The following is a 441419-nucleotide window of genomic DNA, read 5'->3' as shown; positions in this document are numbered from 1 at the left end:
AATGGTTTTCAATGTTCTGGCCCCTGTGACCTTGACCTTTCACAAAGTGACCCCAAAATTGTTAGGGGTCATCTACTCTGCATGACCAATCATCCTATGAAGTTTCAACATTCTGGGTCAAGTGGTTCTCTAGTTATTGCTCGGAAATGGTTCAGGCCCCTGTGACCTTGACCTTTGACGGAGTGACCCCAAAATCAATAGGGGTCATCTACTCTGCATGACCAATCATCCTATGAAGTTTCATCATTCTGGGTCAAGTGGTTCTCAAGTTACTGACTGGAAATTGTTTTCAATGTTCTGGCCCCTGTGACCTTGACCTTTCACAGTGACCCCAAAATTGTTAGGGGTCATCTACTCTGCATGACCAATCATCCTATGAAGTTTCAACATTCTGGGTCAAGTGGTTCTCAAGTTATTGATCGGAAATGGTTTTCAATGTTAAGGCTCCTGTGACCTTGACCTTTGACGGAGTGATCCCAAAATCAATAGGGGTCATCTACTCTTCATGACCAATCATCCTATGAAGTTTCAACATTCTGGGTCAAGTGGTTCTCTAGTTATTGATCGGAAATGGTTTTCAATGTTCAGGCCCCTGTGACCTTGACCTTTGACGGAGTGATCCCAAAATCAATAGGGGTCATCTACTCTTCATGACCAATCATCCTATGAAGTTTCAACATTCTGGGTCAAGTGGTTCTCTAGTTATTGCTCGGAAATGGTTTTCCATGTTCAGGCCCCTGTGACCTTGACCTTTGATGGAGTGACCCCAAAAACAATAGGGGTCGTCTACTCCAGCAGCCCTACAACCCTATGAAGTTTGAAGGTTCTAGGTCAAATGGTTCTCCAGTTATTGCTCGGAAATGAAGTGTGACGTACGGACGGACAGATGGACGGACGGACAGACAGGGCAAAAACAATATGTCTCCTGGGGGAGACATAATTACCATTCTAACATGACTCAGTTTGATTTCCAGTTAAACAAAGAAGGAAATCAAGCTGTGTATATTCAGCGATAAACAACGGTTGACGCGCGGACCGGCAAGAGAGCATTATGACGTCAAATTGCCGCATGACGTCCGATACATTACGCCTCGCGTAAATGAAGTCCAGTATAATATATATTGAAATATATCAATGAGCATGTCAGAATGAAATGCTGAATGCTAACGCCCTCGTGGTTCAATCCCTACGCATCTGAACTCTGAACCGTGGTAAATCAGACGATAAACAACTCGAAGGCCTTGATTATTTGTTAAGTATAAATGAGCAAACTTGAAGCAAATGCCAAACCTGTAAAATCATCCAAACTTTGACAAGGTGGGAGTTATGCCCATGTCAATTTCATGGTGATGATGAACACCAAGCTTTCATTTCAATTGGATGGAAACTGTAGGCGGAGTGAGATGAAGTTGTAATATTTTGAAGTCATAAAAGAGCTATAACACCAGAAAAAAACAAGAGCTGTTTGTAAGACAGCCAATGTTCGACTATTCAAATTGCCCCAGAGGCAAAAATATTACCCTAAATGTTAAAATATCTATAGAGTTTCAATCCAGTATCTGCATTGGTTTTGGAGTTAGTAACTTGCATGTACAACTTTAACCAGAAGTTTTTAAGTTCAAAAGGAGACATAATTTTGCAAAGTACAGGATTTTCTAAGGAAAAAAGGGGGGCACAATTTGGCCAAAATAAATGTCAGGGTTATGGGACTTGATGCTACCACCAAGTTTTATAACCCTGAAGTCACAAGTGAAGTTTCAAATCAATACCTGCATTAGTTTTGGAGATAGTAACTTGCATATCCAAAAAGGGGGCATAATTTGCCCAAAATACATGTCAGAGTTATGGGACTTGATCCTGTTAAGTTTGGTTATTGACCTAGAAAAAAAAGTTTCAAACCTATATGCCTTTACACGGTATCATGAGTGGATACTTAGATACCAGCTTACATACAAAAAATTGCTAGGTTGAAAATGGGACATTATTTTGTAAACATCGAAAAAGGGGCATAATTTTGTAAAAATACAAAGTAGAGTTATGGAACCTCTGTATTTCATGTACAATAATTACAGTGTACAAGTGCGTTAAGTTCCTTCCATTCCCATTAGTGGGTACTGAGATACTAGCTTACATACAAAATCTTGACCAAAAACTGCTAAGTCAAAAAAGGGGCATAATTTTGTAAAAAAGCAAAATATAGTTATGGAACCTGAGCAGTGTAAGTCACTTTATCACAGTGAAAAAGTGGTAAGCGATATACCAGCTTACATACAAAAACTTAACCAAATCGCGATGCCAACGCTGACACGGACACACGGGCGACTCCAACAACTCTATTATTCGAATAGTTGAACCAATAAAGGAACATGAATGCCCTAACAACATGTGCATGTAAAACTGATGCTGATGATGCATACCTAGTTTCATTTCATTTGGATGGAAACTGTTGGACAAGTGGAGTACATTAGAAAATGGGACTAACAGACCGACAGTTCGAAACTAATATGTCTTCTCGGTCTTTGACACTGACCAGGATATGTTGGTTAAATTATACAAATTTTGAGGAAAGATAGACGTAATTTATCACACATATTGACAACACAGAAATTCATGCTTTATTTTACACCATTCACATCTAAATCTGTATTATTTCACATTTTCCTGTTTAATACCATGAAGTTTTTTGGCGAAATACAGACCACCTCCCCTTAGTTTCCTACGATGGTCTTTTCCCTTGATACTCAAGGATAGATCATCAGGATCTGAGAAAAACATGACTTCTAATTTCAGTATCATATCCTGAAGTTCCTTAGTTTCACACTGAATCAGATGACAACATATTTTCAATAGCCAGTCATAGGAGAGACACACATTTTGTACTTCGTAATCAAGACTTGTCTCCACATTACTTGTTACACTTTTAAGCTTTTCAATCACAGCTTTATACTTTTCTATTTTATCATGCACTGCAGATTCTTCATCATCAAAATCATTAGCATTTTTCTGTGAATTCTTATTTCCGGAATGTTCCAGTTTTCGTCGTTTTGATGGAGACGCAGAACTGTCATAAAAATCATTTATGATCATTTCCGACAGAATAGAATCAAAATCGTTTTCAGGTGTTCTTCGTTCTGGGTTGTTGCTATCAATTCTGTTCTGTAAAACAGTTAAGTAAGTCTCAGGACTTAATATATGCTGTACAGTTGACTTTCTTAAACTGTCTGATTTTGAACGCATGTCCTTATCCATTTCACATTCCTGTTCCTTGTGAACACTCCGACCATTCCATATATTTAAGTCATTTTCAGTTGAGTAATCAAGCTGCAATAATTCCAAAGGGTCTTCTTCATCTAGTGTGTTCATATCAAAATCAACTGAAATGCCATTATGTTCGTGGAGATTAGGATCACCAGAAGACGACCTGGACTCATCCGAGTGCCTCAGTTTCCACCGCTGAGATAGCTCTAAGAAAGGTTGTGCTAATGTATCTTTTACAGTCTTGTCATATAATTTCACTGAAAACAACTGAATAGTTTTTATAAGTACCTTATCCTGCGGAAAAGACTGATATAAAAATTTCATTAAAAATGCTGTCACATTTTTCTATGTACATGTATGTAAGCATGTCTAAATGGTTTTAACATAAAATGTAATTCATTAATTACTTTATAATGAATATCAAAATCAATATTTCTAAACATCTGCCTCTTTAATAAATAAAAGGACTTTATTATATACCTATATAAATTCTATAAAAAATTCAGCTTGTATTTCACAAGTAAATATCAACAGGTAGAAAACAAGAGCTGTCACAGGAGACAGCGCGCTCGGCTATTTTGATGCTGGATAGTGAAACAAAAAGTGAAAGTGCATCAAAACTTTTACCTGAAATTTTATGTACAAAAGGGGTATAACTCATAAAATACTGGTGTCAGGGTTATGCCCCTTGTGTCAAATGATGTAGGTGGTGATGTTGAACAATTATTTTAAGTCTGAATCAAATCCCTTGTGAAATAACAGAGATATAATGAAAATGCATAAAAATTAACATAAAATTCTAAGTACAAAGGGGGCATAATTCAAGAAAAATTGGTGCCAGAGTTATGGGCCTTGTGTCATATGCTGTGGGTGATGATGTGGAACAATTATTTTAAGTTTGAATCAAATCCATTAAGTAATAACTGTGATAAAGTAAAAGTGCACCAAAACTTCAACCTGAAATTCTAAGTAAAAAGGGGGATAATTCATGAAATATTAGTGCAAAAGCTATGACCGTTGTGCCATAATTATGATGTGGGTGATGATGAGGAACAACTATTTTATGTTTGAAGCAAATCCATCAAGCAATAACAAAGATAAAGAGAAAGTGCATCAAAACTTTAACCAAAGTGTGGACGCGGAAGGATGCCGACGCCTACGCCGGGTTGAGTAGGATAGCTCTTCCATACTTCGTATAATCAACCTAAAAATTCTGTATTGTACCTTTTGTATTGTATGCTGCCAGACTATACTTTCATTAATATGCATAACTTGACACAGTTCTAAAAATAGCACACATATAACAAGAGCTGTCGGAGGACAGCAACGCTCGACTAATCAACAGCCTTGTCAGTTGAATGAAAATAAAAGTTGAAAAAGAATAATTTTGTAAAATTGCAAAACAGGATTATGGAACCTGTAAAATGCATATCAATTCGTGATAATGGACAATTGTGTGAATTTCAATCCATTCCCATTAGTGGGTACTGAGATACCAGCCTACATACAAAATACTTAACCAAAAACTGCCAAGTCAAAAAAGGGAAATAATTTTGTAAAAATGCAAAGTAGAGTTATGTAACTTGTGCATTACATGTCAAATCATGACAGTGAACAAGTGTGTGAAGTTTCAATTCATTCCCATTAGTGGGTAGTGAGATACCAGCTTACATACAAAATCTTAACCAAAAACTGCTAAGCCGAAAAAGGGGCATAAATTTGTAAAAATGCAAAGTAGAGTTATGGAACCTGTGCACTGCATGTCAGATCATAACAGTGACAAATGTGTGATGTTTCAATCCATTTCCATTAGTGGGTACTGAGATACCAGCTTACATATAAAACCTTAACCAAAAATCTCTTAAGTTGAAAAAGGGGCATAATTTTGTAAAAAAGCAAAACAGAGTTATGCAACCTGTGCAATGTAAGTCAGTTTATCACAGTGAATAAGTGTATTAAGTTTCAATCCATTCCCATAAGTGGTTACTGAGATACAAGCTTACGTACAAAAACTTAACCAAATCAGGACGCAGACGCCGACACGGACGCAGAAGCACGAGTGAGTCCAATAGCTCTACCTATTCTTTGAATAGTCAAGCTAAAAACTGCATTAAGTTCCATTTTAACATCAATAAACATTGAAGATTTTGTTCAATAACAAACTGAAAGGCGGAGGTATATAACAAGAGGACCATGATGGTCCTGAATCGCTCACCTCTTCCCACATGACCCAGTTTTGAGTATGACGTCGTTTTTTCTATTATTTGACATAGTGACCTAGTTTTTGAGCTCATGTGACCCAGTTTTGAACTTGACCTAGATATTATCAAGATAAAAATGCTGACCAATTTTCATGAAGATCCATTGAAAAATATGGTCTCTAGAGAGGTCACAAGGTTTTTCTATTATTGACCTAGTTTTCGAAGGTACATGACCCTGTTTTGAACTTTACCTAGATATCATCAAGATAAAAATTCTGACCAATTTTCATGAAGATCTCATGAAAAATATGGCCTCTAGAGAGGTCACAAGGTTTTTCTATTTTTATAACTACTGGCCTAGTTTTTGACTGCATGTGACCCAGTTTCTAAACTGACCTAGATATCATCAAGGTGAACATTCAGATCAATTTTTATGAAGATCCACTGAAAAATATGGCCTCTAGAGAGGTCAAAAGATTTTTCTAATTTTAGACCTACTGACCTAGTTTTTTGACCGCAGTTGACCCAATTTCAAACTTGACCTAGATATCATCAAGATGAACATTCAGACCAACTTTCATACAGATCCCATGAAATGTATGGCCTCTAGAGAGGTCACAAGGTTTTTTTATTATTTGACCTACTGACCTAGTTTTTTAAGGCACGTGACCCATTTCAAACTTGACCTAGATATCATCAAGGTGAACATTCTGACCAATTTTCATGAAGATCCATTCAAGGGTATGGCCTCTAGAGAGGTCACAAGGTTTTTCTATTTCAAGACCTACTGACCTAGTTTTTGATCGCAGTTGACCCAGTTTCAAACTTGACCTATATATCATCAAGATCAACATTCAGACCGACTTTCATATAGATCCCATGAAAAATATGGCCTCTAGAGAGGTCACAATGTTTTTTCATTATTTGACCTACTGACCTACTTTTTGATGGCACGTGACCCACTTTCAAACTTGACCTAGATATCATCAAGATTAACATTCTGAACAATTTTTATACAGATCCCATGAAAAAGTATGGCCTCTAGAGAGGTCACAAGGTTTTTCTATTTTTAGACCTACTGACCTAGTTTTTGACCGCACATGACCCTGTTTCGAACTTGACCTAGATATCATCAAGATGAACATTGAGACCAATTTTCATACAGATCCCATGAAAAATATGGCCTTTAGAGAGGTCATAAGGTTTTTCTATTATTTGACCTAGTGACCTTGTTTTTGATGGCACGTAACCCACTTTCGAACTTCACCTAGATATCATCAAGATGAACATTCAGACCAACTTTCATACAGATCCCATGAAAAATATGGCCTCTAGAGAGGTCACAAGGTTTTTCTATTATTTGACCAACTGACCTAGTTTTTGATGGCACGTGATCCACTTTCGAACTTGACCTAAATATCATCAAGGTGAACATTCTGACCAATTTTCATGAAGATCTCATGAAATATATGGCCTCTAGAGAGGTCACAAGGTTTTTATATTTTTAGACCTACTGACCTAGTTTTTGACCGCATGTGACCCAGTTTCAAACTTGACCTAGATATCATCAAGATGAACATTCAGACCAACTTTCATACAGATCCCATGAAAAATATGGCCTTTAAGAGAGGTCACAAGGTTTATCTATTATTTGACCTACTGACCTAGTTTTTGACGGCACGTGACCCAGTTTCGAACTTGACCTAGATATCATCAAAGTGAACGTTCTGACCAATTTTCATGAAGATCTTATGAAATATATGGCCTCTAGAGAAGTCACAAGGTTTTTCTATTTTTAGACCTACTGACCTAGTTTTTGAAGGCACGTGACCCAGTTTCGAACTTGACCTAGATATCATCAAGATGAACATTCTGACCAACTTTCATAAAGATCCCACAAAAAATGTGACCTCTAGAGTGGTCACAAGCAAAAGTTTACGGACGCACGGACGGACGACGGACACCGCGCGATCACAAAAGCTCATCTTGTCACTTTGTGACAGGTGAGCTAATAAAAGGGTCACTATAACAGTAGCTAGGTCTGGGATTTTGTATTCGGCTCTTGTGGATTTTGCAAGGTCAGATTACACTTGGTGCTTGCACACCTCGTGAGATCCAATCTGGCAAAAATCCACTCGAGCCAAATACAGCATCCCAGATCGAGCTACTATTATAATAACCCTATTATATTTTTTAGGTGTTATATCTTCCTTTCTAATTTCAGGACTAATTTACCTGTACACATGGACTGTGTTACCATTTCCTCCTGAAATATATCATCTATTTACCTTTACCCATGAACTATGTCGACTCTACTAACCAAATGAATACATGAGCTACTTACTGTTCCTTCACACATGTATTGTTACCACTACATGAGCTACTTACTGTCCCTTCACACATGTACTGTTTCTCTACATTCCACTACAGTTTCTTTTTTTACAGGCCTATTTTGTGAGGCATAGCTCTCTTGCTGTGTTTGGGGTGCTTTGTGCTTTCTACCCTTTTATTTCTACTCTATCAAACTCATTTACACTGTTGCTTCCATCTCTTTAACTTTACACATGTACTGTGTTATAACAGTGCTAACTATAGTAAATGGATGGTCTACTTGCCTTCACACATGTCCTACCTTGTTCAATAAACAAATAATCCTCTTACCTTCAAATATGTATTCTTGCCTAACCTGCTAAATGAATAAATGATCTACTTGTCTTCAATGTACTGTGTTGCCTCAACCACTAAATGAATACATGACTTACTGTCCTTTACACATATACTGTATTGTCTCTACCACTAAATGAAAACAGTATCTACTTACCAACAAACATGCACTATGTTGTTTCACCCGCTAAACTCTACATGCACTGTGTTACCTCTACCGCCAAATGAATTCAAGATCTACTTACCTTCACACATGTACTGTGTTGCCTAACCTGCTATATAAATACAATCATGATGTACTTCCATCTACATGTGTACTGTATTACCTCTGCTGATAAATGAATACATGACCAACTTCCCTTTACACATGTACTGTGTTGCCTTTACCCTTATATGAATACATGATCTAATTACCTTTACTTATGTACTGCATTGCCTTAAGCCTTATAAGAATACATGATCTAATTGCCTTTTCTTATGATCTGCATTGCCTTTATCCTTATATGAATAAATGACCAGCTTCCCTTTACACAATGTCATGTACTGTGTTGCCTTTACCCTTATATGAATACGTGATCTAATTGCCTTTTCTTATGTACTGCATTGCCTTTATCCTTATATGAATACACGATCTAATTACCTTTATTTATGTACTGCATTGCCTTTACCCTTATATGAATACACGATCTAATTACCTTTACTTATGTACTGTGTTGCCTTTACCCTTATATGAATACACGATCTAATTACCTTTACTTATGTTCTGCATTGCCTTTACCCTTATATGAATACACGATCTAATTACCTTTACTTATGTACTGTGTTGCCTTTATCCTTATATGAATACACGATCTAATTACCTTTATTTATGTACTGTGTTGCCTTTACCTTTATATGAATACAAGATCTAACAAGCAAATTCAATGAATTGGTGAGGAATAAGGATGTTACTAAGAAGCAAATAATTTCAGTAGTCAAAATCAATATTGATGGAAAAATAAAAATGAAAAAAAAAATGAGTGGGGGGTGGGGGGAGGGATGCATGATTGGGGTGGTGGGTATGACTAAGTGGAGAGTGAGGTGAGGTGGGGAAAAGGTACAACTTTGCATGTTAATAAGATATTCATGGATGGTTTTTAAAAAAAAACAAGAGCTGTCACTAATGGTGACAAATGCCCCCGCAGCGCCTTGACCTTTGACCTGGTGACCCCAAAGTCAATAGGGGTCGTGTACTCAATGGTTGGTTTGTTCTGTACAAATCTGTGGATTTTTAAACAATGAAAGGGCAATAACTCTAAAGGAAACTGAAACAAAATAAAAAATTGACGGGCATCATCGCGTTATGCTGGTTCATGTTTATTTCAAGTTTTATGAAATTCTACCTTATAGTTACTGAGAAATGGCTGCAGACTGACATATTTGGGCATTTTTCATTAAATCAAGGGCAATAACTCTAAGGGAAATTGACCAATCCAAAAAAAACAGTATGCTGGTTCATCTTTATTTCAAATTTCATGAAATTCCACCTGCTAGTTACTGAGAAATGGCTGCAGACAGACATTTTTCAGTAAATAAAGGGCAATAACTCTAAGGGAAATTGACCAATCCAAAAAAAAAACTTGACGGGCATCATTGCAGTATGTTGGTTCATGTTTATTTTAAGTTTCATGAAATTCTACCTGCTAGTTACTGAGAAATGGCTGCGGACGGACGGACTGACGGACGTACAACGCCATTTCAATACCCTCCTCCCGATTTCATCGGCGTGGGGATAATTACCTTTATTTATATACTGTGTTGCTTTTATCCTTATATGAATAAATGATCTAATTACCTTTACTTATGTACTGCGTTGCCTTTATCCTCTCGCTAAGTTCACCACAGCCATCAAGTGTTCTATCAGCACTAGATTAACAAAGACAGATAATTATAATGCATGCTTGTTTGTATTTAAGCTTATTTACAACCACCACTGGTAAACCATATGGGTAACTTCTCCACAAGATACTAAGAAATTATGGCTGGACGATAGTGCAAAATATAAAAGATTTTCCAGATTCAAAAAGCTTCACTGGTTCTTTACCATGCCAGGTGAAAATCACACAAACACAAGACTCTTATCCCAATGTTACTTATTTAAGCTGAACTCACGACCTCCAATTTCATAGCCATACAATGTAACCATCTGGACCACTGAGTCTGCCCTTTTATTAAGTGTTCTGACCATAAGTTGAAATGTCACTGTACCTTTTGCTATATTTTGAAAGAGTTTCATTAATCTATCGGTCATAATTAAATCAGAAGAGACATGATGGCCCTAGGTAGCCTGCCTGAGTATCATTGCTTCTTGTGATGAGGTGAAGGTCACTTATACCAAATTTAAGTACACCACTACTCAAACATAACTGAACTGAAAAAGATTCTTACAGACATGTCACTGAAATGTCATCATCTGAAACTTTATTTGTCATCATAGTTTGATTTCCTTACCTCAAAAGATATTTCAGTTGATTTGAAAACTAAGGACAGTATAAGTCCTGATCTTTGAGATTGGGGTTGCATGGGACATGGTTGTATTATTATACCTCACTTTTGTCTACAATGGTAAAATCCCATTACCCGAAAAGGAGATATTTTGACTATCAGAAACATTTTCAACCTTTTTGACACGTGATCAAGCGAAAGTGACTGTCAGGTCATGTGACCGCGCTGATATTTTGAATGTCATATAAGGGCAAATAACTGCTTCAGTTTTTTTTAGCCATATGATTGCCTCCCTTGTACACAATGTCATATTGTAATATGACGTCGCTATTCAATGTGTACACAACTGATTACCGCGCTAAAGATGAAACTGTTGAATTAAATGAATCAAAAACATTTTTAATTTTTTTTTATGTGTTTAGTTTTGTTCGGTATAATAAAATAAATACCATATGGCAGCGTGTGTGACATTGATATTGTCAACCCTCGGAACAGAATGTCCTCACTCGGCTTTCGCCTCGGGTGACATTCTGCCCTCGGGTTGACAATATCAATGTCACACACGCTGCCATATGGTATTTATATATTGTACAACAAATGTGTGTGCCAGGTTATTTGGAAATCTAGCCATGCCTGAAGGAGTTCTTGGCAGAAAAACAGCTTCATGAAGATCCACTCTCAAATGAGATTTTGACAGTGTTTTTCTATGATTTCACTTGAACTAGTTTTCCTTTCCTGGTGACAAATGATTATTTGATAAAGACAAACATACTGACAAGACTGCATGCAAATCAGACAGACAATATTGGATTAAGAATGTTAATATGCATTTTTCTGTAAGTTTTCTAGTTTTTAACCAAAAGAACTCAGTTTACAAAACTCAGTTTACAGAACTCACTTGATTTAGATATTGAGACGACAAAAAGTCTGACTAGATTCTATGTCATCACATATTTTAATGAGGCAAACATTCAAATTAAATTTCATGAAGACTGGGCTTAAAATGTGACCACTAGAGAGTTCACAGTATGTTACTGATGACAGATGCCTAATCATCTACACTAACAACCCACCCTGTCATTTTGGTTCAGGTGAGCTAAAAAAGAGCGAAAAGAATTGTTTGCAATTTTTAAGTCAAAGACTAAATATTACACTCAACAGACTTTAGTACTGATACTTTCAGACCAAGCACATTTACTTTTACTTCAAGGCCATCAAAAATAATTCCACCAAAACTCAAATGAAAACACTAAAAGCCTTGGCACAGAACATTACTATAAAGTTTGGTTGAGATCAAACTGGTAGTTTTAGGGAACTAAACCAGGCAGCTCAGATAAGGAGTGTGAACAAAATGTTCATATTTGGCATTTTCAAGGGTTATAAATCTAGCAATACTTCAACCAGAAAACTGGTTAAATATGTCCAGCTGGACCTAGAACTGATCAATCCTACTAATTTTCATTCAAATCCCATTACAGTATAAGAGTAGTCTACACAAACTATATCCAAAATTGACCTTTAAGAGGCCATAAATCCAGCAACAGTCATTTAACTGGAAAATACTAATGATCTGGGAAATAAGCCTTGGTATGCATTCGTCTTAAAGTCTCATTTAAATGCAACCAATCGTTTAAGAGCCATAGTCTAGACAAACTTTTGTGACAGAGAAAAAATTTTGGGAGACAATTTTAAATCATCAACAGTTATACAGTTTTTCAGCAGTAATATCATGTTGCTAGTCCTTTGCGTTTAGTATTATCTAAAATGAGTGCTTTTCACATTTTCATCACCTACACAATTACAATCAATCAGCCCTAATCACCTCTTCACATATATTATTATACAAGCACTGAGACTATTTGACAGGGGTCAATTAAAGATATGGGTTTTTTTGACAATGGCTCAGCATTAAATCCTTACTCTGTTGCCTCGAACCAGTACAACAGACATCACATCTATTACAAGGCCACAATGAAAACACATATTTATCAATATTACAGTATTTGATCAGTGCTTTCCTGAAGAATGAATACGAGCAAAACTTACGTTCTGGACTTCTGTTGGTTCTGTACGTGTATTCTGTTCTGCATGTGTTGTACCCAGTCTGTCCATACAAATAGTGGCTGTGCTGAAAACATAATGTAGAAATGTGTGTAAAAACAGCGGCTGTGCTGAAAACGTAGTGTAGAAATGTGTGTAAAAACAGTGGCTGTGCTGAAAACATAGTGTAGAAATGTGTGTAAAAACAGTGGCTGTGCTGAAAACATAATGTAGAAGTGTGTGTCAAAAAACAGGGCTAAGCTTAAAACATAATGTAGAAATGTGTGTAAATACAGTGGCTGTGCTGAAAACATAATGTAGAAATGTGTGTAAAAACAGCGGCTGTGCTGAAAACGTAGTGTAGAAATGTGTGTAAAAACAGTGGCTGTGCTGAAAACATAATGTAGAAATGTGTGTAAAAACAGTGGCTGTGCTGAAAACATAATGTAGAAATGTGTGTCAAAAAACAGGGCTAAGCTGAAAACATAATGTAGAAATGTGTGTCAAAAACAGGGCTGTGCTGAAAACATAATGTAGAAATGTTTGTCAAAAAACAAGGCTGTGCTGAAAACATAATGTAGATATGTTTGTCAAAAAAAACAGGGCTAGGCTGAAAACATTAAGTAAGAATGCGTGTAGGAAAACAGGTGTGTGCTGAAAACATTATGTAGTGTGTGTGTGTGTGTTCGGGTTTAACGTCTTTTTCAACAATTTTTCAATCATATAAACGACGGTGTCTACTTGTAGCAGTGAGCACAATGCCCAACTTTATAGTGCTGCCTCACTGGAATATCACGCCATGTACACGTGACATGATACCCCACCCAGTCACATTATACTGACACCGGGCTGACCAGTCCTAGCACTACCCTCTTAATGCTGTGCGCCAAGCGAGATAGCTACTGGTACCATTTTTTACGTCTTTGGTATGACGCGGCCGTGGATCGAACCCAGGACCTCCCGCACTCGAACATTATGTATAAAGATGTATAAAAGCAGGGCTTTGCTGAAAACATTATGCAGAAATATATGTAAAAACAGTGGCTGTGCTGAAAACATTATGTAGAAATGTGTGTTAAAACAGGGCTGTGCTGAAAACATAATGTAGAAATGTTTGTGAAACACAGGGCTGTGCTTAAAATATAATGTAGAAATGTGTGTAAAAACCAGGGCAGTGCTGAAAACATAATGTAGAAATGTGTGTAAAAATAGGGCTGTTCTGGAAACAGTATGTAGAAGTATGCCAAAAAAAGGCTGTACTGAAATTATAATGTAGAAATGTGTGTAAAAACATGGCTGTGCTAAAAACAATGTTGAAATATGTGACAAAAACAGAGTTGTGCTAAAAACATAATGTAGGTATGTGTGTAAAAAAACATGGAAGTGCTGAAAAAACAGGGCTGTGATGAAAACATAACATACAAATGTTTGACAAAAGCAGGGCTGTCCTGAACACTAGAGGTGGAGGTTAAATATTTTACTACTTCCGCAGGGATCAACTTCACAGCCTTCAGTTTCTTCTGCTTTTCATAGTGAGCTTATTTAGTGGGGTCTGAGTTGCTCAGACACAGTATCTATAGTCAAAAAGAGACAATACCACAAGTTGCCACAGCTTGACTAGTACCTAGCTATCCTGGAAAGTTGAAAATACAGTGTAACTTACCACACTCAGATATTTCCACAAGTTCTTTCGTATACTCTGACAACAATCTGAAACAGTAGAAGAAATATCGTACAGGTGTGTTAGTACAGTGATTACTAGTTTATTTAACCTCAAACTGTGTGTAGAACTTGAAGGTCAGTTAACTGTACCATGTTTTACTTTCTGGTAAATTTTTAGCACAGATCTTATCTCACAAGAACATATACACAAACTGGTGTTGTCTGAAAAGTTGATACTCAAGTACATTTGTTTTCTTAACCCTTGCCCTGCTAAATGTGTATAATGAACTTGTCCATATTTCAATTTGGACAGTACCATTAACTGTTAAAAGGGGTGCTTACCAAAAATATACTGTTACTATTTTGGCTATTTCAAGGGCCGTAACTCTGTAATAAGTACTAAAATTTCTCAAGAAGAATGCCAAGTGTGCAAGGTCACATCATGATAAAGACTCAAGCAAGGCTTCATGAATTTACATCAAATACTTTTTGAGCTAGGCACATTATTAGGTAAAAATGTGCATTTTTGACTATTTCTGGGGCCATAACTTTAAAAATAGGGGGTGGAGCCAGCCAAAAAATAAGAGGTGCGCAAATTTATATCATGATAAAGACTCATGCAAGTTTTCATCCATTTATATGAAATACTTTTTGAGTTAGGAGCATCATAAGGTGAAAATGTGCATTTTTAACTATTTCAGGAGCCATAACTCTGGAAACAGGGGGCGGACCCAGATGAAAAATAGGAGGTGCACATGTTCATATCATGATAAAGACTCGTGCAAGGTTTAATCAATTGATATTATTTAAAAATAAAAATTCTATAAAATATTTTTGTCATATAATTTATATCAATTTTTTCTTTTTCAGTAGACAATACATTTTCAAATGAAATCAAAATTATATGAGCTTACCAGGCATCAATATTAAATTTTGATATATTTTAATAGCACTGTTTTGGATTGAATACCTTAAACTAAACACATCAAATTTGCATTTGAACAAAATCTAAACAAATACCATATCAGTTTTGCAAAGAGATTTGGGAGAATTGGTTAAAATATTATAAAACTGAGTCTGGACACCAGTCTAAGAATTAGTTTATACTAATATGTTTTAGCTCGATTGTGATGAAAGCTTCAAGCTTATTTGAACCACTCTCGAGTCCACTTCCTGGAAAAGTCAGTACTGGTTCATATAAGAAGTGATGGTTGTGACCCAAGTGGGGCTCGAACCTATGACCCCTGGTTTGAGTGGCCGACACCTTATCCACTAGACCATCGCACCCCTTTAGTCTAAGAATTCTGTACACAACTAGCCAATCAGATACGGCAGATTTGCGACTAGTCTTCAGATGATTTCAGTAACTCAAGACCCTTTGACAACTTACATTTCATGAGAATCATTCATGCCAAAGAAGAGTTTCAGCAGGATGACAATGTACGCCATGGCAACACATTCCCAGAAAATTGTCATCTTTTGCTGACATGATGGTTTGTAACGTAGATTTATCTGCATGCTGCTATACAGATTCATTGTGTACCCATGAAACTCAGCTGCAAGAAAATATTGTAATATTAAAACATAATTTTATAACAACAAGAGGGTCATGATGACCTTGAATCACTCACCTGAGTAATATGAGCCACATGTTTAAAAATGGCAAAATGATGCTAAAATATTACAAAGTAGGTCATTAGGTCATATTTATGGTCACTGAAAGTCAGTTTTAAGATAGATGTGCAAAGCTGTATATGTCATTCAAATTTCAAGGTTGTATCTTAAAAAACAAGAAAGTAGGTCAGTAGGTCAAAGTCACTTGGGGTCATCAGGTAATTATAATTAAATAGTCTAGGAAATATGATCTATAATTTTTCTGAAGTATTTATTCCTATATAACTCATATAGCAAGTGACCCCCAGGGCGGGGCCTCTTTTCACCCCAGGAGAATAATTTGAACAATCCACTAGGCAATGCTACATACCAAATATCAAACACCTAGGCCTGGAACTTTCAGATATGAAGATTTTTTACCCCTATATAAGTCTATGTTAAATTTGGGACCCCCAGGGCAAGGCCTCTTTTCACCCCAGGGGCATAATTTGAACAATTTTGGTAGAGGACCACAAAGCAGTGCTCCATACCAAATATGAAAAGCCTAGGTCTTGCAGTTTCAGGCAAGAAGGTTTTTAAATTTTTTTCCTATATAAGTCTATGTAAAACTTGTTACCCCCAGGGCAGGGCCTCTTTTCACCCCAGGGTTATAATCTGAACAATTTTGGTATCGGACCTCAAGGCAATGTTACATACCAAATATCAAAGGCCTAGGTCTTGTGGTTTTAGACAAGAAGATTTTTAAAGTTTTTTCCTATATAAGTCTATATAAACATTGGGACCCCCGGGGCGGGGCCTCTTTTCATCCCAGGGGCACAATTTGAACAATCTTCATAGAGGACCATTAGATGATGTCACATGCCAAATATCAAGGCTCTATGCCTTGTAGTTTTTGACAAGAAGATTTTTTAAGTTTTTCCTTCTGGTTGCCATGGCAACCAGAGTTCTGCATGGAATTCAATTCTTTGAATAATTTTGAAAGGGGACCACCCAAGGATCACTCCTGTGAAGTTTGATGTAATTCTGTCCAATGGTTTTCAAGAAGAAGATTTTTTTAGAAAATGTTTACGGACGGACGACACACGACGGACATTGAGCGGTCACAAAAGCTCACCATGAGCCTTTGGCTCAGGTGAGCTGAAAAAGAGTGCCATAAGCCATGATGGCCCTAGATGGCCTACCTGAATTACACTTGTTTGAACAGTTTTTGTACATGGTTATGCAAGGAAAATGTCTGTGAAAATATATTTAGGTAGTGCCAGTGTTGCCTGACAAGAATATTATAAAAGATTCTGCTAAACAAGAGTGTCATGATGACCCTGGATCGCTCACCTGAGTAATATGAGCTACATGTTTCAAATGTCAAACTGATGATAAAATATTAAGAAAGTCAGTAGGTCACATTCATGGTCAATGAAATTCATTTTCACGATTTGTGTGCAAAACTGTGTATGTCATCAAAATTTCAAGGCTGTATCTTAAAAAACAAGAAAGTAGGTCAGTAGGTCGAGGTCACAGTCAAGTGACATAATATTACTTGGGGTCATCAGGTAATTATAATTAAATAGTCTTGGAAATAGGATCAGATGATTTTTTAAGTATTTTTCCTATATAGCTCACATAATAACTAAGTGACCCCACGGCGGGGCCTCTTTTAACCCCAGGGGCATCACTTGAACAATTTTGGTAGAGGACTACTAGACAATGCATCATACCAAATATCAAAAGCCTAGGTTGTATGGTTTCTGACAACAAGATTTTTATAAGTCTATATAAAACTCAGGACCCCCAGGGCAGGGCCTCTTTTCACCCAAGGGGTACAATTTGAACAATTTTGGTTGAGGACCATAAGACAATGCTACATACCAAATATCAAAGGTCTAAGTGTTGTGGTTTCAGACAAGAAGATTTTTAAACTTTTTTTCCTATATAAGTCTATGTAAAACTTGTGATCCCCGGGGTGGGGCCATATTTGACCCTAGGGGGATAATTTGAACAATCTTGGTAGAGGACCGCTAGATGATGCTACATACCACATATCAAAGCCCTAGGCCATGTGGTTTTGTACAAGAAGATTTTCAAAGTTTTCCCTATATAAGTCTATATAAACCATGTGACCCCTGGGGCGGGGCCAAATTTGACCCTAGGGGGATAATTTGAACAATCTTGGTAGAAGACCACTAGATGATGCTACATACCAAATATCAAAGCCCTAGACCATGTGGTTTTGTACAAGAAGATTTTCAAAGTTTTCCCTATATAAGTCTATATAAACCATGTGACCCCGGGGCGGGGCCATATTTGACCCTAGGGTGATAATTTGATAATATTGGTAGAGGACCATTAGATGATGCTACACACCAGATATCAAAGTCCTAGGCCCTGTGGTTTTGGACAAGAAGATTTTTAAAGTTTTTCCTTTCGGTTGCCATGGCAACCAGAGTTCTGCATGGAATTCAATTCTTTGAACAATTTTGAAAGGGGGCCACCCAAGGATCATTCCTGTGAAGTTTGGTGTAATTCTGGCCAGTGGTTTTCAAGAAGAAGATTTTTTTAAGCCTTTGGCTCAGGTGAGCTAAAAATACTGGCAGGTAATATGTGAGGGTGTGTGAGTTTGTGTGTGTGCATGGTGGGGGGAGGGGTTAAGAAAAAGCCTGGGGTAATGATGACATAGGATACTAACTAAGAGACAATATCAAATAAGAAGACTTTTAAAGTTTCCACTAGACACATACAGGGAAAAGTGACAACAACCCCTGGCAGCCAAGATCATTGTGTGAAATTATTTATGTGTATTTTTGACCAAGTCAAAGGCCATTTAGAGTAAAATCCCAAGCAAAACCCTAGATGCACAACTTCACATGCTTGATAACAATCCCATGATGTTTATTCAATGAAGACTCCAAGTCAAATACTTTTTGAGATATGCATGACACAAGTTCGGACAGATGGACATCTGAACAGACTAACGAAATGGTCAAGGGGAAATTTTGGGGGTTAAGAAAATAAGTATGGATATACCTGGCAGGTCTAACTGTATAATGTACTTATTTATAAGTGTGTCTAGAGGGAAGTCTGGGAAATTCTTCAGCTGTATGTAGTAAGCAATTGTTCCTGCTGTTTGACGGATCTGTTCCAAAGTCGGAGGTGAACCCTGAAATATTTATCATTCTAACTTGAATGTTAGTCAAGCAAGGCATAAAGAACTTAAGTCTATTTGTTGTTATTATTATTATTATTATTAAACAAGATTTATACAGTGCCCTTTTCATGATAAACATGTCCAAAGGTGCATTACATAATTATAGCAAACACAGCCACACAGGGTGTGAAATTCATCCTCTTCTAGTACAGACACAGAGTGATCTGACTAGTGGGACAGAGTGAGATAAAGCCCCCAGAACAGATAGAGAGAAAATTCTTTTTAGATACAGGCCTGTCCGGCTAAGTTAACCTAACTCTTTGCGAATAGACAGTCTGCTGTCTATATGTCCGGTGTAAAGCACTGATATACGCGAAGCCATCTTTCCTGGGAATGACCAATACGGATCTCTCTTGTTGTCATGTTCTTAATGAAACATAGTCAAAATATTTGTCTTTATGATATCTAGGTAAGCTTTGAAACTGAATCATCTTTGATAAAAGAAACCTGGTCACTAGGTCAGAAACTGGTGAATGTCTGTTAACACTCTCATAGCTACATTTACTTAGTCAGAATAATAGCAAGCATAAATATACCTGTCCTTTATAGAGAAAAACACTCTTAAATTGTTTCATGTAATTCAGGCAATAATTAATGTATAAATTATTTCAAATAAGCAAATATGAGGAGAATGAGCATACTTACAAAACCAAATAATTTCCAATCATTTAAGCAGAATTTCATGTCTTCAGGTAGTATAGCTCTCACATCTATATATGGTATCTTCTTTTTGCGTATCCATCTACAAAATGTGCAAAGGACAGGATATGATAAGAACCAAAAATGGCCCCCACTAAATATGCATGTGAAATAACACTATTTCGTTGGTAATTACCTATATTTTCCAAAATCCACCAAGATATAATGACCAGACATTGGTAAAGAACAAAAATTAATTGATTATTACATCTATCTAAGACTTACACTGAAAAAAATATTTGAACATTTAGAATGGGGGTATAGAAAACTTGTTGAGAACCAGTACAATACTGGAATAAAATCCTGAGACTGGTGTTAGTAACTTGTTGAGAACCAGTACAATATTGGAATAAAATCCAGAGACTGGTGTTAGTAACTTGTGGAGAACCAGTACAATACTGGAATAAAATCCAGAGACTGGTGTTAGTAACTTGTGGAGAACCAGTACAATATTGGAATAAAATCCAGAGACTGGTGTTAGTAACTTGTGGAGAACCAGTACAATACTGGAATAAAATCCAGAGACTGGTGTTAGTAACTTGTGGAGAACCAATACAATACTGGAATAAAATCCAGAGACTGGTGTTAGTAACTTGTGGAGAACCAGTACAATACTGGAATAAAATCCAGAGACTGGTGTTAGTAACTTGTTGAGAACTAGCTAGTATGGGTACAATAATTTGTTGACAACCAGTACAATACTGGAATAAAATCCAGAGACTGGTGTTAGTAACTTGCTGAAAACTAGTACAATACTGGAATAAAATCCAGAGACTGGTGGTAGTAACTTGCTGAAAACTAGTACAATACCGGAATAAAATCCAGAGACTGGTGTTAGTAACTTGCTGAGAACTACTTAGTATGGGTACAATAACTTGTTGAGAACCAGTACAATACTGGAATAAAATCCAGAGACTGGTGTTAGTAACTTGCTGAAAACTAGTACAATACCGGAATAAAATTCAGAGACTGGTGTTAGTAACTTGCTGAGAACTAGCTAGTATGGGTACAATAACTTGTTGAGAACCAGTACAATACTGGAATAAAATCCAGAGACTGGTGTTAGTAACTTGCTGAAAACTAGTACAATACTGGAATAAAATCCAGAGACTGGTGTTAGTAACTTGTTGAGAACCAGTACAATACTCGAATAAAATCCAGAGATTGGTGTTAGTAGCTTGTGGAGAAATAGTAAACTACTTTAACAAATGCAGGAACACTTAAACGTAAGTAATATTTGGCGAACTAATAAAGTACTGGTACAGAATCCCAGAGGACTGGTGTTAGTGATTTATGGAGAAACTAGTGATGTATTGGTACATAATCCAGGATCACTTGAGTGTTAGTAACTTGTGGAAAACTAGTTAAGTACTGGCATAGAGTCCTGAAACATTTGTGTAAGAAAATAAGAGAGAACAGTTGGTATAGAATCCAGGTACACTTATGTAAGAAATTTATGAAGAACTGGTTGGTGCTTGTCTGGAATTCAGGAACACTTAGTCTTATGCTAGTAACTTGTGAAAAACTAGTTGGCACTTTTTTAGTATTACTCAGCATGATGTACTTACCTAAGATTGGTGAGGTGATTGGTATACATTAATCCCAGAAAGCTTACCTGATAAGGTCTGATGCTGTAGTAAGGGGATTGGTATACATTAACCCCAGGAAACACACACTTATTGTACTAGTCATTCTCACTTTTTCAACAGCATTGAACTTTAGTGATTTCTGAAAATAAAATACAAGAAAAATACAAAACTGCCTTGCGTGATATCTATAAATTTTATATATACATAACACATGACCTCTACAAAATGTGAAAGACATTTAAGAAGCTGTTTCAACAACAACAACAAAATTTGTGTCTGCAGAATTTCTATTAATTTTGGACATATGCACTATAATGTCATGACACACTGATCATGAAATGCAACAATTTTGTTTAGTATTAAAAGCATTCATCCCGCAATATGACAGACCTTGGCAAGACAGGTGCAGTCGAACAGAAATATCTGCACAAACTTGCAAAGGTTTCGTTTGTTTGTTTTGGGTTTAACACTGTTTTTCAACAGTATTTCAGTCATATAACGGCAGGCAGTTAGCCTAACCAGTGTTCCTGGATTCTGTACCAGTACAAACCTGTTCTCCGCAAGTAACTGCCAACTTCCCCACATAAATTATCAGAGGTGGAGGACGAATGATTTCAGACAAAATGTCTTTTATCAAATCGTCACGGAGAACATACGCCCCGCCCGGAGATCGAACTCGCGACCCCGCGATCCATAGACAAACGCTCTCCCTACTGAGCTAAGTAGGTGGGTAACTTGGAAAGGTACTTTTCATGAACAGCTTGAATGGATGTTTGCAAAACTTGTTCAGAAGTAACTTGGAAAGGTACTTCTAACCAAGTTTTGCAAACATCCATTCAAGTTGTTCATGAAAAGATGTTTAAATGTGCCAGGTGTAAAGCACCTAAATACTGGACTCTTACCACAATGTTAGTAGTTTTAGGTGGCTGAGTGAAGGCTTTAATGCAAGACCCTAGGTTTTCTAGTAGTAGTTTAAAGGTTTTCGCATTTTAGCTCTTGTGGCCCCATCAAAGGAACAAGCGGAACTATTTTAACAGACCAGAGAGAGATCCATGTAAGGATGCTAGAGGGAAAATTTGATGAAGATTCATAAAGTGGTTCATGAGAAAAAGTCATCTACAGGTTTTGTTTTTTCTTTTTTAGCTATGATGGCCTCTAAAAGAGGTCAAGTTAAACTATATGAACAAACATGAGAAAGGGCCATACAAGGATATTACAAAGTATGGTGATGATCCATCCATTGGTTCATGAAAAAAAGTTATTTATAATTTATCCCATTTCAAACAATTTATCCTATTTTCAAGCTGTGGTTGCCCCTTCAAAGGGCATAGAAAAACCATTTGAACTAATTTGAGAGGGTTTTATAAAAGGATGTTACAGGCCAAGTTTAGTGAAGACTGTCTAATGCTTCATGACAAGAAATTGCCTGTAGATTTTTTTCCATTTAAGAATATATCGCTTAATTTGTCTGAAATATTCAGACCTACTGCCTATCTACAAAATGTTCCAATATTTTTAAATTAAGACACAACCATAAGGCTATAATTAAAAGTCAATTGTCTAGCTTAAACAGAAGGTGCTTGATTGGTCTAACACCCTCTAGCTTGCCAGGAGGTCTTCGAATTTCAATAAAGCTGCTAGTCACAGGACTATGAACCTGTTGTTAGAACTAGTCAGCTTCAAAGATAGTGTTGTACCCAAGAGAACTGGCTGTCCATCAACTGGAATATATACCGAGATGCTGTAAAAAGAGTTAAAATTTACTTGAGTCTTTCGCATTACTGTGAAAATGGAACTAGAAATATACTGGTATAAACCAGGTATATAATGCTGCTAACTTGTCATCTACTTGTAGAAACTCTGAGATCACAAAGAATGAAACTTGCAATTAGCAAAAATAAAATTCTTAGTACAAATAATACTGTGAAATCATTAATATTCATGGGGGACTATTTTTCATGGATTTCGTGGTCAAGTCAATCCACGAAATTTAATCCCAACGAACAAGTAAAATTCCCATTCAGTTTATGTTCAAAAGTTGAAATCCACAAATTCATATCCCCAAGAAAATGCCATGCAGACCAAAACCACGAAATTTCACGCCCACAAAGTTAAAATAATTTTACAGTAAGTGTTTCACAGTACACAGATTGATTTTTTTTAGTTGGGTTTAACATCGCACCGACACAATCAAAGGTCATTTGGGCCTTTCCAGCTTTGATGGTAGAGGAAGACCCCAGATGCCACTCCGTGCATTATTTCCTCACAGGCGGGCATCTTGGTAGAACCATAAACCTTCCATAAGCCAGGATGGCTTCCTCACATGAAGAATTTAAAGCCCTATGAGGCTCGAACCCACATCAATGGAGGGCAAGTGATTCGAAGTCAGCGACCTTAACCACTCGCCCACAGAGGCCCTAACATACACACTGAACAACAGTTTACTGTAAATATGCATTAGATAAATGCTTACATTGGCATCTATTTTTCCTTGACCAATTTGTGACAGGGTATGTGCGTCTTCCAAAAATAAACTGTATATCACACTATCTAATAAACAGATAGTCCTTTATATTTAGTAACAGTTATTTTGCTCTGAATTTTTCAGATGAACTAACAACACTGAACTTCTGCCCGATACTGTACATGGTGCATCTAGCTGCTCAATGTCATTCTATTTAGTAAATGGCAATTTCTTCTTATCAAAAATAATCAACAGGACTCTTGTTTATTTGTAAAATCCCCATCTCTTGCTTATAAAATCTTAACACTTTTCAAGCTGGTCTACAGATTAGAATGTTTCCAATATAGAATTGTTTTTCACACAATTTACTCTGCTCACCAACAGCCCCTGTGTTAGTATGTTCGTGGTACATCAGATTTATAACTAGTTTTCTTCATTATCATCGTTTCTTCAAGCATTGAATAAATATTACGAAACTTCACTGAATTTAAGGACTTTTAAGGCATTTTCAAGGACTTTTCTAAGTACTTTCAAGAGTCAGGAATAGTATCAACTACTTTTCAGGACATTTTGCCTTCTTTCAGAGATTTTTAAGAAAGGGCATCAAATTTCAGGACTGTTTAAGAATGTGTGAACCCTCTAAATATTACGAGTTTCTATTTCAAGTACAGCAGTAAGCAAATGTGTTGTATACTGCCACTATTACTTTTTGCTGACAGAAATTAATACACAGTAAAAGTTCACACTATGCCAAGTCTCCTTGAGGAAAACTGGAAAGCAAACCCTGATATATAAGCTTCAACATCTGTACAAACAGGTCAAATATGCCAAACAACAGTGTTTGAAATACAATAGCTATGTGTAAAACCTTTGACATGTTCTACAATCTAAAATGTTTCAAAATAAATTGGGAAAAAAACTATGTATATAACATTATATCAATGTTTACCCTGTAACGTCCCCATTTCTGTTCACTATCATCTTCCTCATTGCTGCTCCAGCCTCCTCCCGTTAATTCTGTCTCTGTATCTCCACTATCATTTAGTGGGTTATCTCCCTCATAAAACTCTTCATTCTGAAGAGCTTCAACAGTCTGCTCCTTTTCCTGTAAATATTTTTTTTTTAAATTCATTATAGACAAATTAATATACAGAAATCTCTCCTTTTGTAAGCAAGCACTCTCTTCACCTGATGTTTGAAGAGGAAACTTGGAAGATTTTAGGTATTCATGTATTTCTGTACAACAATCACTTACTTGGTCAATACAAAACCACAAAAAATTTGCCTGTACCATCTGATCATTAAACACATAAGTATTGTTTCATATGCAGCAGGTTTTTATTAATATGTAACATTAATGGAATAAAGATTAATTCTGAGAACAGTGAAAATACTCAAAGTTTACCACTTGTTTGTGAACTTTTTTGGCCGACAATCCAAGAGTTCTCTTCCGACTTTTCATCCCGAGAACATTCTTGATTCTTGGCTGGTCTGTTGTGCTTGGAAATAACTCTCTGTCAATAAACCAAAATGTTGATCAATAGACACAAAAAAACTGAGTATGTTACAGTAAAGACCTACTTTACAAACTTTGGTCCATTTTCACCAAGTCTTCAATTCAGAATTAGAAATCATGAGTGCCAAGTATGTCTGTACCGCTATGATGTTGCAAAGATTTTCATGTCAACAGAAATTAAACACTAACATGATATCAAAATCCCTGTTTTTAAAAAAAAAAAAAAACACCAAAAAACAGAATTTTCTCAGCATTTTAACCCTTATCAGGCTGGACACGATTGATCCTGCCTTTGCGACCAGTATAGATCTTGATCAGCCTGCATGTTTGTGCAGTCTGATCAAGATCTGCACTGTTCGCCATTTAGTCAGTATATTTTTGGTAAGCACCCCATTTAACAATTAATGGTACTGTCCAAATTGAAAGATGGACAAGGTCATTATAGAAATTTAGCAGGGTAAGGGTTAAGAGTCAAAACCTAAATTCAGTCTTCGAACTGCCTTGGTGGCATAGTGGTAGAGTATCAGCTTTGACTGCATGAGGTAATGGGTTTGCTCACTGGCTGAGTAACACAAAAGATTGAAAAAGATGGTACAAGATCGGTACCATCAGAAATGAGGCAAAGAAACTGATTAACCCTTACCCTGCTAAATTTCAAAAATGAACAGGCCCATCAGGCTACATTAAACAACTTGTTTTACAATCAACTTAAATAAATCAGAACAAAAGCTGTTTGAGCACAGCAACATTCAACTATTCAAAGGTGTGGTGACTGAAATACCATCTTACATATTCAAAAACAACAAAATATTGATTTGTTGAAAAAGTGCATAAATTTGCAAAAATGCCAAATTAAAATAGAGTTACAGCCTGCAGCTTGCACTGCAGGTCAGATTATCATAGTGAACAAATGTGTAAAGTTTCATTCAATTCCCATTAGTGGATTGTGAGACACAAGCCTACATACAAAACTTAACCAAATTAGGACGCTAACTAACACATTGGTGAGTGCAATAACTCAACATATTCTCTAAATAGTTGAGCTAATAAATTAGAACAACTTAAAAGAATTAACACTGCCCCAGAATATAAAAGCAGCTCTTATGAGAGCTAATGGAGTGGTCTAGTTTCTAATGCACTGAAAGTATTTAATGTAATGTCTTGAGAGCCAGATGATCTCTGTTCACTAGTGGACTTCCACACAGGTTTGGATGTTATCTTAACCTTTAGCCTGCTGGGGGCAAGATATTCTGCACTGGTTGCTATTCATTCAGTAAATTTTCAGTGAACACCCCTTTGAATAATAAATGGTACTGCCCAAATTGAAAGATGGACCAGTTCATTTTAGAAATTTAGCAGGCTAAAGGTTAAAATATTTTCCAAGTTACCTTTTGTTATTCATTCATCTACAGGTATTGGCATCATCCTTACATATGAACTGCATTTTAGTTAGAAGAACTGAGAACAATGCAATCGACAGTTGTCTCAATCTCTTTCTTTTTTCCAATCTAAGACATACAAACACTATCCTAGTATTTTTGCTATCACAGTGAGAGAAAAAACAAACACACCAACTTACCTCTGTCTTTCATATTTCACATTTGTGACCGTATCAGAGGAGAATGCCACACCAAGTTTTGATAAATAGTTCACCCAAATTTGAAATACAATTTCCTGAAAATAAAACAAACTTAAAATAATACACAGCAAATGTAATACTTACACATACACTTACTCAGAAAAGAAAGCAAATTAGGTACCACATGTATGACTGACTACAAGAAGTCACAATCAAGACTAGCAATATTGAAAGAAGACATTTCATTCAACACAATTTACGTTATATAAATTTCTAACCCTAAAAACTGCAAAATATGTCATATAAATTTTGTGCATGTGACTTGATAAAGGCCTTGGCTGAAATGGTGTCATAATGAATGATAATAGAATTTATTATTAAAGTACAATCCCTGTAGATGTATGCTGTAACAATGATAACTGACAAAAGACAAGTAGTCAAAATCGTGGCTGATAAAAAATTAATAAACTAGCTGTCAAATTGAAAACGAAAACAGACAGTGTGAATTTACAATCATGTCTGACAAAAGTCAGCAGACTAGACAGATGTCAAAAAACATGACTGACAAAATGCAGTAGACCAGAAAGATATCACAATCATGACTGACAAAAGTCAGTAGACTAGACAGATGTCAAAAACATGACTGACAATATGCAGTAGACCAGAAAGATATCGCAATCATGACTGACAAAAGTCAGTAGACTAGACAGGTGTCAAAAACATGACTGACAAAATGCAGTAGACCAGAAAGATATCGCAATCATGACTGACAAAAGTCAGTAGACTAGACAGATGTCAAAAACATGACTGACAAAATGCAGTAGACCAGAAAGATATCACAATCACGACTGACAAGTCAGTAGACTAGACAGATGTCAAAAAACATGACTGACAAAATGCAGTAGACCAGAAAGATATCACAATCATGACTGACAAAAGTCAGTAGACTAGACAGATGTCAAAAACATGACTGACAAAATGCAGTAGACCAGAAAGATATCGCAATCATGACTGACAAAAGTCAGTAAACCAGAAAGATATCACGATCATGACTGACAAAAGACAGTAGACTAGACAGATGTCAAAAACATGACTGACAAGTCAGTAGACTAGACAGATATCACAATCATAACCGACCAAAGACAGTAAACCAGACAGATATCACAATCATAACTGACAAGTCAGTACACTAGATAAAATGTCAAAATCTTGACTGACAAAAGGCAGTAGACCAGATAGATATCACAATCATGACTGACAAAAGACAGTAGACCAGACAGATATCACAATCATGACTGTTTGTTCGGCTTAATGCCACACTGATACAATTATAGGTCATATTGCGACTTTCCGGCATTGATGATGGAGGAAGATCCCAGGTGCCCCTCCGTACAATATTTCATCACAGGCCGGCACCCGAGTTGAACCACCTGCCTTCTGTAAGCCAGCTGGATGACTACCTCACATGAAGAATTCAATGCCTCTAGTGAGGCTCGAACCCACATCAGTGAGGAGCAAGTGATTTGAAGTCAGCGACTATAACTGCTCAGGAACAGAGGCCCGTACAAAAGACAGTAGAGCAGGTAGATATCAAAATCATGACTGATAAGTCAGTAGACTTGATAGATATCAAAATTATGAGTGACTAGGAAGACAAAAATGTATTGATGTTTTATCACCTCTAATTACCCGTAATCCTTGATAACCCTATATGTGTAACAAGTATCACTGTTGAATCACAGCTTTACATATAATGGATGTCAATGTTTGTTTAATTAAACACACTGCAAACAAATATTGGTTTAAAATTTTTAAAAATTTACTAACCTATAGTTGTTACGAAATACTCAGAGCATATCTGATTTTTGCAAATATGGCCGTTTCTATTTGATATGTTCAGGAAGCCTTGTGTAATGACTAAATTTTCTTGATTTGCATTTACTTATGGTTAATATACATGAGGATTAGTGTTTGGGACTTGAGGAACCTCGCAAAATATAGCGGATATTAAACTTTCTGATTTTACAGTAAGAGTTTTGGTTTAATGAAATATGTAAAAAAAAAAAATTCTTTAGAAGTGAATTTTTGTAAAAACCAAGGAAAAACATACTTTTTTTCAGAGAGAGAAATGGGACTCTATGTCTTGTAGTTTTGGACAAGAAGATTTTTACTTTCGGTTGCCATGGCAACTAGAGTTCTGTATTGAATTCAATTTTCTTAACAATTTTGAAAGGGGGCCACCCAAGGATCATTCCTGTGAATTTTAGTGTAAATCTGCCCAGTGGTTTTCAAGAAGATTTTTTTAGAAAATGTTGACGGACGGACGACGGACATTAAGCAGCCACAAAAGCTCCCCATGAGCCTTTGGCTCAGGTGAGCTAGAAATAGAATTTTTTTTTTGCAGAAATATCAACATATGATGAACTGATGATGAAGTCAGGACTATCGCCCTATACAAGCTGTCACCTGGTGAACTAAAAGTTCCAGTAGGAATTTTTTTGCTGTGCACACTTTAATAATAGTAAGTATTTAAATACCTGGATTAACAATATTGGTACAATAAAAGTATTACCTTCAAACTTTCCTGTGCTCCAAGTTTGATGAGGGCATCCACCTGATGTTGAATTATTATCTGGTATGCTTCATAAACACTCCATGGTCGACCATGATCACCGACTGAAATCATAAAACATTAGTTACAGACACATACACAATCCATGGTCTTATCTGATCACTTACTGAAATTGTAGTTACAGGCATGTACAAAATACATGGTCAACCATGATCATCTACTGAAAGTATACAGTAACAGATATGTACAATACATGGTCAAACATGATCATCTACTGAAAGTATACAGTAACAGATATGTACAATACATGGTCAAACATGATCATCTACTGAAAGTATACAGTAACAGATATGTACATACCATAATCGTACGCATTTGTGTATAAGATGCAGTGAAAAAATATCTTCAGATTTCTGGAAAAGAGATTATACCCGTGTATTGGTCGCAGAAAAAAAAGGAATCTCAAAAAACATGTAAATTTATTAGGGAATTCAATTTTCCTGGCACTGGTTGGCCATTGTTGCGGCAACCGTAATTTTAACTCCGTAATTTTAACAAAGTTGTGAAAATGACTTATTAAATCGCGAGGTGAGATCCTACTAAACTGACAGTTTCAATGGAATTCATTTATTTATCGAAAACACAGGTATTTAAAGTTTTGTCTAAAGTATCTCAACTTCTCAACACCTTCTGAAACTTCTCAACACCTTTTCGATCTCATCACCTTTTCAGACATCTCCTAATTATCGACTTGTGCGTGTGCGGCAACTTGTAATTAGTTGGTTTGATGTACTTGCAAAATGTGTGAAAACTTGGGAAAGTGCATCAAACATTTATCTTAAACTTTTATGTAAAAAGTGGGCATAATTCATGAAAAATCTTAGCAAAAGTTATAGACATTATATATTGGTGATGATATAAATATTTTAAGTCTTTTTTCATTACTGGAAAAGTGGCGCAACTGGTAGACACTAGGTTTTAACATGTGATATTTGGGTACATGGCTGTGGATCAAATCATGGCTGGGATATTTTTTATTTTAAATTTCTTTTAAGCTACTATTTTTTAGACTATATCTCTACCAAAGAAACATAGAAAAACTTTAACTCATGACTGTTTCGTCTTTTTCTTTGCCTATTTCATCTATGAAGATGTGGTGCATATTCATAAACCCCAATGTATTCTCAACAATATGCCTAGAAAGTTATGTTAATTTCCAATCTAAAATGGGCGATAAATCATATAAACATGAAAATTATGTCAAGTTAAAACATTCTGCGCAAGACTTTGCAGTCAGAACTGTTATATTCTGATCTCTTCAGATCATTCGGCATGACATTTATGGTGTCTTAGTGTACAGTTTTAATTTTTCAGCTTGGGTGGTTCCAATACCCAACATTAAAAACTGGTTATTGTTTAATCACCTCTTGGATATGGTGCCTGCTTTTGGAAGTTTCTGTGATATACAGGCTCTATAACCTAAGACCCCCTCTCTAAATTTTAGTTTGTTTAGTTCTGCCCACTGTTTTCTCGTTTTGGACAAAGCCATAATCTTAACTGGGGACCATATCATGCTGCTTTTCATAGAATTACACTCTGTGTATCATTGAAGGTTTCATGCATACTGCCGTATAAAAATTTGTAGAGTACTGCTCAACCCTGGGCTAGAAGACGTGGATAGTAGCTTGCATTTCCACTATTGTCCATGAACAGGCTCAACCAAACAGAGCCTCAAAATTTTCTGTTGGGCGACCTGTGGTTTTCCCACATTTCTATTTTGACATTCCTTAGATTTAACTAGAATGTGTCTGTAGGACAAAGGGTGTGCCCCAACTGGTACATTTGTCACAAATAAGGGGCAATAATTCAAATGTTTGCAGTCTTACTCTTAAGGAGGTATAACCTCAACAAACATTTTATATAAAGGATTCATTATTTTAGGCCATATACTTTTTGAGCTATGAGCATCACAAACAAAAAATCCACTATTTTGGCTATTTCAAGGGCCATAACTCTGTAATTTATGCTAAAACCTCAAGAAGAATGCAAAGTGTGCAAGGTCACATCATGATAAAAGGCTCATGCAAGGTTTCATGAATTTACATCAAATACTTTTTGAGCTATATGCACATCATTAGGTGAAAATGTGCATTTTTGACTATTTCATGGGCCATAACTTTGGAAATAAGGGGTGGAACCAGAAGAAAAATATGAGGTGTACAAGTTCATATCATGATTAAGACTCATGCCAGTTTTCATCAATTTATATAAAATACTTACTGAGCTAAGTGTGTCACAAGGTGAAAAGTGCATTTTTGACATTTTCAGGGGCCATAACTCTAAAAAATGGTGGCGGAGCCAGACTAATAATAGGAGGTGGGCAAGTTCATATCATGATAATGACTTATGCAAGGTTTCATAAATTTATATGAAATAATTTTTGAGCTAGGCACGTCACAAACTTTTTTCGGATGGACAAGACCAAATCAATATGCCCCCACCTCTCATAGTGGTGCCACAAGAATTGAAAAAGGTCTTTAACCATACACAGTGTTTTGTTTGATATATCTGGAGTGCAGTAATTGTTATAATCTGTCCAACATTTTCACCACTGTTCTAAAATCAGAAAATTATTCAACAAGTAAACCAAAATAATTGACATGCTGAGTCCATGTTTATAGTGGTCTTCATGACACAAACCTTGCTTCTTGCTTTGTCTTGGTGTTGCTGCTTCCTTAATCAGACCACTCCTACGGAAGTTGTCAAAATTCTCCTCTTCTGCAACTATAACTCTTACATCCTGAAAGCATGTCATACAGTGGGCAATGAAAAACAATTTGAATACCTCCCTTCCCTCAAACTGAATGCCCAGTCCAGGCAAAATTGCTTCGTAATACATTTGAATTGACTGTTCTACCTTGGATCAATGAAACACTATTGGCTGATACTCTCTCACCATACCACTAAGGCTCTTGTCTTGCCAGTTATATCATAGTGCAGATAACACCTTTTCGCACAAACTATAAAAGGTGTTAGTCTATTCTCAACTATACACATTTCAGAAGTACAAATGTTTACAGCTCAGGAAATAGGAAATGAAGGGAAGGTTAAACTGTCTATAATTACATTTGTAAGTTATATTCGCTCATTGTTATATGTTTGTTTTTCAATGTTTGTAAATTGTTTTTACAGTAGAGACTTATTATTGCATAGTTACGTTGCATATTTACCAGCGGCTGTTTTGCCAGAGTGTATATCAAAATCCCCTTGATCAAAATCCCCTCCACTGAAAAATGACTGGGTGTTACAAATTCCCCTTCACACATTTGCAGGGGCTATCATAATCCCCTCTGTGATTAACATTACAGATATATAGATATCAGTGCTCCAAATTATATTATGTTTGCTAAAGGCATTGTATTTACGTGCTTTATGCAATAGACTTTTAAGTTGTATATAGTTGTATTTGAACTTGATGAAATAAGTAAAAATCACAGAGGGGATTATGATACCCCCTGCAAAAGTATGAAGGGGATTTTGTAACACCCTGTCATTTTTCAGTGAAGGGGATTTTGATCAAGGGGATTTTGATTGTCTCCCGTTTTGCCACATGCTTAGTTACCAAAGACTTTTTGTCGCATAGTTACCAGAAGATTCTGTGTGCTGCATATTTACAAGAGTTGCAAATACCTGAGATTACTTCTTATATATTTGGACATTTTAATTTATGCTGCATTTTTCCTGAGACTGTTTGTCGCATACCTACCACAGTTTGTAAATTGCATATTTTCAAGTGTTCCAAATACTTACAATTATTTCTTATAATGTATTTGGAGAGTTTCATAATTACCTGAGACTGTGTATTGCAGGTAGCACAGAAATAATTACCTGAGACTGTGTATTGCGGGTAGCACAGAAATAATTACCTGAGACCGTGTATTGTGGGTAGCACAGAAATAATTACCTGAGACCGTGTATTGCGGGTAGCACAGAAATAACTACCTGAGACCGTGTATTGCGGGTAGTGCAGAAATAATAACCTGAGACCGGGTATTGCAGGTAGCGCAGAAATAATTACCCGAGACTGGGAATTGCGGGAAGCGCAGAAATAATTACCCGAGACCGTGTATTGCGGGTTGCACAGAAATAATTACCCGAGACCGTGTGTTGCGGGTAGCACAGAAATAATTACCCGAGACCTTGTATTGCCGGTAGCACAGAAATAATTACCTGAGACCGTGTATTGCGGGTAGCACAGAAATAATTACCCGAGACTGTGAATTGTGGGTAGCACAGAAATAATTACCGGAGACCGTGTATTGCGGGTAGCACAGAAATAATTACCCGAGACTGTGTATTGCGGGTAGCACAGAAATAATTACCCGAGACCGTGTATTGCGGGTAGCACAGAAATAATTACCTGAGACCGTGTATTGCGGGTTGCACAGAAATAATTACCGGAGACCGTGTATTGCGGGTAGCACAGAAATAATTACCCGAGACTGTGTATTGCGGGTAGCACAGAAATAATTACCCGAGACCGTGTATTGCGGGTAGCACAGAAATAATTACCTGAGACCGTGTATTGCGGGTTGCACAGAAATAATTACCTGAGACCGTGTATTGCGGGTAGCACAGAAATAATTACCTGAGACCGTGTATTTCGGGTTGCACAGAAATAATTACCTGAGACCGTGTATTGCGGGTAGCACAGAAATAATTACCTGAGACCGTGTATTGCGGGTTGCACAGAAATAATTACCTGAGACCATGTATTGTGGGTAGCACAGAAATAACTAGAACTGTCACAGGAGTGACTCATACCCCCACCATACGGTCTTGTCACAGAAGAATGGCAACCATAAGGAATCTTAAAATGTTTTTACTTTTTACATAGGACTTATAATAAAAAAGTTAGAAAAATACCTAAAATATTGAAAATCTAAAAATAGGATTTCTAAAAATAGACTAATTCCTGGAATTTAAGGGGAAGAAACTCAGTACAAAGGTTAAAAAAAGGTTACTTCCCTTTGGCTCTAAGCCAATCAGAATGAGATATAGTGAAAATACATCAAAATTAACCTTAAATTCTAGGTAAAAGGGGACACAATTCAAGAAAAATAGTGTCAGAGTTATGCACCTTGTGTCACATGATGTGGGTGATGAGGGGGAACATCTATTTTAAGTCTGAATCAAATCCATTCAGTAGTAATTGAGATATAGTGAAAATACATCAAAATTAACCTTAAATTCTAAGTAAAAAGGGGCATAATTCATGAAAAATTGGTGTCAGAGTTATGCACCTTGTGTCACATGATGTGGGTGATGAGGTGGAACATCTATTTCAAGTTTGAATCAAATCCATTTTGTAATAATTGAGATATAGTGAAAATACATCAAAATCAACCTTAAATTTAAAGTAAAAGGGGACATAATTCATAAAAAATTTATGTCAGAGTTAAGCACCTTATGTCACATCATCTGGGTGATGAGGTGGAACAACTATTTTAAGTTTGAATCAAATCCATTAAGTAATAACTGAGATATAGTGAAAATACAACAAAATTAACCTTAAATTCTAAGTAAAAGGGGACATAATTCATGACAACTTGGTGTCAGAGTTATGCACCTTGTGTCACATGATGTGGGTGATGAGGTGGAACATTTATTTTAAGTTTGAATCAAATCCATTCAGTAGTAACTGAGATAAAGTGAAAATACATCAAAATCAACCTTAAATTCTAAGTAAAAAGGGGCATAATTCATAGAAAAAATGGTGTCAGAGTTATGCACCTTATGTCACATGATGTGGGTGATGAGGTGGAACATCTATTTTAAGTTTGAATCAAATCCATTTAGTAATAACTGAGATATAGTGAAAATACAACAAAATTAACCTTAAATTCTAAGTAAAAGGGGACATAATTCATGAAAACTTGGTGTCAAGAGTTATGCACCTTGTGTCACATGATGTGGGTGATAAGGTGGAACATGTATTTTAAGTTTGAATCAAATCCATTTGGTAATAACTGAGATAATAGATATCGGGACGCGACGGGACGGGACGGGACGCGACAAAACTGACTCCTATATACCCCCCTCAAACATGTTTGGTGGGGGTATAATTACCTGAGACTGTGTATTGCGGGTAGCACAGAAATAATTACCTGAGACCGTGTATTGCGGGTCGCACAGAAATAACTACCTGAGACCGTGTATTGCTGGTAGCACAGAAATAATTACCTGAGACCGTGTATTGCAGGTAGCACAGAAATAATTACCTGAGACCGTGTATTGCGGGTTGCACAGAAATAATTACCTGAGATTGTGTATTGCGGGTTGCCCAGAAATAATTACCTGAGACTGTGTATTGCGGGTTGCACAGAAATAATTACCTGAGACTGTGTATTGCGGGTTGCACAGAAATAATTACCGGAGACTGGGAATTCGGGTAGCACAGAAATAATTATCTGAGACCATGTATTGCGGGTAGCACAGAAATAATTACCTGAGACCGTGTATTGCAGGTAGCACAGAAATAATTACCTGAGACTGTGTATTGCGGAATAATTACCTGAGACTGTGTATTGCAGGTAGCACAGAAATAATTACCTGAGACCGTGTATTGCAGGTAGCACAGAAATAATTACCTGAGACCGTGTATTGCGGGTAGCACAGAAATAATTACCGGAGACCGTGTATTGCGGGTAGCACAGAAATAATTACCGGAGACCGTGTATTGCGGGTTGCACAGAAATAATTACCTGAGACCGTGTATTGCGGGTAGCACAGAAATAATTACCTGAGACCGTGTATTGCGGGTAGCACAGAAATAATTACCTGAGACCGTGTATTGCGGGTTGCACAGAAATAATTACCTGAGACCGTGTATTGCGGGTAGCACAGAAACAATTACCTGAGACCGTGTATTGCGGGCTGCACAGAAATAATTACCTGAGACGGTGTATTGCGGGTTGCACAGAAATAATTACCTGAGACTGTGTATTGCGGGTAGCACTGAAATAATTACCTGAGACGGTGTATTGCGGGTAGCACAGAAATAATTACCTGAGACCGTGTATTGCGGGCAGCACAGAAATAATTACCTGAGACTGTGTATTGCAGAATAATTACCTGAGACCGTGTATTGCGGGTTGCACAGAAATAATTACCTGAGACCGTGTATTGCGGGTAGCACAGAAATAATTACCTGAGACTGTGTATTGCAGGTTGCACAGAAATAATTACCTGAGACTGTGTATTGCAGAATAATTACCTGAGACCGTGTATTGCGGGTTGCACAGAAATAATTACCTGAGACCGTGTATTGCGGGTTGCACAGAAATAATTACCTGAGACCGTGTATTGCAGGTAGCACAGAAATAATTACCTGAGACTGTGTATTGCAGGTTGCACAGAAATAATTACCTGAGACTGTGTATTGCGGGTAGCACAGAAATAATTACCTGAGACTGTGTATTGCAGGTAGCACAGAAATAATGACCATCGTGCTCCTCAAAATCTCTCTCTCCACAAACAGTACATTCAGGCATGCTGATTACAGTGTTTTATAACCTGAAATTTATATAATACTATAATGTTTCACACATTTGAAAAATCATCAAACAAAAGGGTCATGATGACCCTATATCGCTCACCTGTTAAACTTGGCCTTGGAATCATCAAGATAAACATTCTGATCAAGTTTCATGAAGATAGGATCATAAATGTGGCCTCTACAGTATTAACAGGCTTTTCCTTTGATTTGAGTGGTGACCTAGTTTTTGACCCCATATGATCCAGTTTCAAACTTTTAGTGTGTAACGACATGCTCTTTGATTATTATATATAACATCTACGGTATGTTGAGATTCTTGTCCATGCTTATTTTTGAAAAAGCCCTGGTCTGACTTAATTTCAGAGAAACCTCACAGGAGTGTTGTTGTTGTTGGATTTAACGTCGCACCGACACATGAGAGGTCATATGGCGACTTTCCAGCTTTAATGGTGGAGGAAGACCCCAGGTGCCCCTCCGTGCATTATTTCATCACAAGCGGGCACCTGGGTAGAACCACCGACCTTCCGTAAGCCAGCTGGATGGCTTCCTCACATGAAGAATTCAACGCCCCGAGTGAGGCTTGAACCCACATCGATGAGGGGCAAGTGATTTGAAGTCAGCAACCTTAACCACTCGGCCACGGAGGCCTCTCTCACAGGAGTGACTGGTAAAAAACTTTGCATATCTTTGGCATGTCCCACTTGGATTATTTTTTTTGCTGAGTTATGACCCCTTATATGTAACCTTTAAATTAGATTTGTCCACACTTATTCTCCTATACTACTGGTGGTATCTGATGAATGATCAGTTCAGTACCAAGCATTGCTGCATGACTATCATGGATCTTAAGGTGGAATAATTTTTAAGCGAGTTATGTCTCTTTGATTATCATACATCGAGTCTATAAAAAGATTCTTGTTCAACTTCTTAAATATTAAAATAGTCTTAACTCCTGGTGTTGGTCATTCAGTACCCTTTCCCCGCCTTTGTATCTTGTTGTAACTTTTTAAACTGGTTGGACTTCCATGAAACTTCCCAGTAGCAACTGATATGAAGCCTAGTTGTGCATTACTTTTGTTGCTCCTTTTAGTCCTTAGTTAATATTGCTCCTTTTAACAGTCATTTGTGAATAAATTCTCCCATATTACTGGAGAGGAAGAAATAAGCTTCAAAGAAAAAAATAAATGATCAGCCTATATTACAGATTTTGATTTTTTATACATATTCAGTTTAGTGATTATTTACAGCTTGATTCATTGTTGCCGCAATGTTGCGAAATGTCGTCAGAGTAACGTGTATACCATGTACTATTTGACACAATGTGACAGATTGTTCAAAAATAGATACAGAAAAGTTTGCAAATGTACAAGAAAAATAATATAAGTTTTAGTGTAGGGCCTTCGTCGGCAAATGGATAAGGCATCTCTGCCGGACCAGTGGTCCCACTGGCAGTTGAAAACTGTGTTTTTCTTGCACTTTTGCACCCCCTCACTTCGAGATATACAACAGTCGTCTCCAAAACTGGGGATGCAAAGTACCATTCTGGGGGTGAACAACCCCCATTTGGGTCTTTCTCTCGGGGCACACTGGCATCAAAGTGCATAATTATATCACCAAAGCAAGGAAATGTAGAAATATTGCAGTATAATTGTAATCCTGTATTAAATAATTGGCTTAATTTCAAATAATCCTGATTATATTGTATAGTTAATTTTGTTCATTTACTTGTCAGACTTTTCAACCACGTTCATACCCATAATAAAGATATGAAATTATTTATTATGAATGATGTCGCGAAATCAAATTACAATCATCTCATAGTCAAATTTGCTTACACCAAAATGAACTCTGTAATAATATTGAATGTTAGCTTTGAATTAAATGACATCAGATTTACCTGACGAAAAATCTCGACAACATGTGGAAACTACCGACGGCTAACCATCCTCCATTTTATAAAATCACGTGATAAAAAAAACGGCGTAAGGACAAAAAAATATGGTCTGAATTCAGTCTGATACAGAGGTACATTGTAATAGTGTTTAGCTGAATTTAACGGCTTCTTTCACTTATTTAGCGATAAGTGTGAATGATTACATAAGGGTAAACTTAACTGGCAATCTATGATTATGTTAGAAAGGATTTTTTTCTGCCTTTTTTTCCCCGCCGTGAAAATAATATGTCATGACATTCGCTTATAACGGCTTGACATAATTATTAGGCCCAGGTCCATAGCCAGACCCATGGGGTCCGTCCCCCCCCCCCCCCCCTGCCAGTAGGCTGGGAAGTGGCATATACTCACCAGAGTTGCACCCAAGTTTTGGCTAAGGAAATAATTCCACTGTCAGACTCGATCGGATTGTTGAAAGGAAAACTTTTAAAGACCAAAATAATGGAGGATAAATCACAGTACACAGTCATGTAAAGTTATTGGTTTTGCGCTTATTGCCATAGGTATTAAAACATTAATCGTCAGTACACTATTGGGTTATCCTCACCAGGTATTATGACTGTTCTCAACAGTCTAACAAAAACGGGCATATTTAAAATTCATCTTTCAAATTACCATTTCCTCAAAATTTTACCCCTTCCTGATCATCCTGCTTTAAAAAATACACGTTTCTATTTTCGTTGTGTTCATAGTAGCACATTTTGTCAGTGACCTACTTTCTAGTTCCAGGAAGCAACTGTCATATATTCCCAAGCTATATTTTGAAACTGATATTTTTACCATTTCTGTTAAAATCACTGTTGTGAAACTGTGTCACTGCAAAAAGTATATAATTTTGAAATATCACCCATTTTATAAAAATAGCATTTTTCATTACTTTCTAAACTAAAACAAAGGGTATGCAGAAATGATATGGTTGCCCAGCAACTTATCTGACAATTGAAATAATTCGAAAACCCCAAATTGCTACATATTTTTCACATAAAATGTGAAAAGTAGATCCCTCGGAAGCACCGAAAACAAGGTAAACAGTGAAAATTGCAGACTCAGTTTGATTGAGTCTGTTCATGAGCAGTAATGGAAAATGCAACACTGCCCATGCCCCCTAGCACTGGCTTAAGCAGTATTCAATCTTCAAATCTAAATGAGTTGAAATCAATGATCCCAAAGGACCAGAAAATATAACAACACTGAGATGAAGTCGGGGCGACTTTTTACGGCCGCCACACAGCACTTAACACCCGCTGTTGTGAAGTAAATAAAATCTGAAAAGTAGATCCCTCGGAAGCACCGAAAACGAGGCAAACAGTGAAAATTGCAGACTCGGTTTGATTGAGTCTGTTCATGAGCATCAATATCAAAAGGCTATAGGCTGAACTTCTTTTAAAAGTTAACACTTTTCCTCTAAAATATTTCCATTACAGACAGCACTGATTTATATCTGAGAAAATAAATATGTGTTTCAGTTCTTTCATGTAACCCCTATTGCTACGTTATGCAGTCACCATCTCTTACAGTTGAAATCGGGCAGATTGATGTCATCATGGTTTATTTTGATTGACTTCCGATGTAGAAATTTTGATAGCAGTAATGTTGCTTGATGGAAGATATATGGATATATACCAATTTTTAAACCATGTTAAAAGTTACATTAAGATTTTCTAACTTAATTACATAATTTGAAATCAGACTGAAACTGTCTTGCTTTGACTCGAGGTAAGCTGTTTAATTTTCATTTTTAAAACAACAGACACAATGTTTACACTCTTGTGTATTTACTTGTGAGGATTAAAAAAATATACTGGCCATTTCCATAATAGCTCGAGAATACATGTATGTGGAGAACACATGACGTCGGGATAATTTAAATCAGGAGAAAATATTCGTAATTTTGGAAATTATGGATATATGATAATTTTTACATAAGTCAATGAGGAATTAAATCCCCTTTTAATACATACAAGTTTCATTTGAATTTATCTCTAATTTATCGCATATATAATAACAAAATCACTATTTATTATTATTATTAAAAGCCAAATCGGCAGCAATTTCAATTTCATCAGAAATTTCCTTCACTATTTTGGTCTTTCGAGTGTTTAATTTGACGCGAGTGCAGATATTGCCCATTAGAAAAATAACTCAAAATTTCCTAGGATCGCGTCAAATTAGTTGGACTACGAAGGCCACCAATATCTGTATTTCTGTATTTCAAAAATTTCCAGGTGAGGGGAGGATGCGGGGGACCCTGAACCCCCCTAACAGGAGGGAGGTACCATCCCCACCTGTACCTCAAAATTTAGACCCAAATATGCACCAGATGCCACCATTTCAGACCTATATTTAAAAAATGTCCAGGGGTGGGGGGGGGATGGGGTTGTGACCCCCCGGAGGTATCTCCTGCAGTACCTCAAAATTTAGACTCCAAATTGCACCAGAGGCCACCAATTCAAATTTTACAAGGGGAGACCCCCTAACAGGAGGGAGGTAACGATTTCAGTACCTGAAAATTTAGACACCAGAGGCCACCATTTCATACCTTTATTTAAAAAAATTCCAGGGTGAGATCCTCTAATCCACTTTCATTATTTATCCCCCCTTTCTGGCAGAAGTTATATTGCTAGAATAGCAGCTTGGTGCACTTTTGTACAGATCCTCATTCCTGACAGAATGCTGAATGCATTTTTGACATTCTGTACCAAGTGTACTGTTCTCTTGTTCACAGTGTTTGTATGATGTTGTCACAGATTTCTGTAGTAGTGCATTGCGCCTCTATTGTAAGAGTTATGACATTGACGTCGAATGACGTTGCATTCTTGACGGCATTCGAGCAAATGTATGGTCTTGACATTTTCTAGACGCTTGTATTGCATTATTATGTCTCCCACCACGCAGTGGTGTGGGAGACATATTGATTTACTCCAGTCTGTGTGAACATTTCTCATCCGATTTTCACCAAACTTGAACAAAATGTGTTTGACCATAAGACCTCAGCCAAGTTCGATAACTAGCCAAATCGGTCCAGGCCTCTTGGAGTTATGGCCCTTCAATTACCAAAAATCGGTCTTTTTACTCTTGTCCGCACTCTAATTGGAATATTTCTCATCCAATCTTCACCAAACTTAAAAACAAAATGTTTTTGACCATGAGACCTTGGCCAAGTTCGATAACTAGCCAAATCGGTCCAGGCATTTTGGAGTTACGGCCCCTGAATTATCGAAAAATTGGCCTTTTTACTCATGTCCGCACTCTTAATCAAACATTTCTCATCCGATCTTCACCAAACTCGAACAAAATGTGTTTGACCATGAGACCTCGACCAAGTTCGATAACTAGCCAAATCGGTCCAGGCATTTTGGAGTTACGGCCCTTGAATTATCGAAAAATCGGCCTTTTTACTCTTGTCCACACTCTAAGTCGAACATTTCTCATCCGATCTTCACCAAACTTGAACAAAATGTGTTTGACCATGAGACCTCGGCCACGTTTGATAACTAGCCAAATCGGTCCAGGCATTTTAGAGTTACGGCCTTTGAATTACCAAAAAAATCCGTCTGTTTACTCTTGTCCACTCTCTAAGTCGAACATTTCTCATCCGATCTTCACCAAACTTGAACAAAATGTGTTTGGCCATAAGACCTTACCCAAGTTCGATAACTAGCCAAATCCGTCCAGGCACTTTTGATTTATGGCCCTTGAATTACTGATTGGATCCACTCATCCAGACCATCTAATTGGATCCACTCGTCTAAAACATCTAGAGAAACTAACATTTTTCAGAGGGGCAGTTGTGGGAGACATGCGCTTTTCTCAAAAGCATCTCTAGTTAATGTACTGTTTTTGTGGTTAGTTATATATCCGTATAACTAAGCTAAAAAGTGCATAATTTTGCACCTGAAAGGTAAGTGGTTCGTTATCAATGCTTTCTTTGTACTTGCATATTTACAGGTAGCACGGGAATGAAAGAAAGACATATAAGTTAAATGAAGTGACTGAGTATTCCCATTCTATCCAGAAATACTGATCCCTACTGCCAGTACTTGGTGGAAAATATGAAGCTCATTGATCCAAAAGTATTTCCTGTTATATCTTATATTTGTGTTATTTTCTGTCTCTGGGTCACAATGCATGATCTCATTAATTTTTAGCTTGACTATTCAAAGAATAGTAGAGCTACTGGACTCGCCCATGGGTCAGCATCCGCGTCGGCGTCCAGATTTGGTAAAGTTTTTGTATGTAAACTGGTATCTCAGTAACCAGTTGTGGTAATGACCAACTGTTGTGGTAATGGATTGAAACTTCACACACTTGTTCACTGTCATGATCTGACATGCACTGCCTAGGTCCCTTAACTCTACTTTGCATTTTTTCAAAATTATGCCCCTTTTTCGACTTAGCAGTTTTTGCATGTCAGTATCCACTAATGGGAATGGATTGAAACTTCACACACTTTATCACTGTCATGATGTGACATGCAGTACGTAGGTTCAATAACTATTTGCATTTTTACAAAATTATGCCCCTTTTTCAACTCAGCTGTTTTCGGTTAAGGTTTTGTATGTAAGCTGATATCTCAGTACCCACTAATGGGAATGGATTGAAACTTCACACATTTGTCCACTGTCATGAGCTGATAAGCACTGTGCAGGTTCCATAACCCTGTTTTGCATTTGTACAGAATTATGCCCCTTTTTCAACTTTTGTATTCATTCAATTGACAAGGCTGTTGAATAGTCGAGCGTTGCTGTCCTCTGACAGCTCTTGTTGATATCATACTATTGCTGCATGATTAGTGTGTAGTCTTTTATGCCTTGAGACTCTACACATTTACTTAGGATCTATATTGCTTCTTTGCAAAGAGGCATCCACATATTGGATATGTCTAAGGTTATCCTCATCTTTGGAGTTGTCTCTGTTCTGTGGCAATATATTGTTAGTGCCCACAGTAACTATCGTGCTGGCGGAGCTAGAGGCAATTGTAAGGTTGCATAGACAGTTGCCGATGCTTGTGTTACTCCCAGAGGTGGGATTTGTAGTTGGAGTTGCTGCAAAGCAGGTCCCCAGGGCCCAAGTGGGATTGCTTCTTGTATGATTTGGCTTTTTTTAAACTTTTCAGTCATGTAAACGGCAGTTTCTACTTGTACATGTAGCAGTGAGTACAGTGCGCATCTTTATAGCGTTGCCTTTTGTCAACACTTGACATGATATCCCACCCACTCAAATTATACTGACAGCCAGGCTGACTAGTCCTAGAACTACTCTTACTACAAAAATGAAGAAGCTCATTTTTCACTTGTTTGGTATGTCTAGTCAAGAGAGTGAATCCATGAACTCAAGCAGGCACTCTGTCACTAGATAACAGAGGAGGCAGTATGATAGTGAAATACTGTTTGTCAATATGAGGTTAGTCAGAGAGGCTTTGTCTATCAAAGATGTCTGTGATTGACGTTTTAGCAGTGAGAATGGGTTTGTCTGTTGAAGGTATGCGGCAGTGAGAGTGGGTTTGTCTGTTAAAAGTGTCTAGCAATGAGGATGTTTGGCATAGTCAGGGAGTGAACCCACAACCTCCTGCACCAGAAGCAGGTGCTCTGTCTTTAGGTTACTAAGGAATAATGCTTTTGCGTATGAAGTCAGTATTTGTTAGTGAGAGTGCAGTGGGTTTTTAGCTCACCTGAGCAATGCTCAGGTGAGTTATTGTGATCGCTCGATGTCTGGTGTCCATTGTCTGTCTGTCATCTGTCGTCCATCAACATTTGGCTTGTGTATGTGATAGAGGCTGTATTTTTCAACTGATTTTCATGAAATTTAGTCAGAATGATAACCTTGGTTAAACCTAGGATAAATTCGAAAATGGGTCATCTGGGGTCAAAAACTAGGTCACTATGTCAAATCAAAGAAAAACCTTGTGTATGCAATAGAGGCTGTATTTTTCACTTGATCTTCATGAAAATTTGTCAAAATGATTACCTTGATTGAAATCTAGGCCAAGTTTGAAAATGGGTCACCAGGTCACTAGGTAAAATCAAAGAAAAACCTTGTCTATGCAATAGAGGCTGTATTTTTCAATTGATCTTCATGAATTTTGGTCAGAATTATTACCTTGATGAAATTTAGGCCAAGTTGGAAAATGGGTTATCTGGGGTCAAAAACTAGGTCACTAGGTCAAATCAAAGAAAAACCTTGTGAATGCGATAGAGGCTGCATTTTTCAACTGATCTTCATGAAATTTTGTCAGAATGATTACCTTGATGAAATCTAGGCCAAGTTTGAAAATGGGTCATCTCGAGTTAAAAACTAGGTCACTAGGTCAAATCAAAGAAAAACCTGTATGTGATAGAGGCTGTATTTTTCAATTGATCTTCATGAAATTTATTCAGAATGTTTGTCTGTATGAAATCTTAAGAGGAGTTTGAATATGGGTCATCTAGGGTCAAAAACTGGGTCGCCCAGTCAAATTAAAGAAAAACCTTGTGTACGCAAAAGGGGCTGCATTTTACATTATTAATTTTGATATTCATAAAATTTAGTCAGAATGATTGCCTTGACAAAATCTAGGTCAAGTTAGAATATGGGTCATCTGTGGTCAAAAACTATTTCACTAGGTCAAATCAAAGAAAACCCTTGTGTATACAATAGAGACTGTATTTTTCAATTGATCTTCATGAAATTTGGTCAGATTGATGGCCTTGATGAAATTAAGGTCAAGTTTGAATATGGGTCATCTGGGTTCAAAAACTAGGTTGTTAGGACAAATCAAAGAAAAACGTTTTGTATGCGATAGAGGCTGTATTTTTCAATTGAGGTTGATGAAATTTAGTCAGAATGACTGCCTTGACCAAATCTAGGTCAAATTTGAATGTAGGTCATCTTGGCTCAAAAACTAAGTCACTAGGTCAAATTGAAGAAAATGCTTGTTTACACTTAAGAGACCACATTTTTGTTCCAGTCTTAATGAAAATTGGTCAGAATATTAAATTTTGTTTCCATGAAATCACTAGGTCAAACATGTTTACACTGTTATGGTGTGTTTCTAAGGTGAGCGACCTAGGGCCATCTTGGCCCTCTTGTGTTAGAAAGGATGTTTCGGAAATTGAAAGTGATACATGTGAGAGAGGATGTTTAAATGAGGCAGGCATTGTATATATCAGTTATAGTGTAGCACTTTATTTTGTTTTGACATAAAATTCAGCTTGATTATTTCTTCAGTTGCTTTTATTTTGCTGGTTGTTCCAACATTTAATCAGTCTGATGCAATTTACACACACTCTGTTCACAGCATATTGACTGTGCTTAGGAGACATTTCTGAAATTAATCACAGGGAAGCAAGTCAGTTTTAGTCAGAAAACCATGTAGTTGCTAAAACTAATTTAAAACAGTAGATCGGCAACTTCCGTGTGATTATATTTTCTTGCTAGGCAATTCGGCAACCTTCGGAAGTAATTACTATGCCCCGATAAGGTGATAGTTACAAACGTGGCTATAGATAGATTTAAATGAAGCATCTATAGGGAATTCAGCATTTTTGTAACTTGTTGAAATCTAAATATTTCTAGTTTTGGTACCAGTTACAAATTAGCTCAGAGGTAAAGCATACTGCTTGTGTTCAACAGGTCTTTTGCCGCGTGGGTTCAAAGCTGCAGAGACAGCTGTTTTCTTTTCATTTTTGCATCAAAAATTTAGATTCCTTCATTTATTCTATGAAATACTTCATATTTCAAATTAACAATGAGAAATATCTGAAGCAGCTTAGGTGGGGGAGACGTATTGTTTTTGCCTTCGCCGTCTTTCTGTCCGTCTGTCCATATTAAGCTTGTCTGGCTTTCACAGGTCAAACTGCTGGCTGGAATTCGACGAAACTTCAGAAGAGTGATCAGTACCAAGTCTAAGTGTGCATATTGCTGGCACGTTCCGCTTTGCTGCACCAAATATCCGCAAAGGCTGGATTTAACGAAACTCCACAGGAATGGTCAGTACCAAGTCTAGTTATGCATATCGCAGACACGTATCGCTTCGCTGCACAAAATGGCCGCCAGAGCTAAAGATTGATAAATCTTGGCCAACTTACACAGGTCAAATTGCTGTCTGGGTTTCAGCGAAACTTCACAGAAGTGATCAGTACTAACCCTAGTTGTGCATAGAGCTGGCATGTTCCGCTTCACTGCACAAATTGGCCACCAGAGCTAAAAATAGAAAAATCTTGTCAGGCTTTCACAGGTCAAACTGCTGGACTGATTTCGATGAAACTTCACAGGAGTGATCAGAACCAAGCCTAGTTGTGCATATCACTGACATGTTCCGCTTTGCTGCACAAAATGGCCACCAGCGCTAAAGGTATACATTGGGGCAGACATATGTTTTTGTGACAAAAACACCTAGTTTTTTAACAGATTTCAGTAGATTAATATTTTGAATAATCTTTACCATGACCTACTCACCTAGATTTTTTTTTTTAAGCTTTAGCAAAGAAATATGTCCAAGCAAGCAATTAAACTCAGGTGAGTGATATAGGGCCATTATTGTTCTCTTGTTAAAAGTCATGTTTTTTCTTTAATTAAGAAAAGACATGTAATTTCCTAGAATGCATGGCAGGGCATATTTACTTTGAATGTATATATAGGATACACTGAACTTGTATATACAGTAATATACAGTATTTCATTGTTTGACCATCTTCAAGTTGATTTGTTAAAAAAAAAATTGGACTGTATTGATACCTACCCGGATGAGCAATCTTGGGCCATTATGTCATTCTTTCTCAGTGAGTAATTTGTCCCATGAGGTACACTTGGGTTTTCCAATTATATAAAGGAGTCAGTTTCAGTCTCACTGCTCAGTGCTGTAAGTAATTTTAAAACATTTACACACATACATACATAATGTGTACTTGATTCCGGACTTGTGTAATGTATGAGATTTAATCAGATACATAATTTTTAAATTCATTAACATGTGTGCACTGAGATCACCTACATTTGGATCCTGGCCTACTGCATTATGATCAACATAATGAGGGGAACCAGGCTTGTTTTATGTACAAGCTTATACCTAAAAATAGACTATTTTAGGTCACATAGTGTTGATCAATATGTAAGAGAGGATGACCTTTTTACAGTCGGCTGGCCTACTTAGTTGATATTGGGATTACAGGAATATTGTCCGGATGTTAAAAAATGTTTTAAAATATGTGTAAGTTATTGATGTTTCAGCCTATTGGTTTTATTTATTTTTTTGCACTGAATGAATGTTGTTTATATTTAGCTTTGTTGTATTTTACAGGAGTGCCATGCATATTATTTAGAGTGCAGTGAAAAAAAGCATCTTTGTATGAAAATCCACATCAAAAGCAGTTGATACTGAAGGTAAGTGAATACTGAATGTTGTGTTGCTTGTATTGTGTAAGGCTGTAAAGAGTGTCCTATTGTTTGTATTGATATTAATATTAATGAAATTCTAATATAACCTCATTCATTTCAGTTAGCATCTCTAATAATAAATTAAATACAGTTGTTTTTATACCTCTGTGACTGAAGACTGTTCTTTATGCCCCGAAGGGAGGCATATTAGTTTTCAACTGTCCGTCCGTTTGTCCGTTCGTTCGTTAGTTAGTTCGTTAGTCACAATGTTAACTTTTTGCATGAAGGCACTTTACTCGCGAACCAATCTGACTGAAGTACTTGATCTTCTAAATGAAGATCTGAGAACGACCCATTCACATACGTCTTCTGTATATTTTGGATTTCCAGTATTGCTATTTTTATTTTAACCAATCAGACGACTTGTTCCGAATGCCAAAGAGTAAGAAAAATATGCAGTTATTTCAGGGCTCGAACCCGAGACCCCTCGCTTACAAAGCAAGTGGCCTACCAACTGAGCTAACCGGTCATCTGACACAATGCGACAGAAGAATTGTAAATATTAAAAGTCAAATCTACAGGTAGATTTGCAAAATGTTGTAAGCTAGGCTCTGATTGGCTAGCGAAAGGGTCGTCAGAACGAGGCCATGAATAGGTCGTTCTCAGATCCTATGCGTAGCGTAATAGGATATGTACTTTAGTCAGATTGCTCGCGAACCACTGCACCCAGGGCCTTCAAACTTCACGTGCTGATAGTACTTATTGAGTATACCACCCCTACTGACTTGAGGGTCACCAGGTCAAAGGTCAAGGTCACAGGGGCCAACGTTAACTTTTTGCATGAAGGCACTTTACTGGCGAACCATTGCACCCAGGACCTTCAAACTTCACATGCTGATAGTACTTATTGAGTACACCACCCCTGCTGACTTGGGGTCACCAGGTCAAAGGTCAAGGTCACAGGGGCCAACGTTAACCTTTTGCATGAAGGCACTTTACTCGCGAACCACTGCACCCAGCACCTTTAAACTTCACATGCTGATAGTACTTAATGAGTACACCACTCCTACTGACTTTGGGTTCACCAGGTCAACGGTCAAGGTCACAGGGGCCAACATTAACTTTTTACATGAAGGCACTTTACTCGCAAACCACTTCACCCAGGACCTTCAAACTTTACATGTTGATAGTACTTTATGAGTACACCAACCCTACTGACTTTGGGGTACCCAGGTCAAAGGTCACGATCACAGGGGCCCACGTTAACTTTTTGCATGAAGGCACTTTACTGGCGAACCATTGCACCCAGGACCTTCAAACTTCACATGCTGATAGTACTTATTGAGTACACCACCCCTAATGACTTTGGGGTCACCAGGTCAAAGGTCAAGGTCACAGGGGCCAACGTTAACTTTTTGCATGAAGGCACTTTACTGGCGAACCACTGCACCGAGGACCTTCAAACTTCACATGCTGATAGTACTTATTGAGTACACCACTCCTACTGACTTTGGGGTCACCAGGTCAAAGGTCAAGGTCACAGGGGCCAACGTTAACTTTTTGCATGAAGGCACTTTACTCGCGAACCTCTTAACCCAGGACCTTCAAACTTTACCTGTTGATAGTACTTTATGAGTACACCAACCCTACTGACTTTGGGGTCACCGGGTCAAAGGTCAAGGTCACAGGGGCCAACCTTAACTTTTTGCATGAAGGCACTTTACATGCAAGCCACTTCACCCAGGACCTTCAAACTTCACATGCTGATAGTACTTTATGAGTACACCACCCCTACTGACTTTGGGGTCACTAGGTCAAAGTTCAAGGTGCTGCGGGGGCATTTGTCACCATTAGTGGCACCTCTTGTTATTATATAAATTAAATTGATATTTTCTGATGTTTGCCCTCAGAAAAAGCAATTATTTTATTTTATTTTATTTTTAGCTCACCTGAGCACAAAGTGCTCAAAGGTGAGCTTTAGTGATCGCCCTGTGTCCGTCATCGTCAGTTGTCTGTCCGTCGTCAACAATTTGACTGTTAACACTCTAGAGGTCACAATTTTGGCCCAATCTTAATGAAACTTGGTCAGAATGTTACCCTCAATAAAATCTTGGATGAGTTCGATATTGGGTCATCTGGGTTCAGAAACTAGGTCACCAGGTCAAATCAAAGGAAAAGCTTGTTAACACTCTTGAGGTCACAATTTTGGCACAATCTTAATGAAACTTGGTCAGAATGTTACCCTCAATGAAATCTTAGATGAGTTCGATAAATAGGCCATTTGGGGTCAAAAACTAGGTCACCAGGTCAAATCAAAGGAAAAGCTTGTTAACACTGTAGAGGCTGCATTTATGACTGTATCTTCATGAAACTGGGTCAGAATGTTAATATTGATGATTTTAAGGTCCAGTTTGAATCTGGGCCATGTAGGATAAAAAACTAGGTCACCAGGTCAAATTAAAGGAAAAGCTAGTTTACACTGTAGGGGCCACATTTATGACCATATCTTAATGAAAGTTGGTCGAAATGTTAATATTGATGATCTATAGCTCAAGCTTAAATCTGGGTTAGGTGGGATTAAAAACTAGGTCATCAGGTCAAATCAAAGGAAAAGCTTGTTAACACTTTAGAGGCCATACTTATGACTGTATCTTCATGAAACTTAGTCAAAATGTTGAACTTGATGATCTTTAGGACAAGTCCCAATCTGGGTCATGTCGGGTCAAAAACTAGGTCACCAGGTCAAATCAAAGGAATAGCTAGTCAACACTTTAGAGGCCACATTTATGAACATATCTTAATGAAACTTGGTCAGAATGTTAATCTTGATGATCTTTAGGTCAAGTTCGAATCTGGGTCATGTCGGGTCAAAAACTAGGTCACAGGGTCAAATCAAAGGAATAGCTAGTTAACACTTTAGAGGCCACATTTATGACCATATCTTAATGAAACTTGGTCAGAATGTTAATCTTGATGATCTTTAGGTCAAGGTCAAGGTCAGGTGAGCGACACAGGGCCTTCATGGCCCTCTTGTTTTTTTTTTTGCTGGGTTTTAAGTGACATGAACATGATTAAGGTCATATGGCAAATGTTCAGCTCAGTGCTGGTGAAAGACACCACATGTGTGTCAGAGCATTAAATTTTATAATTTCAGCCCTAGGTGGTCTGCATGGGACCACTGACATTCAGCTGGGTAACAGCATGGTAACACACGTGAAATGTTCCTCATCCTGGATGAGATTTCGAACCTGCAGTTGGCCAAGTGAGCTACAGCCCGTACATGCATGTCTAGGCCAAGATATCTTGGTGACATGAGTACTATTGCTCCTATTGGGTGGATTTTATGCTCTTCTGGGGCCATATAGTGCTGCCTGTGTGTCAGTCCAAAATCCTTCTGCATGGCAGCAGTTTGTACCTTAATTCTAAAAATATTATTATTCGCAAACATCATAGACACTTGGTGACTTCGTCTATTATCTGAATTACTTCCATTTGTTTCTAAACATCATAGACACTAAGTGACCTTGTCTGTTATCTGAATTACTTCCCTTTGTTTGTCAATATTTTGTATAATGAACTGATTCAAGCAATGGAGTAATCATTTTTTTGTTAAATAATTAACAACTCATGAAATGGCAATGATGTTCCTAACGCCTCATGCAATATAGCTTTAGTCATGCTGAAAACCACTTCAGGCCTACCATTGCTGTTTAGTAAGTGTATAGTAACACTTCGATGGTGTATTTTTACAAGTGTTAGCTCAACTGAGGATGAAGTGCTCATGGGTGAGCTATTGTGATCACTCACCATCTGGTGTCCGTCTGTCTGTCCAAAATATTCTTCAGATTAAATCTCCTCTGAAACCATTTGATGGAAGTCGGTAAAACTTGGCCTGGATACATGTTCCTTGGGTAGTCCTTTTCCAGAGTTGCTCAAACGGTTCTGCTTGGTTGCATATATGGACTGCCAGAGCTAAAAATTGATATCTCCTTAGGGGTGTGGAAATCCTAATATTTTTCACTTGTCCACGGACAAATAAGACTTAAAAATCTACTTGTCCGCAGTCAAAACTTACTTGCCCGGATTTTCGATGAAAACAATGATAATTCTTTATTTTGCACAATAATCTACAGGTAGTAATCAGCAATCGTAGTAAAGTGTAATACTGTAACTGTAAAAAATAAGCTTACAACACTTTTGCCTGTGTTCGTCCACGAGGCAGTCGAACATTTAACAGAAATGCCTAGAAGACTGCCAATCATACCATGCGAAGCCAGGACACATGAAACTGTCTGACTCGTACTAGCGAGCTCTTTGTGCTTTGGCTGTTGCCTTCCATTTTTTTCAGGGGACGAAATTGCAACAACGAGTTTGTCCAAAATTTTGTGAATCACTGATAATTGTTTACGGTTCCGGTTTCTATTCACCGAGATACCATGTGCAGAATCACGCGAGACCGTGACGGAACCAATCAGAATGCAGAAAATTAGATGCTTAATTAAGACGCAGTATGATTTTCCCAAAACTGCAGAAATTGAGAGGCCCTCAGCGAGTGAAACAACCATTTCATACGTCAAATTCGTTTAATATAGACTTCATAAACTTGAAGCAATGTTCAGCGTTTCTAAATTATTCTTTCCTTTCCTCATGTCAAACCAGAAAATTTGTGCTTGTCCACGGACAAACGGAATGCAAAAACTCACTTGTCCGCCGTCAAAAAGTCTCGTGTCGGACAAGTCGGACATAGGAATTCCACACCCCTGCTCCTAAACCGCAGATCGGATTTCGAAATAACTTCGAACTAATGGCCCTTATATAATTTGTTAAAAAAGAGTAGCTGCCTGAGAGGGCATGGTCACTTTTCCCTACATATGTAATCATGTTGGAACCTAATTCAATTCATTTTGTAATGTACCGATATATATACCTGGTATATGGGAACTTTCCTGTGTTGGAATCTTGGAACGATCATGGATCATCAACATAAGAATGTTCCAACAAACCAAGTCATTTGAGAATATATATGTAAAGTTTTCTTGTATGAAACTGCTGGCCCGATTTTAAAATAATTTCACAAAAACGGTTTTTGTGTGACCTTCTACCAAGATTTTTCAAATTATTCCGATTCATGAAAAACATGGCCGCATGAGGGCCAACATGTATGTAGTGGAAACTTCAAAAATCTTCTTGTATGAAACTGCTGGCCTGATTGTAAAATAATTTTACACAAAAGGTCCTTGTGTGACTCTACCAAGATTGCTCAAATTATTTTGATTCATCAAAAAAAAAACATAGCCACAGGGGTGTGTGGTCACTTATATGTATACAGTGGAAACTTTAAAAATCTTGTATGAAACTGCTGGCCCGATTTTAGAATTTCATACAAATGGGTCATTGTGTGACCCTTTTCCAAGATTGTTCATATTATTTTGATTCATCAAAAAACATGGGCGCCAGAGGGTGCAGTCACTTTTTGTCAAGCCCGCTTGCGGAAGCGAGGACATAGTTGTCCAGATGGCTGTTCGGTGTATGTGTGTGCGTCCGTCCATCTGGATTTGTTTGTCCGAACCATAACTTTGACATGCATGGAACAATCCTGTATATATTTGGCAGGAATGTTAACCTCAGTGAGACAGAGTGTCATGTGCAAACCCCAGGTTCCTACTTAAAGGTCAAGGTCACAGTTGGAGGTCAAAGGTCATGTCAGATCTTGTTTGGGCCATAACTTTGACATGCATTGAGGAATTTGTTTTTAGCTCATCTGATTTTTTGAAAAAAAATGATGACTTATTGTCGTCACTTGAGCGGTTGTCGGCGTATGCGTCGGCGTTGCCTGGTTAAGTTTTATGTTTAGGTCAGCTTTTCTCCTAACTATCAAAGCTATTGCTTTGAAACTTAGAATACTTGTTCACCATCATAAGCTGACCCTGTATAGCAAGAAACATAACTCCATCTTGCTTTTTGCAAGATTTATGGCCCCTTTTGTACTTAGAAAATATCAGATTTCTTGGTTAAGTTTTATGTTTAGGTCAACTTTTCTCCTAAACTATCAAAGCTATTGCTTTGAAACTTGGCATACTTGTTCACCATCATAAGCAGACCCTGTGCATCAAGAAACATAACTCCATCTTGCTTTTTGCAATATTTATTGCCCCTTTTGGACTTAGAAAATCAGTTTTCTTGGTTAAGTTTTATGTTTAGGTCAGCTTTTATCCTAAAATATCAAAGCTATTGCTTTAAAACTTGCAACATTTGTTCACCATCATAAGTTGACCCTGTACAGCAAGAAACATAACTCCATCCTGCTTTTTGCAAGAATGATGGCCCCTTTTGGACTTAGAAAATATCAGATTTCTCGGTTAAGTTTTATGTTTAGGTCAACTTTTTCTCTTAAACTATCAAAGCTATTGCTTTGAAACTTGCAACACTTGTTGACCATCATAAGCTGACCCTGTACAGCAAGCAACATAACTCCATCCTGCTTTTTGCAATAATTATTGCCCTTTTTGGACTTAGAAAATAATTTTCTTGGTTGAGTATTATGTTTAAGTCAACTTTTCTCATAAACTATCAAAGCTATTGATTTAAAACTTTCAACAGTTTTTCACCATCATAAGTGGACACTGAACATCAAGAAACAGAACTCTAACCTGCTTTTTGCAAGAATGATGGCCCTTTTTAGACTTAGAAAATCATGGGTAGGACAATATTTCTATTACACAAAAAAAAATCAGATGAGCGTCAGCACCCGCAAGGCGGTGCTCTTGTTATACAGTATATTTGGCATGAATGTCAACCTCAATGAGACAGAGTGTCATGCGCAAACCCCAGGTTCCTATCTCAAAGGTCAAGGTCACAGTTGGAGGTCAAAGGTCATGTCAAATCTTGTACGACCCATAACTTTGGCATGCTTTGAGGAATCTTGTTTATATTTGGCATGACGGACTCTATCTCAAAGGTCAAGGTTACAGTTATGGGTCAAAGGGCGGGCTCGACATGTTGCTTGTGGGCATCTAGTTCCCAGTATGTATATGTTGGAAACTTTAAGGATTATCTTGTCAGAGACAGCAGGCTTAATTTTATAATTTTACACAAAATTTAATGTTTCTTTGGTGACCTTATACGAAGATTTTACAAATATTATGTTTCGTCGAAAAACATGGCTGCTAGGCGGTTTGGTCACTTTTCCCTATATTTATTAAGTGGAAACTTAAAACTTCATAAAGGTGATTGACTGCGGCCAGTATATGATCCTGATTGTTTTGGGGTCAGTAGTTCAATGATAAAGGTCACAGTGGAATTGGATAATGGTTTCCGCTAAAGAAATTCAGAATGCCTTGTATTAAGTTGTGTAACTTAATAGGATGATTGCCTGTGGTTAGTAGATGGTCCTTAAAAATGTTTTGGGTCAGTAGGTCAAAGATTACCGTGACCTGGAGACTGAAAACAGTTTGCCGTCAGTAACTAAAGAACACCTTGACCTGCATTTGTCAAACTTCATAGGATGATTACCTGTGGTTAGTAGATGACCTAATTGTTTTGGGGGCTCTGTAGGTCAAAGGTCAAGGTCACAATGACATTGAATCTGAAAACTGTTTCTGCTCAGTAAGTAAAGAATGTTACGGCCGAAAGTCGTCAAATTTCATAGGATGCTTGCCTATGGTCAGTAGCTGACCTGTAATGTTTCGGGGTGAGTAGGTCAAAGGTCGCAAGAGCCTTGAGACTAAAACTGGTTTGTGCTCAATAACTAAAGAACCCTTTAGCCTACACTTGTGAAACTTCATAGGATGTTTGTCTGTAGTCATTAGATGACCTGTTTGGTTTTTGGGGTCTGCAGGTCAAAGATCAGCACAGTGACGTACACTAAGAACGGTTTCTGTTCAATAGATAAAGAACGCTTTAGCCTACAGTTATCAAAATTCATAGGATGATTGCCTATGATCAATAGATGACTCCTTATACATTTGGGGTCAGTATACCAAAGATCAAGGTCACAGTGAGCTTGAAACTGAAAACGATTTCAGCTCAGTAATTAAAGAATACTTAGGTCTACAGTCATCAAAATCCATGGATGATTGCCTCTGATCAGTAAATGTCTATTATGACTTTGTGGGTCAGTAGGTCAAAGGCCAAGGCCACAGTCACTTACACAGAAAATGGTATCTTCCCAGTAACAAAAAACACATAGGCCTACAAACTTCATAGGATGATTGCCTGTGGTCATTAGATGGCTCCTACAGATTTAAGGGTCAGTAGGTCGAAGGTCAAGGTCGATCATCATGCCATTTGTTGGAACACGGTCAGATAATTTTGTAAAAGGGCATGTGTCACGCAGTATTAACATCATTATGTCTCCCACCACACAGTGGTGTGGGAGACCTATTGATTTACTCAGGACATGGAGATGTCTGTGTGTGTGTGTGTGTGTCTGTCTGTCTGTCACAAATCTTGTCTGCGCTCTAAGTCGAACATTTCTTATTCGATCTTCACCAAACTTGAACAAAATGTGTTTGCCTGTAAGTCCTTGGCCAGGTTTGATAACTAGCCAAATTGGCTTAGGCACTTCAGAATTATGGCCCTTGAGTTACCGAAAATCGCACTGTACACACTTGTCTGCATTCTAAGTTGAACATTTCTCATCCGATCTTCACCAAACTTGAACAAAATGTGTTTGCCAGTAAATCCTCAGCAAAGTTCAATAGCTAGCTAAATTGGCCCAGGCACTTCAGAATTATGGCCCTTGAATTACCGAAAATCGCACTGTACACACTTGTCCGCACTGTAAGTCGAACATTTCTCATCCGATCGTCACCAAACTTGGACAAAATGTGTTTGCCAATAAGTCCTCGGCCAGGTTTGATAACTAGCCAAATCGGCCCATGCTTTCAACATTTTGAAAGTGAAAGTAGAAATTTTGAAAAAATCTATATTAAACCTGGGATTCCAGTTTTCAGTATGTGAATCTCGCGTATGGGTTTATAAATCTAATAAGAAAGCTTATAGAAACACATGAAAATTAGTTGCTTATTTTTTTATGCCCACGGCATCTACTGATGCGGGAGGCATATAGTGATTGACCTGTCCGTCCGTTCATCTGTCCGTACGAGGTTAACCAAATGGGACCGTTTCGTCTAACATCAATACCTCTTACTAGAATGACTTGATACTAATGCAGATGTAACCTGTGACCATTCCTCATCTTCAGACATCACCTGACCTCAGTTTGACCTTGACCTTGACCTCATTTGGACTTAGGTTGCTTTATATGGACCATCTGTTGGTTAACCAAATGGGACCATTTCGTCGAGCATCAATACCCCATACTAGAATGACTTGATACTAATGCAGATGTAACCTGTGACCATTCTTCATCTTCAAACATCACCTGACCTCAGTTTGACCTTGACCTCGTTTTGGACTTCTTATCTTATCGACAAGGATGCCACCGGGGGCATCAAGCGTTTATTGAACGCAGGTCCTTGTTCCAAAATTGAAAAGTGTTCGTAAGGAGTAACGGAGGTTAACTGCCTTAATGATAAATCTTTATATTTTACCATCGATAAGTACGTGTTCCTCTGTGGTGTATTGGTGGAGAAGGCAGGGAAATATTTATTGTCACAGCGGCCTGGATTCAAATCCCGACTCGAGCGTGATTTTCTCTTGATTTCACTTTTTTTTAAAGACAGTTTAGAAACAAAATCTCATACATTTATTTTATATATTATACCAGATTTATATAGCACCCTTTTAATGATAAGAGCGCTTTACATATAGCAAGACGCGAAATTCATCCTCTACTAGTACAGACACAGAGTGATCTGACCAGAGGGACAGAGTGAGATAAAGCACCCAGAACAGATAGAGAGAAATCCTATTCATAATATAATTGATCTTTTATTCTGAAGAAAATTATTTTAGCCAAAATCTGAGTCCAGTCCCTTTTAGCCGTGTTGAAACGAGTCATCTAATTGGTTCAAATAAAAATAGATTGGTGGGAATAAAAATAGCAATATTGGAAATCCAATTATACAGATGAATTTAAATGAGCTGTCATCAGATCTGTGTTTTAGGAAGATGGAGAATTTTAGACAGATTGACATGTGCACATAATTATATAATTATCTAGTTGATCTTTTCTTGTCATTTTGACATTGTTGTATACTACAACCTATATAGTACAAAAGGTCTTACTCTTAAATAAGCATTTTTGTGGTTGTTTTGAACTACTTTTGCGACAGCTGTATTTGACCATGATGTACTATTTGTTTGATGTAGAGCAGTTTGAGATAATATTTATGGACCTAATAAAGTACACTTGACCTTGTTTCAGTCTTTCCTCAGAATACAAGTTAAAGGTGGTTAATCAGATTTAAGTCAAGTTATGGATTTGTTTGAAACTTTAACATCTTGCTTGTGTTTGCTTGGTGCTTAATACAACTTAGAGTTTCTTTGATATGTTCATAAAATTTAATTCTCCTGTCCTGGTTGCCCAACCAAGATAGAGTTATTTTAGCATAAGTATAAATTTGAATCTTCTTGTATGAAACCGCTGCCCAGTTTTTAATAATTTCACGCAATTGATGCCTGTGTGACCCTTTAACAAGATTGTTCAAATTATTATGCTCCCTGGGTGAAATTATTTCGAACCAGGTATAACCGCCCGAGTGTATAAATAGTGTTAAAACACGGTTTTGCTAAAAATTATTTTGATTCTAATATGTCTTTGTTGTAAAATTTAGATGAACTGTTTCTTCGCATATGCATGGCGCCAAATGGTAGGTCGTCATGCTCCTTTGTTTAAACACACTAGGGCTGGAATTGGTAATACGTCTTGCGGAAGAGTTAAATTTGGACGAAGTTGATGGCGAATTATTCTGCAAAGTGAATAACCAGCTTACTGTGTGTAAATAAATCAAGACAGTTGTGCAATGTCACGGGAGGGGATCCAACATATGTATTCCCAAATGGGCACCGCTTAAAATCATATGTTGTGCTTCCGGTAGTACATATGTGGTAAACATTTCACAGAAAAATACGTGAGATTTTTATTTGTGTTTGAATATTGTGAAAATGACATTGTTTTGCCAAAAAATCGCGATGCAGTGCAACCGAGTATACATTACCTAGCATGTAAGTGCATTTACCTTACCTGTATTTGTAGAAATGACGGAGAAAAACTTATCCTCCGTGAAGCGGTATAACTGAAAAATAGCATCATTTTTATCAACTGGTGGAAATATGTTGTTTAGTTGACCTGCGCCTGCTTAATTTTGCCCTCGCAACCTTCCGTATGCTAAACCCCACCCAGAAGAAAAAATATTTGGCGATCACTTTGCTAGGAAAATATTTTTGGGCGAAAAACCGAATGGGATACATATGTTGTGCATGGGCTACATATGTGGTGCATTAGATTTTTAAGAACTCCACAGATCTTGAGCTTAAATGGTACCAGGATAAAGAAACGAACAGGAATTACGTGTCAAGTATATGTCACATCAGTCCAAAAATTATATACATTTGTATGAAAGGGATAACTTATAAACGAGCACAGCTTTAAGCTTACATTAGATGTTATAGAACATTTCCACTTAGGAGTCAACGCATCTCTCCTAAATCCGAAGGCGTTATATGTGTTGCTTATGTGTGTTGACCTGTGAATGTCGGAAATATGCATGTATAGTTTTGTGTGTAGTATATTAGTTGCCGATACGGTCTGCGTAATTATATGTTCTTGAACCTAGTGTTCTTTTCATGTTTGCTTTACCTGTTCATGTGCGCCTCTATATATATCTTCGGCGTATTTTGCATCGTTAACTGTGGAAATTGTCTGTCCGTGAACTGAGTTATAGAGCAAAATATCTGTCTCGGGCAACGAACTCAAAAATAAAATGTAATAAATACTTTACGGTCAGGGTGTTTCAGGAGGTATTTTGGTTTGCCCGATACAGAACTACTGGCCCAGCCTCTCCACTACATGTACATAAGGTATTGTGGACCTGGCACTTACTTCTGTAAAACTACGTTGTTACGTGTATACCGCAACTCCACATTCTAGACCTATCATAGTTTGTGGAAATATAGGAGGGAGGATATACTGCAAGGTACTCGGTCATATAATCAGAACATAGCTCCGTCTGGTAAGTAACTTAATCAAATAAATGGCCCAGGACATATTTCATAATTTAATGACCATGCTGAGTTATATGCAATATATCCTCCCTTCTATATTGCCACAAGCTATATAGGTCTAGCTTGCAAAGTTACTGCGTAGTTCAACACAAGTAAGTGCCAGTTCCCCAATATCTTATGTATTGGAGCGGCAGGGACAATAGTTCTGTATCGGGCAAACCAAAATTACCTCCTGAATTGAAATCCCAGACCCAAAAGTATTTATTACATTTTATTTTCGAGTCCGTTGTCCGAGACACAGATATTTGGCTCTATTACTCAGTTCACGTACATGGTTCAAAGACGGACAATTTCCACGGTTAACAGTGCAAAATACCGCCGAAGATATACATAGAGGCGCACATGAACGAGTAAAACAAACACGAAAAGAACACTAGGTGCAATAACATATAATTACGCAGACCGTATGCTATACACCAAACTATACATGCATATTTCCGACATTAACAGGTCAACACACATAAGCAACACATAAACCCCTTCGGATTTAGGAGAGATGCGTTGACCCCTTAGTGGAAAGCTTAAAGCTGTGCTCGTTTCTAATATGCTGTCCCTTTAATATACATGTATATAATTTTTGGATAATGTTACATATACTTGGCACGTATTTCCAGTTCGTTTCTTTATCCAGGTACCATTTAAGCTCAAAACCTGTGGAGTTCTAAAAAGTCTAATGCACCACATATGTAGCCCATGCACAACATATGTATCCCATTCGGTTTTTCGCCCAAAAACATTTTTCTAGCAAAGTGATCACCATAATTTTCTTTTTCTGGGTGGGGTTTTGCATATGGAAGGTTCCGAGGGCAAAATTTAAGCAAGGGCAGGGCAATTACAACATTTTCCATCTGTTGATAAAAATGTTGCTAATTTTCAGTCATACTGCTTCACGGAGGATAAGTTTTTCTCTGTCATTTCTACAAATACAAGTAAGGTAAATGCACTTACGTGCTGGTTAATGTATACTCGGTTGCACTGCATCGCGATTTTTTGGCAAAACAATGTCATTTCCACAAAATTCAATCACAAATAAAAATCTCACCTGTTTTTTTTGCGAAATGTTTACCACATATGTACTACCGGAAGCACAACATATGAATTTAAGCGGTGCCCATTTGGGAATACATATGTTGGATCCCCTCCCGTGAATGTGACTTTTCGTTTTAAACATGCTATTAAGTAAAATATTGGATCAGATCTGAAAGCGCTATTTCTAGATGCATACATGGTGCTAAATATCAGGTCAACGTTACGTCAACATATTTAACGTTGTGATGATTTATGCATTGTTAGTCATATTAGAATATGCCTTTTGATGTGTGGCAGTAGATATGCCGTTATAACATCATTTCCGAAGTCAAATTTGATGTCACAACTAGAGCATTAGCAGTCCAGCCATTGAATACTTTTCCATATCCTGGGATTTGATTTCAGGATTTTATACTTGTTAGTGAAATACATGTTTGTAGGTTACAATGAATGTTCATTCTTACATGGTTTAATTTGTCTGTAGATTTTTCTGTCAGTTAAACCAAGAAGGAAGCGAGTGTTGTGTATTCAACAATAAAGATAGAGGTGATCTGGAGAGAACACTATATCCTTTCCGCTACCGTAACGTAGTAAAACATATTAGTGTCTGATGGCCCTTTCACACTAACGCAGAATCAACATTTATTACACGAAATTCATTTTGAAAATATTTCTGGAATGTCTAGGTCTGCAACACTCAAATATGGAAATATCTTACGTCCGAGGCATTTAATGACACTTTCAGACAACATCAAAAAGGACTACGAAGTTTCAAAAGTCTCCATAAAGCCTCTCTCTGTTACGGATCCCTGCGCGTGACCCCTGACTATAGACTTATGTAAATGCCACTTTTGTTTTCAAGTTTAGCCTGTTTACTTTCATTTTCTTTACTTCCGGAAAAAGCTGAAGGTCGTCTGACATCAATGTTGTCAAAAGCATACGTATGCCTGGCGAGATTGCATAAAAATGTGCCGGTAGTCCTAAGGATATATAAAGACCCACCACAACCTAGTGATCTATTTTTTCTCCTACATGAAATTTGTGAAAATCAGTATAATACAGTTTAGGCCTTGCCAGAATTACAGGGTGTCCAAAAAGGTAACACTAACATTTTCAGAACTTTGCTTAATCCAGGGCTATTTTTATCAAATTTATATCAATTTAAAGGTCTTAAATGGAATTTTTAACTGCTTGTTTAAATGACGTGCCAAAATTAATGACATTCCGACGCCATGACATCATCCAAAATATAAATTATTTTCAAGATGGCGCGATTGACATCAGATCAACGCATTTTTATCGTCGAGCATTATTATGAAACAAAATGTGTAACAGACATTCAACGAAGGTTTAAATATCATTTTAAGGATACAAATGTAAGCAGGAAACTTGTCCACAAGATCGTACATAAATTTGAGCGACATGGGTCAATAGCGGATGCTCCAAAAGCAGGTCAGCCGAGGTCCAGTAGGAGCGACAAAAACGTGAGTTCGCTTCAGGAAATGCTCTTGAATAGCCCAGAAAAGTCAGTGAGACGTTCTTCCTCAGAGACCGGAATTCCTAAACCTTGTGTTCATGACATAATAAGGAAGGACCTTAAACTTTTTAGCTCACCTGAGCACGAAGTGCTCAAAGGTGAGCTTTAGTGATCGCCCTGTGTCCGTCGTCCATCGTCGTCGGTCCGTCGTCAACAATTTGACTGTTAACACTCTAGAGGTCACATTTTGCCCCAATCTTAATGAAACTTAGTCAGAATGTTACCCTCGATAAAATCTTGGACAAGTTCGATATTGGGTCATCTGGGGTCAAAAACTAGGTCACCAGGTCAAATCAAAGGAAAAGCTTGTTAACACTCTAGAGGTCACAATTTTGGCCCAATCTTAATGAAACTTGGTCAGAATGTTACCCTCAATAAAATCTTGGACGAGTTTGATATTGGGTCATCTGGGGTCAAAAACTAGGTCACCAGGTCAAATCAAAGGAAAAGCTTGTTAACACTCTAGAGGTCACATTTTTGGCCCAATCTTAATGAAACTTAGTCAGAATGTTACCCTTAATAAAATCTTGGACGAGTTTGATATTGGGTCACCTGCGGTCAAAAACTAGGTCAACAGGTCAAATCAAAGGAAAAGCTTGTTAACACTCTAGAGGTCACAATTTTGGCCCAATCTTAATGAAACTTGGTCAGAATGTTATCCTTAATAAAGTCTTGGACGAGTTTGATATTGGGTCATCTGGGGTCAAAAACTAGGTCACCTGGTCAAATCAAAGGAAAAGCTGGTTAACACTGTAGAGGCCGCATTTATGATGTATTGTCATGAAACTTGGTCAGAATGTTAATATTGATGATCTGAAGGTCCAGTTTGAATCTGGGTCATGTAGGATCAAAAACTAGGTCACCCGGTCAAATCAAAGGAAAAGCTAGTTTACACTGTAGAGGCCACATTTATGACCATATCTTAATGAAACTTGGTCAGAATGTTAATCTTGATGATCTTTAGATCAAATTTAAATCTAGGTCAGCTGGGGTCAAAAACTAGGTCACAAGGTCAAATCAAAGGAAAAGCTTGTTAACACTCTAGAGGCCATATTTATGACTGTATCTTCATGAAACTTAGTCAGAATGTTAAACTTGATGATCTTTAGGTCAAGTTTGAATCTGGGTCATGTTGGATCAAAAATTAGGTCACGGGGTCAAATCAAAGGAAAAGCTTTTTAACACTCTAGAGGCCACATTTATGACTGTATCTTCATAAAACTTAGTCAGAATGTTAAACTTGATGATCTTTAGGTCAAATTTGAATCTGGGTCATGTTGGCTCAAAAACTAGGTCACGGGGTCAAATCAAAGGAAAAGCTGGTTAACACCTAATAGAGGCCACATTTATGACCATATCTTAATGAAACTTAGTCAGAATGTTAAACTTGATGATCTTTAGGTCAAGTTTGAATCTGGGTCATGTTGGATCAAAAATTAGGTCACGGGGTCAAATCAAAGGAAAAGCTTTTTAACACTCTAGAGGCCACATTTATGACTGCATCTTCATGAAACTTAGTCAGAATGTTAAATTTGATATTCTTTAGGTCAAATTTGAATCTGGGTCATGTTGGCTCAAAAACTAGGTCACGGGGTCAAATCATAGGAAAAGCTGGTTAACACCTTAGAGGCCACATTTATGACCATATCTTAATGAAACTTAGTCAGAATGTTAATCTTGATGATCTTTAGGTCAAGAGGTCAGGTGAGCGATACAGGGCCTTCACGGCCCTCTTGTTCCTTATAAAATTCAGATTATGCAGAGTTTAAATATCACAGATTTTTTGTCGCTGGGCAGTTGACGTTGCCGACAATTATGCGGACGCATTTCATGATGTTTGGTTTACAGACGAGTCGCATTTTCTGCTGTCTGGCCATGTATGCAAACAAAACATGAGATTCTGGGCAAATGAACAGCCTCATTGTTTTACAGAGAGACCATTGCATAGTGAGAAATTAATGATTTGGTGTGCTATGTCGTCATACGGAGTGATCGGTCCATATGTGTTTAAGGACACTGTGAATTCACAACGGTACCTGTCACTTTCAGGGCGTCAAGTTACCTATATTTACCTATATTTTCCTATATTTTAGCCCTCTACCTATAATAACCTATAAAATCCTATATTTTGCCAAAATACCTATAAATACCTATAATCTGGAAATTTTGTGGTAAGCAAGGAATACAAAGGTCATTCAAACCATTAAAAAAGAAGTAATTCTATGATAATTGAGTTTATAAATATGCTGTTACCTTTTAGGCATTGAAATTTGTATTCCTTTCAGGTGTAGCGACCCTGCCCAGCCCAGCTTTAGGAAAGCTTTAAGTAATGGAAGTTCTTTTTTCAATTGGAATATTTTCCATTTCTTAAAGCTTTCATGTATAAAAATGTGAATAGGAAATGCACATGTTTTTATTTTGTTTTCAGAATAAACAAGCCTTAATGTTTCATAATTAAGCCTCATAATGCCTGCTAATAAGAGTCAGTTTCGAGATAGGTGGCTATCAGAAGTAGATGGCAATGGACATGAACTGAAATTATGGTGTGTCAAGGGGAAGAGTGACTCTTGATAATGAGGAGATTCATCAAATCTGAGTCTGTGAACAACACATCACCAGAAGACTTGAAGACATTTGACTTCAGTATTGTTAATCAGCTTAGTGATGAAGATATTGTCTTGGGAGAAGCACGACAGGAAATATCAAACATGAAATCATCAGCAGCTCAGCACAAAGAAATCCTTGGAATTCGAGCATTCTTCACCTCAGTATCAAAATACTTGGTCACTCAACTTCCTTTCCAGAACAGACTTATAAAGTCATTAGGTTGCCTGCCTCCAGTCAGAAGATTTGAAAAAGACTCTGTAATTGATGCTGAAATTTTGACCAGGGAGATGCATTTTGATAAAAAATATAACTGTTAATATTGTGGATGAATGGAAGGTATATCAAATAGAAGATGATTTGAAAGAAGAAGATAGAATTGACCATTATTGGAGACAAGTGTTTGTGAAGAAGCAGCTCAAGTACAGATTTTTACCCCAACTTGTCAAGAAAGCTCTGGTATTACCACATGGAGGTTGAGAGAAGTTTGTCAGTGAACACTAGTGTAGTGACTAAGGACAGAGTTGCCTTGGGTGAGAAAACTGTTACTGCCATCAGAACTGTGAAGGACATAGTTAAGTTCAGTGATCCTGTAGATGAACAACCTCACAAAATACCATTAAACAGTGAAATACTTCTGGCAGCAAAAATGGCCCATAACAAGTATAAACAGAGGATTGAGACAGAAAAAGAAGAAAGAGAGAAAAAGAAACAGGAGAGAGAGAAAGAAAGGCTTGAAAAGAAAAGACTGGAAGAACTTGCAACAGAAGAGAAGAATAAGACCTCCTTCATGCTTAAAAAAGAAATGGAGATTCAGACAAGGTTGACTGAAGCAGAGGAACTGTTAAAAGATGGGAACAAAAAGCTTTCTAAAGCTGTTGAAAGTAGTGACATGAAAGGTGCTTCTGTAGCACAAATGATGATAGCAACAGCCACATCAAAGATAGAGGGTATAAGAAAGGAAATGGACAGGGTACGTGAAAACCAAAGGGAAGTTGAACAGCAAAAGAGACAGTTACTGGTTAACAGACTAGATAAGTGCAGTTCTAAATCATCAAACAAAGGAAAGAAACAAGAATCAGCCATATCAAGTTCCAAAAGCTCTGCCACTGCTTCAACAAGAACTTCAAAATCTGAACCAGACAAGCAAGCTGCCTCTTCTTCCAAGTCAAGTCCTTCATCAGAAAAGCATTCATCCAAGAGAAAGAATGAAGATAAAGAAACAGATGCCAAGAAATCCAAGAAGGTCTAATGTAACAATATTATAGGACCCTGGGTCAAGGGACTCCATGTGTTATCATGTTTACAGAGATCATGGTATTCATAAGTATGAAACTGTTGTAATTTTGTTCTGTAGGTGGTTTGATTATAATTGTTTTCTTTTTCATTCATGTACAAATGCAGGCCCAACACAATATTTTATACTTGTATTAACAATGTACTGATATATGTTGTTAGCAATATGGCTTGGTTTGCCTAATTCCCTGTTAAACTGATTTGAGTACCAGTATTGGTAAAGTTTTGTTTGTTGGTGAATTAATAGTTTATTATGAAAGTAAGATATATGTCAAAATGTTATTTGTTTAAAATCATAAAAGTAGCCACTTTTTCTGTTCCTTTGTATTTTATGTTTAATAAAAGAGAGTGCTGGTAGGTAATGGAGGAGGATAAAACACTTGTCTGACTTGTTTTCTTCATTATAAGCAACCTATATAATCCTATATTTCTGGCCCCCAAATACCTATATTTCAGGATCCTACCTATATTTTTGACTCCCAAAAGCACTTGACGCCCTGCACTTTTGAAAAAACAAGTTTGTTCCAGCGCTTCGAAAGCGAACGGAAAACATGCAAAATGTCTGGTTCATGCAGGATGGTGCGATGGCACATACATCTAATAATGTATTAGATTATCTATATGAAACCTTCGGCGATAGGCGATTTCCCAACGACACCCTGAAGTGAAGGATTGTGGACAATCTTGGCCCGCGCACAGTCCTGATTTGAACCCATGCGATTACTGTCTCTGGGGCTTCCTGAAGTCGGCTGTTCACAGACCAAAGCCAGTGGACACGGATATGCTGTTGAAAAATATCAAACAAGAAGTGAAGAAGATCAGTGAAGAAATGTGTGGAAATGTTATAAACAATTTCATAGTGAGAGTTAAACAGGGAAAGCTGATGAAGGGCCGTCATCTTGAGAAAGTCATTAATTATTGAAATGACGCATTTGACACAAAAGGTACTTTAAACTAAAAAAATTGTAAAAATGATATTGTTTGACATATTTACTCCACTGTTTTACTGAAAAAACTTACATCTTTGTTTTTTATGTGTGCATATTTTGATGCAAATTCTCCAACATTAGTTCAAAATTCTGAAAGTATGAAAGTGTTACCTTTCTTTTCGGACACCCTGTAATATGTTTTCACAACTTCATGTGCAAACTTACTCAGTCTCTTTTCCAGTATAGTTATAAAAAACATAGATAAATAACACTCTTACCCTGTAGAAACAAAGTGTGGTTAAACTTTAGTTAATACATCAAATACTGGGCATAATGCTACACTCCTTTAATAAAGTATTTAGGCCTTAGCCTAAAATATGTCATTGTCAATTTGTTACTAGATACTTGTATTTCTCAAATTTTTTCATGCAAGCATGTGTAATTACCATCATAGAAATACAAAGAAATAGTTATGCTGTGGTGCATCTTTAAGACACTAAGATGAATTTTGTTCATTGTAATTTTCATCTTTATATTTCATTGAGCATGTAAGAATGAATAAACAATGCTTTCTTGTAGTTTATCATCTGATTTACCAGGGTTCATCTTTCAGATGCTTGGATATAATATTGATAACAACATCTGATTTATATCAACCCGCCCGCTTAGCTCAATAAGGAGAGGGCAGATCTATGGATTGTGGGGTCGTGAGTTTGATCTCCAGGTGGGGCGTATGTTCTCCGTGACAATTTGATATAAGACATTGTGTCTCAGATCATTCGTCCTCCACCTCTGGTTGGCAGTTACTTGTGGAGAACAGGTTTGTACTGGTACAAAATCTAGAAACACTGGTTAGGTTAAAGGTGGTCAATCACATTTGAGCAACATTTAATGACACATTCCAGTTTTCATAATTATATTCTGTTAGAGATTTATTTGATAAACAAAAAACCCTTAGAATTAGATAGCTTCTAGATCATTGTTTGGCGTCTGTCGTGCGTCGTCCGTTGCGCGTCGTCCGTCAACATTTACCTTGTGAACACTCTAGAGGCCACAGTTGTGACCCAATCTTTATGAAACTTGGTCAGAATGTTTGTCTTGATGATCTCTTGGTCAGAATTGAAATTGGGTCATGTGGGGTCAAAAACTAGGTCAGTAGGCCAGATCATAGGAAAAGCCTGTGAACACTTTAGAGGCCACAGTTGTGACTCAATCTTTATGAAGCTTGGTCAGAATGTTTGTCTTGATGATCTTTAGGTCAAGTTTGAATCTGGATCATGTAGGGTCAAAAACTAGGACACCCGGTCAAATGAAAGGAAAAGCTTGTGAACACTCTAGAAGCCACAGTTGTGACACAATCTTTATGAATCTTGGTCAGAATGTTTGTCTTGATGATCTCTAGGTCAAGTTCAAAACTGGGTCATGTGGGGACAAAAACTAGGTCACTAGGCCAGATGGAAGGAAAAGCTTGTGAACACTCTAGAGGCCACAGTTGTGACTCAGTCTTTATGAAACTGGGTCAGAATGTTTGTCTTGATGATCTCTAGGTCAGGTTTGAAACTGGGTCATGTGGGATCAAAAACTAGGTCACTAGGCCATATCAAAAGAAAAGCTTGTGAACACTCTAGGGGCCACAATTGTGACTCAATCTGTATAAAACTTTGTCTTGATGACCTCTATTTCAAGTTCTAATCTAGGTCATGTGGGGTCAGAAACTAGTTCACCTGGTTTAATCAAAGGAAAAGCTTGTGAACACTCTAGAGGCCACGTTGTGATTCTATCTTTATGAAACTTGGTCAGAATGCTTGTCTTGATGATCTCTAGGTCAATTTTGAAACTGGGTCATGTGGGGTCAAAAGCTAGGTCAGTAGGCCAGGTCAAAGGAAAAACTTTTTAGCATTCTAGAGATGAAAATTTAAGTTTCAAACTGTGAGAGTTAGTCAAAATGTTTGTCTTGGTGACCTCTAGGTCAAGTTCAAATCTGGGTCATGTAGGGTGAAAAACTAGGTCACCCGGTCAAGTCAAAGGAAAAGCTTTTGAACACTTTAGAGGCCACAGTTGTGACTCAATCTTTCTGAAACTTAGAATGTTTTTCTTAATGATCTCTAGGTCAGATTGGAAACACGGTCATTTGGGGTCAAAAACTAGGTCACTAGGCCAGATCAAAGGAAAATCATGTTAACACTAGAGTCAACAGTGCAAGTTTGAAGCTCATGAGAATTGGTCAGAATGTTTGTCTTGATGACCTAGGTCAAGTTCAAATCTGGGTCATGTGGGGTAAAAAATTCGGTCAACCAGTCAAATCAAAGGAAAAGCTAGCGGCCACGTTTATGACCCTATCTTCATGAAACTTGGTCAAAATGATCATCTTGATGGTTTTTAGCCAAAGTTCGAATCTGGATCATCGGCGGTCAAAAAACTAGGTCACCTGTTAAAATCAACGAAAAACCTTGTGCACGCAATAGGGGCTGCATTTTTCATTTGACATGCATGAAACTTAGTCAGAATATTTGTCTGCATGAACATTGCATGGAATTTTATCTGGGCCATGTGGGGTCAAAAACTAGGTCACCAGGTCAAATCAAAGAATAAGCTTATTTACACCCTAGGGGACGCATTTTTGATTCTATCTTCATTAAACATGGTCAGAATGTTTATCATGAAGTCTTCGATGATTTCAAATCTGTCACATGGGGTCAGAAACAAGGTCACTAGATCAAATCAAAGGAAAAGCTTGTATACACTCTAGAGGCCACGTTTTTGCTCCAATCTTTATGAAACTTTGTCAGAATGTTTGTTTTCATGAAATTTTGGACAAGTTTGAATCTGGGTCATGTGGGGTTAAAAACTAGGTCACTAGGTCAAATCAAAGAAAATGCTTGTTTACACTCAAGAGGCCACATTTTTTTGCTCCAATCTTAATGAAAATTGGTCAGAATATTTGTCTCCATGAAAGTACTAGGTAAAACATATTTACACTGTTATGGTTTGTTACTCAGATGAGCAACCTAGGGCCATCTTGGCCCTCTTGTTTTAATTACCTCCCTTTTATATAAAAGTATTTAAAAGGTGGACCATTTCTTTATATTTCAACATAATTTCTAGGTTTACATTTGCGTTTGATAAATGTTGGGATATTTCAACTACCTGAAACAAAAAGCAAGTTTTAAAACAGCATGTAGCTTCAAAATTCATCTATTTTTGATATATCTTGGTTGCCAAGATAGGCAAAGGGAGGTAATAATAATCTTATAAACTTGCATTTCTAATGAATTTTGGCAAAATATATATTTTGCCATGCAAATCTTTGACAAATTTGATAAAATAGTGCTTATATTCATATTATTCCTTAGGCAATATATGTCTATTAAAGGCACTGACCTCCAGATTTGGGTAAAAAATAATCTTTCTTTCAAATTGAAGTTTGGTCATATTATGAACATTAGAATATGAATTTTTGTTTCTATAATATTTTAAAAATTCCAAATCAAGAAAAAAAGATGACCGCGTCGAGAATTGAACTTCGGACCGCCGCGGCAATAAAGACATTTTCCTGTCATCGTAATCAATAGCGCTATAGCTGAAGTATTGAATAATGAATTCAAAATATAGATATTTATAATTGAGACAGTTTACCTGGAGTAAAAGCGTGACAAACGCTTTTCGATTTTCATCGTAAAAAGTAGTAAAAACAGCAAATTCTCATGTGTTTCCGTAACATAAAGTTTGTCAGTAATTAAGTTTTAAAGCCTTCTTAAGAAATATAGCATTTTTTTCAAGATATCTAAAAAAATTGTTTTTTTGTTGTTGAACGATCTGGAGGCATGCCCCTTTAAATTTATACTTATGCTAAAATAGCATTATCTTGGTTGAGCAGCCAGGATAGAAAAATCAAATTTTAAAAATACTTTCAGTGAAAATCTAACATGTATTAAAAACTCAGTGGACACACATCAGTGTAAATGATAAGTTGATAAAACTTTAAACAAATCCATTTGTTGATTTAAATCTGATTAACCACCTTTAACTTCCCTCCATTACATAACTGAAATACTGTTGAAAAACAGTAAAACCCAAAACAAACAAACTGAACTATGAACCACAGTAAATCAGAGGGTAAAACCGCTGTAAGGCCTTGGTTATTTCGTAATTCAGCTGGAATATTGATTAGATGTGTCTTAGACAAAACAGGTTCAATGAACGAGGTAACAAAAATTGATTTGACTTACATATGGCCTAACCAAAAACCTTAGCATGGGGGAAACCTCTAAAGTAGATCAAACTTTTCTTTATTCTGCCTTTCGGGTATGAAAAAATTCTATGGTATTTTGTTATTTCACAAGTGCTTTTATAGTGAAAAACATTGAAAGCTGCATTATTTTCTGTCTTTTGTAAGAGAACCTTGCCTTTCATGAAGTTTATAGAATTGTTTACCAAGCTAACAGTAATGCAGAGAGACATTGATCGGGTCAGTCTTTATTTACTTAAATTGGCCTTGACTTGTATGGAACCTAGAAAGGAAAATAAAGAGTAAAGAAAGGCACCTTGTTAACCATTCACCGAATTTCATGCATTTTTTTGTGTGTCATTAAACTAGGGCAAGTAACAGAAATATTTAATGACATTTACTTTTAAATAATTATACATACATACAGTATTAGTGTGTCTGATATAAACTAAGTTTAGTTTAAGAACTTTGTATTAATCATTCAATATTTACATAAATATGTAACGGTTATATGCAGTCAGACCTCAAGTTCTTGCAACATGATGACAGATCAATAAGGTAGAACTAGATACTGCTAGGCTATTTGTATTATTATCACTAGTATATAAATTATTGACCAGTGCACTTTGTATAAGACCAGCAACACCTTCTAATAGTTTCTCTTCTAGGAAAATCACAACATTACAGTAACGGACAGTCAGTGATAGTCAGCTATGACCATATTGCAGGCTAATTTCAACACAATAGAAACCATGCTTGCAGTTTCTGTCTGTAATATAAGTTCTGTACAAAAAAAAGTAGGGTATTTAGTGCTGCCTATTTTGGCAGATTTTTTACATTCATCTAGGAAGCGTATTTTGAATCACTGTTTTAATCGCTATAATAGCGTGACAAGAATTTTTCTTCTACAGGCAAATTGAAATTGATTTTAAGCATCCTTTAAATTGTAGAGCTTAGTTAAAGTAACCACTCTTAGAGACATATAGATAATGTCGCCTCACTTTTAATGGTTCTTGCAACATTTAATAATTAAAAAGCTTTTATGGAATATTTGCTATTTCTTGTGGATAGAGATGATTGCTTGCATCTAGGTCAACATACAGTCAAATCTCGATATCTCAACTTTGTTGGGAGCAAGGGGAAAAAGGTCGACATATCGAAATACCGAGATAACCGAAGATAGGTAAACTTTGGTTGGTAGGTGGGATAATGTAGTTTTATGTTCATAAAAAGATGGGGTATTTTTAGACAAAATATGTATATTTGTACATAAATATTATGTTTTACATATTAATTGGTCATTACTTGTTGAAATAATAATAATTTTTCAACCTACTTCCTGCGGTTTCTTATATCTCTTTCCATCATCTTGTGCTTTGTGCAGTGCACATGATGTGGAATTCACTCTTAAAGCTAAATACCCTGTAAATTTCTTTCTGTTTATAATTGCAATTAGATTCTCTAGATTTCGAATATTCAATATAAAATACAATTAGTGTTGCACACAGCTTGCATTGCAAACAAACAATTTATGACACATGAGCGCCGGTTAATTGGCTTCGGGTCGTAAGCAGGACCATTGAGTAAATAACTGCCCATGTTGTTGTTCGCACCTAAGGCGGCAGTACTGTGAAAAACTTTAGTTTTTGAACTAGGGATATTTTTGGCTCATCTAAACCGTGAGCTGTTAGTAAAGGCATAAGCTCTTTTTTCGCACATCTTCACCTCAGAAACTGGTGGTCAGAATTACACTAGTGGCATTGTGTTGCAGTCATCTACCAAGTTTGTTCAAATCATACCTCTAGGATCAGAATTGGCACCACGCATGTTTTACATGAACTTCTACAGGAACTTCTACAGGAAAAACTTATAATATTTATAAATATTTTCTTGTGTAAAATTGTAATGCCCTTAGTTTATGGAATTCGCATTTAGTTTTACTTTTTAGCTCTTCAGAGCATGAAGTGCTCAAGATGAGCTGTTGTGCTCAATTACTGTCCGGCGTCCATTGTCCGCCAACATTTGCCTTGTCATCACTCTAGAGGCCACATTTGTGACCCAATCTTTATGAAACTTGGTCAGAATCTTTTTCTTGATGATCTCTAGGTCAGGTTTGAAACTGGGTCATTTGGGGTCAAAAACTAGGTAAGTGGGGCAGATCAAAGGAAGATCTTGTTAACACTCTAGAGTCCAGAGTTTAAGTTTGAAACCCATGAGAATTGGTCAGAATTTTTGTCTTGATGACCTCTAGGTCAAGTTCTAATCTGGGTCATGTGAGGTCAAAAAATAGATCACCCGGTCAAATCAAAGGAAAAATTTGTTAACAATCTAGAGGACACAGTTGTGACCCAATCTTTATGAAACTTAGTCAGAATGTTTGTACAGATGATCTCTAGGTCAAATTTGAAACTGGGTCATATGGGGTCAAAAACTAGGTCAGTAGTCTAGATTAAAGGAAAAGCTTGTTAACACTCAAGAGTCCATGGTTTAAGTTTGAAACTCATGAGAATTGGTCAGCATGTTTGTCTTGATGACCTCTAGGTCAAGTTCGAATCTGGGTCATTTGGAGTAAAAAATTTGGTCACCCGGTCAGATCAAAGGAAAATCTTGTTAACACTCTAGAGGCCACAGTTGTGACTCAATCATTATGAAACTTGGTCAGAATGTTTGTCATAATGGTCTCTAGGTCATTTCTGAAACTGGGTCATGTGGGGTTAAAACTAGTTCAGTAGGCCAGATCAACTCTGGTGAGCGATATAGGGCCATCATGGCCCTCTTGTTTCATTTCATGCCTCTGGGAAATTATCTTCAGAATTTGTTCAGATCATGCCCTTTGAGTCAAAATTGGCACTATCCTGGATGTCATTTGTTTTATCTAGACCAGTAAGTAAGCAAGTGAGCAAGCAAGCAACTTTATTGCTAGAGGCTACACATTGGGTTTCCCCAACTTCCATGTGGGCTTTAGCATATATACAGTACATACACAAACATTAAACAAACACAATCAAGCATGGAATATCATTAATACAAAATCTACAATACAATAGAAACAAGAGCTTGTCGAACACAAAATGCCCCCCCTTGATGCATTACGTAATGGCACAAGGAACAAAAATGATTTGCTCACTGTAAACAAAAGTTCTACTGTTCTGGTTCAATGTGACATTGACCTTTGACCTATTGACCTCAAAATCAGTTAGGGTCATCTGCTGGTCATGATCAACCTCCCTATTAAATTTAGTGATCCTAGGCCCAAGCGTTCTCAAGGTATCGTCCGGAAAGTGTTTAACTGTTTTGGGTCATTGTGACCTTGACCTTTAGCCTACTGACCTCACAATCTATAGGGGTCATCTACAGGTCATGACCAACCTCCCTATCAAGTTTCATGATCCTGGGCCCAAGTGTTCTCAAGTTATTGTCTGGAAACGGTTTAAATGTTCCGGGTCACTGTGTAACCTTGACCTTTGACCTACTGACCTTAAAATCAATAGGGGTCATCTGCTGGTCATGATGAACCTCTCTATCATCTTTCATGACCCTTGGCCCAAGCGTTCTCAAGTTATCGTCCAGAAACCGTTTAACTGTTCCTGGCCAATGTGACCTTGAACTTTGACCTAATGACCTCAAAATCAATAGGGGTCATCTGCTGGTCATGATCAATCTCCGTATCAATTTTCCTATCCTAGGTGCAAGCATTCTTGAGTTATCGCCCGGAAACCGTTTTACTGTTCTTGGTCACTGTGACCTTGACCTTTGACCTACTGACCTCAAAATCAATAGTGGTCATCTGCTGGTCATGACCAACCTCCCTATCAACTTTCACGGTCCTAGGCCCAAGCAATCTTGAGTTATCATCCGGAAACCGTTTAACTGTTCCGGGTCAATGTGACCATGATCTTTGACATACTGACCTCAGAATCAATAGGGGTCATCTGCTGGTCAAAGCAGTTGAGTGAATACAGCTCTTGGGTTTTTAACACAGGTCTGTATGAACTATGTATTCTGCGCTTGTGCACAGTGGAGCTGAAATGGAAAAGCCTTACTTTAAAGATTAAGTAAGTTTAAGATTAGATGAGCATCTAAGTCATTTGTGCAACCCTTGTTTTATTATTTACATTTAACTGATATATAAGAAAACAGTCACTTTGTAACTTACCAGTTTGAAAGAAGCAGAATCTGTATTTTCATGAAATAAGTGTATATTTTTTAAGTTACATTATAAAAATCTTTTATGAAGTACCAGTAAAGTAAGTGATGAGGTTCATTTAATAGGTATGTTACAGCTGTTAGAAGTGTTGTGGTCATGTCAGTAACTGAAGCTTGTATTGATTTTTATTGGTCCATACAGTGAGAAGTAATATATATATATGTGGAAAAAATACCACTACCAGTCATAGGGACAGGATTTGTGTCAAAAGAACTTTCACTTATATATAAACATAAAGCAGTTTTTGTAATTCTAAGGACTCTTTCGGACGGATTGTAATTGTTTCTCTTGAAAAATTATCCTGTTATGTGTTTTGTATAGAAAAAGGAATCTGACCAATTTAAAAGACATTCAAAATTATGTGTATTTTATTGAAATATCTTTATAAGTGAATCAGTTAAGAATTTACGCTTAATCTTGGTATCATAAAAGATGACAGTTAACTGTTATAAATTTATGCATGATGTTTGTAAATAATAACGGATACGGATTATCAACAATGGCCTTTAAAAGTTATTATAAAGGTATGTACAATTTATGTTAATTAAAACTTGCTAAACTAAATGTCCCTGTATGAATGCTCCCCTCCTCCGAACCCCCATTTTTACCCCCCACCCCCTCCTGCAAATAAATGCCCTTACTTTCTTTCGTTTTAAAGTTACCCCTGCGAAATGAATAGTTACTTTTCATGAATTATTTGTGAATAATTCATGAACAGATGTTCTTGAAAATGCCCTGAAGTGCAAATGAGACAATTCTAGAAAAGTTCATGAAAAAAGAAGTTCATGAACTGGCTGTATAACATTCATTCATTTTTGACTTACAACTGTTCATGAACTTATCATGAATTATTGCGGAGAAAGTCAACATTCATTCATTTTTTGGATAGTTCATGAACTTCTGCTCTCATGCGAAATATTCAAGAACAGTTCAAGAAAAGTTCATTCACTGTTCAAGAACTAGTTCAAGAATTGTACCTGAAGTGTTTTTGAAATGTTAAATTGGACAAATTTTACAAACTTTAAGAACAATGTGTTTTTGAAGATTTCTTAAAAACAGTTCTTGAACAGTTCAAGAACGCAAGTTCTAGAGCTGTTCTTGAACACTTCAAGAACCTGAGTACTTGAACTGTTCTTGAACAGAAGTTCTTCAACTGTTCATAAAAGTGCCTGAAATTGTCCAATTTAACATTTCTTAAACAGTACTTGAATACTTTAAGAGCACTTTAAGAACTGTTTTTAAGAACTTTTCAAGAACAGTTACTAGAGTTTTAGCATGTTACCGGAAACAAAGAATTTTTTTTTAGGCCTCAGGCATATAGTGATTGAATTGTCAGTCTGTCTGTGTAGGTTGGTCAGTCAAACTTTTTTTATCTTCTTCACTTCCCTACTTTTTTTTTCCAGTTGAAATGAAACTTTGTATACATGATATCAAAATGAAGTGGAGATGTGCATATTTTTGGGACTTTCTTGTTATTTTGTATAAAGAAATGAGTCCCTGTAATGAGAGCAGGTTTTCATTTTAGCCTAGATAGTAGGACACAGATTGACCGGCATTAATGTGGGATTTTAGTCCTATTGAACTGGTTTATGGTAAATCCTTAATTTTATTGATGAAGTAGCTGCATTAAACTCTAGTGCAAACAAAGTGCTATATTTCTTAAGCTTGCGGTATTTGTACCTGTATGAACTTATAATCTATGATAGAAATAAGGTTTAAAAATCGTATATAATTTGTTAATTTTTAATCTTGACTCTATCTTGACTCTATTTTAATGACAAAATACAGCTGTATTTGAAAAAAGTTACAAGTTGCTTTTAGTTTACCTGTGCACAATTTAGTGCTCAAACTACCTTGATTCCCCATAAAGTATCATTTTATTTGTAGGATATTCAGTCAGTTAAAAAGATTGGGTATTTGCTTAATTTTTCGTTAGAATGATTTGAAAATATTGGTCTTGCAGCCAATTTTCACAAAGGGTTTTCGTGGGAAAATTGCACTTTTAATGATATGTTTATGTAGATTTTATTGAAACTTTTCATAACTGTAGATTTAACTTGCCATGTGAAATGTCTGTGTGCTTAATTTTACCAGTTCACTAAATATCAAATTAGTCCTTACCTATGTTAATTTATTTTAATTTAATTTTAGCTCACCAGAATCAAAGGTTTAGGGTGAGCTATTGATATAGGTCGATGGTCCAGCATCCCTTCATTAACAACAATTTACATAAATATCTTCTCCTCTAAAACTGCTAGTCAGAATTCTATCAAACTTGTTCTATAGCATTCTAACAAGGTCTTTGTTCAAATGGTTCTGCTTGATCCAAGTGTATGCTGTGTATCACGACGCGTATCGTAACATAGGCCTGTTTCACGACTCAGAAATGATACAGTGAAAAGTAGAAACATTGAATGAAAACTTTCATACAAGCAATGTTAAAGATAGTAACTAAACAAATGTATCATTATGATTCATATATAACAGTTAAAATTTCTTTAACTTTAAAGCAAAATTTCAAGTACTTTCAGAGTGTAGGAACATTGATTGATTGATTGGGGTTTTACGGCACACCAACACGGTATAGGTTATATGGCGCCAAACAGGACTACAGGAACATTGAATTTTTTTTCATTTTGTCACATGAATGCTTATACTTATGGTACTCAATTTGTATTGTGATATGTACAGTATCGTTGCATCTGTATCCCGATGTGTATTGTATCGTGAGACTAGCATATTGTTACACTCCTACCCAAGAGCTAAAAACAGAACCTTTAAAAAAACTTCTCATAAAGTCATCAAACTTGGTCTTTAGCATTTTTATAAGGTCCTTTCCCAAGTTTGTTCAAGCAAGGACACTCCTTTTAGGGGCTGTTAGAGCTTAAAATAGAAATAAATGTACCTTTAAATGACTTCTTATCACGAACAATTTTTTTTTATACTGTCATTAATTTAGTCGATTGTGAAGCAAGTTCTACAGCTTATATTTATCACTCTCGACACCTCATTCATGATGGAATCCATCACCACAAGGGTATGATGGAACTTTATCAGTCTTTGTCTGTAGCATCACCTTTAAGTCTTCTGCCAGATTTGTTCAAACTGAAACAATTTGCCACATTTAGGTGCTGTTAGAGCTAAAAATAGAAATGCATTTGAACAACTTTTTCTAATGAACCACTTGATGGATCTTTTTTAAACGTGGTTTGTAGCAATATTATAAGGCCCTCTCTAAACTTAACAACTTATCCTCATGAGAGGCTTGATGGAACTTCATCAAACTTGGTCTGTAGCATCATTATACGGCCATAGTCCAATTCATTCAAATGGACACGTTTAGCCCTTTTATGGGCATCTATACCTAAGATACTAGAAGTACATTTATATGGCTTTTTCTGATGAATTGCTTGATGATTCTTAAGACTTGACTTGTAGAATCATTATAAAGTACGTCCTCTCCAAACTTTATTCAGATGGGAACACTTGGCCCCTTGTAGGGGCCACTAGTTTATGCTTAATACAGTTTTTTTTTATTCAGTGTGTCATACATATATTCAAGGTCAAACAGGCAGAGTCATTTGAGTGGCTTCGGGCCATGATTGCCTTCTTGTTCATCAAAACAAAACTACAAATAATTCCAAGGCCTTCCAAGTCTTAAAAGCACTAACAAACAGCCAGAATTGACCCATCTTAAACAGCATGCTGTATTTTGACTCCTCAGCATTGTGGACAACATTTAGAAAATCTTTCTATGGTCAAGTTTATCATGACGAGTCCATACCCGGGTCACTTTTGAAGGTCAGAGCTTCGGTGTAGATGTACGGACAGACTTGAAACTTGTCAGGATTAAAATTTTCCCCAGATGATTGATCGTTTGACATGTGAGGTAGAAATGTTCAAAGTTTATTGTAAACACTTTGAATTTGGTTTTTAAATACAAATTTCAAATCTCTTTCAATAAATGTTCTGCATAAACAGTTGAATTCCTTTTTATTTCGCAGAAATGGCGATCAGGATTGATCATATAATAAGTTCTAAGGCATTTACATGTGTGCATGCACTAGAAAATCTTAGTGGTAAGTTGAAATGAAAAATTACAACTCGAAAAACTAACACCACTACCACACCCTATAACGTGATAGCGCGACACCACCAGATAACATGACACCAGATCGGATAACGCGACACTCTGCGGAGTTTGTTGTCGATTAGAAGTAAGTATTTTCAATTTTTTCTTTACACAATGTGAATCAATGAAAAGCAGACTCTTACCAGGTTTCGAGGATAGAAAGAGGCATCTAAAGGAATGTTTTCTGAATTAAAAAGACCACCAAATAATCATACAGATGGCTAATCCACGGCCAGATTTTCATTGTTTTGGATATTGAACCGAGGATTTTTTCTCATTTCTGAAGCAACAAGCTTGGCATTACCCTCAATAGAAAGCCAAACATTCTCTCTCTTTGTCTGCCAAATATCCCGGCGAAATCTCCATTACTTTCGAAAATACGAGGTGTTAAAGTCGGATGGGTAGACCAAAAATGTTCTGTCTGACACCACATAATTCCCAGGGAAGGTTCTTACTGACACCAACTTTTGAAGATTAGATGTTCTGTCTGACACCAGCATTTGATCATACTTTTTTTTGCCTTTATTTCGCTCGGTTTGCAGTATTTTATCGAATTTACGCATGTTTTCGGGTATAACGGGTCGTTAAATTCATTTTTCTAATAAGGGTTTAGGTTATAGTGTAGAAATTCACCGTAATTCGGTCGAAAATGTGCCTTCGTGGTGTTGTTGAAAGTAGTATACATAAAAAATACTTACTTTTTTATTTTTGGCACTTTTGCGTGTAAAATGGGGGCTTATTTCATTCGCAGAATGTATTTTCAGTAAAATAAGACGCGTTTCAGGTTAAATATCGCGTGTATATGGCAAATGATGAGAGAAAACGAAAGTAGGGTCGTTTACTGCGCGACGCCGTCAACAACGCGATTCGAGAAAGGGTCAGTGGTTTCAATTTATACTGGTATAAAACCTTTTAATTTCAACCATTTTCAGGATTCAGTTCAGTTTCTCGATATCTGATACAGTATGATGGGTGATTTGGCACTAAATGATCTATTGTAACTTTGAATACATGAAAGCTTTCATCACAGTAATAACACCTGTACTTCCGTCTGTTGTCCATTACTCTTCCATTAACCTGAAGTATTAATTGCTATTAATGTGTGGAATATATAGATATATACAGAAATTATACGAAAACGGTTGAATTAGCCGCTGTATCTATCGACCGCTATATAATTAGCACCCGCAACTTTACAATACTTCCGACGGGCCTGCAGATGATTTGTAATATTGAAAATTGGCAGTAACTTAACATTTTAACTAAGGTGTCTATATGAATATTGCCAGCTTCAATTCAAGCAAGTTGTTTTAATGTATCAAGGGCATATATGCAATACGATAGTACATTTATTTTCGATTTTTTGAAAGCGTACCAAAGAGTAAGTTCTGGAGGAGAGAATGTCTTTAAATTTTCTGTACACGACCTTTGGACTATAAGCTTTTTTTTAATAATGGGTCTCCATTACTGTAAATAGCAACCTATCTGCCAGCCAGTCTTTTCAATTCAAATGTCTGGATTCCACCAACAGCACAATGAATCAAAATGACGCCTGAGACCCCCTCAAAATATATGTTCTACTTCTATATGAGCCGCGCCATGAGAAAACAAACATTATAAGTGGCTTTGCGACCAGCATGGATCCAGACCAGCATGTGCATCCGCGCAGTCTTGTCAGGATCCATGTTGTTCGCTTTCAAAGCCTATTGCAATTAGAGAAACTGTTAGCGAACAGCATGGATCCTGACAAGACTGCGCGGATGCGCAGGCTGGTCTGGATCCATGCTGGTCGCAAAGCCACTATGTTGGTTTTCTCATGGTGCTCATATATCATATATATCTAGATACTAAAACATTGACAGAATATGAATAGGTCAACAATATATGAATAGGTCTTTCAGAGCTTGTTGAATATTGACTCTGACAATCCTATCAAAATATGACTCCTCCTACCCCACTCCGAGGTGCACAAGCGTTAAATTATTCGGGATTTTACTTTCTCTACACATTTATTGTCATGACACCTAAAATCGTGCTGAATATCGTCTTGAACTGTAAAGGTTTTATACCAGGGTTCTAGTGTAAATTCGCCATAGTTTAGATCCATGTACTACACTTTCTAGAACTTCAACCCATAGAAACCCATATATATATAGTAAACTACAAATAATCAGCCGTCAAACTATGAAAAGAAAAGGTGGTGTAGACAGATTTGTGGTGGAACGCCGCCAGATTGAAGCCACTGACCCTTTCTCGAATCGCGTTGTTGACAGCGTCGTGCAGTAAACGACCCATCCTTCGTTTTCTCTCATCATTTGCCATATACACGCGATATTTAACCTGAAACGCGTCTTATTTTACTGAAAATACATTCTGCGAATGAAATAAGCCCCCATTTTACACGCAAAAGTGCCAAAAATAAAAAAGTAAGTATTTTTTTATGTATACTACTTTCAACAACACCACGAAGGCACATTTTCGACCGAATTACGGTGAATTTCTACACTATAACCTAAACCCTTATTAGAAAAATGAATTTAACGACCCGTTATACTCGAAAACATGCGTAAATTCGATAAAATACTGCAAACCGAGCGAAATAAAGGCAAAAAAAAGTATGATCAAATGCTGGTGTCAGACAGAACATCTAATCTTCAAAAGTTGGTGTCAGTAAGAACCTTCCCTGGGAATTATGTGGTGTCAGACAGAACATTTTTGGTCTACCCATCCGACTTTAACACCTCGTATTTTCGAAAGTAATGGAGATTTCGCCGGGATATTTGGCAGACAAAGAGAGAGAATGTTTGGCTTTCTATTGAGGGTAATGCCAAGCTTGTTGCTTCAGAAATGAGAAAAAATCCTCGGTTCAATATCCAAAACAATGAAAATCTGGCCGTGGATTAGCCATCTGTATGATTATTTGGTGGTCTTTTTAATTCAGAAAACATTCCTTTAGATGCCTCTTTCTATCCTCGAAACCTGGTAAGAGTCTGCTTTTCATTGATTCACACTGTGTAAAGAAAAAATTGAAAATACCTACTTCTAATCGACAACAAACTCCGCAGAGTGTCGCGTTATCCGATCTGGTGTCATGTTATCTGGTGGTGTCGCGCTATCACGTTATAGGGTGTGACTACTCAGCATTATTGATTTTGTAATTTTGTGGTAGACAGTACTAGACACATCACATGGGGTGGGGGATAGGGTATGTAACAACAACAGTATAAAGACTAGGCCAGGCTCTGTTCAGAATATGAAAATTATCACAAATTATGAAGAAAGCACCTACATCTTTTTTTTCGCTTTAAATGTGCCAGATGTCCAAAGAATGTACAATTTCCTTGCAGAGAAAACATCTTAATTATTCTTGCTATTGACAAAATCTTGGTCAAGCTTGTAATGACATATTCAGTCCAACATGATGATTTCTTTGACAAAAGTGTTTCCATAGCAACAAGTTGTCTTGAAAGTGTGTTTCCTGATTGACAATATGCTTGATACTGAGAGAAGTCTATAAAGGCAAAACAAGAACTCATAAGAAAAGTTTGGAATTCTTTGACTTGTTATATTATCAGGCCAGTATTATGCTTCCTGAAGGGTATCAGCATGTGTTTCTCAGGGAGTGTAAAGCTGTCACTCTGTTACATGTGCGACATCTGTCAGTCCATCCATAGCAACTTGTTTGGATAGCAACTCCAGAATTACTAAACAGATTTAAATGAAACTTGAAATATAAATAGGTACTAATGACAGGACACAAATTATTCCTTTTTAAACTCATCAGAATTTTGTTCAAAGTAAGTTATTACTTAGTAAAGGTGATGGTTAGGCATCTATCATCTTTTATCACCAGTTTTACTTAAACCTTTTCTGAAACTACTGGCCAAACTTGATCTGTTATAGCAGCTTCCTGGTGTTAGCAGAGAGATTTAAATCTGTCTTACGAAGGACTTAGTATCTCCTATGTAGGACATACTATTTCCTAATACTGTCTCCTATGTAGGACTGAATATCTCCTCTAGGAGTATAATATTATGTCTTACGTAGGAGGTAGTATGTCCTACATAGGAGATACTAAGTGGATACTAATAGTCCCATATAGGAGATACTAAGTCCTCCTAAAAGTATTTTTTTATTTCCCTACATCTTTAAAAGTCTTGTCAGAAAATGCTGGCCCGATTTCAAAATGATTTCACACAAATGTTCCTTTGGTGACCATCTACCAATATTTCTAAAAATTATTCAGATTTGTCAAAAAACATGATTGCAAGGGGGTGTGGTCACTTTTCCCTGTATGTATATAGTGAAAACTTTAAAAATGTTAATGTCCAATTTCGAAGTAATTTTCTAGGGTGACCCTCTATCAGGATTACTCAAATTATTATGTCCCCCCCCCACTCCCCCCACTGGGAGAGACATATTGTTTTTGCCCATGTCCGTACATAGGTACATAGGTAGGTACATCACACATCATTTCCGATCAATAACTGGAGAGCCATTTGACCTAGAACCTTCAGACTTCATAGGATGGTAGGGCTGCTGGAGTATTGTTTTTGGGGTCACTCTATCAAAGGTCAAGGTCACAGGGGCCTGAACATTGAAAACCAATTCCGATTAATAACTTGAGAACCACTTGACCCAGAATGTTGAAACTTCATAGGATGATTGGCCATACAGAGTAGATGACCTTAATGATTTTGGGGTCACTCTATTGAAGGTCAAGGTCACAGGGGCCTGAACATAGAAAACCGTTTCCGATCTATAACTTGAGAACCACTTGACCCAGAATGTTGAAACTTCATAGGATGATTGAACATGCAGAATAGATGACACCTATTGATTTTGGGGTCACTCTATTAAAGGTCAAGGTCAAAGGGGCCTGTTCATGTAAAATCATTCCCGGACAGTAACTTGAGAACCACTTGTCCCAGAATGTTTAAACTTCATTTATATATATAGGATGATTGGACATACAGAGTAGATGACCTCTATTGATTTTATGGTCAGTCTATAAAGGTCAAGGTTATAGTGGACAGAAAATGGAAATCCATTTCTGGTCAATAACTTGAGAACCATTTAACCTAGAATCTTCAAACTTCATAGGGTGAAAAGACTTACAGAGTAGATGCATGGCCCCTATTGTTTTTGACGTCACTCCATCAGAGGTCAAGGTCATAGGGGGCTGAACATAGAAAACTCTTTCCAGTCAATAACTTGAGAACCACTTGACCCAGAATGTTGAAAAATAATAGGATGATTGGACATGCAGAGTAGATGACCCCTATTGATTTTGGGGTCACTTGATCAAAGGTCAAGGTCACCGGAGCCAGAACAATAACTTGAGAACCACTAGGCCCAGAATATTGAAACTTAGTGGGATGACTTGACATGCCAATTAGATGAACCATCAGTGTCTCTTTGACTTTCGCTCCTGTCCCTTATTGACTTCTTGCCTATACCAAGAAGCATTGGGGGAGACATGAGCTTTTTTAGAAAGAAGCATTTCTAGTTCTGATTAGATAAAAAGTATGGCTGCCCCACTTTGGGGAAATTAAAAATATCTTTCTGGTTAGAACTAAAGATAGTCCTGATCTGAAAATAGTTTCACACAGGTTATACCAGATTTATATCATTTCTGTGGCCGTAACGTAATAAAAGTATTAGGGACTGATGGCCCTTTCACACTGCTGTAGAGTCAACATTTATTACACAAAATCCATTTTGAAAGTATTTCTGAAATGTCTAGATCTAGGTCAAATACAGAAATATCTTACATCTGCAGCAAATAATGACACTTTCAGACACTTTAAACATCAAAAGGACCTTTTGAACAATTTGACGAAATTCTAAAAATCTCCATATACCCTTGCTTCGTTACGGACTCCTGTGGGATTTGTGTTTATTCCGAATTCACATATTTTTTTCGTAGATAAAAAGCTGACATGTCATGCTAAAACCTAGGTATTTTTAAGTTGTTCGAAAGTACTGAAAATTGACTCCCCGTTAGCAACAAAAAAGAAAAAGAAAGAAGTCCATGCACATACATTTCAATGGGATGACCCTTGCGCGTGACCACTGACTATTGCACTGCCACATGTGAATTCGTTTTCAAGTTTAGCCGGTACTTTCATTTTTTTACTTCCGGGAAAAGTGAAGGTTCTGACGATTTCTGTTGTCAAAACATACGAAAGCCTTGGCGAAAATGCCGAAAAGTGGCTGCCATCGTAAGGAAATACCGCCCTTAAATCATTTCGACAACTTGTTTGTCAAGAAACAAGACTACCTGTGAATTTATATGCCAGTTTTCAGAATATTTTGGAAGAAATGTTCCTTTAAAATAACTTAAATTTTTATCTAAATTGGCAACTTTGAGCTGTGAATCTCAAGTGAGCAATTCAAAGCCAGCATGGTCCTCTTGTCTGTTTTTTACCACTGGAAAAGGTACTATAATTACAGTTGATGGTCAAATCATTGATTGGACAATACGTCATACGTTTTTATGACTCTGCATAATAGTAACATACAAATTTAATGATAGGTCTTGTTCTGTTACCGGGGGCACTTGCACTTTAGCGGTCCCTACAATAATAGTAGTTTTAGAATGTGTTAAAGCGGTAACTTTATTTTTAGATGAATATGTTTATGGGCTGTTGCTCCCACACACCCCGCTTTCCCCCCACACACGCCATCTTGCTGCGCATGCATGTTTCCTCAGTAAAAAAGAGCAAATAAATCATTTTTTTAGTTTCCTTCACAAGTGCAAGGAAAAATACATTTTGGCCTAAACCAAGCAATTTTATGCCAAGGAAATTATTTTGTCAGTAGTATGGAATAGGTCTACTTTACAGGATATATTTTTCCTCAACCTCCGCATACACCCACTAGTGCAATGATTCATTCCTAGATTGAAATGTACTTTAGTGGTAACAGGAAGTGAAAGCTGCACTTTAAAGTGCTCTTCGTAGAACAATTGATAACAAAGTCACGCAGGTTTTTACTTTACTTCACCTAATAAGCTCACCAAAATTCGTCACCATTACGGGAACAGTTTTTACATTACTTCATGTAAAAAGCTTACCAAATCTGTGAGTCCCCATTATTTCATGGGTGCTTCAAGCTATTTTTTGAAGGTATAGCGAGAATGCTGTTAGAACTTTTCTTAGAGACTGAATATTTGGCTAAGGGCAATAAATTTGTCTGGAAAACTGATGACAGTTATAATTGGTGTCTTCATAATTTCTCAAAATCACAAACTTACTCATTTCTAGAATTCCATATAAGGCCTTAAAAAAAATTCTTTGTTTCCGGTAACATGCTCAAAAAAATTAGGGTAGGTAGGTCAGAAAAACTTTTATTTTTTTATTTTTTTTTTTTATTAAGGGAGACTTTTCAGAAATTATTTTTGTGTCAAAAATTGAATACAAACAAGGGGTTTATAATGCCTTTAGAGCATCAGTAAGTTGATTTCTAACATCATTGAGCATGTTTAAAGCATAAAAAGTGCAGTTTTGCAACTTTCTGTCAAAAAGTTGAAAAACAATTTCTCCAAGGCCATAAAAACATTTAGGGTGGGGCCAAAAATTTAGGGTAGGTCGGGATACCGGAAACGAACAATTTTTTTTTTTACGCCTTATGTGAAAATGGGAAATAGGACATCATGCATTTCACAAATTAAATATGAAATTCTGAATAGAAGGCAGAGGGCTATAGATTTGGTGTTTTCCGTCGGCTGTTTTTGCCTGTGCATCCATCCGTTCGAAATTGAAAATGCTTATAATTAAAAAATTCTTCAGCTAGAATCACCAGACCTCACATTATTATTATTTACCACATGACCTTTGTTCAAATATTCTATTATCCCCCTTGACCCAGTAAAAGCTGAGTATTACGGCTTTATTTGGTAAAAACTAAGGAATTTTGACTGTATAGCTAAGTAACTTTTCTATGGGTCTTCATGAAACTTTATACAAATGTAGATCACTATAGGATGGTGGTGCATGTGCACTTTCTCATGATCACATCAGTAGCATCACAGTTATTGGGGGGAGACATATTGTTTTTGCCCTGTGTGTCTGTCCGTCCATCACACTTCATTTCAGATCAATAACTGGAGAACCATTTGACCTAGAACCTTCAAACTTCACAGGATGGTAAGGCTTATGAAGTAGACGACCCCAATTGGTTTTGGGGTCACTCAATCAAAGGTCAAGGTCATAAGGGCTTGAACATGAAAAACCATTTCCGACCAATAACTTGAGAACCACTTGACCCAGAATGTTGAAACTTCATAGGATGATTAGTCTTGCAGAGTAGATGACTTCTTATCTGAATGACCGGTACCAAACAGTCTCAGTAAATGGCAAACTATCTACTCTAGTCCATACGAAATACAGTGTACCACAAGGATCAGTGTCCTAGGACCGAAAAACTACATCATGTACACAAAACCTGTTGGTTCAATCTGCAGAAGCCATGGACTGAATCATCACTTTTATGCCGATGACTCACAACTATAATCGTTTAATCCAAAAAATATTTCCCACCAACACGAAGCCCTATCTCAGATTGAAATCTATGTCAGCGACATACCGTAGTCTCTTGGATGCATCAGAACATGCTGAAGCTCAATACTGACAAAACTGAGGTCATTTTGTTTCACACAAATCACACAAAAATACCCAAAGATAATTATCTGCGTGAAAGTAGGACCCTCTCAGATTAAGCCATCAATTTGTGTGAAGAATCTCGGTGCTAGAATGGATTCAAACATGGTCATGACACAGCATGTTAACACTCTGTGTAGAGCTAGTTACGCACAACTTCGGCAAATTGGCCACATCAGGCAGTACATCACAGCTGATGCTACCAAGTCTCTTGTGAACTCTCTGGTTACGTCGAAAGCAGACTACTGTAACTGGCTGCTGTATGGAATTTCCAAAGACTCACTGCAAAAACTTTAACGTGTACAAAAAACAGCGGCCCGCATCATAACCAGGATGCAAACACCGGTGACCATGCCGGTCTTGAAGGAGTTGCATTGGCTTCCGGTTCAGCACCGCATTGAGTTCAAAATCTTGACACTTACATACAAAGCCATGCACAATGAATCTCCTAAGTACATTGTCGATATGCTGGACATGTACAAGCCTCATAGATACTTAAGGTCGGCAAATGGCCCGGTGTCTTTTGTTGTACTGAGGAGTTGAACTGTAAAGTATGGTGACAGAAGTTTCAAGCATGCAGCTCCAAAGCTTTGGAATGCCCTCACAGCAAGCATCAGAGATTCAAGCTCACTGTCCGCATTTAAAACATCTTTGAAAACGCATCTCTTTCACATATGTTATAAATAAATAACAAAATCTGAAATACTGTTGAAAATGGCGTTAAACCAAATCACATTCACATACGTTATAAATAAATAACAAAATCTGAAATACTGTTGAAAATGGCGTTAAACCAAAAACCATGAAAGGTTTGTTTCGTGTTTAGAAAGGGATTGGTCTCGTAATGTAATTTAATGTTGAACATAATTTATGGATGATCTTGTTTTAATTACTATTCATTTTAATCTTTTACCAATATATTTTCATGTATGTATGTGTTCTTTATGTTTTTGTAAAGCACTTTTGAACGTACATATTTTATATGAAAAAAGTGCTATATAAGTTAGGTATAATAATGATAATAATAATAATTATAATGACCCCTATTGATTTTGGCCTAGAACCTTCAAACTTCATTTGATGATAGGGCTTACAAAATAGATGACCCCTATTATTTTTGGTGTTACTCGATCAAAGTTCAAGGTCATAGGGGCCCGAACATGGAAAACATTTTCTGATCAATAACTTGAGAACCATTTGACCTAGAACCTTCAAACTTCATTGGGTGATAGGGCTTACAAAGTAGATGACCCGTATTATTTTGGGGGTTACTCGATCAAAGGTCGAGGTCACAGGGACCTGAACATGGAAAACCGTTTCTGATCAATAACTTGAGAACCATTTGACCCAGAACCTACAAACTTGATAGGGTGATAGGACTTACAGAGTGGATGATCCCTATTGATTTTGGGGTCACTTGAGCAAAGGTCAAGGTTAAAGGGCCTGAACATGGAAAACTATTTCTGGTCAATAACATGAGAACCACTTGGCCCAGAATGTTGAAACTACATACTAGGATGATTGGACATGCAGAGTAGATGACCCCTATTGATTTTGGGGTCTTTCGATCAAAGGCCTAGGTCACGGGGGCCAGAACATGGAAAACCATTTTCAATCCATAACTTGAGAACACTAGACCCAGAATGTTGAAGCTTCTTTGGATGATTGGACATGCTGAGTAGATTATCCTTATTGACTTTTGCCTATTAATTACTACATTACTGAGTCTTTACAATGAGTAGTTTGGTGTAAATCTGCCTTATAGTGTAAGAGGAGTTGCATGGACAAAGATTGTGACATACAGACAGAATGACTGACAGTCAGCACAAACTCAATATATCTCCCATTACTGGGTTGGAGACATATTTAATTAAGTTGTTGACTATAAATTTATACCATGTTTGATTGAGACCTAGCTACATTTCACATGATGCTCATAATAAAATTTTGTGTGCATGGTCACACCCTTAATTATTTAGTGAGCCAAGTCCGCTTAGTTATTCTTTAGTTCTGTTTTAGTCAGTACTTAATGTGAAATGGTCACCAAAACCAGATGATGTCCAGTGAATTTGATAAATTTACTGGAGTATATAATGGTCTACAGAAATTTTAGCAATTTACAGTTTCCATGCTTGTTGTAAATGACACAGACATACTCTGTCAAGTCTAGACCCATGGTGTGAAAACACTATCATTGACTCCGTGTGTCCAAGAAGATGGTGTGAAATATTATTAGTACTTTTTTCCAGTTCACAACTGCTCCTTGTTATGTCTCCAACCCAGTAATAGACCTTTATCACGGACACGGACATGGAAATGTAAATGTAAACTTACTCTGTACAGCGGTCAAATTTGAGGGGTTTTCTCAAACATATTATTGGAATCATGGTAACCTATTGTACTTAGTGGGTATCGAGAATATGTATAATTATAATTACAGCGCATCGTCTTTTAAATTGTGTAGAGGTACAGTTTAATCCTGTAAAGTTGCATGCTGTACATACTTACAAAAACAGTGATCTTTGACGTATTTGTAACTGTTTGGGAATGGATGGGGTGCTCTCAGTCTGACTAAAGTACTTGATCTTCTAAACGAAGATCTGAGAACGACCCATTCACATTCGTCTTCTGTATATTTTGGATTTCCAAGATTGCTATTTTATTTTCGCAAATCTATTTTGTTTGAACCAATCAGACAACTTGTTCGAAAGTCAAAGAGTAAGAAAAAATTGCAGTTAAACCAGGGCTCGAACCCGGGACCTCTCGCTTACAGAGCAAGAGCGCTACCGACAGAGCTAACCGGCTATCTGACATTTTTCTACATAAAAATAGTTAATATCAAATACCAAGGCTTTTTAAAGCTTGCAGAATGTTGTAAGTTAACTTTTAATTGGCTAGCGGAAGGGTTTTCAGAACGAGGCCATCAATAGGTCGTTGTCAGATCCTATGCGTAGCGTAATAGGAGATGTACTTTAGTCAGATTGGGGTGCTCTAAAACAACTAAAAGATACACAAGGAATTACAAAAGAAAGGAATATGAATAGAAATTACAAAGATAACTGACGGTCGGTGTAGGAGTGTAATTAGGTGGTTTAACGATATGGGTGTTTGGGACAATACTTAAAAAATAGAACAACATAAAACTTATTTGTTTGTTGTCTCATGTTTTGGTAGTCAGGGTGTAAGAGTCAGAGGGATGGAGGAAGATAGATATTTAGAAACAATATCAGCTATAACATGGCCTGTAAAACGGAAGTTAAGTTTTGCAATATATTCCACTCCGGTTGGTAAAATATTGGTATTTCACAGAAACAGTACCTATTTATTTCAGAAGCTTACGTTATTATAAAATAAATAATGTGGTTTAATGTTTGTTCTTACTTGCCTATTTGCACTTTGAGATACGAGATGAAGCCATTGCCAGTTGTACAGGCGTAAAGAGTTGGAGCATATCAGAAATTTATCCTTTAACAAGACCAGTCCTTAAGAAATGATGCTTTTTTATTATAGTGATTGTAGTAAGAAGGCATTGAGAAGGTTGACTTAAACATTGAACCAACACTTTTACAAAATATAAGGTTTAATGATTATAGGGGCAGTTACTAGAAAAATTTAGAAGATGGCCAACTTTGACCCGAGAGCAAAGAGCAAAACCGACACAGACGTCGGTGTGAATACATATTATAGAAATCCTTATTCGCTTAAATTGATTGAGCTTAATTACAGTAAATGACAACGAGATGTTATGAAAAAAAACTTTGTTTATACGCAGCTTTCTAATATAGAAAGGCTTGGATATAAATGGGGAAGCTGCTTGTTTGTTACTGAAAATAGAAAAATGGTTTTCGGTCAAGAGTTTAGAATGACATATTATCACCAAACATGAGAAATAACATAGTTAAAAAAACACCAGCTTGCAATTACATTAGAGCTGTTGGATCAAAGTTCAAAGTTGCTGTATCTAAATTAATAGATAATGTTCTGCAATAAACTATACTTATTTGAGTGAAAAGACCTAGTAAATGGTCTGTTTGAGTTGAGGTCAGAATTGTTTTACCTATACAAAAAAAAAACCAAACACCTACCAATGAATTTAGTTCAAAATGTATTTACTGCCACTACGATGAACGCGTTGCTTGCCGATAGGCTGTCAAAATAATTCTCAAAAATTTCAAAAGTAAAACATGTTATTTTATCAAATGGCAGACAATAAATAAAAGTACAGGTATGTGACGTTTGATTAAACTGAACATGGTATTTTTTTCATCTGATGTATATGTAGATATAATGTGTTCGTCTGAGTTCTCCTTGTGGATAAGATTTATTCGCAGCAGAGGACAGCACTACCAAGAATTATAAAGATATGTTGTGCCTTGATAATTATAATTACGCGAAAAGCTTTATTATATTAATATTTAAAAAAAAAACGAACTCCTGTGGTTACATTTTTTGAGAAAACCCCCAGATATTGACCATAGTACATAGTACGATTACATTGTCCGTGTCCGTTATAAAGGTCTAATGGGAGATATATTGATTTTGTGCTGTCTGTCAGTCATTCTGTCTGTATGTCACAATCTTTGTCCACGCAACTCCTCTTACACTGTAAGGCAGATTTACACCAAACTTCTCATTGTAAAGACTTAGTAATGTTGTGCATATCTGCGGCATGTTCCGTGTCATCATTTTCAGTGAAGTCATGGCCCTTGATTGGTCAAATTGTTTGATATTTAATTGGCTGCTTCTCTGATATTATCACAAGGATTTTCATCAAACCTTAGTGGTCCCTCAGTGACCAGTGTGAAGCAGTTTTGTGCTTATTACAGACATGTTCCAATTCAGTGATATTCAGTGGAGTTATGGTCCTTGCTTTATAGTATTTTTCCTGGGTCATGCAATTGCTCCGAGGAATTACTAAAAACTTTATAAAAGTGATCAGTGCCAAGCTTAGTTGTGCATGTCACGTGCATATTCATGTTCAGTATGATTTTGTTCAAATTTATTGCCCTTTATTGTCAAATCTTTTGATGTTTAAGCCTTCTCTTACACCATTGGGCAGATTTCCACCAAACCATGCAGGAGTTTTCAGTGCCTGTCTGTCTGTCTGTCTGTCTGTATATAGCATCAGTTGTTTACCCTATTTAGATGTTGTGTAGAGCATGCAAACCAGGTATATAGGGTCAGTACCAAGCTCACACAAGGGAGTTCAAAGGTCCAGTAGCTTAACCCTTACCCTGCTAAATTTCTATAATGAACTTGTCCATCTTTCAGTTTGGACAGTACCATTAATTGTTAAAAGGGGTGCATACCAGAAAGTTACTGACTGAAATTATTGTAACACTGCAGTGCTGCGATTTTGTTTATGAGATTGCACTTATAAATTAAATATTTTGTATTTTATTTAAGATTAATATGTTTAATATTAACAAAGTTTTTAAAGGAAGCTGTGCTTTTAGGAAGAAAACATTGTGGTTACAGATTAGTCATAAAATGTTATATCTCATAATAATTATTAGCATGCAGATTGAAATTATTGATACGGGAAAGTACTTTTTTGCTGCACTGGTGCTATTCTCCCATCCTTAATGTTTTTAATGTGTTCAAAGTGAGCTGTTGTTATTGCCCTTTGTCTATCATCAGGTGTTGTGTGTCATCTGTTGTCAACCACTTCACAGGACACAATTTAAGTACTCCTGATACCATGTTTTCCACAGGGTCTTCATAAAATCTGGTCAAAATGGTAAATGTTGCCCATAATGAGTTGACATGATACAGTCCTTTAGCTCCAGGGTCAGGGTCATAGAGGTCAAATGTTACAGGATCTTTTTCATGTCAGGTCAATAACTCTGCCATCCCACAAGGGATTTTGAAATTACTAAGCACAGAATGTTTTCCATATGACCTAAAGTTGTGTCCATGCAACCTTGAACCCAAAAGAATAGATAAATAAAAATGCTGGTAGTGTGTTTGCCACTGCCTACCTGTCTGATATTTGGGACACCTTTGGTCTTTTCCACTGCAAACAGTTGAATAGTTGTTGTATGACCCACTGCCCATTCTTGTATATAAGGTGTACTCACTTACAAGACGCACACCAACATCAGACATGCAATCTGGGGTCTTTTACACTGACCATCTTATAAGACGCGGTCATATTTTGACATCAGCTATGTCAAAAATTTTTAGAAATGCATTATTTTCTCCTCTGTGTTTTGTAAAAATAAAAACAAAAAATGGAACTGTACACAAGCTTTTCTCAAAGATTGGAAAGTTGTCTAAAGTTAATTTGTGTATAATACAGTCATCACCAGCATAAGGATGGTTTCAAGAGTTAAAGAAAGTACATATGAGCCGTGCCATGAGAAAACCAACATAGTGGCTTTGCGACCAGCATGGATCCTGACCAGACTGCGCAGATGCTGTTCACTTTCAAAGCCTATTGCAATTAAAGAAACTGTAATAATTACAGTTACAAAATACAGTTACTTGTTTCTATTTTATTGCAGCAGTGATCAAGATGAGTGACTATCCACCTCAGATGTCCTCAGGGATGGATTCTAAACTATGGGCATCATACAATAATTGTTCTCCAGTGCAGTCAAATGAACCTACCTCCAGTACACCAGACAATCTAGTAAGTACTAGTGTAATCATAGAGGTTTAAAGTTAACTATTTCTACATGTATAGATGCTTCTTCCATTTCTGCACCTAGGAATGACCATTTCTGCACCTAGGAATGACCATTTTCAGCACCTAGGACGACCATTTTCACACCTAGGAATGACCATTTCTGCACCTAGGAATGACCATTTCTGCACCTAGGAATGACCATTTCAGCACCTAGGACAACCATTTTCACACCTAGGAATGACTATTTCTGCACCTAGGAATGGCCATTTCTGCCCTAGGAATGACCATTTCTGCACCTAGGAATGACCATTTCAGCACCTAGGACAACCATTTTCACACCTAGGAATGACTATTTCTGCACCTAGGAATGGCCATTTCTGCCCCCATGGATGACCTTTTCACACCTAGGAATGACCATTTCTGCACCTGGGAATGACCATTTCTGCACCTAGAGATGACCATTGCCCACACCTAGGGATGTCTATTGAGGCAAAATGTTGGTAATATGAAGTATAATACCCCAGTGATAAATTATGATAACAGATTTAAATGAAACAGGGAATTATCCCACAATTTTGTAACTGACTAAAATTGGACCGCTGAAATCGTAAGTTTCTTGATCTTGAAATAATTTTTGCTTCTTTCAATTTTCTTATTGATTCTGATTATAAAGGAATAAGTTCTAAATCTAACATTTTTCAGTTGTATGACTCATTCTACGTGTAACCATCATTGACTGCAAACACTCTTGCATTGTAATTATTAGTCCTCTACTGGTGAAACACGGTAGGGAACTATAGGAATGCTTGTCCGTTTGTCCTTCCGAGCAAACTAGAAAACGTTTGTTGGGTACTGAGGACAATAGGTAACTGTAAATTCTGTTAATTTTGTACTGCTTATTGGGTACTTTATAACAATTAAATACCGAATAAAGGTCTGTTTGCAAGAATGTTCGTCAGTCCGTCCGCAAATCTTGATCCTGGAATTACTCCAAAAATATTCAAGCTAGGTTCATAAAACTTGGTATGCGAATAGAGGGCAATATGTAGATTATGCATGAACATGACTTAAGCTTGTAGGTCATAGGTCAAGGTCACTAATGCAGGTGAAGTAAAAATTATTTCAGCTACAGAACATTTATATGCATTGATGGATTTTCTTATAGATCAACTTTATGCATCGAGGCGTGTCTGCACTTTTAGCTCATAACAATACTGCAGTAAACGTCTAGGTAGCAGATACAAGGTTCGCACAGACTTGAAAACTCCTTGAATTTCAAGCTGCTAGATGAAAAGTGCTTGAATTTGCAAAAACCTCCTTAAAACTCCTTGAATTTGTTTCTTGCCTTGAAAACTGCTTGAAAAGTGCTTGATTTTATGATAAAAGTTCTTGAATTTCCTTCTTCAGAAATTTTGGTCAGCTTAATAAAAATAGATCGTAAAAGACGCTTTGACGCATCGCCATGTTTTATGTCTACATAACCTATGTGTACCGTACGATACGGGTTTTAAACAGACTGGGACTAGGAAAATTACGACATGTAAAAATTACGGACACCATTTCCATTACCGATATTGAAGAAAATGTCGTGTATTTTCAACAAAAAGTGGCTTGTATCCTATCCATGGCTGGTCGAGCACGAAAACAAACGGAAAGCCATGTGCAAATATTGTAACAAAGTTATTGACATTAGTTCAATGGGTGAATCGGCGCTGAAATCGCACGTCAAGTCTGAGAAGCACAAGAAAAATGTACCTGATCGAGAGTCACCAACGGCCACTCTTGATGTGTTTACTATTCCACCTTCGCCCCCAGCAGCCAGAGGCACCTAAAACTTGATCTTATATGACATGATAAGTCGCTGTTGATGTAAGAAGTGTTGATCAATTGTTTGCCAGTCATTTTGTGTGTGATAAAGTGTTGATCAATTGCAAATTGGAACTCTATAGAAAAACTTATATCACGTGATAGTCATTTTGGATGTAAGAAGTGTTCACCAATTGTAAGCCAGTCATTTCGTGTATAATAAGTGCTTGTTCAATTTTTTGCTTATCCTTGAAAACATGATAAAAGTCCTTGAAAACTCCTTGAAAACCCCTTGAATTTTTTGTCAGTCTGGCTGTATGAACCCTGAGATAAGTCATGCCTCACTTATTGACGTTGAATTATAGTGCTGCACACAAACGTTCCCCATGATGAGACAGTATGTCAACACATGACCTATGCTTGTCGGTTAAAGGTCAAGGTCACTGTTTAAGGTCAAGTAAAAATTTGTTTCTGCTCCATAACTTTTAATTGCATTGAAGAATTTCTTTATTACTGCACAGAAATGTTCCCCATGACGTGCACATGACCCATGGTTGTCGGTCAAAGGTCAAGTCACTTTTGAAAGTCGAGTGAAATTGTTTCTGCTCCATAACTTTTTATGTGCATTGATGGATTATCCTAGTACTGCACACAAAATGTTTCCCATGATGAGGCAATGTGTCGCGTACATGACCTGTACTTGTAGGTCAGGGCCACTATTGAAATTTAAGTAAAAATAGCTCTTGTTTCTTAGCTCCTAAATGCCTTGAAGCATTTTTAGTCCTAACACTGTTGCCAGCAACCACAAGGAACAAACACTAACAAAGTTTTGCACCAGACTTCTGTATTGCCACTGCAATACTCGGACACTTGTTACATTGTGAGAAAAGAGTAAATATTGCTTCCATGGGTCAAGATACAGATATTTCCAGGAATAGCCCATTTAGATCTATATAATTATATCTAGGGACTTACAAACAAGAAACACTGCCTAGTTATGTCTCCCACCACACAGTGGTGTGGGAGACATATTGATTTACTCCAGTCTGTGTGTGTGTCTGTCTGTCTGTCACAAAGCTTGTCCGCATTCTAAGTCGAACATTTCTCATCCAATCTTCACCAAACTTAAACAAAATGTGCTTGCCAATAACTCCTTGGCCAAGTTCAATAACTAGCCAAATCGACCGGAATTATGGCCCTTGACAAAAAATTACGAAACCATTCATACAAGCCCATCGAGACTCACATGACCAAAAATTACGGAACCATTCATACAAGCCATCGAGATTCACATGACCAAAAATTACTAAACCATTCATACAAGTCAATCTAGACTCACTATATATATATATAAAGACAGACTTACTATTCAGAATGATGATTATAGGCAGTTGTGGGAGACATGCGCTTTTCTCAAAAGCAGCTCTAGTTTCAAAATGAGTGGTAGATTGATACCCCAAGACAAGTAAATTTGCTTTTGTGCTGACAGATGTCACATGTATCAAGCTGGAGCTGGGAACCATTGTAAACAATGGTAAAAGTGAAGGAGATGTGTGTTTCATGTATATTAATAAATTACAAGTAGAGTTACTATGGTTATTAAAGGAACATATGAAATGCTAGTTCTAATAGTCTTCCTTGTGCAATCTAAGTCACATTCAGGGGGGATGGTGGGGGGCCAGGGTTCGTTCCCTGGGTCCTCTACCAGGGCATTAGATTTTCGTCAAACTTGATCTGTAGCGTCACTGTAAGGTTTTTTCCCAAATTTGTTCAAATGAGGATGCTTGGTCCCGTTTAGGAACCACTAGGGCTTTAATAGAGCTAAACATATCTTTAAACAACTTCTAATTATGTGCTTTATGGATCTTCATCAGATTTGTTCTGTAGTATCCTTACGTGGTCCTCTCCCAATCTGCTTCAGATGGGGCAGTTTGGCTCCCTTCAGGGGCTGGAGCTAATAGAGCTAATTCTCTTATAGAGTATAGATGGTGGGTCTGTAGTCTATTTGTATGATCCTCTTTCAAATGGTTTAGCTTGGCTGCTTTTAGGAGCTAAAAATAGAGAAAAAAAACTTCTCGTAAACCCATATATGATCAGATCTTCAGCAAACTTGGTTTATAGCATCCTTGTAAGGTCCTCCCTCTAGTTTATTCAACCAGGCATTCTTTACCCCTTTTAGGGGCCAACAGGAGAAAAAAGAATTCTGCATCTGATGCAATCTAAAAGAGTTATTTTGAAATGACTTTTGTCTGAAAGCAAATAAAAATACAATTTTACTATAAACACAAGATTTTCCTTTCCCATTACATTTCTTCTGAAATCTGTGTCACTTTGATGGTATTAATCAGAAATCATCTTGTGACCTACTTCCTGAGGTGTGATTAAGTCAGAGAATTTCTTTGTCTACTAGCTAACAAGAGCTAGGGGGTTTACAGTGAACAATGCCTACTTAAAAGTACTTGGTTCCTAATAGCACATAATTATGCAATATTCTGTCTTTGAAGAAAATCTGTTTTTAGCATCTGTTACAGATGTTTTATATGACAGTGATGAAAATTTGTTTTTAGCATCTGTTACAGATGTTTTATATGACAGTGATGAAAATTTGTTTTTAGCATCTGTTACAGATGTTTTATATGACAGTGATGAAAATTTGTTTGATTACTTTATGTGCATTTGAGTCCAGTATTAAATTCTTCCCGGATGTTTTCGTCATGTGATTAACACATGCGAGAACTTGAAAACAAAAACACATACGCATTTACAAAACGCAAGAAAAAAATTAGATATGCAAAAAATGAAAGGAGGCATCTGCAAACATGCTATAAAACATCACATGACAAGTGGCTACTGAGTCTATTTTTAGATCATGCATATTCATTATATTTATCTCTATTCTACAGTATCAAATATTCAATTGTGTCGCCCTGCTGTTAATAACATGCATTTCAGAATAGATTTACTTAACCATAGCCTGCTGGCGGCAAGTGATTCTGCCTTTGCGAACAGTGCAGCGTGCAGGCTTATCTATTGGGTCAATAAATTTTCAGTGAACACCCCTTTGAATAGACTGGCATCAGTCGTTAGAGTCATTAAATGTAAAGCACCTGGCCATAAAATCAATCCTCTCTGATACCACTTTCTGAAAAAATTTACAATATTTTTTCTGAGAAAATATCGGTGAATATTATTACAGATTATTTGATCTCAACAGACTTCTTAATTCTACCTTTTGAATAATAAATGGTGCTGACAGACCAGTCCATTTTAGAAATTTAGCAGGGTAAAGGTTAAAGATGTACGAGCACACATTGGCGTAGAGGCTATTTGTAGTGAGTATGCATGAGTCCAAGATGGCAGCGCCCTACTCCTCTGACAGTACTCCCATTGGGGTGTTCCTTGAAAAGCTGTAAATAGCAGGTAAAGGGAGACTAGTTATAATTTACTAGGTATAAAGAAATTGCAGAGTTCTCTCCCTGATTGAAAATGTGAGAGTTAATAAATGTTGCCATTCATATTGATTAATTATTATTAAATGGTTGTTGTTCTTGAAAAATTAAATCAGATGGTTTAAATATCTGGATTTACATGTAATGGAGAACTTAATAACATATTACAGGGATGTAAATTAGTGTAGACCGAATAAGTTAACTGCCTGTAATTAAAAGCAGCACATCTTTCCTTAGCTTTGGTTTGTCTCGGAAATGTGAAAAGTAAATGTCTGTTTTGATGAAACTTAATTTGAAATTACCATATAGGATAAATAAATTGCATGAATTATAGGAAAAATATGCATGATCTTTGTCTGTCTGGTACCATTTTATAGTTCAAAATAAATGTCCCGAGGGCATTGCATTTTGAAAAAAGGGGTATTTATTTAAGTTCCTTAAGTCTTCTATTTTATGTTTAACCCTTAGCCTGCTGGCAGCAAGTTATTCTGCCTTCACGACCAGTGCAGACCAAGATCAGCCTGCACATTGGTGCAGTCTGGTCATGGTCTTCACTGTTCGCTATTCAGTCAGTAAATTTTCAGTAATCATCCCTTCAAATAGTAAATGGTACTGCCCAAATTGAATGACAGACCAGTCCATTTAGAAATTTAGCAGGCTAAAGGTGGACTACAAATTGCCTTTGATAAGTATATGAGAAAACAATTACTGAAAGTAAGATTTTACAAGATAATAATATATTCTTTGTTTATAACAAAAATATGGCAGCCACACTTTAAACAAAGTCATTTTGACTCTATTATTTTAGGGCTCAAAAGCTTAATTTTCTTAAGTGAGCACTATAGATATTAAACAATTACCAAAATAATGCTTAATTAGGAAATGGTACTGGTCTTTCTTAGATTGTCAAAGCAAATTGTACAAAAAGTAACATAATGCCAAATTTAAGTCAGTGGATGTTTGACAAATGAAAAATACTTAACATGATGTCTCCCCATACATACCGAGATTATATTGCTTTATATACTCTTGTCTCTCCTTCTTTCACAAAAATAGTTGCTTTCTAGCCTTTCTATCCTATTATCAACCAAACTTTATATGAAAGTGTAGTAGCTTGTTTTGAATATGTAGCAGCATTCCCCTGTTGAATGAGATATAGCCTCTTAAGGGGCAAGTTTTATTTTTGATTGATAGCACTCATTTAAAAATTCAGAGATGTAGCCTGCACAAGTTGCTTTAGGCCTTTTATTTTTGATCTTTCGGTTTAGGGAACCCCCGCTCAAAAAAACGTGTTTTCAGAAAAAAAATAAAATTGGAAAACCGCTATGACATGAAAGCTTGCAGAAGAAAAAATGCATCGCGTATTCCAAAAAGAAAAAAAAGTCTCTTTCATCGAATATCCATCACGGCGAACGAGTCAAATCAACATTAGCAATTCCTATAATTCTATTTTTAAACTTCATATCTTATGCATGACGTAAACGTCCAATTAAAATTTCCGATATATACTGCGCCCAATCAGCATGCTTGTTACGCAATTTACCGGAAACTTTTAAAAATGGCTGCGCCCAGGCTGTATTATTTCCAAAGTTTTGAAGTAGTTTTAATGAAAATGCAAGAACATTCAAAGTTGCGATGTAGTGCTTTCCTGAAAAAAATGGCCAATTGTCGGTGATATGCAGTCTGTATTTAGTATACAACTACGTTTATGGTAACTGTCGTTCCAATAGCGCAATGCTTATTACGGTTCTATGCACCGCTTAATACGCGAACTTGAAAGCATTTTTTCCCGAAAAATATTATTTAAATACACAATGATGACAGTACTTTTGTTTGATGATATAAACTGGTACAGGGGACATTAAAACTGTGTAATTGTAAGGCCCGGTAAGCAAACGTTAAGCCTGTACAGCTTTTTGGCGTCCGGTAACCTATTTGTTTATAAGTTATGAATTACGTATTTTTAGCTCGACTATTCGAAGAATAGTCTAGCTATTCTACTCACCCTGGCGACGGCGTCGGCGTCACACTTTGGTTAAGTTTTTGCATGCAAGTACATACAGCTATCATTTAAAGGCATATAGCTTTGAAACTTATTTATTCTTTTTCTAGGTCAATTACCAACCTCACTGGGTCAAGTTCCATAACTCTAACATGTATTTTGAGCAAATTATGCCCCCTTTTGGACTTAGAAAATTCTGGTTAAGGTTTTACATGCAAGTTACTATCTCCAAAACTAATGCAGATATTGAATTGAAACTTCACATGTGTCTTTGGGGTTATAAAACTAGCTGATAGCACCAAGTCCCATAACTCTGACCTTCATTTTGGCCAAATTATGCCCCCTTTTGGACTTAGAAAATTCTGGTTAAAGTTTTGCGTGCAAGTACATACAGCTATTACTAAAAGGCATATAGATTGGAAACTTATTTTTTCTTTTTCTAGATCAATTACCTACCTCACTGGGTCAAGTCCCATAACTCTTACATGTATTTTGGCCAAATTATGCCCCCTTTTGGACTTAGAAAACCCTGGTTAAAATTTTACATGCAAGTTACTATGTCCAAAACTAATGCAGATATTAAATTGAAACTTCACATGTGTCCTTGGGGTTATAAAACTAGTTGATAGAATCAAGTCCCATAACTCTGACTTGTATTTTGGGCAAATTAAGCCCCCTTTTGGACTTAGAAAATTCTGGTTAAAGTTTTGCGTGCAAGTACATACAGCTATTACCAAAAGGCATATAGCTTTGAAACTTATTTATTCTTTTCCAAGGTCAATTACAAATCTCACTGGGTCAAGTTCCATAACTCTTAACATGTATTTTGAGCAGATTATGCCCCCTTTTGGACTTAGAAAATTCTGGTTAAAGTTTACATGCAAGTTACTATTTCCAAAACTAATGCAGATATTGAATTGAAACTTAACATGTTTCTTCGGGGTTATAAAACTAGTTGATAGCATCAAGTCCCATAACTCTGATATGCATTTTGGTCAAATTATGTCCCCTTTCAAACTTAAAACTCTTTTGATATTTAACATTTTGGGTAATAATTTCCTGCTTCTGTGACAATATTTCGAATAGTCGAGCTTGGCTGTCTTACGGACAGCTCTTGTTAATGAAATTATTGTACGTTATATATTAACATCAGATTAATGTTGATTATAGATGTAATTACTGTCTTTTCCAATGTAGCTGTGCAGTAGATGTGGCAAGACAAATATTGACTAACAGAATTTTCAAATATCATTGCAAAGATGAACTGTTGTGTTACATTAGGCCTAGTCCTGGCTTCCAGAACTCTAAATGCCACTTTCTAATATTTTGTTTTTTCATAGTTGCGGCTTTTCCAAATCCAGTATATAAACCGCGAGCGCTGAAGTATCTTAAGCTACATTAGGCCTAGTCATAAAATAAATTAACAAATACCAAGAAAACCATATGAGGAAAGGCAAGGCTGCCAGTTAACAGACATAGGCTAGGTGTCAGTTTACCAGATGGCTAGACACTTCCTATTCCTAACACTTAAAAAGATAATTGCTTATTAGGCACAGTGCAGTGTATGTTGTCATATAGCTGTACCCCTAAGTTTCAGACTGGGTCCATAAACAGCCAAGATGCTTTAAAGCTGCTGAGTGTAAAATCATATATCCATGGGTTTAAGATCTGTCAGTGTTGTTCAAATGTGGGGAATATTAGATTCTTCCATCTGTTGTTTTAACAGAAGGTATTAATTTCAGTCAGTGTTTAACATATGACTTCTATGTCTCCAATCATTTAGTTTGTGAGAATATATGCAGTTTTTATGTATAGTACAGTCCTTTCAAGAAAAATGTTACAGCTACCTGCCCAGCTGTATATTAATGTAATTTCACAGAAATACCAAGACAAAATTTTTTCTCAAGCTGCTATGACAAGCCCCAAGGCTCATTTTTAATCAAATATAACCAAGGTCACAGGTATATTTGCAGTAAAAAGCATCAAAAGTGGGAAAGAAGATTATAACATGCAGCCTGTGTAATGTTATGTAGAATTTACCCATATTCCTTTCAAAGGTCCGTTTCCTACGGAAAAAAAAAATCTGATTCTGTTTTTTAATTTAATTTTTTTTCCCTCCTCCTACGACCATGTGTCATCCTGGCGGTTCGTAAACCAAAACACAAAAAAATAATGGCCTTAGACAGTTTATGCCTGCAGCAAAGTTTGAATGACATAATTATGTTCATTAAAGTAAGAAAGAAACTGTGTCTGTTTTTCAGGAACACTTGTAAATAGTTGCAGGTTGTTCCCAACATAAAAAAATAGTTCCACAAAGAATTGAATGCCTCAGGGGATTGGTTCACACACAGCTATTGTAGCAAGTTCTGATTTTGCAGAAAATGCCATTGACACTTCATAATTATATAAATACACACCAAAAGAAGTGAATTTGAAAAGAAGCTGTTCTTGTCATTACTGAATCAGCTAGTGCTTTCACATACATTCAATAATTATTTTTAGTCCAAATGAAAATGTGTAGAACGACAGCATAATTATTATGCCCCCTTTATATTATTGATTTGCTCATTGCTGGTCAGTAGATCATTTGATTTGCAAATGATGTGTCTAACTTCATAGGATGATTGACTGTGGTCAGTAGATGACCCTTAATACTATATTTAGGGACAGTAGATAGAAGGGGAAGGTATTAGTTGTCTTTAAAATGACACAGGCTGTAATGGGGGCTTTTGTCCATCACATTTAATTTCCGATCAGTAACTGGAGAACCATTTGACCTAGAACCTTCAAACTTCATAGGTTGGCAGGGCTCCTGGAGTAGATGACCCCTATTGATTTTTGGGTCGCTCTATGAAAGGTCAAGGTCACAGGGGCCTGAACATGGAAAATCATTTCCAGTCAGTTACTTGACACAAAATGTTGAAACTTCATAAGATGATTGGACATGTAGAGTAGATGACCCCTATTGATTTTGGGTCACTCTGTTAAATGTCAAGGTCACAGCAGACAGAACATGGAAATACATTTCCTTTCTGTAACTTGTGAACCATTTGACTTAGAACCTTCAAGCTTCAAAGGGTGATAGGACTTACAGAGTAGAATAGATGACCCTTATTGTTTTTTGGGTTACTCCATCAAAGGTCAAGATCACAGGGGGCTGAACATAGAAAACTCTTCCCATTCAACAACTTTGGAACCACTTGACCCAGAATGTTGAAACTTATTAAGATGATTGGACATGCAGAGTAAATGACCCCTACTGATTTTGGGGTCACTCGATCAAAGGTCAAGGTCACAGTGGCCTGAAAATGAAAAACCGTTTCCAATTCATAACTTGAGAACTACTTAGGCCCAGAGTGTTGAAACTTAGTGGGATGACTGGACATGCCAAGTAGATGATCCCTATTGCAGCCAACCATCAGTGTCTCTTTGACTTTCGCTGAAGTCCCCCATTGACTTCTTGCCTATACGACTATACATTGGGGGAGACATGCGCTTTTCTGCAAAAGCATCTTCTAGTGAGAAGATGAACTAGTTCATTAAAGAAATTTAGCAGGGTTACAGGGTTAATTGACAATGGCCTATCATTAGAAGGGATCGCAATAAATGAAAGATGAAGTTCACTATTACATTATTTCTGATCAATATATTTCTTCATTATACTTAGGACAGTTGAGTGATTCCTTTTGGAGAAGAGATTATTACACCAAAGAATAAGGTCACTGTGATAAATATGTCACTCTAGATTAGGCAAGGGTCAAGAAGACAGTCACTGTGGTCTTGAGGCTGGAAAATAGTTTCTCATTATTGACTGGAATGCCATAAAAGAGCTAAATCATTTGACTTTTATACTGTGATTGCCTTGTGGGCAGTAGATTAGTCTGGCTACCGACTAGATAATCTTTTTTATTTTAGAAAAAAAAGTAATTCTCTAAAAAATTCTGACTTCATCAGTCTTGGCTCTGATTATCTAGTCTGGTAAACTATGTTTTGAGAAGACAAGGGACATAATTATACAAAATTTGAATAGCCTCAGGAGTTTTCTCCTTTGAACAAAACATACGGTCTGAACACAGACTAGTCAGTAGATAGTCTTTGTAACTTTTGTGGCCATTATGTCAAGGTCATAGTGAGGCAACAGCATACTACATACCAATGTTCCTCAGACAGGCCATCATGTTGAGCATACCAGCTCTTGTTTAATTTGTGTTGTTAAAAGTTATGGTTATGTACATTTCACTGTCTATTTTCCAAAAAGACTTGTTGGATATTGCATATTGAGCCGCACCATGAGAAAACCAACATAGTGCGTTAGCGACCAGCTTGGATGCAGACCAGCCTGCGCATCCACGTCTTTAATTCAGAGAAATTATAAGCATTTGTAAATTTTGAAGAGGAATAGCCCATTTCATAGGAATTTATCGAAATTTTTTGTAAAATCAGATCACATGGAGTCCGTTAAAATTTACATTTTACTGTAGCTCTCTGTTATATTCTAGAAGGAAAGAAAGAAAGAGTTTTACAGCCTTATTTTTTATGTCTGTATTGAACTTTCCTCTGAATCTGCACTGACAGACATGCGTTTCCATGTAAACAAATAACATATGTAGTTTCATAGTTTTGTACTAAAGTACATTCTGAGTGCAGACTTGCATGAAGAAAGCCACAAAGATATCATTGTAATGTATTTACTTGGTAAAAGTGCTTTGGACCTGGAAACACCATTTTTTAATTGCTTTGCTTTTTATCAGCTTACCTCATCACAGCTGATTTTTGATGGAAAAAAAGGTGTTTAATTTCTGCATTTTGTAGGGTTCTGCTATGTAACATTATGTGGTTGAATATAATTTATTTGGGTATATTAGAAAAAAGAAGAGTAAAACATGTGGCTTTAAAGAACATGTTTAACATTAAGATATTTAGATACAGCAGGTGACATATGGAAATCATATTTTATGTAAAAACTGTTTTATCCAGCATATCCATATTTCATTTTATTGCCAAATCAATTTTCCAGTTGAATGACATTAGACCAACCTTAACCAATTACTCCATGGACAGCATTTAGTCATATGTGCGACCAGTGTAGATCCAGATCAGCCTGCACATCCGTGCAGTCTGATCAGGATCTGCACTGTTCACATTTCAGTCAGAAAAATCAGTGCTTAATCAAATTCTACATTGTAGAAAAAATTTTGATCCAAACGTGCAGAACTACCTTAACCAATTACTCCATGGACAGCATTTAGTCATATGTGCGCTCGCACATGTGATTAAATGCGTATCCATGGAGTAATGGGTTAAGGTAGTTCTGCACGTTTGGATCAAAATTTTTTCTACAATGTAGAATTTGATTAAGCACTGATTTTTCAAAACTTCAGAATATACCAAGAAAATTCAGCAAATAAAAAAGATCCTCGTGTGCTTGATTTTTTGCTAGACTGATTTGAAAAATTTGGACCTCAAACAATATTTCATAATGGGAGTCTATGGGAAAATCATAACTTTCATAAAATTTTTGCAAATAGAAATTGTTCTACAATGTAGATTTTGATGAAACTTCTCACAGTTGTAAATAAACATATGGCCTAAAATTTGGTGAAATAAAATGTATAGGTCCCTGTGCTTATTTTTGAGATATTTGACCAAGATTAAAGTGAACCGGACATTTCACGCTAATTTTAGGACATATTTTGAATATTTTAACGTGTCATATGTTTTAATATCATATTTTGACTTTAGAAATATAGCAACAGTGCTATTGTAATAAATTTACTCACAGGTTTTGATTAAATCATAAAATTATTTTCATTTCCGTACGCCGAAACCAGGCTTTATTCTACTTTTTCCGGATAAATGACGTTACGCCATCACTTCCTGTTTATCAAACGTGCAGAACCACCTTAATAATTTGTTTCTATCCAAGGACAAATAACATTAAGTATTACCACTCTTTCCCCTGATGCTCATTCAAGACAGAGGAGGGAGGTAGATAGGGAATGTTTTTTGACACAATTCTTTTATGGTCATATACATTCCCAGTTCACAAACGCTTACAGTCTTACAAAATAATTTGTGGTATAGAATCATTCAGTGCCTCCTATATATTTTGCAAGATTTATTATAAAACAGCTCGATGTAATACTTCTGTAATCTGTATTAGCCCCTTGACTGAAAGTAACAGAACTGAAGTGGATAAGATCCTTTTACAAAAAATTATAGATCCATACATTCTAAACTTATAATGTTTTCATATTTTTAATTAAGAGCAATAATATTATTTTTGCAGGGGAAACAAGCAGTATTTTATTTATGGCCTCATCTTGTGAGGTTATATTCAGACAAACATTTATTTAACTAGCCTCCAAATAAGATAGCATCAGCTTCTGTTTGTTAGATTAACTGGAAATGAACAAACTATGTCTAGAACAAAATTTACATGTAATTTAATGTTGGACATAATCAGCAAATATTACGGAAGCATGGAGGAGAATCAGACTTTTTTATTATAATTTATCTTGTGGCCACGAGTTATAACTTAAGAAAAAAACAAAAAACAAAAAATGTTATCTCGTGGCTACGAGATATAACTAAGAAAAAAACAAAAAACAATTTCTTAATTCATGGCCACGAAATATAACTAAGAAAAAAACAAAAAACAAATTTGCTAATTCGTGGCCAGGAAATATAAGTATGAAAAAAACACTGCGAATTAGCAAAAATCGTTTTTTTTTCTTTCTTTTTTTCTTACTTATACTTCATGGCCACGAATTAGCAAATTTGTTTTTTTTTTTCTTCATGGCCACGAATTAATAAATTGTTTTTTGTTTTTTTTTTTAGTTATATCTTGTGGCCACGAGATAACATTTTTTGTTTTTCATTTTTTTCTTAGGCCATAATAGATTAATTCCTAGATTATCATCCCCGCCTGCCTCCTCTTTTTTATGCCGCCCGACCTTTTTTTATTTCTCTTTCTAAAAAATAAAAAAAGGAACTAAAAATGTACTAGCCGTGGAGGAAGGGTCCCATTTATTTGTTTTAATGCTGCCGCAAAATAAACATGATAAACCGTGGCGCAAATTAAACTTGCGCTCCTCTGATTGAAGAGCATTGTTGTAAAATAACAACTTTCACTATGGTTTTTATAATCGTAGTGGTTTTCCCAATGTGAAATAACTCTCAAAGACTGGTTTGTGTGCAATTATTCTGATGCTAACTCATTACTGGACCTATACAATGACTTTATTTTGGACAGTCTAGATCATAAAGCGCCAAATGATCGTGGTGAAACCAGCTGTATACAAGCGTTTGCTGGTCGATCTGAAGTTGTTTCATCACAAACGCAGGTCGATCCAGCTACAAAATAAAATGTTGAATCGTTGATAACTTGTAATATGAGAGTAAAAAAGAAAGTCTACAAGTTAGTTTTTACTTTACCGTATTTTGGTGTGTATAGGTCGCGGTAATGTATTGTCCGCATCTAATTTTTGCTCTGGAAATGGTCGGAAAATTTAACTTCTAGTGTATTAGTCGCAGTTAAATTTCGGATTTTTCCCCAGCAATATTTAATATTTACCGGCAAAAAAGTTATGGCGGCGGCCATATTGATGCCGCGGACTGAAGTATTATCAGAACCTGATTGGTGGAAATCGGACTGTGTTATTTTCGTTCCCAACCGTTTCGTACCAACAGTAGTATCGGTAACAGACTGCATCAAAGAAAAGCGGCTTTTTGACACTAATTGGCAGCAGACGGTTTGCGTTTACATTCTGTTATCATGCAAGTTTAAGTGTGAATTGTTTGCACAGCAATTATAACACCTTTCCGTGTCATGTAATTAACCGCGTTCTTTTGATTTTTAGTTAAAAGATTAACAAAATATCTCTTTTTGGATTTTTTCTTTTATTTAAAAATCAAAAGTAAAAAATTATCTTTCAAGTTTTTTAATACGCTAAGAATTAGTATAAACAATGTTTGGAATGGAGGACGGATCTGTCCGGATTTTATACAACCCGGAGTACATGTCAATGGCGTCCAGTAAAACGAAAGTAGAAACAAACGTATTCAGACTGCAAAAACATCTTTGAATTAAAGTCATTTGTAAGTTTAATAGTCTGTATGGGTTATTTACGATATATTTTATTGAAAGTAACCGCTATTGGTTGAAAAGCCGCCGATATTGATATTTTTTATCCATTTTGTTCGTTCATAACAGATGCACGTATTTTGCGAGAGCTACGGTCAGAAAATTGGTCCGAAAAAAAAAACTGCTGGCAATGTTCTGTCGTATAGGTCGCAGGAACTTTTTCAGGCAGCAAAATAAGTAGAAAAAGTGCGACCTATACACACCAAAATACGGTATTCTGTTTTGCCAATTGTCTTGACTTGTACTCAGGGATTCGATTTATATATAAATAGCTGCCATTTTGAATATAAAAGGCTTGATTTTGTGAGTTTAAACTGAAATATATCCCATGTTGATAAAAATTAGGACCCTTCAGCTGAAATCCTAGGAGTCTGTATGTACATTTTTGCTTATATCAAGAGTCAAAATCCCTACTCCCGGGTCAAGTGGAACCCCTGCGTACAGTTGTTTTAAAAATAAAAAATAAAATTCTACCCCTGCCCCCTTTTTAAACAAAATTTGGATGATAATCTACGAAATTAATTTATTATGGCCTTGTAACTCGTGACCACGAGATAACATTTTTTGTTTTTCGTTTTTTTTTCTTAGTTATAACTCGTAGCCAAGAGATAAATTAAGATGAAAAAATCCGATCCCCTCCATGCTTCCGTAAAATATATTACCAACACAAATTTGTTACTTACTGTATGCTAAACCTTAGCAGTAACAAATGTGTTTTTTTTAGCCCACCATCATCAGATGGTGGGCTATTAAAATCACTCTGCGTCCGTGGTCCGTCCGTCCGTCATTCCGTCCGTCCGTCCGTCCGTCCGTTAACAATTTATCGTTATCGCATCTCCTCAGAAACTACTGGGGGGATTGTGACCAAACTTTGTCAGAATGATGTATTGGTACCCTAGTTGTGTCCCCCTGAAAATCAGACTGGTTCAACAATTTATGAGTGAGTTATGGCCCTTTGTTTATTTTTATAATTTATATAGATTTATATAGGGAAAAACTTTGAAAACCTTCTTGTCCAAAACCACAGAGCCTAGGGCTTTGATATTTGGTATGAAGCATCATCTAGTGGTCCTCTACCAAGATGATTCAAATTATTTCTCTGGGGTCAAATATGGCCCCGCCCTGGGGGTCACATGGTTTATATAGACTTATATAGGGAAAAACTTTGAATAACCTCTTGTCCAAAACCACAGGGCCTAGGGCTTTGATATTTTGTATGTGACATCATCTGGTGGTCTTCAACTAAGATTGTTCAAATTATACCCCTAGGGTCAAATATGGCCCCGCCCTGGGGGTCATATGGTTTACATAGACTTATATAGGGAAAAACTTTGAAAATCTTCTTGTCCAAACCACAAAGCCTAGGGCTTTGATACTTGTAATGTAGCATCATCTAGTGGTTCTCTACCAAGTTTGTTCAAATTATCCTCCTAGGGTTAAATATGGCCCCGCCCCGGGGGTCACATGGTTCATATAGACTTATATAGGGAAAAGTTTTTAAAATGTTCTTGTCAGTAACTACAACATTTAAACTTGGACCACATGTATATTTTTGAGTGGCAAGATGAACTTTGACATGAGTTGACCTTGATTTTGACCTAGTGACCTACTTTCACATTTCTGTAGCTACAGCCTTCAAATTTGGACCACATGCATAATTTTATGCACTGGAAAAAACTTTGACCTTTATTTTGACCTAGTGACCTACTTTCACATTTTTGAAGGTACAGGCATCAAATTTGGACCATATGCATAGTTTCGTGTTTCAAAATGAAATTTGACATTGATTTTGACCTAGTGACCTACTTTCACATTTCTCAAGCTACAGCCTTCAAATTTGGACTACATGCATAGTTTTGTGTACCGAAAAAAACTTTGACCTTGACATTGACCTAGTGACCTACTTTCACATTTTTGAAGGTACAGGCTTCAAATTTGGACCACTTGCATAGTTTTGTATTCTGAAATAAAATTTGACCTTGATTTTGACCTAGTGACCTACTTTTACATTTCTCAAGCTACAGCCTTCAAATTTGGACCACTTGCATAGTTTTGTGTACTGAAATGACCTTTGACCTTTATATTGACCTAGTGACCTACTTTCACATTTTTAAGGTACAGGCTTCAAATTTGGACCATATGCATAGTTTTGTATTCCGAAATAAAATTTGACCTTGATTTTGACCGAGTGACCTTATTTTACATTTCTCAAGCTACAGCCTTCAAATTCGGACCAAATGCATAGTTTTGTGTACTGAAACAAACTTTGACCTTTACATTGACCTAGTGACCTACTTTCACATTTTTGAAGGTACAGGCTTCAGATTTTGACCACATGCATAGTTTTGTATTCCAAAGTAAAATTTGACCTGGATTTTGACCTAGTGACCTACTTTTACATTTCTCAAACTCAGCCTTCAAATTTGGACCACTTGCATAGTTTTATGTACCGAAATGAACTTTGACCTTAAGATTGACCTAGTGGCCTACTTTCACATTTCTGTAGCTACAGGCTTCAAATTTAGGACCACATGCGTAGTTTTGTATACCGAAACAAACTTTGACCTTGACATTGACCTAGTGACCTACTTTCACATTTTTGAAGGTACAGGCTTCAAATTTGGACCACATGCATAGATTTGTGTTGTGTACGGAAATGAAATTTGACCTTGAGCTAGTCAATAAGTCTTGAAATTTGGAACACTCAAAAATGGCACATTGGTGGGCGCCAAGATCACTCTGTGATCTCTTGTTTTATAAAAAAAATATACTCCTACACATCAGTTTTGCCATTTGATTTGATACATGATCAAAACTTGCTGAATAATCTATGGTGAAAACATACAAAAACAATATCTTAGGTGGTATGGTCTGCAGTTATTTCAGGAAATTTTAACTGGTATTAGTATAAGAATGATCCTGAGGACCAAACAAAATTCAAAGCGGCTGTCACCTTCTGTAGCTTCTCATTAGGGCAAAATTAGGTCAAAGGTCAAATGAGTGCATTCACAAATCAATTATTCAGCAGTTACCTAAGACATATTTATTACAGCCAGTGTATATATCTGAAAAATTGACCTGAATGCTTGACAGCCATGCTAATCTTTATACATTGGTCAACTGCTGAAATATCTTGGGACTGTGGTATCCTTAGGGTCATTTCAAGGACACAGGTCATATTCAAAGGTCAAACTTAAATTTTATAAAAAATTTATTTACAGTTTTAGGGGCCACCAGAGCTAAAAATAGAAAAACCTTTGAAAAACTTCTTCTCTAGAACCAGATGATGTATTTTTACCAAACTTAGTCTTAGCATCCTTGTATAGTCCCGTCGCAAACTCATTCAGATGATTCTGCTTGGCACTTTGAAGGGGGGCCATCAGGGAGTAAAATAGATAAGCCTTTAACCCTTAGCCTGCTAAATTTCTAAAATGGACTGGTCTATCATTCAGTTTGGATATATATCATTTATTATTGAAGGGGTGGAATGGAATTTCACCAAACTTGGTCTGTATCAGTCATCGATAGTTCTCTCTCAGTTTTGTCCAGTGGTTAAAGGTATAGGGTCTGTTAGACCTAAATGTAGAACTAACCTTCAGACAACTCATTTTCATGAACTACATGCTGGATCTTCACTAAACTTGGTCTGTAACATCATTGTAAAGTTCACACTCAAATTATTTCGAACAGTCCTGCTTATTATATCCATTGTTAACTTTGCTGGTGTACGCAGAACAAGACAATCCATCATTAACTTTGTCTGGTATACACAGTAGAAGGCAATCCATCATTGACTTTGTCTGGTGTATGCAGAAGCCAATCCATCATTAACTTTGTCTGGTGTATACAGAGAAGGCAATCCATGATGTACACAGAACAAGGCAATCCATTGTTAACTTTGTCTGGTGTACGCAGAAGAAGGCAATCCATTGTTAACTTTGTCTGGTGTATGCAGATGAAGGCAATCCATTGTTAACTTTGTCTGGTATACACAGAAGAAGGCAATCCATTGTTAACTTTGTCTGGTGTACACAGAAGAAGGCAATCCATTGTCAACTTTGTCTGGTGTACACAGAAGGCAATCCATTGTTAACTTTATCTGGTGTACACAGAAGAAGGCAATCCATTGTTAACTTTGTCTGGTGTACACAGAAGAAGGCAATCCATTGTTAACTATGTCTGTGTACACAGAAGAAGGCAATCCATTATTAACGCTTATAATGTTGGACACGATTGATTTTTGCCTTTGCGCCCAGTGTAGATCATGATTAATGGTACTATCCAATTTGAAAAATGGACAAGTTCATTATAGAAATTTAGCAGGCTAAGGGTTAATTTTGTCTGGTGTACACAGAACAAGGCAATCCATTGTTAACTTTGGCTGGTGTACACAGAACAAGGCAAGTCATTGTTAACTTTGGCTGGTGTACACAGAACAAACTAGCAAGTTAGTCCATTGTTTCATTTATCTGATGTACACGTAACAAGTTATTTCATTGTTTCCTCTATCAGATGACACAGACAAAGACAGTGTATTCTTTCCTATGTTTGATGGACGCAGACAAAGACAGTACATTGTTTCCACTATCAGATGGACACAGACAAAGACAGTTCATTGTTTCCTCTATCAGATGGACACAGACAAAGTCATTTCATTGTTTCCTCTATCAGATGGACACAGACAAAGACAGTTTATTGTTTCCTCTATCAGATGGACACAGACAAAGTCAGTCCATTGTTTCCTCTATCAGATGGACACAGACAAAGTCATTTCATTGTTTCCTCTATCAGATGGACACAGACAAAGACAGTTCATTGTTTCCTCTATCAGATGGACACAGACAAAGACAGTCCATTGTTTCCTCTATCAGATGGACACAGACAAAGACAGTCCATTGTTTCCTCTATCAGATGGACACAGACAAAGACAGTCCATTGTTTCCTCTATCAGATGACACAGACAAAGACAGTGTATTCTTTCCTATGTTTGATGGACGCAGACAAAGACAGTACATTGTTTCCTCTATCAGATGGACACAGACAAAGACAGTCCATTGTTTCCTCTATCAGATGGACACAGACAAAGACAGTCCATTGTTTCCTCTATCAGATGGACACAGACAAAGTCATTTCATTGTTTCCTCTATCAGATGGACACAAACAAAGACAGTTCATTGTTTCCTCTATCAGATGGACACAGACAAAGACATTTCATTGTTTCCTCTATCAGATGGACACAGACAAAGTTAGTGTATTGTTACCCTCTATGCCTTGTGTCTTGTAATTGTCTTGTAACACTATCTTTATATTATATTAGGCAATGATTAACTTTTAGATGACTCCCAGTGGATAGAACTATGCTAATGAGCAAGATCAAACTGATTCTAGGTTCGGTGATATGTGGGACATCGAAAAACACTCAGCTTTTAAAACTAGTTTTGTCTTATGATCGATTTTCTAATGTATTTCTTTTGTAGGAAATGACTATTAAAGAAACTATAGCTACTAGTGTATAAATGTCAGGTTAATCAGTATTGATCCACTGTTTTTCTGATGGCAGTTTCTAGCATAAAAACAGCTGTGCTCCACTAAATGGAGAAAAATCATTAGCTATAATTTGAAGACTGAGCTAATTTTACTGCTTGCTAGACATAAAAAGATACTGAGGAAGAGCCGGCTAATTTTCTTTACTAGCTGGCTTTGTCATCATATGTATAATTAGGTATTTTAGTCAGCCTAGTTAGCTGTAAAGAAGATTAACTCAGGGATGATCAGTTTGATCCTCTGTTGGAGCAGCCAGCCCATATAGCTTAGCAGGGAGAGTGCACATCTACAGATCATGGGGTCATGAGTTTGATACCTGGGCAAAGCTGTGATGACTTGGCAGAAGACATTGTGTCTGAAATCATTCTTCCTCTAATTCCTAAGGGAAAACAGTTAAGTGTTGGTACAAAATCCAAAAACACCAGTGTGGTTAGCTGCTTGTTGTTACATAACTAAAATACTGTTGAAAAATGCTGTTTAACCATCATTAGAAACAATTTAGGAGTTAAGCAGTTATTTATGTCTTCATTTGTTGCATGCAACTGGTATGTAAGCTGTAGAAAACAAGCATTAGTACTGGTACTTAATCCAAAAACATTAATAAGAACAGGCCGGCAGACTGACAGACATAAAAATATTGTCAAGAAATATTTAAAATCCAACAAAAATTACAATAAAGCCAGTTTATTGATACTCTACCATTTATCAACTTTATTATGTGCCCGAAGGGACGTATTATGTTTTGATGCCGGTGACTGTCCATCCGTCTGTCTGTTAGCAATTTCGTGTCTGCTCTGTAACTCTTGAAACCCTTGAAGGTTTTCAAAGAAACTTGACAGAAATGTTCATCACATCAAGACGACTTGCATTGCTCGTGTTTTGAATGACTTTCTTTTAAGTCAAGGTCACACTTATGGGTAAAAGATCATATGAGCCGTGCCATGAGAAAACCAACATAGTGGGTTTGCGACCAGCATGGATCCAGACCAGCCTGCGCATCCGCGCAGTCTGGTCAGGCTCCATGCTGTTCGCTTTTAAAGCCTATTGGAATTGGAGAAACTGTTAGCGAACAGCATGGATCTTGACCAGACTGCGCGGATGCGCAGGCTGGTCTGGATCCATGCTGGTCGCAAACCCACTATGTTGGTTTTCACATGGCACGGCTCATATGACTTTGTTTCGTTTCCGATCTGTAACTCTTGAACTGCTTGAGGGATTTTAAAGAAACTTGGCACAAATGATTACCACATCAAGGCAACATGCAGAACGCATGTTTCAGATGGCTCGCTTCAAGTTCAAGGTCACACTTAGAGGTCAAAGGGATTTTGTGTCCGCTCTGTAACTCTTGGACCCCTTGAAGGATTTCAAAGAAACTTGACACAAATGTTCATTACATTGAGACAACATGCAGAGCACATGTTTCGTATGGCTCGCTTCAAGGTCACACTTAGGGGTCAAAGGTAATACCTTCTGGTGTGTATTGCTCCGCATTGTGGTGCTCTTGTTTTAGTTATGTTAATGGCAGCCAGCTAAATTCCTGGTCCTGATTTCCCCCCCTCTTCTTTTAGATAAATCAACTACAGATATCTCAATTTGAATATTTTGATTTTTTCGATATTTGGACTAAATTTTCAATCCCCTACTTTGAAATTTTTCTCCATTTTGCCATCGGTTAACTTGAGTGGACATTTATCGTCTGCTAAACACAGGTAGGAAAAGCTTCATGTGCTTGTATTCGCTCAGTTACCGTCTGCTGCCGTAGGTGCAAAAAACAACACACGCAGTTATTCACTCAATGATCCTGCTTATGACCCGAACCAATTACGCTCACGTGTCATAAATTGTTTGTTTTCGACGCTTCATTTTTGATACAACACGGTTCAGCAGTCTAGAGATTTGAATATTAAGTTGGTTTAAACCTGAAGGTGAGATTCACATCACATGCATTGCACAAATCACAAGATGGTGGAAAGAGGTATTACAAACCAAGAAGTATGTTGGAAAAAGGTTCAAATTAACACAAAACAACAGTAAAAGGCTTTATTTATGATTTATTTCAACAAGTAATTGATCAATCAATATGTAAAACATAATGTTTATGTACAAATATACATATTTTGTCTCAAGAAACGTCTTTATATCAACACAAAACTTTATTACCCCACCTACCAACCATAGTTGACCTAACTTCGGTTATTGAGATATTAAGATTTGACTGTATTGCCCAGAGATCAAACTGGCCATTCATGCCCTCAGCCCGCTGTGTTTACCGGACAGGCTTTTTGAAATAACTTTTACAATCAACAAAGGCCACCGCATGCAGTAGTTTCGAGATTTCAGTAAGATAATTGTGTCTCCCCCCGTCTGGGGGAGATATATTGTTTTTGCCCTGTCCGTCTGTCTTTCCATCCTTCCGTTCGTCACACTTCATTTCCGATCAATAATTGGAGAACCATTTGATCCAGAACCTTCAAACTTCATAGGATGGTAGGGCTGCTGAAGTAGACAACCCCTATTGTTTTTGGGGTCACTCCGTTAAAGGTCAAGGTCACAGGGGCCTGAACATTGAAAACCATTTCCGATCAATAACTTGAGTACCACTTGACCCAGAATATTGAAACTTCATAGGACAGGGTTCGAATTTAAGCTCGCATACTCGCGAAATGCGAGTGCAAATTTCAAACTGCGAGGTGAGATTTCAGACACCAGCATTTTTTTGCGAGTGAAAATTTTTGGCCGAATAATGTGCATTTCTAACGGTCGTCTCGATCTTACACTGTTCTTTCTTTAACAACTCGCGGTCATTGCAGCGCATTGTCATTTGCAGAACGAATTTCGGAGCACTCTTTCATCTTTCGTCGTAAACGGAAGTTTACACTCGATACATGTCCCGTGCGCATGTCTTTTCAACTGTGACAAGTACCTGCGCTAATTTTGATGACGATTACCGCATCCGGTGGGTTTTTTGGTAATCTATAATAAGTTACTATTTACATAGCGCAGATATGGTTGGCTTGACTCGTCACATGGATGTTTGTGTTAATGTTGTAATAAAGTGACAAGTCGCGGAAAATGCAAGTTGTTTTTTCATTCAGCAAGTTAAAAAAAATACCACTTGCGAAAAAATGCAAGTAGAAAATCTGGCTTAATTCGAACCCTGTAGGATGATTGTAGGTGCAAAGTAGATGACCACTATTGATTTTGGGGTCACTCCATTAAAGGTTAAGGTCACAGGGGCCTGAACATTGAACACTGTTTCTGGTCAGTAACTTGAGAACCACTCAACCCAGAATGTTGAAACTTCATAGGGTGATTGTTCATGCAGAATGGATGAACCCTATTGATTTTGGGATCACTCTGTTAAAGGTCAAAGTCACAGGGGCCTGAACATGGAAAACGGTTTCTGTTCAATAACTTGAGAACCACTTGACCCAGAATGTTAAAACTTCATAGGATAATTGGACATGCGGAGTAGATGATAATTTTGGGGTCACTCTGTTAAATAAAGGTCAAGGTCACATGAGCCTGAATATGAAAAACCGTTTCTGGTCAGTAACTTGAGAACCACTTGACTCAGAATGTTGAAACTTCATAGGATGATTGATCATGCACAGTAGATGACTACTATTGTTTTTGGGGTCACTCCATTAAAGGTCAAGGTCACAGGGGCCTGAACATTGAAAACCATTTCAGATCAATAACTTGAGAACCATTTGACCCAGAAAGTTGAAACTTCATAGGTTGATTGGTCATGCAGAGTGAATTACCCCTATTGTTTTTGGGGTCACTCCGTTAAAGGTCAAGGTCACAGGGGCCTGAACATGGTAAACCATTTCAGATCAATAACTTGAGAACCACTTGATCCAGAATGTTGAAACTTCATAGGATGATTGAACATGCAGAGTAGATGACCCCTATTGATTTTGGGGTTACTCCGTTAAAGGTCAAGGTCGAAGGGGCGTGAACATTGAAAACCATTTCTGATCAATAACTTGATAACCACTTGACTCAGAATGTTGAAACTTCATAGGATGATTGAACATGCAGAGTAGATGACCCCTATTGATTTTGGGGTTACTCCGTTAAAGGTCAAGGTCGAAGGGGCGTGAACATTGAAAACCATTTCTGATCAATAACTTGATAACCACTTGACTCAGAATGTTGAAACTTCATAGGATGATTGAACATGCAGAGTAGATGACCTCTATAGATTTTTGGGTCAGTCTATTAAAGGTCAAGGTCACAGGGGCCTGGTCATATAAAAAACATTTCTGGAAAATAACTTGAGAACCACTTTACCTAGAATGTTGAAACTTAAGGATGATTGGACATGCAGAGTAGATGACCCCTATTTATTTTTGGGTCACTTAATCAAAGGTCAAGGTCACAGGAGCCTGAACAGTAACTTGAGAACACTAGGCCAAGAATGTTGAAACTCAGCAGGATGACTGGACATGCCAAGTAGATGATCCCTATTGCAGCCAACCATCAGTGTCTCTTTGACTTTCACTCCTGACCCCAATTGACTTCTTGCCTGTACGACTTTGCATTGGGGGAGACATGCGCTTTTTTACAAAAGCATCTTCTAGTTTGACCATATTCTATTTTTCCTAGTATGTTTTTGCATACAAAATGTTAATTATTTTTTCATGTAATCGTTAATCATTTCTGTCTAGGTTTCTTATGGCCAGACATTGACATAGTTTACATTCTGGAAATAGAGGGCCAAGGCTTACTGTGCTATTTTTGTAATTGCCTATTTGTCATGGACAACAGTTGTTTCGTGGTTTTTCTCATTAAAATCTTTGAAAGTATGCCGATTTTAACAATTTTCACTCTGTCAGTATTGAAAACAAAATTATTTGACCATGTACAAGTAGAACAATTTTTTCTGTATTGAAAATTTAATAGTTCTTTGGAAAGTAGCTTTAAAGAACGTAGACATATTCTTTTATATTATATGCTTGCTTATACTGACGTCAGTGGGAACTGCGTGGGTTTAAAGCCTTGTATTTGATTATTCTGCAAAACTAGACCATGGTTGTTCATGATTGACTAAATAAAATTTTGATTCAGGAATATTTTGCTTATCATCGATATCAATACTTTGAATAAAAAGCTGTTTATATTCAATATCTTTAATTTAAACTGAGGGTTGGATTAACCTTAACCCTTAGCATGCTGGACACGATTGGTTCTGCCTTCGCAACCAGTGTAGATCTTAATCAGCCTGCACATCCATGCAGTCCGATCAAGATCTGCACTGTTTGCTATTCAGTCAGTATCTTTTTAATAAGCACCCCTTTTAACAGTTAATGGTACTGTCCAAATTCAAAGATGGAAAAGTTCATTGTAGAACTTCAGCAGGGTAAGGGTTAAACCGCTTGTTTCTTCAAGTGATATATAGTAAACCTTTCTTTTGTACACTTTGAAAAATGGCTATGAAGTTGTACTTTCAGCTTTACAATTTCATTACCAAATACAGAGGTAGCAAACTGTCAGCATTTTACACACAGGTAGGAAAATATCAACAGGTACTGATATTTGATAAAATATTAACTCTGTATCATGTTGCTGACAGTTTCCAACCTGAGTATATGTTGCTGAAAGTTTCCAACCTGTGTGTATATGATGCTGACAGTTTCCAACCTGTGTGTATATGATGCTGACAGTTTCCAACCTGTATATATGGTGCCGACAGTTTCCAACCTGTGTGTATATGATGCTGACAGTTTCCAACCTGTGTATATGGTGCTGACAGTTTCAAACTGGTTTATATGTTGCTGACAGTTTCCTACATGTGTATATGGTGCTGATAGTTTCCTACTTGAATAGAATAGAATGGAACAACTTTTATTTCCAATTTCGGACCTTCTCGGGCATGCCAATTTTAATATCTACACAAAGTTCCAAAATAGGTATCCCTAACACTACAAATGTATAGAAAAAAATTCTACTTGTGTATATGGTTCTGACAGTTTCCAACCTGTGTATATGATGCTGACATTTTCCTACCTGTGTGTATGGTGCTGACAGTTTCCTACTTGTGTATATGGCTTTGACAGTTTCCAACCTGTGTATTTGGTGCTGACAGTTTCCTACCTGTGTGTATGGTTCTGACAGTTTCCAACCTGTGTTTAATATTATGGTACTGACAGTTTCCAACCTGTGAATATGGTGCTGACAGCTTCCAACCTGTCTATATGGTCCTGACAGTTTCCAACCTGTGAATTTGGTGCTGACAGTTTCCTACCTGTGTGTATGGTTCTGACAGTTTCCAACCTGTGGATATGTTACTGACAGTTTCCAACCTGTGGATATGGTTCTGACAATTTCCAAACTGTCTATATGGTGCTGACAGTTTCCAACCTGTGAATTTGGTGCTGACAGTCTCCTACCTGTGTGTATGGTTCTGACAGTTTCCAACCTGTGTATATGGTGCTGACAGTTTCCCACCTGTGTATATGGTCAACCTGTCTATATGGTCCTGACAGTTTCCAACCTGTGAATATGGTGCTGACAGTTTTCCACCTGTGTATATATGGTTCTGACATTTTCCCACCTGTGTATATGGTGCTGACAGTTTCCAACCTGTGGATATGGTGCTGACAGCTTCCAACCTGTGGATATGGTGCTGACAGCTTCCAACCTGTCTATATGGTGCTGACAGTTTCCAGCCTGTGTATTTGGTGCTGATTGTTTCCTACCTGTGTGTATGGTTCTGACAGTTTCCAACCTGTGGATATGGTACTGACAGTTTCCAACCTGTGTATATGGTTCTGTCATTTTCCCACCTGTGTATATGGTGCTGACAGTTTCCCATCTGTGTATATGGTGCTGACAGTTTCCCACCTGTGTATATGGTGCTGACAGTTTCCAACCTGTGTATATGGTGCTGACAGTTTCCAATTTATTCTAAATAGTTGTGAATATTAGGCAGTTCTATCCTTTAAAGTATAGATATACCAGATATATAACATTTATTATTAACAGTATAATTATGCTTTTGTTGCTTTTAGGGTTGTCTCACCTGAAAATGTCTTTTTAGCTCGACTATTCGAAGAATAAGTAGAGCTATCCTACTCACCACGGCGTCGGCGTCACACCTTGGTTAAGTTTTTCGTACCAGTCCGCATTTTGACAAAGTCTTTTGAGATAAAGCTTTGAAACTTTCAACACTTGTTTACCATCATCATGGCCAGTTATAGGCAAGAGCACATAACTCCATCAAGGATTTTGGCTGAATTATGGCCCCTTTTGACTTAGAAATTATGGTTAAGTTTTTCGTACCAGTTCATATTTAGACAAAGTCTTTTGAGATAAAGCTTTGAAACTTTCAACACTTGTTTACCACCACCATGTCCAGTTATAGGCAAGAGCACATAACTCCATCAAGAATTTTGGCTGAATTATGGCCCCTTTTGACTTAGAAATCTTGGTTAAGTTTTTCGTACCAGTTCATATTTTTTGTAAAGTGTTTGACATATGGCTTTGAAACTTTTATCACTTGTTTAGTATATAATATCCTATCTGTAGGAAAGAGAACATTATTAACTCTGTCATCTATTTTGGCTGAATTATGGCCCTTTTTGGACTTTGAAATTGGTTCTGTTTTCATACAAGTCCATGTTTTGTCAAAACTATTTGACATATGGCTTTTAAACTTTGAACACTTGCTTATCATTATGATTTACATCTGTAGGCAAGAGTACATAACTATTTTGACTGAAATATGGCCCTTTTTGGACTTTGAAATTGGCTCATATATTGCCATTTAGTGCAAGACTTATGAAATCAAAGTAATACAGGAACATTGTTTGTCTAATCTATTTATTTCTTTTGTCTGAATATCCGTGGAAATATTTTGACCCCATTCTTCAATCAATTCTTCGAATAGTCAAGCGCGCTGTCATCAGACAGCTCTTGTTTGTATCACTTCTTGTATTAAAACTATTAATTATTTCACCTGAAGCCAGATGACCAGGTCAGGTGACTTAATTCAGTAATAATTCATTGTGTGGTATGTTGAACCAATTGGCATCTGCAAATAATGATAAGAGTTATGTCTGCAACATCTAGTTTGGCACTCAACCTAAAATTTCTAGACTGGCTAATGAAATTTGGAATAATTTGACAATGTTTCAAATAACAGTATCATTCACCTTATGACCAGGTCGTTCCTTAAACATGTAGCATTTATGAGATATATTTTACTAATCAAAATTTTAAAAAATAATTAATTACAAATTTGATTACTTGAGAAATGATGACTTGTGTCAGAACATGGACATATTAGGCTATCAATGTTAACTGGAGAAAAGCTTGACTGACCAATGAATAAGGTCATAAGATTATTATTATTGATTTTGCCAGTATAGGTATTTAAAAATTTTAGTAGAAAATTGATTGATATAACCAGATCTGTCATCAGTTCAGGAGTCCAATTAAGTATAGTCTGGGCCTCTCATAAGTTCAAATTAGTCCGCCTGATCCCTTTTAGGGGCAGCCAGATTTTAAGTATTGAACATTTTTTAAACAACATCTTCTCATAAACTACTGAAATCACAGAATGGATCTTTACCAAACTTGGTCAGCAGCGTCTTTGTAGGAACCTCTATCACATTTGTTCAAATAGTTCTGTGTGATGCCTTTAAGGGGCTGCACAAAAAACCCCATAAAGACACACCACTGATAATTAAACTATCCTTTTGTGTGCCCGCATGATAAGTCAAACGATAACATGTTTGATAATTATGATTTTTCTCCATTAAAACGTTTGAATACAAAAAATATTTTTATATAACATTACAGTATACACTTAACTTCTATCATTGACAACCTTTTTGAGTTCAGCGATGCATGAGAACCATAACAATCAAACAATAATATAAACATGCTGTTGTTTAAATTATCGTGCGGGAGTAGTATGTTGTTGCATATATTAGTTTAAGGTTCATCAAAAGTGTTTTGAGACAATCCCGCAGGCATAACCTGCCAGAGCTGAAAATAGGAAACCCATTAAATAGCTTCTTTTGAACCAGTGTTAATGTTGCATGAAAGGCGAGGTGAGCAGTTTAGGGCAATCATGACTTTCTTCTTCTCTTCACTTGTTTTGATATATTGTTGAATGAATTAACTTAGATTCAGTCTGTATTAAAACTGCTTTAAGAGTAACGTCTATGTTTCGGAGAGAAAAATTTGAACATCAAAAAATCATAGAAAGAAAGCATTGTTTTACATGAAAATTAAACAGCATATAAAACATGTATATAATTCTACAAAACCGTTGTAAATTTACTCATATATGTATTGAATTCTGGAAAGGGACTGCATGGAGGGGCCACACTTCTGGACAGTTCAGTGCCTTTAAAAACTTGCCATTTTTATGCCCCCGAAGGGAGGCATATAGCTTTTGAACCGTCTGTCGGTCTGTCAGTCTGTCGGTCTGTCCGCAATTTTCGTGTCCGGTCCATATCTTTGTCATCGATGGATGGATTTTCAAATAACTTGGCATGAATGTGTACCACAGTAAGACGACATGTCGCGCGCAAGACCCAGGTCTGTAGCTTAAAGGTCAAGGTCACACTTAGATGTTAAAGGATAGTGCATTGATGGGCGTGTCCGGTCCATATCTTTGTCATCGATGGATGGATTTTCAAATAACTTGGCATGAATGTGTACCACAGTAAGACGATTTGTTGCACGCAAGACCCAGGTCCGTAGCTCAAAGGTCAAGGTCACACTTAGACATTAAAGGTCATTTTTCATGATAGTGCATTGATGGGCATGTCCGGTCCATATCATTGTCATTCATGCATGGATTTTAAAATAACTACGCATGAATGTGTGACACAGTAAGACGACCTGTCGCGCGCAAGACCCAGCTCCGTAGGTCAAAGGTCCTAAACTCTAACATCGATCATAACTATTCATTCAAAGTGCCATCGGGGGCATGTGTCATCCTATGGAGACAGCTCTTGTTAAAAAGCGGTTTTGACAATTATTTACATTTATTTCTTTACAAATGACATCTTTTTTAAAGGGGGACAACTTCTTTAGAATATTTTTAGTATTCAATTCTATGGGACAGAACAGTAAAACATGTATTGGACATTTCTGTTGTTTTGTGATATACTGCTAAACCTTAAGGCAATGCGGCCTTGCAAGTTTTAGATTGGCTTAGGAAGACAAGATGTATGGCCCTTTGCAATTACATAATATTATAAAGTACATAATTATATAGTGTTTTTATTTGATTTGTCATGTCTCAGAATTGGTTTGCAGGATTTCATTAAGACATTGTAGACATGTGTTATCCGTGACATATATATGTAATGTTGATTGACATGGCTAAATTAATTCATACAACATTGTTTATCGTTTGTTGTATGTATTAATATTATACTTGTCATGTAATTGTACATTTTATGTTGAAATAAATCAATCTATCTATGACATGTTAACTGCAACCCTGCAGTTAGATTGCAGGGTTCGCACAGGCCTTGAAAAGTCCTTGAATTTGATGGTAGTCCTTGAAAACTTGAAAATGACAAAAACCCAAAAAAACCTGGAAAAGTACTTGAATTTTGAAAAAAACTCCTTGAATTTGACCTTTCACTCCTTGAAAATATTCTTTCCATAACTTTGCGTTGCAAAAAGAATTTATAAGGCTTAAAATAAATCAGAGAAAATGAAAATAAATTCGTGAAATTGCAGGATCGGGTCACTCGTATACTATTATAGTGGTCTACGGCCACACTTTATCGATATTTACAGAGGGCTATTTCTACTGTATCACCGTTTGCATGTTTCCATTTCTGTTTAAAAAAATACGGGGAATAATAACACACAATTTTTTGCTATTTTCGAATGTTTCCAGTGAATTAAAAGGAGTAAGAAAAATAAACATGTTTACTCAAGTAAGTGGGAGACAAAGGACGAATATAAATAGCAGCTGAAGCCCTATAGAGCAGACAGAACGAAGTGTATTTGTACGTCGTGTGACAAAATTTTTGACGTATCATTAGTGGGAGTGCGCTAAAAAATCACAAGAAATGCGTTAAACATCAGCAAAATAGTGAATCACATCAATCTAATAATCGAATTACGTCATTTTCAAAGGTGTGACAAGTCATGGTTGTTTTATTTTTGCATTATATAATAAAAGTTGTTCAGATTAGGTCATGGTTTTGAAAAAAAAAAGTGCTTGAAAAATTGTAAAAAGTCCTTGAAAAGTACTTGAATTTTGTCTCTGATATTCTGTATGAACCATGGATTGATTGTCCTAAATTTTGCATCTCTTGCTAAGTTAATCTTCAAGTGAGCAATATAGGACCTTCATGGCCTCTCGGTGTACACAGACAAGAATTGTGATATTTTGTACAGGAATAACCTGTTTGTAAAGGTGTTTTCATGAAATTAAAAGGTATAGAGATGTATGAATTTAACAGGGATTCAGACAGTTGAATGTGCATTACCTATAACAAGAAATAACAATTACAGTTGCTTCCCCTTACAAATCAATAAAAGCATGATATACCTATTTGATATATCATACACAGGTAACAAACATTATAGAGTTTGTTATATCTTAACTTGTATTCCTAAGGGCAACATGTGTTGTAACTATTACTACACACATATTGGATTTTTATTTTCAAAGTAATAGACCCATATATTATTCAGTACAAAGGTTGGAGGCAAATTCATTATGCATAGTGTGTGATTATATGATGCTTGTCATGCGACTTAACAGGTCACTTGTAACTATATAATCATGCTAAGTTGTCAAACTGAGGTTCAGAAAAAAGTGTGTCAAGTTTGAGTATATGACATTCAAGATAACGGGCAAGAAAGGTGTTTGTTCAAGATATGACAGTTTATTTCATATATTGTACGAATATTGAAGGATATTTATGCTGTTAAAAGTGGTATAAATTCTGACTTTGAAATATAAAGGAATTATTGAAAATGGAAAATTCAATGGAATGGTTATCAGACGATGTGTGCGAAGGATTTGCCAATTGTGGAATCAGTGTAGATCTAGCCAGTGACAGTATCTCACAGTCATTCTCAAACAAAACGGAAAAAAATGCTTACGAAAGTGTTGGATATCAGGGGGATGTTGGATATCAGGGGGATATTCGGGACTCGAATTTTTCAGGAAATAATATCATTCATAACGATGCAATGAAAGGAGTACAGAGTGAATTAGATTTTGGGTCAAACACACCCAGTGCTCAACAGTCAGGGCTCGTCTCAGAACCAAAATACGAAGTTGCCGATTCAAGTATGGCAGAACTTCATAATGTAAGTGAAGGTATTCATTACGGGTTTTCACTCTAGGTAATTTGTGACTAATACTATTTTATTTACAAAAATATCATATTGGGAATGTATGCACACAAAAAACTTATTTTGCACTGGAATGTACCTACACAGAGAAATAAGATCATGAATTTCAACAAGAGGGAAGGGTTGATCATTTTATTGGAAAGCACCCAGAGTTTTAAGACATGAATTGCCTGTATTATTTGTCTGGTCTCTCAAGGCCGCGTGACGTAAGTTATGAGATACATGTTTACAGACCTTTATACACAGTCTAGTTTAATAAAATGGTGAGATTTGTTTGTTCCAGTTTGATAAAATGGTAGCTTGTTGAGCTATGATATCGTATTTCAGTAATTGTTTTTTTTTTCATTGTCATAGAGATTAATAATTTATATAGTCAAAATCATCCAAAACACCAAAACCCGCCCCCACCAGACTTCTCGGGCTTTATTTATCTCTGGCTGGGAAAAAAATGTCCACATCATATGACACAAGGTCCATAACTCTGGTACCAGTATTTAATGAATTATCCTCCCCCCCCCCCCTTTTTCTTAGAATTTCAAGTTAAAGTTTTTATGCACTTTCACTCTATCTCAGTTATTACGAAATGGATTTGATTCAAACTTAAAATAGTTGTTCCACCTTATAACTCTGGCACTAATTTTTCATGAATTATGCCCCCTTTTACTTAGAATTTAAGGTTAATTTTGATGCATTCACTATATCCCATACTTAATGGATTTGATTCAATCTTGAAGTAGTTGTTCCACATCATCACCCACATCATATGACACAAGGTGCATAACTCTTGAACCAATATGTTATAAATTATGCCCCCTTTTTGCTTAGAATTGTACTTATTTAGTGTTTTGATACACAATATCTTTATCTCTCTTATTAACATTTTTGACACAGACTCAAGCTGTTGTCCAAATATCTTCATCCACCAATGGAGTCATTAAACACTCCAGTGACAGCTCCAGCTTCCTCAGATGCAGCCCTTTTTTTGTAAATTTAGGGAAGGGTACCAGGTCCCTTTTGGAGGGGAAATTTACGTCGCGAAATCATTGTTTGGAGGAATATATTTGCTGAAAAGTTGTTAAAATCAGGACTGAAAATCAAAACTATTAATTTCATTTTTTTTGCATGGGGAATTTTTTGGCCAAGGTGGGGAAAAAAGTATACTTTTTAGATTGGGGAATGGGGCCGAATTTCGGCCCTAAAATCAGCATAAAAAAAGGCCTGAGATGTGCCCAGTTTCACTATCCAGCATTGAAATGGTCGAGCGCGCTGTCTTCTGTAACAGCTCTTGTTGTGTTTTCTATGCATCCGAAGTTAATGATTTTAACAGACACCACTTTAAAATAGTGCTAGGGCTGGTCAGCCCGGTGTCAGTATAATATGTGACTGGGTGGGGTATTATGTCATGTGTCTACAGCCTGATATTCCAGTGAGGTAGCACTATAAAATTGGGCATTGTGCTCACTGCTTCAAGTTACTATATAAGACACCGATGTTTATATGACTTAAAATTATGTTGAAAAAGACCTTAAACCCAAACACACACTTTAAAATACACTGCCGTACTGTAGCTATATAATTATGTAAACAGAAATGCCTAATCAACAATGGGAATATTCCCAAGGCTGCCAGGTGCATGCTCACACATTTGTTGTTACGTAAAGCATCCAGACAATTCTGTTTTTGTTTAATTACACTATTAAAAAGACATGTGAGTTTCTACAATTTCATGTAAAGTTTTTTTACGCTTGAAAATTATCAAACATCGATGCATATATTCATTATTTTAATGCGTAATTTACGCTAATACGCATCTTATCTGGAGCCCTGGTTCCATTTGAGTTTGTATTTCTTGCTCATGTAAGGTAAATAATAAAGCAGTCTAGACTTGATTTTCAGCTCAAAGTGAGAAATAGTGAAGCTGTTTTGGAACTTTCCATACACAAGGTGTTTTTATATGCCTGTTTGAAAAAACAGGACGTATTATCAGGGCTTCGGAAATTTGCCTGTTTGTCCGTTTTGGACCGATTTTTGACTTTTCAGACCGATTCGTGAAGTGAAAAAACGAAAAAAATCGGTTCCGTAAAAATGGAGAAAAGTATAAATTTCGGTCTGATATCTCAATACACGATCACCTGCCAAGTAGGAAATTGTTGGTCGCACCTTCAGATAATCAATAAACGTGTCAATCGGTCTGATTGTCACTTTGATAATCGGTCCGTAATTAGCATGTGACGCAATCAGTGCTCGCGCGGCACATCCTTAAATGTTTGCAGACAGCCGACTGCGGTGTATTAAACATTTTTGACTGGTTTCCTAACGTTTCTGACTGGATCCAAATCATTTCGACGGGGATCCACTTCTTTTATTTAGAATCCGACAGATGGTTTATTTCAAAAGGCTATGTTTGATCACGGTAACAAACAGATGGTCGCTGCATTTAATCAAAGAGCTATAATTGTACATTATAGGTCTTTGATTTAATGAGACATCACACGGAAAACCGATAAAAATAATTTTTATAATTACTTGATTTGAAAAAATTACATGATTCATTTGTTGGGGCTCCAGTTGAAACAAATGCAGAAAATCGTCTTTGCAACCCGACTGTACAAAAAAGAAAAAAAATGGACGGGCAACCACGAATGATAAAGAAAACCGGAGTGGCACTGTTTATCAAATCGGTCTTTTAAAAAACGTTTCAAAATGAAATTTTGTTTACATCAGAAGAGAACATATAACTTTATAAAATGTAGTTGCTTACTGAAGTACAACGTAAGTGAAATGCAATATCCATGGCCAACCCGCGTGACGTTTTGGTACTATACATGCGGGAAATTCGATCTCAGCGTTCAAATAATGTACACATTCGGTCCGCGGCAGAGTATTCTTTAAATACTGAGGCTGTTTAGCAGAGAATATGTGACGTGTAACTCACTTTGACGCATTGTATTTTATAGAATTCCGTCAAAGAATGAGGAAACATCACAAAGTATCTGCCGTGTATATGGTATCGAAGTCACGTGCGTTGGCTTTTAGACTAGTTACGCACACGGTGTCAATGCCTCGTATTATCTCGGAAAAAACATCGAAATTTAAACAAAGTAACGATCACACATAACACTGAATAACTGTCTTCATTGTATGGTAACGCGCGGTGACTGGTAACTCAGTTTTAATGCATGACATGCTTATTTCTTTACCCTATCACGTTTTACAAAATATGTAATTGGGAATGCGGTGGGTGGGGTAGCGCCGATGTCAGGATTTTCGTTTCGGACCGATTGAGTTATCAAAATTTCCGGAGCCCTGCGTATTATGTTTTCACCCATTACAGTTAATTGGGTGGTGTGGCAGGCGGAAAAAATCGGTTTCCGTTCAATAACTAGAATATTTTGTATCAGAACTGAACCAAACTTACACAAAGTGTGTATCTCTATAAAATCTAGGCCAAGATTGATAACAAGTCAAGTTCGGTCCAGTATCTCTAGAGTTATGACCCTTGAATTGATAGAAAATGCCAATATTGACTGTATTGACTTTGGTGGTTTTTTTAGATCAGAGGATCAAGAACCTCCCATAAATCTCGCTGGTATACCAGCTAATATTCCCTATATATGCATGTACTAGAGGTTCAAATAACCGAGCACTCTTTTACTATACAGCTGGTGTCTGTAGTTTTATAGATTTTAATGTAAACTATAATTCTAGCATGAAATATTGCTAACTGAGGCTTAAAGTTAAGTTCTCAAGTATGTACCAAATAAATGCTTGACTTTTGATCTTTCATTTATACTGTGTGTGATCAATAAATCCACAATAAGATTAAATCACTCCAACAGAAACAGCTCCACCCGACAATAGCATATTTTTATGGTCAGTTTTAAATTGATTGTTAATGTCAAGTATTTTGCAACAAATACAAGTGACACTGTTCAACAGAACCCAAGTTTTCTGTAAGCTAGGTAAACAGTAAAGTTGAGGCAGTCTGCAAATATCTTTATTCTTTAAATTTATTGTTGTCTTGTATTATTGCAATGCTGTAAGTCCATTTTTTGCAAAATCGAGATTTTAGTGTCATTAGGTATGTCTCTATGACCTCTGTACGATTATGAATTTGTGGCCTTGTAAAACTAACATACTGTGAAATCATTAATATTCGTGGGGGACTAATTTTCGTGGTTGAGTCCATCCGCGAAATTTAATCCCAACGAGCAAGTAAAATTCCCATTCATTTTATGTTCAAAAGTTGAAATCCACGAATTCATATCCCCACGAAATTGCCGTTTTGACCAAAACCACGAAATTTCATGCCCACGAAATTTAATGATTTCACAGTAAACAGGCAAAATTTTAGTTCAACAAGGCTGTAAGTAGTGTAAAATCATTGACACTCAAATCTTTAAACAGCCTTTACCAGAACTATCAAAAAGCTAGTTACAGCATTATGGAAAGAAGGCAAGGTCTTGTCAGGGTAACAGATGAGCTGCATATTATTATTGCTAAAATATGTAATTAGTTTAATGAAATAGACAGTAATGTTAAAGTGTATAAGTATGCATTATGTATGTAATTTAGTTAGCTAGAAGTAGGCCCAGCACAATTTATTCATTTAACTTGTAAATGATTTGGAAGATTAAATGGTTGATAGGTTCTCAGACTAAATAGCTAATAATTTACATGCTATAATTACTTTCATTGAGCGTAAACTCGCAATTCACAAGGTAAAAAAGAATGGCAATTAGGTTTGGCAGTGCTTGTTTGAAATTTTCATTGTTTTGTAAAACTAAAAACAAGAAGGTTATACAGGTCTGCTCTGTTATAATTGGAATTTATTGACAATAATCAATGCAAAATGAAAGTGATTTTAACCCCCCCCCCCACCCCCACCCCACCGCTTTATATTAATTATGTGTCCCCCACCCCACCGCTATATATTAATTATGTGTCTCACCACACAGTGGTGTGGGAGACATATTGATTTACTCCAGTCTGCCTGTGTGTCCGTCAGTCTGTCTGTCTGTCACAAAGCTTGTCCGCACTCTAAGTCGAACATTTCTCATCCGATCTTCACCAAACTTGAACAAAATGTGTTTGACCATAAGACCTCGGCCAAGTTCGATAACTAGCCAAATCCGCCATGCAGGCACTTTTGAATTATGGCCCTTGAATTACTGATTGGATCCACTCGTCCAGACCATCTAATTGGATCCACTGGTGTAGAACATCCAGAGAAACTAGACATTGTTGATAGGAACCATTCGTCTGAACAATCCAGACAAACAAGACAGTTGTGGGAGACATGCGCTTTTCTCAAAAGCATCTCTAGTTTACAATATTGTAAAAGTACATTGTACTGCTTATAGTTATTTACAGTTACTGGAGTATAAGTGCATGGGATAACATCAAATAATTGTGTTTTATCTATATTTTCATAATTTACTAATCCCCTGCCCCTCACCGATGTGAGTTCGAGCCTCAATCGGGACGTTGAATCCTTCACGTGGGAAGCCATCCAGCAAGGTCGTTGGTTCTACCTTGGGTCTTCCTCCACCATCACCCACCAGTTGGCTGAGAAGTGACCTATACTAATCAAAGATGCACCCTACTATTTTGGCAGGAATAATTTTTTCTCAAAATTTAGACCCAGAAACACACCTGAGAGGCCACCATTTCATACCTGTATTTCGAAATTTTCCAGGGGGAGAGCCCCCTAAACCCACTCCATTACCTCAAAATTTAGACCTAAAAATACACCAGAGGCCACCATTTCATGCCTGTATTCCAAAAAAATTCCAGGGTGAGACCCCCCTGACATGTGCAAAGGCACCCCTCCAATACCGTCCCGCTCTTGCCTCGGCGGTGACGTCTTTGTTCTAGACTGGTGCCCCCGCCCCCAGTCAAATATTTCTGGATCTGGGCCTGAATTGTGTTGGTGGATGTTAAACCCAACAAAACATAATTTACTAATAAAATGGTCAGCCATTAAAGGAAAACTTCATTGATATAAGGATCATTTATTAAGTTTTAAGTGAATGAAAATAATGTTATATTCTTACACATATTACACTTCTAATCAGCATGCTGTATGTACAGAACTATTACATCGGTTATGAATCTCAACATCCCAAAGCTTAAATGTAATAGCATACACTCATACACTTGTGACTCATGTAACTATAGGTGTCTCAGATTGAGATGAACAACCTTCACTATTGGTCGGTTTCAGGAATTAGCTCAGAATGCAGCTTTGCCATTGGTCAGTTTCAAAGATGAGTCTCAGAATGGGACCTTACCATTGGCCAACATAAAAGACAGGCACCGAATGGAATGCTAGAATTAAACAGATCTTTTCATCCTAATGATCCTTGTATAACAGGAACTGCTTTTCAGTCACTGTCCTAATTGAAACAAGGTTGGTCTCACGATTTTGACAAACCTCTGATGGATTAGAATGGGGTCATCTGGGATCAGAAACTAGGTCAGTACATCCCTGATCAGAAAATAGGTCAAATAATAGGAAAACATATTTGACCTGATCTTAATAAAACATTATCAGAATATACCTTCTGTGAAGTCATACCAGAGTTCAAAAATTAGGTCTAGAAATACCTTGTTAATATACTGCATTTTCTTTCCTGTTAACCCTTAGCCTGCTGGTGGCGATTGGTTTTGCCTTTGCGACCAGTGCAGACCAAGATCAGCCTGCACGGATGTGCAGGCTGATCATGGTCTGCACTGTTCGCTATTCAGTTAGTAAATTTTCAGTGAACACCCCTTCAAATAATAAATGGTATTGCCCAAACTGAATGATGGAACAGTCCATTTTAGAAATTTAGCAGGCTAAGGGTTAAAATGTTTGTCTCTGTGAAGTCTAAATATAGTTCAGAATTGGGTTACCTGAGGTCAAAAACTAGTTCACTTGGTTGAATTGTCTGTTAAATCTAGTTGAGTTCAAAACAGGTTTACCAGAGGTCAAAACTTTAGTTGCTAGATTAAATGATAGAGAGAAAAAAATGTTACTCTGTAGAGGAACATTTTCAACAAACTCAGTCATAATGTTTTTCTCCTTTAATTTAGGTCATGTTTGAAACTGGGTTATATAATGTAGTGTAATGTATCACTATATCAGACAGTAAAAAAACATTGTTAACATTCTAGAGACCACATCTTTAATCAGTCATAAAGAGTTTCATTGGTAATTAAGAATGACAAGTTTGTTTAGTAAGTCATTCAGCATGTCTAGAAGACAAATTAGATCATGTCATGAGATATGTCTGTCTTCCAATTTGGACAGTACCATTAACTGTTAAAAGGCATGCTTACCAAAAAGATACTGGCTGAAGAGCGAACAGTGCAGATCATGATCAGACTGCATGGATGTGGATGTGCAGTTTGATCATGATCTACACTGGTTGCAAAGGCAGAATCAATAGTGTCTCCAGCATGATAAGGGTTAAATCATTTCCTTGAGATGTGATTAATCAGCAAAATTTAATCCCTAGCAGTTTAAAATGAATGCACATATTGTGTGTTGTTTCATGTTGTTTTTGTGTCCCAGTACCATCAGTTTTTTTGAGGGGACACTTAGATTTACCTTGTCCATCTGTCTGAATTTGTGTTGTGCATCTCATGTAGTACACAGGAGATCATCATTCAGCATGTGAAATTGTGCACCAGGTCTTTTAATTGGGATAAAAAGAAAACATAAGTTCACCAAAAAGTTATCATCACTACTGTTAATTTCAATTAATCCCTGTTATACCTTTTTGCTACTGAAGGCGTTCCACCTGTTTCCATTTCTAAATATTTTATTCCAAAAATAATTTATTAAAGCAATTTCCTCAAATGGTTAATCTTTTATATATTGATAAATGAATTCAGTCATTTGCGCCAAAACTTCTAAGTTATATCAACATGAAAGATTGAAATTCTAAAGGTACATAAATAATATATAATGCATTTAAACAAAATTTGCTTCATGCTATATCCGATAATTCTTTTCAAGATGATTTGATACTAAATCACCATTCAAGCGCAGTAGAAATTGACTTGAAAGTATACTGTATTTTATAAGAAAACAAATTCCTGGCAGCTGCGAAAACACCATGTGTTGCACCGAGTAATCTTAAAATCATGTCCCAATGCTTATCTTTCGCTAAAATATTTTATCTTTATAGATTTTTGTTTTCAAATGTAGGAAATCATTATCAGATATATTTGAGCCACACCATGAGAAAACCAAGCGCGGATGCGCAGGCTGGTCTGGGTCCATGCTGGTCGCAAATGCATTATGTTGGTGTTCTCATGGTGCGGCTCATTTATCTTTACTAAATATCTAAATTAATTTAATTAATTTTACTTGTAAAATTACATACCTGAAAAAATATCATGTAGGAAAAGCTGACCTTTTTCTAAAAACTTCCATCGTTTTGTTAATACACATGAACTATATGCAGACTCAGATAGGAAATTTTGGTCAAGTTTATCTTTAAAAAATACCTGCTGTTATTTTAGAAATGAAATCAAAGCAACAGTTTCATTAAATTGTTATTTAATGAGTAAAAATTCGACAAGAGTAGATGTGTGTATTCAACATAATTAGATATGTTATTATTAAGATAAAATGTTGCAAATGTTTGCTTTTGCACATTTGTTTTTTAGCAGTTTTGAAACTTCAACTCCAGGTGAAAAATAGCAAACCAGTTATCACATAATTATGTCATTTATGATATCATATATAAAAAAATACACCTTTTTTCACACCGAACTAGGAATTTAGTAATTGCATTGCGGTTGCATTTACATTAAGGTTTCAGTGTATGTATGAAAAACTGTTGTTAGCATTTTGATTTTTTTTTAAACGGTGTCAGTTCAAAATTTAATGATAAGTTGTTTTGGATAGAATGGTAAAGGGGGCCTCCGTGGCCAAGTGGTTAAGGTCACTCAGACTTCAAATCATATCATGTCAATGTGGGTTCGAGCCTCACTCAGGGCCTTGAATTCTTCATGTGAGGAATCCAACTGGCTTACAGAAGGTCAGTGGTTCTACCCAGGTGCCAGCCCCTTATGAAATGAATGCACGGAGGGACACCTGGGGTCTTCCTCCACCCATTAAAGCTGGAGTATCACCATATGACCTACAATTGTGTCGGTGCGACGTTAAACCCAACAAACACAAAGCAAAAAATAACAACTTTAAAATAAGCCAGCCTTGATAAGCTGAATGAGTTAGACTAGTACCAGGTGTTCCTTAGTACTTATTAATCTTCATATATTTTCAGGCAAAGAAAAGGGAACAAAAGAGAAGACCTAAACCGAAAGATGGTTCATCCTTAATATGTCAGATATGTGGAGACAGAGCTCTCGGTTACAATTTTGATGCCATTACATGCGAGTCATGCAAAGCTTTCTTCAGAAGAAATGCTCTCAAAACAAAGGTAATTGCTTCATACAGCTGGTATTTCATCCAAATTAGAAATGTATTTTATCTGACTTTGAAATGTTTTATGGGTATGTATTTTAACCAACTTTGGTCTGTATCTTATCAGACTTTAACATGTATTTATGTGACTGAAAATGTACTGTATCCTTGTTAGTTCACCTGTCATGTAGTGACAGGGTGAGCTTTTGTGATGCTTTTGTGATCGTCTGTCGTCCGTCCACAATTTCTTGTGAACGTGATAGAGACCACATTTTGCAATTGATTTTAATCAAACTTAAACACAACTTGTATTGGCATAATATAAGCATGATAAGTTCCTTTCGAAAACTGGGGCCAAAATTTGCTGTTTTGGCTTTTGCAGCCGTACACAGACTTCATTTATGGTTTGATTTTATACAAACTTGCAAAATATCTTTAACAATAATAGATCTTGGATTCCATGATAAATCTGTCAGATCCAGTCATAGGTTCCGGAGTTATGGACATGATTGACGCCTGAAAGAGCCAAAATTTGTTAACTTTTACCTTGTGAACACGATAGAAGTGATTTTTACATTCGATTTTAACCACACTTACACACAACTTAAGTCACAATAAAATTTCGGTTCCTTTCGAAAACCGACTAGATTTCATCATGGTTTCTAGAATTACTGATGGCGAAAGGGGCAGAATTTACTAAAGAGGTTTCATTTATGCTTTGATTTGATACAAACTTGCACAAAATGTCTATCATGATGATCTCTAGGCCAGGTTCGAAACTGAGTCATGTGGGGTCAAAAACTAGGTCACCAGGTCAAAAAAAAGGAAAAAGCTTGTTAACACCCTAGAGGCCACATTTATGACCCTATCTTGATGAAACTTGGTCGCTAAGTTTATCTTGATGATTCCTATGCCAAGTTCAAAACTGGGTCACCTGGGGTCAAAAACTATGTCACCTGCTCAACTCAAAGGAAAAGCTTGTTAACACTCTAGATGCCATATTTATGACCTTATCTTCATGACACTTGGTAAGAATGTTTATCTTGATGATTCCTAGAACAAGTTCGAAACTTGGTCATCACAGGTCACCACTCAAATCAAAGGAAAAGCTTGTAAACACTGTAGAGGCCACATTTATGATCCTATCTACATAAAACTTGGTCAGAATGTTTATCTTGATGATTCCAAGGCCAAGTTTGAATCTGGTTGATGTGGATTCAAAAACTAGGTCATCGCTAAAATCAAAGGAAAAGCTTGTTAACACTCTAGAGGCCACATTTATGACCCTATCTTCATGAAACTTAGTCAGAATATTTATCTTGATGATCCCTAGGCCAAGTTAGAATTTGGGTCATTTTGGGTCAAAAACTAGGTCACCCACTCGAACCAAAGGAAAGCTTGTGGCAGAGACCTTACATATATTGCATGTAGCATATTTAACAGGTGAGCGATATAGGGTCATCATGACCCACTTGTTTGACTTGTACTTGTGAATTAACCATACTTAAATATATCTGTTTTGTGTCCATTTTGTGGTAGAAAGAAGAAATTCAAGTCTGGAGGTAGATATTTTCAAGTGTATAACAACCTTACAGTGAGAGACAAGTGCAACACACAAACAAACAATATTATAACTATTTAATTAAACTAGTTTCTGAGCATATAAGCCCAGGACTGATTTAATTGAATGTTAAAGATATATGTCAATTGGTGTTTTTCCAGATTTCTGTCAGACATGGTGCATCTAGATTTATATCAAAATAGGGTGTGTGCAGATGTATTTGAAAGGGGTGTATCCAATGTATGTCAGATTGGGTGTATCTGGATATATGTCAGATAGGGTGTATCAAGGTTTTTGTCAGATAGGGTGCATCCAGATGTATGTCAGAAGGGGTGTATCCAAATATATGTCAGATGGGGTATATCTCGATGTATGTCAGATAGGGTGTATCAAGATTTTTGTCAGATAGGGTGCATCCAGATGTATGTGTGAAGGGGTGTATCCAGATGTATGTCAGATGGGGTGTATCTCGATGTATGTCAGATAGGGTGTATCAAGATTTTTGTCAGATAGGGTGCATCCAGATGTATGTCAGATGGGGTGTATCTGGATATATGTCAGATAGGGTGTATCAAGATTTTTGTCAGATAGGGTGCATCCAGATGTATGTGTGAAGGGGTTTATCCAAATGTATGTCAGATGGGGTGTATCTCGATGTATGTCAGATATGATGTATCCAGATGTACAGGGTTCGCACAGGCCTTGAAAAGTCCTTGAATTCGATGGTAGTCCTTGAAAACTCCTTGAAAATGACAAAAACCATAAAAAACCTGGAAAAGTACTTGAATTTTGAAAAAAACTCCTTGAATTTGACCTTTTACTCCTTGAAAATATTCTTTCCGTAACTTTGTTTTGCAAAAAGAATTTAAGGCTTAAAATAAATCGGAGAAAATGAAAATAAATTCGTGAAATTGCAGGATCGGGTCACTCGTATGCTATTATAGTGGTCTACGCCACACTTTATCGATATTTACAGAGTGCTATTTCCACTATATCACCGTTTGCATGTTTCCGTTTCCGTTTAAAAAAGTACGGGGGAATAATAACTCGCAATTTTTAGCTATTTGCGAGTTTTTCCAGAGAATTAAAATGAGTAAGAAATATAAACATGTTTACTCAAGTAAGCGGGAGACAAAAGACGAATATAAACAGTGGCTGAAGCCCTATAGAGCAGACAGAACGAAGTGTATTTGTACGTTGTGTGACAAAATTTTGAGGTATCATTAGCAGGAGTGCGCTAAAAAATAACAAGAAAAGCGATAAACCTCAGCAAAATAGTGAATCACATCAGTCTAATAATCGAATTACGCCATTTTCAAAGGTGTGACAAATGATGGTTGTTTTATTTTTGCTTTACATAATAAAAGTTGTTCAGATTAGGTCGTGGTTTTGAAAAAAAATAGTCCTTGAAAAATTGTAAAAAGTCCTTGAAAAGTCCTTGAAAAGTACTTGAATTTTGTCTCTGATATTCTGTATGAACCATGATGTATGTCAAATAGGGTGCATATCCATATTAATGTCAGATAGGGTGTATCTAAATGTATGTTAGATGGGACTTATTTTGATGTATGTCAGATGGCCATTGGGTGTATGCAGATGTATGTCAAATAGGGTGCATATCCATATTTATGTCAGATAGGACGTATCCAAAAGTATGTTAGTTGGGGTTTATCCATATGTTTGTCAGATAGGTTATATCCAGACATATTTCAGATAGGTTGTATCCAGATGTGTGTCAGATGGGGTTTATCCAGATGTATGTCAGATAGGGTGTATCCAGATCTATGTCTTATGTTTTGAAATTTAGAAAACTCTTTGACAGCATAAAAGTTTTTAATAAATGAAAGTAATGCTATAGGTATCAGTATAATTGAATGGAGAAATCTTAATATAAAAAAGAATAGTCCTGACCTGTTTTGCAAGGTAATATTTAGAAAGCATAGAACAAGAGAAAGTGAACATACAGACTATAAGGGTATGGTCTTGGTGTCTTGGTAACAAACACTGTGCAGGTCAAGTTTATTTAAATATTTTCAGGTTTTCACATGCAGTTTTGAAGGAAACTGTAAACTTGACCAACATACTCGGAAGTTTTGCTCAGGATGTCGGCTGAAGAAATGTTTTGATGTTGGCATGAAAAAAGACTGGATTCTCAGTAAGTTTTTTTTCTTCATTTCCTTGAAATTCATTGTTCCTCTCATAATGGGTAAGCTGTAGATTTTCTTTCCATCTGTAAGTCCAAAATTTCTTGTTTGTTGTTCATGTCATATGATCTTGTTCAAGGTCATATATATTTTATGTTTCATTTTTAGCTTGACTGTTCAAAGAATAGGTAGAGCTATTTGACTCTATGCGTCGGCATTGATATTGACTTCCCAATTTGGTTAAGTTTTTATATGTAAGCTGGTATCTCAGTAACCACTTTAGGGAAAGGATTGAAACTTCACACAGGGTTCATAGCTCTACCTTGCATTTTTACAAAATTATGCCCCTTTTTCAACTTGACATTTTTTGGTTAAGTTTTTGTATAAAGCTAGTAATTTTTAGTATCCACTAATGGGAATGTCACTTGTCCACTTCATGATGAGCTGACATACATTGTGCAGGTTCCATAGCTGTTTTGCATTAATCAAAATTGTGTCCCTTTTTAGACTTTTATATTCATTCAGTTGACAAGCCTGTTGAATAGTCTAGTGTTAATGTCCTCCAGCAGCTCTTGTTGGATTTATGGCCTGTCTGTCTATCTGTCTGTCCGTCCATCCATCCATCTTTCTCTCTGTCCAGCTTGACACTTTACCATGTTATACTGATTTTTGGTTCAAAGTAAGTTTGAATACTGTTAAACATTTGTACAATAAAAAGTCTTACATGATTTAATAATGAATATTTATAATCAGGATGCATTATGTCACTGACATGAAAGACTTAAATGAAAAGTGTTTAGCACAAAAACACATTTTTGTTTTGTTTTCGGGGGAGAGGTGGTGGGAGCATAATTGCCCTTGCTCCATTGAAAAAAATTCTGGTTGAAATTTGTTGTACAAATTATTATAACTGTTCTAAAATGGACTTTAAATAATAATGAAAATATACTATTTACACACATTGTCTATAATTTATCATATTATTTATAGTAATATAGTTGCATAAAGTTATTTCCCCCAGGGCAGTTACAACATTTTCTTAGAAATTTGATTACGATGAATGATTAATTTGATAAGATCAGTCTAACATTTTGGCAAGGCTACTTTACATTAGGTTTTACTTTATATTTAAGTTTTTCTTTAGTTAAACAAGAAAATATTTCTTTTCTCTTCCCTTAAAACAGATTTTTATCCCCCCCCCCCCCCCCCAACACTCCCATTTTTCGCACAGAATTATATGAACAACTTTTCAGTTTCTTGTACACGACCGTATATGAATTTTAGCTTACTTTTTCAGTGAATAATGTCAGACCAATTTTCTAGTTTCCATGGTGACAAAAAATATCTATGAGTTTATTAGATAATTAGATAATGCAATAAGGTTACTATAGAAACTGCGCTAGTTAAGACAGGGTACGAGTCTTCTTTTATAGTAATGAAATATAGCTTTGATTTCTAATTGTACCCCCCGACAACAAAGTTGTAAGGGGGGGTATACTGGTTTCAGGTTGTCTGTCTGTCTGTCTGTCTGTCCGTCTGTCTGTCTGTCCGTCTGTCCGTAGACGCAATCTTGTGCTCACCATCTCTCCTTATCTCCTTGACAGAATTTAATGAAACTTCACACAAGTGATCAGTACCAACAGTAGTTGTGCATGGGGCATGTTAGGTTCTTTTAGAAAAAAAAATTGCAGAGTTATGGAAATTTGTTTTTTTGTTGCTATACTATATACATAGACACAATCTTGTGCGCACCATCTCTCCTCATCCCCTTGGCACAATTTAATGAAACATCACACAAGTGATCAGTACCAACAGTAGTTGTGCATGGGGCATGTTAGGTTCTTTTAGAAAAAAAATTTGCAGAGTTATGGGACTTTGTTTTTTTGTTACTATACTATATACATAGACACAATCTTGTGCGCACCATCTCTCCTCATCCCCTTGACACAATTTAATGAAACTTCACACAAGTGATCAGTAACAACAGTAGTTGTGTATGGGGCATGTTAGGTTCTTTCAGCGACAAAAATTGCAGAGTTATGGGACTTTGTTTCTTGTTAACATACTATGTACATGCAGTCTGCATATGCAATCTTGTGCATGCCTAATCTACCAAACCCTTACACACAATTTAATGAAACTTCACACAAGTGATCAGTACCAACACTAGTTGTGCATGGTGCATGTTACATTCTTTTAGATAAATATTCTGCATAGTTATGGGACTTTGTTTTTTGTTACTATACTGTATACATACAGTCCACATAATTATGCAATCTTGTGTGCGTCAAATTGCAGTGTACTGTGTCAGTGCATGCGGGGGGTACATTCATCACCTTTAGTGATAGTTCTAGTTATGTTATAAAATATGACTTGCGTAATTAAGTGAATTTTCAGCACTTTACATGTAAATACACTCAGAATATAAGACAATTTTAACATTAACTTTAAAATTTACTTCCTCTATTTATGTAAAAATTACATCTACACAATAAACTGTTTAAAAACAAAATGTAATGAACATGATCATGACTGTATATGGAATCTTAGTCTTAAATGGTATTTTTAGCTCACCTGAGCATTGTGATCGCTCGATGTCCGGCATCTGTCGTCTGCCAACATTTAGCTTGTGTATGCGATAGAGGCTGTATTTTTCAATTGATCTTCATGAAATTTGGTCAGAATGGTTGCCTTGGTGAAATCTAGATCAGTTTCAAATATGGGTCATCTGGGGACAAAAAATAGGTCGCTAGGTAAAATTTGAGAAAAACCTTTTGTGTGCAATAGGGACTGCATTTTACACTGGATCTTCATGAAATTTGATCATAATGTTTGTCTGGATGAAATCTAGGTCAGGTATGGGTCATCTGGGGTCAAAAACTAGGTCACCCAGTCAAATCAAAGAAAAAACCTTGTGTATGCAATAGTGGCTGCATTTTACACTGGATATTCATGAAATTTGATCAGGATGTTTGTCTTGATGAAATCTAGGTCAGCTCAAATAGGGGTCATCTGGAGTCAAAAACTAGGTCACCCAGTAAAATTAAAGAAAAACTTTGTGAATGCAATAGGGGCTACATTTTAGGCAGGATGCTCTTGAAATTTGATCAGAATGTTTGCTTTGATGAAATCTAGGTCAAGTTCAAATATGGGTCATGTTGGGTCAAAAACTAGATCACCTGGTCAAATCAAAGAATAACCTTGTGTATGCAATAGGGGCTGTTGTAGCGTAGCCGCTCCTTAAGTCATCTGGATAAATAACTCAATACTCTGTTTTTGTTTCTATCTAGTTTATTTTCCGTCACCAATTGTAAACTTCTAACTGACAGAGCTAACAAAATTCCATCTAGCACAATAAGCCTTAAGCATTCATAACTCTCGTTACGTCTGCAATTGTCTCAGCTGCGCGCAGCGCAAGGCCTTAGCCTGGCAGCTTCGAGCCACACGTGTTGCTGTGTGAGCGGGCGTCCCTTACAGCTTAGTCCGACAATACACATTTTGTCTCCATATTTATACAGATGGTCAAATACATCATTTACATAGCAAATTAATGAATTCTGGTACAAACCGGGAATAAACAAAAAAATTTCTCGTAAAATATAGATAATGTCACTCAAGTTACACCAATTCCATCATTTTACTGCAATAAAACTTAATGACCTGACTAATAACTTTAAATGCATTTATGTGCACTACGTAGAGAAGAACAACATGTTTTTTCTATAGTGACTTACTTATTAATTAACCTAGATATTAACCTGTGTAGTCTCGCCTTTTTGTAAGAAAAGTGTTTCTTAACTTATGAAAAGATATAAGGAGAGTGTGTTTTCATTCAACAAAAAGAAATTATATCAATTTCTTTACATCTCCCATTGAAACAAAGATTTTAAGTTCATTTAAATGAAGTTAAATTCTAAGCCAGTTAAACTGCTTACTAATGTTACCTAATGTGCCGTTCTTAGTCCCATCCTTTAGCTGAAAGGAATGTTTATTGACCTATGTAAACTGGAAGTGTTTTATAAAGAAACTGTACTCATTTCTTTACACTGTATTTTTTACTGGTTCTTCATGAAATTTGATCAGATTATTTGTTTTGGTGAAATCTAGGTCGAGTACAAATATGAGTCAACTGGGGTCAAAAACTAGGTCACCCAAACAAATCAAAGAAAAACTTTGTGAATGCAATAGGGGCTACATTTTAGGCAGGTTGTTCATGAAATTTGATAAAAAAATGTTTGCTTTGATAAAATTTAGGTCAAGTTCAAATAAGGGTTATGTTGGGTCTAAAACCAGGTTACCTGGTCAGATCAAAGAAATACCTTGCCTATGCAAAAGGGGTTGCATTTTAAGCAGGATATTCATAAAGTTTGATCAAGCTGTTCTCAGGTGAGCAACCTAGGATCATTTTGTCCTCTTGTTGATAATGGCAGTTAAACATTGGAACATATACAAAATTCTTTTTTTTTTACTTAGAATCTTTTTTATTCAGTGCTATGACATCAATCTATTTTTTAGAACACTTAGTCACATTACAAAAAAGAAACAGCCTGTTTTTTTATGTACTTCATTGAATAACATTTTATTAAACATCCCTGATGAAGACCTTGAGAAAGGTCAAAACATAGGATTATGAAATTTAAAACTTGTGTAGTTAGTTGTTTGTTGCATAGGAAAGACATTTATTACCACTTCCTTGTTGCATAGGAAAGACATTTATTACCACTTTCTTAACAGCTTTTTCACCTCCACAAAACAAACTCTCTCTACAAATACAGACATTTTCTTATGCTGTAGATTAGTTTCTTAGTAAATAAACCTGTGCTGAGCAACAGCCTCTGTATAAAAAACACATTCTCCCTGTGCTTAATTCTACTGCAGTGTACTACACTCGAAACCCGTTATAACGCTTCTCGATATACCGCGGTCCTCGGTATAACGCTGTATGGCCTTGGCGCCCAAATTTAAGAGGGTAAAAAAAAAAAAAAAAAAAAAAAAAAAATCCGCGGATGTTACTTAATTTGATCATAACCAGCGTTAAAACTACAAGTACGTACTTTAACACCTTTCCATGACAACTGTCACAAAAATCAATAATCGTCTGCTAGCTTACTTGTTTGCGTATCGCCTTTGTTTAAGTTTCAATACATGTAGACATGTGACAATTATGCAATCAGTACCGTGTCAATATTAGATTGTTTGCGTAACAAGCGTGTAACATTGGTCAGTCAACTATCAAACCGTTTAAGTTTGCACCAATTAAGCAGATGACATGATCACTTGAGTGAATAAAAAATCGAATTTTGTAATAAACTGCAGCCGTTTTTCGTAATCATCACACTCAATTCATCGGAAATAACGAAGATTCGATGCACTGAAAGCCTTACTGAGAATGTGCTCCCTTTTAAATATCGTATATCAACGACGCTGATTTAAAAAATTTCTATCTTATTTATCGATTTCCTTCATGTAAATCTATTCAAAATTATTTTTTTTAAGACTGTCCGCGTTTCTCTTTTAGTTACATAAACCCCAAGTGCAATTGCAGTGCATATGTAATTCTCACGACCACGCACTCCTCACACAGCGTTATATATGTTAATTCCGGTATACACAAATCCAATTTTCTTTTATAATCACGACAAAATGAGAAGATGACACAGCGTTATAATTCTTTTAATGTATTTTTCAGTAGCATTTAAGGTAAATAAATGTCCCGTTTATACGATTCTTATTTCTTATTAACATAAAACAGCGTCCAAAATACGTTACCGGTGGGTGGGGTATTGCATATACCGCTGATACGATCAACCGGCGTTACAAATTTAACCCCGCTAGATCCGCGGGTCTCCAACCTTGGACCCCGACGACAGCGTTATAACGGGGTCCCAGTGTACTATCTAACCAAAAGGATATTCCAAATTCCATATCATCATTAACATCATTAAAAATGAACTATTATGGTACTTGGTTATTATTTAGAACTAAGAAAAGTAAAAAATAACCCAGACCCCTAGCTCCAAGGTCAAGGTCACACTAAAGAGGTCAGAGGTTAACAGGGTTTGTTCGTGTCCTGTCAATTACTCTGCCGTCCACAAAGGGATTTTGAAATAACTTGGCATAAATGTTCACCATAATGAGATGATGTGTTATGCGCAAGACCCAGACCCCTGGCTTTAAGGTTAAGGTCACACTTAGAGGTCAAAGGTTAACAGGGTCTGTTTCGTGTCCAGTCCATAACTCTGTCATCCATGAAGGGATTTTGAAACAACTTTGCATAAATGTTAACCATAATGAGATGATGTGTCATGCGGAAGACCCAGACCCCTAACTCCAAGGTCAAGGTCACAGTAAAAAAGTTAACAGGGCCTGTTTCGTGTCCGGTCCATAACTCCCCTATTGATGAAGGGATTTTGAAATTACTTGGCATAAATGTTCCCCAGAATGAGATGACGTGTTAGACGCAAGATCCAGACGTCCGGTTCATAACTGCCATCTATGAAGGGATTTGAAAAAGTACTTGACATAAATGTTCCCTATAATGAGATGACATGTCATGCGCAAAGCCCAGACCCCTGGCTCCAAGGTCAAGGTCACACTTAAAAAAGTCAAAGGTTAACATGGTCTGTTTCTTGTCTGCCATTTATCAAGGGATTTGAAAATAATTTGAAACAAATGTTAACCATATTGAGAGGGTGTGTCTTCCTTATGACCTGGGTCTCTCAGGTCGGGGTCAAGGTGACAAAATGATTCATACCTAAACTATTCTGGTACATTTTGCGCAGACAACTGTAGCATTCTTGGGCATGCTTCGAGGGCATTTGTCACTAATATTGGCAGCACTTGTTGGACTTTTGGCCCCTTCTAGGGGCTGCTTGTGCTAAAAATTAGAAAACATTTTAAACAACTTCTCATGAAGCACTTGGTGAATCTTCATCAAACTTGGTCTGTAGCATTCTTATAAAGTTCTTTGTTAAAATTGTTTGGATTGGTCATTGAATAAATACTTTTTCCAGGCAGTTTAATTTGTTTGCGTTTGCTTGATGTGGTCACTATATTAAAAAATCCATTTAATAGGATGTACTTATACAGTAAAAGTTTTTTTTTGCTTAATATATAAAGTTGCTTAATACAGGGGGTTGCATTTACGATGTTGACTGTACTTACCCATAATTAAAGAGACCGTATAATTTCAGGCTAACTTTGACTTTTTCCTTCTGTCAGAAGTTTTGGTCATACCCTATGTGATGTGACCACCTTAATTGCAGTAAGCTTTCAATAAATTCAAAATAATAAACTTGCGACAAATAGATGGCAACTGTGGTGTTAACTCATAAAGCGAGCAACATTACTATGTTTCAGAAGGCTTTATAGGATAGCACAAATATTTGCATTTGAAATGTTTCCTTTGTTGTAAAAAGTCAGTAAGTTCTTTTGGATCTTAGGCCCATGTGATAAAGCTGACTGCAAAGAACAGTCTTAAAACTGCAGCATCTGATTGGTTGATTCTGGACTTAATCATGAATTTAACCAATCGCAGTGTTGCATTCTGAGACTGGTTTGAAAACCCTAGTCAGGTTTTGGGGGCTGATTAACCCTTAGACTGCTGCCAGCAAGTGATTCTGCCTTTGCGACTAGTGCAGACCAAGATCAGCCTGCACAGATGCACTGTTCGCCATTCAGTCAGTACCTTTTTGGTAAGCACCCCTTTTAACAGTTAATGGTACTGTCCAAATTGAAAGATGGACAAGTTCATTACAGTTGTATAGAAATTTAGCTGGGTAAGGGTTAGAAATACTGCTCAAGATGAATTTATTGGTTGTTTAGGTAATACCATAATGGTGTAATGTATCTGGCAATCCTCAACAAAAAGTTGACAAATTGAAGGCAATATGTGCTTATTAGTTTTACTGACATTGGTTCCAAATACAATTTGAAAATGTTGATATGTAAAACAAATCAGTTTCAGCCTTAGAAACAGAAATGGCAGTTGAATTTGAATAGTTACTACAGTTGTGGACTGCCTTTAATACATTTTAAATTGAAAGTAAACATTAAGCAGCCAGCCAAGGGAGTGTGACACAGTCTAACTGCTGAAGGCAGGTGGCTGTTTAAGACAAGTTAAAATAGAACAATATGTCAGTTTGGGAAGTAAGTTGACTGGCTCTTTAATACAGTTGGCTGATTAGGCAGGTTTAACTGGAATCTCTATTCCTAAAAAATGCTTATGCAGTAAATTTGCTTTTTAATAGGTGACGAACAACTGGCAAAGCGGCGTAAAAAGAGTGTGCGCTCATCGTCAAATGAAGAGAAAATGTATCACGACGAGAAAATGTACGCAGATGAGAAAATGTATCCATTACAAAATGAGCAGACAGCCTTGCCACAACAGATGACGCAACCAGTCACGTATATGCCACCACATAAAATGGAATCATTCCAATCACCAGGGAGCTGCAACGATGTTGATAACAACTCAAGAAATTACTATTCGGACTCTACAGATACGAGCAACATGAGTAGTCCACTTGCTAATTTTACCCCAGAACATATTAAAATGGAAAAAAATGAAGAGGATTTTTCCCGACCACTCAGTCCAGAACTTGAAGCAGAAATCCAAAACTTGGAAAAAGAGTACGCATCAGTGTTTGATAGTGGCTATTCAGAAGATCAGGCAAAGAAAATGGTTGAAAAGCCGCATAATGCCAATGACTTATTCAATATGACAGACATATTTATTCGCCGTTTAATAAAATTTGCCAAACATATACCCGAGTTCAAGAACTTGAAACAAGAAGATCAGATCTACTTATTAAAGGTAATGTATTTGGGGATGAATTTATTTTACTTCGCTATGAACATATATATAATACTTTGATAGAAAGTACGGAGGGGCACCTGGGGTCTTCCTCCACCATTAAAGCTGGAAAGTCGCCATATGACCTAAAATTGTGTCGGTGCGACGTTAAACCCAACAAAATAAAATAAAATAAATTGATAGAAAGTTTAATAGTTGGTGGGGTGAGGACGATTTGAGATATATAGTATAAAATTTTATAGCACCCTTTTGCTCAAAATTACATACAAGTGCAGCCACTTAAGAGAGCAGAATTCATCCTGTAAAGTACAGGTATATTGCCGTCTGACCAAAGGGACAGAGCAGGAACAAACTTCTAAAACAGAAATAGAGAAATTTTATGTGAAATTTTATTAAGGTCGCTGACTTCAAATCACTTGCCCTCATCAATGTGGGTGTGAGCCTCACTCAGGGCGTTGAATTCTTCATGTGAGGAAGCCATCCAGCTGGCCGCTCGTGATGAAATAATGCACGAAGGGGCACCTGGGGTCTTGCCCCACAATCAAAGCTAAGTTGCCATATGACCTATAATTGTGTCGGTGCAACATTAAACTCAACAAAAATGAAAGAAAGAGAAATTTTATATACATCATAACCTGGCATTTATTATGTCAGATAGCACAATGTGCTCAAAGTGAGCTATTGTGATCAACCTGTGTTTAGGGGAGCAGTGGTCTAATGGATAAGGTGTCGGTCGCTCAATCCAGGGGTCATGGGTTCGAGCCCCACTTGGGTCACGACCGTGACTTCTCATATGACGCCAGTACTGGTTTTTCCATGAAATGGACTTGAGAGGGATTCCAACAAGTTTGAAGCTTTCATCACAATCGAGCTAAAACAAATTAGTATAAACTAAACTAACCTGTGTTTGTTGTCCGTTGTCAACAATTTGACTGTTGACACTAGAGGTCTCAAGGTCATGTGTCAAGTTTGGCCCAGTCTTAATGAAACATGGTTAGAATATTACTCCCAGTAAAGTCTTGGATAAGTTTGTTTATACTAGGTCATTTGCATTGAAAAACTGGGTATTTAGGTCATTTATTAGGAAAACCTTGTTATCACATTTGAGGCCATATTTTTTGCCCTATCACCATACATCATTTCAGAATGTTTGTCTCTTTGAAATCTGGATCAAGGTCAAAAGTAGGATACACAGGTTCAAAAGTTAAATCATAGAAAACGTTAACACCCTAGAGGCCAAAAATTCAGCTTTGATCTTCATAAACTTTATGAGAATGTTTTGTCTCTATACAATCTAGGTCAAATTTGAAACTGGATTATCTAGGTAAAAAACTAGGTCACAAGGTCAGATCATGGAATGACCTTGCTAACACTCAAAAGGCAACATTTTCAACCTGTTCTTCATGTGTCTTGTTTTGAAAATAGTACTTTTAAATGAAATTCTTAGGATATTTAGCTGATACTTTTGAAAGTTAAGATGCCAACATACCAAATTGCAGTGCGATTTATGATGCTAGTCTAAACATTGTAATTTCACACTAGGCATTCTTCCCATCGATTACGCTTAAATAACCAACAATAAGTTAGGGAATTCTCAGTTGAAATCATTTCAAAGTATGGCCCTTTTTAGTTATAAAATTCAGCTAATTAATGTTTTGAATCCTAACATAAAATCATCAAGCTGTATCTCAGTAAGAATCTCATATGAGCCATGCCATGAGAAAACCAACATAGTGCATTTGCGACCAGCATGGATCCAGACCAGCATGCGCGTCCGTGCAGTCTGGTCAGGATCCATGCTGGTCGCTTTCAGAGCCTATCGCAATTAGAGAAACCGTAAACGAACAGCATGGATCCTGACCAGACTGCACGGATGGGCAAGCAGGTCTGGATCCATGCTGGTCGCAAACGCACTGTGTTGGTTTTCTCATGGTGCAGCTCAAATATATTCTGTTGAAACTAGACACCAGGCACTTACTTGCATAACCAAGTTAGAACACCCTTGGTTGAATTTTTTTTAAATTATGACCCTTACTTAGAAAATTTGGTTGAACTTTTGCATGCAAGTTGTCATCATTACCAAAATAAAATTTTAATTGGTAATAAATTGCAATTAAATGACTCAGTTATATAAGTCTTTCCAAGTTATGGCCCTTGTTCAACTGTAGACATTGGAATAGTTTGTTTCTTGTTGGTAAGATTATACTGTGAAAGTGGTTAAGTAATTTGTTTGTCCAGTGAGATTTGACCTTGTCAGACATATATCATGTTTTTGTACTCTTCTATGTGAGTGACATTGTCTTTCATCATTTACATTTTATTATAAACCTTACTATATATAGTAACACATTATTATTATCTATTATATATATTATTGACCTGTTTCACTGTCATTTTTGATAGATACTCCTCTGTACCGTAATTAGGTCAGATGATTGCCTTCCCACTAAATCTGCCTGGTTTTCCAGTAAGCATTTTAATCTGAATAAGAAATGTCTAATGGTTTTAAACCCAACAATAAATTACTGTAAACACACAACTTGTCTGGATCTTAATGACATAGCTGAAAGACTTCATCTGTTTAACAGCAGGTTTCATGTAAATATTAATTCAGTCGTTTCTGCTGCTAAATGTAGATTTTAAGGCATTATTGCGTGTTTTCTCAGTGCTAATACATGAAGGAAAATTAATTGCCCTTATGTTTTTAGGCTATATAAGGTTATTAAATTTGCAGTTTTTGTTCCACAAAGAAGATGAGGTGTGCTGATTTCTTTTTAAATAACACTTCTAACTTAAAGACCCACCACGGTCTGACTGTATTCTTGGTTGTGTTTCAATGAGTAGGTGTGACTATTAAAATTGAAATTGAATTTTTAGGAGGCACCAGATTTTTATATCAAATTATTAAATTGAAGTGAATATGCTTGTGGGATTTAAACTTGAAAATGCCATCGAAAAATATTCGCTTTGAATCGAAAAGTTACATGAATAGCCAGTAAGGTTGTGAAAATGTTGTCATGGTTTAAAGTGACGAGTCATATGTAGTGTAACAGTAATTATTTACAAATAATATGATAAGTTCATGGGGTATGTTTAGGTTGTTGAGGCATTAATTAATCAATGTATATGGAATTGGTTTTTTAAAATCAACTATATTTTCCAATTTGAATAAAACAAGAACTTTCCTGTATGTTCTAATGCAAAAAATATCTATTATAGAAACTTTGTGTCTGACTGAATGCAATGTTTAAAACAAATACATTATTTAAAATAGGTCCAGTGCTTTTCAGACTTGTATATCTCCAAAATTGAAAATATCTAAAAATCAACAGGGGCAATAATTGAAGATAAGCAAGGAAATATTTAATTATAGTTTCTTTTATATATATGCATTGTATGAAATTTAAAGAAATTCTTCTAAAATATTTATTGCCAATACACAAAAGGAACTGCAGATTTTCTTAAACATGAAAATATCAACATTTAATTTAAGAAAATAGTGACCTTGACTTAAATGTTGACAGTTTACAATTTATTGACAGTTTTTCATAATTGAGTAAATACAAATTCTATCTGGTAAATGGTATAAAATTTGATCATAGTTTATAAATGTTACTAAAAAGGGGCTGTAGGACAAATTGTCATCAAAGAGATAGTTATAGAAGAGTTTTGGTAAGTTTTCATAAGCTGTAACTAAAAGGCAGGTTTTGGACATTTCACATATGTAGAACATTTAAGAGTTAATAGGCAAGTAAACATTTTGTATACTTTACAGTTTTAAAGCTTGTTAAAATTGGCAAACTTTGGAAGAGCAAAGGCAAAGGAATTTTTAATTGTACCAGTTTTTAATAAGCTGTAAAGTTAAGGCAAGTATTGCTAACTTTTAGCTGGCAACTGCTAAAATATAGGATATGCGTCAAATTACAGTAGGCTTGAAATGATTTAGGTAAACAAGCAGGAAAGTGTTGCAGGTAATCGGAACGTTTTAGGCCCGGTGAAGTGTTTAACGTGTATAGGTTAATAGATGAACAGCTTTTGTTATGGTTGTACATTTTCAAGGTAAAAGTGGTAAAACCATTTTAGTAATTAAAGACATAATTGATGAAAGTTGAGGCAGAGCTTGAACAGCTGTAATAGGTGAAGCTGGTGACAGTTTTTAGGTGTAATGTGACATTGATAGCAGTACTGGTGAAAGTGATAGGTTAGAATAACTATTATGTGTGTTACAGTGAAAGGTAAATCTTAGACCACACAATTTTTGCTTGTGAAATATAGGATTTGAATCTGTGTTTACCATTTAAATTTCGGATTTTTTCCCAGCAATTTTTCGGAAAAAAGGGGTGGCCATGACACGACGGTGAATATTATCAAACTGATTGGTATGAAATGACTGGTTATTTTCGTTCAACGTTTGTACAATACAGTAGTATTCGTACAACTGCATCAAAAAAACTGGTTTTACAAAGGCAGAGACTCGTTTACATCTGTTATTCATGCAATTAAGTGTGAATTCTTTGCACAGGACAAATTTACTATTTAGTGTAATTAACTTAAACTGCTTGAGCATCAAGATAAAATTGCACACTTTATTGAGTACATTGATTTGGATATTTTTGCTCCAAAAACACATTCTAAAACTGAACTGAATTAAAGTAAGGTGAGAGAGAAGAAAAAGCTTCATTATTTTGAAAACCACCCTTATGTTTCCATGATGGTGTGTCTACTACAAATTGAAATTGATAATTATTTAGGAGGCCAGGGCAAGATATTTACTATCCTAAGGTTTTATTAAATTAGAGTGATAGTATGCATTGTGCTTTGTATTTTTTAAACTTAAAGATGCATCGAAAAAATATTCTTTGAATAAAAAGGTAAAAAAGAACTAGCTGATAAAGTTGTGAAAATGCATTGTCTAAAAATGGGCCTTAAAGTGTCCACGTGTCATATTGTAGTGTAACTGTATTATTACATAATAACTGCATGTCATGAAGTTCATGTGGAGGAAAAAGTATGTCATTAGGTTGTTGAGGGCCATTAAAACTCTAAGGTAGTATATGAATATGTAATTTAAGGAAGTCAACTGATTATGTTTCATGTTGATTAAAGGCACATCTGACTGTTTCCTGTATGTATATAGGCAAAAAATTTCCTCTTTGAACTTTGTGTACTGACTAAGAATCAAGTTTAAAATGGAAATATATGTATTAAAAATCACAGGTACCAGTGCTTGAGCTTGAATTATCTGCCCTTGAAAATTAGAAAATACTAAAAAATCAAATTTTCAAGGGCAAATAATTTAAGATTAAGGCAAGGAAACTGTGCATTTTAATTTATATTTCTGTCTTAGTCATCATTTGCATTCAGTATGCAAAGTTTAAAGAAATTCTGTCCCTAGGAAATATTTTTGCCTATACACATAATAGGAAACTGTCAGATGTGTCTTTAACTGTAAAGAAATATTCATTTAAATTTGAAATTTATGACGGCATTGACTTAGACTGGTTGACAGTTTAAGGCAAATTATGTTGAACAGTTTTATTCTAGTAAGTTGGTAAACAGTTCTATTCTGGTAAGCTGGTAAACAATTTGATGCAAGTAGGTTTGTGAACAGTTTCAGACAGGTGAGCTGTAGGACAGTGTCAGACTAACAGGCAGAGAGTAGTTATAGGGAAGAAGGTTGGTAAAGTTTTTGGCAGGTAAGCTGGTCAACAGTTAAAGGCAGGCAGGCTTGTGGACAGTTTCAGGCAGGTCAGCTGGTGAACAGTTGTAGGTAGTTTAATAGGCATGTAAACAGTTTTAGGTTAGTAGGCTAGTGTACAGTTTTAGGGTAGAAGGTTGTTAAACAGTTTTTGGCAGGTAAGCTGTTGGACAGTGTCAGGCTAACAGGCAAGGGAGCAGTTTTAGGGTAGAAGGTTGGTAAACAGTTTTTAGCAGGTAAGCTGGTCAACAGTTTAAGGCAGGTAGGTTTGTGAACAGTTTTAGGCTGGCAAGCTGGTAAATAGTTATAGGCAGGTAAGCTGGTCAACAGTTGTAGGCAGGTAGGCTTGTGAACAGTTTTAGGTAAGCAAGCAGGTGAACAGTTGTATGCAGGTAATCTGGTGAACAGTTGTAGGCAGGTAAGCTGGTGAATAGTTGTAGGTAGGTTAATAGGCATGTAAACAGTTTTAGGTTAGTAGGTTAGTGTACAGTTTTAGGGTAGAAGGTTGGTGAACAGTTTTTGGCAGGTAAGCTTGTCAACTAAGACAGGTAGATTGATGAACAGTTGTAGGCAGGTAAGCTGGTGAACAGTTGTAAGTAGGTAAGCTGGTGAACAGTTGTAGGCAGGTAAGCTGGTGAACAGTTGTAGGCAGGTAAGCTGGTGAACAGTTGTAAGTAGGTAAGCTGGTGAACAGTTGTAGGCAGGTAAGCTGGTGAACAGTTGTAGGCAGGTAAGCTGGTGAACAGTTGTAGGTAGGTACCGTATTTTGGTGTGTATAGGTCGCGGTAATGTATAGCCCGCATCTAATTTTTGCTCTGGAAATGGTCGGAAAATTTAACTTCTAGCGTATTAGTCGCAGTTAAATTTCGGATTTTTTCCCCAGCAATATTTACCGGCAAAAAAGTTATGGCGGTGGCCATATTGATGCCGCGGACTGAATTATTATCAGAACCTGATTGGTGGAAATTGGACTGTGTTATTTTCGTTCCCAACCGTTTTGTACCAACAGTAGTATCGGTAACAGACTGCATCAAAGAAAAGCGGCTTTTTGACACTAATTGGCAGCAGACGGTTTGCGTTTACATTCTGTTATCATGCAAGTTTAAGTGTGAATTCTTTGCACAGCAATTATAACACCTTTCCGTGTCATGTAATTAACTGCGTTCTTTTGATTCTGAGTAAAAAGATTAACAAAATATCTCTTTTTGGATTTTTTTCTTTTATTTAAAAATCAAAAGTAAAAAATTATCTTTCAAGTTTTTTAATACGCTAAGAATTAGTATAAACAATGTTTGGAATGGAGGACGGATCTGTCCGGATTTTATCCAACCCGGAGTACATGTCAATGGCGTCCAGTAAAACGAAAGTAGAAACAAACGTAATTCAGACTGAAAAACATCTTTGAATTAAAGTCATTCGTAATTTTAATAGTCTGTATGAGTTATTTACGATATATTTTATTGAAAGTAACCGCTATTGGTTGAAAAGCCGCCGATATTGATATTTTTTTATCCATTTTGTTCGTTCGTAACAGATGCACGTAATTTTGCGAGAGCTACGGTCAGAAAATTTGCCCGGAAAAAAAAAGCTGCTGGCAGTGTTCTGTCGTATAGGTCGCAGGAACTTTTTCAGGCAGCAAAAATGGGTAGAAAAAGTGGGACCTATATGCACCAAAATACGGTAAGCTGGTGAACAGTTGTAGGCAGATAAGCTGGTGAACAGTTGTAGGTAGGTAAGCTGGTGAACAGTTGTAGGCAGGTAAGCTGTTGAACAGTTGTAGGCAGGTAAGCTGGTGAACAGTTGTAGGTAGGTTAATGTAAAAATATTCATGTAGGCATGCAAAAAGTTTTAGGTTAATAGGCTAGTGTACAGTTTTAGGGTAATAAGCTAATAAACAGTTTTAAACAGGTGAGTTGGTGAACAGTTATAAGCTAGCAGATTGGTCAAAAGTTTTAGGCTAGTTGGCTAGTTAACAGTTTTAGTCAGGTAGGCTGGTGAATAGTGAAGGCAAAACAGCTGGTGAACAGTTACAGGCAAGTAGGCTGGTAAACAATTTTAGGCAGATAAATTGGTGAGTAGGCTTGTGAATAGTTTTACTTTGGCTAGTTGGCTGGTTTACAGTTTTAGGCAAGAAGGCTGGTGAACAGTTTTAGGCAGGTAAAATGGTGAACAGTTTTAGGCAAGTAGGCTTATGAATAGTTTTACTTAGGCTAGTTGGCTGGTTTACAGTTTTAGGCAAGAAGGCTGGTGAACAGTTTTAGGCAGGTAAAATGGTGAGTAGGGTTGTAAATAGTTTTACTTTGGCTAGTTGGCTGGTTAACAGGTTTAGGCAAGAAGGCTGGTGAACAGTTTTAGGCAGATAAATTGGTGAACAGTTTTAGGCAAGTAGGCTTATGAATAGTTTTACTTAGGCTCGTCGGCTGGTTAACAGTTTAAGGCAAGTAGGCTGATGAACAGCTTTAGGCAGATAAATTGAAGAACAGTTTTAGGCTAAGGCAGATAGCTTGGTGAACAGTTTTAGGCAGGTAGGCTTGTAAATAGTTTTACTTAGGCTAGTTGGTTGGTTAACAGTTTTAGACAAGTAGGCTGGTGAACAGTTGTAGGCAGATAAATTGGTTAACAGTTTTAGGCAGGTAGGTTTGTGAATAGTTTTACTTATGCTAGTTGGCTGGTTAACAGTTTTAGGCAAGTAGGCTGGTGAACAGATTTAGGCAGATAAATTGGTGAACAGTTTTAGGCAGATAAATTGATGAACAGTTTTAGGCAGGTAGGCTTGTAAATAGTTTTACTTTGGCTAGTTGGCTGGTTAACAGTTTTAGGCAAGTAGGCTGGTGAACAGTTGAAGGCAGATAAATTGGTGAACAGTTTTAGGCTGGTAGGCTTAAGAATAGTTTTACTTATGCTAGTTGGCTAGTTAACAGTTTAAGGCAAGTAGGCTGGTGAACAGTTGTAGGCAGATAAATTGGTGAACAGTTTTAGGCTGGTAGGCTTAAGAATAGTTTTACTTAGGCTAGTTGGCTGGTTAACAGTTTTAGGCAAGTAGGCTGGTGAACAGTTGTAGGCAGATAAATTGGTGAACAGTTTAAGGCTGGTAGGCTTAAGAATAGTTTTACTTAGGCTAGTTGGCTGGTTAACAGTTTTAGGCAAGTAGGCTGGTGAACAGTTGTAGGCAGATAAATTGGTGAACAGTTTTAGGCTGGTAGGCTTAAAATGGTGAGTAGGGTTGTAAATAGTTTTACTTTGGCTAGTTGGCTAGTTAACAGTTTAAGGCAAGTAGGCTGGTGAACAGTTGTAGGCAGATAAATTGGTAAACAGTTTTAGGCTGGTAGGCTTAAGAATAGTTTTACTTAGGCTAGTTGGCTGGTTAACAGTTTTAGGCAAGTAGGCTGGTGAACAGTTGTAGGCAGATAAATTGGTGAACAGTTTAAGGCTGGTAGGCTTAAGAATAGTTTTACTTAGGCTAGTTGGCTGGTTAACAGTTTTAGGCAAGTAGGCTGGTGAACAGTTGTAGGCAGATAAATTGGTGAACAGTTTTAGGCTGGTAGGCTTAAAATGGTGAGTAGGGTTGTAAATAGTTTTACTTTGGCTAGTTGGTTGGTTAACAGGTTTAGGCAAGTAGGCTGGGGAACAGTTTTAGGCAGATAAATTGGTGAACAGTTTTAGGCTGGTAGGCTTAAGAATAGTTTTACTTAGGCTAGTTGGCTGGTTAAAAGTTTTAGGCAAGTAGGCTGGTTAACAGTTTTAGGCAGATAAATTGGTAAACAGTTTTAGGCTGGTAGGCTTAAGAATAGTTTTATTTAGGCTAGTTGGCTGGTTAACAGTTTTAGGCAAGTAGGCTGGTTAACAGTTTTAGGCAGGTAAATTGGTAAACAGTTTTAGGCTGGTAGGCTTAAGAATAGTTTTACTGAGGCTAGTTGGCTGGTTAACAGTTTTAGGCATTATGCTCAATTTGGCCATTTAGATATTGTCCAAAATTTAACTTTATTCTATACTCCTTAACCTGAATTATATAAGAAACATTTACTGCTGCATTCTGTGTCATTGTGTCGACAACCTCGACTAAAGTCACTGCTGTTTTATACAACCAGTTAATAAAAGAAACTGTTTTGTCAAATAAAATAACATGAATTATACCTACATCTATTGAAACTAACTGTTCACCATCTTTGGAAAATGTAACGCCCCCGGGGGCGTTTATTCGGGAAAATACGGTATGCAGATTTTGCAGTATGAACTCGGTTACATTGGTGAAGTATTGTCTGTTTATTGATAGGCGCACATGTTAGATCTGACTGCACGATATAGATTGGGGAATGTAAAATAGATTTCAGAAGAGGACAAAAACATCTTTTCTGTTATAGCGAGGGCAAGTCCGTTGGAACAATGGTTTTAAGAAATAGTTTTAAATTGTGTTTTATGTCCAACAGAGTTCCATATCATTAACTTAGTTTTATGGCTTTTAATGCACATCAGGAATTTTTTTATCGTACTAACCTGTATGCATATCTTCTTCTGCTAACCTTGAAAACTGCAGTGCGTGTTTACTTGTTTAATCGTATTTGATATGACAAAACATTATGGCCGCCTAAATTATGGTGGATTTTCAGGTTGCTTAAAACACACTTAAGTGCACCCTTTTCGAAAGAGCAAAAATTCTTGTAAGGGAAACTTAGTGTTAACAGAAATTGTTTTGCAACATGACAACCAAAATAGTGTAGAAACAAATTGTTCTGCATCTGCAACATGACAACCAAAATAGTGTAGAAACAAATTGTTTTGCAACATGACAACCTAAATAGTGTAGAAACAAATGGTTTTGCAACATGACAACCTAAATAGTGTAGAAACAAATGGTTTTGCAACATGACAACTTAAATAGTGCAACATGACAACCTAAATAGTGTAGAAACAAATTGTTTTGCCACATAGCAATCTAGATAGCATAGAAACAGAAACTTTTCTTGAACAAAACTGTTGACGGCTTAAAATATTCAAAGTACCATTCATTGCTCTGTTGCAGAAGCATTTCCTTTCCATTTCTCATTGCATGCTCATTTTTTGCTTTGTTTATCATATTTTATGCACATAGTAATAAATGCCACAAAATAATCATTTAGGATACTGTCACGAGATTGTTGGTAAATTGAATAATTTTCTGTTTTCCATGTACAAAGTATTACTTTAGGGAGTTATTAACTGTTTGAACTGATCTAGGTTCTTTTGATCATCTGATTAAAAGAAATTTATTATAATAAATAGTTGAATGACTTATGAATTTCATAACATTTCAAAGGTAGCTAATTATACAGTGTGTTAGTCAGTAGTCGGTACAAGTATGTTGTTTGTATGCAAGGTCAAGGCTAAAATGATATTATAGGCTAAATAGTAAAGCAAGTATTACCTAATTAAAGAGTCACTGTTATATTAACACTTATCATGCTAAACACAATTGATTCTGCCTTTGCAGCCAGTGCAGATCATATGATAGCCTGCACATCCGTGCAGTCTGATCATGACCTGCACTGTTCGCTAATCAGTCAGTATCTTTTTGGTATGCACTCCTTTTAACAGTTAATGATAGCTCTACTGCCCAAATTGAAAGATGGACAAGTTCATTATAGAAATTTAGCAGGGTACGGGTTAATCAACCTTATAACATTTATTAAGCAACTTTATCATCTTTCACTATTAACTTGTGATTATTTTAAGAACTTCAAGTGTTTTCATTTTTGGTGACTCCTGAAAAAAAATATTGACCTGACTTACAGTCATGATTTCTTGGAAAAACTTGAGCAAACTATATTATCCTTTGTGGTATACTTGTCTTTTGTCTAATGAAAATCATTTCTAGGTAAAGTTGCAATCTACATCTTCAACAAGGTAAAGGCAATTCCTACTCCAGTGTTACAGGGCAAAGGGCCATATGAATTAGAAACTGTCCTGCCCAATTACTAAATTTGTTGCCTAGGACAGTGTGAATTCATTAGTAGTCCTTCCTAAATCCTTTTTTTTTCCCCAATAAATTCTCTGGAATCCATTTTTTTCAACCAGCGATTATGCTACACTTTTGCCTTCTTTTAATTTTTTTAACATCATGTGATGATCACATAGTACTTTTTGAGATACAAGTGACACAAACTTGTATCCCATTTATGCATATTTTTTACAATTAAGGGCCATGACTCTGGTCTGACTGCTAAAAATCCAGAACAAAATCCCAAGTGCACAACTTCACATGCTGAATAATATTCCTATGATGTTTCATGACCCTGTGTAATATACATTTTTAGATATATGCGACACAACTTCTATGCCTTTTTATGCATATTTTTTTACTAAGTCAAGGGCCATAGCTCTGGCCTGACTGAGTGATATCTCTAACAAAACTGCAGATGCACAACCTCCCATACTAAATAATATTCCTGTAATGTTCCACTGGGTCAAATACAAACTTTTTGCAATTTTGACAATTTTATTTTTCCAGGGAGGCATCATGGAGATAATGGTGTTGAGATCTGCGATGGGTTTTGACCCGACTAATCACAAATGGAAGGTGAAACAATTGCAGGATACGAAAGAACATAACATCGATCCCTCTATCATCAAGGAGCAGCTAGGTACGGGTATGTATACGGAGCACGTGAAATTTGTGAAATCTCTACATGAGCTCACGTTGAGCAACAGCACAATAATGACATTGGTGTTTGTGATCGAGATATTCTCACCGGATCGACCAAGTCTGAAAAATACAGAGGCGGTAACGCAGGCTCAAGAGAAGTTTACTCACTGGTTACAAATGTACTTAGAATCTATAATGCCAGTTCGAGAGGCACGCATTTTGTACCCGAAACTGCTTATGAAGCTTCTCGATGTGAGAAACCTCGGCGAATCGAGCGCAAAACTTGCGTCTCATTTAGACATCACAAAATTAGAACCTCTTCTCATAGAGGTGTTTAATCTACAGAAATGACTGGATTTTTAAATCCTGAAAGTAAAATTTCTGTACAGGAAACAGAAAGCGCAGCGGTGTCACGCGTGTCAGCTATGTGACCGCATCAAACGATCTCTTCTCACACAGTGGATAACATTTCCAGGATGTTGACTTTTACCCAGATGTTTTCATAAATGTTTTATAAGTGTGCTATGTTTAATCATGTAAACTATCAGGACTTCATCTTTGGATTACCTCAGTAGGATGAATCAGGTCTGCTTATGTATATTTTTGTGAGTTTTGTGAGTACATGCAAGCATGCGCATGTGCACACATTAGGTAAAACATGGACAGGATCTGCATGCAGGGAGAGTTATGCTAGGGGTGAGAAAGGGCGAGAAATAGTTTAAGCATGAGTGAAATTATCTTGCCGTAATCCTCCGAGATTTTTATACATTTTTCCCAGTATTGAACATAAAAGTTCTTGCTTTAAATATCAAAATGTATAACTTTAATCATTACAACTTTTAACCTTAAATTAATTGACATAATGAATGGCCTGTGGCTGTTATTCTCATTATTATGTATTTTTAGAATGCTGTTAATTATTTAATTAATTTTCTGTCTACAGTCAGTTTAAGTGGCCTGAATGAGGTTAAGAATTGTGATGTGTTTTGTTTATCATCTTCAGACTTTTAGCCCTTATCATGCTGGACACGATCGATTCTGCCTTTGCCACCAGTGAAGATCATGATCAGGCTGCACATCCGTGCAGTCCGATCATGATCTGCTCTGTTCGCTATTCAGTCAGTATGTTTTTGGTAAGCACCCCTTTTAACAGTTAATGGCACTGACCAAATTGAAAGATGGACAAGTTCATCATATAAATTTAGCAGGGTAGGGGTTAATCCAGTGTTTGTATAATGTATCATTATACTGTTAAGTATTTGAAAGATTATGAAAGCCAGATACAAGCAGACTGAAATAATCCTTTAGTCTATGAAGGATGGACTCGCCCATTTGTTGTCGTCCATGTCCCAGTTTGGTTTTTGTACATAAGCTGACTGGGAATGAATTGAAACTTCACACACTTATATTCATTGTGATAAACAGACATGCAGTGCATAGGTTCCATAACTTTATTTTGTATTTTTACCAAATTATACCCTGTTTACGACTTACCAGTGAGCTTTTGTTTGTAAGCTGGTATCTCAGTACCCACCAATTGGACAACATACTTTTTTCACTTGCAAGGCTTACGTTCCATAACTCTATACTGCTTTTATTTTTATTTTTTACAAATTATGCGCCTTTTTTCCACTTTTGTATCCATTCTAAATTTTACCTTTTTGTAATAAAGAGACAAAGCATTGTGTGTTGGCCAATCAGGAGGCTCGAATCTCATACAGACTTGGTCTTTGGCCAATCAGAGTGCTTGGTCTTATTGTATAACTAGCAAACCCAATACTGAAATACCTAACATCATGTCAAAACGCAAAATTAGTAGATAGTTCAAGCTGATATCAAGCTGTTGGCAAGTCCTTTTTTGTAAGCAGTTTGTTTTTATGCGTGCTGGTACATGTGTGAAAGATAATCATTGTTGTAGTGGAGTGGTGTATGTTTGCTTTGTAGTAATGATTGTGCAAAATGATAAACTGTTATGAATTTTGTTCCTTTTTCACCATATAATCACAAAGAATGATTTTTCACCTAGTATGCCAGACCCAATGTGAAGTATTTGGTTAAGACAGAAATAATGAGTTTCTTTGTTTTACATTGTACGATCAAAATATCTTGCACCGGTAAACTTCAGAATTTACATATTAAAGATGTTGCATACATTATTCAGGCCTGGAAAGATCTTACGATAAAAAAATTTGCTGTTTACCATCACCTGTGTACAAATGACTGGTAAGTGCGCCCTTCTGTCAATACACTCAATCAGTTTTTTTGCTCTGGTGATGATTATAAAGCCTCAGAATTGGAAAGTTACACAAATTGTGTTTTCGTTGATAAATCATTTTAACCAAATCAATGGGGTTTTTTTTACCAAGAGGGGAAGGGGCCCAGGCATATGATTTAGTGGAAAAAATAGCTTGGTATTTGGGCAAAGGGGAATAAAGGGGCCCAGGCCTGTGATTTAGGGGGAAAAATAGCTTGGTATTTGGGCAAAGGGGAATAAAGGAGCCCAGGCCTGTGAACCAGGGGAAAAAATAGCTTGGTATTTGGGCAAAGGGGAATAAAGGGGCCCAGGCCTGTGAACCAGGGCAAAAAATAGCTTGGTATTTTGGCAAAGGGGAATAAAGGGGCCCGGGCCTGTGAACCAGGGCAAAAAATAGCTTGGTATTTGGGCAAAGGGGAATAAAAAACCTGATGTAAAGTCAATTTTTGGGGAAAACAGTACGATTTAAAAGAAATTTTCTTTGGGAAAGAGGCCTGTTGAAGGCCCCTATATAGAAGGAAAAAACCCTGCAAATCAACGAAAATCCTTTTTGTGTAAACTAAAATGGACTGTTCTTTGCATTTTTTCCTAAAAGATCATACTATTTGTGGATAGCTTGTTGGTGGTATTCAGGGTTAGTGTAAGATTTACAATGCTGCACAAGGTGAAACAGCTGGAATATATGGTTAAAATATATCATCTGATGTCTTTTATAGAACATTCTTTCTATTGGAAATGTCAAGGTTCTTTGGTTTGTATTGATATATTCCCAACTATATCACATCTTTCCCATAAACTTTGAAATTAAGAGAATTATACTGTTGGTTTATGATTAGAAATGTGAAAATAGATTAATTTTTTTTTGTAGAAATGATGAAAAGGTATGCTTTAACCGCTTCTTGCAAGTTTTGCCTGCAAAAAAGAAAGAAATGAAGGCAGATTAGATTCTATAATTCATCTGGTCTTATGCCGCTCTTGAAACAGTTTTTATTGTTAATTAATTAAGGAGTCAGTGCAAAAGTAATTGCAATGTATTCAGTTTGCTCCATCTCTTCAGCTAGAAATCGCGAAGCAAATTTTAATTAGATTGAAATTATTCCATTTTTTTGACAGTGTAAGGTGTACTCTCTGAAATTTTGACCCATCAATGAGAGTGCTTTTTTACCTTCTCTATTGTGAGCAGTTTTTCTACCAATTTGGATTAACAACATGAGTTGTTTTTTTTCTTCTTTTTATCTTTTTCTATGGTGAAAAGTTCAGCAATATGGCTTTGAAAGAATAAGTCATTTTACAGAAATTCACTGAGATCTCAAAACAGTAATATTTGCTGCTATTTTTGCATTACGTGGTCTCGTGATATTTGATTTTTGTGAGAACAACAATTTGCAGAGTGCTACCTACAGGAAACAGATTTGACCTCCTTTGAAAGCTGATTACGTTTCACTTCCTTATTTGGGCATAAATGGGATAATTATTTTTAAATGCCATTGTTGATCCTTGGGGGAAGTAATTTCTTTAATCAGTTATTAAGTGTTGCCTAATTACTTGATGATATTACCCAGCTATTGTCTTAAATTGTTATTGCAACTATTGTTAGTGTCTTAACTCACAAAATTAATTAAATACTTATGAGTTTTTGATATCTTTTACACTTTCGCAGCAAGCGAAATGCTGTATCATGTTGAATGCCGTACCATGAAATTAGAGTTAGCTTCCTTGACAATGTAATAATCTCAACATTGATCTGCATCTGAAGTAATTTAAATTTTACTCTGATTCAAGTGCTTCTGTGGGGAAAAAAAATGAAGTATTGATAGAGAATAAAAAAAAAACTGACTGATATTATATTACCTGAAATGTATTGAATAAGCCTTGACATTGTAGTTAACAAATACAATGACCTGCAGCTGCAAGAACCTTCTCTACCTCCTACAGTTTCTACAGCGCTTCCTCAACTGGGTGAATACTCAGTGAATGTTTTCCACCATTATCTATTGTGAGGAAGTCCGCTATTTGGGTATCTTCCATAAATCCAGGCGAGGCATTAAGTTTTACTGAAATAGTAGCGTTGGATTAAAAAAAACAACCAGGAAACGGTGCTGCTCCAGCCTCAAAGGTGACATTAAAACTGATACATACAGAACAGAAGATTATAATGCATTAGTATGATCTCTTTACCTTTTAGGTATGCTCTACCAAACATGTAACGCGATTTAAAACTATAAATTGTTTAATTACCTGACCCTACTAAGGTAAGCTGATGAGTGAAACCGGAGACATGACCTTTGGTCAACTTAGACAGAATCTTGAGACATAACCTTTGGTCATCTTGGACAGAATTGTGAGACATGACCTTTGGTCAACTTGGACAGAATCGTGAGACATGACCTTTGGTCAACTTGGACATAATCTTGAGACATGACCTTTGGTCAACTTGGACAGAATCGTGAGACATGACCTTTGGTCAACTTGGACAGAATCTTGAGACATGACCTTTGGTCAACTTGGACAGAATCGTGAGACATGACCTTTGGTCAACTTGGACAGAATCTTGAGACATGACCTTTGGTCAACTTGGACAGAATCTTGAGACATGACCTTTGGTCAACTTTGACAGAATCTTGAGACATGACCTTTGGTCATCTTGGACAGAATCGTGAGACATGACCTTTGGTCAACTTGGACAGAATCGTGAGACATGACCTTTGGTGCACAGAATCATGAGACATGGCCTTTGGTGGACAGAATCGTGAGACACGACCTTTGGTGACGTTTGGTCAACTTGGACAGAATCGTGAGACATGACTTTTGGTCAACTTTTACAGAATCGTGAGACATGACCTTTGGTCAACTTGGACAGAATCGTGAGACATGACCTTTGGTCAACTTGGACAGAATCTTGAGACATGACCTTTGGTCAACTTTGACAGAATCTTGAGGCATGACCTTTGGTCATCTTGGACAGAATCGTGAGACATGACCTTTGGTCAACTTTGACAGAATCTTGAGACATGACCTTTGGTCATCTTGGACAGAATTGTGAGACATGACCTTTGGTGGACAGAATCGTGAGACATGACCTTTGGTGACGTTTGGTCAACTTGGACAGAATCTTGAGACTTGACCTTTGGTCAACTTAGGCAGAATCTGGAGACTTGACTTTTGGTCATCTTGGACAGAATCTTGAGACTTGAACTTTGGTCAGCTTGGACAGAATCTTGAGACTTGACCTTTGGTCAACTTTAACTGAAACTGGAGATACAAGCTTTTGTCAACTAGAACTGGAACTGGAGTCCTGGTCTCCAATCAACTTGCACTAGAGCTGGAGAACTGACCTTTAGGTAAACTTTGGTTATCTTTGCTTGAAACTGGAGAAATAACATTTAGTCTACTTGAAAGTGGATTTCAGGTCTCACATCATCTTTGACTGGAATTGGAGAAATGACCTTTTTGTTAACTTTGACTGAAACTGGTGGCTATGCCCTCAGGGTCATCCTTGACTGAAACTGCTGGCTCTTCCCTCGGGGTCATCCCAGACTGAAACTGCTGGCTCTGCACTCAGGGTCATCCTGGACTGAAACTGCTGGCTCTTCCCTCGGGGGTCATCCTAGACTGAAACTGCTGGCTCTGCCACAGGTCATCCTAGACTGAAACTGCTGGCTCTGCTCTCTGGGTCATCCTAGGCTGAAACTGCTGGCTCTGCCACAGGTTTGACTTGACTGAAATTGTTGGCTCTGCCTCATCATCCTGGACTGAAACTGGTGGCTCTGCCTCAGGTCAGCCTTGACTGAAATTGTAGGCTCTGCCTCAGGTCAGCCTTGACTGAAATTGTAGGCTGTGCCTCTGGTCAGCCTTGACTGAAATTGTAGGTCTGCCTCAGGTCAGCCTTGACTGAAACTGTAGATATAACCTCAGGTGAACTAGGATTGAAACTTGAGGCTCGGGTTTAGATTGAATTGAACTGAAACTGTAGTCTTATATATTAAACATTGAACTGCTCGGTTCAGGCTTCAGTTAGCAAACTTTATATGCAATTGTCAGACAAAGCTGCTTTTTTGATATACATTTAGCTTGCTGTATGAATGTTGTAAAACTGCATTAAATTTTATGTTATTTCACATTTTGTTTAAAAAAAATATTTTTCATTTTTTATGTAAATATTAAAGTTTATGTTCATGTGTGTTGAAACATTATGTCATAGATTTGAAGAAAACTTTTTACACTCCACTTCAAACAAAGTCTAGCCGTTACCATGCTGAACACGATTGATTCTGCCTTTGCGACCAGTGCATATCATGATCAGCCTGCACATCCATGCAGTCTGATCATGACCTGCACTGTTTGCCATTCAGTCAGTATATTTTTGGTATGCATCCCTTTTAACAGTTAATGGTACTGTCCAAATTGAAAGATGGACAAGTTCATTATAGAAATTTAGCAGATTAAGGGAGTATACAGGAGTCACCTTACAGTTGGTCAGCCCATCAATTGATCTGTTACAAAAAATAATAACCCAATAACTTCCTCACTTTTAAAGGGATTTCAATGAAACTTTATAAACAGTATCACCATGGAAACTAGTGTGCATGATTTTTCAGCATTGGTCCAAGCATTGCCGAGTTGAGGGCCCTTACAAACTTCTACCACAGATTTAAATGAAACTTTTTTTCACAAAATCTCCATGATAGGTGAATTTGCATAACAAACTTTCTGGTCAGTTGACACACGTGGGGCCTCCGTGGCCGAGTGGTTAAGGTCGCTGACTTCAAACCACTTGCCCCTCAATGATGTGGGTTCGAGCCTCACTAGGGTTGTTGAATTCTTCATGTGAGGAAGCCATCCAGCTGGCTTACGGAAGGTCGGTGGTTCTACCCAGGTGCCCGCTCGTGATGAAATAATGCACGGAGGGGCACCTGGGGTCTTCCTCCACCATCAAAGCTGGAAAGTCACCATATGACCTGTAACTGTGTCAGTGCGACGTTAAACAAAAAAAAAACAAATAAATACAGTTGACACACTGAGGAGTTATGCTTCCTTGGGCTAAGACAAAATATTTATACTGCATTATTGGTGCATTGAAGTATGTGAGACAAACTACTTCCTGTTTCATATGGACTTGAATCAAACTTCATACACTTGATCACTTTGGAGAGGTGTGTATTTTGAATTTGCACAGAGTTTTATGTTCCGTATTGTGGGGTACTCGTCTTATTTATTGATAGCTCTATCTTATAAATGTTACAATCACAAAGAAATGTTATAACTGTGAAAATTGAGTGCCACTGCATAAATTCAAAGGAAGTATGTAAATATTATAACACCTGTAGGAAGGGGTGTTGTAACAATGTTAATTCTTACTGAAGATGAAATATACGGTTAATATATTATATGTTGTTAATATTGTATGTGCTATTGTTGAGTTGTATCCGGTGATTTTACATATCTGATAATCCCCGTTCCCAGTGCTCTCTGTTGTTATAGTTATTGTTAATGGTGTCTGGACATTTTAACACCAGTTAAACCCCGCCTCCTGAGCCCTTATAGGCCCATGACAAAGTCCCATCTTCTTTTTTTTGCCATGCAAGTTTTGCTGAAACTGTGTGCTTTCCTAACAAGAACAGAACAGAAGAAAATAATTCCAGCCTCAGTTTCATACTCTATGTATATGTACATCGAAAACCATTGTTTCACGTGGTGTTTTTTAACAAATAATATAATTACTGTTTGAAGATAATTATTCTGGTTTTGTTTTACATGTGCTAGGTTTAATTAAACTCCGGTGATATCCTAGAAATCTGTGAAAATTCCTATCACAGAAATGGATTTCTTAATATTTTTATATTGCTTTTTTGCATTCCTTCTTGTCAGAGGACCTTAAGAACAAGCTTTCTCCTTAAGTTAAGTTGTGATATTTTTTATCAGTTCTAGAAAATGAGAAGTCATGTATACATGACTGGAGGATTTTTTTTTTCATCCTAACTAAAAACAGACAATTTAGCATATAAATATTATTCATTGGTGTTGTTTTGCATTGTTTCATCAGTTAAGATTTATAAAGATTTTCCAAAGTAGAATAAAATGAAAATAGAAGGTAGAAATGTTGTTGTTTTGCCTCATTCTATCAGTTTAGAGTCATTAAGGTTTTCAAGAATAGAATAAGTTAAAAATAAAATGAGCTACGCCATGAGAAAACCGACATGGTGGCTTTGCGACCAGCATGGATCCAGACCAGCCTGTGGATCCGCGCAGTCTGGTCAAGATCCATGCTGTTCGCTAACAGTTTCCCCAATTGCAATATGCTTTGAAAGCGAACAGCATGGATCCTGACCAGACTGCGTGGATGCGCAGGCTGGTCTGGATCCATGCTGGTTGCAAAGCCACTATGTTGGTTTTCTCACGGCGCGGCTCAAATTTAAAAATGTAGAATAATGTCATGTAGAACAGTGAATGTTTATACATACATAATGATTTAGAACTGCACAGAATATCAAATTTAAATAAGCTGTCAAAATTGAAATTATTTTATAGTTTTAGCTGTCATATTGTTTTTTATTGAATCATTTTATAATTCAAATAATTTTATTAATCCAGAGTGTGTTTAGATTAAGTACGAGATAATTTAGCAAGTTTTAAGAAAATTTAATACCAGTTTAAGTGTTTTTATAAAACATTGTGCAACTGTTCTCCTATGCTATAGGAGCAAGAAAACTTTTATATGTTTATTTATGACAATATTACATTTCAATAATGAAACAGCTTTAAATATCTGTTAACTTCAAATATTTTATATTGACAATACACATTCTTAACATATTTTAGCTTTTTTACATGAGATATTGCTGTGTGAGGTAGTTTGTAAAGACAAATTGCAAACATCAGTTTGCCTGCTTTAGACTGGAATATAGATTTTATCTTTTATGTATGAAAAGATATATGACACGTAGTTATATAGGAGTGAATAGTGTTATATTAATTATACCCCCAAGTTGGGGGAGCGGGGTGTATATAGGAGTGAGCTTGGCGGTCGGTCTGTTGGTTTTTGTGGTTTCCGGATGATAACTCATGAAAGGCTTGACGGATTTGAATAATTTTGGTACACAGGTGTAACATCAGAAAATACAGGTCAAGTTCGAAGTTGGGGTCAATAGGTCAAAGGTCAAGGTCACAGTGACCCTGAACAATTAAATGGTTTCCGGATGATAACTTGAGAAGGCTTGGGCCTATGATCATATATTTTGGTACACAGGTGTAACATCATGAAATACAGGTCAAGTTCGACTTTTGGGGCCTGTAGGTCAAAGGTCAAGGTCACAGTGACTCGGAACAGTTAAATGGTTTCCGGATGATAACTTGAAAATGCTTGGGTCTAGGATCATGTTTTGGTACACAGATGTAACATCATGAAATACAGGTCAAGCTTTACTTTGAGGTCAGTAGGTCAAGGTCACAGTGACTCGTAACAGTTAAACGGTTTCCAGATGATAACTTGAGAGCGCTTGGGTCTAGGATCATAAATTTTTGTACACTGGTGTAACATGCTGAAATACAGGTCAAGTTTGACTTTGAGTCTAGTAAGTCAAAGGTCAAGGTCATAATAACACGAAACAGTTAAACGGTTTCCGGATGATAACTTGAGAACGCATGAAAATTGATAGTGAGGTTGGTTATGACCAGCAGATGACCCCAAATGATTTTGAGGTCAGTAGGTCACAGGTCAAGGTCACAGCGACCCGGAACATTTAAACGGTTTTTGGACAATAACTTCAGAACACTTGGGACTAGGATCATGAAACTTAATAGGGAGGTTGGTCATGACCTGCAGATTACCTGTATTGATTTAAGAGTTCCAAAGGTCAAAGGTCAGAGTGACCCTGAAAAATCAAACCTTTTCAGAACAATAACTTGAGAACGCTTGAGCCGAGGATCATGAAACTTCATAGGGAGGTTGATCATGACCAGCAAATGACCTCTATCGGTTTTGAGGTCAGTAGGTCAAAGGTCAAGCAAGTTCAGCTTTGACACTGGCTTAGTTCTGTGACAAGGCCATATTGTGGGGGTATATTTCGTCACTCCTGTGACAACTCTAGTTTCAACTGTTTTAGATTTAATTTTAAATGCAACATGTATTTTGATAGGGAAATATACAAAGAGTCGTATACAATAAGTTTTTTTGTGTTCGAATTATGAAACATGCAACAAAACATGTTATTTTAAGATTATCAACATAAAGGAATCAAGTTGATGGTATTTTCAAACAAAGTAAGATTACCTAGCATCTATTTAATGGAATAGAATCTTCACAGTAACATTGATATTTGAAGGTACATACTTTTGGGGACCTTAAAGTTAAACTTAAGTTAATATAAAAGAGTTTAACTTAATTTAGTTTATCTTGAAGTTTAACTTAATTTATTTTTTAATTTATTTAGCTAAAGAGAGTGTAACGTAATTCATGTAGCTTATTTTAAGTTATTTGACAGATGAATTTCTCCAAAAACTAAACTGAGGGTATCTGTAGTGTCTACTGAAGGACCCTTTTAAGGGCATCAAGCTCCCGTCTGTCACATAAGCCATGTCAAACTGCCAACATGTAGGGATAGTCACATACTTCCATCCTCATTCATAAGTATTCAGTTACTAGCAGATTAAAATATAGTGGCACATAATTCAGGAAAACTGGGACTTAGCTAGTTGGTTCCCGTGTTCTGGTTTGAGATACATGTAGTAAGGTGAGACATACACTCTTGGAAAAAAACAATCTCTTTCATAGCATTTACCAAAAGCAGAAATATATTTAGTTATCAGCTACCATCCAGTAGGCAATAACTATAACATAAATTTTATGTGCAATATGGATGTTACCTAGCTGCTAATTGTATTTTTCAGTCTTAATAATTGCTATGAAACAGAAAATTTGAAATATCTGCTTTAGTTGCTAGTTGTTGTTAGTATGTCCCTGTGGTAGCACTATGATTTGTAGTATTTTTTTCTCAACATTTGGTAAGGCTTTGCTAAAGAGAACATTTGCAGACCTCATTGGATGTAAAATTTTGTACCCTCTTGAGAACTGTATTTGAAATAAATTTAAGGCTGCATGTCTCCTGATATACACCAAGCTCTTAAAATCATACACCATAAAAGTAAATTGTTGATTTTGAAATAAGGTACCTTGCTGAATAGCTGTATAGAAAAGTTGAAAAAAATTAAACAATGGTGTAAATTTGAAGCCATGCTGCTTTGTTACTCTGAAGGTGCAAAATCCAGCCGGTGTTTTTCAATATATTTTATCATTGTTAAGGTTCCAGACGGTGTTTTAAAGTAACAGTTTCACACCATATTTTATCAATGTTCCAGCCGGTGTTTTAAATAACATTTTTAAAGTAACAGTTTCACACAATATTTTATCATTGTTAAGGTTCCAGCCGGTGTTTTAAAGTAACAGTTTCACACCATATTTTATCATTGTTAAGGTTCCAGCCGTTGTTTTAAAGTAAAAGTTTCACACCATATTTTATCATTGTTAAAGTTCCAGCCGGTGTTATAAAGTAACAATTTTAAAGTAACAGTTTCACACAATATTTTGTCATTGTTAAGGTTCCAGCCAGTGTTTTAAAGTAATAGTTTCACACCATATTTTATCATTGTTAAGGTTCCAGCCGGTGTTTTAAAGTAACATTTTTAAAGTAACAGTTTCACACAATATTTTATCATTGTTGAGGTTCCAGCCGGTGTTTTAAAGTAACAGTTTCACACCATATTTTATCATTGTTAAGGTTCCAGCCGGTGTTTTAAAGTAACAATTTTAAAGTAACAGTTTCACACTATATTTTATCATGCCGGTGTTTTAAAGTAACAGTTTTACACTCTATTTTATCATTGTTAAGGTTTTAGCCAGTGTTTAAAGTAACAGTTTCACACTATATTTTATCATTGTTAAGGTTCCAGCCAGTGTTTAAAGTAATAGTTTCACACTATATTTTATCATTGTTAAGGTTCCAGCCGGTGTTTAAAGTAACAGTTTCACACTATATTTTATCATTGTTAAGGTTCCACCCAGTGTTTTAAAGTAACAGTTTCACACTATATTTTATCATTGTTAAGGTTCAGCCGGTGTTGAAAGTAACATGTTTCACTATATTTATATTCATTGTTAAGTTCAGCGGTGTTTGTTAAAGTAACAGTTTCACACTTATTTTATCATTGTTCAGGTTCAGCGGTGTTTTAAATAACAGTTTCACACCATATTTTATCATTATTAAGGTTCCAGCCGGTGTTTTAAAGTAACAGTTTCACACCATATTTTATCATTGTTCAGGTTCCAGCCGGTGTTTTAAAGTAACAGTTTCACACCATATTTTATCATTGTTCAGGTTCCAGCCGGTGTTTTAAAGTAACAGTTTCACACGATATTTTATCATTGTTAAGGTTCCAGCCGGTGTTTAAAGTAACAGTTTCACACTATATTTTATCATTGTTAAGGTTTTAGCCGGTGTTTAAAGTAACAGTTTCACACTATATTTTATCATTGTTAAGGTTCCAGCCGGTGTTTAAAGTAACAGTTTCACACTATATTTTATCATTGTTAAGGTTCCAGCCGGTGTTTAAAGTAACAGTTTCACACTATATTTTATCATTGTTATATAATGAAGTTCTGTACTGATATATATATATTTATTACTCACTGTTTCTAAAACATTGTGACTTGTTACAGAGCCATTTGTTCCTTAGTTTGTAGACTTGCTCAAATATTGTCATCAGATGAAATTGTTATCATTAAAATGTGGGTATTGTAGTAAAACAGTGTTCTATTTATATTTTTTGCTTCCCTATACAACAGTTTATTCAGTGTTTCATTTCCGTCTAATTAATTTTGCCAGTTTTTACTTTAAAATTTGTGATTTTTGAAGCCAGAGTGGTGAAGAAAATTTACCTCTACACAATTTCCGTAGAGTATAAGCCAAAAAGTCTAAATAATTTTAAAGTTAGAAGTAGGTCACTGTCACGGCAAATGAGACCATAAACGGCAGAGACTTGAGACGTGGTTGCAGACAACATGGACGGTAAGGTGGCAAGCTCGCCCTTAAAAAAGGTGGTTGGATGCCGCATGGTGCAGGCTGGTCCCTCGTTGCTGGTGATGATGCCTCTTGCCCTCCATGTTTAGCGTAGGCAGGGCTTGAGAAGCTTGGAGTCTTCTCTGCATTCTGTCAGTGAACTGTGCTGGTAGATCTGCCTGGTCAACACATCCATGCCACACGGGGTGTCCCTTAAAGGTGTCTACCATAGCGTTCATCGTTGCCTGTGCCGTCTACCGCCATACAGGCGCCCCGTCAGTACCACACAAAACGCTGGAGCTGGGGTGGCCAAAGCCTATTTGTGATTATGTACCAAAAAGTACAGAATAGTCAAGAGTCTGTATGGCCCATCCTCGTTGTCCCAAGTCCTTTTCAGGGCCACTCCCTCTGGTCTTAGTCGGGACATCGACGGCTGCCCCCAATATAATTATGGTCTACATCCGTCAATGCCCTGTGCCTTCTCTGCGACGTGCACGCTCCAGAAGGAAGAAGGAAGTAATTCAAGAAATCAAAGAAATGTAATAATACCAATATCTATCAATTCAAGCATTTTGATCAATGAACCCCTGTCCACATGTATTTCAGCAGGACATAAATGCCAAAACTTTCAGCAGTAATATTGAAAAACAGCAATAACTTTCTTATTTCTGAACAAAATGTGTGATTATACATTTTCTTAGATCATTTCTTATCTGATTATCATGATTTCAGTTCAAAAGTGTAGGTTACTCAGCAAGGTTTAAACTTTACTCATGCATGAACAGCACAAAAAAAAACAAACTTAGCCCTACACTTAAAAAAAACTTTCATGACTGAATAAAGGCTGTAAATGGTATATAAAGTGGTAATATTTAATTATTCATAAATAGCACTCCCCATAAACCATAATAGTTCAGTTCATTGCAGTGGAGAAACATAAATTGTGGAGGATTTTCTTTGTGCCTAGAACTTTATATAGATTTTCTACAGATGGTTTATAATTTATGATTATGTAGACTGAAATTTTCTTGGTAGTCCAAAAAATGATCTAACATGACTGTATGCTTTTGTATAACCAGCCTGGAGACAATGCCGATCAGAAACCCTACTGCTGCCTGGTTTCTTGTTCCTTGCTATCTCTAGATTGAGAAAACCCCGTCTTGCACAGGCAGATGTAAGTTCCGTATACAGTGGAACCCCCTCCGAACTGGAACCCCTGAAAAATGAAATTCCTCCAAACTGAACTGTTTTTATGGTCTCAAATTTCATTCTTCTTTTTTCAGTCCAAAAATCTCCCTGAATACCTGAACCCATCTACCCTGGAAATCGGATTATCAGAATTGTTTCTATATATTGTAATGTAACTTGACCCCTGAATACCCAAATACCAAATTACCTAACAAAACTTTTACAAAATACAAAATTATTCCAACACAATCTGCAACCGCATGTCATAATTTGTTCAACATCTTGCTAGTGATGCTATGAAATACACAAAGGTTAGATAATCATTGATGTTCTCAGATTCCAAAAGTAAGTTCAGATTTCGGGGAAATAAAGAGATAAGCATCAGAGAAATAAAGAGATTAGCATCAGAGAAAGAGAAATAAAGAGATTAGCATCAGAGAAATAAAGAGATTAGCATCAGCATTGATCTTTAATGTTAGAATAATAATTTTTTCTATAATCTTAAAGTTGATGATTAAAATTTGTTTGCATAGCAATATCAGCTGGGATTACAAGGGACTTCCTTTGAGTACAGTTTCTCATATGGGTTTGATGTTTGTTTGTTCTTTAGGAAAAAAGTGATTTGTTGTTTTGCTCAAAAACATGTTATAACATAAGTTAACTTTTAGTCTGCTGGCGGCCAGTATTTCTGCCTTTGCGACCATAACAGACCAAGATCAGCCTGCACATCCATGCAGGCTGATCATAGTCTGCACTGTTCGCTATTCAGTCAGTAAATTTTCAGTGACCACTCCTTTAAATAATAAATGGTACTGTCCAAATTGAATAATGAAATTTTAATATTTAGCAGGCTAAAGGTTAAATTGTATAATGTGCAAAAGCAAACATACCAGAGCTTTCTCATTGCAATTCTTTAGTAACTTCTAAATTTTAGCTAAATCAAATTTATGTTTAATCAAACTGCAGAGAAAGATATATATATAAAATGTACAAGAAATGTATTACAGTAATGGCAAAGTGGAAATTTCATGTCTGAGGATGATTGAGTGATGTATAACTTTATTGATACATTACTTTTAGTTACCCACAAGAACATTTGTGTAGAAATCCCAGGCGGAGATAGCAAATGCATTTACACTGTCTCTAATTAGGGACAGGATTCATCAAAGATTTAGGTACAAAAAGACTGACACCGGACTTGTTAGATAAGGTGTTTCATAAGTAAAAACAAGAGCTGTCTCCATAGGATGACACATGCCCCCGATGGCACTTTGAATGAATAGTTATGGCCGATGTTAGAGTTTAGGACCTTTGACCTACGAAGCTGGGTCTTGCGCGCGACACGTCGTCTTACTGTGTCACACATTCATGCGTAATTATTTTAAAATCCATGCATGAATGACAAAGATATGGACCGGACACGCCCATCAATGCACTATCATGAAAAATGACCTTTAACGTCTAAGTGTGACCTTGACCTTTGAGCTACGGACCTGGGTCTTGCACACGACACGTCATCTTACTGTGGTAAACATTCATGCCAAGTTATTTGAAAATCCATCCATGGATGACAAAGATATGGACCGGACACGCCCATCAATGCACTATCCTTTAACGTCTAAGTGTGACCTTGACCTTTGAGCTACGGACCTGGGTCTTGCGCGCGACACGTCGTCTTACTGTGGTACACATTCATGCCAAGTTATTTGAAAATCCATCCATGGATGACAAAGATATGGACCGGACACCCCCATCAATGCACTATCCTTTAAAGTCTAAGTGTGACCTTGACCTTTGAGCTACGGACCTGGGTCTTGCGCACGACACATCGTCTTACTGTGGTACACATTCATGCCAAGTTATTTGAAAATCCATCCATCGATGACAAAGATATGGACCGGACACGCCCATCAATGCACTATCCTTTAATGTCTAAGTGTGACCTTGACCTTTGAGCTACAGACCTGGGTCTTGCGCGCGACACGTCATCTTACTGTGGTACACATTCATGCCAAGTTACTTGAAAATCCATCGATGACAAAGATGTGGACCGGACACGAAAATTGTGGACAGACCGACAGACTGACAGACTGACAGACCGACGGACCGACAGACGGACAGACGGTTCAAAAACTATATGCCTCCCTTTGGGGGCATAAAAACTAATCATTCAAAAAGATTGACACCAGAATTGTTAGATAAGGTGTTTCATAAGTAAATAAAACTAATCATTTTTATTTTATTAATGACACTTATTGCTGACATTTATTGTGGCAAAATTGTCTGCCTGTTATGTCATGTCCAAGTATCCAGGCCATACCAAAGTTTTGCATGTGATCTCCATTGGTCAGTTTAAGTTGTAAAAAGATTTTGTATTGGTTGATTACCCTTTAAAAGCAGTCATCAGCTACCCTGGAAAGCCAAAACTCTGGCTTCGTTATGATGAAAATAATATAAATAGAATATTGGAGCTGACTCGACTTTTATATCTTTTAGATAATTAAAAATCAGTAAGCAATGCCCAAGAACAATAACACCAAAATTTGTGCAGAAATCAAAGTTTACTATGTTACTTATGAAGAATGCAGTGACAATATACAGCACATTTTATTTCTGCACATTTCTTCCAAACTGAACTTCCCAATGACAAAAAAACTCTTAAACTAAAAACTTCTCTAAACTGAATTTTTTCTTTTGTCCAGAAAGTGTTTGGTTTGGATGGGTTCTACTGTAGTCCTTAAGTTTGTGAGTGAGCGTTATACTTCTGATAACTGAAGCAGTAAACTGTCATATTTTATGCCCATAACAGGAAATAAATTTTGACCTGTGCAGACATTGCCAGTTTTTGCAAATTTGACTAATTCAAAGGCTATAACTGTTAATATCCACCAAGACTGGTTGGTTATCAAAACTAATTTAATCGATTTTATAGAAATGAGCCGCGCCATGGGAAAACCAACATAGTGGCTTTGCGACCAGCATGGATCCAGACCAGCCTGTGCATCCGCGCAGTCTGGTCAGGATCCATGCTGTTCGCTAACAGTTTCTCTAATGGCAATAGGCTTTAAAAACGAACAACATGGATCCTGACCAGACTGCGCATATGCGCAGACTGGTCTGGATCCATGCTGGTCGCAAACCTACTATGTTGGTTTTCTCATGGCACGGCTCAAATATACATTTGGTGTAAGTAGGGTTGACATCAATGGAAATCTAGTAATTGAACAGACACTCGATGTTCTGATATTGACAAAACAGTGTATCTCTATAAAATCTAGGTAAAGTTTGATAAATAGCCAGTTTGGACCAGTATCTCTAGAGGTATGGCCCTTGAATTAGTAAAAATTGCCCAAATTGACAGTGTCTGCTTGATAACTAGAGTAACTTTTCTTTGACGTCAACCATACTTATGCAGAAAATGTATTACTACAAAATCTTGGTCCTGTTTGATAGCTAGCCAATTCAGACCAAGACCAGTATCTCCAGAGTTATGGCCCTTGAATTGTCAAAATTGCAAAAATTGACATTTTCTGCTCCATACTAAAACTAATTTTTTGAGCAATCTTATTTTTATTTGGCATTAATTTAGCCTCAATGACAAGGGGTGTTCTGGCCCCTGTGACCTTGACCTTTGATGGAGTGACCCCAAAATCAATAGGGGGGTCATCTATTCATGGTCAAGTGTTCTCAAGTTATTGATTGGAAATGGGTTTCCATGTTCAGGCCCCTGTGACCTTGACCTTTGATGAAGTGACCCAAAAAACAATAGAGTTCATCTACTCTGTAACCAGTATCACCTATGAAGTTTGAAGGTTCTACGTGAAACGGTTCTCCAGTTATTGATCAGAAATGAAGTGTGATGGTTGGACAGACAGACAGACATAAGCTATGTCTCCCCATAATTTACTCTTTATCAACAATGGGTATGTAAAGGAGGCTATGTTTCAATTGTTTCTAAATCACTGGAACACAGGTGTATATTTCCACATCCCTTTGAAAAATGCGCAGAAATCTGCAGTCAGGAAGCAGGGAAAATATGCAGAATATGCTAATGTTTGCATTTTCTATGACATTTATGAGCTTCCAGAATAGTTAATGCAATAAAGTGGAGAAAAGGCAGAAAATTTCATACTAACTCGTGTTTGATCTACTTTTTCTGAAACATGGTTGTTCCTTGACTTCTCTTGAAATATGAGACAAAATTTTTAGATCTTACATTTTAAGCACTTAAGCTGGAAAGAATTTTTTGATTCCAAATCCATAGTTAAAGCGTGGTTCAATTTATTAATTTTTAGTTTTTGAAAAAATATATTAAAAAAAAAAAAAAAAAAAAAAAAAATTTGTAGGGGAAAAAAAAATCATGGTCCAGAATTTTACACAAAAAGAACATTTTTGCTATAAAACTGATATTAATAGAGAAATTTTAAAGGTTCAGGAATTCCTACTACCAACTCAGGATCTTTAAAATAATGCATAACTAATATCTGGATCCTACAGAAGAGCATTAGTGCCAGGTACGTTTTATTTATAAACTCAAAATTTCGAGAGACTTACCAACTTGATAAGTATCTCGAAACTTCAAGTTGGTAAGTATCTCTTAAGTCGAAATTTTGAGTTAGTAAGTCGAAATTTCAAGTTAATAACACAAAATTTCAACTTCGTATCTTGCCCTTTTATCCACAAAATTTTAATGACTGTCCGTCTGGCAAAGGCCAAAAATATAACCGACGGCTTTTGAGTGTTAGAAGTGGAATAATCTATCTACACATCCATATACTGTGCCCAACATGTAAGGACTTGAACATACATCAATGTATGACCTACCATAGCCTCTAGAGCTACTCCAGATTTCAAACTGTATCCAGGATATATACCTTCATTTACATGTATAGCATGGCTCGAACTAGGTTGAAAACCTTCCTGATACAGTCAAAATAGTGAAATATTCTAAGTTTGAATACTTCCCGGCCACCTTCTATGACCTCTCCTCAAAATCTAGATCTGTCCAAGTACCCGATCTTGGTAAAACTCATAACTACACGTTCATGTAGGGTATGTCTATATTTCATTCCCATATGGGCTCAAACTAGGTCAAAAACTTCAAGACTTAAACATTGTTTAGTTTATACTTATTTGTTTTAGCTCGATCGTGATGAAAGCTTCAAGCTTATTGGAACCTCCTGGAAAAACCAGTACTGGTGTCATATGAGAAGTCGTGGCTGTGACCACAGTGGGGCTCAAACCCACGACCCCTGAATTGAGCTTAAATAGTGATATTTTTATGAGCAAACGCTGCCCGCACATCTTAATTATATGACCCTGTAGGGCTACCTGATGGATATACCAGATACCTAATCTTGGCCAGGACCTAAACATCAATGTAAACTATTGTAGTTAGTAACTCGAAATTTCGAGATACGTAACATGGAATTTTGAGTAAATGAATAACATACACCTGGCACTAATGCTCTCTATGAGCATGAATGATGATGAAACAGAAAACAAACTCTATGCTACACTTTTACATTTTATTCTTATAAACATTTTAACTATACATTTCATTTTCTAATAATTTATGTATGAAATATGTTTGAAGTAATAAACAGGTATTAAAATATTCTGTTTGCTACACCACAGAAACTATTCAAATTTAAAATTCCATTTTCCAGGGTTAAGCAAGTACAATTTATCAGCGATACAAAAGACTCTGTCTAATAAATGAGGAAAACACAGTATGATAAAATATTCTACACAGGGTGTTTATATCGTTTTGCATTATTTGCACTATAGTAATATGTGAATTTCATAACCAAGCTGCAAGACAAAGAAACGTACCAGGTAGCCTGCATGTTTCCTCAAAATATGTACGAGTTTCTAGACAGCAGTTTCTAGATGCTGTGAAAGAATGGAATTTGAAGATAATAACTCATCATCCTCAGTTTGAATTGCTTTTCAAGTATTTCTTGCCATCTTGCATGGATTTTTTGATTCTTCTATATAACTTTCAACTGTTAACAGTCTCTTGTTAGGAATTTGTGATTATAGAATAAAGTTGACTAAAGCTGTCACAGTGATGAATTATACCCCCACAATACAGCCTTGTCACAGAAGTAAGCCAATGTCAAAGTCGAACCTCAAAATCAATAGGGGTCATCTACTGGTCATGATCAACCTTCCTATCAACTTTCATGATCTTAGGCCCAAGCGTTCTCAAGTAATCATCTGGAAACCATTTAATTGTTCTGGGTCATTGTGACCTTGACCTTCTGACCTCAAAGTCGCACTTGACCTGTATTTTATAATGTTGCACCTGTGTACCAAACTTTATGATCCTAGGCCCATGCATTCTCAAGACAAGAGGGCCATGATGGCCCTATATTGCTCACCTGTTACCATTGCATTTGAGGACAAGAAGGTCCTCAGAAAAAATATCTAAGTCCAAAGGATAGTAACAACAAAGGGAAGAAATTTAACCGAAAAAAAAAATTCTTACAATGTACAGAATGTCAAAATACACCTAAAAATTGGAGGTACCATCCATATTGTACCACAGAAAAGTGGTCTTGGTTTTTCCCTACAGCCAATAATAAAAAAAGTTACTAAAAATAAGCTATTTATAGTAACGTAAAAGGGAAGTAATTAAAAACAAGAGCTGTCTCCATAGGATGACACATGCCCCCGATGGCACTTTGAATGAATAGTTATGGCCGATGTTAGAGTTTAGGACCTTTGACCTACGGACCTGGGTCTTGCGCGCGACACGTCGTCTTACTGTGGTACACATTCATGCCAAGTTATTTGAAAATCCATCCATCGATGACAAAGATATGGACCGGCACGCCATCAATGCACTATCCTTTAACATCTATGTGACCTTGACCTTTGAGCTACGGACCTGGGTCTTGCGCGCGACACGTCGTCTTACTGTGGTACACATTCATGCAAAGTTATTTGAAAATCCATCCATGGATGACAAAGATATGGACGGGACACGCCCATCAATGCACTATCATTTAACGTCTAAGTGTGACCTTGACCTTTGAGCTACAAACCTGGGTCTTGCGCGCGACACGTCGTCTTACTGTGGTACACATTCATGCCAAGTTATTTGAAAATCCATCCATCGATGACAAAGATATGAACCGGACACGCCCATCAATGCACTATCCTTTAACGTCTAAGTGTGACCTTGACCTTTGAGCTACGGACCTGGGTCTTGCGCGCGACACGTCGTCTTACTGTGGTACACATTCATGCGAAGTTAATTGAAAATCCATCCATCGATGACAAAGATATGGACCGGACACGAAAATTGCGAACAAACTGACAGAGGGACAGATTGACAGACTGACAGACGGTTCAAAAACTATATGCCTCTCTTCGGGGGCATAAAAAAATTATTGTAAGTGAACAAAAGAAGGATCTGCCAAATAAATCTGTTGACATAAATGAAATTTCAGATCAGTATCTTCATTAGTTACGGAGATATACCCATTTTAATTTGAAATAAAGGGAGGTAATTTTACATAAAATCAGTCCATAGTTATCTACCCTGATTGGCTCAGTCCAACTAATGATAATAATGAAATTTCAAATAAGTCCTATTAGTACTAACTGATATAAATCCATTTTGATTACAATCAGGGGAGGTAATCAGATATAAAATAACTCTGGAACCTACGATTGGATCTGATTTGTCATGGAATCCAAGATTTATTGTTGTTGAAGATATTTTGGAAGTTTGTATCAAATAAAACCATAAATGAAGTCTCTATATGGCTGCAAAAACCAAAATAGCCAATTTTGGACCTTTAAGGGGCCATAACTCTGGAACCCATGACAGAATCTGGCCAGTTCAAGAAAGGAACCAAGATCTTGTGGTGATACAATTTGTGTGCAAGTTTGGTTAAAATCAAATCATAAATGAAGCTGCTATTGTGCAGACAAGGTCAAAATAGCCAATTTTGGCCCTTTCAGGGGCAATAACTCTGGAACCTATTATGGGATCTGGCCGGTTCGACAAAAGAACCAAGATCTTATGGTGATACAAGTTTTGTGCAAGTTTGATTAAATTCAAATCATAAATGAAGCTGCTAATGTGCAGACAAGGTCAAAATAACTAATTCTGGCCCTTTCAGGGGCCATCACTCTGGAACCCATCATGGAATCTCCCCAGTTCAAGAAAGGAACCAAGATCTTATGGTGATACAAGTTGTGTGCAAGTTTGGTTAAAATCAAATCATAAATGAAGCTGCTATTGTGCAGACAAGGTAAAAATAGCTAATTTTGGTCCTTTCAGGGGCCATAACTCTGGAACCCATAATGGGATCTGGCCAGTTCAAGAAAGGAACCGAGATCTTATGGTGATACAAGTTGTGTGCAAGTTTGGTTAAAATAATAATCAATAAATTGAACACCCATATCGTCAGACAAGAAATTGTGACACGGGACGGATGATTGACGTGGACGAATGCAAAAGAGTGATCACAAAAGCTCACCTTGTCACTATGTGACAGGTGAGCTAATAAAAACAAAATACCTGAGTGAATGTTCATAACAAGCTATATTTTAATCAATTATAAGAAGGACACATACATTTTTTTCAGATCTAAGCATGTGCTTACTTTCTTATTAAACTTAAAAAAGGACAATAATGGCAGTTCTATAGAAGAATAATTTTACCGAACATTTTCATTACATGCCATTGTTTTGTTTACAGTTTAATTTGTGAACAAAGGTGCCATAGTCACAAAATGCACCTGTCAAGAGCTTATTAAGTTGTCATTCTTGTATCTGACCTTTGGCCTCTGTGACCATGACCTCAGACCTAGGGACATGGCTTTTGTGCATGACACTCCGTTTCATGGTGATGAACATTTGTGCCAAATTACATCAAAATCCCTCTATGCATGAAGAAGAAATTCTCCGGAAAAAGTCATTCTTGTACTCTGACCTTGACCTTAGACATAGGGACCTGGTTCTTGCACAGGACACTCCATCTCATGATGGTGAACATTTGTGCCAAGTAACATCAAAATCTCTCCATACATGAAGAAGAAATGCTCTGGACAATGTTTATGGATGCCGACCGCCCACCTGCCAAGGGCATTCCCATCGTACGTCCCGTCTTTCAGACGGGTGTATAAAAACTAGAGCTATCACTAAAGGTGATGAATGTACCCCCCGCATGCACTGACACAGTACATTGCAATTTGACACACACAAGACTGCATAATTATGTGGACTTGTATGTATTAGACTTATGTATACAGTATAGTAAAAAAAAACAAAGTCCATTATACTATGCAGAAGATTATTTATCTAAAAGAATGTAACATGCCCCATGCACAAATAGGGTTGGTTACATGATCACCCTTGTGTGAATGTTTCATTAATGTGTGTGCAAGGTTTTGGTAGATTAGGCACGCACAAGATTTCATATGTAGTGATTATGTACAGTTAGTATGTTAACAAGAAAATAAAGTCCCAAAAACCTGCAATATTTTGTAGCTTGAAAGAAACACTCCAACATGCCATGGTACAATACTGTTGTTTACTGATCAGTTGTGTGAAAGTTCATTAAATTGTTGTTCACGGGGATGGGAGAGATGGTACGACAAGATTGTTATCTGTCATTAGTATAGTAGAAAAAAACAAAGTTCATAACTCTGGAATTTTTTTTTCTGAAGAACCTAACATGGCCCCATGCCACAACTATGTTGTTATGATCACTTGTTAAGTTTCCATTGAATTTGTGTCAAGGGATTGGGAGATGGTGCGCCACAGATTGTGTCTGATATTATTATAGAAACAAAAAAAAAACAAATCCATAACTCTGCAATTTTTTTTCTAAAAAAGAACACTTACATCCCATGAATAAAATCTGTTGGTACTGATCACTTGTGTGAAGTTCATAAATTGTGTTCCAGGGATGAGGAAGAAGAAAGGGCGCACAAAATGTGTCAGGTATATAGTATAGTACAAAAAACAAGTCCCATAACTCTGCAAATGTTTATTATAAATGAAATTCCTACAGCCCCATGCACAACAACTGTTGTACTGACACTTGTGTGAGGTTTCATGTAAATTCATGTAAGGGGTAGGAGAGATGGTCTGCACAGATTGGTCTACGGACAAGGACCAGCGCAGGCTGAACCAGACAGAAGACAACCTGAAACCAGTGTCACCCCTTACACTTTGTTGTCGGGGGGGTAACATTAAGATTTTAAGATAAACATATGAGAGATGCATGCATTAAGAGATCAGCACACTTGTCAGATACATGCCTACCACTACTTGGATTTACTTGATCGAAAACTTAAAAGTCAATGTACTCAGATCACCAATCACGTGGGACATTTGGCTGATTGTTTTCAGATTTTATTTTACCTATTTCATCTAGCAATCTCAATTGCATAGGCACGTTTTCACAAAGTGTTCAAGAAAAAAAACACTGTTCTAGTGTATACTATGTATAAAGAAGTCTATCCGATACTTCCAGATTGTAAGCTTTGTGCTCTGGATATTAATCATCCCAACACCTCTCTCACAAAAATTCAATTGATATACATTGACCTGAAGGCCTTCAAATCTGGAATTTTATCCCTCCTGATTTTAATGTGTGTTGCTATGTTTAATAGGTCATTGAGGTTAAAGTTTTCTTGTTTACTTCAGTGAAAGCATATACTGTTAGTTGTATATTATATTTGTATCAGTTATTTGTATAAATGAGAAAGCACCTAGAACTTTCACAAAAACTGAAGCCACTTTGTTACTTGGAAAGTAAACACTCAGCACAACATCTTGATGAGGTTAATACCTGATGCTTTTGAAAACCCTTCAGCTGTTTCAGAAAGTAAAACATCAACAGGAAAATAAAGCAATCTCAGCTTTGACCTTAGTATGACCTTGACCTTGGACCTAGTGAAGTGGGTCATGTATCTCAATTTATTCAGATGGTAAACTGGTAAATGCTTGTTAATTAAAAATCTGTAACAAAAACTTCGGAGTTACGTTGATGGAAAGGAATGACAAATGAATGATATGATAGATCGTCATGCATGACTCAAAATATATCACCCTAATTCTTCTTATTTCAGGAAATAACAAGATGAGTTCAATCCTAATGTCTCCTGCACAACTTGTGCATATTTGCACAATCTAATAGGCTATAAATATGTCACAGTTACACAACATCTACTGCCAATCCTTCATTCTGTAATTAGATAGGCCTTTCTTCTTGTGACGTCTGGGCTGCTGCTGTCAGACCATGATTCAATTCTGCATATTCAACCCTGAAAAACAAAAACTGTTACAATAGTTTATTCAATCCAGGGCCTCCGTGGCCGAGTGGTTAAGGTCGCTGACTTCAAATCACTTGCCCCTCATCGATGTGGGTTCGAGCCTCACTCGGGGCGTTGAATTCTTCATGTGAGGAAGCCATCCAGCTGGCTTACGGAAGGTCGGTGGTTCTACCCAGGTGCCCGCTCGTGATGAAATAGTGCACGGAGGGGCACCTGGGGTCTTCATCCACCATTAAAGCTGGAAAGTCGCCATATGACCTAAAATGTGTCGGTGCGACGTTAAACCCAACCAAAAAAAAAAAAAAAAAAAAAAAAAAAAAAAAAAAAAAAAAAAAATTATTCAATCCAAATAATATTATAGAAGTTTCATTTGTTTCAGTATAAGATCACCAAGTGAACACAATATACAATATTTCCACAATTGAAATTATAAAATCTGGTTGTATACTAGAAGATGCTTTTGTAGAAAAATGCATGTCTCCCCCCAATGCATAGTCGTATAGGCAAGAAGTCAATAGGGGACAGGAGCAAAAGTCAAAGAGACACTGATGGTTGGCTGCAATAGGGATCATCTACTTGGCATGTCCAATCATCCCACTAAGTTTCAACATTCTGGGCCTAATGGTTCTCAATTATGAACTGGAAACGGTTTTCCATGTTCAGGCCCCTGTGACCTTGACCTTTGATCTAGTAACTACAAAAATATTAGGGGGCATCTTCTCTGTAAGCCCTATCACCCTATGAAGTTTGAAGGTTCTAGGTCAAATGGTTCTGCAGTTATTGACCGGAAATGGATTTCCATGTTCTGTCGGCTGTAACCTTGACCATTAATAGAGTGACCCTAAAATCAATAGTGGTCACCTACTCTGTGGTGTACCTGTGGTGTTAATGAGATTACCACTGTGGTGTACTGGAGAATGCGATTTCCACTATGGTGTACCTGAGAAGACACTGTGGTGAAAATGAGATTGCCATTGTGCTATACATGAGAAGACACTATTGTGTGAATAAGATTGCTACACTGTGGTGTACCTGACAATGAGATTGCCACTGTGGTGTACCTGAGAAGACACTTTGGTGTAAATGAGATTGCCACAGTGGTGTACCTCAGACAAAACACTGTGGTGTAAATGAGACTGCCACTGTGGTGTACCTGAGAAGATACTTTGATGTAAATGAGATTGCCACTGTGGTGTATCTGAGAAGGCACCATAGTGTCAATGAGATTGCCCCTGTTATGTACTTGAGAAGTCGCTGTGGCGTAAATGAGACTGCAATGAGAAGACACTGTTGTGTAAATGAGATTGCCACTGTATTGTACCTGAGAAGACACTGTGGTGTAAACGAGATGGCCACTGTGGTGTACCTGAGAAGACACTGTGGTGTAAACGAGATTGCCACTGTGGTGTCAGTAAGATGGTCAATGTGTTGTTACTCAGCTGATCGCTATGGTGCCCGTGAGAAGGACACTGTACTGTTACTGAAGATGGACACTAAAATGTTAATGTTATATAACTCTGACAGTGGTCACTGTGGTGTAACTGTATTAGTCACTGGTCTAATGAGATGATTACTGTAGTGTCAATAAGACGGTCACTGTCTTGTAACTGAGATGTTCACTGTGTTATTACCAAGATATTCACTGTATTGTTACTCACAGAAATATAACTGCAATACTGGTAGTTTTGGTGTAACTGTGATGGTCCCTGTGGTGTAACTAAGATGATCACTATGGTGTGTAACTAAGATGGTCACTATCATGTAACTGAGATGATCGCTATGGTGTAACTAAAATGATCACTACAGTGTAACTCGAGATGGCTCCTATGGTGTAACTGAGATGATCACTATGGTGTAACTGAGATGATCACTATGCTGTTACTGAAATAATCACTATGGTGTCAATTAGATGGTCACTGAGGTGAAATGGAGATTATAACTGTCTGTGGTTTAGTCACTGTGGTTTAACTGGAATGGCTATTGTGGTGTTACTAAGATGTTTGCTGAGGTGTAACTGAGATAGTTATTGTGGTGTAACTGTGGTATCACTTGAGTAAACTAGAAAATGTTTTTGTAGAAAAGTGCATGTCTCCTCCAAAGAATAGTAGTAATAGGCAAGAAGTCAATTGGGGACAGAGCGAAAATCAAAGAGACACTGATTGTTGTTTTAGCGACTGAAATGCAACAGGGATCATCTGCTTGGCAGGTTTCAATGTTCTGGGTCAAGTGGTTCTCAAGTTGTGGATTGGAAACGGTCGTACGTTCTGGCCCATGTGACCTTGACGTTTGATTGAGACCCCAAATCAATAGGGATCATCTACTATGCATGTCCAATCATCCTATGAAGTTTCAACATTCTGAGTCATGTGGTTCTGAAGTTATTGATGGAAATAATTTTCCATGTTCAGGCCCCTGAGACCTTGGTCTTTCATTGAGTGACCCCCCACCCCCCCAAAAAAAATTTAAAAAATAGGGGTCATCTACTCTGCATGTGCTATCATCCTATGAAGTTTCAATATTATTCTGGGTCAAGTGGTTCTTGAGTTATTGATTGAAAAGGTTTTTCCATATTCTGGTCCCTGTGACCTTGACCTTTGATGGAATGACCAAAAAAACAATAGGGGTCATCTACTCCCTACACCCTATCAACTTATTAAGTTTGAAGGTTCTAGGTCAAATGGTCCTCCAGTTATTGATCGGAAATGAAGTGTGACGGATTCTGGCCCCTGTGACTTTGACCTTTGATCTAGAGATCCCAAAAACAATAGAGGTCATCTACTCCATAAGCCCTATATATCACCTTATGAAGTTTGAAGGTTCTAGGTCAAATGATTCTCCAGTTTTCATCTTTTTTTTTTTTTTTGGTTGGATTTTACGTCCCACCGACACATAATAGGTCATATGGCAACATTCCAGCTTTAATGGTGGAGGAAGACCCCAGCTGCCCCTCTGTTCATTATTTCATCACGAGCGGGTACCTGAGTAGAACCACCGACCTTCCGTAAGCCAGCTGGATGGCTTCCTCACATGAAGAATTCAACGCCCTCACATGAAAAATTCAACCACTCGGCCACGGAGGCCCCTTCTCCAGTTATTACCGTATAGCGGGTTATTTCTGCGGGGGTAATATTTCTGCGTTTCTGCGGTCTCTCGGTAGAATCGCAAAAATTTTCCAGCAGAATATTCATCCAGCAAAAATTTAAAACGCAAAAAATTGCAGTTTTTTTTCACAACATTGTTTACAGTAATGTTACCCAGGTTAATTCGCAAGTTCACAATGATTGGACTAAATTATTTGGCAAATTGACCGTTGAGCCAAATCATAACAATTATCCATAATGAGTTTAACATCGATCATATGGTCTGATGGTTCGAAACAATTTCCTATGTTAGCCCTCAGAAACGTTGTCTTTTTGAATGACCCCCAAAACTGAGAAAATGTCATCACTTGTGTTGTATTATATTATATTATTCCTTGGGTCAATGTTCCGAATATGGTCATACTTTGTGACCTTGATGATAAGTGCAAAACAATATCATTATATACACGTTAAGTTTGAGTTTATGTCAAATGTTAGTTATTGATGGATATTACATTTTCTCACCATTATTTGATCCTATCTAAGATTCATAAAACAAAGAGTTACCCATAAGCTATATTAGCTTATGAAGTTTGATTACGTCAAATCATTCTCACAAGTATTATGCTGGTGGATTACTCCCCTGACAATAATAGGCTAGAAATTTCTCTCTTTAAGTGGAAAACGCGGAGATACCGCTGTTATTGTTTCACACATTCTGGTAGACCAGACTCGAAGCATATGTTCTATGACACGCAATGAAATAACCACGCAACGGTAATATCGGAATTGAAGTGTGATGGATGGACGGACAGACGGACGTGGCAAAATCACTATGTCTCTCCCAGAATGGGAGGAGACATAATGAGAAAGTCACTGTGGCGTAACTGAGATTGTCACTATGGTGTTAAGGAGACTTGCACTGTGGTGTAAACTGAACTGATCCCTGCTGAGTAAATCTATTTTTTTTTACTTCTCTTCAACAGGGCTTAGAACAGGTACAAATATTTATACTGGATGTTCTAATCATTAATCTTATGTGTGAGCATACTGGCTGAAGTAGATTTAGCCATATGTCTAAGACAAATAATTCTAATTGCCAATGTTGGTATTTTCCTATTTTGAGCCAAAAAATGCAACACATTTACTTTTCATCCACTGACACATAAGCCATCTTCCAACCAAGTTTGGTGTTAACATGACCAGTATTTCCAGAATACGGATGTCTTGAGTAAAAATGATGTCAATAAATGACTGCTAAACCTTTAATTTGTGTAGGTGAGCTGAAAAGAAAACGATCAAAAGGTATAATTCATCAGGTGAATGAGGTTTGGACTGTTCACATAACAAGCAACAAGTACCTGCCTGGATAAATTAACAAACTTCTTATCCAATTCATGCTTGATAATAACCTTTAATCACTAAGATGTTCCACCCTTTTAAAATGTGCAATAAAATCACAAACTGTTAGGTTCACATAATGATTATGTGCATTTAATGTACCATGAAAGAAAAGATAAAACGATATTTTTTGCGAAAGCCTTTCTCCACACCACATAAAACCTGTATATGTATTACACAATTTTACTTGATTAACAATTTCCATACCTTTCATATTATTAATGTTCAGTTGTTAACCTTTGAATGGAAGACCTCATGGTATTTCAATATATTTGCATTTCCATGATCATGCTGCATGGCAATATAATTAATTGGGCCGCACCATGAGAAAACCAATATAGTGCATTTTTTTTGTGACCAGCATGGATCCAGACCAGCCTGCGCAGATCCATGCTGTTTGCTAACAGTTTCTCCAATTGCAATAGGCTTTGAAAGCGAACTGTATGGATCCTGACCAGACTGCGTGGATGCCCAGGCTGGTCTGAATCCATGCTGGTCGCAAATGCACTATGTTGGTTTTCTCATGGTGCGGCTCATATATAAAACATCAGTGGACCATGAACAACACTTACACTGAAACAAGATTTACTAATGTTCATAATGATCTTACTACTAAATCCCCAATGGTAACCTGATTCCCACCGAAACCATTTTATGATAACTGATAAAATAACAATTCATAAAGCTTGCACATTACTTGACAAGTAAATATTAGTACTTGTTTCATTTTAATTATCCAGTTAGTTAATTGCAACATAGCTCAGCTGGGTAAAATGCAGATAACAATTGGATATAAGCAAAATTTGTCTTGCAAGTTCGAATCCTCATGAGGATTCTTTTTAGATTTTTTTGTTGTTTTTTTTCTATTCGTTTCATTTTTGTTCCCATATTTTTGTTTCTTTTTTTAATGTTGTGTATTTGCATGTATGTCTTTATATAACATAATGTTAATTATTCACTTAAGTGCATGCATTTAATTAATATCATCTTTGATATGATGCTAAACCTTTCATCTGCCATACCATCTTTAGATATTTCTCTGTCATGTTGACACAGAGCACATGAAGAAGGAATCTAAATTTTTATGCAAAAATGAAATAAAAATTAAATGTTGATACCAAGTTTTGAACCCACACGGCAAATGATCTGTTTAACATGGACCACCCTTATTATCCGGATAATACGAAATGCTGTGATAATTCCAAATTGCTACAAAAAGGTCAGATGAACGCTTCTGAAAATTTCAGGTTTTTCGGTAAGTTGCTGTAGCTTGATAAGAGATTTTAACCACCAGATGTTGCAAAAAGAACGAATGGTGATTTGTTTCTATGGAACAAACTATTTTACTGTATTTTTGTGAATACAATACACAATATGTTAAATAGTTTACAAAATCCATGTAAGTTTAGTTTGAAAATTCATAAAAAATATTTAGAGTTGTTCTTTATGCTTGTAATTCACTGTATATATGGCTCTACAATTTCACTATCTGACATAGTTTAGAGTAAGTTGTTTACATTTGCCGTTTTTATGTCAAAACCATTTATATTGATCCTTGTGTGAAAAATGGATAATAGCCGAAAATGACCATGGATAATGCCCTACATGGGTTGTCTGTGAAAGTGGATAATAGCCGTCATTGATTTTTTTTTATTTACATTCCATTACACATTGACCAGTTTTGTGTGTGTGGACATGTTTTGGTGAATGAGTTTGTAACAACATGATTTTTATACTGGTAACAGGCGCAGCATACAATTCCTGTACAGATCTTTGGCTCCTTTAGAAATGAGTTTTGGTGTTTGGCTGGAGGTTCTCTTCAACCTACGAGACGTATAATACGGTCTTCAAAAATACCCAGTATTTTCAACACCACTAAATATACCACAGATTTTGAACAGCAGTCAAAATACTATGGTTATTATAGCCCAAGAAACAAACAAAAAGATTGTCTCCTTAGGTTTGAACACAATGCCACGAAAGGCAATTTGAATTGAACAATTATTAGCTGATGTTTAAAAAAGATTTATACTCTTGACCTTACGAGATGTGTGCTAGACGCGTCGTACAGATGTTTATGGTGGGAACATTCATGGCATACTTTGTTGAAAATCATGTATGAATACAATAGTGTATGGTCGGGAATGGCCAGATCAGTCACTAATCATTAAGAAATATGAATCTTACTATGCTAAGGGACTGTACTTTGCAGCTACAACTTAGTCAGAACTTACGCATATGCAAATTTCCTCTTAAATGGCTAACAACTCCTAGCCATACTTATTTGTAAATATGGGTGTACCCCACCCCCTCCCCTGTGGAATCTGCACATTTAGATTCATGTGTTAAATTTACCTGTTCTGGCTTGTTTGAATTTTTACCAAAATCTAGCAGAAAAGATACAGATGTATAAGCTTTAGAACTTTCTGACAGCTGACTTGACTTTTAAAACAGAATTTTACAAAGATATAAACATTTACCCTTTTGATAAAATGTTTCAGGAACATCTGGTACTGACTATGTGTATAATACATTACCTTGGGCATGCTACAGCAATTAGTTACCACATTTTATGAGTATACTTCTTCAACATACAACAATCGGTACCTTTAGAACAGCATAATTATGCAAAATTTCAAACTACAATATTGGCTATTATCCACAAAACATTTCGGGCTTTATCTTCGAAACTTCTATGAACACTTGGTCAGTATCCATCGACTACTACATATGCTTATTATTGCATTGCAGTATTTCGACAACACTATACAAACTATTGATCATGTCCATGATATCTCAGTTGATCATTGAACTTATATCGAGGTCAAAAAATTTCAACGAACCATCATCATTGTGGTTCGAACTAGAATTGGTCAATAATGATTTATTCAAAAACAAATATTGGGTACACGTCATTATATAATGATGTTATAGAATATGACTCTTAAGCGGTTGTCGACACTTATTTTGTAAAATAAATGCAATATCGGAATGAAGTATGACAAATAAATTATGCAATGAAAATATCTGGCTCGCTCCGACGTTATCATTGCCTTTGGCTCACCGGTAACTCCTCACTCGCCAAATAAACTTTCATCAGCAAACAATTTCATATGTCAATTGGTTATTGATCTAAAATAAAACTCTGACATGTTCATATCATGTTAATAACTGAAAAATACAAAATAATATTCATTACCGAAAGTCCATTAAATGAGGTTGACAACGCTTTGAATCCCCAAACTCATTCTCAAAAGCAAAATGTACACATTGTTTAGGGCTTTCCATAGTGAATAATATGTCCCATATGCAAATTGTTTAGTGCAAATGGAACAGCTTCTAAATCATGTTGAATTAGTTATAATACTTTAAACAATCAGAATGAGTAATGAGAAAATATTGAAACAAGAGGGCCATAATGGCCCTATATCGCTCACCTGTTATCATTGCACTTCAGGACAGGAAGGTCAAAAAATCATAATCAAGATCAATCAAAAGAATCATGAGTAAATATAGTTGAAATTTTCTTAAAGGTACAGATATGTCAAAATACACCTAAAAATTGGAGGTACCATCCATGTTGTACCACAGAAAAGTGGTCTCGGTTTTTCCCTACGGCCAATAATAAAGAAGTTACTAAATAAGCTATTTATAGTAACATAAAATAAAGTAACCCCTTGGGCTGGGTCAATTTGACCCTGGGGGGTCAAGATTTGAAAAAAATTTGTAGTGGTCCACTAGGCAATGCTACATGTCAAATATCTAAGCTCTTCTGGTTTATTTTTAGAAAATTTTGAAGATTTTTCTATATACAATCAAGTAACCCCATGGGGTGGGGGTCATGATTTGAACAAATTTTGTAGAAGTCTACTAGGCAATGCTACATGTCAAATATCTAAGATCTAGGCCTTCTGGTTTATTCTTAGAAATTTTTGTTAAGATTTTCCTATGTAAAATCAAGTGACCCCTGGGGCGAGGTCAATTTTAACCCCGGGGGACATGATTTGAACAAATTTTGTAGAGGTCAACCAGGCAATGCTACAAGTGAAATATCTAAGCTCTTGGCCTTCTGGTTTGTTTTTAGAAATTTTTTGAAGATTTTCCTATGTAAAATCAAGTGACCCCTGGGGAGGGGTCAATTTTGACCACAGGGGTCATGATTTGAACAAATGTTGTAGAGGTCTACTAGGCAATGCTACATGTGAAATATCTAAGTTCTAGGCCCTCTGGTTTATTTTTAGAAATTTTTTGAAGATTTTCCTATGTAAAATCAAGTGACCCCTGGGGCGGGGTCAATTTTGACCCCGGGGTCATGATTTGAACAACTTTAGTAGAGGTCCTCTAGGCAATGCTACATGTCAAATATCTAAGCTCTAGGGCTTCTGGTTTTTGAGAAGAAGATTTTTTAAGATTTTCCTATGTAAAATCAAGTGACCCCTGGGGCGGGATCAATTTTGACCCCGGGGGTCATGATTTGAATAAATTTTGTAGAGGTCCACTAGGCAATGCTACATGTGATATATCTAAGCTCTAGGCCTTCTGGTTTATTTTTAGAAATTTTTTGAAGATTTTCCTATGTAAAATCAAGTGACCCCTGGGGCGGGGTCAATTTTGACCCCGGGGTCATGATTTGAACACACTTGGTAGAGGTCCACTAGGCAATGCTTCACACGAAATATCTAAGCTCTAGGGCTTCTGGTTTTTGAGAAGAAGATTTTAAAATTTTACCTTTCGGTTGCCATGGCAGCCAGAGTTCTGCATGGAATTCAATTCTTTGAACAATTTTAAAAGGGGGCCACCCAAGGATCATTCCTGTGAAGTTTGGTGAAATTCTGCCCAGTGGTTTTCAAGAAGAAGATTTTTTTTACAAATTATTGACGCACGACGGACAACGCACGACACACGACGGACATCAAGCGGTCACAATAGCTCATCTTGTCACTTCGTGACAGGTGAGCTAAAAACAATGTCCTTACCAAGTTTGACATTTCATTCAGTTTGTAGCATTTTGGAATTATCACAGCATTTCGTATTATCCAGATAACAAGTGTGTGGACAGTATGCTTTACCTCTGAGCTAATTTGTAATTGGTACTAAAACTAGAAATATTTAGATTTTAACATGTTAGAAAAATGTTGAATTCCCTATGTTCCATTTTAATCTATTTACAGTCATGTTTGTAAAACATCACGTAATTATAGTTGGGGCAAAGTACTTGAATACTTGAAGCTTTGGACCTAGATCTATTATTCAAATCCATTATGGACAGGATAGCATGACCCTGACCTTAGTGCTAAGGGTCTGGTGTTCACATGTGACTCAACATCTTAATATAGATCATTTGTGCCTAGTAATACAACAAGAGAGCCATGATGGCCCTAGATTGCTTACCTGAGCTTCACAGCTGTTTGTTGGGGGGGGGGAATAGGGTTGAGGGGGGATGCTACAAATTTATCATAGAAGCATTCTGACCAACACTCAAGGAGATCAGGTAAAAAATGTGGCCCTTTAAATGTTACCAAGGTCATTCTATGAGTTGACCAAGTGACCTAGATAATCCACTTCACTGCGGACACTACAAAGTCTTGCTACAGGTAGATTTCTTTAATGAAAAATACCTCCTTTTTGTTCATTCTGGAAAAGTTGACCCATCGGACATGGCTTGAATAATCTTAGTATGGGACAACAACAAGCATATGCTGCATTCGAAAATGCTTACCATTTCTGAAGATTTGATTCAGAAATCAATGTTTTCTGTAAAAAGCCTGAGCCACCCTTCTGCAAAGGTGGTCATTACTTTTGTCTTTATCAGGGTTGAAAAAACTAAGAACAAACTATTTCTAAACATAAATCAAAGTTTAATTACCTCTATAATATATGGTTTACAAGTTAGACTAATTATTAACCATGTCCTATATCATCCTTTAATAGCATGGGGGAATCTGAAGACACCTTAAGCCCATATATAATATAGACAATATCATACCACAGATGATAAAGATTATTGGCACAAGGTTCTTTATTTTAATGTCAGTCACATCTGCGAATAATGATTTATCATAGTCGTTAATATTTTTACACAATCTGATCTCATCATTGATGTCACATGGTTTTAAACTAGTACAAGACTATGAACTGATTTTTCTGGGGAGAGTTATGCCCCTTGATCTAAGGCAGCACAAAATTTTTGAGTTTATGTAATCTTGTTGTTTTTTTTTGTTTTTTGTTTTTTTTTTAATTTATGGTAGTTTTACAGACTTGTTTAAAAATAATACAAGGAAAATTTGGATTTTTGCAAACAATGAGGTGAGGCCCACTTTGCACTGGATAAACCTGTGCTTTCAGACTTGTACATTGTCATGACCCAGATTCGAGCTTGACCTAGAGGTCATCAAGACAAACATTCTGACCAATTCCTATGAGTTTCAAACTTAAACTGTGGCCTCTAGAGAGTTAACAAGATCTTCCTTTTGATATGGCCTACTGACCTAGTTTTTGACCCACATGACCCAGTTTCAAATTTGACCTAGAGATCATCAAGATAAACTTTCTGACCAAGTTTCATGAAGATAGGATCATAAATGTGGCCTCTAGAGTGTTAACAACGCAGGACGCCGGACAATAACCGGTCACAATAGCTCACCTTGAGCACTTCGTGCTCAGGTCAGCTAAAAATGAGACCACCTAGAGTTATGGTTCCTTGTCACTGCACTGTCTCTCACTGACCTCTATCAATATGTAAAGTTATTGTAATCAAGTCAATACCTTACACAGTATTTGAGTCATGCCCTGTACAAGGTTTTTGAAAGAAAAGGGAGATAATTCAAAAATGGGACCACCTAGAGTTATGGTTCCTTGTCACTGCACTTCCTCTCAATGCCTGAATGAGCTCTGGAGCTCTATCATTGTATAAAGTTACAACTTGGTATCTTCAATTGTTTTTGAGTTATCCTCCAGACATGAAGTGTGAAGGATGGACAAGGTGGTGACTATATGCTCCCCCCTTTGTGAAGCATAGAAATATCCTAGAAATTGAAACTAAGTCAAAGTGCTAGTACTTTTGCAATTCAGAAAATAAGAGGGGAAAACAAAAACTTGTCCAAAATAAAACCAGAACCTGAAGTGTGCAAAAACATGATATCAATTCAATTTTAATGAACAATGTAATTTCTATAAACAGCTATTTACATCTGAGGGGATTGATATTTTTTCTGCAAAAAATCTTGTTTCTAACTTAAATACAAGTATAAATCTTAACAAAAAATCATGTTAGATTCAAACATCTGGGATTTAAACTTTTAAAATCATCAGGAGAAGATAGTATAACTGCAGAATGGTACCAGAAATTCTGGTATTCCATAAAAGCAGATTTCTTCTCAATGTAATTTAGGAAATACTCATTCCTTTTGTTTGTCAGATTCCCAATATAAAGGCGTCTTGTCACTCCTTTATAAAAGCGGAGATAGGGAAAACATAAAATTGGCGCCCATTAACACTTCTTAATGTGGACTGAAAAATTATCACAAAATGTTTAGCAGAAAGAATTAAACCCATGTTATCTATATTAATACATAATGATCAAAAAGGCTTGATAAAAGGATGTCAAATTTCAGATGCAAACAGATTTATCCAGGACATAATTGATTACCATGATCAAGAAGATAAAAAGAACTCTGCCAAGAGGTGCAATATATGCCAAAGGGTTATATTTTTTCTGTGGTGGGAGATGTGTGTGTGGTGGGGGTGGAGGAGCATGGTGTGTGTGTGTGTGGTGGTGGTGACAGGATACTAAACGGCAAGACACTAAACAAGAGATCACAGAGTGATCTTGGCGCCCACCATTGACTCATTTTTGAATGTTCCAAATTTCAAGACTAGCTCAAAATCCTAAAAGTAGGTAACTAATAATTATAACTAATAATTAAACCTATACCCTAAACAAGAGAGATGACACCATTAATGGGTTATATGCAATCAGAGCTCTGGAATTTGTCGGTTTGTCAGTTTTGGACCGATTTTTGACTTTTCAGACCGATACGTGAAGGGAAAAAATGAAAAAAATTGGTCCAGTAAAAATGGAGAAAAGTATAAATTTCGGTCTGAAATCTCAATACACAAACACCTGCCAAGCAGGATATTGTTGATAGCACCCTTAGATTATCAAACGTGTCAAACGGTCTGATTGTCACCTTGATAATCGGTCCGTAATTAGCATGTGACGCAATCAGTGCTCGCGAGGCACATGTTTTATTATTTGCAGACAGCCGACTGCAATGTATTAAACATTTTTGACTGGTTTCCAAATGTATCTGACTGGATCTAAATGCTTTCGTCGGGGAACCACTTCTTTAATTTAGAATCCGACGGCTGATTTATTTCGAAAGGCTATGATTAATCACGGGTAAAAAAAAACAATAAAAAAACAGTCACTGCATTTAATGAGACATCACATGGGAAACCGATATAAATAGTTTTTATAATTACATGGTACTTGATTTGTAAAAATTACATGATTCATTTCTTGGGTTTCCAGTTGAAACAAGTACAGAATCGTCTTTGCAACCAGACTGTACAAAAGAAAAAATGGACTGGCAAACACAAATGATAAAGAAAACCGGAGTGGCACTGTTTATCAAATCGGTCTTCTAAAAAACGTTTCAAAATGAAATTTTGCTTAAATCAGAAGAGAACATTTAACTTTATTACTGAAGTACAACACCAGTGAAATGAAATATCCGTGGCCAAATCGCATGACCAAATCGCGTGACTTTTCCGTTCTCTACATGTGGGAAATTCGATCTCAGCGTTCACATAACGTACACATTCGGTCCACGACAGAGTATTCTTAAAATACTGAGGATGTTTGGCAGAGAATATGTCACTTTGAAGCATTGTATTTTATAAAATTCCGTCAAAAAATGAGGAAACATCACAAAATATCTGCCGTGAATACAGTACCGAAGTCATGTGCGTTGGCTTTAAGACTAGTTAGGTACACGGTGTCAATGCCTCGGCAATTTTATCCCTGCAAGTATTTTCTCGGAAAAACACATCGAAACTTAAACAAAGTAACAATCACCTATAACACTGAATAACTGTCTCCATTGTATGGTAACTCGCGGCGACCGGTAACTCATTCATAGTGCATGATATGCTTATTTCTTATTACGTTTTACAAATATGGTATATTGGTAATGGAGTGGGTGGGGTAGCGCTGATGTCATGATTTTCGTTTCGGACCGATTGAGTTCTCAAAATTTCCGGAGCCCTGTATGCAATTATTATTTTTTTCTTATTATGATACAAAGAATGCACATATTATTACTTATATTATAACTAATAATTAAACCCAGAAATATAAGAACTAAACAAATTAATCATCAATTTGCTAGGGTAGTCCATTTACTGCTGAGGTGTAATAGGAAAATAATGAACAACTTGAATCATTATCTCATTAGTGTCTGCAGACCAGACTTTATGACCCTTCTACAGGTAAGGCCATAAAAAACCAAATAACTACTTGGAGGGGATATAAAATTATATTAGAAATCAAAATAAACAAAAGGCCATAACACACTCAAAAACTGTTGAACCAGTCAGATTTTCAGGGGGACACAACTAGGGTACCAATGCATCATTCTGACAAAGTTTGGTCAAAATCCCCCCAGTAGTTTCTGAGGAGATGCGATAACGAGAAATTGTTAATGGACGGACCACATACGCAGAGTGATTTGAACAGCCCACCATCTGATGATGGTGGGCTAATAAATCTTTTTTGGGGGTTACAGGGGAGGGTGTCAGTGACTAGGATAGCCAGGATACAAAAGGGCAAGAAACTAAATGAACTGTTTTAGGGGGGGATGTATGGGTGTGGGTTGGGAGGAGGAGCGGAATGGAAACAGGGTGTGTGTGCGTTGGGGGGGGGGGGGGGGGGGGGGGTGGACGTGGTGGTATGTACATTGTTGCAATGACAGGATACAAAAGGGCAAGAAAATAAATGAATTTGTTTTTGGTGCAGGGTTTTGGGGTGGGGGGTGGGGAGGGTATGTAATGTAGATTGTTGAAGTCTGCACATCGTCTCATAACCACCTGCCTATATTCCAAGTTTCAAGTAAATATCTTTAATACTTTTCAAGTTAAGCTCTTGACACAAAATAATGATTTGACCTGTCTGTAACCTTGACATTTGACCTACTACCCCGGTTAATGCACTCTTCACATCCTCTCATCACCACCTGCCTAAATTTCAAGTTTGAAGTCAATACCTTGAATTGTTAATAAGTTATGCTCTGGACACAAAATATGACAGACAGATTTGATCTTTGAGCTCAATTTGTGACCTTGACCTTTGACCTACAGACCTGTACATGCCAAGTTTGAAGTCATTACCTTGCATGGTTATTTAGTTATGCTCCGGACACAAAATATGATGTACAGTTTTGAACTCTTAGCTCAATTTGTGACCTTGACCTTTGACCTACAGAGCCAGTTCAAGGGCTCAGCACATCATCTCATTGCCATCTACCTATATGCCAAGTTTAAAGTCAATACCTTTAATAGTTATAAAGTTATACTGCTGACATGAATTATGACAGATGAACAGACAGACAGATGCATGCACCATCACATGATATGTCCCATTTTTTCAAAGGTATTTATTTTTTCTTCATTTAGATTTTAAGGCCCCTAAAAGCATTTGAACAAAATTAGGAGAGGTTCTTACAATAATGCTACAGACCACATTTGATGAAGATCTATCAAGCAGTTCATGAGAAGAAGTCATTTAAAAGTGTGTTTTTTTAAGCTGTATACTAAGCAGCCATGTGGCCCCACTTTAAAAAAATTGGAAGAGGATTTTATAATGATGTTACAAAGTTTGATGAAGATCTATCAAGCCATTCATGAGAAGAAGTTGTTTAAAGGCTTTTTCAATATTTTAATGGCCCTTAAAAGAGGCCAAGTGCCCCCATTTCAATAAATTTAGGATAGGACCTTATAATGATGCTACATACCACGTTTGAGGAAGATCCATCAAGTGGTTCATGGTTCATTTGAAGTTTTTTCCTATTTTTAGTTCTAACAGCCACTAAAGGGGCCAAGTGCCCCCATTTGAACAAATTTGGGAGAGGACCTTATAATGATGCCACAGACCAAGTATGATGAAGATCCTTCAAGTGGTTCATGAGAAGACGGTTAATGTTTTCCTACTTTTAGCTCTAGTGGCCCCTTAAAGGGGCCAAATAAAACTGTTTGAACAAGTTTGAAAGAGGATCATGCTAGAATGCTACAGACCAAATTTGGTGTAATTCTGACCAACTGTTTTAGAGAATATGTGAAAGTAACATTGTTGACGCAGGACAATGGACTATGAATGACGTCTTCCATCTGGTACCATTGCAACAAAGTTCAGGTGAGCTAAAAATTAAGTACACTAAGAGAAATAACTTTTTACTTCTAAACTCACAGTTATAGTTCTTATGCTGTTAATTAATTTCTTCCTTTTGCAATCAATTATTAAATAAATGCAACAAATTATATTCTGCTCTTTCACTTCCTGTCTACCAATGAGTCAACATTATGGTTCTAAATGTTCAAACAAGAGGCCGGCCCAATTTGGTCTTACATTGCACATCTTAATTCTGAGCATCCATCTAGCAGGGCATAAAAAGTAGTGGTTTAAAGACCAACCACAGAATAACTGTATTTGAGAAATACAAGTATCTAGTTACCAAATGACAGTGGCATATATTAGGTCAAGACAATTCAATAATTATTATAATGTCTAAACATTTTTTTGAATGAATGTAGCAGTGTGCACAGTACTTGATGTATTTAAATAGTTTAGTGCATACATCTTCCTGTAGTGTAAGATAGTTATTTACCTATGTTTTTGAAACTTTACTGAAAAGTTATTGATTAGAGAAGTTGTGAATTCAGGCCTAAATTGTCCACCTGTCATCTTGTTGTACAATTGCATTACACCTTTTTATCAGAACTTTATTGGGGGTGGGGGGTGGGGAAGGGGGGTAAATTAAGTCACTAGGCTTTGGTGGGCCTTTAAAGGTTGTTTCTATTTTTAATTCTAGCCCCTAAGTGAAGTAAAGCTGAACAATCAAAACAAACCACGATGCTTCTGATCAAGGTTAGTGAGAATCAGTCAAGCATTCCATTTTAAGCTCTTGTGGCTCATAGGTGCACTCAAACAAAAATTAACTGAGCAAACTTCAGAAAGGTTTATACAAGGATTTGGTAAACAACCTGTCAGAATAATTTTTATATCTGATATATTGATAAGGTAACACATAAGCACAGATAGTGCTTGACTCCCTTTTCATGGTATCATTGCTATAATTATTGTTGAATTGCTGTTGATAATAGGATTTGGGTCATGTGTGGCTGATTTGGGTTCATTATGTTGATAGCTGGATCCCAGCATCACATATTATGTCATATACAATAGTTAAAGGGAACCAGATATGTGTTAAAGCAAGTACTCGTTGTAAAACCCTATGTATAAATTTGGACCAATCAGAACACATTCTATAAATAGCACCAATCAAAGCTCACGTCTGCTAAGGTATAAATAGGTTGATGGATGACAGACAGACTTATTCTGTATCCAGCGATAGAAGAAGACACATCGAGGATTCAACTAATAATTTATCCCAGTACCTTGATGAGGAAGTTATTGCAACTACACTGTCAGGGCGGATAAATTATTAAAAAGAAAACGTTTGAAGTTCATAGACTAAAGAAGAGTTGCAGGATTTCAACAAGGTTTCGAGCTATAGGGCCAGCGCATAGGAGTTTTACCTTAAGGGTAGTTGAGTGCTATAGACGATAGCAAATATAGGCTAAGCATCAGAAAGCTGAGACAGAGACCCAGCGTTTGGTAATCTACTGAGATAGTAGGAGAGTTCCAGCTTATAGACGGTTCAGCATTATTGGCGAAGTACAAACTGAGACAGAGACCCAGAGTTTGGTAATCTAATGAGATAGTTGGCGAAGTACAGCCAAGGCATCAGGGTTATACCTATATGGTAGTTGAATGCTGTAAGTGATAGCATATAGGCGCTGAGCATCCAGGAGTCAGGGCCAAGTTGCAGCTTTAATTAAGAGAACATAGGCTGAGCATCTATGTGATAGGACTCGTCCGTTGTTCAAAGACATTGTCTGAAGGGAACTTTGACACAAAGACCAGTCAAGAATAGTATCTCCAGCCTATAGGCGTTTAAGGTGCTGATTTTGAGTTGAAGCTTGATAGTTGAAACATTAAATGATTTTTGCCTGATCCCTGAAATTGTCTAGCTCATAATTTGAATCATTTACGAATCATTGGTACACAAATCATTTACGAATCATTGGTACACAAATCATTTAGGCAGCTTTACGTTTTAACAAAGGACATTCTACATAGTTTGTCAGCTAGTCTAAGACATAATCACCTTACCGATTGGACCCATTTCACAGTTCAAGATACTAAAGGCGTAGGCACTTCCCTGGGTCATACAACTTGTATCCTGACACAACCATCCAGCAGTTTAACAGGACATTTTTAAAATCTGTTTTAAGTGCAGTGAAGCAAAATTATCTGAATTAATTTGAGAACTAGATGTATGTCCATAGGATACAGGTGCCCCCCCCTAATTTCTGTTACTGGTTTTATGACTCTAGGTAATATTTTTTAAGATGTTTGCAACACAAATTTTTAAGAATTTTAAGTGTATTTTTCACTAAGTGAAGGACCATAACTCTGGTCTAGCTGAGTAAAATCCCAAAGTGAAGACCTGGTGCACAACTTTGAATGCTACAAAACAATCCTCTTACGTTTTATGACTCTATTTTGAGATACATTGGGCACAACTTCCCAAGCTCAATAACAATCCTGTGAGGTCAAATACTTTTTGAGATATCAACGACACAAATTCAGACAGACGGACAAGGGCAACTATAAGTGCCCCCACAAGAATTTTTTTGGGGAAAAAAAAATCCATCCAAAAGATGTTACAGACCAAGTTTGTCAAAGATCCAACAATTGGTACATTCATGAGAATTAGAATTTTAAAAGATTACCCTCTATTTTTAGCTCTAGCAGTGACCTACAGGCAGTCAAGCCAACTTAATAGAGATACATGCTAGTAGTTTAGAGCAATTCAGTTTGATTAATGTTAGGGCTTACAAAATGTTGAAAAGTATCAAGATTATTTGAAATGTACAGCAACAAGTAGCCTGGCTCCCTGGCTGCATGGTTATTTTTATATAAATACTGGAAACATTTTATAAGAAAATTTTACGCCTCTAAAATAGCACAATTTTATCTGATGGCTGAACCTATGTTCGGAGCCAGGGGCAATAAAAAATCTCAATGTAGAAACAACCTTCTGGAGTTACTTCCCTCTTAATGAAGAGAACTGATATATGTAAATAAGAACAAACATAGGGATGGGAGCCAGTCTTAGCAACAAGCTGAATAACTGGGTTTGAACAGTTACATCATTTTCTGTCTAAAGATCTTTGCATAGACAACTAATAACCTTGTCTGTACAGATTTCATGGCACAAATAATATAATAGCAATGAATTCCAGAAATAAAATTTAATTATCTAATTTAGAGAACAGTATTGATTTTCTCAGTCATAAACCTCTATTGATTACAAAATGATACAACTAAAATGCTGAACAAATTATGAATTAGGAAGGGCATCAAAAGAAACTGCATTGCATGACAGGAAAATAATTGGGATGTTTATTCAGTACACACAAGTAACAGGGAAGTTAATTTTTGTATTATACACACCAATGTATAGTAAAATTTGATAATTTAGCAATTAGCAACAATATCATAATGTAAAAGCAGAAATTTTTGTGAGGGCTTAATTTTCGCTATATTAGCAAAGCCCTACATCTCGCGAAAATTAGTCCTTGCGTAAATATTTACCATTACAAGTATAATTCAAATTCAAGACATAGTATGATACCATTTTTACAATTTTGTGAATATTAATCCTTGCAGACATACTCAAAATTTCAAATCATCAATCAACACTTATAGCTCACTCTGAACAAAGTGCCGATGAGCTAAAAAATGGTAAATCACTTTTAGCATAACAATGTAATTACTGTTACTGGAATAAAACACAAAAGGATAAAATCAAAATACTGTGTTTTATCTATATATCAAATACCTATTTTTCAAGAAATAAGTTTGTTTGTTTGTTTGTTTTGGGTTTAACGCCGTTTTTCAACAGTATTTCAGTCATATAACGGCGGGCAGTTAACCTAACCGGTGTTCCTGGATTCTGTACCAGTACAAACCTGTTCGGCGCAAGTAACTGCCAACTTCCCCACATGAATCAGAGGTGGAGGACTAATGATTTCAGACACAATGTCGTTTATCAAATAGTCATGGAGAACATATGCCCCGCCCGAGGATCGAACTCGCGACCACGCGATCCGTAGACCACGCAACGCTCTTACCTACTGAGTCAAGAAATAAGAGCAACATTTATAATGAATTGGGTTTTATCCCTGGTAGCTCTATTCTAAAAATACACTGAGGCCCCTGCTCACCAGTAGAGTATCTTGACCTTTTGACCTTGCTTCTGATTGGGTTTGGTGAACACCCATTAAGCAGATAATAAAAGGACAGTCAAAACTGTGTTGTGTTTTATGCTATTGATCTTAAATGTCAATAAATAAATGTAAATAAATAAATAAAGCATTTCTATTTTTGTGAAAATGTGAAACTTGATATACTCATCAAGTTAGTGAGAAGTGGTTTAAAAACTTTCTCAGCTTTAACAGGCTTTACTTGCAGTCAAGTGGAAGTATTAAAGTATGACTGCTTATGGAACCAGTCTGATGAAGTGGAACCACCTAAAGTACAAGCAAGATTGCTAAGGAACCAGTCTGGTGAAGTGGAACCACCTAAAGTACAAGCACGGTTGCTATGGAACCAGTCTGGTGAAGTGGAACCACCTAAAGTACAAGCAAGATTGCTATGGAACCAGTCTGGTGAAGTGGAACCATCTAAAGTACAAGCAAGATTGCTATGGAACCAGTCTGGTGAAGTGGAGCCATCTAAAGTACAAGCAAGATTGCTATGGAACCAGTCTGGTGAAGTGGAACCATCTAAAGTACAAGCAAGATTGCTATGGAACCAGTCTGGTGAAGTGGAACCATCTAAAGTACAAGCAAGATTGCTATGGAACCAGTCTGGTGAAGTGGAACCATCTAAAGTACAAGCAAGATTGCTATGGAACCAGTCTGGTAAAGTGGAACCATCTAAAGCCATCTAAAGTACAAGCATATTGCTATGGAACCAGTGTGGTGAAGATCCAGTTCATAAGAACAAGTTGCTTAATGCATTTATCTACTTCTAGACCTAACAGTCCCTAACAGGGGTCAAGCCAAACCAACAACAAATTTGAGAGAAGACCATTCATGGATGCTCTTCACACTAAATTTGGCAACAAGTGGTTCATAAAAAGAAGCTGCTTAAAACATTTTTCTATTTAAAGCTCTTGCAGCCCCTAAAATGAATCAAGCATAAAGATTTGCAAAAATTTGACAGAGGTCAAAACAAGGATGCCTCAGAGCAAAAATCTGGTGAAGGTCCATTGTAAAAGGTTTTTCTATTGTTAACTCCAGCCACCCTTAAAAGGGACCAAGTGGAACCACTGAGCAAATTTGAGACAGGATCACATAAGAATGTTATAGATCAAGTTTGGGGAAGATCCATCATCTGTTTCATAGGAAAATGTTGTTTAATTTACTTTTTTTATCTCTAGTGGCCTGGGTCAAGCAGAAATACTTGAACAAATATGAGAGAGAAACATACAAGGATGCTACAGACAAAGTTGGTGAAGATCCATCAATGGTTCATCCCAGGATGCCACTTACGTTACATTAAAATGTGTACATAAAAATTATATAATAAAAGAATTACTCAACAAATACCTCTAGATAACAAGAGGTTCATGATGGCCCTAGATCTCTTCATGAGTTTAACACTTGCTTGAACAGTTTTGGAAGATTGCTATGCAACGAAAATGTTCGTGAAATTTTTTTTGGAATAGTGCCAGTGTTTTCTGTCAAGAATATTTTAGAAGTTTCTAATAAATAAATTCTTGCAAGTAATGTGTGTGTGTGTGTATGTGCGTGCGTGCGTGCATAAGTGTGTGTGTGTGTTAGCAGGTGTGGGCAAAAGGAGTAAAGGTTGGGGGAATGATGACATTGGATAATAAGAGAAAACATCAAAACAAGAAAAAAAATTATGTTTTCAATACATACATATAGAGGAAAGATAGTGAAAAGTGATCAAGCCCCCTGGCGACCATGTTTTTTCTTTGAAGGACCATTTGTTTGAATGGTTTCAAAATCAGCCTCGTGGTTTAGGAGCTGATGTTTGAAGATTTTTCCTACATTTAGCTCTGGCAGCCCCTGGGGGCAAACAAGCCAAAAAATTTGAACAATTTTGAAAGAAGACTACCCAAAGAACATCCAGGCCAAGTTTAATAAACTTCCATCAGAAGGTTTCTTAGCAGATGTTGCTTGAAGAAAAGTGTGAATGGATGAACAGACAATGAACAGTTAGTGATCACATTACTTTACCCTGTGCTCAGGTGAGCTAAAAAATCAATACTTTTTTTAACAAGAGGGCGATGAAGGCCCTGTATCGCTCACCTGACCTATTGACCAAAGATCATCAAGATTAACATTCTGACCAGGTTTCATTAAGAAATGGTCATAAATGTGGTCTCTAAAGTGTTTAGTTTTTCCTTTACTTTGACCCGGTGACCTAGCTTTTGACCCCACATGACCCAGATTCGAACTTGACCTAAAGATCATTAAGATTAACATTCTGACTAAGTTTCATGAAGATACAGTCATAAATGTAGCCTCTAGTGTTAACAAGCTTTTCCTTTGATTTGACCTAGTGACCTAGTTTATGACCCCACCTGACCCAGATCTGAACTTGACCTATAGATCATCAAGATCAACATTCTGACCAAGTTTCATTAAGATATGGTCATAAATGTGGCCTCTACAGTGTTAACTAGCTTTTCCTTTGATTTGACCTGGTGACCTAATTTTTTGATCCTACATGACCCAGATTCAAACTGGACCTTAAGACCATCAAGATTAACATTCTGACCAAGACTCATGAAGATACATTTCATAAACGTGGCCTCTACGGTATTAACAAGCTTTTCCTTTGATTTGACCTGGTGACCTAGTTTTTGATCCCAGATGACCCAATATTGAAATCATCCAAGATTTTATTGAGGGTATCATTCTGACTAAGTTTCATTAAGATTGGGCTAAAATTGTGACCTCTAGAGTGTTAACAAGCTTTTCCTTTGATTTGACCTGGTGACCTACTTTCTGAACCCAGATTACCCAATATCGAACTCATCCAAGATTTTATTGAAGGTAACATTCTGACCAAGTTTCATTAAGATTGGGCCAAAATTGTGCCTCTAGATTGTTAACAAGCTTTTCCTTTGATTTGACCTGGTGACCTAGTTTTGATCCAGATGATCCAATATTTAAATCTTTCCAAGATTTTATTGAGGTAACATTCTGACCAAGTTTCATTAAATTGGGCCAAAATTGTGCCTCTAGAGTGTTTACAAGCTTTTCCTTTGATTTGACCTGGTGACCTAGTTTCTGAATACAGATGATCCAATACTTGAACTCTTCCAAGATTTTATTGAAGGTAACATTCTGACCAAGTTTCATAAGATTGGGCCAAAATTGTGACCTCTAGAGTGTTTAAACCTTTCTGACCTGTTTCTGACCCACTGAAATTGACTCCTCGATTTATAGTATAACATTCTGACCAAGTTTCAATAAGATTGGGCCAAAATTGTGACCTCTAGAGTGTTAACAGTCAAATTGTTGACGACGGACGACTGACGACAGACACGGCGATCACAAAAGCTCACCTTTGAGCACTCCATGCTCAGGTGAGCTAAAAATGAACCTATAGAATTCAAGGATTGTTTATAAATTGGAAAATTCATTAAGTCAACAGATACTAATTTATAACACTTAATATTTCCCTTACTGAAATATTCTATTTTCATGGTCATTTTTACTTATTCTACTTTAATGTAAATCACTTAATCTTACTTGAAAATACATAATGGAGCCGCACCATGAGAAAACCAACATAGTACATTTGCGACCAGCATGGATTCAGACCAGCCTGCGCAGTCTGATCAGGATCCATCTGTTCACTTTCAAAGCCTTTTTGCAATTAGAGATGCACAGGCTGGTCTGGATCCATGCTGGTCGCAAATGCACTATGTTGGTTCTCTCATAGTGCGGCTCATATTCTTTTCTGCTTGTTGTGAAAGGCAGAAGACAGGACGAAATGGTCCATGTTACAGCTAGCTTACCCTGAGCCAGTATTGAGTTCCCCTGTAGAGGGATACTTGGGTAGTGTGTCATACTGGGGAGGTATCTCTGACTGTCTATCTCGCTGGTGACGCTGATGCCTTTCTCTATCTCTGAAATTCAAGATATATGTATGAATGTCAAAAATTACAAGTGACCAAATATTGCAGTTGCAATACAGAAGTCCCCTACTGACGGAAAACTTTGTTAGTGTTCATCCCTTGTGGTTGTTGGCAACAGTGTTGGTATCGTATGCAGGGAAACTGAAGCATTTGTGGACACACCTACCAAATCTGCAATAAAAGTGTATGGTAATAAAAGTCCACCACTGACAAGTAAGGTCAGTAGGTCATGTTTTAGAAAGGTTCTGTGTAGCAATAAAAAAATCATTCAATGCAATTAAAAGTTCTGGAGCAGAAAGCATTATACTTGACCTCAATGGTAACTTTGACCTCTGACTGACAGGCATGGTTATGGGGAACATGTGTGTGAGTGTATATAAAAATGCTTCAAGGCATTTAGAAGCTAAGGAACAAAAAACATTTTTACAATTTTTACTTGACCTTGAACAGTGACCTCGAACTTTAACCGACAAGCATAGATAATGTGCTGACACAATGTCTCATCATGGGGAACATTTGTGTGTAGCGTTAAGATACTGTAAGTGTATATGAATTCGCAGAGACAAATTTTCGCGGGACGGTCCATTTTCGGCATCGTAGATATATTTGCGCAATTTTGAATTCGCGGAGACATAGGCTTAAAATCATAAATTTGCTCACAGCAAATTGTCCACTCAAGACTCTTCTACAAGAGTTTTAACTCACATAAAACACGGATGAATCAGGACAATGTCACGGATCAGTCATAGGTATACAACGGTACATAGTTAGCCAAGCCGTGACACGCTACATATACGTCTCTGATAGTTTAGACATAACAATTGTGTTTCAGTCAACACCTACATATACAAACAATGAAATGTTCTATAACAATGTATTATAGTCAATTAACATGTCAAGCATCATCAACAAGAGGGCCATGATGGCCCTATATCGCTCACCTGTGTACCATTGCTCTTAATGATAAGATCAATTTTGACATAGATCACACAGGCATACACATTAAATATCATTAGGATAAATATTTTCTTGTAACAGTCCCTTTTGACCTATGGGTCACGTACTAGTCAGGGCCAATCTCCATACCAAGTTTGAGGGTCCGAGGCTCAAATGTTGCATTTTTGTACTAGCATGACTATTCCTTACCCTGGAAGACTTAAATAACATTTAAAACCAATCTCATTAGATGCTGCTGAGGTATATTCATTTACATAAAATAAAGGGAGGTAATTTGTCGTAAATTCAGTCAAAAGTTATCTACCCTGAGTGTCCGAGTCAATCTGATGGCATAAATGAAACTTCAGAAAAAAGTATCTTCAGTGGTTACTGAGATACACCCATTATAATTTGAAACAAAGTGAGGTAATTTGAAATAAATCAGTCTATAGTTATCTACCCTGATTGTCTCAGTTCAACTAATGACAATAATGAAATTTCAATTGAGTCCTATAAATACATACTGAGATAAATCCATTTTTATTAAAATCAGGGGAGGTAATCATGCATTGGTATATGCATGTAGAAGATACAAGCCTTTACAACAATATATTAGAAAAGTAAGTAAAAGTAGAAAATTCTTACCATGAAAGACATAAATAATGTTTCAAACCAATCTCATTAGAAGCTGCTAGGTATATTCATTTACATAAAAAGTAAAGGGAGGTAATTTGTTATAAATTCAGTCAATATGTATCTTCACTGATTGTACAGGTCCATCTGATGGCATATTGAAATTTCAGATCATAATCTTCATTAGTTATGGAGATATACCCATTTTCATTTGAAACAAGGCAGTCTGAAAGACAGCTAAATCCCCCGCCACTGCTATGGATATAGACTTACACAGTCTGTTGAGATTAAACATTTCCCATTATTATTATTTTTTTTTTTAAATATATATCAAATTTTCTGTAGCTCCCTTTTACTGTGGCTTATCTCAACAGACTTATAAAATGCGATTTCGGCTTACATAACCTCGATGAGGATTCATCAGTGTCCTAACAGTACAAAGATTTATTGCCCAATGAACAAGTCAGTGTTATGCCATTACCACTGACCACAAGGTAATAAATGAGGCTTAAAACTCCAGCCAGATGTTGAGCTGAGAGAAAATAAACTCTGCTGCTCCATAAACAAGATACAAGTTTTATGTGAGTATTAAACTAGATTGTGTGCAAAAATGGAGAATAAAATGTATAGGTAATTCATATATAAGTTTGCAATTTTATTAACAAGATCAACATGAAAGTGTATTTACATATTTCCTATCATTGTTTCTGGAACATTTATTATGGAATTTGACTGCCTAAGATAGTAAGGTAACTAAAATGGAATTTAAAACACCGACCAAACCGGTATCAAGAATTCAGTTGCCACCTACAAGTAGGAAAACACTGTGTATCATGTGTGGGAAAATAATTAAAGATCCATCGGACAGACTGCGACTATTCCATAAAACAGGGAAAACTTCTCACTGCTTACTAATTGAAAAGCTTCTTTGTGTTGAAATAAGTGACACATACAGTTTTGCTGACCATGCTTGCAAATGTTGTATGCGAAAGGTAGTTTTTGCAGAGAACAAGTTAATTAAAATGAAAGAATTATTCATGCAAACACAGTCAAATTTAATGAATCTCATGGAACTGTATCACAGAAAAGGATGTTAACTACAGGCAAACCAGATTCTAAGCGACCTCTTTTTTCACCCAGTAGCAATGAACCAGCTTTATTACAGGTCAGTATTTTATTAACCATAGTTAATACATATTATTACAAGAATCCTTATTACCGTACTAATTATTTACTGGTCAATAGTGCAACACATGTTTGCCTAAAGACAAAACCATAAAAATAGCTATGCTTATAAAACATACAACATTTCCCGAACGGCTTGCCAGTAAACAGTAAAAATTATTACATGACTCCTTTTATAGATTGTCGATCCATAGTTTGTGCTATTGGCTGGTCTATAGTTAAACACTAAATTTCAATGAAATAATTTGTTCGAGTTCCATAATGCTTTAGATTTTCATCTTAAAAACAGATGAAATGGCTTTCCATGTAGATGTTATGCATAATTACATGGTTAGAAAAGCACTCCCTACTTCTGATATTGCATATGAACTCTTATAGTTAGAGTATTAAAGGGAGGTTATACAAAACAATAGTCAATAAAACATTCTATCATATTCACGAATATTCAAACCTTTGACAAATTTTAAAGAAAGTTAATATCAAAAATAGGATTTAACAAGAAAGACTGCTGAGTAAAATGCTGTACTGTCCCTTCAACACATCACTAAGGACCTGATGGTTAGTGGTTTTTGAATCTAGGTCAGATAGATAGAGTGCCTTTATTCCTCTGGACAGAAGACTTTTCTCCTGCGACTTCATTAAAGACACAAGAGGTGACACAACAATGCAACATATTTCAGGCAGAATTTTACTATCCCGTTGGTAGCTTTGCACAAATGGTGCAATTTCGAATGTTAAGGATTTTCCGCTGCCAGTTGGGGAACAAAAAAATACATCCTTTCCAGATAAATAGCCTTCTACTACTTCTTTCTGATTTTCACGAATATTTGTATATCCTAGTTGTTGTAGTCCATATGCTATTGCTTCTTCCATATTACATACAAAATCTTCATGAAAAAGTTAAAATCACATCCCTTAAACCACTTTTAAATTTATCATTAAATAGGCTTAATTTTAGCTATGATCGAAAAACAATTCTGCACATATAAACTTTCAGATTGATATGATTTTCTGAAGTTGCCAACTACATGTACATGTCTATATATATTAGAATTATTGTTGGTCAGTTAGAGACAGAGGCTAGAGATATTGTAAATTTTATGAGAAAGTGGTATCAGAGAGGATTTTATGGCCAAGTGCTTTACAGGTAATGACTCTAACGACTGATGCCAGTCTACTATGGATAGTGAAAGGGTAAAACCTTTGATTTTAGCTGTGACCTTGACCTTGAACTGACACGGCTGACTCATGAATTCTGCACAACGTCTTGATGAGGTGATCATTTGACCAAAGTTTGATGAAAATCCTTCAAGGGGTTTAGGAGATACAGAGCTGAAACCTTTGACCTTCAGTTGTGACCTTGACCTTGAGTTGACATGGCTGACTCATGAGTTCTTGATGAGGTGATAATTTGACCAAAGTTTGATGAAAATCCTTCAAGGGGTTAAGGAGATACAGAGTGGACACCAAATGGAAGGCTCAAACCTTCGACCCTTAGTTGTGACCTTGACCTTGAGCTGGCATGGTTGACTCATAATTTCTGCACATCTTCTTGATGAGGTAATCATTTGACCCAGGTTTTATAAAATTCCTTCAAGGGGTTTAGGAGATATAGAGTGGACACGAAATGGAAGGCTCAAACCTTTGACCTTCAGTTGTGACCTTGACCTTGAGCTGACATGGCTGACTCATAAGTTCTGCACATCGCCTTGATGAGGTGATCGTTTGACCCAAGTTTGATGAAAATCCTTCAAGGGGTTTAGGAGATATAGAGCGGACACAAAATGGAAGGTTCAAACCTTTGACCCTAAGTTGTGACCTTGACCTTGAGCCGGCATGACTGACTCATGGGTTCTGCACATCGTCTTGGTGAGGTGATCATTTGACCCAAGTTTTATCAAATTCCTTCAAGCGGTTTAAGAGATATAGAGCGGACACAAAATGGAAGGCTCAAACCTTTGACCTTGAGTTGTGACCTTGACCTTGAGCCAGCATGGCTGACTCATGGGTTCTGCACATCGTCTTGATGAGGTGATCATTTGACCCAAGTTTTATAAAATTCCTTCAAGGGGTTTAGGAGATATAGAGCAGACACAAAATGGCAGGCTCAAACCTTTGACCTTGAGTTGTGACCTTGACCTTGAACCGACAAGGCTGACTCATGGGTTCTGCACATCGTCTTGATGAGGTGATCATTTGACCCAAGTTTCATGAAAATCCTTCAAGGGGTTTAGGAAATATTGACCGGACACGAATTTGTTACGGACGGAAGGACTGACGGAAGGACGGACAGAAGAATGGACAGAAGGACGGACGCAGACCATTCCTATAATCCCTCCGCCACGGCGGGGGATTAATAAAGGGAGGAAATTTGAAATAAAATCAGCCAATAGTTATCTATCCTGATTGTCTGAGTCCAACTAATGACAATAATGAAATTTCAAATGAGTCCTATAAGTACTTACTGATATAAATCCATTTTGATTAAAATCAGTGGAGGTAATCAGATATAAAATAACTCCAGAACCTATGATTGGACCTGACAGATTCATCATGGAATCCAAGATTTATTGTGGTTGAAGATATTTTGCAAGTTTTTATCAAATCAAATCATAAATGAAGTCTCTATATGTCTGCAAAAGCCAAAATAGCAAATTTTGGACCTTTAAGAGGCCATTACCCTTGAACCCATGATGGGATCTGGCCAGTTTTTGAAAAGAAATACAAGATATTATGCCAATACAAGTTGTGTGCAAGTTTGATTAAAATCCATTGCAAAATGTGGTTTCTTTTGTGTTCACAAGCAAAAAATAGCAAATTTTGTCCCTTTAAGGGGCCATAACTCTGAAACCCATGATGGGATCTGGCCAGTTTTCGAAAGGAATCGAGATATTATGCCAATACAAGTTGTGTGCAAGTTTTATTAAAGGTGATTGCAAAATGTTGTATCTATCATGATCACAAGCCAAAATAGCAAATTTTGACTCTTTTAGGGGCCATAATTCTCGAACCCATGATGGGATGTTGCCCCTTAAAGGGCCAAAAATTGCTATTTTGTATCGGGTCACTGTGACCTTGACCTTTGACCTACTGACCTCAAAATTAATAGGGGTTATCTGCTGGTTATGATCAACCTCCCTATCAACTTTCATGATGCTTGGCCCAAGCGTTCTCGAGTTATCATCCGGAAACGGATTGGTCCACATAAAGACTGACCGACATCTGCAAAACAATATACCCTTCTCCTTCTTGAAGAGGGCATAAACATCAAAGACCAGTTAAAGCCTATACCCTTCCTAGCACCTTCTGAATATCTTGACAGATTTATGATATGATTTGGGTAAAAATGACTTCTGCAGACTTGGAAAAATGGAACCATTGGCATAAGCAAGATGCAAAGTGTCTCATGGAAGCTAATAAAACAGCTATACTACAAAATGACAGGACAGTTTAAGGCCATTCCTCAGTAATTGTATTTTCACAGCATGATCTACAAACTGTTTTAAATCTGAATCCATTCCATACTTTTTAGTATATTTTGAAGTTTTAAAAATACCACTAAATAAATGTCTTGCAGTATAGAAAGAAAATGTAGTCTAAACTTAACTAAAAGTAGCAACATTAATTCAATAAAGTATTAAAAAAGGTAAACACGAAAGACTTTGCCTCAAAAATGTCACTATGAATTTGTTGCTGTAAAAGCAAAAAAGATATTGATTTCCTCAACTTTTTATGCTAGTCATGTATAATTACAATCACAGAAACACAATAGATTACAGTTATTCTGTGGTTGGTATTTAAACCTGCTCATGATGAACAACTGACCTCTGTAGTGTCCCTGGTGCACTCGCAGTTCCCCGGGCACCTCTGCGATAACGCTGATCTCTATCAAGATTCAGTGAGGCAGTGCGAGCATCTCTATTGGCTCGGCTTGATAGCAATGGCGTATCCCTGTTGTGTGATAACTGACGCAAACTCAGAGAAGCACGGCGAATTGAGTTATAACCAATCAACTGAGTCCTTCAAATAAAAAACATACAGATACATTTATTTACCTTGAAATATTATGTAGTCATCTTCATATTTTCAAATTCAACCATACGAACAACTTCAAATTTTACAGATTAAACAGAAACATGGTCTCTGTGGTCAAGAGATTGTTGTCACTGACTTTGAATCACTTGCCCTGCAGTGGGTTTGAAACCCAGCTTCGGACATATACATTTTTCATATGAGGATGCTATGGAGGTAGTTCTGCACGTTTGGATGAAAATTTTTTCTAACATGTAGAATTTGATTAAACCCTGATTTTTCAAAACTTCAGAATATGCTTAGAAAAGTCAGCGAATAAAAAAGATAGGGTCATGAGCTTGATTTTTTGCTAGACTGATTTAAAAAATTTGGACCTCACGCAAGTTTTCAAAGTGGGAGTCGATGGGAAAATCACAATTTTCATAACAATTTTGCAAATAGAAATTTTTCTACAATGTAGATTCAAATGAAACTTCTCACTGCCGTAAATAATCATATGGCCTATGAAATGGTAAAATAAAATGTATAGGTCTGTGTGCTTATTTTTGAGAAATTTGCCCATGATTAAAGTGATCCACACATTTCAAGCTGGTTTTAAGTCATTATTTTGAATTATTCAACGTATCACATATATGTTTTAATATCATTTTTTAACTTTAGAAAGATAGTAATTTTGTCATTGTATATACATTTACTCACTGATTGCCATTAATTCATAAAATGATTTTCATTTCCGTACGCCGAATCCAGGCTTTATTCTAAGTTTTCCAGATAAATGACGTTACACCATCACTTCCGATTTATCAAATGTGCAGAACTACCTTAAGCTGGCTTTCAGAAGAAAGCGGTGCCTGCTTCTGTCTGAAATAATCTTCAGACAGGCACCTAGGGTCTTCCTCCACTTTAAAGTTGGAAAATCAGTGTAACTTAAAACATACAAATAAAATCAGAAAATGACCTGTAACATATAATACAAAAGAATTTTACTCTGTACTTCAAACCATATACCGGTACAACTGCCTAAGGTTTAATTGGTAAGAACTTAAATTTTCACCATAAAACCATGGCAATGTTTTGAAATGACTTAAAACGTTAACCTGCTGGTGGCAGATGATTCTGCCTTTGCGACCAGTGCAGACCAAGATCAGCCTGCACATCCGTGCAGTCTGATCATGATCAGCACTGTTCGCTATTCAGTCAGTAAATTTTCAGTGCAAACCCCTTTGAATAATAAATGGTATGGTCCAAATTGAAAGATGGACCAGTCCATTATAGAAATACAGCAGGGTAAGGGTTAAAACATTAACCTGTAGATATTTAGAGGACTATACTTACTCATCATTAATGGGGTCTGCCTTCTTCCTGTAAAAGAAATTTAATATCAGAAGACAAAACTTTGTATACAATTACATACTTATAGAATAAAACAATGACACAGCTGTTGCAGACAATGAATGTAGATATTACATATTTAGTACATGCTGTCAAATGGAAATCCTTCAACTACAGCCCTGAAAGACCATTGAATAATAAATGCATAATTAAGGCTGTTGAGTGAATATAAAGAAAAGACAATAGCTGTCTGTAAATCACACATTCCCTCATGAAAGACTATCTGTGGAACCTTGTGTGTAATTTTCAGTTTCAAATAAGCGTGCTGTGACCTTGACATTTGACTTAGGCACGATTGATCTTTATTTATTAAGGGGAAACTGTTTTCAGTCTACAGGTGAATGTAACCTTGACCTTTGATCTACAACCCCAAAAACAAAGGGGTCATCTACTGATCACACAACAGTCTGACAACTGTCGCCCAACCAATGCTTTAGTTATTGAGCAGGAATGTTTTTCAGTTTCAAGATCACTGTGACCTTGAACTTTGACCTCCTGACATCCAGATCAATACAGGTCATCTACTGATCATTATGCAATCATCCTATGAAGCCTGACCACTAGGTATTTATCATAAACAAAATGATCTACAGACAAACCAACAATGAACAAAACAATATACCCCACTCTTCTTCAAGGGGGCAATATCAAGTAAGAAATATCTTGGTTACTTGAAGAATCAAATACAGTATCTTTGTACTAGAAGAGATGGTGGGATTTTATTACTTGTAAATGTTGGTTAAGTTATTCATGTATGTGATAATAATCATTTACGTAGGTGTATCTGTACTGATATGAATTCTCCACCTCTCATGTAATGACGGGCAAAAATATATCTGGTGGCCTTACCTCTTACAGGCAGAGCAGCACATCAGTACACTTGTAATGAAGACAATTGTAAACAGCAGTGCCCCTGGGATAACAACAATATACACAAACTCCCAAAACATGTCTCTGCATCTCCCATCTCCACAATCATACTCTGATATGCTCTCAATCTCCATTGCTCTCCGTTTCTATGGCTGCAAAGATGATATATAAAAATATATGTTTATGTTGCGGTATGGAACATTTTTTCCAAACAGAGTTTTTCAAACAAAGTTAGGACACTGATACATTGACAATAACTGTCAATGCTGGATCACAACTACACACTCTTGACTATGAGGTCAGAGACCACCAATTCAAAAAAGTACAGGGAACAAGCAAATTCAATGAATTGGTATCCCCCGCCGAAAGGGTTTGTGGTGAGGAATGGCAAAAAAATATATCCGGCAAAAAGTTAAGGATGTTAATAAGAAGCAAATAATTTCATTAGTCAAAATCAATTTAACAGAAAACAAATGTTTAATTAAAGAGTACATAATAAATGTATGATACTTGGATCCTGACTAAAGAATTTATTTTGAATGGGATATGCTTACTGTAATAAGCTTAGCTTTTAAAATTAAATGCAGTTAATTGAAATATGAGCTTGAAGTTTAACTGGAACGAAATATTGTCTTTGAGTGGTTTGGCACCAGGTGTTGTTGTTTAACATGTACAGATGTCCTTATGAGAACACTGGTAAGATATCTTGAACATGACTGAGGGCAAGGCTTGTGCAGACACAACTTAACATGTTGAAGGTATGAACATTTAAAAAAAAAAAAAAAAAAAAAAATGGAAATATATATATGTATATATGTTTATTTTTTAAGGGTGTGGGGGTGCCGGGGAACTGGAGAGGAAACAAAATTTCACATGTTGATTATAAATATTGATGGAAAATTAAAAATGAAAAACAAGAGGGTCATGATGACCCTGGATCGCTCACCAGAGTAATATGAGCTACATGTTTCTAATGTCAAACTGATGATTTTTAGAAATTTTTTGGAAGATTTTCCGATGTACAATCAAGTAACCCCTGGGGCAGGGCCAATTTTACCCCGGGGATCATGATTTGAACAAAGTTTGTAGAAGTCTACTTAGTCTAGGAAATGTTACATATCAAAAATCTAAGATCTAGGCCTTCTGGTTTATTTTTAGCAAATTTATGAAGATTTCCCTATGTACAATTAAGTAACCCCTGGGGCTGGGTCAATTTGACCCTGGGGGGGTCAAGATTTGAACCAATTTTGTAGAGGTCCACTAGGCAATGCTACATGTCAAATATCTAAGCTCTAGGCCTTCTGGTTTATCTTAAGGTATTAGATCACTAATAGAGAACCTCCATTTTGAAGAGTATTCAATTCCTACCATACACCTACTTTGACAGCAATTCTTAGGGGAGCGTAGGTTCAAGCCCTATTTGGACCAATTTTACTACTTAAACAGAAGGGGTAGAGTTACACATCTTTAAAAATATTGAGTTACACACGGTGAAAGTTCTCTATTTTGCTTTCACTCTTAGCTTATATATTGTGGAAGAAATTTAGGTAGGTTTACGTCTGCCCTAAGGTTATATTTAAATGGAGTTAGCAAAATTCAAAACAGAAACACAGCATTCGACCTCATTTTTTCAATATTGAAGTATGAATTCTGTCTCTTTAAATCCATTTACTTGAGGCAACATAGAAAAAAAATGATATTGACATTTTTATTTTGTGTTTTATTGTTGTTTACCAATAGTTTGATGTTTCATTAATTTAAATTAATGGTAAAATGAGTTCTCTGCAAACGTTTTGGATTGTGGCTATCAATTTGAAATTAATCTGTACTTGAGCTTAAGGAGATACCATAAAATATATAAAAAAACGGCACAGTAAAAGTTGTTTAAAAATTGCAAATTAGTGCAAAACACGGTTACCTTTAAGAATATACCAAGCAAAGGCCATTTTGTAACATTACTATTAGTGCTCTAATACCTTAAGAAAATTTTGAAGATTTTCCAATGTACAATCAAGTAACCCTGGGGCGAGGCCAATTTTAACTCGGGGATCATGATTTGAACAAAGTTTGTAGAAGTCTACTAGGAAATGTTACATATCAAATATCTAAGATCTAGGCCTTCTGGTTTATTTTTAGCAAATTTATGAAGATTTCCCTATGTACAATCAAGTAACCCCTGGGGCTGGGTCAATTTGACCCTGGGGGTCAAGATTTGAACCAATTTTGTAGAGGTCCACTAGGCAATGCTACATGTCAAATATCTAAGCTCTAGGCCTTCTGGTTTATTTTAAGAAAATTTTGAAGATTTTTCTATGTACAAACAAGTAACCCCATGGGGCGGGGTCAATTTGATCCCGGGGGTCATGATTTGAACCAATTTTGTAGAAGTCCACTAGGCAATGCTACATGTCAAATATCTAAGATCTAGGCCTTCTAGTTTATTTTTAGAAATTTTTTGAAGATTTTTCTATGTAAAATCAAGTGACCCCTGGGGCGGGGTCAATTTTGACCCCAGGGGTGATGATTTGAACAAATTTTGTAGAGGTCTACTAGGTAATGCTACATGTGAAATATCTAAGCTCTAGGCCTTCTGGTTTATTTTTAGAAAATTTTTGAAGATTTTCCTAGGTAAAATCAAGTGACCCATGGGGCGGGGTCAATTTTGACCCCGGGGTAATGATTTGAATAACTTTAGTAGAGGTCCAGTAGGCAATGCTACAAGTCAAATATCTAAGCTCTAGGACTTCTGGTTTTTGAGAAGAAGATTTTTAAAGATTTTCCTATGTAAAATCAAGTGACCCCTAGGGCGGGGTCAATTTTGACCCCGTGGTCACCCCGGGTGACCAAGGCAAGTGGGCGACCAGGTGTGGGTGCGCAACTTCGCATGTTTATAATAAATGTTCACAGAAAAGAATGAAAGAAATTTAATGAAATTCTGCCAAATGGCAAGTTTCTTATGTACAAATATGTGGATTTTTAGACAATTAAAGGGCAATAACTCTGCAGTTACAAAAGAAATCCATACGAAATTGTGTGTGCACAACCACATTATAGTGCTCTAAATTCTGTTAAAGTTTCATAGTTCAAGGTCAAATATATCAAAAGTTATGATGCAGAAAGGACTCCGGACACTATCATATGCTTTTAGCCTACATTTTGAAGGCATAATGCTCATTAAGTATTTAAACAATACACAAATCGTTTCAAGTCTGTGATAAACCAATGTGTTAGTTAACTTATTAAAGCAGAAACTGGTTTGTATCTGTTCCTATCAAGATGTTTTTCTTATTTTATCTAGGCAAGGGTATATTTTCTTGAAAAAATAAAATGTTTAATTTCCGTAAAAATATAATGTCATCACTTTACGGAAGTTTTAAATATATGAACTCCAGTCGAATAAAGTGACAAAATTTGTTTATTTAAGGGGAAAAAAGCATTTTAAGATTAAAATCCTATAAATAGATAAAAAAGAGAATGATATTTTTGCAAACAACCTGTACTTGATTTATCTATACACTGTTCGTAATGTAAAGTTATTGATGCATTACATGTGTGAATAGGTATACATGTATAAGTGACCGGTCAGTTTTATTACAGTGCAATCTGACTTAAGTACTTGATCTTCTAAACGAAGATCTGAGAACGACCCATTCACATTCGTCTTCTGTATATTTTGGATTTCCAGTATTGCTATTTTTATTTTATCCAATCAGACGATTTGTTCGAATGTCAAAGAGTAAGAAAAATGTGCAGTCATTCCAGGGCTTGAACTCGGGACCCCTCGCTTACAAAGCAAGTGGCCTACCGACTGAACTAACCGGCTATCTGATACGTTACGACATAAGAATTGTAAATATCAAAAGTCAAGGCTACATGTAGATTTGCAAGATGTTGTAAGTTAGGCTCTGATTGGCTAGCGAAGGGTCTTCAGAACGAGGCAATGAATAGGTCGTTCTCAGATCCTATGCGTAGCGTAATAGGAGATGTACTTTAGTCAGATTGTATTACAGTGGTTCTGGTAGTTATTTAAGTACATGTACATGTCTGTATAGCTCTGTTATAAGTGATGACAGATATTTGTGTGCTGTATAACATTAATACTAAGAAAAGGCAGTCATCTTATGAAGGCCGTAGGGTTGGTTCTTGCTTGGGATAAGTACCAGTGGCACAGAAAATATTTGAGCCACGCCATGAGAAAACCAACATAGTTCAATTGCGACCAGCATGGATCCAGACCAGTCTGCGCATCTGTGCAGTCTAGTCAGGATTCATGCTGTTCGCTAACTGTCTAATTCTAATAGGCTTTGAAAGCGAACAGCAGGCTGGTCTGGATCCATGCTGGTCGCAAAGCCACTATGTTGGTTTTCTCATGGCACGGTTCATTTGGCTTAAACATGTAATAAAAATATATCCGAAATGACAGTTCTATGTGGGTCTTGCCTAAGGAAGCTGTATCGGAAAAAAGTAAATCGGGATGTCTGACAAAAACCCATCTAAAGATAATGTCTAATCAGGGCTGAAGTTGTGGGCAAAACACATTCGAAATATGTCATTTGTAGGGCTATAGTGACTAAGAAGCAGTTAGCTGCATAAAAAATCCACCTAAAACTCAGCTGGACCTTTTAGTTCGTTTTCGCGTCTGGTCGTATTTGTATATGCCATCTGCATGGAAAACGACTTGACACATCATTTTCGTGGCATCACACTGAATGTGAAACCGTTACTGATATGATCTGCCATGAAGTTACCGTTCTTGACCTTTGCATCACATGCATATCAATGCCAAGCGTTATTTCTGTTTGTTAGACTATAGTCAGGACCAGATTAACTGCTGTGCGCATATTGCCTCTTTTTGTGGTGTTTAGGCCTATTCCGCCGCAAAGAACAATCTTCAATTCAGTTTTTACAGAAGGAAGAACATGAAGTAATGAATGCGTGTGACATTTAGTGTGTGTCTAAAAGAAATAAATACAAGAGGACCATGATGGTCCTGAATCGCTCACCTCTTCCCACATGACCCAGTTTTGAGTATGACGTCGTTTTTTCTATTATTTGACACAGTGACCTAGTTTTTTAGCTCATGTGACCCACTTTCGAACTTGACCTAGTTATTATCAAGATAAAAATTCTGACCAATTTTCATGAAGATCCATTGAAAAATATGGTCTCTAGAGAGGTCAAAAGATTTTAATAATTTTAGACCTACTGACCTAGTTTTTGACCGCAGTTGACCCAGTTTCAAACTTGACCTAGATATCATCAAGATGAACATTCAGACCAACTTTCATACAGATCCCATGAAAAGTATGGCCTCTAGAGAGGTCACAAGGTTTTTTTATTATTTGACCTACTGACCTAGTTTTTTAAGGCACATGACCCAGTTTCAAACTTGACCTAGATATCATCAAGGTGAACATTCTGACCAATTTTTATGGAGATCCATTCACAAGTATGGTCTCTAGAGAGGTCACAAGGTTTTTCTATTTTTAGACCTAATGAACTAGTTTTTGACCGTACATGAACCTCTTTTGAACTTGACCTAGATATCATCAACATGAACATTCAGACCAATTTTCATACAGATCCCATGAAAAATATGGCCTTAAGAGAGGTCACAAGGTTTTTCTATTATTTGACCTACTGACCTAGTTTTTGACGGCACGTGACCCACTTTCGAACTTGACCTAGATATCATCAAGATGAACATTCAGACCAATTTTCATACAGATCCCATGAAAAATATGGCCTCTAGAGAGGTCACAAGGTTTTTCTATTATTTGACCTACTGACCTAGTTTTTGAAGGCACGTGACCCAGTTTCGAACTTGACCTAGATATCATTAAGGTGAACATTCTGACCAATTTTCATGAAGATCTCATGAAATATATGGCCTCTAGAGAGGTCATAAGGTTTTTCTATTTTTAGACCTACTGACCTAGTTTTTGAATGCACATGACCCAGTTTCGAACTTGACCTAGATATCATCAAGATGAACATTCAGATCAACTTTCATATATATCCCATGAAAAATATGGCCTCTAGAGAGGTCACAAGGTTTTTCTATTATTTGACCTACTGACCTACTTTTTGATGGCACGTGACCCAGTTTCGAACTTGATCTAGATATTATCAAGGTGAACGTTCTGACCAATTTTCTTGAAGATCTTGTGAAATATATGGCCTCTAGAGAGGTCACAAGGTTTTTCTATTTTTAGACCTACTGACCTAGTTTTTGATGGCACGTGACCCAGTTTCAAACTTGACCTAGATATCATCAAGGTGAACACTCTGACCAAGTTTCATGAAGATCTTGTGAAATATATGGCCTCTAGAGAGGTCACAAGGTTTTTCTATTTTTAGATCTACTGACCTAGTTTTTGATGGCACGTGACCCAGTTTCGAACTTGACCAAGATATCATCAAGATGAACATTCTGACCAACTTTCATAAAGATCCCATGAAAAATGTGACCTCTAGAGTGGTCACAAGCAAAAGTTTACGGACGGACGGACGGACGCACGCACGCACGCACGGACGGACGGACGACGGACACCGCGCGATCACAAAAGCTCACCTTGTCACTTTGTGACAGGTGAGCTAATAAATGCACAGAAGATGAAAAAATAAAGAAATGAAATATGTATAAAAAATACAGAAAAAATAATAAAAACAAAATGGAAAAAAGTAACATCCTCATCGCTAGTGGCGTGCGCGTCGCGAGGAGGGCATGCAGATGATTATCTGGTGTGTTGCTAGTATTCTACAGCACATAAACACCAATCTACTGCAACAAACAGCCAGGATAAGCCAATGAAAATTTAACCCAGCGGATAATAATGAATTCACAATATTTGCTTGTCTCACTACTATACGTGTATAACATGTACCCTTTCAAACATTTGTATAGTTACAAACAGATGTAAAAATATGTGACTATCAAATTATTTAAAGTCAATATAGAAAGTATTGGTTGCTTAACATTTGGAAACACCCTGTAGTTATATTTTGTGTTTAAAAGTACTGTTCCACCCCTTGCATCAACATAATAATCACAGAAAATGTGTATAATTAATATCTACATATGCTGGCCAAATATAGTTCTGATGCACTGGGGGTAACAACGTTGTATAAAGCAAAATAGCTTTTATATGTATATAACAGGGTACATAATTCTATTTAAACAAAAAGCACCGTTTTATGAAACAAATATTGAAAATTTGATTAGTAGTTTATTTTTCACTCCTGGAGTAGGCAAATTCATACAGAAAGTGTCCGAAGTCCTTGCCATATTTATAGTACCCTATATAGTTAACACTAGAAACTTCTAAGGGCCATAACTCTGGTGTTACTTGGGCAATCTGACTGAAACTTGACGGGCCGCAAGAACTCATAGTGGTGAACAGGTATATGAAGTTTTAAATAAATATTCCCAACCATTTCCTAGATATGGCTCCGGACGGACGGACGGACGGAAGGACGGATGGACAGACGGAAAGACGGACGGAATGACGGACAACGCCAAAACTATATCCCTCCGACTTTCGTCGGGGGATAATAAAGGTAAGTGTATACCTGGGAATGAGGTAATGTTTGTCGTAATTTTGACATATCTGAGCATGAATATTTGAGACAGTGTCATCTTTTGAATTTGTTAATTAAAAAAGCAATCTGACAGCTTTTAATCAGAATATTATTTGCCCCAACCACTTCAGTAATTACAAATACTATTGACAAAGTTTTGCAATCGAAAAGGGCCAGAAGTTTTGACTAAGATGACTGTTGTCTCAATTTTAGGATATCACAAATGGATGCTCACTGAACTTTGGAAAGGGGAGTATCCCCCCCCCCACAAACACACACACACTCACACAATCCCCTCCAAAAATTAACAGCTTAGCGTGCATGTTAATTTCCATTCTTCACATCAAATAAAAACAATAATAAAACACGAATGCAACGTCATAAAAACATGTAGTGAATGGCTGATTTTCATGCATGTATCTGTTGCTACAGTAAGCTGAACCCATGTCAAATTAGAGAACCCCATTCAGCAGTGATTTGTGCAGATCACGCTTATGTAAATTCTTATATGGTGTTTCTACGGGAAGCTCAATAGAGAGGAAAAATATTTTTAAAAGAAATTAAAATTGCTCTTTTTAATCATGCGATAAATTAGACAATACACACTCACATGTTACCAGGGAGTATCATCATGCTTGGGCGAATCTCAGGAACGTACTGTTGGCGCAAACTCGCCTCTTGAGGCTTGTTTGTCCAATTTCTATGATTCCCCTATATATAGCTAACAACTTTATAACTTCTAATAGGGATAAACTTGGTGTACTTTGTATGTGATTCTGACTACTTAAAATTATATGATAACAGGTAAATACATATTAAAAATATAAATTCCATAGATATGTATATTTACGGAAAGAAAGCCTGCCTAAGACGACTGAGAAGCAAAAAAAATGAATCCTCGACTTTTTTTAGTTTTTATTTCATTATATAATAATAGGTAAGTTATCCCTTGATAAATATGTTTTGTCGTATTTGCGTATGGAAACAACATAATGCAGGACAATATCAGATTGAGCACTGAATCTGATCGCTTTAATCTTTTGCAATTTAATAAAAGTAGCAACTGGATCCGACATAACGGTCAGTGTCTATACCACTGTCGCAAACAATATTTGGTTTTCATCGAAAAGGAAAGTTTGACTAAATAACTTTGTCTTATTTTAGGAATAAAAGATCACGAAAAAGGGGATTTAAAAATCAAAACTCTAACAACTCAAAAATTAAAGTTACTGATATTAATTTTTCCTTCATCAAAAAAAAAACATCATAAAAAAAAGCAAAGTATAAAAACATGTAGTGAATGGCTGATTTTATGCTGTACTGTTGCTTCAGTAAGTGAACCATGTCAAATTAAGAACCCATTTCAGCATGATTTGTGCAGATCACGCTTAATGTAAATTCATTATACTGGTGTTTTCTTACTACGGGAGTAATAGAGAGAAAAATATTTTTTAAAACAAATATAATATTGTTTCTTTTTAATATGCGATTAATTAGACAATACACATCACTGTTACCAGACGAGTATCATTCATGCTTGGCGAATTCACCAGAAACGACTGTTGGGTGCAAACTCGCCTCTTAGGACTTGTTCGGCTTACCCAAATTGTGTTCCGGAGATTTCCCAAGCTTGATGAATACAGGCGGTAACACACATGTGTGTATTTTCTAACTAATACACAGTAAATGTATTGTGTAATAACACACAGTTTTGGTAGTCTTTGTTTAATAGTAGTGTTTCCTGCAGGCCTTTTTATATAACCACGAAATTAACACATAAAATTAATCTCCCATAGATATTTATTATTTTACAGTTAATTAAAAGTCTCTCCTTTTACAGACCTGCATGTAGTCAAGCAGAAAGAGGATAATCCAGAATCCTGCTTTTTTTCCTTTCAAGGTTACTGAAACTTTTGATCTTCATTAAATAATTAATTTAACTTCAGACAAAACTCTCCCTTTGATACAATAGTGTTTCTTTTGCTTCAAAGATATTTGCGCCGTGCCATGGGAAAACCAACATAATGGCTTTGCGACCAGCATGGATCCAGACCAGCTTGCGCATCTGTGAAGTCTGGTCAGGATCCATGCTGTTCGTTTTCAAAGCCTATTGCAATTAGAGAAACTGTTAGCGAACAGCATGGATCCCGACCAGACCGCGCGGATGCGCAGGCTGGTCTGGATCCATGCTGGTCGCAAAGCCATTATGTTGGTTTTCTCATGGCGCGGCTCATTTTATGATGGAACAGTTCGCTGAATATAATTATTGTCTTTATCTTTAGGAAATAAGCATCAACAGGGGAATTTCAAAAATGTTTTTTCAAAGCTCTTAAGTAAAGATAAAAAATTAATGAGTTACTGAGGTTATTTTATTTTTCTCTGTTATCTTCTAAGACCAAACTTGGTAATACTACCCTCATTAATGGATAATAAATAAAAGTATAGAACAAGAATAGAACAGATCCTAAATATTTTCTTACAAGTTTGCTGTCAATACTAGTTAACAGCTACAATTTATGACCATTTATATATTCATATACACACAATATGGCCTTCTAAAGCAAAAGATGTCAGTCATAGAACCAGGGCTTTTTTCCCCTATAAATCTACCTCCTGTAAAAGGAGGTAATCCCAATGCAAAAAAGTGTGTTTTTTTCCCAATGTTGAATTTAAAATTCCCAAATGATTATACCTGTTAGGGTTTTTGCTGTTTTAAAATAGTTTTGCTAATTTGTATGTATATTTAGGTAAATTATAATACTGTTGAACAACTCCTGAAATGCAATTCACTAATATTTCACACAAAAACACATTTATGTAGATTTTGGTAATTGCAAATTGTCCCAATTAAGACAATTTCCAAGAGCATTTTCCCAATTCCACCGGTGTCGGTGGCATTCCAAAATTGATGAAAAAAAGGCCTGAGAACAATTAATGAATTGTATCGTGTAACATGTTTGATAATTAAACTTTCATTGTGAGTCTCTGGCAATCATTTGTGCAAAGCTAAATATATATTCAATGTTGCCCAAATACCCACACTGGCAATTCCGTCAGCCAGTAAGATACATGTACATATTGTCCTGTCATGGCCTGTAATAGATAAATCTGGGTTTTAAGCATGACGCACTGTCACATTATGGGAAACATTTGTGTCAAGTAATATTAAAATCCTCTGATATATGACAAGAGCTATGGGTCGGACAGGTAAAAACAACTATTGATATCTGACCTCTGAGTGTGACCTTGACCTTTGGGCTAGGGATCTGGCAGTTGAGCATGACACATCGACTCATTATGGGATACATTTTGCGCCAAGTAATATGAAAATTGCGACAAGAATGACAGAGTTATGGACCATATAGAAAAAAAAAACACTCTCATTTGACCTCTGATTGTAACTTTGACGTTTGGGCTAGGGGTCTGGGTGTAATGTATGACACCTCATCTCAATATAGGATACATTTGTGCCAAGTAACATTTAAGTCCCTTCAAGGATGACAGTGTTATGGACTACTGATACTACTGATTTTTGACCTCCAGCTTTGACCTTGACCTTTGAGCCTAAGGGTTCTGGGTTTGTGCTTGACACATCTGATTATGGATTTACATTTATGCTCAGTAATATCAAAATTCCTTCATGAATGGTTGAGTTATAGACTAGACAGAAAAAAAGCCCTGTTGACCTTTAACTTTCAAGTGTAACCTAGACCTTTGAGCTAAGGTTCCGGATCTTGTGCAAGACACATCATCTCATTCGGGAACTATTTGTGCCCAGTAACATTTAAATTCCTTAATGGATGACAAAGTTATGGACTAGACACAAAGTCGAGAGGTACAAACAAATGAACGGACAGAAGACGCTGCAATTACTATATGGCGCCCCTACGGGGGAGGGGCATAAAACTGTCCATGTAAATGCAAAGATCCCAAAAGCAATAAAGGTCTGACCTTAAAACAATAGGAGTAATGTACTAATCACAGGCAATCATCCCATGAAGAGAGTTGAAAATGATTTGATTTAGAATTTAATTTTTTTCTGATACCAAAATGAGTATTAAAACTTCATATTAATTACTTTTTTCTATTACCACATTGGCCATAGCTTCATCAGACAAGGTGGATCCAACACTGTCTGAGTGGTGAATTTTATGTATAACAAGTGGATAAATATGAATCTGTAGTGTTACTTTTCCAAATGAAATGAAAACAATGGGTGGTACTGGAACACAAATGTGTCTGCTGTGTAGCATGTGTTCATTGCAATTTGTCCAAAATTTTCTGCACAGTCAGGCTAGGAAGGAGAGTTTTGTCAACTTCTGTCAGAGCAAATATTGAAACATTTCATATTAAAATGGCCACTTCTGAAGACAAAGTAACCATACTTTTGTTTTAATATTCAGCTTTATTTTAAAAATTCATAACAGGTAAATTTATTTATTTATTTGGGTTTTACGCCGCACCAACACAGTATAGGTTATATGGCGCCAAACTGGACTACAAATTTTGGTTTCACATCTCATTTACATCGAAATAAAAACATGAGGTATGGAATCAAAATTTGCATACCTGCTGGAATCACAGAGTTACAGCAAAACCAAGCGTTAAGACCCTATTAGTCGCCTCTTATGATCATGCAACCTAATAGTTGGTCACTAAGTAACACATTTAAGTGGGTACAATAAGCCTTATTCCTAATGAAAGAGTTTTAAATCACGTCTTCTTCACTTTACTATCCATTCTCAAACTAGAATGTGTCAGACACCGGGTGTGCCCCCACTGGTACATTTGTCACAACTAAGGGGCAATAATTAAAATGTTTGCAGTCTTAAGGGGGGTCTAGCCTCAACAAACATTTTATTCTTTTTTCTAGGCCATTTTTATTTTGAAATCCGCTATTTTGGCTATTTCAAGGGCTGTAATTAGCACTAAAATCTTAAGAAGAATGCCAAGTATGCAGGGTCACATCACGATAAAGACTCATGCAAGGTTTAATGAATTTACATCAAATACTTTTTGAGCTAGGCACATGATGGTCATTAGGTGAAAATGTGCATTTTTGACTATTTCAGGGGCCATAACTTTGGAAATAGGAGGTGGAGCCAGACAAAACACACGAGGTGCACAAGTTTATATCATGATTAAGACTCACGGAAGGTATCATCAATTTATATCAAATCCTTTTTGAGCTAGGCACCTCACAAGGTGAAAATGTGCATTTTTTACTATTTCAGGGCCCTTATCTCTGGAAACAGAAGGCAGACAAAAACAAGAGCTGTCTCCATTGGATGACACATGCCCCCGATGGCACTTTAAATGAATAGTTATGGCCAATGTTCGAGTTTAGGACCTTTGACCTACAGAGCTGGGTCTTGCGCGCAATAGGTTGTCTTACTGTGTCACACATTTATGCGTAGTTATTTTAAAATCCATGCATGAATGACAAAGATATGGACCGGACACGCCCATCAATGCACTATCATGAAAAAAGACCTTTAACATCTAAGTGTGACCTTGACCTTTGAGCTACGGACCTGGGTCTTGCGCATGACACGTCGTCTTACTGTGGTACACATTCATGCCAAGTTATTTGAAAATCCATCCATCGATGACAAAGATATGGACCGGACACGCCCATCAATGCACTATCCCTTAATGTCTAAGTGTGACCTTGACCTTTGAGATACGGACCTGGGTCTTGCGCGGGACATGTCGTCTTACTGTGGTACACATTCATGCCAAGTTATTTGAAAATCCATCCATCGATGACAAAGATATGGACCGGACATGCCCATCAATGCACTATCCCTTAATGTCTAAGTGTGACCTTGACTTTTAAGGTACGGACCTGGGTCTTGCGCGCAACATGTCGTCTTACTGTGGTACACATTCATGCCAAGTTATTTGAAAATCCATCCATCGATGACAAAGATATGGACCGGACACGCCCATCAATGCAATAACCTTTAATGTATAAGTGTGACCTTGACCTTTGAGCTACGGACCTGGGTCTTGCGTGCCACACGTCGTCTTACTGTGGTACACATTCATACCAAGTTATTTGAAAATCCATCCATCGATGACAAAGATATGGGCCGGACACGAAAAATGCGGACTGACCGACAGACAGACGGTTCAAAAACTGTATGCCTCCCTTCGGGGGCATAAAAATAGGAGGTGCACAAGTTTATATCATTATAAAGATGCATGCAAGGTTTCATCTATTTATATAGAATAATTTTTGAGCTAGGCGCGTCACAAACTTTTCTCAGATGGACGCACGCATGCACAAGGCCAAATCTATATGCCCCCGCCATTGTGGGGGCATAAAAAATCCTGTGAACTTACTACAATGAATTGTATATTCTTCATACTGTTATAGGAGCCTCCATGGTAGAGTGGTTATGGTCACTGACTGAATCACTTGCCCCTCACTGATGTGGGTTCGAGCCTCACTCAGGGCGTTGAATTCTTCATGTGAGGTAGCAATCCAGCTGGCTTATGGATGGCTGGTGGTTCTACCCTGAGGTGCCAGTCTGATAAAGTAATGCACAGAGAAGCAACTGGGATTCTTTTACGTCATAACACACCTCAGTTCACAGATGAGATGTGCGCAAAGCGTGACCATAAATCCTCAGTGCGCCTTTACATATCAAGCTGAACGGACGTGGTCTTGTTCAGTATTGATTTTTACCTAAATCCTTGGTATAGCGTACATTTATTAATACAGGTAGGCTACATGTTGGCCTATTTGGGTTACGATGTAATCCATACTGTTTATTGGGCGTTGCTCAATATATTTGTACATTATATTAAATTTCTACCTTGTAATTGAGTTTATGACGTTGTCGTAAACTTTTTATCGTATAGATAATTTGTACAGTTTTGTTACGGTGTCGTAACAGTTTCTATATATTATCACAAAATCTTCTACGTAGTAAGCAGAAAATTGACAGTTCCTGCACATATTTTGTGTACGTAGTATACAATTTATACATGCCGTGCGTAAATTGATGACGTAGTGCACAAATTTACCACATTTTTTACACAGTATTGTAAGATGGCAGATGCTATGTTGCAGCAGCAATCTGTGCAAAAAGATGCATCTACGGACACTACTACAGTTAGTAGACAGCAAGAAGGCTCCTCAAAGGGTGCAGGTACTGTTAGAGCTTCTGAGTCGGGTAAGCCTAGAGGGAAACAACCCGCTAATCCGTCAAAAACTCCTCATGTAAAGTTGACCACGGCGACTTATTCAGATGCATTTAATGCTGAGGCACTGTCCATTTTAAGACAAATGAATGCTAACATTAATAAAACAAATAAGACAGTGGAAGAATTAACCAGTAGAGTTGATGCCTTGTATAATGATTTTGATGGAGGTGACTATGACTTGTCACAGGGTAATGGAAATGATGACTATGACGTTCAAGATTGGGAGCAAGATGACCAGTATGCTCCTGATGATCAGAGGTCTTTGTCTGGAGATGATGATGACGTTTTCAGTCGATTTGCAAAGAAATTTCAGAAGTCGGACTCTGTTGCTCCTGAGGTGTCTGAAAAATTGGCTACTGTTGTCAACAGTACATTTAGAGAGGGCATGTCGGATGAACATTTTTGTGATGTGTCTAAGAACATTTTACGCCCAAGTAACTGTGAAGCCCTTAAAGAAACAAGAGTTAATTCAGGTGTTTGGTCAGTTCTGAAGCCAACCACACAGACAGAGGACTCTAAGATGCGAGGTATTCAGAATAGTATCGTAAAAGCAGCCTGTAACATTGTGAAAATTATGGATAAAGGCAGTCAAATGTTCGATGATGAGATGTTAGTTTGGGGTACTGATGCAATTGGTCTTCTAGGACATGCAAATCGATGGATTAATATCCGTAGAAGAGACTTGCATAAGAGGGATATGGATCCGAAACTACACCACCTTTGTTCACCCATGGTTCCTTTCACAGACCAACTTTATGGTGACTCTATGATCAAAGATATCAAAGATATCCAGGAGCTCAATAAGATCAGCAGAAATGTAGTTAGAGGTGGCAGTAGTGGACGCTTTAGAGGTCGTCAGTTTAGAGGCCGTAGGTTTCAACCTTACAGCAGACGAGCACCTTCTGGGCGTATGAGATCTGGTACTGGTAGATCCCGACAAGGGATGAGAGATCAGAAGAAGTCTACCACTTTCCAGGCAGGTAGGTTAGCTCTTTTTGAAAATAAATGGAGAAATCTTACTTCTGATGAAAGAATTTTGGACATTGCTTTGCATATAGAATTTACTCAAAAACCTGAGAAACAAATTGTTTGGCCAATGCAGTTTTTTACTGCAGATGAGAGAAAAACTATTGATGTAGAGATTGAAAAACTGCTTGAAATGAATGTAATTGAACAAGTTGAGTTTAATGATAATGATGAGCAGTTTATCTCTCCAATTTTCACTGTACCTAAAAAGGACGGAGAATATCGCATGATCTTAAACCTGAAGGAGTTCAATGAAACATACGTGGTGTATCATCATTTTAAAATGGACTCCTTTGAAACAGCATTAAAGTTGGTTAAACCCAATTGTTTCATGGCTTCAATTGATTTAAGACATGGATATTACTCTGTTCCAATTGCCTCAGAACACAGAAAATATCTGAGATTTAGATGGAGGGGTAAGATTTACCAATATGCTTGTTTACCAAATGGTCTGGCCTCGGCTCCCCGTTTGTTTACAAAATTGATGAAGGTTATTTATGCCAAATTGAGACGACTAGGTCATAAGAACTCTGGTTACATTGATGATAGTTTTTTGCTAGGAGATACTAAATCTGAATGTTCAGATAATGTTAAAGATACTGTGAGTGTCATGGAAGATGTAGGCTTTATCATACATCAGCAAAAGTCAGTATTTGTTCCTACACAGAACATAGTTTTTCTAGGAAATCACATTGATTCTGTAAGAATGATAGTATACTTAACAGAAGAAAGAAAACGTATCATAAATTTGGAGTGTTCAAGGTTAATTGGCATGATATTCACTAGTATAAGGGAAATGGCCCGAGTAATAGGTCTCTTAGTTGCCTCGTTTTCTGCAGTTGAATATGGTCCATTACATTACCGTACCCTTGAGAGGGCAAAAACCTTGGCCCTTTCAGAAAGTCGAGGAGATTTCAGTGCCAAAATGTTTTTGTCAGATTCAGTAAAATCTGAGTTAAATTGGTGGACCAAAAATTTGTCAACTTCAGTCAGAAATATTTCTCATGGTTCACCGAAGCTTGTCATAGAAACAGATGCAAGTCTTTCAGGTTGGGCTGGAGTTTGTCAGAATGAACAAATTGGGGGTCGTTGGTCAGAAGAGGAATCAGGCAACCATATTAATTACTTAGAGCTTTTAGCAATATTTCATGCTTTGAGAACATTTGCGAAAGATCTGTCAGCTACTCACATTCAGATTAGAACTGACAATACATGCGCAATGTCTTACATTAATAATATGGGTGGCATAAAGTCAATTATTTCTGACCAGTTGGCTTGTAAAATTTGGCTTTGGGCTATTAAAAAAGATATTTGGTTGTCGGCAACTCATGTCCCGGGTAAACAAAATTTAGCAGATCATGGTTCTCGATTTTTCAATGAAAATGTGGAATGGATGCTAAATAAAAGGTTTGCTAAGACTATTCTGAGTTTATGGGAGACCCCTTCACTTGACATGTTTGCAAGTAGATTGAACAAACAGTTGGATAGATTTGTCTCATGGAAATTGGATCCAGAAGCAGAATTTGTTAATGCCTTTGGTATGAATTGGTCAGACACTTATTTTTATGCTTTTCCTCCTTTCAGCCTAATTCCTCGTGTGTTGATGAAGCTGAGAGAGGATGCAGGCGAGTGTATTCTTGTAGCTCCTTTGTGGACGACCCAGAGCTGGTTTCCGGCTGTAATGGAAATGTTGATTTCCAGTCCTTACATTCTTCCGAAGGAACGGAATTTACTGACGTTACCAGGAATGGTGAAGGTACACCCTTTGTACAAAAAACTCATACTGATGGTTTGTCGCTTATCAGGAGAACCCTCCAAAAACGAAACATTTCAGTCAGGTCTACAGACATTATTATGGCCTCATGGAGGTCAGGAACTCAGAAACAATATAACATGTACTTACGAAAGTGGTTTCAGTACTGTAATCAAGAACAAATTAATAGTTTTCAAGCAACTATAGGTAATGTTACTGATTTTTTGACACATTTATTTGAACTTGGATTAACATACAGTGCTTTGAATACAGCACGTTCAGCTTTGTCTGCTATAGGGATTATAATAGATGGGTTTACAATTGGGGCTCACCCTCTTGTCATTAGATTTTTGAAGGGTGTATATAATTCAAAACCGCCGAAATCCAGATACTGTGATACTTGGAATGTCTCAGATGCGTTAAAATACTTAAAGACGTTAACTCCTGTCACTGAAATCAGTTTGAAGTTATTAACTCTCAAATTAGCAATGTTAATAGCATTAACTACAGCTTCACGTTCCCAAAATTTACATTTACTGTCTGTTAGAAACATGAGGAAGGAATCCTGTAAATATGTTATGTTTTATAGTGGTTTGTTAAAGCATAGTAGAAGGGGTAAGGTTACCCCACATATTGAACTTCATGCATACACATTAGACAATAGATTATGTGTGTACAATACTTTGACTGAGTATCTAAGTAGAACAAAAGGCCTACGAGGTAATCAGGAATGTTTATTTATAGTTACATTAAACCTTTTGGGCCTGTGTCAAGCAACACAATAAGCCGCTGGATTCGCACAGTGATGTTCAGTTCCGGTATTGACTGTAGTAAATATAAGGCACATAGTGTTCGTTCAGCCTCCACTTCCAAAGCAAATGTTAACAATGTGCCAATTAGTGACATTCTTAAAGTTGCAGGCTGGACAAATGCAGTAACTTTTGCTCAGTTTTATAATAAGACTGTAAAGGATGCTGGTGCTGAATTTAGTTCTGCAATACTGTCTTCTACGAGACTTAGTAATATATTTTACTGTGTGGAACATACATAATATACTTTGAGTCATGCTTGTTAGGAGGTACAGGACATTTGTATGATGTAATGCGTCATGTGTACCATAATGATGCGTGTGAATAAAATGACTGTGCTTTCTATTTAATTTTATTCTGGTCTTTCTACTACAGTTGATATTTGATGTTCAGCTAGGGTGACGGGTTTCTTTCCCAAAAGTTTCGGCTTTGAAATCTCATCTGTGAACTGAGGTGTGTTATGACGTAAAAGAATCCCCCCAAATAAATGAGACTTACCTTGGTTAAGTTGATGTTTGGTTGGGATTCTTTGTAGTCATAAAACACACCGAAGGGATCAGATGCCCACCCATTGCTAAGATCAGTTCAGTAACCCTCCCTGACAAGTTTATTATCTAGAATATGTTCAATTTACCATTATGAACAATGAACTCAGAAGATAGGATTTTGTGCCTGTATGGAAAGGAAAATTTTGGGAAAGAATTTTCCGGCTTTGAATACTGAGGATTTATGGTCACGCTTTGCGCACATCTCATCTGATCCCTTCGGTGTGTTTTATGACTACAAAGAATCCCAACCAAACATCAACTTAACCAAGGTAAGTCTCGTTTATTTGGGGGGATTTTCCTCCACCATCAAAGCATATGACCTTTAACTGCATGGGTGCATCGTTAACTCCAACACAATCAAAACAAACTATTATATGCATTAAAATCTTTTCTTCTGAATAAAGAGAGAGACAGTATCAGTATCATGTTTTGAGTTTTACTGGCACTGTTATCAGACACCAGTTCTTTACATTTGTCATTATTCTAATCTTGTTACTTGACACCATAAGAAAACTAATGAGAACTGCTTCAATATTACAAATATTACATTGTATTTTTATGGTAGATTTATCTCTTAGGATCGTTTTTTCTATTGTAACTTTACCAAAGCGTATTTGTTTAATTCAACAGAAGTTAAACTGTAACAGGCAATGCAGATCTCAGACATTATTGGTATAACGCTTACATTTTGTGTTACCTGGTTTCAGAAAAGGTAGCTTGAAATATAAGTAAGTGACAAGTAATGTTTCAGTGAATGCAAAACAGAACGAGAGCACTGCCTGTGCCATCACTCTTCTGCCAGTGCTAGATAATATATAAGAAAGAGTTATAGTTCAGATTTTCTAAGTACAAAAATGGCCATAATTCTGATAGTTATGGTTCTTGGCCTACTTGAGTCCCCTAATGATGATAAACAGGTGTGCAAAGTTTCAAAGCTGTAGCTCTTAGTCTTTGAGAAAAGGTGGACCTAAACAAAAATTTTTTACCAACATCGAAGCCAACGATCAAGTGAAAACGATACTGCGCAGATTTTTTTTTAAAATCTGACAAGCTAAAAAGAAACAAAATTGGGTCAGATGATGTCACATTACATTGCCAATGAGAAAAGCATTAATTTTGCTTATTATTTCTCCAAAGAAAATTTGAGATATCACCTAAGTATACCCTAATCTACATTATATAACTTTTGATGAGATGAAGAAATGACCGCACTTTTCCAGGTATTTATTGAGCACCCCTAGTAAATGTTGAAGCATTAGTCCAGTTTTAATTTTTATGAAAACTGGTTTGGAATACACCAGTACATATATACACTATATATATTTTACCATTTGTTTAGTATGTTTGATTTGTTGACACGGTAATATTATGAGACCCACGTTTTTATCAGAGGTGTTACACCACAGCTAGTTTTCATTTTATTTGGCTTTTCTGGTCCTTTAGGATCATGGAGTACACTCATTTATTACTGTAATAGAATTCCGCTAAAACCGGTGCTAAGGGGGCATGAGGGGTGTTGTATATTTCATTACTTCTCATGAACAGACTAAATCAAACCGAGTCTGCTATTATTTTCCTAGGTTGCATTCTGTGCTTCCAAAGGATCTTCTAACAGATTTTATCAGTGTATGTAAAGAAAACCCTGAAAGAGGAAATACCAAGGTCCCTACTGGGGCTCGAACCAAGACCTCATGATCCGTAGGTGGACACTCTAACCACATTGCTTAAAGGGTTAACCCAACAGCAAGGCTGTCTGAAGTGGCCAACAAACCTACTATCACTACACTTGTACCCCTTTACTTTTCAGAGCTCAACAGCTTTCCAGAATGACACTCTATGCCCACCGCATGAGTCAGTCAAACACTACTGACACCATTAAAGTAAACCCTGGGAGAGGAAATACCAAGGTCCCTACTGGGGTTCAAACCCTGGACCTCGTGATCCATAGGCGGACACTAACCACGTCGCTAAAGGGTCAACCCAACAGCAAGGCTGTTGGAAGTGGCCTATAAACCTTAGTAACTATCACTACATGAAGAACAAGAGGACCCAATGGTCCTAAGTCGCTCACCTGAGAACAGCTTGATCAAATTTAATGAATATCCTGCTTAAAATGCGACCCCTTCTGCATAGGCAAGGTATTTCTTTGATTTGACCAGGTGACCTAGTTTTTGACCCAACATGACCCATATTTGAACTTGACCTAGCTTTCATCAAGACAAACATTCTGATCAAATTTCATGAAGATCCATTGAAAAATGCAGCCCCTATTGCATACACAATGTTATTCTTTGATTTGACCAGGAGACCTAGTTTTGGACCCAACATGACCCATATCTGAACTTGACCTAGACTTTATCAAAGCAAATATTTTGATTAAATTTCTGGAACATCCTTCCTAAAATGTAGCCCCTATTGCATTCACAAAGTTTTTCTTTGATTTTACTGGGTGACCTAGTTTTTGACCCCAGATGACCCCTATTTGAACTTGACCTAGATTTCATCAAGACAAACATTCTAATCAAATTTCATGAATATCCAGTGTAAAATGCAGCCACTATTGCATACAAAAGATTTTTCTTTGATTTGACGGGTGATCTAGTTTTTGACCCCAGATGACCCATTTTCGAAGCTGACCTAGATTTCATCCAGACAAACATTGTGATAAAATTTTATGAAGATTGAGTGTAAAATGCAGTCCCTATGGCATACACAAGGTTTTTCTTTGATTTCATCTAGTGACCTAGTTTTTGACCCCAGATTACCCATATTCAATCTTGACCTAGATTTCATCAAGACAAACATTCTAATCAAATTTCACGAATATCCAGTGTAAAATGCAGCCCCTATTGCATACACAAGGTTTTTCTTTGATTTGACCGGGTGACCTAGTTTTTGATCCAAGATGACCCATATTTGGAACTTGACCTAGATTTCATCCAGACAAACATTCTGATCAAATTTCATGAAGATCCGGTGTAAAATGCAGTTCCTATTGCATACGCAAGGTTTTTCTTTGATTTGACCTAGTGACCTAGTTTTTGACCCAAGACTACCCATATTAGAACCTGACCTGGATTTCATCAAGGCAAAAATTCTGACCAAATTTCATGAAGATCAATTCAAAAATACATGTAGCCTCTATTGCATATATATATGCAAGGTTTTTCTTTGATTTGATCGGGTGACCTAGTTTTTGACCCCAGCTGACCAAGTTTTTCGATTAATTCAAGAGCTATAATCCAACAGTGCCTGGGGCGATTTGGAAGCATGGTTATCGATCTTGGCCGAGATATTATGCCCACATTAACATCGTCAGCAAGTTAGGTGAAGATCGGATGAAAACTGTTCAAGTGGACATATTTTTGGACACCGACCACCCCCACAGCCATGGGTGTTCACATAATATGCCCCGCTCTTTCAGAGACGGGCGTATAAAAATGTGACCGCAAAGATCTTGGTTTTCTGTTAATGATAATATTGTCTTTCATCTTATAAACCATTGGGACGTGATTGTATGACCATTTTGCATTTGCGTTTGATATATTCTGCATTATTTTTATAGGTTTTATAGCTAATTCTAGCTATAGATAGCTAGATTTAGCTATATAGCTACTTTGTGGCTTTTCTTGGACCTGATGATGGCACTGATTGACCATGGAAATGCTTAAAGCTATAGATATTTAACAAAATCTTTTACATAATTTTCATTTTCTTATTTTTTATAACAAACATTTATTTAATTGAATCATGTAAACATGTTAATGATGTCATTTTCTAGACAATACCGTTTCTCGTATGATCAAAGAAGTATATTTATTTTTATAGCTCTTTGGTTACATTCACAGTGTAGAAACGATTGAACAACCAAAACGGAAATAGCGATGTGATTTCAATCATTTGTTGAAATATGATAAACGTGGTCTAACTTTTTCGATTGATATTGGGATAATTGTCAAATAAAGGTATGTTTATTCCTTGAGATGTGTTTTGAAAGGCATGTTTCAAAATTTTCCCAGTCAATATAAGTCCAGAATGACTTACATGAGCGGTAGGTAAGGTGAAATCAGTTGATTACACGGTGAATGTTTAGATCACGCATACCAACATTGAATGAGTTTTATAAAAAAATAAAGCAAATTTTCTGAATGCATGTCACATTATAAGAATTTAGTGTATTTTCTTTTTCATTGATAACGATTTCAACCTTAATTCATCCCTTATTTCGTTTTAAACACAAATTTGCGGTGCTGTGTATTGTATTGTATTGTACGCCTTATTGAAATGATAGTGAGCGACTTATTTCGATTTTACACACAAGATTGTACTACTTATTGCAAATACAGTACAATCGCGATCCTACGAAAAGCCAAGGGACCGGCTGTTTTTTTCGTAATATCGCATTTTCGTTCGAGCGTAGCTTAGGAAATTTTGCTATACAGCACATTAATATCTACACGTCGTAACCCGTGATATTTAAACATGTGATTTTGTATCGGAGTACATGTATACCAATTTTATATGCACATCTGGGTTTACTACAAATCGTTTTCGAATCTGAACTCAGATGGTATGTAGAATGTTGAACGGGTTTTATTTTCTTCACATTTTATTCACTGTACATAAAACATATACAGGGTACATTGTTGCACGAGAAAAAAATTCGCAATTGCATATTCTGATAACATCAGCTACCCTTTACTGAATTGTTTGGTATAATAAAACAGCAATATACAGATGATCATGACTTAAATATTGTTTTATTTTCTTTATGCAATGATTGTTTGAGACGTATAGATATCGAAACAAGTGTGACTTGTATGACATCCGATCTAAGGAAAAAATAACCGCTAATTTGTGTCATAGTGTACAGCGTTTGTGTTTCGAATTTAATTACTATGTTTTCACACTTTAATCACTGTTTACGTCCAGCTCAATGATAGTGACACTTTTCACTCTAAAGCATTTTCACGCCGTTATGGAAGGTGTGAAAACTTAGACGATACATTCGTAAAATCGCAACTAAATCAAGTTGAAAACAGACTTTAAGGGCATAACAATACATTCGTAGGAGCGCATTTTTCGTAAAATTGCATTTTCGTAAAATAGCGACTTTGTTACATAGAAATAAGAAGGAACGCAGCCGGGACCACAACACCTTTTCGTAGTATACCGGTATTTCGCTAAATTGCTATTCGTAGCATCGCGAATGCACTGTATTTTAATACGATTTTGTCCATATTGAACGGCATATTGTTATTACAAATTATGATAAAATTCTGATTTCTGTCTGTTTTAGGTACAATGAAGCAATATTAGTGTTATTATTGCAAAGAAACGACACCAGACTTTGAAAACATAATTAAACACAACTTTATTCCAAACTGACGAAAACATACAAATTAAAATCGAAACACACGACAACATTGAAAATAAGAAAGTTTTATTCACAAAAGATTTCCAAGTAATCCCAAAAGAAGTTAACAATAGCAATATAATGATGATGCCAATTAAAGAAAAAAACAACAATAAAAATAAAAAACAATCCGCTAGTAAATTAGAATCGCTCTTGAAAAAGTACCAAATAATAATTGTGCTCACCAAACGAATACGGAGGCTTAAGCAATCAAACAGAGTGTTGCATAAATCTTCCATTTTGATAAATTATCTATAATACGTTATCAAGTAGTTTGATTTGCAAACTGAAGTCACGTGGCATAGGTAACGAAAACGAATTTAGACGGCGTCGCCGAAAAGATTAACCCGGGAAGAAAAAGAAAGCCACTAAGCCCTCATCCCAAAACAAATAGCCTGATGACAAACACACAAAATACTGTCTCATAACAAAAAATATGGAAGGCAATGGACTTAAAGCACAGAAATGTATCCGCAGTTTAAACATTTCAATCAGTCGCCTGTTGATAGAATTGTTATTACCGGTAAGATTGTAATGAACAACAAAATAAAGTGAACTACATGGCCGAAAAATCTAACTGAGATTTTGTTCTTACATATTTAGTAAACTGTATCTAAAATATACCCAACATAATCCTGAATAATTGTCAAACCAAACAGCTACCAAATTTCAAACACATATTGCACAAATTAGTTATTGTATGTACATTTGTATTTGCTAAAACTGCATGATAAATGTTTTAAGTTCTTTCACGTTCAGTACCACTGGCACTGTGTACAAAATCTCTCCAGTTTCAATAGTTAAACAAGTCAAATGGTTTAATGCGGCCAGAAATTTGTACAAACCGGACAGAAGTTGCGAAATTGTCATGTGTGCAGGAAAGAAGCGTTTACCATAATGTCCAGTACTGGACAGGTATAGTGACATGCTTTCTGTTTATGCAGGTAAACTTGTTTGGTTAAACAGAGCACATTTGTCTGAACAGTGTACAAACTCATTACTGTTTTTTCAGGCAAGGGTGGAAAAAAAGTGGTAGACAATGAAATCAGTAACATTTTTATTAAAAAAAAATAAACAATGAGACAAACATTTCCAACATCTTTCGACAGTTCAAAAATCCCATGTTAAACATACGATAAAGCCCGAAACGCGTGAAAATGTTCCGAATGTAAATCGGGTGAGAAGTAGGCGCTCTATGTATAGAGTTAGATTATGCGTCTTGATACTGTACCAGAGGGGTCGGTCAATTGTGGGTTATTTATTACACTTGGCCAGTCTACTTACTTATTACTTGAGGATGAAAACAACGTGTTTTTTAAATGTTGCTCTTAAACAAGGGTGGCGGTTGAACTACAAAAAGTACAACAACAGTTAATTCACAACAAATCGTACGGTATTTTATAATCAGTAGAAGCTAGTTGTATAAACGCTTATGAGACCTGTTTCACTCATAAGTTAAGAATTCACAGGTCCATCATGAAATATTTTCCCCAGCGCGCATATACTTCACCTATTCCATATGAGGGCCGCGATCAATGAAAAAGAATTACTGCAGTTACTCCCAGTTAATCGCTATAAATTTTCAATAAAATCGCAACAAATCGTTCACATCACTGTGGACAGTTTTCAATAAATCGTTCAATATGAAATGACACATTGACTACAGAAATCGGTATATTTCTACGCAAATGATAAATACCTTGTAACGCATGAGTTTAAGAACAATTTATTGACAATGCAGGACTTCTTTAATATGAATCTTATACACGTCCATTATCAACTAGAAGGGAAAACTTTGTTTATTCGTGTGACACTTTCTGAAGTTTCAGCAGAAATCGGTGATTACTTTTCATTACGGTAGCATAACGACGGTACTTAACACACATACTCATGAAATCTAAGACGAATTATCTCTTCAATGTATAATCTATTGACTACTTACAGATAAAGACGCCTAAACTCCACTATAGTCTAAAAATAAATGAAAATAGCAGCGGCGTGTAAACCCAGATACTGTGTATGTCGTATAATCACATCGCTATTTCCGTTTGGGTTGTTCACTGTTTCTACACTGTGACATTGGTATGATCAATGCACGTCCGAAAACTATTACACCTCTTTCAAACCATTTATACTTTCATATCTCATAAAACTATCAAATTGGGAATCAATGTTGTCTTGCAAAAGTAACATAAATATATGTACAACATGTTCTTTACCTCTGACTGACTTTAATACGTCAGAATATAAGTTTTAAACTTCGAGAACTTTTCCAGCTTCCCTGCTGCAGACAGGAAGTTGTATATCAAAGTGCAAGAAGTATCAATTAGCAGAGCACCTGTTTGAAATCAATTAGGGAATCCTAGATTTTTCGTGGTTTTTATCTAATAGTTTTCCAGTTTGTAATTCCCTCAGATATTATTAAATGTCACAAATATGGGTTCATCAGCTCAGCTTCTGTTTATTTATTGCATTCTTATTTTTACAGTGTTAAAAACAGCAAAATTATACATGTCTCTGTTTCTGTTATTGACCTGAAGGTAAGCATCATAATGTCCACATTTGTATAACAAGCAGGAATGCCAGTACAATAATACAGTACCCCTAAGTTTGTAAAATTGTTATTTCATTTTTACATATGACTAATTTACTACTTAATTTTAATATGTCTTAATGATGCTTTTATTTACAGTTTGTTTGTTTGTATGTTATAGGATAATATGTTTATGTTGGATACAACATTCAAGCTTATGTTGTAACTTTATATAAAACCGACGTTAAATAAATATGATCTTACCGGTATCTTATCTTATCTTATTACTTTATTTTGAGAATTTACTGATATTATTGCAGACCCTTTACTTTTTTATTGAATAATATATATATCATTAAAGATGTACATTTCAGTTTGAGAATCTTAGTTTTTGTGCTTGAGTTTAATCAGATTATTATTCACTTTGACATAGATTAGACATATTCCAAACTTTATATCCATGTTTTTTCTGGTCAGGCTAGTCTTAGTTTCATTATTTTTTATATTTTTATAAATCTTTTAATAATGAAAAAGAAATGTCTTACGCCCTGAGTGGCTATTCTGCTCACTTTGACTTATATCATATTTTGTTTTTAATAAAAATCAAGTCCTTAAATATCTTACTCCTATACATAGATAAATGTGTATGTTGTATGTATGTAATAGAAATGATGTATGTTTTTACTTTAAAATTGTTTTTACTTAATAATTCATGTATTTATCATCTCTTACAGCTCTTTCTACTTTTTATGTTGATAATGTTTACCTTTGTTATTCACAGTTGGTAAAAGCTCACAAGAGCTTATGTTTATATGTTGCTGTCTTGCCGACTCTTATCTTATCTGTGACAAAAATACCCTTACAGTCTTATCTTATCTTATCTGTGACAAAAATACCCTTACAGTCTTATCTTATCTTATCTTATCTTATCTGTGACAAAAATACCCTTACAGTCTTATCTTATCTTATCTGTGACAAAAATACCCTTACAGTCTTATCTTATCTTATCTTATCTTATCTTATCTGTGACAAAAAACCCTTACAGTATATTAATAAGCTAAAGATTAACAGGAAGGCTGCAATACATGGAAGACCACTTATCATTTTTCTTATTGACCAAGGTCTTTAAAATTTGTAAATTTTATTGTTGTTCCAAGTCTTATTTTCAAGAAGCCTTTGGTATTCACTTTGAAGATGATCCAGTTAAAGAGTCAGTCTGCTTACATAGGGTCAAAAATCTGCAAACAAATTGTTTAGTTTTAGTAGATTGCAGTGGCTGTCAGTTGATTAAAAGTATTTATAGGCAGCAATAGCTTTCAGATAAATGAGACTATCTACAGTGTGCAATGGCTTTAAGTAGATTGAAACTATATACAGAGTGCAATATATTAGGCACTGTAACTAAAAACTTCAAGTAGGAACTATCTATTTTAGATATATGTATAGCTAACTACATCATCAAAGTATGTAGACTGAAAAAATATTTCAGCTATCATTTTCGGAAAGAGAGTTATCTGAGCTGAAAAAAATGATCCCGGGTAAAATATTTGGAAAAACTGGAGACAACTCCGCTATGACTTTACTGTAGACTTTGGCTATTCACCTAGTACCCCATGCAAACCATGCACTTTTTACCTCTACGCAGGAAAAAAGCATGCTTAATTATGCATAATTGCCCTAAGGATTAACAATCTGAATAGAAAATTATGTAAAGATCAAATAAGTTAATGCCCTGGGGAAAATGTGACATTTTCTGTGGTGAAATTTGTCAACAAACAGACGATTATTTTGAAAAAGTCAAAACCAACAGAATTTCACAAGGTAAAATATACTGAAAAGGCTACTGCTGGAAAGAGAACAATCTCTTCTATCAATATATATGCGTCAAAGTATGGGAAAAACATCTAGAAATATGAGAAAATCAAAGAAATCAATTTCAGGACTGTTCAATGCATGGCTGTCTTATCATGCAAAGCATTTAACATAGATAGATTACTTTTCCATTGCACTGGTATAACATGGACAGGATTAGGATTAACAAATGGTGTTCACTAACAATTTCACTATATAAACAGATTGTTTCCCTTGAGTAAAGAGGGCTTAGGCTAAGTCTCTAAATACTAATCTCCAATGATAACGTGATTCCCGCCGAAACGCAATGACGAGTCTATTTCATGATACCCATTAGTTGACAATTAAATATTAGTATTTCTTTCATTTTAAATATCCACTATGTACATGGCAACATAGCTCAGTTGGGTAAACTGCTGACAACAATTGGATATAAGCAAATCGTTTTGTGGGTTCGAATCATCATGAGGGTTTCTTCAGATTTGTTTTTTTTTTCTATTTGTTTTTATTTGTGTGTCATTGTTTTTGTTTCTTTCTTAGATGGTTTGAATTTGTATATATGTGTCTTTATATAACACAATAGTATGTTCATTATACATGTATTTGCATGGCTTAAGTGCATGCATTTAATCAATATCATCTTTGATATATAATAAACTATTCTGATCTGCCATATCGGCTTTAGATACCTCTCTGTCGTTTTGTCATGAAGGAAACTTAATTTTTATGCAAAAGTGAAATAAAAATTAATTCTCACTGCTGAGTTTCGAACCCACACGGCAAAAGATCTGTTGAACATGGACAGTAAGCTTTACCACTGAGCTAATTTGTAATTGGTAGAAAATCTAGAAATATTTAGTTTGTAACATGCTGGGTAATGCTGAATTCCCTATGTTCCATTTTAATCTATTTATAGCCATGTTTGTAAATATCAAGTTATTGTTGGGGCATAGTATAGTGCATATTTTCTGACCTGGCGAAGATATTTTTAGTACATACTTTACCATTAAAAACAATAGGTAACTTGTGCGTATCGGATTTATTCGTACGGAATGAAACCAAATCTAACGATGTACCCGATTACCCTAAACTAAATGATAGAATGGCCCATTTATGACTTTCTATAAATATCTCCGCCAGGTGAGAAAATATGCACTATATATGGCTTTAATTTGATCGAAGCTATCTACAGAGTGCAATGCTTTTCACTTGATTGGCACTATCTACAGAGTACAATGGCTTTCAGTTTATTAAAAGTTTCTGCCAAATGCAAGGATTTTCAGTTAATTTAAAGTTTCTGTTAGACTTAGTGCTTTCATTTTATCTAAAATATCTGCAGAGTGCAATGGCTTTCAGTTGATTTAAAGTATGTGTAATAGCAGTAAAATTTAGGCCATATTTTTAAATTGAAATATGCAAGAAATTAAAATTCAGAAATTTGTTTTAAAAAGGTATTTTTTAAAGATTATTCATTTATTAAATTAAGAAGATTTTCAGTAGATTTATTATGCAGATAATATGCAAACAAAATGTGAAGTCAAGCTATATGATAAGATATTGGCACTTTTATGTGCAGATATGTGACATCTGGCATTACCTGTCCAGAACTTTTTGTTGCTAATTGCAATTATCATAAATTGGTGTGTCACCAGGTATCTTTAATAAGCTTGTTGTCATGTAGATATAATTTGAATATTGAATAATGGTATTAGTTTATGGCTTTAGATGTGAGAGGGTCATCCAGGCCCTTTCAAGCTTAAATTTGATTGGCTACTGATAAAAGTACATTTCTTTTCATTGGTTAATTATTTTTATTTGCAAACCTTGATCATGCAGTTTTTGCTGCTATTCAAGGAGTTAAGTTTTAGACACTAAGGTGTAAAGATGTTTTAAAAGTTCCTGGCATCTCTTGACAGAAATAGAGGCATATCAGTGACTTATATTGAGTCAGCCTATTTAACTTTGAAGGAACACTTAAGCTTTGCTTTGTTATTTAAATACAGGCTTTTGTGAATTGTTGTAACTTTAACACTGGAAATTTATTATTCACTGGAACTTTGTTACATCTTTGTTGCTTGTTATCATCAAAATGGGAAACCTGAATTTAACTTCAAAAAACAGTTATATTGTGTTTATCTGCAGTGTGGACAATTATCTAAAGGTCAAGCCTAAAACCAAGGAAGTGTCTAGGGGTACAGATCCGTACCTCTAGACAAGCCTGTTAGGGGTTTTCTAGGGGTACGGACCTCCGTTTTTCTAGAGATTAAGGGTCATTTACATTTCAAATTTTGTTGAAAATGAAATAGCAAATAACATTTCATCAGAATTCACCTTAAACTTGGATCTAAATGGTTTACAGATAACAACATTCATCCGATTTGTTACATTTTCTTTCGGAACGTAAATAACCGAGGAACACCAAATAAATCACGAGGATTCCAACTGGCAGAAAAAAAGATATAAAGATTAAACAAAATAATGTTAAATATGTTGGGGAAAACTATTTTTAATTGATAATTAACCCTTAGTGTATCTATGTTTTTCACACATTTGGAAGCCGTTCTGAGATGGGACGTTTTCACAAACAGTTTCTTTTACTTAATGTCGCTTAATTGATTATTAAACAATCAGTTCCGTGTGGGAGACAATCAAAATCCCCTTGATCAAAATCCCCTACACTGAAAAATGACAGGGTGTTACAAAATCCCCTTCATACTTTTGCAGGGGGGTATCATATTCATAATCCCCTCTGTGATTTTTACTTATTTCATCAAGTTCAAATACAACTATATACAACTTAAAAGTCTATTGCATAAAGCATGTAAATACAACGCCTTTAGCAAACATAATATAATTTGGAGCACTGATATCTATATATCTACAATGTTAAGGCTTAATCTAACTGACTTGAAGTTTCAACAGATATTTATTTCAGACTTGTACTTTATAAGTACATTGTCATATACATACAAAATATAAACAACTTGACAGTCCCGATGATATATCACTAAAATGTCGATCATTATGGACAAAAACATACAATATATCATGATATATAATCAGAAGGTTTCTCCATCCTGAATATATATCTTGGTCATAACTGACATTAAGCATCTCTTCTCTGAATTGTTTGATCAATTTTTGACATTATGTTTCTCTACACTGAATGACATTTTTTCATAACTGAATAAATTTTTCTTTCATTGAATGACTTTTATCATAACTGACCAAAATTGTTTCTCCACACTCAGTGTACTTTTATCACAATTTACATGTTTCTTTTAATACCGTAAATTATTTTTCATCTTGACTGATATTATAACAGACCCTTTTCCCATTCCATGGTTACATGCAGAGTTATCTGCACACTGTTATCCAAAAACGAGGCACAGACTCCTGGGTGGAGATATTGATATATCGTAATAATCGTTTTTTCCAATAAAATATCGGACAAAATTGAATTTTATTCTTGGTTTTATTTGTATAAAACTTCTTAACACATTCCTTGTCGGTTGGTTCCATAATGAAATACATGAAAACTTCACTTCTATACATATTCATTATAGCATCCTTATTACGTTGCAATTGAGCCATGCCATGAGAAAACCAACATAATGGCTTTGCGACCAGCATGGATACAGATCAGCCTGTGCATCCGCGCAGTCTGGTCAGGATCCATGCTGTTCGCTTTCAAACCCTATTGCAATTAGAGAAACCGTTAGCGAACAGCATGGATCCTGACCAGACTGCGCGGATGCGCAGGCTGGTCTGGATCCATGCTGGTCGCAAACCCACAATGAAATGTGGTTTGATTAAATGATTAAAAAGACAGTCAGTGCTCTATAATGTTATTTGGTATTAAATACATGATTGAATTAATTCTCTTTTTGTGCCCGAATATGATAAAGATCTTCACAGCATGTGGCCCCGGATGGTCCTTCCTGATCGACATCAGGTTTAAGTTTTCTGATTACGGTGACCAATTCTAACATACTAGTAGAATATCAAATTATCAACTTTAAGATTTCGATTAAAAAACTCAAGGCAAGACTAAAAATATCAGCATTGGCGGGAAACACATTTACATTGTTGTTAATTAAAATCATACAGCTTTTCAAATAGATACAAAATCACATAAAATGGAAACTGGTAAAGTTTTTTTGATCTGTTATATTTTAGGGTGTCATTTAAAGTTTCCGTATAGCGCTATATATTGTCAAATAACTGCTTTCATTTAGATTGTCAACAACCTAGAATATTTTGTAATTATGCAAAATAAAACTTTCTTTCTTTTACATTTTCTCATGGCTGATACAAAGAATTGTCAAAATGCAGACTAACCACCAAGGCACAAACATATTTTACTTGCAACTGTATAAAAGTGAAGTTACGTCGGCTAAAGTGAGGGGATCAGTTGAGAATTAATAAACCCAGTGTCATAGTTCTTCCTTGCTGAATAAAATGGACATGTCGGTTGAAAAGCTACTAAATGCTGCTTATAATCCGATGTCTTTGCATTTATTGAAAAGTGATATTTCAACTTGATTTTACTTTTAATTCAGATTCCAATCACTGAGTTAAAATTAAATGCCAGAAACCTGAAACCTAGTTGGTTCTAAAAATCGGGGATAACTAGAACAAGTAATTTACTGCGAAATATATACAAAACTCAGCATAAGTATTAACAAGAGCTGCCCGTAAGACAGCGCGCTCAACTTTTCTCAGTGCTTAAATCTGAATTAGAGCTTTGCCAGTAAAAAAAAAATCCAAGTTAAAAAGGGACATAACTCTGTCAAAATTCAAATCAGAGTTATGGGAATTGTGTCGCCTGGTGTAGACTTTGATAGTAAATAACTATTTTGAGTTTCAGGTCAAAAGCTTTAATAGTAACAGAGATATTTGACTTTATCAAAAATTTTAACAAAAAAAATCAAAGTTAAAAAGGGACATAATTCTGTCAAAATTCAAATCAGTGTGTGTGATATTCTTTTGGTGTAGATTTGATGTAAACAGTATTTTAAGTTTCAAGTCAAAAGCTTTGATAGTAAGAGATATTGACTTTAAAACTTAAAAAGTTAAAAGGGCATAATTCTGTCAAATTCAAACCAGAGTTATGTGAATTGTTCTCCTGGTGTAGATTTTGATAGTAAATAACTATTTTGAGTTTCAAGTCAAAAGCTTTAATAGTAACAGAGATATTTGACTTTAAGCTAAAAAGGGGCATTATTCTGTCAAAATTCGAATCAGAGTTATGGGGATTATTTCTCCCCGTGTAGACTTTGATAGTAAATAATTTAAGTTTCAAGTCAATAGGTTTGATAGTAACAGAGATATTTGACTTTATCAAAAACTTTAACCAACAGCGACGCTGACGCCAACGCCGGGGCGAGTACAATAGCTCTACTTTTTCTTCGAAAAGTCGAGCTAAAAATGATAAAAAAAACAACGAAAAAAGCCTTATACAAAGTATCTAATAACTATTACTAATAGACATAAATTTATAGCAACTGAAAAGGCTGTGACTGGCTGAAAGCATTTTAGCGTCTTTTCTCTTAAAATCCTATTAGTATTTAAATTAGTCTAAAGAATAGTTTTGAATATCAACTACCTATTTTGAAAAATAGCAGTGATTTAAACTTCAGGGCACTGTGTCGCACTTATGTCATTTAGATCTGTCAACTTTGGTCTAATATTTGTAACCAAATTAAAAATTTACATTTAAGATTTCTTTTTTATTGACTTTTAGGAACTCAAGAACAATGACTTTTCTTTAGGAATGTTAAATTGTTTTGTCAAGCAACATCCTATCGCTTCATTATCACTTAGTTTGACCCGGCAGTCTGCGCCTCGTTTTGATAATTCGGGATTTGGCGAGAAATCCCGAGAATGCTAAATTCGCCGAATGAGAAACTGGTCTATTATCTACACTGAAAGATTAACATGATGTTTTCCCTTCACTTTATGAATTTTCTTTTCATAGGTTTAGCTTTCTCTCTTTTATATTTAATGAAAATTACACAAAGCAGTAAGGTCATGTTTCTATAAACTGAATGATAAATTAAATATTTTTATATTCAATAAGAGTATAGAAAGGATGATGATATTATATGTTTCTTAACATTTTTGATTGCTATTGACTGAAAATACTATCTGTAAATATGTTTTGTTTTTGTTTTTTTTTGTTTTGTTTTTTTTTTTGCTTTTAATGAAAATGTTTCTTAACACTGCAAGTCAAGCAAGGCTGCATTCCAGCTGCTGTAAACTACTTTAAGTTGTGATTTCAATCACTAGGCAGGACAAATTAATGATGTGCATGGAAAAATACCAAAATATAGAGGTGTCTTGTCCTAAATCTCTATTTCAGGCATGTAAGTCCCCTCCTAGTGTCGAGTACAGCAAATATATTCTTGGTGTGCAGGAAATGTGCCAATGCTGGTATACTAGACATGAAATTGAAGGAGGAAGTAATATACTAATTATTGTAGATTGGTTACAGTTAATGTATCTAAACATTTAGCAATTTAACAAATATTCTATGTTCAGCTCAGACTAGAATATACAAACGGATTAATCCCACACAGCATTTCCTCTCATTGTCATTTAGGGATATATTATTGAATAAAATTTTATTTAGTTGTTAAAAAGTTACAAAAACAAAAATTAAGCAAGAAAAGAAAATGAGTTAAATCAATAATTATCTGAGATTAAGATATGTTTCAAGCCCTTTGCACTTCATCTCATTGCATACTATTTGAAATTCAAGTTACTTGAAATTAAATTCTGTAGTTGCATAGCAACAGTCTTCCAAAACAATGTAAGCTTTGATTGTATAAAGGCAAAAAAGTGGTAAGGATTCAAAAGGCTATAAGTCATTTAACTGAAACAGAATTAACATGTATATCCTGACAAAATAGGGAGATAGGTTGAAGTTATTTGATGTTAGTGAAAACAGAGACTGAGGGGAGTCATTTGATGTCAGTGACACTGAGGCTGAGGGGAAAGTCTTGATGTCAGTGGCACACAGGCTGAGGGTAAAGTCATTTGATGTCAGTGACACACAGGCTGAGGCTAAAGTCATTTGATGTCAGTGACACACAGGCTGAGGGGAAAGTCTTTTGACGTCAGTGGCACAGAGGCTGAGAGGAAAGTCATTTGATGTCAGTGACATAGAAGCTGAGGGGAATGTTATTTGATGTCAGTGGCACAGAGGCTGAGAGGAAAGTCATTTGATGTCAGTGACACAGAGGCTGAGGGGAATGTTATTTGATGTCAGTGACAGAGGCTGAGAGGAAAGTTACTTGATGTCAATAATACAGAGGCTGCAAGGAAGTTATTTGATGTCAGTGACAGAGAGGCTGAGAGGAAAGTGATTTGATGTCAGTGACACAGAGGCTGAGAGGAAATTTATTTGATGTCAGTGACACAGAGGCTGAGGAGAAAGATATTTGATGTCAGCGACAGGGAGGCTGAGAGGAAAGTTGCTTGATGTCAATGACACAGAGGCTGAGGGGAAATTTATTTGAGGTCAGTGACACAGAGGCTGAGAGGAAAGTTACTTGATATCAATGACACAGAGGCTGAGGGGAAAGTTATTTGATGTCAGGGACAGAGGCTGAGAGGAAAGTTACTTGATGTCAGTGACACAGAGGCTGAGAGGAGTTATTTTATGTCAATGACACAGAGGCTGAGGGGAAATTTATTTGATGTCAGTGACACAGAGGCTGAGAGGAAAGTTACTTGATGTCAATGACACAGAGGCCGAGGGGAAAGTTATTTGATGTCAGAGACACAGAGGCTGAGAGGAAAGTTACTTGATGTCAGTGACACAGAGGCTGAGAGGAGTTACTTTATGTCAATGACACAGAGGCTGAGGGGAAATTATTTAATGTCAGCGACACAGAGGCTGTGAGGAAAGTTACTTGATGTCAATGACACAGAGGCCAAGGGGAAAGTTATTTGATGTCAGTGACACAGAGGCTGAGATGAAAATTACTTGATGTCAATGACGCAGAGGCTGAGGGGAAATTTATTTGATGTTAGTGACACAGAGGCTGAGAGGAAAGTTACCTGATGTCAATGACACAGAGGCTGAGGGGAAAGTTATTTGATATCAGAGACACAGAGGCTGAGAGGAAAGTTACTTGATGTCAGTAACACAGAGGCCGAGAGGAAAGTTACTTGATGTCAATGACACAAAAGCTGAGGGGAAAGTTATTTGATGTAAGGGACACAGAGGTTGAAAGAAAAGTTACATGATATCAATGACACAGAGGCTGAGAGGAAAGTTACTTGATGTCAATGACACAGAGGCCGAGGGAAAAGTTATTTGATGTCAGTGACACAGAGGCTGTGTGGAAAGTTATTTGATGTCAGCCACACAGAGGCTGAGAGGAAAGTTACTTGATGGGGAAGTTATTTTAAAATGTCAGTGACACAATGGCTTCGAGGTAGTTATTTGATGTCAGTGACAGCGAGGCTGAGGGGAAAGTTATTTGATGTCAGTGACACAGAGGCTGAAGGTAAAGTTATTTAATGTCAGCAACACAGGCTGAGGAGAAAGTTTTTTGATATCAGTGACACAAAGGCTGAGGGGTAATTATATCATGTCAGCAACACCGAGGCTTAGGGGAAGTTATTTAATGTCAGTGACACAGAGGCTGAGGGGAAAGTTACTGGATGTCAGTGACACAGAGGCTGAGGGGAAAGTTATTTGATGTCAATGACACAGAGGCTGAGGGAAAAGATATTTGATGACAGTGACACAGAGGCTGAGGGTAAAGTCTTTTGATGTCAGTGACACAGAGGCTGAGGGTAAAGTCGTTTGATGTCAGTGACACAGAGAGAAAGGGAAAATAATTTGTCAGTGACACTTGGTAAGGGGCAAGTCATCCAACTATTAGGCCAACCAATCCACTATAGAAACAAACAAACTTTCTATTGTTGTGTAGTATTTTATTAGATAAATCTATATATATATACTCAAGGTTATTCCTGAGAACAATACTTCGATCACATTTTTTGTTCATATTTGATATGCCTTAGACCTCAGGCAAATAATACTGACTATTGACCAGCAAGCCATTCCATAAAAGAAAATAAATAAGATATATATTTGTCAATTACGTGGAACACCTGTAAACCCATGCACAACGGAAAATCCTCAGGTAGCCAGATAGGTAAAGTTTTTGTTACATATTTAAAGAGAAATTTTCACCCCAAATCTTATAGGCCCATATTTGCATGGAGCAAAACAGAGTAATATCAGCCTACAGGTGAACCTACACAACTGATTATTTCTGTCATATTATCTGATTTGGTTATAAAATCAATCATCTACTCTTACATTTAAAACAATATCTATTCTATTTTATGTACATTGTATACATTTATTTATTTATTTGGGTTTTACGGTGCACCAACACAGTATAGGTTATATGGTGCCAAACAGGACTACAATTTTTCGTTTCACATCTCATTTACATCCAAATAAAAACATGAGGTATGGAATCAAAATTTGCATACCTGCTGGAATCCATCACAGAGTTACAGCAAAGTCACCTCTTACTATCATGCAAGGGTAAGGCAGTGGTTCCAATTCTTTTCATACACATTGTATACAACTCACTGTATACTTAATTGGGTACTTCACCAATTGCAAGCTAAAAGGATTGTGTAATATCTTCGATAATCCTACACAATAATATAAACCAATCTCCTTTGACGTGTATAGCATGTAATGTAAAAATAACGTTGAAATGTTTGTTTTCTAAAGTGAACTGTATTCTAATGTTGTAACATGTCAATTTCAGTTTTGTAAAATTTTAGATAATACAGTAAAACAATGAACGCTCGAAGTCACAAAGGAATCAGCAAGTTTTTTAGAGTTTCGAGCCACCAAAATGGGAACTGCTCAAATGCAAAAAGTGTGCATCACTACATAAAATCCTCTTCAAAACAAAAACTGCCGTGTTTGGAAAGTCTGAAATCCCCCTTGAGCTTTTGTGTAGGTTCACATGTATGTACAAACAGTATGTATTTCACTTAGACATATCAACATCAATCAATATATAACAGTCAAATGAAAAAAAGATATCTGGAAACAAAGCACACATACAGTATGATTATAGCTGTCTAGTATCTCCACTTAATACATTAATTTCTGAATTTGATCCAGGTTTTCATTTACAGTTTATACAAGTTAAGTATTGGTGCCGAATGCCTAAACTCTCGGCAAAATGAAATGTCCAGCCAGAGCTAGAAGTGGTGCGGCTGTAGGTACACCAGGGAATGGTCCGCTAGAGCCTGCAATATCCAAGTGGGAGTAGGGCAGGGGCTTGTCTGAGTCATTTCCATGCTGAAAGTATAAGAAAAACAACAGAGTTAAGCTACTTAATAATTTAACAAGAACTGTCCATAAGACAGCAAATGCTTGACTATAATTATAATTGTTGTCACAAAAGCAGGAATATTACCCTAAATGTTAAAATATCTAAACAATTCCAATCCAGTATCTGCATTAGTTTTGGAGACGGTAACTTGCATGCAAAACTTTAACCAGAAGTTTTAAGTTCACAGGGGACATAATGTGGCCAAAAGGCATGTCAGAGTTACAGGACTTGATGCTATAACCTAGTAATATAACTCAGAAGACACATGTAAAATTTCAATTCAATATCTGCATTTGATTTGGAGATAGTAATTTGCATGTAAAACTTTAACCAGGATTTTCTAAGTCCAAAACAGGAGCATAATTTGTCCAAAATACATGTCAGAGATACGGGACTTGACCCAGTGACGTTGGTAATTGACTTAGAAAAGAGAAAATAAGTTTCAGAGCTATACACCTTAAAGTAATAGCTATATGTACTTGCATGCAAAACTTCAACCAGGATCCCAGCATCTCACATTATATAATATACAGTAGTCAAAGGGAACCAACTATTTGTTAAAGCAAACACCTGTTGTAAAATTAAGAAATAATATATATCTCATTTAGTGATTTGTCGCTGAATAAATCATTGTTTGGAGTTTAGATGTGAAGAAATTATATCACGAGGCAGCAGCACGAGTAATATAATAATACGCATCTGAATGACAAACAATGATTTTATTCAAGAGCAAATCACTAAATGAGATATATTATTTTGATTCTTTTGATTCTAACACGTTACCAAGGATTTTAAAGTACATCCTTGAAGGCATTCATTAAATATTTGCCCATTTTTAATTGGTTTCATTTCCAGCACGCCACTATGCCGCTTGACGCTATGACGTATTAATTGTGACATCCGGAAAATGAATTGTTGTATAATAATTCACAGTTTTCAGCCTTCTTTGTTTAATAGGAAAATGAATCGGATCGTGTTAGAATACTATGTACTAATTTGGACCATTCAGAAACAAGTTTAATAAATAGCACCAATCAAAGCTCACTTCTGATAAAGTATAAAAAGGTAGATCAGGATGACAGAATCCATTCTGTATCCAGCAATTGATGTAGACACATCAAGGATTCAACAAATAATTTATCCCAGTACCTTGATGAGAAAGTTATTGAAACTATGCTGCCAGGGCAGATAAATTATAAAAAAGAAGACATTTGACATTCATAGACTAAAGAAGAGTTGCATCATTTTAACAAGGTTTTGAGTTATACGGCCAGCGCATAGGAGTTTTACCTTAATGGTAGCTGAATACTATAGATGATAGCAAATACAGGCTAAGCGTCGGAAAGGTGAGGCAGAGACAGAGTGTTTGGTAATCTACTGAAATAATAGGAGAGTTCCAGCTTACAGACGAGGTTCAGCATTATTGGCGAAGTACAGCCAAGGCATCGGGGTTATACCTATATGGTAGTTGAATGCTATATGTGATAGCATATAGGCGCTGAGCATCGATCCAGAAGTCAGGGCAATCTTACTGAGTTACAGCTTCAATTAAGAGGACACAGGCTGAACATCTTTTTTGTTTTTGTTGGGTTTAACGTTGCACCGACACGATAGGTCATATGGCGACTTTCCAGCTTAATGGAAGAGGATGACCCCAGGTGCCCCTCCGTGCATTATTTCCTCACGAGCAGGCACCTGGGTAGAACCATCGACCTTCCATAATCCAGCTGGATGGCTTCCTCACATGAAGAATTCAACGCACATCAATGAGGGGTAAGTGATTTGAAGTCGGCAACTTTAACCACTCAGCTACGGAGGCTCCAGCTGAACATCTATGTGATAGGACTCGTATGTTGCTGATTCAAAGATTTTGTCTTCGGGAACTTCAACAAAAAGACCAATCAAGTATAGTATCTCCAGCCTATAGGAGTTTGAGCCGGTTATTATTAACTGAAGATTGGTAGTTAGTGATTTGCCTGATCCCTGAAATTATTTAGCTCCTAATTGAAATCATTAACGAATCATTGGTACAGGAATCATTTAGGCAAGGTAGCCAGAGAAAAAATTTATATACAAGATATTTGGTCTCACCAGCTATAGGTTTTAACAAAGGACATTTTACATCCTTTGTCAGCTAGTCCAAGACATAGTCATCTTAGCGATTGGACCCATTTCATCAGGCACTTCCCTGGGCAATATAACTCGTATCCTGACAACGGGTACATACCAAAATGATACTGACTGAATGGCTATCAATGTAGGTCATGATCAGACTGCCTGGATGTGCAAGCTGATCATGATCTGCACTGATCGCAAAGGCAGAATTAATGTGTCCAGCATGATAAGGGATAATGAGCATAGTAGATCTATTTTCTTTTCATTCAGTTTACCATTATTTTTTGGCAAAACAATGCACCCATGAACTAAATACTATTTGAATAAAATAGTCTATGATTGGTGTAAAACAAGCAATGGTATCCCACATAGGTATTTTATTCAGAATACTACGGCCTTCTAGATGAGAAAAATCTGAAGGTATGAATACTCGGACAGAAAGAGATGACTTGCACGATTCACCTGCCCCAATCCCTTATAAAAAGATTATAACCTTATCAAGTCCTGATGCCTTGATCATGAAAGCTGAAGGGCTCTGGTGACCACGTGCAGTGGCACTTGATGGTTGGTTGTTACACTGCAGAACATCCTCATATTCCGACTTGCCAGTGTGGAATTCATAGTCCTGTGAAATACATTATTTGAAATAATTTATTTCATATTGTATTTGAAGTTCAAATTGTGTAATCAGTCATAATGGTACTGTGAACTTTAAAGGGTCAAAACACATTCCAATAAAGTAAGTAAATAAAATAAACTTATTGCATTTTCGGACCAGAGGAAGTGCTTCAGTGCTGACTAAGTATTTTTGTCATGTCCAATGAGGCAACACCTTTAACATCTAAAAACCATACTGCTAAATAATGCTAAGATTGGTTAGGTAATGTTACTGCCTTGGTACTGAATCAATACATGGTTGCTCCTGCACTGTAATACATAAATAGATGCAGCTTCATATAAGTGAATGAAGTATGGTCAAAGCAATAAAAGGTCCCTCACTAGAAGATGAATAATTATCACAGCTGCAGCATATAGTAATGTTCTGATATCTGTCAATGATGTATATGCAATTATATGCTATACATATAAAAACATAACAGAAAATAATTGCTGAATTTAAAGTTGCATGTTTAAAAATCTACAGTTGTTAACTGCTTTTAATATCTATTAACAACACTTCATTTTTGAATTGGTGGGAAAATGTAATGCAATATTTCATCATATTAAAGGGAAGTAAATCTGTGGATAAAAAAACTACTGACTGAACAGGAAAAGTAAAACACTTGACCTCCAATGAGATCATTATCTACCTGCGAGTGGTCTGGGTGTTGAACATGACACATTTACTCAATAGGGATACTTGTGTCTAGTAATGTTAAAATTTCTTAAGGGAAAGCAGAACTGATATTGTGCTGAAGTGGACAGTCACCCCGTTAACCTTTAACCTCCTACAGTAATCTTGACCTTTGACCTATGGGTTTTGTGTCTTGCATATGATGCATCATCAGGTTATTGGGGGCATTTTTGTCAAGAAACATCAAAATCCCTTGATAGATGGCATAGAGATTAAGTTAACTGTTAATCATTGACCTGAAAATGTGACCTTGACCTCTGTGCTAGGGGTCTGAGAGTTCTGCATGACACATTTCATTACATAGGGAACATTTGTGCCAAGTAATTAATATCCCTTGATGCGTACCCAGGTGAAAATACTACCCATCCTAGATTTACTTCAAAAGGGAAGTTTTCAATAATCATCAAGCAGTGCAAGACTTTTACCACGGCCTCTGGCTTTGAATGACTTGCCTCAATACCACTGTGGGTTTAAAACCTCACTTGGTGTATTTAAGTCTTTCTTGCCAGGAAGTCATCCAGCTGGCTTAGGGAAGGTGCCCACTCATGTTAACATAATCCCTGGGGAACATGGGGTCTTCACTATCAAAAGCTGAAAAGTTGCTATATGACCTATATTTGTGACAGTGTGCTGTTCAAAAAAAAAAAAAAAAAAAACAACAATAAAGAAATATAAAAAAAAAGTTGTTCACAATGAGCATTGTTCAAGTTTTTTCAAAATTATACACCTAATAACTTGCACAGCTGTGACTCTGTTAAAACTCACAGAATTCTATTAGTTATTAATCCTACAGTTAAATATCAGATAAAACAAGAGCTGTCAGAGGACAGCAACACTGGACTATTCTACAGCCTTGTCAATTGAATGAAAACAAGTCAGAAAAGGGGCACAATTTTGTAAAAATGGGAAACAGGGTTATGGAACCTGTACAGTGCTTATCAGCTCATGACAGTGGACAAGTGTGTGAAGTTTCAATCCATTCCCATTAGTGGGTACTGAGATACCAGCTTACATATAAGAATTTAAGCAAAACTGATAACTTGAAAAGGTGGCGTAATTTTGAACAAGAGCTGTCCGTAAGACAGCCAAGCTCGACTATTCGAAATATTGTCACAGAAGCAGGAAATTATTACCCAAAATGTTAAATATCAAAAGAGTTTTAAGTTCGAAACGGGACATAATTTGACCAAAATGCATATCAGAGTTATGGGACTTGATGCTATCAACTAGTTTAATAACCCCGAAGAAACATGTTAAGTTTCAATTCCATATCTGCATTAGTTTTGGAGATAGTAACTTGCATATAAAACTTTAACCAGGATTTTCTAAGTCCAAAAGGGGGCATAATTTGCTCAAAATACATGTTAAGAGTTATGGAACTTGATCCAGTGAGGTTGGTAACTGACCTAGAAAAAGAATAAATAAGTTTCAAAGATATATGCCTTTTGGTAATAGCTGTATGTACTTGCATGCAAAACTTTAACCAGGATTTTCTAAGTCCAAAAGGGGGCATAATTTGCCCAAAATACAGGTCAGAGTTTATGGGACTTGATTCTATCAACTAGTTTTATTAACCCCGAAGACACATGTGAAGTTTCAATTAATATCTGCATTAGTTTTGGAGATAGTAACTTGCATGTAAAACTTTAACCTGGATTTTCTAAGTCCAAAAGGGGGCATAATTTGCTCAAAATACATGTCAGAGTTATGGGACTTGGCCCAGGTGAGGTAGGTAATTGATCTAGACAAAAGAAAAAATAAGTTTCAAATCAATATGCCTTTTAGTAATAGCTGTATGTACTTGCCGCAAACTTTAACCAGAATTTTCTAAGTCCAAAATGGGCATAATTTGGCCAAATCATGTCAGGTTATGGGACTTGACCCAGTGAGGTCAGGTAATTGATCTAGAAAAAGAAAAAATAAGTTTCAAATCTATATGCCTTTTATGTAATAGCTGTATGTACTGCACGCAAAACTTAAACCACAATTTTATAAGTACACAAAAGGGGCAAATATTGACAAAATAAGGTCAGAGTTTAGGGCTTGTGTGCTATCAACTAGTTTATAACCCCGAAGACACATGTGAGTTTCAATTCAATATCTGCATTAGTTTTGGAGATTAGTAAATTGCATGTAAAACTTTAACCAGAATTTTCTAAGTCAAAGGGGGCATAATTTGCTCAAAATACATGTTAGAGTTATGGAACTTGACCCAAGTGGGTTGGTAATTGACCTAGAAAAAGAATAAATAAGTTTAAAGCTATATGCCTTTAAATGATAGCTAGTATGTACGTTGCTGCAAAAACTTACCAAGGTGTGACGCGACGCGACGCGACGCCGACGCTCCAGGGTGATGTAGAATAGCTAGACTATTCTTTGAATAGTCGAGCTAAAAAATGCAAAGTAGAGTTACTGAACCTATGCACTGCATGTTATATCATGGCAGTGAATAAGTCTGTGAAGTTTCAATCCTTTCCCATTACTGGATACTGAGATACCAGCTTACATACAAAAACTTAACCAAAAACTGCTAAGTCGAAAAAGGGGCACAATTAAAACAAGAGCTGTCGGAGGACAGCAACGCTCGACTATTTAACAGCCTTGTCGCTTGAATGAATAAGAAAGTCGAAAAAGGGGCATAATTAGTAAAAAAGTAAAATAGGGTTATGGAACCTGCATAGTGCTTATCAGCTCATGACAGTGAACTAGTGTGTGAAGTTTCAATCCTTTCCCATTAGTGGATACTGAGATACCAGCTTACATCCAAAAACTTAACCAAAAATTTCTATGTTGAAAAAGGGGCATAATTTTGTAAAAAAGCAAAATACAGTTATGGGACCTGCTTTGTGCATGTCAGATCATGAAAGTGAACAAGTGTGTGAAGTTTCAATCCATTCCCATTAGTGAGTACTGAGATACCAGCTTACATACAAAACCTTAACCAAAAAATTCTAAGTCGAAAAAGGGGCATAATTTTGTAAAAAAGCAAAATAGAGTTATGGAACCTGTGCAGTGTAAGTCAGTTTATCACAGTAAATAAGTGTGTGAAGTTTCAATCCATTCCCACAAGTGGTTACTGAGATACCAGCTTACATACAAAACCTTAACCAAAAATTTCTAAGTCCAAAAAGGGGCATAATTTTGTAAAAAGGCAAAACAGAGTTATGGAACCTGTGCAATGTAAGTCAGTTTATCACAGTGAATAAGTGTGTGAAGTTTCAATCCATTCCCACAAGTGGCTGCTGAGATACCAGCTTACATACAAAAACTTAACCAAATCGGGACGCGGACGCCGACGCGGATGCCGACGCGGACGCCGACGCATGGGCGAGTCCAATAGCTCTACTATTCTATGAATAGTCGAGCTAAAAAAAAAAAACAAAGTAGAGTTATGGGACCTGCTTAGTGCATGTCAGATCATGACAGTGAACAAGTGTGTGAAGTTTCAATCCATTCCCATTAGTGAGTACTGAGATACCAGCTTACATCCAAAAACTTAACCAAAAATTTCTATGTTGAAAAAGGGGCATAATTTGTAATAAAGCAAAATACGTTATGGACCTGCTTTGTGCATGTCAGATCATGAAAGTGAAATAAGTGTGTGAAGTTTCAATCCATTCCATTAGTGAGTACTGAGATACCAGCTTACATACAAAAACCTTAACCAAAAAATTCTAAGTCGAAAAGGGCATAATTTTGTAAAAAAGCAAAATAGAGTTATGGAACCTGTGCAGTGTAAGTCAGTTTATCACAGTAATAAGTGTGTGAAGTTTCAATCCATTCCCACAAGTGGTTACTGAGATACCAGCTTACATACAAAACCTTAACCAAAAATTTCTAAGTCCAAAAAGGGGCATAATTTTGTAAAAAGGCAAAACAGAGTTATGGAACCTGTGCAATGTAAGTCAGTTTATCACAGTGAATAAGTGTGTGAAGTTTCAATCTATTCCCACAAGTGGTTGCTGAGATACCAGCTTACATACAAAAACTTAACCAAATCGGGACGCGGACGCCGACGCGGATGCCGACGCGGACGCCGACGCATGGGCGAGTCCAATAGCTCTACTATTCTATGAATAGTCGAGCTAAAAAAAAAAAAACAAAGTAGAGTTATGGGACCTGCTTAGTGCATGTCAGATCATGACAGTGAACAAGTGTGTGAAGTTTCAATCCATTCCCATTAGTGAGTACTGAGATACCAGCTTACATACAAAACCTTAACCAAAAAGTTGAAAAAGGGGCATAATTCTGTAATAAAGCAAAATTGAGTAATGGAACCTGATCAAAGTAAGTCAGTTTATCAGAGAAATTAAGTGTGTGAAGTTTCAATCCAATCCCACAAGTTCTTACTGAGATACCAGCTTACATACAAAAACATAACCAAAATGGGACGCCAACGCACGGGCGAGTCCAATAGCTTTACTAGCTTTACGAGCTAAAAACACTACATGTCCTTAAAAAAAAGGTTGCTTTAATTATGAGTCATAGCAAGAGCACATTGTTGGTGCAGACACTCATCTGTTTTTTTTTTTGTCTCTGTATAACAGAAATATTGTCAGATAAAAGTCAGCATTTCATGGCGAATAACTGCTCCAAGTTTTAAATAAAAATATTTGAATATTAAGGAGAAAAGTTGACCTAAATGCAAAACTTAACCAAGAAATCTGATCTTTCTAAGTCCAAAAGGGGCCATAATTCTTGCAAAAAGCAGGATGGAGTTATGTTTCTTGCAATGCTGACGCCAATTAAGTGATGACGATAACTCATCATTTTTCCCCAAAAAAATCAGATGAACTAAAATTTATATAAATCACAGAAATGTCAGCTGAGCTACATCTGAAATGAAACACTACCTATAGTCTACATTCATTTGTAATGTAGCTAAAAGCTGATGGACTAACTTACATCTCTTCGGATTGTAGAAATTTCAAATGGATCAGCCAGTATGTCACCCGCAGCCTGTATGTCTGAGCTTGTGTTTATCTTTCGTGCAGGTCCATTGTCCATAATTATCTGAAAAACATGAACAATATAGCAATTAGTTTATACTAATTTGTTTTAGCTCCATTGTGATGAAAGCTTCAAGCTTATTGTAACCAATCTCGAGTCTGCTTCCTGGAAAAACCAGTACTGGTGTCATATGAGAAGTAATGGTCGTGACCCCAGTTGGACTCGAACCCATGAACCCTGGATTGAGTGGCCAAAACCTTATCTACAAACCACTGCTTCCCTTAACAGACCACCGCTCCCCTTAATAGCAATTTACTGTTAATTTGTTATTGTATGCATAAAAGTTTGTGTTGATATCAACCAACAGTCACTCACAACATCCTTTCAAAATGTAACTAGATACAAGTATTGAATTTTTAGGAACAGAAGTGTTATTTTAGAACAGACTAAAAATGGACTGAGTTTGTTGGTGCCTCCATAGTATACATTGATGTTTTGTTTTATACAGTCTACAAAAAAAAGAAGCATTTTTTAGCTCACCTGAGCCAAAGGCTCATGATGAGCTTTTGTGACCGCTCAACGTCTGTCGCCAGTTGTGCGACATGTGTCCGTTAACATTTTCTAAAAAAATCTTCTTCTTGAAAACCACTGGGCAGAATTACACCAAACTTTACAGGAATGATCCTTGGGTGGCCTTGGCAACCGGAAGAGAAAACTTTAAAAATCTTCTTGTCAAAAACCACAGGGCCTAGAGCTTTGATATCTGGTATGTAGAATCATCTAGTGGTCCTCTACCAAGATTGTTCAAATTATCCCCCTAGGGTCAAATATAGTCCTGCCCTGGGGGTCACATGGTTTATTTAGACTTATATAGGGAAAACGTTGAAAATCTCCTTGTACAAAACCACATGGCCTAGGGCTTTGATATTTGATATGTAGCATCATCTAGTGGTCCTCTACCAAAATTGTTCAAATTATCTCCCTAAGGTCAAATATGGCCCCATCCCAAGGGTTCCAAGTTCTACATAGACTTATATAGGAAAAAAAGTTTAAAAATCTTCTTGTCTGAAGCCACAAGACTTAGGCCTTTGATCTTTGATTTGTGTGTGTGTGTGTGTGTGTGTGTGTGTGTTCGGGTTTAACGTCTTTCTCAACAATTTTTCAGTCATATGAATGACGGTGTCTACTTGTAGCAGTGAGCACAGTGCTCAACTTTATAGTGCTGCCTCACTGGAATATCACGCCGTAGACACATGACATGATACCCCACCCAGTCACATTATACTGACACCGGGCTGACCAGTCCTAGTACTATCCTCTAAATGCTGAGCGCCAAGCGAGGAAGCTACTAGTACCATTTTTTACGTCTTTGGTATGACGCAGCCAGGGATCGAACCCACGACCTCCCGCACTCGAAGCGGTCTTTGATTTGTAGCATTGTCTTATGATCCTCTACCGAAAATGTTCAAATTGTACCCCTGGGGTGAAAAGAGGCCAGCACAGGCTGGTCTGGTTCCATGCTGGTTGCAAATGTTGGTTTTTCTCATGGTGCGGCTCATTTGTTCAGCTAAGGGAAATATTCAGTAGTACAGTAAATATAACTTACTGAATAATCTTCACCATAGGCCCTGATGGCATGTCCAGTCAATGTTGCAATTGTAAACAGCTGAGGATTGACAGCATCCAGGGCCTGAAATATACATTGATGAAATATGAAAATATTCAACATGTGTAAATAAATAATAACAGATCATTCGAATAATGTTCAAAACAGAGTCTTGCACTTCCTCTCTTGCTGTCTATCACAATTTAAAACTTCAACAGCTGGACAACTGCTGATGGGACAAATACTTGGAAAGGAGATACAAAATCTAAAGATTATTAATTAAAGATTGATATGATTTTTGTGTTCTGCAATACCTCTCATTTATTTCTATTATTCTATTATTTTGTTTCAATTACCTTCAGCTAATGCAAAGTTATTGTCAAGATATTACCAGGAAAAGGAAATGAAGAAAGGGAGGAAATTTCAATACTATTTCTGACAGAGTTATGTCTCTTTACACTCTGCATTTCTCTTAATGCCATTTCTCAAGTTTCATTAAGGCTAAAAGCAACTGTCTGGAGAAAATTTAAAAGAATTAAGTTCAATTTAATTACTTTGGACTGAAGTTTCCAACTTTACTATAGTCCTACAGGAAAAGCAGACCCCGCCCCTGGCAGCATTATCTTTACTAGTCACAACAGCTTGAACAAACTTTTTAGAAGGTTACTAACAGAACATTTTTGTGAACTCATTTTGAAATCCTGACACTTATTTCTGATAAATATATTTTAAAGTCATTTCCTTTCTATTGCCATGACAACAAGAGCTCTTCAGGAAATGAATTTATTTGAACAACTTTTTAAATGGGACCAAACAAATATGGTTCAAATAAAAAAAATTGGCATTAAGGATGAGAATCGGGCCTTGAGAAACAAAACTCAAACAACACCAAATCATAGGAAGAAAGAGTTGTTTGACATGAAAATTAAACAGCATGTAAAACATGTATATTACTTCACGAAACTAGTGTCAGTATACTGATAAAAACATAGAATTCCGGAAAAGGACTGCCTAAAGGGGCTCCACTTCCGGACAGTTAAACGCCTTTAAAAACTCACCATTTTTAAAGAACAGTTACACATGTTCGTTTTGATGCATTTGCAATAGCGTGCGAGTGGTGAAATTTCGCATAACAAGGTGAAACACAGTTTTCAGCAATTGTTTATCTTTATTTCTTTACAAATGGTATTCATTTTCAAAGGGAGACAACTTTTTCGGAATACTTTAGGTACAAATGGCATTTATTTTCAAAGGGAGACAACTTTTTCCGATTATTTTAAGTAATCGTCGAGAAAAAGTTGTTTCCCTTTGAAAATGAATGCCTTTTGTAAAGAAATAAAGATAAACAATTGCTGAAAACTGTGTTCCACCTTGTTATGTGAAATTTCACCACTTGCACGCTATTGAAAATGCATCAAAACGAACATGTGTAACAGTTCTTTGAAAATGGTGTTTTTAAAGGGGTTTGACTGTCCGGAAGTGGGGCCCCTATAGGCAGTCATTTTCTGGAATTCAATGTGTATATCAGAATACTGACACTTGTTTCGAAAAGCAATATACATCTTTTACATGCTAGTCAATTTTCATGTCAAACAAATCTTTCTTTCTACGATTTGGTGTTGTTTGATTTTTGTTTCTCAAGGCCTTCTTCGTAACCTTAACAAATGAAACAAGCCAAGTACAAATATTTTCCTTTCAATGTGTTTTTGCTAGTCACTCACTGTTATGTTAAAATGTTGATTTATTTGATACTTGGTCATGCAGAAAATATGGCTAGATATGACTGATAATTTTATGATCTGATAAGTATTGACATGCATTCAATATGGTAAATAACATGTTATTTATCAAAGTAAGTAACAACTATAAATACCAATTCTTTCATCCTACAAAGGACGTCAGCCATCACCATCCGTCCCTCAGCATCTGTGTTCCCGACCCTGACACGTGCTCCTGCACGAGATGTGATGATTTCATCAGCAACATAACACTCTAAATATAAAATATCACTGTTGAAAAATAAACCAATTAAAAGAAATTGATGGAATAAAAATCAGTAAGGATCCCCTACAGATCACAGACTATACTAAATGTTACCCCACATTTCTCCAGCTTTTGATCAGAAATTTGTTTTCAAGCTCATGGCCTTGGCCTTTGACCTACTGACCCTAAAACACTACAGGTCATCTTTAAAGGCAATTGACAATGGTAGTCTAAATTGTTCTATAGTGTTTGATCAGTAACCTGATTATCAGACTGTCAGATTGTCAGGAGCCATATTTTAAATAAACTGGAAAAGTAGGGCAGAGTAATGATTTTTCACTTTTTCTTTACACGTGTGATTCAAACAAAACTAAAATTCTTCCTCTTGAAAAGTCTTTCCTGATATATCTTCAACACCTCTATCCCCAAAATGGTTCACTGAAGTAATAGGTTATCTTCCTGGAAAAGGTTATAAAAGGTTAACCTGTGATACACTGAATCTCGATGCAGCTCTACAAAGGCGCAAGGCCCAGATCAAGAAGCCTGAAAAATTTGGGCGTAAGACAATACAAAGAAAGTCACAGTTGACTCCAAAAAGATAAGGGTTACTCTTAAAAACAATTAATCTGTTTGAAAAAACACTGACTCACTTAGTGCCTAAGTAAATAAGAAAAAAGTCTGGCTAGGAATCATTTCTATATTATGTGAACATCAAAACACTGAGTTCAGATTACTTACAGATTCCATACAGACTGAAAAAAAGTATAATCTCTTTAAAAACAAAAGTAAAAGTATAGAGACTAAAATGAGCCATGCCATGAGAAAACCAACATAGTGGCTTTGCAACCAGCATGGGTCCAGACCAGTCTGCACATCCGCTCAGTCTGGTCAGGATCCATGCTGTTCAGGCTGGTCTAGATCCATGCTGGTCGCAAAGCCACTTTGTTGGTTTTCTCATGGCGCGGCTCAAAATGATTTACAAAATAACTTTGCTTCATTGACTTTGGAGCACTGGCAACAGAACAGAAAGAAAATGCCTCTGTACATGTTATACCTTACCCCTAGGTATTCTATAAGAACCATGGTCATGAAGGAGAAAATTTACTAACCCGTTTCAATCGCGCATTTCATACTTAAAACACGCAGTTTGGTAAATGTGTACTATGGATATCAAACATGTGGTGATTTATCTTCCATTGTGTCCGGGTCACATTTCTTCAATACTTCTTATCTTAGAAAAACAACGCGTAGTTTATAGTTATTTCAACGTTACACAAAAAACTTGCTTGACCTTCCCTGGTGAAGTTCCGTTCTAGATTACAAAACCATTCTGATTGGCTGTTGTGAAAATGTATGTCAATCATCATTTTACTACATGTGTTCGCTAAAATGTGAAAATGCGGCATAAATGTGCAAAATTAAATAAACAAGAGGGCCATGATGGCCCTGTATCGCTCACCTGAGTACCATTGCTCAAAATGATATGATCGTTTCAAACCAATCTCATTGGAAGCTGCTAAGGTGTATTCATTTAGATAAAAAATAAAGGGAGGTAATTTGTCATAAATTCAGTCAATATGTATCTTCACTGATTGTCCAAGTCCATCTGTTGACATAAATGAAATTTCAGATCAGTATCTTCATTAGTTACGGAGATTACCCATTTTAGTTTGAAATAAAGGGAGGTAATTTGACATAAAATCAGTCTATAGTTATCTACCCTGACTGTCTCAGTCCAACTAATTACAATAGTGAAATTTAAACTAAGTCCTATATAAGTACTTACTGATATAAATCCATTTTGATTACAATCAGGGGAGGTTATCAAATATGAAATAACTCTGGAACCTACGATTAGATCTGACAGATTTGCCATGGAATCCAAGATTTATTGTTGCTGAAGATATTTTGGAAGTTTGTATCAAATCAAACCATAAAGGAAGTCTTTATATGGCTGCAAAAGCCAAAATAGCAAATTTTGACCTTTAAGGGGCAATAACTCTGGAACCCACGATGGAATAATAATAATAATAATAATAATAATAATAACGACTTTATTTATAGTGGATAACATATTTGGCTAAGCCAATTTACAATATGGTCCACATATACATGGCTATATACAAACATGGATAAAAATATGACAAAATAAAACACACAAAGTTAATGTTATCAGAAAAATAATATGAGAATGAAAGATTATATACAATACAGGACACTAATTTAACAACTGAAGTAACTATTTACAATGAAAATTGAGAGAGATGGTAGAGACAGTATTTCCTGATATTTAATTGCAATTATGACTTATTGTACTGTCAGAGTATTGCCACTGAAGGTACGATCTTTTAAATTTCTCCAGGGTGCCTGAAGTACATATATAGTTAGGTATGTTATTCCAGATAACTGTTCCAGAATAGTGCAAAGATTTGCGAAAAAATTCCTTTTTTGGCATAGGTACTACTAGTTCATCATTTTCTCTAGATCTAAGTTCACGATCAGATGTTTGCTTTTGAGTAAATTTTGAAGTAAGATAATTAGGACATTGGTCATGAATCGATTTATATACTAGGATTGCTTTTTTGTATTTAATTCGGTCAGAAAAAGTCATCCATTTCAATTTTGTAAATAATTCAGCGGATGGGGCATCAAATTTTTTGTCAAGAATAATTCTTGCAGCACGTTTTTGGAATTTCAAAACAGTTTCTAGAAGCTCGTCACTGCAGTTTCCCCATATAGTGCAGCAATAATCAAGATGTGGCAAAATATAGGCATTGAAAAATAGCTTTCGGGAGTGTAAGTTTAGGAAAGATTTTATTCGTAACAGAAGATATAAATATGTATTGCATTTTTTCATGGTTCGTTCAACCTGATACTTCCAGTTTAGATGTTTATCAACATGCACTCCTAAGAGTTTCTCAGTGGATGAGTATGAAAGTGCTTGACCCTGCATTTGAATAGTATTACAGGTTGTGTGATTTGTTATTTTATTGTTGTTATATGAGGCAGTGATGTACATAGCTTTTGTTTTAGATGTATTAGCCAACCATGATGTTATGTTGCCCAACTTTGCAAGGCTATGTCAGCTGGTGTTTGTGACTCGTATTGATTACCAGGCAGATCATGATATTGCAAGCTGCAGGAAGTTACTGTGTTAGGTGAATTTAATACATAGAAAATTCTGGCAGAAAGCTGGTCCGCGAATTTGGGCGAAGTCTGCAAGCTTATTTTTGGACGGATAGCTCTATATGATGTAACCATGACTTAGAAGATTCACTGAAGTTGTACAGTTTTAATTGTTATTAGAGGGATTAAGATCAAAGTTGTGTTAAAAAATAGTTCACATAGAGTTATATTATGAAAATCATTTATAAATATTGTATTTAAGATGGTTGACGAAGTGATGTTTTGATATTTAATTTTGGAGTTTTTATAATGTCAATTAACAAAGAAAAAATCTGTGGATAAATTGTATTTGTTTTCTATATATTCTAAATAAGGCTATGTGCAGACTAAATCAAACTATAATTTGCCTTTCAGGGCCATCAATATAAATAGAATAGACATTCAAAAAAAAGATCTTTTAACACGTTTTTTGCAATTTTGTTAAATTCAAATTGAATCATAAGTGTAAAGACAAGTGTACAAAATAGTAATAGGTTATGGACAATTGGAACCATGATAATCTTTTCAAATTCACATAGTACAAAGCTGCATTTTATAAAGTTGGGCATTGTTATTATAATCTGAAACTTTTTTCGCTCAAATTTTTTGTCCTTAAAAGGGAAACTCTGACCTTATACACAGAGAAAAACTAATCTTATTGAAGTTTTGAAGTTTAAAAATTTAATCAAATATCATGCTTATTCCTAGAAGACAAGGCAAAAAGCTAATTGGCATGGAAATAGTAATTCCGTTCACAAAAAGTACCATGGGCTATGGGATACAGTAGTAAGTTGTTAAATAAATTAAAGGTCTATTTGTGCAGCAGTGTATAGCTAATTCTGACTGCCCTTCACTACTGGAATCCCATAGAAACTGCAGTTTAAGAATAGGCCAAGCATTATTTAGATATAACAAGAGTTCACAATTGAAAAATATCTATGAACGCTTTGGGCAGGACAAGTCCAAAAAGTAATCTTGCCCCTTTTCTGATATATCAGGAATCTCAAAATTTGGAGTTTGATGAAAGGAAAAAAATCTTACTTGGTACAAAAAGTTTGTTAAAAAAATCATAAATGAACCATATCATGCAGCTGAAAATGTTAATGGGCCACAATTGCCCAAGAATATCCAAACTTCAATTTCACTAGTGAAGTGACTATTAAAAAGAAGTAGACCATGAATATAAGTAAATCAAATTAGCGAGATGATTTCATTATCATTATTTTAGTGTAAATGTATTTTTAATTTTTTTGTTACATTCGAACAGTTACACAACATATTAACTAGTAATGAGGGAGGTCAAGCAATATTTTTTATTTACGAAACATAAATTTGATTACCTTTACAGCAATATAATAGAGACAATGGACTGTGCACAATGAGTTTTATGGTAATTTCTAGGTACCCTTCACAGAATGGGTTTTTTTTCGATTGAACGGTTATATTTTTCCGTCAACTATTTAGCCAGTGAATTTCAAATTTTCTGATTTTTTCGATGCTTGAAGAGAAATATGGATTTTTTATGAAAATATGAAAAGGAGCAAAAAAAAAAAAAAATAAGGACCAGTACAGTTAATTCTCCAACATGGTAACCTACATGGGCTAAACATGCAAACAGTCTGCCTCTTCTAATGACAGGGCATAATCAGTATAATTGAAAAAAGTATATTAAACTTTTACAATAAAATTATCTTTAACTGATGAGCTTGATTAGCAAATTATTATTTTATGATTAATATATCCTCTTTATTGAATAGTGAATTATAATATTTAAATCGAAAATTTAGACAAAAATACCAAATCTAGACTTGTTATTTGACTTGACTTTTATATTCTTCTTGTTTGCTTCAGCCTGTACATCCTTTAACTTATTTATCTTAGGACAGTACTTTTACAATATTAATTATGATTTAACTTTCAAAATGAAAATAGACAGCACTTTGATGGGAAATGCAAACCTAGTCCAAGACAAACTTTTTCAGAATTTTTAATTTTAGAATGGAATTTTAGCAGTCTAAACAAGGTTCATATCATAGATTAATCTTAAACCGAAATTAACTGCATTTTCCACAAAAGATAACTTAAATATCAACTTTTTTTCATTTGTACTTAGAATTCAATTTATTATCAGTTTGGCAAGTCTATTGAGTCATTCTACTTATGAAGTCTGTGTAATTCACCATACAACAAAATTAAACTATTCAAAAGTAATAAATTTTATAGTACAAGTAAAGACTATAAGATTGTATGTTTCCATTATGTACACGTGAGTCTTACAGACTAGTCTTGACATAAATATTCCTATGTTCAAGGATTACTTTGAGCATCAATGTTAAGGAAAATATATCAAACTTTCCATGACATTGAATAAAAAGCTTATACATATACACATCATTTTTATTACAAAATCTGCAAAGGCATATTTTATTTACCTTCAAGTAACTTTTTTTTTTATTACGAGGTGCAGTGAATAATGCATATATTATTCATAATTTGAAATTTTAAATGTGTGGCAAAATTTAAAAATTGTTTTACATAATCTTATGCAAAATTTGTCTAATGAGCAGTTATTTATACTTGTATAACACCTTTTAGGTACTGTTACATGCTAAATTACATAATATAACTTCTCCAACTACTATGAAGCAAAGGAAAAAAGTATAAACATTACTGTCAACTGAGGAATGCATCAGAGACATTTTTTGGCCTCATTATTCATCACAATGTACAGTTTCAATTTTAGATCATTGACAAATACCCAATAATAAACAAACAAAAAAATTATGGACATCTAAGTGTTAAATTAAATCTATTTTTCAGGTATAGCATCATATGTGTATATAAAGTATCAGCACACATGAAATAATTGAGACATGTTTAGTGATCCAATGTATTGTGTTCAAAGATTCCATCCAACAGTTCAAAGACATGTAAGTATACTGGCATTATAATATATATTACTATAGTAATATACTGTACACACACTACCATAATTCTAGTTCAGTTAAAAATTTTCCCCAAACATGACTGAATGTATCTACCGATTTCCAGCAGGACCCATAGCAGGTTTTATAATTATCCCCCTTGTATCAAGTCCAGACCAATTTAATTATATATAATGGTTAAAAAGTACCAAATTAAGTAATCACTTGGCAGTCAACACAACTTGGGATGTCAGTGCAGTAACTGGTAGAAATCAAACTTGTTACTATTTGTACAATAAGAGCAATGCATAAGTCCAACCTATTAATCACTAACCTAAAATATTGAAAATATCTGTCTGCTTCATTGGAACCTTGTTCTACCAACATTTGAAATCAAATTGAGAAATAAAGCTTCGTGAAAATGCAACAAGTAATGTTATTACTTGCTTAAATCTGCAGTGTTGCCTGTATCATAAAGATGCACTACTTTGAATACCGTGTAAGATATTAATATTTTTTGGAAACTATGAACTATGGACAATACTAATGAAGAAACTGCTTTAATGGTTTAATATCTATTGATTCATTATTTCAACAGGTCATAGCAGTGAAGCAAATGGTGGCAAATGATGGCTTTGTGGTGGTTAGTGAAAAACTGTGGCAATCTACGTTGGTGGTGGCAAACACTAACAGAAAATTTCTGGACCAGCAGTGACATGAAGTTGATGAAATAATGACATATTTTACACTGTACTGAATATGTAATTGCCAAAATTATTTAATAAAAAAACGTTATGGCTATCAGTGGAAAACATTGATATACTACAATAAGAGTGGAACTGACATTTTAACACTATTGTTTGTACTATTATACATCACCTAGTTCAAAATTCTTAAGCATTTTTGTTATATTATAGACTTTTGGCATTGAAAAACATAGTTATTTAAAGACGTAATAATATCGTTATTGTTCTAAATTAGTTTAAATGCTGACTGATTTAAGAACAATCAAAATAAAAGGTTGATTTACATTTATTGTTTCATTTTTATTGAGTGACCTTACATTTAGATTTGTGATCACTTTTCTGTCTGTCCATAAATCAGTATCAGTCAAAAATGATAGTCAGTTCTTAGATTTTGAATTTTTTTGTAAATTAAGGGTATATTTTTACTTCTGTTATTGTGTTTTAATTTTCTTTTAATGTTCTTTCATATGCAGACCTAATGGCAGGATTTTTTTTTAGGAACTTTCAATTTCGGCAAGCTTGCGCAAGCTTACAGCAAGCTTGCAAATTGAAATCAAATACAAGGGCCTGCAAGCTTGCGCAAGCTTGCAACAAGGTTCCAATTCAAAGCTTGCAGCAACGTTCATGCGCATAAGCTTGCGCAAGCTTGCAAACTGAAATGAACTGCAAGCTTGCGCAAGCTTGCTGCGAGGTTCCAATTCTGAGCTTGCGGCAAGCTTCATCTGCAAGCTTGCAACAAGCTTGCCGCAAGCTAAAAAATAAGCTTGCGATTTTGGTTTGGGAGGAAGCATTGAGTTATCAGTGCACCAATTTTCAATAGTGTTTATGTCAGCCTGTAGTGTTTTGTGTACTTCCGTTATTGATTTACCCATGGCAGATATTGTTGTATCATCTGCAAACATGTCAATTGATGATTTACCTGTGTGTAGTGGAAGGTCATTGATATACAGTATGAACAATACTGGCCCCAGAACAGAGCCCTGGGGTACACCAGCAGAAATATCTTGGGCAGAAGATAGCTGACCAGCTACACAAACTTTTTGGGAACGGTTCTCTAAATATGATGATAACCATGCTATAGAAGATTCACTGAAGTTGTACAGTTTTAATTTGTCTATTAACAGAGAGTGATTTACTAGATCAAAGGCTTTGGTCAGGTCTAAGAAAATAGTTCCAACATAGGAGTTATTATTTATAGCAGTAATCCATTCATCAATTATGTTGGTGAGGGCAGTTTCACAAGAATGGTTTGAACGAAAGCCTGATTGTTTTGAATGGAGAAGATTATTTATTTCTAGGAAGTTTTTCATTGGAATCTGGTCAATTCAACAAAGGAAACAAGATCTTGTGGTGATACAAGTTGTGTGCAAGTTTGGTTAAATTCAAATCATAAATGAAGCTGCTATTGTGCAGACAAGGTCAAACTAGCTGATTTTGGCCCTTTCAGGGGCCATAACTCTGGAACCCATTATGGGATCTGGACAGTTCAAGAAAGGAACTGAGATCTTATGGTGACACAAGTTTTGTGCAAGTTTGATTAAATTCAAATCATAAATGAAGCTGCTATTGCGCAGACAAGGTCAAAATAGCTAATTCTGGCCCTTTCAGGGGCCACCACTCTGGAACCCATGATGGAATCTGGTCAGTTCAACAAAGGAAACAAGATCTTGTGGTGATACAAGTTGTGTGCAAGTTTGGTTAAATTCAAATCATAAATGAAGCTGCTATTGTGCAGACAAGGTCAAACTAGCTGATTTTGGCCCTTTAAGGGGCCATAACTCTGGAACCCATTATGGGATCTGGACAGTTCAAGAAAGGAACTGAGATCTTATGGTGACACAAGTTTTGTGCAAGTTTAATTAAATTCAAATCATAAATGAAGCTGCTATTGCGCAGACAAGGTCAAAATAGCTAAGTTTCAGGGGCACCACTCTGGAACCCATAATGGAATCTGGCCAGTTCAAAAAAGGACCCAAGATCTTATGGTGATACAAGTTGTGTGCAAGTTTGGTTAAAATAAAATCATAAATGAAGCTGCTATTGTGCAGACAAGGTCAAAATAGCTAATTCTGGACCTGCCCTTTCAGGGGCCATAACTCTGGAACCCATAAAGGAATCTGGCCAGTTTAAGAAAGGAACCAAGATCTTATGGTGATACAAGTTGTGTGCAAGTTTGGTAAAAATCAAATCATAAATGAAGCTGCTATTGTGCAGACAAGGTCAAAATAGCTAATTTTGGCCCTTTCAGGGGCCATAACTCTGGAACCCATAATGGGATCTGGCCAGTTCAAGAAAGGAACCAAGATCTTATGGTAATACAAGTTGTGTGCAGGTTTGGTTAAAATAAAATCATAAATGAAACCACTATCATGCAGACAAGAAATTGTTGACGGATGGACGCACGCACGCACAGACGACGGACGGCGGACGAAGGGTGATCACAAAAGCTCACCTTGTCACTATGTGACAGGTGAGCTAATAAACAGAACAGATGCAGACCAATGTACTATTTCAAATTAAAGATCAAATACAAGATGAATTTCATTTATCATTTCCAGTTTTAGTGTAAAATTGTATTTTTTTAAATTCTGTTTTTGTTTGTTTACATTTCGCCAAACATGTGCACACTGCCATGACCTCTAGACTGGATGTTCATGAGGGAAGGTCAAGCAAGTTTTTTCTGTAACGTTGACGAAAGCATAAAATATGTTGATAATCTCAGCAATATGGAATATTGAGACAAGGTGACTGGTGCACAATGGAAGATAAATTATCGCTTGTTAAATATTCTAGGTACCCATTCACAGAACTTCGCGTTTAAGTTGAGAAATTTACGATTGAAACGGGTTAGTATATTTTCCCGTTCATGACCATGGTTCTTATAGAATACCTAGGGGTAAGGTATAACATTGTACAGAGGCATTTTCTTTCTGATCTGGCGCCAGTGCTTCGAAGAGATAGTAGGGCATTTTTATTGAAAAGTAGTGAAAAGTGGAAGACAAACACAAAAGGAGGAAAAGGTAGGACCAGCCTGACAGTCTGAAATGTCTACCAACTATGGAAACCATACATGGGCAAACATGAGCAAAACAATATGTCCCTCCTCTCTGAAGAAGGGCATAAAATCATTATACACTAGACACAAAAAGTAATACCTAAAACTTTTACAATCAAGTAGGACCTTGATCTTTAACCTGGGGATCTGGGCCTTGCATGCAACAAGTTATTTTGTTATGGTTAATTAATATCCATCCTTGCTTAACTTGATGGTGTTGAATATCAATCGGTGAAAACAAAAACTGATTGACTGGACAAGAAAATGACCTAAAATCTTAGCTTGTAAGTTTGACCTTGACTTTTAAGCTATGCTTCTTGGTTTTGCTTCAGCCTGTAACACATCCTCTTAAACTTATGTTAAATGTTTGAGGACCAGTACTTTAAAATGCATCTAGCATGGCAATGTAACTGATTAGCCAAAACTGGACAGAAAGACAGACAGATGGAGAAAGTGAAAACCTATAGTCCAAAAAAACTTGTTTTCAACCACTTGTTTACAAAGATAGCAAAGAAGATTAAGCATATTTCTTAAAAAGATAGTTACATCCAGTCATGGTTACATCCTGTCACTGGATACTTACGAAACATTACAAAATCTCTTCCTCCTTGACAAGATAACTAACAGATCATGTAAAACTTTTTTTCTTTAAAAATCACTCTACCAAAACAAAATTCAGTTCAATCAAAATAGAATGTGTGATTCCTGATCACTGAGTCAGTGTCAGCAACAACTACTGAGTTATTTTATGATCTTTTCAATAATATCAGAGTGTTGGACTAGACAAGAAGCAGACTCTAAAAATCTTTGATCCAAAGTATGACCGTGACCTCCGAGCAACAGACCTGTGCCTTGCACAAAACACATCATCCCCTTTTCAAAACCAACACGTTGATGAATGTTAAAGAAAAGTAGATCCTAAAAACTTTTGACCCTTACATGTGACCTTGACCTCCAAGCTACAGACCTGTGCCTTTCACAAAACACATTATCCCCTTTTCAAAACCAACACGTTGATGAATGGTAAAGAAAAGTAGATTATAAAAACTTTTGACCCTTACATATTTGACCTTGACCTGTTAGCTACAGAATCATGGTCTGCATTGTTTGCCATTCAGTCAGTATCTTTTTGGTAAGCACCCCTTATAACAGTTACTGCTAATGTCCAAATTGAAAGATGGACAAGTTCATTATATAAATTTAGTAGGATAAGGGTTAAATAACTAAAGCCCAAGAACCATTTATACTGTGATGGCCTTACGTAATAAGATCTGATACTGGTACAATACCATTCATTTTACAAAATGCCTTCCGTTAGGTTAGGATTTATAGTTTTATTCTTAACACTAGTGGCAGGTAATTTATGTTTTTAGTATTATTTTCAGAATTTAAGGTTTGTAAATTCAACTAAATTCATAGTAAATTGAAAATTTCTTTTAATAATACTTCTTAATATATATCAATTTAAATAACAAATATAGCTTCAAAACACAAGGCATTTACATCTTTAAGATAAAAACGAAAAATATCCTAAAATGATTTGAAAAAATGTAAAATGGACTTCACCAATTTTTTATAAACCTTTTTTATACTTTTTTTCTGAAAAAAAGTTTAACTCTATATCTCAAACTGCTCAGAAGCAAAACTAGACTTCTTTCTTGTGAACAACATAAGCAATCTGCATGGGCACTGAACATACCAAATAAACCACTTAGAACTAACTCCTTTTTGTTACTTCTCAATTTAACCTTTAGCCTGTTGGCAGCAAGTGATTCTGCCTATGTGAACAGTGCTGACCAAGATGAGCCTGCACATCCAGAACTTCTTTAAAGATTTTCTAGTTTTACCTCTGGTGACCCCTAAAAGGGACCAAGTAGAACCATTTTAACAAACCAAAGGGGGGACCTTACAAGATGCTGCTGACTAAATGTGGTGGCAAGCAATTAATTGGTTCATGAGAAGAAGTTGCATTAATGTTTTTTCATTTTTTAGCTCTTATGACCCATCAAATGGACCATGCTGAACTATCTGAACAAACATAAGAGAAGTCCATGCAAGGATATCGATGCTTCTGACCAAGTTTGGTGAAAATCTATCCTGTGGCTCAAAAATAAGTAAACTGAACATCAAATTATTATGTTATGATATAGACTATATTTATATTATATATGTTTTAAAATCCATTTATTTTTATTATTTATTTTTATGCAGGTAATTCAGGAGTTTTACATATTTCCTTCAATGGAAAAGATATCAGTGACCTTCAAGAAGGTGAACCAATCAGAGTCATCGAGGGTCATGACCTTTTATTTGACTGCTCATCCAGCTATGCAAACTCAAGTTTCGTCTGGACCAAAAATGACAGCCTCTCCTCATTCAATCAGAGGAAAAATATTACACAGGTACAAGTGACTGATGGGGGAATCTATAATTGCCAAGCAACAAGTTTTGACGAAAGAAATGACTATGAAATAGTTGAAAATAAGTCTATTTCTGTTAAAATACTTTACCCACCATCATATCCTATGGCTGGACTGGTTTTCATTGACAGACCATATTACGCTCTTCACGGAGAAATTATCACTCTGAGTTGTAAGTCTGAAGCCAACCCCGAGCCAAATTACCAGTGGCGGAGAGGTGACGTAACCGGACCACTATTATCAAGAAATGCAAATTATCGCTTGACTGTCGAGTCATATATTGTAGACTATCACTGCATTGTAAATAACCAAATGGTTCCTACAGTAGGTGAAGCAATTACCACATCCATTACAAATAAATTACAGATAAGGGTCAATGTAAAGGCATACATACTTCAAACTGAAGATGGTATTTATAGAACTGTCAATGAGGGTGATTCCATAACTGTCAAATGCAACGCATATGGTAAACCTCCACCAAAAATATGGTGGACAAAAGCTGGCGACAACAACTTTTATATGGAAAGTGACCATTTGACTGAAAGGTCTGTAAGACGGCACTTCGCGGGGGATTATTTCTGCAATGCTGAAAACAGTGTAACTGCGTCAAATAGAAGTCGTATCACAACACATTCGAAACAAAAAGTTCATATTACTGTAAATGAAAACAATATCGGCAATGATTCAAGTGATGCCAATTGCTTAAATCAAGACAGCCTGGAAACAATGGTTGAGGAAGAAGATTCTAAGAACGTTGCTTTATTCATTCTTGCTGCCCTCGGTTGGCTTGGATTTGCCTCCAGCATGCTTATTCATATAATTATATGCACGAAGAATAGAAATAAGAGACGAGATATTGCTAACAAAGCACGATCTATTTCAACGAGCAAAAGTAATGAAACTCTTTCTTCCACATCCTCTTTTCATAACTCTGGCATCTCTGGTTCATACAGCGATTTAACAAAGTATGATGAAATGAAGCCCCGAAGCTTCAGTTTAGTGAGTTCAACAAATTCTGAATCCTCTAATATGACATCATTGTCTACTGTGTCTTCATGCAATGCTTTTTTACCTAACAATTAAAGGGAGTTATTTACAACCTGAAAGTGAAATCTGAGAACAGAAAAATCTATGAAATTGGAATCCATTTGCCTAAAAATAATCAATTACAAATTAAATAGATTCAGTTTTGAGAACTAGATAACTAATGCACTGACACAATTTACATTTTATTTTTGCTTTGATAAAAGTGTTGTGGAATGGGATGGTGATATATTATCTCCAAACAAAAAATGTTTTAGTTTTAATTCAGACTTTTCGACCAGAAAAGCATGAGAATTTATTTATTTTATTAGTCAACTAGAAATGTGTCCATGGGACACAGATGCCCCCACTACATGACATTACAATGACAATTTTTTCCCAGGTCAGGGGCCATAACTCCTACAATACTGAATAAATCCGGACGCAAAACCCCAGGTGCACAACAGCACATGGTGACCAACATTCCTGTAAACTTTGGTGACTCTAGGTCAAATACTTTTGGAGCTACGCGCAACACAACATTAAAATGACCAATTTTTAACTATATCAGGTGCAATAATTCCTACATGACTGAATGAATCCGGATGTGAAACCCCAGGTGCACAACTGCACATGCTGACCAACATTACTGTAAACTTTGGTGACTCTAGGTCAAATACTTTTGGAGCTACGCATGACACAACATTAAAATGACCAATTTTTAACTAAGTCAGGGGCTATAATTCCTACAAGACTAAATGAATCCGGACGCAAAACCCCAGGTGCATAACTGCACATGCTGACCAACATTTCTGTAAACTTTGGTGACTCTAGGTAAAATACTTTTGGAGCTATGTGCGACACAACATTAAAATGACCAATTTTTTACTAAGTCAGGGGCCATAACTCCTACATGACTGGATGAATCCGGACGTGAAACCACAGGTGCACAACTACACATGCTGACCAACATTCCTGTAAAGTTTTGTGACTCTATGTCATATACTTTTTGAGCTAGGCGCGACACAACACTAAAATGACCAATTTTTACAAAGTCAGGGGCCATAACTTCTAAATGACCGAATGAATCCGGACGCGAAACCCCAGGTGCACAACTACACATGCTGACCAACATTCCTGTAGAGTTTTGTGACTCTACGTCAAATACTTTTGGAGCTAGGCGCGACACAACATTCTGGGAAGGACGGACGGCAAATCTATATGCCCCCCCCCCCCCAAAGTGGGGGCATAAAAAAGGGGAATTAATTCAATCCTTAAATTTGTGTGCAAACTTAGTGATGTGTACCAGCGATAATAATCTTATTTCATGCAGCTTGCTGGTAATATCATCAGTTAGCTCTGTGAAAGGTCAGAAAGTTTTAACTTCCAATTTATTTTCTCACTTTTTAACCCTTACCCTGCTAAATTTCTAAAATGGACTGGTCCATCATTCAATTTGGGCAATACCATTTATTATTCCAAGGGGTGTTCAATGAAAATTTACTGACTGAATAGCGAACAGTGAAGACCATGATCAGCCTGCAAAGACAGAATCATTTGCCACCACAGGCTAAAGGTTAATGTAGCACAACACATCCTAATTAAATGGCAATGCAGTTACATGTACACTGACTGTGACATAATTACTGATTGATATTAAAAATGCAAGTAAAAAATTGAAGAACAACAGAGCATGGGGGTATTAAAAGCATTGTTGCAATATCATAGCACCACAGCTTCTTTGATATAGAAGTCAAAGCCATACATTGGAAAGTTAAGCTGGTCAAATGTGATGCAGCCACAGTGGCAGATCAGGGCAGGGCAGATATGGGACATGAGCCGCTCAAACATTATCAAAATGCACAAAACTATGTGGGAAACAAAACCTTGCTTTTCATTTTTTTTTTGTGTGTGAATTATAAGAAATCTTTTTTTACAACAGAAGCATACTTTAGGGTAATGTTTCTCTAAACTGGTAATGAATGACATCATAGCTCGTTTTTTTTTTTTGCTAAAAATTCAAGTATTGCTGTATATTATTGAAATATTGCTGTATATAATTCAAATACTACTGTATATAATTGAAAAATTTCAGTAAATGATTGAAATGTTGCTGTATATAATTCAATTACTATTCAGTTACTACTGTATATACTAGTAATTGAAAAACGTCAGTAATGATTGAAATGTTGCTGTATATAATTCAATTACTATTCAGTTACTACTGTATATACTAGTAATTGAAAAACGTCAGTAATGATTGAAATGTTGCTGTATATAATTCAAATACTACTCAGTTACTACTGTATATACTAGTAATTGATAACGTCAGTAAATGATTGAAATGTTGCTGTAAATAATTGAAGTACTGCTGTATATAACTGAAATATTGCTGTATATAATTAAAATACTGCTACATATAATTGAGTGTTGTATATTATTGAAATACTACTGATAACAGACATACTGTTGTATGTACAGTTGAACTTCGTTAACTTGAACTCGACGGGACCAGCAAAATTTGTTCAAGTGATCGGTTGTTTGAGTTATCGAACAAAATTCATTATACAGGGATTTTTCCGGGACCTGACGACGATTTCGAGAGTGGAGTACGAATTATCCGAGTTTGAGTTAATGAAGTTTGACTGTAATTGAAATATATTGCTATATATTATTGAAATACTGTTAACATTATTATGAATACTGATGTGTATAATTATTTGTTTTTGTGTTTGTTTGGTTAAGAGTCACAACGGCACAATCTAGGTCAAATGACGACTTTTCCAGCTTCATATGGTCACACAGGAGAGAGGCATGGACAGGCACCTGGGTAGAACCACCAACCATTCAACAGAGCCAGCCCGATGGCTTCCTAACATGAAGAACTCTACACCCCAAGTGACGTTTCAAACCAACATCTGTGATTCGTATTCAGTATGTAAATGACTGCTGCATGTAACTGAAATACGTCCGCTGTATATAACTGAAACACTACTGCTGTATATAACTGAACAAGAGCTGTCCGTAAGACAGCGCACTCCACTATTAGGCAATTTGATAGTTAAATGAATTTATGTCTCAATAAGAGACCTCTACTTTAAAAGGAAGATACACCAAGAAATAAAAAGACCCTACTACTCAGAGCGGTTAAAAGGTCAAGTATGGAAAAACAGTCCAAGAAACTACATGCACATAAAGTATAAAGACTTTGCTAAACTCAAATTATATTTCTATTTATTTTTTATTCATTCTTATTTTATTTATTATTATAGCAGATGATGATGATAAAGATACATTTTAAGTTTCAAGTCTTTGTCTTACATTGTACTACCGGTAAAGTTATATCCAGAAAGCAAAGATTGCCAAAAACCTTTAAGTATGAAAGGAGCATAATTCTGTCAAAATATGATTAGAGTTATGGGGATTGTAACCACATATGCAGATGATGATTATAAAGAAACATTTCTAATTTCAAGTCATTATCTTTTAAAGTACCAAAGATATGTCCATAAACGAAGCTTTCGAAAAAATTTAACATGAAAATAATTCCAAGTATAACAACTTGGTGACCTTGACCTTGGGTATAATGGGCCCAGCCCCTGTACATACTTTGTTTGTATGTTGGACAATGTTTATGTGAAGTTACAGTAAGGTATAAGCAATAGTAACAAAGATATGACAGAAAAACAAAGGTTGCTGAAAAACTTTAACCAAGAAAGCTCACACAGATGCTGATGCCGAGGTAAGTAGAACAGCACCCCTATTCTCCGAATAGTGGAGCTAAAAACTGGTTATATAACTGAAACACTACTGCTGTATATATATGAAATACTGCTGCATATAGCTGGAACACTACTGCTGTATATATATGAAATACTGCTGCATATAGCTGGAACACTACTGCTGTATATATATGAAATACTGCTGCATATATATATGAAATACTGCTGCATATAGCTGAAAAAATACTGCTGCATATATATATGAAATACTGCTGCATATAGCTGAAACACAACTGCTGTATATATATGAAATACTGCTGCATATAGCAAAAACACTACTGCTGTATATATATGAAATACTGCTGCATATAGTGGAACACTACTGCTGTATATATATGAAATACTGCTGCATATAGCTGGAACACTACTGCTGTATATATATGAAATACTGCTGCATATAGCGGAAACACTACTGCTGTATATATATGAAATACTGCTGCATATAGCGGAAACACTACTGCTGTATATATATGAAATACTGCTGCATATAGCGGAAACACTACTGCTGTATATATATGAAATACTGCTGCATATAGCGGAAACACTACTGCTGTATATATATGAAATACTGCTGCATATAGCGGAAACACTACTGCTGTATATATATATGAAATACTGCTGCATATAGCGGAAACACTACTGCTGTATATATATATGAAATACTGCTGCATATAGCGGAAACACTACTGCTGTATATATATGAAATACTGCTGCATATAGCGGAAACACTACTGCTGTATATATATGAAATACTGCTGCATATAGCTGAAACACTACTGCTGTATATATATATATATAGCTGAAACACTACTGCTGTATATATATGAAATACTGCTGCATATAGCTGAAACACTACTGCTGTATAGAATTGAACTCCTGATGAGGCCTGAACCTAGAGTTGTGAGGTGAAAGTAATTCCAATTCAACATTATAAAACCACTAAGAAGTTCCCTAACGTATAACAAAAGAAACATACCTGATCCAACACTATTCCTGACCATTGACATACTTCCAACAACTTTGATTCCCTTTGGCTTCAGTTCTGACAATGTCTAGAAAAAAGAAAACAAGAGTATTTGCTTTAAACATATCTTATTGCTTTAAATAAATAAAAGCAAGAGCTGTTCATAAGTTTCTAAGAGCTATAACTTGGCAAGACTTATCTAACTAAATTATTTTTATTACAATTTGTTACAAACTGAAATTTTATCAAGGCAAATAAAGCCTATAATTTGAATTAATTGCAAGCCAATTCAGTTAAAGTTTGTGTGCAACTAACTATTAAGCTTTTCTTACCTGCTAAAAAGGTTTGTCTTAGATGGGCAATCAAATTATTGAAATACGTCAACTGAACTTGTACTATGTGAACATCTATGTTAAGTGTACATCTTATATCTATTTAGTGAATACAAACAAGAAATGCTGCAATACAACAATACCATGTTGCCATCATTTGACCTTGACCCTAGCAGCCCCCTAAATACAACTCTAGCTTAGATTTTCATATAACCTTGCTATACGCTGTGTCATTCCTCGCAGATTACTTACAGATTATCCCTTTTCAAATATGACTTGACACCTTAATGAAGGATAACACTGAAAGTGAATGACATAAAGGTCAGTTTACAGTTACATCAAGTGCTACTTTACACACACTGACCTTGAAGAAACCAGCCACAGTTGCTGCTCCACATTTGTCTCTGTGCATGCCTGCCATGACCCCACCAGCTTTGATGTCGGCTCCACCAGTGTCGTATGTTATTCCCTATATTGTAATTACTGATATTAGCACCTGTGAGCAAAGATAACTCAATCGACTTCCAGGCTGTAATAAGCCTTATTTCACAATAAATTTGTCTTTGTTTGGTTTAACCTTAAGCCTGCTGGTGGCAAGTGATTCTGCCTTTGCGTCCAGTGCAGACCAAGATCAGCCTGCACATCTGCGCAGTCTGATCATGGTCTGCACTGTACGCCATTCAGTCGGTATCTTTTTGTTAAGCACCCCTTTTAACAGTTAATGGTACTGTCCAAATTGGAAGACGGACAGGTTAATTATAGAAATTTAGCAAGGTAAGGGTAAAAGTCACACCAGCTTAGTTTAAGGTCATGAGGCTACTTTCCACCTTTGCATGAAGGAGGAGGACCCCAAGTGTCCTTCCTTGGATTATTTCAGGCACCTGGGTAGAACCAGCAATCTTCAATAAGCAAGCTGGATAACTTCCTGTCATGTTCTACTCCAAGCAATGTTTCATACCCACAGCAGTGTGGGGGTTTCCCATTTAAGGAAGATTTCTTGATTGATTTAACTTCAAATCATTGTTCCTCCAACCCCAAGTGGAGAAGTTGTCAGTGATAGCAAAAGTCTTTACTGGAAAAACTGAAGAGAAAAAATTACTGTCCATTTTTGTAAATACTGATTGGCAAAAAAACTAAAACATAGTAAAAAACAAACCACCTAAATTGTTACTTTAGACCTCTTAACATCTTCACATGAGATGCAAAGGATTGAAAAATATATATTTGACATATATATGTATATATTACATCATATATTTAGGAAATGAAGGACTTATAATGTACCTTTCCAACTAGAAACACTGTCTTTTCGATAGTACCTTCCCCTTCATACGTAAGATATATCAATCGTCCCTGGTGTCTGGGTACCACTAAAATAACAAAAAAAAAAGATGTATCAAATCTTTAGAACTGTAACAAATAGAAACCCCTGCAGTCTTTTCCTTACCTTACCTTTATAGTTATTTTGTTACTGTTACAAAAAAAAGTTTATTGATAAAGTTGAATATAATTATAGTTATGTATGTAAATATCATGTAATCACTGTAATTATACCGGTAGTTTTTTAAACTTTGTTTTGTTGGTTTTAGTATTGTTTTTCGACAGTTTACTTCAGTTACGTACTGCAGTCCCACCACAAAAATAACTTCCCAACATGAATCAGAGTACAGAATGAATGACCTTAGTGAATGAATGACCTAAGAGAATGAATGACATTAGGAAATGAATGACCTTATAGAATGCATCTTTAGGAATGAATGACCTTAGAAAATGCACCTTTTGGAATGAATGACCTTAGAAAATGCACCTTTTGGAATGAATGACCTTAGAGAATGCACATTTTGGAATGAATGATCTTAGAGAATGCACCTTTTGAAATGAATGACCTTAGAGAATGAATGACCTTAGAGAATGAACCTTTTGGAATGAATGACCTTAGAGAATGAATGACTTTAGAAAATGAATGACCTCAGAGAATGAATGACCTCAGGGAATGGATCTTGGAGAATGAATGACCTTAGGGAATGAATGACGTTAGAGAATGAATGACCTTAGAAAATGAATGACCTTAGAGAATGCACCTTAGGGAATGAATCTTGGAGAATGAATGACCTCAGGGAATGGATCTTGGAGAATGAATGACCTTAGAGAATGAATGACCTTAGAAAATGAATGACCTTAGAGAATGAATGACATTAGAAAATGAATTAGCTTAGAAAATGCACCATTTGGAATGACTGACCTTGGAGAATGAATGACCTTAGAGAATGCACCTTTTGGAATGAATGACCTTAAAGAATGCTCTTCTGGAATGAATGACCTTAGAAAATGAATGACCTTAGAGAATGCACCTTTTTGAATGAATGACCTTAGAGAATGAATGACCTTAGAAAATGAATGACCTTAGAGAATGCACCTTAGGGAATGAATCTTGGAGAATGAATGACCTTAGGGAATGGATCTTGGAGAATGAATGACCTTAGGGAATGAATGACCTTAGATAATGAATGACCTTAGAAAATGAATGACCTTAGAGAATGCACCTAAGAGAATGAATGACCTTAGAGAATGAATGACATTAGAAAATGAATTACCTTAGACAATGCACTGTTTGGAATGACTGACCTTGGAGAATGAATGACCTTAGAGAATGCACCTTATGGAATGAATGACCTTAGACAATGCACCGTTTGGAATGACTGACCTTGAAGAATGAATTACCTAAGACAATGCTCCTTATGGAATGAATGACCTTAGAGAATGAATGACTTTAGAAAATGCACCTTAGGGAATTAATGGTCTTAGAGAATTAAAGACCTTAGAGAATGAATGACCTTAGAGAATGAGTGACCTTTCAGTCAATTGACATAGGGAATGATAACCTTATCCAGAATTCAAACCAAGAACCTTCTGTCTGAAGTCTAGGCTCTACTTAATTATCAAAGCTGGGCAAGCAAAAATATGTAAATGCACCTTTGTTTAGAAAACAGAAAATACAAGAAACATGATCTAATGTTTATCATAAATTATACAAGCTATTAAAAACATAATTTACATAGACTATAAGAATAACATAAACTTTATAATTCTACATAATAATGTTAAATTTTCTATTTACACAAAGAAATAGCTTTATTCAAAGGAAATAAAATGTATATACTGTGCTGGATCAGATGTAATACATATTCAACAAGGACATCTTTCCATGAAGACATTAAAATTTTTGCATTGAAATTGAATCAATGTTGTTTTTTTTGTTATTACGAATGTTGATAAAACACCTCATTCAATTAAAAAGGAGCATGTTGTAGAAAGAATTTAAATGATTTTGAAGGTACTTGCTGCAGGTTGGTCTATAAAGTTAAGTCTTGTTAAACTTTACATTACCATATTAACAAAAGGCTCAATGACAACTGCTATCTGTTCTTTCTGAATCGAAACAAAACAGTTATTTCTTATTTCTTTACTTAACCTTTAATCTGCTGTCGGCAAGTGGTTTTAGCTTTGCAACAAGTGCAAAACAAGATCAGCCTGCACATCTGTGCAGGCTGATCATGGTCTGCACTGTTCACTATTCAGTCAGTAAATTTTCAGTGAAACCCCCTTTGAATAAGAAGTGATACTGCTTAAATTGAATGATGGACCAGTCAATTTTAGAAATTTAGCAGGGTAAAGGTTAACCTTTAACCTGCTGACTGTGACTATGACAAGGCTATGTACTGAGAGCTCATAAGTTTGATCCCAGGTTGACATGGATGTCCTCTGTAATGATCTGACAGAAAACAGCAGACATCAAGTCATTTCTTTTCCACATTTGATTCATGTGTAGAAGTTGTTAAATACTTGTGAGGAACAGGTAAGTCCTGGCAAAGAAATTTAGGTTAGTCATATAACTGACGTCAAACACAAACAAAGGCAGAATCACTTGCCTTTGGACCAAATCTTTATTGAAAAGTCTGACAAACTGTTTTGATTTTCATCATTTTATCTTAGATTTTAGTTATTGGAATTGTTTTGAATATTTTTCAGAGACTTAATGCTAATTTGAGCGATAACATGAAAAAAATACAATCCAAAATGAGAAAAGAACATTTGAATTTTTTTCCAATAGTTACTTGATTTTCATGGGAAGTGATAAATGTAGCACTAAGGGAGGTAATAACTGCTGAAAGTTTTTTCATTCTTCTGAAAGAATATGACCTCATTACTTTAATTACAAAAATCGCTTGGTAACAATTTTGCTTTTTTTTTTCAATCAGATTCATCTGGGATTTAATGTTTTACTGTAAATTAAATTTTGTTGGATGAAAAAAAAAATGCAAATTACACTTCTTTTTTTGTTTAATCTGCAGCTGTAATTAAAAAAAAAAGTCATTTAAATTTAATGCAGTCCACAGGGTTTCAGAAATTCCATGTCCAGAGCCCGGGGGCTACCAGAAAATTTTGTGGGGCAACTAAATTTTTTCAGAGCATGCCCACTGGGCTACCTTGAAACTCTATATCGAGTAGCCCAGAAATTAATACTCTAATCTTCAAACATAATTTTGACAGTTGTCTGCAGTGATGGCTGGGAGGTCTAAGGTGCTGGTTCTTAATGATGCATGTTCTTGTCAGGGCTGCAGGTTTGTTCCACACTGTGGGCGATCTGTTGTGTTTTTTTTTCAAATGTAATATTTCTAGTATTTTCATATTCTTTTTAATGATATAATCTCAAGATAAAAAAATTATTTGAAAAAAAAAAAGATCACCCACAGCGGGGAGCGAACCTGCAGCCCTGACAAAAAACATGCAGCATTATGAATCAGCGCCTTAGACCTTATAATTTTATGAGATAAATTGTATTTGATACTGCCCTAAAAACTTTGCAAGTTTATAAAAACTGATTGATATTCTTTTTACGATAGTGTCATGTTGCAATAATTAAAGAAAGAAGAATTCCCAGTTTACATAGTTATCTTCTAAAATGAACAAGCAAATTCGATGAATTGGTATCCCCCACCGAAAGGGTTTGTGGTGAGGAATGGCAAAAAGATATATCTGGCAAAAAGTTAAGGATGTTACTAAGAAGCAAATAATTTCATAAGTCAAGATCAATTTAACAGAAAATGAATGCATTAAGTGTACATAATAAATGTATGTTACGTTGATCCTGACTAATGAAATTATTTTGAATGGAATAACTATGTTTACCGTAATAAGCTTAGCTTCTATAATTATATGAAGTTATTTGAAATATGAGCTTGAAGTGTAACTAGAATGAAATTTCGTATTCAAGTAGTTTGGCACCAAGTGTCGCTGTTTAACATGTACATTTGAACTTAAAAAGTACAGATGTCAAGCACAATCAAGATATTCGTGGAAGGTTTGAAGTTTTTTTAAAAAAAGGAATGGGAAAAAAAAATTATTTGGAGGTGGGGTGGGGGTGGGGGATGGGGGATGGGGGAATGACCAGGTGACAGGTGAGGGTATAAAATCTTCGCTTTGCATGTTGATAATAAATATTGATGGAAAATAAAAAATGAAAAAAAAAAGTGGGAATGACTGTTTAGAGGAGTAAGGTAGGGTGAGGGTACGATAAATATTCATGGAAGGTTTGAATTTTTTTAAAAAAGGAATGAAAAAATAAAAAAGTCTTTTTTTGTGGGGGTGGGGTGGGGGAGGGCGAGGGGGAGGACTAGTGTGGTGGGGTTGACCTGGTGTGGGTACACAACTTCACATGTTGATAATAAATGTTCATGGAAAAAAATGAAAGAAGTTTAATGAAATTCTACCAATTTGTTAGTTTGTTATGTACAAATATGTGGATTTTTAAACAATCAAAGGGCAATAACTCTGAAGTTACCAAAGAGATCCTGACGAAATTGTGTGTGCACTACCTGATTATGGTGATCTAAATTTAATTTAAGTTTCTAGGTCAAATATGTCACAAGTTATGAAGCAGAAATTTCCATATTTATTGTACCCTATATAGTTAACACTAGAAACTTCTAAGAGCCATAACTCTTGTGTTACCTTGGCAACGTGACTGAAACTTCATGGTCCGCATTTCCCTATGGTGGTGAACATGTATATGAAGTTTTATTCAACCACTTCCTCGATATGGCTACGAACGGACGGACAACACCAAAACTATATCCCTCCGCCTTTGGCAGGGGATAAAAAAGGAGAAAAAGTGAGTAATGATAATTGCTATTTTAAAAAAACAAAATCTGTAACAACATAATTATGCGTATGGCTAAAATTATGATCCTGTATTAATTTAAGCATTCCATCCAACTGTACTATACAAGCACTTAGAAAATAAACTGAAACAGTCATTGTCATATAAACTAAAATGTTCGGGCTACCAGATAAAAATATTGGTAGATAAATTTTCAGATTTCTGAAACCCTGTTGTCTAATGAACTTCCATAGTACCGATGGATAAATATCCATTTTTAATGGTTTAAATGGTAGTGAGATACAATAAGGCTAAACACCACATTACCTTGTATGAGATAATGACCATAATAAAGAAAATTATGTCTTTCAAATGATAATTAAAAACTGCTAAGAACTGAAACCAGTATTTCCTTACTTGGCTAGACCTTTTTTCATAGCTTAAAAGCTTACTCAAATGTACATAAATATCGACAGGAACAAAATGCATATACATAGGACATAGGTGCCCCCACTTACAGTCACTGTATGGTAATGTGTTACTTGCTGAGTCTGCAAGACTATGTTAACTTTCTAACTTTATATTATAGTTGTGATACTTTCAACTTTAGCTGCATGAAATCCCAAACAAAAGCTCAAGTGCACAACTTCATATGCTAAATACTATAATGTTTCTTGACTCATGGTCCAATACTTCTTCAGATAAATGCAACAAAAACTTTTGAGCCTTTTTGTATACCTTTTAAGTCAAGGGCCACAACTCTGACCTGGTTCAGAAAAATCCCGAACAAAACTCCAGGTCCTGAATAACAATCCAATAATGTTTCATGATTCTAGGTTAACCCTTAGCCTGCTGGCGGCAGATGGTTCTGCCTTTGCGACCAGTGCAGACCAAGATCAGCCTGCACATCTGTGCAGTCTGATCATGGTCTGCACTGTTCGCTATTCAGTCAGTAAATTTTCAGTGTAAACCCCTTTGAATAATAAATGGTACTGTCCAAATTGAAAGATGGACCAGTCCATTATAGAAATATAGCAGGGTAAGGGTTTTAAATACTTCCTGAGACAAATGCAACACAAACATTAAAACCATTCATTGTTTACTAGGTCTAACTCTGACTAATTGAAATCAAAAACCTTGGTGCAAAAATTTAACTTACTGAGTAACATTCTTAAAATGTTTATGACAAGGTCAAATACTTGTTGAGATACATGTAACACAAATGTTTAGGCCCTTTTCAATCAATAGTCATTTTCCAAAGCTGAATAATTCTAATTCATTAACAGCTTTAAAGGTACATGTAGATAGTTCTTTTATCATATTGAACAACAGTAAAAAGAGTTTCTTCAATACTTTCACACAACAGACTTGACAGGACAACAAAAGAATGGACTTTTAACTAGTTTCCCAGATTATACCAGATTCTACTGGATAAGTATTAAGTAGTTCACAATTCAGGGGTCACTAATCCTTTAGGAATAAATAAGGAGTCAACAGCTCATTTTGTTTGACCTCTTACATTCACTTTTAAATCAATCAGATTACACAGCATTCATAATGATATTTTTCGGTGAATGTGGTCTAAGAACGAATTTGTGACCTATGCCGCAAGACTTAAGTTTGCATATCAGATTACTTATTTATGCAACACTGTGCCCGATTGGACGAGGGTGTCTTTTTTTTTACTCTGCTGATTGTGCAACGCTGATTGAAATGTCAGACAAAGCGTTTATCCTTAATGATGCTGTTTACAGTTTTAAAGCTACGTTTCACTCAGTATATTTAACAAGAATATTGATATATCTAAAAATGATAAGTATATTTGAGCCGTGCCATGGGAAAACCAACATAGTGGGTTTGCGACCAGCATGGATCCAGACCAGCCTGCGCATCCGCGCACCCTCTGTTCACTTTTAAACAAGCCCGCATCATATGAATTTTGGTGAACTGTTAAGAACGAATTGGATCCATGACCCCAAGACTTTGTGCACGACATTATGCCAGGCGTGGCAGGGGATCCTTGCTTGGTCACGCATTAAACCCATCTAATGTTGTGTTTTGCCCATCGGCACAGTGTATTTAATAAACATAATAAAAACCTGTTCAAATACAAACAGATATCAATTTACAGAGAAAGCTGAATACTGTGGTCTGCCTATCACAAGAATAAGATAGAAGATAGAATAACACAAATGATATGAAAACCTCATAAACTTCTGGTCTTATTACAATTTACCAACCATCTTTTTTTAAAGACATTTCTTGTTTGCTATATGACCAGTCTAAAGTTCAAACCCATATTTAGTAGTGCTAAGGTAAAAACTTGAAAAATTACCAGTCTTTCTGATATCATAAAACATTTATTAGACAGCATTACTATTGACCAGCCAGCCATTCAATAAGTGTATACTATATTATTTCTCTTTTGTCCATGAACAAACAGCCTACAGATGCCAAAGTTTGACTGTAATACTGATTTTCTCAGTAAAGGAAGGGTTATAATTCTGACAAAATGCTGGTGAAAGCATCTGCTGTTTGCTTTCTAACTCATCTAATGACAACATTATATTCGAAGCTAAAGTTCTTACAGTATTCGGGAAAAAGTGGACCTGAAAGGGATCATACACCCAATATCATAATATTTTAGTGAAAGATGCACACAGTACTATGAAATCATTAATATTTGTGGGTATTAATTTTTGTGAATTTCGTGGTTGTGTCAATTCACGAAACAAATCCCAATAAATAAGTAAAATTTCTATAAACATTATCTTCAAAAGTTGAACTCCAAAACTTCGTATCATTTGCGAAAACCATAAAATGAAAAAATTTCACATCACTAACAACAGCTGTCATTATAAGTGACAAATGCTCCCAAAGCGTGCCCAAGAATGCTATAGTTGTCTGCGCAAAATATGCCTGAATGGTATAGGTAGGAATCATTTTGTGACCTTGACCTGACCCGGGTCTTGTGCTTGACATGTCGTCTCATTATAGGGAACATCTATTCCGAGTAATTGTAAAATCCCTTCATGGATGGCAAAGTTATGGACCGGACACAAAACAGACCCTGTTAACCTTTGACCTCTAAGTGTGACCTTGACCTTAGAGCTAGGCGTCTGGGTCTTGCGTATGACACATCGTCTCATTATGGTGAACATTTATGCCAAGTTATTTCAAAATCCCTTTATGGATGGTGACAAGAATTTACATGGATGCATAACATTCGGGGGGCATAACAAGAAATACTTAATTTTGAAGTACACAAGTGGCCAAAAGTAAGACAATTTGAGTTGTGGCCTACCTTCTCATTTAATGATGATAAACAAATGTAGAATGTTACGAAACTATAGCTCAAGAAAACTGACTTGAACAAAAATGTTAGCCCCAACCCATGCCAAGGCCACAACACACTGACAACATTGATTAAGTTACAATACCTCACAGATTTTTCAAGAAAAATCAGACAGAATAAAAAAGGCCACAAATAAAATGACATAGTCAGGCCTATAACTTTACTATGTGAATACTTACTTCTGGCTGCCCTGTTGACGGCAGCAAGCAGAGGGTACTCCTTCTCAAATACTGCTACATCAGAAATCACCTCCACCTTGAAGAGTCATAAAGATGATATTTAGCTATGAAATGATTATAATATTACAATGAATTGCTGCATACCCAAACTTCAATGGCACAAACAAATTGCTTGCCTCACTTGAGTAAAATCATGCTGTTCATAGATTTTTCCATAATAATTTCTTATGTTTGGATCACTTCAAACCCTGAATAACTCATTTCAGCATCCCCTCCCAGCTTGAGCCATCTTTATTTTACTGTATGTGAATCTAAATGTATTAAGAAATTTATGCAATATTAGACTACCATATATTCACAGACAATATATTCATTGTACCTGTTCACAAGTACTACATTCCCATATTTTCCCATAAAATATATTCATGAACCTGTATGCGAGTACTAGTTTACCATATATTCATAGAAATTATATTCATAGTACCTGTATGCAAGTATTAGATTCCTATATATTCATAGTACTTTTATGTTCTATATGGCTATGTGATAACTTCCTCATATGTAACTAAAGTGGAGGATAAATACATTTTGAGGGGTAAATACAAAAGAGTATCTGTATAATGAAGAAGCACTTAAGACTTCTTTCGTATTCACCCCTTGATTTGCTCACAGCTTCTTTGGTCAAATAACCTCTTTCATCAAATAATTAAATGACCAATACCTTAGCATGGTTCAGCATCTGACAGCTTTGGGTTAGAAAAAAAGTGCGAAATGAGACTTGAACCAAGGATCACTGAATACCATTCCAACGCTCTAGCATCTGAGATACCGGGCTGTTTATTATGTTTTCTCCATGAATTATGAAACAAGGTCTAAATGTGGCATATAAAGTAATAGAATATCTTCCCCATGCAAACAAATATTGAATTACCTTTATGTTAGTATCCTTGAAGATATCTCTCACATATTCTTCAACTCTTGGGGCGGCCATTCTTTCCGGGTCCGATCCACCAATGTCTCGGGTAACAATTCTACATAATTAAAGAACAGTCATTTATAGTAATTTGAAACAGAACTCCTTCACCTAAGCCACCTGAATGCAAAAACTAATTAACCTTTAGCCTGCTGGTGGCAAGTGATTTTGCTTTTGCGACCAGTGCAGACCAAGATCAGCCTGCACGGACACGGTTCGCTATTCAGTTAGTAAATTTTCATTGAACACCCCTTTGAATAATATATGGTACTGCCCAAATTGAATAATGGACCAGTCTATTTTAGAAATTTAGCAAACTAAAGGTTAACTACATCAACATAAAGAAGCACTTGTCCAATTTTTGCACTAAGTTAATGAATATTTGATCCATCAAATCCATCAGACTAAGTGTTTTCTGTAAATTGTGGCTTCATTTTGCAAGATTTAGACAAAGTCATTTAGCCGCACCATGAGAAAACCAACATAGTGCATTTGCGACTAGCATGGATCAAGACCAGCCTGCGCATCCGCGCAGTCTGGTCAGGATCCATGCTGTTCGCTTTCAAAGCCTACTGCAATTAGAAAAACCGTTAGCGAACAGCATGGATCCTGAACAGACTGCGCAGGCTGGTCTGGATCCATGCTGGTCGCAAAGCCACTATGTTGGTTTTCTCATGGCGCGGCTCAATTATATCATTCTAAATATCTCCAGAGGATGTATTAGGATCTTTTTGAATTTTTAAGGTGTTTTAACAATGTCAATGAGATGGCAAAAAATATAGATACTGAATATACGTATTTATGTCTACAAGATACCTTTATCAACACTACAGTTAATGCTAACAAAGACAGATGCTAAAAGAACCAGAACACAGTCATTTTACCTCCCAATTTCTAGCGCATTAAGTTTTTTAATGCCGGCTTGCACACGATCCAGATCATCACACCAGATCCCTATCTTCTCAACCTTCTTTGCCTTCTCTGGAACATCTTCACGGATTTCTAATGGCTGTTAAAGTAGCAAAAATATTATAATCCAAGTATGCTGAGTGGGTAGGGTTTATGCTTTCTGACCAAGCTTCAAGCACCTATAGCTGCTTGATCACTGAATGTCACTCTGAGCTCCAAGCACCTATGGCTGCTTGACCACTGAATGTCACTCTGAGCTTCAAGCACCTATGGCTGATTGATCACCGAGTGTCACATTGAGTTTCAAGCACCTATGGCTGCTTGATCACTGAGTGTCACACTGAGCTTCAAGCACCTATGGCTGCTTGATCACTGAGTGTCACATTGAGCTTCAAGCACCTATGGCTGCTTGATCACTGAGTGTCACATTGAGCTTCAAGCACCTATGGCTGCTTGATCACTGAGTGCCACATTGAGCTTCAAGCACCTATGGCTGCTTGATCACTGAGTGTCACACTGAGCTTCAAGCACCTATGGCTGCTTGATCACTGAGTGTCACATTGAGCTTCAAGCACCTATGGCTGCTTGATCACTGAGTGCCACATTGAGCTTCAAGCACCTATGGCTGCTTGATCACTGAGTGTCACACTGAGCTTCAAGCACCTATGGCTGCTTAATCACTGAAGGTCACATTGAGCTTCAAGCACCTATGGCTGCTTGATCACTGAGTGTCACATTGAGCTTCAAGCACCTATGGCTGCTTGATCACTGAGTGTCATACTGAGCTTCAAGCATCTATGGCTGCTTGATCACTGAGTGTCACACTGACCTATGGCTTTCACCATTACAGTCAGGAGTATTTTTATTCTTGCTTTGAATCCAAAGTCACAAAACAGATACCTGTGAAGATATACCTAGGTACACATGATGCAATTCCTTTATGAACTCGACTCCTTGGTATAATAAATTCAATAATTTGCTTGACAGATTCCCAAATTGTAACTAAATCTTCAGGACAATCCTCTGGAAGAATGAAAGGCAATCAAGCAAATTAATAGTACTGTATATTCCATTTGATTGATATATTCCATTTGATTTAGTCTGTTTTTGAGAGGTAATGAAATCTGTAACACCTTTCATGCTCCCTATCACCAGCTTAGGTAAAACAAAGGTAAAATGATACTGAAAGAACTGCAGGATCAAAAGAAACCAGAAACAGTAATTAGTAGTATTAGCACTGAGTTCACATAAGGGGCAACATACAGATTATGAGTTGTTGTTGTGAAGATTTGTCAAATCTTTCAGAAGATCCTTTGGAAGCATAGCACTCAACTAAACAAAATTATAGCTGGCTTGGCTTAAGTGAGTTTATAAGATTGACTAAACATCACCAGCAATAAAATCCAAACATTTTCATTATCAGCAATATTACATATGGATTTTCTGGTCTGTAGGCTAAGGTCTTTTCTGTTTCTTTAGGTTCAAAATCTTGAAGACAAATCGTATTTTATCTTTCCAGCTGTTAGGATGAAGGACTACTCCAAGCTACCCATTGATCATTATGTCAGACCCAAATATCTATCTGGGTGAAAAATGACAACCTTACACTGGATGGTAATAATGGGTTCTACACTCAGTCAGATTTCCGCCAGGCAGTTCTTCTATAAACTAAGATTACATACCACATAAGCTGCCTGCAAAGCACCGAGTGATGCACAATTTCCAGCCTCTGGAAATGTTTTGTCAATTGGTCGTACAAACAGTGGCTTCTTACTCCCTGCCTTCATTGCTCTGTTGAAAGACAAAATTTGCATCTACAATGTACTGTGAAATCAGTTATGATCACTGGGGACTAATTTACCTGGACTGTGTAGTTGTGTCAGTCTATCAAATCTAAAAGGAAACAAACAATTAAAATTCCTATTCATTGTATCCTTACATTGAAAATCCCCTTATTCATGTCCCCATGAAATAGCATTTTAACCTAAACCACCAAATTTCATGGCCACAAAATTAAATGATTAAACAGAAAATATAATAGATTCTGACAAACATATCTTTTACAACTAATAATTAAATTGATGGAAACTATCTGCACAACTGAGGAAAAGTATCACCAAAGTTATGAGAAACTGTTGACCTTGCTGAGCAAAACTATCAGCCAAGTTGATGGGAACTATCGGCTCAGCTGAGAGAAACTATCAGCTCAATAGAGGGAAACTATCAGCCCAGTTGAGGGAAACTATCAGCCCAGCTGCGGGAAACTATCAGCTCAGTTGAGGGAAACTATCAGCCCAGTTGAGGGAAACTATCAGCCCAATTGATGGGAACTATCAACCCAGTTGATGGAAACTATCAGCCCAATTGAAGGAAACTATCAGTCCAGATGAAGGAAACTATCAGTCCAGTTGAGGGAAACTATCAGTCCAGTTGAGGGAAACTATTGGCCCAGATGAGGGAAACTACTGACCACAGTTGAGGGAAGCTATCGGCCCAGTTGATGGAAACTATCGGCACAGTTGAAGGAAACTATCAGCCCAATTGGAGGAAACTATCAGCCCAATTGAAGGAAACCATTGGCCCAGATGAGGGAAACTACTGCCCACAGTTGAGGGAAACTATCAGTCCAGTTAAAGGAAACTATTGGCCCAGATGAGGGAAACTACTGACCACAGTTGAGGGAAACTATCAGCCCAGATGAAGGAAACTATTGATTACAGTTGAGGGAAACTATCAGCCCAGATGGGGGAAATACTATTGGCCACACTGTGGGAAACTTTCAGCCCAGCTGAGGGAAACTATAGGCAAAAGCTTTTTCAATGTTCACAATAAATGTAAACTATTAGGAAACTAACTACTGAAATACAACTCTATCTTTCATAATATCGTATGAAAAATCTGCTATGGTCTTGGCAAGCTTTCAAGAGTAAATCAAGGTAAAATGACAGATAATGGATAGTGCAGTTATTATGGATCTTTATTTACAGTGTGTAAAATTTCAAGAATGTTTTTTAGTAAACGATTCATTAACCTGACTATGCAAATAATTCTCCCGCAAAGTTTTCAAAACAACATTTTTAAAGTAAAAAGAATGTACATGTGCAGTCAAACAGACAAATGTACTGTTCTACAAACATTAAAGTAGATATCTACTGCAGTTATGTAATCATATAACAAAAGGTTGAATCATATTACTTTATTTAAAGTGCACTCAGATAAAAAAAAAAAGACTGCAAATTATCAATGGCACATAATCAAAGCATGCACAATGCACTGGTATAACGATAAGACATAAATTTTTGTGTATTCTCTTTACAATGAAGAAATGCTATTATTTTAGACAATTATATAATGGAAGACTTAAATCAGATAAGGCATGCATGACTATCTTATGAAAATTTTTTCTTGTTTTTTTTTTTTTTTTTTTTTTTTTTTTGGTCATTTGTGGGGGGGGGGGGGGGGGTATGGTGGCACAGAGGGGACATAGGAAATATCTTATTTATCACATGCGCACGTGATAACTATCAGGTTCGCATGTGTTATTACGTTCGCATAGGAAATATTTTATTTATCACGTGCACACGTGATAGCCATCACGTTCACATAGGAAATATTTTATTTATCACATGCGAACGTGATAGTTATCATGTGCACACATGTTAATTAGCATGTTCGCATGTGATAAATAAAATATTTCCTATGTCCCCTCTATGCAACTGTAGGGGATGGGGGAGGGGGGGGGGGTTGGGGGTAAGAAGGTGATTAAAAAATGTTGAACAAATGCTAAAAAGCGATTTTACGGAACTAAAACATTGCACATTCTGTTTATATACAGTACAATCACTCTTGTTCAATCTCTCCAGGGAATACTCTACAGAAGTTTTTGCTGGAGAGATTACTTAACTGTAGAATTATATTTCTTGTCTACCTATTGGGGAAAGACTAGGTTATCCTGGTAAGAAATTACCTTTCCCCAGCGAAAAGACAAGCTACCTATTCGCACACTGATGTCATAATCCAACATCATATTACGATGTCATAAGTATAAGAGATTTTTTTATTTTTGAGTATCTTTAAAAATGTTTAATCATATTAAAGATAGGCAAAAATCAATGATCTAATATATCTGTCTGAGGCAGATTTTTTCCCAACCTGAGGGACAAATAAAAAAAACCCTAGCTAGCGATGGGTATTCCATTCTTCGCTGTCTCTCGCATGTAGTATTCATCTATAAAGGGAGGCATTTCCTCTTAACATAACAGAGATTTCATTGTATAAAAAAATATCATTTTCATAAACTTAATTTTTTTCATGAGAATTCATTATTTAGTGTCACAAACCCAAAACTATTTATTTATTATTATATGAATATCATTGTTTAACAATGTATAAGATATGTACCTCTTCATGCCTTTATAACCTGCATCATAGAATCTTCTCACATCATCATAGTCCCTGTCCAACGGTCCAGTTGGTGACCATATCTGATATACATGTATATATTTTTGTAATTAAAAATCATATATGCAACAGCATAGTATATCTAAGAAACAAGCAAATTCAGTTAATTTATATCCCCCACTTAACAGGTTGTTTTGTGAAGGAATGGCCTAAATTGTGAAAAATATTTGATTTCCAGATATATTTATAAATTTTAAAACAATTAAAGGGTAACTAGAAAATGCTTTTGTAAAAAAGCGCATGTCTCCCCCAATGCAAAGTCCTATAGGCAAGAAGTCAATAGGGGTCAGGAGCAAAAGTCAAAGAGACACTGATGGTTGGCTGCAGTAGGGATTATCCACTTGGCATGTCCAATCATCCCACTAAATTTCAACACTCTTGGCCTAGTAGTTCTCAAGTCACTGTTCTGGCTTCTGTGACCTTGACCTTTGATCAAGTGACCTCAAAATAAATAGGGGTCATCTACTCTGCAAGTCTAATCATCCTATTAAGTTTCAACATTGTAGGTCAAGTGGTTCTCAAGTTATTTCCAAAAAATGATTTTACATGAACAGGCCACTGTGGCCTTGACCTTTAATAGACTGACCCCAAAATCAATAGGTGTCATCTACTCTGCATGTTCAATCATCCTATGAAGTTTCAACATTCTGGGTCAAGTGGTTCTCAAGTTATTGATCGGAACTGGTTATCAATGTTCAGGCCCCTGTGACCTTGACCCTTAACCGAGTGACCCCAAAAACAATAGGGGTCATTTACTGTGCATGAACAATCATCATATGAAGTTTCAACATTCTGGGTCGAGAGGTTCTCAAGTTATTGATTGGAAATGGTTTTGCATGTTCAGGCCCCTGTGGCCTTGACCTTTAACAGAGTGACCCTAAAATCATTAGGGGTCATCTACTCTGTATGAACAATCATTCTATGAAATTTCATCATTCTGGGTCAAGTGGTTCTCAAGTTACTGACCGGAAATGGTTTTCAATGTTCAGGCCCCTGTGACCTTGACCTTTCACAGAGTGACCCCAAAATCGTTAGGGGTCATCTACTCTGCATGACTAATCATTATATTAAGTTTCAACATTCTGGGTCAAGTGGTTCTCAAGTTACTGACCGGAAATGGTTTTCAATGTTCAGGCCTCTGTGACCTTGACCTTTAATGGAGTGACCCCAAAATCAATAGGGGTCATCTACTTTGCATGTACAATCATCCTATGAAGTTTCAACATTCTGGATCAAGTGCTTCTCTAGTTATTGATCGGAAATGGTTTTCCATGTTTAGGCCCCTGTGACCTTGACCTTTGACAGAGTGACCCCAAAATCAAAAGGGGTCATTTACTCTTCATGACCAATCATCCTATGAAGTTTCAACATTCTGGGTCAAGTGGTTCTCAAGTTACTGACCGGAAATGGTTTTCAATGTTCGGGCCCCTGTGACCTTGACCTTTAATGGAGTGACCCCAAAATCGATAGGGGTCATCTACTTTGCATGTACAATCATCCTATGAAGTTTCAACATTCTGGGTCAAGTGGTTCTCTAGTTATTGATCGGAAATGGTTTTCAATGTTCGGGCCCCTGTGACCTTGACCTTTGACGGAGTGACCCGAAAAACAATAGGGGTCGTCTACTCCAGCAGCCCTATAACCCTATGAAGTTTGAAGGTTGTAGGTCAAATGGTTCTCCAGTTATTGCTCCGAAATGAAGTGTGACGTATGGACGGACGGACGGAAGGACGGACGGACAGACGGACGGATGGACAGGGCAAAAACAATATGTCTCCTGGGGGAGACATAATAACTCTGCAGTTACTTAAAAGATCCTGACAATTGACTTGCATGTATGCACCACCCACTATAGTGATTTACATTTGTTTAAATTTGATGATTTATCAGTGGATTACTTTGTTTTGTGGGAATTTTTGGACTGTAAAACAAATAAAGGCCAATAACTCTGGTTACTAAAGTGATCCTGATGAACGATGCATGCACCACCATTCTATAGTGATCTACATTCATTTAAAGTTTCATGAAGATCCATCAACAGATTATTTAGATCCACTCAAAACTCCCTACTTTTTACCAAATCAAGAGGAAAAACGCTACTTTACTGGGTCAAGGGGGGTAATACTACATGTTTGTTTGTTTGTTATGGGTTAAACACCATTATTCAACAATATTTCAGTTATGCAACAGCGGACAGTTTACCTAACCAGTGTTCCTGGGTTCTGTACCAGTACAAACCTGTTCTCCACAAGTAATTGACAACTTCCCCATTTGAATCAGAGGTGGATGATGAATACTACATGTGAGGTCATGTCTTATTGATATTTATGTGAAGATTGGTCCTTCTAGCATAAATACTTTCTGAATGAAGCATTTTCAATTTCTGATTGACAGAAGAACAGACAAACAATGGAAAGACGTACAGCCAGAAGGACAACACCAAAACTGTATCCCTCCACCTTTAATGGGGGATAAAAATACATCAAACTGATTTGTCACTGAACAAAATAATTGTTTGGACTTCAGAAGTGATGAATTATATCATTTAGGGAGCTGCCTGAGTAATGTAATAATCTACATCTGAACGAAAATGATTTTATTCAAGAGAAAATCACTGTTTAAGGGACCACCATGGAAATAAGGAGGAAGTTACTTCCCCTTTGTTCTGTTATCCCTGGTATTGGTGTGCACTACATGGCTCAATTAGTATGTCATTGTGTTTTTGTTATTTGTTTTAGCACATGCATCTTATTGATAATGCTTTGTTTTATGTACACCTTTACCGAAATAAATCTTTTTTTTTTTTTTTTTTTTTTTTTTTTTTTTTTTGTTGGGTTTAACGTCGCACCGACACAATTTTAGGTCATATGGCGACTTTTCAGCTTTAATGGTGGAGGAAGACCCCAGGTGCCCCTCCGTGCATAATTTCATCACGAGCGGGCACCTGGGTAGAACCACCGACCTTCCGTAAGCCAGCTGGATGGCTTCCTCACGTGAAGAATTCTACGTCCCAAATGAGGTTTCGAACCCACATCGATGAGGGGCAAATGGTTTGAAGTCAACGACTCTAACCACTCGGCCACGGAGGCCCCCGAAATAAATCTATCTATCTATCTATCCAAGATATATCATTTCAGTTGTAATGCAGTATCAAGGATTATTATCCACATTCTTGACAAATAATACCAAATATTTGGCCGTTTTGAGTGCTTTTCTTTTCAAGCATGCTGGCTATAAAGTAATAATTTTGATGTATAGCTAGGAAAATAAATTAGGTCGTGTTAGAATCTTCAACAAACAACAGCTGACACAGTCATGGACACGTGAGAGAGCATTATGAGGTAAATCATGAAGTCCAATCGGCACATGATGTCTGACTCATTAATATTTTGATGAATGAAAAATTTTTTATCATCATGTTTTAATAAGCTTTTTAGAAAGTAAAATATCAACGCATTCTTGCGGTTTATAATTTGAGCCATGCCATGGGAAAACCAACATAGTGGGTATGCGACCAGCATGTTAGCTAATAGTTTCTCCAATTCCAGGATTTAAAAGCGAACAGCATGGAGCCTGACCAGACTGCGCGGATGCGCAGGCTGGTCTGGATCCATGCTGGTCGCATACCCACTATGTTGGTTTTCTCATGGCACGGCTCATTTAATTAATAATTAACCAAAGTCCATTGTTCAGATATTTAACTACTTCAATGTGGTAATGCTTTCATGGTTCAATTCCTGCACATTTACATGATTTAGTTAATAAGACATAAACAGAGTAAGGGTCTTTATTATTTAATGAATGAAATATTATCTCTTTCCAAATTATCCTGGTCTATACTCATGGATCAAACTCACGACCTGTGGGAGTTGACATACTATTCTCACTCAAGCATTTTGGGTAGGTTTAGAATGAGAAATACTAAATGACCTAAGTCCTAGAGTGTAATCTTGTTATTAAATGATCAGTTTTAAACTTGTATTCATAAACAGATGCTTTAGTTTTCAGACTGTCCACCAAACTCTGTTTTATAACCATGACTCTAGATTATTAATTTAAAAATAAATGTCTTGAAATACTGCGTAGTTTTTAACCTACTGGCGGCAAGTGATCCGGTCTTTGCGACCAGTGCATACCAAGATCAGCCTGCACTAGCTTCCCTGCAGGATGATTATGGTCTGAACTGTTCCCTATTCAGTCTGTAAACTTTCAAAAACCACCCCTTCGACCGATAAAAGGTATTGCTTAAACTGAACGGACCAGTCCATTTTATTAGTAGGCTAAAGGTTAATTCAAAACCACTTGTCATTCACACAAGAGTTCTTTTCTCTGTCTAGACAGTATTTTCCAAGAGCAATACACAAGGTTTGTAAACACATGATAACTTACCAATCTTTTAGATGGCACCTCATCTGTCGGTATCAACACAACATCTTCAATACTGTCCACCTACGGTATATGTCATATAGAGTGCAAGTGTGAATCAAAAACAGCCATTTAGACAATGAAACTTTCAAATAAAAAGATTTTAAGACAGGCATAATACTGCCAATTTCAGAAAAGCTCGCCGAATGGGCGTTTACATCAAACGCATGTAGTAAATGACGTAGCTGTCACTCTAGTTATCAGTGAGAGGATCACGCATGTAGTTTGCTCCGCCCAAAAGTGTATTTCTATCGATCGCAGTGGTTTAAAATGTACAAAAAACGATGTAAAGGGTTAGGTACAAACGTAAAATATTGCGGGAATTTATTTCAAGATAATCCTGCATAATGCGTCCATACTTGTGCATGACACGTCCGCAGCATATACACATAAAATTATTTAGATTAAAGATTTTAACTGTCTGAGGATTGACACTGATGTACTCTAAACGAAATACAACAAAACTTATTATTTCTTAGTTCGATTCTTTCAAACCAAATCATTCGGAGAAGTAACAACAAACACTGTAATGTATTGAGTAGGTACAGTCTCGTATTGTGTATTATACTTTAACAATATTTCTTTACAATTATACCTGTAGCAGTGTCACTATATCGTTAAAAAACAAAGTTTTGTGTAAGAAGTTTTCAGTCTGTTAAAAACTAGATCTATGTGTCTTTCAATCTAATCATGTGTCAACATTATTACATAATGATAAGCACAGTTCAAGTATCGAAATTGTAGAATGACAACTCTCCTTATATAGTCCAACATAAACAATTCATCATTTGTTTTCCTAGTTCTTGTAAACGATCACTTCAATCATTTGTAAATTTAATGACTATTAATAAACTTTGGTAATGGAGCAGTTGACATCTTTACAATCGACACCGTTTACTTTCAAATACAGGTTGCAATATAGCCCCAAGGTAATTTTATGATGGATATCTTTCAACACCCCTGGGCTTATGAAGGATACATACAATACTCCAACACCACTCATTGAGTACTCTCAAATAAATTGCCGAACGGTCACGTCTTTCTCAGGAAAGATTCCATTTGTATTCATAAAGGTGAGTGACAGTCGAGGCCAACTCTCAGAGTGAGTGACTGTTGAGGGAGGTCCTGTGGACCCTTGAGTGTTTCTCAAGGTCTCATAATGTTAGTTTAGATGATAAATTTTCAATATGTAATTAATTTGAACGTGTCATGTTAAAGCGGAAGTTCATATTTGTGCAAGGTATTTTGGAAAAATATAATATGTTCTTTTTTAATACATGTTGTTGAGAACGATGAAAACACAAAAAGGCCCAGCAAATCAAAAGACTGTTTGAATATACAATTACGAAACCTAGCCTAACGGGGCTCATCAGTCACTCCCATAAACACACGACGTAGTAATAAATATTTACATTTCACAAGCTTAGATATCCGTTAATTTATATTGAAATATATACAATCCGTCAAATTAAATGTCATGAAGAACCTATCATTATTAAATCTCATTGTTTAAATGACAACGGAAACATTTACTTATACAAAAAAATATGAGCCGCGACATGAGAAAACCAACAAAGTGCGTCTGTAGTCTGGTCAGGATCTATGCTGTTCGCTTTCAACGCCAATTGCAATTAGAGTAACTATTAGCGAACAGTAGAATCATGAGCAGAGTGCACCGATGCGCAGGTTGATCTGGATTCATGCTGGTCGCAAACGCACTATTTTGGTTTGCTCATGGTACGGCTCAATTATGTTTTAACTACTACGTATTTCCTTTCCTACACGGTAAAAAGCTACATATGATGAGATGTAATCCGATTGTCGGTAAAATACAATGTGATGAGGTCACTACTAGTATAATTATGCGTCTATCTGGGTCTGGTATCTAAATGCTACATGTATTTCGATTTTTCAAAGTTCGACGCCCAGAATTGTCGAAGTTGGACAAGATATGATAGGAAAACTATAGTTATGATTTTAAACTTTCAAAAGCACATGTGACTCTGATTAACTGCATATTGTCAAATGGTACGGTCGTTAAATTCTAGTATTTGTGACAGGCAATTTAACGGTGAATAAAGTCTATGCAAGATCGCCTTTTACAATTCAAATTCTACTATCACAGTTTTAAATGAAATTAAAGATAAAATACTTTTACCGATATTTTCTCTCAAACGAGTCCACTTTTGAGACACGTAAGTTCTGTATATATGCGCGTGATGTGTAAAATATTAAAACAAAGGATTGTCATCGATTGAAATTTCGTTGGAAAAGTCTTCCATATAAAAAATTATAAATTTTTCATAGAAATCCGCCAGATTATTACTGCATACAGAAACCATGTAGTATGTGATGTCATGAACATTTTAGTCAAACGGAAAAAATAGATGTAAAAATAAGCTGTTAGTCTAACTCGTCGCCCTAAGTCAATCAATGCTGACTTCTGCTTTATTGCAATAATGTGCCCGTGTGATTTCTAAACTAGGAATTGTAGTATCCATCCATCATGTGACTATCCCCGTAGTCAAGTGGTTAGTCGCTAACTTGAAATCACTGTAATCTCTGATTTGGTCAATTGGGTGGGTGGGGAGGGCACGGGTTCGAGCCTTGCTACCGATCACATCTCTTTATCTGAGAAATTTGGACGTTTCTTGCAGAGGTTCTTCCCATGTACCACGGCTATATTTCAGTTAATTCGAGCCAATATTTGGTAGAATCTCAAACCGTGAGGCTCACAGAACTGTTTATTGCCTTTATAGATTGAGTAACGTATTTAAACAGGGAGTTTATGTTTAAATTAAATATTTTACTTTTTTCACATGAAAAGTGATGCCAATCGGGCTATGATTTACTATTGTAAACTTACATCTCTGACCAAGTGGTAAAAACACATGTGTAATTTTACATGTATAAACTTTATGCGCTGACTTAATTTGCATTTTGCAGTGAGGCTATAATGGATTAATGATTTTTATCATCGCTGACAGAAAAATTGAGTACTTTTAGATAATGCGACACTAATCGGGACAGTTTTACGTAATTGTAATCAGTCACAGATTGTAAAAATGTTTCATTTGAAACTGATTCTGAGAAACGACTTAAACTGTAATATCATCAAGTTTTAAAACCATAAATACATTGTATGACTGGCAATTTATGTGTTGTTAAGACAAATTAATGGGAAAAACCCACATAACTTGACTCGCGACTTGGGCGGAGTTAATGTAAATGACGGTTACAAAATTAGCCACTCACGATAAGAAAATCGATATCAGTCAATGACTACAAGTGTATGATGCAAACACTGAAACGGCGAGCTATTCTGAAATTGGCAGTAAACAATAGAAATTTTGAAATACATAGTCTAAACCTTTAGCTGTTGATGAGATCAACATTATTTCAAGTTTCATGAAAATCTCTTGTTCTTTTCAAGTTACGGTATGGTCCTATTTTGATGGGGTTTTCTTGTCATATTTTAGACTGTTGCAATAACAACCACACTTGTAGCCGTACTAATAAAAGGACATTGTAAGCCAATACATACCAAAACCAAGATGTCTCACCTTGGCATAATTTTCAATAGGAGCTTTTAGACATTGAAGATTTCCAACTAGTTTTTCCACCTTGTTTGTAACAACGACCACACAGTCGTACTCTGCATCCTTCACATCTATGTTAGCAACCAACTCTGGTACTCTTGAAAACAAAAACCAGAAAAATTGTCATACCTACATAATTATATTGTACAAGAAATTATGCATTTTTAGAGGCCATACTGTTCTATTTCAACTTAAATTTTGTTGATAATTTGCAAACAAATAAGCATTCACCAGCAGCACTAGTAATAAATTGTTAAACAATGAGCTATAACAATGACTGATGCATTATGTTACATATTTCAACAATTAAAATCCTTTCAAAAGTCTAATCATCAATGTTGAAAATTTGGACATAATCAGCTGTCTTCAAACTGAAACTGAAACTGAATAATTTGATTAAATGCCCATTTCTATACAATGACATTTTCAATGGTGTTGTACATAATAATAATAATAAAATTATTATTATTAATAATAATAATGATAATGATAATAATAACTTTAATTAAACAAACATTCATGACCACACCCTGTCCCCTGAGTCCATAATAACCATTCACATGCTGGTAAAAATGCAAATGTAGAGGGTACCAGTTAATAGGTGCTTACTCAAAGGAACACATAAATGAAAATTTGAGCCACACCATGAGAAAACCAACATAGTGCATTTGCGACCAGCATGGATCTAGACCAGTCTGCACATCTGCGCAGTCTGGTCAGGATCCATGCTGTTCGCTAACGGTTTCTCCAATTGCAATAGGCTTTGAAAGCGAACAGGATAGATCCTGACCAGACTGCGCATATGCACAGACTGGTCTGGATTCATGCTGGTTGCAAATGCACTATGTTTGTTTTCTCATGGTGCGGCTCATATATAACATATAATTAGGATTAGGACATATAAGATAATGCTACAAAACAAACATCTAAGTTTCAGCTATGTAGTTTCAGAGAAGATTTTAGAATTGTTTTCTTTCTTATTCCTATTGAAACCAGAGTCCCTTTGTATAAAGTTGTTCCATATTTAAATACAAAATGTACAAGAACATCTAAACTGTTGTTGTTTCTTTTTTTTCAATTTATAGAGGATATAACATGAGTGTCTTTTCATATTGAATTTATTAAACGAGTTGAATAAAATAATAAAATGCGAGGCTCTGCCGAGCATTTTATCAATTTTATTTAACAAGTTTAATAAATTCAATGTGAAAAGTCACAAATGTAATATTCTTTTTATCACATGTTAGCCTTTCCTGTTAAAACATCAAAAATTATACTTTCTTTTACTATATAAACAAGTCAATTTGACCAACGTCTGCTACACTATAAACGACGTCGACGTCAAAGCTTTATTACACTAGTGTTTTATCATTTTTATTTAATGGCTTTATTACACTCCAGCGAGGTCAAACATGTGATAAATAAGCTATACATTGGTGATTTTTTTTTATCAATTTTGAAAAAAAAAAAAAATTGATCGCAAACAAATTTTTATTAAATATAGCAAACAGTTTTTTATTAAATACACAATGTATAAAACAATGCCAATCTCCAAGTGTACCCGATCATTTTTATGAATAAATGGTATTAATTTATTTTTGGCAGTGTGCTTATTTATTATCCTGACCATGGGCATAGTTCAATTAATAATTAAGCTAGGGTTTTTTTTGTTGTTTTTTTGTCGTTGTTTTCTTCTTTTTTTTTGAAAGTGATGTGGGTCTAAGAGATCGTTTTTCTTCAACAATTTAAATATTTATTCAGTACTAGTGCCTTAACCTTTTAGTAATTATTTGATCATCATGTGTAGACTCTATCATAAACAAAAACATAGTTTATTACTGGTAATTAATGACTCTAAGATCAGTTCTTAATCTCTATTTTGATTAAAATTTTAAGAAACATTAATGTTATTTTATTCAACTTAATAAATTACAAAAAAATTGTTTTACTTAACGTAAAATGAAATTTCAAACCTGATTTTAAAAGCCATCTCAGATAGAGCCCTTCACAGCCCAGGAATTGGCAAACAAATGATATAACTTTATTAAAACATTGAGTAAAATATAAATAGAATAAAAATATCTTTCTCTCAGAACTGTAAAACAGAAAGTTAAAATTCTTTTCCAGGAAGCCAAGAGAAGTGCAAGGTTGAGGCCGATATTTTTTCTATTGCTAAAACCTTTGTCAACATAGTTAACGACCTTTAAAAAGCTACTTGCATTTTAAGTTAAAAGAAAAATATTTTAAACACACAAGAGATCTATCAGATTTCAGGTAGAACTCCAGTAAATAGATCTTTGATCCAGGTTATCAAAATCAATAAATCCAGGATTTTGAAAAAAATATACAGAGGATATTAATAGAGGGAAAACCTGTAATAAGTTGAGCTTTCTGAAGTGATAAGCTTTCTGAAGTGATAAAAACATAAATTCACAATTTGAAAAAAAAGAGCCCTCTGCATAAAAGGTGCTAAAATAGTCTTTTGACAAATCAAAATGATTAGAACAATCTTCGTAAAGGGTCACACAAGGACTATTTTGTGTTATATTATTTTAAAGTCAGACAAGAAGTTTTGTATAAGATGACTTTTTAGGTTTCCAAACTTTCCACTATATACATAGGGAAAAGTGACAATTCCCCCTGATGGCTGTTTATTGACAAATTGGAATAATGTGAACAATCTTGGTAGAGGGTAACGTAAGGATCATTTGTGTAACATAGCAGAACAATTCAAACAACTTTGGAAGGAGACCATCCAAGGTCAATTTATAGTGGCAAATCTAGGGACGGGTAACATCCAGGCCAAATTTAAATGTTACTCTGACTAAAGTACATATCCTATTACGCTATGCATAGGATCTGACAACGAGCTATTGATAGCCTCGTTCTGACGACCCTTCCGCTAGCCAATCAAAAGCTAACTTACAAAATTCTGCAAGCTTTAAAAAGCCTTGGCTTTTGATATCTACAATTTTTATGTCGAAAGATGTCAGATAGCCGGTTAGCTCAGTTGGTAGGGCACTTGCTCTGTAAGCGAAAGGTCCCAGGTTCGAGTCCTGGATTGACTGCAAATTTTCTTACTCTTTGACATTCGAACAAGTTGTCTGATTGGTTAGAATAAAAATAGATTTGCGAAAATAAAAATAGCAATACTGGAAATCCAAAATATACAGAAGACAAATGTGAATGGGTCGTTCTCAGATCTTCTTTTAGAAGATGAAGTACTTTAGTCAGATTGATTTAAATGTTAAATGTTTCAATCCAGAATCTGCATTAGTTTTGGAGTTTTGACCAGGAGTTTTTATGTTCAAAAGGGACATAATTTTGCAAAATACATGTCAGAGTTATGGGACTTGATGCTACCACCTAGTTTTATAAAAACCCGGTGAAATATGTTTTAAATTCAATATTTGCATTAGTTTTTTAGGTAGTAACTTGCAAGCAAAACTTTAACCAGGATTTTTTAGTCCAAAAGGGAGCATAATTTGGCCAAAATGCATGTAAGAGTTATGGGACTTGATGCTATCACCTAGTTTTATAACGCCATAGACACATGTGAAGTATCAAATCAATAACTGCATTAGTTTTAAAGATAGTATCTTGCATGCAAAACTTTAACTAGGATTTTCTAAGTCCAAAAGGGGGCATAATTTGGCCAAAATACATGTCAGAGTTATGGGACTTGGCCCAGTGAGGTTGGTAATTGATCTAGAAAAACTAGTTGTCACAGGAGTGACGAATTATACCCCCACAATATGGCCTTGTCACAGAACTAAGCCAATGTCAAAGCCGAACTTGCTTGACCTTTGACCTACTGACTTCAAAATCAATAGAGGTCATCTGCTGGTCATGATCAACCTCCCTATGAAGTTTCATGATCCTCTGCCCAAGTGTTCTCAAGTTATTGTCCAAAAAAGGTTTAAATGTTCTGGGTCACTCTGACCTGTGACCTACTGACCTCAAAATCATTAGGGGCCATCTGCTGGTCATGATCAACCTCCCTATCAATTTTCATGATCCTAGGCCCAAGTGATCTCAAGTTATCATCCGGAAACCGTTTAACTGTTTTGTGTCACTGTGACATTGACCTTTAACCTACTAGCCTCAAAGTTGAATTGACCTGTATTTTATCATGTTACATCTGTGTTCAAACATTTATGATCCTAGGCCCAAGCGTTCTCAAGTTATCATCCAGAAACCGTTTAACTGTTCCGGGTCACTGTGACCTTGACCTTTGACCTACTGACCTCAAAGTCGAACTTGACCTGTATTTCATGATGTTTCACCTGTGTACCAAAATATATGATCCTAGGCCCAAGCTTTCTCAAGTTATCACCCTGAAACCGTTTAACTGTTTAGGGTCGCTGTGACCTTGACATTTGACCTACTTACCTCAAAGTTAAACTCGACCTGTATTTCATGATGTTACACTTGTGTACCAAAATATATGATCCTAGGCCCAAGTGTTCTCAAGTTATCATCCGGAAACCGTTTAACTGTTTAGGGTCGCTGTGACCTTGACCTTTCACCTACTGACCTCAAAGTCAAATTTGACCTGTATTTTCTGATGTTACATCTGTGTACCAAAAATTATTTAAATCTGTCAAGCCTTTCTCGAGTTATTGTCCGGAAACCAACGGACGGACCGACCGACCGACACACTCACTCCTATATACCCCCCCAAACTTCGTTTTGTGGGGGTATAATAAAAAAGAGCTGTCGGATGACAGCGCGCTCGACTATTCGAAGAATTGACTGAAGAATGGGGTCAAAATATTTCCATATATTCTCAGACAAAAGAAAAAAATTGATTAAACAAAAAATGTTCCTGTATTTGTGGATTTCGATTAGTCTTGCACTAAATGGCAATGTGTGACCATGATGGCAAATTTGTTAAGATATATGTTAGGCAAAATATGGACTTGTATGAAAAATTTAACTAATTTCCAAGTCCAAAAAGGGTCATAATTCAGTCAAAATAGTTGACAGAGTTATGTACACTTGCCTACAGATGGAAATCATGTTGATATACTAGTGTTAAAAGCCACAGTTCAAATAGTTTTGACAAAAATTTCAAAGTCCAAAAAGGGCCATAATTCAGCCAAAATAGTTGTCAGAGTTATGTACTCTTGCCTACTGATGGAAATATAATGATAAACAAGTGTTTAAAGTTTAAAAGCCATATGTCAAATAGTCTTGACAAAACATGGACATATACGAAAACAGAACCAATTTCCAAGTTCAAAAAGGGTCATAATTCTGCAAAAAAAGATGACAGAGTTATGTACTCTTGCCTATTGATAGAGACTATAATACTGAACAAGTTTCAAAGCCATATGTCAAACACTTTACACAAAATATAAACTGGTATGAAAAACTTAACCAAGTCAGAAGGGGCCATAATTCAGCCAAAATGCTTGATGGAGTTATGTACTCTTGCCTACAACTGGACATGGTGATGGTAAACAAGTGTTGAAAGTTTCAAAGCTTTATCTCAAAAGACTTTGTCAAAATGTAGACTGGTACGAAAAACTTAACCAAGATTTCTAAGTCAAAAGGGGCCATAATTCAGTCAAAATGCTTGACAGAGTTAAGTACTCTTGCCTATAACAGGACATGGTGATGGTAAACAAGTGTTGAAAGTTTCAAAGCTTTATCTCAAAAGACTTTGTCAAAATGTAGACTGGTACGAAAAACTTAACCAAGATTTCTAAGTCAAAAGGGGCCATAATTCAGTCAAAATGCTTGACAGAGTTAAGTACTCTTGCCTATAACAGGACATGGTGATGGTAAACAAGTGTTGAAAGTTTCAAAGCTTTATCTCAAAAGACTTTGTCAAAATGTAGACTGGTACGAAAAACTTAACCAAGATTTCTAAGTCAAAAAGGGGCAATAATTCAACCAAAATGCTTGATGGAGTTATGTACTCTTGCCTACAACAGGACATGGTGATGGTAAGAAAGTGTTGAAAGTTTCAAAGCTTTATCTCAAAAGACTTTGTCAAAATATGAACTGGTACGAAAAACTTAACCAAGATTTCTAAGTCAAAAGGGGCCATAATTCAGTCAAAATGCTTGACAGAGTTATGTACTCTTGCCTATAACTGGACATGGTGATGGTAAACAAGTGTTGAAAGTTTCAAAGCTTTATCTCAAAAGACTTTGTCAAAATGTGGACTGGTACGAAAAACTTAACCAGGGTGTGACGCCAACTACTGAGATACTAGCTTACAAATAAAACTAACCAACTTGGGATGCAAACACACACACCAATGCATGGGTGAGTGCAATAGCTCTTAGCCTGTTCTTTAAATAGTCAAGTAAAAAAATCAAACAGCCCTACCTCAATGGGAAAGTATTTAATTGCAAGTCTCATAGAGTATGGGTAAAGATTCGAAATTGAACATCCTTTGAAATTTGAATCCAATCCCTTCAATACATTGTAGTTAAAATGAGAAGTAGTCACCATGATATTCATTTCAAAATATAGCTCTACAATTAATGATAAAAGCAGAACATGAAGACTATTTAAGCTGAACTAAGCTTAATACCAGTCACAAATATTAAGTTTCAATTTCTACCTATTTGTTCCGATGAAAATTATGAAGTTCATTTTGTATGAACCGCAAAAGGAGGAGGGGGATCTGGGGTCTTCCTCCACCATCAAAATTGGAAATTTACACATATGACCTATAACTGTGTTGGTGCAACGTTAAACCCAACAAACCAAAACATTGTTCAAAAAGGCTATCAAATATATTAAAAGTTAAAATTGATAAACAGACATTCTAATCAGAACTCAAAAAGAAGTCAGTCAAATCTACATGTAATCAATGAATTTGTACCTATATATCACTTTAAAACTAAACCCATTGTTCTTCATTGTCAGTAAGATTTAAGACAATAAATCAACATTGAAATTCGTGCTTTTCTCTTGGCATGCAAAAACGAAAGTAGAATGTGATGTAAAAAGTACATGCTGTGAATTAAATTACTTGTACCTTCACTGTCGAGGTGCTAAAAACAACAAATTTTCAGCTATTGGTTCAAAATTTAAGTATCATGAAACAGATAGTGATTGCATAATCCTATCAGAACATCAAAACATCCAGACCTGCATCCAATATTCACAGTGTCAACCTGTTAAGACTGCTGATCAACTGTACAAAACATGGAAAATGCCCCGCTATCCTGGCTGGTTTTGAAAGGGCACTTATCAAGATAAATACACAAGGCTGATAAAAGGGCACTTGGTGCAAATGGACAGTATTAAGGGCAGCATGGCGGCACTTCACAAGGGGCATGGTGCTGCACCATGTTAAAAAGGCCTGCAGGAAACACTACCTAGACAACCCTCAACAACCCTTATCTCAACCTAGACAAACCGAACCCCAGGCACCCTTTTTCCTGAATTATATTAATGCTTCAAGTTACTACACTCCTTCTGTCCTTCATATCTTTGAAGATTTTGTGTATGCTCTGATTAAAATCAAAGAGCTATAAAAATAAATGTATACAGTATTATTTATTCTTTTTTGTTAAAATCTATGGTGTTATTAAATATTAAATTCATACATATCACAATTTCTGAAAATAAGAAAATGAACCATTAAAGCTACGATAATATGACTGGCCTTTTTCCACGGGAGTGACTGAAATAACCATTTGAGAGTAAATGGACAAATTTTTTTTTTAATGCACCATCAGGTATAGGAAAGTGATATATTTACAGATTATCTATAAATTTACAGATTTTTTAATCTATTAATTAACAGATTGTGTGTATGAAAACTGAAGAAATTACAGTTATTCTCAAAACCACAGTTTGAAATTAATTGGTTTATTTACAGTATGCATAAATTAAGGTCATTTGTGAGTTTCAGCCATTTTTGCTGACTCTGATGTTTTGGCATATTAAGAAAAATCAAAGTCAACAGTCCTAAATGACTGGAAGCAGGAAGGTCTAATAGGGGGAGTAGACAGTCCGTATAAATCAATACATTTATCTGTATTATGCCGTTGTCCATACCTGTAAATATCGACCAGTCCTTAGCGATCGATATTTTGTTTTCGCCACTATCCATTAACGTGTAATTAACATATTACCTCATGTTAATCATGGAGCTATAACACTTTTTGTTCAAAGGGTTTACCACTCACATGTTAAGTGGCGATAATTAGAAGATCAGAGACTGATCTAAAGGGATTCTGAAGGAAAAACAGCATGCAACTGCATGTGGTATTATGCTTAATTATTATGTTCAGTCACAATATGTAACCAAAGGCATATAGAATGTAACCAAAGTAACCAAAGGGATATAGGTGGTTACAAATGTATACCTTTGCGCAGAGGTGCACTTTTTGGATGCATTGGTCGAGAGGGCTAACACGCTTTCCTACCGAGGTGAAGGCCCCTGGTTCGAATCCTGGCTACTCCTATTGCGGTGTGTCCTTGGGCAAGGCACTTTATCACGATTGCCTCAGTCGACCCAGCTGTAAAGAATACCAGACGTTTCACCCCCAAGACTTTTCCTCCCCTAGACATTTCACCCCCAAGACATTTCCTCTCAAGACTTATCACCCCCAACTTTACAAACCCTAGACTTTTCACCCCCAATTTTTAATATACTGAAAATACCGTGAAATATTCTGTTATTTGATATTTAAAATCTTTTTTATATATTTTGTATAGGTGTTAGGGCATTTATGAAGATAATTTGTTACTTTACAGACCATAATTCTACAAAATATACACTGAATTTAGAGTAACATACATGTAGTCAGCTTAATCAATTGATCTTTTTAAATGTAAATTTGTTGAGACTTCTTAATGATTAATTTTGTTTTCTATGTTATTCAAATGGATGCAAGTTTTAATTATGTAATATAATTATAAAAAATATGAGTAGATTCAGATTACAATAGTAGATGTAAATATTAACTAGGGGTTAGAATTAGAGGGTATATGTTTATCCTTTAGTATCTTAATGATAGCCCAATTGTGATAATATGTAATATGGTTATTTATAAGTGCAATATGATGTGGAATTTATTTTTATGATATATTTTTATATATTTAACAAGATATATAGTCTCAGGTAACTCAGTATTGAGTGGCAGCATTCGATATGTTTAATGTTATTATATGTAATACATGTTTGTACTGTGATGTTATTTATGTATGCTGATGAGACTGAAATAAATAAATAAATTTATTATTTAAATAAATAAATAAATAAATAAATAAATAAATAAATAAATAAATTTATTATTTAAATAAATAAATAAACTAATATTACAATTTGAAAGTAATTCATTTCATTGTAGGTCAATATTTTAAACTCTTCATAGGTGTTGTGATTTAATCAACACCTTTTGATTGACAGGAATAAGTGTTAAAATATAAATGGATTAACTGGCTTTATTAAACTTTAATTAATCTAAACCTTGACTGATCTTGTGGAAATAAAAAAACAAACAAAATTATACTCATCACATGATGTTGCTTCAAAAATGAAACTAACTTTCAATATCATGTCTAAGTTAATTTGCAAAATAAATGAATTTTGACAGATTCAGTAATTCCTTCCTATTTTCTGTAGACATCAGATTTACAGAGTGGGCCATCTACAGAAATATGGTTTTAAACATTTTCTTCGTAATTCTTTATACAACGGACATACAAGAAGAAAGTGATATTCATTTTCTAAAGAACTAAGATTACAAAATTTACATTTGATATCATTTTGACCTGTGTTGTTATATCTACCTCTTACTATTTCAAAATTATGTTATGATAATCTAAATCTACTAAGAGCAATTCGAGAATTGTTACTGTTAGCATATCAAGTTTGATAATAATTGTTCAATATTCTCTGTAGATAAAGAATTACTGTTTAAACTTACTATCTTGACCTATCCATATATCCGATAAACCCAGGTTTTCTAACAGCATTTTTATTTGAAACGCCCAGTTTGAATTATTTTATTATAATGTTATTGTTTGCATCGTTGTGCAGCATAGGATAAATTCTTTTTTGTAGTGAGCTTTCATTCGAATTCAGTAAACGGAACCAGCAGCTTAGCATATTTATCCTTTTTTTTTTCTTATTCTATTATACTTAGTATCATGCTTGTAAAATTAATTCTATTTCTCTCATTTTTGTCTTTCACAAATGTATTTCTTGCTTTCTTGAAATTATTTTTTGCTATTATGTAACAAGATTCATCAAACCATTTCGACTTATTAGATAATTGAGAATTTGTTATTTCTATTTATTGATATAACTTGAACATGTACAGTGTACAGTTTATCATTTTAAGGACAAAATATACTAAAACATGCAAGAGAAATCTGCCAATTAATTTATAGTTGATAGACTTAATTTATCTTGCATCACTTGCCTATAAAGGATAACAAAAACTAACAATTAAGTTGTCAACAACAAACGATGTGCGATATAAACAATTTTAATATAACATTTTTTCCACAATAGATATATTGCTTATTTCCTACACAAAATCAGCATAATATTTGGACAAAATTAATTAAAGTCTGAAAATCCCCAAACTTTGTTTTAATCATCCAAATCATTATTCTTCTAACACTTGATTAACTTATATCATTTATTTTCTCACAATATAAAAAACAAGACAAATGGGTCATTTTTTATTCAATCTTATTTTTTACCATTGATAATTTGTTGTACAAAATTTGCGTATATTTATATATTTCTATACTATGATGTAAATTATTTGATAGCGGCAAAGTCACATTTTCAATCATTGAATAAACAAATGAATTAAAAGATAACCTTGTAAATAACTTATACGTTGTTTAAAGTTTATGGTCATCTCTACTAACAAACATCATAAAATATTTTTTTAATGTATTAACCTAATTATAATACATATGAAATTATTCATAACTATACAACCCCCTCCCCCCAAAAAAACATTATAATCATATTTAATAAAAAAAACAAATAGGGGGTGAAAAGTCTTCATATGCTATAAAACATCAGACTTTTCACCCCAAAATTGGGGGTGAAAAGTGTTGGGAGGAAAAGTCTTGGGAGGAACAGTCTTGGGGGTGAAACGTCTGACACCCGCTGTAAATGGGTACCAGCAAATTTCTGGGGGCGAGGTATAATTGGTTTTAACTGTTCTTAATATAGGGTCTCAGAAAAGCTCTATAGAGCTTATGTTAATTGTTTCACCAAGCGAAGGTAAATAAAACTTACCTTTACCTTTACCTTTTACAGGCTGGTAACATTGCCCGATCGGGCTTATGATACAAAAAGTAATATTTCTTGAAAAATAATGAAGATATTTCTTTCAAACTTGGTCCATTTGTTAAGCATAACAAATGATACAAATTAGAATAAAAATAACTTGGTTGCCTTCATTTTTGGTAGAATTATTTCCCCTTTTCAGATTTTTATGACGCATAATCTTTGAAGTCCAAAAAAACAATGTTCTAATGCTAAGTTTGAAACAAAAAAGGGTTAAATGGCTTTCTAATGCTCTAAATTATTGCGCTAGTACATGAATGTAAACATTTTACTATGCTTTCACTTACAACGTTACAGAGAAATGTTAGTCCTAAAAAAATTGCTCATACATCTGCAACAGAAACAAAGTATTTACCCTAAATATATAGAATAAAGGTATTGGCGCACAAGTTTGGAGCACTAGAAAGCCATTGAACCCTTTTCTGTTTTAAACATTGCATTAAAACATAATATTTTTGGACTTCAAAAATTATGCATCATAAAAATCTGAAAAGGGAAGTAATTCTAACTAATCTGAAGGCAACAAAGTTATTTCTATCTTGATAAGCATTATATGTAATGCTTAATAAATGGACCAAGTTTGAAAGAAAAATCTTCATTATTTGTCAAGAAATATTACTTTTTGTGTCATAAGCCCGATCGGGCAATGTTACCAGCCTGTTTTATGTTCCTAGACCGGACCATATCGGCTGCGTTTACCCGGCGAAATTACAAATTATTCAACGTTTTTCTAAACATGCGAAGCTGTCATTTATTGCAGGTTGACATAATGGTCTATGCATTTAAAAAAGATCAAACTTATTTTAATGTGTTGAATAAATATCTACGATAAAGTACTCATTTATTAAAATACAATTATAACGGGCATAATTCCGCATTACCTGGGCGCTGCCATTTTGTCCAACAGGAACAAATCACATGACAATTTTGATAAGACCGAGTATTTCATTGGTTAATAACTCCGACGTTCTAATTTCTGATTGGCCAAAGCAATTTTTGAGGTTAAAATCGGGGTCAACGGGGCGAAAGATAACAAAAATTCTGACACGAAACCACGACTATAAATATGCGGTTTGTGCAATTTTTGCAAAATGGCAGGCAATATATTGGATTGGAACTTAAACAAGGAGGTGATCTGATTAACTTGCACCAGGCGGACGCAAATATTCCCTCTGATTTGCGTACTTTTATTGAGGCTGGAAATGACCTGTGGAAAACTGCTGGAAGGTTAACATATATACTCCAATTCTGCATGTACATTTTGACAGAGATAACACACACTCAATTTGCATATGATATCAGTGTTCTGTATTGCAGTGTATACAGTTGTGTTATATAGATCACGAATCTCTGAATAGTTTCTATAGGACAAGCCAATTTTAAGACATAAATAAATTATGAGAAAATAGAACTGTCTAATTAAAAAAAAAACAACCTCTTTTAAAGTGCATGACTTCATGCTGATAACAATTGTTTGTAACTGCAACAGACATTAGATTGTATGTATGTAAGCATATTTATAGTACCCACTGGTAGTCCATGTCCTTAGGATGGCCGGTACATTTTTATACAATCTCGCCAGGCATACATATGTTGTCAGACAACCTTCAGCTTTTCCCATAAGTAAAGAAAAATGAAAGTACACAGGCTAAACTTGAAAACAAAAGTAGCATTTGCATTGGTCTGTTGTCAGGTTCAAGCACAGGCGTCACCCCATCTAAATGTAATTTTGTATGTGCATGGACCTTTTGGTTTTTGGTTTATTTTGCTACGGAAGAGTCAATTTTCAGCACTTCTTTACAATTTGAAAATACCTGGTCTTTAGCAATGACATGTCAGCTTTTCATCACCATAGGAAAGTGTCTTAGCCCTCACAAGGAGTGCGTCCACTCAAAATGCTTTAAAGTTGTTAAGATATCTTCTTTTTTCAGTCTGTCTGTGAGGACTGACTGCATTGTGAAGAGAGATAGTGTGAAATTACTAGCTCCTGTAACATCATGTGACAAAGTTTTATGTATCGGAATGAATTACATAGACCATTGTGAGGAACAGAATGCTCCAGTTCCAATAGAACCAGTGATCTTCAACAAGTTCCCAAGTTGTATAATTGGACCAAACGATAACCTAACATATCCTAAAGAGACAGAGGTAAAACTAAGTCTGAAGCTTGGCTATTGTGCCACTATTTCTTTGTATTAATATGAACATAAAATATTTTCATAACTGGACATTGTGCGTAACTGCTACAATTGTAGTTTTATTTGAAAGACAGTACAGAGGCTGTAATTTCATGCTTGTTCTGGTGCATGTACATGTAAGATCATTCTTTATTTCAAGTATCTGACATTTAAAAACTAGAAAAACACAATGCATCCCTTAGGCTACACAATCAAACTATGTGTAGAACAAGTCTGATGTTTAAAACATAGATTAACCTGAAGCATGCAACTTGCCTAATTTAACTATTATGTACAGGGATTTACCACATGTATTTGTACAAATACTGGTCTTGATAATGCAACCCCTTTTCTACAGACTGGCTCTGACAGTTGCTGTTGGATTTGGGCAGTTTACAGACTACATGCTTTATCATCAGAAAATACCTTGCAATACCTAGCTATTGTTGTACAAAACTCAAACTAGCTACATCAACAAAGTGAGAGCTACAGTGCAGTGCATTAGCTATTTACATAGTGCATGAATAATATGCTTCATCCATTTAAATAGGAGCTTTTGTGGCCGAGTGGTTAAGATTTCTAACTTCAAATCACATGTCCCTCATCCATGTGGGTTTGAGCCTCACTTGGGGCATTGAATTGTTCATGCGAGGATGCCATCCAGCTGGCTTACTGTTACAGAAGGTTGGTGGTTCTACCCAGGTGCACGCTCGTGATGAAATAATGCACAGAGGGGCAACTGGGGTCTTCCTTCACCATAAAAGCAGGAAAGTCGCCATATGACGTATAACTGTGTCAGTGCAACGTTAAACCCAACAAAATAAATAAATCATCCATTTTAATAATACTTTATTGGTATTATTAATTCCCTTGGATTGTAGAATATGCAAAGATGTCTCATGGCTCAGAAGTCTTCTTTTCCTAAAAATTTTATTACCTCTTGTAAGCAATATCAGGATTTGTTTCTTTTACAAAAACCTAGCTAAATATATCCATTTTGAGTTCAGTGAATGAATTATAAAATATGGTATAGCAGCTAGTAACAGTTACTATTGCTTAACCTTTAGCCTGCTAAATTTCTATAATGAACTGGTCCATCATTCAATTTGGGCAATACCATTTATTATTCGAAGGGGTGTTCACTGAAAATTTACTGACTGAATAGCGAACAGTGCAGACCATAATCAGACTGCACAGATGTGCAGGCTGATCTTGGTCTGCACTGGTCGCAAAGGCAGAATTACGTGCTGCCAGCAGGCTAAAGGAGTCTGAGATTTTTATATTATATTCAATGACATGTACATGTATGTACTGGTATTGCCGTGTTTAATATCTATATAAACTGCACGTAATACAAACATGTTCCAGGAAGTACCTTGTCTACCCTTTCTTGTGATCTTGTATTTCCAGTGTCTGGACTGGGAGGTGGAAATGGTTATAGTCATTGGAAAGGAAGCCAAGAATGTAAAGGTAACTGAAAACAAAAGTAATTTACTAATTGTCAGCTTCAAAGTCAGATAAAAAAAGCTGTCTAAAACATACACCCATGGGAAGACTGACTGTGTTTGTTAAACAGAGGTTGTTTCTCTAGGAAGAATAATTTACTTGGAATTCCTTCTCACGGGAAGGACAGTGTGGTTGTTACAGGAAGTTTAATACTGTGTTTTAAGAAGAAAAATCTGGTTGTTACAGGGTGGAAAATACTGCTTTTACAGGAAGGAAACTATTGTTGAAATAGGAAGGGAATTATGGTTGTTATAGGGAGGCATTAGTTCCTCCAATATGCCATTAACATAGGTTATATTGTATCTTAAACTTATTACAGTAATGCTTTTGTTTCCAGAATTGTTAGTTTTCATATAATGAATTTTAAATCAGAATGTAGTAAACTTGTTATAGCTGGAAACCATAACCAGTACATTGGGAAATTTTCACATCACTTTTATTTCCCAATTTTAGATACATTAGATTTATTTGTGTCATTAAGAACTGGCACCTTTTACATATTTATAACATTGGAGATGATTTTTGATTAATCACTCAAGTTTTGAATTTGCATATTGCTTAATCAGGAAAAATAGCAGAAATAAAACCCTTACAAATATTACTGAATGTACAGTACTTGTACTAGAAGAATATAAATACAGATTTTTACATATTGCATAAAATATTTTATGCATTTCCTTTCAAAACTGAAGTTGAGGGTATAAACAATTAAATTTTGAAGGTAATATAAGTATTTATGCTTGAGAATTTACAATACCTATAAATTACAGGTAGATGATGCAATGCAGTATGTGTTTGGTTATACTGTAGCAAATGATGTGAGTGCACGGGACTGGCAGTTGACACCTGGGAAGAATGGTGGTCAGTGGGTTATAGGAAAGGCTATGGATGAGTTCTGTCCCCTTGGACCATCCATTGTTACCCCCGATGAATTAGGAGGTATATTTAATGAGTAGTTATGACATTTCCCCTACTAGTGCAAAAGGAGACATGTAACATGTGACTTTAATCTAAAAACAATGAAGTTTTGTAATAATTTTACTGCCCTTTTTAGCTCCACTATTTGGAGAATAGGGGGCTATTCTACTCGTCCCGGCATCGGAGTCAGCGTCAGCGTGACCTTTCTTTGTTAAAGTTTTTCGGCAACCTTTGTTTTTCTGTCATATCTTTGTTACTATTGCATATATCTTACTGTAACTTCACATAAACATTGTCCAGCATACAAACAAAGTATGTGCAGTGGCTGGGCCCATTATACCCAAGGTAGGGTCACCAAGGTGTTATACTTGGGTTATTTTCAAGGTTAAAGTTTTTCGGCAACCTTTGCTTTTCTGCCATATCTTTGTTACTATTGCTTATATCTTACTGTAAGTTCACATAAACATTGTTCAGCATACACACAAAGTATGTGCAGGGGCTGGGCCCATTATACCCAAGGTCTAGGTCACAAAGTTGTTATACTTGGAATTATTTTCATATAAAAATTTTTCGAAAGCATTTGAAACTCAAAATATATCTTTACCATCATCATCTGCATGTTTGGTAACAATCCCAATAACTCTATTTGTGTTCTTGACAGGATTATGCCCTTTGGTATATCTTCCTTTTAAAAGTAGAGGTCTCTTATTGAGACATATATTCATTTTACTGTCAAATCGCTGAATAGTGGAGCGCGCTGTCTTACGGACAGCTCTTGTTAACTTTCCTGCTTTAACATCACAGAACTAAAATACAGTTTGTATACATACAGTAGTTAATCAAAGCAGTTTGCAAAAAGTAATCTTAATATGGAAGGCCAATGTGCCATGCTAATAGCCAAATGCAAAATGACAAATAGTTGATGCAACTGATTTTTGCCAAATGCTGAATGTCAAACGATAATAGTCGAACGATAATTGAGAAATGTGAAACAATAAATGCCAAATTCTTCTTGCTAAGTGCTTATTAAAAATAAAGCTAAATATAAGTGTATGAATGTATCCTTTAAATAGTCGTTGGCCTTTGTTACATAACTTTGTCTCTATTAAAAACTTTTTTTCTTAACGTTTTAAGAGTAAACAGTTTTGGTCCAGTGTTCTTTTGGAAGGTAGAGCATGTTATTGTTTCAAGTCAAATTCCTCCTGTATTTAGCTTTAAAAGACCTTCTTAGGCTGAAACATTGTCTTTCTGTCATACCAGATTGCTGATTTTCAGTGTTTTTCACTGGTGCATTGCCTGGTGTATTTCCTGGTTTCTGGTTTTCAGACATTGATTTCCCAGTAAATCAAGAAAATAGTGCTATGTTTGAATTTATTTTTGCTATTACTTATTGAATGTGGGTTGTAAGAAAAAGAAACTGTCACTGGTTGAAGGTTTGGATTGGAGTATCCAGCTCTTGGGTAACTGTTTACGCAGTAACTCTGCAGAGCCTCATTACTGCCTTAAAGTTACCTGTGAGCCAGATATTCCAATCTGTACCTGCAACCAATGAAAGAGTCTTCAGTCCAGTCCGATGCTGGTGTTTCAACAATGGTCTGCAAACTTAGATTTGTAACCTACCGATATATTTTCTTCAGATCCACATAACCTTGGTTTGAGATGTAGAGTGAATGGGGTCACAAAACAGGACAGTAACACAAATCAGCTGGTACACAAAACTGAACAGATGATAGCATTTATTACAAGGTAATAGTTGTAAGCGAGATTGTGATTTCTTGCTTGTAAGCGTGGGTTTTCATCCTTAATTTCATTTAGCATCTTAATGTGCGAGCATTTAAAACATGATACTGTTTAGCTCTGTACGTTTTAAATATATTTGCAAAAACCTTAAATGTGATGTGTTAAAAGTGTAGATTGACTTGTAGCAACTCCATACAATTTATCCAACAAATTCAAGCAGAGGTTAATAATGGTTTATTTCATGTATATTCTGAAATCATCGGGAAAACACCTTTAAGAGAGTGTTAACTTTCAGCAAGCAATTGGGATCCTTTTTAAGTCTATGCTTTCATGCATTAGTTGATAACAATTTCTTTCCACATACATTAACATCATTTATTGGACATGGTAACCATACTTCTGTTAGGAAAGGTCAGTTTTTAATTATACTCCCACAAAACGAAGTTTGGGGATGGTATATAGGAGTGAGCTTGTCGGTCGGTCAGTCAGTCAGTCGGTCTGTTGGTTTTCATGGTTTCCAGACAATAACTCATGAAAGGCTTGACAGCTTTAAATAAATTTGATACACACAGGTGTAACATAATAAAATACAGGTCAAGCTCGACTTTGCCTACAAACCACCAATTTTTTGACGTAGTTATGGCCCATTTCCAACTAAAATTTGCCATACTTCCGTGACAAGGTCGTATTGTCCTGTTACAGTTCTAGTTCATTTAGTAATGAACAAAACATTAAATATGGAAAAAAAATAGATGTAAACTGATGTGTTTTCATATTCAATAATGTTATAGGTGGTTGTTATATCATCTTTGTTTTTTCAGGTTTATGACTCTGAAACCTGGGGATCTCATTTTGACTGGTACACCTCCAGGTGTTGGTTGCTTTAGAAAACCACCAGAGTATCTCAAGGTTTGTTGCAGTTTTGGTCTTAAAATACTAGTATTTCATTCCTACAGACAGGTTCAGGGTGAGCTGTTAGTATGGGCAGACCAAAAGGTCTGGGGTGAGCTGTTAGTATGGGCAGACCATAAGGTTCAGGGTGAGCTGTTAGTATGGGCAGACCATAAGGTTCGGGGTGAACCTGGTCTGTATCATATTTTGATTGTGTACAAACAAACCTGCTTAAATCCACTTAAGGCCATCTGAGCTAAAAGTAAAAACCATCACCCAACTTGGCAAAAAAAAAACCACCATTATTTGTTTCTGGTTGCATCCCAGGACAGCCTTATTACGTTAACATATGAAGAATTGTAAAACTGCATTAATAATGATACCTAAAAATGTTATTTGCTTTCAAAAAATATTTTTGTGTATTTCCAGAGAGGTGATGTGGTAGAAGTTGAGATAGACAAGATTGGAACTGTTGTCACAAAGATCATCTGAGAATTATGTGGCTATATACACAGGGACATTCCTATAAAAACATATTTGAGCCGTGCCATGAGAAAACCAACATAGTGGCTTTGCGACCAGCATGGATCCAGACCAGCCTGCACATCCGTGCAGTCTGGTCAGGATCCATGTTTTTCACTTTCAAAGCCTATTGCAATTAGAGAAACCGTTAGCGAACAGCATGGATGTGCAGGCTGATCTGGATCCATGCTGGTCGCAAAGCCACTATGTTGGTTTTATCATGGCGTGGCTCTTTTTAGCCATTGACTCAGTTTATTGTCAAAATTCATTAGTGTCTACATCACAGTATGATTCCTTAGTTCAGAATTACCAAACTATGAGAAAACACATGAAATTAAGTATTTTAGAAAGAAAGAAATAACAAAAAAGCTCACCGATATGGTGTCGCCTCTTCCCCAACTGACCCATTGTCATACTGTATCATTGTATTATGTATTTAACCAGTTAACAAGATAGACCATCAGTTACATTGTTTTGGATTAAGTGGATCAAACAGTTAACCTTCACCCTGCTAAATTTTTATAATGGACTGGTCCATCATTCAATTTGGGCAGTACCATTTATCATTTGAAGGTTTTTTTTACTGAAAATGTACTGACTGAATAGCGAGCAGTGCAGACCATGATCAGACTGCACGGATGTGCAGGCTGATCTTGGTCTGCACTGATCGCAAAGGCAGATTCACTTGCCACAGCAGGCTCAAGGTTATACAGGAGATTTTTTGTTAATTGCCGCTTTATTATTCAAGATATACACTGTTCTAAACATATCCAAGAGTGGTTGTAGGATCTTTTTGAACTTTTGAAATATATCAATTGATGTAAATTTTATAAGCAAAAAGTATTTTCCCCACTGTAAAAATATAAGAGTTCTTGCTTTTACGTTAACTAAGTTATTCTGAAGTTTTTGACAATCTATTCTCAGATAAAATTGAATTGATCTTTTTTTTTTAAATTTAGTGTCAAAAATGACTAGAATTTATAATGGAAAAAAAAAAACAACATCAATTTTGTTTTACAATAATCAAGATATTTTGAATATATTTAAAGTTCATATCACTACTCTCAGAGTTCTTTGGAACATTGTGTAATATCAGTCGTATTGTCTTATGTATAAAATTCAAGAAAAAAACCTTGTTACGGAAAAAGATGGAGAAAGCTATTGTTAGTAAATAATATATATACAAGGCTGTATGATTTTGTAAATGATTATCATGAAGCATTAGGCCTAAAAAATGTTTGTTTTCGGTATCCTGACCTACCCTAAATTTTTTGCCCAACCCTGAATTTTTTCATGGCCTTGGAGAAGTTTTTTTTCAACTTTTTAACAAAAAGTTGCAAAACTGCACTTTTTATGCTTTAAACATGGTCAGTGATGTTATAAATCAATTTACTGATGCTCTAAAGGCATAAACCCCTCATTTGTTATCATTTTCTACACAAAAATAATTTCCGGAAAGTCCCTCTTAAAAAAATTCCAAAATATAAAATTTACCGACCTACTTGCCTACCCTATTTTTTTTTTGAGCAGGTTACCGGAAACAAACAATCTTTTTTTAGGCCTTATATCAAATATATGGATCATTCCATGACAAAATCTGTAGTTTTGTTATCATTTCCATATCAAAAAAATAGTTTAAATCGCTTATCCTGCTAAATTTATATAATGAACTTGTCATTTGGATGGTACCATTAATGTTAAAAGGGGTGCATACCAAAAAGATACTGACTGAATGGGGAACAGTGCAGATCATGATCAGACTGCATGGATGTGCAGGCTGATCATGATCTGTACTGGTTGCAAAGGCAGAATCGATCGTGTCCAGCATGGTAAGGGTTAAAATGCTTGAAAATCATTGTTTTTGTAGTGTTGGTGCAGAAACTAGTTTATTGTTAATTCATTGTTCAAGACATAGCAGATTATACAATATTTTACAAATAAATGTTATGTGAGTTTTTTTTTTTAACTGAAATTGAAAATAAACCATACACCATGAGTAAACAGAGGTTTATAATTTAAAAGGTCCTTGATGAAACCAAAAATACATGACTTAATTATTTTCAGTAAATGGTAAACACCACTATTAAAATCTAGCTGTTCTTTGATTCAGATGAAATACACCGGTTTAATATCATTATTTTGACATTTTCTAGTTTATCAGATTTTCAGAGACTTATATCTCCATAAAGAAATATGAACTATTAGAAAATGAGGTGTTATCATTTTTATAAGAAAGATACAATTCATTTCATATATTCAGTTATTATTCACCCTTTTTGCTTCTTTCAGTGTCTCTTTTTGAGACATAAACTTTTTATGCCGTCTTTTTTATTTAGCATGTGATATGAGCATACAGATTTCAAAACCATACTTTCAGTACATACTGAAATGCAGTAGGGTAAAAAGAAAACACATTGCTTTTGAGAAATGGCACAAGTAAGGGAAGAAAGATTCTGCCTATTTATATTTGGACTACTAGACCTGCATAGGCTTACATTTAATTTGGTAGTGTTCAGCCTAAAATGTTTCTGAACAGTCTCAAAATCTTTAAGTATATGATATCAGTTTAGTGATATTCAGTATTTGTTGCATAAGTGACAAGCAATATGCCAGCCATGAATGATAATGCCATTTCCATGTCTGCGTTGTACTGTTTTCAATGCATTTCTGTCTCTTAAACACATTAACTTGCTTAAAAGCACTGTAAGTTGTGAAATAGTGAAGAGAACTTTTCACATTCGAAAGGCAAAAACAATGTTATTCATGAATATTCCATTACCTGAATTTTGATTTTTTGTCACTTATACATTTTTTGTCATGGAGTGGCCCATATAATTATCTGATTTTATAATTATTCAAATGATAACATATTTAAACAGGTGCTGGTCACTATTCTATTCAGGGATATTTGTATTGTATATATAGATTAATTGTACATGATTTAATAAAGTCATTGAATTTCAATGTTCGAGTTGATTTATTTAATATTTATTATTCTTTGATGGCAGGAAATATATAACTTCTAATATTATGATATTTGCTTGCCAACTACAACTACAATGAAACAATTATTAGTCATATGGAGACTTTCCAGCTTTTGTGGTGGAGGAAGACTCCAGGTGCCCCTTCATGCATTATTTCATCATGGGCGGGCACCTATATAGAACCACCGACCTTCTGTAAGCCAGCTAGATGGCTTCCGCACATGAAGAATTCAATGTCCTGAGTGAGGCTCGAACCCATACCTGTGAGGGGCAAGTGATTCTAAGTCAGTGACCTTAACCACTCAGCCATAGAGGCTCCTTTAGACAGCAGTAAGGGATTTGTTAGAGGCTACAATTTTATTTGTGTACATGTATGTGTTAGTGTTTTAAATCACTATACTCAACAATAAGTGCATTAATGCTGTAAATCCCTGTATTAAACTAGATGTGTGTCCATAGAACACAGGTGCCCCCACCCCCAACTCTGTCAATGTATATGGTTTTAAGACTCGAGGTTTAATATATTTTAAGATGTTTGCAGCACAAACCTTTTTAAGAACTTTATGTGTATTTTTCACTTAGTGAAGGGCAATAACTCTGGCCTAGCTGAGTAAAATTTCAAAGAGAACAACCGGTGCGAAACTTCATAGCCTCTAAAACAATCCTCTAATGTTTTATGACTCTAGGTCAAGTACATTTTGACATACATGCAGCACAAACTTTTAATTTTTGACTAAGTCAAGGGCCATTACTCTGGTCTTGCAAAGTGAAAAAATAATAACTCGGATGCACAAATTCACATGCTGGATAATATTCCTACATGATTTCATGACTCGGGGAGAACGTTTTAAAGATATATGAAACACAAGCACTTTATGTGTACTTTTCACCAAGTCAAGGACCATAACTCCAATCTGGCTGAGTGAAATCCCAAACAGAACACCAGGTGCGCAACTTCACATACTATATAACAATCTCCTAATGTTTTATGACTCTAAGTCAAATACTTTTTTGAGATAAATGTGACACAAACTTGCATCCTATTTAAGCATATTTTTGATAATTAAGGGCCAGAACTCTGGTCTGATTGATAAAAATCCAGAACAAAATTCCATGTGCACAACTTCACATGCTGAATAATACTCGTATAATGATTCATGACCCTATGTAATAGTTCTCTTTTAGATATGTGTGACACAACTTGTATGCCTTTTTATGCGTTTTTTACTAAGTCAAGGGCCATAACTCTGATCTGACTGAGTGATATCTCTAACGAACCCCCAGATGCACAACTTCACATGCTAAATAATATTTCTGTAATGTTGAATAATACTGGGTCAAATACTTTTTGAGATACATGCAACACAAACGTAGGCCATTTTTATGCCTATTTTTGACTAAGCCAAGGGCCATAACTCTGTGTCAGTGTCTGACTGTGTGAGATCCAAATTAAAATCCCTGATGCACTGCTTCTTGTGCTGAATAACAATCCTGTGAGGTTTGATAACTCTGGATCAAATACTTTTTGAGATATGAATGACACAAATTCGGACGGACGGACGGACGGATAATCGCTCTACTTTGAATGTTGTTTTTTAATACGTGCAATTTGTTTTGCTAAACCATGTTATTGAAGTGTGCAAACTTTACAGTTATGCATTATAATTGTATTGCATACAGACCCCTTTAAAAGAGTTGTAGTATGGAACGCCAGAGCTGTCTTATGTTAGATGAATACGAGGTATCTTCTTTATTTAGAGTAGTATCTTCTCAAAATCCTGTTATGTCTTGTTCATTACTGTGGTGTCGTGTTGACTTGCAATGCTATCAAGTCTTACGTATGCACTATTTTGTCATATCCGCAGCATAATCATTCCTTGCTCTGCGAGTCGACTTACCCGGAAGAGATTTAGAGCTTTGTCTTGTTGATACATATTAACAGTTTTTTTATGTATTCTCTGACTTTTACAGGAAAATAAAATGAAAACGAATTCACACGTACTACATAATTATAACTGCTTGATAAAGTTGGTACGCATTAAATAAAAATGTGAATCTTGGGAATGTCTAGTCTACAGTTGTCAGCATTTTAAAACCAACCTGGGCAACATAAATTTTCAGGTGATGTGTAGCTTCAGTCCGCAGACTACAGATTAAGTTCACAATTTCCAGGTGTCTGGTTGAGCCTCCTGGCATGTATATTAAAATTATCCCAATTTATTGAAAGATGACCATCTACATTTCTATTGCGCAGTTCGTGAACTCTGAAGCATCCTGGTATGGAACTATCTCAGACTTGTTTAATTAAATGTATATGGACCTACGTCAAGTTTGTTCACGTGGTTCCGCTTGCTCCATTTTCGCGTCGTCGGAACTAAAAATAGCAAAAAAGCAACTTAAACATACCTTTCTTCTCACGAGCAGTCATCAAACTTTGTTTGTGGAATCTTTGTATAGACTTTCTCAAGTTTGTTCAAATAGTTCCTCTGAACTTTTTAAGAGGCCACCAAGGTAAAACTTGTTTAGCTCTTAATGTGGCCTCCACAATTAAAACAAGAGAAACCTAAGAAAGTGAATGCCGTCTTCCCATGAAACACTTGATATATCTTCTCCCAACTTGGTCTGTAAGACAAACACATGTTTAAAAATTTATTCCCTGAACCAGGTAAAAAGTAGACATAGTGCATAGAGGTCTGTGTATGAATGTGTTCATGATATTTATGCAGACATGCATGTTCAAGGTTGAACTGATGGGCGTCAGTTTTGGGTTGATAATTTATAAGTGTGGCAGATGTCGAAAATGTCGAGATGCTTTTTCGACAACATCATGGGGCCCCGGGACTGAGTCACAACTACTCCCATTGCTTGGTGTTCTTTGGCTGTGCGCTTCCTCTGTCGACCAAGGTTTAAGTGTGTATCAGCAAATTCCTGGGATGGTATGATGTAATTCATGCAAACTGTTGTTTTTTTTTGTTTGTTTTTTGTTGTTGTTTTTTTTTTACATGTGGGACATTGTGCGCATATCCGCATTTTATTCAAAGAATGTAGGTGTCGGACCAGCGAGTTGAATCCGTATTTTAACGATAATGTATAACTGAGAACTATTTAAGAGATCTTATGCATAAGGAAATATATGGTACTAGTATCATATGAAAGATGTTTGCCAAATGTCGAATAATATTGAACCACATCGTAGAGTGACAAAGTCGGAATGACAAATCACCACTACTGAATAGCATGTAACCATATCAGAATGTAAATGCACCACATCGTAATCGTTAAGTGAAAATGAAAAAAATATCGCCGTCGTATGACAGTGCCGACATCAGAATGGTAATGTACCACATCATGATGTAAAGTGACAACGTCAGAATGAAAAGTCACCACTAACAAATGATAAATAACAACTACCGAATTACAATTTAGCACTGCCGAATAATAACTAACCGCTGCCGAATGACAAATTACCCTACCGAATGGCTATAAATCGTCTAAGTCGTGTTTGGCGTCCCATACACTGGAACGTAGCACAATAGTAAATGCAGTGAATAATGTACACAATAAATTTGACAACTTTTATACAGATTATGTACAGAGTGGAGCAATGATAGTATGTATCCGAATCACACGACATTTTTTTGCTTAGTCACTGAACTATTTCAATCTTAATCCACACATACAATTCAGTTGAAACACATTGAACTATGCGGCTGGTGCAGTTTCTACAAAATGGAAGACAATGTCTTGGGTTGGAAGTTTTTGAGGGTGGTGATATCGTCAATTTAAACCATGCAGACGAGACAATTCCACACGATATGAGGACTTTTATTGAGTGCGGTGAAGATATGTGGAAAAGGGCTCGGAGGTCTGTGTTTTATCTTATTTATGTACATGTATATACTATTGATAAGTCGGTATTCAAGATAAGTGAGAGGAGTACATTTAAAGTATTTCTCTATAGATGACTAAATTCATTTGAAATGATGGGATATTTCAGATAAAATAGTTTCATCAAACAAATTATTTGGTATAAACTTAAACATAACATTGCTATGAAAATGTTCGACTTGATTTATATGATGTAAAAAAGAAAAAAATGGGCCATTTCGTATAGTTTGGTAAGTAAAAGAGAAATTGACACAACTCCGTCTTGATGTTACAATCACCCAGATGATTAGATTCACAGTGGACATAAACCTACCCAGATATTTAACGATTAATCCAGAAAAAAAACCAGTGATGTCGTTACTTTTCAAAAAAATGTAAAATATATTTATTTTCCATTTACAAAATTCATAAATATAGGCCATACAACTTTTTTTTGTACAACCTTAACCTTTTGTAAAACAAGTTGTTGTCCTATCAGTATGGGTATAGTTTTTAATTCTGAAGATGATTAAGATTTAGTATAAGGTATCCGATCCATAATAATCAAGTTCTATATAACTGTGCTATTAAAATATATCACATATTGATGCCTGGTAAGCTCATATAAATTTAGTATCATTTTAAAGTGTATTATCTACTGACTGTACATAGTGATTCGTATATATCATTTATGGTCATCTTATTTACTAATTCTTGTTTAGCAGACACAACTCATGATAACAAAAAAAAAACCCCAAACAACAACAACAAAAAAAAACAACAAAAAAAAAAACAACATGACTGTACATAGTGATTCGTATATTTATGGTCATCTTATTTACTAATTCTTGTTTAGCAGACACAACTCATGATAACAAAAAACAAAAAACAAAAACAAAAACAAAAAAAACATGGGGTCACCAGGCATCGAAATGTTACCTATTTGTGAATCGGATACATTAAATGGACGTTATTCACAAGAGGGTTTCATATCAAAATGTAAAAGATTGCAAATACTTTCAAACTACACGCCTTTTCAGACATTTACATATAATTCTGCATTACTTTCATGCATTCTTTAAAATATTAATTATTTAATTACCAGTGTTTCAAACAGACCATACTGTCTGGTACATCGGGACAATGTGAAGTTACTTGCCCCTATTACATCATGTGAGAAGGTGTTGTGTATTGGTATGAACTACAGGGACCACTGTAAGGAACAAAATGCTCCCATACCTGACGATCCTGTCGTTTTTAACAGGTTTCCGAGTTGTATTAATGGACCAAATGATGATCTGAGTTACCCAGGAGAGACAGAGGTGCGGTTTTTGTATCCATTTGCAATACGTATTAATTTAAGTGAACATAACAAACACACAAAATAAGAACACGAAAACGCACCAATGATTTTCTTCTGAAGAGGTACATCGTTACAGTAGTTTGTCTGTCATTACGGTTATTACACTTGTCCAGAAACAGGTCCTGTCCGGATACTGGTTCCAACCATATGATCCCGTTACTACAGGCACCAGTTTAAAGATGATATATAACGACATCCTGATTGTAGGTATCCGAGGATGCACACCTTATGGTAGGGTGACTTCGGCCGAGAAAGTCCACTGTTTCTAGGAGTAATCCGCACCTAATTCTTAACAAGGCATGCTATATACAGAAATGTTCGTAAAAGTTTGTAGATTCGGAAAGGAAGTATTTCGATTCCCATAGAATAACGAGCCCCCGGTCATTATTCTATAGAAAATGTGACTCCTTTCCTGTAAAATATTGACTCCTCTTATAAAAAACTGACTCCCTTTGAAAACTCTATAGAATAACGACCCCTCGGTCATTATTCTATAGAAAAACGGACCCCTCCAAGTAAAATACTGACTCCCTAAAGATGACTCCCTTCGAATCTCATAGAATAACGACCCCGGTTATTATTGTATAGAAAAAGTGACTCCTTCCATGTAAAATACTCACTGCCGACATTACTACATTCGAACTCTCATACAATATCGAATCCCGGACATTATTCTATTTAAAAAAGTTACTCTTTCTGTGTAAAACACCGGCTCCTAAAAAGACTTTCGACGATAATATCTATTAAAAAGTGATCCCCACCAAACCTAACGGATAATTTTACTAGATCTACAACTCTAATACCCTCCATTGCCAATAGTTAACATTTTGATTGTACTACTACTACTAGTGCCTTTACTTCTATTGCTTTTACTACATGTACTTCTTCTTCTTCTTCTACTACTACTACTACTACTACTACTTCTACTACTACTACTACAACTGCTACTACTGATACTACTATACCTGCTTCCACTAATACGTCTTGTACATCTACCTCTTCTTCTCCTGCTGCTGTTGTTGCTGTCACTTATTCCTCTGCTGCTGCTGCTGCTGCTGCTACTGCAACTGCAACTACCACTGCCACTACTACTACTACTACTACTACTACTTTCTATTGTTGCCGCTACCGTACTTTACTGCCACTGCTAAGTATTGCAACTTCTATTAATACTAAGTTCTATGCTAGCAGTTTCTTGTGCAGTTTTCTTTTGAAGAATTACTTCATATCGAAGTTTGCAGGGATTATTGACACTGGTGTGTTTTGTGAACGTACTGTGAATTGTTATTTTCCTGAAAAAATGTATACACCAAGATACAGCGTCTAGAAATAGAATCCCTTTTCCCGTTGCGGAATGCTCTGATTTCTGTGTCAAGTGATGGTATCTGGGGCTAATGGTCAAACGGAAGGACGGACGGACGGAAGGACAAGGGCAAATCTATATCCCCCTCCCCTCCCCCGGGTGGGGGCATAAAATGCAGCAATTAGGCCTTAGATACATGAGTTATCACTAAATTTGACCAAATGACCGGGGGTCGTTTTTTTATGGGAGTCAATATTCTTCGTGAGGTTCAGTTTACTTCACGTGGGGGAGTCATAGTACTATGATCTGGAAGTCATAATACTATGACCGGGGTCACTTTTTCTATAGAATAATGACCGGGGGTCATTATTCTATGGGGGTCGAAATACTTAATTACACCCGCATAAGTTGGCATAAATGGTGGCTAGCTATGAAATCCAAGATGGCCTCCAAGACTGCCGTCATAAAATGAAAAAGGTGCTTCTTTTATGAAAAAATAAGGTTTTCTTCATTCACTTTTGATGAAATAAACTGCTGACATGCATTGTTTTGTAGAATTATTGCAACACACCTTTCATAAATTGTAAAACATTTAACATTTTACATTAAAGGTAATAAAAAATATGTCAAAAGGTCAAATTCTTACTAACAAGAAATATCTTTAAAAATGATGGTCGGCGAATTGTAATAAGGAAAGAAGTTTATGAATTTTTCATCTAACATTCATCTTTCATCTAACATTTTTCAAATTGCAAAACTAAACACCGCACTTTAACAATTTAAATGGTTCTCTTTTAATTTTTCGCAAAGGTTTCGTAGGGTTGCATTTTTTTCGTCTATCCTTAGACGAATAATTACAGCAGTAGTTTGATGAAGATTCATGAAGCGGTTCATGAGAAGAGGTCATTAAACGTGTTTACATTTTTAGCTAAATTGGTCCCTATCCCCATTTGTAACAAAATAGCAGGAGACCTTACGATATTGTTACACATCGAGTTTGATAAAAATCCATTACATTTTAGTGGTTAATGAGAAGAAAGGCATATCTACTTTTAGCTATAGTGGTCCCTAATAGGGCCCAAGTTCCTATATAAATAAATTTGGAAGAGGACCTTATAATGATGCTCCAGACCAAGTATGACAAAGCTCCACCAAGCTGTTCATGAGACGCTGTATAAAGGCATTTCTAGTTTTAGCTCTAGCAGCCCCTAAAAGGGGTCAAATGTCTCAGCTGAACAAAGTGGGCTGCGGGCCTAATAAAGATGCTACAAATCAAGTTTGATTAGAATACATGAGAAAAAATCAATTAAAGGATTTTTTTATTTATTATTTTTATTTATTTCTAAAATATGCCAACTGATCCCACTTTAACAAATAGCATATTCGCTATTCATGAATCTTTGGACAATGACGTCACACCTATAAAAAGTGAAGGTCAAGCAAAACATACAATTGAAATTAGTTCAATATTTCTGTTTCATAAGCAAAGTTTGACCGTAGTCATATCACATAGATAAACTATATGCAGCGTATCTTCTTTTCAGTGTAATGAGATTTAGTCATTATATAGCATATATATAATAAAACAGATTTCAACTGAGTTCAATATTTGCATACCATACTAAAGAAAAATATTCATATATAATAAATCAATTAAATAATTTATAACAAATATATCAAAGCAAACAAGTCCTCATTTTAATATGCAATCTGAATAAGTCACAAAAGCAAGAAACCTTTTCATATACAGACGACAATTGTAGCAAGGAAAATCTTTTAAAAAGCACTTCTCTACATAAAAGACTCTTATCACACCCTCATTCATGTGATACGCAGACCGTATTCAGCTCTTTCTTGAATTTGATATATGTTGGTATTTGAACAGGTTTTTATCATATTTATTGAACTTACTTATCATTTTGAGATATATCAATATTCTTGCTAAATATACTGAGCCAAAGTTAGCTTTAAAACTGTGAACAGCGTCGTTTAGGATAAACGCTTTGTCTACAATTCACTCAGCGTAGCACAATCAACAGAGTGAAAGAAATTGACACTCTCGTCCAATCAGGCAGAGTGTAACATAAATCTTCCATTTTGATAAATTATCTACAATGCGTTATCAAGTAGTTTGATTAGCAAACTGAAGTCACGTGGCATAGGTAACGAAAACGAATTTAGACGGCGTCGCCGAAAAATACAAGTTTTACCCATAAATCCTTTGAGATAATTCAAAGAATGACACAGAAAGATTATCTGATACAAAGATGATAGTTATTGATGTTTTACAGTAAAACTGTTGTAAAAGGTACGCATACTAATGTGACTTTATATGCGCATTACAAGCAGGTAAACTGAAAAGTACTTGAAGAAGTTGATAAATGTTTATACATGTGTCTAATTTTCTTCCTCAGGTTATGCAGGTATGAAAAACAAATTTTGTGGTAGTTTCTAGTTCTATTTTATGTTTTGTATTCCCCCAAGGATAGGGATTTTTTTTATCCATTATGAGGTCAGAGCATCAGAATAGCTACATATTTGGTTCAGTTATGGTAATTGTTTTAAATTCTGTATATTAGTACATTTATTTATATTTGTTATCATGGACACGGATAATGTCGTATTATCCATAGCTATTCAATTATTGTGCGCATATTGCCTCAAGCAAAGATTTGCATACAAAAATAGAGAATATTTTTGCATAACTTGAAATATGTGCACCTTGATAGAACATTATGAAACGTTTTTAAAACGTTTCGAGGATGTCACTGAAATAATTAAAAGTGTAATAAATCAGTTTAACAGGAGCTGAAAAAACAATCATCGTCATATTTTCCAAAAAATTATATAATCATATTCGGTTTTAAAAGTCAAAACTGAAAACAAGTCGATACTATTACCCTACTTAAACGTAAGAAAGATGCCATATATAAACTATTTCTTCTAACCCCTTGTTTAATGATTGGCTGATAACCTATCCCAAAAAGGGATATGGTAGGTTGACAAAAATTGTCGCCCATTTTTCGTTAGAGAAAGGGGCATCGATCCTGTGATGCGTGTATGTGGTCGCACGGTCACATTTTTTTTTATAACGGTGTCCCTTTTTAGTGTGGTGAGAAATGTTAAGTGGGAAGGACTCTTAGTGTGCTGGGGTTACAATTTCTCAGTGATCGTTGCTAATGATCAGTGTGGAGTGATCACAGCTCTGAGTACTTTTCACAGAACATTGATCATCTAGTAGTGTTCACGGTAGCGTGAGTACTGCTCAGTGAGTAGTGTTCACAGCTGCGTGAGTACTGCTCACTGAGTAGTGTTCACGCTACCATGAGTATTCACGGCTGCGTGAGTAGTGTTCACAGCACCGTGAAAACTGCTCACTGGGTAGTGTTCAATGTACAGTGAGTACTGCTTACTGAGTAGTGTTCACATTTCCGTGAGTACTGCTCACTGAGTAGTATTTACTGTACTGTGAGTACTGCTCACTGGATAGTGTTAACGGCACTGCACATGAGTACTGCTAACAGACTAGTATTCATGGCACCGTGAGTACTGCTCCGAGAGTAGTGTTCAATGTACAGTAAGTACTGCTCACTGAGTAGCATTCACGGTACTATGAGTATTGCTCACCGAGAATGAAGTTAAGGACATGTTTTTGCATAAATACTTTCGAAGTCTGAAAATTTTCCTGAAATCATATGCTAAATACATTGTATATACTTTTATCTATCCGATATTTGAGTTTTAAAATTATTTGACCTTTTGATCTTTAATCTGCATAATAATTTTAGGCAATTTATGTTAAAAAGATACTCATAAAATCTGACATATCATCGTAAAATATTAAACAGAAAAAAAAAATAATTAAAATTTATATGAAAATGTAGACATGATGATGTGTTTAAACATAGTCATAATTACTTTTGTGGCGGCCATCTTGGACACCATCTTGGATTTCTAAGAACGCCACCATTTATGCCAATTTATGTCGGCAGCCTGATAAACTTCAGACCTTTACGAACATTTTGGTATATAACTTGCCTTGTTAAAAATTGGGTCCGGGTTCAACTTTTTGAATGGCCTAATTCTCGCCCTACCAGTTTATCCCAACACGTTACTGAGCTCAACAAATAGAAAATAAGACAGAAATGCAATATTTTCATAGTTTTTTTTGTACATGTAGTTTGTGATGATACTTATTAATATACACGTGGCTGCTTTAGTTAGTATTTTCACTTTCAGCCGATTAAGTTAATTAGCGGGGGTATCAAATTCATCTTTTATATAGCTTTTTCATTTTCAATATGATAAGTTTCTTTAGAATTAGAAGCCAGCTACAACTAAATGTCATAACGTCAAATAAACGTTCATCCACCAGTTATGCAGCTTCGACAAGCCTCTGCATGGTGTGCCAATATGAAAAAAGATCCACGGCAGGCATGTGATGTGGAAACATACCTTTGCGGGCATTTCTTGTGGGAGATAAAATAAGTACTAGCATTTGCAGCTCTTTACCCTGACCTACATTAATTTTTAATTATACTATCTGTATTTCAGTACCTGGATTGGGAGGCAGAACTTGCTATTGTGGTGGGGAAACAGGCAAAGAATATACAGGTTTATCCATAATATTACTTCATCGATCTTTTGCAATATGACTTCTTCTCGGCGATATATGACCATTTTGTGTCGATTCGCAGTAAAACCCAACCACTCACTCACTCGCCGATCTTTTCTAATGTAGTCTGTTGTCTGTAACATCTATTGCTTGATACGTAATGATACTAAACTGATAACTTCATCGGTTATCGCCGAATGAACTGTATATGGCGCTGAAGGACTTGAGGAAGCTGAATTACTTAAAGAAATGTTCATACTAATGGTTTTAAAACATACTCAAAATGTAGATTCTATTAAATATGTAATTGATTCGTTTAAAGTATAGAACACGAGAGTAAACTACGCACAACCACATCACAAAAGACTTTACCATGTTTACGTCACTTCTGGAAGACCTGATCACAACCATCTTGTTTGATTATACGTCTATTGTATGTAGAAAATTTAACAGAGTCTAGAAGCATAAAACATGTAAGCTGAGGATAATTAACAGAACAAACCTGTCTTTCTAAATCAAGAAGTAATGCTTATTGAAATCGATTTGTTCTACTTTTTCAGCTGGAGGACGCCATGCAATACGTTTTCGGATATACCGCAGCAAATGACGTCTGTGCACGTGACTGGGTGATGAAAAATGGCGGCCAGGTCCTCCTCAGTTCAGCCATGGATCAAACATGTCCACTTGGACCGTCGCTTGTTACAACTGATGAATTAGGAGGTATGGCTGTCGCTAGATATCTACGTATTTGTGTTAAATAGAATTTGTTCTTTTATCTTTCTTTTTTTTCTGCTAAAAATGTAATCATCAACTATAGCATATTATTCATATCCAAAAGATTCACACTTTTTGGATAGAAATGAAATTCTGTAAAAACATTCCAAAAGTGGCCTTTAGTTTAAAGTTACTAACTATGAGGTTAACTGTTAAAATGCCCCACTGTACTGTTATGAGGCGAATAATGTTTCAAAATGAGTAAATGGCTTGAAGCGAGCAAAATCAACACACGGGTGCTTGTTTGTCCAGTCTTGGTGCCCATGTGGGTCCCCCATCAAAAAGTTAAAGACCACTATTTTTAATGCCAAAACGAAAAAATGGATTTGTTTTTCGTTTTAGTATTAATAGTAGTGGTTTTTAACATTTTGTATGGGGGCGGGGGACTCATATGGGCACCAAGACTGGACGAGCACCTGTGAATCAACATTCCTCATTCTCGCTGTATTACACGTCAGATCTTATAATGCATTCTGTATATATGAAGATTTCAGACTTTCACCCTACTAGCTTGATTAAAATTGATATTATGTATGTTTTGTTCTTTTAAAACAGGTCATTCTAGTTTGTGTTTTATTCCAGATCCACATAATCTTAATATTAGATGCAAGGTAAACGGAGCCATAAAACAGGACAGCAACACCAGTCAGCTCATCTACAAAACCGAAAAGATTATATCCCATATAACTAGGTAAACATGATACTTTGTTTTGTTAGAAGTACATAAAATCTTAATTTGAAACTGAGAAGTTAATCTGAAGCGCGTCATGATGTTTTTTCTTATATTAATTATGTCTTCCCCATCTCCATTTCGAAGAAGAGTTGTCTGCCCGTTTGGTGGCTAGAGAAAACTTTTGTCTACAATGGTCAAACTTGGTAATCCCATTTGTCTCGGGTCTGGAGGTTACAGGTCAATGTCACAATGATCTTTAGACTGGAAACGGTTTCCGCTTAATAAGTAGGAACACTCTGACCTGCAGTGGTCAAACTTTATTGGATGATTTTTTAACCACAGTGACATTGAGACTGAAAACGAAAGGAAGATTATCTAGTCATTAAATGTATCCTATTGATTTTTTTTTGTGAACAGAGCGTAGGTCAAGATCACAGTAACCATGATATTGGTAGTGGTTTTCGCCCATAAATTTTGTAACCATTTGGTCTGCTGCCTTCGTATTTAGAATGTGATAATCGTCTTGGACCAGTAGATGACCTCCAATAGTTTATATGTCAGTAGGTTAAAGGTCAAGGCCACATTGACCTCGAGACGAAAAACGGGCTCTGCATCCTGTCCCCTACTGAAGTTGACATCATACAACTATTGCATATGGTCAGCAGACGACCCCTGATATTTTAGGCTCAGTGAATCAAAAGTGAAGATCACAGTGACCTTGAAATTTAAAATGGTTTCCTATCAATGTCTGGAACACTTTTTGGATAATGTCTTACTGCATATGGTAAGGGCCCTTAGGGCCATTAGACAGTATGTCAATGATCAAGATTACAGTATTGAAAATGGTTTCTGATCAGTTGTTTGAAACGCTACGGTCAATGTTCTTCAGACTTGATAGGAAGATTGCTAATCTTCATTATGTCAAAGGTCAGGGTCAAAGTCAATCTGACTAAAGTACATCTCCAATTACGCTACGTTTAGGATCTGAGGACGTGTTATTTATAGCCTCGTTCTGACTACCCTTCCGCTAGCCAACCAGAGCCTTGCTTACAACATTTTGTATGTGAAAAATCTATATTTAGCCTGGGTTTTTCATATTTACAATTCTTATGACGACCACATCGCGACTACGCCCTCGTGTTTTGAGAGAAATCATATGTCACGGTACGGACTTGGTCACGTAATTTTTCAGACAGCCGGTTAGCTCAGTCGGTAGGGCACTCGCCCTGTAATCTAGGGATCCCGGGTTCGAGCCCCGTACTGATTGCACATTTTTCTCGACCTTTGACATTCGACGCTATTTTGATGGTTCAGCCAAATGCTTGTTGGAACGAGTCGTTTGATTGGTTCAAATAAAAATAGATTTGCGAAGATAAAAGTAGCAATTTCGGAAATCCAAAATATACAGAAGACGAGTGTGAATAGGTCATTCTCAGATTTTCGTTTAGAAGATCAAGTACTTTAGTCAGATTGGGTCAAAGCATACTAAATAGATATGCAGTTTCCCTCGACATGCCATCGTTTGGAATGGGACTTATGGGTTTTACAAATAGCTCTTATTAATACCCGAATCCCATTAATCTACGTTAGTTCAATGAAAGTATACACATGTGTATGTGTATACAATTTCCTATGCTAATATCTTTGACACATGCACATGTACAAAACATATTATAGAGAAATTTTGAGAAACAAATTGACATGATCGACCTATTTCTATTTTTACTATCGACTGTTAATTTTGAGAAATGCATGTTTTAGAGCTATTAGATACCACTGCTATATAAAAGTTAGACCTGCATGTACGTCTATTGGGAACGTATTCTGTGGACTTTAATTTGGCAGTTAACAAATATGCTTTATGTATACATAAATTTTTCATTGTTACACTTTAATTGTAATTTATTCTATTTTAATTTCCATATCACTTTTGATTGCAGATTCATAACACTTAAACCTGGAGATGTTATTTTGACAGGATCGCCACCAGGTGTCGGACATTGCATGAACCCACCAGAATATCTACAGGTCAAAATCTAATCTAATTTACTGATATAAATGTTTTTACATAAATAAAACCGTCAATTGCTAGGATAAGCTTTGCTGGAATATGGCATGTCAAACGTTGGTGAATTATATATGTATGTTATGATTATTGTATGTTTGTTATTGTTATTCAATGTCGTATCATTCATATTCTAAAATTTGCTATTGATATATGTCGTTGTTCTTATTGTATGTTTGATATGCTTATGGTAAAAGTAGTTATTGTTATTCTAAATTTCGTTATTGTTATAGTATCTTTGATACTGTTATTCAATGTCGTGTCATTTATATTCTAAGTCTTACCATTGCTATTGTATATGTCGTTATTCTTATTGTATGTTCGATATTCCTATGATAAAAGTAATTATTGTTCTTCTAAATTTCGTTATTGTTATTGTATCTTTGATATTGTTATTTAATGTCGTGTCATTTATATTCTAAGTCTTACCATTGTTATTGTATATATCGTTATTCTTATTGTATGTTCGAATAACGACTCATACAATAAAAATGGTAAGACTTAGAATATGAATGACATTGAATAACATTATCAAAGATACAATAACAGTAACAAAATATAGAATAACAAGTCTAACCATTGTTATTGTATGTCGTTATTCTGTATATGTCGTTATTCTTATTGTATGTTCAAATAACGACATATACAATAACAATGGTAAGACTTAGAATATGAATGACATTGAATAAAAATATCAAAGATACAATAACAATAACGAAATTTAGAAGAACAATAATTACTTTTACCATAAGAATATCAAACATACAATAAGAATAACGACATATACAATAACAATGGTAAGACTTAGAATATAAATGACACGACATTGAATAACAGTATCAAAGACGCTATAACAATAACGAAATTTAGAATAACAATAATTACTTTTACCATAAGAATATCAAACATACAATAAGAATAACGACATATACAATAACAATGGTAAGACTTAGAATATAAATGACACGACATTGAATAACAGTATCAAAGACACTATAACAATAACGACATTTAGAATAACAATAATTACTTTTACCATAACAATATCAAACATTCAATAAGAATAATGACATATACAATAATAATAACTTACGTTTGACATGCCATATGGAACAAACTGCACATTAATCTTTCTTCTCCTTTAATAATTTATTGAACGTCGATATCAAATGTAAATCTACATATTCTAGGTTATTTTATTTTCAGGTGGGGGATTTAGTTGAAGTGGAACTGGAAAAGATTGGAACGATTAAAACCAAAATTGTCAGAACTGAAGCACATAACTATTCTTTGTCTCAAAGATCATGAAAGTATGTACATGGATTTCGTCTTGGAATTAAGCCCTGCCAATGGCCAGTAACAGAAATGCGCACATAAACAACCGGTCATTTGATTGCTTTTTTCCTGGACATCGAACTAACTTGCTTATATACGTATTTTTTGGTGATCACGAGAGAATTTACGTGACACAACTATCACTTATATAGCCTACCAATATATCTTTGTATTCATTTGTAATAAAATTCAAAATAGGTGAAGTCTTAAGTTGCAAATAAAATCATATCATTTTAATGTTAACAAATATTGACCTGGTCTGACAAGAATGTTTCCAAATTCATTCTATATTTCAAGGAGGCGTTCAAAAACGCTTGGACAACGTTAACATGGCCCAAAGAGGTAGGCCTATTTGGTAAAACATTAAACCTTGGATATAATTTCAATCATATATGATTACTAGAGGTTAACCACAGTTCCAGTCCCACATAACTACTAACCCATAGATCAATTGTGGCGCCTGTCGCACATTATTACTGACATAGAGTCACTTCAGGTACCAATCACACATGGATTTTGACACGGATACCCACTGATGTTCCAATCACACATGATTACTGACCTTATAAGGTAAGTTACAGTACCAGTCACACATAACTACTGACCCACAGATCTGTTGCAGTACCAATCACCCATATTTCCTGACCTGTCCACAGGTCAATTGCAGTACCAAGCATGCATTATTACTGACTCACAGATTAATAACTACTAATCACGCATGATCATTGACCTGCAGATCAACTGTATTTCTAATCGCAAATGATTACTAACATAAATGAATAACATAGTACCAATCAGGCTAATATTGTGGAAGGAGTTCGACACTCAAATTTTTTCTCTATAGTCTTTATAGCAAAACTAACAAAGGGCCATAACTTCGGTAAAATAGTTAAAGAAAAAATCCTTCCTTACGGTCATTTGCACATCAAGCTTGTTCATCTGTGAAAGATTGAAGCAAATCAGGCAAAAAAAATGTAGCAAGAGTTGGACACATAAGATTTCGGGACGTGCGCACGGACATAGAGATGTACGGACAGTAGCAACGCTATATACCCCTCCTTTAATATGAAATTATCTTTTTATTTCAGTATAATTTCTTTCTAGTTTACATCTACTAGAATACCAACCTGAGCTTGTGTATCGTAAGCGTTCTGGAGTATGGAAGAAGGGAGAAGGACGGAGAATTAAAAACTAAAACAATACCCCAATAATTATTGTACTGTGTACGACATTTCGGTAACGTAAGGGTAATGAAGTGAAAAAATGACATTTAATGCAAGATTCAATCCAATTTTAACTTTTTATAGTCCGGAAACCTGTCACAACATGTCGATTGTATAATGATCCAGTCAGAAAACCAAGTTGGCAGGTAGTCATAGTAACGTGCCAGAGTCTGAAAATCAAAAATACAGTGTTATTTCATGTGTAGCTTTCATCTGGGCTTGTATGTACCTATATTTCGGCTATTCAGTGATACTAACTTACATCACACATTTGAATATTTAGCGGATGCTTGAACATATTTTACTGAAAAATAATTTAACCTTGTATTTTTCATCTCACCTGTAAACTGCTGTCTTATAATGAAATGAGCCATGCTATGAGAAAACCAACATAGTGGCTTTGCGACCAGCATGGATCCAGACCAGCCTGTGCATCTGCGCAGTCTGGTCATGATCCATGCTGTTCGCTTTCAAAGCCTATCGCAAGTAGAGAAACCATTTGCGAACAGCATGGATCCTGACCAGACTGTGCGGATGCGCAGGCTGGTCTGGATCCATACTGGTCGCAAAGCCACTATGTTGGTTTTCTCATGGCATGGCTCAAATGGTGTTTTGGAATTTAATTGTCATGACTATTTTTGAAAAAAAAATCCGAGTGGGAAATGCTAACGATATTGACAACTAGACTTCAAACTAAACACTCCCGTGAAGTTCACTGAAATCCGGTTAAGGCTTTTTTGAAAAGCGTAGACAAGAATCTGTATAAAATCAACGAGCCACAACCAAATTGTAAAACCCCTATTATATGCACAACAAGGTTTGGTACAAATCATTCATAGGAAACTTCAATAAATTGCACCTATAGCATAGGAGAAGTCGTCTGGACAAATTCTATTCACAAATGACATCTCTAAAAGGGGCTGTAACTCTGCAAAAAATCCGAATGGAAGATGACGACGATATGCAAAACTATACTCCTGTGAAATGTCATTGAAATCCAGCCAGGGTATTTTGAGAACACGCGTGGACTATCCAAAGGCGGACGTACGGACATATAGACAGACATATAGAACGACAGACAAAAAACGACATAGGGAGATGTTCATACGTACAGTGTCCGGGTCAAACCATCCTCCACCATCTACCAGATAACGTGTGTGCGGACGTGTGCTAACAATAGCGTCTTCCAATGCGTCTATCACTGGTTTTGTTGTGGTTGCGCTCCCAGTAAGCACACCTTCCTGTTTGGCAATTACAGCGTCGATGTATTTCCTACCGTATGTTTTACGAACGTCCTCAGACGCTGCTTGCCACATTTCGTCCGCCTCCTCTCTGTATCTTTTGAGCTGTAAACAAGGACATAAATAATATATAAATATTTCCTCTTTTGCACGAAAGGTTGAATGACTGGCAACCATTCTACTTGCATTATTTTAAGTCGCTATAATCCAAGATTCGTCCTCTGTCTGTACAGTGGAACCTCCCTAATCCAAACCCCTCTAATCCGAAAACCTCTCTAAACTGAACGAATTATTTCGTCCCATTTTTTCTTATTCATTCTCTATTGTAAAAATACCCTTGTAATCCGAAACCTCTCTACTCTGAAAACCGAACAAACTTTTGAGAATATTATATCTAATTACATTAAAATCTACCTTTCTTATCCGAACCTTACTCAAGGTCTCCGATATAAATCTTGCTCATTTTTGACATTTTTGAGTTATTTTTGAGTCTGTTTACAATCTTAACTGTAATTACTCTTTATGAAGGTGTCAACGCTGGTAATCAAAAGTCATGTCAGATTTTTGCTTTGTAGATGCATGCAATTAGCACAGGTTTGAAAGAAGCAAGTACAAGTAGTTTATTTGAACAGAAATGTAAGAATAGACATAAGTGCAATAAGTACTGCCAATATAATAGATACTTATTAATCTGTAACTTCCTCACATATTTTTGTGAAATTTGTTCATTTAAAGGTCCAATACTAAGGAAAGTGAACATTTTAATTTCTTTTAAAAAGCACAGAAACTATTTCATTTTATTGGAAAATGAAAGTTGGTATGTAGAAATTCGAAATAAATCGCAGTATATGTACAAATATTTTTCTATGAAGTATGAAGAAAGTTAAAAAGACCTGGGGGGTCATTCTGTCGATTCATTGAAATTTCAACATAATACACATACATTTCTTTGAGTTCCAAAGACCTTCTGTAAATTTTGACCTGCCAATCTTCATTATTTAGTGTCTTGCAGAAGTCTATGCACTGGCTATGAAAAAAATTGCCAACTCACTTTCCCTTAGTAATGGACCTTTAAAGCAGCATATTGATTCTCTAAATGAGGTACAAAATTCGGACCATCACAATAACCAGACAAGTAAAAATATTCTCCTTTTAGCTACCTTCCAGGAATGTAGGAGTGGTGAAAAAAATGTTTAAAAGTGATATTGCGAACTTGAATTTACATGAAATTTACATTACACTAAAGTAATCTACATGTTGCTTACAATTTAACTATTTTTATTTGTCTTTTCAGGAAAAAATGAATCTACACATCGTGTATAACAAAAAGCCTAATTTTTCGTTCTAAATTAGAAACCTTTCTAATCCGAAAACCCCTGTATATGTATTTCTAAGCATATATATTATATAAATATGTACATATACATACACAGCTGTAAGGTTACTGTGTGAATGGGTCTTATCGTTAAAATGTGATTTTTTTCCTACTGGAGATTTATCTCTTGTTAAGATTTTGAAACTCTTGATAAACATCCTGGTATGTAATAACCCACACGATCTTTGTTGAATAAATGTGTCATTATACCGAAATCGATGAAAAAAAGAATTTTCGTACAATGATTTTTACATGATGATTGACCTGTTTACATTTTGTCAGGATGTTCCGAAAATAAAATAAGAATAAAAAACTGAATATTTTATTTCGTACACGTTAGTCCTCTTACAAAAGCAAGTTTTGTATAACTGAACAAAAACAATAAGATATTCTGCTTATAAGGAAGTATACGGGGTAAATAATCATAGGTAAGTTTTAAACATGTCTAAGAACATGTGATATACCTAGCAGATGAGGACATAAGCACTTAATAATATTTGAATTTTAAGTATGTTACCATTCAATTTCTTCAGAAAATTAAGGAAACTTCAAAACTAACAAAAGATGACGTATAAATGTGATTTACCACAATTAAACGCAAAAGAAAATGAAAGGAACAAAAGCCCATAACGCCAATAAATCATTTATAGCAATATAGATAACTTCCTCAGTTACTTTAATATTGTCAAACTATTTGTCAGAATGCCAAGCTATCCTTACAACATGTTCGCTTTGACTTGCAGTAGCTGCACCGAAAGCTCCAGGTTCAATAATGGACACCTGGACACCAAACTTAAGCATCTCCAGACGAAGACTGTCCGCCATAGTCTCCAACCCATGCTTTGTTACATGATAAGCCGAGTCTGCAGGATATGGAAACCGACCCCTTACACTTGACACAATCACAGCTCTTCCTGAAATATAAAATAATAGTTATATTGTATTCAATGAACACCGACCTACTTTCTTCGATACGCGCCCAACCATATTTCAGGTTCCATGCCACCACTTCTATTCCGCTGTCAGGTTAGGGCAGCTGCGTGTGTACAATAGCAGAACAGTCGTATAAAGAAAAAAAGTCGTGCCGATGTTCCTAAAATAAAATAATAATCATATCTGTTGAAATTTATTACAGTATTTTATATGAAAAATAATTGTTACTGCAGTCGCTCCCTTAAAGCAAAAAGGTACCACTTTTATGTTTTTTGAGAAAATAAATCGCGTTTAAAGATTTAAGACTCAATATAAAATCAATAGTTTATCTTATAACACTGAAACTTTACATGCTGTTAAGCAACAGTTAGATTAAATAAATATTAAAATCTGAACTAATTCCCTTAATTAATTAATGATAGTTAGTCATATTAGTATCATGGTTCCTTCTTGCACTGTTGCATATGCTGATTCTATAATTGTAAGAAGGTGCCGTATTACAATTTGGTCTCTTTATGCATTAATATTTTCTTAAAGTTTTAGTCCAGAAAGGAACAATATGGTACCAAGTGACTGATGGTGCATTTTTGCACCAAAGAAATACTAAGGAATGAATGAAAGCTAGGTTATTTCAGAAGCTTGATTTTTGAATTGTAATTAGTCACATGACATATTTACATGTTTTTAACACTCTTTCAACAGCTGAAACATACAATTTCCATATGACACATTGTCTGTTACATTCATCAAGGAGTTATTTATTCCATTCAGTGTCATCTCCATCTGACTCTATAGGCACAAAGTCTTATTGCTTGCTACTTGTTGGCAGTGATGTATAGAAACCATAAACTCGTCTGGAATAATATCTTTTTTTTTGGCACAATGTAACCAAGTCACTTTCTTTTTAACTGATATTGGTAGTTTCTTTTCATAGCTTAGCGTTAAGTCTAACTGACTTTCTGGCCATTTGTAACTTCTACCTTTCTGTCTTATTGTTTTTTTGTACTTGGATTTCTTGGAACTGTTCTCTCTTGAAACTGTAATTGATAAAATTTTATAATCTTGGACTTTCCTTTCATACTTAGTTCCATTTAACCTAAAGCCAATTGATTCTCTCTCCATTAACTGCTACCTTGAGGTTAGGACAGTGTGTCTTTACAAAGTCTTTAAAGTTAATCACATGGTTGTATTTCATAGGTACAGCTATGTACGGCTGTGATTTTCTTGCCAAGGAAATTAATGTGATCCACTCTTATGGGACATGTACTGGCGTGATCTTCTTTGCCCCTTCGATGGTATAATGAACAGAGTAGAATTCCATCTGTGTATGACCAGACAAATGGAAGGAATGTGTGGTTAATTATGTTTAGGCTTGGAACTTGAGATAATGTGTACAGCAATTGATTCATAGTTTGGCTTCCACATGAATCTGAATAGTGTATAATATTCTTGACATTGCCTCAATTACATACTGACAGGGTATTCTTCATCAAACATGTTGCAATTTCACACGAGCCTCGTTTGCCCTGCGTTTCATTCCAGATATGATACCGGTATACATCATGTTTATCAGCAAGGAAATAGACTGTTAGGTTTTAATTACAAAGTTTCCTTGAATAATACAGTTCGCTCACCAGAGAACATGATGTTGTTAGCACAGCTTGCAAGTCAAAACATGCAACATAGACACTTGAATCTTTCTTTGCTCTTTCTTTATCAATGACTTTTTCCTCACGCGCTTGTGTCTTCTGTGCTAGGTGTTCTTCATATTCTGTTTGTAACTCTTCAGTTGGTGTTCCCGATTCCTTTTTCCGATCATACAGTGTGCAAAATGAGCATTGATCGTTTTTTTAGGTTTGAAAAACGAAAAGTTGTAGTCTTCGCAAAATATCTTCCTTTACATTGCTGCTTTAACAGGAATAATTTTATTCTTATCACAATCTTCAGTATATAACTTGTACATTTTTGTTATGTTAAGGTTGTGTGGCGGGTATTCTTTTCTAGATGATTTCCTGACGTAATAAATTCCATTCTCGGAAATGACAGTATGTGATTTTTCACAAACCTGACTGTACCATCATCTAACTTGTTGACAGATGTGGTTTTGCCTCTCGTATCTGCCTCGCTAAAAGTCCCATGTTCCTTGTTAGAGAGCCAGAAATCTACCGTTTTCTTTGTGATATCCAGCGTTCTGGTGAAGAAGTCTCCACAAACACGTTCTTTCCTATCATTGTGTACCAGGTAGAATTTTCTTTCCCTCACCTTTTCTTTGTGGAGTTTTCTTTAGAACCATGTCAAAAATGTATTGGTTCTGTCTTTTATAACTTCCCAAGCCATAGTGAAATAATAATAGGGTATTTGAACTCTTCTCAGTAAAGCAATTTTGTCTGTAGTTGTTTGGCTGCATCACTGGTTATTTTCCGTACTTCGGCAGGTTTTCTGATTTTAATTTTGGTTGGTTTGTTTTTCCATGCTGCTTTTCTATTTATCTTTTTTTTTTCAAACAATACACTGAATTCTAAGTCACTTGAATTAATGTCACTTTTGCTTTGCACATAATCATCAGCACTGTCATCTTTATGTGATTCTTCATCATTTTGTATAAGTTTCTTTTAACAGATCTTTTCGATTTTTTACCAAGGTCAGCATGAGGAATATATATTTTTTTGACTCAGTGATGTCGTTATCTTCATTTTCCTCACTTGAATTGCCTAGGGGATTTCTTGCTGGACATTTTTCTGGTATTGTACCCGTATTGTTTTGGATACTTGCTGCATAGTATTCTTCTGGTACATGTGCATCATAAAATTCTTCGTCTGACCAAGTGGCAATGTCATTTTCATCGGTCGGTTAAATACGATTTATTAAGTTGATAAAATATTTGAATAAATTCTGTAAAGGATCTACATAAATATTTTTTTATGCAATGGTGTATTCTACTATTTTCTAGATCAGCAACAGTTTTAAATGCACCAAAGGTTTTCTTAATTGAAGCAAATGGTTAAAACATGTGTTAAATAAATGTATACTTACAACTTCTGAATTATCCATATTCCTGTTTAAAATTCACTGACTGTTTGCCTGTATATATCAACTTCTATTAATAAAACGTTCTGAGATATCTTAAGTGTGTGAATAGTTTTAATTACTTTGATCAGTGGACGGATAGCTCAGTGGTTTGCACACTGGCCTTCCAATCCTGAGGTCGGGGGTTCGATCCCCGGCAGCTACTCGGGAATTTTCAGAAACGCTTTTCAGTGTTTCCCACCCAACTAGAGGTGTACTGGTCAGGAACCCAGGCAATCCTTGCGTGTATCAGTGGTATACACTAGGCACGTTAAAGGACCAGGCTGTCTATTCGCAACGAGCTAGGCTAAGTTAGCCGGACAAGCCTGTATCTGATTTCTGATCTCTCTGTCGTGGGGGCTTTGTCTCACTCTGTCCCTCTGGTCAGATCGCTCTGTGTACTGTACTAGTAGAGGATGAATTATGCGCCCTGTGTGGCTGCATTTGAACTAGGAAAAGCGCCTTTGAACGTGAAATTGATCATGAAAAGGGCGCTATATAAATCTGGTATAGAAATAATAAATAATAATCAGTGTTCTATTTAGAAGAAACAATTAACACCATGATTCTTGATACCCTTATCAGCATCTGGAGTGTGTATCCATCACCGTGCTATACCATATCAACACTAATTTGATACATGGGACATAGGTAGTTCATCTATTTGTTAGTGCAGAAAGAGACCATATAATCCTTTCTAATTTACATTTCTGTGTTTCAGTATAAACGATTTCCATGTTATTTGGTACCAATTTACATTACAATTTATATCTTTAACCTTCCAGCATTATAAAGCTGATTTTTCACAGACATAAAATAGCATTGAAATATGTCAAAAACCATTTTTGACCAAAATGTCAGATGGTCCCTTTTTGCATTAAGGCGGCAAACTCAGACATTATTCTGCTATATATCTTGATTCCCAAAAACCTGTTTCAAGAAACGATGATCTTTCACATCTTTTGTACAGCCAATGAACAGCATATTTTGCAGTTTCTAGATCTCATGCTAACAGCGTACACTATACAGAGAAATATATTGCCATTATTGTAAAATAACATTTATAAGATGATTCTTTTAACTCTCGCCAAGATGCTGTATCATTACCTATTTTACAGCCAGTTCTTATCTAAGTTATATATGAGCCACGCCATGAGAAAACCAACATAGTGCGTTTGCGACCAGCGTGGGTCCAGACCAGCCTGCGCATCCGCGCAGTCTGGTCAGGATCCATGCTGTTCGCTTTCAAAGCCTTTTGCAATTAGAGAAACCATTAGCGAACAGCATGGACCCTGACCAGACTGCGCGGATGCGCAGGCTGGTCTGGATCCATGCTGGTCGCAAACGCACTATGTTGGTTTCTCATGGCGCGGCTCATATATCTGATATATTTATTACCGTTGTAATAAGAATGATCTAAATTGACTATTTTCTTACCTTTATTTTTACGAACCAGGTACATGAAATTTCTAATCGTCCGTATAGCACCAAAATAGTTCACATTCATAACCTTTTTGTACAAGTTGACCGTGCATAATTCAACATCACCCATTACGTTGAAACCAGCGTTACTCACAATAGCCCACAATCCTTAACAGAAAAAAAGATATACCAATATCATCTTCAATGAATGCAAAATACAGAGAATTTTTAATTACTCCTGTTTCGAAAATCAGTCAGGCTGCAGGGACGAAGTTATTTATTTTTCAGTGAAAACTGAAGACATTTCATGTCACAGGGTGAAAAAAATGTGCAGCCAGACCGGGACTCGAACCCGTGGTCTCGGAATACCGTTCCGATGCTCTACCGACTGAGCTACCCGGCCGCCTACACACTTTCTCCCCGTTTTAATATTCAAGTTCTATACCGTGACACGTACAGTGTATTAGAACAGATGTATATTCTTGCCAAAACTGCCGGTGTTGCTTACACGGGCACAAAAGTCTACAATCAATTGTATTGATACGATTATCAAACATAATGATATAGATTTATACTAACAAAGTAAATTACTAAATCATTGTTTACATAAACCAACAACAGAACTTTCAGTTTCAACATTATCTTAAATGCTGAAGTGTCTTCATTTACATTTGATTTAAAGAAGACACAACCACAAATTTCACGTTTGAAAATGATGATACTCTGTCAACAACAATGCTAAAGAATTAACAAACCGCTTTCCGGCAGATGTTTCACGACATAATCATGGGCTGCTTCTACGCTTTCATCAGATCCAACATCCAGTGGAATAACATGTAAACGTTTTGAAGACGCTGCTTTCAATTTCCTCGCCCCATCACCTTCTGGGTGCAGACATCCAGCGAACACAGTAAACTTGAGATTGTCAAGCCGCCTAGCGAGATCATGTCCAAAACCTGTTCATACACAGGAGTATAATTTAATGCTTCCCGTGCTACATCAGATCTAAACCACACAGATGTGAACATATTATTGCATATTTTCTTATTGACTGACAACTCTAATTACTAGTACAATAAACACCAAGCCCATGGCCGGGAGGGATTTCACGTATCAAATTGAAACGTAGACTTATAATAACGTCAAAAAATAAGCTTGCCACAACTTTGATAGTGATAAAATATTATTGAATTTTCTGTAGCTGTAAAATGCATATCTATGCAAAGTTACATGACCATCGGTGCTAATTTAACAATGAAACTCTTGACCCTTCCAAGTTCTGAGATTTCGGCGGATAGTTCAGTACCGAAACGGCCCTGATCCATCGCATGAAGAACTAGCACTTTTCCTACACAACAAAAGCAAAATATTTTCCTTTAGCATAAATATTATAAGAAGATATTAGAACAAAGGCAAATACAGACGCGGATTGTCAGTAAATATATTCTCTTGAAGTTTGAATGTATTGAAAAGTAATTATTGTAAGAAGAATGGAACATGGTATGTTACTGTTAATTTGAGAACTGCCATGCTGTGGTTATTATAAACGACCTGATCAAACTGGAAGACTGAAACTAGAAACTAGAACATTAATACACACAATTAGACATTGAAGTGGTCTGAAAGTTTAACTTGATGAGAGATGTAGGAGTTATATCTGAAATAAAACGCACTAAATTTTTCACGTTCTATAGAGACAAAAACATCACTCAATGACGATCGAAGGTAATCCTGGCTGTTCTCTGTTAAAAATTTAGGTCAAGCTGTTTGCAGAAAGATGTGTATCTCATACCTTGTCTCAGACAGGCCATATTTATCATTTCTACAGTTTGAACCACTGCGATTTGAAGAATCTTTAAGCTAGGTTTGATTAACAGCCTTGTGCTATATACTAGATAAATATCTTGAAAAGGATATACATGGATGATATATCCCGGCCAATACTTTACTAATAGGAAGTGTACAGTGTACCAGCCACTATACTGATAATAAAGTTGTTTCTACCTTTTTTGTTTGTTTTGTTTACTTCGATCTCGTAGAGTCAAAAGCCAGTCTATTCTAGAGATTTTCGTTGTGGAACCATGTTAAAATTTTCAGTCTATAATATTGTACATAGGATATAGACTGGCTCAGCACACTACATTGAATCATAAATATGTGTATACATGCATAGGTTTCACTTTCCTCTTTATTACTGAGCGCAAAACATTCTGATTAGAACAGACAATTAGATTAAATAAACAATCATGCCAGTCAGCAGTTAGTAGGAAAACACTAGTTAATATGAGATCTACATTCAATGTGATGGTAGTAATTATAATTCATATCTCACTTCACTTCTCATTTGGCGTAGTTCACACGGGATCCAAAATTTCTTATCATAACCTAGTTACAATCTGACTAAAGTACATCTCCAATTAACGCTACGCTTTGGATCTGAAGACGTGCTATTGATAGATTCGTAGACTCGTTCTGACGACCCTTCCGCTAGCCAATCAAAGTCTTGCTTTCAACAGTTTGAGAGTGAAAGTAGAAGTTTAAAAATCTATATTTAGCCTGGGTTTTTCATGTTTACAATTCTTATTATGACGACCACATCATTACAGCTCCCTCGTGTTTTGAGCGGTATCATATGTCACGGTACGGATTTGGTCACGTAAGGGGAAAGTATGTGTCAGGTAGCCGGTTAGCTCGGTACAGCACTCGCACTGTTAGCGAGGGGTCCCGAGTTCGAGCCCCAGACTGACTGCACATTTTTCTCACCCTGTGACATTAGACGCTATTTTGATGGTTCAGCCAAATGCTTGTTGAAACGAGTCGTCTGACTGGTTCAAATAAAAATAGATTTGCGAACATAAAAATAGCAATATCGGAAATCCAAATATAAGGAAAAGTGAATGTGAATGGGTCATCATCAGATCTTCGTTTAGAAGATCAAGTACTTTAGTCAGATTGCTACTAGTAATTACCTTAATATCGAACATTCAACTTCCATAATTTACGGTCGAAGAACGAAACCTTACAACTTACATACACATACATCTTTTAATAAAAATTTGAAATTTTGCAAATCGAAAGGAAAAAATCGTCATTTACGACATACACTGCATCATACACTCATAAAAAGCCATCACAAATACTGTGGGCGCGGAGAATTTCTTGCTTAGATACGTATGTTACTTACTTTATACGAAACCTACAGCTTATACTGAGTCATGTACCTCACCTGTGTCGCATCCTGTGATAAAAATGCCCTGGTGTTTATTTTCTATTGTTCCGGTAGATTTCTTGCGAATAACTTTCAAGCATATGTATAGGAACAACACACATATTAAGTATGCACAAATCGATGCACTAACAACAGAATAAATTAAAACACAAAACGTTATAAAATATGTAAACTCGACGAGTTTAAGATCGATTAAATCCAAAACTGCCATCGTATCAGTCGGAAATCTCACTTAGCTTTACAACGAAAGATCGTGTCCGAGGTGAAGATAACCATAATTGGAAATGGGTTCATTGCATTTGCGCACATATTGTTAAGCAAAGATAAAAAGAAAGTATACATTTTATACGGATGTCGTTACTTATATATGCAAATGGTTAGCTTGAAAAAATACATTACCAATACCTTCAACAGCTTTTAAGTATGCGACTATAAAAAGATTTTTTGACAACAACTGTCAGTGGACAGTGCTCCACGAAAGCATTTTAAATATGTGTGCCGAACAACGAATATTACACGGTGTGTATGGTTATCGATTGAAATTCGAACACTTTTAAGATTTTCTTTAATATAACAAAAGAAGGATTTTACCGTGTTGCCTTGTCGATTAAAGTAAAAAGATCCTTTGGTGGCACAGAATGGAACCAAGCAAAATAATAGAAGAGAGTCGGTTTGATTGAGTCTGGTCATGAGAGGTAATGTAAAGTGCAACACCTCTCACGCCCCCTATCGCCGGCTTAAGCGGAATTCTATTACAAAGATATTGAATGGACTCCATGATTCCAAAGGACCAGAAAATATAACAACAAAATGACCTTCTTTTGTCTATTCCGCCTAAAAAAGGATTCCATTTTAGTATCCCTTTCTGGTGTAATTCGAACGTGTTATAATGGAAATAGATTTTAGTTTTGCGTGCTTTGTTGGCAATCACGAAGGCCGAAGGCCTGAGTGATTAATTACGACGCATCTGAACGAAACATGCCACTTTGGTGAGGTTTAAACACAAATACACTAAAGTGTTTTCTCGATATTCACCCCGACATGTGTCGTTTCTTTACTTGATACATTGCCATATTGCAGTAAATAAGTATAACACATTATGCTATAATCCCTCTTTAAAGAGCAGAACTGCCGTCTAGATAAGATAACTTATTTTTGCCTTGAATATACTGATTTTTAATTTGTATGCAATATGTGAAACAAGTCGGAAATACAGTCTTTTTGTTGTACTTTTCTGTTGAACTACATTAAAAGCACTTTTTGAATTCAAAACGGCCGAATTATAAGTGATTGACTATAAAATATTAACCAAGAAGCTACGTTCTATAACAAAATCCCTTGTAAGTATATAACAGAATAAAGCGAAATGACAGTACTTGTAGTTTCGAATTGACTTAGTGTAATACTCTTCACGCACAACAATTTAATATCAAACCGACGTATATCCACCCATCGTAGATTTAAATATTAAGCCAATGCTAAGCTACAATAGGTCCGATAGTGGACTAATATAAAAACCACATCGGACGATATGTATTTCCCAATGTATTTTGTTTTGTATTTGTAGGGTTTAACGTCGCCCCGACACAATTAGAGATGATATGGCGACTTTCCAGATTTGATGGTTGAGGAAGACCCCAGGTGCTCCTCCGTGCATTATTTCATCACGAACAGGTACCTCGGTAGAACCATCGACCTTCCGTAAGCCAGCTTCTGTACATGACAAATTCAACGCCCCGAATGAGGCTCGAAACCACATTGATGAGGGGCATGTGACTCAAAGTCAGCGACCCGAACCACTCGGCCACGGAGGCCCCTTTTCCCAATGTAAGACAGAAAATTGAGATACTATAGGCCCTATGTTGGTGTTGTTTTTGATACGTCGAATATCGGCTTGATTTCTTTTGTAATACGTGACTTATATTAATATTTCCAAAAGCCGATGCCGGGCCAATATTGAAATCTGTTCATTGGCCGATATTGAAAATCACGCCCGTCCAGTGTTGGTTTGATATGTAACTTATGTGGGTCATTGTTAGACAAAAGGACGAAACAGCATGAAATTTATATTCGATGAAGATTTCCATCATCATCATCATCTCTAGTAATTGCTTCACTCTGTCAAAAGTATACTCCTGATTAAAGTAAAATACTGTACATGTGCATGTGAAGGGGATGACTATTTCATCTAAATGTTTGTCTTTGTACATGGTTTAAAACTGATAAAAGGATGTTTGGTGTCTAGAATTGGTGGAAGTGGGCCATTTCAGTCTTTGAACCCTTCAGCGAACATTGACTTTCTTCTTTTTTATGTAATTGGTTACAAAGGACAACAGTATCCGATATAGGTGTGTTGATAAGCAGACTTGTTGCAAGCAATTTGGTTGTTCTGTTGGTTATGGATTCTGATAGATCTGGAACGACGTACACGGAAATCTTGTATAACACTAACCTAACAATATAGAGATTTACCCTAAGCCTTCTTTACGCAAGGGAAACAATCTAATTATATGGTGATATTGTTGAGTGAACACCGTTTCTTAATCCTAATCCTGTCCCTGTTATATCAGTGCAAAGGAAAAGTAACCTATCTATGATAAATGCCATGTATGATTACACAGTTATGCATCTAACAGTCTTGAAATCAATTTCTTCGATTTTCTCATATTTCTAGATATTTTTCCCATACTTTGACGCATATGTATGGGTAGTTGAGATTGTTCTCTTTCCAGCAGTAGCCTTTTCAACATATTTCACCTTGTGACATTCTGTGCGTTTTGACTTTTTAAAAAAAATCGTCTGTTTGTTGACAAATTTCACCACATAAAATGTCCTACTTTCCCCAGGGCAATCAATTATTTGATCTTTATATAGTTTTGCATTCAGGTTGCTAATTCATGTGGCAAGTAGGCATGCTTTTTTCATGATTAGAGGTAAAAAGTGGGTAGTTTGCATGAGGTACTAGGTCAATTGTCACCTAAGCCTATCATAATGTCTTTGCGGAGTTGTCTCCAATTTTTCCAAATATTTCATCCGGGATCATTTTTTTCAGCTCAAATAACTCTTTTTCAGGAAATGATATTTTAATAATTTTTTCAGTCCTCGTATTCTGATGCAGTTAACTTTACATACATATAATATAGATAGCTCCTACGTAAAGTTTGTATTTTCAGTTACAATGCCTAAACAATACTGTGTCTAACTGTGTGCAGCTCACTGTCAATCTGACTTAAGTACTTGATCTTCTAAACAAAGATCTGAGAACGACCCATTCACATACGTCTTCTGTGTATTTTGGATTTCCAGTATTGCTATTTTTATTTTAACAAATCAGACGACTTGTTCGAATGTCAAAGAGTAAGAAAAATGTGCAGTCATTCCAGGGCTCGAACCCGGGACCTCTCGCTTACAAAGCAAGTGACCTACCGATTGAGCTAACCGGCTGTCTGACACAATACGACATAAGAATTGTAAATATCAAAAGTCAAGGCTACAGGTAGATTTGCAAAATGTTGTAAGTTAAGCTCTGATTGGCTAGCGAAAGGGTCGTCAGAACGAGGCTATGAATAGGTCGTTCTCAGATCCTATGCGTAGCGTAATAGGAGATGTACTTTAGTCAGATTGGCTCACTGTATATGTAACATGTGTCTGCACCGCGTCCTGCTAGTTCGTGGATTATATTTGAGACTCGGCTTTTTTCGGCTATATCATTTTAAAGCATCTTCTCTAACTTGTAGATGTGGCTGTCAATATAGGGGAACATACTAGGAGGATCATACGGTTGATAATACTCCACTGCGGGACGGACATAAGAATGCTATGGTTGAAGAATGCTACGATGGAATTATCTTGTTATTGCGTGCATTATCTATTTATATGAGTTTTCAGGGATATCGGATGTGATTTTGACCCCGACGAATTTAAGATGTTTAATAAAAAAGAGCGACTCATGTTCCCGTGCAATCTTGCAAAGAATCAATATTGTGTCGAAGCTGTCGAGGGCCCTACGTGGCCGGATGGTTAAGGTCGCTCACTAGCTGCTTTGGGATTGAAACCTCTTTTGGGATATAGAATTATTTCATGAGAGGAAGTACCCAATCTGGCTTTCGGAGGGCCATTGGTTCTGCCAAGGTGCCTGTCTGTGCCTGAAAAAGATATCCAGAGGGACTTCCATCATACAGGTAGAGACGTCGGTTTATTGTGTCGGGGTAACTTAAAACCAAATAAAATTTGGCGCACTGTTTTCTTGACTCTAGAATGGAATTCGTTGAAGAGGAGAGTGCAATTCCATAAAAAGCGGCGTATGGTGAAGATCTATTGCAGTACAAATGTCACATGATTACTGACCCGAAGATCTATTGTAGTACAAATGTCACATGATTACTGACCCGAAGATCTATTGCAGTACCAATCTCGCATGATTACTAACCCGAAGATCTATTGCAGTACCAATGTCACATGATTACTGACCCGCAGATCTATTGCAGTACCAATGTCACATGATTACTGACCCGAAGATCTATTGCAGTACCAATGTCACATGATTACTTGCCAGGATATCAACTGCCACAGATGCAGCTACCAAACAAACAAGATGTATACTGGCAAATAGGTTTAGAATGTTCAGCCAGCAGTCATTAATTACCTCTCAGAAGGGACTCGATCAGAGCGATTCTGTTTTGAGTTTTGCTTGGTCGTGTTCTGTTCTTCTCAATGAGCTTCTTAGATTTAATTTTAAATCAGTGTTTGTTTATAGTCATTAATACAAATAAGGGAGGAAATTTGTACCAAGGTAAAAACAATTTTCGCGAGGGCCAATAGTTTTGACCACTGACGGCACATCATTCATTTTTTAGTTATTGATTTCAAGTTTTGACTTTAGTCCAACAGAATATGGTTGCGTGAAAGGTGCAGCACATTTCTTTGCGTCTCATGAAAGACCTAATGAAATCGAGACTGCTATTACAACTTTTTTGGCATTCTATGCTTCCGGAGGATCTTCTCAAAGAATTTAACGTGTTTGTTTCTTTTCTATTAGATATCGCTGTTTACAACTTCCTAATAAAGGCGGAAACAAAGCATATCTTAGTTGATTGGAAATCAGCTGCAAATGATAAGTAGAATTTATATTAAAGGAAAATCTACTCTTATATAAATTTAAACACTAACATTACTTGTAAATGTATGGAGAAGTTACTTCGTACCACACGACAAACGATGTATAACTAATGTGACATAGCCTCTTAGATAGGAGGAGGTCAGGTTATATTAAAATTTAGGCCAACAAAGAGAACAGCAATACGTTATGCGGCTTGTACAATATCTACAAAATGGAAAACAATGTCTTGGACTGGAACTTACTGAAGGTGGCGATATCGTCAATTTAAACCAGGCAGATGCTAAAATACCATGTGATATGAGGACTTTCATTGAATGTGGCGAAGATATATGGAAACGGGCACAAAGGTTTGTTATATTTACTTGTACAATTTATATATTTATATTGTACAGTCTGAACAGATAATGTGTAAGCACGTTCATTGCTGATTGTATAAATACGATTTACTGTTGGAGTCACACAAGCCGTGACAATTTTTTATTCAAGATTAAATGCGTATCTTTGTATGGTATAGTGTGTGTCTAGTAGTAAAATCGTGGTTAGGAAAAGTTGTTTTTTTAAAATCTAAGATTGTTCACATAAACATGCTTCCTTAACGCTAACTTAAACATACTGATTCAAATAACAAATTGAGTCGACATGGCATTTTATTAGTTAGAATATAAAATGGAAAATACCATATTAAAAGAAATATTTGTCGATAAATTCAAACTTCAAGTTCCTATTATCTACAAATTTCTTTCAAGACCTTTTTCCAAAATTTCAGCCTTGTAACTGAAAATGTGAATTAAATTGTACTTTGTTTGATGAAACTGGATTCGTTAAATCAAAATTTAATACATATACTTATTTGTTTTGAATTTCAGTGTTTCAAACAGACCATACTGTCTGGTACATCGGGACAATGTGAAGTTACTTGCCCCTATTACATCATGTGAGAAGGTGTTGTGTATTGGTATGAACTACAGGGACCACTGTAAGGAACAAAATGCTCAGATATCCGACGATCCTGTCGTGTTTAACAAGTTCCCGAGTTGTATTACTGGACCAAATGATGATCTGAGTTACCCAGGAGAGACAGAGGTATTTATGTTGCTATATTGGTATTTATTTTGTATCCGTCATGTACAAATACAACCATGCTAATATAGTAAAAACGTTATCTAAGTATATAAAAAATCTCGTACAGGGTCACATTTTAAGTTCATCTTGATTGTTATCCGCTCCACTCCCGCCCACCAAAATAGAATTATATGTTTACTCCACCCACCTCCTAGCGCTTAGCAGGTTACGTTATTCGCTGTAGCCATAGTTACTATAAAATGTCCGAAGTTGAACCTTCAGTTTTATTTACTGATGACCTTAAATTCATTCACTTGCAGCTTGTTAATTTGTATGTATGCTTTTTTTCATGTCATAATCTAAACAAATACAATTTGTTTCAAAATAATCAACATCTATAACAAGTGAAGCAAAATAGACAATTCATGCAATGGCAGCCTTCTGACAGCAGTAATAATAAATCGTTTCAGTTTATATCGAATCTTTCAGACAGTAATTTTTTTATTTTAATTTGATTTTTATATCGAACGTCGGATGAAATATCCAACAGAAATATTTATAATTTGGCTTAGCCTGCGTTTGAATAATTCTAAAACTGTCTATACTGAAAATTATTTTGTCTTCCTGTAATTTCATTATTCAATTTTCAAGACTACAGTAGCCAATAGTGCCAACTTTGCACGATTCATATAATTATGTTGAATTTTCAGGTCCTGGACTGGGAGGCCGAGCTCGCGGTAGTGATAGGAAAACAGGCAAAACATGTCCAGGTTAATAAATTAGCAATAGTATGCTGTATGTCCGTAAATTGATACTAAAACAGATTTGTTTGATCATTCAGACTTTAGGTTTCATCAAATATTTATTATAATCTCATAATTTGTTTTCAGAATAAATAAATAAATGTAAATATGTGAATTTTGTTTTTGTCTAAGAAATGCAGTGTTAAGTACATTCAAACGATACCGGCCTTTTTATCTATGATTACGTTAAGATCTAAAGAAAACATTCTGCAAGATGACGTTTTATCTCGACGAAACAAAAAAGTATATTAGATTCTATTAATAAAGAAATCTAGTCTGTAACGATGGCAATGCAGCATTGCCTGGTGGGAGAAAGTGTCGTATCAGTTGAGTTTTGGAGGCTTCAAACGATTGAAATTGTTCATTCATGTAGGATCATATCATGTTTGCTTCCGCATCAAATAACTGTATTTAGTCGTAAGATAACATTTTGGATTGAGCCACCGTCTACTTGCCGGTCATATCGCTGTAAACTTGGTAATATCTTGTTAAATACGGTTAGGTCAAAGACGCTATGGAATATGTCTTCGGCTTTACTGTTGCAAATGACGTCACTGCACGGGACTGCATGAAGAAAAATGGCGGACAGGTTCTTCTTGGCAAAGCCAGGGACCAGTTTTGTCCTCTTGGACCATCAGTTGTCACCACAGACGAATTAGGAGGTTAGTTTTTTTCATAGTATATAGTCAATACATTAAAATTAGGAGACCGGTCTGAAACGTAATTCATTATTTTTAGTATAGGCGCTGCCTTTGTTACGCCGCAAACTGGTATCAACGAATTGTCACCACAGACGAATTAGGAGGTTAGCTTTATTATAGTATATAGTCAATATATTAAAATAATTTAAATTAGGAGACCGGTCTGAAACGTAATTTATTATTTTTAGTATAGGCGCTGCCTTTGTTACGCCGCAAACTGGTATCAACGAATTTTGGAACTGAGTAGGGACCTTTCGAAATGCGATAGTACCAGTTTCTGATGTTACACTGCCTATCCTGGAAACTGCATTATTTCTCTAAATACGATTTAATTGTGTCGCACGGGTAACGTTCACGTCCCCATCGAATCGTTGTTGAAAAAGCACGTCGTCTTTGTGAACAAGATTTGCATCTTCAGTGCAAAATGCTTGGTACTGAGATAGGCTTTGTGCTTCATACATACGTAACCACTGGCTGTGCAAACCTTTTAGACATGCCAGTTTGTGACACTTCCGTGTATTCCTGCTCTATATATAGGTACATAATCTAAGCATTAAAGAGATTTCAATTCTTATTTGCAGATCCTCACAATCTTCGTATTAAATGCAAGGTAAACGGGGTGGTAAAGCAGAATAGTAACACGAACCAACTTATTCATAAAACAGAACAGATCGTAGCACATATTTCTAGGTAAGTACTAAAACCCTAATTAAGGGTAAATTGGACAGTTTCCTATATATATATAGGGCAAAATTTTTCCTTGAAAGTCGGAAAATACTGAAAAAATCGACTTTCAAGGGCAGATAAGTCATGATCAAGCCTGGGTACCTATGATTTTTAATACATATTTCCGTTTTTAACTTGATTCTCAGTCAGTATACGAAGTTAAAAGAAATTCTGCCCGTAGGAAATGTTTTGCCCTATATACATATAGGAAGCTGTCCCACTTACCCCTTAATCGTCTTTGGTTGATCCAATCCTAAAGTCGAACAAATATTTTTGCAATAAAATGTATTCAACAATGCCTAGTAGCCAGCACATGCAAAATTGACAAAAAAAAACCAAAAAAAAAAAAAAAAAAACAACAAACAACATAATTGGAATCCACCATTACAGTGCAATGAAGACCAGTCAGTACTGAGAAAGCTGATCCTTTACTACTTTGGATTGAGACAAATGGTGTTTCGAGGAGTAGTATATGTATACATGAACAAGATTGGCGTATACATGAAGTTAACTTAGCACTTAAAAAGAATAAAAGCATGGTGCACGTAATAGTGAATATTAGAAACATACAATCGGGAAAGATTATATTTTGTACAAATTGTACACATTTTATCTTTTTCCAACGCAAGAAGAAGATGAAGATAGAAAGCTGTTGTGAAATCAATTGTTCCCAATTTTGTACAATATTACACAATATCTGTAACTACACAATATCTGTAACTGATATAAAAGATGAAAAGATTTGTAAACCTTTTCACGCTGAGAATTTGACGGGTGATTATACACTATAACTAAAGATAGTCGCTAAGTTAACATTTTACTTTCCTTTTCTATAAGAAAAAGTATGTAGGAAAATTACATACAATCTTTTTCATCAGTGAGACAAAAGAATATAAAATAAATTGTTTCAATTTTTGTCATTTAAAGTACATTTCGATTACTTTTACACGAAACGAAATGACTTTGTACTGTTTAAACTGTTCGGGGAGTTTTCACTCATTAAATGATTACGATGAACAAATTTGTATGGGAGAGGATAAAACGCATAAAACGTAAGTAACATTATAGCGAAAATTAAATTAACTAGCTTTCATTTTCTATGTAATTTTGACATTAGTTTTTGTTTTTCCTTTTTCGTCGTTCTAATAAATGAAATATTTTTGTCGTATAATGAAAAATCTATGTTATGACTTTTACTATTATAACAGTAATAATTTACAATTCATTTTTGTCATATTTCAGTGTAAGCGAAACACCTATTTCTCAGAATCTAGCGGAGAATGCAAAAAATCTTTTTACTCCAAGTATGTGAGAATTGATCATGAGAAAAAATGCTGACAAGCAAAAATTCGAAAGACGAACGAAACGAGATGTATGAAGAGTGGATGAAATTTCACATTCTATGTATTAAGACTTCGACATGAGAGGAAATGTTTTGAAACATCCGCTGCTCGTAAATTACCTTCTAAGACCGTGAAGGAAAGTATATTTAACTGTCCGGTTTGTAATGATAATTTTACATCAGCCAGTGAGTTAGTACAACATCAGAATCATGAGAATGCTACAAGTCATGTATCAGCTGGTGGTAGTAGGGCAGATACAGTGGGACTGGAAAAAACAGGGATAACACAGAAATTCAAGCCAGACTCGAACAAACAACGCAAGGAAGTTGTGATAAGAAAATATATTTGCGATGTCGGATTTGTGATGAAACATTTTCAAGCCATGCACAACTTTACAACCATCGTTCGTTAAATCACCATCAGCCAGAAGAAAAAAAACTCTTTTCAGAGTACACCATTAGAGGGTTCCGATCTTCCCCCTTGGGGAATAAGAAGACTGTGTCTTGGATGAAGAACTAAAATTAACGTACAATCAGCACAGGCATTGGCCTCGTGCTGAATGGCAAATCGGAAGCACGGCAAACACGTGACTTTACTTATAAATTATCGTCTGCTACGAAATCTCGCGATACATACCATAGCAACGACTTAGCGTTATGACAACCGATGCAAAATTACATACAAACAATTCAATTGGAATTTAGCCAGAATAAACAAGATTAATTGGAAGAATTAATCTATATTAAATCATATAATGCAGCAACGACCGAACATACCCAAGAATATTCCTCCGGCCAATAATCGATAGCGGTCAGATTTTCTATATAGAAATAAGAAGGGCATGTACACATTTTACTTAATAACAAAATTACTAAAAATAAGAAACCTTAGGTGCAAACATATTACAAAGTTCAACATTTGATTCATCACAAGGTTTTTTTAAATTAAATTTTATCTTAATTTTTGATTCGTTCTTCGCATGAAGTTTGATGCCATCATTTCGTCATTTTTTCCCTTCTTTGTTTCCATATAAAATGTGCAAAAATCTCATACATGCGTTTCTTCAAAGCATATTTTTGTATAAAACCATTGATATGAAAGCTTAGGTGCAAGAACTTTCCTACTCTCATTGAATTTATCTTTTGAATGATATTTATTTCATTTTTGTGAAATAAAAATTTGATTCGTTCTCAGACGGTTTATTTCCACTAATTTCGAAGAAAAATTAACTTCAGCGCGAAGTTGTTGTTGTAGCGTCATAAGCAGACGATATTATAGTATGCCGCGTGAACATGCGGTATTTTGATCAAAAGGTTAAGTAATGATTTAATCATTTAATGTAATTTTACTTCGCGAGTAATTCATTTTGTGTTAATATCACAAAAACAATATAAGATAAATATTGCATTTTAATATTTCGGTTCTAAAAAGAAAGAGATGCGCATTTCTTCTTATGTTGTTGTTCTCACCTTATTTCATATACATTTAAATATCAAGTGTCAATTATGCCAATTATGTCAATTAAACATTAAAAGAGATAGCATTCCTATCGACCCTTGGATCACAAATGCAAACTGTCGTAAAAAAGTAAAATACAGAATTTTTTGTACATATTTTAATTTCAAGGTCCGCCTTGATCAAATTAAAGCTGGAAAATATGTCCGGAGCATTTTTTTTGTGTACAAGAATGTTTTTGCAATGCGAATAATATCTGCATTTAAAACAGAATTGAATTTTACTTCAGTAACTTAATGATATATTTTTGTTTCGTGAACATTTTACCTGGTTTCATGATCTTCAGTATCATAAATGTCGTCGTGATTAACTTACTTTCATAATTTATTGTACATGTTCAATTCAAGATAATTTTACATGAAACAAATTTCTATATAGAAGTAATAAAATGTTGTATGCATCACGCATAAATACTTTTTATTGGACCTGTAATAAAACTTGCCAATTACCTCTAAATAAGGAACGTTAAAACAACACAGACGATTATAATACTGATAAGGCTATAATTGCGTTTTGAATTTAATACGGGTATTTGTTTTGTAATTACAAGGTAAAATTATCATGCGATTTTAATCTTTTGCATATTTTTTATTTTGCAAACAGTTTTCATATATTGGTGGAATATGTGTAGTTATATTAAAATGAATAATGTCTGCCTGGATACGGCAAAATACCTGTACCACGCTGATTGCCACTATCTTTTTTTTTTTTTTTAAATTTTACAAACATACCATAATTTTCGATTCATTAAACTTCCTATTTTGTCTATATGTTAAGAATTACTGAATTGATATACGTGTGATGTTCAACCATTTCAGATTAAAATAATTCAAAACCTACACCTGTGTAATTATAAATTGTAAACAGCTGTTTAAAAAAAAAAAGAAAACAACAACAAAATAACTTACGTATGTATTTTTGTGACATAAGAATGGACGTGGTAGTGGCAGCAGGTATAATACATATCAATCAGACAATTTTAAAATATATTCGTCAAGTTTATTAGTATTTTGTGACTTCCCTGTTTGATATTTGTCTTTGTTTTCCTTTTTTTGGACAAGAATGTGTTATGGCCGTAAAAGTTATAAAATCGGATAAAACATGGTTCGATCTTCTTTTTTTTGTTGTGTGTGTGTGAGGGGAGGGGGGGGGGGGGGGGGGGGGAAGGGGCGGTGGTACCTAGGTCTTTTACACATATTATACTTAAAGACAGCGTTATTTAAAACAATATAAAATCAGATCATATTTCTTAAATATATATGTCAGATTTTATTTTTCAACGACAGCATATTTTATATATGGGAGACGCCGTAAAAATATCAATGCTAGTGCTATATAAATATAAAAGGATGTGTCTATGGGTACGAACCTCCTTTTTTCTAGAGATTAAGGGTCATTTACATTTCAGATTTGGTTGAAAATGAAAAAAATAAATAAATAAAAGACTTCATCGATATTTGCCTTTAACTTGGATCTAAATGGTTTACAGATAGCAATGTTCAGCCGATTTGTTACATTGTTTTTCGAAAACATGTTAAAATATACATTCTTCTTATATAAGAATATGTATGAAAATAATTTTATATGAAAATATGGTTTTTATTGCTGATAGATATGGTCTAATGATATAAAAATAAATTTAATTATTATAAAATAACATGTTAAAAATGCTATGGTTCAGAAAATTACATATTAAACATTCATTTGATAAAAATGACTTCTTTTATTTCTAATGAAAAATCCCTTTTCCATAATTTGTAACTCCAGTGATAATTGAAGCTTGTTTAATTATCTTATGAAAAACCTTCCCTTTTATTACACTTGATATTGAAATAAACATCCAGGTGACAATACCCGGAGGCAGTAGATGTCGACATCGCAATACCGGTCACCTGTTACCAATATATGTTACCAATACCAAATAGCTGTTGTCTCCCCTGATATCGATTTTCTGCAATATCGGTCATGAGGTCAATTCTTCCTCATGTACAAAATTCAAACCTGTAATGATTACTGATGTTTTATATACCGTTTATAGAACAAACTGGGATGCGAAAAAATATTGCTCAGATTTATAACAAAAAAAAACAACAAAAAAAGAAAACCAATACAAATACATAATCCCCTTTGAAAAAAATTCCAATACTAAAACAATATAATTGAGCCGTGCCATGGGAAAACCAACATAGTGGCTTTGCGACCAGCATGGATCCAGACCAGCCTGCGCATCCGCGCAGTCTGGTCAGGATCCATGCTGTTCACTTTTAAGCCTACTGCAATTAGAGAAACCGTTAGCGAACAGCATGGATCCTGACCAGACTGCGCGGATGCGCAGGCTGGTCTGGATCCATGCTGGTCGCAAAGCCACTATGTTGGTTTTCCCATGGCACGACTCATATGAAGATGACTTATGTATATTTAGATGTTTGGCTTATCACCTGTCTCGTTCTGCACATATTGTAAAAACAAGCTAAAGACTTGCATGTTCAATGGGTGTTGTGTGGAATTAACAAGTCGGCAAGTACACAGTTTCCCATATAAGAGTGTAGTTGACAAGTCGGAAATGAAAATAACAGACAGAAACACTGGCAAAAAAAATCTCCATACTTGTTCTCTGTAACTACATGACATGACATCAAGTCGAGATGATAACCACTCACTCTCGGTCTTTCGAATCTGTATCAACACCATCTGTTGCATCACGCTATCACCGTCCAAATCCGGACGACGTTGGACTGAATAGAGCGGATAGCAAGAGGATTTTTCACACAAATATGTATGGTGGATTGTTATCGCATCCTTTGTTTTAAATTGATTTGAAGGAGGAAGTATCTAATTATTCTGATAACTATTATCACAACCTTAACATTGTATCAGGGGAAATATTAATATTCACGGAAAATAATGACTTAACGACTTTTTTAAATTTCTTATACTACATATTTATTCGCTAATAAATTCATCATCATTGTTGTCATAGTCTTATCATACAAAATCAGAATTGAAACTTCTTTCATTTTTCATTAAAAGTTAAAAAGAAAGTACATTCTTCTTTTATATCAGTCTTTCTGTTATTCACTTTCCCAAATTCCTGTCATTTGAATATGATTTACATCGCCTGCGCTTCGAAGAAAAAAGTATGTTATTAATGATTAATATTCAAAATTATATCATACTTGAACCGATAATGTAGAAGGGAGATAACCAGTTTGCTATGTTGTTATAATTTCTACCCTAATTATCTCCCTTGACTAATTCAACAATAGTCCTGTGCAACAGATTTGACATTATTGAAATGGCTTATCATTCGTATCAATGAAATTCTGATTTTATCTAAAGAACTTAGGATTACTTACAATATTTGTCTCTCGAAAAAATAATAAAACTAAATAAAAAACAGAATAACCTCCATCAACTCTGACAGAATGTCAACTACCCCGGCGAACATATCCCCAGGGATAGTTATTCCCACCTTTAAGGGAAACTGTTCCTCGTTTATGAAGCAGTATCTTCTTACATCTACTTGGATAGTAGACCCGCACGTCTGCACTTTAACATGTACATCCCCAAAACCTGTTTTAACATATTACAAAAACGTAGTTTTAGCTTGTGTAAATAATGCTCACATTTTCTTAAATTGTTATAAAGTGTTTTATTTCCACTGAGAAGCAGCTGCTAATTAGTTCACTCTCGATCTGATCGAGGCTGATATCTGATTTTCTAAAATATTTCTTAATGTGCGCATTAGTGCTTGTATTATTTCTTCAGTGTCTTATTTGTGTTGGTTTTAGTAACTTTTTATTCTTCAATTAGCAGTTGTTCCTCAGTTTTATGCTGTTTATACCTTTTACTGTTATATGATGTGATGTGGATATATTTACTGTGATAAGTCTCTTATAATTCTTCTATATTGAATGGCTATGTACTATGTATTGATGTAGTGTATATTATGTTTCTGACGTTGTTTGTACATAGATGAGACTTTAAATATGTTGTAGAAAAAACGATAAATATTTTTTTTCTTTCTTTCAACTTTCATTCTATTACTTATTATTTCAAAAATAGTATCAATTTGTGAATGTTCCTACAACGTAAATACGTAAAAATGATTTGATCATGTTCAGCAAGATATAAAATTGTATCGCCCTTTTCGAAATTTCTAATAAACTGGTGACAAAACAATTGGGCTATGTAGAGCCTCTCAAAGTTACATTATTTTAAGATATGTCAAAGAACACAAGTGCCCGTCCGTCTTGGTGCCCATATGGGTGCCGCCCCCTCCAAAAAATAAAAAATAAAAAATTAAAAACACTGTTTTAAGCCTAAAACGAAAAAACATATTTTAAAAAAAAAATCCCTATATATACTCTTATATGGAAAGGTTCTTGTGTTGCCGTAACGCTATGGAGGTTTACTAGGACATGCTGTGGAACAACCAGTTCAGTAACAGCTTAGGCTACCTTGCTGCAATTTACACATCATGCATTTATAAAATAGTAAGCAATCTTGTTCTGCCTAGTAAACAGCTTTAAATAACTTACATTTAAATTAAAACAAGCCAAATTGTCTAGACACTTGCAAAATAACAGTGACGATCGGCCATTTTGTTTCAAAACGAAAGTAGAAAACATATTCCGTTGTTGGCGTCTTAAAATTTAAATGTAAGTTATTTAAGGTTGTATACTAGGTAGAATAGGATTGTTTACTGTTTTCTAAATGTCCTATGTGTTAATGGCAGCAGGGTAGCTTGCATTGGTACTGAACTGGACATTTTGGTTGTTCCACATCGTGTCCTAGTAAACCTCCATAGCGTTACGGCAACACAAGCACCTTTTCCATATATAGGGGAAAAAATCATTTTTTTTTCGTTTTAGGCTTAAAACAGTGTTTTTATTTTTTATTTTTTATTTTTTGGAGGGGACGGCACCCATATAGGCACCTGTGTCAAAGAAAGGTTACTTTTGGAATAATTTGTATGAACAGGGATAAATTATCTAAAACGACGTATCACATTTCGTAAACTTTACGTCCTGTTTTCAAACAAAGACAAGTTTTTTTTTATAAAATAGTGTTATAAAAAAGAGGAAGCATGTGTTCATAATTAGATTATATCACTTTAGAATTCTTCTGACTATAAATGTCTTTTCGGGTCATTTTAAACTTGTTCACACATACGGGAGAGATGTCTCATATTTTGCTCATTCTAAATGTTGTATATTTCTTTCTTGTGGATACGAACTAAACCTCGTATTTATGTAATAATCAATTTATACGTAGATCTTAATTCGAATTAAATACTTTTCTATACTTTTGCAGCGATATATTACTTGATATAACATAATGAAGAACAATGTAGAGTGGTTAATTTCATGACTATTTCGCAACAGAGCTAGGCTAAGGGAAGGCATATAAAATACTAAGAAAAGCTGACCATTTCTAATTGTTAAAAAGCAAGGAACGTATATAAAACTGAAAGAAGAAATATTCCTTTAAAAAATATTTGTAGGGATATGTCGGAGAGATTTTATTTGTACCGCGATGTTGCATACAGCTGTAAACTGTATGACAACATGCATACCAAATCTTCTAGCGTAATACTTAGACTCTTTCAAATATCTTTCAAATTACTACATGCACATATATTTACTCATTTAGAAAAGTATATTGTTAGTAAAGTGTCAAAACTACAGCTAACTGAAACATGCAATATCGAATACTTTTATTCACATCAATGCCTCAACCCATTTAAAAGCGGCCCAATAAAAAACTTAATATATTTATCTTAGTATCTAGCTCATATTTCATAGTTTATTGTAGTCATTTAAAACTTTTACTTAAAAGTACATTGTGTGTGTACTCATCCGAATATACTTTTAACTGATGAATAAAACTGAGCATTTGCGCATGTTTGAAACGATTTCCTTACTAAATTTCATTTTTGGGGTGTTTTTACCTGTCAGCGATACATTACTATATTATATAAATAAATGAGAAAGAATGTATGATTGCTTAATGTTTTTCTTACAGTGTGGCGACTTTGATCTAACATACATGTATTTATATCAAACTACATTTCACCAGCGAGATGATATACTGTGCTAGTCTGTCGCATGACTGTAGACAAAATATTTATATATGTACTTTTACATAATTATGTTTCTAAGTCAACAAAGTACATTACAGTTTGAACAGGCTACCTCATTAGTAGATGTTAAAATTGCTTCTGCATTATAAACGATAAACCTATATGTACGATTACTACGACTTTACGTAAAGGTGGAACAATAGCGGTAAATGTGTTCGTTACCGGATGTGACCAATGGAAAAACTGCATTGTTACACCACATTAATACATTTGCTGTAGGGTTTCCGAAAAGTATAACTCCCAACATATGCAAAATTAGACTGAATATTTCAAGTAATAGTTATAAGATACACATCACTATCGTGGTTTACAAATTTATATTTTGGAATGAAATGCATGATTTTAAGACTATACCGCCCTCTATAAACTAAACACATCCATATGTTTCATACCCAGATGTGAACCTATAAACCACAGTCTATATATGTATATATATCTTAATGAAAGGGAATGTAAGATGATCATAAGCATTTTTTACACAATTTAGTACTCTAAAACAATTGCATTTGATGAAATGAAATGAAATAAATAGTTCTACCGAAGTTAATAGGCTTTCCAAAACGGGGCTACAAATATCAGAACGTTTGGGTGCATGATTGCTTACAGACGTCACGTCGTCATTCTTTTGTGATTACAGTGGTTATTAGTCATAAGACACTTTCATAATGATGCATGTATAAATACATGTATATGCCTTAAGTTGAGAAGTTTATCTATAAATACAGTTAAAGTATTGCAAAACTGAATCAGTGTAAACAATGTTAAAGAAAGAGAACTGAAAAATGTACTTCTATGATATAAATATCAAATTAGCAGTTTCCATTTTGGTATGTACTACATTGATGCGTTCGAAATACGCAACCCTTAACATTTAAAACACGAATATATTTAGCTGATTTTTTTATTTTACACTATGGCCATATACCTTTAGGATGATAGGTCAATAATAACTCTGTAAGACTTTTTCATGTTTTGTGTGATTAAATTATGTTCTGATGTCAATTTTCTTTCAATCTAAAAATATTCATACGTCATATATAAATACAGTTTGATTAACGTTAGAAATAAATCGCGACTTAGTACTGTTCATTTGAGTATATAGCTTTTATTACGTTAGTTTGCAAAAAATGAACAGAATAATACACACATCATGCCGTTACAAAGAGTAAAACAGCTTTGTTAGATTTATAGAAACATTTCACTTAAGATATCACACCCATGTCTTTATATAAATCACGTTGTTAAAGATATCGCATTTTAATCAGATATATTAAAAACATTTTGGTTCAATTCCAGCGCATCTGAGCTCTGAACCGTGATAAATCAGATGAAAAACCACTCGACGACATTCTTTGTTCTTATTCTTACATGGTCATTGAAATTTTATGATAAAATTTTGCTGAGCTTCATTTATCCAAGTAGTAATAAAATGGACGTCATGTCACCATCTGACGTCATAATGGACTTCATAATGCTGTCTTACCGGTCCGCGCGTACACCGTTGTTTATCGCAGATTCTAACACAACCAAATTCATTTCCGTAGCTGCTTATTGTGTATTTTTATATATCAATACATTTTCCTGACGTCACAATTATTACGTCAGTCGCGCAGGAAAAGAAATCAACACAAAATAGAAAAAAGACAAATACTAGCATTTAATGGATGTCGTCAAGGATTTACATTAAAGTTCTTCGTAACGTGTTAGAATCGAAATAATATGACTAATTAAGTGATTTGCTTTTCATTGTCGTTCTGATGCGTATTATTATATCACTCGAGCTACGACAACGTGATATTAATCCTTATTTCTAAAATGACTACTTTCTTCTTCGTTTAACTTGCAACCAAATCCAGCTATGTCAGAATATGCAATTCATTTAATAGTGAATCGCCATGAATGATTCCACTCAATCATTCTTTTTGAGACCACGAACCTTCTAATCTAAATACATAAGTGCTTGGATACTTGTAAGTAGCCAATATTATAACACATTAATCACGGTAATGCGACAAATATGCACAATCTATTTCCATTTACCGATTATCTCCCTTTTTATTGCGTTAACTGATTTTTCCCCCCAGGAAAATGATATATTTGATCGCGGATAATGTCACAAAAGTGTAATAAGTGTTATTTTAAGATTTTTTTTATCGAAAAATGAATATTATATTACAAACATTTTACGGTAATTTTGATAAAAAAAGAAGGACTGATGACTGTTTATAAACCACAATGAATATTTTTGTCTTTTTCTGAAATATATTACTTATTTACATTATTTCAATTTTGCATTCCTATAAAGATAAATTATATAACAAATTTGTCAGGATTCATTAAAAAATATAACTACTGAGAGAATTTTTATCAAAATAACGAAAGTCGTTGCAACGCATGAATAAACTTAGAGTAAACTTGCTTTTAATACTATTAATAGAAAGATATTAACACAAAACACTTATGAATTGTCTGCCCCGACAAGAGAAGGTGCGAAAAGTCAGTGTTCCATATCCAGATTTCTATTTGACATAACCTTCAATCATTTTATGTTCATGTATTGTCTCTACTAAAAAGTGCAAGATCGGATGACTTATAAGCTGGGCTATTAATATTAAGTTTTCTAAACTTATTATTTCTACTCCGTTTCTTGTAACTTCTTTGTTTTATCAATTAGCTAATTTCTATTTCCACTTCAAACTCAACAAAATCAGTCTATTTGGAGATAACATTGTGAATTGTGAACAGAAAAATGAAAGACAATTGCAATGAACGAATAATTGATTGCTCTGCATATATTTAAAATCAATTAAGAAAATCAATAACTTTTTTTTTTTTCAAATTTGCATTCATATGATTTAAATTTAAAAAATATATTTAAAAAAAAAATGAATTGTAGATTCATTTAAAAATCACAGAATTTTTTTCCAGTTTAAGAAATGAAAAACATCTGAACTGTAAATTTGTTTAAAAAATATCGCAGATTTTTCTTCAAACTTGAGACAAAGAAAACAGTCATTTGAAAATAATTATAAAGATACTTCATTAACATTAACAATAACTAATTTAACACAAATTAAATACATGCATAATGATAGTAATAGACTACAAAAAAAATAAAAATTATTACATTACCTTGCTCTTCATTTGTATGGTTTAAACCTCGTAACAATATCTATAAGTAAAAACTCGATTTTTATTAAAATTTATTTAATACAGAGAATTCAAACCTACATTATTTTCACCTTCGTTCATTTTTATTTCTTTACATTAAAAATTCATTATCCATGAAAGAGTTCATTATATTAAAGTTTCAGAAGGAATGTTTTAAACAATCTAGCTGAATATATTAAAGAATCCATTGAAATAAGAAATACTATTATTAACGGATAATTGTAGCTTTGTGCCAATATATCTGAACGTCAAATTACATACTTACATAACAGAGTTAACTGTAAAGCTATTGCAGAGTCGTCAACCATGATCTTTGTGCATTGTCATTTACCATTTTATGTAATTATGTCACACAAGCTGAAAAATCGCCTTATGAAAAAACGGCTATTAAATGGTCCGATGATAACAAAGCTTCTTTTAGGAGAAATCTAATCGGAAGTTTGCCGATTTTGAATAATGTTGTTTATGAATGCAATAGTAATAGTGACAGTGACACCATAAATTTCTGTATTGAAAGATTTACAGAGGTAATAAATGATGCTGCAAAGCAACTTTTTTGTAAGGTAACTACTGTCGATCCAGTTAAATCACGGGTTGATGATAAAATATGCAAAAAGGCTGAATGGTTTGATAACGACTGCCGTCAAGCCAAATGTGAATATTTTGATGCTCTTACATTATTTAGTAGAATCAAAACAGATGAAAATAGGTTAAATATGCTTAGACTGAAATCGATTTATAAACGTTTAATCAAAACGAAGAGAAAAAAGTTTGAATATGGTAAAGTGAAAGCATTAGAAAATTTACGTCATTCAAAGCCAAGGGATTTTTGGAGACTGTTCCGCAAAAATAAAAAGAAATCAAATAGTTCCATCTCTGTAGATGATTTTTATAAATATTTTTCAGGCTTACAAAATGATATACAAAATGTTGTTAATAATGAAGCTGGGCGCTTTTGTTCGGAAAATAATTTCGAAGACAATGCTTGTAGATTCGAGGAATTAGATAGTCCAATTACTGTATTAGAAATTGAATATGTTATTAAAAGGTTAAAAAGAAATAAAGCTCATGGTAATGATAATCTGATAAATGAATACTTCATAGAGTGTTTTGATATATTGTCATCTCATTTAGCTGATATATTCAATGCTGTATTGAACTCTGGACATTTTCCTGTGGAGTGGTCCAGGGGTATAATTGTTCCTGTATTTAAAAAGAACGATCCCTGCAATGTTCAGAATTACAGAGGCGTATCGCTTGTAAGTTGTTTATCAAAAATATTCACTGGAGTTTTAAATAATCGGGTTAGCGACTGGGTAGAAAATAATGATATTTTGAGCAATGCGCAGTTTGGATTTCGCAAGGGTCGTTCCACTGTTAATGCTGCGTTTGTGTTAAGTGCTATCATACAGAAGATTTTAAACGAAAAACATCGTTTGTATTGTTGTATGGTAGATATGAAAAGGGCGTTTGACTCTGTATATTTAAATGGTCTTTGGCTAAAGTTGTTTAAATTAGGCATTGATGGAAAATTACTAAGAATTGTTAGAGACATGTATTCACAAGTAAAGTTTGTGTTAAAGGTTGTAGTTCCTATTCTGAGTATTTTGAATGTGCTGTATGACTAAAACAAGGGGAGGTAATGTCTCCTTTGCTGTTTTCATTAGTTGTGGATGATCTTGAACTGTTTTACAACAAAAGCCCGGCAGTGGCTTAAGCTTAGATGATATCACATTTATACTTATGTTGTTTGCAGATAACATGGTCATTTTAGGAGATAGTGTGTCGATTTGCAAAATAGTCTAGATCTTTTAAGTACATACTGTAACAAATGGGGACTTGAAGTAAATACCCTAAAGACAAAAATTATGGTTTTTAGAAAGCGGGGTCCAGTTAAAAATAATGAAAAGTGGCATTACAATAACCAGGAACTGGATATTGTTGATTATTTTAATTACCTTGGGATAGTTTTTAATTATACAGGTACTTTTGTATTAAATCAAGAAACCTTGGCTGGTAAAGGGCTCAAAGCTTTAAATGTTTTAAATGTTTTAATGAATAATATTAAAGGTTTAAGTTTAAAACCCAGTGTTATATGTCAGTAATTTGATGCTTTTGTTGGTTCTACTCTTAATTATGGTTGTGAAATATGGGGGTTTTGCAACGTTCTTGTAAATATTGATGTGGGTATTACATAACAGTTTGTGTCTTTTATATGTTTTTGTTTTTAAGTATATTTTCAATAATTTTTATATGGAATTTAAGAGATGTCAGGAAATGCTTTGATTTAAACTTTGGTGATACAATATGTATATGTAAACAGCAGACTCCCTTATCTCTTATCTTTATTACTGTAGGGGATGTAGGTACCTGTATACTAAAAATAGATTGTCCTGGATGACCATTGGTCAATTTCTATTAGGTGATAGATAAAGGGGAGATTTCAGTTCTAAGACACACAGAAGGATCTATCTATTAATGCAAGCATTTACAAATAAATAAATAGTGTTCATTTTAACCTGTATTTTATATAATTATTTCTTAGAGTTAAAAGTTTAAGGTTTTACTATTTTAGTTCTTGAATTTACAAAGGACCTAAATACTTGACAGTGTTTATGCTGCTGTGAGAACATGGAAGAGGTGTGTAATTTTCTTCTTTAACCTGTTTGCTCAGTGGATCAAGTTTTATAACTTAGTGTATTGTTTAGGTCTGATAAGCCACTCTGGTATACATGATTACCATGGTGGTAGGGGATATAGTAAATTCAGTGAATCTTATCTAAGTACCTAAAGATTTAGCAACTTAGTGATTTTCCTATATTGGGTTGGAGTGTTAAAGTGACTGAGTACCAAAAGTTTTAGCAACTTAGTGATTTTCCTATATTGGGTTGGAGTGTTAAAGTGACTGAGTACCAAAAGTTTTAGCAACTTAGTGATTTTCTTATTTTGTGTTACTTGGAGTGTTAAAGTGTTTAAGTACTTAAAGTTTTAACAACTTAGTACTTTTCTTACACTGTGTTACTTGAAGTTGTATTTCTTGAAGTGATAACGGGGCCAAGTGCTAAGAGTTTAATAACATTAGTGATTTTCTGGAGTTGTGTTTCTGGATGTGAATTTGTGTTAAAGGAAAGTGTTGAAATGTGAATAATAGTGTTTAACTTGACATGAATTAATTTTAGTGTTAGACTTTGATACTGATTTTATAAAAACGTCCGATTAATTAAACACCAGCAGTGGAATTTTGCGCAAAGGACAATGAATTTTAAAGTAACATATGTGTCATATTTGTTGAGCTGATCATACTGTAAATTTTGTAAATATCTGTATGATACAAATATATATGTATATAAGAGAGTAAAATGTATATAAGAAATTTGACTTTGTATATTTTCCCCCAAGATGATATCAAACACTAGTGACCAATTACATGCTTGAGGTGACCTGTCCCAATATTACGTAAATTATATAAGCCTTCCTGCAGGTACGCTTCAAATGGTGGCAGCGGTGGGATTAATTCATAAAAGGAAGGCTGATACATGAATGTGAAAGGTTATCATTTTAAATTAAAGTGACTGAATATCAGTAAAAGGAAAGACTTTGAATCTATGTATTATAAGTGCAAAAACTGCTGAGTGGTATTTTGGACACTGTTTATTTATTTGTATATGTTACCCGTGTTGAAGATTTAATTCTGCGTTCTTCTGTGATTAACTTTTCGATTTTCGAGTTCAGTGAATAAAACTGGCTAATATTAGTGTTGTTGTTGTTTTTGTTTTTTTTTTGTGTGTGTTTGGTGCTAGTGTTTGACTGGGGAAATATAGTAAAGTATGGCTGACAGTGACACAGAAATATCATTCAAAGGTGACGAGGGCGCCACAGGAACAACACATGAGGTAGCGGCGGAAGTGCATGCAAGTATAGAAGTTGTTAAAGCGGGTGATGCGGATGATTCTGAAGGAAGTGTTTATGAATCACAGGATGAAACTGAAGATGAACAAGATGATAAATTTGAAGAAAAATTCGAGAAGTTTATGTTAAATATGACAAAAGAATTTAAAGCCGAAATGGAAAATCTAAGAACAAGTGTGCAGAGCTCAATTAGAGAGTTTGACACAAAATTGGAAAGTGTTCAACAACAATTAGATGAAAAAGTTTTGAAAGGCAGAGAAACGGTGAAGAAAACCAGTAAACGTTTAAACAGTAGTGTTGCAGAGACTGGACTTGGTAACCAAACACTTCTTAAGAATCAGAGCGACAAAAGTGATAAGTCAACAAAATATGAAGATAAATCTGCAAGTAATAGCATGCCCCCTTCAATAAAAATAAAGCCGCAAATGTATAATGGGTCAGACGACTTAGACGAGTATTTGACTCAGTTTAACTTAGTGTCGGAACTGAACAAATGGGACTATGATACGAAATCGCTGATTTTAGCTAGTAGTGTAGTCGGTAGTGCTCGCACGATTTTATGTGAATTAGAGGAGGAGAAAAGAAAAGATTATGATTCAATTGTACAGGCACTTCAGAATCGATATGGGTCAACTCATAGAGCAGAAATATATAGAACAAGATTACAAAGTAAGACTTTGGAAAGAAATGAAACCTTGCCAGAGTTAGCACAGTCAGTACGTAAACTTACAAGGAAAGCATACCCAAAGGCTTCTACTGATGTGTTAGAGTTACTGTCTATTGAGCATTTTATTGACGCCATACCAGATACGGATATACGACTCAGACTTCGTGAAGTTGGTCCCAAAACTATAGGGGAAGCCGAGAGAATTGCAGTTAGATTGGATGCCCACAAAATTGCTGACAGGAGTAGAGGAAAGCACGCAGTCCGCACAATTTCGTCAGACCAAGATTCCTCTGATAAGAAATTTAGGGACTTGTTTGAACAAATGCAAAAACTCAGTAAAGAAGTTAAAGAATATAGAACACAAAACCAAGGGGCCCGTTACAAAAATAATACACAGTACCAAAGATATCCCGCAAATAGGAGCTATAGAAACAGAAATGAACAGTATAATTCGAATATGACACAAAGTAGCTATAATTCAGACAGGCCTAGATCTCAGTCTGGACCAAGTGTAAGTGTCCAGGAAAATATGCAACAGGGAAACGCTCAGATGTCGGGTTCAAGGACCGGAGCTTGACAAAATTTTCCAGGTCCGATACAGAAAAAGTAATGCTTTCAAGTGTGGTATCAGAAGATGGAGGACTGTTTGTTAATGTTGAAATTCAAGGAAAACAATTTTCATTCTTGATAGACACTGGGTCTAGTGTAACAATTCTGAAGGACAGCAAGTTCCATGATATGAAATTAAACTTTGCTGTGGAACAAGTGAACATTCATATGCTTACAGCAACTGGTGAAAGTGCCCCATTCCATGGAAAAATAAAAGCAAAACTCAAAGTTGGTAAACAGAATATGTTTCATGATATACTTTTAGCGGATATTAAAAGTGACGGCATTTTAGGTATTGACTTTATGGAGAAAAATGACTGTTTGATAAACTTAAATAAGAAAGTGTTGAAAATTGGCAATGAGGAAGTTAAGTGCTTTCTTAGTAAAGATCAAATTGCAGATGAACATTCAAGTTGTTGTAGAATTACCGTGAAGGAAAATGTAATAGTTCCTCCAAATAGTGAGGTCATCATTCCAGGAAAGGTCGCAGGTGAATTCCCAAAGGAAACGTGTTTAGTAGAACCAAATATGAATTTTACTGAGAAAAGTGGACTCTTAGTAGGGAAGGTTTTGGTAAAAAGTGAAACAGATATTATTCCTATAAGAGTGGCAAATCTAAGTGATAAAGTTTGTACGGTGTATAAAAATACTGTAGCAGCTCAATTGCAACCAGTGGAAGTGTGCGAAAGCATTGGGAAAAGTGTAAATGTAAATCACATTGAAAGTAAAGAATTTAAGGAACTACCAGAACATTTAGAGAGTGTTTTCAGTGCTGCGGCAGTTGGTCTGTCGGAATCTCAGCAACATGATTTAAAGTCTTTGTTGATAAAGAAGCAGCATGTGTTTTCAAGTTCACCAGAAGATATAGGCAAAACTACGTTAGTGAAACATACTATCGATACTGGAGATGCAAAGCCTATAAAACAACAGCCATACCGAGTTCCCCTGGCGAAACGTTTAGCAGCAGAGAAAGAAATAAAGGATATGGCAGATAGAGGTGTAATTGAACCTTCTGACAGTCCATGGAGTAGTCCAGTTGTTATGGTGACGAAACCAGATGGTTCCATTAGATTTTGCTGCGATTACAGGAAATTGAATGCATGCTGTTTGAAAGACAGCCATCCGCTTCCGAGAATAGATGATTCACTCGATGCGTTAGCAGGTTCCGCCTGGTTCAGCACTCTTGACCTTAAATCCGGATTTTGGCAAGTTGAATTGTCTGAGAGTGACCGAAAGAAGACGGCATTTTCAATACAAGGATCAGGTCTCTGGCATTTTACTGTCATGCCCTTTGGATTATGTAACTCCCCAGCCACGTTTGAAAGACTGATGGAGAGAGTTTTGGCTGGTTTAACTTGGAGAGAGTGTCTCATTTACCTGGACGATGTAATTATTTACTCTCGGACTTTTGAAACCCATATCCAAAGCTTAGAGGAGGTTCTGAACAGAATGGAAATGGCGAACTTGAAGTAAAATCCCGCAAAATGTGTATTGTGTGCACATGAAGTGGAGTTTCTTGGCCATTTGGTAAGTGCCGAGGGTATAGCTACAGACAAAAAGAAAATAGAAGTAGTCACGAATTGGCCAACACCTCGCAATGTGCGTGATGTTAGAAGTTTTCTTGGTCTTTGCTCGTATTATCGCAAATTTGTAAATCAATTTGCCACAATTGCTAAAGTATTACACAAGTTAACAGAAAAGGGGAATAACTTTGTATGGAACGAGGACTGTGAAAACGCTTTTCAGACACTTAAACTGAAATTAACAAATGCTCCGGTTTTATGTTATCCAACCATGGATGGTGACTTTATTCTGGACACAGACGCGAGTGGTGTTGGGACGGGATCAGTGTTGTCGCAGGTTCAAAATGGAGAGGAGAAAGTGATAGCATACTACAGTAAATGCCTTTCTAAAGAAGAAAGAAAATACTGTGTCACTAGAAAAGAACTTTTGGCCGTAGTAAATGCAGTGAAATATTTTCACCATTATTTGTACGGACGGCACTTCAAAGTGAGAAGTGATCACGGAGCTTTAAGATGGCTGACTAACTTTAAGAAGCCAGAAGGACAAGTAGCTCGATGGCTTGAAACACTGTCAATCTATGACTTTGAAGTGAAATTCAGAGCTGGACGCGTACATTCAAATGCCGACGCACTATCAAGAAGACCTTGTTTGTCAGATGATTGCAAGTACTGCAACAGGATTGATAGCTTGTATGGGGACGAGGTAGACGTGAAAGGTGTGGCAAGGATTGGTTTGAATGAAATGAAAGCTGTGTTACAGAGGGATATGAATAGACGTTCCGTAGAAGCATGTGTTGTACCGACAGGTCGGAAAAATACTTGCGTGAACATAGAGAAAATGCAGACAGATATGAGAAAAAGAAGTGGTACTGTGAATGAAAGTGACAGAAAACAGATGGCCACTGTTGTCACTGGTGATTCCTCTACTCTCGGTACAGATGATAATGACATTTTCACCGAAGCAAAAAGGTTTGGTCCAGAAGTTGACCAAAGTTCTTTTTGCGAAAATGTTAGCAATGTAAGATATAGGAGGTTTGATGAAAATGTGAAAGACTTAAGACCCGAGTTTCAAACTTATGAAGTTCTTAAAGATGGGCGTGAAACAGGCTTAGAAGGTTGCCACATGCCTAAGAGCTCAGAGAGTTTAACAGATTGCAGGATTGAAGATGAAGTTGTAAATGGTCTGGACAAAGATTTGATAAGAAATTCACAGGAACAAGACAGTGTGTTGTCTATCGTGTGCAGATGGAAACAAGATAATGTAAAACCAAAGTGGTCGGAGGTCGCCCCAATGTCAGCTGAAGTAAAATATTACTGGAACCGACTCGATACGTTAGTTATTCGCAACAATATGTTATATCGTCGGTGGGAAAGCGAAGATGGTGTTACGGTGGAGTATCATATTATACTTCCAAAAGTGTTAGTGAATAAGGTTATGTCTGAACTACATGATACTCCAACTGGTGGGCATTTGGGTATTAAAAAGACATTATTTAAAGTTCGAAAGAGATTCTTATGGTATTGTATGAAGAAGTCTGTCACTAATTGGTGTAAAAAGTGTATAGTGTGTGCGTCTCGCAAAGGACCACAGATGAAAGCTAGAGCAAAGTTTCAACAATACAATGTCGGTGAACCATTAGAGAGAGTAGGCATAGATGTTATGGGACCTATGACGCGTACAAGGAATGGATTTAAGTATATTCTGACAATAGTGGACTACTTTACTAAATGGATTATTGCTATTCCAATGAGGAATCAGGAAGCTATCACTGTGGCTGAAAAGTTTATAGAAAAGTTTGTGTCTGTGTTTGGTGTTCCGAGACAAATACATTCTGACCAAGGATCCAATTTTGAGTCTTTAGTTTTTAAGGAAATGTGTCGCATTCTTGGTGCTGAGAAAACAAGAACTACTGCATTTCGACCCCAATCTGATGGATTGGCGGAGAGAGCCAATCGCACAATCAAATCCATGATATCAAAGTTTGTGTCTGATAATCAAAAGGATTGGGACAGATATTTATCAGTGTTAACATTAGCATACAATTCATCAGTTCAAGAAAGTACTGGATTTTCTCCTAGTATGCTTATGTTTGGTAGAGAGATGAATCTACCACTTGATTTGTGTATAGGTTCACCTGTTAGTGAAAGTGTATCTCAGACTGATTTTGCGGTTAAGTTAGAACATAAACTTTCAGTAGTGTATGAGACCGCGCGTAGGAATTTGAAAATTGCCAGTGACTCTCAAAAGAGAAAATATGACCATAAAGTAGTAGAAAATGTGTATAGTGTAGGCGATTCAGTTTGGCTATATAGTCCGCAAGTGAAACCTGGGGTAGGGAGTAAGTTTGCCAAACATTGGCATGGGCCCTATAAAGTGATAACAAAGTTAAATGATGTGGTGTACCGAATACAGTTAACACCACGTTCAAAACCAAAAGTTATTCACCATGATAGATTAAAACCTTATCAGTGTACTGAGTGAAATTTAAAACAGTATGACTTTATCTTCAACAGATGTGTTTTTTTTTTTGTTTGTTATTTTTTTATTAATTATGTAATTAGTACTAAAAGTTTCTGTTTTTATTGTTTCAGTATGTCTGTGTTCCATGTGGCAAGGTCAGTTACAGCAACTATTACCATGCTAAGCGTCATGTTCAGGAGTGGCATTCATTGTTTCGTTATCAATGTCAAAGATGTAATAAGATTTTTACAAGGAAATCTCTGAGGCACACACCATGTAGGTCATTAAAGGACTATGACTTTGTATTAACGGACATATATGGGAATCACAAAAATGCGGCAGAACGATTACAGTTGTGGCAGGACAAAGAAATGCCCAATTTAATTAAAACAGTGGACTGTCCTTCATTCAATCAAAAGAAGCAAAGGGTCATTCATGATTCAAAAGGTGAAAAGAGTAGTAATAATAAAAGCCCAGAGAAAACGACAACGCCACCAAGATTGGTTCAATTAAAAACAAATGAGAGAAACAAAAATGAGCAAACATATGATGACCTTGAGGAAATCAGTGACTGTGAACTTGGAGAGGAGAGTGAAAAAGAGAAAGCAAAGAATGACAGCAGCTCATCTTCAGATACTTCCGACAGTTCAGAAAGTTCTGATAGTTCTGATTCTGAGTCTGCGTCTGAGTCTGACAGTGAAAGTCAGAAAAGAAAGAAAAAGTTAGGCAGCTCGAAACAACAGAAGAAAGCTAAGGTGTCGAAAGTAATGAGTAGCGACGAAAGTTCTAGGGAAGATGACAGTGAAAATGGAACGCATGAGTCAGTGGAACAACAAACAAAGGAAATTCAAGTACAAAAAGAAAACACTAGAAATAAAAGTCCAGACCAAAAGGAAATAAAACAAAATGAAAGCATTGTAGAAAAGGAAACTACAGAAACCAAGGATCAAACACAGCAGGCAGTTAGTGAGGATTTGCAGCGTCTCAGAGAGGGACAGCATGACCGTGTCACGCTAAATATTGGTGGTAAACTGTTTGAAACAACTAGGAGAACACTAAATAGTGAGTCATTCTGTTTGTTAGCTAGATACTGTCAAGGTGAATCTGTTCATGGTCAGTATTTTGTAGACAGAGACCACACCCACTTTATTCATATTCTGAATTATTTAAGGAATGGTGTAGCTGACATTAGGACCTTACCCAATGATATCAGAAGCCTACATGAACTCTTCTATGAAGCAAAATTTTATGTACTGCCTCAACTTATGACAGCCCTTGCAACCAAAATAGAACAACTAACCGTATATCCATCAGCCATACCTAGAATTTGAATATGGACTTGTGCAGTGTTTTTAAGTTTAAATGCCTCTAAGCAGATGTGGACTTGTGCAGTGTATATATGTGTAAATACATTTTTTTTTTAAGCAGATGATAGACTTGGGCAGTGTTTTTCAAGTTTAAATACATCTAAGCAGATATGGACTTGTGCAGTGTGTATATGTGTAAAAACATCTTTAAGCAAATGATCATACATAAGATTGTGTTTAGTTTACAGCATAAAAATTACCTTGTACTTAACAAAATGTAGACTTTCTTTATAACCAACTATTGGGGACCAATTCCTATAAGGATGGGGGCATTGCAACGTTCTTGTAAATATTGATGTGGGTATTACATAACAGTTTGTGTCTTTTATATGTTTTTGTTTTTAAGTATATTTTCAATAATTTTTATATGGAATTTAAGAGATGTCAGGAAATGCTTTGATTTAAACTTTGGTGATACAATATGTATATGTAAACAGCAGACTCCCTTATCTCTTATCTTTATTACTGTAGGGGATGTAGGTACCTGTATACTAAAAATAGATTGTCCTGGATGACCATTGGTCAATTTCTATTAGGTGATAGATAAAGGGGAGATTTCAGTTCTAAGACACACAGAAGGATCTATCTATTAATGCAAGCATTTACAAATAAATAAATAGTGTTCATTTTAACCTGTATTTTATATAATTATTTCTTAGAGTTAAAAGTTTAAGGTTTTACTATTTTAGTTCTTGAATTTACAAAGGACCTAAATACTTGACAGTGTTTATGCTGCTGTGAGAACATGGAAGAGGTGTGTAATTTTCTTCTTTAACCTGTTTGCTCAGTGGATCAAGTTTTATAACTTAGTGTATTGTTTAGGTCTGATAAGCCACTCTGGTATACATGATTACCATGGTGGTAGGGGATATAGTAAATTCAGTGAATCTTATCTAAGTACCTAAAGATTTAGCAACTTAGTGATTTTCCTATATTGGGTTGGAGTGTTAAAGTGACTGAGTACCAAAAGTTTTAGCAACTTAGTGATTTTCCTATATTGGGTTGGAGTGTTAAAGTGACTGAGTACCAAAAGTTTTAGCAACTTAGTGATTTTCTTATTTTGTGTTACTTGGAGTGTTAAAGTGTTTAAGTACTTAAAGTTTTAACAACTTAGTACTTTTCTTACACTGTGTTACTTGAAGTTGTATTTCTTGAAGTGATAACGGGGCCAAGTGCTAAGAGTTTAATAACATTAGTGATTTTCTGGAGTTGTGTTTCTGGATGTGAATTTGTGTTAAAGGAAAGTGTTGAAATGTGAATAATAGTGTTTAACTTGACATGAATTAATTTTAGTGTTAGACTTTGATACTGATTTTATAAAAACGTCCGATTAATTAAACACCAGCAGTGGAATTTTGCGCAAAGGACAATGAATTTTAAAGTAACATATGTGTCATATTTGTTGAGCTGATCATACTGTAAATTTTGTAAATATCTGTATGATACAAATATATATGTATATAAGAGAGTAAAATGTATATAAGAAATTTGACTTTGTATATTTTCCCCCAAGATGATATCAAACACTAGTGACCAATTACATGCTTGAGGTGACCTGTCCCAATATTACGTAAATTATATAAGCCTTCCTGCAGGTACGCTTCAGTTTGGAAAATCGAAAGAAATTGAACGTATTCACATTAAGTTCTGCAAATCTTTACTGAATGTCAAAACATCGTCTAGCAATATAGGTGTATATGGAGAACTAGGGCGTTACCCGTTATATATAAATAGATATGTACGAATAATAAAGTACTGGCGTAAAATTGTTTCATCTTCAAATATTTTATTAGTCAAATTGTATGAATGTTTTCTTGTTAGTAAAACTAATAGAAATAATTGGGCTTATCAGGTGAAATGTCTTTTAGACAATTTTGGCTTTTCCAATGTATGGAATAATCCAACGTCGGTAGACTTAGTTAAGTACTACCTAGCCTTTAAAGAACGTGTATTAGATATTTTTAAGCAGAATTGGTGCCAACGTATGAACGAATGTGGAACATTAGATATGTACAAAAATTTTAAAACTAGTTTTGTATTTGAAAAATATTTAGATTTAATACCGTTTAAATACAGGAGTGCTTTAGCTAGGTTAAGACTATCCTCGCATAAATTAGCAATTGAAACAGGTCGTTACTCTAGAAATAGAACAGATAGAAATCTGCGTTACTGCATATTTTGTCAGAACAGAGATATAGAAGACGAATACCATTTTATCATAGTGTGCCCATTGTATGAAAATATAAGAAAAACATATGTAAAATCATATTATTACAGAAAGCCAAATGTTATGAAATTTATTGAACTTCTCAATAGTGATAAACAAGTTATTATTTAAAATTTGTCTAAATTCATTTATCATGCATTTATACTGATAACGTTTTTATTGTAAATAGTGGCTCTACGTATCCAAATGATACTTCCATGTATAGTAGTTGTTAATTGTATAAGACTCATCCTCCATAACAATCTATATTACATGTAAATTCAATCATTTCATTTAAAAATGTTTACGCTTTTTGATATTTGTATAAAATTACATGACAATATTTTGATGTTTGTGTATATATTGTATTCATGACAAAAAACTGTACAGTTTACGTCTGTCTGTCTGTCTGTCATGGGGAACCTACACCTGCGGTGTAGGGGACACTTATCATTATATGTTGCTCGCTGCGCAACACAGGGTGTGCTGCCATGAAGATGGTCTGAATGTGACCATCTCCTGGCGGCTTGGCACCTCCGCATATGGTCTTGTTTTTCAATTTTTCATTTTATTTAATTCATTTTTCAATAATGCATTTTGACCAATATCGTTATTTATGTTCAGTGCAACTGACTTTACTTGGTATTCTTAATGCATGTATATGGTTAACTTGTCATATATGTTTCGGTACAGGCTGCAAATAAATGTCGATGAAATCTAGGTTGAGTTTGAATATGGATCATTTGGGATAAAAAACTAGGTCACTAGGTCAAATCAAAGAAAAACATTGTGTATGCGATAGAGGCTGTATTTTTCTATTGATCTTCATGAAATTTGATCAGAATGATTGCCATGATAAAATGTAGGTCGTGTTTGAATGTTGGTTAGCTGAGATTATAAAGTAGGTCACTAGGCCAAATCAAATAAAAAAACTGGTGTATGCGATAGAGGCTGTATTTTTCAATTGATCTTCATGAAATTTGATCAGAATTATTGCCTTGATTGAATCTAGATTAAGTTTGAATATGGGCTATCTGGGATCAAAAACTAGGTCACTAGATCATATCAAAGAAAATACTTGTTTAAACTCAACAGACCACATCTTTGGTCCAATCTTAATGAAAATTGGCCAGAATATTTCTTTCCATGAAATCACTAGGTCAAACATGCTTACACTGTTATGGTGTTTCTCTCAGGTGAGCGACCTAGGGCCATCTTTGCCTTCTTGATTTCAAAACATCCTAAGCAAAATAATCACACTGATGTTACATTAAAGTGTTACATTTAAATTAAAGTAAAATGAATTCCGTTACATACATGATACAAGTTTGGGTACGTTCATAGGCATAGCCAGTAAGACCAGAAAATAAAACAACACTGATTACACCCACCACGCGACACTTAAAAACTGCTATTTCAATAAAAGAAAATTCTTTGGAAGCAAAGAACGCAAAACAATCATTATCTTCAGTAATAGCCTTACTCCAGAAGAGTATACTCGCGATAATATCAGAGTCAGTGTGACTGAGCAACATTTTGCAACACCCGTCTCGCCCCATATTAAAGCCTTCGATCGGTATACATGTAGTTGATAACGTTACCTAAACTTTTCAGAATTAGAGATATGCTGCACATTTTCAAGGAGGAAATGCATATACTATGCCAACATTCCATCAGAAACTCTATTTCTGACTTGAATGAAACTTTATTAAAACTTCATTGAACTTTCTTGAAACTGTGTTTCAATTGCTGTGGAGTATATTCTTTCACGTGACTAAAGAAGATACTTTGAAATATTTAAAAACAAAACATCTAAGTATTTTAAACACTTGGGCATATAAACAAAGAAGTTAAACCGGCATGATTTTAGTGTCGTTTTTGATAATAAAGAGCAATAATATCTATGTAGACTGAAGTGAATTTCTCTATTACGCGCATCGCCTTTTAATAACACAGTCGATAAGACTGTCCGCAATTTTAGAATACAATTCTTTCAAAGAATTTCAAACTTTCTTACAGTATAGAATCACGAATGTTACACACGCAAATGTATCAAATTTCTGCTGTAAAATAAACTTGGATATGATATTATTAAAGTTTCCCGTGAAGGAACCGGCGTCTCAAATAATCCACTTATTTTTTGTATCTTAACACTTATTTCTTCTACAGGGTTAATTTTATACTGAAATTAGTACCTTCTCCCCGAATGAATTCTTGCCATACTTTAATAAACGCTTGGAAACTGTATTCCAGCAGCATATTCGATCATCACTGCCATGCAACAGGTTCACCTATGCTTGCAGACAGTATTCGTGCTGCAAATTGTTTCTTGTTTCAAGATACCATATCTGCTGCAGGTTTATTTCTCCTTGAATAATATTTTTTCTGCTGCGGAGTCATTGTTTGTTGCTGATTACATTCCTGTTACAGACTGTTTATTGCTTGCAGACTCATCTTTGTCTGTTCTAAAAATTAGTCAGTGTTGACAGAATGTATTCCTCCTGCTGATTTGACATTGCGTGTATACCATATTCCTACAACAGAGTCGTCGTTGTACACAGACTGTATTCCCGTGGTAGATTTCTCATTGCTTGCAGACTGTGCCCCATCTGCAGATTCATTATTACTCGCAGACTGAAAAGATGCTGTAGATTTATCATTCATTAAAGGGTTTAATCCTGCCTTGAATTCAATGCTGCTTTGCAGACCGTATTTCTGCTGCAGATATATCAATGCTTGCAGACCGTATTTCTTCTGCAGATGCATCGTTGCTTGCAGACCGTATTTCTTCTGCAGATGTATCATTGCTTGCAGACCGTATTTCTGCTGCAGATGTATCATTGCTTGCAAAAAAATTTTCCGCTGTAGATGTATCATTGCTTGCAGACCGCATTTCTGCTACAGATGCATCGATGCTTGCAGACCGTATTTCCGCTGCAGATGTATCATTGCTTGCAGACCTGTATTCTGCTGCAGATGTATCATTGCATGCCGACCATATTTCTGTTGCAGATTTATCATTGCTTACAGACAGTATTTCTGATTCTGTTTCATAATTGCATGTTGGTTTCATTTCTGATGCAGATTCTTCGTTTCTCGCGGTCTGAATTCTTGTTGAAGATTCATTACTGACTGCGAACTGAAGGCTTGCTGTCGATTCTTCAATGAGTGCAGCATGTAACCCTGATGCCGATTCATCTTGTTCGTTGTGTGCAAATTGAATTTTAACTGAACATACACCACTGCTTTCGGACTGGCATATGGCTATCTGATTTCTGTTGGCTGAGCAGATTTGTTTTGCAGATATGTGTCTCGTTAAAGATTCGTAGCTGTTTATAGACTGTTGTATTGTCACAAGACCATCCACATTATGTGTTTCATGAACAGTTCCATCATCAAATCCAGGGTTCAAATCAATGCCATTAAGTTGTTCATGTCTTTTATGTAATTTTCCAATACAGAGTCTTATCCCGGTCAGAAAAACAAGCAGACCAACTGTGCATATCGTTGCCAGTACAGATCGCCAGAGCAAGGGATCAACATCATCTCCATCGTTAGCATTAGCGACTTCATCTGCATGTTGAATTTTTACGTTAGACCTCGACACTTGCCTATAACTAGCTCTTTTTTCATTGAAGAAAACATTGTTACTACTGTCGGGTATTTCCTTGAAAGCTTTATTTATACAAGATATTGTCCGTTCTTCTTCATTTACTGTGATTTTGAAATAATCTGGGGATAAAAGAATAGCATCAGTTTCAAAAATACGGATTTGATTAACACCCTGTTGTTGGAATTCATCATCATTCAGATTCGTTCGATAACAAAGAGATGATTCTGATATGACAACCTCGGTAGCATTTTCAATACCTAGGTTTTCCGTGATTTCTGTTGTTGAGCTGATGAGGCGATATGTCTCTGGAAAACCGTAAGGCTTTAAATTCGTCCAAATAATTGAAGAGCTAAAACAAATTCCAATTGTCTCGTTTTTAATTTCTCCTTCCATGTGTAGGGATAAATTTATCTTTTTAACACGAAGCACAAAGTTATTCACAAATTCTAAAACAGACGTATAGTTTCTTCCGTAAACGTTTTCTTCTACGATTAATTCAATCAAGTACGGTTTTGTAGTGTCCAATTTTCCTGGTAGTGTCTGGCTGCTCCACAGATGAAACTTAAAATTCGTTTCGCCTAATCGATCAGAAAGGAAACTGTAGATACTAGAGGAAACACTCTTTTCAAAATCATGTTGTTCAGCGTGTTTGATAGAATCCGGAACAAGCAATTTTAACCTAACTGTGTAAAAGATACCTTTCACCAATCCAAACACTGAAACACAAATCCCTTTCTTTACGAAGAAGTACAAAGGGCACAGGACATGTCGACATCTGTCCTGAAATAATCAAATGGTTTGGTAATTACATTTTGTACACTGATGGTTGAATGAGGAAAGTCAAATCAATAGGATTGGGTTTTTAGAATCTGTGACCAGTTCTAGATGCATATGGGAATACCCGACTCAGGTGTTACTAATTAAACAGCAACGCTCCAAATCAGTATCCCGAAAGCCAGACCTTAGACAAGTGTTTGTTTTTCAACAAACCGCATTCTACAAATGAGCCGCACCATGAGAAAACTAACATAGTGCATTTGTGACCAGCATGGATACAGACCAGCCTGCGCATCTGCACAGTCTGGTCAGTATTCATGCTGTTCGTTAACGGTTTCCCTGATTGCAATAGGCTTTGAAAGTGGACAACATTGATCCTGACCAGACTGCGTGGATGCGCAGGCTGGTCTAGATACATTCTGGTCGCAAATGCACTATGTTGGTTTCCTCATGGTGCGGCTCAAATAAAAGAATAAATAACATAAAACTATTCCAAGCACTATATTCTTTTCGGCGTATATTTAAACGATGTCATTCGCCACTACATGTTCCAAATTCCAAATTCAAAAGCCTGGTGATACTTCTCAAAATATAAAAATGCTATTTGCAGCAAAACTTCAAACATGTGCAAATGATAGCTTAATGTCTAATAATCGAAATCACAGGCACGAATATCGGACCTGGGACAAAAAATATGACCAGACTGATAAAATCCCTTGTTTTCATCCTAAATAAGTTCAAATGAAAAATAGGTAGTGAAATATGATCCCCTTTAAAAAGATAAAAAAGAACTTCTTGAAATTTATTTTCTTTATAATTAAGACCAGTCAACTAGTATATATCAAGTTTGATGTTAGAGTCGGAATACATAAATATTTATCTATTTTTCTGACAGGTTCTTTCCTGATTTTCGATTGCTCCTAGTCACTTTTTGAAATATGGTTGTGACTAGCATTTCACAATGGGTGACAGAACTTCGGAGCGAAAATCAGAGTTCGGTCGGAAGAAGAGGCAGATATATCCTATCATTATGGAATAATTTAAGCCGTTTTCAATCTAGTATTAATACGGCGATAAGCAAGATCTAATGAAGGTCAATTTCAGCTGTACCATTACTTTGAGATTTAGTATTAATATCAACTGATGACATGTTATTAATTGTTATCTTGAGAAAACCCCCAACTTCTGACCGAAGTACATGTTACTTTTCTACTAGCTCTATTTACTGCACAAGACTAAACCTTACATTCTGAGAAAAACTAATCAAATAGATTTTACACCAAATCAAAGTAAGAAAATGTTGTTCCACATGAAAATTATATACAAAATAATAAACACTGACCAACAAAAATTAAGGATAAATAAAAATATAATCTGAGACAATTACAAGAGATGATAGACTATTCGGAACATCTTGATATGCAATACTATTTTAGACTTTAGATATAAAAGCATTTGATACGGTTGAGTGGCACTTCCTTTTTATCGTACTTTTGGTTTCATATCGACTTTTATTCAGTGTAATAAAACACTTGATTTTAATAGCAAGCCCCGCATTCAAAAGCTTAAATCATGGCAAGGTATATGACAATGTTGTCCAATTTAGGTCACTCTCATTATATTGGTCGCAGAAGTAATGGCTTTCAATATTTAGGAACTTGAATGATATTGCAGGCATAACAGTAAATTCAGAAATATGAAAAAAATCAGTAAACATTTCGCAGTTAGCAGACGATACTACTTTATTCTGGGAAAGAAACATTGAGAAAGCGCTTGAAATACTTTCAGAGTTTTGGATTAAAATCAAACAAAAATTCGTAATCGTAGAGATAAACAAGTGGATATTTAATTATCTTTAGAATGGTAAACGTTTTTATGTTTTATTTGTAATCAATCAAGTGGAAACTTAGTAACATGTGTTTGCAGAATGTCCAAAAACAGATAATTTATAGACGGATGTCTACAATGTACTTAAATCTTGTGGCATATGCAATAATCAGCAACTACAAGATTTCAGACTCGAAATGATATTACCTTAATATCATATTGTCTCTTGTCGGATTCTGCATTTCATAAAGCTTATTTCATTAGTAATTGCCGATGTAGTTAACCTGTTTAAATTGTAATACAGAAATATGTTTAACTATTGCATAATCTGGCATGTTTTGATAATCGATAATGAACTCCATACTGGCTGGCAACCACCAAATCCGAACGACCACCAAACCGGACAGTCCCGTAAACGCTTTATTTCGGATTTTACCTTCTTATCTGAATACGATCAAATGAACGCTTGATTTTCAACAACACAGGGAAGATACAACAGTTACATTTATGTATTTTACAAGAAATGCTATATTTCATTTCGTCTGCACTCACTAAGCATGTTTACGTGTTAGGGAGAGTCGGAAGTGGCGCAGTGCGCATGCGCAGTATTTCCGTAGAGTCCCGCCATTAAATCTAAAGGTCCCATGCAAATTTGAGGTAAGCAGACGAGACGTTTAGAAAACACTTAAACCGAGGAAATACAGCTTTGATAATATAGTGTATGTTTTTAATACACCCTAAAACATATATCTTAGTCGAAAGAAATACAATCAAATAATCGATTCGATAGAGGTAATTCAATGACTCAGACACTGTACAACTACTTTCCCTTGGTTGAAAATAAAGTTTCTATTTATTGTTGAACGTAAATTCAAAATCAATAAGGTGACAACTCACTGTCCATAAACATGGTACTGTTTGACCTTAAAACAACGTGATTTGGTGGCCCTTCGTTCGGGCCTCAAAAATGTCTTGGGAAGAGAACCTAGCTTTGTCCACGTGAAATTTCAACCACAAGATAGATCTATCTCCCGATTTATCGTGAAAAATATGCCCAAAGTGTCCGATTGTAGGACGCTAGCCAGTGTATGTTTCTTTGTGCTTTTTTATATATCAATTTGTTTTGTAAAATGATTGCTTGAATAAAATAAACATAACCAAATACACTCAATCAAGGTCAAATTATACGTATACCCACATATTTTGTCCGATTAAGACGTACCTTATTGCTGTCATAAATAAACCCTTTAGGGCAATGAACATTGCCTGCTTCGTTCGGAAAGAATCGTCCAATTATCTGATCCTTGAAAACCTGTTCAGATATCGTATTTGCGTCACTGTCTGTTGAATCAATCTGTTCTATCTTAGCAGAGTTCATATTAAGCGAAACTGCGAAATTTACCTTTATAGGACTAAAGCAGCGCTCTTGAAACTTCTGTCCATTACATACCATGCAATGATAATTCTTGTACGTTCTGACGCCTGTCATTACTTTAATTGGCCATGAGTAACCCATACAAAACTTTTCAGTTTCACTGCCATGATATTCCTTATTACAAGTGTCGATGATGTTGTCTACTTCACAAGACTGAAGTTCCGTGAAGTTGTTCTTTGCCATATTCAAGTGAAAGGCGATATTGCATGCTCGTTTCTTTACTGAAATAGTTTCTGCAGCAAGTTCAAATGGGTCACGCACCAAGTAATACGGAAATAGGAACCGCGTCGCTCCGCATTCTAACCACACATCCCATACTACAGACACACTTTTCGGGCCTCTGTTGCACAGTTCGCAGTAATGATTCTTATATGTCAGTCCTGTAACAGTATCAGAAACTGGTATATGATTGAGCAATGATACTGTACTTGAAAATTCAAAATTTGATTCGCAGTTAAATCTGATAACGTCATCTTTAAAAGTATCCGGACAGGAACCAATCATCATATACCCATAGGTGTTAATCAGGTTCCCAAACTTTATCTTTATACAAACTTTTCTTTCCCTAGTCCGATTTGAAGACGGTTTCTGTACAGTAAGTAAATGCGTATGTGATTCCGTAATTTCGGCGTCCGGGCAGCATGTACCATGTGTCTTGCATGTGTTATCACACGAGCACTCTTGACAACACGGTACCCGAGTTCCGTACTTGGGTTTTCTATAAACAGAACTGTTTGACTTCGTACAAAGAGATATGTATGAACACAGTTCTGCTTGTTTCATAATCATCTCTAATTTCCGACTGGTCACGTCAGAATGTGCAGCTTTGTTCAATCCTACGGCAAATCCAGGAATAACTAAAGCACATAAAAACAGTGAGTTCAACATTATTTCGAGTAGGACCACATGAAATCTGCACATTTTATTGTCTATTGTCTACTTTATATACTTTTATATACTATCTGTCTTAGAATATAATAATTATCATAAAGGTGTTCCAGTAACAGTGGTTCTTCATTTTCTGGTTTTCTAACCTTCGTGTTGTCCGAATGTGATTTAACGAAACACTGTAGTAATTCCAGTTACAATAAAACGACGGAAAAACAAAATTTTCAACATTCTTTTGAAATAAAATACGTCATCATATAGTGTTACAGAGATGATCAGTTATCTGCAAAGTTTGAAATATTGTATGCGACTATCATTTTCTGCTTCTGAATAAATACACTACGAGGCATTACTACCTGTAACTATGGTTACATTGTATAGAAGACATGCTATATCAGGTACAATTATACACTTGTAATTCATCTACGTCTGTATTTGAAAAGTTCTCTCTGTCTGTTTTTGGGGCTTTGTCTCGCTCTGTCCCTCTGGTCAGATCGCTCTGTGTCTGTACCAGTAGAGGATGATCTCGCGGCCTGTGTGGCTGCAGTTGCTATATTTAAAGCGCCTTTGAACGTGTTTATCATGAAAAGGGCGCTATATAAATCTAGTATTATATATATAATCTAAAGTGATCGATTTAAGAATTATATATTAAATTGAAGCATACATTATGCATTTTTTTTTTGTATTTGTCAGAGGATGGGATGTTGACACTACAGTAATACGTTTACCTCGGCCTTCACAAAAAACTAAGCATTCCAGAAATGTTGCCGTCTGCTAAATTTGAATGTACATTTGTAATTACAAGACAAAAGTACTATAATTCAGGATAAATCTCTTTCAATTGTATTTGTAAACATCATTAATGCTTATATATTATAATGGATTTATACAGCATCCTTATCATGATAAAAACGTGCAGAAACGCTTTACATAGCACAAAGGCAGCCACTTATGACGTTAAATTCATCCTATACTAGTACAGACACAGAGCGGTCTGACCAGAAGTAGAGAGTGAGACAAAGCCCCCAGAGGAGAGAGAGAGAGAGAGAGAGGGTGAGAAATCCTTTAAATACAAGCCTGAACGGCTAATTTAGCCTAGCTCTTTGCGGATAGGATAGACAGTTTGGTTCTTTAACGTACTTGGTGTATAGCACCACAAGACGCGAAGCCGTCTTTCCTGGGGAGAACCAGAACCTCCATTGCCTCTTAGTTAGGTTGGCGACACTCGAGAGCATCTCAGAAATTCCCAGTGCTTGGACCAGGATAGGAAATCCTGGACTTCTGAATTGATTGTCAAGCGTGTTACCACTAAACCACCAGGCCACCCAAATAATTAATAACTTCTCTTTCATGTAAATTTAACGTTAAATTTCTTAGCCAAAAGGAAACCTCCTTTAGGTGTACATTTTATTAAAGCATGTCTTCCTTTATACCGTATTTCTATATATGCAGTTCCTTATCGCAGCTTGGATCTATTGGCACTACAACAAGTTCTAGTATGAAACCGCCGCTTATCTTTATCGTTGGTAATTCTTATTGGACGTAACATTTATTTCGCGTATTCGTATATACTGAAATGCATTCAAATGCACTTTTTAGTGTTATTTCCTAGGAAGTGCATAAATAACAGAATATATTGAATACCACTTGTAATGGGACATAATTACTTAATGTTTGTATTCTGATACCAGTTTAATCCATATTGGTCTTTACATAGGTAGGAGTCCGTGCAAAAAGGTACCTATCTCCATTTGCTAAAACTGGAAAAACTCAGTTTGGTAAAATTTTGGTAAGTGTGATATTTTCCAAAATAATTACAGCTATAGATTGTATACTATTTAAACAGTCATATTACCAAGTTTCGTGTATTTTGCGCAATTAATATCATTTTTATAACAAAAAAATGTTGTTTCTGTCGATTTTGATTTTGCAATAAGCGTTCTAAGTCAATGGAGTTGTGCAACAAGGGTTCTAAGTCCAAGGAGTTGTGCAACAAGGGTTCTAAGTCCAAGGAGTTGTGCAACAAGGGTTCTAAGTCCAAGGAGTTGTGCAACAAGGGTTCTAAGTCAATGGAGTTGTGCAACAAGGGTTCTAAGTCCAAGGAGTTAGGACCATTGTTGCATTTAAACCATGATCTGCGCCTCATTTTGCCTAAATAAATCAATGAAATATATTAATTTCACATACCTGATGACTTTTAAAAATATTGATTTAGTGCAATTATATTAGGCCTGTGTTCTTTTTATTATCCGAAACAGCCGTCAAAGCCCTGAACTCTCTGATGTCAAATCATTGTGAAGTTAGACCCAATATTTACCATTTTTACTCTTAAACAGAAGATCATGCTGCTTTGGGGTGGGGGAGTGGGGGGGGGGGGGGGGGGGGGGGGCGGCGCGTGTAAGTGTAATCAGGTAGGAAAATGTTCTTTTTTATGCCACAAAGGTCCAAACTCTATTTTGACCAAAAACTGGAGGTACCTTTTTGAACGGATCCCTTATTAGACGTATATACATTTCACGTGTAATAACGATTGGATATAACTCAAAATGCGTACAACCTCGCTGATTGCTATAGATAACCGGTGTTTGGATATTTTAGCGAAAGTACTATCTATTATAACTGCAGATATGCAAGCTTTAATTGGGGTCAATAGCGGGGTGACAATATATGCAACAAGTACAAACGTTGGTACAAGATGCAGCATTTAATGAAACTCCACGCCAAAGCAGTGTACGTAGTACTGGTAGAACGGGAGATGATTTAATGATACTGGTGTCTTTGTTATAGACCCAAGGCAAACAGACAGTCTGATGGGGTTTCATGAAAATTGGAGAAAAAAACATTGCCTTTGTAGTGTGAGCAGGACTTTTATTCTTTGTATTAAATGACTGATCATGAATCATATGCGAAAATGACCTCTAAGTTTCGTTATATGGAATGAAATGTATTGCATACATAAGGTTGTGCTTAAAATCAGACTTACACAAACTTAACTCAGATGTTATCAAGACCATTATTCAGATAAATGTCTAATCAGGAATGTGGGCTCTATATAATACTTTCAAGTTAAATTATGAAATTATGAGGAATGACTAAGATGTATAATGAATGAAACACAACGAACAACATTTTATCCCGCCTATGGGCGTGACATTCACAGTTTAAGAGGAGCCAGGAAAATATAACCCAAGTGTTGTATGTTGATGATTACGTTGGCACATTAACTTAGAGGGTACTGTTGTTGTTGTTGTTGTTGTTTTCTTCACCTCCTCATTAAGAGAATAGCTTCTGAATACGCAGCAATGAATATAAACAGTTCACTACTATAAACACCTTTACCACTATATGCAGTAATATACTGATCAACTGGTACTTTGGAAGGCCAAACAGTCAATGTTGTGCAATCAGCTACCTCTCAAGAAAGACCATTGTTCTTATATTGCTAAAAGTAAGGTAAGAAACCTACATTGAGACAATAGAGCAAAGATACTTTAAAAAGTCACCTTGGTTCAAAGGCCAGTTTTTGCCTAAATGTTAGGTGACATTTGTACAAAGTTCGACTGTAATTAGGTATATCAAACATTAAAGACATAAATAGTTTTAACTTAAGAAAAATAAAGTATAAAACTAAAACTAAATCAAAGTATAAAACTAAAAATATAAGACACTGTTTACCCCAGACGTACGGACTGTGTAATAAGTTTGGTGATGATAACCGAAAGAGGAATGGGCATAGCCTAGATAACATGACAGAGCTTTGTACCTTTAAGGAATTTCAGAGCGAGTTATAAACGTAATACATAGAAATAACGACATAATAACAACACGATACACAACAACAAATGTATAACTATCCCTAACAAATGCTTATACAGAAGTAGCAGTACCAAACGTACTTATATACAATACAATCCAATAAAAGAAACACAATAAAATGGGTTTAAAAATTAGCATGAATTAACTTTACAAAGCAGTAAAAAAGGCCATCACAAATACTTCGCGCCTGTGGGCTCGGAGAATAACAAGTAATAAACACGACAACGTTCTCAGAACACAGCACCACTACACTAAACCTCTTATTGCAATGAATGTTTGGATGTGAACATCATGGTATTATACATAACAAGAGCTGTCAGAGGACAGACACGCTCGACTATCCAAAAGTCTTGTCACCAAAAGAGTAAAATGTATGAAAACCAACTTTGTGACAAAGCAAATTAAAGTTATGTAGCCTGTGTATTGCAACTCAGTTCATCACAGTGTGTAAAATTATGAGATTTTTACTCATATACCGGCTTACATACAAAAACTTCACTAACTTATAGTTATGGAACCTGTGCATTACATGTCATATTATCAAAGTAAACAAGTGTGTGAAGTTTTATTAATAATATTTTACCGCAAATTGTTACCTTGGTACCATCTTACGTACAAAAAGTAAAAAAAAATATTGCTAAATCAAGAAGGGATTTAACTTAGTAAATATGCAAAAGGAAAGGAGTTATGAAACCAGAGTTATGCAAGTAAGATTATAACAGTGAACAAGTGTGTGAAGTTTCCAAGTTTCTCACGAATTGTAACAGAGATACCATACAAACAATTAACCAAGTCCTGACGGGGACTCTGACGCCGACAAACGAAAGCGTGCAAAAGCTCTACCCGTTCTCCGAATAGTCGAGCTAAAATACATAGAGAATTGTTCTACATGCTATCTATAACGTTTGTTAATTTCAATTTTAATGGGTTTCGTAGACATATGTCTGTCTTTAGGCAAAATCGTTTGTAACATTACCAAAAATTACACAAGAAGAATATGGAAAAGTAGGAAATAAATTATAAGTTTGTAATGCAAAGCATGCGCAACAAGAATCAATACACAAGGATCATGGCGATATAATTTTATATCCATTTTGCCACTGTTACAGCTGTACGTTTGATTTTATTGTGTTTTCAATATTGTCAACAACTTACGTGCAATTTATTACTAAGGTGACTAATACGTCAAATGGGATTGGTATGTTTTAACGTATTTGCAACTTGGGTATACACAGACCATGACAAAAAATTGAATTAACTGTGTTGACTGTGTTGACTGTTGATTGCTTTTCACAACTTATAGCCTACTCGTTAAATAAGATGGTTTTCTACCATTTGCGTTCTCTTGTGCGTTGAATTATATGGTATGTGTTATTTTTATGATTGTCGCCATGTGCGGTCAAAACAAAAAATTAATTTTATTACCTGGTTGCCAGTTCTAGTCTAGATAAAGTACGTAACACATGATACTCCGCCTGAAATATTACTCTTTAGTATCATGTTTAGAAAAATATATTCTAGATGACATAAAATATTTATAACATTAAATATGGAATAATACTACAAAAAATAAAATCTCAACCCAAAATCTAAAACATGTGAACTTTTGAATGAAAATTCAACTGTGTGGTTTCAGTCATTATTAGAATGTTTATATCTTTTTACTTTCACACACAAAAAATCTATTGAAAGCTAACCTTGGGAGCTTCCATCCATCTACTATGGACTTCATCAGCAAAATCTTTACATTGACTGAGGATTAAAATTAACACCGCCCGAGGGTGTGAGCGATGTTAATGCTGTGTCCAGTATGTTCGGTAACTGAAAACGGCCTCCGTCCCTGTTCAGCGCCGGCTTGTATGCTCTGATGTACACCACTTCCTTGACCCCCCTTTCAAACCAAGAGGGTTCCCGGTCAAGAATAGGCAAGGATTCCAATGAGACAGCGTGACCTGGGCTGTCCTGGTGTATGTGGCTTGATACCCCGCTACTACTAGTACTAGGTCGTCTATGTTCTATGAATCTTTCTCTCAGTGTTCGTTCCCTTTCACCTATATAGTCCTTGTTACATTGAAACTTTTAATGTCCTTCACATTTTATATGGAAAATTGGGCCGCTGATTTCTTGTTTTATCCTTTGGTTTCACAAGGATTTGTCTAAGAGTGCGCTGTGGTTTGAAACACACATTTATGTTGTGTTTATTGAATATTCTCTTTAGATGTTCACTTTTTCCTTTCATGTATGGGATGATGACGCTTCCCTTTGAAACTTTTTGGAATCCGTGCGTATTCTTGACCGGGAACCCTCTTGGTTTGAAAGGGGGGTAAAAGATGCGGTGTACATCAGAGCATACAAGCCGGTGCTGAACAGGGACTGTGACTGTTTTCAGGTACCGCACATATGGGACACAGCATTACATACCTCTTCCTTTGTTAGAAAGGGATATATATTTTCCTGAAAGACCTCTTTGAACAAAAGATGTCTCGTGCAGAAGTCTAGCTGTTCTGGCCCAAACCTGAGCACGTGAAAAAGTGATGAAATAGCATATTAATCGGTAATGAAATAGTGATGAAAATAAAACGGATTTTCAAGAAAAATGTGCGTTATTTTGTCATCCTTTCTTGTTACTAAATGCACTTTACATGTATGCACGATTAAGATTAGAAAAATCCCAATTTCTATATAAAGCCGTAAAAGATTAAAGAAAAAAATAAGTATGTGGAATCAAAATATATAGTAAGTGGAGATACAGAGAATAACCGCTCAACCACTGAGGCAGACATAAATGTTTAACAGTTATAAAATCGAATGTATCATTCATCCTCAATATCATGTTTACTTACACTTTTACACGTGATAACATGTTTCATTGTATATTATATATATGAGCCGTGCCATGGGAAAACCAACATAGTGGCTTTGCGACCAGCATCCGCGCAGTCTGGTCAGGATCCATGCTGTTCGCTAACAGCTTCTCCGATTTCAATAGGCTTTAAAAGCGAACAGCATGGAGCCTGAACAGACTGCGCGGATGCGCAGGCTGGTCTGGATCCATGCTGGTCGCAAACCCACTATGTTGGTTTTCTCATGGCACGGCTCATATGTATATGACGATGTGCTATGTACAAGTCTAAATAAAACGTAGTTTTATATCTTTATTTATATCAAATTATATGTATATGTAATTATATGTTGTATGCAAGAATGAAACGTAAATAGAGATATAAAACTGCGATGATCAAAGAAAATGTATATTTCAAGTTTATGAAAAATCTATAAGAAAAAGATAAATTCGTAGTACAATATAATGATTGGGATTGTAATGCGAGTAGTAATGAAGATGAAAATGTGAAAAATGGTTAGTCTGATGCTTCAACCTATCACAAGTGATGATGATGAAGATGGTGAAGAAGAAGAAAAAGATGATGATGATGATGGTAATGATGATGTTGATGAGGATGATGATGATGCTAGCAAGAAAAGAATGATTAAACTAGTTGATTTTCTTATTTTATATCCCTTCTCTTTATTTTGTATAGACGCTTCACTACAAAATTCGTTGCAATTAGTATGTATTGTGTTGATCCCACCAACTGTTTTTTTTTTCAATACACCTTTTTCTCACTCGTTTCATTTACATAATTTCATGTACTTATCATTATTATCAATCTACAGTCGACATATTCCTCAACACTACTGTCACCATTGTATAACTAATAGTTGTTATCGATGTAATGATTCCACTTTTAAAAAATCCTGCCAATATATCATATAAGCTTTTCCATTCTTTTTTCTGTAATTCCCTGCAGAATTTGTTTCTGTATATACAACCTATGTCGAAAATACATATTTATTCGTAACATTGTCTAACATACCCCTCATCTAAATAGACTGATGATAAAAGTATAACAATTGTAACTTCGTTTTAGCCTTGGAATTTACAGATATTGTATAATATTAAACAAAATGGTTACCTTATAATTACTTCTTCTTGTCTGGGGAATAAGATCAAATTTGTACAAAAATAATGATCATTCCCGGTTGCATGTGTCTATAATCCACTACTGCACGTCAATATGAAGTAAGAACATTTTTAACGACATATTGCACAGTTTTCTATATGTATATAGGCAAACATTTTTCTACGGACAGAATTTTTTTAAAACTTTGTGTGACTGAGAATCAAGTTTAAAACGGAAATATGTATTAAAAATTATAGGTACCGGGGCTTGATCTTGAATTATCTGCCCTTTAAAATAGATTTTTCAGTATTTTCCGAGGTAATTCATGACCAAGACTGGGTACCTATGATTTGTTTTATTTCATATTTCTGTTTTTGATTTGATTCTCTGTCAGTAAAGACAGTTTAAAGAAGAAATTCTGTCCGTAAGAAAAGTTTGTCCCATGTCAATATAGACACTGTGGCACTATGAATGTCCTTAACTAAGAACATGACAAAGTCCTGGTCTTTCCGATGGACCAAATTTCTCCAAACTTTGTATACTGACTGTACATGAAGTCTAAAACAAAAATATAATTAAAATGCACAGTTTCCTTGCCTTGATATTGAATTATCTGTCCTTGAAAATTGGATTTTTTTTAGTATTTTCTGATTTTCAAGGGCAGATAATTCAAGATCAAGTCCCGGTACCTACGATTTTAAGACAAGTTTCCGTTTTAAACTTGACTCTTAGTCAGTACACAAAATTTAAAGAAATTATGTCCGTAGGAAAATTTTTGCCTATATATATAATTATATAGAAAACTGTGCGATATGTCTTTAAAACTGATTTCAATCCATTCAAATTTGTTGACTATTCTTGCATGTTGCGTTCAAGAATCATGTCGCCATCAGAAAGGTCACTGGCATGGCTGGTTAGTTGACTTGTTACGGTTGTTCGTATCTGGCCACGAACATTGTAATGTATTGTGGCATTTGATTCTAAAATAACTTGCCACTATTACGTGTTATTACCTTATGGACAGATAAAAGGTGAATGCGTACGTACCACGGAAGAGCATTAGTGCCAGTTGCTTTTTTTTATTAACTCGAAATTTCGAGATACTAACTCGAAATTTTGACCAGTAACTTAACTCGGAATTTCGAGATACTGAGTCGAAATTTCGAGTTAATAAGTCGAAATTTCGAGTTAATTATAAATTCCTAGTAAATAAGTCGAAATTTTGAGTTAAGTAGCTCGAAATTTCGAGTTAATAACACGAAATTTCGAGTTAATAACACGAAATTTCGACTTTATATCTTGCCATTTTATCCGCAAAATCTGAAAGTCTGTCCGTCTGTCAGAGGCCAAAAATGTAATGGACGACTTTTGACACTTCGAAGGGGAATCATCTATCTACACCTCCATATATTGTACTCAACATGTAGAGACTTGAACATATACTACCATACATCAATGTATGACCTACCATAGCCTCTGGAGCTACTCCAGTTTTCAAACTGTATCCAGGATAAATACCTTCATTTACATATACAATGTATAGTATGTTCAGGTGGTAAGATATGATCAAAACAGTGAAATATTTTAAGTTTGAATACTTCCCGGTCATCTTCTATGACCTCTCCTCAAAATTTAGATCTATTCAGGTACCCAATCTTGGTCAGACTCATTACTACACGTTCATGTACGGTATTTTTATATTTCCTTGCCATACGGGCTCAAACTAGGTCGGAAACCTTCCAGACTTAAACATGGTTTAAATAATGACAAATTTTTATGAGCAAACGCTGCCCGAACATCTTAATCATATGACCCTGTAGGGCTACCCGATAGATACACCAGGTACCTAATCTTGGCCAGGACCTATATACACCAACGTAAACTATTGTAGTTAGTAACTCGAAATTTCGAGATAGCAACTCGAAATTTCGACTTAATAACTCGAAATTTCAAGTTATTGACTCGAAATTCCGAGATATTAACTCGAAACGACTTAGAAATTTCGAGTTAATACATAACATACATCTGGCACCAATGCTCTTCCGTAAATACTAGACTTTAGCTATTGTTAAAAAGTAGTTTGTGCGGCAAATAGCTTGGTTATGCAAGCTAGGATTTCAAAATTACATAAAATGAGCACAAAACCCTTCATAACGAGACGATGTGTCGCACGCCAGCTCAAAGGTCAAGGTCACGCTCGGTTTCCTATTATGTATGAACTATAATGATAAAACTTCTCCGTATCTGGTCAAGAACTTTGTAGTGCGTTTTGTGATTTCAAAATGTTTGACTAGAAATGAGTACTAAAAATCGGGTATCTTCGGCGATTATTGCCTAAGAATAATTAGTTTTGGAAGAAAAATGGCCGTTGAAAGGGGTCAGATACGGCGGTCGGGAGGCAATTTCGGTGGCCGCTGGCCGCGGACGTCAGGTGACCGCTGAAAAAAGTTATAAAATAGAGGAAGATCCGTCGGGGGCGTCATAAAATGGCCGCTGAACGGAGGTGACCGCTGATCGGAGGTGACCGTTAGTACAGGTTAGACTGTACAATGTTACAATTCAGTTGCGTAGGAGCAAATTCAAAGTTAGGGGCGGGGGAGCAATAGGGGCCGGCCAGCTAAACCTACCCAGATTTTCCCTGAAAATTTTCGTACAACCAAAAACAAAACGGTTCTTCTCCTTCAGTGACAATAGACATCAAATCAAACCCATATCAGTACATCTCAGATTGTATTTTTTCTCTTTATCTACTTTTTTTTCTGAGAAAAAAAAACAGTTTTTAGAGTAAAAAGTTGGGTGGCCAAACCATATGCTGGCCCCCACCCCCAAAATTGCATGCATTGCATGCATCCCCAATTCCCTGCTCCTACGCCTATGCAAATTATTATTATACTTAGATAGAGGAACTATACATCAAGACTACCAGATGTGTAGTCTGATAGCTTACCTGACGGAATATGTATATCTTATATATTGTATATGTGATATAATTAATTTTTGAACGTTTTCTCAATTTTTCATTTACAGATTTATTACACTGAAACCAGGAGATGTGATTTTGACGGGTTCCGCTCCAGGTGTAGGATACTGTAGAAAACCACCAGAATCTCTAGAGGTTTATTGTCTTTTTGAATCTTCAAGTGTTTTGCGGTCGCGACTTAAAAAGAATAAATTCCTCCTAGCTGACTTAAAAAAAAAACAACAACAACAAAAAAACAAAAACAAAACAAAAAACAGCTATATCTTTATGGCCTTAATTAAGTAGAGCATTTGTCACATATAATTGGGTGAAACGGCAGACATGACTCGTTTTGTCAGATTTTGATCTATTGATTGGTATAATATAAAGATACGTTGTAACAGGAAAATATTCCTAAATTTTCGAAGAAAACAGTGGTTTATTTTCTATAAATATTTCATTGTAAACCAAAAAGTAAATGTTCCATGTTTATGTTTTGAGTATTCTGTTGGCGTAACTTACTGCTGTCCGTTGCAATACACTGACGAAACTATAAACATACTGAAGAATTGGGCAAAAATCGATTCTATTATCTTTCCTTGTTTATTGAGATCAACGCTATACCTTGTTGTCTCCCTTCGACCGTCTAGCTAAATATCGATCACTATCGGATATTTTTTAGATCGTTATCAACGGTTACGGTTCGGCTATCTCCGCTTATCGTATCACGGGAGGTGCCGATCATAAAAAACAAGGATTATAGATTAGAGATCTCCTGTAAAAACGTAGTTGGAAGGGTGATTTCTTTTACACCAGTTTTAAGTACCGGTAAAACAACAACAGCAAATATAGTAATCAACTTGGTTTAATTCTGTTTTTCAATAATGTAAAATACGGAACGGAAAAAAGAAGACACTACGTTATTTATTCTTTTATTTTGCATGATCAAAGAGCTATAAAAAAGTGTTTTATACTTCTTTGGCATTGTATATGAAAATATGATCAATATTATATTATCTTCTTTATATTTTAGAAAAAAAACCCAACATTTTCAGAAGTACTTTATCTTTTATTTTTCAGAAAGGCCACATTGTTGAGGCGACGATTGAAAAAATCGGGACGATCATCACGAAAATTGTTTAAATCAGTTGTAAATCATACTGTGTCAATGAAGTGTCTCTTGTTTTATCTGAACTACCTGAAATGACATCATCGAATTTAGTCCCATGTTAAATATCTTTACTAAGTGGCATTTGTACGCAGAAATCGAAAAGAAACGGATACAATATCCGATATTATTCTATACCTATTTTATCTATCCAATGCGAACGTTCATTTGCAACACGTGACCGTACAATATATTACGGTATATTTGGATGCACGTACGTACAAAATCCTGTATTTTCTGTATTTGGACGCACGCGCGTACAAAGAATCCTGTAATTTCTGTATTTGGACGGTTCAACAGACCCATGTTAAACATACGATAAGACACAAAAATTAAGAAACAAAATGGAGAAGATTATGAATGGCAGCGGGCGGGCGGTCAGCATCCAAAACATGTCTGCTCTATAATTCAGTTTTCGTCGGATCTTCACCAAACTTGCTGACAATGTTTGTGGGCATTACATCTCGGCCATTTTCGATAACCAGCCAAATTGTACCAGGCGCTCTTTGATTATATAGTCCTTGAATTTCTCGAAAAATGGGGACTTTAGCCTTGTCCGCTCTTTTAAGTCGAACAGTTTTCATCCGATCTTCACCAAACTTGCTGACAATGTTTGTGGGCATAATATCTCATCCAAGTATTATTACCACCAAAATCGCCAAACGGCTGTTGTAGGGAGGTTGCCACATATACTTTTGTATGTAATGCCCACAAACATTGTCAGCAAGTTTGGTGAAGATCCGATGAAAACTGAATTATAGAGCAAATATGTTTTGGATGCTGACCGCCCGTCCGTTGCCATTCATAAGCTTCTTCATTCTGTTTCTTAACCGTTAAATAAAAACTGCTGAGGTAGCTATTCAGACAGTCAGGGCTGATCCCAATTTCTAGGTTTCGCCCAGAACGGCTTCTTTAAGCGACTTTTCAAATATTCTAACATCTGATGATCCTTTTTACTGTATTTTTTAAGTTTTTGATTATTAACGAACGTTTTGATATCTAAATCAGACAGCATTGTTATCCCTTGAATCGTTTTTGTGTGTGTTGTAAACAAAAAAACTCAAATTAAATCCAGATTTCAAGACGCATAATCAGACTCTGTACATAGAGCGCCTACTTCATCCGATTTACATTCGGAACATTTTCACGCGTTTCGGGCTTTATCGTATGTTTAACATGGGACTGTTGAATCGTCCAAATACAGAAAATACAGGATTTTTTTTTTGTACGCGCGTGCGTCCAAATACAGAAAATACAGGATTTTTGTACGTTTGCGATTGGATAGATAAAATAGATAAAATAGGTATAGAATAAACTATGTTAACATTTTAAAATATAGGTAAATCCAAGAAATCTCTACCACATCAAAAAAAAAAAAAAAAAAAAAAAAAAAAAAAAAAAAAAAAAAAAAAAAAAAAAACACGTCCGCACTCTACATTGTCAACTTTTTTTTTATTATCAACACAACAGAACAGGAAGTTAGAAAAAACAGACCTGGAAATTCAACATTTTCTCAGCTATTTCCATGAAATCGTGACTCGCTGATCATGATTAATACGCCATTTCGCAAATGTATTATCTTGGACTGACTAGTAACTTATCACCACCGCCGTCGATAAAACGGAGTATAAAAGTAAAATATTAACCATTTTATTGCCACATAAAGTAATTTTATATGTATGTTGGAATGACCCAAATTTGTCTACCGGAAGATTTATATTTTAAGCATAACACTAAAAGACTTTCAGTTACTTCTACAAAAATACCCGTAGAAACGAATTTATACACGGCAAGCGCGGGTGAACAAAACATCTTATTTGAATACAGAATATTCATATCCGAGCAATAAATGTTCGTGAAAAAATATACCAACATATACAAATACCAAAGACTGCGATTCACATGTAAAATGCACTCGTAACCATTTTACTGTGAAGAATGCGATTTCATTTCACATCATTAAACCTGCATCGATCACAGATTTCACAGAAAATGTGAAACGTTTGACTATGTTGTGTTAAAAATTTGACCCCATTCACATCAGCGACGAATAGGATGTTTGAAAAATGTGATCTGGGGAAAATATGGTGATACATAACTGTAATCTGATTTCTTATTTTTTCAATGTTAACGAGTTTTGTTCTTTGTACCTCATCTTCGGTTTATAACATAGATATGCTTATGAAGCGAGGTTGAGCATACACAGCATATTCTTGATGAAATATTGCACTTTGCAAAAATCTAAAGCTGCACATCTTTCACTCGTTTTATAATTGTTACTGGTGCCTCCAAGACGGTTATGGATTACGTACAATTTCTGCTTACATGTCTGGCAATTCAGAAACCAAACCATGTTTAAATTCAAATAACAGACGGATAGTTACTATTAAGGGGAAATAATTCAATTATTACTCCAATACCAGCGTGTTACAAAGTACAGTCAATCAAACTCCTGGCCCTATCTTCTATATTTTGATCGCTTATATTCAGGGGCGATAGCTCGTTGCACTCGCCATCGCTACTATAAATCCCGCACGATAACACAAACGATAACATGTTTGATAATTATGATTTTTCTTCATTAAAACGTTTAAATACAGAAAATATTTTTGTATAACATTACAGTATGCATTTAACTTCTATCATTGACAACCATTTTAAGTTAAACGATGCATGAAAACCATAACAATCAAACAATAATGTAAATATACTCGTTTAAATGGGTCAACCGTGTTGTTGTACTTATAAAATAAACTGGCCCGGTTTATAGGTTGGTCGGGCTACGATATGTATTGTATTTTGACATCAAAATATTTCTACAAAATGCTTCTTCCATTACCGTTTGGATCCGTCCATGTTTACAAACACGTTTGTTTATTTTATTGACTTAATTATCGAGCGGGAGTAGTACAAAGTAGTAAACACATATACATTTGTTGTTGTTGAAATAAAAATATATCTATGATATATTATTTATCATCATTACAGGTTAGTTTTATATTTTAGTCATTGATTGTGCCCTAAACATAAAAGATGCTTTAATTGTCTACTTTGTAATCTATATCATATAACTGTTGTAAAAGGAAACGTTCTCATTTAAGAACTAATAAGTTCCTAAGAGTGGGATATCGTAGAATAACCCGTGTTTTGAGTTCTTATACGTAAGAATATATCACGAAGGCAGTAGGCCTGAGTGATATATCATTTCGCCTAAGAACGAAAAACTAGGGTTATTCTACGATAAATCACAATTGGGAACTTGTTTTTTCGATTCTAACACGACATACTAGTATCAACAGTGTTAGAAAAAATAGTAACTACTTTTTACGACCGTGCTACGCACTTGGATCGGATGACGTCATTGCACGCGAGTGGTTTATTGCAGAATAACCCAAGATAGATTTTGCTCTACACTCTCTATGTAGGTTATTCGCTGATCGTGTTAGAATTCATCATAAATGGTATTGTTTTCCATGATATGCTCTTTTTAATAATATGTGATGTTATACTTTATTGACATTGCATTCGCCATCGCTACTACAAATAGTTAAGACATATACATTGTTGTTGTACAGTTGAATATATATATATTGTCTTCGCAGCCCTTTTGCCAGTAGAGTTCAGAAGGTAGAACCCTCTGCCCACACCACATAAATATGTTGCCCCGCTTAGACAATTATCGGTACCAGCATGTAATAGCTCTACCAAAGCAACCCGTGGCAGACACGTCAGTTTGCTAACCCGCCTTGTTTACTTGCAATTATAGGTTACAATAATGGGTTATGGACTTTGGCACGATAATATCAAGGTCATGATTATAGCTTTGTTATCAACTTTTGGTATTTCAACATAGACACAACATTTTGTATGCATACATAGGTATAATACGAAGTAAAAGTTAAAAAATGTGGACTGTTTTAAAATTACTGTGTTTTCTCATCGGCTTTTTCTCTGTTTCTGGGTTTCTTTCCGATGACCCGTGTGACGTTTTTCCTTCTAATAACCTCATGGGGTGAGTACACAAATATAACCATCCCCTCTCAGATTTCTTCGGTTCAGTATAAACATTGTACACATTTATATTCTGGTTTGTTTTAATACAGTACGATATAAAAATAAATGAAAATAGGGCCTACTTTCTGCTGATACGTTACGGTGTTATTATACTGAATAGTATGTTTTGGTATTACATACCTATGGTGGCTGATTTCTGCCAACTTCGCCTTTTCGCTTTGTCGCCCGCAAAAAAGCAAAAACGCGAGATTTTTGGTATTGGCGCGTTGTCGCCTTTTCGCTTTTTCGCGGGCGCCCGGACGAAAAGGCGAGATTTCTGGTTTTGGCTCGTTGTCGTCTTTTCGCTTTGTCGCGGGCGCCAGAGCGAAAAGACGAGATTTAGAACTCGACAAGCGAAAAAAAAAAAAAAACAACACAACGCGACAAGGTGAAATAGCGAGATTTTTTACGCGCTATAAACGGCGCGTAAAAAATCTCGCTATTTCGCTTTGTCGCCTTGTCGCCCGGGACAAAGCGAAAAGGCGACAACGCGCCAAAAGAAAAATCTCGCCTTTTCGCTTTGTCATAACACATAACAAAAAAAAACAGCAACAAAAGGGTCGGGCAACGAGTTATTTCAACTTCAGCATACAGTCCTTCCCATAGAAAGAATGTTATGCTAAACAGATTTAATGTGAGCATGTTACCTGAGAGAAAAAAATTACAATAACACAAAAGAAAAAAGCATATCAAAGAATACATTTTGTAATGAACTACTATATTGTGTCTTAAAGCTGCCTCTTCATTCCGACCGTTCCAAAAGAAACCCATAGTTGATATGAATTGATACTTATAAGAACTTATTTAAAACTTATATAAACTTATATACATTGTTCAAGCAAATAAGAACATACGTAGACAATTTCATTCATAACAAAATGTATATAAAAGTTAACAAATAGAAATAAAAAGAAAGATATATAAGGTTATTGAATTCATTATACTACTTAAACCGATTTGATTGTTGAATAAAAGCTTGCACCGCTAAAAATATTTTACTATTTTCTTCTCTTTTTTTTGTTCTTCTTTTCCAAAGAGTAATATATTTGTGTTTAAGGGATGAAATTGTCTTGTTAATTGAAATAATCAAAGTTTTTCCTCAGATTTTTTTTACAAATAAAGAAATAATGCTCTGCATTTTCTTCTCCGTTTCCGCATTCACAAAAGGCGTCATTTCGTAAGTGATTATTGTAAACATGGTGGTTAAGAATGCTACATTTAATTCTTACATAAAACTGCATTTTCTCTTTGGTACAATGGGAGGCTTAAACACTTCTTTCAATTTTGCTTTAAATATGTATAAAGAGGGTGATTCTCTAACAGAATGTTCTAATTCATTCCATAACTGATGATGGTATACAGATTTTGACACTGTTTCTGTACGGCGTGCTGAAGTCACAAGGTTGTCATTATTACGAAAATTATATGGCACTGTTTCGTTAACTTAAGCTGTGATACTTTAAGAAGACTAATAGTGCTATGAGATGTGACTGAATGTATATTTTATACAGCGCATGCGCTACAGGAAGGCGGCTAAGCGAAAGAAAAAATGCGCACACCATTGTTATGAGATATTCTTTATTTAGCGCATGCTCTAAAGGAAGGCGAAAAAGCGAAAAGGCGAGACTTTTGGTTGTCGCCTTTTCGCTTTGTCCCGAGCGACAAAGCAACAAGGCGAAAAGACGAGATTCTTAACGCGCCGCCAACGGCGCGTTAAAAATCTCGCTGTTTCGCATTTTCGCGTTGTGGTTTTTCGCTTAACGTGCTCTCAATCTCGCCTTTTCGCTCTGGCGCCCGCGACAAAACGAAAATGCGACAACGCGCCAATACCAAAAATCTCGCGTTTTCGCTTCTTTTTCGCGGGCGACAAAGCGAAAAGACGAAGTTGGCGGAAATCAGCCACCATACATACTTGTTACGCCAGTAGTTCTGTTGGTCAACCTGTGACGACATTGCCCGGAACGAAAATTAATCATGAGTAAAATCTTTCGGGCACAAATTCTTTAATTTCTTGGGTATGCTAAGTGCCATAACTTCTCTCTTTGTGCAGTATTTTTGGAAATGTATAACTCCAACCTATCACTTTGAAGAATTCCAGATTCTGACGCATTCACAACAACTGTGAAAGTTCCAGCAAACTGCACAAATGGAACATTCCGATGGGACTATCCAAGGGGACACACGATGCTTGAATTTGAAAATGAGCACAGGGTAAATTGACCGCCCTTTATTTATCCTCCTTTCTCGTATTCTTAGGGTTTCTCATATTCCCGTGTTGTTGTTGTTGTTTTGCCTTAAACTTGCCAGATGATACAATGTTTGTTATTTTCTAGAGAGGTATGGGACAAAACTCACACACTAGAAATTTCAAATGATTTGAACGCAAATTGATGAAAATACCAGCATTTTACTGAATTTTCAAAAAAAAAATCCTTAATTTTTTTCTGGTGGAGTTAGCAAAATTGCCATAAATTATTCTTTATGCTATTAATTGTCATATTTCTTCATGCATTTACAACAGATTATATCACTTTATTGCTAAATTATACAAGTTGTTTGTTCTGCAGAGTCAAGTCTAAATCCACGGGAATACTAGAAACTCTAGGTCCATTTCTGAGGTTGGGGTGGTATCAAATACTGTTTCAAAACAATTAATCAGGATAATTTCTGTAACTTCTCATGGCTCCATCTGAAAGACAAGTTAATGTTCTACAAAATAACACCAAATTACTGTTCATGAAATGGTTAATCTCTTATTGGGAATAAAACAACCCATTGTATCCCTGAGAATATCAGAAAACAGCATATTTGATGGCAGTTTTAATATCAGAGTTACCGTTTTTCCCAATAGATCTACGCGAAATTAAATATCAGAAGAATATATTATTCTGATCACATCTTTATTTAGTTTTCAGTATACCGGGTATCTAAATCACATCAGAATTTTCTATATTCTATGGAGATCGCAGCAGTTATCATTTTATCTTAGTATGACAGAAAAATTCTCATAAACATTAACGATTACCTCCTCCTGTTAGAAAACTAATTACTAGCATATTGTTTTGAACATACACACTTGTATATAGCTTAAATGAGCTCAAAGTGCTCAATACACCATTTGCTGCATCCGCCGTGCATCGTCCGTCACTAATTATTCTTAACTTCACCAAAGTGTTACTTCCCCTTAACGGTACAGTAGACACTGCCACCACTGTTATATTTTTCTCTTTTTAGCTCACCTGAGCAATGCTCAGGTGAGTTATTCTGATCGCTCGATGTCCGGCGTCCGTCGTTTGTCTGTCGTCTGTCGTCTGTCGTCCGTCAACATTTAGCTTGTGTATGCGATAGAGGCTGTATTTTTCAACTGATCTTCATGAAGTTTGGTCAGAATGATTACCTTGATGAAATCTAGTCCGAGTTTGAAAATGGGTCATCTGGGGTAAAAAACTAGGTCACTAGGTCAAATAAAAAAAAAACCTTATGTATGCGATAGAGGCTGTATTTTTCAGTTGATCTTCATGAATTTTTGTCAGAATGATTACTTTGATGAAATCTAGGCCGAGTTCGAAAATGGGTTATCTAGGGTCAAAAACTAGGTCACTAGGTCAAATCAAAGAAAAACCTTGTGTATGCGACAGAGGCTGTATTTTTCAACTGATCTTCATGATATTTGGTCAGAATGATTACCTTAATAAAATCTAGGAGAAGATCTGGGGTCAAAAACTAGGTCACTTGGTCAAATCAAAGAAAAACCTTGTGTATGCGATAGAAGCTGTATTTTTCAATTGAGGTTCATGAATTTTTATCAGAATGATTACCCTGATGAAATCTAGGTCAAGTTCGAAAATGGGTCATCTGGGATCAAAAACTAGGTCACTAGGTCAAATCAAAGAAAAACCTTGTGTATGCGATAGAGGCGGTATTTTTCAATTGATCTTCATGAAATTTGGTCAGAAGGATAACCTTAATGAAATCTAGGCCGAATTTGAAAATGATTTATCTGGGGTCAAAAACTAGGTCACTAGGTCAAATCAAAGAAAAACCTTGTGTATGCAATAGATGCTGTATTTTTCAATTGAACTTCATGAAATTTGGTCAGAATGATTGCCTTGATAAAATCTAGGCCAGTTACAAATATGGGTCATCTGGAGTCAAAAACTAGGACACAAGGTCAAATGAAAGAAAAACATTGTGTATGCAATAGGAGCTGCATTTTACACCGGATCTTCATGAAATTTGATCAGAATGTTTGTCTGGATGAAATCTAGGTTGAATTTGAATATAGGTCATCTAGGGTCAAAAACTAGGTCACCCGGTCAAATTAAAGAAAAACCTTGTGTGCGCAATAGGGGCTGCATTTTACACTGGATATGCATACAATTTAGTCAGAATGATTGCCTTAATGAAATCTAGGTCAAGTTAGAATATGGGTCATCTGTGGTTAAAAACTAGGTCACTAGGTCAAATAAAAATAACCCTTGTGTATGCGATAGGGACTGTATTTTTCAATTGATCTTCATGAAATTTGGTCAGAATGATAGCCTTGATGAAATTAAGGTCAATTTTGAATACGGGTCATCTGGGATCAAAAACTAGGTCGCTAGGACAAATCAAAGAAAAATGTTTTGTATGCGATAGAGGCTGTATTTTTCAATTGAGGTTCATGAAATTTAGTCAGAATGATTGCCTTGATCAAATCTAGGCCAAGTTTGAATGTAGGTTACCTTGGCTTAAAAACTAGGTCATTATGTTAAATTGAAGAAAATACTTGTTTACACTTCAAGAGACTACATTTTTGGTCCAATCTTAATGAAAATTGGTCAGAATATTTGTTTCCATGAAATCACTATGTCAAACATGTTAACACTGTTATGGTGTGCTTAGGTGAGCGACCTAGGGCCATCTTGGCCCTCTTGTTTAAAAATATTGTTGTGTAAAGTTTGTATCTCAATAGTTAAATATTACATATTTTGCGTGTTAAACGAGGAAAAAAAACACTAAAAAATAATGCAGGAGTACTAAAATTGCTTCTGTTTCTGGTGTGTGACGAAACTGTCAGAATGCTTGTTTTCATGAACTCTAGGTCAAGTTCGAAACTGTGTTATCTTAGCAAAAAAAAAATACAACAACTAGGTAACTGTCAATTGGACCTTGTTTACACATTTTCTATCCGATATTTGCCATGGATGTCTTCCTGAAAGCTAGATCACGTTGAAGAAGTAACAAGTAAGTCATTTGTGCGACACTGGGTCTTCATCGTCCTATTATTTATTTATAACCTTCGCTGATTTTCTGTTGATTTTTTCTTTCTTTTTTTAGACTGAAATAACAATCTGTATAAAGGACAGTGTAGGAGGAGACATTTTTAATATCACAGATAAAGCGACCAATCAATGTCTTGGGAAATTCGATTATGGTAAGATCTTATTTTTTATTCTTCTTCATTGAAAATCATAGTACATTTTGTACATTTTTTGTATGTTCTCTGTGATCAGCTGAATAAAATATCCATGTTTAAATACAGCAACTATCAGACATATTCAGCATATATATAAATTAGGGACCTCTGTGACCAAGTGGTTAAGGTCGCTGACTTCTTCAAATCACTTGCTCCTCATCGATGTGGGTTCCAGTCTCGCTTTATGCGTTGAATTTTTCATGTGAGAAAGCCATCCAGCTTGCATACGGAAGGTCGGTGGTTCTATTCAGGTGCCCGTCCATGATGAAATGATGGAAGGAGGGGCACCTGGGGTCTTCCTCCACCATCAAAGCTACGAAGTTGCCATATTACCTATAATTGTGTCGATGTGACGTTAATCCCAACATAACAAACAAATATCTCTTAATTACAAAAGTAAACAATGGCATCTTCATGTAGAATTCATTTATCAGCGTTTTTGAATTATGTTCATAAACATATTTATTTTCTCAGAAAAATGGGCATGTTTCCAAGCAAGCACTGCTCAAGACATCGTCCTTCAAGTGGACGCTCCGCTAGAGCCTCGATACATGGGACAAATTGAATACAAGATCATCAGTTCTAGTTTTCTGGATGAAATCTGTACTTTATTAAAAAAAATAGTACAATTGTTTTGGTGGAACTAACACGTTTATTGACCTAGTCAATCAGGAAGTTGTTGTTTATAAACAGAAGGAGTAAACAGTAAACTCTGACAAATCCGAGAACCATGACAACCGTGTTTTAGTGGAGTGTTATCTGAGAAATACAATTTGAACCGCGCCATGAGAAAACCAACATAGTGGCTTTGCGACCAGCATGGATCCAGACCAGCCTGCACATCCGCGCAGTCTGGTCAGGATCCATGCTGTCCGCTAATAGTTTCTCTAATTGCAATAGGCTTTGAAAGCGAACAGAATGGATCCTGACCAGATTGCGCGGATGCGCAGGCTGGTCTGCATCCATGCTGGTCGCACACCCACTATGTTGGTTTTCACATGGCGCGGCTCAGTTTAGTCTGTAAGTCTTCAACTCAGCAACAAAAAATCATTTCAAATACATCAAATCCAGTAAAAATTTGTTGAGCTGCTGTGAAAAATCCTGCCTTGATGGACTTTTATTGAAAGCAATTTGATACTGAAACAGCACGTTCCTAATTTTAATCAAAGGTATTAGTAGCAGACATGTTTTTTAAATGGTGTACAGTTTTCGTATTTTGTTATAAAAGAACACAGTAAATCTACAAAACTCTGCTGTAGAAATTGGCATCAATGAAGTGAACAAATAATACTATTTGTATATAATATAAGTTCTGGATACTTCTATGTACTGTATCTAATACAATAAACTTTACTCTGTTAAATTTCTATAATGAATTTGTCCATCTTTGAATTTGCACAGAACCATTAACTGTTAAAAGGGATACCTACCAAAAAAATACTGACTGAATAGCGAACAGTGCAGATCGTGATCAGACTGCACGGATGACTGCACGGATGTGCAGGCTGATCATGATCTACACTGGTCGCAAAGGCAGAATCAATCGTTTCCAGCATAGTAAGGGATAAACTTGTTGTTTCATACTTTCCCTGGATGTTTTGAACAACCCATCAAAAGGTTGCAATCGTTTGTGCATGTTTAATATCCTAGTATGCAGTTGCTCCATTATTACAAACGTCTGTGCTGTGTAAGGTTGCCCCACCCCCACCCCTCTAGTCTTCTTAACTTCCCTGCTGTAGATTTCTGCCAATTTCGACACTGTGCCGTCCTGCCAACCCCGCCAAAACGATATTTCGCTTTTCTGAGGTGTCATTGTCTCGTTCTTCCCTCCCCTACCCCCACCCCCATCCCCTGCCACCAGAACAAGAAGTGCAGAATGAAAGAATTTCGCTTATAATGTACACGCCGATATAGCGCCCAAAGATGTATTTTTCTTTTTCCATTTGTTCGTCCCGTCACAACAACTGAAGGAAAAGACAACAGTTTTCCGGCGCCGTAACAACGAAACAACAACAACAACAACAACAACAAAAAATAGCTAAATTTCGTACTTCTCTGCAAAAAAACGATATTTCCTAAAAAGCATCGCTGTATTGGTCTTTCGTTCGCGCAAGAACGATAGGATAGTTTTTTTTTCTCCAAATTTCATCCTGTCATCCGTTGCATTCCGGTTTAAGCGTGCGCAGTGTCAATAAACAAAATTGAAGAAATTGTCTTAAAAATCTTTTAATATATATAATATCGTTTCATTCGTTGTTGAATTGGAGCCGCGGGTGACAACGACAGTAAGAAATTGTCAGATATCAGCCACAGTAATGCGGCTGTTTGGCTTTATGCAGGTTAAAGAAACGAGTCACGTAACTCGAAATTTCGACTTATTAACTCGAAATTTCGAGATACTATCTTCCCCTTTTATCCGAAAAATTTGAACGTTTGTCCGTCTGTCAAAGACCAAAAATGTAATGGACGACTTTTGACTCTTCGAAGTCTACACATCCATATATTGTACCCAGCATGTAGGGACTTGAACATATACTACCATACATCAATGTATGACCTGCCCTAGCCCCCTAGAGCTACTCCAGATTTCAAGCTGTATCCAGGTTTTATACCTTCATTTACATGTTCAGGTGATAGGGGCTCGAACATGGTCGTAAACCTTCCAGATATGGTCAAAATAGTGAAATATATATAAGTTTGAATACTTCCCGGTCACCTTCTATGACCTCTCCTCAAAATCTAGATCCGTCCAAGTACCTGATCTTGATCGTATGACCTATAATTGTGTCGGTGCGACGTTAAACCCAACAAAATAAATAAATAAATAAATAATTAAATAAACATGGTTTAAATAGTGATATTTTCTATGAGCAAACGCTTCCCGGTCATCTTAATCATATGACCCTGCAGGGCTACCAGGTGGATATACCTGGTACCTAATCTTGGCAAGGACTTGAACATCAACATAAACAATTATAGTTAATAACTCGAAATTTTGACATAGTAACTCGAAATTTCGAGTTAATAAATAACATACACCTGGCACTAATGCTCTTCCGTAAATTGCTGAATATGCCGATGTTGAAATTACTTGTAGCCTGAGTCAATGGATTTCTTTTTTGGTCTATGTTAAAAAGATATGCTTGTATTATTTTATGTATGAAACCAACAGATAATCAAATTCATGTATGACTGAAAATAACTCAAAATTTCGAGTTACTAACTGCAATAGTTTACGTTGAAGTATAGGTCCTGAACAAGATTAGGTATCTGGTTTATCCACCGGGTAGCCCAGGGTCATATAATTAAGATAACCGTTCAGCGTTCGCAAATAGAAAATATCACTATTTAAACCATGTTTATTTATCTATTTATTTTGTTGGGTTTAATGTCGCACCGACACAATTATAGGTCATATGGCGTCTTCCCAGCTTTTATGTTGGAGGAAGACCCCAGGTGCCTAAACCATGTTTAAGTCTGGAAGGTTTTCGACCTAGTTTGAGCAAATATGTCAATGAAATATAGACATACCCTAAATGAATACGTAGTTAGGAGTCTGACCAAGATCTGGTACCTGGACAGATCTAGATTTTGAGAGGAGGTTATAGAAGGTGACCGGGAAGTATTCAAACTTAGAATATTTCACTATTTTGACCATATCTGGAAGGTTTTCGACCTAGCTCGAGCCCTACTACCTGAACATACTGTGCATGTAAATGAAGGTCTGGATACAGTTTGAAATCTGGAGTAGCTCTAGATGCCTTATAGGCCATACATTGATGTATGGTAGTATATGTTCAAGTCCCTATATGTTGGGTACAATATATGGATGTATAGAGAGATGATTCCACTTCTAAGAATCAAAAGTCGTCCATTACATTTTTGGCCTTTGACAGACGGACAGACGTTCAAATTTTGCGGATAAAAGTGCAAGATAGTAACTCGAAATTTCGTGTTATTAACACCTACTGAAGAGCATTAGTGCCAGGTGTATGTTATTTATTAACGCGAAATTCCGAGTTACTAAGTCGAAACTTCGCGTTACTAAGTCGAAATTTCGAGTTACCTATCTCGATATTTCGAGTTACTAGGTCAAAATTTCGAGTTACTTAGTTGAAATTTCGAGTTAATATCTCGAAATTTCGAGTTACTTAGTCGTAATTTCGAGTTACTAATTAAAATGTTCGGGCAGCGTTTGCTCATAAAAATATCACTGTTTCAACCATGTTTAAGTAAGGAAGGTTTTCCACCTAGTATGAGCTCATATGACAATGAAATATAGAGATACCCTACATGAACGTGTAGTTATGAGTCTGACCAAGATCTGGTACCTGGTCAGATCTAGATTTTGAAGAGGGGTCATAGAAGGTGACCGGGAAGTATTCAAACTGAGAATATTTCACTATTTTGACCATATCTGCTAGTTTTTCGACGTAGTTCGAGCCCCTACCACCTGAACAAACTATACATGTAAATGAAGGTATATATCCTGGATACAGTTTGGAATATGGAGTAGCTCTAGAGGCTATGGTAGGCCATACATTGATGTTTTGAAGTATATGTTCAAGTCCCTACATGTTGGGTACAATATATGGATGTGTACTAATAGATGCTTCCATTTCTAAGAGTCAAAAGCCATCCATTGCAATTTTGGTCTTTGACAGACGTTTTGCGGATAAAAAGGCAAGATAAGTAGCTCGAACTTTCGACTTAGTAACTCGAAATTTCGAGATACGTAACTAGAAATATCGATACATGTATACATAACTAGAAATTTCGAGATACGTAACTAGAAATTTCGAGCTAATAAATAACATACACCTGGCACTAATGCTCTTCCGTAGCAATTCCCACAATGTAAACTTTCATTTTTTTAGAAAAACATTTTAACAAATACGGTTAACAAATACATGTATGTGCAATTCCGATTGTTTTAACTTCACAACGATGCAGGAAAAGAAATAATGTCTACTAGTAATCGTATCAGGAAAACCACAATTTTTAAAGCATGGTTTAGCAATAGAATTAAGTTTGTAGAACAACTGTATGACTTTAGTGAAAACCAATATTATCCTTTCAATGAAGCCACTGAATGATAAAATCTTAATTAAAAACCTATACCTAAGCTACTTTAAGGTAATTCAAACATACGTAAGAGTATCTAACCCAAATGAACACAAACATTATTACGCGAAGCCGAGGACAGAGTTTCATTAAAAGAAATGAAAACAGAAAACGTTAGCTAGTTTTTCTATAAAACGCTAATAATAGTAAATTGTGCTGAATATGTGACTCAGCTGTATGTACATGAAATAACATGTTCAATGAAAATAATTTGAACTGGAAATATATAATATACTGGAACAATAGATGCAACACTAAGAAGTCAATAATATAGTTTCTTAATGAGACTATTGCCAATAGATAAGTATCTGTGTACATGCAAACTAATACATTCAAATATACGTGTAGCATAATGTCAAAAGTACAGAGCATCACTCACTAAATATCATTGGGTTAGACCGTGGAAGGGAGACAACTATGCATAGTGTTGATCTTAAGAAACAAGGGATGATAATAGAATCGATTGTTTATCCATTATTTTTATCCAATTCTTCAGTGTGCTTTCGTATCATTAATACATGTTAAGTTTATTTTGCATACGTTGACGAGGTTACGTGAAAAGGCATCAAAATGACAAAAGGATTTCATCACAACTGTTCGTCCTTAGCAACAGTTGCTGTATGTTACATGTGCAACTCCATGATAACGGTGAACAAGACAGTATATAGCATGTCCATATTTCTAGCAGTTCACAAGACAGTATATGACCTTTCCCCATTTCCAATGGTGCACAAGATAGTATATGGCCTGTCCCCATTTCCAACGGTGTACAAGATAGTATATGGCCTGTCCCCATTTCCAGGCTTGAAGAAGACAGTGTATGACTTGTTCCCATTTCCAACAGACTGAGTGCACAATACAGTATATGACCTGTCCCCATTTCCAGCAGTGCACAAAACAGTATATGACCTTTCCCCATTTCCAACGGTGCACATTACAGTATATGACTTGTCCCCATTTCCAACAGTGCACAAGATAGTATATGGCCTGTCCCCATTTCCAGACTTGAAGAAGACAGTGTATGACATGTCCCCATTTTCAACGGTGCACAATACAGTATATGACCTGTCCCCATTTTCAATGGTGCACAAGACAGTATATGACCTGTCCCCATTTTCAACGGAGCACAAGACAGTATATGGTCTGTCCCCATTTCCAGACTTGAAGAAGACAGTGTATGACATGTCCCCATTTTCAACGGTGCACAAGACAGTATATTACCTGTCTCCATTTTCAACGGAGCACAAGACAGTATATGGTCTGTCCCCATTTCCAGACTTGAAGAAGACAGTGTATGACCTGTCCCCATTTTCAACGGTGCACAAGACAGTATATGACCTGTCCTCATTTTCAATGGTGCACAAGACAGTATATGACCTGTCCCCATTTTCAACGGAGCACAAGACAGTATATGGTCTGTCCCCATTTCCAGACTTGAAGAAGACAGTGTATGACATGTCCCCATTTTCAACGGTGCACAATACAGTATATGACCTGTCCCCATTTTCAATGGTGCACAAGACAGTATATGACCTGTCCCCATTTTCAACGGAGCACAAGACAGTATATGGCCTGTCCCCATTTCCAGACTTGAAGAAGACAGTGTATGACATGTCCCCATTTTCAACGGTGCACAAGACAGTATATTACCTGTCCCCATTTTCAACGGAGCACAAGACAGTATATGGTCTGTCCCCATTTCCAGACTTGAAGAAGACAGTGTATGACATGTCCCCATTTTCAACGGTGCACAAGACAGTATATGACCTGTCCTCATTTTCAATGGTGCACAAGACAGTATATGACCTGTCCCCATTTTCAACGGAGCACAAGACAGTATATGGTCTGTCCCCATTTCCAGACTTGAAGAAGACAGTGTATGACATGTCCCCATTTTCAACGGAGCACAAGATAGTATATGGCCTGTCCCAATTTTCAACGGAGCACAAGATAGTATATGGCCTGTCCCCATTTCCAGACTTGAAGAAGACAGTGTATGACATGTCCCCATTTTCAACGGCGCACAAGACGGTATATGACCTGTCCCCATTTTCAACGGAGCACAAGACAGTATATGGTCTGTCCCCATTTCCAGACTTGAAGAAGACAGTGTATGACCTGTCCCCATTTTCAACGGAGCACAAGACAGTATATGGTCTGTCCCCATTCCCAGGCTTGAAGAAGACAGTGTATGACCTGTCCCATTTTCCAACAGTGCACAAGACAGTATATGACCTGTCCCCATTTTCAACGGAGCACAAGACAGTATATGGTCTGTCCCCATTTCCAGACTTGAAGAAGACATTGTATGACATGTCCCCATTTCCAACAGTGCACAAGACAGTATATGACCTGTCCCCATTTTCAACGGAGCACAAGACAGTATATGGTCTGTCCCCATTTCCAGACTTGAAGAAGACAGTATATGACCTGTCCCCATTTTCAACGGAGCACAAGACAGTATATTTTCTATCCCCATTTCCAGACTTGAAGAAGACAGTGTATGACCTGTCCCCATTTTCAACGGAGCACAAGACAGTATATGGTCTGTCCCCATTCCCAGGCTTGAAGAAGACAGTGTATGACCTGTCCCCATTTCCAACAGTGCACAAGACAGTATATGGGCTGTCCCCATTTCAAACGATGGGTAGGTTCAATATACGCCATGAAGGTACATCTTTAATAAAAATTATGAAAGAGTTAATACATCAATAGTTTAGTAATTTATGTTTTGTAAATTGTAATTATTATTATACAACTACTGTTGTAAACAGGAAGGTTCGTAAAAACTGGAACAACTGATACGGGGACTGGAAACCGGCATTTATCGTATCTTATGCTGTCGTCCAATCGAAGCGTATGCCGTAGGTTATTCTGCTTTTACACAAACACTTACGCCTTACAGTTTAATTAACTCGTCCTTTCAGTGAAAATCTGGGAAAGCATTTGTTGATTTTTTTGTTGAAAACAAAAGTTCTGCCATGAAATTATTGCCTGCATCTGTTTTTAAATGGAAAATATCTACATTAATGTTACTTTTCGCCCTGTGAAAATGGCTAAATCTAGACTTGTCTTACCCAGAGAGAAAGATGTCGTTTTTTACATGATATTTGCCTTGTTGATTCAGAGTATTTAGAAAAAAAAATTAGGACATATTTTAATGAAAATAGCAAGTCAAAACTGTAAGCTGTTGCCTGAAAATATTTGTTTATGATATTGCTCTGTTCTTCACCTTTTAAATGCGTGTTAAACCTAGATGATTTTCTGCAGTTTTATCTAAAAGTTCGGAATACTAAATGTAACTTCGTTGTCGGCCTTTTTAAAAAAATATTGTTATTTTAATTTAAATACATTGTATTTTTCACACATCAGTTTTAAGATTAAATTTATTAAACTAATTTTTGGAGTTTAAACAACAATTTCGTTTGTAACATTCCCTACGCTCAAGAAGAATATTTGTTTCTGTATGTAGAAATCTGACATTATAAACAATAATTATAATTATGGCTCTACAAGATTAAGAAAAGTGTCAGCTTTCTGTTATTTTCCATTTTTTTTATTCATATCCAACAAAAATCGGCCCTTTGATAAAGGTTTGAAGTTACGTGGTAAAATATTTCTTCAGGGAAGTGAGCTCGAGTTAATTCATAATAATTAAGCATATCACCACATGCAGTCGCATGCTGTTTTTGCTTCAGAATCCCTTTAGATCAATCTCTGATCACCTAATTATCGCCACTTACATGTGACTGGTAAACCCTTTGAACAATAAGTGTTATAGCTCCATGATTAACATGAGGTAATATGCTAATTACACGCTAATCGATAGTGGCGAAAACAAAATATCGATCGCTAACGACTGGTCGATATTTACAGGTATGGACGACAGCATAATACAGATAAATGTACTGATTTATACGGAGTTTCTACTCCCCGTATTAGACCTTCCATGTAAAAACAATAACTAATTTGTAAAATTTCTATGCAGCTAGTGGCAGCGAGTAACTTCAATGTAAAATGTTTATGTATGATCATCAATGTTTCTCGCAAACAATCACGGAATCATAACCAGACCCGAAGTGAAAAACAGAAATTGACATGAATCGATAATTACATCTTATCTGAATGGCTGTAAATCATTGAATCCTTACATAATGTTTACCAAACATAGCGAATTTATAGAACTGACGAGTGTTATGTTTTGAACAACGGGTGTATATCCATAACTTAAACGATTACCAAACTTATCGGCTTTATTACTTTAAAAAGATCCTTTAGAAGCCTAGAGAGCAACTATTAGTAAGCAAAATAATAGCAAACACAGTTTAATATTTAATATATGTCGTATCTACGTATCTAAGAGTGATAATGGCTAATTCGTCTTTTAGTATAACTGTCTATGTAACTTCATAGAATCGTGCTATTCATGAAAAAGTTAAGGGTCTTTTGAATATATATAGATTGAGGAATGCATCATTGGTTATTTCCTAGACGACTCCAACTTTCTTTATTGAAAATGATGAAAATATAAGCATTTTAATGGAATTTTCTTAACGAATTTTGCTTTTAAGCTTCGACAACGTTTATATTGTATAATTTATTTATTACGCTTTAAGATGATTAGATTGCTGTGATTAGTATAAATACAATGAAAATACGAATTTTATAAATAATTTTACAACAAATTAACATCAGATTATTTACGTAAAATAATTTCTAGTCTAGTTCGTGAATGTCTACATAGAGACATTAAAGGCAAAGAAAATCTCCTATATAAGTGACCCCCCTAAATACCAGACTTTTTAATCCCCAATATACAAGATCCTGTCTTGTCCAATCTGATAAGGGTCCATAAAACCCCTGTAGACTTGACATGTAGCCTAATTATTGTCAGAGAATCATAAATTTTATTGCCTACAGATAAATTGGTTATTTCCTGTGTTTTGCATTTTATTGATTGAAATGCTGTTTTTTGTTGTTTTTGTTTTGTTTTGTTTGTTTGTTTGTTTTTTTTTTTGTTTTTTTAGAATGTACACAAAATTATTTTAATTGATGTTGAGTAATGACCCAGCCAATTAAATAATAACTCTTATAGCAAAGCAATTCTCACTCCTTAACCATTAAAGAATTACTTAAAACTTAATAAAAGAAATTAAGTAGTTTGTTTATTCAATGATTATGATCTTTTTATCAAAAGTAACAAAATGAAACCAGAAAAAATGATAATTGCTGGATTTTATTAGAAATTAAAGAAGCGTTCAGTTGCATTTTTTAATAGATAAAATGGAATATGGATAGAAGGATTTTATATATTAAAAATGCATAATTCCCCTTGTATTGTCTAAATGATTCTTTTATGTATAATAAAATCCAGCAATCTATGTGCCTGAATGCATTTTTTATATTTTTGATTAAAAAAAAAAAAACAAAAAAAAAACAGCAATGGTGATGAAATTTAATTGTTAAAAAACTTGATTATTGAAAATATAAAAAAGCACTGTTGTATCTTATCACTTTGTTTATTTAGCCCTAATTCAATCAAGCTTTCTAAACTCATTATAAAGGTGAGAACTGATTTGCTATGAAGGTGAGAAATATCACCTGTAATTTATGTACTGCACAGTAGCTATACAGTAGCTTATTATGATAAACAGAAGCAAGTCTATCAATGGTCCAGTCTTGTGTATTGGCCCTTACAGCCAATATGCAGACCTTATCATTCCCATAGGCCACATACCTGGCATACCAGAATCAGTGTCTTTAATAATGTTGTTTACCTACATCTAATAACACGGTTGTAACAACGGAGTCATTGGACCGTGTAATAAGACCAGATATGAATATTTTATACATGAACCCTTGCCTACAGAGGGAAGGAAGCCTTGTCTATAACTGTCTGAAAGGGAACTGTTGACACTTGAAGATTTATTGCAGTTACGTATGTAATTTTATGTAATGTCTGACATTCTTTTAATGTCTTCATTAGAGAGTGTCCTTTAAGTACATACCATCAAACCATATACACTAGTCCCGTAGAGTTCCATGATATTTTAGAAACATGACCACGAACGGCAGTGTAATAGTGGCATCTGGAAAGTCATTGTACTACACGCTGTCAAAAGCATCATCTATTTAAAAGGATTTTTGTTTAAAATCTGCACAACTCTATCTAGCATTCACGTTGAAAACATAGTAGATTAATGTAATTTCATCCATATGTCTTCCTGAATAGTATAAGAGCAAAAGCGCAAAGCCAAGGTAACGCCGCTCGGATCTTAGTTTATAAATACCTTTTTGGTTGCGGGTTTATCCCGCTACCAAAGTTAAAGTGTTTTTCTGACAATCACAGCATCTTTATTTGATTCCGAATCACATCCATAGGATGTTCATGTGCTACACAAAATAGTCCCATTCATGAACAATGCGGGTGAATTATCAATGAACAAGCAGTTCTTATTCAACCTGTATCCAATCGCACTGACCATTTAGATAATATAAGATCTATCAATGATAAGGTATTCCGGCTGGGTCAGGCAGAGTTCAGCTTTGATATGAGGCACATTAAATTTGTATGTGTTTCTTATTCATGTATATTCATAGACTGGCATTTAAACAGAAAATAAATCTACCAA

General features: G+C 35.9%; 12 protein-coding genes across 22 annotated transcripts; 8 read left to right on the top strand and 4 right to left on the bottom strand.

The window, feature by feature from the left end:
* Nucleotides 1-2592: 2592 nt before the first annotated feature.
* LOC123546812 (TATA box-binding protein-associated factor RNA polymerase I subunit B-like) lies at nucleotides 2593-39806 on the bottom strand. Of its 4 annotated transcripts, XM_053551123.1 has the most exons (16): nucleotides 39000-39058; nucleotides 38524-38688; nucleotides 37011-37119; nucleotides 32245-32344; nucleotides 29545-29648; nucleotides 26973-27067; nucleotides 25283-25391; nucleotides 24827-24982; nucleotides 21440-21552; nucleotides 19771-19867; nucleotides 18945-19077; nucleotides 15700-15865; nucleotides 14311-14357; nucleotides 12654-12735; nucleotides 9958-10028; nucleotides 2593-3515 (listed from the first exon to the last, which is right to left on the bottom strand). In XM_053551123.1, exons 3-16 carry the CDS (start codon nucleotides 37095-37097, stop codon nucleotides 2647-2649), a joined length of 2229 nt encoding a protein of 742 aa, XP_053407098.1. In that variant the 5' UTR covers nucleotides 37098-37119; nucleotides 38524-38688; nucleotides 39000-39058; the 3' UTR covers nucleotides 2593-2646. The 4 variants fall into 4 exon arrangements, with proteins under 4 accessions (XP_053407098.1, XP_053407097.1, XP_053407099.1 ...); XM_053551122.1 differs by lacking the exons at nucleotides 38524-38688; nucleotides 39000-39058 and adding an exon at nucleotides 39669-39806; XM_053551124.1 differs by lacking the exons at nucleotides 38524-38688; nucleotides 39000-39058 and adding an exon at nucleotides 39405-39429.
* LOC123546814 (nuclear hormone receptor HR96-like) lies at nucleotides 39064-176463 on the top strand. Of its 7 annotated transcripts, none has more exons than XM_045333390.2 (8): nucleotides 39064-39127; nucleotides 48331-48413; nucleotides 95728-95855; nucleotides 138435-138590; nucleotides 142173-142290; nucleotides 150529-151094; nucleotides 163277-175766; nucleotides 175926-176463. In XM_045333390.2, the coding sequence occupies exons 3-7, from the start codon at nucleotides 95739-95741 to the stop codon at nucleotides 163760-163762; spliced, it is 1443 nt and encodes a 480-aa protein (XP_045189325.1). In that variant the 5' UTR covers nucleotides 39064-39127; nucleotides 48331-48413; nucleotides 95728-95738; the 3' UTR covers nucleotides 163763-175766; nucleotides 175926-176463. The 7 variants fall into 7 exon arrangements, with proteins under 7 accessions (XP_045189325.1, XP_045189324.1, XP_045189323.1 ...); XM_045333389.2 differs by lacking the exon at nucleotides 39064-39127 and adding an exon at nucleotides 48092-48240; XM_045333388.2 differs by lacking the exons at nucleotides 39064-39127; nucleotides 48331-48413 and adding an exon at nucleotides 76364-76950.
* Nucleotides 66236-67018, top strand: LOC123561992 (luc7-like protein 3). Its single transcript, XM_045354652.2, has one exon. It carries the CDS (start codon nucleotides 66236-66238, stop codon nucleotides 67016-67018), a length of 783 nt encoding a protein of 260 aa, XP_045210587.2.
* Nucleotides 176464-188405: 11942 nt separating the features above from the next.
* On the bottom strand, nucleotides 188406-248940 carry LOC123546810 (uncharacterized). Its single transcript, XM_045333381.2, has 6 exons — nucleotides 248830-248940; nucleotides 222242-222414; nucleotides 221336-221362; nucleotides 219794-219988; nucleotides 213095-213205; nucleotides 188406-189198 (listed from the first exon to the last, which is right to left on the bottom strand). The coding sequence occupies exons 2-6, from the start codon at nucleotides 222394-222396 to the stop codon at nucleotides 189126-189128; spliced, it is 561 nt and encodes a 186-aa protein (XP_045189316.1). The 5' UTR covers nucleotides 222397-222414; nucleotides 248830-248940; the 3' UTR covers nucleotides 188406-189125.
* LOC123546809 (uncharacterized) lies at nucleotides 235900-240141 on the top strand. The gene is made up of 2 exons (XM_045333380.2): nucleotides 235900-238038; nucleotides 239669-240141. Exons 1-2 carry the CDS (start codon nucleotides 236904-236906, stop codon nucleotides 239671-239673), a joined length of 1140 nt encoding a protein of 379 aa, XP_045189315.2. The 5' UTR covers nucleotides 235900-236903; the 3' UTR covers nucleotides 239674-240141.
* Nucleotides 248941-259925: 10985 nt separating the features above from the next.
* On the bottom strand, nucleotides 259926-328119 carry LOC123546806 (putative aminopeptidase W07G4.4). Of its 2 annotated transcripts, none has more exons than XM_045333374.2 (16): nucleotides 328037-328119; nucleotides 315827-315959; nucleotides 312228-312287; nucleotides 307779-307861; nucleotides 305060-305168; nucleotides 303353-303477; nucleotides 302427-302526; nucleotides 301496-301571; nucleotides 293086-293171; nucleotides 292166-292270; nucleotides 291482-291557; nucleotides 273281-273399; nucleotides 271408-271491; nucleotides 269757-269864; nucleotides 263991-264122; nucleotides 259926-261348 (listed from the first exon to the last, which is right to left on the bottom strand). In XM_045333374.2, the coding sequence occupies exons 1-16, from the start codon at nucleotides 328102-328104 to the stop codon at nucleotides 261214-261216; spliced, it is 1599 nt and encodes a 532-aa protein (XP_045189309.2). In that variant the 5' UTR covers nucleotides 328105-328119; the 3' UTR covers nucleotides 259926-261213. The 2 variants fall into 2 exon arrangements, with proteins under 2 accessions (XP_045189309.2, XP_045189310.2); XM_045333375.2 differs by lacking the exon at nucleotides 328037-328119 and adding an exon at nucleotides 317836-317995.
* Nucleotides 284538-290027, top strand: LOC123546807 (peroxidasin homolog). Its single transcript, XM_045333376.2, has 2 exons — nucleotides 284538-284636; nucleotides 285492-290027. Exons 1-2 carry the CDS (start codon nucleotides 284585-284587, stop codon nucleotides 286781-286783), a joined length of 1344 nt encoding a protein of 447 aa, XP_045189311.2. The 5' UTR covers nucleotides 284538-284584; the 3' UTR covers nucleotides 286784-290027.
* A 35-nt stretch (nucleotides 328120-328154) lies between the features above and the next one.
* On the top strand, nucleotides 328155-337873 carry LOC123546808 (fumarylacetoacetate hydrolase domain-containing protein 2-like). Its single transcript, XM_045333378.2, has 7 exons — nucleotides 328155-328382; nucleotides 329087-329303; nucleotides 330743-330802; nucleotides 331609-331777; nucleotides 333394-333502; nucleotides 334318-334405; nucleotides 334817-337873. The coding sequence occupies exons 1-7, from the start codon at nucleotides 328222-328224 to the stop codon at nucleotides 334877-334879; spliced, it is 867 nt and encodes a 288-aa protein (XP_045189313.2). The 5' UTR covers nucleotides 328155-328221; the 3' UTR covers nucleotides 334880-337873.
* A 3634-nt stretch (nucleotides 337874-341507) lies between these two features.
* Nucleotides 341508-354087, top strand: LOC123547852 (fumarylacetoacetate hydrolase domain-containing protein 2-like). Its single transcript, XM_045335096.2, has 7 exons — nucleotides 341508-341758; nucleotides 342866-343082; nucleotides 348981-349040; nucleotides 349602-349761; nucleotides 350398-350506; nucleotides 352429-352516; nucleotides 353760-354087. Exons 1-7 carry the CDS (start codon nucleotides 341598-341600, stop codon nucleotides 353859-353861), a joined length of 897 nt encoding a protein of 298 aa, XP_045191031.2. The 5' UTR covers nucleotides 341508-341597; the 3' UTR covers nucleotides 353862-354087.
* A 1003-nt stretch (nucleotides 354088-355090) lies between these two features.
* Nucleotides 355091-366660, bottom strand: LOC123546082 (D-beta-hydroxybutyrate dehydrogenase, mitochondrial-like). Its single transcript, XM_053551115.1, has 6 exons — nucleotides 366375-366660; nucleotides 363904-364104; nucleotides 363164-363316; nucleotides 358448-358641; nucleotides 356224-356457; nucleotides 355091-355281 (listed from the first exon to the last, which is right to left on the bottom strand). The coding sequence occupies exons 1-6, from the start codon at nucleotides 366586-366588 to the stop codon at nucleotides 355171-355173; spliced, it is 1107 nt and encodes a 368-aa protein (XP_053407090.1). The 5' UTR covers nucleotides 366589-366660; the 3' UTR covers nucleotides 355091-355170.
* Nucleotides 366661-371622: 4962 nt separating this feature from the next.
* LOC128559444 (fumarylacetoacetate hydrolase domain-containing protein 2-like) lies at nucleotides 371623-420431 on the top strand. The gene is made up of 7 exons (XM_053551116.1): nucleotides 371623-371843; nucleotides 372363-372579; nucleotides 373269-373328; nucleotides 373864-374023; nucleotides 374644-374752; nucleotides 419053-419140; nucleotides 420065-420431. The coding sequence occupies exons 1-7, from the start codon at nucleotides 371683-371685 to the stop codon at nucleotides 420125-420127; spliced, it is 858 nt and encodes a 285-aa protein (XP_053407091.1). The 5' UTR covers nucleotides 371623-371682; the 3' UTR covers nucleotides 420128-420431.
* Nucleotides 420432-423851: 3420 nt separating this feature from the next.
* On the top strand, nucleotides 423852-430988 carry LOC123547851 (uncharacterized). The gene is made up of 4 exons (XM_045335095.2): nucleotides 423852-424164; nucleotides 426296-426416; nucleotides 429525-429621; nucleotides 430138-430988. Exons 1-4 carry the CDS (start codon nucleotides 424058-424060, stop codon nucleotides 430308-430310), a joined length of 498 nt encoding a protein of 165 aa, XP_045191030.2. The 5' UTR covers nucleotides 423852-424057; the 3' UTR covers nucleotides 430311-430988.
* Nucleotides 430989-441419: the final 10431 nt, after the last annotated feature.

The sequence above is a fragment of the Mercenaria mercenaria genome, chromosome 9 (assembly GCF_021730395.1).
Source record: "Mercenaria mercenaria strain notata chromosome 9, MADL_Memer_1, whole genome shotgun sequence".
Classification (NCBI taxonomy): Eukaryota; Metazoa; Mollusca; class Bivalvia; order Venerida; family Veneridae; genus Mercenaria; species Mercenaria mercenaria.
The sequence above is the reverse complement of the archived record's forward strand: the minus strand, read 5'-3'. Positions and strand labels throughout refer to the sequence as shown.

Coding starts and splice junctions, on each gene's coding strand:
- LOC123546809 (XM_045333380.2), top strand. CDS start 236,904: ATGGCAGATGCTATGTTGCAGCAGCAATCTGTGCAAAAAGATGCATCT.
- LOC123547852 (XM_045335096.2), top strand. CDS start 341,598: ATGCGGCTGGTGCAGTTTCTACAAAATGGAAGACAATGTCTTGGGTTG. Junction 349,762..350,397: donor TACAACTGATGAATTAGGAG/GTATGGCTGTCG, acceptor GTTTTATTCCAG/ATCCACATAATCTTAATATT. Junction 352,517..353,759: donor ACCCACCAGAATATCTACAG/GTCAAAATCTAA, acceptor TTTTATTTTCAG/GTGGGGGATTTAGTTGAAGT.
- LOC123546812 (XM_053551122.1), bottom strand. CDS start 37,097: ATGCCTGAATGTACTGTTTGTGGAGAGAGAGATTTTGAGGAGCACGAT. Junction 27,068..29,544: donor GAGCACAGGAAAGTTTGAAG/GTAATACTTTTA, acceptor TTTTATTTTCAG/GAAATTGTATTTCAAATTTG. Junction 12,736..14,310: donor TGTGGAAATATCTGAGTGTG/GTAAGTTACACT, acceptor TTATGTTTTCAG/CACAGCCACTATTTGTATGG.
- LOC128559444 (XM_053551116.1), top strand. CDS start 371,683: ATGCGGCTTGTACAATATCTACAAAATGGAAAACAATGTCTTGGACTG. Junction 372,580..373,268: donor GTTACCCAGGAGAGACAGAG/GTATTTATGTTG, acceptor TTGAATTTTCAG/GTCCTGGACTGGGAGGCCGA. Junction 374,024..374,643: donor CACCACAGACGAATTAGGAG/GTTAGTTTTTTT, acceptor TCTTATTTGCAG/ATCCTCACAATCTTCGTATT.
- LOC123546810 (XM_045333381.2), bottom strand. CDS start 222,396: ATGGAGATTGAGAGCATATCAGAGTATGATTGTGGAGATGGGAGATGC. Junction 213,206..219,793: donor GCACCAGGGACACTACAGAG/GTCAGTTGTTCA, acceptor CTTGAATTTCAG/AGATAGAGAAAGGCATCAGC. Junction 189,199..213,094: donor GAACTCAATACTGGCTCAGG/GTAAGCTAGCTG, acceptor TTTGTTTTTCAG/GGTTGAATATGCAGAATTGA.
- LOC123546082 (XM_053551115.1), bottom strand. CDS start 366,588: ATGGCAGTTTTGGATTTAATCGATCTTAAACTCGTCGAGTTTACATAT. Junction 358,642..363,163: donor CCTGGTTCGTAAAAATAAAG/GTAAGAAAATAG, acceptor TTTATATTTCAG/GAAGAGCTGTGATTGTGTCA. Junction 356,458..358,447: donor CAAGTCAAAGCGAACATGTT/GTAAGGATAGCT, acceptor CCTTGTTTACAG/CTCAAAAGATACAGAGAGGA.
- LOC123546814 (XM_053551127.1), top strand. CDS start 128,770: ATGGAAAATTCAATGGAATGGTTATCAGACGATGTGTGCGAAGGATTT. Junction 129,109..138,434: donor GTATGGCAGAACTTCATAAT/GTAAGTGAAGGT, acceptor ATATATTTTCAG/GCAAAGAAAAGGGAACAAAA. Junction 142,291..150,528: donor GAAAAAAGACTGGATTCTCA/GTAAGTTTTTTT, acceptor GCTTTTTAATAG/GTGACGAACAACTGGCAAAG.
- LOC123546807 (XM_045333376.2), top strand. CDS start 284,585: ATGCCTTCCGTTAGGTTAGGATTTATAGTTTTATTCTTAACACTAGTG. Junction 284,637..285,491: donor ATTCTTAACACTAGTGGCAG/GTAATTTATGTT, acceptor ATTTTTATGCAG/GTAATTCAGGAGTTTTACAT.
- LOC123547851 (XM_045335095.2), top strand. CDS start 424,058: ATGTGGACTGTTTTAAAATTACTGTGTTTTCTCATCGGCTTTTTCTCT. Junction 426,417..429,524: donor AATTTGAAAATGAGCACAGG/GTAAATTGACCG, acceptor TTCTTTTTTTAG/ACTGAAATAACAATCTGTAT. Junction 429,622..430,137: donor TCTTGGGAAATTCGATTATG/GTAAGATCTTAT, acceptor TTATTTTCTCAG/AAAAATGGGCATGTTTCCAA.
- LOC123546808 (XM_045333378.2), top strand. CDS start 328,222: ATGCGGTTTGTGCAATTTTTGCAAAATGGCAGGCAATATATTGGATTG. Junction 328,383..329,086: donor CTGTGGAAAACTGCTGGAAG/GTTAACATATAT, acceptor TTCTTTTTTCAG/TCTGTCTGTGAGGACTGACT. Junction 334,406..334,816: donor AACCACCAGAGTATCTCAAG/GTTTGTTGCAGT, acceptor GTGTATTTCCAG/AGAGGTGATGTGGTAGAAGT.
- LOC123546806 (XM_045333374.2), bottom strand. CDS start 328,104: ATGAAATACTCGGTCTTATCAAAATTGTCATGTGATTTGTTCCTGTTG. Junction 305,169..307,778: donor GGTTATAAAGGCATGAAGAG/GTACATATCTTA, acceptor GTCTTTCAACAG/AGCAATGAAGGCAGGGAGTA. Junction 293,172..301,495: donor CGTCAACAGGGCAGCCAGAA/GTAAGTATTCAC, acceptor TTGTTATTTTAG/TGGTACCCAGACACCAGGGA.
- LOC123561992 (XM_045354652.2), top strand. CDS start 66,236: ATGGAGGTTGAGAGAAGTTTGTCAGTGAACACTAGTGTAGTGACTAAG.